At 37.2% G+C, this 526,278-nt stretch overlaps 25 protein-coding genes and 2 long non-coding RNA genes across 43 annotated transcripts; 13 read left to right on the top strand and 14 right to left on the bottom strand.

Annotated features, from left to right (window-relative positions):
* Positions 1–14,844: 14,844 nt before the first annotated feature.
* Positions 14,845–45,380, top strand: LOC125227791 (sodium- and chloride-dependent GABA transporter ine-like). Its single transcript, XM_048132132.1, is given in 10 exon segments — positions 14,845–15,372; positions 15,375–15,411; positions 34,657–34,850; positions 39,285–39,419; positions 41,717–41,930; positions 42,227–42,723; positions 42,825–42,937; positions 43,015–43,294; positions 43,455–43,687; positions 43,850–45,380. Coding segments are annotated over 10 exon segments (2,199 nt in total). The 5' UTR covers positions 14,845–15,005; the 3' UTR covers positions 43,979–45,380.
* On the bottom strand, positions 44,578–47,614 carry LOC125227806. The gene is made up of 2 exons (XR_007177222.1): positions 47,289–47,614; positions 44,578–46,606 (listed from the first exon to the last, which is right to left on the bottom strand). It is a non-coding gene; the product is annotated as an uncharacterized LOC125227806 (long non-coding RNA).
* An 861-nt stretch (positions 47,615–48,475) lies between these two features.
* LOC125227794 (glycerol kinase-like) lies at positions 48,476–59,010 on the top strand. Of its 2 annotated transcripts, none has more exons than XM_048132138.1 (12): positions 48,476–48,862; positions 49,060–49,188; positions 51,149–51,278; positions 51,689–51,906; positions 52,384–52,596; positions 54,282–54,384; positions 54,608–54,715; positions 55,174–55,336; positions 55,810–56,011; positions 57,757–57,886; positions 58,425–58,517; positions 58,703–59,010. In XM_048132138.1, exons 1-12 carry the CDS (start codon positions 48,791–48,793, stop codon positions 58,804–58,806), a joined length of 1,665 nt encoding a protein of 554 aa, XP_047988095.1. In that variant the 5' UTR covers positions 48,476–48,790; the 3' UTR covers positions 58,807–59,010. The 2 variants fall into 2 exon arrangements, with proteins under 2 accessions (XP_047988095.1, XP_047988096.1); XM_048132139.1 differs by having other exon boundaries at positions 48,477–48,862; positions 51,133–51,278.
* Positions 59,011–59,161: 151 nt separating this feature from the next.
* Positions 59,162–65,621, bottom strand: LOC125227796 (RNA-splicing ligase RtcB homolog). The gene is made up of 5 exons (XM_048132142.1): positions 65,156–65,621; positions 64,936–65,066; positions 63,629–64,333; positions 62,829–62,993; positions 59,162–59,487 (listed from the first exon to the last, which is right to left on the bottom strand). The coding sequence occupies exons 1-5, from the start codon at positions 65,445–65,447 to the stop codon at positions 59,260–59,262; spliced, it is 1,521 nt and encodes a 506-aa protein (XP_047988099.1). The 5' UTR covers positions 65,448–65,621; the 3' UTR covers positions 59,162–59,259.
* Positions 65,622–65,936: 315 nt separating this feature from the next.
* On the top strand, positions 65,937–66,610 carry LOC125227803 (NADH dehydrogenase [ubiquinone] 1 beta subcomplex subunit 11, mitochondrial). Its single transcript, XM_048132151.1, has one exon. The coding sequence runs from the start codon at positions 66,054–66,056 to the stop codon at positions 66,489–66,491; it is 438 nt and encodes a 145-aa protein (XP_047988108.1). The 5' UTR covers positions 65,937–66,053; the 3' UTR covers positions 66,492–66,610.
* A 1,342-nt stretch (positions 66,611–67,952) lies between these two features.
* Positions 67,953–72,158, bottom strand: LOC125228030. Its single transcript, XM_048132471.1, has 5 exons — positions 71,875–72,158; positions 71,131–71,358; positions 70,832–70,964; positions 70,095–70,255; positions 67,953–68,102 (listed from the first exon to the last, which is right to left on the bottom strand). The coding sequence occupies exons 1-5, from the start codon at positions 71,974–71,976 to the stop codon at positions 67,953–67,955; spliced, it is 774 nt and encodes a 257-aa protein (XP_047988428.1). The 5' UTR covers positions 71,977–72,158.
* A 14,984-nt stretch (positions 72,159–87,142) lies between these two features.
* On the top strand, positions 87,143–92,151 carry LOC125227805. 2 transcript variants are annotated; one of them, XR_007177220.1, is made up of 7 exons: positions 87,143–87,523; positions 88,198–88,635; positions 89,009–89,267; positions 89,403–89,568; positions 90,197–90,392; positions 90,480–90,601; positions 91,709–92,151. It is a non-coding gene; the product is annotated as an uncharacterized LOC125227805 (long non-coding RNA). The 2 variants fall into 2 exon arrangements; XR_007177221.1 differs by lacking the exon at positions 88,198–88,635 and having other exon boundaries at positions 87,168–87,523.
* A 12,808-nt stretch (positions 92,152–104,959) lies between these two features.
* Positions 104,960–109,841, bottom strand: LOC125227802 (extensin). Its single transcript, XM_048132150.1, has 3 exons — positions 109,742–109,841; positions 109,130–109,576; positions 104,960–105,349 (listed from the first exon to the last, which is right to left on the bottom strand). Exons 1-3 carry the CDS (start codon positions 109,754–109,756, stop codon positions 105,242–105,244), a joined length of 570 nt encoding a protein of 189 aa, XP_047988107.1. The 5' UTR covers positions 109,757–109,841; the 3' UTR covers positions 104,960–105,241.
* Positions 109,842–116,547: 6,706 nt separating this feature from the next.
* LOC125227792 (sodium-coupled monocarboxylate transporter 1-like) lies at positions 116,548–154,879 on the top strand. 2 transcript variants are annotated; one of them, XM_048132134.1, is made up of 13 exons: positions 116,548–116,737; positions 121,949–122,223; positions 122,307–122,472; positions 122,723–122,834; positions 127,322–127,389; positions 128,252–128,406; positions 134,403–134,646; positions 142,710–142,825; positions 143,582–143,681; positions 149,519–149,689; positions 149,823–149,977; positions 151,519–151,717; positions 153,503–154,879. In XM_048132134.1, exons 2-13 carry the CDS (start codon positions 122,093–122,095, stop codon positions 153,728–153,730), a joined length of 1,845 nt encoding a protein of 614 aa, XP_047988091.1. In that variant the 5' UTR covers positions 116,548–116,737; positions 121,949–122,092; the 3' UTR covers positions 153,731–154,879. The 2 variants fall into 2 exon arrangements, with proteins under 2 accessions (XP_047988091.1, XP_047988090.1); XM_048132133.1 differs by lacking the exon at positions 116,548–116,737 and adding an exon at positions 116,886–117,314.
* On the bottom strand, positions 154,875–163,183 carry LOC125227800 (Golgi reassembly-stacking protein 2). Its single transcript, XM_048132145.1, is given in 7 exon segments — positions 154,875–155,880; positions 156,420–156,702; positions 156,985–157,299; positions 157,392–157,592; positions 157,594–157,677; positions 157,761–157,862; positions 163,066–163,183. Coding segments are annotated over 6 exon segments (1,326 nt in total). The 5' UTR covers positions 157,824–157,862; positions 163,066–163,183; the 3' UTR covers positions 154,875–155,500.
* Positions 163,184–164,255: 1,072 nt separating this feature from the next.
* Positions 164,256–175,721, top strand: LOC125227795 (hyccin). Of its 2 annotated transcripts, none has more exons than XM_048132140.1 (8): positions 164,256–164,305; positions 167,170–167,386; positions 168,030–168,195; positions 168,302–168,396; positions 168,864–169,081; positions 169,157–169,410; positions 169,563–169,679; positions 174,709–175,721. In XM_048132140.1, exons 1-8 carry the CDS (start codon positions 164,292–164,294, stop codon positions 175,158–175,160), a joined length of 1,533 nt encoding a protein of 510 aa, XP_047988097.1. In that variant the 5' UTR covers positions 164,256–164,291; the 3' UTR covers positions 175,161–175,721. The 2 variants fall into 2 exon arrangements, with proteins under 2 accessions (XP_047988097.1, XP_047988098.1); XM_048132141.1 differs by lacking the exon at positions 164,256–164,305 and adding an exon at positions 166,610–166,799.
* Positions 175,722–177,304: 1,583 nt separating this feature from the next.
* Positions 177,305–186,004, bottom strand: LOC125227804. The gene is made up of 5 exons (XM_048132152.1): positions 185,925–186,004; positions 182,087–182,222; positions 180,428–180,513; positions 177,997–178,153; positions 177,305–177,682 (listed from the first exon to the last, which is right to left on the bottom strand). Exons 2-5 carry the CDS (start codon positions 182,130–182,132, stop codon positions 177,414–177,416), a joined length of 558 nt encoding a protein of 185 aa, XP_047988109.1. The 5' UTR covers positions 182,133–182,222; positions 185,925–186,004; the 3' UTR covers positions 177,305–177,413.
* Positions 185,294–191,887, top strand: LOC125227793 (F-box only protein 21-like). Of its 2 annotated transcripts, XM_048132137.1 has the most exons (12): positions 185,294–185,434; positions 185,670–185,840; positions 185,927–186,058; positions 186,469–186,621; positions 186,790–186,976; positions 187,520–187,714; positions 188,587–188,736; positions 189,497–189,654; positions 189,782–189,920; positions 190,434–190,508; positions 190,870–191,086; positions 191,564–191,887. In XM_048132137.1, the coding sequence occupies exons 2-12, from the start codon at positions 185,674–185,676 to the stop codon at positions 191,740–191,742; spliced, it is 1,752 nt and encodes a 583-aa protein (XP_047988094.1). In that variant the 5' UTR covers positions 185,294–185,434; positions 185,670–185,673; the 3' UTR covers positions 191,743–191,887. The 2 variants fall into 2 exon arrangements, with proteins under 2 accessions (XP_047988094.1, XP_047988092.1); XM_048132135.1 differs by lacking the exon at positions 185,294–185,434 and having other exon boundaries at positions 185,522–185,840.
* An 8,536-nt stretch (positions 191,888–200,423) lies between these two features.
* LOC125227801 (dnaJ homolog subfamily B member 6) lies at positions 200,424–228,109 on the bottom strand. 3 transcript variants are annotated; one of them, XM_048132146.1, is made up of 7 exons: positions 227,939–228,109; positions 214,407–214,503; positions 212,749–212,858; positions 211,367–211,504; positions 209,796–209,981; positions 201,870–202,140; positions 200,424–201,593 (listed from the first exon to the last, which is right to left on the bottom strand). In XM_048132146.1, the coding sequence occupies exons 2-7, from the start codon at positions 214,469–214,471 to the stop codon at positions 201,494–201,496; spliced, it is 870 nt and encodes a 289-aa protein (XP_047988103.1). In that variant the 5' UTR covers positions 214,472–214,503; positions 227,939–228,109; the 3' UTR covers positions 200,424–201,493. The 3 variants fall into 3 exon arrangements, with proteins under 3 accessions (XP_047988103.1, XP_047988104.1, XP_047988105.1); XM_048132147.1 differs by lacking the exon at positions 227,939–228,109 and adding an exon at positions 227,751–227,785; XM_048132148.1 differs by lacking the exon at positions 211,367–211,504.
* A 31,469-nt stretch (positions 228,110–259,578) lies between these two features.
* On the bottom strand, positions 259,579–272,169 carry LOC125227798 (4-aminobutyrate aminotransferase, mitochondrial-like). The gene is made up of 9 exons (XM_048132144.1): positions 271,992–272,169; positions 270,104–270,216; positions 269,721–269,888; positions 269,296–269,574; positions 268,714–268,874; positions 268,017–268,167; positions 267,092–267,249; positions 266,400–266,668; positions 259,579–260,020 (listed from the first exon to the last, which is right to left on the bottom strand). The coding sequence occupies exons 1-9, from the start codon at positions 272,038–272,040 to the stop codon at positions 259,902–259,904; spliced, it is 1,467 nt and encodes a 488-aa protein (XP_047988101.1). The 5' UTR covers positions 272,041–272,169; the 3' UTR covers positions 259,579–259,901.
* Positions 272,170–273,580: 1,411 nt separating this feature from the next.
* On the bottom strand, positions 273,581–310,667 carry LOC125227797 (4-aminobutyrate aminotransferase, mitochondrial-like). The gene is made up of 9 exons (XM_048132143.1): positions 310,485–310,667; positions 309,610–309,722; positions 289,230–289,397; positions 288,546–288,824; positions 287,652–287,812; positions 280,941–281,091; positions 275,083–275,240; positions 274,652–274,920; positions 273,581–274,274 (listed from the first exon to the last, which is right to left on the bottom strand). The coding sequence occupies exons 1-9, from the start codon at positions 310,534–310,536 to the stop codon at positions 274,156–274,158; spliced, it is 1,470 nt and encodes a 489-aa protein (XP_047988100.1). The 5' UTR covers positions 310,537–310,667; the 3' UTR covers positions 273,581–274,155.
* A 927-nt stretch (positions 310,668–311,594) lies between these two features.
* Positions 311,595–313,588, top strand: LOC125227771 (lys-63-specific deubiquitinase BRCC36-like). The gene is made up of 6 exons (XM_048132096.1): positions 311,595–311,823; positions 311,909–312,119; positions 312,498–312,595; positions 312,669–312,779; positions 313,083–313,229; positions 313,411–313,588. Exons 1-6 carry the CDS (start codon positions 311,722–311,724, stop codon positions 313,534–313,536), a joined length of 795 nt encoding a protein of 264 aa, XP_047988053.1. The 5' UTR covers positions 311,595–311,721; the 3' UTR covers positions 313,537–313,588.
* Positions 313,583–316,093, bottom strand: LOC125227770. The gene is made up of 6 exons (XM_048132095.1): positions 315,826–316,093; positions 315,307–315,541; positions 314,921–315,080; positions 314,669–314,776; positions 314,192–314,344; positions 313,583–313,844 (listed from the first exon to the last, which is right to left on the bottom strand). The coding sequence occupies exons 1-6, from the start codon at positions 316,002–316,004 to the stop codon at positions 313,639–313,641; spliced, it is 1,041 nt and encodes a 346-aa protein (XP_047988052.1). The 5' UTR covers positions 316,005–316,093; the 3' UTR covers positions 313,583–313,638.
* A 135-nt stretch (positions 316,094–316,228) lies between these two features.
* On the top strand, positions 316,229–335,233 carry LOC125227768 (actin-binding protein IPP-like). The gene is made up of 11 exons (XM_048132092.1): positions 316,229–316,531; positions 316,780–316,924; positions 317,641–317,779; positions 317,940–318,105; positions 318,529–318,708; positions 319,042–319,205; positions 320,087–320,222; positions 320,441–320,651; positions 326,957–327,177; positions 328,293–328,615; positions 333,936–335,233. Exons 1-10 carry the CDS (start codon positions 316,373–316,375, stop codon positions 328,527–328,529), a joined length of 1,758 nt encoding a protein of 585 aa, XP_047988049.1. The 5' UTR covers positions 316,229–316,372; the 3' UTR covers positions 328,530–328,615; positions 333,936–335,233.
* A 587-nt stretch (positions 335,234–335,820) lies between these two features.
* LOC125227769 (lanC-like protein 2) lies at positions 335,821–352,763 on the bottom strand. The gene is made up of 8 exons (XM_048132094.1): positions 352,506–352,763; positions 352,241–352,423; positions 351,995–352,149; positions 350,997–351,135; positions 349,428–349,568; positions 348,385–348,570; positions 340,630–340,776; positions 335,821–336,040 (listed from the first exon to the last, which is right to left on the bottom strand). The coding sequence occupies exons 1-8, from the start codon at positions 352,590–352,592 to the stop codon at positions 335,858–335,860; spliced, it is 1,221 nt and encodes a 406-aa protein (XP_047988051.1). The 5' UTR covers positions 352,593–352,763; the 3' UTR covers positions 335,821–335,857.
* A 525-nt stretch (positions 352,764–353,288) lies between these two features.
* On the top strand, positions 353,289–363,476 carry LOC125227952 (cyclic AMP response element-binding protein B). 6 transcript variants are annotated; one of them, XM_048132365.1, is made up of 7 exons: positions 353,289–353,464; positions 353,781–353,933; positions 354,078–354,227; positions 354,401–354,563; positions 354,882–354,953; positions 361,087–361,212; positions 362,714–363,476. In XM_048132365.1, the coding sequence occupies exons 2-7, from the start codon at positions 353,796–353,798 to the stop codon at positions 362,899–362,901; spliced, it is 837 nt and encodes a 278-aa protein (XP_047988322.1). In that variant the 5' UTR covers positions 353,289–353,464; positions 353,781–353,795; the 3' UTR covers positions 362,902–363,476. The 6 variants fall into 6 exon arrangements, with proteins under 6 accessions (XP_047988322.1, XP_047988320.1, XP_047988321.1 ...); XM_048132363.1 differs by having other exon boundaries at positions 362,699–363,476; XM_048132364.1 differs by having other exon boundaries at positions 353,291–353,464; positions 362,711–363,476.
* A 7,651-nt stretch (positions 363,477–371,127) lies between these two features.
* On the bottom strand, positions 371,128–372,438 carry LOC125227968 (UV excision repair protein RAD23 homolog A). Its single transcript, XM_048132386.1, has one exon. The coding sequence runs from the start codon at positions 372,300–372,302 to the stop codon at positions 371,322–371,324; it is 981 nt and encodes a 326-aa protein (XP_047988343.1). The 5' UTR covers positions 372,303–372,438; the 3' UTR covers positions 371,128–371,321.
* A 4,443-nt stretch (positions 372,439–376,881) lies between these two features.
* Positions 376,882–396,635, bottom strand: LOC125227835 (nucleosome-remodeling factor subunit NURF301). The gene is given in 19 exon segments (XM_048132202.1): positions 376,882–378,018; positions 378,130–378,410; positions 379,015–379,182; positions 379,520–379,713; positions 379,803–380,008; positions 380,011–380,325; positions 381,372–381,576; positions 385,143–385,282; positions 385,554–385,668; positions 385,754–386,775; positions 387,889–388,129; positions 389,233–391,049; positions 391,125–391,365; positions 391,531–391,728; positions 391,808–391,980; positions 392,061–392,288; positions 392,382–392,854; positions 392,932–393,214; positions 395,090–396,635. Coding segments are annotated over 19 exon segments (7,527 nt in total). The 5' UTR covers positions 396,111–396,635; the 3' UTR covers positions 376,882–377,812.
* Positions 396,636–400,550: 3,915 nt separating this feature from the next.
* On the top strand, positions 400,551–402,873 carry LOC125228213. Of its 5 annotated transcripts, none has more exons than XM_048132692.1 (4): positions 400,551–400,596; positions 401,431–401,583; positions 401,888–402,107; positions 402,487–402,873. In XM_048132692.1, the coding sequence occupies exons 2-4, from the start codon at positions 401,431–401,433 to the stop codon at positions 402,828–402,830; spliced, it is 717 nt and encodes a 238-aa protein (XP_047988649.1). In that variant the 5' UTR covers positions 400,551–400,596; the 3' UTR covers positions 402,831–402,873. The 5 variants fall into 5 exon arrangements, with proteins under 5 accessions (XP_047988649.1, XP_047988650.1, XP_047988648.1 ...); XM_048132693.1 differs by having other exon boundaries at positions 400,579–400,664; XM_048132691.1 differs by lacking the exon at positions 400,551–400,596 and adding an exon at positions 400,603–400,823.
* Positions 402,874–408,928: 6,055 nt separating this feature from the next.
* Positions 408,929–493,118, bottom strand: LOC125227878 (protein sidekick). The gene is made up of 28 exons (XM_048132256.1): positions 492,534–493,118; positions 438,898–438,993; positions 438,538–438,714; positions 438,014–438,230; positions 437,165–437,868; positions 435,998–436,117; positions 433,861–434,016; positions 433,367–433,493; positions 432,868–433,163; positions 432,003–432,188; positions 430,797–431,209; positions 430,187–430,409; positions 428,559–428,755; positions 426,474–426,683; positions 425,981–426,235; positions 425,443–425,671; positions 425,013–425,333; positions 424,690–424,870; positions 424,128–424,343; positions 423,371–423,567; positions 419,192–419,388; positions 418,288–418,527; positions 417,760–417,897; positions 417,313–417,520; positions 415,402–415,680; positions 412,846–413,166; positions 412,335–412,630; positions 408,929–411,689 (listed from the first exon to the last, which is right to left on the bottom strand). The coding sequence occupies exons 1-28, from the start codon at positions 492,637–492,639 to the stop codon at positions 411,447–411,449; spliced, it is 6,549 nt and encodes a 2,182-aa protein (XP_047988213.1). The 5' UTR covers positions 492,640–493,118; the 3' UTR covers positions 408,929–411,446.
* A 259-nt stretch (positions 493,119–493,377) lies between these two features.
* LOC125228040 (40S ribosomal protein S15Aa) lies at positions 493,378–497,243 on the top strand. The gene is made up of 3 exons (XM_048132486.1): positions 493,378–493,501; positions 493,715–494,012; positions 497,123–497,243. Exons 2-3 carry the CDS (start codon positions 493,717–493,719, stop codon positions 497,214–497,216), a joined length of 390 nt encoding a protein of 129 aa, XP_047988443.1. The 5' UTR covers positions 493,378–493,501; positions 493,715–493,716; the 3' UTR covers positions 497,217–497,243.
* A 3,616-nt stretch (positions 497,244–500,859) lies between these two features.
* Positions 500,860–524,915, top strand: LOC125228150 (CKLF-like MARVEL transmembrane domain-containing protein 4). Its single transcript, XM_048132605.1, has 4 exons — positions 500,860–501,278; positions 517,169–517,327; positions 518,058–518,177; positions 524,245–524,915. The coding sequence occupies exons 1-4, from the start codon at positions 501,126–501,128 to the stop codon at positions 524,332–524,334; spliced, it is 522 nt and encodes a 173-aa protein (XP_047988562.1). The 5' UTR covers positions 500,860–501,125; the 3' UTR covers positions 524,335–524,915.
* The last annotated feature ends 1,363 nt before the right edge of the window (positions 524,916–526,278 follow it).

The following is a 526,278-nucleotide window of genomic DNA, read 5'->3' as shown; positions in this document are numbered from 1 at the left end:
TTTACTCTGTGGGGTGTCTTTGATCACTTGCATGGGGTAACATTGACCATAATGACACATAGTTGATTATTGTCTGATTATGTCACGGTACTTGTTGAGGCTGATAATTTGATCTCTTCTTGTGATAAATATTGAAACAATTGCAAATAAAGTTGGTTTTTCGAAGATGGTAATTTTTATTTTTGATTAAAGTAACCCCAAAATAGCGTTAAAGAGTTGTAATATTTGACTCTGCGAACCGTTTTTTTATCTTTTCTTGAGATAAAATACGTTTGTAAGGGATCACATTGGATTACCATTAAAAAAACATAGGATATCAAAGTAACCCCAAGTCAGTTTAAGTTTGATCACATCGTTTTTTTTTCTGCGTACTTTATTTTGTTACCTTTCTAGATTTTTAGTAGGAAAAGACTAAAAAAGTTGATGGTCCCATTTTTTTTCTTTCTTTGTTACGTTACATTGACCAATTTTGGAATTTATACTTCTATAGGTCCTGCATTTAATGGGTAAAAATACCCAATAAATGTAGAAGCTAGAGAAGTTTAAATTCCCAAATTGGTCAATGTAACCCCAGTTTACGGTAGACACCGTGAACCTATTCTAATAATTCTCTTTTTATTTGAAAGAAAAATCGTTACGATACTAAAATATGCAATCTAAGATAAAAAATGCTTTTCATATAGTTACAAACTTAGTTCTGAATTTTTTTTGTACAACTTTTTAAATTGTTCTACTTATCAAGTTCAAAACAATTTTCCTAGAAAGTCTTTATAAAGTTCTGCTTTTGAGATTTTTTCATATTTGAGAAAACAGCCCTTATTGCCTGAAATACGGCAGTGTTATTGACATTGACATTTGCTTTTTCGTAGATGGTATTTTGACTGCACTATTGTATTTTTTGCCATGCTAATTTGAACCTTATCTCTGAGCGATGTTTTTTAATTTTCAGTCACATCACAGACGTTTATGACATAACATCTAGGTATTTAGCCATTTAAAAGAAACTACAAGGGGCTTTACAGACGTGGCGACTGCAACTGGTACAGGGCCTAAGCCATAATTTAAAATGATATTGTGATTTTTATATGTATTTGTGTCTTATTTAATACGAAGTATGAGTTTCAACATTTTCAACTCAAGAAACTGGAATTAAGAGAAGAGACTCGGAAATAAGATCAAGAGTCTGATGCAGATGGGGATGGCGGTATTGAATAAGATAAGATATGCGTCGATATTCCCTGTCTTTCTTTGTGTCTCTGACTTGACTGCTGCTAGTAGTTGTACTCTATTCATTAGGTTTTTATTTTATACGCATACTTTATTTTTGTATCAAACTAAATGATAAAAAAACCTAACGGCCAAAAAGAATAAAGAAAATATCTGACAGTTTTTAATACAACCCGTATATACCTACGTAATGCACAGCACATGCCTCTGAAGACCTGCAAGGCAATCATGGTCGCGCGATAAATGATAAAACATCGGGCCGTCCATATCGCACTTACAAATAGCGATAGGGCTGATGTTTTATCATTTATCACGCGAGCATAATTGTCTGCCTGGAGGTATCGGCCTTCACACACGTCTTTGAATAATTATTGCGGGGATAGGCAGGCTGACGATTTTTTATCTAAGTATAGAAAAGTAACGCAAAATGAAGTGCAACGTAATTTTAAATATACCTAGGTAAACAATCAACTGAGTAAGGAACGTTATCTGCATAATATTTAGGTAAATTAAAGTCACATGAGACATGAACAGAGAAGGAAAGCTAGATGACGCGTATTTTTTCTCTGTCTTCTTGTATGCTACCTTTTTTACAGTTTTAATTTCTCAAATGAGGTCAGTAGTTGACTACAAACTCAAAATAACACTCTTGAAAAAAATTAAGGGTCACTGACCTTTCACAGTAAATTGAGGTAGTGTGAGTGAAGGGTGTTTGTGTGTGTAATGGGGTAATTTGACAGATTCTGAAAATTCTCCCTGCTCTACTCCCTCTTAAATATAAGGACGCTCTAACATGTTATTGCGACAATGTCACTTGAAAATGTCACAAATGCTCTCCTAACTCTCATAATCATAACTATTATAAGACCGTATTAATTAGCATGACTTGTGAAGTGTAAGATTCGATATGTGTGCTGTGTAGAGCTCGCGCAAACTTAAAATCTTATGTAACCTATATAGGTGGTCAAACGCATTTGAAAACGCCATAACTGAATCTACAAAAAAAAAACATAGAATCTCATCACAAATTTTCACAAAAATGGATTGTATTGTAGCCTGAAGTAGAGGAGAACATCTGAACATACAAGTAAATTAGGTACCTAAAAGTGTAGACCTATTCTGCCGCTTCGGTCAACCAGAATCTGTTGAAGGTAAATAAATAAATATTGGGGGACACCTTACACAGATCAACCTAACCTAACCCCAAACTAAGCAAAGCTTGCACTATGGGTGCTAGGCGACGATGTATTTACTTTAATATGTTATGTAGATAAATACATACATATATACATAGAAATCATACATGACTCAGGAACAAATATCTGTGCTCATCATACAAATGCCCTTACCGGGATTCGAACCCGGAACTGCGGCTTAGCAGGCAGGGTCACTACGCGCTAGGCCCACAGAACACCCCACCAGAAGCCTAATGCAAGCGATATTGTTCGAGACGCAAATCACCAATCCTTGCGGGGTGAGGCGGGAGCGCACGGTGCTGCCATTGGTCGTTTCAAATAATGGCGCGCCTTTACGCTTAGCCGTAGGGATGGGAATGGGACATGTCTATTATAGACAATGGTACCGGTACCAGTACTGTCATGAATTTGTTTTGCAACAAATTATAATATTAAAGCAGTTTTTCTAACTTATTTATATTTCTTTAGTTATAAAGTATTATTTCTACAAGTAATGGTAAGAAATGCGCAAGTTAGGCGTTTTTGCAAGCTTTTATTTAACTTGCAATGTTAGTATATTCGGGTGAAATCATGCGACTTTTAAAGCAGATATTTTTAACCGATTGAGCTGAAATTTTGCACACATAATTGTGTAAATCACGTGACGATGCAATATTATGGTATCATGGAGCAGATCTGCTGATGGACCAGAAACGTGGCCATAGATTAAATTTCATATCTGATTATGATGTTGACCTCAATTCCAATAAGGCCTAGTTACCCTTCGGGTTGGAAGGTCAGATGGCAGTCGCTTTCGTAAAACTAGTGCCTACGCCAAATCTTGGGATTAGTTGCCAAAGCGGACCCCAGGCTCCCATGAGCCGTGGCGAATGCCGATGCCAGGATAACGCAAGGAGGATGATGATTGTGATAGCACCTCAATAAAAATCATTCTACTAACTAATAACTAAACTGTGCATTTTTACTTACGTTTACTAAGTTAAATTACCAACTAAATATTCTAAACTAATCAATCAACTAAAAAACACTACAGACTCTACAGATTCTAGATAATTATTCACAATTACAAATCTGCTTTCTTTTATATTTCATAAAATGGTAGCACATGGTACGAACGGTAGTACGAAGTTCCCGCAACAGACATAAACTAACATGGCCCCATCCCTAGTTGTTTACGTGAAAGGGATAGCATATCGCATTGTTAACTAGGCAAAAAGGGATGGACGCGCCTCGGCGCCGCTCAGTACAACCATATTGACCAGTATAAATGAACTCCGCGGATAATAAACAATATTCAACAAAATTATTAATTTGACTTAATTGTGGAATGTTATTACATCTTTTTTATATGTGGAAGTGTTAGAAGACTTGCCACACCACTTTATGCTGCAAGAGACCATTGTTTGCAACCAAATTTAATTATTTAAGATTTTTTCCCGAGCGGACACGAACACTGTTAGCGGGTCGTATACTTGGGCGCTACTGATCGGTGTCGCGCGCGTTCAAACTTTTATACACCTGATTTTTCGTATGCTTGGTGACCACGAGTCGCCCTGTAAGGGCCGTCTTGTTGGGTTGGTCTGTGGCTAGGCCAGACCGGTCGTCAATGAGAACATCTGGATATATGTACCTACCTACACAAACGTATTGCCCAGATTATAACTACGCTGTCGCTTCGGTCAAGAAAGGTTGAAAATAAATTTGTATTGAATAGTAGTTAGTATAAGATTATAGCAGACACATAGCAGAAAGAGCTACTAAAACACCTTTCACAAAAGACACCAATGTATAGTATGAATTTTTTGAAACGAACATTTAATAGCAGACGAAGGGCGCAGTGAATTTGCGTCGCTGCCGACATGTGAAATATAAAGAATGTTGGTACTTACATGAGATTAATTGAAACACCCAAAATCCAGCCAATGCAGTTTTTAATATTGTTTATATATTGAAAACATTACATTGTGTGTCAGATTATAATATTCGCATTACGGATTAACTACGATTTAATATAAAAATATAGGAGCCATATTGTTGGCTGTTGGCTCAGCGGAGGAGAATCAAGAGAGCAGTGACAGCTCACCACAGATATATATAGAGTTAGTGTCTCATAGAGACCATAAACAATGTGGGGTGTACAGATCATTCGATAACATTTCTAAACAAAGGCATTGTTCCTTTGGTGTCGAGCAAGAGCTTCTGTTTTACGCCGCGCTAAGACAACAAGAAGCAACTATATCCTGATAATTGTAAGGTTCAAATCTGTGCAGCAGCAAATTTGAGATAGATTGTTTTGGAAATGTGAAGCGATAGACCACACCGGTATAGTTGCAAATACACAGCGCTTCTAATTCTTTGATACTTGGTGGTGGTGGTGATGGTGTAAGTAATGAAACACGTATATCACTGTTATTTTTTATTAATGATTTTGTTAACAATCAACAATTATATATAGCAATACATAAATAATTAATTACATAAATATTAGGTACAAGTCTTGATACATAAAATAACATAAATAACTAAACAAACCGTAAGTAATTTAAATTATTAGGAATGTTTGTCTAACAATTAGGAATATGAAAAAATCAGTAAACATTTTTAAATTGTAATAACTACTGTAAAAAACAAATAAAATAAATACTTTAGTTACAATAAATCTAAATTTCAAAGTATAAATAATACAGTACGAAAAAAATGTGTATGTATATAGACTTGTACCTAATATTTATGTAATTAATTATTTATATATTGCTATATACAATTATTGATTGTTAACAAAATCATTAATAAAAAATAACAGTGATATACGTGTTTCATTACTTACACCACCAGACCACCACCACCAAGTAAGGTAAAATACCCCATAATGGACGGTGATGCCATTATGGACAAAAAAACACAAATCCTTAAAAATAAGTATCTAAAATTAGTTTCTAAAAACTGACGGCTAAGTACCATAAACTAGAGTTGTAGAGCTGTTTCATTTTGAAGTTTCAATTAATTCGGTTATTTCTGAAGGATTTGGCGACAAGATGAAATTCACCAGTTTACTGAAAAAAATATCAAGACGAATTCTTAGTAATGTTGCTAAGAGAGTTGAGTTCATGTATAAAATAATAAAAAAATAATACTCGGTGTAAACTTGAATGCGTTTTACTTACTGCATTAAGCATAAGATAAGGTATAAAACATACTAGTTTGTTGCTCAAAAGATATAAAGAAATGGCGTTATTTTGCGACTGTCCATTACTGGAACCGAAAAACTGCGTACCTCCTATGATGGACAAGGAACAATTTACAAAACCAAAATTTACAAGAAACAATCCTATGTTAAAATAACCCAAACTAATTGTATTTATGGTATATAAAATTGACTCATTGAGTATCAGTTGGCTTTAAAAGTAAAATTTTAAACTTATTTCACTCTCCATAATGGGGGATCCATTACCGGAGATCTGCCGTCCATAATTGGAGAAAAAACACCCAGTTTTAATTTGTTAACTGTGAAGAAACCAATAGGAGTATCTATTCTGCAATACGCTTGAAATGTAAAAGAAGGATAGGACATTCGAAATTTAACACGATTAGCGGTAGAATTTTTAGATTTATCAGTGAAATATCAAAAACAGGCGAAAATTTGTCTTAAACTGTCCATGATTGGGTCCGTCACCTTATCAAAGTATTAGAAGCGCTGTGTATTTGCAACTATACCAGTGTGGTCTATCGCTTCACATTTCCAAAACAATCTATCTCAAATTTGCTGCTGCACAGATTTGAACCTTACAATTATCAGGATACAGTTGCTTCTTGTTGTCTTAGCGCGGCGTAAAACAGAAGCTCTTGCTCAACACAAAAGGAACAATGCCTTTGTTTAGAAACGTTCGTTTCAAAAAATTCATACTATACCTACCTACTTAATATTCATTGCAAATAAACTTACTACCTATTCTAGCCATAAACTCTGTTACAAAGAGATTTTCGTGTAGAGACTAATTTTAAAGTTATTTTATTTAAATATATATTTGACAGAGGGGTAAATTGTCAACAAAAATGCTGTAATAATTATAGGATGTGGCTATCCTTCGCCTTAATATACGCCTTTAACCATTAATAGGGCAGGGGGCATATAATATAATTATATGACGCATAGAGCAGACGTTGTTCTTTTATGTGATCTACATTTTTTTTCACGGAGGATCAAAATTATGGCTTGTCTAAAACAAGTAGTCTACCCAAGTGAACTTAGGAAAATTGATCCATAGCCAGATTTGGGCGTAACTGATTTTCGTGTTTTTAAAATGAGCTCGGTTGAAAAGTACAATCTTTATTTTTGAATATGGTTTTGCAAAAAGGTTTAAATTAAGCTTCTTATATGGTATGTTGATACATCCAAGCAGGCTTTTTCATGAAAATGGAACACTTTTTCGAAAAAATGTGGTTTTATAAGGGGTCTCCTCAGAAAACTATGACACAGATGGGATTTTGGTCTTGAAGTAGATTAATATCTGCATTTGCGGCTTTCTTAGAGCTGTATAAATATAAGAGATCTACTAAACATTAAATAATTTTGCGTTAAGTAAAAAAAAAATCAGACCAAAAATGGTAAATTTCCACCAAAATCTGTACGTATTTTAGGATAGTTTTCCTTGCTCACTAAAAGGCAGTCTTTAGGCAAGTGACCAAATCAAATAATCATTAGGACATTTCGATACCTAGGCAATTTATCCCTTTAATAAATATAAAAAAAAAACTCTAAAATCGTGGTCTCTAGACGCAATTCACTATGTAACAGAATTTATGGCTAGACTAGGCGAAAGTCAAACACTCATACAGAGTGCGCTTTGTCCGCATACCACTCTTACGCACAAGCCTGGTTACGTTATGGTATCATTCTATGGGGCCATGGCAGTGATGCCCACATTGCCCACGATCTCCTTGTAGCCCAAAAAAAATGTGTCCGCATCCTAACCAATAAAAAACAAACTGACAGCTGCAAAAAACATTTCACTAACCTTCAAATTTTAACTCTCCCATCTCTCTACATTTTCGAAATTTCAAACTTTGTCAGAAAGAACATACATTTATTTGAATTTTGTAAAAGTGCACGTCGTAATAATAAGCTCTCTCCCCCGGAATCAATTTTAGACATCTATAAAAACGGCCCATATTTCAGAGCGATACAGATTTATAATAAACTGCCAAACAATATTAGAAATATAAAAAACCTTAACTCATTCTCATCAAAATTAAAAACACTTTTAATGTCAAAGGCATATTATTCCGTCCAAGAGTATATTTATGGAGGATAAATGTTCATAATTAGATACTTAAGATTACTTAAGATACTACTAATAAAGTAACTATTATTTTCCTAACCTATGTGCTCTCTTGCGTATATACCTAAATATTAGTAAGTACATATTCCTACTTACTTAATACAAAAATAGGCTAGGACAAAATAATTCGCTAGTATGTAAACACTAGTTTTAAGTATTTGTTTTAAATGTTGGTTAGTTTCAAGTGTTTTACGATAACTAGATATAAGACTGCTTTGCAATGCCCTCTCAGGGCGCCATGCCGTTCTATTTTAATGAAATGTAACAACTCCACGTGTACCATGGCTCGCAATAAAAAAATATTATATTCTATTCTATTCTAAATAAAGGCATTTGGCACCTCCGGCGGTAGGACCAAATCCGATATGGGTCGAAAGACCTTGGGCTTCTCCATTAAATCCAGGTTTGGTAAAATATATACATGTCGCAGGGAAATGGTCAAAACAGAGATTTCATCAAATCACTAAGGGATATGATCAAATCACGCAGGATGTCAAAATGGCGAATCCATTTTATCATTTCTCTAGAAAATTTCAGTCATTTGACTAAATCCCTTACTCTGTTTAGTGAAATCACAAAATCGACCAACAGACACGCCACGTTTTGTCATTTCACTAGATTTGTTTAGGGATTTGATAAAATCCCTGAACCACGTCAGTAAGTTGACGAAACGAGCATATAAAGTCAACTAGTTTTATCATTTCGCTAAACAAGTTCAGTGAAAAGACAAAATGTTTTAATAAATATGAAAATAATTTAAAATAATAATTAATTTTTAGCTTTGTTTCTTCACTTCACTTATTCTATTTTTTTTGTTATTTATAGAAAACCAAAAACGGATTCAATTTTACCATTTCACTAATCTAGTTAAGGATTCAATCAAATCAAGTGACAAAGGCAAGAGTCTAATAAATCTAATTGGATATATTAGATTCTTCGTTTTGTCATTTCACGAAACCAGTTCAGACATTTGATCAAATCACCAGTTGAGACTTTATCATTTCCCTAAATTTGTTTAGGGAAATGTTAAAACTAGTTGACTTTTTGAGTTCGTTTCGTCAACTCACTGTCGTGGTTCAGGGATTTTATCAAATCCCTAAACAAATCTAGTGAAATGACAAAACGTGGCGTGTCTATTAGCCGATTTTGTGATATCACTAAACAGAGTCAGGGATTTAGTCAAATGACTGAAATTTTCTAGAGAAATGATGAAATGGATTCGCCACTTTGACATCCTGCGTGATTTGATCAAATCCCTTAGAGATTTGATCAAATCTCTGTTTTGGCCATTTCCCTGCGACATACATATAAATAAATAATTGTAGAAAATAACGTAATTCTTGTAAATTATATCCGGCGGTATAAGACATTATTATACCCACCTACCTGGAAAACCACAAACGTACGAGTAACTATACTCCTGCATCTACCAGCAAAGAATGCCACCTAGCCAGTATGTAAGTACCTACGATCGTACCGTGAACGGCGTATCGTGTCACTAATATAAAAGAACTTGTAAATTAGGGACGCTAATGAATAGGTAACGAATGGCGACAAACATCAGCTATTTACAAAAGGGGTGTGTATGTTTACTTTCGGTAAGTTATATATTATTTGCTCTTTATGGGCAACGTCAGTTTAATAGAACAACTAGAACGATCTACACTCTATGTCTCGGATCCCGGTGTTACTCGACTCTTCAAAGAAGAAATATGAACAAATTACGTAAGTCATACCTAAGCTTGCATTTATTATTTTTAAGGCTGTCAATAGTGTCAATACCAAATTGCGGAAAGTTGATGTTACTTGCGCAGTTAGTTTTAGTTAGGCAAGTACTTAAATTGGTTTTTAGTAAATTGTCTCACTTTGTCCATTGCTATAAAGACGCTTTGTCAGTTTATTCATTTAAAAATACAAGCAAATCTCGTCTTTATGGTAAGCGACAAAGTGGATGTTTTACTAAACACACTCACATATTGTGTTTAAATACGTATGCAGAAACTGAAACTCCAACATAATGTGTGTGTTATTTTTTCCTGTTCTATATGTCTTCTTTTACAATAAAGTGTCGTTAGATCGAACACCAAAATAGTACATTACGATTAGGGTTTGCAAAAACCGGTTAACTTAACAAACCGGTTAATAACCGAGACATTTCCTTCAAAACCGGTTAACCGGTTATTAACCGGTTTTGAGGATTTTTAGTAAATGGCCGTACTACGCAATAATTACCATTACCTTTAAGAATTCTGATGTTGATGATATCGTAGCAGGTATTACTTGCACGATGAAGATCATTTTTCTCCAGTTTTTGGAAATTTTGTAAAATGCGGAAATTGCAAAAAAAGGCTTGTGTGGTTTGAATAAGACGTCAGTTTTGCGTTTTCTAGGCATGTGGCGAAGGTCTACAGCTCCCAGAGCCCCTAGTAATACAAGCAATTGATGTAAGAAAACCAAGATCTCCATTTTACCTTTCTTTTAAAATATATAGTTTGAAATATACGGAAATAGACTCCGGTTACAACGACGCTCAAGGGACAGCTGATATTACGTCGCACTAACCGGATGTCGTACAAAACGAATTTCATTTCTTTTAATTAAAAATAATATCTACATCTCTATTACTAGAACATTTCAATCAATAGGTTTATTCGTTGTTGTTGTATGTCCTAAGGCACCCCATAGGTGCATAGGGCCTCCACAAGATCCTTCCACGGCTTTTTATCTTGAGCCACCGCCTTGGTCTCGTTCCAGCTCAGTCCATATTCCCTCAGCTCGTTCTCAACGCTCCGCCTCCAGGTGTGTACGGGGCGTTTGCGGGCCCGCTTTCCTCCTTGAGGCCGCCACTCAAACGCGATACTGGTGCTGTTGGTAGCTCCTTTCCGAAGGGTATGACCGATCCATCTCCATTTCCGCGAGCCACTTCCTGGGCGATCGGAGGTTGTCGGCACATACTCCACAATTAAAACCGAAATAAATTACATAATATGAAAGAAAAAGTGACCAAGTCCTCTGGTGCCTGAGGCTGGAATCGAACCAGCGTACCCTCCTATCGCGGGAGATGCACAAGTTGAAATATTTTCAATAGATTATAATTTAACTTGTGTTCATTAGAACATACTCCACAGATCCTCATTTCTTATAGTTTCGGCCAGAAGATACGGAGGATCGACCGGAGGGACTTATTGACAAACACTTGTAGCTTGTGCGTCAGCCCCTTTGTCACTCTCCATGTCTCACAGCCGAAGAGAAGCACGGTCTTGACAATTGATTCGAAGAGGGAGATTTTCACGCGACGAGTAAGCACGTTTGAATCCCAAACAGGCTTGAGTTGAGCAAATGCAGCTTTTGCCTTCTTAATTCTGCTCTCGACGTCATCGTCTGCACCTCCCTGACACGACAGTGTACTGCCGAGGTACACAAACTTGGAGACTGATTCAAGGCGGTCGTTTTTGAGCAACAAAGGTTCCTTACAAGCTGATTGTACTCGCATATTGACAGTCTTTCGTCGGTTGATTCGCAGGCCCATGGCTTCAACTTCCTCTTGAAGACTCTCAAGTTATTTACAGGGTATTATTATCATAGTATTAATACCTTATTTTATTGTGACTAGTTTAGTTAGAAAAAGTCGTTTTTAGTATGCGTGCTTGCTCATCATTTGTAAGTAAAGCTAGTTTATACGCAATCGAAAAATACAAATTGGGTTCTATTTAGCTTATTAAGATTAGACCCGAGGTGAACAAATTGTTAAAATTTTAAAAGTACTCCAAAAAGTTACATGGCCACAATGTCATCTTGCTACTTGTTGTAGGCAAGACAGGGGGCCGTGCTCGGGTGGAAGTAGCTTTGTTTCCTTTAGTAAAACTAAAAACGTTGTCGCTCGTCGTTGCAACCGGACTTGACGGACGGATTCTGTGTAAAATGTGTCGTAAAAAAGCGGCTGGTCGTTAAAATCGGAGTCGTAATAAACGGATGTACTTTCATGTTATCACATACGAAAACCAAATAAATGCCTGTGCTTATGTCGTTGTAAGAGGTTGGACGTTAGGTCTATGCGGAGTCGTAATAAACTAACCGGACTCTACTGTATTGTATAAAATGTATAATTGAATAGACTCGGGACTTTGTCAATGAAAAGTAATGAATAAATCTTTATTATTACAAAACATTAAATAATTACGTATTTTTTAAGAACTATTTAGTATTCTCATTAATTACGAGGTATTTTATGTTACTCTTTAAATTTTTGAAACTGTATTCAGCAGTAAACATGGTAGTGATGACGGTTAATAACATCACACACGATATGAGCTATTAAAATAAACTTTTAAAAAAAAACCGCCTTCAAAAATATGCGCAATGCGCATTACAGAACACTGAGAAACTAAAAAGCAAAAAATAATAAACCTTTGAATTCAGATATTTTTATCGGATTGCAATAATCTAAACATCCAAATTATAAACAAATAAATTATTTTTGTAGGGGATCATCCATAAATTACGTCACACTAAAAATCATGATTTTTGGCCCCTCCCCCCTCCTTGTCACAGCTGGCCCCGTAGCCGAATGGCATTTCTCCGACGCCAAACGAAAGCGATACGCCGCTGGCTCTGTCGCGCCAATACGCAAGCGCGATAGAGATAGATATCTACTAGCGCTTCGTTTCGTGAGCGATTGTGCCATTCGGCTAGCCACCCTGGTCACATTTGTTAGACTCCCCCCTCCCTAGTGTGACGTCACATATTTACACGTAGCAATTATTGAATAAAAACAGCGGTGAGAAATCAATCTTATTTCCATTTATGTGCTTGAATTATTCTTTACCACACCGACAGATAAAGGCTCTCTTGATACTTCAAAAAACGAATGACAAAGTTTAATTTTATCTACAAGAGTGCAAAGTAATTTCATAGTCATTTTAACTTGACGTCCACGGGTATGGCTAGTAGAATAAACGTTTAAATGATGATTTTGACTCATGTTAAAAAAATGAATCAAGCTAAATTGTTTGATGTTTTGCAGTTAATATTTTCCACCTGTTGATGTGTGTGTGTGACAAATTTATATAACCTACGTGCTTTGAAACCCCTGCAAAACAATTGGTATCTTTTATAACAGGATGCGAAGCCGAAAATAGGTGATAGTCTAGTCCATTTAGATCATTTTTTAGCTATATGATAGCTTAGACAAATTTTATTTTATTTATCGACCCAAGCAATCACTCCAATAATTTTTTTTATGTTATTTCAAATTTATTTTATGATATACGATAGACATTTTACAATACGAAATAAAACCAAAACAGTTTAATACAGTAACAAGAGTACGCTTATCGATTTAGTCTGAAATTTTGGAGTTTTCACCAAAAAGTTTTAAAAAACGACGAATCAAATTTTGTCCAAGACATTTATAGCTAAAGAATGTTCTAAATGGCCTAGACTATCGCCTACTTTCGGCTTTTCACTTGTTAACGAACTTCCTGTATTTGTAATGTTGTATATATGCTTATGAGGTTTTCATAAAGTAAAGTTCGTGTTTTAACCCTTAGATTATGATAGATGTTGAAATGTGACGTCACGAACTTTAGGACCCCTCCCACCCCCATGTCACACATTGTCACACTTCGCCGACCCCCTCCCACCCCCTTAGCGTGTGACGTAATTTATGGATGATCCCAAGTCGGTACCAGCCCTGTTCCTCGTCTTGCTATTGTCTGTTTGCCCCACCCAACCATACGCAGGCTGGCCCCGACTCCAAAAATAATTGATGTGTTTATAATTTGGATGTTTAGATTATTGCAATCCGATAAGAAATCTGAATTCAAAGGTTTATTATTTTTTGCTTTTTAGTTTCTCCGTGTTTTGTAATGCGCATATTTTTGAAGGCGGTTTTTTTTTAAGTTTATTTATTTCTTGATTTTTAGTGGTTCCTATTGATATTATAAGTATCAGTCCGAATATGCGTACAGTAGTGAAAGAATTATCCTTTAAATCCTAACCATTGCGGAGTTGACCTTCCATCATCAGCTCAGCCACATAAAATTATTACCATCAGGCGTAAATACTGGCGTACCTTTGAAAAATACACTAAAAACGTAAAAACATTACAAGTGCCTATAACATTTGAAGAGTTCCCTCGATTTCTCCAAGACCCCATCATCAAACCCCGACTTGGTGCCAATGGGACCATCTCGGGGTTATACCCGTTCGATTAAAAAAAAATTGAAAATCGGTTCACGATTCTCGGAGATATCAGGTAACATACATACAAAAAAAAACATTCAGTCGAATTGAGAACCTCCTTTTTTTGAAGTCGGTTAAAAAGTAACTGTCAACGAGCGTTTAACGCGAATGTTTTTGCATTACATTGCGGGCCGCATTATTTTGTATGTATAAAATTTCAATTCCAAGTAAAAGCTGTAAAACTTATCAAACTGTAATTTTTTATTTCCTAGTTACACTAACCGCCGTTAAGAGATTTGTCCGTATTAGATTTATACACTATCAATTCTTTATTATACTGTGACACTGTAAAAAGAGAGAAGAGAATAGGTATATCGAGCGAGTCCAAATAAATGAAAAAGTGAAAGATTTCAATAAATACTTGTATCCTAATCGATGTTCAATAAAGTTTAATCCTATAACTCAATACTGACGCAACACCGATGGGTTGACCTAATTACGAATTTTGGCGTTTCAGAATCATTCGTTAAACTTATTCAATTGAAAAACAAATGGGTATAGGTTACCTACACAACAACAAGAGCATATCCCACATAATATAATTTTATAAACTTCTAATTGAGTTAATAACTTGCGAAATTGCTGATTTATTTATTAATAGAACCAAACAGAGGAATATGAATTAATGCCAAGATATATTTTGTGTATACTCAGTAAGATTAAAAAAGAGCCCGGCAACAATTTAAAATAGATTGATTAATCTTGAAATCAAATGTGATTTGCCTGACGTGATCGCAGGCGCAGCCGTGACGTAACTGTCATCGGCATAGCACCGAGCGCAGGCGCGGCCCCCTACCCTCCCCCCTTCCTGTGCTCTCCCCACTACCCAGAATCGCAGTTATTCACCAATTGCTACGATTGACGGACGGATACAGTCGGGTGTCCGCCACGCGAAGAGCGACCTCGTTCGCTTGCGTCCGTTTATTATTAAGCCGTCGCGCGTCGCTAGCGACGTACGCGACACATTCATCATAGAGTTATGACACTGTGAAACGGTAGTATGAGTAAAGCCGAATCTTCAGCGGAAGGCGTCGTGCCCAGCGTGGCAATAAACGTGGACCAATATGACGATCCGGACGAGGAAAGTTCAAAGCTTCTCCATGCTAACGCACCCACACCGATCGTGACGCCCTCTGGACAAATGCGCAAGGTGAAGAGCTTCAGCGATACACACAGACTGCGAGATGTGTCTACCGCTTCAGGTGCAGCATCAGCTCGGTGCCTGCGCCCCTATGAGCAGGTGACCCCATACCCCGAAGGCTCCGAGTGTGGAACAAACCAATATGGAGCACCTTCTGTCAGATCTCTTGCATCAATCGGAATGGGATGCACGGATGGGCGTAAATTGGTTATTAGAAGAGTGCCGACTTCCCTACGGAACTGTTTCATTTAGTGCGACCTCCTACGTGAGTATGTCAACAAATGGATATAAGTACATACCTAAGGTTCCTCGACAATCAGTTAACATTATCAATCATAGCACATAGTATGTGCATTTAGGTACATCAGAAGTAATTCATAAAGGTGTCCCTGACAATTATATTTAGATAAATCTAAAACTGCTCTTATCAAACGACCATTATTTGTACCTTTACACTCGGTGTCATTTATTGTATTATCTTAGTCGAACCATTTTGAGTGCGTTACTATAAGTATAATCTACTTTGTATTATACCTAAGTATCTACATACAAAGATACGTTCCGTACTATACCTATTAAATAATCATAGTATGTTTGTAGTTTATGTAAAGAGTTTTTAATGTTATTGTATATGTATATAAATTACTTTGTAAATAAATGAGACCAGCAAATCTATTTGATGATGGATCTTAAACATCGATTAAAGTTTAATAATAAAAATTGAATAAGCTAATCCATTAATAATTATTGTTTATTAAAGGATTAGCGCACATGTGTTTTTGTAACTACAATATTAATTGCATTATTTGTATTAGGACTGGACGTAAACTAAACTGATTTTGTGAAGATAAACAAGAAACAAAAACACGGATAAATTTTGCCGATTCAGATTAAAAAATCAAGTACCTACATCATACAACTACTGTTTGGAAAACAATGGAAGCATGAATAATAACAAAAGTGACGATAATAAATAATAATTCAACAAAGTATGAACATAATGTGGTTTAGAATTTACTCGGTTAGCACCAGCAAAATGCGGAATGGAGCTCCGTGCGCATGTTTTATACTATTATATGATAGAGCTAAATTCTAAATTAAATGTCATCATCTTTTATTTATAACTAGCTTCTGCCCTCGGTTTCGCTCGCGTTACATTCGAAAATTGCGGAATGCTCCATAAAAATGCCCCCCCCCCCCTCCATTTTAGGGAAGTGGGGGGTTAGAAAGAGACAAAAAGTAGCCTATGTCACTCCATCCTTTCAACTATCCCCACTTGAAAATCAAAATCACGTCAATTCGTCTCTCCGTTTTGCCGTGAAAGACGGACAAACAAATATATACACACACTTTCCCATTTATAATATTGTTAGTTGTGTTAGTATGGATATTTATAATGGGGTAATATGTTCAATGTTCATGTATCTGTTCTTTTTTTAACTGAATTTTTCATAAACTAAATTTTTTTTTTAATTAAATAAACTAATAAATCTCAAATTATGTATCGAGAAGTGAAAGCATAATACATATGATTATTAATCAATTATAAAATGTAAATGGTACAGGGGGGCAAATTTGACTCTAGAATAATTATTTCTGTTTTATATTTACTTGTTAATGTTAAAAAATTGATGAAAAAATTAATCATATTTACAAGACAAGTATTTGTATTAAATTAACACATATCATATTCCATTATTAAAACGAGATTAAACTGCATAAAGTTAAAGTTCCAAATTGAAATCTCAGGCCACCCCGACAACGCTGTCCTCAAAACGTCGGAGGTAAATTTAAAAGTAATTGATAAAATGATAAAAATAATTAAAGTTTCATATCAATGCATTGTTCAAATGGACGTACATAATATAAAGATGCCATCCTTTAAATTTTCTTTTGCACTATGACCTCTATGTCACTAAACTTAGATTAGAACGTAAGAATACTCCTAATCAAACAATTATTGACCTCGTAAATAGCCCAAGTGTAAGCATAATAATGAAAATTGATTGATGACGATTTTTAAGAAAACTCCTATATACTATCTATCCCTCAAACCTAGGGAGAAATCAGACCTCATTGGAAATTAGCCAAGGTTTTTTTTACCAATTCTTCTTTCAGTACTTTCAGTAGTCTTTCGTTTCACATAAGTATTCATGTGATCATCCGTATGCCCAGTACGTTTAATGCGAAGCAAAGCGACCTTACCTCTGCGTATGAAGCCTATGGTCCTGGCTTCGAATGCTAGTACTTATGGATTATATGAATTATATCCTATGCGTATAGAACGCTTGTCTGACTACTTTATTTACCTACTTGAAATTTAATTATATATGTATCTAATATTACGCCGCTCGCCAGATTGACGGATCCAAGTCCAGTAGATTTGAATACAGAGTACATACTATTACTTACGCAAACGGAATTTTAGTTTTCAACCGATGATATACAATTATACACACAGTACCTTACAGGGTAGTGAACATGCAGATTTAAATCTAAAGATTAATCATGTCATAATTGCTTACCTTCGCCACGTACTTATTTCTTCGCAGCAACCAGCTTGCACTCCTGGCAATACACCTGTAAAAGAGTAATATTTAGGTATCTTTATTATATTATATCCAATATCCCTATTAATTAAACAGTTAAACAGCACATGTTATTATTAAACAGGATTAATCGTCATTACAATAATGAAATGTGTCTTTTAGACGAAACCATCGAGGAATGTTGCTCATAAAACAACTCATCAGATACTTAGAGCTACTTACTCTTTAACTTTTTTATTGACTATAATTTGTGTTAAGTTCAAATTAACAATCAAAAATATATTATTTTATGGATCGCAATTTACTAAATTACCTGATCTTACCAAAACTATGTTACTAGGAGTAGCAGTACCAAATTTATGCTTCTGAATTTGATATCCTACATACTTAAATATTAAATATTATATCCTGCATACAATAGGTTTCAAGTATTACTGAACCGAACGCATTATGTCCATAGTTCATATTACCTACACAGTATACCGTACCGAAACTAAACATGGGTAATAAATTGCTTTGTCTTGGTCTTATTCAAATTCACAAGTTATATTATCAGTCATGAATGCAACAGGCATCAATAAATCACTTTATCGCTCATCCAGATGAAACTAAAATACTGCTATGTTGTTTTATGTGATACGTAAACAATGTACTTTCTGCCGCGTAATTACCTATGCTATGCCTACTTAAATATTTTTAAGATGGGCGCGTTTATAGTAAAGCAAACAGTTGCCAAGCTAAATTGCAATTTAATTAATTTGGGCCGTCACATACTTCACATAAACTTTAATCTTAAGGCTCTCTCATACTTATTAATTAATTATTATGTATGAAAACGATAAAAAAAAATCTCGAATTTAACTAATAGTGTTATACCATGTGGTTCTTGATAATGGACCTAACGACGTGTCAAATTAATAACAAAAAAAAAAAAACGGCCAAATGCGAGTCGGACTCGCCCACCGAGGGTTCCGTACAAACTTTCAAACCTAAGCTATTGTAAGAACAGGAAGGAAAATGCGCTGTTGCCACTCCGCACTATGCGCCCCATTTTTAATTTTGCAACGCAACATGTTTTCGTTGGATAAAAGTAGAACACGGCTAGAAATTATTTTTAATGAACTGGGAGACAAGGAACTGATGGATCGCCTGATGGTAAATGATCATTGTCGCCCATAGATCAGTATGTATGTTCGTACGTATGAATGTATGTATGAATGTATGTAGGTATGTATGTATGTATGAATATAATTATGTAAATATGTATGTATGCATGTAAATATACAGTGTTGGCCGAAAATCAATACAATTAACCATTAACATTACACATTGAAAACGTTTATTGCCAACATAAAAACAAGCCGTTTTCGTCATCCAACTCGCCTTGATGAGTTAATTGGGTGAGCAGTTCCTAAGATAGAGCTGATGCTGAAACCTGGCTTTTTTCCAGGGGAACGCGGGTTTGGTTTAACATAGGCAAGCGCTGTTTTCGTTATCGGACTTGTTTTGATGAGTACTTGAGTGAGCAGTAACCAAGGTAGAGCTGATGCTGAACCTTGGCTATTCCTAGGGGAACTCGGGTTTCGTGCAACATGGGCAAACGCTGTTTTCGTCATCGGACTTGTATTGATGAGTACTTGAGTGAGCAGTAACCAAGGTAGAGCTGATGCTGAACCCTGGCTTTTCCCAGGGGAACGCGGGTTTGGAGTAACATAGGCAAGCGCTGTTTTCGTCATCGGACATGTCTTGATGAGTACTTGTGTGAGCAGTAACCAAGGTAGAGCTGATGCTGAACCCTGGCTACTCCTTAGGGAACTCGGGTTTCGTGCAACATAGGCAAACGCTGTTTTCGTCATCGGACTTGTCTTGATGAGTACTTGAGTGAGCAGTAACCAAGGTAGAGCTGATGCTGAACCCTGGCTTTTCCCAGGGGTACGCGGGTTTGGAGTAACATAGGCAAGCGCTGTTTTCTTCACCGGACTTGTCTTGGTGAGTACTTGAGTGAGCAGTAACCAAGGTAGAGCTGATGCTGAACCCTGGCTTTTCCCAGGGGAACGCGGGTTTGGAGTAACATAGGCAAGCGCTGTTTTCTTCACCGGACTTGTCTTGGTGAGTACTTGTGTGAGCAGTAACCAAGGTAGAGCTGATGCTGAACCCTGGCTATTCCTAGGGGAACGCGGGTTTGGAGTAACATAGGCAAGCGCTGTTTTCGTCATCGGACTTGTCTTGATGAGTACTTGAGTGAGCAGTAACCAAGGTAGAGCTGATGCTGAACCCTGGCTATTCCTAAGGGAACTCGGGTTTCGTGCAACACAGGCAAACGCTGTTTTCGTCATCGGACTTGTCTTGATGAGTACTTGAGTGAGCAGTAACCAAGGTAGAGCTGATGCTGAACCATGGCTTTTCCCAGGGGAACGCGGATTTGGTGTAACATAAGCAAGCGCTGTTTTCGTCATCGGACTTGTTTTGATGAGTACTTGAGTGAGCAGTAACCAGGTTAGAGCTGATGCTGAACCCTGGCTATTCCTAGGGGAACTCGGGTTTCGTGCAACATAGGCAAACGCTGTTTTCGTCATCGGATTTGTCTTGATGAGTACTTGAGTGAGCAGTAACTAAGGTAGAGCTGATGCTGAACCCTGGCTATTCCTAGGGGAACTCGGGTTTCGTGCAACATAGGTAAACGCTGTTTTTGTCAGCGGACTTGTCTTGATGAGTACTGGTAAAGCTGATTATTGAACTCTGGCTGTACCTAGGGGAACTTAGGTTTGGTGCCACATAGACAAACCCGGTTTCCGTTATAGGCCCTGCCTTTATGAGGACTTGGGTGCGCAGTACCCAAGCCAGTGCTGTAGCTGAGACCTGGTGGTACCTAGGGGAACTCAGGTTCGGTGCAATATAAATAAACGCTGTTTTCTGTTCATAGTATGTTTCGTGTGAAATATCTTAGACTCGTCTTTATGACTGGTACTTGGTTGAGTTGAGTAGTACCATAGAATCTGTCAAACTATTTCTGTTGATTGTTGTGAATTCTATGAAGATCGTTTGAAACAGAAATACTTTTCTGGTGGCAATCAAGCATACAGCCCGTCTGATAGTAAATAGTTACCGCAGTCTATGGACGCTTGGAACTCCAGTATTCTCTTTATTCCCTGTGTTACTATTAGTGAAATCGACTGTACTTAATTTTGATATTCAAATGGATATACGTACGTATTTTTTTAGACATAAATAAAGTGTTTTACGTATGGCAAATTAATAAATTTGTTCTAACCACTTGATGTTAATATTCACTTCTGGTAGGATTTTTGTTCAGTTAATATTATGTTTTATGCCTAACTTGACATTGCATGAAATATTTCTATATTATAATGCACCGAAACCAGAGTTGCCCTAGATACCGCAAGGGCTCAGCTACAGCGCTGTCTTGGCTATTGCGCACCCAAGTCCTCGTCAAGACAAGTCCGATGACGCAAACAGAGTTTGCCTATGTTACACCAAACCCGAGTTCCCCTAGGTACAGCCAGGTTTCAGCATCAGCTCTATCTCAGGTACAGCTCACCCAAATACTCATTAAGACAAGTCCAATGACGAAAACAGCGTTTGCCTGTGTTACACTAAACCCGAGTTCCCCTATGTGCAAACAGAGTTCAGCATCAGCTACACTTCGGGTACTGCTCACTCAAGTACTCATCAAGACAAGTCCGATGACGAAAACAGCGTTTGCCTGTGTTACACTAAACCCGAGTTCCCCTAGGTGCAGCCAGAGTTCAGCAACAGCTGGACTTTTGGTACTGCTTGCTCGAGTACTCATCAAGACAAGTCCGATGACGAAAACAGCGTTTGCCTGGGTTACACTAAACCCGAGTTCCCCTAGGTGCAGCCAGGGTTCAGCATCAGCTGGATTTCGGGTACTGCTCACTCGAGTACTCATCAAGACAAGTCCGATGACGAAAACAGCGTTTGCCTGTGTTACACTAAACCCGAGTTCCCCTAGGTGCAGCCAGGGTTCAGCATCAGCTGGACTTTGGGTATTGCTCACTTGAGTAGTCATCAAGACAAGTCCGATGACGAAAACAGCGTTTGCCTGTATTACACTAAACCCGAGTTCCCCTAGGTGCATCCAGGGTTCAGCATTAGCTGGACTTTGGGTATTGCTCATTCGAGTACTGATCAAGACAAGTCCGATGACGAAAATAGCGTTTGCCTGTGTTACACTAAACCCGAGTTCCCCTAGGTGCAGCCAGGGTTCAGCATCAACTGGACTTCGGGTACTGCTCACTCGAGTACTCATCAAGAAAAGTCCGATGACGAAAACAGCGTTTGCCTGTGTTACACTAAACCCGAGTTCCCATAGGTGCAGCCAGGGTTCAGCATCAGCTGGACTTTGGGTACTGCTCACTCGAGTATTCATCAAGACAAGTCCGATGACGAAAACAGCGTTTGCCTGTGTTACACTAAACCCGAGTTCCCCTAGGTGCAGCCAGAGTTCAGCAACAGCTGGACTTTTGGTACTGCTTGCTCGAGTACTCATGAAGACAAGTCCGATGACGAAAACAGCGTTTGCCTGGGTTACACTAAACCCGAGTTCCCCTAGGTGCAGCCAGGGTTCAGCATCAGCTGGATTTCGGGTACTGCTCACTCGAGTACTCATCAAGACAAGTCCGATGACGAAAACAGCGTTTACCTGTGTTACACTAAACCCGAGTTCCCCTAGGTGCAGCCAGGGTTCAGCATCAGCTGGACTTTGGGTATTGCTCACTCGAGTAGTCATCAAGACAAGTCCGATGACGAAAACAGCGTTTGCCTGTATTACACTAAACCCGAGTTCCCCTAGGTGCAGCCAGGGTTCAGCATTAGCTGGACTTTGGGTATTGCTCACTCGAGTACTGATCAAGACAAGTCCGATGACGAAAATAGCGTTTGCCTGTGTTACACTAAACCCGAGTTCCCCTAGGTGCAGCCAGGGTTCAGCATCAACTGGATTTCGGGTACTGCTCACTCGAGTACTCATCAAGAAAAGTCCGATGACGAAAACAGCGTTTGCCTGTGTTACACTAAACCCGAGTTCCCATAGGTGCAGCCAGGGTTCAGCATCAGCTGGACTTTGGGTACTGCTCACTCGAGTACTCATCAAGACAAGTCCGATGACGAAAACAGCGTTTGCCTGTGTTACCCTAAACCCGAGTTCCCCTAGATGCAGCCAGGGTTCAGCATCAGCTGGACTTCGGGTACTGCTCACTCGAGTACTCATCAAGACAAGTCCGATGACGAAAACAGCGTTTGCCTGTGTTTCACTAAACCCGAGTTCCCCTAGGTGCAGCCAAGGTTCAGCATCAGCTGGACTTCGGGTACTGCTCACTCGAGTGCTCATCAAGACAAATCCGATGACGAAAACAGCGTTTGCCTGTGTTACACTAAACCCGAGTTCGCCTAGGTGCAGCCAGGGTTCAGCATCAGCTGGACTTCGGGTACTGCTCACTCGAGTACTCATCAAGACAAGTCCGATGGCGAAACCAGCGTTTGCCTGTGTTACACTAAACCCGAGTTCCCCTAGGTACAGCCAGGGTTCAGCATCAGCTGGACTTCGGGTACTGCTCACTCGAGTACTCATCAAGACAAGTCCGATGACGAAAACAGCGTTTGCCTGTGTTACACTAAACCCGAGTTCCCCTAGGTGCAGCCAGGGTTTAGCATCAGCTGGACTTCGGGTACTGCTCACTCGAGTACTCATCAAGACAAGTCCCATGTTGAAACCAGCGTTTGCCTGTGTTACACTAAACCCGAGTTCCCCTAGGTACAGCCAGGGTTCAGCATCAGCTGGACTTCGGGTACTGCTCACTCGAATACTCATCAAGACAAGTCCGATGACGAAAACAGCGTTTGCCTGTATTACACTAAACCCGAGTTCCCCTAGGTGCAGCCAGGGTTCAGCATCAGCTAGACTTCGGGTACTCATCAAGACAAGTCCGATAAAAAAAACCGGCCAAGAGCGTGTCGGGCCACGCTCAGTGTAGGGTTCCGAAGTTTTCCATATTTTTCTCAAAAACTACTGAACCTATCAAGTTCAAAACAATTTTCCTAGAAAGTCTTTACAAAGTTCTACTTTTGTGATTTTTTTCATATTTTTTAAACTTGTGGTTCAAAAGTTAGAGGGGTGGGGGGACGCACTTTTTTTTCCTTTAGGAGCGATTATTTCCGAAAATATTAATATTATCAAAAAGCAATCTTAGTAAACCCTTTATTCATTCGTAAATACCTATCCAACAATATATCACACGTTGGGGTTGGAATAAAAAATATTATCAGCTGGGGACTTTACATGTAGGGGGGGTACCCTAATAAAACATTTTTTTCCATTTTTTATTTTTGCACTCTGTTGGCGTGATTGATTATACATATTGGGACCAAATTTCAGCTTTCTAGTGCTAACGGTTACTGAGATTATCCGCGGACGGACGGACGGACGGACAGACAGACATGGCGAAACTATAAGGGTTCCTAGTTGACTACGGAACCCTAAAAAGCAGCGTTTGCCTGTGTTACACCTGAGCAAAGAAGGAGCCTATCATAACTATAAGTATTTGGTATTGAAAATTGAACCTTATTTTATCTACAGCCGTTTCCATCAAACAGAAACGCGCAAATATCACACACAGTGCCGCCGTAGGTAACGATCGTATGTTATTTCGTTCGGAGTAATGTGTGCTTTATGAGCGAGGTACAGGATTCAAACTCGCACGATATGCTATAAGGGAAAGCAAATAAAACCCAATATAAGGCTTACCCTTATGGCGTTAGGCTGAGCCGATGATAAGGGTTTTGAAAGGGTATTGGGCTATTTTAGGTAAGCGCTTTCGTTAGGGCTTTAAAAGCAAAATGAAAGGGTATCGCGTCAAAAGGGTAGGGTAAGTTAAGCCTAACGAAATACCCATACAAAACCCCGTATAAGGGATAGCGGGCCGGTCCCTGCTTTCAAACCACCTAGTTAAAATAATCCCATGTTTTTCATATAACTAATGACTAGAAGACTAGAAGTATAGGTACTATAGAACATTACTGTGTATAGCGCCATCTCTCGGTGAATTCGCTAATTAATTCGCGCGACCTGTATAGTATGTTGGTTTTTCAGGGATAATTGTTTACAATGTTAACCGATTTTGACAGTTTTTACTTTATTTAAAAGAAGACGGTTTACATAAAATCCCGTATTAATTTGAAGTCCCAATATTAAGTAAATTTATTTATTTAAAATTTGAAGTACGATATATATTATATATCGGCAAGGGTGGTTAAATTGAAAGTAAAAATCTAAAGAGTTTTTGTAAATTAAAAAAAAAGTTTCCAAGATACAAACACGATTTTATTTTTCCTGTAATTATAAAATTAAATCAAAGTTTCCTAAAATTTTCATAATTTTTCGTTGGAAAACTTCGGAGATATGGAGAGGGGGGGGGGCGATATTTTTTTTTACATTTTCGTTAAAATTTCTTTTTTTTTTCCACAACAAAAAAATTATAAAAAGTAGTTTATTTACGTTCAATTTGAGCTCTTTCTAACGTGTGTGTGTGGATTGAGTGAGCACCTTCCGAAAATAAAAATAAATATGCTTAATATGGTATTAGTTTAATATTATCAAAATTGAACGAACGAAACTCCCCAATCTCAATATGACAATGGGAAGGTGGGGAAAATCAGGAGCCGACATAGTGTGGTCACCCTACTTGATACATTTGTATGAGAAAAGTTATGTCTGAATATCTTTAAAACCAGACAACGAATATAAAATATTAGATGGTGGATATTTAGTAAAAATTTTTACTAAATGTTGAAGTACTTTAGAGTGTCTTAGGTGCTACAAATCGTAAGATATTTACATTTTTAACTTTCTCAAAACGTGTGGACTGAGTGAGCACTTACAAAAATGTATTATAAAAAAACCTGACACGTTAGTGGTTCGTTTTGTATTTTACAAATTCCCATTTCACTTTTACTAAACTATACACATATAATAGCGGTCTAAATCTTATGTTTTTCATCAAAATTCGGCTTTTCAAAAGTGTGTGGATTGAGTGAGCATAAGAAACTATTTGTAAAAAATTTAATACGTCACTAGGTGATCTAATATTTATAGAGGTATGTTGGCCTATTTTTTACTAAATGTTAGTATATAAATATTATATGTTAAATGAATATATTCACTGTTTTCGTTGGTAGTTTGTGAGAACTGAGTGAGCACATGTTAATGGCTGTATCTTTTGATTTATCTTTTTACAAATTCAGAGATTCGTTTTACAATTGTTTTAGAACTTTTACTAAATGATCAGCATATTTTTTTTTATTTTCGGAAGGTGCTCACTCAATCCACACACACACCTTTCTAACGATACCCCACTTGACTTCAAGTAACTAGCTTGAAATTTACAGTTTAATTTAGGCCATTTTCTACCATTAATATTAATAAATTTATAAAAATTATACTTTCGATTTGTAGAGGTTTACAATATTCATAACTATTCCAAATTTCAAGCTGATAGCATAAGGGGGGTACCCCATAAGGGTTCCTTTTGTACCTTTTTGGTACGGAACCCTAAAAACAGTGTATGTATTTGTATATCTACAGATATCAGATATCATGTTACAGCATTAAATAAGACGGAGTTCGCTCGATACCCCATCGATTGATGCCTGGTAACTACTACTGTCCTGTGACGCCAAATACAATAGTTATTATTCCTAATAGTATGTACGCAGTACCAGCTGTCTTTTGATGTATCGGGAAGCATGCTTAAAAACACAAAGATATAGGTGAAATCAAACCCAGTTTTTTTTTCAATTACTATCAATATATTATAGTTAGTAGTATTATAGTAAGTAGGTAAAAATTTAATAGTTTTATTGTAGGTAACGTAACGTAGGTATAATGATTTATGAAAATACTGTTTTATTTAATTTTAAACTTCCTTGCTTAGCTATCCTGTAAGGTACAAAGGGTCAATTACGATTGAGGGGCAATTTTAAACTACTCGATTTTTTCCATGTTTTACTATGTTTGTTATATTAAATAGAGTGTCCACTTAATAGTGTAAAACATGGAAAAATCGATCAGTTGAGAATTGTCCCCCAGTCGTAATTCCCACTGTAGGTACTGTACCTTATACTACATACGATCCTTAAAAGTTGTTTTCTATTCTATTTTCTTCTAAGCCTTCAATATTTAATAAAGTAACTCAACCATTTAGTGATCCACCCGAGATCCAACTTATTTATCGTTGGTTTTCTTGAATTTTCATCAAGAGAATTAATATACCCATTGTTGAAATAAATTGTATTCTAAATTTAATTCGTTTTGGAAACACTTCACCTAGTCAATGACGATCATTTGGAGTTCACTGTCTAATTGGGCCTTTAGTACCTAATTGGGTGCTAATTATCTTATTCCGAACTACTGTTGGAGGCACTCAAGCGCTAAGGTGAGAATGAGTAATGTAGCTATGATGTGGCAATCAAATCAGAAAAAAATGAATTATCATGTTACGCCAAGTGACTTACGCATGCAATTATTAGTTAATATGTATGTCATCGGTGCCCGTGTGGTGGTAAAAAAAATTACCGCCCCCTTTCCTAACGTCAATACCAATACGAGTTACATTTTGATGTAGGGCATACACTATACACTACACTGCATACACTGCAATATCAAGATTTAATTTTCTTTCAACTCCTTAATTAGAGTAGCACCGAAACTTGAGCAGTCTTTGTGCTATACTTAACCCATTGGGGAATACAGACGAGAGTTTATGTATGTTATACTTATATCAAACATAATATATATGTATTACGTAACGTAATGCATCATGAGGAAAGGGGACTACGGCTTATTCATACGAAATCTCAGTTTTTTCCCCGAATATTAAGATTACAATTGTAAATTATCAATACGTACAATATTATAAATGGGAAAGTGTGTGTGTCTGTTTGTTTGTCCGTCTTTCACGGCAAAACGGAGCGACGAATCGACGTGATTTTTGAAGTGGACATAGTTGAAGGGATGGAGAGTGACATAGGCTACTTTTTGTCTCTTTCTAACCCCCTACTTCCCTAACATGGGAGGTGGAAGTTTGTATGGAGCATTCCGTAATTTTCAAATTTATCGCGAGCGAAGCCGCGGGCAAAAGCTAGTTTGAACATAATTTCATGCATATAACCCTATAAGGGCTGATATGATGATGATGATGATGAACCCTAATATAAGGGTTATAAGTACTGTTGTCGATTAGTTTGACTTTTTTCAATTATTGTTAAACTGAAAGAGCATAGCTGCGTTAGATACACTGGACTGGATACACATCAAATATATTTTAATATCCAATACATGTAATTTTTTTGTAAACCTAATATCAATACAGGAAATTGAGAAAGGCATTATTTCTATAAACTCCTCAAATCTGAACGGCACGCTTATAGTGACTTTGCCATTTTTATAAGAACAGCATGCGCTTACGTCTAGAACAGTGACATTTGGTACAGTGGAACTGCTGATGATGGTCAGAACCGAACTCCTCAAATCTGAACGGCACGCTTATAGTGACTTTGGTATTTTTATAAGAACAGCATGCACTTACGTCCAGAAGAGTGACATTTAGTGCAGTGGAACTGCTGATGATAGTCAGAACCGAACTCCTCAAATCTAAACGGCACACTCATAGTGACATTGGTATTTTTGTAAGAAAAGCATGCATTTAAGTTCAGAATAGTGACATTTATTTAGTTATGTTTGTTAAGCATATCGAGTTTTCAAGTCAAAGTTTGTCAAGCTTCGATTTCTTATAATATAATTGGATTCATGAGGAATTGAGGAAACTCCTCAAACCTTAACGTTATACGTATATTCATTTGTGTTGCCATCTAATAATTAAAGCATTAAAAGCAGTTTTAAAAAATACTTACACATTTCTACATAATCCAACATTCGCAAGTAGCTTTCACCAGAACCCGAAAGGCGACGGTTTTTTTTTCTTAAAAATTATTAATTAAATAATATTAATTATAGAAAATGGCCAATATGCAAGGGGGGCAAACTGTAAATGTCAAGTTACTAGGTCAAATGGGGTATCGTTAGAAAGAGCTCAAACTGTAAATATCAAAACTAATAAATAAATATTAGATCTAAATATTAGAACACAATTTATTTGTCAATAAGAACTTGCAAATAAAATGCATTAAATTTAAAACTATCACTGTATTAACATATCGAACTTATCAGGGCTTAAAGTGGGATTTTCTTCATCTTGAGAAAATCCCCTAAAATCCCATTATCTTTACATCTCTCGCGTCTTGGTCGTCATGACCTTCATTCACTAGGACCGATAAGGTTGCAACGTCGATATCCCACATTTTATCTTGGAATCAACAATGAATGACGGTCATGAATCATAGATACCTACGCCCTATCACTAACTGATTAATGATCCAAATACGTATTTTTACTGAATGGCTTAAAATATTTTTAAAACCGTTACATGCGTGAATGATTTGCGATATCGCGGTAGTTATAATGTTTTATTTAGGTATATTAGTTTACGGCAAACATAATCTAGATTCCAGATCTAAATCGATGTTTACTATTTACGATATCTGGGTGGCTAGCCGAATGGTACAATCGCTCACGAAACGCTCACGAAACGAAGCGCTAGTAGATATCTATCTCTATCGCGCTTGCGTATTGGCGCGACAGAGCCAGCGGCGTATCGCTTTCGTTTGGCGTCGGAGAAATGCCATTCGGCTACGGGGCCAGTTACCTACGTTTTAATTTACATTTTTTACATGAGAAACAAATAACTCAAATCCATAGACGATCAAAACATTATTTTGCATAAAATGCTACACTGTCTACAATTTCTATTTCATAATCAGAAAAAATGCCTTGACCGGTGTAAGAATTTAATCCTTTGAGCTCTTAATGACGTCACTTTAATCTACGGCACCACGAGTTATCCATCTTTAAAACCAAACAAGTGACAAGGTTAAACAGTAACCATACAGCCGCTATCATTACTCTTCCGCGTGTTGAATGGTGGTATAACGCCAAATGGAATAAATTATGCAAAGGCTGCATCGAATAATAGAACACAGTACATAATCCATTTCAAAACTAACACTAAAACATATCGTCATATTTCATAATTGGGTCGTAATAGAAGCGCCAAATATAACGCCAATAACTGATGTATGTCGATAAGACATCAGTTCTAGTTAATTTCCAATATTGAACCTTTACATATGAAACATTGGGCTCCTTATAAATTTTTTTAGGGTTCTACATTTTTCAAAAATTGTAATTAAATTAAGTACACTATTTTACTGCATCTGCAGAAGACAAATAAATAGACAAAATAAGTTTAGAGAGCTTTAATATAAGATGCATGACCTTAACGTCGGTGTCGTTATCTGCACCTAGTCTAGAAGGTGCCTGCCTATTTAATCAGTTATGTAAACATGTCACTTCAAATTAAAACACCTCATCGTTGTATACTTACCTACAAGCTTACTTGAAGATGTCTTCACTATCATGATTAACAAATATTTACATAAATACAAAAATATAATACAATGCAGTGTAAAAATGATATCATTGTTTAAACATTATCATTAAATGAGCTTATTGAAATGTCAGGATACTCGGGATCTAATACACGTACCCCCTTATTCATAAACGTTCACTAAAGTTATCATGCCGATAAAAATCGTTTCTTTTCATCACACCAATACGTCAGAAAGGGACAAACGAACTTTATCAGCTTGATAAGGCTGAGCGCACACGGAGGCGACAGTTGCACGGCGACATTTTTTGTCTCTGTCTTGGACGCATGTAGTAACGACAGAGACAAAAAATGTCGCCGTGCAACTGTCGCCTCCGTGTGCGCCCAGGGTAACTTTAGTGTAGGTTTATGAATAGGGGGGGTAGTATTTCACTAAACGCACATGTTATTAATTACCAATGGACAGTATGGACTAAGAGCCTAGCGCCGCAGACCTTCCTTATTTTCTCAAAGATTAAACATGGGATAATATAGAGTTATCGCCGTTTAATGTCTGTATATTTGCTAGTTCTCGCCCGATGGCCATTTTTCCACTATTGGTAAAGCTAAAGTTAGGAAAAGATTGCATTAACTACTATCCTAAAATTCCCAAGGCTCCAAGGCTCATGTGTTGGAAAATTAACAGCATATAGGTAACAGTATTATTTATTACCTTGGTCAATTCCTATCATCACAGACGTTTTGTTACTTTAAAGAAAACAGCAGATAATTCACGGAGCTAAGTGGCGGCGCGCTCATACAATCCGATTAGTTGCCCTAGATGTTCCACAACAAATACCAAAGTTACAAACCACCATTGAAATAAAAAAAACATACTTATAATTAAAACATTACGTATTGCCTCACAAATAATAACACCATTTACTTAAATTCAAATATGTACCTAAAATTATCGGGCGCGCGAACGCGAAGTGAAGCTACTTATGCCTGAGCTTTCATATTCATTCATGGTCACTCCACACAGATACAAAAATCACGCACACGCTGATAAAGACAGCCCGCTCAACTAAACTCCAAAGCAACTCGGCTTCTTATCGAGTTATTCATTTGAATAAAAACCGTAAACAATGTGTTATAAGGTTTATATTTGAAAACACGCACATACACATTCACAAAGTCCGCGCGTCACGCGCGTGTGAGTGTTTGCCTATCGCGAACTCCTATGTACGTAATTTGGGCGCAACTATCTCTTTTACTCTACTCATCGCAGGATTGAGATGACAGAGAAGGGTGACGGCCATTTGCGAACACATAAACAGCCAAGCGCACAACATTCGATGGCTCGCACTTGTTCATTTGAATTTATAGCTTCGAGTGAAACAAATAAGATTGATATCACAGTGTAATAATTGCATGCTAAATATTGCCATACTAAAATTATAAATGTATTAATGGGTAAAATTTTATTGTTTTGTTATCGCACATATATTTATTTTAAATAAAAGCCTTTAAATATTGATAGTTTCTATTAAAAAACCGAGAATCTTATTTAATTTAAGTTTAGTAAGTAACACTCTAACTTTAAAGAAACGCCCGTGTACATCCTGGCAGAGTGCAATAGAAATTATCACGAAGCAAGAAAAATATTATATAACAGAGAAATAATCGTGAAAGTTTAAATCAGAATATTTATATTTTCGGAAATAATCGCTCCTAAAGGAAAAAATGTGCCGCCCCCCTCTAAATTTTGAACCATATGTTTAAAAAATATGAAAAAAAAAAATCATAAAAGTAGAACTTTATAAAGACTTTCTAGGAGAAGATCGTTTTGAACTTGATAGGTTCAGTAGTTTTTGAGAAAAATACGGAAAACTACGGAACACCCTACACCGTGGCCCCCTCTCTTCTCTAATCCGCACACGTAACACGATTCTGGGCAGCTACCTAATACATCCGGGTGAAATAGAAATAGAAATATTTTTATTCATGGCAAAATAATACGTAAAAGACACACACAAATACAGATCAACAACAGAGAATTATTTACACACATAACATCACAAAAGGTAAGTAAGTACACATAGTTGCCATGAATATGGTCCCGACTCAGCATGGTGTTAGCCTGGGTGGCCAACGCTGATCTTCCGTCAGGGCCATAACGAATGATACCACGGAAAGTATACACATTACAAAGGAAAATAAAATTTAGAATACTTTAACAAAATGCAACAGCATAAATAAATAAACATTTTTAAAACATTAAAATCTATAATAAAATCGGAAAAATGATGTGAGGTATCTCGAGTTCAAAAAGATAAGTTACAAGTTATTGAATTTGTAGGACTTGATCGAGATAGTAGGTGGCGATCACAATAGATCAGGAATGGTCGCAGTGATAGGCGCTAAGAAGAACAAAGATTGAATTAATTAATGAACACTAACTTAAAAAAACACTTACCTTATTAGTCTCAAGTTTTATCTTTATATACGACTAGCTTTTTTCCCGCGGCTTCGCTCGCGTTAAATTCAAAAATTGAGGAATGCTTCATACAAACTTCCACCATTTTAGGGAAGTGGGGGTTACAAAGAGACAAAAAGTAGCCTATGCCACTCTCCATCCCTTCAACTATCTCCACTTAAAAAATCACGTCTATTCGTCGCTCCGTTTTGCAGTGAAAGACGGATAAACAAACAGACACACACACTTCCCATTTATAATATTACTAGCTTTTGCCCGCGGCTTCGCTCGCGTTAGAAAAAGACTTTCAGGAGCCGTGACAAATATGCCAAGATTACACTAGGAACAAGATAATATATACAACGTGTTTCCGATATCACTCAAAACCTCAGACACCCCAACTGATTTTTATTTCTTTAAACTCATCTAGAGTATTCATCTTTTAATCTGATGGTTACTTTTTTTTAAATTGAATTTTTAATTTTCTGTACAGCTCTACTTGACTTTTAGCTCTACACTCAAAATAATTGCTAACTACCATCATAAACCATAAAACTATTTATTTGTGTACGTTACTGCAACGACATAAGGGTTACCAATAGACAGCTAAGATGTCACTGTAAAACACTTCAAATTGGACAGGTAATCGCAGTAAGCAAATTTAAACCCAATATTCAAAATGACAAGGTTGTAATTAGGTAAGAGTTCAATTTGTTATGACTTATGATAAACATTAAGATTAAACTGACAAACAACGTCAAACTCGTAGCGGAAAAAATAATCGTCCCAGTAACCAGCCATTAGGGATCATCCACATATTACGTCACACCAAATTTCAGGTTTTTGGACCCCTCCCCCCCTATGTCACGCTTTTTTGTATCCCTTTAACAGGGATTGTCACATTTAGTATGACCCCCCCCCCCCCCCTACACTGTGACGTAATATATGGATGACGCCTTATTAATGCCCCTAAATACTGAAAAAGGTAAACAACCTTTAGCAATGCGATATACACAATGTTGTATTACGAGTACAATAGAATAGGCACGTAAAAAATAACTAATAATACTAATTTAAATAAAAATATTACCCCCATCAAGATATAGCTCAATCGATTCTACTCTCGATTCTGAACAAACCGTTTTCAGGTTTTTAGTGTTAAGTGAAACACGGTGTATGTGTATACATTTTTAAATAGTACTTGCGAAATATCATTTTTATGTGTGTATTATTTAGATAATAATGATTGCTGTAAGTGCGGCAAACATGGTTTAATACATATTTAATTTAAGTCACATACAAATCGAACGCGATCAAATATCATTACTTATTTTATCTTTTTTCCGATGGTTTAATATTCAAATTTATTAAAATGGACTCTGGAACTATGGCTCAATGGAACTAGCGCAGTAGTATACAAATACATTTATGTGCTCTTCCTAAAATATACGTACTTGAAATTACTTTAAGGTTATTACCTCTTTCCCTCTTTCTCTAATCATGTCACTGGCAGAACAATAAACGAATAAAATCGGATTTCAAAATCGACATAATGAGCTTAGTATACCAACGACATTTGTATATTTTTATGTCTTAAGTCAATCTCAATACACTCTGTGAATTCGTAGAAGAGACTAATTATAAATAGAGACGCGTAAGTTTTTAGGTTAAGATAAGATAAGATAAGATATATTTATTTGCAGAAAAAGGGTTAGTTACATGTCTTAATATTATGTTAGATATAGTTCCACCTTTTCCAGCTGTCTTCATACAGCATGCAAATGTATTTAGAGTAGGATTTTAGTAATGTATTATACTAAATTTAACTATAATTAAAATAATAACTTAATAGTGACTTAATTTAATTGGTAACTGTGAAAGAGAATTTAAATAAAAATGAAATACCTAGTTTGTTCTTTAGAATAATGTGCAGCAATTTATGAACATTTATTTTTTAATTACAGGCCGCCGGATGAAGACACGGGGTCACACGAAAGCGACTGCGATGAGGAAGAGGAGGACGCCGAAACGGACCACCTCAAACCAAGACGGCCATTCTGGCCAAACAAGATACAGTTCGTGCTGGCATGTGTGGGCTACTCCGTCGGCTTGGGCAATGTGTGGCGCTTTCCATATCTATGCTACAAAAGCGGAGGAGGTAAGATAAGTAACTGCCAAGTCTTACTCATTAACGACAACGTCGACAACGAACAGAGATAATTGCATTTTATATATTAACAGAAATAAACAGAGTCGATCTCGTTTCCGAAGCGCTAATCATATGTACATCTAGGAACATATTTTAGCGACGAGCGTAATTTTTGCACAGACCATTTAACACTCATTCAACGCTAATGTTAACAAGTTATGCTGTCACCGGACGATCACGCTAAATCACTCATTAGGATGACAAAAACGTCGTGATCTTCGTGGCATTGCACCGCGTTCTCTGTAGCAAGTTCCGCGACCATTTTATTATCACTTGCACAGTATAAGGATATATCAGTAGTTAATCTCCGGCAGCGGCGGCGCGGTCGTTACTACTGCGCAAGGTCACGCAGGGTTGTACAACGTTACTATAATCGACTTCGTACAATGTAAGTTGTTGTAAATCTAATAGGTACTATTAACTGTAAGTAGGTTTTAGTATAACAATACCACGTCATGACACCACATTAGTCAGTATTGAAGACACAAAAAATCATTATAAATATATTACTCTCATACGCGCAATAGTAGATTGTGTAACAAGGGAGCAAAATGAGATATTTATGACGAGGACTTTTCACATCATCTATGGGGTAATTTATATGTTATACTAAGAATTATTTAAAACAAAAAAAATACAATAATAATAATATGTATTTGTTTATATGTTTTTATATTGTTTTGTAAGTGTTTTTTTTTATTTTACTTTTATACTCATATTGTAAAAAACCTAGCTTAAGAGAAAAGATAAATAAAGGAAATATGTACAAACATCTAAGTAGGTAGTTCATTGATTCGATCTATTGTGCTGCAGGTATGTGGGATGTGGGACGCACCGCGCGCCGACGCCGCGCGCGCTTAAAAGAAATGTAAATAGACTAGGAGCCCGCTAACATTAATTGTAACGAATTAGGTTTATTTTACCCTTTGGACGCCTGATCCTATCCGCCAAGACGCCCGCCCACTCATACTCCAGTTCATTTTATATGTTTTCTCTAGAATACACCCAATCCATCACAATAAAAAAAAGATTCGTTTGAACTAGAAACGTAGGTACCTACTGTCCTACTCGTATTAGTAACTGTGTATGGCGCTATGCTAGTACCAACGCTCTTTCTACCTTTTTATCTAATAAAGATTCAAGTACGTATTTGTTTCTTAAATACTGACGGAATCATATTTACATAAAATGTTTGAATAGATGTTTGCACAATATTTAAGTAGGTACCAAACTTTCGAGCTAGATAGATCGCAGCATCTACCTAAATGTCGTTACAGATAAATCCTTATTGATTTTAATGTGTCATTCTAGCTTTAAATCTCACTTTTACGCCATTTACGTAAGCAATAATGTACCTAACACTGCAAAAATATAACAACCACTTACTTTTCTGGGTGTCTAGGAATTCTAAAGAATGACATTTCCGCATTTTGAGAACTTTCCATACACCCATAAACACTACAGTAACGAAAATATGTCTTCGGTGCTGACGTCATTTCACTTTTGTAAGAAAATTATTCTTACACGATGTCACGGAATCGTAAATTAAGGCGACCATGAGAACATCGACACAAATGAAAGGTATAATGCTATTTACTGACACATTATTTTGTTTGTTTGGCTTACTAACGTCCAATCTGGGACGAAAGACCTATAGCCTCTTTAATTTTTCCATGACATGTCCATGCCAAAAACAAACCGGCTTTTGCATAAAACCATCATACCCAATTATTTATGTTGGGAAACAAAAATAAAAATATCGCAGGGATATATAAAACAAGCATCAAACTGCGTAATTTTTCCTGATGTGACAATAACCGAGTAAATATATACACCCTGTTTTTATTGAATTCCGTTAACTTTAAGGGAAGGTTCTTTAGATCAAATACTATTAATTTCTCTAAGAAACAAGTCACAACTTTTACGGTCATCGAGTTATTAAAAGAATTAAGATAATTACTGAACACTTTACCAATTCCTAATGTTATTTGTTTTGACATGTGCCGTCAATAATTCTTAAGGGTCACTAATTTATTTTTTATTATGTATGAAAACGATGATATTTTTTTTGCGAATTTAACTATCAGTGATATACATGGTGGTTCCTGATAATGAACCTAACGACGTGTCGAATTTAACGGAAAACAAAAAAAACATGGTGTACGTTTAGGCATAGAGAAACAAGTTATTGTCTACTTGTGTGGGAAAATGACATTCTCAAAACCTTATCCTCTAGTTTTAGATATTAGAGAGCAGACACAAGCTTCGCTTAGGTACATAAATATAATCTTTGTTTCACATAGGTACCCATTACGAGTAGGCATTTAGTTTTTAAAACAAATTGAGCAATCAAACAATTGAAATACTCAACATTGCCAAACCTTCCTGAGTCACATCGCCACGTTATGGTTTCAAACAAATACTATCTTGTATTATTCCGGTAAAAATAGACACGTCATAATCGTAATAAATCTACATAAGTTTGGCAGTATCGAATTACAGATAAATCACGGTAAGTGTAGTAGGATATGTTATGTATTCAATAAATCGTGAGATCGTGTCTGAGATTTGTTTGTGTCCCAGCTCGCTAACTGCGGCTGGTTGACACCGAGGTACAATCACACAAACTGAGCTACACGACAATGTGGTGTGAATTACAGCTGATTCCCTCGGTAAACTGATACTTCACACTTCGCAAACTCGAGATATCGAGTGATTATTAGTCGTTATCTTTATTATTCTTAAATAGGCTGCTTACTAATACGAATTCGAGTGTTTCCAAATTTTGAATCTTTAAGCATCAGATATAAAGATTATTTAAGAAGTAGCAATACACGGCTTCCAGTGCTTCCTTTCCTGGAATATTGCTACATTTATAATAATGACAGTTACGTTTTGTTTGTAATTACCTGTTAGGTACAATAAAATAATTCAACTCGCATAATGCCAACGTTTAAGAATAAATCAACGTAAAAGACGACCTCGATTATAACTCTCCTAAACGACCATTTGACATTACACAAAAAATAGTTATTTGTTTTACAAGGGGGCAAAGTAGTTGTTTAACCGCACGTGCCAATATTGATACCAGAGCAAGCGAAAGATTCCAATATTGAACCGCGAGCGTAGCGAGTGGTTCAAAAAGTGGAATCTTGAGCGTTGCGAGGGTATCAAGGCACGAAGGTTAAACAAACTTTGCCACCGAGTGAAACACAAATTTTTTCACCACACCAACACGAACAAAATACTGACTATAAAACATCAAAATAAATGAAATCCATAAATTTATTCAATATTTATGATTCAAAATCATCATTTATAGGTAAAATCTAGCAGCCAGATTAAGACATCGAGTTAAAATTTGTATGAAATTACTTTGCCCCCTTGTGGATAAAATGCAATTTTGCTATCTGTTTTCGAATAGCAAAGAAAGCCTTTACCAGTTGGTGTGGTGAAAAACAATATGTAATTATAACACGCGTTAACACACACACACGTGTAGCCTGTTTACTAAACAGGAAACCTCGCTTACCCATTAGAGAAACAGCCCAGAAACCAAAAGGTATTCGAGTAAGACCACGACAATCATCTCAGTGGGCGAATTAGCAGGTTAATTGCGCTAGTTCCTGTAGGTCAATTCGTTGTTAGCGCAACGAGAGGACGACGGGACATTCTTACGAACGTGCCATTCATTTTAGTGATCTTTATAACATGTACTTACAAAGTACAAACCAGTTTAAAACACATGTAAGCATACGTTAAGAAAGAAGGTATGAAAGAGACACTGACCGCATGGAAACTATAATAAGTATTATAATTTCACAGACATAGGGCCGGTTGCAACAACCGTCTGTCACCGTTAAAGCATTCGTTAAATTTTATTGTATGGGAAGTTCCATAGACTTCTACTGTGTGACGATGATGTGTCTGTCACATGTGGTTGTTGCAACTGGACCATAGTGGAATTGAACAATCGATCGGCGTATTCTTCATTCTTTAGATTTAAGTAGCCTCCACGGTACAGAAGTTTCGGAAGCGAGAATCTCTCAGGCCAACGTACTATCAGACTTATGAAGATAACTGTTATTTAGATTTTTATCACCATAAATAAGTTATTCTAAGACACAATGTATTGCGAATTTCGTTATGTTTAAAGTGTGACAGGCAACGTCAATAACGATAGCGTTAGAGTACCTACATTGAAGCTAATATTTTATTTGTAGGAAAAGTTGCTGAACAAAAGCAACTCAGTTTGAGGAGTACAATTAGTGTTTTAATTATTCGCCCGTTCCAGGGATAACTTTAACAATAAATTGATTATCGACACTTATTAACTATTACGGCTCCCCGGGTAAAAATAACAAACCCTTCTGTTTATTTCAGGTGCATTCCTTATTCCTTACTTCATAATACTCCTAGTTTGTGGCGTGCCTATGCTCTTTATGGAGCTGGCAATTGGACAATATACTGCGCACGGACCAATTGGAGCACTCTCGCAAATATGTCCTCTGTTTACAGGTAACTTACAACAATCCAACTTTATACTTACTAAGATACAGAAGTCCTAGACCTAACAAAACTTTTTAACAAAAAATAAAACCGCCTTCAAAAATAAGCGCGTTACAAAACACGGAGAAACTAAAAAGCAAAAAATAATAAACCTTTGAATTCAGATTTCTTATCGTATTGCAATAATCTAAACATCCAAATTATAAACAAATCAATTATTTTTGCAGTCGGTACCAGACCTGTTCGTCGCCTTGCTATTGCCAGTTTGCCCCACCCAACCATACGCAGGCTGGCACCGACTCCAAAAATAATTGATTTGTTTATAATTTGGATGTTTAGATTATTGCAATACGATAAGAAATCTGAATTCAAAGGTTTATTATTTTTTGCTTTTTAGTTTCTCCGTGTTTTGTAACGCGCTTATTTTTGAAGGCGGTTTTATTTTTTGTTAAAAAGTTTATTTATTTGTTGATTTTTAGTGGTTCCTATTGATATTATACGTATCAGTCCGAATACATGTACACTAGTGAAAGAATTATCCTTTAACTCCTAACCATTGAGGAGTTGACCTTCCATCATCAGCTCAGCCACATAAAATTATTACCATCAGGCGTAAATACTGGTTTACCTTTGAAAAATACACTAAAAACATTACATGTGCCTATAACATTTGAAGAGTTCCCTCGATTTCTCCAGGATCCCATCATCAGACCTTGACTTGGTGCCAATGGGACCATCTCGGGGTTATACCCGTTCGATCAAAAAAAAAATTTTGAAAATCGGTCCACAATTCTCGAAGATATCGAAGAACATACATACAAAAAAATAAAAAAAATAAAAAAAACATTCAGTCGAATTGAGAACCTCCTCCTTTTTTGAAGTCGGTTAAAAAGCTACCTACATAACATTCTAAGGATCAATATCGTTTTAAACATGGATGTGGATTTTAATGTAAGGGTATGCGCCCACGAGCAACTTTGTAGCCGCAACTATTTTGTATCATGGATGGGTTTCTACATATAAAAAGTTGCGCTACTTGCCCATAGACTGGATGTGTGAGAGACAAAATAGTTGCGGAGACAAAGTTGCCCGGGGGCTCCTACTTACCCTTACATTACTGCTGTCATCATCATCATTCGCCTACCCTTATCCCATGCATTTGGGGTCGGCGCAGCCTGTCTTCCGCTTCCATACCTCCCTATCATCCGTCATTACTGCTGTCATACGATATTAAAATGTTGAGATGGTTACGACAAAGGTGTTTAAACTATATAGGAATAAAGGATTTACGCCTATAATTTATCAGCAAACAGCTTAGCAACTTTGTTTTCTGCTTATATATTGTAATTGTAACCTAGGTACGCTACATTTTTGTCGGGTTCAATAATTCAGCAATATCAGAGGAACACATGTTTTGCCGCACCCATGTGTTTACGTAATGATTCACGGCAAAGATAAATTGAATGATATTCATACAATCCGCTATACATAATATACAGTATTATCATATGTACATACCTTCAATAAATATCCAAACTTCTTCCTGTAGGGCAATCATGGTCGCGCGATAGATGATAAAACATCGGGCCATCCCTGTCGCACTTACAAATAGTGCGGCCTGCTATTTTATCATTTATCGCGCGACCATAATTGCCTGCCTGGTAGGTATTAAATACATATATATATATATATATATATATATATATTTGCTAATGTGCTCGTAAACAATGCGTTTCTAAAATCCAGACCGGCCCTAATCGAATTATATGAATCATCAAATACTAGATCTAGATACGATATGGATCGGATACGTCAGTGTAAAAATGACGTGTTTTTGTTACCAAAAGTTACCTTTGTCACTAAGACAGTGACACTACTGACACCTTACATCTTAGAAACATTGTTCGAACAAGGCAGAGCTACCTAATAATATGTTGATAAGTACTCTAAGATGCCTATGTAACTATATCCATGTAATGAATAGGTACTTAAAATATTTGTGCTAGACTAGGGCTATCTAAGGCCAAATGGTCTATAGGAACTACCTACATATAATGATGTATACATATACATAGTACATAAGTTTCTTTGTATATGACATTTATTTCAGTTTGTATACATGTATAATGTGAACCATGAAACGTATTATGAATAGGAAAACTTATGTTTACATCAACTCACACTCAAAATGCGTAAGTTCATGTGACCACAATAAGACCTAAAATACTCCTGTAGGCATAAAGTTAAACCTAAAATAAAAAAAGCACTTAACATTGTAATTTAATTCTGTGTATAATGGTTTTCAGGTGCTGGTATTGCAAGCGTGGTGATCTCGTTCCTAATGTCGACATATTATGCAGTAATAATAGCCTGGGCAATTTACTACTTCTTCACATCGTTTAAGACCGTAGTCCCGTGGGCTAACTGCAACAACCGGTGGAATACTGCTCAATGCTGGCAGCCTGTTCATAATCTTACCAAGCCAAATGGATCTCAAACGGCCACTGAACAATTCTTCGAGTAAGCTTTATATTTTCTGTTGAAGCGCGTCAAGCATGGTGTGTCTTATTTCCCTTAGTGTTATATTTTTGACGATTCCGGTTCCATTACAAATATATTTAATAACAAGTCATTTTTGATGAATCACTTAGTAAAAAATACTCAGAAATCTACTCGAGACAAAAAAAACTTCATCAACCTTGAGAAGTCACTACCGTTGTGTTAATGCTAATCACTAAATACCTATCTATATATTTCTTTTAGACGTACGTGATCTTCTCTTACTTACATTTATTTATGTGCTTCTATTTTTTCAGGAAGAAGGTATTAAGCATGAGTGATGGTATTGAATATCCCGGTGGCATGCGGTGGGAGTTGGCTGCTTGCTTATTCTGTGCTTGGTTGTTAGTGTATTTCGCCCTATGGAAAAGTATCAAATCTTCGGCTAAAGTGCGATACATCACAACAACACTTCCATTTCTGCTGATTATAGTCTTTCTTGGCCGATCACTCACCCTCGATGGCGCCGACAAAGGATTAAGATTTTTCTTCAAGCCGGAATGGGAATTGTTAAAGACATCAAGGCCCTGGGTTAACGCAGCGTCACAGATCTTCAACTCGATTGGAATAGCGTTTGGATCGATGATAATGTTCGCCTCATATAACAAATTTGACAACAATTTCTTGCACGACACATTGGCTGTATCTCTCGTCAATGCTGTCACTAGTTTAATCGTGGGGATATTTACATTCGCCACGATCGGAAACATAGCTTTCGAACAGAACACTTCTGTAAAGGATGTCATTGCCGACAGTAAGTATTTTCCTTTACCTCCAACACCCATCAGTAGTACATTTATACGCAGACATAGAAACCCTTAAGATATCAACCTTTCTTCTGTTAAATGATTACAGGTCCTGGATTACTGTTCGTTGTGTACCCTCAAGCAATCGCAAAGATGCCTGCATCGCAACTTTGGGCAGTCCTATTCTTCTTTATGTTCCTCTGTCTGGGATTAAATAGCCAGGTATTTGAATGTCATTTAAGTTGAAATCGATCACCTTGTAAATTAATTACAATATTAATAAATCCTCTTTATTTCAGTTTGCCATAGTTGAAGTCGTAGTAACTTCAATTCAAGATGGTTTTCCAGATATGATACGGAAAAAGCTTGTCTACCACGAACTGTTGGTACTATTGGTATGTGTGGTATCGTTTCTGTTTGGATTACCACACATCATACACAGTGGCATTTACGTTTTCCAACTAATGGATTATTACGCTGCCTCGCTTAGTATCACATATCTCGCATTCTTTGAAGTGGTTGCTATAGCATGGTTTTATGGTGCTGGCAGGCTGTCCCAGAACATCAAGCAAATGACAGGTGAGACAACATTTCCAATAGTGAATGAGCTCACAATATCAGGAAACTAGCGATATACACATCTTTATCACAAGATAACCATAAGAATTATGATTATCGTAATTTGTAGATACAAATCTGTACTACGAAACATAATTAAATCGTTATTTATACATTTCAGGTCGCTACCCATCTTTATACTTCCGAATATGTTGGTTAATTGCGGCACCAGCATTGCTGCTGGCGCTGTGGGTCGCTAGCTTGGTGGACTACACGCCGCCGAGTTACCGTCAGTACCAGTACCCTGGATGGGCGCAGGGTCTTGGCTGGGCAGTCGCGTCTCTTTCACTATTGTGCATACCAGTTTATGCGGTCATTGTCGTGGCAAGAGCGCCGGGGAAAACAATAGGAGAGGTACAGATATTCTACGTTCTTATCGTTTTAAAACTTCCTAGTCTGATTACTGGTTAAAGTAGATTTCAAGTGCGACAGCTAAAGAGCGTAATCATTTATCATTTATTTTATCATTAAACGAACGCAAAAAATATTACTCATGACAATTAATGTTCCTTACAGAAATTGCGGTATTCCATCCGTCCTAATGCAGTATGCGAGTGCGGTGTGAACGAGTGTGACGTGTGCGGCTCCGACTCCGAACCGCCCGACGACAAGCAGCCCACCATTACCTACTACCAACAATCATAGTTTCCTAGTCCTAACTAATTAATACAAATTAGAAATGTTCATCACAGAATGTTCGCTGCAATTAAGATGTGATATGCCCAGTGTAACCGCGCACGAAACGTTTAGAGTACAATAATTAAAACAAAAATAGGTAGAGTAAATTGAACTCCGCTTTCGTATATATAGTAACACAACGCACTGTCAATCGCTGTGGTTGTCAGGTTACTTCATGTAATTTTTAACGCTACTTCGAGTAAACAATTACTTTAAAGTACGTTCTCTAAAAAATCGATCGAATACCTAAACCAAAAGGCCACATTTAAGGCCCGATGTGTGACAAATATAGAAATGTTTGGAACATAGTTAGTAAATAAATAAACAAAGACAATAATAGACTAGAATAAGATATTTTCCGCGCTATCATTATCCTTTTTTATTAATAATGAACGTAAAGGCACTTGACCTAATACTGCTATCGCGTTTAGCAGTGACACAATTTTCTTAGCACTCGAGACGTGTGGTGAAGCACCTACCGCGTACGGTCAAGTTAGCGCTAATCACTCATTCTACTGATTAAATCGAGATAACAACGTGAGTTGTGTACCTAAGTCAAACTGTTGCTTTTAATATTAAAATGTATTGTTCTCATAGTTCTCAGGCTATACGAGAATATGTATGTATATATCTTAGAATATCAATTGTTAAGGTCATTCAATAAGGAAATATTGAGACGTATATGTTGTAACAATTGATATGGTATTTCAAAACAATCATCAGATTCTTTTTTACTTTTTTTTGCATTCTCATATTTTGTCTGTTATGTAACATTCCAGATTGCTGTGAAACAATGTGTAAGTATCGCTATTATAAGTTCAAGTTCAGTTAAGTCATTATTTGTGATAAAAACATTCCATGCTTTATAGGTTTTCCTGTTAAGAAAATGTTATGTTATGAATGCCATGCTTCTTCATGGCTAATTAAATATTAGATTAGTTGTGGAAAGTCTTGCAGACTGTTTGAAGTATTTATTATAACTGCTAAGTAAATAAAGGTTGTGTTGATCGATTATATGTTGACGATCAAAAATTAGGTACATTTACTTGATGAATCAATATAGGTACAAAAGATTGAAAAAATGCTTATTGTATTTATAGGCTTTATGATTAATTAATTAAGTTTCATCATGTTTTTCTTTCGTTGCCCAGTCCAATTTATATACATAATTATATAGTTTTTAAAGAATTTACCTCAATTTAAACTATCATACAAATCAAAAGTACAATGCAGACACTATCAGAACATGAGAATGTAATGTATTACAACATGAAGCTATGTAAATATTTAGGGATGTAAATACCTAAGTTGCTTATGAGATGTTACCAATGTTAGTGGTATAAGAAATAAACCAAGAATACTGAAAATACTTTGATGTTTTATTTACAAACCACCTGTATACACTCAACAGTAATGAAAATGGGTACATTATACATTCTACACCATATTATTGTTGAATTCCAATTACCTCTGGCTTAACATTGACATTAATTATTATACAAAATAATTATATTTTATAAAAGTGAAGGAAGCTTTACAAATTCATTAACTATTTAATTTATAATATATGTATGTAAGTATATAAAAAAAATGAAGAATTATCTTCTTCAACCTAGCGTTTTCCCGGCCTAGTGCAAGGGTCCGCTTTCCTGTTTGCTTTTAAAAAAAATGGAGAATTGTGTTTCACTAAAAACAAAAACCTAGCTAAACATACAATGTATTTAATTGATACATGCAATAATAATTAAATGTTCAAACTAGGCTGTTTTTAGTGAAAGTTGTCCTAATATTAATCTGTATTAAACTAAGGAGCCTTTTCACTCCTGTCATAGCTAGCGTACCAACAGGTGGTGGCATTTTGGATGGAAAAAGCCCATAATTTATACATTAATGAACAATGCTCAAATGATTGATTTTTCTAAAACATACACTTCATATTAAAATAGGTAAAAAGTTTCTTGAATGCAAATATTGAATTATCAGTTCAGAGATAGACAGATTTATAACACCTACCAATAAACAGTTGTCTAAATCCTAATATTATACATGTATGTGGTTATTTTATAAATATTTACGTAAGTAATGAAATTAGTCTATGGATAGGTATTATATCAATTAAAAACAGGTCAGTCAACTGCAATACACAGACATGAAACATTTTATTAAAAAAAAAAACAGATTTTAGATTTGTCTGCTGGAGAAGTTTGCAACTATTTATAATAATAAGTAGATTTAACACTCAATGAGAAAGAGTATGTTGATAATATTTTTTTTTCTATTAAGATTGCAACCACATGTCCATACCCTAGTTATAGCTATATCAAATCATAACATCTAAACAATGAGGTATCTTAAAATTAATGTTAATTACCAAAGTATTGTAATATTAATAAAAATCTAAATGAATAATATTACTTGAGGTTTTTGATATTGAATAAAAACATGGTGCATACCATATGTACCCATTTTGATCACTCTTGACTATATTTACTGCTAAAATAAAGTAAAATAATAAAAATGTACCTATGAACTATTTCCTTCTCTTCTTTGGAGTAACAGGTACATCTTCATCTTCTTCACTTTCTTCATTTAAATCTGAAATTAAAGAAATCATATCAGGCAACGAAATCTAAGCAGTCTACTTTTATAAAAGCTGAAATACATTGTAAAAATTCTTAAATCTAACAGTAGATGGGTTTTATTTTACAACATGAGAATATCATGATATTAAAAAGCATTATATTTTTTTTATTAAAACAAAACAGCTTGTCCCTAATGGCTTATTTTAATTTTATTACTCATTTTTGCACTTAATTCTGTACATTACATTTAAGACATAATTATCTGTGATATGCTAAGAGGGTTGTGACATTTGATTTAAAACTTGTATGTTGATCATTTGAGTGCTCTTCTTTTTATTTTATACTAGCTTTTGCCCGCGGCTTCGCTCGCCTTAGAAAGAGACAAAAAGTAGCCTATGGCACTCTCCATCCCTTCAACTATCTCCACTTAAAAAAATCACGTCAATTCGTCGCTCCGTTTTGCCGTGAAAAACGGACAAACAAACAGACACACACACCCTTTCCCATTTATAATATTAGTAAGGATATATAGGAATGTGCGAGTTTCCAGATTCTAATAAATTATTAAATATGCAAAAATGTTGTATTACATACAGCTACTGATTTAAAAGCAATTATTGTATGATTGGTCTAATCTCATTTCAACAGAACATTCAACAGGTTAGGTTTTTTAGGATGGACATTATCAGCTGTACCTTCATTATCTCCTTCATTGCTCCCACCACGATCTTCTATAATGTTAGTTAACGTCGAATTAACCAACTGTTGAAATTCTTGAAGAGACTTTACAAGATGACAAGCTTGTGGTTTAGTAGTTTTCACAATTGTTTTTATTACTTGCTTGTTCTCTGTAATTACCAATTGCATTTCAGACATCATATTAAAGTATTTATCTTTTTAACTACTAATCATGAATATATTTACGAAACAGAACTTTTGTTTCTAGCCTAGCCCGATTTTTCGCGTTTATTTTGAAAGTGCTTGACGTGACATTGACGTTTGGTTGCCGTGCCTTGCCAATCTTGACCATCGACTTACAATAGGGACTGAGCTCACACTTTTTTTGCCATACTAAATTGAACCTTATCACCTGCGCATAAAGGCGTTCTTGACAGACTAGCACAAGTGTGTCCACATGAGAGGGTCAAAGTTGGGGCTGGTGTCCCTCTCGCACGTGTGACCAGTGTTAAAAAATTACTATAGTAGTAGTATTTTTACCTGTATGATAACTAAGTTTATAAACTTCTTAAATTATTTTCGTATTATATTGAGGCAAGGGTATTAATACCTTGTAACGAATTGGTAAGTCATTATTATGAAGCCATAAAACCAAAAATTGCGCAATTATTAAAAACCTTTAATTGGGTATTAGTAGATTTGGTAGTAACTTTGAATATTGACTGGTATCCCCAAATGATGACAGTGATGACGTCATTCAAATGATTTTGATAGTGGTAATAAGTGCGAGAGGGACACCAGCCCCAACTTTAACCTCTCATGTGGACACACTTTTTGGGCTAACAACTCATTCTGGTTTAATTATAATTCTGTGATCTTGACCCATACTATGGAATGTTAAATTAATAAAAAAAATAAAAAAATATATTTCTAAACTCCATACCCCATACTTTACGGCCCGCTCAGGCCCCCCACAGACGGGAGACAAAACTGTTTTGTCTCCGTCGCTCGGTCTATGGGCTAGTATGAAGGTGCGCACACGAGGCGACGCAACTTTTCACACAAATACGAAAGTCGCCGAGCAACTTTGTCGCCCGTGTGCGCGGAGCCTTATTGCGAAGCTTGTCAGTGCTTGTCAGCTGTCAAAATGACAAGCATTGTTAGATCCGTTCTAATTTCACATACTAAAAAAACTTTATACTTTTCGTTATGATTTATATATATCGTAAACTTTATATACCGTAATCGTGCTGAAATAAAGTAAAATACACTTATAAAAAACAAAAAATTGAGAACAATATTAAATACAACATACGTTCCAACTATTTAACTATTCATTTGTAGTATTTTACTGAAAATGCACATAATCTATGTTATAAATACTTATGTGTGGGGTAATTTATGAACGGTTGTTTCAGACCATCAGCTGATGTGATTTATCCAATTTTAATTTTTGAATACTGTTTGGAGTAAATTATTAATAATTCACTATGTAATTGCTTAATTTTGTATTAGGAATATGCGTACATTTGGTAAATTTGGGCCATTAATAGGTGCCATAGATGAAGGAACATCCAACGTAAAATTTTTGGTAATAATCAGTGGTTTTACAAATATTATTCAATGCCTTACATCCCATATCCCATCATTGATTTTAACAACTGGAGTCCTGCATTTAATAGAAATAATTTTAACTATCCTTTAAATTCATCATCATCATCACATACTCTTTTTATGTTGTGTTTACTATTTTGTGGTCTTAAACTTAAAGGTCAAATTTATTTGCAGGTTTTTGCAGCGAATACTTCAGAAGTGTTAACATATCATCAAACATCTCTAAAACGCTTCAGCCCGCAAGAAGGATGGGTTGAACAAGATGCATTAGAAATTTTAAATGCTGTTGTGGAATGTATTGAGGTAAGTACTGAAAGGACATAGATTTTGAAATGAAAGTAAAAACAGCTAGTTATCCTTTTCATTCAGTATTTATTAGAATAGAATAGAAATCATTTATTCGTGACAAGTGAAAACAGAAATTATTTACACAACACAAAAATATAGGTACATACATAATAGGGTGAATCAAAAAAACACTTTTTTGGAATTAGCAAACCTAATAGTTATCAATCAATGAACCTTAGTCTATGAAGCCTTTGTGCAAAATTTCAGCTTTTTTAATCAACATCTTCAGCCCCCGCATTAGGTTTGAAATTTTGAAAATCTCATACAAACCTGAAAATTCAACTTTCAGATAAAAAAAAACTTTCGGCAGTATTATGTTCAATATACATTATTGATACATATTATTACAAGAAACTACCAAAAGTTGCGAAAATAGCGTTAAAAATCGCAAATTTTCGGTATTTTAGCGGCTATTTCGGCAAATGTACTAAAACTAGGCGAACTTTGGCGATTTTTGATGCTATTTTCGCAATTTTTGGTAGTTTCTTATATTGATATGTATCAATAACATATACTTAACATAATACAGCCGATTTTTTTTTAGAATCTGAAAGTTGAATTTTCAGGTTTGTATGAGATTTTCAAAATTTCAAACCTAATGCGGGGGCTGAAGATGTTGATTAAAAAAGCTGAAATTTTGCACAAAGGCATACATAATAATTGCCACGAAATGGTCCCGACTCAGCATGGTGTTAGCCTGGGAGGGCTAACGCTAATCTTCCGTCGGGGCCATTGCGAGTGAAAACACGGAAAGCACACACACATCACAAACAGGATAAAAAGTTGCAAATAAGTACACAATTTCAACATACTTCATATATATTGATTTAAACTAACACGATCTTCACTCATATTATTAAATTAAAACGGGACTTAATCTCGTAAAACTACGACCACGGACGTAATGTCATGTCCGAAACGTCGGGTTAAATATAAAACGTAAGTTTTACGCGATTAAGTCCCGTTTTAATTTAATAATACTTCATATATCTTTACGCATAATTAAATTCTCTTTTAAACAGTCAGCATCAATAGTAGCGGATCAAAGAACTTATTGGAAGTAACTACCATTCTGCTTATCATAACTGCTTAACAGAACGAGATTATACATGCTGTACGTAGAAATAACTAGTGGCTCTGTGAGCTGTAGACCATCGTGACATTCTTAAAAAACTCAAAAGTGAAAATACTTCATTACCCCAGTCAATTCACAACAGTGTTAAGCGCTACACCTGCTATTGGCACTTGAGCTCTAGGTATGGGGCAATTTTCGCATTATACAAAATTGCCAAAAACTGGATTGACAAAAAAATTGGATAGTCATAGAATTCCATGAGAATGCCAGCCAATTTAAACTGTAACTAACATACTGAATTCAGTAGCAAATTTTTGACAACGACATTCCAGGGGTTAAGAATTGTGAACTGTATAGCTGTAGAGGACAACATCCAGACATACAAAAGCAACATAATATAATAGATTAATAATTAAACTTTGACGTTTCTGATGCCAATCTGTACAGATTTATCAATATTTAAAAGAGTTCTGTTATTCAGGATGTCAGATACTTTGGTGAATTCTTTCATTTGCCACTATTGCAAAATAGCTCTAACTATAACAGTACCTACAGTTTGGAAGAGTTTCACAGCCAAGTTAGTATGTAGCAGACTTTCATCATCATTATGGAAGATGTAACATGTAATTTTTGGTTCTAGTGGTTATAAAGATGGTACCCCTGTTTTCAAACTCCAAATAAGCCAGCTTATTTAAATGGCCTGTGTTCTTTTATGTATGTTTGTCAGAAGTAATTGAGTATACTATGAATTTCTGAGCATATTTCCTACTCAAATTTAAAAGTGTTTACCACAAAGGTTTACTTTTTTAACTATTAATGTTTAGAAAATATATGTTACAGGTAACTGCAGATAATTTGAGAAAATTAGATATCAATCCTGAAGATATTGTGGGTATTGGAATCACAAATCAAAGAGAAACAACTGTTGTATGGAACTCTGCTACTGGACAACCCCTTTATAGTGCCATTGGTAAATTATGATTTCCTAATAAATAATTATGTGCCATGAATTGAAAAGACAATTTTTATAAAATGTTTATTAATGTTGATTCAGATTGTCAAATTAAAAAGTTTGGATTGGATATTATATTCTCCTTAGCCCTTACATAGCCAAATAGCACTATTTCAAATACCTTTCATATTTTATCATGCTTCCATTTTAAAATCATTTAGTTTTGAGATATTAAGCTTAGAAGTTATATATGTACTTTAATTATGTATATAACGATATAATGTGCCTACCTTATGCTTTTACATATTTACTGCCAATAGTGTGTTAGAATGACTTTGTTTGGATCTAAAATACCAAGTGCCTCGGCACTGAGAGTATTAAAAGAATCCATACTTCCTTAATCAATCGAATAATTTGTATGATTTTAGTTTGGCTGGATGTCAGAACATCTAAAATTGTTGATGATTTACTCAAGAACAAAGGTGCACAGGCAATAAATGCGGTGTCACAGACTAGTGGGCTTCCATTATCCACATACTTCTCATCTGTGAAACTGAAATGGCTACTGCAGAATGTCACAGCTATCAAAGATGCTGTGGCTGCAGGGGAGTGCATGGCTGGCACAGTGGACTCCTGGCTAATATGGGTATGGGCTTTAGTTAATTAACCATACAAAATAAATTTTTTTTGACTGGTAGAGAATGCTTTAAAGCATTAAGTCCGCCTTTTTGTACTGCAAGATTTTTCTTTCGTGCAATAAAGATTAAATAAAATATGAATATAGCTTTTATTTCAAGTTCAAAGGTGTATAGCGCATAACACCAGATTCGTGCAACATTCTAGAGGGCGTCGCTCATAGCTTTGTTTAACGCTATGCAGTCTGGCATACGCCTAATTAAATACATCTAATGCAAAGATTTTAGGATGCATTCAAAAGTGTAGTAAGTACATTGTCAATAATAGCAATGGTAACATGGCAACCCATAAAATGTTAAAAGTACAATGGGCAATGCATGTGGATTATTTCATGAAAAATGTAGTTGACGTTGAAGTTGGTTATAAGGTTTAACTTTTGACGGCAAGACCCTGATTTGTGTGTTGACGTGTATCAATCCAATTTCAGAACCTCACGGGCGGCACACGAGGAGGCATTCACGCCACAGATGTGACGAACGCCTCCAGAACCCAACTTATGTCGCTGCGAAGCCTGCAGTGGGATAAGGGCCTGCTGAGGTTTTTCGACATACCAAAACAAATACTGCCAAAGATAAAAAGTTCAGCTGAGATTTATGGTTATATTTCTATGGGATCTCTCCTTGGTGTGCCAATTGCCGGGGTGAGTAATTACAGAAGTATCAGATTAGGGTATAATACATAAAAATAAATAAATATTGGGGACACCTTACACACATCAACTTAGCCCCAAACTAAGCAAAGCTTTTACTATGGGTGCTGTGCTAAGCGACGATATACATACTTAAATAGATAAGTACATACTTATATGTATATACATAGAAAACATCAATGACTCAGGAACAAATATCTGTCCTCATCACACAAATAAATGCCCTTACCAGGATTCGAAACCAAGCGACTTAGCAGCAAGGATCGGACAAACGCCCGTCATTTCGAAAATGTAACCCTGTTCCGTACAGCAGAGACTTCCTTATGTTAATAAAAAAATTGTAAGTGTTTTATAAATTTATTGGACCATATAATTTATATCCAGTGACAAATTAGTTAATGATTATTATTACGAAAATTACTTTCGCCAATAAAATACGAGTAGAATGACCAAATTTTTTTCAAAATTTTCAGGTGTGAGCCTATAACGACGTGAATTTAGGACCCATTTAAGCTAGGAACATACTACGCGGACGTCCGTCGTAAATCGACCGCGACCGCGACCGATCAGTGTGCACGGAACAAAACATCCAGCGAGCCAGATTTCGATCGGACGTCCATGCGCTCAAGGCCACGTCCACGTCCGTCGACCGATAGTTTGCACGGTTATGTGTATTTCCATTGTCCAGATTCCCGTCCGCGGTCGATTTACGACGGACGTCCGCGTAGTATGTTCCTAGCTTTATGCGTTGAAAAAGTCCGTTCACAGTCTACGGACGTCATAGGGGCATATGTAATCGTTGACATTGGTATATCGTTCTCCCAATATGATTGTGCCTCGGAGTTAATTTTCTCATGAATTTCGAAAAATTTGTTTCCGCAATTCGAAAGATTAAGAAATTAATAAAAATACCAAGTTTAAAAAAAGATTTTCTGTACATAAAAAAATATTTCCAAGTCATCCCACAAAAAATTCTTGAACTACAAAGGACGAATTTACACATAAAATTGTTTAAAAAAGCATTTAAAATTGTTAAGGACATAAGGACTGTTTTACAAAATATTCCCGGGAGTTTTAGATCTACAGCTATGTCAAAATTTCAAGCAATTTTTAATAGGAATCCTGACTACATCACCGTGAAACAAATTCATGATAAAATTAACTCCAAGGCACAATCATATTGGGAGAACAATATACCAATGTCAACGATTACATATGCCCCTATGACGTCCGTAGACTGTGAACGGACCATTTCAACGCATAAATGGGTCCTAAATTCACGTCGTTATCCACACCTGAAAATTTAGAAAAAATTTTGGTCATTCTATTTTATTGGCGAAAGTAATTTTCGTAATAATAATCATTAACTAATTTGTCACTGGATATAAATTATATGGTCCAATAAATTTATAAAACACAATTTTTTTATTAACATAAGGAAGTCTCTGCTGTACGGAACAGGGTTACATTTTCGAAATGACGGGCGTTTGTCCGATCCTTGCTTAGCAGGCAGGGTCACTACCGACTGAGCCAGACCGGTCGTCGCCATGTTCCATTACTTAGCAATATCGCTTATTAACAAACTGAGACCCCTTGATACGTGTATGTTTTACATATTTTCACCCTCTTTCCTTGAGGATTAATTCCGGGAGTAAATAACTCTTTTTTCGTTTCAGTGTTTGGGAGATCAACAAGCAGCGTTAGTTGGTCAGGGATGCATGAGATTTGGTCAAGTGAAATGTACATTCGGTACTGGTTGTTTCCTCTTATATAATACAGGTATGAATATGTATATTAATAATAATATGATATTATTAGTACTTGTAAAAAAAATCGTAATTTGGACCTTCTAATAAAGTCCACGTCGCTCAGCATCTTATAAAAAAATTAAATTAAAATATGTATAATGTACCTATAATAATATATATCAGACGCTCAGAATGCAAGTTACGTAGCTCTAATTTCCGATTATGTTTTACAGTTTTGTGTTATTTATTCACAGGTGATTCGATAGTGCACTCACAAAATGGGCTCCTAACGACAGTAGCGTACAAGCTCGGGCCTGATGCGCCGCCTGTTTACGCACTAGAGGGATCAGTTGCAATAGCAGGTAACTGTCATCCTCTAACCGCTCATTATTATTTATTTATTTTAGTTTATGGAGATCCAACAGCTACTATTACAATATAACACTACTGAATAATAATTTGCGATCAACGAAATTGAAAGCTTCGAATATTTATGTTATTTTTCGTTTTGTAGTATGTTCTTGCCGTCTGAAGATGTATCGTAACGAAGAGGAAAAACCATAGAAACAATGCTTTTTACTGTGCGTACTCGATTTCTACTTTTTCCTGTTCGATATGGTACCATATTTTTCCCCAATGCGAATAATTATTTTTACAATTTTATTAAAGATTGATAAAATAATAATCAAAAGGTTTTGACTCTGAAGCTGGAAGATTCATTATTGGCACGTTAGCCAGCCATTCTGGCCTGATTGTATTCAATTGGCAATAATAAATTGAATAATAAATTAATTGGTAATAATGACGGAATTCTATCTAGGAGACACATTGCAGTGGCTGCAACACGGTCTGGGTATACTCGAGGACGTGGCGGATAGTGAGACGCAGGCTGCCGAGGTGGGCGACCACGACGAAGGCAGCTGCTGCTTCGTGCCCGCGTTCAACGGGGTATACTCGCCGCACTGGAGGAAGGACGCTAGAGGGTGAGTGGGTCACAGCTAGGCGACAATTAGGGAACACGTTTCCAACAACATCATATTTAGTTGAATAAAATTCACTAATAGACATAGCGTCTTCCTCAGGGATTTCTGGGCCATTTTTTTTTCAAAGTTGTCCCCCTCACTTTTTTTGGATTTGGAATTGTTCATATGGTTTCCACTCAGAAACGCGAGCTCTTTCAATCCTAATAGGAGAAAAAAAGTGTCCCAAGGTTTTATCCCATTCCAATGGGAATCAGAATAACGTAACGCGTTACCATTTTTTATGGCGGTAACGGAATGAATGGAAGTCTTGGTACATTTTTTTCTTCTATCAGGATCGAAAGACCATTCTGAGTATGAATCGCGTAAAATACCCATGTACAAAAAAGGGGGTGCACAAGTTTGAAAAAAATGGCCCTTCTACAAAGACTTTTTGAAGTTTCTTCTATTTTATATAAAATGATATAAACTTTCAGAATAATGTGCGGCCTGAGCAACTTCACGCGGCGCTCGCACGTGGTGCGCGCGGCGCTAGAAGCGGTGTGCCAACAGACACGAGCGGTAGCGGACGCGGTGGCGGCCGACTGCGCGCCGCTGCGCCGGCTGCTCGCAGACGGCGGCATGTCGCAGAACGGGCTGCTCATGCAGATGCTGGCCGACACGCTGGGCATACCCGTGGTAAGTACACACGGTGAGCTATACGGGTTACAAACTAAGTACCTACAAACTACAGAATTTCGTAAAAATGTTAGTTTTATAAAACCAGAAATTAAAGTTGTTATAGGGTGAATCAACTTTTTCTTGCCAGTTAATGCCATGGTTACGGCCCCTTGAGTTACGCTGGTTTTAATGCAAAATTATGCTACTGGAATTATGCAAGCATGGATGTAGTCTAGTTTAATAAACTATGCAAACATGCATTTTTCGGGTGTTAACAAGCCCTTTCCTTAATTTTCCTTCTACAAACATGGACTATATGCATGCTTGCATAATTTCAGTACCATAATTTTGCATAAAACCAGCGTGACTCCGGGGACCGTAACCAATGTAACTATGGCAATAACAGGCAAGAGAAAGTTGATTTACCCTAAATTAAATTTATTTAATAGTTAACATTAGGGATGTTACGGAGCTTCGGCTTCGGTTCCGATATACCGAAACTTTCGGTTGATTTCACACCTTCGGCTTCGGCTTCGGTTCCGATTGATTTCAAGCGAAAGTCATACCGAAACCGAAACTTAATGGCCGCAGTACGCGCAGGGGCGGCTCACTCCGCGATTCTATCGCCGCGCTACAAGTACATGCTGGCGGCCGCGAGTTCGCGGCCTAATCAGGGGTGGCGCGCGTTCTTATGGAACGCACGTTCGCACCTTCTATTGTTACATTACGTAGCGAGTTTTTTCAAGGTTCATATGCGATGTCCACTTGTAGAATGGCTAATAATGCTTAGTTAAATAGACATCATGAATAAAATAGGACAATCTTACACTGATCTTATTGATTAAGTCCCACGGAAAAGTTCAATAAGGCTTGTGATGCTGAATGCTGTAACAAAAATATATAAATACTGTATATATAGGTACCTAGAAAGTACGCAAGACTTCAATATATCATATAACTATTTATCTGAGAATTAATGCGTTTTAAACCATAGGCAACCCTATCCTCCGACGCTGCGCACGTGCGGCTCGTTTCTTTGTTAGAATTTTGTAGGCATTTAAAAAGGCGGCATTTCGTGAACATCAAAGCAGTGGGCCTTCTGTACTTGTACTATTATATATTCTGTGGTACGCGGCGCGTGCCTGGCTATGAAAACAGGTTTGGACTTGTATGTATGTATTACATACCTGTGCTATAACATTTTCAATCGTACAATAAGGTGTTCATTTTTATTTCCCATGCCTGTTTGATAATGTCGAGACTATACCTACACACCTAGGTAGGTACTGATTTGTATGAAGGTACTTTTTTAATTAACAATAAAAAATACGAAATAATAATACCACTGTTTTATTTTATTACTTGACGCAGGCGAAGGGAGAAAAATTAGGTACTAATTTCTCTCCCTCCGCGGCTTAAACATACATCTCCGGTTCCGGTTTCGGCTTCGGTTTCGGTTTCGGTTCCGATTTCGGTTCCGTTAATGCAAATTTAAAATCTCCGGTTCCGGCTTCGGCTCCGATAAAACCACCTCCGTAACATCCCTAGTTAACATAAACTCTAAAAAACCGTATAAAAGTGTTCACTGCTTTGCAAGTTTTGAGATTTCATACTTTAGAAAAAATCATATTCCAGAAAAAAAGCGTTTTTTTTTTCATGTCTTTTTCTTCAAGCCAGAAAAAAAAACGTTTTTTTTGTAACCCTAGGGGGGTCCATCAATCCCATATTGTAGACACGGTTACCGATCAGTGCATGTGATGCAGGTGCGGCCGCTGATGATGGAGAGCACGGCGCTGGGCGCGGCGGTGGCGGCGGGGCGCGCGCTGCGCGTGTGGCCCGCCGCCACGCCCGCGCCGCCCGCCGACACCGTCCTGCCCGCCATCTCGCCCGAGGGTCAGTGTCAGTACACCGGCTACAGGCGCCGCAGTAGCGCCGGCGCAAACCGACACCATGCCCTAGCTCACGCGGGTTGTAGGAGAAACATGCGTCACGTGACCGATGTTACTTCTGTTAGCGACGTGATCACCATGCTTCGTGTATCGTCCGGCTCCAACAAATGCACGAAAAAGACTTTTTCAGTACAGATGGTGCTTTTTTTACGCACTAGTGCGAGAAGTGGTTCATTATATGGCAGGTCGAAACTTCGGAGGCTCATCTGTACTGAAAAACGTCGTACGATACACGTGCGAAAAGGAAATTCGTAACTCGTGTCGATTTAAAACACTCCCTTCGGTCGTGTTTTAATTTATCGCCACTCGTTTCGAACTTCCTTTTTTTCGCACTTGTATCGAAATGTACTATTCCGCGCACTGCTGAGTTGCAATTGATCAATAAATTTAATAATTTATTTAAAATAAATGTGTAAAATTATGGTGTTTTGCTTTTCTAAACACTATCTTTAAGGTATTTGAACATGGTTTTATCGTTATAGATCGCGAGATCCGACGAGTTCGATGGGAAACCGCACTGGAACGGTGTATGGGCTGGGTTAAAGAAGAATCCGAAGAGTCCACTTTCAAACCAGGTGAGAAATATTCATTTACTTATTTTTGGCCTTAAATCGCAGCTGATCACTCGTGCAAAGACACATAGGTACAGTCAAATGAAAAATACCTGTTATATTGTACACCGAAAAGTTAGCAGTATATTTTTGAGGATTTTTCGTACTATCTGTACCTTAGAACTTGTATATTAATTATTGGTGTTCAGTTTCAGAGGAGATCGATCGAACGACGGCGGTGCTGCCACCTGGCCTGTTCTTCCTCGGTACCGCGCTTCTCGTAGTCATAGCAGATAAACTAAAATCCATCTAGTTCATTCACATTCGTGAGCCGATCTTAGTCATTAGATACTACCTCCTTATGTTAATGTTGGCTTGTACAAACAAAGTATTAATATATTAGTAGTCAAATTGTTAACATAATATTTTTGTGATTGCTTTTTGTTAGATATTATGCCATTCTTAGATCATTATTAGATTTCAGTTTTTGTTTTTGATTATAGTTGTTGTTCCTAAATGTGTTTTTACTAACCCTATGTAATGTGCCATTTATGAATGTTTTACTATGTTCAGTTTTATTGAACAGATTTTTCTGGGTTTTTTTACCGTTATTAACTTGTACGTTTTTTGTGATTATACTTTTTTATAATAAACAAGATTCAGATTCATCAGATTTAAAATACCGTTTATTACAAAGATTTTATATTGTTAATAACTTAACACCGTTCATTATAATTATATTATGAAAATGCATTGGGAACCTTATTTAACCCTTAATAACTGCGATCGGTCGTAGTTTGACAGTCTTCTTGCTGATACCAGCAGCATGGCATGTGTTGACGACGTCGGTAACATTTTTGTAAGATTCTGGAGCTTCTTCCATGACTAGTTTAGGTGAAGCGACTCTAATAGAAATACCCATGTTTTCCATTTTCTCTAGGACTTCTTTGTAATCAATATTTCGCCTAGACTTTGCGCGTGACAAAGCGCGACCCTGTAAATAAAAATATTAAGTACATAATTATTTATGCACATCCTGAAAACGCATCGTATGTGAAAGAAAAATAGCTTTGTTTAAAAATGAAGTTAAATGAACATTTGGTCAGGATTGGCTCACTCTCCGATTCCGTCGCTGAGCTACTAGTGTACTAGTACACGGCGTATATGTCGGCCTACTCAGTGGATAGCGCACGCTCTCACGGAACGCACGCTCGCACTTTCTATCGTTACTTTTTTCTAGCACGTCTTATCACTCGCTCGCACTACAATAATGGACAAAACAATCTTGATCCTTCCTATGGAATTTAGATAACAACCACAATCTACTATCTCGATATAAACTTTTGATTTCTAATAAACATTATTTTGTACGAAAAGACTAGAATATAGCGCAAAATAATATTAATTACGTTAAAATTTATTTAAAAATTTAAAGTAATAATTATAAACTGTGATCATATTTAAGTAGATCCCATCCCAAATGTTTGCTTTTGTTATATGATAAGTATTAGAGTAAAGTATATATTAATATGATGATAAAATAAGTCAAATACAATTCTAATTACTTCAAGGTGGGACTCAGGGTCTGATGATGGAGCCAGATGGTGGTCACCAGTACCGATGAACCATATGACTAAACCACTTCGTATTTGGGCTCATTGGGTTCGTCTCAACAAGACCTTTGACAAGAGGTGGTACTCAGGGTCTGATGATGGAGCCAGATGGTGATCACCAGTACCAATGAACCATATGACTAAAACACTTCGTGTTTAGGCTCAATGGGATCGTCTCAATAAGACCTTTGACAAGAGCTGGTACTCAGGGTCTGATGATGGAGCCAGATGGTGGTCACCAGTACCGATGAACCATGGAACTAAACCACTTCGTGTGTAGGCTCATTGAAATCGTCTCAACAAGACCTTTGACAAGAAGTGGTACTCAGGGTCTGATGATGGAGACAGATGGTGGTCACCAGTACCAATGAACCATATGACTAAACCACTTCGTGTTTAGGCTCATTGGGTGTCTCGACAAGATCTTTGACAAGAGGTGTTCACTCAGGGTCTGATGATGGAGAGAGATTGTGGTCACCAAAAATCAACTCGCACATTTGAATAACATAAAAAAACGAAGTGGTTCAGTTACATGGGTTTATTGGTACCGGTGACCACCATCTGGCTCCAACATCAGACCCTCAGTACCACCTCTTGTCAAAGGTCTTCTTAAGAAGAAGTAAGAACCCAATGAGCCTGATTACTAAATGGTTTAGTTACATGGATCACTGGTACTGGTGACCACCATCTGGCTCCATCATCAGACCCTGAGTACCACCTCTTGTCAAAGGTCTTATTGAGACGATCCCAATGAGCCTAAAGACGATGTGGTTTATTCATATGGTTCATTGGTACTGGTAACCACCATCTGGGTCCATCATCAGACCCTGAGTACCACCTCTTGTCGAAGGTCTTGTTGAGACGATTTCAATGAGCCTACATACGAAGTGGTTTAGTTCCATGGTTCATTGGTACTGGTAACCACCATCTGGCCCCATCATCAGACCCTGAGTACCACCTCTTGTTAAAGGTCTTATTGAGATGAACCCAATAAGGCTAAACACAAAGTGGTTTAGTCATATGGTTCATTGGTACTGGTGACAACCATCTGTCTCCATCATCAGACCCTGAGTACCACTTCTTGTCAAAGGTCTTGTTGAGACGATTCCAATGAGCCTAAACACGAAGTGGTTTAGTTCCATGGTTCATCGGTACTGGTGACCACCATCTGGCTCCCTTATCAGACCCTGAGTACCACCTCTTGTCAAAGGTCTTATTGAGACGATCCCATTGAGCCTAAATACGAAGTGGTTTAGTCATATGGTTCATTGGTACTGGTGACCACCATCTGGCTCCATCATCAGACCCTAAGTACCACCTCTTGTCAAAGGTCTCGTTGAGACGAACCCAATGGGCCCAAACACGAAGTGGTATAGTCATATGGTTCATTGGTACTGGTGACCACCATCTGGCTCCATCATCAGACCCTGAGTACCACCTCTTCTCAAAGGTCTTGTTGAGACGAACCCAACGAGCCTAAACACGAAGTCGTTTACTTACATGGTTCACTGGTACTGGTGGCCACCTTCTGGCTCCATCATCAGATCCCGAGTACCATCTTGATGTGTCTTATCATCTTGACCGTATTGTAATTTTCACATATTTATCATCATAACGTTGTAATACTTTAACATTCAAACATAACAAAATATTACAAAAGCAAATATTTACGGATCTAGGATCAAATTCGTTGGTCGCTGTTTACACACACACAATGCGAGGATAGCCCGTGTATAAACAAGGCGTCCGACCCACACAACGATAAATATTCTCGACGTTCGCGATGAAAACTCGGAGAGCGAAACGACATACGTCTCACTTCCTCGAGCTCCGGCGCGGCACTGAAATCGCAGGCGTCCGTCGCCGGTAAAATAGCGACAGGAAGGCTAGTTTTCAAAAAATTGGCAATAAATCATGATAAAATATTATAACGACAAATGGATAACAGCAATTTAAGCACATTGTGCAGATTATTTATATACTAAAATAACTTCGATAGCATGTAGATTTTCGGAGAAATGATCACTTGTTTCGATGTATTTTCAAGACAAAATTGAGTTCGTTTTGCTTTCAATTTCTCAATTTCAAAGGATTAAATGATAAATATTGTTTAATGGGCCTTAAACGTCGCGAGTTTTAAATGCAACATATTCCATGTCCGCTCATGAAAAGGCTAATAAATAACGCTGTGGCTTGCGTGGGCGAGGGTCGCGCGATAGTCGCGCGACGGCGATGCGACGCATACGGAATCAAACCTTATCGATATGGAAGTATGAGACGCGACGGCGACGGTCGCGCGACCGTCGCCCACGCAAGACACGGCGTAAGTCTTAGTTAAATAGAAGACATACATATAATAAATGCCATAGGACATTCTTAGGCAGTGTAGCTCAATAAGGCTTGTGATGTAGGTAATTAGACCAAAATATAGAAATACTGTTATACTGCACCCAGAAAACAACTAATCTCGAATATAACATTCTATCAGAGTTTATTTACCTATATTAAGTATTTGACAAGGCGCGACATAATAACGACCTTTATGCGGGGCAATAGAACTTAATATTGGCTGCACGTATGCGGTTTTTTGTTTATAAGAATTATATATCCTTCTATACTTGTACTATTGTATATTCTGGGATTTGGTCGAAAAATATGGTAATTGAACTACTAGGAAGATTGCCTGTATGTTCCCTAAAATGATGACTCAAAAAATACTTACAGCTCCATGACATGTTGAGCCAAAAGTTTCAGTCATGCCCTGGTGAGTGCCAGTGAGTACATAGCTGCAGGTTCCCATGGTACCTCCGATAAGGACAGGCTGCCCAGTTAGCTGATAATCCACAGGGATCAGTGGGTGGTTGGGAGGGAAAGCTCTTGTGGAACCCTAGGAAAAACAATGGTATTGTCATTAGGGTCGGTTCACACAGGAATGGCAGCGGTTGGCAGTGGGCGTCAGTGGCCACTGCCGAGGTAATTTTAAACTTTATCTACATATTTAAAAAGACCAGTATCACTTGACTAACTCAAGCAGGTTGTGCGGCTGCCCGCGGTGCCTCGTGACCTCTTTGAGTTAGTGAAGTGATACTGGTCTTTTTAAATATGTAGATAAAGTTTAAAATTATTTCACAATAAAAGTGCTCACTGCATCTCTGCCATTCCGGTATGAGATTCCCTTATACATCCTTAGTTTGCCATATTTGTATTGTTATATATTTCATGTGTAAATAAAATATATGACATCAGGATAAGTATTAGTTAGCCATGAGTGGTCCTTTAAGATATGTACTTGAAATGAGATTTTCAGTTTTCTATGCCAGCGTTCCCACTTAAGCGTCACGTGTCTCGGGGCGCGCAACGGACGTCCGCGCCACGCCACCTGAGTGTGACGTTTTTTGAATTACACTCAGGTGGCGTGGCGCGGACGTCCGTTGCGCGCCCCGAGACACGCGACGCTCTGATGTGGCCGGTCCCTAAAGAACATTTAAGTTTAAGACTATAAAATCTGAAATGAAATCTTACCTTTCTATGGACCAGTAAAGTTTTCGGTTTCCCATCCACAACATGCTCCTCCATCTTTGCAATATTGTGAGAAACATCATAAATAACATGCATATCCAGATCATCAGGTGTCATTTTAAATTGTTTTGCAAATGCCTGCCTTGTGAGGAAAGTCATAGAGCTACGATTTACCCAGGCAAAATTGGCAGCTGCTGCCATTGCCTTCAGGTAATCCTGTCCTTCAACAGAATTAATTCTGGCACAGGCTAGCTGCCGATCATTAGTCTCAATATTATCTCTTTTCATGGCTTTTTCCATTTGCACTAAGGCATCAGTAGCAACCTGATGCCCAAAGCCTCTGCTGCCCGAATGAATCATCACACAGACTTGTCCAACTCTTTCTAGACCCATTTTTCCAGCTGCATATTTGTCATAAATCTCATCTACAACTTGAATCTCAGCATAATGGTTACCAGCCCCAAGGGTTCCAAGTTGGGGCAACCCTCTCTTCTTGGCACGAAGACTAACTTTTGAAGGGTCAGCTGTGAGCATTCTTCCATATTCTTCACAGTGTTCCTTGTCCTCGGCCCACACATAACCCTCTCTTAGTGACCAATCCATGCCCATCTCCAGTGCTTCTTCCAAATCACGGGCATTCATTGGAATAATACCTTTAGAACCAACTCCCACAGGAATATGGTCAAACAGACTCTGTGCTAATTGTTCCTGAAATTGATAAGGTGTATGAAAGTTAGTATGTTTGTATATTTGGCAAAAGAGGTTGAAAGGACAGTATTTGATAAGTTTGCAAACAGTTTAAGGATTATTTTAGAAAGTCATGAGCATGTAGGCTTGTGGTTCTAAAATAATTTGTTATAATTTGATATGATCCCTCCCACATGTTCATATTTTTGAGTTGAACTATTTACAACTTACATAAGATAATGAGAACACCATTATCTTATGTAAGTTGTAAATAGTTCAACTCATTTCTTATGGGTAGGATAGAAAAATAGAGGTAAAAAGGTTAGTGTGCCAGTTTCTAACCAGGGGGCCGATTTTTGAGTCTCACTGTCACTAAAATACCGGTTGAAAACGGTGAATTGCCTATTATTTTCAGTGACAATTTTCTGAATTCGAACGCGTGAGACTCAAAAATCGGTCCCCAGGGTTTGCATCCATTTGATGAAATATTGAATATACATTACTTGCTGCTCTTTTGTCAAAAACTAGCATATATGGGATCTAAGACAATCTTAGATGTTTAATTCTAGTCCACTAATTGGAAAAATTCGAGTCCACTAATTGGAAAACAAACTTATAAGTACCTTTAAAGGTAGGACATCTTTTTCATGTAAGTTGGTCCTCAATAGCCTTACTCCACAGTTAATATCGAACCCCACTCCTCCAGGAGATACAATAGACTTAGGATCAGACATATCAAAAGCTGCCATATTACCTGAAAAAATGCAATACAAAAATTATGTTGTGAAATAATCATATTTATTACTGGCAGAGTTGTAATTTTAAAAGATTATATCTTATTACCAATAGCGAAACCATATCCCGAATGTACATCAGGCAGCCCCACAGACCGGCCTACGATACCCGGTAAAGCCGCTACGTTTGCAATTTGTTTTACACCGGGAAGAAAACCGCCGGTCATACCAGGCCGGCATGCATTTCTCAATTCGTCTAACATAAGCTTTTCTAGTGAATTATTTACATAAAATATGCCTTCAACATTCATGTTGGGTTGAAATCCCTTCTTAATTTTCCAACAATATGCATTTATTTTTTCCAAATACTTCAACTCTTCGTTGTATTGACGAACAACCATCTTGATAGCTTAGCACTCGATGAAGCTCTTAGTCTCTTTACCACAAAAATACTACAGTACAAGCCTAATTTTATATCAGTTTAACACGAATACGGAGTTCACAGAAAAATAATCGTAGTCGCCCAAGCCGAACAAGGGAACAAGCCACAAGCGCACACAAGCGTATGTTGGTACTGTCCAAGTACTGTCACCTGTCACTATAAAAGAATGTTGCCCTATTAAACCTAACTCACGTTCGAATCGATTTCAATCGATTATAAGTTTAGGCTTCTATAGACCGTACAATTGTAACTTAAATAATTGTAAAATAAAAACATAAATAAACAGAAAAACTGCGCATTTAAATGATCTTAGTAGCAATAAAAAGATACCAAGAATCCTGCGATGGTAAAAGGTATTTTTGTAAAAAAGCTTTAAAAGAAAATATTCGGCCGAATTATTTGATGTTGGGCATGTCCGAATCAGAAAAAACCTAATGTCATGAAATGTCAATTGCTCGCTAATATTTTCTTTCGATGGTTTCGTAACGATATAACCCTGCATGGCCTGCATGATATTATCTTAAATTATAATTGCAACTGGTTGAAGCTCTTGTTCTGTAATATAATGTCGGCGCTCATCAAACTGCGTCACATGCCTGTGATGCAACGATGTCTGTGGAATCATGTAAACAAGGTTACACGCACCATTTCAACGTCCAAGAAGAATAGCGAAACAGCCACGGCTACCGCCGCCTGCGAAACCAAACCTCAAGACAAAAACTGGGTGAGCTATGGATTTGATTATGAAAATAAAGATGATGATACGAGTGCTCACCACGCGTCCTACTTCTTCACGATCACCTTATGTTTAGTCTTCGGTGGTTTCGCTTGGGCTTACGCTCCTGATGTAAGTTTGAGAGATTGGGCTCAGCGAGAGGCCTTCTTGGAGTTACGCCGCCGTGAGAAAGCTGGTCTTCCGCCTGTTGACCCCAACTATGTTGATCCAAAGAAAGTGAAACTGCCGAGTGATGAAGATCTAAATGGTGTTGAGATTATCATTTAAGTGTTATTAATGTATATTTAGTTTTTGAATTTCAATAATATTTTATGTAGCAAAGGTTAGACAATAGGCAATATCTTTTTTTAATTTCTTTTTATGTTGAACTAAGGATAATTTTGTAATATATTATCGACTGTCATGGCAACGAATCAGCGTCATTGATATTTTATTATCAAATCACGTAAACATTTACGAAATCCTACGATTTATCCACTCCAAGCGCTAGCCAGCTCATTTGGAATAACGAAGTTGTGGAGACCGCGGCGAGGGCCTGCGGCGGCGCCCGCGGGGGGCGCTGGAAGCGCCCCTACGTCTTGACGTCTGACAAGACAACGTCATCCAAGTGAAAATTTTCAAACGTTTGTTTACAAATCTAATGATTTTCTTCGAAAATAGTAACTATTCCATCTGAAATCGTGCAGTGGTGATAATAATGATCTATTTTGTCTATATGTTTAGTGCTAAAGTTTATTTTTTAAGGTAATTTATCTAGTTATATTATTTATTATGAACTTCTAGCGATATCAAGTTACTGTTATTTTCAATGGAATTATGTGTAGTATGTAGTAAAAGTTTTTTAACAGAAAGGGGCCTCCATATCCACCAGTCGCGTATTCACCATGTCCGCATATGCCCAGTTGCCTCACTTCCGAGTCCCCAAAACGACAATTTGTCAACGCCACCATCAAACCCTGCCATTCCACTTCAGACTCTTCTCGGACAGCTCAAGCAATCAACATCACTAGTTAAACGAATACCACGTGGTGCTAGGTCCGCAGTGGCCGAAGCATTGACTACAGCAGTAGATAATTGTTTACAAAACAACAACCTCGAGTCTTGGCAAAACTTACTAACATTTCCATTCAAAATTTTGCATGTATCTGATGGTGACATTGATAACATTCCCCTTACCAGAAAAATTAAAAATAATGTTCTTGATCCTTGTTTACCTACAGCAACACGATCGTCTCGATCTCGTGCCAAGAAATATAACATATTTAGAAAAGTAGAAGAAAAAAATACATGACGGTGATCTGAAAGGAGCCTCACGCCTCCTTTTCTCCAACGACACTCTCGCGCCCGATACTCCGGAGACCGCGGCTGCGCTGCAAGACAAACACCCCCCGGTCCGGCCTCCCTGCTTTTGTCGACCCTCCGTCAGACGCGTCAGCCTGTTTGCATGCCACCGAGGATGTCGTAAAGGCAGCCCTCGCATCCTTCCCAAGAGGCTCGGCGTCCGGCCTGGACGGCATCTCTCCGCAGCACCTCATGGACCTTACCAGTCATGGTACAGGTGTGGCTGGTGAACACTTGATCGCAAGTATCACAAAGCTGGTCAACCTGATGCTGCTGGGAGATGTTTGCCAGGACGTAACTCCAATCATATACGGTGCTAACCTTATTGCACTTACGAAGAAGGATGGGGGGGTGCGTCCCATTGCTGTTGGCTCGACTTTGCGTCGTTTAGCTGCCAAAGTCTGCGTTCGGCTGACGCGTTCTAAATTTCAAAAACTTTTTGAACCCGTTCAGGTCGGTTTTGGCACTCGCGGAGGCTGCGAGGCAGCGGTTCATGCTGTACGAACCTTTGTTCAGAGTGACATGTGCGACGTGCTCCTAAAAATGGATGTCAAGAACGCCTTTAATTCCGTGAGTAGGGACACCCTACTGAACGAAATTAAAGTCCATATCCCAGAAATCTATAACTTCCTCCTACAGTGCTACCACTCTCCTTCAAAATTAATTTACAAAAAACATGAGATCTTTTCGGCTGTAGGTTGTCAACAAGGCGATCCTCTAGGACCAGCTTTATTTAGTTTGGCTATAAATTCGATAATACACAATCTAAATTCAAAATTAAACGTGTGGTATCTTGATGATGGGACCATAGGTGGAAATCCACAAACTGTTTTGGCTGATTTAATCAAAATTAAAAATCAGTTCCGTCACATTGGCCTCGATTTAAATTCGAATAAATGTGAACTTTATATCTCAGATAAAATAGAACCGCTCGCCGCCTCGCAAATCATCGAAGACTTTAATAACGTCGCCCCAAATATCAAAATTACTCCTAAGGATAGTTTACATTTGCTGGGATCACCTATCTTTGACGAGGCCATCCCGCCCTTAATCAATAAGTCAATTTCTACATTTACAAATCATTCGGACCGCTTAGTCAAAATTAATAGTCACTGTGCCTTTTTTATTTTGAAGTTCTGTTTGCTCCTTCCAAAATTCACCTATCTGTTGCGTTGTTGTCCCATTTGGAAATTTCCCAATATAACTAGCTCCATAGACTCCATCCTTAAATGCCAAATTGAGACCGTCCTTAACATCCATTTTAGTGAGCAAGCCTGGACCCAGGCCTGTTTACCGGTCAGGTTTGGCGGCTTGGGCACTCGTAACGTTTCAAGTGTAGCTTTACCGGCGTTCCTGTCCTCCATTCACAGCACGTCTGATCTTGCAGGTAAAATCCTGAAAGCCTCCACGGCTATAAACTGCAAGATCGCGTGTTTGGATGAGGCCACGAATGCTTGGTTAACAGGACCGAACCCAAGCTTGCCATCCAGACCCAAACAACAAAGGGCGTGGGACACCCTGGCATCCGTTGCCACCCTGAACTCACTCGTGGCCTCTTCATCAGGCAAAGACCTCGCGAGGCTTTTAGCTGTGTCCAAATCGGAATCTGGTCAGTGGCTTCACGCCTATCCCTCTCCCAATACCGGCACTTTAATTAACTCAAGTACCTTACGCATAGCTGTAGGTCTCCGGGTTGGAGTTGATATATGCACAGACCACTCTTGTGCTTCTTGTGGAGCCCCAGTCGACCGGCTGGGCCACCACGGCCTTTCCTGCTCCTCGGGCGCGGGTCGCCTTTCTCGCCATGCCGCCCTTAACGACATCCTTAGAAGGGCTCTCGTCAGCGCTAACGTCCCTGCAGCTCTGGAGCCCCAGATCGCTCGGGACGATGGCAAGCGCCCGGACGGGATGTCGTTAATCCCTTGGAGAAAAGGCCGCGCGCTGGTATGGGACGCTACCTGCGCTGACACGTTGGCAGCGTCCTACATCCAACTGACCAGCAAAAAGGGCGGAGCGGCGGCTGACGCCCGGGAGCGGTTTAAGGCCAACAAATATAGCTGTCTCGGCGCCAACTACGAGTTCGTAGCATTTGGCGTCGAGACACTCGGACCGTGGGGTAAAGGAGCGCGTGGGCTTCTCAGGGAGTTGGGGAAGCGGTTAAGGGAGGCAACAGGTGACCCTCGCGCCGGCAGCTTTCTCGCGCAAAGAATTGCTATTGCAATACAGCGCGGGAATGCTGCCTGCGTGATGGGCACCTTGCCGAGAAGCCAGGGCTTAGACTTTTAGGTATTTTTATTTTTTAGATAGGTTTAGTTTTAGTTTTCTAAGTCTAGTATAATTTTAACAGTATAATTTGTAGTATGTATTTCTTTCTAATAATAAAGAAAGTTCGGTCCAAAAAGAGGAGAAATTAAAAAAGTGGCAACATCGTCGTGTCATTTCACCTTTTTCACAACGATGTTGCCACTTTCTAATTTCTACTCTTTTTTTTTTGCCAGGCTGAATGCCTGAAGTTTGATATGTATGTACCTTAACTTCATGCTTCTTCTTAAAAACGGTAGCTACAGACGAGTCATGTAGAGCAAGATTGTTTCCGCCTCTTGCCATGCAGAGAAGATGTGGCCCCGCTACTCTCAGCGGAGCACGGCCCTCCATAGTATGCCGCGTAACAAATCGAGTTCTGGATTCATCTGTTTGATAACATAACAATTTATCTATAGTTGAAGTAAGCCTATAAGGTGGAGCCGTGTGTAAATGTAAACAGTACGGGGTAACACGTTGCCTCTTTATTATTAGCGTAGAGCGTTTAGAAGGCAAAGCTTAATTTCCGATTAAGGTCATTCTGATGGCCGACTTCCAGCGTAACCCTGTCCAGGATGATGACTTGTAAATAGGATAGTGGTGCCGTCAAATATCAGAAGTCTCCATACCTCGTATAGTTCGTACTAAGTATACATTTATGTACTCCGTTATCTTAGGAATCAACCAGTGTTTAATTGCGCTCAGGGTGGCTAGCCGAATGGCACAATCGCTCACGAAACGAAGCGCTAGTAGATATCTATCTCTATCGCGCTTGCGTATTGGCGCAACAGAGCCAGCGGCGTATCGCTTTCGTTTGGCGTCGGAGAAATGCCATTCGGCTACGGGGCCTGGTGTAAGACAAGGTTCTGATTCGATTAAGAACGAGATGGAAAAACTTCAAACACAAAATTTATAGATTAGATTACCTAATCACGAACACATTGCTTATTTACGTAGGTACTTACCAGGCTTTATTTCAGTAATCGTCACATCCAGGTCTCGAACGGTGAACAGAAATGGCGCGCTTAACCCGAGGTCTTTTACTTCCTCTAACACGTTGTACATTGCCTTTTCAGTATTATTCTCGTACACTTTTACCTAAAATTATGAAATGCTTTGACAACAAATAAAAAATACAAAGGCCTTACAAAAAATTATAGCAACGAGTGCACGCACTTGATACACATAAGTAGCAATACATATTAAATAGGTAGGCGTTAGCCATGGTTGTATTGATTCTGGTAATCATGGCTAAAATACTTACAGTCCCTGCTTCGTCGCCCGTGTACAACTCTTTACCAGAGACATGTAGCACGCTAACATCAGCGCCCGGCACTGATATCTCGGTAACCTTGTCTCCTTTCGCAGACCATACTCTGATGCTGCCATCGTTCGAGCTGGAGTAGACGGTGCCGTCGCCCGCCGCTAGGGCGAACGGTTGGACTGCGTGTGCTGGCCAGGATGAAACGGGACTCAGTTTGTCGTCGAAAGACTGTAGTGCAAGCATGTAAGTCAATTTGGAGTTAATTTAGGCATTATGCCTACATATGTATAATATCTGAATCTGATTATATTAGCTTCATGAGTACTAAAATATAGGATTACCTACCTACAGTTCGAGTAGAATTTGGTTATTAAGCGATCATGGGATGGTTCCCCATTAATATAGACAATTTAGACATACCTACCTAAGTAGCTGCAGTTTGCCCCAGTTCGATATCACAAACTATTGATAAAAATACAGAAAACTACTTGTTACCTATATTGTTCATCTAATAGATTAAATATTAGGTAGGTAAGGTATAAGTTATATTCTAAGAGTTATTTATTTATTTAACCTTTATTGCACAAAAGAAACCATTTAAGTACAAAAGGCGAACTTAATCCCATAAGGCATTCTCTACCAGTCAACCTTTAGGCAAATCAGAAAAAAAGCAGAGTTCTAAATGTCTTTGGAACGTTTTTGTGTGTACTTAATAGTATAAATGTACCCAAAAAAAATACTTACATGGATATAACCATCTTCAGTTCCAATAAACAAGTTTCCGTCTAATGCTAATACACACGGATCTGAGCTAAGTTTCGCTTCTGCTTCAATTTTCAGACTCATGTCGAACTATCCAAATCTATCTAATTCCAAAAGTTACCGGCGACTGTGTGTTTTGGTTTCCGCACTCAGTTTGTCTCGCTCAACCTTTAGTGACATTCTCACTACAACTATTAATATTTTTATTTTAAACACGACTGCCAATTCGCCAGTAGATTTCTCTATCACTTTTTCTCCATGTGGTTAACAACAGGGATAGCATCTTACAATATACGGCCGATGTCTGAAGTCTCGTTACTAAAATACTTTAGAAGCCAGTAGAACCAAAATAGACACCATATAGTGAGTGCAACGCGCACGGAGATTGTTTGTAGGTATAGAAGCGCTGAGAAAGTTCCAGATCCATCTTGAATTAATATAGAAAAAATAACTAAAACTCAAAAATAAAAATAATAAAGAGGTCTGTAAAACGTAGCAACGCACTGATATTTTTTCTTGATTTATAAGTGTAGGTATTTTTTGCGTATTTATTTATGATTGAGATTAAGACGCCCTTACTGGCCCATTAAAAATGAAGATAGGTATACTCTACCTATTCGTATGTAAATCTCTGTACCACAATAATAATAATAATATGTGAATGGGTTCTACATGACATCAAAGCTCTCCAAATGGCCTCTACGTGTTGGATCTATATCCCCACGCACGCCTTATAAATGACCGGGCTCGAAAGACCCGAGAGTTTTAAACGGAGATACAAATAATAATATGAATATTATGAATGTTGAGTGATTACTTGATTAGGATTAGATATCTAGTATTTCTATTTTACTATATCACGTCTTTAGACAAATAAAAAAACTCTTATAAGTAAAAAAAAACTATTTCTGGCCGGGATTCGAATCCCTGACACCTGCGATGTCCTACGAATATTAGACCGACCCTCTTACGACTGAGCTACGTGCCGTCGATGCGCGGACGACGAAATTAGCGATATTAGATATTTTGCGTTTACTGACGCGAATGAAAAACGCATGAAAACTCAAAAATTCGCGTTTTGAGAGACCTAAGGCTAAGCTAGATAGACTTTTCACCCCCGAAAACCCCCACCCCACATAACAAATTTCAGCGAAATCGTTAGAGCGGTTTCCGAGATCGTCGGTATATACACCGTGTTTTTTTTGTTTTTCATTACCAGGAACTATCCTGTACAAAGCCTGTACATATATCACTTTTAGTTAAATTCGAAAAAAAAATTTTTTTTCATCGTTTTCATACATAATAAATGAATTTATTAATGTGAGAGACCCTTAAAGAAATACATTCAAGTTAGTGTCAAGTGATTGACGGCACATGTCAAAACAAATAACATTAGAAATGGCTACTTGACCCTTTTTCAAAGTATGTCTTATATTATTATTTATTAATTACTGTCTAATTAAACGAAAAAATAGTACCATATTTTTTTACGACTTAAAAACCCGAAAAAAAATAATTTAAAGTTTACTTTTACGTGATCAGGCAGAAACAACATCAGCCATTATTAATCTATAGAATATCTATGACATGACGTAAGTCGATTTAGAAAAAATATTTGACATTGTCACAGCCACGTCACAGCCGAGCAACGACTATGAATTTTCCCTAAGGGATATGATCAAATACGCAGGATGACAAAATGGCGAATCCATTTCATCATTTCTCTAGTTTCAGGAGACCAAATCCCTGACTGGGTCTAGTTCACAAAATCGGTCAACAAACGCGCCACGTTTTGTCATTTTACTAGATTTGTTTAGGAATTTGATAAAATCCCTGAACCACGACAGTGAGTTGACGAAACGCATTTATAAAGTCAACTAGTTTTATCATTTCACTAAACCAATTCAGGGAAAAGACAAAAATCTCAACCATAGTTCAGACTGATCCGCTCGTTCGCGCGATCGTTTGACCCCCGCCTCTTGCCGCTCCCCCGCTCCCGGCCGGCCGGCTCCGACGCATTCGCACGCAGCTAGTGTAATAGCGACAAGTAAACAAATATTACGTCACTAATTTTCGCGCGGTTTCTATAGAAAACTCGGACTTCGGACCCTAGTGAAAATCAATCTCCGACCCAGTTTGTGTGTGAAAAACAGTTTAATGAAACTATTAGTGCATGTTTTAATGACAGACAAGGTAAAGAAAAACCCCTATGGACTCGTGATAGGAATGCAGAAGCTATCGGGGCTATAGAAAAATTTAAATTAGCTCCAGTATTGAAGATACCACGGACAAATAAGCAGTACTATTATGGAAATAAATACGATCTCATAGAATAGAATAACATTTATTCGTGAACACAGGCAAGACAAAATACACATAATAACAATAAGACAGAAAATAATGAAGTGCCACGAAATGGCCTCAGCTCAGCGTGTTGCTGGGGACTTCCAGCGCTGATCTTCCGATGAGACCATCAAGTGAGAACGATTCACGGAGGGTAACAGACAGAAGAAATGCAAAACACATACAAGAAAAGTGGTCAAACAGTTAAAAGAATAAAAGTGAAAACGTTACAAGAAAAATAACAACAGACTGTGATTTATATAAGAAAAAGAATAATAACAAACAGAACACACTAAATTTAATTAAAAAGAAAAAAAGGAAAAGGGTCGTACACCAGATCATGTAGGTTTGAACTCAAAAATATCTATTATACAAGAATTGACAAGCCTGTGGCCATCTTATAAAATAGTGAACGGTCGGCCTAGACATCCGGCCAGTCAAGGTTCCGTTGAGAGATCCAATGCATCTACGCGCTACAGCCAAGTACATCTTCATTTGCTGCAGTAGTTCCTCCTTTATTCGAAGGGCAAGGTTTCAAGAAATGGTCGTGTGAAAAATCTAAAGTGCAGTGCAAAACAAATAGATGTGCTTGTAAAAAAAAATAACGTCATGTGTAACTCGAGATGCCACAAATCTACAAAATGTTGTAACAAATAAGAAAATAAATTAAAATAATAGTACATTACGATACAAGTGCGAAAAAAAGGAAGTTCGAAACGAGTGGCGATTTCGGTCGTGTTTTAAATCGACACGAGTTACGAATTTCCTTTTTGCACGTGTATCGTAGGTACAATGTTTTTCAGTACAGATGGCCATCCGAAGTTTCGACCTTACATACCTATAATGAACCACTTCTCGAACTAGTGCGTATAAAAACACCATCTGTACTGATGTCAGGTCGAAACTTCGGAGGGCCATCTCTACTGAAAAAGGTCGTACGATACACGTGCGAAAAGGAAATTCGTAACTCGTAGTCGTAAATGTATCGCCACTCGTTTCGAACTTCCTTTTTATCGTAATGTACGTACGATACGATCGTCGTACGATACACGTGCGAAAAGGTAATTCGTAACTCGTTTTTCACGCACTTGTATCGTAATGTACTATTTAGCTTTGTTTTTCACTTTTTTTTTCTTGTTTTCTTGTTTATTAAAAAAAACTTAAAACGGATTAAGTTGCCTGCATTTCTGACGTTTCGAGCCCTTTACCATCCATTTCACTTTTCTTTGTATTCGTTTAAACCAGCTATTTAATAAAGAACTTTAATATCTATTTTGTCATTTTATTTTACCATTTCACTAATCTAGCAGTTCGCTTAATTGTAGGTAAATGATGTATTAGATTCTTACCTTCGTCATTTCACGAAACCAGTTCAGAGATTTGATCAAATCACCATATTATGTAGGTACCATATTCCAGTTGAGACTTTATCATATCACTAAACTTGTTTAGGGAAATGATAAAACTAGTTGACTTTATAAGTTCGTTTCGTCAACTCACTGTCGTGGTTCAGGGATTTTATCAAATTCCTAAACAAATCTAGTAAAATGACAAAACGTGGCGCGTTTGTTGACCGATTTTGTGATTTCACTAGACCCAGTCAGGGATTTGGTCAAATGCCTGAAACTTTCTAGAGAAATGATGAAATGGATTCGCCACTTTGTCATCCTGCGTGATTTGATCATATCCCTTAGGGATTTGTTCAAATCTCTGTTTTGGCCATTTCCCTGCGACATATACATGGATGTTGCACGCCGAACATTACTTTGAAGCCAGAAAATTTGACCTTGAATTACGTCACGCCGGTCTTGCATCTCTTTCTTTAGGGTGTCCATGATTAAGCATACATTAGGGATATCCCGCGGAATTTGACGTATTACATCTCTCGACACAGGCTTAAAACCTTTGAACCTCCGTTTTGACAATATTCTCAGCTTGATATGATATTGATATGTGTTAAAATGTCAAATATTAATATTAGCGCCATCTATCTGAGCGTACCTACCCCAAAGGTGTATCGCCATCTAGCTCACCGTACCTTTTTCTGTATGGTTTTGAGGTAAGTTTTTTTCTTAGACTTTATCTGTCTATACGGAGTTACATAAGTATTTGTCTTTTACTAACTGACACCTGTGTTTATTAAAGCATGCAATGGAATATATATTTTAGTGTTTTGGTCATCACAATAATATTTTGGTAGTAACTACTGGGAAAACTAATCCCAGTAGCTATCAACCCGGTGTGGTAATTAACAATGTGGGGGAAATCCCAGTAGTTAGGAATAAAAACTTGGTGGTAACTAGTGGGAACAGCCACAAAAATATAAGGGAAGTATTTGTCAATGGGGAAATAACGAAATACTAGGACGTTTTAAAACAGTATCTTTATTTTTAAGCGCCGCCCCAAATCTCAAGGAAGGTGGTTCTCAATTCGTACGTATTTCAATTCTCTTCGCATGTACATATATATGTATCCAATTTAATGTTTATGCCACGATATATCCGTCGTTTCTGATTTTTAAAATTTCTTTCTGTGTCATAATCTTCAAAAGTGCAAATCTGCAAATTGTTTCAAGTACAATGTTGAAAAGTTTAATATTATTCATGTTAATTGTAAAGACATAAATTATATAAAGTTGGTATTATTATACTGTGATTGAACTATGAACATCGTACCAAGTTGATAGATTTGCTCCATTATAAGATTAAATACCATGCAAGAAAAAAGATTGGTTAGTTAAAACCACAATGTTTAAAGGTCATATTTATACATAGCTCAGAACTTAAGTAAATCGTCGAAAAACGTTTATTTTGCAAAATAAATCTCTGAATCGGTGAATGAATTTTGACAATTCTGACATATCGGGCATATTTTTTTATTATTAGTGTTCCCATAGTACGCAGGAGGTAAATACCGGAGAAATAAGGTTTTTGATTGAGTTTTTTTTGTATAATACAAAGAAAAGTAAGTCAATTTGATTGAAGAATGTTTTATACGTTTTTTTTATTAACTTATCTGGCAATACATCACAGTGTTGGAATGAGATAGAACATAGGAGTAAAGGTGAATGAACCTGGCTTCAACTCATTGGTCGGCACGCACTATCCAGAGATATATATAAAATTCTTGAGTACCTCTAATTTCCATAGTTGATTTGAATTATGTGACGTCACTCCATTGGCCAACACCGTTTTCGGGGTCCATAATTTAAAAAAAACATACACATATCTTTAATTAATAATTTTTAAGAAAAAAAAACCGCCTTCCTTTGGGGTTCTGGTGATAAATACTTTCAAGTGTTGGATTATGTTATCAATTCGTCTGTATATTTTTTAATGTTTGTTATTCGATATCTCCGTCATTTCTGAACCAATTTTGAAATCTGGATGATTCTGAAGTACTTACAGATGAGAATGATTATCAGAACGGAACTCTAACCAGGGGCGGCTCACTCTTCATCAGCAGTTCCACTGCACCAAATGTCACTGTTCTGGACGTAAGTGCATGCTGTTCTTATAAAAATACCAAAGTCACTATAAGTGTGCCGTTCAGATTTGAGGAGTTCTGTTCTGACCATTATCAGCAATTCCACTGCACCAAATATCACTGTTCTGGACGTAAGTGCATGCTGTTCTTATAAAAATACCAAAGTCACTAGAAGTGTGCCGTTCAGGTTTGAGGAGTTCCGTTCTGACCATCATCAGCAGTTCCACTGCACCAAATGTCACTGTTCCGTACGTAAATGCACACTGTTCTTATAAAAACACAAAAATGACCATATGTATGCCTTTCAGATTTGAGGAGTTCCCTCGATTTCTCCAGGATCCCATCATCAGAACTGGGTTCTGAGAAAAATGGGACCAATCTGTATGCATATACATTCAATCAAAAAAAATAATTTTCAAAATCGGTCTAGTAACGACGGAGATATCGAGGAACAAACATAAAAAAAAAGAAAAAAAAAACATACAGACGATTTGATAACCCCTTCCTTTGAGATTTGGAAGGCGGTTAAAAAGTAAATTTTTAGACAGATTTTATGCTTCATTATCGTCACGTTTTGTGCTAAATGGGGGGACCCAAATTCGGAAGATGCCCATAGGGAAGGTTATTGAACTTTGATTAGTTTACAACTACCTATGCTTGCATAAGATAAATCAAACAAATTAATTTAATAATTATACACGTTAAACTTCCGTGAGACATATTCAAATCTAGCCGTAGTCTAGGCGTAGGAGTCTAGCCGTCGCGTGAACTCCTATACGCCTGAAGAGGGGCCTCCGATTGGCCCGAAACATGTCGCAGCAATAGCGATATAATAACGTGAGTACAACCGTATCTCAATTAATTAATTTAATAATTCTTGTATTTTCTACTTATTTTTATTTAATTAATTACTTTCTTAATTGGATCGATGACATCCGGAAAATTGCGGGTCACAACTGGATGAGACTAGCCCAGGACCGGGAGAAGTGGAGTACTAGAAGAGAGGCCTATGCTCAGCAGTGGGCGATAAAGCGCTGATAATATATGATGATGATGATGATGAATTACTTTCTGGGGTTTTTCAATGTCCCTGACAGCTCCGACCAATCTGTCACCTTTCCCGCGCTTCACGCCTAAGTTTTTTTTAAATTATTATCTTCTACTATTAAGGCATGTTCACATTTACTTACAATTTGATAAAGGCAAAACTTTGAGCAAAATTTGAAGGCAAAAATAAAAAAAAAAAATCCGATATCGGATCGGATAATGTGAAAACGCACTTGGGGCACAGAATGTATAATAGTACAAGCTTGGGGTTTATGATGAGTTGATGAGATTTATTAAGCAATTACAAATTATAAAATCTTCAGTTTAATTGAATAAGATAATGTTGAATTAACATATAGCATCCTCCTTTTCAACATACTTCGGTGCATAATCATTATAGTATATTTATCTATCTTATCTCCGCTAAATTTTATAGGAAAAATAAAATCGTGTCTGTATCTAGAAAACTTTTTTTTTTATTGACAAAAACTTTTTATATTTTAACTTTCAATTTAACCATCTTTCTGAATGTAGGTATATCGTACTTCAAATTAATACGAGATTTTGCGTAAAACATTATCTTTAAAATAAAGTAAAAACCGGCCAAGAGCGTGTCGGGCCACGCTCAGTGTAGGGTTCTGTAGTTTTCCGTATTTTTCTCAAAAACTACTGAACCTATCAAGTTCAAAACAATTTTCCTAGAAAGTATTTATAAAGTTCTACATTTGTGATTTTTTTCATATTTTTTAAACATATGTTCAAAAGTTAGAGGGGGACACACACACTTTTTTTTCCTTTAGGAGCGATTATTTCCGAAAATATTAATATTATCAAAAAACGATTTTAGTAAACCATTATTCATTTTTAACACGTTGGGGTTAGAATGAAAAAAAAATCAGTCCCCACGGGGGGTTACCCTAAAAATAACATTTTTTTCCATTTTTTATACCACTTTGTCGGCGTGATTGATATACATATTGGTACCAAATTTCAGCTTTCTAGTGCTAACGGTCACTGAGATTATCCGCGGACGGACGGACGGACGGACAGACAGACATGGCGAAAATATAAGGGTTCCTAGTTGACTACGGAACCCTAAAAACTGTCGAAATCGGTTAACATTATAAATAATTATCCCTGAAAATTATTTTACCTTTTGAGAGTTTTTGAGAGTTTTTGAGAGAGAGAACCCTCGGCAGGCGAGACCGACTCGCACTTGGCCGGTTTTTTTTAATGCTTTTAAATGCTCATGCTTTACTCTGAAAGTAGGCGAAATCCAGAAAAGTTTATATGACATTTTACTCTTCTAATATGATGAGGAATACGCTGTAAATTCGGTTTCCTCATGCTACATCGTGTATGTACATAAATTATAAATTAAAAACATTAAAACATTTATTTATCTACACAAATTCAACATTCATCATAAAAGGAAGAAATTAAACTAAGACAATACAGAATTTGAGAGAACATCGCTTGTGCTTTGGGGGGTCCGAAGTTTATTAAGAGAAACGTTGACCTGGTTCATACTTAATAAAGTCAAATTTACGTCCAGAACAGTGACATGTGGTGCAGTGGAACTGCTGATGATGGTCAGAATGGAACTTCTCAAATCTGAACGGCACACTTATAGTGACTTTGGTATTTTTATAAGAACAGCATGCACTTACGTCCAGAACAGTGACATAATTTGGTGCAGTGGAACTGCTGATGAAGAGTGAGCCGCCCCTGGTTAGAGTTCCGTTCTGATAATCATTCTCATCTGTAAGTACTTCAGAATCATCGAGATTTCAAAATTGGTTCAGAAATGACGGAGATATCGAATAACAAACATTAAAAAATATACAGACGAATTGATAACATAATCCAACATTTGAAATTATTTATCACCTTCTAGGCGGTTTTTTTTTTCTTAAAAATTATGTTATCCATACTTAATATTATAAATGGGAAAGTGTGTGTGTCTGTTTGTTTGTCCGTCTTTCACGGCAAAACGGAGCGACGAATTGACGTGATTTTTTAAGTGGAGATAGTTGAAGGGATGGAGAGTGACATAGGCTACTTTTTGTCTCTTTCTAACGCGAGCGAAGCCGCGGGCAAAAGCTAGTACTCCATATAGCTAATATTTGGCAAATAAACGAGGTATGGGGGTCGCGAAAAAAATTAAGGGGTCATAAAGGGCCGTGACACCATAAAGTTTGAAAACCACTGCACTAGGCGATGCCTGTGCTGTAGGTAACCAGCTTACATCCGAGTTACAAACTTGGCGCAAAATTGATACAGATAAGTTGACAATTATATTTATGTAAAGACATGTTAAAGATTATTAACTTAAACGAAGTAGACACTAGGCAATAATGGTTGAGACAAAAGCAGAGATAAAATTGTGAGCGTCAGGACCCCTGGACCACTACAGATATTTGATGTTTAGTACATACTAAAATTTAGTACCTATTTGATACTATTTGGTACCTGAGTACATATGTTTGGTACCTCCACTGATATCGAAAAATCGAGCGAATAAAGTGGCCAGACATTCTGACGTCAGGATGTCTGGACCATTTTTGGTTTACATAGTTCTAGACAACACTACTAATTGATATCTTAGTCAATATTTACTACCTATTTGGTACCTGTCAATATATTTTTTTTCAAATTTTTTTGGCGTACCAGAAAAAAGTTATGACGGAATTTAAAGTTTATTTATTTATTTATTTATTTAAACTTTATTGCACAGTAAAAAAAATGTACAAAAGGCGAACTTAATACCAAAAGGCATTCTCTACCAGCTAACCTTTGGGCCAAACAGAGATCAATAAGAGCTAATAGGTGCAAGAAATATAACAAGACGAGAAATTGAATATCTACTTAATAAACCTAAATGGTTACATACATATCATATCATACAAACGTTTACAAAAATAAAACTACATAATACGAGTATACTTACTTACAAATTTACATAAATATACTTACATATACTATACCAGTGTTTTTCAAACTTTATGGTGCCACCCCCCATACCTCGTTTCTAATATTACCTATAACTTACTGCACAACATAACATCTTTCAGCACATCGAATCGAATTTAAAACTTTTATAAATAAAAGTTGTAAATTCGATCAAAGGTTCGCAAACTCGTCTATTGCGAATAGTATGCGTAGATATGGGTGTACTTTATTACTTATCACTCAGGGGTGAGATGGCTTTCGAGAGGAAGGGTTTTGACACGCGTTATAGAGCTTCAATCAGAATTATTAATGTTTTTACAATATTGTTGCTGCTTATGTTACGATATTGAAAGTAGCATATCTTGCCGGTATCTTTGACCACTTAAATGTTATGATCGCAAGTCTGCAAAGAAAGGGACGAAAACATAATTAGAGAAAAAGATAAAGTTAACGGATTTCTAGCAAAAATTGAGTTTGGACTGGACTACATTTAACACAGCATGCAGTTTGCGTATGCGTATGCAGTTTGATTGTTTCCCTTGCATGGCTAAAATCATTCAAGAAATATCATCAGATATAGTGGAGAGCTTGCAAAGTTTAAAAAACCAACTCCAAAGTTATTTCTCAACTGAAACATTGATTGGTGATGGAAAGTTGGATATTGAATTTTTTTTTTAATATTAACTCCGTTGAGCTGGCCGATGTCAACGCCTCGGTGAAAGAAGCACCATTTCAATTGATGCGTTCTGGGTTAAAAGAATGGCTGCATTTAGTAAAAGAAGCCCTTAAAGTTTTGATCCCATTTGCTACTTCATATTTATGCGAGCTGACGTTTTCAACAAATAAACACAATTTATTTATTTATCATAAAATTAGTTTTTTAAGGTTAACCTTTTAATTTTCAAGAATTTGACTTTTTTAAGTTAAAAAAAAAACATAACCAGTTTATCATAAAGCTGAACTTCGCGACCCCCTTGGATAGATGCCGCGACCCCCCTGGGGGTCGCGACCCACACTTTGAAAAACACTGTACTATACATATATACATATTATATACCTGCCTTATAACTATTACGACGCTTGATTAAGAGACTTTTCTAAAAGATGTTTGCGCAACTTGATCTTGAACAGAGACTTGGTCTGAGTTTGCCTTATCTCAAGAGGGAGATTATTCCAAAGACGAATTGAATGTAATGTGAAAGAGTTGTACATGGATCCGGTGCGATAGAGAGGGACTGACAATATGAGTTTCCGAGAAGATCGAAGCTCCCGGCCTGGCTGTGCAGTAACAAAGTGAAATTTAGACCGCAGGTACTCCGGTGTTGCTGGGTCATTTAATATACTGTACAGCATACATAGCACTCTGAGGCATCTGCGATCACGTAGACGAAGCCAGTTAAGTTTCCGCCGATAAATGGAGACATGGTCATACTTGCGGAGGCCGAAGATAAATCTTATGCAGTTATTTAAAAGTCTATCTAACCTGTCTGATAATCCTTGTGAAAGATTGGTAAGGCATACATCGCTATAATCTATGACTGGTAGCACAAGAGCCTGTACGAGTAGAATTTTAGTACTGGTCGGCAAGAAGTGCTTAAATCTGTACAATGACCTTAGGGTATTTGTAACTCTGCGACATATGTCAGAAACTTGTGGCTCCCAGGACAGGCCCCGATCGATGATCAACCCCAGGTTTCTCACTTGCGACGACAGCGGTATTACGGTACCCTCAAACAGAATGTGTCTTACATATGTAAGGTCGGAGAGTAAAATTGACCGCGGAGTCCCGAGAACGATAGCTTGACACTTAGACGGGTTGACATCGATTCCAAAATCTTTCGACCAGGAAGAAATGCTACAAAGGTCGTTATTTAGCCGCGTTATAGCCTCATCTATATTATCGATCCCCACTTAAGTGTACAATTGCAAGTCGTCGGCGTACAAGTGATATGAACAATTAATAAAGGGCGTGATTAAATTAACAAAGACAGAAAACAGCAGAGGTGAGAGTATACCACCCTGAGGAACACCGGAGGAAAGTTCGCACCAGTCAGAAAGTTCCCGATTGGCACGAGTTGCCTGCCCAAGTTGTGAGCCCGGCCGTGCCGTTGAAGTATGTAGCGCCTGTCAAAAGTACACAGAAAAAAATGGTTTTTTGAAACAAGAACCAGATGTGTTTCACCTAATATTTCTTGATCTCAAATATATATATCTTGAAATAAGATAATCTCACTAACGTTTCAAAAATTTAAAATTCTTCATATTCAAGACCGAAAATCTTGGATGAAAGCAAATATTATTTGAGTCAAAATTTATATCTCAAATCAAAACTAATTTATTTCTCACCTGAAGAATGATTAAGCAGATTTGATTTAAGAATTCATTCTTGTGCCAATATAGAGTCAAACTTAGCTCAAGATTACATTTAAATCTCAAATGAACAACTGAAAAGTATTCAAGCAAGTAATATATTACTTGATAGGAGATATTATTTAGTTCACCCAAGAATTATTGAAATATTCAGCCAAGTATGTAGACATTCTAAAATCAAGTAATATATTTCTTGGTAAAAGATTTTACTAGTTTCATTCAAGATCTAGTTATATTTACAATCAAGAATTTACAAAATCTTAAAGCAAGTAATATATTTCTTGGTAAAAGATATTACTAGTTTCATTCAAGATCTAGTTAAATTTACAATCAAGAATTTAAAAAATCTTAAAGCAAGTAATATATTTCTCGGTAAAAGATATTACTAGTTTCATTCAAGATTCTGTTAAATTAACAATCAAGAATTAAAACAATCTTAAAGAAAGTAATATATTTCTTGGTAAAAGATATTACTAGTTTCATTCAAGATCCAGTTAAATTTACAATCAAGAATTTAAAAAATCTTAAAGCAAGTAATATATTTCTCGGTAAAAGATATTACTAGTTTCATTCAAGATTCGGTTAAATTAACAGTCAAGAATTAAGACAATCTAAAAGCAAGTAATATATTTCTCGGTAGAAGATATTACTAGTTTCATTCAAGATTCAGTTAAATTAATAACCAAGAATTAAGACAATCTAAAAGAAAGTAATATATTTCTCGGTATTAAAAGATATTACTAATTTCATTCAAGATTCAATTAAATTAACAAACAAGAATTTAGACATTCTAAAAGCAAGTAATATATTTCTCGGTAGAAGATATTACTAGTTTTATTCAAGATTCACTTAAATTAACAATCAAGAATTAAGATTATCTCAAAACAAATAATATACTTCTCGGTAAAAGATATTACTAGTTTTATTCAAGATTCAGTTAAATTAACAATCAAGAATTTAGACATTTTAAAAGGAAATAAAAAATTTCTCGGTTGAAGATATTACTAGTTCAATCAAGATTCGGCTAAATTAACAATCAAGAATCAGAAATCCTAAAAGCAAGTACCTAATATATTTCTCGGTAGAAGATATTACTAGTTTCACTCAAGATTCAGTTAAATTAACAATGAAGAATGTAATAATATATAATATGACTAAGGACTACAAATACTACTATAGACAACAACACCCACACTCAGTATTACTATAGACTATAAATTTGTATGATAAGAAGCAAGCAAAGCATTTGTCACGGGTTTTAGTAATGTTTGCTGGAAAAACAATTAGTAGGTACTGAAAAGTATCGAAGTAGCGGGAATTCCCGGTACGACGCAGGTACCGGACATTTTAGTCTGGTACTGAAGATTGTACCGGCACCGCAATCTATATACCTAAATATTGGCTTATATGCGTTGTACAAACCATAGCGAGGATTAAATACTTTGTCTGTTTGCATGTAATTGTATTGTATACCTATATATACTTACCTATGTTACGGAAAAAATCGTTTTTGTCTCAAGACAGTCGAAATATTTGAATCTTAAATCAAGACCTTCGAAAGCAAAAGCATTATTGCTCCAAGATATTATTTCTTGCTAGTTCTTGCAACAAAATTTACAAATCTTGTCTCAAGAAGTTGCATTTTTTGCTATGAGCAGTGTTGCTGTATTCATTTTTTACCCGATAATCTTGGAGAATGGTTTAGCGAACAATCTTCACACAATCTACCACGCTTTTGATATGTTTTTGAAATAATTGTAAAAGGCATAAAATAATAAACCGTTTCATAAAACAACAAAGGCATAGAGCTACTTAGCGTGTTGCTACTTAGTTTTGCATAGGTACTTATACATTTCGAAAATTCCTTTCTAGTGTTTATCAAAATAATGAAATACGCATTATTTTTAAGTTTGATTAAAATCATGCACCAGTTACTTTTATAAGTTTTTTTATTATTGTTTAATAGGAGGCAAACGAGATGTAAATAAAAAAAATGTTTATTTCTTAGTATAGACAGTCAAGCAAAAAGTGAGAATAAAAAATGGCGGCAAACTGCAAGGGCGCGGGTTTTACGTCCCATGGAAAATTTTAATTTCGCTTGTTTTTTTACTCTCACGATTTGCTTGATCGTCTATAATTTATTGTATTTTTCGCATAATTTAAAACATACAGTTTTAAAAATAACCATACAACGAACAATTGACATTTAGATATAAAAAAGTTAAGCCTTAACGCGTGGCATTTTCAAGTGTAGGTATGTACCTACCAAAAAAGACACGTTACAAACCATACAAGTGCAATCACATAGATTACATACTGATTATCTATCATGAAGTTACGTATGTTTACTCATAAAACGTACTATTTCTAAATTAAACGTTTTTGGAATTTGCTTACAGGTTAAAAATGTCGTTTTTTTTATAGAAATGTCGATCATTTGTCGTACCTGCACTTTATTACTTAAGAAAAATATTTTTTTCAATGATCTTTGCCTTCCTTAAAAATAGGCCCCTCCAGAAGTAACTGGTGCATGATTTTATACTTTTGACAAGTAGGAAAATAAAGCCCAATAGGTTAGAAGGCGGGATCGCCCAAGATTTTCTTGAAATAAGGTACCTATTTTATGGTTGCATATAAAACAAAAACAGATTTTATTAAATTTTGCCTCAAATACGCATTATTTTGAAAAATACTACATGACAACTTTTATTTCTTACATAATTTGCCGTCGGGTAGCATTTTTAAAAATAGTTTATCCAAAAAACACCGAATGTGTGACCGTGCAATAGCATTAAGACGGAAAGAGACTAAACTTCGGGCCTCTTTCCCATGTGACAGCTTGGCAAAAAAGAGTAGAAATTGAACTATTTTTTTTATCATGGCTACACTTACTGTTTTCATACAAAAGAGACGTCAAAGTGATTCAATAGTTGCCATATGCAAGACGTTTTACATAGACAGTGGTGCCCCTATTATTTTCTACTCTTTTTTGCCAGACTGTATATAGACGGTCAAGCAAATCGTGAGAACAAAATTAAAATTTTCTATGGGACGACAATGTATGAGCACATTATTCAAATTTGCCGCCATTTTTTACTCTCATGCTTTGCTTAACCATCTATAGTTACATTATCTAGGTTGGACTTGTGATTACTGATGTATTTATTGGGTAAAAAAAAACTGATACTGGCAACATTCTCAAGTTGTCATCCAACAAACCAAGCTAACGGCCGAATGTGATCTGCTCGTGTACTGTTCTGTGCTCTTTTCGCTCGTTTTTTTGCGTCGTTGTCATTGCTGTGAAAGTGTTATGGTGGTAAAATTAACTTGGTGATTGCAATCGCAAGTATACCTACTAAAATAATGGAAGAAGACACAGAAAACAAATTGGTATCCTGGGATTTGCCGTCAGTAGTCGTCGAGAACTTTAAAAGTAAGTTGTGTATTTTCTAGAATATCGCTGGCAGATCAAAAGGTATGGCAGATAAAATAGTTTCTCTTTAAAGCGTAAAGTAAGCATTTTTGTTTTACCAAGATACATATTAAATGTTAGGTTAAACAAAATTACCTAAGTACATCATTTACATTTTTACTCATTTGCTAGATATATTTGTATGTTACTAAACTATTAAGAACTAAAGTATTATCTTATCAAAACGAGACAATGGGCATTTTGACACGTGGATGTAAATAAAACAAGTTATATTAATACTCGAAGTCCCATTTTGTTCAAATAATGTGTGAAAATCGTGAAATTTTAAATCAAAATAACGAAAGCTTCTTAATCGTTTATTTTGCAACTGCCATACATCTCCGGGGTCGATCAAGATGTTCATTTGTCTTCTGAAGTTTTTAAATTTCAAATATATTTTGTCACCATGTCGCAGTGGAAGACTTTGATTCAGCCTGTCTCCAACCGCAAGACTTAATGATATTGTGGTTTTGTGCTATTTTTAGTTATTACAGATATTTATTCGTTTTTGATCCACATATTTCGTTCATTTCCCATTTCAATATACATAGGAGAGTTCCGCGATAGCTATCAAATATGCTTCAATAAGTATAAGATCATTGATATCCAATTATTTAAGTTATTTTTTTTTACAGAAAATGATATAAGCAAGGAACAGTTCAAATATTTGGTTTTAAATGATACTTGAAAGAGCTTTGCAAACACATTGTGCACCGAATTAAACTAAAAAGTAAACTACAAGATTACTTAGACTCAGTTACTGATACTGAAACTGCATACTTCTTCAATGAAGATTTAATGGTTATTAAAGCGAAAACAAACTGTATAGAAGTGATGCAAGTTGATCAAGATCAGTCAGTTATTCTGACAGACATTACTTTGGATTTGGATTCCTACTTAAGTGTACCAAGTAGGCTTTCACTGCCATAATTTGAATTGAAGAGTATCCGCCAATGTACTCCACAAGTAAATAGTGTTCTAAATTATTATCAAAAATACAAACAATTGAACTCGCAAAAAAGCATCATTGTTGATGTTTTGGTGAAATATCACTACACATTTATTGTTAACAAGTAAGTACTTAGCTAATGGATTATAGGAGACCAGACAGCAGTAGTTTCAGGCTTGGTACAGTCACCTGCAATAATGTCTTACACAACGAAGGCCTCAAAAATATCTTACACACTCTTACAATGTCTCGTAAGGTATTAGTGGCAGATATTTTTGCAGCCTTTATTGCGTAAGATATTATTACAGGTGACTGTACTTGCATGTCAATCCAGATGGATTGACGACTAGTGCGAGTTAGATATTCTTTCACAAGGGAGCAAAATTATGCATTTACGTCAAGGGTAGTTGTGATGGTTTTCTGTCTGGTTTCTATAATAAAATTAGTATTAATACTTAAATATGAATGAAGATTATTCAAAATATTTTTTTCCTCAGCAACATCAAACCAGAAGAATTCAATTTGCTAGCTGCAAAAATAGTTTCACTTTTCCCAACTGAAAGTATATATACCTACTATATGAAAGCTGTGCCAACATGCAAATCTGCTTCAAGAAAATATGTGCCCGCTAAAGGCACATTAGTGGACAAGGTTCGAAATCTCCTGTACATATCAGGAGAAAAGTGCAGGGGCTTAAACCCACTTGCTCTAATAGGGATTCGGATACAGATGTAGAGTCTGTGGAAAATAATCAAGGTAAAATCCATACTTATATTCGTACCTACTAATAATATAAATGCAATAGTAACTCTATCTGTCTGTTGTCTTTTTTCCTTTTGATTTCACAAAGTATAGCGAAGTTTCGATAATTTTTTTTTTGTTTTATTTCAGGGACTGCTTCAAATGACGACGCTATTTGGCTGAAATATAATGAGCTATGGGACCAAGTTTGTGAAAGGTGGAATAACACCTTTGAATTAAGACACAAACAATTGAAACTGTACATGATTTTCTTGAAACCTGGGCCATTTGAAAAGACAGCAAAGTAGATACTCTGGTAAGACATTCCTCAAAATAACTAGCCACCTCAATTCTATTTATATATGTATACAATTTATATTAATGCTTTTTATGACATCTCAGAATATTATAATAATAATGCAATTTAATGTTCAATACGATCACATAATATTATTATTATTTTTTGTAATTATTGTTCAACATCTATTTCTTTTTTAAATTAATTATTGAATTTATTTGAGAGTATTTTCTATTTTTAAAATGTAATATTGTATTGTACTCTAATTATGATAATTTAACTTTAACTTTGACATGTAAAATTGTTAATTTTATGAATAAATGAATATGAATATATGAATATGAATATTACAGATAAATTCCATACATATATAAATATAATTGATTTTAGCATAAGATTTTTATTACTGGCCATGTTATACTAAAATGAATTCTGTGACCTATGAACAAAGCTTATTTCATAGGTCACAGAATTCATTACACCAAAAATGATTTTGGTGTAAGGTGGCCACTGTGGCCAGTTACTACACTAAATACATTAAAAATAAACGCCGTATTTCCTTTAGAACACTTCTCTTAATCAAAGCGTCTTATATTTATTTTAGTAGGTATACTTGCCATCGCAATCACCAATTTATTTTTCACAGCAATGACAACGACGCAAAAAAACGAACGAAAAGAAAAAGAGCACACAAGCAGATCACATTCAGCCATTAGCATTCAGTTTGTTGGATGACAACTTGAAAATGTTCAAATTCAAATGGGATTCAAGTTCAACCCAGGACCTTGTACTTCATAGGCAGAGTCACTACCCACGAAGAAAGATACAGAGGCCGTTAAAACGTAATTAATTACAATGCATTCATAATTGATCATTTTATGAAAATATGTGTGAGTCTAATGTCTCATATAATTTTTTTTTAATTTCAGACAAAATAATTCCGGTGCAGATTTACCTGCTATATTTTTTAATACCACCCAAAGGCCGGAAATCTAGGAAAGTCAAATTCTCAACCACTGAATCAATCCAGGGCTTATTAGTTCAGATAGATGTAAGTATTAGATGCATCCAATCCAAATTTAAGGGTTTTATTCTATTTATTTTAACATTAATATACATTTATATTATTAACTATAAAAGTTGTGTAACTGTTCAGTTAATGTTTTACTATTTTACTCTTCGAGTCAAGCGAGTTCAATATATTTCATTTTGGTAAATATGTTCCCAGAACATAATAAAGTAGTATTCCATTTAATATTTCCCACTCATTTTATATGAAAATCATTACTAGTGAGTGTGCATGGGACAACGTCCCACTTTGTCGATTGCTATAAAGCCGCTTTGTCAGTTTATTCATATAAAGATACAAGTAAATCTTGCCTTAATGGTAACCGACAAAGTGGGACGTTTTACTAAACACACTCTACGTGTGTAAACTGTGAGGCATGCAAAGTTGCCATAGAGCCACCATAATGAAGTCATATTTTACTTACCATGTTTTGGTATTTGTTACTTCTTTATTTAATTACAATAATTAAGGGAAAAATTAAAAACTTTTCACCACACCAACTGGTAAAGGCTTACTTTGCTATTCAAAAACAGATAGCAAAATTGCATTTTATCCACTAGAGTGCCAAATAATTTCAAACAAAATTTCACTTGATATCTTTAATTTTAGCTTCCTGGTGGAAATTACCGAAATATATATGACTATTTTGAATCATAATTATTGAATAAATTGATAGTTTTGATTTAGTTTGATGTTTTATAGTCAGTGTTTTCTTCGTGTTGGTGTGGTGAACATTTTTGTGTTTCACTCGGCGGCAAAGTTTGTTTAACCTTCGTCCCTTGAAACCCTCGCAACGCACAAGATTCCACTTTTCGAACCACTCGCTACGCTCGCGAGTGGTTCAATATTGGAATCTTTCGGTTGCTCAGGTTTCAATATTGGCACGTGCGGTTAAACAACAACTTTTCCCCCTTGTAAAACAACTAACTATTGTGTACCTTAAAATTCCATTTTCTATATGACTAAGTCTCTGCTGTACATATTTTAATGAAGAAAAAAGAACTTATATTTTTGTAGTGGAGCCTCTGCTGAGCAGTGGGATATTCCTGGGAACTATGGCATTACTTTTAAATTATGTTTTTAATGCAGGACGCCGGAGATATCGACAGCGTAATCGCAGCCCAGAAAGCTAAGGCTGCAGCCCGGAAGGATACCGTGCAACCCTCCGTGCTCATACAACGACCGCTACAAAACTTCGCCCAGATATACATCGTTATTCATGATATCAAATACCACGTGCATTCAGCTGCAAAGACGTTCGACTTGTTGTTTAAGATTTACCACGTTTTTCACGCCAAGTATCCCCAAGTGTGTGAGCACCTCCACGTAATTATTCAAAAAAAGTGTATCAAATCCATACGGCGTATGATACAGTAGGTACCACCGTATATAGTTGACGTTTTAAACTTAGACGTTTTAATTTTATTATAGTATAGGATCCGTACTAAGCTCGATCTTCACCAACGTGTTAACCAGATGAAAATAAGTTTCTGAACATGTCTCCTCAATAAAAATGAATGGTCAAGATTATTTTTTAAAAATCTTTGAATTTTTTTTTATATAATCTTGACCATTTTTATTGAGGTTACCATAGTAAGACATGTTCAGAAACTTATTTTACTTAATAAAATATTATTTTCACCTGGTTAACACGTCGGTGAAGATCGAGCTTAGTACGGATCTTAGACTATAAAGTTCTTGAAATGTAAAAATATACTAAGCTACAGAAATTGTATCTATGACATTTGGTCTTATGTACCTACTTAAGTATTTGCACCATCTATTTACAATTGACGTGATTTATTCTAAGTTTGACTTGTAGAGAATCTTGGTACTTTGTAGCTCTAATCAATCTTGGTAGCTCATACATTTATGTACCTATATGCTTATAAGTCAAAATGTTTTCCGTTCTAAATTCTGTTTTAATACTGTATAGTGATACTGATAGGTTCTGAATTTGTAATTACTTTCTTTAACTGGTGCATAAAATAAATGAGAAACTTACATTTCACTTTCATTCCATTATTTCCGAATAGGTATAAATGTGTTTCAAAACTAATTTGGCTTGTATAAATTAGACTGGAATACTATCAAAACTCATTCATACTTAAAACGGCACAAGTCTTTTTGTAAAAAGTTAAATCTTGAGTTGATTAGCACTTCTGTGGGTTAAGATAATTCTTCTTGTAACATGTTCGTTCTAGTTGTAAAATAGAACGTATTCTAATTACATACTTACATTAAGCTTTTCTTTTAAGTTTGTATTTCTGGTTCTTGTTGTAAAGGGACACGCACTCCATCAAAATTTAAACCTCTTCTTTAAAAGTGGAAATTTGTGTATTTATCCTAGTTACAAAATATACCATTTTATTATTGTTTTATTAAGGTAGGTAATTTAATCAAGTCATAATTGTCGCAAAGTCTATAGTGATGAAATGACCATAATTATTATAAAGGTAGGCAAACAAAACTAAAGATGTTAAATAGATAAAAAAATACATCATAAGTATTTCATTTGAGACATAAAAATGATAAGAATAAAACAAAAATAAAATGGTAAATTTTGTAAACGCGCCAAATACACAAACGTCCGTATGAAAAGTGTTGTAGCTCATGTTGTGCCGTTCTCGAGAATGTTCTCCATTTTGTATAGGAAACGTTCTCGCTCAAAGCCCATAGTAAACGGAGAACATTCTCGAGAACGGCACACCTTATAGTCGTGATTAAGAAGAGATTTACCTAATTTGAATGGAATACGTTCCATTTTACGACAAGAATGACACTTTTTATAAAAATAATAAAACACTCTTAAAAGAAGAGCTTTACTTCATTTGATTGGAATACGTTCCATTTTACGACAAGAATGACACTTTTTATAAGAAGAATTAAACACTCTTAAAAGAAGAGCTTTACTTCATTTGATTGGAATACGTTCCATTTTACGACAAGAATGACACTTTTTATAAGAAGAATTAAACACTCTTAAAAGAAGAGCTTTACTTCATTTGATTGGAATACGTTCCATTTTACGACAAGAATGACACTTTTTATAAGAAGAATTAAACACTCTTAAAAGAAGAGCTTTACTTCATTTGATTCGAATAAGTTCCATTTTACAACAAGAAAGGAACTATTTTGCAAGAACAATTAATGCTTTTGAGTAAATTATCTCGGTTACTTAGAACAAGATATTTTCGTTCTTGGGTCAAACAATTTAGCTTTTAAAAAAAGAGCTTTACATCATTTGACCGGAATATGGGCCATTTGACAATAAGAACAAAACGCTCTTGAGTAAATTAATCAGCTATTTAGATCAAGATATTTTCGTTCTTGGGTCAAACAATTTAGCATTTAAAAAAAGAACCTTACATCATTTGAAGAGAATGATGTACGGATCTTTTTTTAAAAGCTAAATTGTTTGACCCAAGAACGAAAATATCTTGTTTTAAATATTTTCGTTCTTGGGTTAAACAATTTAGCTTTTGAAAAAAGAGCCTTACATCATTTGAAGAGAATATGTGCTATTTTACAATAAGAACTAACGCTTTTGAGCCAATTTTTAATACTATTATAAACAAAATACATTCAATCTTCGTTAAAGAGCCTTTCAATGTTAAATTAAGAAAAGGAATAATTATGTCAAAATGCTTTCTCTCTTGAAACAACAGTTATTAGCTTTTAGTGGAAGAGATATTTAAAATGTTGATACAAAAAAGTAGTTCTTGATCTAAGAACTATAATGCGAAACATTTTATATCTCAATCTAAGTAATTCTCCATTTTCCTTATATCGAAATCCCAAAAGATCTTGACTCAAATAATATTACTTGCTTCAAGTAATTTTTTTTTTCTGTGTATAGAGGCAAATCCGCCTACCCTCCTGCGCGCGTCAAATTAAATAGGAATTTAGTTTTAGGCACTCGCAACATCATCTCTACTACTGACTAGTGGCATTAATATAGTCGAAATATAAAAGTAATTAGTGTAATTACACTAGTTTTCCATTTTCCTCCTGAGAGACCTAAACACGTGGCAACAGTTGGGCAAATTCTAGGGGGAAAATAGCATAAACTGTTGTTTAACTTAGACACTGGCCTCGAAAAGGAAGAGCTTCAATTAAACACCCAGTTTAATAATAAACAAAAGTATGTTTAATTCCACACAAATCACACCGAACACAAAATAATTAAAATATCTTAACAAAACTACGATGCACAACCGTTAGCTAGTTTACAGAAGGAAAAGCGACATCTCTCGGGATATTGAGACAACTATCGAAAGTAGGCGTTTTATACATACCGCCCACCAAGGACAACTTGTCCTTCACTATGACCGCCCACCTTGAAATAACTAAATTAACAAAAATTGAACTAAATTACTTAACATTGTGGTGCGGTTTTTCTAAGTAACATTAACTTAAAACATAACATTACCTTTAATCTTCTTAATTGAACATACAATTCTTCATTCTTATCTAAGCACATATTAATTAACAATACATATCTATTCCGTCACTGGCAGTATAATGACTTTTGAAGTCGGTCGTTTTATTAAAGTATTCTTACATTGTATGGTGACTACTCTGGTTAATGAATCTGTACCCGGGTGTTTTTGTATAATTTTACCAAAAAGCCACTTTGAAGGAGGAAGGTCATCTTCCTTTACCAAAACGACATCTCCAATTGATGGTTCCTGAACCTGATGTGACCACTTATAACGATGTAAGTAGTAGGTCAAATATTCATTAGACCACCGACGCCAAAAGTTTTGCAATATATGCTGAGTCAATTGCCATCGTTTTAAGCTAACAATATTCGAACTTTCAAAGTTCCTTTCCGGTACTGTTACTAATGACTCACCTATTAAAAAATGGCCAGGTGTCAACGGACTTGGCTCATTTGGGTCGTTAGACAGCACTGAAATAGGACGCGAATTTAAACAAGCTTCAATTTGGCTGAGTAACGTTGACATTTCCTCGTAAGTAAGCGTAGAATCACCAATAACCCTTTTAATATGGTATTTTGTTGATTTAATACCAGCTTCCCATAACCCACCAAAGTTTGGACTTTTAGGCGGTATGAAATGCCAAGTAGTACCGTCTGAAGCCAAAACTTCGGCTATCTCTTGAACCATATTAGATTTTTCAGAGTTAAATAAATCCTTTAACTCCTTTGCGGCGCCGACAAAATTTGTCCCGTTGTCACTATACATTTCTAAACACCGACCGCGTCTAGAGATAAAACGCTTGAAAGCTTCTAGAAATCCACGCGATGTCAACTCACTTACGACTTCTAAATGTATAGCTTTCGTGACCATACACACAAATAAGCAAATGTATCCTTTATATGAACGGTGTCCTCTACCTTTTGATGTCCTTAGATTGATAGGTCCTGCATAATCGACACCACTTCGAATAAATGCCCTATCTGGAGTGACTCTTGATGCAGGTAAGTTTCCCATCATCTGTGTTTGAATTCTGGCTTTGTAACGAATGCAGCGAACGCACTTACGAATATGTTGTCTCACCAAATCTTTTGCTCTTACTATCCAATAAGCCGTCCTCAAATAATTTAACACAACTCTCTGTTCTCCGTGAAGAGTGCGCATATGTGCGTCAGCTACAATCAATTTTGTCAAGTGTGAATCATACGGTAAGATCATCGGATGTTTGGTTTCTTCAGAATCTGATGTATTCTCTAGTCGACATCCAACTCGTAAAATACCGTTTTCGAGAAATGGTGACAAAGAACGAATTTTCGATGTCTTCGTAGATACACAACCGTTTTCGTTGATCTCTGCTATCTCATTTTTGAATTCTGCGTTTTGGCACAATTTGACACAGTTTGTAAAAGCTTCGTCTAATTCCCATTTTTGTAGATGTTTAGTGTGTTCTCGGTTTCTGTACAATCCGCTTTTAGTAAGAAAACGTCTACAGTATGCTACAACTCGAATAAGTTTATTCAACGATGAATATTTGTCCCAAATAGGTTCTTCTACAACCCCTAAATGGACCTTTGTAGATTTTTCCAGGTTAGTTTCGTTGTCCTTGAGTTTTGAGTAACTGATCACTTCATTGTATAAAAACTTGGGGCCAAATTTCCACAAGTCATGCTCATTAAGTTCCGTTGGTCGGATTCCACGAGATGCGCAATCTGCCGGATTTTCTTTGGTTGAGACATGCGACCATTGCGATGAGTCCATAGTGGTAAGTATTTCCGAAACCCTATTCGCCACAAAAGTTTTCCAATTACTCGGATGTTTGTTTATCCAGGCAAGAACTACTGTAGAATCTGTCCATGCCTTGACATTGTGTTTGGGTATGTTCATGACAGTAGCAACTTCCTTCAGAAGTTTAGCTAGGAGTACTGCGCCACAGAGTTCCAGTCGCGGTATACTGACCTGTTTTACAGGAGATACTCTGGTTTTAGCAGCAACCAAAGCAACACGAATCTCACCTGAAGCCTTTACTATCCGAAGATACACAACAGCTGCGTATGCAGCAGTAGCGGCATCGCTAAAGCCGTGCAACTCCACTAATGTATCGCCAACATTCATGTTATTCCATCTGGGAATACGAAAATCTTCAAGACTGGTTAGCTGTTCACGGTAAGTTATCCAATCATTCAATATATCTGTTGGTGGCTCCTCGTCCCATCCGATTCCTGCTATCCACAATCGCTGTATAAAAATCTTTGCTACTATGACACACGGGGCCAACCATCCCAACGGGTCAAATAAACGCGACACATCCGAAATAATTTTTCTTTTAGTTGCAGGTGCTGAAAGCGGCGGTAAATTTACTGAGTACTGAAATACATCTTCATCTCTGTTCCAGGTAAGTCCTAAGATTTTTGTTATATTGTCCGTTTTTAATTCCAGGCTGTTCTTTTCTCCTTCATTTGCTACCTGTTTGTTTTCTGTTTTATTTATTTGATCTAACAATTCCTGTTTATTACTAGCCCATTTCTGTAAAATAAATCCTCCTTCGTTCAATAAGGATTTCATTTCTTTGTACATCTGTAACCCTTCTTCTATTGTTTCATTGCCGGTCATTAGATCATCCATATAAAACTCTTTGTGAACTCTAGGTGCAGCCATGGGATATTTGTCCTTATGATCACAGGCTACTTGATTCAGTGCCTTTACTGCTAAGTATGGAGCTGAGGACGTGCCAAATGTTACTGTTAGCAACTTGTAATCTTTGATCTTATTTTCAGAATCTTCTCGCCACACTATACGTTGGAAGTCAGTATCTTCTTCAGCCACCCGCACCATGCGGTACATTTTTACAATATCCGCAACTAAACAGACGGGATACTGTCTCCAACACATAACTAGGTGTCGTAAATCTGGCTGCAACGTAGGTCCTGTCATGAGTATGTCATTCAGCGAAATACCCTTGTCGTCTTTACATGAAGCGTCAAACACGACTCTAACCTTCGTAGTTGTTCTATTTTCGCGAATGACAGCATGGTGAGGTAAGTATATAGCGTCCTTAAGTTTGTGATCAGGTTCCGTTACAGGTACCATATGACCTAGTTGCTCATACTCCTTTATCACTTCCGTATATCTAGTTTTAAGTGTATTGTCCTTTTCAAATTTTCTCTCCAAACTGTGTAAGCGTTTAACTGCTATATCCCTTGAATTTCCTTTACAGATATTATCGTCGCGAAATGGCAGTTTTACGACATATCTGCCTTCTTCATCTCTCACTGTTGTAGATGCAAAGAAGTCTTCACACCTTTGTTCTTCTGTTGTAAGCAATTTGGAGTGATCTTTCGGTTCTGATTCCATTTCCCAGAACTTTTTCAACATATCATCATCATTAACTTGTGTATGTAAAACTGTCACATTTTCGTTTGAACTCGTTGAACCGTCTGTACCAGATATAATCCACCCGAATGTGGTGCACTGTAATAGTGGAAAACCGTTTGGACCTTTAAGTACTCCATCTTCAATTATCCTGCAGTAGACTTCTCCTCCCAAAAGGACGTCAATTTTGTTGGGTATGTTGTAAGTCGGATCGGCCAACGTCAGCTGTTTCCTTTTCAACCATTCCGGGAACGCTACTTGTTTGCCTGGAAGGTAATTAGTGACCTTGTTCAAAACATATGCCTCTACTACAAGATTGAATGCTGGATCGGTGAGCGAATGTATTTTTAAATTTACTGTGTATTTAGGCACAGCAGAAGTAGGTTCGCCCCCTAACCCCGTGATCGATTTTTTGATGGGAACTTTCTTTAAACCTAAGGCTTGAACCACAGCTTCAGTAACAAATGAAGACTGTGCGCCTGGGTCTATGAATGCACGAATCACCTGACAATCGCCTGTTCTGGACTCAGCCTTTACAAGGGCTGTGGCTAATAAAACTTCTTTCACTATCTCTGTCGCAAAACAATTGACTATCGGTGTGGACTCACTTTGTGTGTTTACTGTCGCGATATGTGTGGCTTCCTTTGAGGCCTCTTCCGCTGCCTGACCTACCTTCTGTGAATGGGCAGTGGAAGATGAGAAATCTTTTCGGTGCAACAAAGAATGATGCTTCCTTCCACAAAGTCTGCAACTTGTGGCTTTTTGACAAAACTTAACTGCATGGTTACTACCTAAACAGTTGTAACAAAGTCGATTGTTGGTTACAAAATCGTGTCTCTTGTCAAAATCTTCGTTTGCAAATTTTTTACAAAAGCATAGTTTGTGAGGTTCAGAACAAAACTCACATGGTAAAGAGGATGACGAGGACGTGTTGGCAACATGAAGCGCATTTGGTTTATTCAAATAACTATCACCAGGTTTTCCGTAAGCATTGGGAGATTTATTAAAGCTTTTGGGCTCGACGAATTCTAAAGCTCTATAGCGGCTTGTTAAGAAATCTTTGAATTGGTCGAAAGTAGGCAAAGCATCGGAAGCTGAGTTGGTTGCTACGTTTAGCTCCCATTGCTTGCGAGATTCTGGGTCCAGTTTGAGTGTCAGCAAGTATATAACTATAATGTCCCACGTAGAAACATCAATCCCTAAGTTAGATAGTGCGCTTAAACAATCGGTTGAAGTATCTAACAAATCTTTTAAAAAGGCAGGAGATTCAGAAGTTGCGTTTCTTTGGCTTAGCAAACGCTTTAAAATGCAATGCGATAAGTATTTTTTATTATCGTACCGTTGTTCCAATTGATTCCAACACCGAGCATAATTTGAATCGGAAACCGGAATGTTGCGCAGCAATTGTTCTGCCTCTCCTGTGAGGTAACTCTTAAGATATTGTAGCTTTTGTACACTATCTAAAGCACTATTGTTGTGAATCATAGACACGAATAAGTCTTTGAATGTCATCCACTCTTGATACTTCCCAGAAAATCTAGGAATGCTTAATTTAGGAAGTTTGACAGAATTTACTCTAGCCGGCACACTTTCTTCTGTGGTGGCCTTTGATTGACATGAATGAAAGGTAACAAATTCGGCCAAACCATCTTTAAGTTCACATCGGTAATCCGTATATTCATCTTCTGTTTGGTCGTAAGTATCTTGTATAACGTAACTTTTTGTTTTCAAAAGTTCTAAATCATAAGTACGCATTAACTCCTTGTGGCCTTGTCTGAACTCAGACCAATGCTGTTCTAGTGTTTGTAGTCTGCTTTCTAAATAATTCTCAGTTATACGTGACTTAGGAGACTTTTTAAAATTTACTCGCGCTTTGGTTATCCGACTTGACAAGTCAAGTTGATAATTTAGTAATGCATCCATGATGTTAGAATTTCATTAACTTTCCGACAAAACAGAGTTGAATTGAACTATAAGTGATATATGTTCTTTAAAAATACTACCTATAAAATAAACACATAAAAAATTCATTATAACATTTTGGAAAATTTTACAAGTCTTTGACATTTAATATTTTGAAATATTTTATAAGTCTTTGACATTTAAATTCTGAAAAATTTTACAAGTCTTTGACATTTTACATTTTGAAAAATTTTACAAGTCTTTGAACTTTTTAAACACTTAGCAAAATCGGGCATGGATTCCCCGTTCCAACAGGATTTTGCGAATTGTTCTAAGTTACTAATCTAGCTAATTATTCTAAGTCTAATTTGCATACAAACTACATCCGAATTTTTTCTATGTCCATGTAAATAACCTAATTTTTCCAAAGTAAATTTCTTCTTGTTAATAAAGTTCAAAATTCCGTAGCAAAATAAATCCGTATCACAAAATAAATTCTTTTACACAAGGTTGAAAATTGCTTGAAAATTAAATAAATGTACTTACAGTTTGCACTTGACACACTCACTGAACTGACAACACTGACACTGATGACGTAAAGCTCCTTCTTCGTTGACCTTCTCTTGGCGCACCGCCGGTGACTCAGCCTGGACGCCGCTAGGTGGCGCCACGGTGCGCTGCTTCACTGAACTTCTCCTTCTTTGGACGAAGAAAGGCTCCGCCGCACTTTGACACTACTTCAAAAACTGCTCTATTATCCGATTCTGAGGACCATGTTTAACTTAGACACTGGCCTCGAAAAGGAAGAGCTTCAATTAAACACCCAGTTTAATAATAAACAAAAGTATGTTTAATTCCACACAAATCACACCGAACACAAAATAATTAAAATATCTTAACAAAACTACGATGCACAACCGTTAGCTAGTTTACAGAAGGAAAAGCGACATCTCTCGGGATATTGAGACAACTATCGAAAGTAGGCGTTTTATACAACTGTTATAATTAACAGCGTCATTGGTAATATTGGTATATAGGATGTATTTTGATGATGTGGACCAGTCTATGGTCCACGAGCTCCATTATAGGGGTTTATCATATAAATAAACCACTGCTTTCGGTAACATTTGTTTTTTGCATCGATTAGTGTCCATTATGAATTAAGAATAAATACAAACATCAAATCAATCATCTACTATCAGTACCTACAACCACAATGCCGCCAAATCTGCCATACAGCTCTACAGCTGCTGAACAGTCGCAAAAATGACCGGCTGTCAGGGGTAAACTGATTTACAAATTTCTCCGCCAGGAGATGTCTCTCAGGGACATGACATGACATTAGACGTTATTGAGACTGTAGGAGGTTCTCTCAGGAGGAAAATGGAAAACTAGTGTAATTACACTAATTACTTTTATATTTCGACTATATTAATGCCACTAGTCAGTAGAGATGATGTGCGAGTGCCTAAAAATAAATTCCTATTTAAGTTGACGCGCAGGAGGGCAGGCGGATTTGCCTCTATTCTTTTGACAGGCGCTACATACTTCAACGCAAGAATCTTATATACATGGATGTTGCACGCCGAACATTACTTTGAAGCCAGAAAATTTGACCTTGAATTACGTCACGCCGGTCTTGCATCTCTTTCTTTAGGGTGTCCATGATTAAGCATACATTAGGGATATCCCGCGGAATTTGACGTATTACATCTCTCGACACAGGCTTAAAACCTTTGAACCTCCGTTTTGACAATATTCTCAGCTTGATATGATATTGATATGTGTTAAAATGTCAAATATTAATATTAGCGCCATCTATCTGAGCGTACCTACCCCAAAGGTGTATCGCCATCTAGCTCACCGTACCTTTTTCTGTATGGTTTTGAGGTAAGTTTTTTTCTTAGACTTTATCTGTCTATACGGAGTTACATAAGTATTTGTCTTTTACTAACTGACACCTGTGTTTATTAAAGCATGCAATGGAATATATATTTTAGTGTTTTGGTCATCACAATAATATTTTGGTAGTAACTACTGGGAAAACTAATCCCAGTAGCTATCAACCCCCGGTGTGGTAATTAACAATGTGGGGGAAATCCCAGTAGTTAGGACAGGTAAAAACTTGGTGGTAACTAGTGGGAACAGCCACAAAAATATAAGGGAAGTATTTGTCAATGGGGAAATAACGAAATACTAGGACGTTTTAAAACAGTATCTTTATTTTTAAGCGCCGCCCCAAATCTCAAGGAAGGTGGTTCTCAATTCGTACGTATTTCAATTCTCTTCGCATGTACATATATATGTATCTCAATTTAATGTTTATGCCACGATATATCCGTCGTTACTGGACTGATTTTTAAAATTTCTTTCTGTGTCATAATCTTCAGGCTTAAAGTGCAAATCTGCAAATTGTCGAACGCTCTGAAACATTTCCTTTTATCGGTACAATCGACAGCCAACAGCCAATGCTGCCTCCTTCCTTCATCTTTTGGAACACTGAAAAGTTTAATATTATTCATGTTAATTGTAAAGACATAAATTATATAAAGTTGGTATTATTATACTGTGATATGAACTATGAACATAGAAACCGTACCAAGTTGATAGATTTAGCTCCATTCAATAAGATTAAATACCATGCAAGAAAAAAGATTGGTCACCCTAGTCGTAAAACCACACATAGCATTATTTTTCTTTAAAGGTCATATTTATCGTTCTAAACCTATTCGTGGGAATTTTGATATAATTTGAGACAATGAAAACAATATAATGATAAGAACTAACCAAGATTACAAGCAAAATAGAAGAAAATTTATTGCCAGTGAGGTTTATGAACATTTTGGTAAAATAAGTACTTACTTGTGAAATTTTACGTCGGATTTCGGTTTCCATTTACTTCCACAATGGTTCACTATGCAATACATAGCTCAGAACTTAAGTAAATCGTCGAAAAACGTTTATTTTGCAAAATAAATCTCTGAATCGGTGAATGAATTTTGACAATTCTGACATATCGGGCATATTTTTTTATTATTAGTGTTCCCATAGTACGCAGGAGGTAAATACCGGAGAAATAAGGTTTTTGATTGAGTTTTTTTGTATAATACAAAGAAAAGTAAGTCAATTTGATTGAAGAATGTTTTATACGTTTTTTTTATTAACTTATCTGGCAATACATCACAGTGTTGGAATGAGATAGAACATAGGAGTAAAGGTGAATGAACCTGGCTTCAACTCATTGGTCGGCACGCACTATCCAGAGATATATATAAAATTCTTGCTTCAACGCCACGGCTGGGCTCGCAACTTTAAATTCCATCATAACTTTTTTCTGGTACGCCAAAAAAATTTGAAAAAAATATATTGACAGGTACCAAATAGGTAGTAAATATTGACTAAGATATCAATTAGTAGTGTTGTCTAGAACTATGTAAACCAAAAATGGTCCAGACATCCTGACGTCAGAATGTCTGGCCACTTTATTCGCTCGATTTTTCGATATCAGTGGAGGTACCAAATATATTATGTACTCAGGTACCAAATAGTATCAAATAGGTACTAAATTTTAGTATGTACTAAACATCAAATATATGTAGTGGTCCAGGGGTCCTGACGCTTACATAAAATTTAATAAAAAAGTTAAATACGGTGCTAGAAATTTCATAACTCCAGGGGGAACGAATTTTCTGGCAATTTTCAGAAATAATAGTTGTTTACTAAAATTTAAGTCGCTGTCAGTTTTGTAGCGTTTAACAACTTACGCTAATTGTGTTGCTTAACTTCAAACTTGGGAAAATCCATTCTGCTATAAGGTTGATTATCCTTCAGATTATATTATATTTTTCATATATTCAACCTTAAAGCAGAATGGATTTATCCAAGTTTGAAGTTAAGCGACACAATTGCGAGTCCCAATTTCTGATAATGCCCTTCTGTAACTCCCGCTCCGCCTGCGTGCAATTGCACATCTTCTGTGGGACTGTGATGAAAAAAACTCTAACTAACATTTAACATTAACCTAGATACCTAAAGCTCAAACGTACTACTTATCCAGATTTTGGTTCCAATGTGAATAACCTTTGAAACACGGCTCTGTTACGAGTTCAAGTAATAGGTACGTAATTTAACTTGAAAACTTACGCAAATTACTTTCGTGCACTTGCAAGTTACGTAATTGCCTATCTTAAATTACTGTGATTCACATGTTTTCGTTTTTAGCACTGCTCTAATCGCAATCCTTCCTGTCGCGCGAAGTCCACTGATTAACACCTGTTGCGCGCTGAAAACTAAGTAGCGCCAACATTGCCTAAGGTACCCCTTGTTAAGGAGGACACTTTAACATTAATTAAGTACATACTTGTAATGTAACATGAATTATTAACTATTGAGGCCTAGCTGGATGAGATTATTGGCGGCGAAGGATTCTTGAAGGAGGATTCCTTTCACCTGTCATGTGGCAATAATTTTGAGTAACTACCTGACGATATGTAGGGTCTAATTAATGTATTCCACCTGTGTTTAAGTGGGTACTTACTTAATTTATGTTTAATTAATGCCGACTACCTGGTATATAGCTACGTATACTTACCTTAATGTAAAGTTGCATGGGTAATTAAAAAAAAAATTAACTTATAAAACATTTATTTATATAAAAAATAATAAGTATATTTACAAACATTGACATCAATTTGATGTAAGATACAAAAACTTGCAGAAGTTTGACGTTGCGTTACCGTGGTAAACCTACCCTCAGCGTACTGCGAGCGTTTCTAGAAGACTTTGTAGAAACACATTATCACAGTAGTACCTACGCTGACTAATCACAGCAATGCTTTAAGGCTTCTTTCATGTGTTGGGTAGATAGTAGAGTAGGTGTGTCACTAGGGCCGGATCAGGTGTCTCGAGATCAGTAGGAGCTGCCGCCGGACGGGGCTCCGTACTCGGAGGAGGGCGCGGACGCGGGCGCGCCGTACTCCTGCTGGGGCTGCTGGGCGGCAGGGTAGCCTTCTTGTTTCTGAAACAATTGCAATACTTATTTACTACTACTACAAATGCTACTTTTGACGCATCATGACTCTAAAACTCTTCAACAAAATTTTAACAGCGCCATCTGTCTTTTTAAAAGTTCCGGTCATGGCGTAAAGCACGCTAAAGTTCGGTCGAATAAAAAACATAAATAACACAAAAAAATATTGCTTCCATCGAAAGGAGAATTAACATTCGGCAACCCAACTAACATCGACATCCATCATGTAACGCGGTTACATTTTATTTTAGAGCTTCATTGAGATGGACGAAAATACCAGCAATTATAAAGCTATTACTATTAGCTTGAACTGGTTCACATGGAGTTACGCAATGAAAGCTACTTATTCTGCGTGCGTGTTGGACGTGACGTGAGGTGCGTGTGCATACCTACATACGTCGACAAGTGTTTATTAATCTGCGGACTGACCACAGCCGGATATCAACATTCTTATTTATTAGATAAACTAAAACTGGGAGTTCACGCAATCTATCTCGAGAGTGATTGTTGTTTGATTACATCGCAGTTTACGACGTCAATATACTAATTAACAAACAGAGCAAAATGCTTATTTTACATGTGGGTTGGTATCTAGTTCGTCTAGGTTAAGTTTAAACCAACTATGCAATACCTTCACTAATTAAATATGGGAGGCATCACATTATGTAGCATACAATAACGTGCTTAGTTTAGCGTAGGTGCGCGAGCACTACGTACCCTAATAGCGAAAGAGACAAAAATAGCCTATGTCACTCTCCATCCCTTCAACTATCTCCAACTTCAAACCGTCGCTCCATTTTGCCGTAAAAGATGGACAAAGATACAGACACACACACTTTTCCATTTATAATATTAAGTATGCATTGTAGAATTTTAGGTAAATTGAATAAGTGATAGAATTCTGGCGAGTGTCCTGCCTGATCTACCTGCTTGTCTGTAATTTCTCTATCTATTCCACGTACTCATCATCCTCCTTGCGTTATCCCGGTATTCGCCACGGTTCATGGGAGCCTGGGGTCCGCTTTGACAACTAATCCCAAGATTTAACGTAGGCACTAGTTTTTACGAAAGCAACTGCCATCTGACCTTCCAACCCGAAGGCCTTATTGGAATTAGTCCGGTTTTCTCACGACGTTTTCCTTCACCGAAAAGCGACTGGCAAATATCAAATGACATTTCGCACATAAGTTCCGAAAAACTGATTACGAGCCGGAGTCCCAACCCGCGACCTCCGGATCGAAAGTCGCACGCTCTTACCGCTAGCACACCTCGGACACTGGCGATCAAATATATGAAAGAGGCGCGTTCCTAGCACACATTCTAAGCTCGTGTAGGTGAACGCGTACCATGCTTGTATGAGTGAGATATGACAGGTCGACTGTTCGCGTTTTTGACAGGCGGTAACTGTCAGGTAACTGAGAGGGGGTGGGCAGCACTTTCAGCGGGGAGCGGGAGTGGCCATACTGTACGATAGTACTCTTTATTATACTGTGCCGCTAGGCCACCAGCGCTTCCACTATCTATTTCACGTACTATATATCTAACTTAAATAAATCTAGAGTTCATTCCTACTAAGCGGCTAGATCTGTTACAAATGTTACAATAGTCCATTTGCGTTGCAACACTATCATAGCACTCATTACACGGGTAATGTTTGAGGACAGTAGCGTCCTCCGTTGCGTCAACATAATGATGATCGCGGGTGTGTTAGACTTATGCAGATTGTGTAGCGACTTCCTGGATCATTCCAGGAAACGCCAGCGCACACTTTCACAAAGACGGCGCGAGCGCATCTACGTTTAATCACTGCGGCAGGGCTTCAATCTCGCGCAATCACAACCTTACACTCTCGTAGCGAATTACACGCTAATAACCCCCGTAGAGTTGAATTATTAATGCTATTAAGATGCTTTATAGACTGTAAATTAATCGCCAGGTTGTAACATCTGCCGTAAAATTAAGGTTTTATGGTCTGCTAGTTTTAACCTATTGCGTACGTTGATGCATACGAAGATGACCTTAACCCTTTTTTTTGGAGGTGATATCAATTACTCAGGTCTACTTAAAATCAAACTTCCCCACATCTAGCGTCTCGCGAGCGTAGCGTCAGGCCAACTGTATGAAGCAACGTCTTATAGCATAGAAAAGACGCCTCGTCGACGCGACGTCGACGCGGCGTCAGGCTTTGCCCATACAGTTGGCCCGACGCGATGCTCGCGAGACGCTAGATGTGGGGGGACCCTTAGGGTTAGTTAAGGTGGAGCCAGCTCCATCAAAGTAAGTACCTAATATAAAAATCGAAATGCGACCTAAAGCAGTTTGTTTATAGGTACTTATACAGCATGCTGCATGCTCTAAACCCGAAAGATAATAATAATAAACAACAGCTCTTATACCTAGTTAATATTTTAAAACATGAAAAATAACGCCCTGAAATATCGAGTTTCATTAAGCATAATACGAGTATGTACAGTACATTTAAGTACAGTCAAGTTCCCTATGAAGGTATGGCGTTTACGACTTGCATAAATGCATCTATAGTCTGGATTATCAAAATAGCTGCAAACTTAGCATGGTCTGACACTATCTGCGACCGCCATTGTAGCTTTTGACGACAACTTTTTTGAAAACTTAAACAGAAAATTTGATGATCATCTTTGAAATTTGTAGGTCTACTGATTTAATAATGATACGGTCTATCCAAATTTTAAGAAAAGGTTAACAATAACACCCCAAGCAAGACTGCCGGGATGAATGAAAGTTGTCGTCAAATGCTGCAATGGCGGTCGCAGATAGTGTCAGACCATGCTAAGTTTGCAGCTATTTTGATAATCCAGCCTAATGCATTTATGCAAGTCGTAAACGCCATACCGTGATAGGGAACTTGACTGTATTTAAAATAAGATATTTTATACCATGCACGAAATAAAGCATCAGATAAATACAAGAAAAACATGGATAGAAGTTATGTTTAAATCCAATTTCTATTTAATAAGTCAGGTAGAAATATATAAAGTAACTGAATTGACTGTGACGTCACTCAATTCGATTTCATATTAATTCCATATTATTGTCCCGGATCTGTAAGTTCACATTTTTGACACATTTGTTTTGAAGTATGTTGCGATGTCTAAGGCCAAATCTAACGATTAATTTCGAATTGGTTGAATCGATTAGGCCCTATGTACAAGGAGGCGCTTAAACAAATATACGATTTCTATCAACTTACTGAAATGTCATTTGAATCGAAATGATAGACTCTGCCACACCACTTGTTTAAAAATAAAAAGCAATGATAAATGACATAATAAGTAAATTCTGCGTGATAAATTTATATCGTAAAATACTCACTAACGAAGATCCCCAAAAATTTAACATGTGTTAGATTATGTTTAAAGTAAGCGAAATATTGTTTTTAAGTACTTGATTTTTTAAATATTATTACAGGATTTTATTTAAAATTTCATTAGGTTGCGCGAGTTTACGTTTTGTGGACGCTGTCATTATGTGTCAAAAAGAGGTTCTTACAGCTCTGGGACAATAGCAAGACGTTAAAATTCATTTTGACAGTTCTTAAAAAGAAGCTGATTTGACTAGGAGGCAAGTAGCCTATTGAAGTTTCACTTACTCAACATGTGCTATCGAAATAGGCTACTTGCCTCCTAGTCAAATCAGCTTCTTTTTAAAAACAGTTGTCAAAGTGGACCCCAGGCTCCCATGAGCCGTAGCAACTGCCGGGATAACGCAAGGAGGATGATGAAGGCTTACCTGGGTCTTGTACCGGATGAAGTAGACCTCCGGCTTGGCGGGCTGCGTGGGCGCCGGCGTCGGGATCACGATGTCGGGCTGCTCCTCAGGCTTCTTCACCAGGACGTACACGAGAGTCTTCTCCTCGTTCTGAGGCTGCACGGGGATGATGGGTGCGGTCGGGGTCGGTGGGGTCGGCGCCTTGATGAACACTATCTTGTAGTGCTTCTGAGGAGGAGGCACGTAGATTTGCTTGCGGGCGGCCGGGTACTCATTGTCCGGGGGTGGCACGTGGACGTATACGTGTTTGTGCACAATGGGCTGCTGCTGCGGGGGTCCGTATTGAGGGGCCGGCGCGCCGTATGAGGACGAGGGCGCGCTGAAAGAGGGGGCTCCGTACGACGACGGAGGCTCCGGCCGCGCCACCACGCACGCCGCCACCGCCGCCAGCACCAACGACTTCAGTACCTGCACACACAAATTAACAAACTAAGTTTATTCTGTCTTATTCGCGTAGAGAAAATATCCTGTGCGCTATCTGAACACTGTCACTGAAGTTATGCACTAAATATGTCACCAGATCACTGAGGTCAACGGGATCACGGGACTGCAGGTACTGTGTTTAGCACCTACCGTTTTGTCACACATCCTGGATACACGCTTTGAGCAAGACGTAGCTTTAGGTAGTGTCCAGTATTCTGGCGCCACCAGTGTTTATAAGAGATGCGCGTTCCATATCCGGAGGAGGGGGCACTTTCGATGGTTCACATGTATACGTGCCTTGCGCAACGCAATGGTACGCGCGCGCCGCCCTCCTATCCTACGGCTGCAGCGCTCGTCACACAGGGGGTAACTACTAATCGTTTGCTCTCGCAAATTACATACCTACCTATATATTATATATATTCTTGCTCTACAATTTCGCTTAGCGCCATTGCCCTTTAAAATAGATACTTTAAGTACGTTTGGGCCTAGTTTTGAGATACCTACATACGTCATAAATGTTCTCTACATGTATACTTATTTACAACATGCGTCAGTTAAGTCACTGTCAAAAAGTGTTTTTTATTAAAGAATTTCGACTATTTTCGACAGACATCTCTTATCCATATCGTATCTAGAGCAAATTTTTAGCGTACATTACATATTTTATTTAAAGTCTAATTTAAGACTACCTTATTTGCCTAGTTGTAACTTGTAACCAGTACCATGCAGCAGTAGTAGGATCGAAGCTAAAAAATATTTGCTTTTTCGTCATGGCTCTAATTTAAGCAAGCTAATTCAATTAAATCGCTCGCTAATTTAATTTAAAAAAAATTAAACTAGTTTGTGACATTCTTAGGATCAGGCGATCTTGCAGGTGGCCTAATAGCCTGGAAGCTAGAATGTTTCGTCTTATTAAATCGAAGAGTTATTTTTTTATGTAATTTTGGACCACTTTTGCACCATTTGCGCCATTTTTTATTATATTATAAGGTAGAGTTTCGTGTAGCCGGCCCCCGGACAAGCCCCTTGAAGATGTAATCGGAATTCGGAACTGGGGATGTAATCGGACGGGCTCGGTAGGTAGCAGCGACGAACTCATAAGATAAGCAAATATGAACTACTTAAGTAAAATGTATACAATAATTTAGGAATATGACTTACGAAACCCAAGTTCCATTCTCTATTGGTACTTAGTCTATCCGTTAATGTTAATTTAGTAAATAAATAAATTATGGATAAACACCGTAATATTAAATATTAAAAACCGCAGTGATAAGAAATAAACAATTGGGTATCAAAACATGCAATGAAAATGTTTTCATTACGTTCGTAATTCGTAACTAATAATAGGGTCAAAGTATCCACGTTTCAGGCGGAACAAATAAAAAGAACTGAAGGATTTTTTTCAAAATTTAAGGTTAAAGCCAGAAGCGTAGAAACCACCGAAAGTGATACCTCTTCGATTAATGAGAATCGCTAGGACCGCAGTAATATCTAATTTATTAACACATCCACTCCCCAGACAAAAAATGACGCACTACGCCAGAAACCGAACATTATCTATAACCGCCCGCTTGTATGGCGAGAACTCGATAGATATTCTGAACAAAGTTTACGAGTTACTACCAAGCGGGTTCTTGGTGTCAAACGTATAATAATATTATAAAGAAAAGCATGCATTTAAGTTCAGAACTTTCATTTGTGATTCCATTAACTCTCAAATAGTCCTTACACCCTGGCATCATGATACGAGCAAGGGTAACAGCTCGGTGTACCCCTTACATTTCATTAAAGTGTCAAAAGGGCCTCTACGCGTTGGCTTCGGCCCCGCGCGTGCCTCCCAAAGGACCGGAACATCATTGTTCCGTGATGGGAAAGATATATATGTCGCAGGGAAATGGCCAACAGAGATTTGAACAAATCCCTAAGGGATATGATCAAATCACGCAGGTTGACAAAATGGCGAATACATTTCATCATTTCTCTAGAAAGTTTCAGGCATTTGACCAAATCCCTGACTGGGTCTAGTGAAATCACAAAATCGGTCAACAAACGCGCCACGTTTTGTCATTTTACTAGATTTGTTTAGGAATTTGATAAAATCCCTGAACCACGACAGTGAGTTGACGAAACGCATTTATAAAGTCAACTAGTTTTATCATTTCACTAAACCAATTCAGGGAAAAGACAAAAATCTCAACCATAGTTCAGACTGATCCGCTCGCTCGCGCGATCGTTTGACCCCCGCCTCTTCCCGCTCGCCCGCTCCCGGCCGGCCGGCTCCGACGCATTCGCACGCAGCTGGTGTAAGAGCGGCAAGTAAACAAATATTACGTCACTAATTTTCGCGCGGTTTCTATAGAAAAGTTCAAGTTTTTATGTGAAATGGCTTTGGACTTCGGACCCTAGTGAAAATCAATCTCCGATCCAGTTTGTGTGTGAAAAACAGTTTAATGAAACTATTAGTGCATGTTTTAATGACAGACAAGGTAAAGAAAAACCCCTATGGACTCGTGATAGGATTGCAGAAGCTATCGGGGCTATAGAACAATTTAAATTAGCTCCAGTATTGAAGATACCACGGACAAATAAGCAGTACTATTATGGAAATAAATACGATCTCATAGAATAGAATAGAATAACATTTATTCGTGAACACAGGCAAGACAAAATACACATAATAACAATAAGACAGAAAATAATGAAGTGCCACGAAATGGCCTCATCTCAGCGTGTTGCTGGGGACTTCCAGCGCTGATCTTCCAATGAGACCATCAAGTGAGAACGATTCACGGAGGGTAACAGACAGAAGAAATGCAAAACACATACAAGAAAAGTGGTCAATTTCACGCACTTGTATTGTAATGTACTATTTAGCTTTGTTTTTCACTTTTTTTTCTCTTATTTTCTTGTTTATTAAAAAAACTTAAAACGGATTAAGTTGTCTGCATTTCTGACGTTTCGAGCCCTTTACAATCCATTTCACATTTCTTTGTATTCGTTTAAACCAGCTGTTTAATAAAGAACTTTAATATCTATTTTGTCATTTTATTTTACCATTTCACTAATCTAGCAGTAGAGATTTGATCAAATCGCTTAATTGTAGGTAAATGATGTATTAGATTCTTACCTTCGTTATTTCACGAAACCAGTTCAGAGATTTGATCAAATCACCATATTATGTAGGTACCATATTCCAGTTGAGACTTTATCATATCACTAAACTTGTTTAGCGAAATGATAAAACTAGTTGACTTTATAAGTTCGTTCCGTCAACTCACTGTCGTGGTTCAGGGATTTTATCAAATTACTAAACAAATCTAGTAAAATGACAAAACGTGGCGCGTTTGTTGACCGATTTTGTGATTTCACTAGACCCAGTCAGGGATTTCTAGAGAAATGATGAAATGGATTCGCCATTTTCATATCCCTGCGATATATATATATATATATATATATATATATATATATATATATATATATATATATATATAATAGTAATTAAGCTGTATGATATATATAATCATTTATGGTTATTTAGTAGGTATTCCACTTCTCGTCATTGCGACATTTCCTGCACCTATTAAGCTCTTATAGATCTCTGTTTGGCCCAAAGGTTAGCTGGTAGAGAATGCCTTCTGGCATTAAGTTCGCCTTTTGTACATTTTTTTACTGTGCAATAAAGTTTAAATAAATAAATAATAATGTATAATAATATCTTATACTTTTAAACGAGCAATTCTTGTATATTTATTTATTTATTTATATATATATATTTATTTACACTGACGATCTCGGAAACCGCTCTAACGATTTCGCAGAAATTTGTTATGTGGGGGTTTTTGGGGGTGAAAAATCGGTCTAACTTATCCTTAGGTCCCGGAAAACGCGAATTTTCGAGTTTTCATGCGTTTTTCTTCGCGCGCCATCTCGTGTGCAGTAGTTGTACTGTTAAGACAGAATTCTTTCGGTCGATGTAAGTACTATTTATCGCAAATACTAGATGGCGACACAGGTCAAGGCTAAAACGAATAGAAAATACACTATTTGAGTTTTTGTGGCGAAATGCGCGCCATCTCGTGTGGAGTAGTTGTGTTGTTAAGGCTGAGAATTCTTTCGCTCGATGTAGGTACTATTCATTTTTGAACTAGATGGCTATCTAATATCTATTTTGTCATTTTATTTTACCATTTCACTAATCTAGCAGTAGAGATTTGATCAAATCGCTTAATTGTAGGTAAATGATGTATTAGATTCTTACCTTCGTTATTTCACGAAACCAGTTCAGAGATTTGATCAAATCACCATATTATGTAGGTACCATATTCCAGTTGAGACTTTATCATATCACTAAACTTGTTTAGCGAAATGATAAAACTAGTTAACTTTATAAGTTCGTTCCGTCAACTCACTGTCGTAGTTCAGGGATTTTATCAAATTACTAAACAAATCTAGTAAAATGACAAAACGTGGCGCGTTTGTTGACCGATTTTGTGATTTCACTAGACCCAGTCAGGGATTTCTAGAGAAATGATGAAATGGATTCGCCATTTTCATATCCCTGCGACATATATATATATATATATATATATATATATATATATATATATATATATATATATATATATATATATATATATAATAGTAATTAAGCTGTATGATATATATAATCATTTATGGTTATTTAGTAGGTATTCCACTTCTCGTCATTGCGACATTTCCTGCACCTATTAAGCTCTTATAGATCTCTGTTTGGCCCAAAGGTTAGCTGGTAGAGAATGCCTTCTGGCATTAAGTTCGCCTTTTGTACATTTTTTACTGTGCAATAAAGTTTAAATAAATAAATAATAATGTATAATAATATCTTATACTTTTAAACGAGCAATTCTTGTATATTTATTTATTTATTTATTTATTTATATATATATTTATTTACACTGACGATCTCGGAAACCGCTCTAACGATTTCGCAGAAATTTGTTATGTGGGGGTTTTTGGGGGTGAAAAATCGGTCTAACTTATCCTTAGGTCCCGGAAAACGCGAATTTTCGAGTTTTCATGCGTTTTTCTTCGCTCGCCATCTCGTGTGCAGTAGTTGTACTGTTAAGACAGAATTCTTTCGGTCGATGTAAGTACTATTTATCGCAAATACTAGATGGCGACACAGGTCAAGGCTAAAACGAATAGAAAATACACTATTTGAGTTTTTGTGGCGAAATGCGCGCCATCTCGTGTGGAGTAGTTGTGTTGTTAAGGCTGAGAATTCTTTCGCTCGATGTAGGTACTATTCATTTTTGAACTAGATGGCTACACATGTCAAGGATACGAAACAGAACCGAGCGAAGCTCGGTTGCCCAGATATTGTACCTTTAAGCGAGCAATTCTGGTATATTTATTTATATAAATTATGGTATATTTATTTATATACATACCGGCGATCTCGGAAACATCTCTAACGAATTCGCAGAAAATTGTTATGTGGGGGTTTTCGGGGGTGAAAATTCGATCTAGCTTCGTCTTATATGTCCTGGAAAACGCGAATTTTCGAATTTTCATGCGTTTTTTTCGCATTATTAATCGCAAAATATGGTGTACTTATCATTTTATAGTTTTAAATTTAAATAAAATTAATTTTTTTTTGATTCATAGTATAGGTATGCATACAGATTGGTCCCATTTGTCTCAGAACCCAGTTCTGATGATGGGATCCTGGAGAAATCGAGGGAACTCCTCAAATCTGAAAGGCATACATATGGTGATTTGTGTTTTTGAAGGAACAGCATGCATTTACGTACGGAACAGTGACATTTGGTGCAGTGGAACTGCTGATGATGGTCAGAACGGAACTCCTCAAATCTGAACGGCACGCTTATAGTGACTTTGGTATTTTTATAAGAACAGCATGCCCTTACGTCCAGAATAGTGACATTTGGTGCAGTGGAACTCCTGATGATGGTCAGAACGGAACTCCTGAAATCTGAATGGCGCGCTTATAGTGACTTTGGTATTTTTATAAGAACAGCGTGCACTTACGTCCAGAACAGTGACATTTGGTGCAGTGGAAAAGTGCTGATGATAGTCACAGAACCGAACTCCTCAAATCTGAAGGGCACACTTATAGTGACTTTGGTATTTTTATAAGAACAGCATGCATTTAAGTTCAGAACAGTAACATTTATTTAGTTATGTTTGTTAAGCATATTGAGTTTTCAAGTAAAATTTTGTCAAGCTTCGATTTCTTATAATCGGATTCATGAGGAATAAAGGAAACTCCTCAGACCTTAACGGTATACATATATTGATTTTTGTTGCCATCAAATAATTAAAGCAACTGCTTTTAACAGTTTAAAAAAATACCTACACATTTCTACATAATCCAACATTCACAAGTAGCTTTCACCAGAACCCCAAAGGCGGCGGGTTTTTTTTTCTTAAAAATGATGTTGTACATGATTGCAAAATAATTAAATGATAAATGATTAAATCTAAAAACACGGTATAATAAAATAGAACTCCGAGCGAAGGTCAATCGCCCAGGTAGGTACTCATCATTATTAAGCTAAAACAAATACATAATATTATGCCCTCCTAGAATAGTACATTACACGAGTTACGAATTTCCTTTTCGCACGTGTATCGTACGACGTTTTTCAGTACAGATGAGCCTCTGAAGTTTCGACCTGGCATATAATGAACCACTTCTCGACGAAAAAGACGACCATCTGTACTGAAAATGGTATTTTTTATTTAAAATATTTTCTACGACCATTCAAGTAATAATTTATAAATATCTCACAAGTAACTATTGCATAAGTGTAACAAATACTTTGATGTGCTACTTTAGAAAACACATACCAACCTAACATTACTCGCATTCATATAATATAACATATAACGTACCTATGGTTAGTATTGTTTGTGATCGATTGATAACACGTTTTGCCGAGCGCATTACACAGCAAGCCGTTAGAAATAGATGCCTTTCAAGAATATAAATTACCTACTTCATTGATACAACTAGTGACAAAGTGAACTTTTAGTGCAACATTGTTCATCATTATCGAAAACTAGGTATTAAAAAATGAACTGAATGAATTATACCTCTAAGTCGCACGACACAACAAACCTGCACAAAACTCTTAGGTAAACATTTTATCAAAATGTATGAGTCATATAATTCCGCCAAAATTGGAATTTAAAGGAATTTTCAACTCACGTTGAGGCATTTCTAATGTGCTCAGGACGACTTTAAGACTTAAATAAACGACCGCATTGCGTAGTCGTATTCGTTTTACCGCTTTGGTTCTTATCGGTGTTTAATAAACTCAAAACAGCATACCTAATACATCGCTAGACTTGGCTAAACATTATTTATACCCGACGAAGACTACAATAAGGAAATTGACAGAAAAGCAAAGTGTAAATGTGTACACTTCGGTTAACGAACTGGACCATCTTCATGGCGAGTTAATTACCATTGATTGGTGTGCATGGTCGGCAACTATCACGGCTAGTCCCGGCTCACAGTGCGTCCGGGACCCGACAGTGGCACATCAATCACGAGACCATCATCAATAACATCATCAACGCATGTAAACAAATAACGGTCCCGCTTTGTTCATTGTGATTAAAACACCATTTGACAGTCTAAAGCGCCGCGGAAATGGACGACCGAAAAGTTAATTATTTGAATAATCAAATCCACCCTTACAAAATTGTGGTAAGTCTTCAAATGTCTATTTTTGTGCAACTTGAAGATACTCTTTTATGTGTAGGTACGGGTAAAAATTACCCACCTAAGGTCATTAATTAACATTAATACTTAATAATATGAAATTATGAATAAAAAAAGGAAAAGTACTTTTCCCCTCACTAGCTCGGAAACACGTGTTTTGTCCTTTAATACCAGCGGGTAAAAACACATTTTATCCACTAGTGGGTAAAGTAATTTAACCTTGAATAAAGTCAAATTAATTGCTTTAAAATTGATAAAAGTAGGTGAATCTAGTAATAAAGATGATTTACCACCTGTGGAACTACTGGAAGCAGTGATAAACGCATTTTTTGCGTTATAGTTTCCTCGCTATAGTGAGGGGAAAAGTTTTGTGTAACACTCGGGTGCAAATGTATTTTACTTCTCGTGTGTTAAAAAACTCGCAAGTTCTGGATTCTATTCTCGAACCACTCGCTTCGCTCGTGGTTCAACTATAGTATCCTTTCACTTGCTCGTTTTTCAAATCCACACTCGGCGTTAAAATACAACTTTGCCCCCTTGTATAACAAATAACTATTAGTCAATGAAAAAATCCTGTAGGTTCTGAAAAAAACCTATACGCAGGAAAAACCTATAGGCCGATTTTTGAGTCTCACTGTCACTAAAATACCGGTTGAAAACGGTGACTTGCCTATTATTTTCAGTGACAATTTTCTGAATTCGAACGCGTGAGACTCAAAAATCGGCCCGCAGGTATTTGTTTAATAATAGGTAACACGCACGCTTATTAATATAACCCACATATTAAAAAAGTGAAATCATACAATTTTATATCTGAAATAATCTCCATTTTCGTGGCGTGACATTGTAAATTGTTCGCGAATTTAACCTGAACGGTACCTATTAAACAAATACAACTGTACTGTACAATATAATTATTTTTCTGTGCTTCAATCAGTGAACATGTGATCAGTGAATACATTCTTTAATAATAAGGTTAAGTTAAGTTAAGTTTTTAAAATTAAATGTCTTCAGTCCATTGGGACTATTTTGCCAGTGTCAAGGTGATATGAGCTAATTGTTATAAATTTTGGTACGGTAAGTACGACAGTGTTAAATTGATAGCTAGATTTTACAAGAGCACGTGGATTACCGGCCCTTGACGACAAAAAAGTGGCTAAACGCGTTTCGAGATTAATTCTTCATCAGCTTCTCACTACAACATTAGTTTACTGCATAATAAGCTATCGATATTACACTTTAAACAACATTAATGAGCAAAAGATAAAGAAATTATTCACTACACGGGACCGCTGAGATGGCGCTCGAACCTGAAGTCCCTTTAATAATGTACCTTAGTATCATAGAAAAACAATAACAACATAGGTATGTAAACAGAATGACAGAATGTAAATATGGATTAGACATTACTTGATTCTTATTTTCGAGTTGACCCAAAAGGTTTTTAAATGTTGCACATCGGCTATTTCAAAACGGCAATTAAGTAAGTGAAGGTGAAGGAACCATCCTACTCGCTAGCCGTCCGATGGTAATTAGACGATTTTTCAAACATACCTTCCTTCGATAATTAGTTAAATCACGATTAACCTTTGACTGCTGCCTGCGCAGGTCGTGGACACACGCCCCTTCGCGACTATGCTAAACCTGTGTGGTTCGATAAAATATTCAAATTCAAACGGAATCAGTACCTAACATCAGGGATGTAACGGAGCTCTGCTTCTGCTTCCGTTTCTGCAGAACTTCCGTTTTGTTTTGCACATCCGCTTCTGTTCCGGTTCTGTTATTTTTCAAACGGAAGTTATAACGGATGTCGGAACCTAGCGCGATGGTGAGACATGAGCGGCGTACATCAAAGACCAACAGGTCTATACCTGTCATTCGCTCATTTCTCTGCTTGCCACGTGCTGCAATACTAAACGCCAAGGCGGAAGGCCAAGCCAGTTCTTAAATTCTTAGTTAGTAAACAGTAAACACCTAAAAGTTCTAGGTAATTTAATTAGTTTTGATTTATGTTATACCTATGTGGTATTTTTTCTTTTCGTTTTTAACATCCATAAGTTCCGCTTCTGGTTCCGGTTCCGCTTCTGCTTCCGTTAAACTAAATACAAAACTTCTGCTTCCGCTTTCGGTTCCGTTAAAAACACTTCCGTTACATCCCTGCCTAACATATTAAAAGACCATAATAAACGGTACTTATTTTTAGAGGCATTTTAAGAAAGGCAACATAATAAGTAATAGAACTAACGTTGATATTACATAATTAATGAAAACCACAAAAGCATGGAAAGGACTTTCATTTCTTTTTTTTTTAATACCATGTCGGTGGCAAACATGTATACGCCCCGCCTAATGGAAAGCGGTCACCGTAACCTATGGACGCCTGCAACTCAAGGGGTATTTATTGTATGAAAATCACCTACATATATTTCTATAACATTATTGTGAATTGCGTCTAGTACAATGTGAAATTTTGTATACAATTCAAAATTAGACGCTGATGGTATTTAGATATCAATTTTCCTAACTTTGTTTTTTCGAGTCTTTTCTTTTAATTGAGGATGAAAGATTAATTAGGTACGGTCACGGACTTTAATAGTTGATCCACTTCTAGCTCATTTTATACCTTTATATCAGACCCTACATCAATGTTTTGTTTTTATTGATATGCTATTCTTGAATATATTGATAACTGTCCGAAGATATTTGAATAGGTATAGTAAATTACTATTTAATATTTTTTTACTTACTATTTAATATTTTTTGTCAAAGTGAACCATAATATATAATATAAGTACCTAGAAAATGTTCATTGAGTGACGAAAGAAAATGATACTAATTGTAAGGAATGTAGGCACGCGTCACCATCACCCTTGAGGAATGTCCATGCGTGAGTGTAGGACACGGCGTAGTTAAGCTGTCCGGAACCAGCCGGTTCGCGGGAGCTTCGTCCAGATCTCAACCGGATTATTTAGCTACGCTACGTTATTGTTATCGTTTCTTATGACTAAGAAAATTACTGCGTGCGACTCACTTGTTGGTCAACTCATTTAGTCGTAAGCGCTAATTGTAGTATTTTTCAATTATATGTAATATAAGTACGTAGAGTCAGGCGAAGCTAACTCTACACCGTGTTTGACAGCAAGTTTGAAGTCTAAAACACTATCGCAGTCTGTGTTATCATTACTGAATCAAACACGGTGCAAAGTTAACTTAAGCGGACTCTACTTCAGTAAAATATTTTTTTCTATATGAAATATTGTGTTTACTCGGAAGTATCGCTTTTTGGGCGCAACAACTCGAGAGGCCTGAAATGGGATTTCATACTACATTTCAGGCCTAGGCCTTGCAAAGTAACTTTTTTATTTTTGTCAAATTTTGTCATTCGTACAGCTGGCTGGTTTGACAAAAGGCAGGTATTGTTTTTAAAGGTTGGTTGTCACGTTATCAGACATAAAAAGCAAAGGTTAGGTTAGGAGCATTTTTAGGGTTCCGTACCAAAAAGGTACAGTCAACCAATTGGAACCCTAGGCCACTCTACAACCATGTCAAAATGACAAGCAGTAAGAGATTTCATACAATCTGATTTATAACGTCACTATGACATAGTTCTACAGTGCCCTAGGGTTCCAATTGGTTGACTGTACAAAAGGAACCCTTATGGTGCGACTCTGTCCGTCTGTCACATTACTAAATATCTCGAGAACTAGTTATTTTGAAATTTGGAATAATTATGAAAATTGTTAACCTGTACAAATTTAAAGTATTTTTTTTTAAATTAATATTAATGTTTAGAAAATGGCAAAAATGAAAGGGAGGCAAACTGTAAATGTCAAGTTACTAGGTCGTGGGGTATCGTTAGATTCGTTAGAAGGAGCTGAAATTGTACATATCAAAACATTTTGTTTGTTGTGAAAAGAATTTTTTTTGAAGTAAAATGTAAAATCGGTTAACATTGTAAATAATTATCTCTGAAAAACCAACATACTATACAGATCGCGCAAATTAGCGAATTCGCCGAGAGACGGCGCTTATACACAACAATGTTCATTAGTACCTAAACTTCTAGTCTATAATTTTTTCGTGTTATTTGAGAAACATGAAATTATTTTAACTTTTGAAAGTTTGTACGGATACGGAACCCTCGGTGGGCGAGTCCGACTCGCACTAGTCGCACTTGGCCGGTTTTTATTTTTATTTCCTTGCATGTTTGAGAAAAGTACTATATATGCCTAGGCGTGAATCGCCTCGTATCCCTATATACCCACTTGGCCGGAAATGCTCATTTTCCGGCCTCTGCTGTAATGTACTATACTGTCATGCTTTTAATTTCCCGCAATTGATAAACAACGTGCGGCGGTGTAAATTGATCTGGCGAAAATTATTTGATTGAACGGCTGGATCGCCCACTCGCCGATTATGCAATTACACTTCACGTTTTACGACGTGATTGATACGAATGCGCTTCAGTTAATAGATGCCAGGTTTGGAGGCTAATTTGAAGACGCTCTTAAAATACATATTTCACAACTTTTATAGATTCCTAAAAATGCGGTTTGGCCAATTAATATAGATATTTTGACATCAGTTGTGTATTTCCTTATGGGAAGATTTTTTTTCAGATCTCTGCAATTGTTATAGTATGCTGCTATGGGACTTTTACGTCAGCGACGCCGAATACAGTCAGTGCGAATAGAACAAGTGTTCAAAATGAGACTGAGGTTAGCCAACTGTTCCACTGGGAGGACTACAGCGTCCTGGCCACCATGCTGATCGTGTCCTGCGCGATCGGCGTCTTTTACGGATATTTTGGAGAAAAACAGACAACCAGTGACGATTTTCTACTCGGCGGTTCCTCTATGGGCACATTTCCAATGGCCTTAAGCCTTGCTGCGAGGTGAATCAAATTAAATCTTTATGGTAATTTACATTTTATCTCCCTTTCAATAATCAACTAAAACAAGCATTCATTAATTTCAGTTTCATAACAGCTATAGAGTTATTAGGAAACCCAGCGGAGATGTATATCGGCGGTGCTCAATTTTGGATGATTTGCGTTTGCTTCATACTAGTGGCGCCCATCACAAGCCAACTTTATCTGCCGGTGTTCATGAGACTACGTTTGACTTCTTGTTACGAGTACTTGGTAAACACTTGAATATTTTCTTAATATATGTATTTCAATGTTACAAGCTTGACCCAGTTTTGCACTATTTTAATACATTTTAAAGATGTCATGGACTACGACTATTGAATATGATTTGTACCAATGTATATGGAACAAAAAAAGAGCCTATTTTTTAATTTTCTTTTTTATGCATATTATGTTTATTTTCTGTCATAGTTTACTTTATAACTTTCCTTGAAAATATATGTACGCATTATATAATTTGCAGGAAGTGCGGTTCTGCAAGTCGATCCGCGTGTTCGCGAGCGCCCTGTATATGTTACAGATGATACTGTACACGGCAGTGGCGGTGTACGCTCCGGCACTTGCGCTCTCTGATGGTAATCGTTCTGCGTGCGGAGCCGATTGCACAAACGCTCACGAATCGCTCACGAAGCGAAACGCTCGTAGATATCTATCTCTATCGCTCTTGCGTATTGGCGCGACAGAGCCAGACTACCTGTCGCGGCGTTTCGTTTTCGGTTCGCGTCGTAGAATTGCCATTCGGCTACGGGGCCAGTTATGACTGCTGTAATATAATCTACGTTCTATATGATTATTTTAAACAGGGAGACATACCGGGTGTCCCTAAAACAAACCCCAAAACAAAAAGGGATGATAGGACATTGCGAAAAAAAATGGTTTTTGAGATATTTGCCGTTTAATTTATAAAACGTAAAGAAAAAAGTGTCAATATCTTTTCAACTATTATGAAAGACATCAATGTGCTTCTTTTTCATTAAATCGAAGCGCGTTGATGTCTTTTGTTTGATCTATTCTTTCAAATTATTTGCTTTATTCCAATTGCAGTCATTAAAATTGAATCACTAGCCATAAAGCTTTAATTGATTCCACTATTAAAGTTGACAATGTTGTGTAGTAGATTTACCCAACCGATTTGGATTTGTAGTAGATTTTATCAATTGTGCAATCCCCTTTCAGTCACCGTTCTGCTAATACTAAAGATCACCATTTGTATAGGGCACTAAAATATAACTACTTAGAAGTACTTAGGTCTATTACAAAATATTATTACGATTATGAGAAATATAGTTGAAGACGCTTTTGTTCACTACAGAGGTATACATTACCCCGCACTCATCAGATCGTTTTAACGATAATGATTGCAAAGTACTACCTTGCCCGAAAAGGTCTACTAAATATTTAACATTCTTACATAATTTATGATATGAGATAACCGTGTAATATCTTAGTACAAATTGGTACAATTATTTTTAATGCAACAACATATTAACTAAGTATTTTGAGTGTTTCATTAAAGATATAAACAAGAGAAACTCGCTCCTTACATTCGATAGGAATTTTGCAACAGAAGCGTTGGCCAAACAAGGGATCAATTTTGGTATGCCATACATATTCAGTGGCGTAGGATAGTGACAGTAATAGTTACTTACGTAATACCCCATGCCGAAACATTTACGTGACATGATTTTAGGGTGTTAGTAGTTAGTAGTCGAGTATTCAAATCCTTAAGCGTATTATTACTATATGACAATTTACATGCGCCACATGCAAATTATATTGGTAGCGATAGTAATTTTTATTTACAAATACCCATACAATAATGATGAATAAAATCAATACAATGACCTAACTATGCCAATAGAAACTTTACGAACGATGAAGAGCGATATTGTATGAAAATTGCATAAAAAGTGATTTGATTTTATATTTTCCAGGTTAAATACCATGACGTATAATATATAGTATAATAATATCTCAGATTTCTATATTAAAAATTTGTTGAGGTGTAGTGCATACTTTTTATGGTATACTTTTCCCTATCTAAATAAGTTTGTGTCCATCAAGCAACTCGGTCATGGGCACGTTACATAGCTCAATGGGATCACGAATGCGCCACCGACATAAAGAACCGAGAGCAGAAACACACCTAATAATTATTACAAATCAATCAGCCAAAAAGCATTCGCTATGAATGGGTCAGACGGATTAATAGATGTTACTCAATTGGTATCCGCATAAAATAAAGTAGGATAGACGTATTCGTCCAAATGACGGCACTCGGCAGTAAAACCGTGTATAGAAATGGTCCATAATTATTGTACCATGCTATTATTACGGAATAACATTCTGATTTCTAACTATAATAGAATAGTGTGTGCCGTTAGTGCCTTGTAGGGACGTAAGAATAGAATTTCCCACCGCGAGTACAGACCAGTGTCGCAACGTTTCCAGCCCCACGTATAGCGGACGGTTCTGCGGTTTTACAGTAGCAAAAGCGGACATCTATTCACTTTTACCAGGTAGGTAATGTCACGTACCCACTGAGTTTTAATTACTTAAGCCCATTCAGTAATACTGTCACTGAGCTAGTCATTATCACTAACTACGTACTTTAAACCTAAGAAACTCTACAACAATACATCGACACAGCACAAGAAAGTAGGTAAATCAAACATTTCATTCATTACATATATTTTTCTATACACTTGATTAAACGTTGAGTTTTAACAGGAAGACAGTATCGCTAAGTATATCTCATGTAGGGATTACAGGGACAGTGAAAGCTCGTAACATATAATAGGAGCTATCATAAAACGAGCATGCATTATGTAGGTAGGTACGTCGTGCATATGGACGCACGCAGCGCATGCCCATCTTACGCAATGGGATGACAAAGTGCAATAAAATTAATTCAAATGTGCACGTATGTATTTCAGTAGGTAACCATCATGAACACTTGCATAAAAATATAAATCATAATACGCCGTCTTATAGCTAAACATCATGATACATATAATGAAATTACTTTAGTCACATATAAGTAGGTAGGTACCATACCTCTACCTACATAATAGTAAGTACATGAATTGCGTAAGTGTGAATAAAATGTGAACTAGGAAAAGTACAGCACGATATAGAAACTACGTGACGATGTATGAGTTTTCGGTAAAAAAATTGTATCTGTATAATATAATGTCGAACAATGAAATTAAAAAAGTTAATAGGAGAAATTAGAAAATGCATTCATCTCATCACATAAATGTTGCAACCCGGTAATTAAATGATCTCAACTATGACACCGTTTTCACATTATCCGATCCAATAAGTATAGGACCGATATCTTATATGTTGTGAAAACGCTAAAAACGAAACGTCTAAAAGAAATACTTTAATCTAATGGTAATATTATGAGTGTAGTAATCCGCACTGAATATTGCTCTACCTACATAGGTACCTACTCGTAGAGTTAATTACTCTTTGATGAGTTAGTTAAAAAACATTAACGAAATTCAGACATCGAAATTGTATGTACGGCCCTATAAATTCGATGATTGCGAAATTCCAGTCGGATTAGCCAAAGTGACATATATATATATATATATAGTGACGCTACTTGGCGAAACGAATTCTGGCTCAGTAGGCCTAGCACATGATGGCCGCGGGAGTATGTCGCCGCGAGATAGATGACACGTCTTTGTCTAATTGTATTAATGACATAAGGACAGGTAGTCTATCTCGCGGCGACATACTCCCGCGGCCATCATGTGCTAGGCCTGCTGCCGAGCCACTACAGCCGGCTTAGCCGAAATGACCATCGTTGACGCCAGAAGCCAATCGACACGCAGTGGCTGGCTCTGTCACTCCAATACGGAAGAACGATAGAGCTAGCTAGCTATGACAACGATGTTATCGTAAGCGTTTGTGCATTTGGCTACGCACCCGATAGTGATTGTGAGGCTCATCTGCTCGTTTACCGACTGTCACATTAATAAAATAAACAATCATTCAGCAAGGCAAAATTATTATTATTACCTGAGTTTGTCTTTACGCCAGCTTGCATTCTCTGTTTGTTAGTTGCTGGCTCAATGCTATGATGGTATAGTAAAGTGCATGACTGCATGTGTGGTGTGTAACTGAGAGCCCGCGCATGAACCAAGCGCCGACGAGCTGTCGCCTCAAGCGATTCGTGCTAGGTTGGCCCAGTGCACACAGACCGGCATCACCGGTAGTAGACCGGAAGCAACGGTGCAAAGGTGTTATAGTTACAATATAACACCAGTAACGTTCAGTATGGACAGATCCACCGAACGAACGTGACGACAAAAACATTTTTGTATAGGTACCTACAGTACCTGACATACTTACTTTTAGAAGGTTTTTTGCCAATTATTCACGTCAATGTTTTCCCTAAACTTACCTATTTGAAAATCACGTCAGCGAGCCTCTCCAGATTTATTATTTTTAAAATAATCCTAATTTTGTGTATCTAAAACTGAACTAAATCGCGATATAGATCGGCAAATATTGGTTTACTTGACGATGTCTCGCCTTCGCTCGGTAGTCTTGGCCATACAGGGCCAACACTTGAGCACATCAATGCATTCCAGGGACGTGCCTTGACGCACAAAGCGCATTGGAAGATGGCGAAGCATTGCACTATGACTGCACTCTCCTTTTACAGCTGACATAATGGGTTCTACTTCTCATGATTTATGCTCGCACGCTCTCTTAATGGTCGGTTTTATGCAGTTAGTTCTTTTGGCGTCAAAACTATTGCAAAATTGTTTAAAGACAAATAATTAAAGAATATTAATGGTTCCTTTTATTTTACCAAGATGTTTTAAGTTTAGTTAGTTTTATTTGTGTTAGGTATTTTAAGGCTACTTTATTTAATACTTTTAACATTTCATAGGTACACTAGGTATGCCCATCCAATCATCGGTAATCAGTGTCATGTCTACTGATGAACCCTACGTACCTTGTATCTATTACCAACTATTATTAGCATAAACTATAATTCCTGTTATGTACATTTTATTAAATATGCAAAATTTGTTTACAGTAACGGGATTGAACACCTACCTTGCAGTTACGATAGTGTACGTCGTGTGCATATTTTATGCTTCGCAAGTAAGACATTATCATCCGAATATCATTACCGTGAATATCAATTAATTAAAACGTTAGTTAGGTAATTCAGGACAATAAAATTAAACTTCATTAGTACTCCTTAACTGAGGAAATTCAAGCTGCCAATAGTCATTGCCTGTTCATAGGTGCATAATATTCTTAATGAAGGCATTTAGAGTAGGAAACGTTTCTTTCACTTGCGTAAGCGCAAATTTTGATTGTATCAAATGGTAACGGTGAGGGAGGCGCTCTACCGGCTAGCCCTTATTCAGCATGAATATTTTTTATACTACTTCGATAGCTAACAAGTACACGACCCGCCTGATGGTAAGCAGTCTCCGTAGCAATTCCAAAGTTTTACTTGTGTTAGGTACCGACACTAACACTCCACAAGTCCACACCCTCATAATAGGCTAGTTTCCTATTAGTCAAATCAGCTTTTTTGTAAGAACTGTCAAAACGATTTGCTAATATGGAATTACTGTGAAATACTGAGGAGTGACGTCACGGTCAATTCATTTACTTTTTATCTTTCTCTTTGACTTATTAAATAGAAATTATGTTTCAAAATAACTACTGTCCATATTTTTCTTCTAATTATGTGGTGCTTTATTTCGTGCATATAATAGTACATTACGATACAAGTGCGTAAAAAAGGAAGTTTCCTTTTCGCACGTGTATCGTACGACGTTTTTCAGTACAGATGAGCCTCCGAAGTTTCGACCTGGCATATAATGAACGTTTCGAACTTCCTTTTTTACGCACTTGTATCGTAATGTACTATTATTTTAAGTATAGGAAACTAACCTATTACTTATATGATTGAAACATTTGAATTTTAACGAAGTATTTTGATTTGTAGGGTGGCATGAAAGCAGTGATAATGACGGACACGTTCCAGTCGGCGGTGCTAGTCGGCTCGCTGGCGGTGGTGCTGGGCATGGGCGCCGCCCGCGTCGGCGGCATGGACACCGTCTGGGCTCATGCCAGGGACTCCAACAGGCTGCATTTCTTCGAGTAATTATGATGCTTGTTAAGCCTATAGAGCTTGCAATAATGATAGAACAGTAAAAAGTTATTCCCGCCTGAGCCTGTACCCCAATGCACATTGACGTTTCGTCATGAACGGTATTACACTACTACTAGCAGGAAGAGCAATAGAGAGAGATAACTACGATACGACGGAGCGGCACGACTCTTGGCTACAGGTCCGTATGATTGACACATACGATGACCCTAAAATATCTATTTAGCCCCTAAAATTGTAATTATGTAGTATGTTATGTAGTCCCTCAAGTTACACCGACCCTGACATACTTTTTGACCAACATATGTAAGTCAGCTTAAAGAATGACTAGAAGAGAAACAATTTAAACGGAAGTACGTGTACACATAATTATAATTACCTACTTGCAAGTGGGCGAGGCTTATCTTGTAACTACAGATTAAAAAAGCACTGTGACTAATCAGCAGAAGACATACAAAAAATAATCTTTTATTATTTTGATGAGTGTTAACGGTGGATTAACTAGTGCTTTAATCTTATACTTTTAAACGAGCAATTCTTGTATATTTATTTATTTATTTATTTATATATATATTTATTTACACTGACGCTCGGAAACCGCTCTAACGATTTCGCAGAAATTTGTTATGTGGGGGTTTTTGGGGGTGAAAAATCGGTCTAACTTATCCTTAGGTCCCGGAAAACGCGAATTTTCGAGTTTTCATGCGTTTTTCTTCGCGCGCCATCTCGTGTGCAGTAGTTGTACTGTTAAGACAGAATTCTTTCGGTCGATGTAAGTACTATTTATTGCAAACACTAGATGGCGACACATGTCAAGGCTAAAACAAATAGAAAATACACTATTTGAGTTTTTGTGGCGAAATGCGCGCCATCTCGTGTGGAGTAGTTGTGTTGTTAAGGCTGAGAATTCTTTCGCTCGATGTAGGTACTATTCATTTTTGAACTAGATGGCGACACATGTCAAGGATACGAAACAGAACCGAGCGAAGCTCGGTTGCCCAGATATTTTAACTCTATAATAGTCACGAATTATTTAAAAATTAGCTTTCTATTAAGTGAAAACTTTCGATGCATTCGGTGATGTAAGTAACCTGTTGATGTGATTGTAACGCGAATATTACGTATGTACTTGAAATTTACTTGTAAACACATTCTAACTGTCAACCTAAATTACGGTCAAGCGGAGACAAAAATAACAGTCTCGAAGACTATTAAGCATACTAGATAAACACGGCGTACATTTCAAGATTTTCAAGTAATACTTGAAAAACTAACTTATTCGTTTAAATACAACGTGGTACCCATACTTAAATGTGACTTAAAATTAACCTAATAGGTATACAGCATACGCAAAAGCCAATCTACTTATTTATTTAGAGCAGACTGATTCACAGGTATAGTTGAATTTTGTTCCATTTTTGAGCTTTCCTATAAATATTATGCAATCAAGTAAGTATAGGTACATACATTTTTTGTTTAACCCTTAAATGCATGGTGATGTATTATATGCATCATATATTTGATGGCCAGTGGCTCGATATGTAGCTATCCAAAATCACATTAATTGCTTAAGTACAATGAAATCTGGTTAAGTGGGACCTGGATAAGTGAGAAACCTCTTTAGCTGGGACCTAAGGTGCGGTCCCGACACTTTCGCACCGATTTACCTCTGTTAGTGAGACAAAACAGACCTCTATAACTGAGATTAGCCTTTTCGATTTTATTGTCACATTTCCCTCTATTAGTGAGACAGAGAGTGTATATTACCTCTGTTACTGAGACTATATTTGAAATGGATATTCACTTAATTGTTTGTTAAGAATTTTATAAGAAGTTACCTCTGTATCTGAGATACAGCCAATCTATGACCTCTGTAACTTGGACTTTATTGAAAATCAATTTCCATATTTTTAATATTTCTTAGCCTATCTATTACCTACGCGATTGATTCTTTGTATTTAGGTGAGTTTAAGGGTTTTCTTGGTTATTTTAATTAATACTAAAAATAATTAAAACTAAAATCTCGATAAGTAACATAAAAATTATTAAAAAAAAATAACTTTTATTAAAATATAAAAGTTTTAAGACACAATGATGTTAAATTTTAACTTCTGATTAGCAGAAACGTCTGCAATCGATGCCGTTAGGCTTAGAATAAATTTAAAAGTGGAAAATGTCTGCCTACAACATGACAATGTCATGTCATGTGTGTTGACAATGATGTTAGAATCTTATATTTTATTTAATAAAAACAAGGCTTATGTACCTACCTTTTCTTTTAGTATGCAACTAAATAATAACTATAAGCAAAACACCTTATTTATCACCTCTATAACTGATATATCCCCTATTTTGGCCTCTATTAGTGATACCCTCTATAAATGAGACAAACATTTTATTATACCTGTCTAACTGAGACCCTGAATAAGTGGAATACCTCTTTAAGTGAGATAAATTTTCTCGTCCCTTGAAGTCTCACTTATCCAGGTTTCACTGTAATTATTATTCATTATTATGACATTTATTTATCTTTTCTCTTACGCTAGGTTTTTTACAATAAAAAAACACTTACAAAACAATATAATAGTATTTTATGCAACAGGCGTAACAATTTGAGGCGCAGCCGACGCCACGAGTATTTTTTGACTCAGTTAAACACCGTTGCATACAATACTTTTTCTACGACCATGCACTTACTTTTTAATAGTTTTCTAGAATAACTTTCGTGAAATTCGCACTGTTCCCTGTATTTTGACTTGTCCTCTGTAATGATCCTGCACTCACCCTGTCGCTCGCACTCCCCCGCGCCGCCGCCGCCGCCAGGCCCCGGCGCCCCGCGCACCCACGCTATATCCCTAAAAAGGCTTCCTAACAATGCTTTAAGAGCTATATCGTATGCGTGGGTGCGCGGGGCGCCGGGCGGGGGCGGGCATCTTTTATGTATGGTTTTAACGATCTATGCACGACACTGTAAATGACGAATAACAGTTCGGGAGTAGAAAAAACATATACACACATTATAAAAAACCTAACCTAGGGTGCCGCCAGCAGCGGGGCAGAGCCCAAGCTACCGGTGGTTAGGGCTGCAGAGAGAGGAACCGTCGGACTATCCGCGCTGTGTCCACGATCACCGCCTTCTGCATTATTATTCATTATTTATTATTATTTAATAAACAATTAAATAAATTAAATATAATATAATGATTTATTATTTAAGGATTAAGATGAAATGGCGTAAAATTGTGAAAAAACAGGACGATGGCAATTTTTAGTAGGTACATATATGTGATTTAGGCTGATTTTTTCGGAGTAAGTAATTAGTTTATGTTTAAACATTTTTGTACAAATAGTGTACCTTTTTAATAGTAGTCAGTTTTTTTTAATAAAACTTACCAATTACGATATATTTATATAAATAAGATTTAGCCTATTTAACTTCTAACAATGATTTAGTATAAAAAACGATTTTAAATATTTTTTTTATTTTTTTTTCCAGAGTCAGAAAATCATTGTCTATCACATATATTAATATCTTGTTAAAAGAAAAAATCATGCATTTAAGGGTTAACTTCTGAATGGGACATTTTTTCAACGTTTTCCATAATTTAATGTCCTTTGTTACAATACAAAACGGAGGTATAATATAAGTAGTTCCACTCTAAGATATAAGTGGGTACATTTATTATAAGATCGTGTTCATTAATTAATGGTAGAGTGTTAACAGCAATTTTATACTAAGTACACGCTTACATCAATATGTAGGTATCGACCGACAATTTAACATGTTTCTTCAATAGTGAACGTTACGTTTTATGGGCCGATTGTGTAAAAGAGTGAGTTTAGTAACGGAATGCATAGCAATTACCCAGCGAGGGGTCACGGGTTGAACGGGTCGTCTGCAAGAGAAACCGCAAAAAAGCCGCTCTACTCGCCTCAGATTGCACGCACATTGGCCTGCGCTGCGTCAGAGGCGAAGGTACTTTGTGCCTATCTAGTACATGTCTAGTACAATCATAAGTCGGAACGGAAAAATGAGTAAAGTTTCAGTTGCCTCATGGACGCACCGACTTAGGCATGTAACTCATTTGAAAACGCTGGTAGGTAAGTTTACTTTGTTTAGAAACGAGTTTGAGGTACCGAAGCGGACCCTATAACTGAATTCCTAGATTACCTATTAGGTAGGAGAATAAATTACGATAAATATAAACCAAGTACGAGATTACGAGAAGTGGACCTTTTGAAATCTTGTAGTAAGGTATAGGGGGCGATTTCGACTGGTGAGTAATTTCAGCTAATCAAAATGTTTTAACACTATCAACAGTATCAACGTCATCCATATTGCCCCCTTTACCTTAACTCTAATTAAATATAAGGTATAGAACCCCTTTCAAGTTACACATTTATTTTTTCTAATGAACGCAGTACAGTAATGCCATGTCGTGTCAACCTAAAATAATCTGTGTTAAGACGATACGGTAGGGGTCAATCCTTTATACAAACGCTCTCGACTATTTCCTCCCTGGTTTTTCAAGATAGAGCAATGATTTTTTCAACACAGATTGTTATTATTTTTATCTGTGTCGGACCGTTTTGATTTTTTTGATATTCTGCTTTTTATAAAGACTAGAGCCAATCAAAAATTTCCAAATACGACCTTTTTCATTGTGGCGCAAAAAAATGTGTGATACTCAAGATTGGTAACAATTAACCAAAAAAGCTAAACGGTCCGGCATAGATTATTTAATTGTTAAAGACTGTATCGTTAAGTATGAAGACAACTTTGAGTAGCCGTATTTATTTGCTATTATATTTTTTTCTTATAACAAGCCATGGGCTTAATAAGGCACATAATAAGGTACACATTTTGTCCTAGAAACTCGACGTAAAGCATATGGTTTAGACAGTATTGACTTAATCCTCCCGAGTACCAATTACGATTCCGGACAAATGCTACTAGAAAATTCACAAAGTGCGTAAAAGACGATACGATTGCGAAAAAAAATGGTATGGTGCGAACCTCAACGACACATGATCCTCAAAGCAGAATATCTGGACATAGTCTAGCCACTGTTATTTAAAAAAAATATAGTTCAGGATCTGTGTATGGCGGCCATTTAGAGAATGTGGCATGGTGCTTACTCTAACTCCGACTTTGATGTCGAATTTGACTATCATACATTGTTTATATCGATCTGATTTAAGCACTGTTCAAACACCATGAATGTCAATTAGACTTTGGCCTATGGCTAATTTTTTTATCTGTTTCTCTCATCCTGCTAGCATCAAAAATTTACGGCAATCCGGAACGTTGCTCAAAATTGCGTTTTTTTTAAATTATTTAAATTCGCCGCATTTATTCTACAAGTACCCAATTGGAAAAACCACGAAGAAGACTCTTAAAGAATATATTTTGGCAGCATATTAACCTTTGTTTGTTGAAATCGTACAAAGAGTCATTGAAATATTCTCAAATTAAGCCAGATAGGGGTTGTCCGAAATTTATTTGCTAGACCTTAATGAAAGTACCATAAAGTCCCTAAAATAAATAAAATATCAGACCTTCTTATATCAAATAGTACTTACCAATACCTTAAGATCATACTCTCGGAACATAATAATACAAAATTATGCACATGTCAACATTTAGACGAGGTTTGTTTTGTCCTTATACTTAACGATACAGTCCTTATTCAGATTCTCAAATTTGGATCCGATTGATTAAGTTTTGAAGGTTCCTCCTTCGAGTCGAGAGCGGAAACTCGATTTTAAAGATTTTTTTGAAATATCTTTTGACTGAGTTGTTCTTAATGGACAATTTTTTTTCGATAAATCTAGTTAATAACACTTGTATATTTAACTAAAATTCTCAAGTTGAAAGGGTCCTTTCCATTTTAGCATTTTCGCTACCGTATCCCCTTAAGAAGCTTCACGTTAAATTACAGCACCATTCTTAGGAAAAATATGAATCCATTGGTTATGGTTCCAGCATGAATCCTGACCCAACAGTGCGGCACTCGTTCTGGTCAGTGGTGGTGGGCGGCACCATGTACTGGACGAGCATGTTCTGCGCCAACCAGGCCTCGGTGCAGAAGTACCTGTCGGTGGAGCGCCTCTCGCAGGCGCGCGTGGCGCTCTGGGTGTCGGCCCTCGGACTCTTCGCCGTCTACTCCATCAATTTCGTCACCGGCGCCGTGCTGGCCACGCATTATGCTAACTGCGATCCAATTCAGGTAAACGCGACACGAATTTATAATTAGCTTAATACGTATAGGCAATCGAAACGATTAAACGGCACGTAATCTTCTTTACTTTGATACTGGCATTTGAGCCATTGGCTAATTTATCATCGGGATAAATGAAAAGTGTACCTACCGTACAGTATCGTACCGTGGTATCGTAGTATTGAGATTTGTTATTTAAAAAAAAAAACAAATAATGTGATTGGTTATACGTTTCCTAACCAATTCTGCTTCAAATTTTGGTAATTCACAACACGTGTTTTGATTTTACTAAGTACCTTATGTAAGTCGTAATTTTGTTTGTTCGTTTGCAAATAGCATACATGTTAGTGTTACAGATCTTCTTGCAAATGTTGTTCATATACTGGAATAACATCACAAACATTTACATTTCTAGGGAACGACCCAGAAACACGTTACATGCGCCATCTTGGATTTTTTCTATTGAAATTCTTCCGACATCCGTTATCGGATCGGATAATGTGAAAACGGACTAAGGTTTTCAAATATGTATTGGGAAGTATTTAGTTACTACATACATAGTCTTATTGCGGTAACTGTGGTAGTTTATGAATTCTTTGCGGGCTGTTGGTAGATAAGTATTAAACGATATGGAACATTTCGTAGCTAAATAATCTTAATAAGTACCCACTAAGTATTTTAAGCGTTTTAATCTTACTGCTGAGTGCCTATTCTAATTTCGTAACTGCGAGATGCCTTGCCTACAGTATTTAATAGGTCCTTCAAGTAACATGTATTACCTACACATTTTATTTTATGATGCGAGTATCGAGGCATCGATCGACGTGTAATTTATACATTATTTAAATTATAATTTATCATTATGTCGTATACCGCAGAAAATGTATATTACAAGTATATTTCATATTTCTACGTTCCGTTGTTTTTAGGGTTCCGTACCAAAAAGGTACAACAGGAACCCTTATGGTGCGACTCTGTCCGTCTGTCTGTCCGTCTGTCACATTGTTAAATATCTCGAGAACTACTTGTGCTATCTATATGAAATTTGGAATAGTTATAAACATTGTGAACCTCTACAACTTGAAAGTATTTTTTTTAATTAATTAATATAAATGATAGAAAATGGCCAAAATGAAAGGGGGGCAAACTGAAAATTTCAAGTAACTAGGTCAAGTGGGGTATCGTTAGAAAGAGCTCAAATTGTACATATCAAAACTATTTTTTATAATTTTTTGGTTGTGGAAAAAAAATCTCCGAAGTTTACCAACATAAATTTATGAAATTTTCACCAAACATGGCTATTATAATGAATATTACAGGAAAAATAAAATCGTACACGTATCTTGAAAACTTTTTTTTTATTTAGATTTATTTCAGATTTACATTTTCAATTTCAACACCCTTGCGGGTGTTTATTGTACCTGTATTTTTTAACAAAATAACAATGGTATTACCTGCTTTCAAATAGAGGCAAAATGGTTAATGAAATGAAATGAAAAATGAAATGAAAAAAAAAATATATTTCAGGCGTAATCCCATAGATTTGTTAGTAAACTTAAAAACTATTCCTACTCTATATTAGTCACAATAATAACAAAATTAAATTAAATTACAATATAAATTAAACTCCACAATAATAAATAACATTACACACTTAAATTTATTTTACATTATTTTATTGAGTTATATTAAATTATATGAAGAATAAAGATTATTGTAGCAACATAAAAATAATACAATAAACACTTAAATTAAAACTTACAATAAAACTTATAAATAAAATATTTGGCCCAGGTCTTGCTCGTTGGGTAAGGTGCCCAGAAGGCTGGCCGCATTGCCCCGCTGGATAGCAATGCTGATCCGCTGAGCAAGGTATTGACCAGCCCTCTGGTCACCAGAAGCGTCTATAAGGCGCTTAGATAGCTCCTTGTAGAGGCAACGCGCACTTGGCCCCCACGGCCCCATGGTTTCGACCCCAAACGCCGCAAATATGTAACTACTGCCGAGGGTGACATACTTGCGACGCTTGAGGTCTTCAGCCAATGATGCAGCCGCCCCAGCACCAACTTTGGTGCCTGGAACATGGGACGGCGCCAGGGTATCTACACAAGTAGCATCCCAGACAAGCGGCCGACCCATACTCCAAGGCACCAGCGTCATTCCGTCAGGCCTCTTGCCGTCAACCCTGGCCAGTCCATTGGGTTCGAGGACGGCCGGCACTTTTGCACTAACAAGGGCCCTCCGGATGACATCGTTGAGGCTGGCGTGGCGAGGAATTCTCCCAGCACTTCGGCTGCATGAAAGGCCGTGGTGGCCAAGATTATCCACCATAACTCCGCACTGACACCGATGGGGCACATTTGTTGATGCCCCTATTCTGAGGCAGGTAGCCAACCGGAATGTGGTATTGTCCAGCAATGTACCTATTGTGATGGATGGTAGTGTCTGCAGCCACAGACCCGACTCCCATTCCGCAGTAGCGAGGAGGCGAGCCCGATCTGTCGAATCAAGAGCCGTCTCTAGAAGGCGGTCCCTTGTTAGACGACAGAGAGGTTCGTCCCATTGCCTCTGCGAACATGGGTTGACAGGCGGGTCTGTGTTGGGGCATGTTAGCTGCCAAACATTCTTGGCCTCGGTACAGTGCGCAGCCTCCAGGACCCCAATGGAAGGGGCTAAAATTTTCCCGATGAGGATTTGAGCACCGTGTACCGAAGCCAAGAAAGCAGGCAGCGCCACACTAGAAATTTTTCGGATGCCCAAGCCGCCCAACCTGATGGGTAGGCTAGCCTGGGTCCATGTTCTTTCGCCAAAGGATATATTGAAGATGGTGGTGAGAGTTTCCAAAACTAAGTTATCCAAATTTGAGATCAAAGAAGGGTGTTTCCAGAGGTGTGAACCACGGAGGATGTATGTAAATTTTGGTACAAATAAACAGTGTTTTATGATGCAATATGCCGAATGTATGTTAATTTGAGCCAGACGATGTGTAGATGCTTTAAAATTTTCGATTTTTGTGTCTATGAAATTATTAAATGATTGGTCCATGATGGGGCAACCAAGGAGGTGAAGCGTTTCTTTGTTAATAGTTTTTATTCCAGGAGCTACTTGTTCGAACTGTTCAAATACTTGCTCTTTGTTTGGACAAGTCTCTGAAACAAAGAGTTCGCATTTCGAAAAGTTGAGGGATAAGCCAATGTTTTTTAAGTCAGTTTTTAATTTTTCTAAATCATCAAGAACTGAAATTGCTTCACCACCGAGGGTGCCGTCATCTAGGTACCATATGTTCAATTTAGAATTTAGATTTTTAATTATGGGATGAATGGCGAGACTGAATATTGCTGGACCGAGAGGGTCGCCTTGTTGACAACCTACGGAAGAAAACAAAGGGTCAGTTTGGTAGAACAATTTAGAGGGGGAACTGTAGCACTGCCAGAGAAAGTTATAAGTAGATGGAATTTTATCCTTTATTTGTGTCAACAAGGCGCCCCTGTCTACTGAATTAAAAGCATTGGAGACATCCACCTTCAGAATAACATCTCCTGCTTGGCGCTCTACATATGTCCGTACAGCGTGGACAGCAGCTTCGCAGCCGCTCTTGGAGCCGAAACCGAGCTGTATAGGCTGCAGTTCGGAGGCAAGGTCCTTAAGTACAGCGCGGCATGCTATCTTGGCTGCGAGTCGACGCAGAGTGGAGCCAACCGCAATGGGCCGAATGCCGCCGTCTTTTTTAGTCAAGGCGCATAGGTTGGCGCCATAAAGGATGTCTGTAATCTCTGGAGGGACTTGACCAGCCAACATGATGTTTACAAGGGCCGTCAAGTCCTTCAAGAGATTTTCCTTTGTGTCACCGCAACCACAGTACAGGAGGTCTTTGAGATGCTGTGGAGACAAACCGTCAAGGCCTCCTGCAGAGCCATTGGGAAATGATAGTATGGCTCCGAGAACATCCTCGGCGGAGGCGGTCAGAGCGGGATGGTTGGCTTGAGGGGGATCTGGAAGATGAAGGTTCGGGTCTGAAGGTGGATGTTTAGCGGCGAGAGCTGCGAGGGTTTCCGAATTGGCCGGTGCCACTGCATCATCAGAAAACAAGAGGCGGGCGGCTCCTTTAATGTCACCATCAGAGATTTTAGTTTCAACTTTTTTGAATAAATTATTACTAAGACGTTTATAACTATCGCCAGCAGGGCAAAGTGAAACATCGCGGCAACAATTTTGTTTGATTATTTTTGTAAGCGATTTAGAATGTGTACTTTCATCAGGTTTGATGTGGAGCACTTTAAAGGTAAAAGTTAAAATATTTTCCCAACTGTGAATGGAATTGGTTGAAATAATTAATTTGATAGTCTCACTAAGAAATTTAGCTACCGACACACGCGCTCCACGCGGTACGCGTTTTAAAACAGGGCAAGTGTTTTTTAAATTAGTTAGGGTCTTCCAAAATGGTATATTTGAGTTAGGAGCCTGGAGATCCGGGATGGGTTCGACGTTGGGCTGAGATGACGTAGGTCTAGGTGTTGGTTGACTAGCTGATTTTCTATGTTTTTTAGTTATATGAATATTCAGACCTCTAGATCCTTTAAAAAACTTGGGCTCTGTACATTCGGGACAACGGATGATTTCTGAAGATGCAGTGGATGGAGCGGAGTTAGGAAGGATAGAAATAGGCATCAGCAAACTAGTCTTAAAAAGAAAAATAAACTATTTAAAATTAAAATACATAAAAAACTACACAATACTTATAACTAAAGGCTTAAAAGGACAAATAATGTATAAAAACAAAAAATAAAGATTCCCCGTCGCGGGCCCAGGCTAAGAGAACGGAGAATAGGGCCTGGGCCGCCCGCTGTGTGCTGCGCTGCTGCTGCAAGGGTTCTTTGAGGTAAGAGAACCGCTTGTGAAGTTCTGTTGATTCTGTTGATTCCAAGGAAGGTTGTATAACTTCGGAACACGTGCAAACTATATATATCACAAGCACGCCCCTTGAATGCTAAATGCACTTTATAAACACGATATCCAGATATAATATTACTCAGTAAGTATTATTATTTGTTGTTATTTTCTTGTAATATTTAAATTATATTGAATTATATTATATTAATTTGCTCATGGAGTTTGTTCCAGCGTCTCATGAGAGGGCTATCCATCCGGGAGACTAATGCGTTCAGGAGACCGTTGGTACATACCCTGTAATCGATACCACTAAGAAGCCGCCCTTTTACGCATGATAGCGTAAAAGTCGTCCGTATGTGCATCCGCGAACATCCCAGAAGCGCTGCAGTACCGAGGGAGGCCCATCAGTATCCTAAACTCATTATTATATTGAACACGCAGGGCGTTGTATGTTCGCTGCGTAAAACTGGCCCACAGGCTGCAAGTATAGAAGGATTGACAATAAGATTTAAATAATGTGATCTTGACTTCATTACTACACTTTGCAAACCTGCGCACCAGCATGTTGCATCGAACAGCCAACGCCCTACGTTCCCGTTCCACATCTACATCACTGAGGTTCTCGGTGAGCCAGTGGCCCAGGTATTTAAACCGCTGTACCCTGCCCAGGACGGCGCCATTCAACTCTACAGGAGGTACTTCCTCTAGTTTCATGTTGCCTGCCCTGAAGACTACTTAGTAACTCACTTTTAGTGGTGTTATACCTGAGCCCATGTCTCACCGCGTAGAGTTCACATATCCTCACGAGCCTCCTGAGCGCACTGATAGAGGGAGCTGCCTCACTCCGCAGTCAAGAATATAATCGTCCGAATGCACGCCTGCCCATCGCACAGAGTTGATTTGATTGCTGTACCAGTAATCAAAGACCGCAATCAACTCTGCCGGGAGACTGGTCTCGGACGACAGCTTGCTCCACACTTGGTTAAAATCGGTTCACGCAATAAACAATTATTCCATAAAAATCATCTTCCATACTAGCTCGCACGCATTAAGTTTACTTAATTTGCCGATAGATGTCGCTGTACGTTGAACGCTCATTTCCTACATCGCGTTTTTCCTGATATGATGAGGTCGGTTCAGGAGCGTCCTTGCGACATGTCGTAAGTCGTAAACTATTGAAGTCGAATAGTCTTGATTTTTAACCCCCGACGCAAAAACGAAGGGGTGTTATAAGTTTGACGAGTCTGTCTGTCTGTCTGTTTGTCTGTCTGTGTGTGTGTCTGTCTGTGGCATCGTAGCTCCCGAACGGATGAACCGATTTTGATTTAATTTTTTTTGTCTGAAAGCTGAGTTAGTCGGGAGTGTTCTTAGCCATGTTTCATGAAAATCGGTCCACTATGTCACGGTCGGGGGTTTATTGAAAATTTTAATTTTGTGGTTAGGTTATATTTGGACGTTGTCTAACAATAAAATTGTATATTAAAATATTACTTCTTATGTGGGAAATTGAGTCTTGAGGGATTTAGTCAAATCTGTAGAGTTCTATGAATAACATTTTGATGATTCAACTATTGAAAGTTTGTACGGAACCCTCGGTGAGCGAGTCCGACTCGCACTTGACCGGTTTTTTTTTTAATGATTAAAATAGATAAAGAAGATGTTTACTATTTTTAGGGTTCTGCGCCTGCATGTAGTCGACTAAGATATCTTTAGGTATAGTTTCGCCATGACAGTTTGTCTGTCCATCCGAGGCTTTGCTCTTGGATGTGTAGTGCTATAGAAGAATTACATTTCGCATGGTCAAATGTATAATAGGTAAATCTGTTACATCGACACGCAGCTATTTTGTAAAAATAATAAAAACATTAAACTCTTTTTTGGGCAGTCGTGTAAAAATAGGGCAGCTCCCTACGCATTCGACGAGACATTTAAAACATGGTGTAGGTATAATTATAATTAAAGTAAAAACGGTACTTCATTTGGTAGGTACCTATTATAAAATTTTAATACGTCGAAATAAATAATTCGTCGAATTGAATGAATATAAGTCATCAGAACTTCGTGCATTCTAAATAATGTAAGTAATTATTAAGTGGAGGTGAGAAACCAAAGTTGCGATATTTTAAGAAGATAACTACTTAGGTATTTCATACACGTAGTGATGCAAATCATACCCAAATTGATGTCATTAATTTTAAATCATAATGGCCTACATTCACTTGTTAATTTTTTGTGTATTTGGATGGGACTCTCCCACCATTTAATGTCATTACGGATCATTGATAATGTCATAAATAAATTATTTTAAATACGGTAGGTATTCAAAATAATTTATTTATTACATTTATAGTGCAATAGGTACTACGCGTACTCTGTAAAAATTTTGGTTCAAGTTTTAATTAGCCTTATTTTATTTATTATCCCTAGGTTAAGTTAGGTTTAGTTTAGTTTTAATTTGTTTCTATTATTTTGATATTTAATGGTTGTTTTGAATATACTTTTCTGATTTCTCATTTTAAACCAATATTAAAACACCATTGTTTCCTTTATTATCCATACTTTAAATTGTTCTTTAGTTGAATCGATTGCAGAAACCAGGCGCAATGTTTTACTACGTCTTAAACATTTTATAGGCTCATCATTTATATAATTTATAAGCACTGCTGAAGAAGGCTCGATTAATTGTAATCTCTCGATAGTCTCGATGTAGGTACCTATAGGTCAACAATTACCTAATGTTCTATGGAATGTAGGTAGGTAGTAAATTATTAATTATGAACTGCTAAAGGCCCTCTTAATGCTTCTAAAACGTAGAGCCAATTGCATTTTATCCACAAAAGTGCGAAGTAATTTCATGCAAATTTAAACTTGATGCGCAAAGATGGATGACACAATTGACCTTGGTTCAATCAATGTTAAATATTTTTTTGGATTTGGTTTACTTTAGTTTTATGTTTCACAGTAAATATTTTCGCCGTGTTGGGCTGGTGAAAAATTGTGTTTCACTTGGTGGCAAAATTGTGCCTCGAACCCTCGCCACGCTCAAGATTCCACTTTACGAACCACTCGCTACGCTCGTGGTTCAATATTTCGCTTGCTCGGGTATCAATATTGGCACGTGCAGTTAAACAACAATTTGGCCCCCTCGTAAAACAAATAACTTATTGTTAATTATACCTTAGGCGCGGCAGATCAACGGGTCAGACCGGCTCCTGCCGCTGTACGTCGTGCAGCAGCTCGGCGACGCTCGCGGCGTCCCCGGCTTCTTCGTGGCCGGCATCTTCGCCGCCAGCCTTGGGTGAGCCGCCTCTCCTCTCTCACTTAACACCACACTTACAAATCTAGTCAATGCATGTGCCAGATTTTATTGTCACAACACTGCTAACTTGCATAAGTTCGATTTCCACTACTAAACATGAACTTCTAAAAATATTTTGCGCTTTGTTAATTTGATCAAGCTACAAATTTCCTTTGGAACATGCGTCAGTAAAATCTTTTAGCATTAGAAACCTTGACAGTAGGTAAAAGTATAACGACAATTTTATTTTATTACAGAAACACATTTAAAATTACCATTGCCAAAACCAGCGCGAAACTCATGCAAGCGTCCCATTGACTGTCGTTCTTACGCACTCCATTCCAGAATTAAGAACTAACCAGACAAGTCCAGTTAGGATACCGGTTTCAATATGTATTCTGAATGAACTCGATTTAGGTATCAAGCTCGTTATACGGTCGTGACTATTAAGTTAAGTACAAATAGTACAATAGATAGTATCAATAATAAGACTGGAGCTGCGCTCGCCATCGGACAATTTAAACGAATGTTATTAACACTTTGCTGCACATTACGCCAGAAACAATAAAAAGAACAATGAGATTACGTCTATAGGCGTTTTAGTATCCACGAAGGTGTTAATAATGTTAATGTTATTGTATGGCGAAGATAATAACGGACATCTTGACAGATCATCAGACATTACTTGGGTTTATTTAATAATATACATAAAAAATTTATTATCTTTTTACTTTTGATTACTTATCTTTTTCACAGGACCGTAGCCTCAACTTTGAACTCTTTAGCGGCTATTGCTTGCCAAGATCTAGCCACCGGACTTTTAGGAATACGGCTGCCTGAAAACAAGGGAGCCGCGGTAAGTATTCGGAAAAAAACAATTTTTTTGTTTTTTGTTTCACAACGTGGTTCAAAACCCTCGCAACGCTCATGTTTCCACTTCTTGTTTTAGGTTATATTTTTCTGCTTTGGAATATTCCGCTAACTCGATTAGCACGTGCGATTACACAAAAACTTTGCTACTTTGTAACACAATTCACTAGGAATAGTTATTTGTTATACAAGGGGGCAAAGTTGTATGTTTTAACGCCGAGTGTGGAATTGAAAAACGAGCAAGTAAAAGGATTCTATAGTTGAACCACAGTGAACCGAGTGGTTCGAGAATAGAATCCTGAACTTGCGAGTTTTTTAACACACGAGAAGTAAAATACATTTGCACCCGAGTGTAACACAAAACTTTTCCCCTCACTATAGCGAGGAAACTACAACGCAAAAAATGCGTTTATCACTGCTTCCAGTAGTTCCACAGGTGGTAAATCATCTTTATTACTAGATTCACCTACTTTTATGAATTTTAAAGCAGTTAATTTGACTTTATTCAAGGTCAAATTACTTTACCCACTAGTGGATAAAATGCGTTTTTACCCGCTGGTATTAAAGGACAAAACACGTGTTTCCGAGCTAGTGAGGGGAAAATACATTTAAAGTCATCGGCCAAGAAACATTAGGTAGAGATACATATGTACATTAGTTAGTACGTAATTATTAAGAAATGTCAACTGATAATAAACTATGAGGTTTCACATTCGCGTCACGAGGATAAGACAAGTATGACTACCTACGCAGAGAAAGGGACATGTTTAAGAATACTAAATAATAGAAATACATTACAACATGCTAATGTAAGTACAGCCATATTGTGAATTGTACATCTTGCCCTCGCAGTCTAAAAATTACAGCAATACCTTTATCTTTGTGTGAATGTGCTGTGCTTTTTACATCGCAAATTGCGTCAGGCTGGTCAGTATAAAGTTGACCTCTATTTCCAGTATTACGCCTAGTCGTTAGGAATCTAGACGCTGTAGACAAGAGATTCAGGTGGTTACAGTAAGCTCTGATTCATTTTCATGCTATGGATTGGCGAAAGTCAAGTACAGTCGAGTTCATAAATATGTGTACATTTTTTCACCTTATTGCAACGAGTTAAGGTGAACCTACACATTTACAACCGCTAATTAGTACCTAGTTAAATATTACAATTTTAATAAGTACGACCAAAGCACAGTATAATAAAGAGTACTATCGTAAAGAGAGAAAGGGACCAAAGAGAGTTCAATCAAGTGAATCAAGCCTATCTGTTGTAATTGTTACTATTAGTTATTTTTTTGTGATAGCTCACTTTCGTGATAGGTAATAGTAGTCAGGGACCAAACGACCTCTTTTACAAAAAGTCGTCGACATCTCTTCTAAATACCTAAAACAGGTATGGATGTGTTCCTCGTTCTCTCCAGATTACGAATTGACCTGTTTTAGTTTAAGCAGGGGGGGACGGGTTGAGAAAAAGGGGGGAGAAATATGGCGGCCGACCATCATAGATATTTATTCACATCTCGAGTCCTATGGCACCAATCTGTTCATGCGAGGTGTCATTTGAAAGCTTATTCAATCTACTTTAATTGTTTTCAAATAACTATACTCGTAAAAGTAACCGTTTATGAAATATTTGAAAATATGTGTTTTTTTATCGCGCATGAATTGCACAAGTACTAGTAAATAATACGTCTAACTCAATAAACAATAACTTTACCGCAATTGATGTCATTATAAAATTTTTGCGTCTATTAATGCTCTTTCTAAAAATATAAGTTTCATTTGTATATGATAATATATAACCATGTAATTACGAATTTGGTTTAGCAGGAGTAGGGTTGTAAATAGAAAAAAAACCAAATGTTTTTTTTCAGAATTGTGAAAAAAAACATGAAAAAAAACCGAGCACCATGGTTTTTTTTCTAAATATGGTTTTTTTTCAGATGAACAAATAATACGACAATAACGGTTTTTCGTGAGTTGTAACGTGTTTCAATAACAATAACGTACATTTTAATTCAATTAACATTCAGTATACAAACGTTTATTGGGGAATCCCCGATGCTGCGTGTAGCGTGGAGAGGCGGTGGTGTTTCCAACAGTAAATAGTGATAACTACCAACTACAGATTTCGTAAATGTTACTTTTATAAGACCAGAAATTAAAGTTATTTGATTAAATTCGTTTAATAGTTAACATTAAGTCTAAAAAAACGTATAAAAGTATTAACTACAGAAAAAAAACATACTCCAGAAAAAAAACTGTTTTTTTTCACGGTTTTTTTTCATGTTTTTTTCCAAGCCAGAAAAAAAACCGTTTTTTTGCAACCCTAAGCAGGAGTCACTCTGCCCGGTCGCAGAAATGGGCGCTGACCGTAGTAAAGTATTCAATATTTTTGAGGTCCTATTTTACGGATCCATATGCGGGTAGCTGTTTAGAAAATATTTGAAAATATGTGTTTTATAGACCATGAGTCGCACAAGTATCTACTGGTAAAAAATGCTTCTTAATCAATAAACAACAACTTTTCCTGAATTGACGTTAGTATAAGATTTACCCGGAATTTCATGCGCTTTCTAATAACGTAAATTTTATTGGTGTATGATATTATATAACCAAGTAATTACAAATATGGTTAAGTAGGGGCCACAGCGCCCGGCCACGTATATGCTGACCGTCGCCAAATTTTCTATATTTTTCAGATCCTATTTTATTTAACAGGAATCTTTTGAAAACATATTATGCGTACTATCATTAGTTCTCAATAATTTGAGTTGTAACTGTAGTAGCTAACAAAATATTTGAAAATATGCATTGGAATATTTGGAATCGATGTGAGTAAAACATGCTTCTAGCTCAATGAATTATATTTTTTCCGCAATTGATATAATAACAAAATAAACGGCGAAATGTATGACCTTTTCAAATAATAAGTTTTGTCAGTATTGCATAAACAATTAATGTTAATATATCCATCATACTCACTGCGCACCGTCATATACATGGATGACCATTTTCGTTGCCGTTTTCATAATTTTTAAGATTGTATCTTGGTGCATGACCAATAAACAATAACTTTACCGCAAATAATGTTATTATAAGATTTACATGACATTTCATATGCTTTCTAAAAATATAAGTTTTATTGATGTATGATATTATACAACCAAGTAATTACGAATTTGGTTTAGCAGGCAAGCAATTATGGTCGCTCGATAAGTGATAATAGCAGGCCGTCCCAATCGCACTATATGTAAGTGCGATATACGGCCTGATATTTTATCGTCTATCGCGCGACCATGCTGCGGGCGCAGGTGTCACTGCACACCCGTGACGTAAATAGGTGCTAACCGTCGCCTAATTTTATGTATTTCTCAGATCCTATTTTACCGATCAATTTGTGAGAGGTATCATTTGAAAGAATATTATGCGTACTATCGTTACTTTGTAATAATTTTAGTCGTAATTGTAGAAGTTTACAAAATATTTGACAATATGTGTATTTTTACTGTATATGAATAGCATTCGCACTGATAAGAGTGAAACATGCTTCTAGCTCAATAAATTATATTTTTCCGCAATTAATATAATAACGAAATGAACCGCAAAATGTATGGCCTTTACAAAAAATGAGTTTTGTTAGTTTTGCTTAAACAATTGATGTTAATTTGTCCACCATACCCACTGCGCACGCTCAATCGTCATATAAACGGATGTCCACCGCCGTTGCCTTAATTTTTTCATCATTTTACAGATTTTATTTTACTGATCAATTAAGTATATAAGTAAATTCGATACGTGATAAATTATATTTATTGTGAATATACGATCAGTGAAATAAAGTCTGAAAAATCATGAAAAAAGGCAACGACGGTGGACATCCATTTATATGATGGTGCGCAGTAGGTGAGCTGAACAAATTAAAATTAATTGTTTATGCCATACAAACCAAACTTATTTTTTGTGTAAGTCATACATTTTCCGTTTATTTTGTTATTATATTAATTGCGGAAAACTATAATTTATTGAGCTAGAAGCGTGTCTTATCAATGCCAGCCAGTGCTATTCATGCACAGTAAAATACACATATTACTAATCAAATATTTTGTAAACTTCTACAGTTTCGACTTAAAGTATTAAAAATAAAGATAGTACGCATCAAATGATACCTCTCACAAATTTATCAGTAAAATAGGATCTGAGTAATGTAGAAAATTTGGCGACGGTCAGTCAGCACCCAATATCGTGACAGGGCGCAGTGACCCCTGCTAAACTAAATTCGTAATTACTTGGTCATATATTATCATACACCAATAAAACTTATATTTTTAGAAAGTGCATGAAATTTCGCGTAAATTTTATAATAACATTAATTGCGGTAAAGTTATGGTTTATTAAGTTAGAAGCATTTTTTATCTGTATATGTGCAACTCATGCTCGTAAAAAAACTCATGTTTTCAAATATTGTGTAAACAGCTACCTTTATAACTATAGTTATTCAGAAATAATTATAGTAGGTTTAATTTGCTTTCAAATGATACCTCTTACATATGGATCCGTAAAATAGGAACTTCAAAATATAGAATACTTTACTACGGTCAGCGCTCATTTATGCGACTGGCGGAGTGACCATTACGAAACAAAATTCGTAATTTCATGGTTATATTATCACTTACCAATAAAACTTATATTTTTAGAAAGCTCATGAATAGTCGCGTAAATTTTATAATAACATCAATTGCGGTAACGTTATTGTTTATTGACTTAGAAGCATTTTTTACCAGTACTTGTGCGATTCATGCTCGATAAAAAACACATATTTTCAAATATTTTGTAAACAGCTACCTTTATGATTATAGTTATTTATAAACAATTATAGTAGGTTTAATTATCTTTCAAACGATACCTCTCACATATGGATCCGTAAAATAAGACCTCAAAAAAATTGAATACTTTACTACGGTCAGCGCCCGTTTATGCGACCTGGGGCATATCCCCTGCCAAACAAAATTCTTAATTACATGGTTATATATTATCATATACCAATGAAACTTATATTTTTAGAAAGAGCATGAATAGACGCAAATATTTTATAATAACATCAATTGCGGTAAAGTTATTGTTTATTGAGTTAGACGTATTTTTTACTAGTACTTGTGCAATTCATGCGCGATAAAAAAACACATATTTTCAAATATTTCGTAAACGGTTACTTTTATGAGTATAGTTATTTGAAAACAATTAAAGTAGGTTTAATAAGCTTTCAAATGACACGTCGCACGAACAGATTGGTGCCATAGGACTCGAGATGTGAATAAATATCTATGATGGTCGGTCGCCATCTTTCCCCCCCTTTTTCTCGACCCGTCCCCCCCTCCTTTAACTAAAACAGGTCAATTCGTAATCTGGAGAGCACGAGGAACATATCCATACCTGTTTTAGGTATTTAGAAGAGATGTCGACGAAAATCGTGAAGGAGACGACTTGTGGCCAAATTGGCTCTAGACTATATAGGTATAGTAGTTATTTAACTACTTAAGTATATGTATTTTATAAGAACTAATAACTATGGTTCGTAGGCCGCAAACTGGGGCCTGTTGCATAACAATTTACAACTCATATTACAAGCGGTAGTCCCCCTCCAATTCATTTTATAAGAAAGAGAGTTCCACTTGTAATACAAGTTGTAAATTGTTATGCAACAGGCCCCTGGATGCAAAATGAACCTTGATTTTTCGCTAGCGTCGCTGCGCGCTGCCGCTTGTGTCCAGTACGCAGCCTTATGAGTTCACTTTTACTTTCGAACTGGTGAATTTGTGTTGCCAGATTGCCCGATGGGTATGCCTCGGGTGCGGCGCGGTGTCGTTTGCGCTGACGTTCGCGGTGGAGCGGCTTGGGCCGGTGCTGCAGCTGGCGTTGTCCTTCAACGGCATGGCCGGTGGCGTCACGCTCGGGCTGTTCACGCTCGGCATGCTGTTCCCCTGGGCCAACGCTAAGGTAACGATATTGAACGGTGGTGCTGGCGGTGCTGTAGTGTTGCTTTAGCGCATTGAGACAGACCACAGAATATTTCAGCATACATTTTTCGTCGTTTTTCTTTTGTTTAACTATTGAACGTTGTAACGTGTAGGGCGCCGTCGCCGGTGGGGTGTTCGGGCTGCTGGTAGTGCTGGCGGCGTGCGGCGGAGCACAACTGTCGCAGGTGACGCCGCACCACCTGCCGACCTCCGTCGAGGGCTGCCCCGCTGCGTACAACCTCACTGAGGCGTTCACTGTCAACCCTGCGTAAGTTACTACCACTCCACGCCCATACTCCATTGGCTGACGCTGACTGCTGACGATGGCGGACTGTTATTATGATCTCAAAAACTCGAAAAACAATAAAAAAAAAGAATTCAAAAAGGATATTAAAATATCTCTTTACAGTAAGTACATATAGAACATAACGTATCGTACAGAACGTGAAAATTTCCTTTTTTTCGCGCTTATAGGTATATGGTACCTATATCGTTGGTAATGTGTACCTACAAATCCTACTATTTCATTAGGGTCTATCTCTAGAAAATACCTTTGAAGTCGGTACCCAGCCAACCAAAGAACGACTTTTAAGGATTTAATAAGTAGGTACTTTAAATGCATGCAATCAAAAACATTATGACTGTAGTACCTACTAGTATAGCAATTACCCACACACTTAGCCACAAATTGCTTTCGACAGTGCAGTTAACGTCTAAAAAAATAACGAATAAACTGGGTTAAGATCTTCTTCTGTGCAATTGAGGTCCTATTTCCTGAATTTACCTAACTAGGTATTAAATACAATTACATATTGCTAGAGATCTAGATTCTTGGCTATTACGAGTATATTGTGATAATATCAAGACGCTGAATAAAGATATACGAGTAGATAGATATACGGTTTTATCATGAATTCCGTTACTTAGGAAATAACCTGGTATCACAAGTAGTTAATATGCTCTAGGAGACGGAAACACTTACGAGTAGGCATATAGGTATACTATATAGACTATAAACGTTAATTGTTAAGGACAAACTATTTAATCTTTGATCCGTAATTGTGACCAAGAGTATTCGTTACTAATTCTGTTGTTGTTGTCGTTAATTACAAAAACCGAATCGATCCTAATCGCATGGGACCGAGGAAATACACACGTTTACGAATACTTCAATAAAATACACGCACGTATGTAAGTATATTAAATGTCATAACTTTCAAGTTTTATGTTTACGATATTCTCACTATTGTACTCGTACATTAGAACTCGGAAGTCATTGTACGCATACGACCGCTTTCCTCCACTTCCGCAAAATTTCCTGGAATATATAAGTAGCTAATATTCAAATTAACATACTATGTAACAGGTACTTTAGTATTCCATTTATCATATATCTACATATTAAAACCAACTAAAACTAAAGTTGTCGAAAACTACCTAAAATGTATTTTTTCCCGAACTTGTTCGCAAAGTCCATTTCTTTTCAGGTCGAAACTTCAAAGGACCATATGTACGGTCACGGACTTTAATTGTTGATCCACTTCTAGCTCATTTTATACTGGACATCTCACAGTTAAGCATAGTTAAGCTATGACGTTCCAGTATAAAATGAGCTAGAAGTGGATCAACAATTAAAGTCCGTGACTGTACCTACCCACTAAAAAACATCGTACATAACACGTTGCGAAGAGGAAATTCGTCTTCCGCTTTTCCATATATACTTGCATCGTAATGTTCTTAACTTTAATTGGTGCAGGTATGGTTGATGATCTAACATAAGTAACGTAAAAATTGTACTTTATTTCCCAGAAACCAACACGAAGAATCAGTATTCTGGCTGTTCCGAGTATCGTATCTGTGGTATTCCGGACTTGGATCGATGGCTACGCTTCTCATGGGGCTGCTGGTGTCTGCGATCACGGGCGCCACTGACCCCACGCAGGTGCCCATAGACCTCATCTCCCCTCCCGTCATCACGCTGCTCAACAAGTTACCGAAAAAAGCTAAGGTAAGTCGATCTCTCCTAATCTCGTCCTGAGCACGCAACGATTTCGTACATTCTCCTTGAGTTGCAGGCGTCCATAGGTTATGGTGACCGCTTTCCATCAGGCGGACCGTATGCTTGTTTGCCAACGTAGTATATATTAAAAAAAAAAAAACATTCAAGTCACACCGTGTCAGACCGTAATAGTGTAGACTGTAGATGAGATGTAGAAGAGTGGTGTGACACCCCTGCAGTTTTGGAGAACAAACTTTAAAATTAGTAACAAATTAAATTACAATGTAAACCTAAAATAGAACTATAACATCTATTATAGTGTAGGTAAGTATAAATCATAGTGGGCGTCCACTTGTAGGTAAATGTATTAGAAATGGTAATTCTTTTGAGTGCTAAGAATCCTAAGTACCTACTTAGCACCTAATATCAACTTGATTCCTTATGAGTTACTTACATTCCAATGTTGACCCGAATGAACCTGTCGCTAATGAGTACCTAGGAGTCAACTTTCTCTATAACTATTTACTTATTTGGTATAGCCCTTTAGTGGCAGATGTGTACAGACATATTGAGCATCGGAAAGTGTGAAACCACCACTATAAATGTCCATTTTATGGAAAATTTTGAGGTAAATATTATTAATACCACACTTTTCCGCTGTCGTATTGGTATAGAAAATGCCTAGTGAACTTATTTTATTAACCGCCGCACCCAAATCTCAAGGAAGTTGGTTTTCATATCTCCGATATCTCCATCGTTACTAGACCGATTTTGAAAAATTTTTTTTTGATCGAATGTATATGCATACAGATTGGACCCATTTTTATCAGAACCCAGTTCTGATGATGGGATCCTGGTGAAATCGAGGGAACTCCTCAAATCTGAAAGGCATACATATAGTGATTTTTGTGTTTTTATAAGAACAGCATTCACTTACGTCCAGAACAGTGACATTTGGTGCAGTGGAATTGCTGATGAAGATTAGAACGGAACTCCTCAAATCTAAACAGCACGCTATAATGACTTTGATATTTTATAAGAACAGCTTGCGTTTACTTTCAGAACAGTGAAATTTGGTGCAGTGGAACTTCTGATGATGGTCAGAACGGAACCCCTCAAATCTGAACGGCACACTTATAGTGACTTTGGTATTTTTATAAGAACAGCTTGCGTTTACTTTCAGAACAGTGACATTTGGTGCAGTGGAACTTCTAATGATGATCAGAACGGAACTCCTCAAATCTGAATGGCACACTTATAGTGACTTTCGTATTTTTATAATAAAAGCATGCATTTAGGTTCAGACTAGTGACATTTATTCGTTAGGAGATTTGTTCTCTTTGTTATGCTTACATAAATATTAAGTTATCAAGTCAAATTCTGTCAAGCTCGATTTCTTATATGTAATCGGATATCGGATTCATGAGGAATTGAGGAAACTCCTCAAATCTTACCGGTATACGTAGGTATATTCATTAAATTTGTGTTTCCATCAAATAATCAAAGATTTATATTAAAGGCAGTTTTAAAAATTACTTACACATTTCTACATAATCCAACATTCGCAAGCACTTTTCACCAGAACCCCAAAAGCGGCGGTTTTTTTTTCTTAAAAATTATTTACTTTACAATTGGCGTTTGTAGATGTACGATAGTCAACTTGGCTAGGCCAAGTTGTAGGGATTAATGGATGGATATGTTGCAAGTGTGACAATTTTTTACTAACTCCTTAACTGTTGATGCCTACCTACTCCCATAACATTTTTGATAAACCAATGACCTATTATTTTCCAGTCAATACTGCGTCTCCCGGCGCGCCTGGGATCGGAGCGGCGACGCAGCTCGAGCGTGCGGCCGCCCAGCATGGCCGACGACAAGGACACGCGGCGCCGGCGCCGCCTGTCCGAGCTGGCGGGCGGCGTGTTCTACAGCGACGCGGGCCTCGCCTACGGGCACGACAACCTCGCGCTCGCGCACGCCGCTAAAGAGCCAGAGGACTACAATCCGAACCATACCCCATGAAACCACAGATAACCCCATTGATTAATTACTCGTGTTATACATCAGTGGGAACGTCTTCTAGGAGATCTGCAGTTTTATTTGTGCTTGCAAACAGTAGGTGCAATATTCCTACTAGCGTGCAATAAGTTGGCCAAAGAATTTAGAATAAAGCAAAAATTGATTTAATGTTACGTTTTAGAAATAGGTACCTACTTACACGTAAATTGTCGTCAATACATTTTATTTATTACTACTTACGTATACCATACTTTTTTCTTCAAGTTATACTCAACTATTGTTTTCAATCTCACTGATTCCGTAAAATTATAAATAAGTAAGTATAGGCGAATACGTAGTATAGCTTCTTATTTACTGTGAAGACAGCTAATTATAATATTTAAATTTATATAAAGAAATTGGCTATTAAACTTACAAAAGCAATTAGAAGTGAAAAGCAGGTGATCACAAAATGAATACGGCATTCAATTAAAATTACCTGTCTTTATTTACTGACGTCTCTGACAGTAGGTAATCATAATATTCATAATTCTGGCACATGAAATAACTACGTGTATTCGATAAAGTATGCGTGAAATTAATTTTACCGCCTGTAGTAAGTTCTCTAATCTCGGACACCCATAACAATTGCATACTCGTATTTACACGGACATACTTGCGGTTGATATGAGATCACTAATACCTACCTACTAATAATAATGCACCTTTTTAACTACATCAGTGGATAAGGAGTTACCATAATAGCATACTTTAAAAATGGATGATAAGTTGCATTTTTCCACAATAGGGTCACAATCATTTTAACTACAAATTTTAACTTGATGCCCAAAGCTGGCTGGTATGATGATTTTCAATCGTAAATATTAGTATTATATTTAAATCAAAATCATCATTTATTAGCCGGGTCCACACAGAGCGAGGCCCGCCGCGAGGAAAACGTGCCTCGGCCGAGGCAATGAGTGCGTTATGCTCGGCCGCGTAACCTGCCTCGTTCTCGTGAACATATTGTCTCGCGACGTGCCTCGCTCTGTGTGGACCCAACTATTGATAAATGATTTCCGACCATACCTTACCCTTTTTATGGCGATCGTAAGGATGAATATGAATTATGTTAGTTTTTTATGTAAAAATAGTAAAGAAAAACTAATTTTATGTTTCGTTTCATTTTAATTTTAATCACGACATAATTGATAACATAAACATTAGAAGGCAGATAGGTAAGTAAAAAAATCAAAATGTCTGTGGATACCGTAGGTAATGTAGATTCGATTTAACATCACAGCATTAACTTTAAGGGCCAGTTACATCAACCACATTAGACAGACACATCATCGTCACCCAGCAGTAGTCTATGGAACTTCCCATACAATAAAATTTATCGAAAGCTTTAACGGTGACAGACGGTTTGATGCGACCGGCCCTTAAACTTGTTTCGTAAAATGCTTTTGTTAAGCACTAAACTGCCTTCGATTTTCAGTCAGAAAATTGCAAATAAAACAAATACAGTCATAAAAAGAATCTATACTGATGCTAAATCATTGCCACAATGATTTCATTTATACCTTTGGCCGATATAATTTCATATTTTTCATACGCCAATACCGTCCTTATCATACTAATTATAGTCGGAAATACATTGGTAACATTGATAAGTCAACAGTTGCCAGAATTCATTTATAAATAATAATATTGAATATAAATATTATAACGTAACATAAAAGTATGCGGAATATTGGAAAAAATTTCTAATTGGTAAAATAAATTTGTGTATTTTCACGACAGCAAATCTGGCTGTTGTAATGTCTGTTGCTGGTGTATTTCTTGCATTGTGGAGACAGGCAAAGTTGCACTGACCGTGATTGAAGGCATTCCTGGTAACGACACGGGCGTGACTACTGGTAGACCACTCGACATCGGCGGCGGCTGAACAGGCGCAAAGGTACTCATATCAAATGTTGGGACTAAGTTTGGAGCCGTTTGCGGGATGGGAACGGGTGGCGGCACTTGGGACTGAGTGTAGTTAGGCATCATCGGTATATATGGTTGAGGCTGGTTCATGGGAATCCCGGGCAAGCTGGGCAGCGGCGCAGGGGGTTGCATGTTTGACACTGATGGTATGCTCCCCAAATTGGTTAAAGTAGTATCGGCCAGATCTGAAAATTAACATTTATATGGTATAAATTGAAATGATTCATATCATCATTACCATTGGGGTCAATTTCATTAGCATTTCCATGTTTATTTTTTAATTGATACAAGCACACATAAGAAGCACTTCAAATATCAACTCAATTCTATGCAAATAAAGCTATTCTATTCTATTCAACCTTACTAATTAAGAAAGAAAAGTAATGTAAATTTGTATCAATTATAATATTTTTCGAATAATAAAATCAAAAATAGTTATAAACTGAAACAGATACCATAGTGCAGATTTAGTGTGAAAAGCTTTTCCTTCGTATTTTTTCCAGAAACATTTGTATTTGTCATGCTGGTTCAGACAGTGTCAGTACGTCTTGTACTGAGACTGATTGAAATAGCATGATAAGTTCATATGTTGCCATAAAAATATGAAGGAAAAGCTTTCCACACTACATCTGTAGAGTTACTGCTAATAAATAAAAACATTTAAATGAAATAATTTGATTTGTTCCCTAATAGAAAATAATAAGTATCTACAATTTATACTTACTACTAGAATAGGCAGCCATGTTAGAAACCATAGACTGAGCTTGGGAAGTTGGGTATGGCTGTATTAATGGCTGTTGACTCAGCTGCTCATGCTGATTGCTTGCTGGTGCATTGCTGGCAGGAAAGCTCCCAGGGTTAACCATTGGAACTCCAGACAAGAATGGTGGGGGTGATACACTTGAAACTTGAGGTGCACCCATCAGAGGAGTCTTGTCTTCATTTAGGTTCAAATTTTGTATGTCAGAAACCAAGTTGTTTTGGATTTCGGGAGATTGTAGTGGAACCTAAAAAGAATTATTACAATTTAATACCTTTTCAGTCAAGATACAGATTTATTATGGTTTATAGCAGAAATGGACATAATAATAAGCCAGGGGTCTATTGCATAACAATTTACAAATTGTATTACAAATGGAACATTCTTTCTTATAAAAGGAATTTGATGAGGACTGCCACTTGCAATATGAGTTGTAAATTGTTATGCAATAGGCCCCTGGTCAAACAGAAGATTCAGTAGGTAAGCAGCTAAGGATGAAATATATTATTTCAGTAGTCTATGGTCTTACCTTAGGGGTATTACTGTAGGGAGTTTGGGTTGGTGCTGTAGGGGGACTTCTAATTGGAATCCTGTGCAGGTAGCCATAGCCTATACCACACCCAAGACTACCTTCACCTCCCCAGCTCAAGTTGGGGGTGATCAGCACCTCACGACATGTGTCGTCATTAATGTTGTACACATACAGCTTCAGGGCCCTTCCTTCATGTGCCTCTATGAGAGTAAACAGGTCTTCACTTTCATGCATGATTGAATCAGCTCCAATAATATAATCGGAGAAAGGTCTTAATCCTGCTAACTCTGCTGGTGATGATGGATGTACTTCCTACAAAACACAAATTAATATAAAAGCATACCAAAACTGTAGCTAAATTATAGGATTTATAAAAACTATCAAACATTAACTAGAATACTTACCAAAACATGCCACACATTTTCATTAGCTCCTTCAAAGGAACAGAACCTTATACTGACTCCAAGTAGCCCCTGACCACCCCAGTCAGCTCTAGGCTGTATCAATATCTCTCTCACGGATTGGCTTTTACTGCTGTAAACCATCATTCTTATTGTGGTTCCAACATTTTTCTTAAGTAATTCTTTTAAAGTATCATTGTCCTGGATCTAACCGGACATTTTCTATTGCAACTATAAAATCGAAGAACGCTTCAAGTCCGGCGATCTGACCTGGAGAACCATCCTGGACCTACATAATCAAAACATTGACGTGTTAAAATTTGATGAACGTATCAAAATGTAAGCAATACCTAAGCAATAACCGGTACCAACCCGTAAAACATGATACCCTTCGGAGCCGCCTCCTGGAACTTCAGTGCTTTGGGAAGAACCCATAACATTAGTTTATTAAACAAGATAAAAACTTATTACTATATTATGTGCCTTAGGAAAGCACAGCGTCGCTTTATGAAGATGCAATGTATTTTCTCACCTATTGTCAGATATTTTTATTCGATTTCTGAACGTCTTTAGCGTTTCTGAACGAATTATCTGTCACCAGAGGGCGCGCGCGCTTTAGACATGTCATTGCGTGTATTTCTCGCCGCCATATCGGTATTGAAAAATGAGATTGTGAAGAAAAAATAAGAAATATGAGTGCGGAAGAGCACAAAAAGGCCACAGAGACGGAAACTAGCTTCAGGGCTGTTTATGTTCCGTTTTCCGACTCGGAGTTGGAACCTGACCTTACGGGTAAAGTAACGAGAGTAACGGCCCACGCCTTGCTCTCGTGAGGTATGATGCTGATGGCCCATCATTTACAGCTATTTGGCGGCTCGAGGGTATAAAGCGCGTCGGCCTTCCACGCCTTGCTCTCATGAGCCAGTGTTTTTGAGCATCGGCGATCCTCGCCATGTTATCATGAACCATGACCCAGCGTTTTCAGCTCATTAGCGGCTCGCGGGTGAAAGAGAGCATCGGCCATCTTCGCCATGTTCTCATGAGCCATGATCCAGCGTTTTCAGCACTTTAACTGCTCGTGGGTGAAGAAGAACATCGGCGGTCCTCGCCATGTTCTCAGGAGACATGACCCAACATTTTCAGCACATTAGTGACTCGCGGGTGAGAAAGAGCATCGGCGATCTATGCCATGTTCTCATGAGCCAGCGTTTTCAGGCTGCTCGTCGTGGTCGTAAGGCGATATAGTGTTGGCTCGAAGCCAACCATCAAGCCGTTATCAATCAATGCTGTTGTTGCTTCTAAATCAAGATTTCCTGGCGACCATGCCACTACAAGCATCCAGGCACTAAGCAGAACCTTCCAGAGAATTAAAGAGTGACAGAGATGAAACAAGATGGAAAAGTCAAAGTGAAATTAAAGATTATTCTGTAATCTTTATGAAGCCTTCCAGAAAGGACCTGCTACTAACGTAGAGGGGCTACATAATTGTATGATGAACCAGTATTAACAGACTTTGCAGTAAACAAAGAACTTTCCTCTAAAGAAAGGGAATGAACGTCTCAAAACATAGAGTTATGCAAGTTTGTCTAGTGCAATACTGAGACAAAATTAACTAGTTCGCACAGGCCTACACTTACACTATTGTATTTACAAGGCTACCCGGAAGGTGAACAGAATGTATTTCAGAAGAGAAAGTGTGGAAGACAGCAAGTTGTAGAAAACAGAATATTCATGTTGATATTGGAAGAACAATAATGCTACAGGATAATAGATAGATAAGAAGATTTAAAAGTAGAACCTTACTAAGAAGAATTCAAACCAACCATGAGAGCAATACACTAGAATTGTTTGTAAAACTTTAGGCAGAACATGGCAAAAGGGAAGAAATTCAATATTTCTACGGGACAATTATATCATAACCCGCTTGTGCCTATGTTTTCAGTTGCTTCTTGGTTTCATTAAATAATTTACTAGGAGAGTTAAGAAAAATATGAAAAGAAAGAGAACTAAGTTATATGGAAAACCACACAGTCACTGCACTACAGGTAAAGTTTTGTGATGAAGTTGATAATATGATGAGCTCAGGCTCAGAACCAGTAAAGTTGTCACCAGTGACAAATCTAGCATATCTTTTACTCAAGAGTAGCCAGTTATTTTTCACAACACCTGTAGTAGAGCAATTAACAACTAACCCATTCTAAGAGAGAATAGAAGAAGAGTTTGAGTGTATTAAGCGAGTGATCTGAGCATGGTTTAGTACCAAATAAATGTATATTATGCTTGAAGATTTAAGTAAATAATGAATGAAAGAGAGATGGTTTATCCATGTTTGAGTAACATAGGACAAGGCAAGAACTAGAGAAAATAATTTCTCTTATGTGCCACCTATAATATATATGAGAGATACTCCTAAGTACTTCTCCCTTTTGGCCTTTTATTGGCATCCTGCCCCTGTGCAGGATTAACTTTCTGGGTCGCGGAGACCTTTATGAAAGACACACTGCCTTTACCATTCCATGTGCCAGCATCTGTCTTGGCCTTTTCCTTGTCACAGCACCTTTATGGAAAGAACGAGCTGGGTAGTGATGACGCTGCAAAAGAGATACTTTGCAATATTTTAGCGAAACAAAGTTCTGATTGCCATTACCACCTTTCCTTGTGAGGGATTAACATGCTGGGTCTCGGAGACCACATGTGAGTGAGGTTGCCTTGGGCTAGTAAACCTACATGATTCCTTGTCCCATCTGAGCATTTTGCAGTCCTGAGTAGGGCCAGACAACAGTGTGGTTGGACATTATTAGGAAGATAATCTGGACTGGTGTCGAGTGTCATGGAACTCATGCCTATGTCAGAGCTGATGGTGATGCCTACTAAATCAATAGAGTATCCTGCATGAAAATAGAAGATTACTTCTCAGTCCAGAAAAGTCTGGAGAATAACCACATGAAATGCAACACCGGCTGTGACTCCCGAACAGATAAATATAGTTTATTCATACACAGTGTAAACAAAGATTAAAGAACTGATGTACAACAATAAGAGTAGCACCAGATACTTAAAGTTGACTCATTACTCTCACGTGCAAGTAAGGAATTCTAGAGAGGATAGAAACGTTAGATAATAGAACGGTGGGTCAGAGTTATCCATCAGGCAGCAGTAATAATTCACTCTAGATACTGAGTAGCTTAAACTGTGATGTTTAAGATGGCATAAAGACTAATTTAATTGAAGATGAAAAAGCAAGCAGATTAAAATGCATTTATGAAGGCTAAATAAAACTATATGCCAGTTTTTTATACAAAGTCTCGCACAGCTTCTCAATTTGGCTATGGCAGATCAATGAAGCATAAGATGTCATACAACTGTTACTACTGTTAGACATACATCACAATTGCAAACTGACTGTTTTCTACAATTGTCAGCTGCTACACAATAGCCTGTTGTGAAAGGCACCTAACCTTACTCTGGCAGCCACCTCGGAGGTGGTCACCCTGCCATATTAAGCCATTGTGTTAAAATACTTCAGATTGAATTTCAGAGACAGTTAACAAATTGTGAAACAACCTTGATGAGGCTGATAATCTAGCCTTCTTCCTTGTGAGTTAGAATACCAGATGAATCCACTTAGTGCTCAGGGCACTAGCGGGTTGTACACACTGAGTCAGGCAGACTTGCTGTCAAGAACGACAGTGGACCATTTCAGGTTATAAAGATTTCATGAGGTGGATAGAGTTGACTCCAGGCCTACCTCCCCCAGCAATAGAGACGCTACAACTGCTGAAAAGGGGGGGGGGGACAAAGGATATTAAGAGACTAAGGAAGACAAAAGTGTTATTGAAAATGAGACTATTTCTATGTAAGTGTTTTAAATAAAATAGACAGTAGAACACCAAAGCAGAGGAAGCAGAGGTACATAGATCAGCTGTTCTGGACTAAAACCTCCTCTAGTTATAATAGTTATAAAGTTAGATACTGCTTTGAACGTCCCTCAACTAGGACGTCAGAATTGCAGATGCCCTCATCTGCAATGCTGCTCACAGTGGTCCAGATCACTCCAGCTGAGCTCACTCTTGTCCTCCCAGGCTGCGGAAGCTAGTATATGACACGCAAGGTGTCACACGGAGAAGATACCCTAGTGCACAAAGGTTGGCTGGTACAAATTGCCCTTTAGTGACCAACTGCCTGTTGGTGTACAACTTCTGAAGTTGCAGTATAAGTTACTGTATTGTTTCTGTTTTGAGGTGCACAATAAAGAGTATGTCTGGTATTGTACCTTTAGCTTTGTGTTAGCTAATACATACAAAATATTTAAGGCTATATCCATATATATATAGTTTAGACAGTGAAGATGACACATCCCTGAAGATTGGAGATCTAATAAAGAATCTCTGAAATGCTTGAAATTCCAGGTTCTTGAACACTGTACCCATCATGTTTCAATTACCTTCAGTTGGTACTCAGACTGGTAGGTAACCAGGGCAATCAACAACCATAAGTAAGTTGCCACATTTGTGAGGGCTTATAACCATTGAGGAAAGCCCCCTTGGGCCAGTAGTGCCAGAAAGCAAGAAAGGTAATAAATCTGTATTTTATTTATTTACAGTCAAGATCCTACACTGTCCTGCAGCTTGGTGCAGACTGGACACCTTAAGTTGTAGTACCTACAGTAGTAGGTACTTAGTACAGGGTACGGGCATAGGTGCCCACTGAGCGACTACCGCTCAGAGGTAGGGGATCATCCACATATTACGTCACACCAAATTTCAGGTTTTTGGACCCCTCCCCCCCCTATGTCACGCTTTTTTGTATCCCTTTAACAGGGCTTGTCACATTTAGTATGACCCCCCCCTCCCCCTTACACTGTGACGTAATATATGGATGACGCCTAGTCGCCTGCTTTGGGCAGGCTGTAGGAACTTCCTATAGAAGCTTGCCTACAAACAGGTAGTTGGCAGAGCTACAATATTTAAATAAGTACTAATGCCGAGAGATTGATTGCACAGGTACGCGACATATAATTTAAATGTACCTATCTTAAACATTGTAACATTTAGTTTGATTGTTACTGACTATCATGATCAATTGAGTGTTTAGGGTAAGACACGATATCTCAGATCAAATGCTGTGAGAGACAGGACTGACTGATATAAGCTATTGCTATTAGAACAGTGTGCAATTATACTTTAGTCCGTATGAGAACAGACCCTTGCTCTAAGTAAGTCTGTTAATTTTGTACCTTAAAATATTAATAAAAAATTAGGGACATGCCTCCCATCTAATCAATTTATGTTCATTCTTACTAATGAACTGATTAACATTATCATCAAATTGCGTGTAAAATTGTCACCAGCAGATAACAAACACGTCTTCATAAAGCGACGCTGTGCTTTCCTAAGGCACATAATATAACCGTTTTACATAACAATAAAACGATTATTATGTGCCGAGAGAAAGCACAGCGTCGCAGGAAGTTTCTTCCTGGTGAAGTACGCCATGACATGTCTAAAGCGCGCGCGCCCTCTGGTGACAGATAATTCGTTCAGAAACGCTAAAGACGTTCAGAAATCGAATAAAAATATCTGACAATAGGTGAGAAAATACATTGCATCTTCATAAAGCGACGCTGTGCTTTCTCTCGGCACATAATAATCGTTTTATTGTTATGTAAAACGGTTATAATTTATTACAAACGAATGACAAGAAATACAAGTATAGCTATGAGAATATGACTTGACTTTGACAACCAATTTGACAGTTGACCATATTACGTGGCAGTTGGCACAACCGTAAATTGGAACGTTTGGGCAGTTGTGTTGTATTAGGCTCCCCACAGACAGTCTTAAAAATTCATAATCTTAAAAAAAACTTGTATGCAATCTGACAGTTCAAACTGACACTGACAAGACACTGACAGATCTGAACTGTCAGATTGCATACAAGTTTTTTTTAAGATTATGAATTTTTAAGACTGTCTGTGGGGAGCCTAAAGCTAGGAACATACTACGCGGACGTCCGTCGTAAAACGACCGCGACCGCGACCTATCAGTGTGCACGGAACAAAACATATCTATCTCTATCGCGCTTGTGTATTGGCGCGACAGAGCCAGCGGCGTATCGCTTTCGTTTGGCGTCGGAGAAATGCCATTCGGCTACGGGGCCAGAGAGCCAGATTTCGATCGGACGTCCGTGCGCTCAAGGCCACGTCCGCGTCCGTCGACCGATAGTTTGCACGGTTATGTGTATTTCCATTGTCCAGATTCCCGTCCGCGGTCGATTTACGACGGACGTCCGCGTAGTATGTTCCTAGCTTAAGGCTCCCCACAGACAGTCTTAAAAATTCATAATCTTAAAAAAAACTTGTATGCAATCTGACAGTTCAGATCTGTCAGTGTCTTGTCAGTGTCAGTTTGAACTGTCAGATTGCATACAAGTTTTTTTTAAGATTATGAATTTTTAAGACTGTCTGTGGGGAGCCTAAGGTCACACGATAAAGGCCAGTCCAAATGGGTCAAATTTTGACCAACAGAACTTGAACAGAATGCAAAAGTATTCGACGGGATCCCCTAAAAGCGCTATAATAGCTATTCTGCTAGCGCTTTTACATATCTATGGCCGAATACCGCATCGCAAGAAGGCTGTGCAAGAAGGTCACCTATGAGTGAGTGCGATAAAAATATAGCTCCTTCTCGCTCTGACTTATGGTGGGCCTTGACGAGGTGTGATAAGTTATGTTACGACACTTACGACTTTAAAGAGTTTATTGAGGAAATAAAATATTTAAAAAAAGTTGGTTGTCTGTAAAGTCGGTTTACGGACAGTAGTATAGACAGGGGCAGCTCACTCCGCGATTCTATCGCCGCGCTACAAAGTACATGCTGGCGGCCGCGAGTTCGCGGCCTAATAATGAGTGGCGCGCGGTGCGTTTTCACGGAACTCACGTTCCCACTTTCTATTGTTACTTTACGTCGCGAGTTTTTTAAAGCTTCTTTTAAAGTGAATGGCTTATAATGCTTAGTTAAATAAACATCATCAATAAAATAGGACAATATTACACAGATCTACTATTGCTTAAGTCTCACGGAAAAGTTCAATAAGGCTTGTGATGTTGGGATTTCAACAATAATATATAAATACTGTACATGTATATACCTAGAAAGTACCCAAGACTTGAATATAATAGCATTTTATATGAGTATTAAATCGTTTTAATTCATAGGCAACCCTATCGTCCGACGCTGCGCACGTGCGGCTCGTTTCTTTGTTAGAATTTTGTAGGCATTCAAAAGGCGGCATTTCGTGAACATCAAAGCAGTGGGCCTTCTGTACTTGTACTATTATATATTCTGAGGTATAGATTAAACGATGAGATATTCAAATGCAAGAATTACTTATCTATATTGCCGCAATTGTATTGAACACACATGAAAATCACAATAACATTTCACATTTAAACATTTGAGTTCACGTGTATCTTTTATGCTAGGCTAGGCGCGATGATTGCGACCGGTGTGATTAATACGTTAGGCCGTTTTCACATTAAATTTATCCGATCCGATATCGGATGTCGGAAGGGTTTCAATAGAAAAAATCCAAGATGGCGCCTGTAATGTATGGGATATCGGTCCGACATCCGATATCGGATCGGATAATGTGAAAACGCACTTAGGGTCGCCGCGCCGGTCGGTCGGCCTAATGAAATAAAATGCAAAAATATTTTATGAATTTTATGATTTACTTTTATAAAATAGTCATTTACTTTTTTACCTTCCCTAGACTTTAGGCAGGTAGGTATAAAATACACGCGGACATCGCATATGAAACTTAAAAAAGACTCGCGACGTAAAGTAACAATAAAAAGTCCTAACGTGTGTTCCGTGAGAACGCGCGCCACCCCTGATTAGGCCGCGAACTCGCGGCCCCCAGCATGTACTTGTAGCGCGGCGATAGAATCGCGGAGTGAGCCGCCCCTGGTTAAGAGCAGCTCGGGCTCGAGCGGTGCGCCGGCCGCCGCGAACAGGCGCCGCCGCCGCCGCGCCGGCACCGCGCCCGGCATGCCAACCACCACATTCGCTCTTGGCACTTGCAGCCCCATTCTCTCAAGCACGGATGCGTCATCTACTCTATGGTGAAACAGTTGGCGGTAATGCATAATATGCAGCAGTTTCCGTCTGGTTTCTAGAGTTTGAAGACCAACCATTCCTGTTACGAATAGAGATGGATACATATATGGGTAATATCCGTACAGTCGTTTGTAATTGTGCCGACAGAACTTCCTCTGCACTCTTTCTAGCATAGTGTTTTGTTCTTATTAGAAAGAATGCATTAAAATAAGCATCTTTTATAAATTAAAGTTTTTTTTAAACCTACTAATTTAGGAGTTAGAGTGGTGCAAAGTTGCAAAATTTTCCCGTAGCATTACTAAGGCGCCAGAGACAGAAAGCGATATCGACGGAGCCCCGCTTATTACAGAAACTGCACAGAATAGGAGCCTTCGGCCGTTTGAAGATACCTAACGAACCTAACCTATACCTATATAAAAGTCGTCATTTTGTATCCTAGACCGTTTGCGAGACACGCGTTAATTTTATTAAAGTGCTAGTGCCATTTACTAATCTTAGAACCCTAATATCTCAGTAAATATTAATGGAGAAGAAAAAGTTTATATAACAAAACATCCTTATTTAAACGTGTTCTATATGATTTATCAATATTAACATAGGTTATATTGGTAAAAAAAATCATCGTAAATTTATTAAGTCTCTGGCGCCTTAGTAAATACTATGGGAAAATTCGCAACTTCGTACTGCTCTAACTCCTAAATAAGTAGGTTTTTCAAACAACTTCATTCTATAAAAGATGCTTATTTTAATGCAATCTTTCATGTTTTTAAATTAAATTACAAACACTCAAAAATAATAAACACGGGCGCGCCATCTGTCGCAGCTGTGGTGCTTTACTCAGGCCACACGCTACAACCATACCGAGCGCATCGATCAGCCGCTTAGTTCCAACGCGCGCCAATAGATGGCGCTTAAGCTATATTGGGAAACGGGACAATGACGTCATCTTTAACCGACTTCATTTTCGTGCATGCTGCCCGTAGTAACGAGTTATTAGACGTTATCACGTCAAAAATTCCGTGGTAGCGGTCCGGTCCGGTAATTTGGTATGGCTTTAAAATTTCACACTCAGACTCTGTGGCTAAAAAAAATAATGTGAAAATGAAAACTGTCAGGTTTGGCAGATGGACGAGTAGTTACATTGGATTGGAGTCAAACTCCAATAAATTAGTAAAGTAAAATAATTAAAAATGGTAAATTGCAGAGCAGAAGAATACATATTCAGTTAATAATCAATATTGCCTGGACTACAAATACAAATAAATACCTATGTTACTGCCCTTGTTTTTTGGTAAGGATTAATCATATATATTTTCAAGTGTATTTTATCAAATAACATTTTGTTTTAGCAATTCACAATATAACTAACGTCTAATTCGTCTATGTTAGACTGCTTAATATATTCCACGTTTTTGTCTAACTTATCCTTATCAATTGAAAAGAGCAATGTGGTCATAAAACTCAGGGACATGGATGATGTATTGTGATGAAGCAATCATTACTCACAGCTCTACCTCTTTAATTTCCCTACGGATGCATTGACGTTTTATAAATTGTCAAATTGATATTAGGTTTTAGAATGTATTTATGATATTTTATTAAATGTATGAATTTATTTATATTTTATTTCAATGTATATAATCTAAATTCCATATGTCCAGACCGTCAACCAAAGCAATAATGTCCGACTGGAAGCACCTCATAAATGAATGGCTAAGTGAATATGCATCATTACAAGAAAATGAAATAAAGAGCTTTGCAGCAGAGCATGAGCATAACCATGAAATAGCCACTGCCATTTTTAACCTCTTCTACCATGAAGATGACACTGAGGCCTCTAATGCCAAGGAAAAAGAAAATGAGGCACAATATGAACTGGTATTTTGTTTTCTGATTTTGTAATAAACATGGAGATGGTTTAACCTCGTGTTCAATAAGAAACCTTGAAAATTTTAGTCAGTATGTTAATTAATGGTTTGTTTCTTACTTTACACATGTAGTTGAGCAATAAAGGTAAACAACATTGTTATTAGTTGCACTTTAGAATTGCATTATCACAGGATGTGTCTAATAACCTGACAGATTCAGACAACACAGATATTGTGAGGTTGTGCAATAAAGAGCATTTTTATTGTTGGTATTGAAGCCAGTTGATATTTTTATGCTTATTTTAAGAAGAACTACTGCTGCCAATATGAACTAAACAACATATATTAACCCTCTTCGGCCACAGCAGTATACAAAATTTCCTAAAAACATCAAAACAGTGAACAAATCTTAAACTTGTAACACTAAAGTTGAATTACTATATGTTGATTTAAAAAGCTGAAAATTTGCACAAAGGTTTCATAGACTAAGGGTCTTTGATTGATAACTATTAGGTTTGCTAATTCCAGAAAAGTGTTTTTTCACTCCACCCTAATAGACATGTTAAAGATGTATAGTTATGACTTATACTATTCTACTGTAAATTCAAATTAATGTAGAATTGATTTTGATGTCACTTTTTTTTGTTTTTCAGATGCTAGAAAATGTCTGCGTCCAGCTATTTAGTTTTTATAGGTCCAAAGAAGTTGAGTTACAAAGATTTACTCTTCAGTTTGTTCCAACTCTTATCTACACATATCTCAGCTCAGTGGCTCAGGGTAATAAGAAGTCTTTGAGATGTATTGAAACTCTGCTCATTGGTAAATAAGAATTTTTTACTGTTTTTATATACTAAGTACTAAACAATATTAGAATTTATGATATTCCAGACCCATAATAATTTTTTTTTTTTTTTTTTGCTTTTAGGATTATACAATTTTGAAGTGGTTGATGAAGCGGGGAAACCTAGAGTAGTATCATTTAGACTGCCATCTTTAGCCCAAGCATCAATTTACCATGAGGTATTTATTTCACTATTAATTGTACACCCTAATAAATGGTTTTTGAACTTTCATTAGTATACAGTTTTTATATTGCTAGCTACCAATACTACCTACAGTTAATTAAATCCAAAAATCAACTACTTATGGAACTTACTTTTATGGAACACTACTAAAATATTAAAGTCTAATGAAAGATGATCCCAGTATTTTTTTAAACTGCAACTCTGGATGTCATATCATTGATTGTCATTTGTCACTTTCACAGATTTTGGTAAAAGTTAACAGCGTAATCTATAATTAATAATGAATAAAACCATAAACTAATAAAAAATTAATCCATGTGATCAAGCTGTTGCCGGCTCAAATTGTTTGAAATTGCCATGTTTTTGAGGGATCAACTTTCATTAGCCACTTTAGCCAGACTCTAGTGTTGTAAATTGTCTAAGCCTAACATTGTTTTAAAATAATACTATATATCTTTATAGCCTCTCACATTAGGAGCTCAATTTCTGACAGAAAGTGCTTTGAGGAGATGGGAAGAATGCAACACGAAACTTGTGACTTGGGGGCCTCTTCCACAAGTAGACGTCATCAATGCCCAGAATCGGCCCAAAGTGATGGCTGCGCTTTACTTCATCTACAACCGGCACTTGAGCTTATTGCCCAAATTAGCATTGAGACATTTCTGTATTGCAGCATCCAGGTACAACTTAACTTACTAATTACAAAATAATGTACAGCCTAAATAATTTAATCATTATTATAAATTATCTTGCAGGATAGTTACACAGGGTTTCCATAAAAAATTGAGTACTGCATCAACATCAACTAAAAATACACCAAGAATTCCAGTTTCAAATAACCTCTTGTTGGAGATGGTACAAGGAGCATACTTTGCAATGTTCAATGAGTTCTACACATTAGCTTTTCAAGCAGTTAAAGACATAGACCAAAGGGCTCAGTATGAACTGTTTCCTGATGTCATGTTGGTCACAAGTGCAGTCATGAACTCCTTAAAGAATAATCCATCAGGTAAATCTTCATATTTTTTACTATGGTTTAATTATCATTGAGAACTCAGTTTAATGACATTTCCTAAACCTACCTAAAGGTACGTACACTGTACCTAATTAACAAAGATCATACTAATTGGTACTTGGTTACATTTTAATTTTTATTTATAGGTCAACCATGTGATGGCCCAATGGGCATCAGTGTGGCACTCTCCCCAGCCACGACAACAGTTACTATGTCCAAGTCGATGATTACTAATGCTTCCTTCCGGACAAAGAAACTTCCAGGTAAATACAGTAGTAGATTTGTTAATTATACAATAGAGTTACATAACTGTTTGGTTGCGGAAAGCATTTGTTACATTTCATGTAGTTACCTTCTTAATTAGATAAAAATAAAGAACATTAAACTTTTACTTTCCCTAACTAAACATTATATTAACCCTTTCACCGTCATTACGTCGTTATATACTTAAATTTGCATCAACAATTCAAAAACATACAACAAAGCTATTCCAAATTCGGCATATTGAGAAAGTGTGACGTTCAAAGGGTTAAACTATTTTAATCTCTACCAGTAAAATTGTTTAATCTGGTTATTTCGTTATTTTTCATTTTTTTCATGATCGAAGAGCATCACATTTTTTGCATGCAGCCAGACGAATGCTCATGGCCTCATAGTATTGAAGATGCGTTTTGGAATAAGTACATATTTCCCCACGAGGATGCAACGCATTCTCTTTCGCGGTTCTCGGACGGACTGTTTAAGATATTTGATGGGGATTACTTTAAATTGACTGTGAATAAGTCTCAAAGCATAAAATCGGAATGTTTAGACAGCTCTACTGAATCTCTGACCGAAGTAGACACATTACAGTAACTCAAATACTTTGAATACTCGTTGAATAAATTGGGTAATATATCATTAAATATTTTTGTGAACACAACCGTTGCTATGCACAGACCAGTCGACAGTTAGTGTATTCGTGTCTCAATGTCATCCATTTGTCTAGTCTCATCATCAGATACATAATTTATCCGCACAATAAGCAGGTTTGGTTCAAAAACATCTACCTACGGATAACTTTATTATTTAGAAATATAAGAGTGTGTGTGTGGACTGAGTGAGCACCTTCCGAAAATAAAAAAAAATATGCTGATCATTTAGTAAAAGTTCTAAAACAATTGTAAAACGAATCTCTGAATTTGTAAAAAGATAAATCAAAAGATACAGCCATTAACATGTGCTCACTCAGTTCTCACAAACTACCAACGAAAACAGTGAATATATTCATTTAACATATAATATTTATATACTAACATTTAGTAAAAAATAGGCCAACCTACCTCTATAAATATTAGATCACCTAGTGAAGTATTTAATTTTTTACAAATAGTTTCTTATGCTCACTCAATCCTCACACTTTTGAAAAGCCGAATTTTGATGAAAAACATAAGATTTAGACCGCTATTATATGTGTATAGTTTAGTAAAAGTGAAATGGGAATTTGTAAAATACAAAACGAACCACTAACGTGTCAGGTTTTTTTATAATAAATTTTTGTAAGTGCTCACTCAGTCCACACGTTTTGAGAAAGTTAAAAATGTAAATATCTTACGATTTGTAGCACCTAAGACACTCGAAAGCACTTCAACATTTAGTAAAAATTTTTACTAAATATCCACCATCTAATATTTTATATTCGTTGTCTGGTTTTAAAGATATTCAGACATAACTTTTCTCATACAAATGTATCAAGTAGGGTGACCACACTATGTCGGCTCCTGATTTTCCCCACCTTCCCATTGTCATATTGAGATTGGGAGTTTCGTTCAATTTTGATAATAGTTTATATTAAACTAATACCATATTAATTCTCCATCTGCAAACTGTTTTTAGGTTATGTTCTTGGCCTAGTGATGATGTGTATTGTGTAATTTTTATCGACGTCAGGATAATAACCATATCGACATTCATGCATTAAAAAGGACATGAATGATAATTGGTAAGAAACAAAGAATATAATACTTCACTAGTAAGAAACCAGAACCTGGTAATCTAATCGTGCTAACAGATGAGCGTACCGGATTTGTAAGTGGGAGCGAGAAAATAATTTAACTATTTCTGAGTTTGACCCGACAGATCAGGGTGCGTAGCCGAATGGCACTAATTACGAAACGCTCACGAAACGAAACGCTAGTAGATATCTATCTATATCGGCTACGCACCCTGATCTGTCGGGTCAAACTCAGAAATAGTTAAATTATTTTCTCGCTCCCACTTACAAATCCGGTACGCTCATCTGTTAGCACGATTAGATTACCAGGTTCTGGTTTCTTACTAGTGAAGTATTATATTCTTTGTTTCTTACCAATTATCATTCATGTCCTTTTTAATGCATGAATGTCGATATGGTTATTATCCTGACGTCGATAAAAATTACACAATACACATCATCACTAGGCCAAGAACATAACCTAAAAACAGTTTGCAGATGGAGAATTAATATGGTATTAGTTTAATATAAACTATTATCAAAATTGAACGAAACTCCCCAATCTCAATATGACAATGGGAAGGTGGGGAAAATCAGGAGCCGACATAGTGTGGTCACCCTACTTGATACATTTGTATGAGAAAAGTTATGTCTGAATATCTTTAAAACCAGACAACGAATATAAAATATTAGATGGTGGATATTTAGTAAAAATTTTTACTAAATGTTGAAGTACTTTCGAGTGTCTTAGGTGCTACAAATCGTAAGATATTTACATTTTTAACTTTCTCAAAACGTGTGGACTGAGTGAGCACTTACAAAAATTTATTATAAAAAAACCTGACACGTTAGTGGTTCGTTTTGTATTTTACAAATTCCCATTTCACTTTTACTAAACTATACACATATAATAGCGGTCTAAATCTTATGTTTTTCATGAAAATTCGGCTTTTCAAAAGTGTGAGGATTGAGTGAGCATAAGAAACTATTTGTAAAAAATTAAATACGTCACTAGGTGATCTAATATTTATAGAGGTAGGTTGGCCTATTTTTTACTAAATGTTAGTATATAAATATTTATCTTTTGATTTATCTTTTTACAAATTCAGAGATTCGTTTTACAATTGTTTTAGAACTTTTACTAAATGATCAGCATATTTTTTTTAATTTTCGGAAGGTGCTCACTCAATCCACACACACACAATATAAGAACATACAATACATGCTGTCCAATATGGAACACTTTGTCCACCTAGCTACGCTTATGACAGTTATAATCCTGGGTTCACTCTCATAGGTGTTTGGGTCAGATTTTTGTTGCCAGTGCATCAGTATCACTTAATTTAGCAATATGTATGTACATATACAGGAACACACCGAGTTGACTAAAACATTATAAAGTTCAAATGATGTTTTGTATTTCAATTGCAGATATAAAAGAAATGAAATAAGGAAAATATTTTGTTTCTGCAACTGAATTGTTATAAAAAAAACTTTAATTTTCCCCAGGTATGCCCTAAAATCCCTATAGTATGTTCCTTAGGCAGTAGTAAAGTCACTTGGTAACATCTTAGAACCTTTACAAACTATTTGTGATTAACTAAAATTGGGTCTCACACTTTTAGAGCCAACTGATTTAGGCATTGATGGCTGCCTGATTAACTTTTCATGATTTAGTTACTTATTAATACGAAGGCACAGACACGCACCGTCATCGTTTCCTCTGTTAAAAATTAAACTACCATAATCCTTATTTAAAATAAAAAATGAATCTAAAGGCTTCAGGCGCATCAAATAGTACCTTTATTAAATGTCTTTGGTTTTTAAATAAGTTCAAACGATAAAATGCTATATCGTAGTATCTACTGATCTCTAAAATCTTTGAAATTAACTATTTGAAAGAGCTGCAACAATTTCAAGCTACTCGTACTGCAATCATTCGTATTTCAATGTTGGGAGATCATGCACTGTGATAAAGGAAACAAAACCTGAATAATCTGAAAGTGTCTATAATCTGTTATCACATAAGTGTTATTTGTCGTAGTTAATCAATTTGTGCTTTCCACTAAAATGTCTGTTTTCAGCTTATTCCGACGTGTTATTGTCCAGCATGTCAAATGTTAAATAGGTACAAAAACAATAATGCTACTGCTGTCTGTCGTTGTGGATAACCGATTGTATATTATATGCAGTGATCGGGGTTTTGGTTGCACCGCCGCGGAATACCAAGTCGGAATAGTAAGATTGATACAATTTTAAGCCCGTGTTGCCTTTGGAACTGCTAGAAAATAATGTATTATTATTAAGTCGGCGTAATAATTTTATATGATAAACTACAATATAATAATATTTAGGTTGGCCCGTAATTTTGCCCGAGTTTCAACCAAATCCCCGGTCACAGAATATATATAATATAATATACATATTATAAGAGAAACAGCCTGCCCAACCTACCGCCTCTATGGTACATATGTATAATACAATGCAGGCAAGGCGATGTTCCGCCATATGTGAAAGCAAGAGGTCTAATCGTGTTGTCACGCTCCCACGTGGAGTTATTCGCAGCTGCCCACAGTTACATCTACACAAGTCATGTCTACACAATCTACAAGGAACGACATATGAGGAGTATCTTTTCAAAAGGGAATCTATTCTTATGGTTTTCAACTTTTCATAGATAAATCCGCCTTACAGAAGACCGCAGCCAAATAGCACTAGCCCCTACTCATAGTGTTGTGTTCCTGCCGGTGAGTAAGGCTGCCAGAGCTCAACGAGGGTGCGGTGTGCTAGTGACGGAAGGACCTACGGAACTAATTTGTTCCGTCTATATTGTCCTTTGAGTCGTCGGCAACCCGAACCCTCCTTGGAACTTGTAGTCCTTTTTAGGGTTCCGTAGTAAACTAATCGGTTTTCGGTTTTGCTGTGTACTAAACACAGCAAAAGGGAGTGTACAAGTTTCTAATGGGTTGGCAACGCGCATGTGACACCCCTTGAGTTGCAGGCGTCCATAATAGGTTACGGTGACCGCTTTCCATATACTTGTTTGCCACCGACGTAGTATAAAAAAAGCCCTTTTGAAAAAGATCTCTTCATATATTTCTTAAATATTAGTGGCAATTAGTAAAGAAACCTCAAATCACTTACTTATTTACGTTCAAAGTTCAGTAATTAATCAGTAATGTTAGTTTTGCCGATGAATAAATGACTGCGATTTGACGTGTTCTATATACATTGTCATCTACATGCTCAAATTACTGGCCCAATGCAGTGTAATTTTAAAAATTTGTCAATGAAATAGTATTTATTATTTTTATTTCCAGATGACATTCCTATACAAGCCGGTCAAGCAGTGCCCACGGAGTCGACCGACATGCTGACGTCGATCACGGAGGAGGGCGAGGCGGACTCGGCGCCCATGCAGCGCGGCGGCGCGCGCAGCTCCAAGCAGAAGCTGGCCGGGTTCGCCGTGCTCGGCAAGAAGACCAAAGACGCTAAAGACAAACCCGCCATCGAAAAGAAAGTCACCCTCAAAGAGACCTCCAAAGGTATCTGGAACTCTATCAGCGGAGGCGGGGACATGGCTGAAACGCAGACGAAAACGAGCTCTGTCGATATGACGGATGCGAATGGTAGTATAAAAGACGACAAAACATCCTTAAACTCCGCCCATAATAGTACCGAAAATTCCGATAGTCGATCGCAGATCACCACCGACTCTTTGGACATGGAGACTACTCCTCGTTTCGCCGCCATGCAAGTTAGTTCTGTGTAATTTAGCTACATCGGGATTCAATGGTAACCGTGGTAATTGGTATACTACTTACTCGTAAAATGAATTTATGAAACTATTTCTGAAATAAATGAATACGAGCCTTAAACTTGTTGTGCGTGTGTAGGTGTTTGTTGATCTCTAAAATGTCGAGGTCTCCAGTTACTTAAAGACGGTAGATTGTTAATGGTGTATATGTGTATCTTGTTCAATAATATATTGTGTTTATCGGATTAGTCATTGTGTAGGTATTGAAACCAATCTGAAGTTCTAGAAACTTACTTTTAGGTATTTATTCATATCGGGTTGGGGTAAACTCAAAGATAAATAATTGTGTCCACACAACTCTTCTAAACCCATATGTGTCTTATCGTACCTAAATCCCATTTTCTTTATAAATATTTTGATTGTATCTCAACATACCTCTTGTCAAACCTTATATCTAATGTTATTGCCTACTGCAAATTATATAGAAATGTTATCAATACATAAGAAATTCTTCATACGACATGTAACAAGTTCTGTTATTTTGTCCCCTATGACTATTAAAAGACTTTCAACTAAGCGTTATATTCGTTCCATGAACCTAATGTTTTTATTAGTATACATATCAGTCATTCTTATCACATCGCTGTAGGTATATTAATTTGATCGTTTACTTCACGAGAAGATTAAAATACAATCCATATAAATTATACATTAACACGTTCGCTGTCCAGTGCCCCACACGCCTATGGGTCACGGCAAGCTTTATTACAATGCCGTAAAGGTTACATTTCAAAGCAAGACTGCGAACTTATTCCTAGGCACTTGTAAATAAATTTAAAACAAAATATATGCTACGAAAAATGTACTCGACGTTTTTCCGGGGAACTTATCAAAAATTGTAAACAAACGGTTGCAAATAAAAATTCCTTGTCTCGTTTGAGCGCAGATAACGCGAGAAGCGACATGATATGATTGAGTATCTACCATAAAACACACAGCGTGTCATAAGCGCTGAGTCACGGGCGCAGACGTTTGTTCAAATATACAGTGCAACAGTTATTATGAAAAATATTACAATAATCTTGCTCCTCGCGTTTGCCGCGACATGTGCGGCCAGAGACTTGGTCGTCGGAAGCAGCTATGGAGCACACCTGGCCTGGCGCGTTAAAGTCAACGCCATGGCGTTTCCGTTTAAAAAGAGAGTGAGAGAAGTGTTTTATTGGAATCCTCAGCAAAAACCTATTAAAGTGAGTAAATTGTTTGAATATTCACATTTTTAAATGTCGACTCCCTTAAGCGTAGATAGATACGTAAAGCAATATTTTTTACATGTACTTAATATCTAAAAACTGTATCATCTACTGATTCTAATGGACGTAAGTATTACATTGTGAACCTGTTTGACCATTCGTCCAAACTGTTAAGTTAGGATAAGGAATAATAATTTTACGTAAACCTTCATCAAAGACATCAATTCTATTGATAATCCATAAACAGTTGTACTGTAAATAAGTTCGTAGATATTGAATTCGATTGTTTGCTATATGCCATTTATGATGTCATGATGTGTTTATTTCAGGGAATAATAGTAAGAGACCTGGACCGCACAACGGGCGCAGTAGAAAGCATCACCGCCGGTGGGACAGGGCTCCCTTATGTCAATGTACGCCTAAAAAGTGCTCGAGGAAGGGGACTCAATTATCAAGTCGAAATTTATGTCTGAAGTATTGATATCATTTATTTAATTTTAGCCAGAATATAAGCAGTTTTACAATGCTTTATTTAGTTTCACCATAGAAACAAATCAAATTTATTTGTTCTAAATATAAATAGTTTAATCGTCTAATGACGTGCAAAAATCACTTAGTAAGTACTGTAATAAGTTCAGAGCAGAGCCATTTTAAAACGAAGTACCTAGTATCAAAAAAGGTTGATGTTTGCTTAATATCTTTTTTATCCTCAAAAACAAAACTGAAGAAGATAACCTCGTCGCTGTAGACAGGGCTTTATCAAATATACACATAGATAACAAAATAGCAAAAGGGACTGTACAAGTTTCTACTGGGTTGGCAATGCGCATGTGACATTCCTTAAGTTGCAGGCGTCCATAGGTTACGGTGACCGCTTTCCATCAGGCGGACCGTATGCCTGTTTGCCACCGACGTAGTTTAAAAAAAAAAGATAGGGAGTTTTTAATAATTTGCAAAAAAATGTATTTATTTAAGGCTAGAAATAGAAAGTTGCAATTTAAAAAAATGTGAAGACATTTCAATTCACATTCGAATAAAACGATACAGGAATCCTTGAGGCGAATTCATTCCCTTTCTTCCGCGGTACGGTGTATATCGGTCCCCGATTCTTGTCGTTGGCCAGCGGGATGTGGTCATCGAGACCCTGAGTGCTCCTCAGTTGGTTGGAGTTGGTCATCTCGAGGACCTGTCGCAGCTTCGCGATGGTCGCTGCTTGCTCGTCGCGTTCCATCTCGTTTATTAGTACCGGCAAATTCAGAGCACATACCCATAGGTAAAACATTCCCACTAAAATTCAGAAAAATGTTATTAATCTTATAATATATTTTAGTCAATCTGACCATTTTTTAATAAAACTAATTGGCATCAGGTACATTGTCGGTTGTGAGCATAATAAACGACGTTCCACGGGTAAAGCTGATATGGCGATCGGCACTTAACATCACATGCCGCTAAATTAGTATTTAGGTACCTATCGAATGTCGATTATGTTACCTAGTCGGTACTTAGGTCATTTTGAAACTAAAACTTGTTGCGTCGTACCTGAACTCCTGAATATTTACCTACGTCTTTTATCAAGAAAAAAAATACCTAATACTTACAAAGAAGAAAGCCGCCGGCGACACTAGCGCCGATGAGAAGTCCAATGTCCATAGTGTTCTGTTTTAGCACCAGTAACCCAGTGGCCACTAGGACTGACAGAAATAGCAGCCGGATCAGCTCTGCCAGGATAAACCCGATAAGAAGTATGTTTTGAAACTGTCAACATAAAAATAAAAAGTTACGTCTAGGTACTTATTTATTGATATCAGACAATTTTCTCTTGCAATCTGGACCCTGTAGCCAAAGAATACAATTGTTCACGCTCCGCGTATCGTATCTTAGCTATCCCTCCATCGCTCTTCCTATTGGTTCGGAAGAGCTCGTTGCGTATCGCTCCCTATGGAGCGCCAAGATTGTAGGTATATACATATAGAATGTTACTTGGTTACATGCCTAGGGTACTATAATAATTATAGTTGTTGATATGTTTAATTTGTTACTCTAGCTCAGCGGTACCAACTCAATTGCTGGTGTCACCAACCGTAACATTCAAACGTAAAGGACAGTACGTTAGCTAATTCACCTTACGACTCGTTGCTACAAGGCAAAACCGTGTGTGTGTGGATTGAGTGAGCACCTTCCGAAAATAAAAAAAAATATGCTGATCATTTAGTAAAAGTTCTAAAACAATTGTAAAACGAATCTCTGAATTTGTAAAAAGATAAATCAAAAGATACAGCCATTAACATGTGCTCACTCAGTTCTCACAAACTACCAACGAAAACAGTGAATATATTCATTTAACATATAATATTTATATACTAACATTTAGTAAAAAATAGGCCAACCTACCTCTATAAATATTAGATCACCTAGTGACGTATTAAATTTTTTACAAATAGTTTCTTATGCTCACTCAATCCACACACTTTTGAAAAGCTGAATTTTGATGAAAAACATAAGATTTAGACCGCTATTATATGTGTATAGTTTAGTAAAAGTGAAATGGGAATTTGTAAAATACAAAACGAACCACTAACGTGTCAGGTTTTTTTATAATAAATTTTTGTAAGTGCTCACTCAGTCCACACGTTTTGAGAAAGTTAAAAATGTAAATATCTTACGATTTGTAGCACCTAAGACACTCGAAAGTACTTCAACATTTAGTAAAAATTTTTACTAAATATCCACCATCTAATATTTTATATTCGTTGTCTAGTTTTAAAGATATTCAGACATAACTTTTCTCATACAAATGTATCAAGTAGGGTGACCACACTATGTCGGCTCCTGATTTTCCCCACCTTCCCATTGTCATATTGAGATTGGGGAGTTTCGTTCGTTTAATTTTGATAATATTAAACTAATACCATATTAATTATCCATCTGCAAACTGTTTTTAGGTTATGTTCTTGGCCTAGTGATGATGTGTATTGTGTAATTTTTATCGACGTCAGGATAATAACCATATCGACATGCATGCATTAAAAAGGACATGAATGATAATTGGTAAGAAACAAAGAATATAATACTTCACTAGTAAGAAACCAGAACCTGGTAATCTAATCGCGCTAACAGATGAGCGTACCGGATTTGTAAGTGGGAGCGAGAAATAGTTATTCTTTTCTCGCTCCCACTTACAAATCCGGTAAACTATTATCAAAATTGAACGAAACTCCCCAATCTCAATATGACAATGGGAAGGTGGGGAAAATCAGGAGCCGACATAGTGTGGTCACCCTGCTTGATACATTTGTATGAGAAAAGTTATGTCTGAATATCTTTAAAACCAGACAACGAATATAAAATATTAGATGGTGGATATTTAGTAAAAATTTTTACTAAATGTTGAAGTACTTTCGAGTGTCTTAGGTGCTACAAATCGTAAGATATTTACATTTTTAACTTTCTCAAAACGTGTGGACTGAGTGAGCACTTACAAAAATTTATTATAAAAAAACCTGACACGTTAGTGGTTCGTTTTGTATTTTACAAATTCCCATTTCACTTTTACTAAACTATACACATATAATAGCCGTCTAAATCTTATGTTTTTTATCAAAATTCGGCTTTTCAAAAGTGTGTGGATTGAGTGAGCATAAGAAACTATTTGTAAAAAATTTAATACGTCACTAGGTGATCTAATATTTATAGAGGTAGGTTGGCCTATTTTTTACTAAATGTTAGTATATAAATATTATATGTTAAATGAATATATTCACTGTTTTCGTTGGTAGTTTGTGAGAACTGAGTGAGCACATGTTAATGGCTGTATCTTTTGATTTATCTTTTTACAAATTCAGAGATTCGTTTTACAATTGTTTTAGAACTTTTACTAAATGATCAGCATATTTTTTTTTATTTTCGGAAGGTGCTCACTCAATCCACACACACACGGCAAAACCTCCTAAAAATGTTGAATTAATGCCGCTGTTCTAGCTTGTTCATTAAATATTATAATTACTTAAATCCTAAATAATATATCCTTACAGTATATGCCCCGTAAATGAACAAGATACAAGTCACTATGTACAAACACGTGACTGTTATTCCGAAAGTGACGTAGCGGTTGAAATCTGGAATGGAGAAGTTATTATACAAGGTGCCCATGAGGAAATGGAATATTTTTTACCACGCATTTCTGAATTTTCTGAGGTCAACGTTAAAAGAGCCTTTTGTACCGGGTAACAACAAGAAAAAATTTTTTTTTCATTGGGTAAATAACTGAAACTAGGCGAAACCCAGAAAAGTTTATATGGAATTTTAGTCTTATCTTACGCTGTTCAAATTATTCCGTTTCCTCATGGGCACCTTGTATGTTGTGGGTAGGTATTTTTTAGCAATATACAATAAGAATTAAATATAAACGTAAAAGTGCAAGCTCATTGAGAAACCCATGCAGCGTTTGCGTAAATCTCATTAAGGCCCACTTGCACCAACCACTTAACTCAGGGTTAGTGGGCTGTCATCTGTCAAATTCCATATAAAATGATGGGTTAACCCTCGGGTTAACTCTCCATTTTAGTTGGTGCAAGTGGCCCTAAGTAGCTTTGGCAATTATAACTTGATAGGAGACCTACTGAAGATGGCATAAATGTATTTATTATATTTGTAGTAAAGAAAATACTAAGGTCCGACCGAGATCTCGGTCTCGGCATTCTCGGCCAAAAATGGGGCCGAGATCTCGGTCTCGGTTCTCGGCCAAAATATGCCGAGATTCTCGGTGAAACCGAGACTGATATTTTGAATTTATTGCGCACTCGCGTCCGGTTTTTAGCTACCCGTTGATTACATCGCCCTTTTGGTATCCTGATTTTAGTGATTTTAGTTCTTTATAGTTTTTTTTTTTCTCTATAGGCTATGGTGCCGTATACTTGTTTGTCACTGACGTAGTCTATTTTGCTACGGTAGATAGGTAAGGGGTGTGGTAGGTTTGGGTAGTTACGGAACCACTGAGCACGGCCCGACATGCTCTTGGTTTCCTGATTATAGGCGAATTTCGATTATGAAAACATTTTTTGCAAAAATTGCATGTTTTTCACTGTTTTATAAATTCTCGGTCTCGGCCGAGAATCAAATTGAATCTCGGTCTCGGTCTCGTTCTCGGCCGAGACAAAAATATCGTTCTCGGTCGGACCTTAGAAAATACATTTCAAGGAGTCCCGTGTGGTGATGGGTTAATAATTTCACCACTCTTTCTTCCCGTGGGTGTCTTAGAAGTCGACTGTGGGATGTGGGATATGGGATTAATTGTTGCGTGGGCGGGAGGCTGGCAACTTGTCACTGCAATATCACAATTTCGTTTTCTTACAACTCCTGTTGCCAAGAGACAAGAGTGGCAATGAAACTTGGGTACCTAGTTTCATATGCTCTGGCTACCTCTTTATGGAATATATGCGTGCATATATGTATTTAAAGAAGTTACTGTGCTCCATAGGTTGTAGACGTTAGTTATTAAGGTGGAAATTGTGTAGAAATGATTATTTTAAATACCACGTCGGTGGCAAACAGGTATACGGCCCGCCTGATGGAAAGCGGTCACCGTAACCTATGGACGCCTGCAACTCAAGGGGTGTCACGTGCGCGTTGCCGACCCATTAGAAACTTGTACACTCCTTTTATGCATAAGATTATTAAAATATACTTCACGTGTCAGAATATCATCTATATAATCCTTTGTATAAATCAATATCATGTTGTGTGTCCACGTGGTGATGTCATCCTTGGCTTGGTCGGGGTGAGTGTAGGCCAAGCCGCATCCGATCAATATTATCAAGGCTTGCACCTGCAGCAAATTATACTATTAAGTACCTCAATATCGACAACAATGACAGCTTCGCTTACTTCGAATACTTCGATAATCTATTCTTAGTTTAAACTAAACGATTCCTGTATTAGTTCAAGTTTAGGTATGTTTGCCGGTTTTAAAATAGGATTTTAGTTTGGTTACTGATGTTATCTTTAGGCCAACAGGGCATACTAGGGACAAATGTAGCGCGGCACGTGTCGTGTCGCCAGTGCGTCAAATTATAACGCGCGCGAGACCACCATTATGGCGAATATAAATACTTACTAAAGAAAATATACCGATTAAAATGCCTCCCAAGCGTAAAGAAAACCAAAAGCAGCAGCTATAAACAAACGCCATTTTTAAATATTCTTAAAACTTGTGAATTTTACATGTTTTTTTTTGATAAATTGATTTTTGAAACTCCACTAATATCTTAGATAAATAAGTTATAGGACTAACAGCCATCACAAATAATGGAACCGTCAATACTAACATGCATGTTCCATGTTGTTTCGGAACAAATACGATAATTTAGGAGATATTGATCTTGATGATACATGACCCTGATTACCAAAGCTTTTAGGGGTCCGCTCGCCGAAATCCGTGATATACTGAAGCTGAATAAAAGAGACAGAACTCGCCGTCAAAAAAACAGTTTACAAACAATCGCTGTGCTCTATTTTTAACACAGCATACCTTAATTGCCTGTATGGTGTATGCGTAGCCGAATGCAGATGCACAAACGCTCACGAAACGCTCATGCTATTATCTCTTTCGTAGCTATCTATCTCTATCGCTCTTGCGTATTGGTGGGACAGAGCCAGACTACATTTCTGTGGCGTTTCACGTCGCAGAAATGCCATTCGGCTACGGGGCCTGAATCCTGATCTGAATCTTGGCGGGAATTGAAAATGAGAAACCAGTAATAGTACATTGTGAAACAAGGGGAGAAAGATGAATATTATATACTAACGAGAGTAAGTTAAATCACGACGGCTTGCCGGAGCGATTTAAAGACTCGAGTTAGTAATATTCATACTCCCCGAGTTACACACAATGTTTTTCATCTCACTCGCAATGTAAAAAATATGTAAATAGATGTAAAAAAAGTTAAGTAAGGTACAAGAAATTTCATTATTCCCTTGGGAGAACGATTTTTCTATCGCTCCGCCTGCGTGCAATAGCACATTTAAAGTGCGGGTGTGATGAAAAAAATATTATTACACGACATACGGAACGGAACCTATTGATGTGCCTGGATTGCTTAATAATTATACTTATCAGTCATGGGTTGTATTGTCATGCCATGAATAGTTTTAATAGCTAGACTAATTTGAAATCAGATATATGTATACAAATACATAGAAGATATGTTGTAAGTACCTAGAATTCTTAGACAAACATTTTATTTCCAGAGGTAAAATGTGTTATGATGTGATGTGGATGGACATATAATTAACGACATAAGAATTAGCCGTTACTTAGCGTATTTCAGCATTTTAGGAAAGTAATTTTTTTCGTACCTAAGTTTAATTGTAACGAATTCAACGAAACAAATAATGAAATAGCTCACGTTTCCGAGCCGAGATAATTTGTTAAAATAATACACGTAATACAATACAGTAGTATAACAATATCCGGTTCGAAGGACCATATTCGACTTGAGGATCGTTGACTACGAAGATCATCATCATTAAATAAACAAACAGTTGGTAGAGTATCTTCGGAAAGTGAAGAGTCATGAAATGTATGGCGTCCAATACATTCCACGACACGACTTAAATAAATAAACTGAAATAAGATGCCAACCTATATTCGAAAATGTAACGAATAACTCCAGTGGTAGAGGTAGGACATTTTTGATTTGGATAAAACAGTTGGTAGTTAATGTATTGGTAATAATAAAAATACAAAAAACAATTTACAACTTGTATTATAAGTGGATTTCTCTTTCATAAAAGGAATGGGATAGGGACTACCGCTTGTAATATGAGTTGTAAATTGTTATGCAATAGGCCCCTAGTCGCTTTATTTTGGGTGCTAGTAACATTGAGCTTATTGAGCTATTACTACTACGTAGTAGGCTTGCCACAGACAGTCTTAAAAATTCATAATCTTAAAAAAAAATTGTATGCAATCTGACAGTTCAAACTGACACTGACAGATCAATGTCAGTGTCAATTGCATACAATTTTTTTTTAAGATTATGAATTTTTAAGACTGTCTGTGGGAAGCCTTACAGTCAGCAGCAGAAGTTCCGTAGCGGGCAAGGTGTTCAAAATGAACTTGACACGATCTTATTTTTAAGACAATAAGAGCGTGTTAGCATGCGCGGATCCAGGGGGGGGTCATGGGGGTCATGACCCCCCCCTGGAGCCTAGGTTGGCCATACAAATAGACCACGTGACCCGCCCTCTGGGGCCTGGGCCTTTACCACGTGACCCCCCCTCCCCCTGGGCACGAAGCTGGATCCGCGCTTGTTAGGATCATTGTGAACACCTTACCCGTTACATAACTTCTGCTGCTGACTGTACATTAACTTCAATGGCTAGTAAAACCTTAGAGAAAGAAAGTATTCACATTATCCGATACGATATCGAATGTAGGACCGATATCCCATACATTACAGGCGCTATCTTGGATTTTTCCATTGAAATCCTTCCGATATTGGATCGGATAGTGTGAAAACGGACTTATTCTCTCTGTTCGAAATGAAATAGACTTAATCGTATGCCGCCGATCTGATGAGATGAGTCTGTTAAGTAGCTAACAATTGACCGCATCACCGCACCGTAGACACGAGTGAGAGCGAGAAACAAATAACCTTTTTCGCTCCCACTTACAGGCTAGTATGTGACCTGGCAGGTAATTATGGTCGCGCGATAAATGATAAAACATCTGGCCGTCCCTATCGCACTTACTAATAGTGCGATAGGGACGGCCTGATATTTGATCGTCTATCGCGCGACCACGCTACCCGTGCTGGGTGCGGTACAGTCATGTGTTAAGCTAGGAACATACTACGTGGACGTCCGCCGTCCGCGGACGCGGATCTAGACGTTGGTCGTGGACGTGGCCTTGAGCGCACGGGCGTCCGCTCGAAATCTGGCTCACTGGATGTTTTGGTCAGCCGAAGCCACGTCCCGAAGACCGTGCACAACTGCACACTGATCGGTCGCGGTCGCGCAACCGCGGAGGTCCGCGAAGTATGTTCCTATCTTTAGCAAATTTCCGAACGTACCGTACCTAGAATTTGACATTAGTGTCAATGTCAAATTGTCAATTTCCATTGAGTTTTCATAGGTTTTTCATATGCATAGGGGTTTGATCGATTACTTTGTTGATGATAATAAACTCAATTAAACTCCTCAAATATATAGTTAGCTGATGGTCAATAATTACCAAATATTTATTGTATTTAGAATAAAACATTACTTACAGCAAAATGGAGGAAGAAACCTGTGCTATAAAAAGTCTGCCGAACGAAATAATAACTTTGATACTAGATAGAAATGATATCCGCGATATTCTACGATTCGGTGTAACTTGCAAGCGATTCCAAGATTTCGTGAGGAGTAATCAGTACTTATGGAAAGAAATGACTAAGCGAACGTAAGGTCCATCATTATTTACTCAAAAATTAGCATTCAATATCTAAAGGTTAATAAAAGAAAAACAAAATGTTTGGATTCTTACAGGTTGCCAGAGCCTCTCTTTAAGACTCTTGAAGAATACACTGAAGGAGATTGGTTGATTGAATTGAAAGGGTACCACACAGTAAAGAAGCAGGTGTATTTGGAACTAATTGCAATGTCACCACAGTTTTATGGGTAGGTAATAGGTATATATTAAACGTTTTTTTGAGTATCTAATTTTAGAACCTTCAGTGCAGTTAACTTAACTCTTAACTAACCATACTTTGTATAAAGTCTTTTGACCCAGTACTGTAGCGAACATGTTTAAATAAAACTCAGAAAATCAGGTTATACATGTTACAGTTTTTACCCCCAGGTTAAGTCAATCAAATTTGATTAATTGAAATAAAATAAAAATTCCAAAAGCTTAAAAATTATGGATGCTAATTCAAGAGTTAACCATGGAAGTGTACATATAAAATGGTTAATATCTGGGTTAAGTCTTGATCACATCTAGGCTAGTAAAACCAGTCCTTATTAATGTTTTTCTCAGTTGCCCAGATATTAGTTGGGGTATAATTTTATTTGTGCATGAATTGTTTTAGGAGGGATAATGATATTAACATTCAGGATGTGAGACCCTTCTTTAAAGCAGCCCTGGTCAACAGGTTCAGCTTTAATTTTGCAATATACATTCTACAAGATGTAATCAGAAAAGGCAATATTTTGATTAATAATAATTACAAAACAGTCAAAAAGTAAGTATTTCTTTTATCTTATTAAGTATTTTAGTAAATAGTACAGAGTTTGTAACCCGCTAACTCCTATTATTAAGACTATTTTTTTTTCATCATAGCATGTAATTAATAAAATAGTATTAAAATTTGCTTAGTTTTAGTGATTTATATTGACATTTTTAATCCCAGGCCCTTCACTTTGACGGAAATGCACTATGCGAAGATTGTCCTGAGGCATTTAATTCATACATTCCTATCTCTAAAGTGGGTCAAGGCTCATGTGAACAATGAACTGTCACCTGCAGCTGTCTGTAACTTCTTCATTCAGTGGGTTGACACCCTCCACATACACCCTGATGAAAATATTGAAATAAGGGTAATAATTATATAAAACTTTTCATTCATGTAATTAAATATCTGAGTAGTCTGCCAGCTAATCATGTCAAAAGGTATGGAAGGAAACCAGTTCAGATGAGAAACACTGGTCCAGTAAAAACAATATTTTGGTCAGTAATTAGACATTATTGACACAATGTTGTGTTTATGATATGTATTTAATTTTTTTTTAATGGTATTAAAAAAATTTCTGAATGTAATCAAAAAACGTTTTTGAATTACATTCTTGCTGAGACGTCTTGTAATGCGTCTCTTAGTGTGGCCGGTCCCTAATTCAGTACTTCTGGTCTAGTTAGGAGATTGGGAGTTAAATTCTGGATACTGGAAAAATATTTCAATTAGTTCAAATTATCCCCCTGTTGAAATAGTACCCAAGCCTGTACCATAAATAAAAACCATACATCTGAATTTCTTGTATGTCTTGTGAAATGGTTAGCAACCAGACCACCAGTATAAAATATTTAGTAAAATATGTTGTTACTTAGTATCATTATTTGATAGTTTTAAACAATGAACATTTCAGATAAATGACTTGGTTGAGAAAGTAAAAATTATTTTACGAGAAGATGAAATTAGAAAAGCAGCCGTAGAAGACGATGTAGAAAAACAACGAATTACGGAAAGAGATATTTTATCGGCCGTCACGCAAGTGGTGTATCATGACAGGCATATGGCTATTACTACTTCGTCTAACTTGGACACCTTGGATATTGTCAAGGCATGTGCACCAGATAAGTAATAGTAATTATTCACGACCGAGTACAACGCCTCATCGTCGCTGGCGCCATCTAGTGAGCTCTTAGAGAAAGTTAAAGATGTCCGACTATCGTCAATCATAGAAAGCGTCCTTATGACACTGGTCCCACCAAAAGCGAGCTAGGAGCTATCTAGACGACCGGTCTGACTCAGTCAGTAGTGACCCTGCCTGCTAAGCCACGGTCCTGGGATCAAATCCCGGTAAGGGCATTTATTTGTGTGATGAGCACAGATATTTGTTCCTGAGTCATGGATGTTTTCTATGTATATAAGTATGTATTCCAATATTTATTTATCTATTTAAGTATGTATATCGTCGCTTAGCACCCATTGTACTTGTACAAGCTATGCTTAGTTTGGAGCTAAGTTGATCTGTGTAAGATGTCTCCAATATTTATTTATTTATCTTAGAAGCGAACAAAAGATAGTTGGTCCCGTGTAAATAAAAGAGACGCGATGATAGCGCGAGCGGGTTATAGTTAGTAGCCGACCGGTGTACTATAAATCGCTCGCTCTGTCATAGCTCACTCGCTTTTGGTGGGACCAGTGCCTAGATCATAAGCGGACAAAGACCCGTAGTAAAGCTGAAAGAAAAAATAACACAAATGCATACATACATACCTATTTTAATTTTTTTCTGCTAATTCCATTCCGCAACGGCTCATAATCATTATCAACACATGTCTGAATAAATATTTTCTCTTGCTGCTATAGGTACTATATGTCCATCAAAGATCTTAAGTTTCAGTTTAAAACGGAAAATCAGAGAAATATTTTTGTGTTTTTCTATTGTAGTAACATACTCAAGTAATATCGAATTAATTTACATTTTAGGTCCTGGACAATAAATGTGGAAATGTGCTGGTGGTTACCGCAATCTACCAGGCGGTCGCTAAGAAGTGTGGCGTGAACTGCGAGCTCATCGCGTTCCCCAACCACCTGTTTTTGGAGTGGCGCGACAACTCCGATCCTAAAAACCCGCAGGTACGATCGAAAGAAAATACAATTTCTCTTACAATATCTTCCTACAAGATCTTGATCCTGCCATGTTGTTTACTAAATCACCCTCGTCTTCCACCCGTAAACTAACCGTGAGCCGTTTGGTGCCATAGGCACCATTCTAGTTCAGAGCTAGCCATCTTCATAGACTACGTATATTCCTCTTGATACGCTTGTAACAATAATGCTACCTACTTATTTTTCCAATCGACATCAGCGTTAAAAACGGCTTTGTCAGAACCACCGCTCCTTCATACTAGATATTGCGACGGTGCGACAAACGAGAAATGTATTACTCAACATCTTACAAGAGCTATTATAACCGGAAAATTTTCAACTTCATCTAGCCAAGTAACTTCAGTAGATAGTACCTTCAAGGGTAATAGCCCTTTATCTATCACAAAAACTTCCCTATCTGAAGTCTAGAAATATATAAATTTAATGTATACAATGAATAAAGCCTCTAAACCTCAACACTTCCAAACCTCAGACGTCAATGCGTTCTCTTTCTCTTCTCTCTGATTGTAGATCACTGACATTAGCCATTGCTCCCACCCATAAAAGAGAGAGCGAGCAATTTATCAGTTCATCGCTCGGCGACGCACGCGCTTTCATCGCGTCTTTATCTTTTGTCAAAAAACTACTAACTATCAAACAAGGTTTATTATGAGATCCTCAACATAGACAATTTATTTTCTGTGACCACTAACAGTAGCGTCTGATATGATATCTTATATACACGCAGGTGTACACAGTGGAGCCCTCTAGCGGGGAGCTGAACCGTCGCCGCCGCTGCCCGTTCTCGCAGAACGGCCCGACCACCAACTACAGATACTGCCCGGACTCCCTGCTCCAGTTCATCTGCTCGTCGTTCCACATGAGCATGGGAGCTATTCGCAACTGGTAATTATTCTCACAACAAATACCATATAATAATGGCCTAATATTAATTTATTTATTCTTCGAACCGGTGGTTATACAGTTTCAACTGCTAATTAAAAAAAGCTAAATAACATGCTCTTAATTTTAGGAATACACTAAACGCTTTGCACCTTTTGGATTTCCTGGGATCGAATCGGAGTACACACAGTTCATACAAAAATTTCCTGCCATACTTACTTGACCCAACGCATATGTCAGCGATGACTGCGCCTCTCAACCTGAAACACGTAAGTTTTCCTAAGATACACTGCGAAACGATTTTAAACTGCACGTCAATGCAAACTTTCCATACAAATTGCAGTCTGTGTGTTTCTGCCCTTAGTTACCTTTTTAGTAGGTTCAGGTATCAGCTGATATGCCAATCCCCATGCGCGGATCTAGGGGGGGGGTCATGGGGGTGACCCCCCCTGGGGCCTGGGCCTTTACCACGTGACCCCCCCCTGGGCACGAAGCTGGATCCGCGCTTGCCAACCCCATGTCCATGAAGAACGAATTGCAGAAGATCATTAGTTCAGAAATAGACTTGAACCTTTATCCACGTTAAGAGAAAAGCCGCACGCTTCACGAGTTTCGAGATCGTGCGGAATTCGAAAGTTAGGTAGCTACAAAACCAAATGCCTGGCGCAAATTGTTTTTTGTCCATCATCAATTCAAAACTGATTGATCTTTTCCACAACAACCTTCTTGATCACATTTTATTTATAATAAATTATACTGAATTCATTAATTGTCTTTTGCAGTTGAGCACTCCACACATCGAGATAATAAGAGCGCTCTCCCGAAATGAAGTGCCCGTCGATTGCTACAAGAAGCGAGTAAGTACCAAGACTGTTCAGTATTTTTGTTGATGGTTTATTATTTGGTAATTTGCTATGTAGAATATTTTTGTAGATCTTGCAGTATTTATGCAAGATCTTACAGTAGATTTCTATAGAACCTTTATCAAATAACAAGGTTGCCCGAAAGCTGTCAGTACTCAAAACTGTCTGCCCGAAATATGTACTGCCAGTTTTTTATTTATTTATTACGGCGATTAAAATAACGGTCTATTGACTATTAATACTCCTAAAAGTATAGTACCGGTAAATTTCAAGATTTTTTTTTTACAACGTCCACTAAGTCTTGGTATAGACCTATACTGATCTCCGTGTCACTAATAACCCCCTTATTTTCCAGTTCTCCATAAGACACCGCACGAGTAACGTGAAATACGCAGTGGGGATGACATGCTACCACACGAGATACGACTACGTGTGCATAATCCGCAGCTGGGACCTGCACTGCGCGCTCAAGTGGCAGAGCCAGATGACGGCCGAGAGCCTGTACTTTGGCGTCATGCAACCATTTTACAACGTCATCGCGGCTGACCAGTCGGAGCGTTACGTGCCCCAAGGTAAATTATCAGTTCTCCATAAAGACACTATTAGGTATTACTACTATTAGTAACATAACATGACATGAGGTAGGTACACCGTGGTTGTGACTTTGTGACGTGATATGACACAAGATACGACTACGTGTGAATCAACATCACAACGTCATCGCGGCGGACCGGTCGGAGCGTTATGTGCCTGAAGATAATGATCCGTACTCCATCGGTAATATTGGACATTCCACACTAAGTTCTAATTTGTTGAAGGCGGGGCGTTTCGCGCATGGCGTACCTAATATGATAATAAATATAAGTAGTCAAGTTAATTTATACCTCACTAAAGTTATCCATATTATCAAGTATTATATCGACTTTATATCGTTACCCTGACGAGTAAAAAAATTGAAACACACATCCGACAATTTTCTGGAATGCCCACAGTTGGCTAAGCTTGCTCGTCATTAAACATTTATCGTGAAGTTTTAAATTGTATTTCAGAATTTCTCAAGGAGCTAGATCGGCCCAACCGCCTCTACCACCTCGAGGATGTGATAGCGACGGAGTTCACCCATTTCGACGGCTTCGCGTACGTCCCGAACGACGAGAAGCGCGCCGAGTTCCCGGACGACGAGCCCGTCGTCAACGTGTACCGCGAGCGAGCCGAGCTCCTCAACTAAACCGGGACCACTACCGCGTGGTGGTACGGTCACGGACTTTAATTGTTGATCCACTTCTAGCTCATTTAAAAAAAAAAAGTCGCCGTCAATAGAACTTGTGAACAATGTAAACAAACCTTGTAGTTAAAATGTATTTAATTTCCATTCTAACTCATCAGATACTGGCTAAATCCACGTGTTATTTAATCAATTCATATCACATTATGATCCTCAACCTTTAAAATAATAAAATTGTGCTAAAATATTGATATTTTATATAATGGTTTGTTTACATTGTTGACAATTTCTATTGACAGCGATTTTATACTGGACATCTCATAGTTAAGCATAGTTAAGCTATGACGTTCCAGTATAAAATGAGCTAGAAGTGGATCAACAATTAAAGTCCGTGACTTTACAAATGATGGATTGGCATTTGGCATAGGGTTGTTTTGTCACTGGGGTTCTTCAAATTAGGTTGAGCGTGTCAATGACGAGGTCCAAAACGATCAACTGAAATATGGCAGGGCTATCTTTTGACTATTCAGATCTTGTGTATGTCCCTAGATGGTTTGTGTCCCTGGTGGAAGGATAACCAGACAGACAATCTCACCTGTGAGTCAATGGACCTTTTTGATAGTACCATTCAAATGGCGTTTGGCAGTTATTAAACCCACAAGAGACGTGCCGACAATAGGTAGATTTCGCCTATACAAACTGCCAGGAATACAGGGCTGTATCATTCCTAACACTTGCGTTTCTAGCGAGTATTGTTTATGATACGTAGGTATAGCAAATGTTTACTATTTATCTTTAGTATCTGTCTATATACTAATACTTGTATATCGTACCATTTTAAAATCTGATTGAATTCAGTAAGTAGTTTATAAGATATCTTCAAAAGATAGATTTACCTGACCAGACGCAATTATCCCGGTTTACCTTACATTTGAATTCAAATAATTTTATATAGTTGTTACCTAATAATGATAACCTTTATGGTTAATATATTTCAAAGCATAGGAATGTTACAAATTTAAATATATTTAAGAAAAAGCTTTAAATCGTAAGCGTTTAAGTACCTATAGCTAAATACTTATCTAGTTTGCTGTTTTTGCCGTTAGCACAAGAAAAAACTTCAGAATACAAAAAAAGAATAGAGGCTAATGAGGGAATACGAGTATATTAGGTAAAATGTACTACCCCACTCTCGAAGTACTATGTGCTACATTACAATAGGTACTTAGAAACAATATTCAGTAATAAATATCTATAAAGGTGTATGTGCAATTCAAATACATATTCTAATAACTTTAAAATACGTATATATGTATTAAGTCTGTGTTAGATCACTAAACATAATGCCTCGTTTCCATATTCTAAGCCATGCAAACGATAGCTGTTATTGTCGTAGGAAACAAAAAGTATCAGGCAGACTTATGTAACGGACCATGCCATGGGTAGGTATAAAATTCTACTCGCATGTCTCATTTTATCGTATGTTTTAACTAAGTATTTTGTCACCTAGTACCTACCCATAAAAGTTAGCTTTGTTTGGGGCTAAGTCCCATGATTATGTAGAAGATACAGATACCTACAGTCAGACAAGAAATAAAAGTGGCAACATTGTAGTGTTATCCCTTTAATTCAACTTTCAATATGTAAGAAAACTCTTCAGCGTTGGCCCTCCCAGGCTAACACCATGCTGAGTCGGGACCATTTCGTGGCAATTATTATGTATGTACCTATATTTTTGTGTTGTGTAAATAATTTCTGTTTGTCACACTTGTCACGAATAAATGATTTCTATTTCTTTAGTTTCTATAATTTCTTGTCGGACTGTACACGAAGGAATTGCGCTCAATGTCGACTGTGATTTGATAAAACACCGTGAAGCGAGCCTACAGGGATCGGAACCTGTATTTTTAAAAAGCCTCTAATTAACCAAATATATTATATATCATAGTCCCATTAAAAATTAAATATCAAGTTAAAGAAGGATGTGTGTTTTATTAGTAGGTATTAATATATGTATAGGTACAGCATTGAAAAGGTATATGTTATGTGTCAGTTGGGGACTTTATTAAGAGTTATTGTTAATAAATGAGACCATGTCGATCAAGGTTTAATCTATTGGGTGGTTGGTGTGTTGGTGGCCATCTTGGTGTGGAATTTATTTAATTACGGTTCGGCTTGTTATGTCCTTGTAAGGGTATATTTCCGGTACTTTTTTTATACGCGAATAGACGGCAATACCTATTATATTATAATTCATGGATATTGGGGGATTCATTTAAGAAGGTAGTGGTAGCTTTCTGTTATGGTGGTGGGATAAATTTATGTAAATTGAACTGATTAAGGTCAATAATAATTTGAGCATTTCTTTTTTTTTGCTAATAATTTTTTTTATTGTTTTAGGGAATTTTAGGTCAATTGTACTCAGAATCACGAGTACTTTCAATCTCACTGGGAGACAAAAAGTGTCCCAGATATTCCATACATTTTTGTTACTTTCCTCTTTTGTTACCCCATACAAAATGTACGGAAAATGGTAACAAAATAAGAAAAAAATCGTATGGGACAGTTTTTTTAACTACTAGGATTGAAAAAGCTAGTAATTTTGAGTAGAAATAGCATTTTTTTTTTTTTCAAAAATATCACACTTCATAAAAGTGGCAAAAAAAAAAGAAATGCTCATTTATCTATTGATAATTTACAGGAAAATAAAGTTTAAGTAAAACAATACTTATTTGCCTGCACCTGTCTAATCATCATGTAGTGCCTATAATACTGAAACTCCTAGGGCCGCTCCACGCGGACTTCAACACAACTGCAACTGTATGGGAACTGCACGCGGACATTGCATAGTCTGTACCGACCTCTAGGGCTCTAATCTTGGTGAGGAAGTATTATAATTATACAGTACTTTATTTTAATTTTGAAAAAGTTCCCGACACAGTGGACCGAGTTCCATCAAACATGGCTTGGTTCATCCGTTCGGGAGCTACAATGCCACAAACAGACACGTCAAAATTATAACAGTTATAACACCCCGTCGTTCTTGCGTCGCGCGTTAAAAAAAGATCATTATTTTTTGTATAAACTGACCAGTGATTGACCCGTTTTCACTTTATCCGATTCGATATCGGAAGGATTTCAATGGAAAAAATCGCGCCAAGATGGCGCCTTTAATGTATGGGATATCGATCTTACCACGCCGTAGTTGAAGCTCACTGGTTCAGTAGTTCATAGTTCAGTTCATTCACTCTCGACTTGAATACACCTAGATTATATTCAACCGGGAATACAGAATTTTTCTGTGTTAGTTGTAATCTATATCAGATAATACATACCTATAAATATAAAAACCTAACTATACTTATCATCGTCTTGTTTAGGCACTGGTCCCACCGCGAGCTAGTAAGCTATGAGCTATCGGCTATAAAAACGAACAAAAGATAAGCACTCCCGTGCAAATAAAAGAGACACGGCGATATTGATAGCTCACCGCTGGGCGAGTAACTATAAACATCGCCGTGTCTCTTTTATTTACACCGGTGTGATCATCTTTTGTTCGTTTTTATAGCCGATAGCTCATAGTTTACTAGCTCGCGGTGCGACCAGTGCCTTAGTACCCCCAACTCGAGCCTTACTGTGTGACTACTAGCTGACTATGTAGATATTCCCATATTATTTTCTGATAACTAATATTTATTAGGGTTTTTTTATACAGGGTGATTTACGAGACATGATCAGGCGTAACACTAAACTCTTGTTTTTTAATCGGCCATCATGATGTATAAAACAAACCAAATACCTAAATAAGCACTCCTTTTTTTAATGGAGACTAATTTAATCCCGCTCGTCTCCTAAATCATCATATTTCCACTTTCTATATACTGTGATCGTTATACATGCACAATTGCACATGGGCATATAACTGGGCAAGTTTGCTGTTACGGTTTTAGTGTATTATACTAGTAGAACATAAGTACTAGGATTAAATTATAACAGATTCATTTTTCTATCCTAGTCTACATCATCAAAGATTATTGATATAATAGATGTATCCATCCCGTACCACAAAATGCGACCGTCAACGCGAAACTCTATTGATTCCAGCGAAAAGCGATAGGTGTCACTCATAGTCCCATTTGCCATAGATTTATATTTAATTAATTTGAAACATGGCCAATTTTTAAATTTACATGTTAAGATCTCATTTACTATAGGACCAGGTTATAAATATGGTTAAAAAAAAAGATCTCATTTACTCGACATAAAATAATAAAAACTGTTCCAAAAAACATCAAAAACATATATTAAATCTATGATTACAATTAATATGATCAATGGCTTTAATAATTAAAATTATAAATATATGAGCAAATCCAAGGCTTCAAAAATAATTGCACATAGAAAGGTACATTTTTATCTAAACAGATTAATCAATTCAATCAAAATTAAAATTATTAATTCTATTTTGATATTTACATTAATTCATATCCCACGCCTCTAGTCTCCAGTATTCCAGTTGTCTCCAGAATGTACCGGCAGGATATCCAGAAATGAGCAAATACATACACAGCAGTTTTTTAATATAATTATAACCATGTACTTCCAAAAACATATCTGTACTAACGTTTTTCAATTTTATGTAAACACGTGGAAGTTTAAAAATATCGCCTTCAAATTTGACCCTTATATCTATATTAAAGCTATACATAAGTATATGGCTTAACATATAAATATAATTTAAAAAAAAACCGCCTTCAAAAATAAGCGCATTACAAAACACGGAGAAACTAAAAAGCAAAAAATAATAATCGGTACCAGACCTGTTCGTCGCCTTGCTATTTCCTGTTTGCCCCACCCAACCATACGCAGGCTGGCCCCGACTCCAAAAATAATTGATTTGTTTATAATTTGGATGTTTAGATTATTGCAATTCGATAAGAAATCTGAATTCAAATGTTTATTATTTTTTTCTTTTTAGTTTCTCCGTGTTTTGTAATGCGCTTATTTTTGAAGGCGATTTTTTTTTAAGTTTATTTATTTGTTGATTTTTAGTGGTTCCTATTGATATTATAAGTATCAGTCCGAATATGCGTACAGTAGTGAAAGAATTGTCCTTTAACTCCTAACCCTTGAGGAGTTGACCTTCCATCATCAGCTCGGCCACATAAAATTATTACCATCAGGCGTAAATACTGGTGTACCTTTGAAAAATACGCTAAAAACATTACTGTGCCTATAACATTTAAAGAGTTTCCTCGATTTCTCCAAGATCCCATCATCAGACCCCGACTTGGTGCCAATCGGACCATCTCGGGGTTATAACCGTTCGATTGAAAAAATAAAATTTCAAGTCGGTCCACGATTCTCGGAGATATCGAGTGACATACATAAAAAAAAATAAAAAAAAACATCCAGTCGAATTGAGAACCTCCTCCTTTTTTTGAAGTCGGTTAAAAACAAACTTATGCCACCGATAATAACGTCGAAAGTTAGGTAATTAAAAAATGACATGTTACATGAGTAATAATAGTAGTAAATCTTACGTATGCACCTACCCAATGGCAAACAAGATATTACAGTGCTGTATTGTCTTGTTTGCCATTGCTAGTAAATAATATAAGTAGATGCCTAATGTAAAATACCCTATAATGGACGGTGACGCCATTACGGACAAAAAAACACAAATATTTAAAAATAAGTATCTAAAGCTTTTTTAAATAAATATAATGAATCACCGAATTAAGCATCACAAGGCCTTTTTGTTATGTATTTATATTCCCCGTTTTGTTTAAGCCGTAAATTATATCGTTTTTCATAACAAAATGCGTAAATAATTTACACCTTAGTATATACGCAATATACACGTATATACGCAAAGGTTCCTGAGCGAAACCAATATCGACAATCTCCTTTTAATAATAATCTACACACAAAAAAAACTCTTTATTTATTAATTATATTATAAAGCAACATCTGTTGACGGTTTGTAATTGTCGATAATAATATATCTAGACTAACTTTCAATGTGGTACATGCATGGCGTTACGAGTCCTAAAATTCATTACATTCTTTTAAAGATTTATGTCTCGAAAGTGACACTTAACGCCATCTAACAGACGTCTCAAGGCAACAAGGCATTTGTAGTGACGCCATCTACTTTTGGTGCGTTTTTAGGTGGTCGCATTTTTTTTTTGTATTATATCTTGTATTTAATTTTGGATATATCTACTATATCCATAATCTTTGATAGCATCACTTCACATAGACATAATAATTGATGTTACTATAGCTAGAAAGCCGGCTTATCGGCTAAATAGCAGCGAAATAATCAATAAAACACAACTAGTATTAAAGTATTTTTATTTATCCATATCCCTCGCAGTGCTCAAATAGTTGTTGACAAATTTATGAAAAACGAGATCATATCAAAGTCTTCGTTATACTAATGAGACTTTAAACATATTTACAATTATCCTAGTTGTTGAATCTCGATTTCGAAAGGATTACAATGGCACTACTAGAGAGAAGGCTGACTTCCAATTCAAAGCGCTGATATATTGTATACGGACTACCCTTACGACTTTGTAAGGTATTTAACTAATATTTCTAATTCAGAAATTAAAAGGTGTGTGTGTGGATTGAGTGAGCACCTTCCGAAAATAAAAAAAAATATGCTGATCATTTAGTAAAAGTTCTAAAACAATTGTAAAACGAATCTCTGAATTTGTAAAAAGATAAATCAAAAGATACAGCCATTAACATGTGCTCACTCAGTTCTCACAAACTACCAACGAAAACAGTGAATATATTCATTTAACATATAATATTTATATACTAACATTTAGTAAAAAATAGGCCAACCTACCTCTATAAATATTAGATCACCTAGTGACGTATTAAATTTTTTACAAATAGTTTCTTATGCTCACTCAATCCACACACTTTTGAAAAGCCGAATTTTGATGAAAAACATAAGATTTAGACCGCTATTATATGTGTATAGTTTAGTAAAAGTGAAATGGGAATTTGTAAAATACAAAACGAACCACTAACGTGTCAGGTTTTTTTATAATACATTTTTGTAAGTGCTCACTCAGTCCACACGCTTTGAGAAAGTTAAAAATGTAAATATCTTACGATTTGTAGCACCTAAGACACTCGAAAGTACTTCAACATTTAGTAAAAATTTTTACTAAATATCCACCATCTAATATTTTATATTCGTTGTCTGGTTTTAAAGATATTCAGACATAACTTTTCTCATACAAATGTATCAAGTAGGGTGACCACACTATGTCGGCTCCTGATTTTCCCCACCTTCCCATTGTCATATTGAGATTGGGGAGTTTCGTTCAATTTTGATAATAGTTTACCGGATTTGTAAGTAGGAGCGAGAAAAGAATAACTATTTCTCGCTCCCACTTACAAATCCGGTACGCTCATCTGTTAGCGCGATTAGATTACCAGGTTCTGGTTTCTTACTAGTGAAGTATTATATTCTTTGTTTCTTACCAATTATCATTCATGTCCTTTTTAATGCATGCATGTCGATATGGTTATTATCCTGACGTCGATAAAAATTACACAATACACATCATCACTAGGCCAAGAACATAACCTAAAAACAGTTTGCAGATGGATAATTAATATGGTATTAGTTTAATATTATCAAAATTGAATGAACGAAACTCCCCAATCTCAATATGACAATGGGAAGGTGGGGAAAATCAGGAGCCGACATAGTGTAGTCACCCTACTTGATACATTTGTATGAGAATTTTATGTCTGAATATCTTTAAAACCAGACAACGAATATAAAATATTAGATGGTGGATATTTAGTAAAAATTTTTACTAAATGTTGAAGTACTTTCGAGTGTCTTAGGTGCTACAAATCGTAAGATATTTACATTTTTAACTTTCTCAAAACGTGTGGACTGAGTGAGCACTTACAAAAATTTATTATAAAAAAACCTGACACGTTAGTGGTTCGTTTTGTATTTTACAAATTCCCATTTCACTTTTACTAAACTATACACATATAATAGCGGTCTAAATCTTATGTTTTTCATCAAAATTCGGCTTTTCAAAAGTGTGTGGATTGAGTGAGCATAAGAAACTATTTGTAAAAAATTTAATACGTCACTAGGTGATCTAATATTTATAGAGGTAGGTTGGCCTATTTTTTACTAAATGTTAGTATATAAATATTATATGTTAAATGAATATATTCACTGTTTTCGTTGGTAGTTTGTGAGAACTGAGTGAGCACATGTTAATGGCTGTATCTTTTGATTTATCTTTTTACAAATTCAGAGATTCGTTTTACAATTGTTTTAGAACTTTTACTAAATGATCAGCATATTTTTTTTTATTTTCGGAAGGTGCTCACTCAATCCACACACACACATTAAAAGCAGTTATTTTAAGTACAGAGCTATCCTAAAATTTAATGATTTATTGTGGTTTACATACTACGAAGGGCTTTTGCTGATCGTCTCATATGATGTTAAATCTTAATTTCTTAAAATTGTGTGGTAAAATAATTAAATAAAACTAATAATTAAGGCAATTTCTGAATGGTCTGACTAGTTAAGATTTTACATGTGGGTGATAATTACAAGCCCTTCTGGAGCCTTTACTTCAGGGAGGCATAAGGGTGCCGTTAAAAACTTTAACAATACGTACTTAAAAGCGATTTTTTTGGCTTCAACATAAATTAATAGTAACAAGTGAAATAAAGTTACACCAGGAATGATAATTTCAAAATGAGGCTGCGTTTCGGTAAGTTCGTAAAGTGCCTTCAATCTTTATGATTGCCCGTTAAATGCAGAAATGTCGATATCGATTAATAGTTCGTTTGTATTACTAAGATTACGGGACTTTTCTAAGAATTATAGCTACCTAATAGTTAGCACGGTCGGGCGCGTGGTTCGGCAGCTGGCCCGGTACCCGCGACGTTGACAGTCCTCTTAAAGCTTCAAGTGTTTACGAGTTACGAGTATGGTCGACGGCAGTCATAGGCGACTCACATTCTAGTCGATTGCGTACATATAGATTATTTTAAAAACATTAAAGAAGTTACATAGTTACAATTACGCTTCTTTACCACCATGCTATAAAGTTGCAAAAATAAATGATTAAATACTAACTACACAACTATTAAAATAAGTAATGAATTGGCAGCAGTTATGGTGTCCCGAGTCAGAGACACCCAATCAATATATTTAGTTTAAAAACCACGTCGAGATCAGCAAAAGCGCGCGTGCGTCGTTTCACAGAACACAAACGTGACATGAGCGAACATGATACCTCAGTACTCGTGACATTTAAAAGCTAAATGTAAACTCAATTTAGAGTCAATCTAACCCAATTCTGCTCCTTTACATAATGGATTTAGCAGGCAAGGGCTCTGAGCGAAAGAATACTAAGTAAATTCAGTATAATAACTAACAACCAATATTCATAAAATGTTAACTTGGATTCTATCGCATAACAAAGTTTAACTTGTCAACTAGTTTTCTTTTTGGAAAAAGAGTTGAAGCTTTGTTTTGTAAGTTACAATTTGTCATACAATATATCCAAAATTAACTATCACAAAATAAGTAAATTCAGGTTTTACCACAGCAAATTTACAATTTCTCCAAAATAATTAAAGCAGAATAATTATAAGATGGAACATTCATTAGCTTATCATCTTGAGTATAGAGTTGTCATTTGGATCAAGTTTGGTTACAATGAACTATAATTAATGTTTAACTGTAGGTTAGAGATTGAGGTACACCATTGACAGTCTTTGATTTCAAAATCCCGTTTTCGTAGGACATCACCGTCTCCCGACCGTTCTCTGTTACCCTGTAGGGACAAAACAAAATAGATTAAAAAATATTCTACTAAAAAAAAAGGTATATAATATGATAAGCAAGTAAGTAGTTATGAACTTATTAGGGCCTAGTTACCCTTCGGGTTGGAAGGCCACTTTCGTAAAATTAATGGCTACCTCAAATCTTGGGATAAGTTGTCTAAGCGGACCCTGGGCTCCCATGAACTGTGGCGAATGTCGGAATAACGCCAGGGGGATGATGATTGTATTTGATTGTATTTTTATTGTATGTAAAAAGGCTGACTCACTTTTTAGTAGTAATCTTCTTCCCATTAACGACCCTGGTAGTGGTGGTGGTGCTGCGCATGTTGCCGCTGCCCTGGCCCGCCAGCGAGCTGTTGAAGGTGGAGAAGGAGGTGAAGGAGTTGCCGTTGGAGGCGCGCGCGAAGATGTCGTCCAGCCCCATGCCGAACCCGAACGGGCTGAAGAGCGACGACGTCAGCGACGTGCTCGCGTGGTGGTTGCCGTGCGCGCGCCGCCCGTGCCCGTGCCCGTGCCGGTGCCCGTGCCCATTTATTTCTGCAATATAATCACAGAATACATATTAGTACAAGTAAACAAAACCCACTCCAAAAACCCGTTTAAAGAAATAACGACTCATGCTACGATATTATTAAGTTCAAATTCCGACCGCGCAACGCTAAATGCCTATAATTATATTCACGCAGAAATGCACTCTCTTTTTATCGCGTAACTCGTACCTTTTCTGACGATATCAAGGTTTGTCTCCTTTTAAAAAATAATATCATCTTATTATTTAAATACTACCTTCCTTATATTGCTCTACTTTAGCTCGAATAAACGATATGTCTAGTGGTATGTAGGTTTAATTCTAATAAATTCGTGTGTAACTAGCTAGGCGTTAGACTTACAGGCCTGTTTCAATTAAGGTACCTATCACCTTAATTAAAACAGGCCTGATATTACCTACTCAAAAGCCTTGAATAATTCCGTCCATTAGTTATTTGTGTGTGTGTGGATTGAGTGAGCACCTTCCGAAAATAAAAAAAAATATGCTGATCATTTAGTAAAAGTTCTAAAACAATTGTAAAACGAATCTCTGAATTTGTAAAAAGATAAATCAAAAGATACAGCCATTAACAGGTGCTCACTCAGTTCTCACAAACTACCAACGAAAACAGTGAATATATTCATTTAACATATAATATTTATATACTAACATTTAGTAAAAAATAGGCCAACCTACCTCTATAAATATTAGATCACCTAGTGACGTATTAAATTTTTTACAAATAGTTTCTTATGCTCACTCAATCCACACACTTTTGAAAAGCCGAATTTTGATGAAAAACATAAGATTTAGACCGCTATTATATGTGTATAGTTTAGTAAAAGTGAAATGGGAATTTGTAAAATACAAAACGAACCACTAACGTGTCAGGTTTTTTTATAATAAATTTTTGTAAGTGCTCACTCAGTCCACACGTTTTGAGAAAGTTAAAAATGTAAATATCTTACGATTTGTAGCACCTAAGACACTCGAAAGTACTTCAACATTTAGTAAAAATTTTTACTAAATATCCACCATCTAATATTTTATATTCGTTGCCTGGTTTTAAAGATATTCAGACATAACTTTTCTCATACAAATGTATCAAGTAGGGTGACCACACTATGTCGGCTCCTGATTTTCCCCACCTTCCCATTGTCATATTGAGATTGGGGAGTTTCGTTCGTTCAATTTTGATAATATTAAACTAATACCATATTAATTCTCCATCTGCAAACTGTTTTTAGGTTATGTTCTTGGCCTAGTGATGATGTGTATTGTGTAATTTTTATCGACGTCAGGATAATAACCATATCGACATGCATGCATTAAAAAGGACATGAATAATAATTGTTAAGAAACAAAGAATATAATACTTCACTAGTAAGAAACCAGAACCTGGTAATCTAATCGCGCTAGAGTCTGGCTAATGAAAGTTGAGCCCGAAAAAACGTGGCAATTTCAAAAATATTGGAGCTGGCAACACATTGATAACATGGTTTCTTTTTTATTAATTCTAATTAATTTACAGCACTTACTTTACTAATTTTTATGGTGTTATTCATTATTATTTATAGATTTCGCTGTTAACTTTTACCGAAATTCGTTAAAGTGACAGTCACACTGACAGATGACAATCGATGATATGACATCCAGAGTTGCTGTTTTAAAAAAATACTGGGTTCAACTTTCATTAGCCAGACTTTAACAGATGAGCGTACCGGATTTGTAAGTGGGAGCGAGAAATAGTTATTCTTTTCTCGCTCCCACTTACAAATCCGGTAAACTATTATCAAAATTGAACGAAACTCCCCAAGCTCAATATGACAATGGGAAGGTGGGGAAAATCAGGAGCCGATATAGTGTGGTCACCCTACTTGATACATTTGTATGAGAAAAGTTATGTCTGAATATCTTTAAAACCAGACAACGAATATAAAATATTAGATGGTGGATATTTAGTAAAAATTTTTACTAAATGTTGAAGTACTTTCGAGTGTCTTAGGTGCTACAAATCGTAAGATATTTACATTTTTAACTTTCTCAAAACGTGTGGACTGAGTGAGCACTTACAAAAATTTATTATAAAAAAACCTGACACGTTAGTGGTTCGTTTTGTATTTTACAAATTCCCATTTCACTTTTACTAAACTATACACATATAATAGCGGTCTAAATCTTATGTTTTTCATCAAAATTCGGCTTTTCAAAAGTGTGTGGATTGAGTGAGCATAAGAAACTATTTGTAAAAAATTTAATACGTCACTAGGTGATCTAATATTTATAGAGGTAGGTTGGCCTATTTTTTACTAAATGTTAGTATATAAATATTATATGTTAAATGAATATATTCACTGGTTTCGTTGGTAGTTTGTGAGAACTGAGTGAGCACCTGTTAATGGCTGTATCTTTTGATTTATCTTTTTACAAATTCAGAGATTCGTTTTACAATTGTTTTAGAACTTTTACTAAATGATCAGCATATTTTTTTTTATTTTCGGAAGGTGCTCACTCAATCCACACACACACTAGTTATTTTTGTAAACAAATGAGGTTGCGAACATTAAAACATCAATTCTGAGACAGCGGACGAATCAGTACTTAGGTATGCGACCGAACAACTCTCGCGCGAGCGTCACCGCTCGCCCGTGAGGCCCTACTGATTTGCCCCTCGCGCGGAGTACTTACAGTTCGATACCTACACGCGCGAGTGGGACATGCCTGATATAATGTAACATATTTACCAGATTTTGTTTATATGGCCAACTAAACAACTTTGCCCTTATAGAAAATAGGCCGTAATTAAAATGTTCTATGGGAAGATAAACATTCGCGCCCACAATTTTTAAAATTGCCGATTTTTCTAGTGACAGAAACGACTGGAGAAGAAGTCAGAGGCAGAAGTGATACATGTACAGAATAAAATAAAATTTACAACTATATTTAAATATACTGATGCACTCGCGTTAATATATCAATATGGCGTTATGTTTTGAATCATATGGAGACCTATCATCAGGCATGAGTGCTCGCGGGTCTCCAATAGTCTCCATATGGCAGCGTTCCCACTTATGAGACGCGTGTCTCGGGGCGCGCAAAGGGCGTCGGCGCCACGCCACCTGAGTGTAATTCAAAAAGCGTCTCCTCAGTACATTTTGTATAGGAAGGACGTAAGGCGCGCCCCAGGTGGCGTGGCGGCGGCGGGGCGCGCGCCGCGCCGCCTGGGGGCGCGTCTTACGTCTAAAATAAACACAACGGACGTGGCGGGGCGCGGGCGTGGCGAGGACGAGGCGCGGACGGGGCGCGGGCGCAATCTAAATTACACATAAGAGGCGAAAACACGGCGCGATGCGTCATTATACAGGCTGATTTTGTTGCGGAAACATATTAATATTATCAAAAAAACAATCTTAGTAAACCCTTACTCATTTTTTAATACCTATCCAACAATGTATCACACGTTGGGGTTGGAATGAAAAAAAAATCAGCCCCCACTTTACATGTAGGGGGGGGGTACCCTAATAAAACATTTTTTTCCATTTTTTATTTTTGCACTTTGTTGGCGTGATTGATATACATATTGTTACCAAATTTCAGCTTTCTAGTGCTTACGGTTACTGAGATTATCCGCGGACGGACGGACGGACGGACGGACGGACAGACAGACATGGCGAAACTATAAGGGTTCCTAGTTGACTGCGGAACCCTAAAAAAACATTCAGTCGAATTGAGAACCTCCTCCTTTTTTTAACTCGGTTATAAAAAACAACCTTCATTGCCGGCTGGCAAACGGCTAACCGTTGAAACAGAAATATAAATGAAAGAGATAGAAGGCTGCACCTGCGTTCACAGCTGCGTCGTCGGCGAATTCAAAGAAAAAGCACACGTGTGCAGCCTCTTGGCTACCTACACGGCCAGGTGCGGGCGCGGCTTTCGACCTTCGCGCCGCGCAATAGAATTCAATGTCGTCTGCTCGTGTGCGGTTCATTTGCTTTGAAGTGGCGGCTTTTTAACATCAAAGGGGTGAGCCTATTTTGTGCAAAATTCTGTTATATATCGTCATTGAATGTCGAGTATATATAGTATCAAATTATTATTTAATGTTTTAAAAATAAATTCTTATCAAATTATATATGTAGTATCATCACTTTATTTCAGTGTACGAATTTAGACACTAAAACCCCGCCCCTAAATTTGATGCGATAAGGACAATTGCTGCTCAGGCGAGAAATCCTGCGTACTTAATGAAAAATACAAAAATCGAGATTTCTTAAAAACTTCCTCTCAATCAGGATAATGATGAAATAATCTGTGTCGGACCGTTTCGATATTTTGGCTAATAATTGATCTCAGTTTTGAATACCACGTCTTTCTTTGTGGCAAATTAAATTAAGCCGTTTTGACCAACTGAAAGGCTCAACTTGTTTCTTTAATAACCTAACCACAACATAAAAAAATAGAAAAGAAACCCCGACACAGTGGACCGATTATCACGAAACATGGCTAAGCACACTCCCGACTAATTCAGCTATCAAACAAAAAAAAACTAAATCTAAATCGGTTCATCCGTTTGGTAGCTACGATGCCACAGACATACACACACACACACACACAGACATACAGACAGACAGACAGACACGTCAAACTTATACCACTCCGTCGTCTTTGCGTTAGTAAAAACAAACATGCCAAAAAAGCAAAACGGTGTGACGTGCGACACAGATATTGATAATAATAATAAGTACATAGGTATAAACCAGGGAGGAAATAATGGAGAGCGTTTATATGTCCTGTTTTGCCTTAATTCAATATCATCACATATTTTTGTTGCTGATAAAATAATACATCCTGTATATCAAGCGGCGCGCCCCCTGGGCGACGCTCGAGTTGTGTCTGCTAGCGGCGCGTCGCTTGAGTTGCCTGCGCCGCCTGCGCCGCGCCGCTTCAGTGTAATTTAAAAAACGTCTCCTCAGTACATTTTGTATAGGAAAGACGTAAGACGCGCCTCAAGCGACGCCGCGCCCCGTCGCCGCCACCGCGCCGCCGCCACCTCGTTAAATTACACTGAGGCGGCGTGGCGGAGACGTCTCTTGCGCGCCCCGAGACACGCGTCTCATAAGTGGGAACGCTGCCTATGATTCAAAACATGACGCCAATCGCGATATAAATATTAACGTGAGTACAACCGTAAGTATATTTAAATTATTTAAATATGACTTATGAAATTTTAATGTCCATAATTTAAAACTTAAATATTTAGGACTAACAAATACATAGTACTAGTACCTAGTACTTACCTATTTTAAAGTCATTTTCAAATAAAAATCTTTCAATTATCTCTCAATTTTATTTTGGAATCCAAAACTTATGTATAAATCGTGGCATCTACGATGAGTTGTCAAATCGAACCTCTTATGTCATGACAATACGAGCAAAGGCACGTCTTCGTGGTTTAAAAAATACCGGCCAAGTGCGAGTCGGACTCGCCCACAGAGGGTTCCGTATCCGTACAAACTTTCAATAGTTAAGACGCTACGGGAGCGAAAATGCTAAAATGGAAAGGAGTCCCCCCTTTCAATTTGGGAATTTCAGTTAAATATACTAGTGTTACTAGATTTATCGAAAAAAAAATGTCCATTAAGAACAACTCAGTTAAAAGATATTGCGAAAAAATCTTTAAAATCGAGGTTCCGCTCTCGGCTGTTTCCTCCTTCAAAACTTATTTAAACGGAACGAAATTTGAGAATCTAAATAACAATGAAATAATCTGTGTCGGACCGTTTAGATTTTTTGGCTAATTGTTACCGATCTTGAGTATCACACCTTTTTTTGACCCATATTGAAAAAGGTCGTTTTTAGAAATTTTTGATTGGCTCTAGCGTCTTTTAAAATAAAAATAGCAAAAAAATCAAAACGGTCCGACACAGATAAAAATAATAATAATCTGTGTTGAAAAAATCATTGCTCTATCTTCAAAAACCAGGGAGGAAATAGCCGAGAGCGTTTCTATGGAGAATTGACCTGTATCGTATCGTCTTAAAATAATCATGTTTCTCATATAACTTTAAGACTTGACTTGAATTATAGGTATAGCTCCATCTTTCGGTAAATTCGCTAACTAATTTGCGCGACCTGTATAGTTTCAAAGAGGATTGAGTATTATAAAGAGTTACTTGTCAAAGTAAAATGTGTAATTACAGTGCATAGACTGCCATCTCTTGACACAGGCTTAAAACTTTTGAACCTCAGTTTTGATAATTTGGCCCATATTCTTAGCTTGATATGTGTTAAAATGTCAAATATTTTTTCACCACACCAACTGATAAAGGCTTTTTTGCTATTCGAAAACAGATAGCAAAATTGCATTTTATCCACAAGAGTGCAAAGTAATTTCATACAAATTTTAACTTGATGTCTAAAGCTGGGTGTTGGAATTCACGTACAAATGATGATTTTGAATCATAAACGTTAAATAAATTGAAGTATTTTATTTATTTTGATGTTTTATAGTTCATATTTTCATAGTGTTGGTGTGGTGAAAAATGTTGTGTTTCACTCGGTGGCAAAGTTTGTTTAACCTTCGTGCCTTGATACCCTCGCAACGCTCAAGATTCCACTTTTTGAACCACTCGCTATGCTCGCGGTTCAATATTGGAATCTTTCGCTTGCTCGGGTATCAATATTGGCACGTGCGGTTAAACAACAACTTTGCCCCCTTGTAAAACAAATAAGGTTTTGAGGTACGTTTTTTTCTTAGGCTTTATCCGTCTATACGGAGTTACATAATTATGTCTTTGATACTATATTAGTTTCTAGGGGATAATAAAATTCTTTATGATGTTAACCGATTTGGACATTTTTTACTTTATTTGAAAGAGATTTTTTTCGTAAACTCTTGTATTAATTTTATGTACAATATAAATCCGCAAGAGTGATTAAATTGAAAGTCAAAATCTGGAAAGTATTTTTTATGAAATTTATACCTTCAATTTGTAGAGGTTAACAATGTTCATAACTATTCAAAAATTCATATCGATAGCATAAGTAGTTCTCGAGTAATGTGACAGACGGACAGACAGACAGACAGACGGATAGAGCGGCGCCATAAGGGATCCTTTAGTACCTTTTTGGTACGGAACCCTAAAAAACGTTTTGTTCCCACATAAGAGCATCCAATACTTCTTTTTACATAAATAGAGGGACGCATTATTAATAAATAGCAAATTCTAGATTTTTGTTTACAAATACCTCATGACGTAGAGTTACCGGGAATATTTCCCATACGAATTGGGGACGTGCCAGGAAATGACAGATTATTACGTGACGTGACACCTACTTGTGTCACGAATGGACCACTTTGGCAGTCGTTGATTACGTACAGTCATCCACAAATAAATATGCCTGCGTAGCTATCGCACTTGTAAAAAAATGTATAAACAGTGATGGAACGTTTTACTAGATAAATAAACAACTGCAAAAATTTGTAATTTTAATCGGCATAGCTGTATATTTTTCTTCTACATGTATTCGAAAACCGGACGAAATGGAACCTTACATGATACAAACTATCTACAATAAAATTACATAATTTCTCTTTAATGTGTAATTTTGTGCGGTGTTGGTTTATTCATGGACGCATAGGACAAAGGGGTAGCGGACATACCAGCAAATAGATCGCCGAATGGGGAACCACCAAAGAACTCTCTGAAGACATCCTCTGGGTCTCGGAATGTGAACGGGAAACCAGTCGAGTAGCCGAAGTCATAGTCGTCGTCCGCGGCCGAGCGCCGCCCGCGGGAGTTGTTCAGGCCCTCCTTGCCATACTGGTCATACACTCGCCTCTTCCTTTCTGCAAAAACAGGTTAAACCAGTTTAGAAAAGTATATTTTAACTTTAGAAAAGTATTCTTTGGACTAACTACTTAATCCCAGTCCAGTAAGCTGCCTAACTTTCCTTTTTAGAACTTGTTTGTATACAAACTTAATTTGAAGAAGATTGATATTGCATTTATACTAGTAATGGTGTCACGTTTATTAGGGCTTTAATTTAAAGCAATGTTATTAAGTTATTATTGTTAGGAACCTTTACAGTTATTGTGGCTAGTGAAACTATAAATGTGTCGCTTAACTTCAAACCTGGGTAAATCCATTCTGATTTAAGGTTGAATATATAAAAAATATAATATGATCAGTAGGCCTAGCACATGATGGCCGCGAGAGTATGTCGCCGCGAGATAGACTACCCGTCCTTATGTCATTAGTACAGTTAGAAGAAGACGTGTCATCTATCTCGCGGCGACATACTCTCGCGGCCATCATGTGCTAGGCCTACTGAAAGATAATCAACCTTATAGCAGAATGGATTTACCCAGTTTTGAAGTTAAGCGACACAAATAAAAGTACTACAATAATGTGGCTTGCGGGTGTTGATTAATAGTGATCTCATAAAGTTAGCTAACGGGAACCAATCAACTAATATATAGCGAAAGGGGCAACATCTATATCTGCTGGGTAAAATCCGGAATCGGCGTCATCCATACGGCTATTTTTCCAGCCTTTGACCGACCGAGCACTTAATTCACACCAGAAAATCCACCAACAACAGGATCAGTACTTATTTATGTGTCTAGGAAAGTGATTCGGTACAAGCAAAGCTAAATTAATAAGTATCCCTAGTAGCTGAACTGAACAAGGTAACATGGGATAATCACTTTATTATGTAAACAAACAATTTATCATAAAAGTCAAACAATCACACATCGGGTTAATATTAGTTTTAGCATTGAAAAATAAGGATCACTAAAACTCTTCATTGTTATTGTTTGAAATAAAAAACAAACATTTTTTTAGTACAAAGGTACAAAATATTATTTGTTACAAAATTAGGTCAATGTACATTGTGTTATGAATATTATCACATATTTAGAACTTAATTCCATAAGTTGAGAAAACCCATCAGATCGGTAACGCTGTAATCTTTTGAAAAAGAACACAGCATGAGTCTCGTCAAATGGGTATCAACTACAAATGCATATAAGCTTTTATAAATATTTCAAAAAGTGATTTTTATCAGTCATTTATATTAAGTTGTTAGAGGCGTGTTTAAATAGGTATTTACTTAGGATAAGCAGTATAGATATCTACAGTGTAAGTCCCTATGATATGATAATATTCATAACCCAACTGTATGGTCTACAATATCACAAAACCAATCCTATAATATAGGACAAACTACCAAAGAATCGATGAAAAGGCGTGTCTCCGAAAAACCCTTTGAAGCTATAGTGTCGATGGCCATTGACTCCGTTCTTGCTCTGATATCTGTGACTGTGGTGACTGGATCCGCGGGCGTCATACAATTTCCGCTTGTTTTCTACCCAACAACAAAACATCTTTTTACAATACCATAACCATGCGCTTTCCTTGTAATTTAGGCATGACCGCACCAGGTAGCACCTACACCGTATTTTGTTTACTACATAACTGAAAACCTTCTTTTCGGAAAATTTTGTTGGTAAATAAAAATTTAGATGTAAAAAATAGGATGAGCTGTAATTTAAAGCTGGAACAGTATGTATGGAAACCCACTGTGGCACACGTTCAGCACTTCACGTGTATCATTCTAGACATTAGGTAACCTTTTGACCGCCAGATTGCGAAGGATCTATCTAATCTATGCCGCACCCAGGACGCCAGGCTATCGTGAATTGTTGAGCAAAATGAACTTAACGTCCCTATAGCATTGGCGAAGCAGTCAGCTGCAGCCTTCGTTGGCGTCCATAACAAGACTTTCTGATGACAGACAAAGTTGTCTGTGGCAGTCATAAGGTTAAGACGAAAGGGACAACCCCTTTTACATACAAGCGAGGTCCTTATTCTCCCTGAACTACTGACTAGGTATTTGACATTATAGAAAATATTTCTACACAATTCGATGTATTTTACGTTCGACTTTTTCCTATCTTTTTTATTATTATATTTTAATTAGGAGCAAAAAACGTTTTCAAACAAGATTTTAAATGGAACTAAATAACTAATTATTAAAAAAAAAGTAATAGTTATTATTCTAAAAATATCAAACGTAAGGGCATAGCTGTGGTTAATATCATAAAATAATTATACCTTATCCGTGTCATACCTATGTATAGAATCTACAATATTTTCAATAAAGTTAAGTCAATAGCCAGAGAGGAAACTGAGAGCTACGACGTTTGTATAAAAAGACGATTTCGCGTGGCCCGTCCCTTTTCGTATTAATCGAGCATGATCAGAATCTACAAGCAATTGCTATAGTTTGGCTAGTAAGTAGCTACGTATTGTTCAACAAATATGTATTATTGTTGCGCGCCGCAGTGGGTTCCAGCATTTATTTATACTTCTATGAATAGAAATAATTTCACCGTGAAATAAGAACATGACATATAATTTTTCTATATACCAAATAATAAAAAATGGTTACCAAGTTAGCTTTCTACATTAGAAGGTGCATTGTGCAAAAGGAATTTACTTAAATAAATTACCTATAATTTAGTTAAGTATATATCACAAACAAACTAGATACCCAAAGGTGAGCCTGAAACAATATTGTGTAGAAAAATAAGAAATTTATTAACTTACCATCTGATAAAACTTCATAGGCTTCGGAAATCTCTTTGAATTTTCGATTCGCCTCGTCGGCGTTGTCTGGGTTTTTGTCGGGATGCCATTTCAAGGCTAGTTTCCTGTACCTATAGGAAGAAAATATATATATAATTGAGTTCAAGAGCTTTCAGCATCCTTCTACACTATACTAACAGAGTACCTTTATTGTTTACATCCAATATTGGCATCGTCTATATAAAGACGATACCTATTAATGAACCCGTCAGGCGTCCATTTAAATAGAACTTTGGATTGGTCAAACACGCCGCGTAGTTCTGTTGAGTATGTACAGAAAATTAATGTTTATTACAGTACCGGTCAAAAGTTTGAGTTCACCCTTTGATTTCGGTACAAATGAGTACTTTTGTACGATAATTATCTTCGGTTTGGTAGTCGAAATATGGTTTCAACTTATATTTATTGTTTTGTGGAGATTTGTTTTACTAGTTAGACACAATTCACGTACCTTTCTTTCACTAAAATCTAATAAACATGACGGCAAAATGCTAGTTATATTTATGGCCTTGCCTTTGCCACTAATTGAGACACATCTTTACACGAAACACAGTTTTAGCCAGATAATATAGGCCAAATAATTATTTAGCCTATAAGATTTGAGGGAAACAGATGTTAAAAAAATATAAATTGTTTACGAAACAAATTTTGACGTCTGAACTACAAAAAATTATCTCTCTAAAGCAGTCAATTGTACTGAAAACAAGGAGTGAACTTAAATTTTTGACCGGTACTGTATGTTAAGGTATATCTGGCAGTATTTTTTATCTGGCGTTATTCCGGTTTTTTGCCTGGGATCAGCTTGGCAACTACTCCCGAGAACTCGCCTAAGCCATTTGACCTTCCAACCCAGAGGGTAAACTAGGCCTTATTGGGATTAGTCTGGTTTAATCGCGATGTTTCCTTCGCAGATATCAAATGATATTTCGTGCAAACAGTTTGAAAATGGAAACGTCATTGGTACGAGCCGTGCTTTAACCTCCACATTGAAAGTCGCTCGCTGTAACCGCTATAGGGCTCTACGGCTCTAATAGCGCCCACAGAACAAAACTCGAAACGATTGTGAAAAAACCGGAGAAGTGATAGGTAGTTATAGTTAGCCGTCTGTCGCAATATGCTGAATTGAGGGGGGTATCAGTACGAGGGGTGATCAAAAAGTAATAATAATGGATATGTTCCTGTATCATGATTTAATTTTTTTTAAGATGTCCATGTAGCAGTACTTTGTTGTTCTATGTTTACATATGTATATGTAAACAATTGACACGAGGTGGGGGATGAACATTTTCAGTAAAATAAGAGCATGTTTTCATGAATATTGGAAGTGTCGTGCGTTCATTTTTGACATGACTATCAAAAATAAATAAAAATATCTGGGCAACCGAGCTTCGCTCGGTTCTGTTTCGTATCCTTGACATGTGTCGCCATCTAGTTCAAAAATGAATAGTACCTACATCGAGCGAAAGAATTCTCAGCCTTAACAACACAACTACTCCACACGAGATGGCGCGCATTTCGCCACAAAAACTCAAATAGTGTATTTTCTATTCGTTTTAGCCTTGACCTGTGTCGCCATCTAGTGTTTAATAATAAAAAAATGTATTTACACAAATACTCACGCTTTCTTTATTTCAGTGTCTGTGGCAACTTTAGTAACGCCCAAAACCCTGTAGTAGTCCACCATCGCTGGATTCCCTTAAAGGGCCACGGGAGCGCCTGGAATAACAAAGCTTTTTAATTAAATTCAAAATGTTGTATTATATAATATGTATTATCAGTATTATGTACTTTATGTAGGTTGGGTACCTAAAAACGAAAAAACAGCAATGCAAATCTTATTCTCCCACAAAGCGTTGTGTACAAATTTAACTTTTTTTTAAATGTATTTTTTCCCTATACGTATACAACTACTATGACGTTAATATTACGCTTATTGTGGCATCGCAAAATCTTTCTCTATTTATCGCGTTAATACCTACATTGGTCCAAGAGCTGGCAGGATTTTGGAGTAGGTTCTTGAGGCAACCTGGAAAGGTGCTCAGATGCTTCTCTGATCATAGCCAACATCAGGTCTGCAAGTCTGGCAGCTGGGGAGCGGGGCTTTATCGAGCTATGAATTTTTAAAGATTTAATTTTTTGAGGCCCAAAAAAGGTGTTTGAGGCAACCTGGAATTATTAAAAAGTGAAAATAGAGTTCCTCAGAAGTCGCATAGTATTTATGCCAGATCATTTGACCGGGTCCTTCACCGTGCCAGAACGGTACAAAGTGGTAAAAAAAAAAATTCCAAAAAAGGTTCTTGAGGCAGTCTGTCATTTTTACCAGTGAAAGATGAGGGTCTAAATAGCCATGGAAAAATAATGCCATGACATGAGGTGGGGTCCGTACCCTGCCATTCGATCTTGAAAGTCAATTTTTTAGTTTTTCGTAAATAACTCGTAAACGGTGGCTCACAGCAAAAAAATATGTTAAACAGAAAATATCTACATAAAATTTCCTACAAGAAAGGTTATGTATGTTTTTCGATAGGATCAATATATAAATGGATAATTTAGTAAGAAAGTTTTTTTTAATCGATTACATGCTCCGTTTTTCGTCAATACCTCGTAAACGGTGGCCCACAGCAAAATATTATGTTAAACAGAAAATATCTACATAAAATTTCCTATAAGAAAGGTTATATAAGTTTTTTCGCTAGGATCAATTTTTTAGTTGGAAAGTATTTTTAAATAGATATTTGGGCCGTTTTTTTTGATAACTCAAAAACGGTGGCTCACAGCCAAAAATAATGTTAGACAGAATTAATCTACATAATATTTCCTACAAGAAAGGTTCTATAAGATTTTTCGCTAGGATCAATATTTTAGTTGGAAAGTATTTTTAAATAGATTTGTTAATAACTCGAAATCGGTGGCTCACAGCCAAAACTAATGTTACACAGAATTAATCTACATAATATTTCCCACAAGAAAGGTTCTATAACATTTTTCGCTAGAATAAATATTTTAGTTGGAAAGTATTTTTAAATAGATTACATGGGCCGTTTTTTGTTAATAACTTGAAATCGGTGGCTCACAGTCAAAACTAATGTTACACAGAATTAATCTTCATAATATTTCCTACAAGAAAGGTTCTATATGATTTTTCGCTAGGATCAATATCAATATTTTAGTTGGAAAATATTTTTAAATAAATATCATTGGCCGTTTTTTGTAAATACCTCGTAAACGGTGGCCCACAGCTAAATAAAATGTTCACGAGAATAAAATCTACATAAAATTTCCTGTAAGCAAGGTTCTATACGTTTTTTCGCTAGAATCAATATTTTAGTTGGAAAAAATTTTGAAATAGATTACATGGGCCGCTTTTTGTTAATAACATCAAAAACGGTGCCCCATTACCGGAAATAATATTAAACAGAAATAATCTATATAATATTTGCTACAAGAAACGTTATGTAAGATTTTTCGTTAGGATCAATATTTTAGTAGGACAGTATTTTAAATAGATTACACGAGCCGTTTTTTGCAAATAACTCGAAAACGGTGGTCCACAGCTAAATCAATCTTCAAACATAAAATTTGCTACAGTAAAAGTTTTGTACGTTTTTTCGCTAGGATCAATATTTACACAAAGAAAATTACACAGTATGACAGTGTACAAAACTAAAGCACCGTGAATTTTAAATAAACATTACAACAAGTAACACAAAATTAAATATTAAATAAATAGCAAAATCAAAACATTACATACCATAACATAACTAATAAATAACAGATGAAGGCCTAGCATCCAATCACACACAAAACCTCATGCATTCGTCACGTATAAACGCCCATCTGCTCGCAAGAATATCAACATTAGGTGCCACGTTTAAAAACTCATTCACTATTTGCAGTGCACAAACTAGCGGTGACTTGCGGCAAAACACGGTTCGAGCGGCCGCACCGCCAGTAGGGGGTGCCTACATTCACGAAAAGCATATTTCGTCACAGGGGGAACAAATAGACGGACCAGCTAGGATACTAAAACCGGGCAATCTGACTCCCCCTTCAAAATACCACATGCAACAGACATCAGCACGACATTACGTCTAACTTCTAACGAGAAGAAACCCAACGTCCCCAAAAGGAATTTTGTTAGGTACAAGAATCGGTAATACCCGTACATTTTTTTATAAAAGAAACGCAAAAATGTTTTTTGGACCTTTTCGAGCAGCAGGATGTAGGGCGCTTCATGGGGATTCCAAACGGCTGAGGCTGTCTCAAGCTTACTTCTCACGAGGGCAGTATAAAGAAGCTTTATGTCCCTGGGATCGTCAAATTCTTTGGCGTTGCGGACAACAAACCCAAGCCTGCGGTAACAGTCTGCAGCAAGCATTGTCATGTGCTCATGAAAGTTAAGGTGGGAATCTAAAACCCCCAAGTCCCGTATCGATGTGACACGGGCGATGGGTTTCCACCCCAGGAGATACTGCCTACACAGGGGACTACGCGCTTTACAAAAAGTAATAACCGCACAGTTGTCAACATTGAACTGAAGTTTCAGAAGTTTGTTTACAAGACTCAATTCATAAACCCGATCAATATCACTTTGTAAAGATTGTAAGTCAGAATCTTCCTGGACCCTGTAAATTAGTTTCAGGTCGTCAGCATAGAGTAGGCATTGCGCATGCTTAGGCACCAAGGCCAGATCATTGACCATAACACCAAAGCATCCGTGCTGCACATATTGCCGTCTATCACGTAGATAACTAGCAAAAAGGCAAAGCAGTTCAGGCGAGAAACCAATGCTGCATAATTTGCTTAAGAGTACGTCGTTATCTACGCGATCAAAGGCTTTTTTTAAATCAAAGTACAGCACGTCCACCTGCATCCCTCTATCTAAGTAGCGCGAAACGGAATCAACCAAGGTTAAGAGGCCTTATTCCTAAAAACCGGCCAAGAGCGTGTCGGGCCACGCTCAGTGTAGGGTTCCGTAGTTTTCCGTAGTTTTCTCAAAAACTACTGAACTTATCAAGTTCAAAACAATTTTCCTAGAAAGTACATATAAAGTTCTACTTTTGTGATTTTTTTTATATTTTTTAAACATACGGTTCAAAAGTTAGAGGGGGGGGGACGCACTTTTTTTTCCTTTAGGAGCGATTATTTCCGAAAATACTAATATTATCAAAAAACCATCTTAGTAAACCCTTATTCATTTTTAAATACCTATCCAACAATATATCACACGTTGGGGTTGGAATGAAAAAAAAAATCAACCCCCACTTTACATGTAGGGGGGGTACCCTAATAAAACATTTTTTTCCAGTTTTTATTTTTGCACTTTGTCGGCGTGATTGAAATACATATTGGTACCAAATTTCAGCTTTCTAGTGCTAACGGTTTCTGAGATTATCCGCGGACGGACGGACGGACGGACGGACGGACGGACGGACGGACGGACGGACGGACGGACGGACGGACGGACAGACAGACATGGCGAAACTATAAGGGTTCCTAGTTGACTACGGAACCCTAAAAAAGAGCGTTTTTTGCAAAATGTAACATTTTTCGTTCAAAACTATAAAGAAACTATACTTAAGTGATTATTAAAAAACTGATAATGTTCCTAAAAGAACATATCTTAAGCTAGTTAATCATAAGATAATATTTTAAAATATGTCATTTTATACTTAAAACAAATCAGTTTCTTCGGAAGACGTTTTTAAATTTCGTAGTGGGATAACTCGTTTAGAATCGTGATTGTGCTGTTAAATATGTTATTTGGGGTAATAAATGATCACAATCCTATTTGTTATATCCAGCACGGGAAGCATAAAAAAATTCAGATTTTCAAATTTCGTTCCGATTGATTAAGTTTTAGAGGACGAAATAGTCGAGAGTGGCACCTCGATTGTTTTCTATAAACCTAGTTAATAAATAACAAGAGTATATTTAACAAATATTCCCTATTTGAAAGGGGGACATTTCCATTTTAGCATTTTCGCTCCTGTTGTCTCTTAACAAACTACGTAAACTAAAATTCACAATCCTGCGGACTAAATTGAAAAACGATTAACAGATGAAATGTTACTAGGAACAGTGAAATAAAAATAGTGAAGGGTATATTATGTCGATAACAGTATATCGACAAGTTGTAAAGTACAAATAACAGACTAGTTCAAATCAAAAATACGTATGTTACTTTTAAATAAAAGGTCAAACATTTTGGTTTGTTCGGTTTTCGAGGTAGTGGATGGATAAAATGCGTTTTTACCCACTAGTTTTATAGCATAAAAAGGTATCCGAACCAGTAGGTAAAAAAAAATGTTGTCCGACAATAACAGAACTAGTCTTTATTATAAAATATTATTCATTCCCAGGCTCCGTTATTTCGTCATCTTCATCATCATCATCATCATCAGTTACATTTATAATAAAACGATCCGAGACATTGTCCACTAAATCAACTCAATGGTAGAGTTGTAACATTTTGTCCTCGGTTTTTATTATGTGATTTACACAATATTTCCATCTTTCGGCTGTAACACAATAATTGTAATAATTCATTTGTAAAGATTCAATAAACTATCATAATAAATATATAAATTTCATTTACATTATTGCTGGTTTGAAATACCATTTTATATCTAATTAGGGGTCTACAGACCTTTTGATCTGTCGAAATCACAGAAAAAGTTGGTATATTGATTAAAAGATCAAATTGCCAATTTGATTGTACCGTCTGGGTGCACCTTAAATTTACGGTGTAATTAGTACATTACATCAGAGGCTGGGAAAATGAGGATTTCCGGCCAAGTGGGTATATACGGCCGAGCGAGCGTGCGAGCGAGGCCGGATAGGGATACGAGGCCGGGAATCCGTTTTCACGCCGAAGCATGTTAGTGCTTTTCTCAAACATACAATGAAATAAAAAAAATGCTCTAAAGGACAATATTTTATAAAAAAAGTTACTTTGCAGGTCTAGGCCTAAAAAATAATATGAAATCCCTTTACAGTCCTCGAGTTGTTGCGCCCAAAAAGCGATACTTCCCAGCCCATTTTAAGGAACGTAAAGACAATATTTCATTGCATGTTTGAGAAAAATAATTTTAATATCGATAAGAACGACACTAGCCAAACTGTGGCAACATTTAAATAAATAATAAAAAATAAATAAATATTGGGGACATCTTACACAGATCAACTTAGCCCCAAACTAAGCAAAGCTTGTACTATGTAGGGTATGCAAACCGGTTAACCGGTTAACCGAAAAACCGGTTAACCGAGACTTTTTGGCCTCGGTTAAAAACCGGTTTTCAAAGTCTCTAACCGGTTAATAACCGAAACTATATTTATTTCCCAAAACGACCAAATTAGGCATAAAAAAGGATCAAAAGTACGTAATTCTTCAATGTTTTGTAACAATAAATATTTATTTATTACTTTTCATTGACAACAATACGCACCTGCACTGAATTTCTTAAAGAAGTCATAGTATAATTATGATTTTATAATCTAATTAAACGTGAAGATTAAACAATAGTCCCGAGTCCACTCAAATATACATTTTATACAGTAGAGTCCGGTTAGTGTTACGACTCCGCATATACCTAACGTCCAACCGCTTACAATAACCGAATAACGGAAGCACAGGTATTTGTTTGGTTTTCATATGTGATATTATGAATGTACATCCGTTTATTACGACTCTGGTTTTAACGACCAACCGCTTTTTACGACGTAATTTTACGCAAAATCCGTTCGTCAAGTCCGGTTACAACGACGAGCGACAACGTTTTATTTTATTTTATTTATTTTATTTTATTTATTTTATTTTTATTTATTTAGAACACATACAGTCATTTATACATACGAAAAGGGTGCATATAAATATACGCATGCAAACTTACTCTAAAAAAGACCTAGTTTTACTAGTAAATTGAGGAAACAAAGGTATTTCTGCCCCAAGCACGGTCCCCTGTATTGCCTACAAGTAGCAAGATGAGATTGTGGCGATGTGACTTTTTGGAGCATTGATTTTAATAATTTTAACAATTGGTTCGCCTCGGGTCTAATCTTATGAGCTAAATAGAACCCACTTTTTATTTTTCGATTGCGTTTAAACTAGTTTTACTTAATAAAAAAATCGATTGTCATATTAATTACGTAAATCGATGTTCAAGGAATGCGACTATTTATTATTACGACATACGACAGTAATTTGCCGGTGATGAGCAAGCACGCATACTAAAAAATGACATATCTTTAAACCGAAATGAAATTCGTTTTGTACGACGTCCAGTTAGTACGACGTAATATCAGCGGTCCCTTGGGCGTCGTTATAACCGGACTCTACTGCATATATCAAATGATATTTTTAAAATAAAGGGAAAATGTAAATCTTGGTTTTCTTACGTTAATTCCTTGTACTACTAGTGTCTCTGGGAGCTGTAGACCTCCGCGACATGCTTAGAAAACGCACAACTGACAAATATTTTGTTCTTAAACTTCTGCATTTTACAAAATTTCCAAAAACTGGATAAAAATGATCTTCATCGTGCAAGTAATACCTGCTACGATATCATAAACAACAGAATTCTTGAAGGTAATGGTAATATTATTGCGTAGTACGGTAATTTACTAAAAATCCGCAAAACCGGTTAAAAACCGGTTAACCGGTTTTGAAGATATAGGTTCGGTTATTAACCGGTTTTTAAAGTTAACCGGTTTTTGCAAACCCTAGTACTATGGCACTATGGGTGCTGAGCGACGATATACGTACTTGAATACATAAATACATACTTATATACATAGAAAACATCCATGACTCTGGAACAAATGAGGAGTGTCTTTTCAAAAGGGCTTATTTCCACTTTGTACTTTTTTTGGGAAATCGAGAAAAACATAATTCAACGGTATTGATTTTGAAATTAATATTTAATTTGCAAAATTGTAATATTGTAAGTTGACGTTAATGCTATGATTACACCAAACATGTGTACCTAAATAAATATGTAATTACCATATGTTTTTGAGAATAAGCACTTTTGATGCGAACTTTTGGGAATTCTTACCCTTTTGTTGTGGCCTTGTAGCGTAAATGTTATTATTTAAAAAAAAGTTTTATTTTATTTTTGGATTTTGTATTAAGTTAGTTGATATCAATGTTGTTGTACTACATACATTGGTTTAACCACATAAATAATCATTACACATTTTTCAAAATATGTTCTAAACTTTGATGTTACCCTTTTTTTTAAAGATCAAGGCGAGACTTTTTGAGCTTTAATCTCAAAACAACACGTAATTTTCTATACTAAAAAGAACTGCATTCATAGTTAAAAAAAAAGAAAAAATGGAAATAAGCCCTTTTGAAAAGACACTCCTCAAATATCTGTGCTCATCACACAAATAAATGCCCTTACCGGGATTCGAACCCGGGACCGCGGCTTAGCAGGCAGGGTCACTACCAACTGAGCCATACCGGCCGTCAAACGTTTGTTCACACTTACTTGTCAATTTCGTCCGTAGGATTATGGATTTTAGTTTAAAGAAGAAATTTTTATATTCAGAAGATCTTTTGTTTGGATTCTGTTCTGAATTTAAAGATATTGGATAAATTTCTTTGTAACATTAGGAGTTTACCTTTATTTGTCAATACACAGAGATAGGTAATATAAAAGTTTTGTATGTGTAAATTAAGAGGAAACGTAGTGGGATACATATCATTGTTGCATATTAAACGAGTCGATGATGACGTAAGGTTTGATGGCTAATACTAGAAATGTCACGAACCAAGGGTAATTCATTAATGCAAATGAAAATTTGCTTCATTTTGTAAGACTAATATGGACACATCTCTTGTAGTTGACTGTACATTGCAGACCTTACGCGAGCATTTCTATTTTTATTGACAACAAAAAAATTTTGATTGTTTTAGGAAATTTTAGGTCAATTGTACTCAGAAACACGAGTACTTTCAATCTCACTGGGAGACAAAAAGTGTCCCAGAATTTCCATACATTTTTGTTACTTTCTTTTGTTACCCCATACAACATGTACGGAAAATGGTAACAAAATAAGAAAAAATTGTATGGGACAATTTTTTTAACTACTAGGATTGAAAAAGCTAGTAATTCTGAGTAGAAAGAGCATTTTTTTTTTCAAAAATATCACACTTCATAAAAGTGGCAAAAAAAAGAAATGCTCACGCCGTGGCTTGCGGGGGCGACGGTCGCGCGATGGTCGCGCGACGGAGATGCGACGCATACGAAATCAAACCTTATCGATATGGAAGTAGACGATGCGATAAGACGCGACGGCGACGGCCGCGCGACGGTCGCCCCTCGCAAAACGGTTTACATAGACTGTGGCGCCCCTATTAATTTCTACTCTTTTTTGCCAGACTATTAATGCGGTAAATGTCACCGGTTAAAACTTTGCCTCAAAAAGATTTCAAAAAAAGTTTAAGCGCGGAAATTTAAAAAAATATACCTATGTTTGCTCGGATTTATCAAATACCTATACTTTTCAAATTTCAAAATGAGTTCAGACAAAAGTGATGTGGATGTGGATTTAAACTGTAGTAACCTATAACTGCAGTAACCTTTCTTATAGGAAATTTTGTGTAAATTTTTCCTCGTGGACATTTTATTTAGCTGTAGTCCACCGTTTACGAGGTATTTACAAAAACGGCCCATGAAATCTATTTAAAGTTACTTTCTAACTAAAATATTGCTCCTAGCGAAAAATCTTATAGAACCATTCTTGTAGGAAATATTATGTAGATTACTTCCGTATCACATTACTTTTGGCTGTGAGCCACCGTTTTTGAGTTATCAACAAAAAGCGGCCCATGTAATCTATTTAAAATACTTTCCAACTAAAATATTGATTCTAGCGAAAAAAACGTATAGAACCTTTCTTGTAGGAAATCTTATGTAGATTTTTTCTCCTCAACATTTTATTTAGCTGTGGGCCACCGTTTACGAGGTATTTACAAAAAACGGCCCATGAAATCTATTTAAAAATACTTTCCAACTAAAATATTGATCCTAGCGAAAAATATTATATAACCTTTCTTGTAGGAAATATTAAGAAGATTAATTCTGTGAAACATTAGTTTTGGCTGTGAGCCACCGATTTCGAGTTATAAACAAAAAACGGCCCATGAAATATATTCAAAAATACTTTCCAACTAAAATATTGATTCTAGCGAAAAATATTATAGAACCTTTTTTGTAGGAAATATTATGTAGATTAATTCTGTACAACATTATTTTTGGCTGTGAGCCACCGATTTCGAGTTATTAACAAAAAACTGCCCATGAAATCTATTTAAAAATACTTTCCAACTAAAATATTGATCCTAGCGAAAAATCTTATAGAACCTTTCTTGTAGGAAATATTATGTAGATTAATTCTGTCTAACATTATTTTTGGCTGTGAGCCACCGTTTTTGAGTTATCAACAAAAAACGGCCCAAATATCTATTTAAAAATACTTTCCAACTAAAAAATTGATCCTAGCGAAAAAACTTATATAACCTTTCTTATAGGAAATTTTATGTAGATATTTTCTGTTTAACATAATATTTTGCTGTGGGCCACCGTTTACGAGGTATTGACGAAAAACGGAGCATGTAATCGATTAAAAAAAACTTTCTTACTAAATTATCCATTTATATATTGATCCTATCGAAAAAACATACATAACCTTTCTTGTAGGAAATTTTATGTAGATATTTTCTGTTTAACATATTTTTTTGCTGTGGGCCACCGTTTACGAGTTATTTACGAAAAACTAAAAAATTGACTTTCAAGATCGAATGGCAGGGTACGGACCCCACCTCATGTCATGGCATTATTTTTCCATGGCTATTTAGACCCTCATCTTTCACTGGTAAAAATGACAGACTGCCTCAAGAACCTTTTTGGAATTTTTTTTTACCACTTTGTACCGTTCTGGCACGGTGAAGGACCCGGCCAAATGATCTGGCATAAATACTATGCGACTTCTGAGGAACTCTATTTTCACTTTTTAATAATTCCAGGTTGCCTCAAACACCTTTTTTGGGCCTCAAAAAATTAAATCTTTAAAAATTCATAGCTCGATAAAGCCCCGCTCCCCAGCTGCCAGACTTGCAGACCTGATGTTGGCTATGATCAGAGAAGCATCTGAGCACCTTTCCAGGTTGCCTCAAGGACCTACTCCAAAATCCTGCCAGCTCTCCGTCTAATACTGTATAATTGCATAATATATGCATTGCGTATTATAGTTTTAAATTTAATTTACTACCTACACACGATTCCGAGATATAGTCTTGACTACCTAGGCCAGCGGTTCTCAAACTTATTTTCCCATGGAACCCTTTTAGAAAGTAAAACATCTGACGGAACCCTTAAATTTTTTTTTTCTATTGCAATCTTTATTTTAATAAGCAATCATGATAGTCAAATCAAATCACTAGATTCTAATGTGAGGTATTACATGGAACTGTTTTTTATTTTTTAACAATTGGTGAATATTTGGTTTTATGGAAGAGAGTTGAAGTTGCATATCAGGTACCCAAAATTCACACGGAGCCCCCAGAGAGGCTTTGCGGAGCCCTAGGGGTCCGCGGAGCACACTTTGAGAATGGCTGACCTAGGCAATACTAGGGAATACCTATGCAAGGCAGATGAACAAGAAAGTGATTCTATAGGGTTCCATTATTTTTTTCTGAGGTATGGAATCCTAAAATTATATTTAAGATAACAGTGTAATGGGAGGTCCAGTCCCACTTTGTTGCTTAAAAGAAGAACAAATTTGCTTGTATTTTTATACAAATATCATGTCACAGCATCACAGCAAACGACAAAGTGGAATGTTTTGTTGAACACAAACATTAATTATTTGTCATTGTACAATAGCGTCAATAGCCATTTAGACAGCAACATAACTACCATAATAGTATTAATAGTGTACCTTAAAAAAAGTTCCCAATCCAGTGCCTAGTTACCTAGTTTAATAAATAATTTAAACCTGAGCTTTATTTCATGAAAAAAACCTCCGTATTTCCGAAAAAAACCTCAGAATGGCTTTATTAACCATACTAGCTTTTGCCCACGGCCTCGCTCGCATTATAAAGAGATAAAAAGTAGCCTATGTCACTCTCCGTCCCTTCAACTATCTCCACTTCAAAAAATCATGACAATTTGTCGCTCCGTTTTGCCATGAAAAGCGGACAAACAAACAGACACACATACTTTCCCATTTATAATATTAGTATGGATTTATACAGGCAGAGTGTCCCAGAAGTACCACGAAACAGTGACACCAGAGGTAGGGCAGCTAAAGAGGAACCTAACCAGCCTAACATGGTCTCAGTAAATTGTTCATAGTTTTCGAGTAATTTTCGCCTTTGACCACACACACATTGCTCGCCTTTAGAGTTGGTCAAAGGCGCCTAACCTTCAGAGATAACGTACACTAGAGAAATTTTGACCTCTTAGGGTTCCTCGGAGGTCGGGGTGGTGTAGCAGTCCACGTCAGCCACGATAGCTGGAGACCCAGGTTCGACTCCCGGCTTTGCCACCAGTGGGCTCAATCGCTTTTTCTTTAGTGTATGGTATCTATTTAAGTTTATAAACATAAATGCAGTTTTAGCTCATGTTAGTAGATAAGCTTTAAACTGGCTCCTTTTATGGTTGGTGAGAATGTCAAGTTAGTTAACTTACAAAAAATACATAAGGTACTATTTAAGGTACTATAAAATACACACATGAGGGATTCCCAAAACATTTTTGCGTGTTTTTATTTTTTATACAAATGACATACTTATTTATTTAATATCATGATATCACGTCAATACACATTTTGAAAAAAAAAATTTGTAGGCACCATCAGTGTAGTTATGATAGTATTTAATAGGTGGAGCTAAACAATTGAGGTACAATTCTTAAGTATAAAGATTGTAAATCCTATATAAATAATCCTTGCCATAAAGTTACATTTCAGTCAAAAATCCAATATCATGTTGACTGGGGATAAAAAGGTTATAAAAAGGACAAAAATGTATTTAAACTGTAACATATTATTTGATATGACTGTTGCAAAATATTACAACTATCTTAACTGCAATCAGTAATCAAAATAACTGTGTGTGTAAACATCCATCTCACATCTTCTGCAGACATTGCAGGTGATTATATTTATAAACAGTTAAACACAACATAGTATTGTGTACGATACACCACTATTCCCAATTATCTTTAAAACACTGCAGAAAAAATGATATCAAAACATTTACAACAAAAATATTTAAATACAATAATTTGGTACCTTTAAATAAAATTAGTATTAAGATTAAAAAATGGCAAAAATTTTTTGTTTAGTTTTTGATGTCTTCAAAAGCAGCTAATCAAACAATACTGTCACTTTGATGGAGCAGTAAATGACAAGTATTTAATTTTCTCTTGTTCATGGTTAACACAACATAAAGTGCCTGTTGCTTTATACCTACAATCTTAGGCTTAACATGTATTATGTTTAGAGTTACATGAGTATTGTTTCAAATAGAGAAAACAACAGAACTTAAAAGCTATTGAATTACAGTAGAGTGTATTTGTGCTTGTTTATATTACACTCTTTCAATATTTAATTGTTAATGTATTATTTGGACATTGTTTAAATAAACCGAACAAAGCTATTGAATTACAGATTATTATAAAATCGAATAGGTGTAAATGGTAACACTGCAATTGCAAGTGTTACCAAGACAGACAGCTGTAGCTTTGTTTGCATGACCTTGGCAAGTAGTGAAAAAACAAATGCATAATGGGAAATTACCAACCCTAGATATGTCAATATCTAGTACTAAAACATTGTATAGAACTTAATCGCAACATTTAGGTAACTATTCATTGAATAAGTAATCAAAGTAAAAAATAGCTAATACGATATTATGTTCTTGTGGAATAGTGTGATTACATTTCGCTTACCTCATGAGTGCAATGCAACTTCGCCTACCTACACATGGTGCTAATATTACGTTGTAACACTAATATGACACATTGAAATGACTTTTCTCACACACCTGTTTCGTAATGAGATAAAAAAATATACCTGGGTGAACGCTGATTGTGATTACGATCCCAGTTTCTTAGGTGTAGTAGAAATAGGTACAAACCTTAAAATAACATTGGCTGTTCCGGTGAGTAAATGGGTGCCAACCACGGATACTGCACGATATTTTCCACCTCACTGAACGGTCTAGAATTTTCACCCTTATTATCACTTAACACGTTACATAGAGGTTAACAGTCCTTTGGAGCTACGAACACGGGATGACACTCGCGTTGAGAACAGAATGAAACGGATGACTGATTTTTTCCAATGACACCTTGTGCTCGATCAAATAACAATCACTACATTTCAATAACTTTGCTCTATTACAATATCGACGATACGAAATTGATCGCTCACAAAATCGATGGGTTTCGGAACAACTAATAAAACGATAAGACAAAGCATTAGTAGGTAATGGAAGATTCGTTTTTTGTAGTCGCGCCGCGCCTGGCTAATGATTAAAAGACATAACACAATCCAAACGCGCGTTATCTTCCACACAAATGACTGACCGACTGACGGAACACAAACAACGACGGTGGCGGTTCGTCTCGTCTGCGCCTATTCTGGAAGGGGGACCGAAGCAAACACGAACAACGTTCGCTCGTTGCTCGTTAGCGTTACCGACTGCCCCGCGCGGCGCGGGATAATATTAACGAACAATTCAAATCATTGTCACTCAACGCATGATCAATCTGTACTCTACCAAACCAACTGACTAGATTTGGAAAACTAATTAAATGAGATACAATATAGTTATATTACATTATTTTTATGTCACCATTTTATTTTTGAATTTTTGATGTTTTTATCTTATGGCCCCTGTACACACATGGCCAACGGTTCCACCAGCCCTTTGTGAAACCCCTTGGCCAAGATAAGAGCCGCTGTTTACACATTGGCGAACCAATCACTTGGCATTGGCTCTTCATGAAAGATGGACGTGTAATGAAAAAATCTAGGAAATTCTTGGTCATAGACGTTGTCAGAAAAAAAATATTAAAAAATAATAACCCCGTAGTAAAATTAAATTATTTGCAATATTAACAATTTTTTGAATATTCTGATAAGAACATTTATCTTTTTTAGGAAATACATTAAACATTTGCAAGGTTATTTTATTTCCTAAAATCTACACTATTATTGGCATAGATAAACTTATTATTTTCGTAAATATATCACTACTGTCCTCTCTGACGGCTGACGACCAACTGAATGAAGCGCCAATGTGTAAACGCAGTTGGCCATTGGCGCCAAGATCCTTTGATGTGTGGACAAAAAACCGACACGAATCGGTTGGCCGGCAAGCGCAAGCGCCAACTGCAAACTTACGGCCAAGTAGCCCTCTACACACATGGCCAAGGGGGTTGGTGGAACTGTTGGCCATGTGTGTACAGCGGCCATTAGGCCCACTTGCACCAACCACTTAACTCCGGGTTAGTGGGCTGTCAACTGTCAAATTCCATATAAAATGGTAGGTTATCCCTCCATTTTCGTTGGTGCAAGTGATCCTTAGGATTCCACTTGGAGGAGGAAGACCACTTGCATCAAGGAAAATAACTCGAGGGTTAACCCACCATTTTATATTTATAGAATTTGACAGATGACAGCCCACTAACCCTGAGTGAAGTGGGCCACGATCACGTATGGACGTGAATTCAGTGATTATATTATCTTTAATTAAAAGCCCGCTCCAGACTATGCGCGCGAATCGCGAGTGTAGATTCGATACGCAGAAAGTTCCACACTCGCGTTCGCGGCGTCGCGCCGTGATTCGCGCGCAGCCGCGCATAGTAGGCTTGTGTCGTTCACGAACTATGAACTGTTAGGAATAAAATCCCATCAATGACCGAAATGAACTGAATCTTTCCGTGGTCTGAGAATCGGTCTTTGCTCATTTAGTTCAGTATAGGATCGGCGAGCGCGAGCGATTTGGATCGAGAACGAATGTGTGACTGCGCCGACCGAGAGCGAGAGCTACTTAGCAGAGCAACAAAAAAAGTCAAGTTTTCATATTAAACTTCGGTTACTTACAACCTTTCGGCCCGGAATGTTACTATCTGTGGACTATTCGTAGTATTCGTATCATTTTGACACTATTCGGTCCCATTCGTTCTGATCTTTCCGACCGCAGTGGTCGCTGGTCTGGCTGAACTAAATGAGCAAAAGACCTAAAAGAGCGAACTAGTTCGTGGGAGCGATTGAACGAGATCGGAGCGCTCCGATCAACGAACGAAACGGCACAAGCCTAGCGCATAGTCTGGAGCGAGATATACGAAAGAATCCACACCATACTTGTAAGGTAGTGTGTGAATAGAGATGGGTATAGTGGGTAAAAACCCGCGGGTAAATACCGGGTATTTACCGGGTTTTTACCCAATCCACCCGTATTTACCCTTTTACACCCGAATGAGTGGGTAAAAACTTTTTAGAATGTAAAACGTATTAGAATTAAGGTTTTCGTTATTATTTTACTTTGATTTACTTCGTATAACATTCTTTGATTCAAATGAAGTAAAAATACTATCTGAATTCTTACTTAATTGAAATTTAGTCTCCAGGTGCTGGCCAAAGTTAGATGATAGTGTAATAAAGAAGACTTAGACTACAAGCCGGATAAGTAGAATAGAACAGGAACAGTAAAACAAACAGTTTATAGTGTTTAAATAATTATTTATTAGGTAAGTACAAAATAAATGTCATTTATGAAATAAATAAATTGTTTATGATATAGATAATTGAAACATACCTAATCAAGAAATTAAGAAAAAAACCATACAGTAAAAAATAGGCGCATGGTTTGATAAAAACAATAAAATTGTACTTGTACCGCTCATCCAAGATCGATTTCACTGGCAAGTGGCAAATATCCATATAAGTCCAAAAGATAACGTTAGCTTAAGTCACAGAAAAACTACTTCAAAGTCCATAAACAAAACAAGTGTCGAAGTACGACGTGAACACATTAAGTAAAACGGGAGCAAGTAGTTGTGTGCAGATCAGATGACAAATAGCAACTGACCTCTCTTGCGGGATCCTAGAGATTTTTTTTGCTAGTTAAGAGAATCCTAGCTACCCGCCTTCTGATTGGCTGCTAGGTATGACTAGGTAGACGATCCAACAACAATAGGTGTCAATTTTAAATACCATGAGGTTCAACGCAGCTGTTTGATAAGTGAAGAGAATTTTTTTACAATATAAGTGCTGTTTTAATACCAGGTGGTCTAATGAGCGGTATTTTGTTTGATATCCGACTTTTTATGATTGTTCTGTACATTTTTCAATAGATAGTCTTCTATTACTACAATAATATCAGTATAAACTAAGTTTCTAATCATATAGAAGTCATCCTATATGGTTTTTATAATAAAAATATCATTCGTGTCGCTTAGAATTATTCAAAAATAACCATTTAATAATAAAATATAACGTGATGAAAAGATAAGTGAAGGAAATATAATTTTATTTAAAATTTAATTCGTATAGCCTGTCAACCAAATTTTGGCAGTAGCAATGTACATCAAACTAAAGTATGGTATCCCTATGAAACGAACAAAAACCAGCAATGTACGTCGAACAGCCACAGATTTTTTTTTTCAAGGGGCTCGCTCCTTCCTTACGCATTAGATAATGTATTAAAAAGGGACGGATACGGATATGTGCTAGTTATTTCTCTTTTTGGTAGGGTGGAGATTTCCACAGATAAGATACAAATGACACGCGAATTTCCACCGATTTTCAAAACTAGTGTTGCTAGCCCGCGATTTTTCAAATTTGCCTCTTTTTTCTAGTGACAAGATTTGGTTGACGGTCTAGTTTTTACCCACCCAATCGGGTATTTATGGGTTTTTACTGGGTACTTTGGGTAAATACCGGGTATTTACCCACCCCTACCCATCTCTATGTGTGAACCAGCGTTATATTTATCTTATCTTATAGTTACCTTTAAGGGTCACAAGATCGCTTAACCCACCATTTTACATGGAATTTGACAGTTGACAGCCCACTAACCTTGAGTTAAGCGGGTGGTGCAAGTGGCCCTAAACGAGCAATTCTTGTATACATACATATACCGACGATCTCGGAAGCCACTCTAACGATTTCGCTGAAATTTGTTGTGGGGGTTTTCGGGGGTGAAAAATCGATCTAGCTTAGCCTTGGGTACCGGAAAACGCGAATTTTCGTGCGTTTTTCTTTCGCGTTAGTAAACGCAAAATATTCGGTCGCTAATTTCGTCGTCCGCGCATCGGCGGCGAGTGCCTCCGTCGTAAGAGGGTCGGTCTAACTCAATTTTTTAGCGCCACCTATTATGTAGGTACTATCATAACTACACTGAAAATGCCTACAAATTTCTTTTTTTCAAAATGTGTATTAATAATTAACGTGACATCATTATATTAAAATAAAGAAATTATGTAAGTAATTTGTTCTTATAAAAAATAAAAACACGCAAAAATATTTGAGAAAAATATGATTTTTGCCACTTGCAGGCTGCAAAACAGCGCCCGCTAGTTTTATCCCTAAAAGGCCCATACATTTCAGGGGTACACTTTTTTGTATGGGCTTTTTCAGTCCCGGTATATATTGTCCTTGGTAGTTAGTCAATTAATCTAATAGCATCGATTGGTTGTAAAGTAAAAAATGAAAATGAAATATTTATTTTTCAAGTAGGCATATAATTACTAGGGAGTATTACTCTCTCCTCTCTCTCTCTCTCTCTCTGTGGTAAAACTAAATAGGTAGATTAAAGTTCATTAAAGTGGATAAAATACGGAAGTATTTTTCTGCCAGGGGCCCTTAGATCTCGGAGCTCGGGGTCAGCGCAAATTACCAAATTGATGACAGTGACACGACGTAGTTCTCGACAGGAACTAGTGAACTAGATGCTTTATCACGTTGCAGAGAGTTTTACCCACTAGGTTTTACCGCATTTCATTTTCACCGTAATTAGGCCTTAGTACTTAGTACTTAGTAGTATCCGAGAATTGAGAATTCACGCAAATTAACTAACAACACCCAATGACAACACCCAATTGCGTAAAATTGATGTTACTTGCGCAGTTTTTTAAGACAAACTATTTTTCACATTATCCGATCCGATATCGGATGTCGGAAGGATTTCAATAGAAAAAATCCAATGGCCGCTGTACACATATGATATGGCCAACGGTTCCACCAACCCTTTGTGAAACCCCTTGGCCAAGATAAGATCCGCTGTTTACACATTGGCGAACCAATCACTTGGCATTGGCTCTTCATGAAAGATGGACGTGGAATGGAAAAGTCTAGGAAATTCTAGGTCATAGACGTTGTCAGAAAAATTTGATTAAAAAATAATAACCCCGTAGTAAAATTAAATTATTTGAAATATTAACAATTTTTTGAATATTCTGATAAGAACATCTATCTTTTTTAGGAAATACATTAAACATTTGCAAGGTTATTTTATTTCCTAAAATCTACACTATTATTGGCATAGATAAACTTATTATTTTCGTAAATATTTCACTACTGTCCTCTCTGACGGCTGAATGAAGCGCCAACGTGTAAACGCAGTTGGCCATTGGCGCCAAGATCCTTTGATGTGTGGACAAAAAACCGACACCAATCGGTTGGCCGGCAAGCGCAAGCGCCAACTGCCAACTTACGGCCAAGTAGCCCTCTACACGCTTGGCCAAGGGGGTTGGTGGAACCGTTGGCCATATGTGTACAGCGGCCACAAGATGGCGCCTGTAATGTATGGGATCTCGGTCCGACATCCGATATCGCATCGGATAATGTGAAAACGCACTTAGTAAGGCAAGTAAATTATATGTTATTATTAATTATATTTCAAAGAACATAGCCGTACTCGATACACGATTTAATGAAATCGGCTCGATAGAAAAAAATTGCAAAGATTGGTCTCGAGTTCGTCATTTGGACAGTGTTATGGAATAAGCGATCAAGCGACAGTTAGTTGAAATCGAGAAAATGAGCTAGAAAGATTTGAAATTTGAATCAGTTATTGTAAGTTCATTTATAAAGCAAAAAAGTTAATATTGACATTGAACCTATAAAACTGTTCATAATTTAAATAAATAAAAAAAATAACACCATACCTATTCAAGTTTCGAAGTTATTAACGTTTTTCCGCTTGATTCTTTATTGAACTAATACTGCGATGAGGTTAATTTATTTCGCCGTAGCGTACTATGAGACATATTTTGTCGCTTGATTCTTTAATGCAAATTGTTAGAGGTATAGTGAATACTGGAATAAAATAAGCTTCCATATATTTGAGTAAATAGTTATATTGTAAATAAATCAACAACAATGTTTTCCTCCACAATGATTAGGACTAAACCGTCTAACAATTTAGTTTTGTTCTGCAATCAACTTTTTTCAATAAATGTCAAAAAAAATCAGCATAAATGGCAAAATTGGCGTTGTAACTAATAATAATTTATTAGTACTATCCAGGATTACACACATAAGATATTATGATATAACAAAACCGCTTGATACTTAGTTCTCATTAAGCGAAATATCCTGCAATTTCAAATATGTAACAACGAATTAAACGACACCATAGGGCGGTTAAATCGATATTGCGTTTATAAATATTCAAAACTTTAAACCAAAACGAATTAACAACATCTTTATGGCGTTTAACTCGATTTTGCGATTTAGAATATATGCTTATTATAATTTGTAAAAGTAAATTTGGCGTTCAATTCGTTTTTACGTAACGACTTAGTGCATAGGGCCATACAAATTTTAACGTGTCGCTTGATTCTACCTCTTAAAATAAGGATGTAAGCATGATTTTTCAACAAAGAAATAGTCAATACTATAGATTATCACATTTATATCCGAACTGCATTCATAACTTTTTTTTCGGATTTTGGCGCTTAGTTCGCTATTCCATAACACCGTCCATTTAACATGTTCAATTATTCACTTAGTTGTCTTTAATTAAAATTACAATAACAAAAATATACATATCTAAAACACTAACGAAACATTTTACACAATAATGCATCTTTCTATTTTATTTTAATATTTTTCCGCACTTTTCGTACCTAACCGCCCTCTTTTAGTGAGATCGCGCTCTCACTTACTCCCATACGATTAGACAGTGTACGCTAGCGTCAAGGCCATTGGGTGCTGTCAGTGTCTTAAGCCTATAGCTGTAAAATTCTTGTTTTCGCTCCAGAAGAAACTACCATTCTGTAACTGCTAAACATTATTTTTTTAAGAAAAAAAACCGCCGCTTTTGGGGTTCTGGTGAAAGGTACTTGCGAATGTTGGATTATGTAGAAATGTGTAGGTAATTTTTAAAACTGCTTTTAATATAAATCTTTGATTATTTGATGGAAACACAAATATACCGTTAAGGTTTGAGGAGTTTCCTCAATTCCTCATGAATCCGATATCCGATTACATATGAGAAATCGAGCTTGACAGAATTTGGCTTGAAAACTCAATATGTAAGCATAACAAAGAAAACAAATCTCCTAACAAATATACAGGATGTAACATTAATGCTGGTGATCCATTTAAGAGCATAACCGGTATCGAATAGCGGTTACGAATACCACTTCCTTTTTTAAAATAAACACCATGAAAATTAAAGGTGCTATAGAAAGTAATGTATAAGCCGTAGGATTTATCTTCGGCAATTATGTTACATAGTGTATGTCACTGTTCTGAACTTAAATGCATGCTGTTATTATAAAATACGAAAGTCACTATAAGTGTGCCATTCAGATTTGAGGAGTTCCGTTCTGATCTTCACCTGAAGTTCCACTGCACCAAATGTCACTATTCTGGACGTAAGTGCATGCTGTTCTTATAAAAATACCAAAGTCACTATAAGTGTGCCGTTCAGATTTGAGGAGTTCCGTTCTGACCATCATCAGAAGTTCCACTGCACCAAATGTCACTGCTCTGAACGTAAACGCGAGCTGTTCTTATAAAAATACCAAAGTCATTATAAGTGTGCCGTACAGATTTGAGGAGTTCCGTTCTGACCATCATCAGCAGTTCCACTGCACAAATTGTCACTGTTCCGTACGTAAATGCATGCTGTTCTTATAAAAACACAAAAATCACCATATGTATGCGTTTTAGATTTGAGGAGTTCCCTCGATTTCTCCAGGATCCCATCATCAGAACTGGGTTCTGATAAAAATGAGACCAATCTGTTATGCATATAAAAAAAAAATATTTCAAAATCGGTCCAGTAACGACGGAGATATCGTGGAACAAACATAAAAAAAAAAACATAGGTACAGACGAATTGAGAACCACCTTCCTTCCTTGAGATTTTGGGCGGCGGTTAATTAATACCTACTTAAATGTCACTGTTCTGGACGTAAGTGCATGCTTCTTATAAAAATTCAGATTTGAGGAGTTCCGTTTTCTGATCATCAGCAGCAGTTCCACTGCACCAAATGTCACTGTTCTGAACGTAAGCATGATATTCTTATAAAAACACAAAAATCAGTATGTATATTATGTATGCCTTTAAGATTTGAGGAGTTCCCTCGATTTCTCCAGGATCCCATCATCAGAACTCTGATAAAAATGAGACCAATCTGTACCTACACATCCATTAAAATTGTTTTTTCAAAATCGGTCCAGTAACGACGGAGATATCGAGGAAAAAAACAGACTAATTGAGAAATGAGGACCACCTTCCTTGAGATTTGGGCGGCGGTTAAAAAATAATTGTGTCGCTTAACTTCAAACTTGGGTAAATAAAAAAAAAATTATGATCTGAAAAGATAATCAACCTTATAGCAGAATGGATTTACCCCAGTTTGAAGTTAAGCGACACAATTAAGGTTTGAAATTTCTGACCATTGAATTATACCTTCATGTTTCTGACCGTATTTTATTTACAAAAGTTATTCAGGCTGTAAGATAGGTACCTACTTTTGTTTTGATGCGTTGTTTTATCCAGGGACCGGACAACCCATTCCGCGCTACAAGCCTTTCATTGGGAATCCCTAACGTAAGGACGACCCAATCGAGAGACTCTCCCTTTCGAACTGCAAGCCCATTCATTTGACTAGCCCTTACAAAAAACTTAGCAAAATAATAAAGCTAGCCCTGTGCATTGGCTTACCGCTATCCGATACGGCTTGTAAGCCTTTAATAAGGGTTACCCTTATTTTAAGCGCTATTTATAAGGCTTTCCCTTTTGTTGAAGCGTAGTCGAGCCTTGCGTGAAAGAGACAGGATTATGAATCTAAGCTAGTGTAAGAACAGGAAGGAAAATGCGCTGTTGCCACTCCGCACTATGCGCCCCATTTTTAATTTTGCAACGAAACATGTATTTGTTGGATAGAAGTAGAACACGGCTAGAAATTATTTTTAATGAACTGGGAGACAAGGGACTGATGGATCGCCTGATGGTAAATGATCATCGTCGCCCATAGATCAGTATGTATGTTCGTACGTATGAATGTATGTAGGTATGTATGAATGTATGTAGGTATGTATGTATGAATATAAATATATAAATATGTAAATATGTATGTATGCATGTAAATATACAGTGTTGGCCGAAAATCAATACAATTAACCATTATCATTACACATTGAAAACGTTAATTGCCAACATAAAAATAAGCCGTTTTCGTCATCCAACTCGCCTTGATGAGTTAATTGGGTGAGCAGTTTCTAAGATAGAGCTGATGCTGAACCCTGGCTTTTCCCAGGGGAACGCGGGTTTGGTTTAACATAGGCAAGCGCTGTTTTCGTCATCGGACTTGTTTTGATGAGTACTTGAGTGAGCAGTAACCAAGGTAGAGCTGATGCTGAACCCTGGCTATTTCTAGGGGAACTCGGGTTTCGTGCAACATAGGCAAACGCTGTTTTCGTCATGGACTTGTATTGATGAGTACTTGAGTGAGCAGTAACCAAGGTAGAGCTGATGCTGAACCCTGGCTTTTCCCAGGGGAACGCGGGTTTGGAGTAACATAGGCAAGCGCTGTTTTCGTCATCGGACTTGTCTTGATGAGTACTTGTGTGAGCAGTAACCAAGGTAGAGCTGATCCTGAACCCTGGCTATTCCTAGGGGAACGCGGGTTTGGAGTAACATAGGCAAGCGCTGTTTTCGTTATCGGACTCGTATTGGTGAGTACTTGAGTGAGGAGTAACCAGGGCAGAGCTGATGCTGAACCCTGGCTATTCCTAGGGGAACTCGGGTTTCGTGCAACATAGGCAAACGCTGTTTTCGTCATCGGATTTGTATTGATGAGTACTTGAGTGAGCAGTAACCAAGGTAGAGCTGATGCTGAACCCTGGCTATTCCTAAGGGAACTCGGGTTTCGTGCAACATAGGCAAACGCTGTTTTCGTCATCGGACTTGTCTTGATGAGTACTTGAGTGAGCAGTAACCAAGGTAGAGCTGATGCTGAACCCTGGCTTTTCCCAGGGGAACGCGGGTTTGGAGTAACATAGGCAAGCGCTGTTTTCGTCATCGGACTTGTCTTGATGAGTACTTGTGTGAGCAGTAACCAAGGTAGAGCTGATGCTGAACCCTGGCTTTTCCCAGGGGAACGCGGGTTTGGAGTAACATAGGCAAGCGCTGTTTTCGTCATCGGACTTGTCTTGATGAGTACTTGTGTGAGCAGTAACCAAGGTAGAGCTGATGCTGAACCCTGGCTATTCCTAAGGGAACTCGGGTTTCGTGCAACATAGGCAAACGCTGTTTTCGTCATCGGACTTGTATTGATGAGTACTTGAGTAAGCAGTAACCAAGGTAGAGCTGATGCTGAACCCTGGCTATTCCTAAGGGAACTCGGGTTTCGTGCAACATAGGCAAACGCTGTTTTCGTCATCGGACTTGTCTTGATGAGTACTTGAGTGAGCAGTAACCAAGGTAGAGCTGATGCTGAACCCTGTGGCTTTTCCCAGGGGAACGCGGGTTTGGTGTAACATAGGCAAGCGCTGTTTTCGTCATCGGACTTGTTTTGGTGAGTACTTGAGTGAGCAGTAACCAGGGCAGAGCTGATGCTGAACCCTGGCTATTCCTAGGGGAACTCGGGTTTCGTGCAACATAGGCAAACGCTGTTTTCGTCATCGGATTTGTATTGATGAGTACCTGAGTGAGCAGTAACCAAGGTAGAGAGCTGATGCTGAACCCTGGCTATTCCTAAGGGAACTTGGGTTTCGTGCAACATATGCAAACGCTGTTTTGTCATCGGACTTGTATTGATGAGTACTTGAGTGAGCAGTAACCAAGGTAGAGCTGATGCTGAACTCGGGCTATTCCTAGAGGAACTCGGGTTTCGTGCAACATAGGTAAACGATAATGATAGCGGATAAAACTTTTATCCGCTATCATTGATGGCTGATGCTGATTGTACCTACATACTCGTATACTCGTATGCACATGTTCTTAGATACGGTATCTACTAAACAGTTAAACACCCATGAGCCCGGAATTCAGGAACAATTATCTGCGCCCATATTTGAAAACAAATAATGTTCTTAGTTCTTAGTTCTCAAAGGAAATCAGAAACAGCAGCTTCCTAGGCAGGGTCAATATTAATACTCTCAGCCAGAGCGGTGGTCAAATCAGGAACATACACACCACAACACGAAGGACGCAACTTCATTATCTCAGAACTTTTAATTACTCCTTATCGTTATAAAACAAACCGATCGATCTATATAAATAAACCTACTCTTTTCTTAATTGCCAGTGCTAGAAACTACTCTGAACTCTCTCAATATACACTTATACTTTTGGAATATTCCCACGATATTATATATTATTTATTGCCTGTCTACCCATGTGCTAACTTTCTAACAGAATTTGCATAAGTGGCACTATTATTATTGATCCACTTGAAATGAAACCGATGTATTAATTTGTCAGTGCGGAAGCGCCGCGCTTGTGGCTTGTTTCTATTGCTACCCATATACGGAAGAGATGTGCGTGCTCAATAGATTTTTTGTTAGTACCTATTGTTGTGTTAGACAGACATTAAATCTCTAATCCGTCTTCATGATGCTGTCTAGTGTGTGCAAGGAGGTGCATGTGCTTAAAAATAGTTTGGGAACCCCTGCCGTACTGTGTTATAGGACTAGATAGTGAAACATACCAAAACATAGTACTAATTATTAATTAAAAATTTCAAACAGTTTCCGCATTTTACACTATTTCTGGCCATATCCGGATTAGGACAGTTAGGTAGGTATTCTTGGTGTCCTCCCAACAGTAGTGACTCGACATCTTCCGTATTTGAATCCGTTCCGCATTTTCCACTATTGTTGTTGTTCTTGCTTATACCTGTACATACTGTGGTACTTACGTATACCTGGCCTGGCCCGTAGTAAATGGTGTAAAACTATAGATTAACGATAGCAAAATGTTTAACTTTTGCTTTATACAAGTACTTGTATAGAAATATAAAGTTATTCTAAATATTACCTCTTTTATATATGTTTAACTTTTGCTTTATACAAGTACTTGTATAGAAATATAAAGTTATTCCAAATATTACCTCTTTTATTGCAAACATGTTAGAGTCTATTTTAATAATAGCGTAGGGATGTGACGACCCCATCGCCCATTGGTTTTACCAGTGCAATCAGTCAACGCAGGGCAGCTTGTGGCGAGCTGTTGGGGAACAGCGACCCCACGTACCCGAGTGCTCCTGGGGAGTTCTGTTACCCGTAAGGCGGGTGGGTGGGACAGTACTCTCTACCTCTGGCTTGCCTTGGCTGGCCGTCCAGAGTGGAGTCGTTAGGGCTACATGCCCCAGGGGTGGAAGTGAAAATTTGCATAAGACGCGAGTTGGTACAGTGGCTTAACCCTTTATTTGATTTTGTTTATTGGGATATACACTGACAAAAAATAAATCTACAAAAGTTATTAAGTACTTTAAATTATTTTTAATAGCAAATAATATTGACTCAATCTACACGTATTCGGTAAAAAATTAATACAAAGTTGTGGCAACACTTTTAATTGTCAGTTTTATCCAAAATGGCCGACCGACGGAAACTGCCGCCCCTTCGCAAGGTTTTAACTGTTTTTTTTCATGTTTTTAACAGTGTATATAGTTAAAAAATAGATCGAGCAGGTTGATAGATATATTTTTGTGTGTTTAAGTACTATGATTTGTATACCGATTGGATTGCTTTTGCATCGTCGGTGGCCGTTTAATTCTGTTTGTATATCACAATACACAATGCCAAGTATCTGGTCAACTACTATAAAAAGTGTGTGTTTACTGTGATAAACATTGCCAATTTCACTACGAAATACGATTTATTTCTATGTATTTTGTAATATACTTTGCCAAGTTTGTGCAATTTTTGGAATTAGTTTAATTAGATATTTTTGCTTCTCAACAGCATGTAGTCCAAATAAGATTTGCTAAAATACTAGCCCTAATTCCTAAAAATGCCCCTTATTGAGACAAGTGACAATTCTGATGACGAAAGAGAGCTTGACTATCTTAGGATCTTCATCGCCCGAATTTTCCTCTGTAACGTCTTCTCTTGACTCTTCTTACGAACGCTTGAACCTGCTTTGTAGCTCTCGCTCCAGTGATGAGAGTGATAGTAGTAATAATAACGAGCAAATTAACGAAACAGGATACAACCACCAGTCAGACAATCTAGAGGAAAATTGCCCCTTTGACCCCAATAATTCGAGAAATTTGTCCTTCGCCCACCCGAGAACCCGACTATTTTAATATCCCATCAATTTCTTCGTTACTATCTCTGCCATCTGTTACTACAACGCCAACATCGTCAAAACCCAACACGCGAGGAACAAGAAAAACAAGGGCCAAGAAACAAATTGCACCAGTTTCCAATAGGCCGAAAAGACTGAAAAAGTTTGTCCTTAGTTACACCTGGTCAAAAGCTCCATTTCAACATGCAGCTTCTATTGAAGAAAAAGATGATGAGTATGAATATTTACCTGCAGACGATTTGCCATGTTGGACATTTCATTTTCACTGAAAATGACATGGGGTGCTGTAAATATTGCCAAAAGTTGACGACTGTTTTTTGCATTAAATGTTAGGCTGTTTTTGTTAAAGGGAAGAATCCCAGGAATTGCTTTTTGAGTTTCCATACAAAATAATGTACCTATGGTTCGGTTTTTGTATACTGCGTTTTGATTTTTGGTATACAAATGAAATAAAAAATGAATTTATTTATTTCTTTTTATTTAAATTCCACTGACCCATATTTGGCATTGTCTATCCTAATATACATTACCGAACATACATAACACTTCATTACTTTGGCACTGTATACTACGATATACATCGGTTTTCATGAAAACTGAAAACATTAGATTTTTTTTAGTAATTTTTACTAACCTATGTTTGACCCTACATTTCAGAACATTTGTCAAATAAAGCAATTTGAACATTTTTTAGCCCTGCCAAATAAAGGGTTAACAGCCACTGGGCAGAAAGCGGTGTACACCTCTCGACACCCTTGAGTTCTCACACCGGTGTTGCCCTTGAGCCATCTTGGATGTCGCCTTTTGTGGGGGCCCATATTGTGGGGACGAGTCACCGTCTGCCGGAAATAAAATTGGATACCGTTTTATTAGGCAGGCGTCCGGTTTTTTATCCATAGCCCAGTAACTCCGAATACATGTACACTAGAGGATCCCATCATCAGACCCTGACTTGGTGCCAATGGGACCATCTCGGGGTTATACCCGTTCGATCAAAAAAAATTTTGAAAATGTCCACAATTCTCGGAGATATGAGAACATACCTACATAAAAAAAAAAAAAATATCAGTTGAATTGAGAACCTCCTCCTTTTTTGAAGTCGGTTAAAAAGAAGAAACTGACTGACTGACTGAGATATCAATGGGGTGAAATGGGGGTCCAAAGTTTGTATGGGGAAAAAAGATAAGATTAGTACCTACAGTCAGCTGCAGAGAAAACTAGACCCCCCTGCATACAAATTTGTATGCAAGGGGGTCTACTTTTCTCTGCAGCTGACTGTACATGGGCGAAGCCGCGGGTAAAAGCTAGTAGGATGATAGGCAATAACCTATTTACTCCTTCGACTACCTAGTGGCGACAGCGCAGTTGAATTTTACAAATTTAATAAGAACTATCACTCCTATATCGCCATTCTTAAACCCCCAAGCCATAGAAACAGAAAAACATTACATTTGTATCACTTTGTGCGGATGTCGGTGAAAATAAAATTACAAAGGGCATAGGGAGGGCCTTTCGTGAGCTAATGCAGTCCCATTAGCTTTCGTTGTCTGTCCTCCAACCGAATTGATAACGAAATGTGCCAATACTGCCAATATTAAAACGCTCTGATCGGACCGCCCGTTATCTCCAACGTTGATTGCACTAGGTATCATAGGTACATGCCTATTCACATAGTTATACTACGCTGTGCCAGATCGTTCCGAAAGTCGGCAACTCGGCACAAACATTAGCGGCTTTGTTCGGCGTACTTAACCGCGAGCAGGGTCGCTGGTCAACGAGGTCAACAAACTTGTTATGAATACAAATGGGTCAGTAGGAGCCGGTGTTTAGCAAAGTAGTTCAACCTGAAATCAGCTTTAACTACCACCGTATCTGTGCTACTACTGTTTAAGGTAATATGTACATTACATACATACACTTCTAGGAGTTCTAGTTGTGAGCAAACATTTTCTGCAGAATTTTAACGTCCTAGTACTTCCATTGATGCGTTTTCACATTATCCGATCCGATATCGGATGCAGGAAGGATTTTAAAGGCAAAAATCAAAGATGACGGCATAAATGTATGTTATGTATGGTATATCGGTCTAACATCCAATATCGGATCGAATAATGTGAAAACGCACTTACGTTACGATGTTAACCCTGTTTGTCGCCTGAATAGTCTTTAGATTAACTGCTGAATTAAATGTAATCAGGTACTATTGTCGATAAATATGTTTTCCCCTCACTAGGTCTGAAACACGTGTTTTGTCCTTTAATACCAGCGGGTAAAAACCTAAAAACGCAAACTCGGCGTTAAAATACAACTTTGCCCCCTTGTATAACAATATAGTGTGGAATAGAAAAACGAGCAAGTGAAAGGATTCTATAGTTGAAGAGTCGAGAATAGAATCCTGGACTTGCGAGTTTTTTAACACACGAGAAGTAAAATACATTTGCACCCGAGTGTAACACAAAACTTTTCCCCTCACTATAGCGAGGAAACTACAACGCAAAAAATGCGTTTATCACTGCTTCCAGTAGTTCCACAGGTGGTAAATCATCTTTATTACTAGATTCACCTACTTTCATCAATTTTAAAGCAGTTAATTTGACTTTATTCAAGGTCAAATTACTTTACCCACTATTAGTGGATAAAATGCGTTTTTACCCGCTGGTATTAAAGGACAAAACACGTGTTTCCGAGCTAGTGAGGGGAAAATAACTATTACTAATCTACCCATGGAGCTTAATTGTTGACTGATCGAGTTCATAAATGAAATGAGTAACAGTATGAACTACAATTTTTATGTCAAAAATATTAGTGTTAAATCTTCTATATTATTTTACGAGTATATGATATGTAGATTATGTAGCTGCTGCATTATTTTCTATATTAAGTACCTAAACATGGTTTTATTATAATAGTACGTGGTTTATATTTTATGTTTGGAATTTAATATCCTAAGAAATAATTAATTTGATCGTTATTTTTACATTCAATACAATACAAACATTTTATTGATACGAGTAATACGAGTATATTCAAAAGAAGTAATTATATGAATTTTAAGAGGTGCTTTTGTACCAACGTCGTAAAAGAAGAACTTTTATAATTACGTGCCCACGGGCCATAATTATTATTTTTAACCCCCGACCCAAAAAGGACGGGGTGTTATAAGTTTGACGTGTCTGTGTGTGTGTCTGTCTGTCTGTCTGTGTGTGTGTCCGTCTGTGGCATCGTAGCTCCCGAACGGATGAACCGATTTGGATTTAGTTTTTTTGTCTGAAAGCAATTATAGTTAAAGTAATTATAGTTAAAGTTACATTTTTAGAATATACGTAACGTACCTAAACATTGAAATCCACTATTATTTAGGATAGGTATATAGGTCATATTATTATTGTGCTAGAACCGAGACGAGTACCTAAGTTATCAGTGGCTATAAATTACCACAGTATTAATTAGTTTATAACTAGGCAACTTATGTTTTATTACTTCATATATTTGCATTACTTACGTCTATTTAAAAAAAATATACCTATTGTATAAATGTACTTTAATAGCCCAGACCCCAGGATGATGAAGATTGGGCAGAATGGAGAATATTGAGTCGGAAAGCGGACCCTGGCACTAGAAGCCGGCAATGACGGCAATATAGGGCAGAAACTGCAACATTAGACAACTAGCAAAAGTTACCAATATATTTATTTATTTATTTAATCTTTATTGCACAACATAAAGTACAAATGACGAACTTAATGCCTTAAGGCATTCTCTACCAGTCAACCATTGGACCAAACATCAGAAACTTACAATTGGTGCGGAAAATAAAACAGAAATTTAAATAGATATAAGTCACTATCTAAATACTATATGCATCATCAATATACATACATAAATAAGTACAACCATATACATACATAAACTAAAAGTATATACATAAATACAATATATGTGGTGATTGTAGTGTTCCCTTGCATAGGGGCCCATGCATTAAGCATTTGTGCATTTAAGATCCTTTTAAACTGAAATTTCAATAGACATTGTTCACGATTTCGTTAACTTTCAACACCTTCATTGATAAGTGACACTGGAACGTCTGGAACATGAGCATTTTCATGTGCTCTGCCTACCATTTTGGCAGTACAGGTGTGAGTTTATGTAAGAATAGAAATTAAGTCATTTCAAAGATTGTGCACATGAAGTATAAGGATAAAGACCCTTCTGTCGGATCGTGGAAACTTGGAAAGCGACATTTATGTACGTACGGTGCAGTGCATCCTGTAGATCGCCATCTGCCATCTGTATCCTCCATCTGACAAAATATTGTCCAGATTCTATCTTTACAGAATCTATGAATAATGATTTAATTTAGTCTTGCTTACCTGCGAAATACTTTTCGCGAAGTCATACAAAATCGCTTGGCACTTCAGAAGTTCGCTTTTAAAAATATGATTTCGTGAAGATCTATTAATATCAGTTGAATGCGTAAATAGCGCGGGAGTAGGTGCCGCGTGGTGCCGCCGCGCCGTGGGCGACGCGGGAGGTCACGCTCGGACCCAGTATCGATACTGCTCCATTACACTGGACAATTATTTCATTACTAGGAGGTACGGCCCATTACCCGTATTGGAACGCAAAAGTAAAGATTGTTTTGAGATGTTTTTTATTTTAAATTACACGTACATTTTGGTTCCTTCTTAGGTAAGTATTAGGGTTAGGTGCAATGGGTAATTTCGAAAGTCACATAAAAATCACCATTATTTCCATCATATCAAGATTCCCCTTTCGAAATTACCCCACTGCATCTTAGACATATAAAAGTATAGATAAGTACCTAAGATATAAGTATTACCGTATATTATGATTTATGATAATGATACCTTATTGACATTTTGCATCTTAAATTGTACCTATATACCTACCTAAAATGTATGGGTAATCATAATGATAATAACTAGTAATCTAATAAATAAACAAATTAATAATACATTAGGTACATAAAGTCGCCACCGCCTAAGTTAACGATGAAGGACTACCTCTACTCTCTATCGGAAGCATTATAAGAGCGAGGTGCTCAACTGCTGATAAAAATGCTTCTCACTGTTGGGTGTTACTTTTCAGATCTATTATTGTGCTTTTCCTTAATAAAATAATACTTGTGTGGCTTGTGTTTCCTGCACATTAAGGTCCTTTTTATCAGAATTTATTTTACAATTGAAGTTAGAAAGGACCTTATAAAATCCTTCTGTAATGCAAAGCCATATTGATCACAATGATCCCTGTCACCGCTACGATAGGTACCTACTCGTATATGTAACATTGTTACAGAAGAGCTACACAGTTAATTTATTAAGCACTTAACGAACTACTTACCTATTTTAAACACCTAATCGATGTTTTCTTCAATGAACAGCAAAGATAAAGCATTTTTCAACAGGATATATTGGCAGGTCACACGGTCAAACGTTCATCTACAAATCGAATTTAATAGTCGACCGTATCCTATGAACTGTAGGCGCCCAATATATTATTATTGTAAACATCAATTTTAGGTAGGTACTTTAAGACCCAAAATACATGCAGACACAGACTTCTAGCGATGATAAGTGTCACAGTCAAACTCAAGTGACATCCCAACCCTTTAGTTATACTTCCGTGTCCCAACCGGAAGATTGTTTTGGTTATAGTGGCAGCTCTGAATATTCTGACTCAACTATGTAAAGTCACTTCCCCTTTAAACTATTTTTAAGATTTTTTTACTAAATATGTAACATAAGGAAAAAAAATATATTTTTGTGATCTACAGGCGTATATCTCGAAATGGTTTTCGATTTAGGGACATTGAAAATTTTGAAACTTTGTCAATTGAGAACCACCTTCCTTGAGATTTTTGTGCGGCGGTTAAAAAAATAGTCATAGCTGGGTGTGTGTGTGGATTGAGTGAGCACCTTCCGAAAATAAAAAAAAATATGCTGATCATTTAGTAAAAGTTCTAAAACAATTGTAAAACGAATCTCTGAATTTGTAAAAAGATAAATCAAAAGATACAGCCATTAACATGATATAACTATTTCTCGCTCCCATTTACAAGCTAGCAAGTTTGCAGATGGAGAATGAATATGGTATTAGTTTAATATAAACTATTATCAAAATTGAACGAAACTCCCCAATCTCAATATGACAATGGGAAGGTGGGGAAAATCAGGAGCCGACATAGTGTGGTCACCCTACTTGATACATTTGTATGAGAAAAGTTATGTCTGAATATCTTTAAAACCAGACAACGAATATAAAATATTAGATGGTGGATATTTAGTAAAAATTTTTTTTTTACTAAATGTTGAAGTACTTTCGAGTGTCTTAGGTGCTACAAATCGTAAGATATTTACGTTTTTAACTTTCTCAAAACGTGTGGACTGAGTGAGCACTTACAAAAATTTATTATAAAAAAACCTGCCACGTTAGTGGTTCGTTTTGTATTTTACAAATTCCCATTTCACTTTTACTAAACTATACACATATAATAGCGGTCTAAATCTTATGTTTTTCATCAAAATTCGGCTTTTCAAAAGTGTGAGGATTGAGTGAGCATAAGAAAGTATTTGTAAAAAATTAAATACGTCACTAGGTGATCTAATATTTATAGAGGTAGGTTGGCCTATTTTTTACTAAATGTTAGTATATAAATATTATATGTTAAATGAATATATTCACTGTTTTCGTTGGTAGTTTGTGAGAACTGAGTGAGCACATGTTAATGGCTGTATCTTTTGATTTATCTTTTTACAAATTCAGAGATTCGTTTTACAATTGTTTTAGAACTTTTACTAAATGATCAGCATATTTTTTTTTATTTTCGGAAGGTGCTCACTCAATCCACACACACACCATAGCTGGGTACCTGCTCTGTATAAGGTGAATTAATGACATACAGAACCACTTCCAGCATACAAAGACAAGGGTGCCAAATGGGGGATGTCTGAAAATTTTAAAATCGCCTGATATTTTTTCTGGTGATAGGAATAAGCATTTCTATTTACAGAAAAAAGTTACAGATTTTTTGGTAGCACCATACATTTTATAAAAATAAAAACGTGTTGCTCGACTGCGCGTACGACCCACTTCGGCAGTTATGAGATTTGTCTTAGTCTTTAAAGAAATTCCATTTTGAATCTGTGCTGGCCACAGACACTGACAGTTGATTGTCAGCTTGACATTTTCCTCGGAGAATTCATAACCATATCTGGTGAACTATTTATTACTGTTTTCGACTCATTTTCTCTCCCTGGCCTCTGATTTTGCCTCCTTCTACGACTACCTTCGCTCTCGAACCCCGGACGTTGATTTTACTGGCTTAAAACGACGACCTTTGATATTAACCTCTGGACCTGATTCTGCTTGCATTAACGAAGACGTTTGCTTTTAAACACTGGACCTGATCCTGCTGAACTGTTTACGATCCGTTGTGCCTCCCTGACTTCTGATTTTCCCTGACGATCATCGCTTTTAAGTTCCGGACACTATTTGTTATAATTAATACAAGTACATAAACACGATATAAGGATCCCAAAACATGCTTTATACCAACTTGTTCTAAAACCAACCAGAAAAATCCAGATTTAAAATTGTTCATATTAAGAAAGGAGCTGAAGGAAAGTTGGTGTCAATAGGTTGGCAGGAACTGCCCAACCAGAGTGCGATTTTGCTGTGAAGACCACCTGAGTGTAAGATACCGTGTCTTGTTTACCAACCTTAAAATGCAGTTACACGCTGGCAATAATATCATAAAAAAGAAAGCCAGAAATATCTGACACGGTGGCATTTTATAAAATGTGTATTTTTTGGATAGACCAATAGGAAAAATATGGTAAAATACATTTTTTTTTATAATTTGCAATGTCCTATAATAAAATATAATTGATTTATTGTGTTGTTTTATTTTACTTCTGAGTTACATAGGTGTGTGTCATGTGTGTCGAGTTACTGTCAAGTTACTATCAAATTCAGTCGGCTATGGCTTTCCATATTCTTCTATGGCCCTCCATACTGTTAAAGCATGATTAACAGCACTATAGTAGATTGTGTTACGAGGGAGCAAAATTGCATATTTATAGCGAGGATATAAATTGAATTGTGAACAAAGTGAAGTATTCTATATGTAATTGAATACTGAGTGTAGTGACTGGGATTCGAAAAGAAAGGGTTATTTTCTTCCCTGCACTGTGAGGAGGGTGCAAAGAGGCACTTTTCCTCTTTGCTATTAGGGACCAAAGTGATACTTTTCCCTTCAAGGACACATTTTTTTTACATGGTTACATAACATACCATTTTTTATGTTCATATAACATATCATTATATATAAATTTCCTAAAAGTTGATGTTAATATGTGTGGCAAATTTAATTCCACCTTGTGTCTTAACACTTGAATCCCTCACTACGCTCAGGATTAAATTTAAGAATACCTTGCTACACTCAAGATATATATCTCATTTTTCTCCCTTGTTGCACAATCTACTATTGCTACCATTTGACACTTTTTTTCATATCATATAAGCAAAACAAACACACACCACAACGCACAAACTTCAAGTGTTTGTCAATAAGTCCCTCCGGTTGATCCTCCGTATCTTCTGGCCGAAAACTATAAGGAATGAGAATCTGTGGAGTATGTGCCGACAACCTCCGATCGCCCAGGAAGTGGCTCAGCGGAAATGGAGATGGATCGGTCATACCCTTCGAAGAGGAGCTACCAACAGCGCCAGTATCGCGTTTGAGTGGCGGCCTCAAGGAGGAAAGAGGGCCCGCAAACGCCCCGTACACACCTGGAGGCGGAGCGTTGAGAACGAGCTGAGGGAATATGGACTGAGCTGGAACGAGGCCAAGGCGGTGGCTCAAGATAGAAAGGCGTGGAAGGATCTTGTGGAGGCCCTATGCACCTATGGAGTGCCTTAGGACATACAACAACAACATATAAGCAAAATACTAAAATATGAATCAGGTCTGTTGTAAAAATATTATGCACTTAATCGACACTATTTTTTTATACATAATATTAAAATATGTTACAACATAAAAATGTTCTCATAGCAATATAGGTATTAAGATTTATAAGATTAAGTATTAAGATTTTTAGTTATTGAGAACTATATTTGCAGTGCCCTTACAGGGTTCATAGCTGTGCTATACCTACTGAAATGTACCAATGATAGCAATAAAGAATTACTGATTATTACTTATGTGCAAACACTTTCCGTGGCGTTAATATTTTATACAGGCCAGACAAAGTTATTGAACAAAAAAGTGTCACTTAATTCCCTCCTAACAGGGCCGAAAAGTACCCTTTCTGAATGGGTGATGTGAAAAGCAGTATTAGGCGTCACATCGCAAACTCATTTCCTTTTTGAGCACTAACTACTTAAAGCAGACAATAAACCAACAATCTAAAGTTATTTGTTTAGGGCACAGGTCCTTCTCTAGTTCTCATCTGTAGGCAGGTGCGCTTATGAATCACTACTAGGAGTTAGCCTGTTTTCACATTACCCGATCCAATATCGGATGTCGGAAGGATTTCAATGGAAAAAATCCAAGACGACGCCTGTAATGTATGGGATATCGGTCCAACATCTGGTATTAGATCGAATAATGTGAAAACGTACTTATGGGTGCTAAAATGAGTAATAATGTTAATATAGATCAAGACAAATTTATGTTTATTACACTCTTATTAGAGTTCATGTTATTACATGTAGTTGCACTTTTCAAAATTAATGGGATACACATTCTCTGTCCAAAATATCTCTGCATCTTTCATCAATTTCTTCTTCACAGGCATTGTGTTTGTCGCTGTTCCACATTTTGGCAAATTAGATGAACTAGCTCTTACAAAATCGCTAGTACCTATCCACGTTTTCCCAATTCAATGGGCTTAAAAATTGTAATCAGGTCCGGGGTTCAACGCAAAGGCCGTCGGCAGCAAGCAGGGCAAGCACACGTCTTCGTTAATGCAAGTAGAATCAGGTCCAGGGTTTAAAATCAAAGGTCGTCGTTTTAAGCCAGTAAAATCACGGTCCGGGGTTCGAGAGCGAAGGTAGTCGTAGAAGGAGGCAAAATCAGAGGCCAGGGAGAGAAAATGAGTCGAAAACAGTAATAAATAGTTCACCAGATATGGTTACGAATTCTCCGAGAAAAATGTCAAGCTGACAATCAACTGTCAGTGTCTGTGGCCAGCACAGATTCAAAATGGATTTTTTTTAAAGACTAAGACAAATCTCATAACTGCCGAAGTGAGTCGTACGCGCAGTCGAGCAACACGTTTTTATTTTTATAAAATGTATGGTGCTACCAAAAAATCTGTAACTTTTTTCTGTAAATAGAAATGCTTATTCCTATCACCAGAAAAAATATCAGGCGATTTTAAAATTTTCAGACATCCCCCATTGTATTTTAACGCTGAGTGTGGAATGTAAAACGAGCAAGTCCAGATTCTATAGTTGAACCACGAGCGTAGCGAGTGGTTCGAGAATAGAATCCTGAACATGGTGAGTTTTTCAACACACGAGAATTTTCCCCTCACTATGTATAGCGAGGAAAGTACAACGCAAAAAAACGCGTTTATTACTGCTTCCGTAGTTCCAGTTCCACAGGTCGTAAATCATCTTCATAAATTCATTTTATAAATTTTAAAGCAGAACATGTGACTATATACATGTCAAATTACTTTATCCACTAGTGGATAAAATGCGTTTTTACCCGCTGACATTAAAGCATAAAACACGTGTTTTCGAGCTAGTGAGGGGAAAACTAAATAATGCTACACATCTTACTAAACACACAATAGTAAAGAGCCAAGCGTATCGGTAGATAATCGGACTCGTATTATTCATATTTATATGTTGTGTCTCAATTAGACCCACGAAACAGTACCTAAATCCAAGTTTCCACTATTAGGTTTCTACTAAGACATTACAGAATTTCAGCATTCTGCGGGATCGCATGGAGAGTTATTGGATCTATTTTCGCGCTCTGTTAGAAGTTATAATTGGAATAGTAGACGTGATTTTAGGTAGATACCTACGCTGTGTCTTAAAATAGCAGTATGTGACGTGGTGTCTCATGTTTTGTATGATTTCAATTAAGTGTTTTATGAGCCAACGAAATAAATAATTAAATAATCCCGGCTCCGCCACCAGTGAACCTGGTCCAAAGAATATAATACCTACTCACTAGGACATGGTCGCTTTTTTTAGTGTGTGCTATACATATATATTACCTAGTTTTTAAACAACTATTAATATTTTATTTCCATCAGACTTAGAAATAATTATAAAAATACGATAGAACGAGTACCTAAGTAGAGTCAGGCTAATCTTATATAATTTATATTATGTAGGTAGGTACTTATAGTCAGACCAGCGTTTCAGAACAAAGTGTCAGGAGTTTTTCGGAACTTATGTGCAATCAATCATCATCAGCTGCGTGCACCTAGCACATACCAGTCAAACATAATAAACTTGTCTAATGTAAAGTCTAAAACTAGCTACTACTATCAGGGGCGGTTCCGAGATTCTTGCACACAGACCAACCCCTATAGACATCTATTACAAGACGACTCGCGGTCGCCAGCCTTCCTAGTATTTGCACTGATATAAGCGCGGGCGCTCGCCGTGCCCGATCAGTATCGACCAAGTAACAGACCCGAAAGCAGCGCGTGTTTTTCGCACAAAAAAATTGGAAAAGGGTATTTTGATGCCTTAAAGATGTCCACCTGTAGTGTGAAATGGTGTGGAAAGGTAACAAGAAGCTCAAATTTAAAAACAGACGGCATTACATTCCACAAATAAGTCATATTTATAATTTATTCAGAGCCGGCATAGGTCAACTTACATTGGCCACTTACGCGTCAGTAGAGGGACAGTCATACTTCTGTCCCTTTTCATCTGGCGCGACTGCCCGCCGTCCTTGAAACGGCCAATCACAGCGCGCTTAACACATTCCCCGCCCGCTCCTCGCACCCCAAACACTGGTGACTCGTATCGCGAACCAAATATACAAGACTGCCACTCTATAGGAGGTTCTCTGTGTTCTTGCACTACTCGTTATAAAATATATACATGTATATGTTAAAACCTAGTTACCGACACGGTTTGGTAAAATAACGAAGTGAAAAATATTTGGAGTTAAACGTTGTTGTTTGATTTGTCTTGTCCGAGCAAGCGAAAGATTCCAAGTTCCAACATTGAACCGCGAGCGTACAGGGCGTTGAGAATGTGGAATCTTAACCGTTGCGAGGGTTTCAAAGCACGTAGGTAGGTTAAAAAACAAATTTTGCCACAGAGTGAAACACAATGTTATACCACATCAACAGTACGAAAATATTAACTTTAAAAATCTAATCCATTAATTTATTTAACATTTATGATTCAACGACATCATTTTATGGGATGGGTAAATTTTAACAGCCCAGTTTTGGGCATCAAGACAATATTTGATGTATGAAATTACTTTGCACTCTTGTGGATAAAATGCTGTCTAATTACTTTCTCATCTATTTTTGAAGCAAGAGAATACCAGGTGGGGTGGTGAAAAGATAATTCTATTTAGGTATTCTTTATCTACATATCCATGTATGTTTTCAGGTTGGCTCTACATAGGTTCTTAGTAGTTTATGGCAATAGATACCATGTGAAAATTTACTATAGGTATACAATACAATACAATACAAATATTCTTTATTGTTCACCAATATAACAAGATTACATCACATAACTTTAATTAACTATGGTAGACAACAGGCGGTCTTATCGCTAAAGAGCGATCTCTTCCAGACAACCTTTGGGTAGTGGAGACAAGACACAAAAAACAACTGATTTGAGTAGGTGATGCAGTGAGTGATAGAAAACGTCAAATAATCTTAATACTAATAAACATACATAAATAGGAATTAAAATAAACCTAAATATACCGTACATATATAAATACTATAACAACACAGCTACGAATGTACATAGATCAAAAACAATGCGGCCAATAGCGATAAAGGAAAATGAAACAGGACCATCAATAAATATTGTATTATGGAATAGATAAATAATGCTCTTTTACTTGACTTTTAAAAATGTGAAGAGACTTAGCATGCCTTATGTCAATAGGTAATGAGTTCCACAACCGAACTGCCTGGAAAGTAAAGGAATCGTTGAAGAATTTAGAAGAAGATGACGGGACTTTAAGAAGATAATTTCGGGAAGATCTGATAGATTGAACAAAACTAAAGCGGTCTTTGAGATAGCGAGGAGTTGAAGGGTTAAACAGTATATTATAAAGGAGAGAAAGTACGAGCCCCAATGCAAATGATATCGTCTAGTATGAAAAAAATATTATGTCCTAACTTCGACCTCAAAATTCAGGATGAATTAGATGATTAGTAGAACATGTAACATAAAAACAAGAGAGCTTATAATACATATTTTATTTATTCAAAACATAAATTAACAATTTTCCTCACTAGTAAACAAAAAAACATAATTTCACCAAATGTAACACACGCAAAAATGTTCGTCTTCAGCGTAGCCGATGCAGAAAAGAACAACTACCACTTGGTGGCGTCACCTTTTGCATCTAAAACGGCCTTAATTCTGAGCGGTATTGTATCTACCAACTGTCTATACTCCTCAGGGGTTATTCCATTCCAGACACCCACAAGTTTCTCCTTAAAATCAGCTTTGGATTTAGAAGGATCTTTTCGCAACTTTTTCTTCATTTACCACTACAAAGTTTTTATGAGAGACAAGTCTGGACTGCTGGATGGCCATGATATGGTAGGAATTTGTTTTTGTTTCAGCCACTCCATCGTTGTCTTGCCAGTATGACATAAGGCACCATCTTGTTGAAAAGTAAATCCATTTATATACTTAAACTTTCTTATAGACGGTAGTGAACTCTATTCCAAGATGCTTTTGTATTTCTCTGCATTGACGGTTCTATCTATAAATTGCAGACATCCCACACCCTGTGCCGACATACAGCCCCAAATCATTTAAAGATGCTGGAAACTACACCTTGCGTTCAAGGCAGTCTTTGTGAAATGCATCTCCTTTTTCTTGAATGACTTTACTTCGTTCATCGCCAACTATGACCTCAAATTTGGATTTGTCGCTCCATATTATTTTTCGCCACTGATCGGCAGTCCAGTTTCTGTACTTTTGTGCAAATTTCAACCTGTTAGTTTTCTGCTTTTGAGTAAGTAATGGTTTCTGTTTAGCGGTGTGAAAACCGAAGCCCATTATTTTCATTACTGTCTTTCAGGTATCGACTGAAATGTTTATTTTGATCGCGTCATGCCATAGTTAGATAAGTTCTCCTGCTCTTGCATGACGATTTTTCCTGATGATGCTCCTCAAAATCCTGTTTTCTCTTTGGCAGTTATTCTTCGACGGCCAGATTTATTTAAACAGGAGACGGTTCCGTGCTTTAGTTGATGCTGGATGATTGTATGCGCCGTAGATCTTGGCAAAAAAGGTCTTTGGATATTTTGGAACGTAGATTTGCCGCTATTGTTACTGGAAATTATAATTTTCCTCACTGATTTAGGCACCGACTTACCTCTTGCTATTTTGGTATAAAAATGTTGTAGAATAATTAAATTTTTTACAGAATTTACCTTTTTATGTAGCCGTATATCATATCAGACGACTTATAATATTATTAATTCAATTTAAAATATTATTGTATAATATAAATCTTACTAAACTATTTTTATTTAAAATAGACGACCTATTATGCCTCAAATATGAACTAGGCGTATTTTTTTGCTTTAGATATGTTATTTTTATGATATGATTATATTAAAACATATAACATTAGGGCATTTTGTACGGCGCAAGATTAAACTAGTTTTAATGGCTTAGTGTGTCGTGTATTCCATTTATCATCAAAGTCAATCTGGGTTTAAACACCAGTTTCGGAAATAAATATCGCACGTTGAAGTGTGACTAGACGATATCATTTGCATTGGGGCTCGTATATGAAGGTTACGTCTGCGACGAATGGGTATAGTATATATACAGAGTACAGACAGACAAACAATCGATAAATAGTAGTACTAGTAGTACCTACTGTAGTCGCTTGTCTAGTGAAAAGTAGGTAGTTTCCCTTTCCCGTCTTATTACTCGTACCTACTTAAACCTCACCACCCACAGACAGCATTAGCAGCCATCAATCTATTAGTTAACGTCTTTTTGAATACCTACACGTGTCTCCGAGAAACTTTCATTTTCTTTTCATCTTAATGATAATGTCGCCCGACATTTACACAGTTCGTTTCGCATGCGCAAAGCACTTAACATTAAATTTTCTAACAAAAAAGGAAATGTAGACTGTGAGAGAGAAATTGGTAATTGAATTTGGCCAAATTGGCATCAACACATCCGACGCATGATCAAGGCCAGTGAAACGATTCAGACAGATGAAATAAGCGATTGCACGCTTTGCGCATCCACCCGCATCCCATACAAGCGCGGCGTCACTTTTACCGTTTATACCTATAGTTAAAGTCGAAAATTGCGTTGCTCTTTGATCCCTCTAACGAGTATATTAGAGAAAGTGTACCTCCCAAACGATGGACTCGCGGACACTTGACCAACATAGTAGGTATTCACGAACCATTTGGATTCAACTGAGGAGAGAATGACCACAATTGCTGGAACTACAGATTAGTAGCTATTATATGCCTAATTGGAGATCAAACTTATACTGGTTGTTTCAGGAAGACGTAATAAGTATTGTAAATAACAAGCCAGGTGTCTCACACCCACAAATCATACCTGCAATGGCGCAGCCGCAAATTATTCTATATTCTATGAGTCACTGAAAGTATACTTCCGCGGTGGAACTTGTTTCCACAAAATAATACACGTTCACATAAAACTACTTTCTTATGCCATTAAGTTAATTGGTCTAATATTATATTACCTACAAATAGACTTGCCAGTAAGTTAGCTTAGCTTCTCTAGCAGTAGATAAGCTTCTTTAAAAAATGTATATTCAATTTAATTATCAAGCACTTTACAACTTTCTATTGCGTACACAACCCATCTGAATGAAATATTTTAATATATATTTTTTTGCATTATTTTATTTTATACATAAGTGGACAAAGTATTGTAAGGGCGCGTGAATAACAAAAATCAGGGACTCGTTTTCAACATTTCATGTTATCGTTTCTAAGTGGTTACAGTACAGAGTAACGCCGAAAATAATAGGTGCTGGCTGCTGGTGTTCTATCCTCGTAACGCCCGCCATACATAATTTTTGCTAAGGAATTTTGATTCTAATTGTACTTGAAATTGAGTTGAGTTTTATTTGTTCGAAAAATTTTAGTAGTAATAGTTATTTGTTATACAAGGGGGCAAAGTTGTATTTTAACGCCGAGTGTGGAATTGAAAAACGAGCAAGTGAAAGGGTTCTATAGTTGAACCACGAGCGAAGCGAGTGGTTCGAGAATAGAATCCTGAACTTGCGAGTTTTTTAACACACGAGAAGTAAAATACATTTGCACCCGAGTGTAACACAAAACTTTTCCCCTCACTATAGCGAGGAAACTACAACGCAAAAAATGCGTTTATCACTGCTTCCAGTAGTTCCACAGATGGTAAATCATCTTTATTACTAGATTCACCTACTTTTAACAATTTTAAAGCAGTTAATTTGACTTTATTCAAGGTCAAATTACTTTACCCACTAGTGGATAAAATGCGTTTTTACCCGCTGGTATTAAAGGACAAAACACGTGTTTCCGAGCGAGTGAGGGGAAAAATACATTTGCACCCGAGTGTAACACAAAACTTTTCCCCTCACTATAGCGAGGAAACTACAACGCAAAAAATGCGTTTATCACTGCTTCCAAGTAGTTCCACAGGTGGTAAATCATCTTTATTACTAGATTCACCTAATTTTATCAATTTTAAAGCAGTTAATTTGACTTTATTCAAGGTCAAATTACTTTACCCACTAGTGGATAAAATGCGTTTTTACCCGCTGGTATTAAAGGACAAAACACGTGTTTCCGAGCTAGTGAGGGGAAAAAGAAATTATACATTATGTTTAGTTTAGATGAAAGTTAAAATTCCATTGAAACCAATGTACATCTGATTGTACATTGGGCGGCAAGAGGCTATACGTCAAATATAACTGTATCGCAATTAAAATATATTTTTACGGCCAATCGAAAACTACCAAATGTGCCCGTGAGTAGGTTGCATGTCCGACCACGCGTTCGCGCCGCGCCGGCCCTTGCGCCGGAGCATTGACGTGTTGTCTGACTCACCACCGCGTGAATGTCTTTTAGGTTCCTCATTTGGATTTGTCATTGACTTTTAATAACTGCCTCGTAATGAACACGTTTCATAGATTATTGTGTATTCGTATTTTTTTCATTAGCATTAAGCATAGTGTTTAAGTAACGTAACCGGTCCGTTCTCGTGGGAATAGCCACGGTCGGAAGTCGGAATGAGCAATACCGGTGTCATCACAGTGTAGGGCACCGCACATATCAAGTCTCAGTAAACTTTGGCAGTCGCTGTTGTAGTGGTGATTTATTTATAATAGGCTAGTTTCCTACACATACATAAAATAAAATATTTTATGCAGTGCACGAAATAAAGCACCACATAATTAGAAGAAAAATATGGACAGTAGTTATGTTTAAACATAATTTATATTTAATAAGCCAAAGAGAAAGATATAAAGTAAATGAATTGACCGTGACGTCACTCCTCAGTATTTCATAGTAATTCCATATTAGCAAATCGTTTTGACAGTTATTAAAAAGAAGCTGATTTGACTAGTAGGAAACTAGCCTATTAGGTATCTTTGATGTTCACGTAACGCTTGTATTTCACTGTTACGTTAAATTAAGAAGTGAAGGATCTACGGGTAACGTCGGTCTTATTAAAATACATAAAATAATTATAAAATTAACCATGCTTTATTAAAATAATATTCATAATTACATAAGTAATCGATAAATAATATTGAATAAATTAAAATCATGAACTTATATGGCCGGTATTTATAATTTAGCAGACTCGAAACCTAAGATTTTTGTAAACTGCCTACGCGGTGAGCCTAGCGGGCCGTGTGCTTGTTCATCACCGATGTGGTTTTTGAAAAAAAGAACAATATAAATGGCCGTCAAAAATTACTTGTTTTAAAAATGCATAATACTTATCGAAAAACATTTCGGAGAATCCCCACCTACGCCTTGCTAGCATATAACAAAACCAGTACTTATTAGATGAATATCGCTTGAAAAGATGTATAGTAATAAGTACTTTAAAGATTCTTCAATACTTTCCTTAGAATGTCCAAGTAGATGTTAGCGTGTCTCTCCTTAAAGATAAGCGCGGGCCGCAGGCGGATCGACTTTTCCCCGCATATGCCACCTAGAACACCTGCAGCAATGAACAGACTACATTTATATAGGTAGTTAACCCTTAAATGCATAGTGATGTAGGTATATATGCATGCATCATGTACTTTTGACTCTATTGACAGTATGTCAAAATTCAAATTTCAATCAATCTTTGTCAAGGTCATACATTTAAAGGTTAAAAAATAAGTGGCACTAAATGTCGTACGAGGAGAATCAAAAAGAAAATAAAAAGTGTCTAGAGGGAGAGCGCACAAGTTTGGCATGGGTTCTCCTTGCCTAACATAAAGGATCAGGTGCCCTAGCCGAATGACATTTCTGCGACGCGAAACGAAACGCCGCGAAAGGTAGTCTGGCTCTGTCGCGCCAATACGCAAGCGCGATAGAGATAGATATCTACGAGCGTTTCGTTTCGTGAGCGTTTGTGCTATTCGGCAAGACGGCTACGTAACCTGATAACGGGTCAGTATCAAATTTACCTTATCGCTAAACGACAATATAGCTGAAACGTCTGGATTGTATTATGTCGTTGTGACCACATAGACATGAATGCTAAATGCCTATTTAGCAAAACGTCTGGAACTCATAACGTTACAATTTAAGACGGTCCCCCGTTTGAATGCCCTTGCTCGATCGCGCTACTTCCCCTCCCCGCACCCCTGTTATACGATACGTCGATCGAGACTCAAGACCACCATACATAACAAGTCGCCATCTAGGAGGAGTTGCTTGTACTAGATCGCAATACTATAAGCTACTAGCGCCAGGAGTTGCCTGTAGGAATGTATGGGTACTAATACACTTTAATGCTATAAATATGCAAATTTTTTTTAACGAGAAAAACTACTAAACATATTATAAACGGAAATAAATGCAGTAAACTAAAGAAAAGTGACCAAGGCCTTCAGTTACCCGCGGCTGGAATGCTGTCGTATTATGGAAGATTTTTTTGTCAATAATCAATATGAATGTTGTTGTATTGACGTATCATAAAATTTTAAACTCGAACCAGAGGGCCCTGTGGCATCATCAATGGCCGTATCGATAACCGGAACAAAATGTATCTAAATTATCATTAGATAATTCCTGTTTTAGTACTAAAACAAATTGTTTATTTCACAATGTACAATGTGAAAAGTACTAGCGCATTTTGGCCAGTAGTCATAAGCAGAGTTTGGCACTGTGGTTTGTAACGCCGCTTACTGACTGAGTGTAGTACTAGTATGGTCTGGGTTCGATTCTGGCCTGAGGAATATTTTTTTGGTTTTTTTTTTTTCAAAACCGATAAGTTTCTACATTATAAAGGTTTATATCTCCCGTTTACAATATTTATGGCAAGATTCATTGTTTTGTATGTTTTTCCTGATGTAAATTAATTGTAGGTTCACATAAAAAGTATCTTTTTTTTGCAATAAAACAGAACGCGTAGCAATAAATATAGGTACCCATTATAAATATTCACTTAAGCTAATGCATGTGCCTTGTGTTTGGGGTTGCGTTGCGACTTGCGAGTTGCGAGGTAGGTAGTCCGCAGCGCCGAGCCGGCGAAAGACTGCATACAGGCAGACTGCATATTTAGCACGCACAGTACAACTCAAGTACCTATAAGTTACATTTTGAATAACGAGACATTTTAAAATTATATGATAATTATTACGATCAAAGATTCGACCTACCATAGAAACGTTGAATTTTGTTACAAATATCATACAGGGAACCAAACTATACAGGCAGTAATTTTTATAACAAGCAATATTTTCTGCACATGGGCTGCCGGCTGGCTGTGTGAAAAAAGAATAGAACATCAAAATTCATCATCAATTTTGTTTATTACTTATGTACATTTTAAATCTTCGATTCTGTCTTCAAAACACTCTTCTCTCTCTAACGCTCCTCTATCACGAGGCTATTCAAATGAAGCGCCACTGAGGGGTCTCTATTGGTTCCCATAATTTTTTAAGTCCGATTTTTACTATCCATAACGTTTTCCGTCATAATTTTTCTTAGTCATATTATCACTAGTCATAAAATTAAACGTCAGAAATTGTAGTTCTGATTTTTGAAAGTCATAAGTATTGTTAGTCATAAAATTTATTAGCCCTAATAATCAAAGTCCATAGATGTACAAATCCATAATGTTGAAGGAAATAAACTTATTCGGAATAATTGATCTAAGGATTTATCACAAGTCATAACGATTAATAACCGGGTTACCCTCATCTGGTAGAATAATTTTAGTCCGAAACACACTTCGCATAACATGTTTCGCAGAAACACTTTCAGTCGAATGGTAATTTTGCAGAAAATTTAGTTGGCATTATTACTACCATGCATAAGACACATTTGGCAGAATATTGTTTTACAGAACATTACTTTGGTCGACTTTGATTTAGCATAATTGTATGTACCATAATAATCTTATAGCATAATATTACATTAGCAGAATTATTACACGCTATCATAAGAGAAAAACTGCCCCAGAGTCACCGTTAGGTACGACGACGAGCGAAGCGAGGAGGAGTGTTAGGTATCTTGCATCCCCAACACATCCAACTCGCTATCAAATAGCAAATTGCAACTTTGTGCCACCTAAATATTATGCACAAATATTATCTGCAAAAGCAAATGTTCGACTAGAAGACTATTATGGTCATCAACATTATGACAACAGATGATTCGGTATTACAAAAATCTGCGAAATGATTTATGCCAAAGCATATTCTGCGTAAGGTGTTTCTGCCAAACATGACTTCTGCCAAGAACTATTATACGAATCAAATATATGCGTAAAAAGTTTCTGCCAGATAATAGTGAACCTTAATAACCATGTGTTTCTTCACTAATAGCATTAAATGGTTCTCTATTGTTTCCCATAAAAAATGTTGCAATGTTTTTTTCGTCTGCATTTTCGAAACTTGTAATTTGGCTTACTAACTTCCTCAGTGTTTATTAAATTTTCATGGCACTTATTAAACCATTTGGTCTCGCCAAGGAGCCGACGTTGACAATTTCTATATCCGCTTTTAAGGACAAAATATAACTAGCAAAAGGAAACTAACTACACGAGGTAAAGGGTTACTTTTTGAAACAATTTTGTTCCGCCAATAAACCGACGGAGCCCCGCTACGCGGGCCTCCTATTTCCGCTCTAAGGTAACTAACGAACCTACACGAGGAAAAGGGTTATTTTTAAAACAATTTAGTTCCACCAATGAGTAGACGGAGCCCCGCTACTCGGGGCTCCTATTTCCGCTCTAAGGAATCAAAGGAAACTAACAACCTACCCGAGGAATAGGGTTACTATATTTTTTTTTCTGTGTAATTATATGTATGTCTGAAATATAATATACTTTAGGAATTTTAGACATTAAATCTATATGCAGAAAAATCAGTAGGGCTTCAAAATATATGCCTAATAATATTTCTGAATAATTATTGTTATACTTTTCAATTTTATACTCATCAACTTTATGACTTTTGAGATTATGATATCCAATATTATGGTTTGTTATTGTTAGAACCATGAAACGTTATTCGTAACAAAAATTATGACTAGTGATGTTTATGACCACAAAATATGTGAATAACAACTTCTGACTAACGAAATTATGAACAATAAGTTTATGGGAAAGAAAGGGATCCCGCCACTGACATGTGTGCTTAGTCCGCCTGCGCGCGCTATGTATCTGCCCATTCCATGAATTTCACATTTTATCTTATTTATATTTTAGCTTTTAGAAGACAAACAAGCGGTGTACACCATTTGAGCGACGACTAACACCAGTACTGGATATTTCACAGAATGACTGATAGGATGCTTGCGAGTATCCATGATAACGCTCGCGCACAAAACATAGAAGGTTTTGAAAGAGATTTCTCAAGGAATTGTATCTAGCATAATGACGAATACATGTATACAGGGTTACGGTGATCGCTTTCCATCAGGCGGACCGTATACCTGTTTGCATATCTTTACGTTTGCTTTTATAAAAAATGATTATACTATTCTACATACGTTTTTTGCGTTGTACTTTCCTCGCTATAAATAGTGGAGGGGAAAAGTTTCGTGTTACAAACGGGTGCAAATGTATTTTACTTTTCGTGTGTTGAAAAACTCGCCAAGTTCAACTTTGCACCCTTGTATAACAAATAACTATTACTTATTAGCTTTTATCTACGCCTTACTTTTATTTGATTCTATTGATGATTTATATTGCTTAAAATTATCAAAATGGGTAATTATTCGCAGTATCCAATGCCTGGAAAAGGGGTGACACCACCTCCGAACCGAATCAATGTACAATATATTTAATCATGGGATAACGGTAAGCAAAAAAATAACATAGTGCAATACATATTAGGTTTCTTTGAGTTTGAAAGTATTATTTTTTTTTAAATCAATAATACATACTAAAACTATATTATATTTACTGTAATTTTGTTCTTTATACTCACTCCCTCGGCAATAGTTCCGGAGATATGACCTTTGAAAAAAAAAACGAACCACTGTCGACCACTTCACCCTACACACACAGCGCGCACAGGCGAGGCGGACGAAGCACAAAGTTCAGTCGCGTACCATCTGAATAGTCTCGTGAGAGAAGAGTGTTTTGGATACAGAATGGAAGGATTAAAGTGTATAAACAAACACGATGTAAAAATTGTTCTTGAATAAATAAACTGAAACTGAAACTATATAAAATTTAACGAAATATAATATTACATTTTCAGGTTCCATTATTTTTTAACATATTACTTGTTATAAAAATTACAGCCTGTACAATTTGGCACAATATTTTTAACTAAAAATGAATAATATTTGTGATAAAATTCTATGCTAGGTACCGTATCTTTGATCGTAATAATTATATAATTTTAAAATATTTCGTTATTCTAACGGAAACTACGAACACCTATCTACAAATTTAGATTTTTGTTAGTTGCGGCATACGGTACGTATTATGGTCACGTTATAATATAAAGAATAGTTCAAATTTATTTATATATCACCTTTCCTTGTTACCTATATCATTTCGTGCTATGTGCGCGAAGCCGCGAACTAAAACCTACCTGCAGGGGTTGCAAGGTCAACGACCCCACCCGAGCGCGCGCGCCGGCTCGCAGTAGGTACTGTGGGTACCTAACCAAATCTAACCATGCCTGCGCGCTCGTTTACAAGGCACATGCATTTTAGCTTGTGTGTATTTTATGTATATAAAATAATTATGTATTCATTTTCATATTTATTTATTGCTTTTTTTACACAGCCAGCACATGTAAACTATACAGGCTTCCTGTATAATATTTGTGATAAAATGCAACGTTTGTATAAACTTTTACATATATATGAAGCTTCAAATAATTTTCATCAGCGAGAAAATACGAAACAATGAATTTTGCCATAAATATTGTAACCGGGAGATATTAAAACCTTTATAATGTAGAAACTAATCGTTTTTGAAAAAAAAAAACACAAAAAGATATCCCACTGCCCGGGCTCGAAACCAGGACCGCATTGATCAGTGAGAGCCGTAAGCGGTGATGAAACCCACACGGCCAAATTCTACTTGCGACTGACGGGCAAAATTCGCCAATACATGTCACATAGTACATTGTGAAATAATTTGTTTTTGTCCTAAAACAGGAATTATGTAATGTACACTCGTAATAATGAAATGATAATTTAATTTCATTTTGTTTCGCTTCTCTATTCTAAGAAAAAAAATGGCTCGGCGCAGCGAGCGGCACAGCCCCTCCGTCCGAGAGCCGTCAGGCAACTGGCGCACGGTGCGTGGCGCGTTCAAAGGTAGCCCCTTAAAATGAGCTAGCAGCAAAACCTCTTTATCTTCGAATATCTTTATTGCTTAATTGACATTAACGCTAAACGGTCCGGTAGCAAAACATTTGCAACGCAAAATACCCATGAAGCAAAACGTCTGGATTGTGTGACGTCTTCATAATTAAATATGACTAACAAATTCTAATTCACACGTATACTAATTTTTTTACTTCAGACATTTCATGACGTTATGCTACTAACTCGTTCTGTGTTCATGTCAATCAACTTGTATAACTTTCGGCTTATTGGGTATTCTAATCATAAGGGCTATTTATATTTCCAGACGTTTAACTACTTGTCCATTCTAATTCTTAGTCATTCAGCTAGAACAGACGTCAGTCGAATATGTTCGAAGGCCAGTGAAAGACCACTTGCCTTAAAAATACGTCTGTGAAATTATGTCGTAATAAAAGTTCCACATTCTGTGCTATCAAAAACGGCGTTATCTTATAGGTCCAGTACCAATACTGACTCTCTTAGCCGTCTGTAACACTTCTTAACAAGTAGATATCACTAACTTACGTCTTCAGTTCAGTACAAGCTTTTAAGAGCGACAAACTTACCATTTTTCCTCAAATCGTTATTAATTTTATCCCTCACTTTAGCAGTAGGGGAACAAAATGCTAAAAACGTCCCTCGGCCACGCACTCTCATTATCGCGGTAGAAAATTCTTTCTCAAGTTCATGTAAGCCATTTTTCAAAACTTTTCCAGCTTGCTGAACTGTGGTTAACAACTTCTCATGCTCAATGGCGCGAAATACTTCGTCAAGGAGGATCAGTTTTCCGGGGTCTCCGCTCCAGGTGTTGAATATTCTGTAACCCTGTGCTGGCCTATTGAAAATTAATTAAAACTAAATTTCTTCCCATACAAGGTGTAACAAAAATAACGGGATTCGTTGAATATGGGTTATATTGTAAGTCCGCTTTCACATTATTCGATCCGATATCGGATGGATTTCAATAGAAAAAAGCCCAAGATGGCGCCTGTAATGTATGGGATATCGGTCCTACATCCGATATCAGATCGGATAATGTGAAAACGCTCTACTTATTCGGTAATTACCGTGCCGTACCTACTCTAAAACGTAGGTACAAGACATTTTTCTAATATTTTCTAGGTCGATTGCCTTGCCGGGATTCGAACCCAGGACCGCGGCTTAGCAGGCAGGGCTTCTATGCGCTAGGCCAGACAGATCGTCATTTAAAAGTTAATACCTAATTAGTAAGTAAATACATACGACCATGACCACTTACTTGAACTCCGAAGTGGTGAAGAAACCGCCCGTAAGCATTTTCTTACTGAACGTGACTAGGTCCGGAGGCGAGGGCAGGTTGAAGTGCTCATGGCCCCACATCTTGCCCGTCGGCCCGCACCCCGTTTGAACCTCGTCAATGATGAGAGCTACTCCCATCTGCAAGGCACAAGCTAATTTCAACCAAGTATCACTGATCTTATTGAGTTATAAATTGAACCTGAGGGTGCGTGGTTGGTCTCGGCGAATGTGATTTTTTAGTTTGAGCCGAAGTTCTTAGTAGAAACAACGACAAACTGATTGCATTGAATGACCCGACACGGTAACTTTTCCAGCGATTTCTGTGCAGCATGGTAAAAATAAAACAATTCATACATGTGTGTTTATAGGTAGATGATTAATTAACGCTCATTTTACTGATATTAATCCTAATAGTACATTACATCAGAGGCCGGGAAAATGAGGATTTCCGGCCAAGCGGGATAGGGATACGAGGCCGGGAATCCGTTTTCACGCCGAGGCATGTATAGTGCTTTTCTCAAACATACAATGAAATAAAAAAAATGCTCTAAAGGACAATATTTTATAAAAAAAAGTTACTTTGCAGGCCTAGGCCTAAAAATAATATGAAATCCCTTTACAGTCCTCTCGAGTTGTTGCGCCCAAAAAGCGATACTTCCCAGCCCATTTTAAGGAACGTAAAGACAATATTTCATTGCATGTTTGAGAAAATAACAATTTCAGCTGGCTTCGGACACATGTATTCCTTTAATGTGACATTGCTGCAGCAAAATTGCTGGAAAAGTTACGATGTCTGAGTATGACAGATGCAATGAGCAAAAAAAGTAATGTGTTATGTAATCAAATCACACTCAGTAAGTTTATTGGGACACGGCAAAGTCGCATTACGTGTGACGATAACTTACTTGCTTGCATATTTGCTGAAGGCACTGAAAGAACTCGGGGGACGCTTCGTTGTCTCCTCCTTCAGACTGGATCGGTTCGACAACAATGGCCGCCACTGGCCTACAGCACCTTAGTCGCGTGTCTAAGATTTTCGACACTTCCTCCAGGCATCTATGTAAAATTTAAGCAACATTATCTACAAAAAATGAATGAATGATAGAATAGAATTTCGAATAGTTGTCCCTAATGAAATATTAACGGATATACTTATTTAAGTGAAGTTTACTATTTACTAGCAAATTTAACGGTAGATACGCCACGCCAAGGATGGTTCCTATTAAGTGCCAAGTTCCTAATACATAGCTATTAGGAACTGACCTTGTATACGAAGCAGGAAGCCTCTTGGTCGAATCTTTGTACGGGCATTCGTCAATGATACTTACTTACCTATTTGTTTCGGTGAAGTAAAATTTGTAAATAGTGTAAATGCGTCTAACCCTCAAATGTTACCGAGAGATTTCACATTGCTGTGTTGAAAAGTTGTCTGAGCTTACACTACTACCTACTTACTATTTTGCAACTCCTGCCTTAGAGTCACTCAATAAGTAGGTACTCTCGAGATCTTTAGCTACCTCAGGAGTCTTAACCAGCGCTCAAAGGAAATACATTGTTTACTATTACACGGATAGGTAACATTTCTAAAGGACAAAGCATTACCTTTGGTCTTCCTGACGGTTGTATAGTTGGTTTTCATGGAGCGGGTACTGGTATCGCGGGAACGGGGCCACAGGCCAATCGAAGGCCGGACAATCTATTTTGTGTATCCATTTCGATCTCGTGGTAGACAGGGCTCCGAAGGCGCGACCGTGGAAAGCGCCCTGAAAGTTTAAAACTAGCCGGAAAATGTGGAAATTTTATGTTACAGCTTGATAAAGATAAGTAAATAGATATAGTTATGATTATGACGCTATCTATTACCTAAATTCATGTAATGGGGGCATCCTATGGACTATCCCGGTCAAACACCTTTTATCAAGTTTCTTAACTGACGTTATTTAAATGTGTATCCATTCATCTTGTGACCGAAAAATCTTGCTCTGCCAGGTATATTATAAGATTTATAAGTAGCAACCTGCTAAACTTCAGAATCAGAAAATTCGCGCAATTGATAAATTTATTTGCAGGTTACAAGCTCTACCTACTCTTGAGAGTCTACCTGAGCTTGAGAAAGTGTCTGTCAAAATGCTACGACTCATCAGTCATGCATGAGAGTGAGATAACAGATAAATAAAAATGTACCCAAAAAGACATGACAGCCAAGTCCGGCGACCCCGGCGGTTGGTTCACCATGCAGGTGTTCAATTCTTCAGGCGTGAAGTCCAGCTTGCTGCCGCGCTGCTTGGCGCGGTACCAGAAGAACGCGCACTTGTACGCGTTTTCTAGGGAACAGGCGCCGCACATCATCGTGTATACGTTGGTCATGCAGTGCGGCGCTTTAGCAAGCAATATCTTCTTCAGTTTTTCTGGCCAGTCGGCGGGTGGAAACACTAGGAGCGCCGACCGATTAATCAAGGATTTCTGTAAAGTAACAATTTAGTAAACTTTTGCTGCAATACGCACTATAGTTATCTACTGCTAGTTCAATCTGAACATTGAGCTCGCGATTTGCCTGAAGATCGACTAAAATTGACAGTCACGAAAAATAAGAGGAGGTACCTACTTACAAGCGCATGACTATTTGCATAAGCTGCCAGCAGTGCTGGGTGGTTGTATCCTAAGGGAGACGACGATATTTGGGTAAAGACGTCCAGAAACTGATTTCCGTCCGCGTCCACGAAGTAATTTCCAGTACAGTTATCATAGTCGCCAAACAACTGCACAGATTGAGCTTGCTGGAACAAAAAAATATAGAAATATAGAATTAAGAACTTAGCATGATCTATGCTAATTGTGAGAGATCTTGCTATGCTGATTAACTCTTGGACAACTGGAAAGTAAGCGTTGCCACTAATAACTTACCGTCAGGATCCGTACAGATGCAGAACATACCCACTTAAAAATATTCCAAAGTTCATTACAGAGATGACAAAATATCGTAAAAGCATACCTGTATACTGTTCAGTTCACTCAACAGCTGCAGGGACTTGGGTCCAGGAACCGAAGTTTTGACCGATGGCTTCTCGGGTTCTTTTGGGACTGTCACGGACATGCTTCTGACCACTGTGCATATAATCTCGTACAATGTACTATTATGTATGTATTGCGAGGGTAAATAAACGGTGTAGTTGGCTTGTATTTGTATAATAAAAAACCGGCCAAGTTCGAGTCGGACTCGCCCACCGAGGGTTCCGTATCCGTACAAACTTTCAATACTTCATGTAACTTTAAAGACTTGACTAGAATAGGTATAGCGCCATCTCTCAGTGAATTCGCTTCTAATTTGCGCGACCTGGCAGGCAAGCATGGTCGCGCGATAATAGTTATTTGTTATACAAGGGGGCAAAGTTGTATTTTAACGCCGAGTGTGGAATTGAAAAACGAGCAAGTGAAAGGATTCTATAGTTGAACCACGAGCGAAGCGAGTGGTTCGAGAATAGAATCCTGAACTTGCGAGTTTTTTAACACACGAGAAGTAAAATACATTTGCACCCGAGTGTAACACAAAACTTTTCCCCTCACTATAGCGAGGAAACTACAACGCAAAAAATGCATTTATCACTGCTTCCAGTAGTTCCACAGGTGGTAAATCATCTTTATTACTAGATTCACCTACTTTTATCAATTTTACATCAGTTAATTTGACTTTAACTCAAGGTCAAATTACTTTACCCACTAGTGGATAAAATGCGTTTTTACCCGCTGGTATTAAAGGACAAAACACGTGTTTCCGAGCTAGTGAGGGGAAAATTATAAAACATCAGGCCGTCCCTATCGTACTTACAAATAGTGCCCACACACATCACACTAATAAATGCCCTTACCGGGATTCGAACCCAGGACCGCGGCTTAGTAGGCAGGAGCACTACCAAAGCCGGTCGTCGAATACTGTATATTTAGGTATATTATGTACCTTGGACCGTACCTAATATTTTTTGATCTTTATACATTGTAAGTCAAACAGATTTTAAGCCAATAATAAAAGTCAAGTAAAAATGCTAGCTCGTTTTACCTAACTTATAATAGTTATTTGTTTTACAAGGGGGCAAAGTACTTGTTTAATCGCACGTGCAAGAAAATTGATACCCAAGCAAGCGAAAGATTCAAATATTGAACCGCGAGCGTAGCGAACGATTCAGAATGTGGAATCTTGGGCGTTGCAAGGGTTCCAAGGCACGTAGGTTAAACAAAATTTGCCACCGAGTGAAACACAAAGATTTTCACTACACCAACACGTAAAACATGAAAGTACCTAAATCAAATTCATCAATTTATTTAACATTTATAATTTAAAATCATTATTTAAACATCAATTCTACTAACCAGGTTAGGGCATCAAGTTAAAATTTATATGAAATTACTTTGCACACACTTGTGGATAAAATGCAACTTTGCTATTCGTTTTTTAAGTATCAAGACAGCCGAGAGCCTTTACCAGTTGGTGTGGTGAAAAATATATTGATACATCCAATCAAACAAGAGCATCCCAAAAAAAAAAGAAATTGCTATACAATTTCTGTTATGGCTGGTTTTAGTGTCACGCGGACCGTCCGCGCGACTAATTTGTATGAAGTTGATGTTGTCGTCCGCGCCACTCTAAAACACTCCCTGAACTTCATACATATTAGTCCGGCGCGGATCGCTCCGCGCGGACGGTCCGCGTGACACTAAAACCAGCCTATCAGTCTCTGCCTGTGAGAACCCATATAAAATACAATAAATGAAACCTCTAAATAATTTATAAAATATTCTAAACTACATAGTTTATCTGGGATTTTGTCGGCATCTAAGTCGCTTAAATCATCGCGCCTACTCAGGTACCTTAAACTAAAACTTACATTTTATAACGGACAATACATTCTCGGGAACCTTTTTTATACGGAACATGGTTTTCCTTTTCGTTTTATACCTAAACTGTATCAACCGTAACTGGTTTGAAATCAAAGCTTATATAATTACGCAAACGGTTATTCAATATTCCGTACATTATATATCCAAGTCATAGTAAAAGCCTAAACGTTAAAATTATAACAATGAAATAAATGAAATCAAAGAGAATAAAATCACTACAAATAAAACTGTCATCAATTGTCATTATAGTGTCAATAAAACACAAAAATAATATAATTTCTTTAGTCTATGCAAACGTTAACTAATTAATGCGGAAACTTTTTGGAATAATGACGTTAAATACTCGTTAAGTGTGCGGAAAGAAGTAGACTTGCTTATTAAATTTTGATTCTCTAAAACCATGTTCTAATTTTCTACAAATATTAACGCGAAACCAGTACACACTGGCCCCATTATATGTATATGACTGGTCTGCACATTATTGCCATATGAAAGAGGTTAGTAGCGACACTTTTTCAGGGTAAAAAAAAACTTAAAAAACATTTTAAAGAAAACGCAAGATTTCAACATCAATTATTATTATTTTGGAAGACTTTGTTGAATAGGTAGAGGTACATTATTTGTATTACATGTAATGAAGTTTTATGATAGTATAACGCTTCTTATTTCCTAATATGTATCCTAAATTCACAAAACAGTTACATAAACGAGCCTAACTACGTATCTACTTAATTAGTTTTGTGACACTTAGAAATATACTATGGCATAATAATAAATACTTATAGAGACAAGTCCAGTAAGTACCTAGACTTGGCTCACGATATAACCGCCATGTGGGATGTTGATTCAACGATCATTGTTCGGATAGTCGTTTCAGCGAACGGTCTCATAGCGAAGAGTCTCGACCAACATCTTAAGAGACTCTCGCTAGGTGGCTGGATCAAGGGCCAGATGCAGAAGGCGGTGATCTTGGACACGGCGCGGATAGTCCGACGGTTCCTCTCTCTGCAGCCCTAACCACCCTCTGCACCCTAGGTTAGGTTTTTAATAATATGTTTATATGTTTTTATATTGTTTTAAATGTTTTTAGTATACATATTGTCGAAATACCTCGCTCATACCAATCCTATCCTATATTTGAACGAGTGCGACCGAAACAGTTGAGTATTATTGAAGATTTTTGAATGTCTAAAATCTAAGAATGAAAATAAATACTTATAGATAGCTCGGCTTCATGGCTTTTCGGACCATCGAATATGAAACTTATAAACTTCTTTATACACAAGGGTATAAAGAAGTTTATAACCAGGTGCTCCATGACACCATTGCACCAATCTGTATAACATCCATAGCAAAACGGAGCGAAAATGATCCGATCCGATATCGGATGTCGGAAGGATTTAAATGGAAAAAATCCAAGATAGCGCCTGTAATGTATGGGGTATCAGTCCTACATTTTAAATAAGTAATACTGTGTTGATATTAAAATAACACGTTATTCATAGTATAATATAAAAACAAGTAAAAATATGTGTGCCAGTGCTATATCAGTCTAGTATTAAATGGTCCTTGTTTATATGTTTTTATATTGTTTTAAATGTTTTTATATACATATTGTAAAATACCTAGCCTAAGAATGAAAATAAATACTTATAGATATTTTATAATATAGAAAAATGATTTTAAATAAGTAATACTGGTTGCTTAAGATCTATTTAAATCTCTTAATTATTAAACATGCTGACCGTATCCTTGCTTCAACTGTCTAATTAATATCGATTTATAACATGTGACGAGATTTATTTAGTGTATATTTTTGTACTTATAAAGTAATATAAAATGTGAGTGTGCACGGGAAAACGTCCCACTTTGTTGATTGCTATAAAGCCGCTTTGTCAGTTTATTCATATAAAGATACAAGTAAATCTCGCCATAATGGTAACCGACAAAGTGGGGCGTTTTACTAAACACACTCACAAATGTTACGATATTTCTATGTTTAGCCACACATCAAAAATGGGGAGAAAAATATGAAAGTTTGTCAAATAAATATATAAGAAGCTGAGTATAAAAATAACATTTCCAATTATGTGAGCATAAAATGAAAGCCTTATGGTATGTGGTTGTGTTGCAAAAGTTAAAGAGCTACGTTTAGAGTTCCTTGAGCGTTTTCCGGAGGGTGTCGAGGTAGATGTGCGCGTGCTTCTCCCGGAACGTGAGCGCGGGCCGCAGGCGGATGGCCGTCTGCCCGCAGCTGCCGCCTAGCACGCCTGACCCAAACAAAATTCAAGATTGTAAACCATCATCATTAAAAGCAAAGTTTTCATTTTGTACATAGCTATTGCATACATTTTACACAATACATCGGGAATGGATACAATTGCTTTATTTGTGCCAATGATGATTATGATGATTTATTTCCTATAGAAAATTAGTGGGACAAAGCTAAAGATCATAACTAATGATTGAGTGTGCAGATGCACTTTTTAAAATGAATAACACATTTCTATACATGAAACTCGTGTATCAACAAGGGAAAATATTTCGCATAAAACATTGAACTCGACTTGAACTGTATCGAAATCTAGAAATTATAAGAGATGTATGAGACGTGTTTAAAACACAAATAAAAGCACAATTAACTTACCATTTTTCTTCAAATCGTTATTAATCTTGTCTCTCAAGCTTGTGGTGGGTGCATTGAACGCCAAGAACGTGCCCCGGCCGCGCACACTGTTTATCGTGTTAGAGAATTCTTTCTCGAGTTCGTTTAACCCATTTTTCAGAACTTTTCCAGTTTTCTGAACATTGCTTAATAGATTTTCTTGCTGAATGACGCGAAGTACTTGCTCCAGAAGGATCAGCTTGCCTGGGTCTCCCATCCAGGTGTTGAAAATTCTGTACGCCTGTGCAGGCCTAAAATAATAAAGAAAACTGTGTTATCACTTTAATACCAAAAATATCAATAAAATATAAATCCAAATCTTATTACAGTATTCTCACTTTGAGCCTAACTTTGAAAATTTTCAAATGCTGCACAAGTTATTTTTAAGAGACTAGCCAAATAATACCAGTTACCTGAACTCAGCAGAGGTGTAATAGCCGCCCGTGAGCATTTTCTTGCTGAACGTAACTAGATCCGGGGGCGAGGGCAGGTCGAAGTGCTCGTGGGCCCACATCTTGCCCGTCGGTCCGCACCCCGTTTGAACCTCGTCTACGATTAAAGCTACTCCCGTCTGGAAACCACAAACACTTAATCGTTTTCTCACAGAGTCAACGGATACCTACAGTAGCGGAAAATAATCTATCATATTTTTTCGTACACATTTGCATACTTATTTCATAAATTAAAATAAAAACGGCTATTGCCATGTCGATGAAATTTACAATATAGGAGATTTACAATATATAAATAAGACAATTTGGCCAACTTAAGGTTCATTTTTAAAACAGCTCGTATGCCCGAGTTTTGCAGGGTAGCCCTGTGGACCTTAAATAAATAATAAAATAATGATGTGGTGTAATTTTCATACCAACGACTTTTGAGATTGAAAAAAATAATCAATCTATAATTGTAAGTAGAATTCGCTATTTTGTGTTTTTTCATCACATTTGTTGTTTAAAGGTCTCATTGCGTCCACATGTACTGAAGAATAATGTACTATTTTATTCCCAAGTGAATAATGGATTTAGTTTTAAAAATTAATACAATCCGTACAATACTTCAGGCAAAGGATGTTTCAATCAGCCAAGGATTTTTTTTGCATAACAAGAATTTGTCTATTAAGCTATAAATAGTACATTGTGTAACAAGGGGAGGAAGTTGAATATTACTAACGAGAGTAAGTTAAATCGCGACGGCTTGCCGGAGCGATTTAAAGACTCGAGTGAGTAATATTCATACTCCCCGAGTTCATCACACTCATAATGTAAAAAATATGTAAATAGATGTAAAAAAGTTAAGTACGGTACAAGAAATTTCATTATTCCCTTGGGAGAACGATTTTTCTATAACTCACGCTCCGCCTGCGCGCAATAGCACATTTAAAGTGCGGGTGTGATGAAAAAAATATTATACGGTATGAAAATAGTATTTTATACAATCGTGATATAATACAAAGCTTTTCAGTCGTGTACCATGTTTAGGCCACGAAGCTTGCTGAGTGGCCTAATAGTACGGTACGAGAGTGAAAAGCTTAATTATATCACTATTGTATACAATACTTTTTCTACGAGTCATCATCTTCATCATCAATGGACGGAAATATCATCATTCATGCAAGTTAAAATTAATGTTAATAGAGTCGTTCACCGTTGTATCAACATCGAATTACCTAGCAACCAATTGTTTGTAATAATGTCTCTGATTGGCCGATAACGCGACAGATAAAAAAAATGTGTTTCAGATGCAGGAAAATTTGCCAGGTATCGCAAATTAGTATAGAAATTGTATGAAGTTCTATTTTTGAAATTATTACAGTTAACTAAAGTCAACTATAATGAGCTTATTATAATTGAGTCGGAACTGCCATAGAGTATCCAACACTGAAAAGTTAGCACTTATAGTTTAGTCTGTGGTGTCCTAATTGACAGATTACAGTCGACAAGTAGAAAAATGCATTTTATTTATGTTTTACAATTATTTCAGTGTGTTTTACACAGAACTAAATCAAGATAGAAGGAAAAAGTGTATCTACTTCGCGTGCGGAAAAGTTAAATAGCGAGCAACATTGTTCGCCGCGCAAGTCAGTCTGCTCCCGACCGCTGCCCGCGAGTGACATACAGTGAAAAATACAAAATGGGTCGGTGTTCGATAATTAACTGTTCAAACACCACCAATAAAAGCAAGGGTGTTAAGCAAAGTGTTTCCTATCATCGGTAAGTACCATTTGTCCTAAAATATTTTTTATTAAATAAAAAACACGATTTTCCTATTTTTATCATCAAAACATTAGCTGACGTACGGCCGTCAAACTAGTTTTCCATTGCGGCTTTAATTTGACGAGTCCGACTTGGCGTGCGTTTAAAACAAGCGATATAAAAATACGCTATTCAAACTGTCGAGAAGTGAAGGTAGATTTGTTATTTTGTCCGTCGAACTCACGTCGAACTTAAGAATAGTGGTGCACCACGGAACTATATCGTCATGTATGCTGCGATTTCCTTATTCGATTTAAATCAATTTTGCGAAGCAGTGGAAATTATAATTATGTTTTTATATTGTTATGAAACTATACATAAGTATAAAGTACGAGTGAAAAGTAAATTTAATTTTAAAATAGGTTACAGTTACGGTATTAACGTTGAATTTGTGGTCGGCAGAAAAACAAATACAAACATAATACGCTCTATATTTATTATGAATAAAAATAACTCTAAAAATGTGTTAATGGTTAATTATATTTATATATTACTACAATATTTATATATTACTGTTATTTATAACAAATAACATGAGGATAATGAAGTGAGTACATTGTCGATTTTCTTAAAAATATTACGAAATATTAACCTACCTACTAAAATCTTTGTTCCTGGCCTTAGGCAAATTATATACCTACTAGTGAATTGTTTGTCATCACACGAATACAGGTATATACTTACTTCATTTCACAACGAAGATGAACATCCGATATTTTTAACTTCGTCGGGCATCCCGCACGCAACCTCCACATCCACAATCGATCGAATGGGTTACGCGGCGACAACGTTCCCATCACTAAAGTACACTCGTGACGTCATAGGCTCGACACAAAACGTTACACGCTCGGTTTCGCTGTTAATCGCCGAGCATTTTCCTTCTATCTTGATTTAGTTCTGTGGTATTTTACATTTATTTTGTAAATTTCACGTAGATAAATCGTTATAATTTGCAATCTGGCAGGAAATTGTGACGGCCATTTCGATTTGTGCTTGACCGCGTTGCCATAGCAACGGGCAGTACAACACCGCCATTCATTGAAGGTTTTGCCTTATGATTTTTTCTCTGTGTTTCCTCTCAAACGTGATGAAAAATATTGTGTGTAACTCAGAGGTAAGGATTTTGTAAACTCGTGTCTATAACTCTCTCCAGCCTGCGGCTGTCGCGAGTTATTACACTCGTCGACAAAATCCCCCTTACCTCCCTTGTTGCACAATATACTATTATAATATGAAATTCAATATTAGTAACATACACGATTGCAGTGTGTAAAGTCTCTAATCCGCATAAGGCTCTCGTTGCTCTCCACGGGCCACGTGCAGTGGGTCCTAAGACTCGTTACAATGATACAATAGTTATTTACTTGATATAAAAGTCCAATTTTAAGAATTTTCGACTTATTGTTTGCGATATATAGCCAGTATGATGGATTTTTTTCCGCTACTGTACTTCGAAATAATGTCGCTATAAGGAGTTCAGCCGCATTAAGACAGCCAATTTTGGCGTTACGCGTTGTGTACCTATCAAAAATCACCGGATCCACACACAGCGAGGCACGTCGTGAGGCAATTTACTCGCACGGCAAACGTGCCATGCAGACGTGCCTCGGAGCAGTGCGCGTGTTTTGTTCAACTGAGCGACCTGCCTCGGCCGAAGCACGTCTACATTGGACGTTTGTCGCGCTCCTCCTCGATTATTTACAAATAGATGAGAAAGTTTGTGAGCGTCAGGACCCCTGGACCACTACAGATATTTGATGTTTAGTACATACTAAAATTTAGTATCTATTTGATACTATTTGGTACCTGAGTACATATATTTGGTACCTCCACTGATATCGAAAAATCGAGCGAATAAAGTGGCCAGACATTCTGACGTCAGGATGTCTGGACCATTTTTGGTTTACATAGTTCTAGACAACACTACTAATTGATATCTTAGTCAATATTTACTACCTATTTGGTACCTGTCAATATACTTTTTTTCAAATTTTTTTGGCATCCCAAAAAAAAGTTATGACGGAATTTAAAGTTGTGAGCCCGGCCGTGCCGTTGAAGTATGTAGCGCCTGTTTTGACACTGTTTTGTTACTTTTATATTTCGACTATATTAATGCCACTAGTCAGTAGAGATGATGTGCGAGTGCCTAAAAATAAATTCCTATTTAAGTTGACGCGCAGGAGGGCAGGCGGATTTGCCTCTATTCTTTGGACATGCGCTACATACTTCAACGCCACGGCTGGGCTCACAACTTTAAATTCCATCATAACTTTTTTCTGGTACGCCAAAAAAATTTGAAAAAAATATATTAACAGGTACCAAATAGGTAGTAAATATTGACTAAGATATCATTTAGTAGTGTTGTCTAGAACTATGTAAACCAAAAATGGTCCAGACATCCTGACGTCAGAATGTATGGCCTCTTTATTCGCTCGATTTTTCGATATCAGTGGAGGTACCAAATATATGTACTCAGGTACCAAATAGTATCAAATAGGTACTAAATTTTAGTATGTACTAAACATCAAATATCTGTAGTGGTCCAGGGGTCCTGACGCTCACGAAAGTTTCATTTTATTTATCCACAAGAGTGCGAAGTAATCTCATACAATTTTTAACTTGATGTATGGTGTAATTGACCTTTAAATGATGGTCTTGAATCATAAATGTAATACGCTGATGCATTTGATTTCGTTTGTTGTTTTACAGTTAGTATTTTGCTCGTGTTGGCGTGGTGAAAAATGATGTGTTTAATGTGCTCAAAATTTGTTCAGCCTTCGTGCCCAGAAATCCTCGCAATGCTCAAGATTCCACTTTTCGATCTGAACTACGAGTGTTGGAATCTTTCGCTAGCGTGGGTATCAATAAATAACAAATAACTATTAAATACCTTGCAGGATTGCCAATAACAGCTATTGCTATTTGAATATCTGATGTCACATCAGTAAGGGTCCCCCCACATCTAGCGTCTCGCGAACGTCGTCGCCTCTCCAACGCCCGCGCGGCGTCGACGCCGCGCTTCCGCAGCGCCGACGCGACGTTGCGGCGCCTCTCGAACGTCGACGTCGCAGTGACGTCCGCGCGGCGTCGACGCTGCGTTAGCGCCGCGCCTCCTCGACGTCAGTGGCAGTAAATCAAAAGTAGTTTATACGTTAGTTCGTATGCCTTAACCAATTTTTTGAAAAGTTATTTCTATAATGTAGGTGCATCAACTTGTTTACAGAGGGTCTGTGGCCTGTGTTGTATCAACTACGTTTGACGTATTGCTTCCTCTTCATCGGAAAAACTGTCATTTCATAGAAATATTGTAAAAACACTAAACAGAGAATGTGTCGAAGAAACGAGAGCAAAAAGCAATATTTACGCGTCTAGCGACCGTCATGATGCCCAAATTTAAGGTTTTTGATTAGTAGTTTACGTTTATTTGCCATAATTTGTTAGTTACTAAAAATACTGGGATTCCGATTACAAAATTAAATATCGGTTTCGAAATCTACCCCAAAAATCCCAAGATATTGGGATCCCGGTATTGGAAGCCCTAGCTGGACGTTGGTAGCCGCTGGCATCGCGGTGGCGCTATGCGGGCGCGGCGTTGGCGCGGCGTCGACGCCGCGCGGACGCCACTGCGACGTCGACGTTCGAGAGGCGCCGCAACGTCGCGTCGGCGCTGCGGGAGCGCGGCGTCGACGCCGCGCGTGCGTTGGAGAGGCGACGACGTTCGCGAGACGCTAGATGTGGGGGGACCCTTATGTGCTATATTTACAGGGTTTAATACATTTAACAAAAGGGATTAAATTCTGTTTTTGTTCCCTATCAATACTTAACACAAAACTGCCAGTCGAAAGTCATTTCATACATCGTAAGTGTCCTACATGATGAATTTAAATCGTAACAATTATGGGGTGTTGCCTTGCGACTCGCGACGTGCCTCTCTCAGTGTGGACCCGGCTAATTACTCCGATCGATACATATTTAAATGAGGTGGTAAAGAAATTGTGGTATAAAGAACGACTTACGCGCTTGCAGATCTGCTGAAGGTTCTGGAAGAACGCCGGGGACGCCTCGTGGTCTCCCCCCTCGGACTGTATGGGCTCCACGACAATGCCCGCCACCGGCTTGGCGGATCTCTTGCGCTCTTCGATGATGCGCGCTATTTGCTCTAGGCATCTAAATTGTATAAACATATAGACAATATTCAACAACGTGAGTTTAATTGCAAATGATCACCTGATTTGACTAGCAATGATCCTGCCGTTAATTTAATCATGCACAAGCTTATGCGTTTTGGTGTATTTTGTTTCGAGATAACTTGGTGCTAAAGCCCACCAAATGCCCTTGAAAATCGTTAAACAGCTCTAAATCTAATACTGTAGTCGACTAAATATAATTTGACCCGATTTGTCATACAAGTGGTTCGAAAAATAGGCTCACTTTATATTTCGTCGACGATACATTTTGTGAGCTTTCAAACGCGGGTTACGTTACTTTAAATTGGGGGAAAACGCGGACATCCTTTTAACACTTGTTGCTGTGTTTGTAAAATGCAGCATATTATTAGTGCCAAGCATTAGGTAGGTACAATATTAATCCGTAAACACAACTTTCACGTGCATGCTTTACGTGCATGAAAGAGAAAAGTATTTATATGACGTCAACGCATATCAAACTCGTACTTGCAAGAGCTTATACTTGGTCAATTTGACATGCGTCGACAAATTAAATTATTGGGAAAACAATACTTTTCTTGTTAATCCATCCATACAAATGCAGGACTACTTCTAAATCATATAGCATTAAACGCGCTCCATAAAAAACATAGCATAATAGAGAACTAGCTACTTAATCATAAAAAAGTAAAGCTTTGAAAGTATTACTGCACCGAAATCTTGGCGTCATGCTTCAATTGTAGGTAAAACAAGAGAACGACGGTTTCCGAAGCGGCGTAAAATTATACGGAAAATCATCTAAGAAAAGCCTGAAAAGAATGACAAAAGGAAGAAATGAGAAACATACTCACGGAATTGTGTAACACGCTAAGACTACGACATATTGTACCGTCAAAATATTGATATAAAGCAACAAAAAAGATTCTAGCGTAATTTTTATCAGGTTACTTTTTGTTTGATGATTGATGAACGATTTTTTTTCATGCGTTTTGTGTTCGTGAAATAATGTGTGTGCACGGGAAAACGTCCCACTTTGTCGATTGTTATAAAGCCGCTTTGTCAGTTTAATCATCTTAAGATACAAGTAAATTTCGCTTTAATGGTAACCGACAAAGTGGGACGTTTTACTAGACACACTCACATATTCTTTCCAAGGAGATTGGTACGCGTTGCGGTTATAAAGTTATATAACATCGTGTGTCAGGGATAACATTATATGTACCTAGTTTAGGTATAGTACTTGATTATGTTTTCCATGTCTCACAATTTTTATAACAGCCAGTAGGTACGGGGCGATAGCGTCAGAAAATATTGCAAAACATTGAAATAACTGAAATAAGCAATGAAAAATTAAGTAGGTATAACCATGGTTTCAGCTGTAATGTAAAAGTAAATTTTTCTACTTGTCGACTGTAATCTGTCAATTAGGACACAACAGACTAAACTATAAGTGCTAACTTTTCAGTGTTGGATACCACAGAACTAAATCAAGATAGAAGGAAAAAGTGTATCTACTTCGCGTGCGAAAAAGTTAAATAGCGAGCAACATTGTTCGCCGCGCAAGTCAGTCTGCTCCCGACCGCTGCCCGCGAGTGACATACAGTGAAAAATACAAAATGGGTCGGTATTCGATAATTAACTGTTCAAATACCACCAATAAAAGCAAGGGTGTTAAACAAAGTGTTTCCTATCATCGGTAAGTACCATTTGTCCTAAAATATTTTTTATTAAATAAAAAACACGATTTTCCGATTTTTATCATCAAAACATTAGCTGACGTACGGCCGTCAAACTAGTTTTCCATTGCGGCTTTAATTTGACGAGTCCGACTTGGCGTGCGTTTAAAACAAGCGATATAAAAATAGGCTATTCAAACTGTCGAGACAAAGTGAAGGTAGATTTGTTATTTTGTCCGTCGAACTCACGTCGAACTTAAGAATAGTGGTGCACCACGGAACTATATCGTCATGTATGCTGCGATTTCCTTATTCGATTTAAATCGATTTTGCGAAGCAGTGGAAATTATAATTATGTTTTTATATTGTTATGAAACTATACATATAAAGTACGAGTGAAAAGTAAATTTAACTTTAAAATAGGTTACAGTTACGGTATTAACGTTGAAATTAAATTATTGGGAAAACAATACTTTTCTTGTTAATCCATCCATACAAATGCAGGACTACTTCTAAATCATATAGCATTAAACGCGCTCCATAAAAACATAGCATAATAGAGAACTAGCTACTTAATCATAAAAAAGTAAAGCTTTGAAAGTATTACTGCACCGAAATCTTGGCGTCATGCTTCAATTGTAGGTAAAACAAGAGAACGACGGTTTCCGAAGCGGCGTAAAATTATACGGAAAATCATCTAAGAAAAGCCTGAAAAGAATGGCAAAAGGAAGAAATGAGAAACATACTCACGGAATTGTGTAACACGCTAAGACTACGACATATTGTACCGTCAAAATATTGATATAAAGCAACAAAAAAGATTCTAGCGTAATTTTTATCAGGTTACTTTTTGTTTGATGATTGATGAACGATTTTTTTTCATGCGTTTTGTGTTCGTGAAATAATGTGTGTGCACGGGAAAACGTCCCACTTTGTCGATTGTTATAAAGCCGCTTTGTCAGTTTAATCATCTTAAGATACAAGTAAATTTCGCTTTAATGGTAACCGACAAAGTGGGACGTTTTACTAGACACACTCACATATTCTTTCCAAGGAGATTGGTACGCGTTGCGGTTATAAAGTTATATAACATCGTGTGTCAGGGATAACATTATATGTACCTAGTTTAGGTATAGTACTTGATTATGTTTTCCATGTCTCACAATTTTTATAACAGCCAGTAGGTACGGGGCGATAGCGTCAGAAAATATTGCAAAACATTGAAATAACTGAAATAAGCAATGAAAAATTAAGTAGGTATAACCATGGTTTCAGCTGTAATGTAAAAGTAAATTTTTCTACTTGTCGACTGTAATCTGTCAATTAGGACACAACAGACTAAACTATAAGTGCTAACTTTTCAGTGTTGGATACCACAGAACTAAATCAAGATAGAAGGAAAAAGTGTATCTACTTCGCGTGCGAAAAAGTTAAATAGCGAGCAACATTGTTCGCCGCGCAAGTCAGTCTGCTCCCGACCGCTGCCCGCGAGTGACATACAGTGAAAAATACAAAATGGGTCGGTATTCGATAATTAACTGTTCAAATACCACCAATAAAAGCAAGGGTGTTAAACAAAGTGTTTCCTATCATCGGTAAGTACCATTTGTCCTAAAATATTTTTTATTAAATAAAAAACACGATTTTCCGATTTTTATCATCAAAACATTAGCTGACGTACGGCCGTCAAACTAGTTTTCCATTGCGGCTTTAATTTGACGAGTCCGACTTGGCGTGCGTTTAAAACAAGCGATATAAAAATAGGCTATTCAAACTGTCGAGACAAAGTGAAGGTAGATTTGTTATTTTGTCCGTCGAACTCACGTCGAACTTAAGAATAGTGGTGCACCACGGAACTATATCGTCATGTATGCTGCGATTTCCTTATTCGATTTAAATCGATTTTGCGAAGCAGTGGAAATTATAATTATGTTTTTATATTGTTATGAAACTATACATATAAAGTACGAGTGAAAAGTAAATTTAACTTTAAAATAGGTTACAGTTACGGTATTAACGTTGAATTTGTGGTCGGCAGAAAAACAAATACAAACATAATACGCTCTATATTTATTATGAATAAAAATAACTCTAAAAATGTGTTAATGGTTAATTATATTTATATATTACTAAAAGTTGTAACAAATAACATGAGGATAATGCTGTGAGTACATGGTCGATTTTCTTAAAAATGTTACGAAATATTAACTAGTATTAATACCTACCTACTAAAACCTTTGTTCCTGGCCTTAGGCAAATTATATGTATACCTACTAGTGAATTGTTTGTCATCACACGAATACAGGTATATACTTACTTCATTTCACAACGAAGATGAACATCCGATATTTTTAACTTCGGCGGGCATCCCGCACGCAATCTCCACAATCGATCGAATGGGTTACGCGGCGACAACGTTCCCATCACTAAAGTACACTCGTGACGTCATAGGCTCGACACAAAACGTTACACGCTCGGTTTCGCTGTTAATCGCCGAGCATTTTCCTTCTATCTTGATTTAGTTCTGTGTTGGATACTCTATGGCGGTTCAATTATAATAAGCTCATTATAGTTGACTTTAGTTAACTTTCTTTACTAATTTGCGATACCTGGCAACACATTTTTTTTTATCTGTCGCGTTATCGGCCAATCAGAGACGGTTATTACAAACAATTGGTGTACTCGACTGAAAAGCTTTGTATTATATCACGATTGTATAAAATACTATTTTGTAACATTCAAATTTAAATAATAAATAATCTATTTGCATTAGATACAAAATCGATAAATAAGTTATCTAAATATATAAAAGAAGAAGCTGACTGACTGACTGACTGACTGACTGACTGACATATCAACGCACAGCCGAAACCGCTCATCCTAGAGATTTCAAATTTGGCACGTAGGTTCCTTATATAGTGTAGAGGAGCACTAAGAAAGGATTTTCCAAAATTCACCTCCTAAGGGGGTCAAATGGGGGTTCAAAGTTTGTATGGGGAAACAAGATTAGTTTGACTATTTTATTCGAAACTTCACAGGAAGATTCCTTAAGACATATGACTGAATACGTGTTTCAGGTTTTTTGAAAATTTAACCCCTAAAAGGGTGAAAAGGGGGTGATAAAGTCAAAAAATCAATATGGGTATCGTTTTTATGGTTTATCGGGTCGCTGATCACGATAAATACAACGTTTTTAAAATCTAACGAGGCGGAAGTGAAATACCTTCTCCCCTGTTGTGGTGCAATGGGGTTTAAATATATAAAAGAAGATATTGACTGACTGATTGATATATCAACACACAGCCGAAACCGCTGGTCCTAGAGATATCAAATTTGGCACATAGGTTCCTTATATGGCGTAGAGGAGCACTAAGAAAGGATTTTTCAAAATTCTCCTCTTAAAAGGGTGAAATGGGGGTTCAAAGTTTGTATGGGGAAACAAGATTAGTTTGACTATTTTATTCGAAACTTCACAGGAGGATTCCTAAAGACATATGACTAAATACATGTTTCAGGTTTTTTGAAAATTTGACCCCTAAAGGGGTGCAAAGGGGCTAAAGTCAAAAACACAATATGGGTATCGTTTTTATGGTTTATCGGGTCGCTGATCACGATAAATACAACGATTTTAAAATCTAATGAGGTGGAAAAGAAAGTTTCTCCCCTGTTGTTGTGCAATGGGGTTAAAATATCCAAAATAGCCATAAGTATAGCTTTAGTTTTTATCTTTACTTCTGGTTCAAGAGATTTCAAATTGACACGGAAGTTCCTTAGAGGAGCACTAAGAAAGGATTTTTCAAAGTTCACCTCCTAGCATGATAATTTTACAGGGGCAAGGACAGGGACAGGGCCAGGGACAGGGACAAGGACAGGGACAGGGACAGCGACAGGGTTAGGAATAGGGATAGGGATAGGGATAGGGATTGGGGGTAGGGATAGGGATAGGGATAGGGATAGGGGTAGGGGTAGGGGTAGGGGTAGGGGTAGGGATAGGGATAGGGATAGGGATAGGGATAGGGATAGGGATAGGGATAGGGATAGGGATAGGGATAGGGATAGGGATAGGGATAGGGATAGGGATAGGGATAGGGGTAGAAATAGGGATAAAAATAAGGGACGGGGATAGGGATAGGGGAGGGACGGGGACAGGGACGGGGACGGGGACGGGGACAAAGATAGAGATAGGGACGGGGATAAGAATAGGGATTGGGGTCGGAATAATCGGTTGGCAATCGATATCTAGGCAGTGTAAAATGCAGGTAGCTCAGTGGGAAGGGATTAGTAAGTAGGCATCGGCGAGTATCCTGCATACGTAATAACTATTACATTCAATGTGCTGTAAGAAGATCGTTGTTTGCTTGCCTTTTATATGTTTACGTTTGCAATAAGTATAAGCAAAATGGAAAAAATTGTAAGCGATAATGCAAGGAAGTACTTTTTACCCTACCGACCACAGCGTCGAGATACTGGCTATGTGGGTTGTATGAAGTTTCCCCAGTATAAATATTTATATAGGTAAAATTCATAAATATTCGTACCTAATACCTACGCTGTGGTCGCTGTGTAACAATTCTACAATCATTGCAAGAATTTCTTTAAAAACGATAGTAATATGTGTAAGGTCAGCCAAAACCGGACCGTACAGCAAATAGATCAGTTACAATGGCCCCCCAGTCGAGAATTGCCCCGCTTTACCTGAATCGAAATAATCGCGGACAGATGTACCTACAAAGAAACCTACGGATCCAAATGAAAATCTTATTTTTTGTAAACGTTTCAATAAGAATATTTTTATTACGCGGGCGAAGCCGCGGGTAAAAGCTAGTCTTATCTATGAGTGGCGTGCAGCATACGTTTGTACTTATATGTGTAGCGAAAGCATTACCTTTTATCTTCCTGATTGTTGTAGGCTTCGTTCTCGTGGAGTGGGTACTTGTATCTGGGGAACGGGGCCACTGGCCAGTCGAAGGCCGGGCAATCTATTTTGTGTATCGGCTTCGACCTCGTGGTGGTCAAAGCACCGAAGGTGCGACCGTGGAAGCTTCCCTGAAAATGATGAAATAAGATTTACTCAGAGTCCTGAAAGATAGACGGAAGATAAATGTTTGACAACATCGCATAATTATTAACTGGGAATTCATTTTATTAATTGACTAAGAGAAATAAAAATAATGAACAGCTTTTTCATGATAAAATGGTGCTTTCACAATAGTGGAATCATCTAATCTAATTTAATAAACACTGTCAATTATATCTAATTGTAAGTAGGTATGATACAGAATGCGAACTAACGAGGATTATTAATGAATGAATCATCAACACCTAAATATACCTACTATTTTTTTATTTGTACTAAATTGCACCTTATAATAATCGCATAAAGTCTATTGCTTTATATTGAATTTGTAATCTAATATCTTTATCGTGTCTCACTTTCTTCCCGATATAGGTTTTATCTTATATATATAGGTTTTACCTTACATTACCTTTATCTAAGACTAACGAAAAAGAGAAGGCATATACGTAATAACATGCAATGTAAAAAGATGTGCAACAAGTAATCTCACCGAAGTAGTCTAATAACACTTCAAAAAACGAATCGTGATGATAATCAGACCCCGTGACCCAGTCGTTGGTTCACTATGCAGGAGCGCGTGTCCTCAGGTGCGGTACCAGAAAAACACTGCCTTGTCGCACATCATCGTGGACACGAGGCCCAAAAACGAAGCAACACGCTCTTGAGCTTATGGTCAGTAGGGCGATGGAAAAGCAATCATACCTCAAAAGACATGATAGCCAAGTCGGGTGATCCCGGCGGTTGGTTCACCATGCAGGAGTCTGTGTCCTCCGGCGCGAAGTCCACCTTGCCGCCGCGCTGCTTGGTGCGGTACCAGAAGAACACCGCCTTGTACGCGTTCTCGTTAGAGCACGAGCCGCACATCATGGTGGACACGTGGTCCAGGCCTCGAGGTGCTACGGGGAGCAACACGCTCTTGAGCTTTGATGGCCAGTCGGCGGATGGGAATACTCCGAGCGCTGGCCGGTTAATGAGGGATTTCTGTAAGAAAGATAAAACACTTGACTGAGGTGAACATTTTAATTGCGTAATTTAGAAAAGAATTACATTACATTTCTCGTTAATGTTGACGAAATATAATTTGAGCCGGTCTTGTTCCACATATCGGCTGTATTTGCTCAATTTTTATACACCATATTAACATTGGGAGCGCCGAAAAAGTACTTGAATTTATGTTGATGTAATTAGCTACTTCATACAATGAATATGAATATTATGAGTTTTTATTAATAAGTTAAAATTATAAAGACCCGATTTTCACCAACCAATCTAATCTACCTCCATTTCATAATCTTTACAGAAGCTATCAGGTTCTAGCCGTTTTTAGCAAAGCAGGTTAAACAGGTTGTACATTTTCAACGCTATCAAGATATTCGAAATACTCACAAGGGCATGTTTGTCTTCAAATGCTCCCAGCAACGCAGGGTGGTTGTATCCTATCGGAACCGAGGATATTTGGGTGAAAGCATCCAGAAACTCATTCCCGTCCGCGTCCACGAAGTAATTGCCGACGCATTTGTCGTAGTCTCCAAACAGTTGAACAGATTGAGCTTGCTGGAGCGAAAATAATGCAATAATTATACAATGAGAAAAAAAAGCAACATTCGTGCGAAATCTCGACTAAGTATGTTAACTGTACACTAAGTTTGTCAACATCAGGCGGATCAGGCATTCTACGAAGTATTACGAACTGAATTTTTAACGACCTAAATTTATGGACAGTTGAACCACAGTGTTTAACTATCTTCTATGGGATTTATGGGTAGGTAAGATGTAATAAGATAGCAGAGGGCTAGTGCACATGAAACCCTAAAGTACTTCAACATTTAGTAAAAATGTTTACTAAATATCCACTATCTAATATTTTATATTCGTTAGTCTGGTTTTAAAGATATTCAGATATAACTTTTCTCATACAAATGTATCATGTAGGGTGGCCACACTATGTCGGCTACTGATTTTCCCCGCCTTCCGATTATATGTATATAGTGTGGCCACCCTACATGATACATTTGTATGAGAAAAGTTGTATTTGAATAAGGTCAGTGCGGGCAAGACCGGCATAGTTTATTTGAAATAAAGTTTGAGTGGATAAAACTCTATAATTAATGTAGTCACAGAAACTCAACTTACTAATAATTAAGTACTTCAACATTTAGTAAAAAAATTTACTAAATATCCACCATCTAATATTTTATATTCGTTGTCTGGTTTTAAAGAGAAGGTCAGTGTGGAGAAGACCGTCTACCCTGAAAGACCGTCTATTGACTATAACTTTTGTGTTTATATATCTACGCCTCTCAGACCTCCGGAGGTATTGCAGTTTTTCATCCTTAATCCATTGGTATTCAATGCATATCCCTGGGACGAGCACTAGTTAACATTAAGCTTGATTCGTGTTTCGAACTTGAATATCGAGTTCAACATGGTTCCGCAAAAAATTAAAATAAAATAGAAGCAGTCGGAATATTTATATATTGTGTATGTAACGCAGTCATTTAATAACCGTTCTTTCTGACTAGTACTATTAATCTATTCAAAACGCGCTCAATTTCGAGTTTTATGTTCTGAAATATGTAACTTAGAAATTGTGCCTACTCAGAAAGTCCGGCATAAAAGAGAAAGGCAAGACCGGCATATGATAAACAAGGAGTTGCCAACCTTTTTTAGGCTTTATTGGAGATAAGTCGAGTGTAAACAATATCAATATATAGGAACGTTTTTGGCTTATGATAGTTGTACCGTTTTTGATTTTAACTTGGAAACACAGTTTTGATAATGATTCGTATGGTGTTACTAAAATCATTCGAAAGTATTAAGTAAAAATAAAATATATGTGACATGGTTGTGAAGAATGATAAGAGGTGAACAGAAGTAAGACTACACTTCATTATTCATCATCATATTTAAGTTGGTAGAATTATCGTAAGTTCTACCCGTTTTTTATTATTTCTGTTTGAGTATATGTAGATTGTGCAACATGCGGCGACAAATATTTCGAAAGAGAGTAGGGTTTCAAGTTGGTCATTATTTTTATAATCAGCATTACCCAACAGGGACCGTATGGGTACCCTTTAAAACGGTTTTGACCGACTATTTTACGGCTACCCGACCGTTAATTGACATTGCTGGCTGTCACTTTGACACAAAAGTCATCATGGGTGTCGTCAAATATGTTTTCAGGGGTGCTGATACCAAAATTAATGACCAATTTAGAATTTAACTTTGCTGACTGTCACTTTGACACAAAATTCGCCATGGGTGTCATCAATAGGTTTTCGGGGGTGGTAGCTCAGGTACCTACCTCTGGTAGTAACTATAGAAAAACCAAGCATTTTGCTAAGAAATGTTACCAAACCAATTCACGTATCTTGATATCCTATTACATTTTCTTAATAACAACGTTTCAAAAACAGATAAGTAGTTGGATTTATATGAGCCTGTAATATCGTGACTAAATTGTATCGCAGGTGTTCGTTGAAAAAACAATATTAAACCTGAAAAGAAAAGGTTATGAACCCCATCTACGGGACATGCGTCTTGCCTGATAAATAGAAAAATGCTTATATGTTCAAAATTTCAACGTTATTTTATTAATTATCTAGCACATTCTGCCCTGTTATTACGTAAAATAACAATGATCATGATTTTGGAACCTAGTTTCATATGAAATTACGCGACAACAAGCACTAGACGGTCTTTCCGTACTCATCGCGGGAGGACGGTCAACCCGCCGAGCCTTAAAAAATGTGATTTTTATCACTTAAAAGTACCTTATTCCACCAAAATATTATAAAAGCTTTGTAAAGTATAATATTTGCTATCTCATAGGACCATGCGCATTACGCCAGACTACATTAATTATAGAGTTTTATCCACTCAAACTTTATTTCAAACTAGCTTTTACCCGCGGCTTCGCCCGCGTAATAAAAGTATTCATTAAGATTTTCATTTGGATCCGTAGGGACCGTAGGTTTCTCTGTAGGTATATTTATCTGCGATTATTTCGATTGCACATAATACTTTTGCTTGCAATGATTGTAGAAATATTACACATCGACCACAGCGTAGGTAATTCTATATACGCTGGGGAAACCTTTATAAACATCCCACATCGGTGGGTAAAAAGTACTTTTTTCTATTATCCCTTACAATTTTTTACATTTTGCTTATACTTATCGCAAACGTAATCTTCAAGCAAGCAAACAACGATCGTCTTAGAGCACATTGATTGTAAGAGACCGCCGACCGATTATCCGTATCCCTCTAACGATACCTATATTATCCGTATCCGTATCGCTATCGCTAACGCTATCGCTATCGCTATCGCTATCCCTATCACTATCCCTATCGCTATCCCTATCGCTATCGCTTTCCCTATCGCTATCCCTATCGCTATCCCTATCCCTATCCCTTATCAAGATGTTTAATGATATAACACTTTAAGTTCTCGCGCTTTGTACACATATTTAAAGTCACATACAGGTCAAACGCGATTAATTAACATTATTTTTACCTTTTTTCCCAACGTTTCGGCCAGGTTGCACTGGCCGTGGTCGCGGAAGACTGACGTCCCAGCAAAATGTCACCGGAGATGTAAACAACACAAAACTACCCGATATTAATTTATATAAATGTTCGGGGTAGACAAATAAATATAATCTACCCGCTTTTAGTTAATGTTTATTTCCCACCATGTTTATTTTAAAGGTAAAAATAATGTTAATTAATCGCGTTTGACCTGTATGTGACTTTAAATATATGTTTAATGATTTCTTATCAAGTGCTAAAATAAAAAGTTTCATGGTTTTATCATTTAAAATTAAGAAATCCCGTACAAACTTTCAATCTCTTTTTCAACCCCTTCATCCCTTTTTTTCGAAATAAAAAGTAGCCTATGTTCTGTCTCAGGGTCTAAAGATTGTCTGTTCCAAATTTCATCAAAATCGGTTGCGTGGTTTAAGCGGGAAAGCGTAACAGACAGACAGACAGACAGACAGACAGACAGACAGACAGACAGACAGAGTTACTTTCGCATTTATAATATTAGTATGGATAAACTATGCCGGTCTTGCCCGCACTGACCTTATTCAAATAAAACTTTTCTCATACAAATGTATCATGTAGGGTGGCCACACTATCCATACTATACTAATATTATAAATGCGAAAGTAACTCTGTCTGTCTGTCTGTCTGTCTGTCTGTCTGTCTGTCTGTCTGTCTGTCTGTTACGCTTTCCCGCTTAAACCACGCAACCGATTTTGATGAAATTTGGAACAGACAATCTTTAGACCCTGAGACAGAACATAGGCTACTTTTTATTTCGAAAAAAAGGGATGAAGGGGTTGAAAAAGAGGTTGAAAGTTTGTATGGGATTTCTTATTTTTAAATGATAAAACCATGAAACTTTATATTTTAGCACTTGATAAGAAATCATTAAACATATATTTAAAGTCACATACAGGTCGAACGCGATTAATTAACATTATTTTTACCTTTAAAATAAACATGGTGGGAAATAAATATTAACTAAAAGCGGGTAGATTATATTTATTTGTCTACCCCGAACATTTATATAAATTAATATCGGGTAGTTTTGTGTTGTTTACATCTCCGGTGACATTTTGCTGGGACGTCAGTCTTCCGCGACCACGTCCAGTGCAACCTGGCCGAAACGTTGGGAAAAAAGGTAAAAATAATGTTAATTAATCGCGTTCGACCTGTATGTGACTTTGAATATGTGTACAAAGCGCGAGAACTTAAAGTGTTATATCATTAAATATCTTGATAAGGGATAGGGATAGGGATAGGGATAGCGATAGGGATAGCGATAGGGAAAGCGATAGGGATAGCGATAGGGATAGCGATAGGGATAGCGATAGGGATAGCGATAGGGATAGCGATAGCGATAGCGATAGCGATAGCGATAGCGATAGCGATAGCGTTAGCGGTAGCGATACGGATACGGATACGGATACGGATAATATGGGTATCGTTAGAGGGATACGGATAATCGGTCGGCGGTCTCTTACAATCAATGTGCTCTAAGACGATCGTTGTTTGCTTGCTTGAAGATTACGTTTGCGATAAGTATAAGCAAAATGTAAAAAATTGTAAGGGATAATAGAAAAAAGTACTTTTTACCCACCGATCATAGTGTCGAAATACGGGCTATGTGGGATGTTTATAAAGGTTTCCCCAGCGTATATAGAATTACCTACGCTGTGGTCGATGTGTAATATTTCTACAATCATTGCAAGCAAAAGTATTATGTGCAATCGAAATAATCGCAGATAAATACCTACAGAGAAACCTACGGTCCCTACGGATCCAAATGAAAATCTTAATGAATACTTTTATTACGCGGGCGAAGCCGCGGGTAAAAGCTAGTATACATATAATCGGAAGGCGGGGAAAATCAGGAGCCGACATAGTGTGGCCACCCTACATGATACATTTGTATGAGAAAAGTTATATTTGAATAAGGTCAGTGCGGGCAAGACCGGCATAGTTTATTTGAAATAAAGTTTGAGTGGATAAAACTCTATAATTAATGTAGTCTGGCGTAATGCGCATGGTCCTATGAGATAGCAAATATTATACTTTACAAAGCTTTTATAATATTTTGGTGGAATAAGGTACTTTTAAGTGATAAAAATCACATTTTTTAAGGCTCGGCGGGTTGACCGTCCTCCCGCGATGAGTACGGAAAGACCGTCTAGTGCTTGTTGTCGCGTAATTTCATATGAAACTAGGTTCCAAAATCATGATCATTGTTATTTTACGTAATAACAGGGCAGAATGTGCTAGATAATTAATAAAATAACGTTGAAATTTTGAACATATAAGCATTTTTCTATTTATCAGGCAAGACGCATGTCCCGTAGATGGGGTTCATAACCTTTTCTTTTCAGGTTTAATATTGTTTTTTCAACGAACACCTGCGATACAATTTAGTCACGATATTACAGACTCATATAAATCCAACTACTTATCTGTTTTTGAAACGTTGTTATTAAGAAAATGTAATAGGATATCAAGATACGTGAATTGGTTTGGTAACATTTCTTAGCAATGCTTGGTTTTTCTATAGTTACTACCAGAGGTAGGTACCTGAGCTACCACCCCCGAAAACCTATTGATGACACCCATGGCGAATTTTGTGTCAAAGTGACAGTCAGCAAAGTTAAATTCTAAATTGGTCATTAATTTTGGTATCAGCACCCCTGAAAACATATTTGACGACACCCATGATGACTTTTGTGTCAAAGTGACAGCCAGCAATGTCAATTAACGGTCGGGTAGCCGTAAAATAGTCGGTCAAAACCGTTTTAAAGGGTACCCATACGGTCCCTGTTGGGTAATGCTGATTATAAAAATAATGACCAACTTGAAACCCTACTCTCTTTCGAAATATTTGTCGCCGCATGTTGCACAATCTACATATACTTAAACAGAAATAATAAAAAACGGGTAGAACTTACGATAATTCTACCAACTTAAATATGATGATGAATAATGAAGTGTAGTCTTACTTCTGTTCACCTCTTATCATTCTTCACAACCATGTCACATATATTTTATTTTTACTTAATACTTTCGAATGATTTTAGTAACACCATACGAATCATTATCAAAACTGTGTTTCCAAGTTAAAATCAAAAACGGTACAACTATCATAAGCCAAAAACGTTCCTATATATTGATATTGTTTACACTCGACTTATCTCCAATAAAGCCTAAAAAAGGTTGGCAACTCCTTGTTTATCATATGCCGGTCTTGCCTTTCTTTTTTATGCCGGACTTTCTGAGTAGGCACAATTTCTAAGTTACATATTTCAGAACATAAAACTCGAAATTGAGCGCGTTTTGAGTAGATTAATAGTACTAGTCAGAAAGAACGGTTATTAAATGACTGCGTTACATACACAATATATAAATATTCCGACTGCTTCTATTTTATTTTAATTTTTTGCGGAACCATGTTGAACTCGATATTCGAGTTCGAAACACGAATCAAGCTTAATGTTAACTAGTGCTCGTCCCAGGGATATGCATTGAAGACCAATGGATTAAGGATGAAAAACTGCAATACCTCCGGAGGTCTGAGAGGCGTAGATATATAAACACAAAAGTTATAGTCAATAGACGGTCTTTCAGGGTAGACGGTCTTCGCCACACTGACCTTCTCTTTAAAACCAGACAACGAATATAAAATATTAGATGGTGGATATTTAGTAAATTTTTTTACTAAATGTTGAAGTACTTAATTATTAGTAAGTTGAGTTTCTGTGGTGCTACAAATCTTAAGATATTTACATTTTTAACTATCTCAAAACGTGTGGACTGAGTGAGCACTTACAAAAATTTATTTAAAAAAAAAAAACCTGACACGTTAGTGGTTCGTTTTGTATTTTACAAACTCCCATATTACTTTTACTAAACTATACACATATACTAGCGGTCTAAATCTTATGTTTTTCATCAAAATACGGGTTTTCAAAAGTGTGAGGATTGAGTAAGAATAGGAAACTATTTGTAAAAAATTAAATACGTCACTAGGTGATCTAAAATTTATAGAGGTAAGTTGGCATATTTTTTACTAAATGTTAGTATATGAATATTATATGTTAAATGAATACATTCACTGTTTTCGTGGGTAGTTTGTGAGAACTGAGTGAGCACAAGTTAATAAGTGAATCTTTTGATTTATCTTTTTACAAATTCAGAGATTCCTTTTACAATTGTTTTAGAACTTTTACTAAATGATCAGCATATTTTTTTTAATTTTCGGAAGGTGCTCACTCAATCCACACGCACACGCAATTTCTACCATCTACCATAGAATTCTGTCATCCTTGACGGTAATTCCAAGAGGTGTCAGCAACTCAGCAGTCGACCAGCGAAAATTATGACCAAGAGGGCGTTGAAGTCATTTTAATGATACAAGTACCATAAGCCAACGATATGTCGCTATAAAATTCAAATATACTTACTCGTACATTTGGAAATCGTGAAAAACGATTGGTCTGAAATACAGAAAGTAGGCGAGGGCACCAGAATACACATACGATCAAAAATCGACCGTTACGTCGTAATATCGTTGCATGACGTGAAATGATTCAAGGAAATCGTTCATTTTGGATGATGGAAGAAATTTGCCTTTTAATAAAACTCATATTATTGGATATAAACGGTACTTACCAGAGATGTTTCTACTACACCAGAAAGACATAAAGCATAGGTAACTAAAAACAATTAGAGAACTGAAAATTTTGCCCAGTTAATAATAAAAAAGACATGTGTGCGAAAGATGGAAAAAAATCGTCCAACGGTCTTTTACGAACATCATGTTCAAGCTCCGATTTACAGTTTACCATGGACCCTATGCCAATCTCCATTATATTTTTGTATACTTAGGGCCGGTTGCATCAAACCGTCTGTCATCGTTAAAGCGTTCGTTAAATTTTATTGTATGGGAAGTTCCATATGATTCGGTCAAACTGTGTTTGTGCACTATTTTCATGTTGCAATTCCCGTCAACTTTGTACAATGCCACGTCAGCAAATTTTAATTGATCCTATTTTGTTACCAACATTTAGTAATATAATTCGACTTTCGTAAGATATATACAGGATAATTGTTATAATTAAGAAAATATAGATACTAGAGAACCTTAATGACGAAATAAAACTTAATAAAATCTCAATTAATCAACAAAATCTTGGTAACAAAATAGGAATTAATAAAAACAAATTTAACTTTTCCCTTAATTTTTGTACAAAGTTGACGGGAATTGCTGATATATACACGGTGTTTCCGGTATCACTCAAAACCTCAGACACCCCAACTGATTTTTATTTTTTTAAACTCATCTAGAGTATTCATCTTTTAATCTGATCGTTACTTTTTTTTTTATTGAATTTTTAATTTTCTGTACAGCTCTACTTGACTTTTAGCTCTACACTCAATAAAGTAATTGCTAACTACCATCATAAACCATAACACTATTTATTTGTGTACGTTACTGCAACGACATAAGGTTTACCAATAGACAGCTAAGATGTCACTGTAAAACACTTTAAAGCTTTGTCACAGTAAACTTCAAATTGGACAGGACAGCAGTAAGCAAATAAACTCAATATGCAAAATGACAAGGTTGTAATTAGGTACGAGTTCAATTTGTTATGACTTATGATAAACATTAAGATTACTTGTTATCCAGATCTTAATGAGGACCAGCTTAATAAACTCGAACGCCTTCAAAACCTTTGTATTAGATTCATATTTGGACTGCGCAAATTTGACCACATTTCCAACTTTCGCGCCCAGCTCAAGTGGCTCCCTATTCGTCTCCGCCGTAATTCTCATATTTTAGCTCTTCTCTATAATATTCTTTTCAACCCCTCTACTCCTTCCTATCTTAAAGAGCGTTTTAATTATCTGTCCTCCATCAGACCTTCACGGAAATATCAACTTGCTCCTCCTCCTTCCTCTACAAAGTTTTACAATGACTCCTTCACGTTTCGAGCGGTTCGGCTGTGGAACGGCCTGCCGTTAGAGATTAGGTGTGCTAAATCACTTGAAAGCTTCAAAACTTTACTGAAGAATCATTATCTATCTCTGCCTTAATTTGCTGCTGTGTATGTTATGTTATGTATGTATGTATGTGTGTATGCATTTGTGTATGTATTAATACTTATATGTGTATGTTTGTGTACATGATATTTTATTTTTATTTATTTATTTTTATATTTTATTTTTAATATTGGTGTATATAATTATTTAACTTAGTGTATGTGTAATTTTCCTATTCCTTTAATTATTTCTTGCACTACCATTTTCAAAATGTCTATTCTTTATTTCCTGCTACCCTAAGGTTGTCTGGTAGAGATCGCTTACAGCGATAAGACCGCCTGTTGCTACCTATGTTTAATGTCTGCTATTTGTAATCTGTTATCCTTGTGGTGCAATTAAGAATATTTACTTACTTACTTACTTACTAAGATTAAACTGACAAACAACGTCAAACTAGTAGCGGAAAAAAAAATCGTCCAAGTAACCAGCCAGTATTAATACCCCTAAATACTGAAAAAAGGTAAACAACCTCTTAGCAATGCGATATACACAATGTTGTATTACGAGTACAATAGAATGGGCACGTAAAAAATAATTAATAATACTAATTTAAATAAAAATATTACCCCCATCAAGATATAGCTCAATCGATTCTACTCTCGATTCTGAACAAACTGTTTTCAGGTTTTTAGTGTTAAGTGAGACACGGTGTATATAAACGGCAAAGTTCTGAGTGACTAACTGACTTAAATCAAGGTACAGCCCAAACCGCTGGTGCTAGAGAATCCAAATTTGGCACGTAGGTTACTTATAAGGTCTACGAACCCGCTAAGGAAGGATTTTTCAAAATTCATCCTCTAAGGGGGTGATATGGTGACAAATAAACGTAAACGTACATCTATATGGGTGTCCAAAATTCGTATGAGGATCTACCTTTATTTTGAGAATATGAGCTTGAAACTTCGTATAAAGACTATTAGACTATTAGACTTAGTAAGTAATATTAAAATGGAAAGAAACTAATTTCAGCGTTTTTGGATTTTTATCCTTTAAGAGCGTTAAAATGAGGCTGGCTGAAGTTTGTATGGGGATTTGGGGAATAAGTTTTATTTCAAGCTACAGGCTTGAAACTTGGTAAAAAGGTACTTCAGAAGGGGAAACACTAGTAGCTTGATAAACTTTAACAAAATTCAGAAATTAAACCACTAATAAACATATTACTATTTCATTAAGTACTGAGTTATATCGAACTTCAACAAGCTAATGCACAAATATGGTAAGTGCTACAAAAAAAAATGCATATAAGTAACCTTTTTTGTTTAAAATTTAATAAGAATTAATTCTTACGTAGACTCTTTTTTCCTAACTCTGATATGTTTCTCAATAATGAAGAAAAACAGTAAACCGTGATCTATTTCGTGCTAAAATGCCTGTCAAATGTATTTTCATTTTTGTTACCACCCGTTAATTCATACAGAAATCGGTAGTTTCACCTTTTTATTTCCACCTTTCGTACTTTGTACCCACCCACTCAAACTGAACACTTTTACAGTATTCGTCAATCAGCGATTGCAAAAGCTTTTAAATTCAAATTTATACACATATTAATAAGTACGTCTTATAACGTAAGTGAATATAAGAAGAAAAAAAACAAGTTTAGCTAACAAATGTTATGTAATAGAATATTACATAGGTACTTTGCAAATGTACATGTTGCTTTGCATTGTTTCATTGATCTTTCGCTGAAAGACCCATAATGCATACATAGTATGAGTAGATAGTAGGCATTGTTTAAAAGTTCGTACTTATTAATCAAGATCATATTTATCATTGTAGGTAGAACAACAGACATTGTTATCGTCAAGGTGGTTTCGTCCTCAACTACTCGAGATAGGTCGTAATATCATTACATTGTCATGGCCAAGAAATCTGACGAATACGATCACTTATTATCAGTTGTTTGTTCCAAACTATCTCATCTTCACAAAAAATATAGTAGATGTATGACAAATTGGTAAAATGGGAAGTCTACTGCTATTTATTTTGTGCCCATCTTTGCAGTTATCTCTCTCTTCTGATCCTTCTTTCTTACTATGGTAATATGCATGAGCAAAATGCCTAGTTCTAGCCCCTTAAAACTCTACGGTTGACTAGTAGAGATTGCTTGTTGGCATTTATACGTACTGGCATCTGTGCGATGGGTTTTTATTTTGTAAAATAAAGTTTCAATAAATATTTATTTGTCGAATCTCAACTTAAAATTTAATAACAACTTAATATTTTTTTCATCACACCCGCACTTTAAGACGATACGGTAGGGGTCAATTCTCCATACAAACGCTCTCGACTATTTCCTCCCTGGTTTTTGACGATAGAGCAATGATTTTTTCAGTACAGATGGTCGTTTTTAGGGTTCCGTAGTCAACTAGGAACCCTTATAGTTTCGCCATGTCTGTCTGTCCGTCCGTCCGTCCGTCCGTCCGTCCGTCCGCGGATAATCTCAGTAACCGTTAGCACTAGAAAGCTGAAATTTGGTACCAATATGTATATCAATCACGCCAACAAAGTGAAAAAATAAAAAATGGAAAAAAATGTTTCATTAGGGTACCCCCCCTACATGTAAAGTGGGGGCTGATATTTTTTTTCATTCCAACCCCAACGTGTTATATATTGTTGGATAGGTATTTAAAAAAGAATAAGGGTTTTCTAAGATCGTTTTTTGACAATATTAATATTTTCGGAAATAATCGCTCCTAAAGGAAAAAAAAGTGCGTCCCCCCCCCTCTAACTTTTGAACCATATGTTTAAAAAATATGAAAAAAATCACAAAAGTAGAACTTTATAAAGACTTTCTAGGAAAATTGTTTTGAACTTTATAGGTTCAGTAGTTTTTGAGAAACATACGGAAAACTACGGAACCCTACACTGAGCGTGGCCCGACACGCTCTTGGCCGGTTTTTTTTTACGCACTAGTTCGAGAAGTTCTATTTTTAGCTTTAAATAGGACTTCTACTCATTGTTAGTTAATTTAAGTAGTAAAGTATTATCAGTGATACAGTTTTGGTGAAATTGACAACGTTACACCGAGTATTTATTGGACTTTGAGGCAGGACTACCCAACTGTCAACGAGTGATCGCAGCCGTTGGAATCTGCGTTTGAAACGGGGAGAGTATTCCGTTTTATTTATCATTTATTTCTACACTCAAACAAAGCTCATTGCTGCGGCCGTGAGCAACGTCAAACAAACAACATTGGCACCGTGCAGTTTCCCTTTGCTTGACGAACTAGTGGAAGCACAAGACGAGACAAGACACATTCGCCACAGACACTGCCGACTACTGACACACTGCACACTTTATTCATTCCTACAGCTCTCATCTCTGTCGTCATCTTGGCAAATCTTTCAATCTCTATTGAGATAAGTACTCATCCTTTTTTATTACATCTTTCAGAAAGCCAGACGAGTGACAATGGACACCGAAATTGCGACCGAAACTCGCAAGGCAACGGCACGACAACTAGAGATGCAGGTAAAAACAACAGCACAGGACCTACACGAGTCGAGGGCCTTGTCGAAGCAGTTGTTGGAGGAAAGGGAGGAAAGCGAAGTGGAGCTCCAGAAGGTAATCAACAAAAACTCAGAATTGAGAAGGGAGCTGGCGGACAATGATGTGCAGCTGACTGATGCCCGCGGAGAAGTGGACCGTTTGCAAGGCACAATAGACACCTTCAACCAGTGCGCTTCGACACATGAAGTGGCCTTGGCCCGCATCACACAGTTAGAAGAAGAACTGGGTGCGGCAAATGAGGAACTTAATTTGTTTAGGAAAGAGCGGGAGCACTATGATGCTTCGCAGTTACAGAATGTGTACCAAGAGTTGGTAAGCGGTGAAACACAATTGAGTAGGGACTCCAAACACATAGTATTCTTTAATAGTAGTAATAAGTTAAAAAAGTACATTAAGATTAATAGGTATATTAGGAGAACCCAAAAGCTGATCAAAGGCCAGGCATGTATTAAAAAATATAGTAAATTAAAACACACGTTAACAGTTATGAAAAACAGGGTTCAAGACTGTCATTCAGAGCTGGAAGTCAAGGAATCAAATTTTCTGAAATTAAATGTCGACATTAACAGGCTGAAAGATGAGCTTTTGGCAGTATCCACCATGTATGAGACCACTAAAAAACAAGTTGAGGAGCACATACAGGCTTTTAATAAATTGCTGCTAGAAAATAGAGATTTGGAGGAGCGGTGTAAGGCATTATTAAATGGAAAACATTGTAATTGTGGCCAAATGCCACCAGCAAAGATTATTCAAGCCGATGTGGCCCACGACACAACTAGGCATGCGGCAGTAGTTAAACAGCCCCCTAGAGCAGTCAGTAAGACTGTTGTTTTTTCAGATCAGATTGGGTTAGGAATGGGCCCATTATTAAGCTACCAGTTAGAGCAACAAGTGACAAATTACTGTTATCAAAACATTACTTTGTCTCATTTATGTGATCTTATTTCAAAGGGATGTTATGATAGCAGTACTACATTAGTAATTTTATTAGGAAATAGTCTTAATGTAGATAAGCTTAGCATAGATAAATTGATGTCCACTCTAAATGTTATTGAAAAATCTGGTGTGGGGAAAATTATATTATGTGCACTACCTTATGCAGAAAATGTATCATATGACTATAATTGTAAGATAGCTTACTACAATTCTTTAATGTACCATGCCATAGCTGTTAATAAAAAGTACCATTTCTTTGACTTAAATAAATTCATTGAGCGCTTCATGCTAGCTCCACGGAAGGTATTTTTGCCAAAGAAATTTTTTGTATATTTAGTGGAGTTATTGGCCTTCAATATTGAGCCAAATAGATGTAATAGTGTTATATATAAGTCTCAGTCAGCTGACAAAGCCAAGGACCCCATGCCTCATTTAAACTAGATTGTAAGACAGCGGAAAAACACCTGAGTATGAACGTTGTTCACCAGAATATTCAGGGTTTTTCCAGCAAAGAATTAGAAGTAGGATTATTTTTAGATAGTAATAATGTTGAAGTTATGTGTATTACTGAACATTGGTTGAAACAAGAACAGTTGATATTTGATTATGTTAATTTTAAATTAGCTAGTTTTTTTGCCAGAAAATCTGCTGTTCATGGTGGCTCCCTTATTATTGTTAAAAATTGTATGAAGTGTAAAGAGCGCAACGATGTTGTAAAATATTCCATAGAAAGAAATATAGAAATTTCATGCGTTGAATTAGACAGATATATTATTGTATGTGTTTATAGACCACCATCAGCTGACTTCAGCATATTTGAATCTACAATGGAAAATGTTCTGAAGTTAGTGTGCAAGGGCCAAAAACATGTTATTGTATGTGGAGATTTTAATGTTAACTTGCTCGAGTCATCTAGTAATACTGTTAAAATGCTCTGTTTGTTTAAATCATTTAATTTATTTAATTTATTTCTTGAACCTACCCGGGTAGGTGTGACTAGTGCAACATGCCTAGATAATATTTTTTGTAACTGTGAATGTATAGATAAGAAATTATTTAACTGTTTTCATTCCGATCACAGCGGCCAAAGGGCAGCTTTCTTAAACGTTATTCATGATACTCCACAAACAATAACATATAGACCCATTACTGGATCTCGCTTGGAATCATTCAAAAATGAAATTCAACATAGTTTGTCTATAATACCATTTTCGCATTATGACTGTAATCATTTGTATCAAGAAGTTTTCAATGTAATTCTTAATCAATTTAATAACAATTTCAAAGTGAAATCTATTAGTGGGTCAAAAGTTAAAACAAAGTTTAGTGAATGGGCTACTGTAGGTATTCACAAAAGTAGAAAAAGACTTTATGAACTTTATGGTGAGAGAGAGCTGAACAAGAATTCAGAATTCCTGGACTATGTAAGAAACTACTCAAGAATCTTCAAGAAAGTGTGTTTAACTGCCAAGAAAAACTTTATTAGTTCTAAATTGAAAGTGTCGGACAACAAAGTGAAAACAACTTGGAGTATTATAAATAAAGAAGCTGGTAAATGTAAATCACGCGATTGTCAAGTCAACATTGTATCAGATAATCAACAAATAGTGTCAAACAGCGATGTTGCCTCGGCATTCGAAGATTATTTCTCAAACATAGCCGTTAACACCACAAAATGACCGATCGATCGGCTCCGATCGGCTTGACCCCTTGGCGCTGCGTAGAGATGTGGCCTCGCTCTGCATTTTCTATCGCATGTATAACGGGGAGTGCTCCGAGGAATTGTTCGGATTAATCCCTACCGCTTCTTTCCGCCATCGCCCTACGCGACAACATTTCCATCGTCATCATCTAGATGGCTGGCAAAGTCCTCAACTGTGCGTTTCTCCAGAAACTTCCTGCCCCGCACAGCTAAACTGTGGAATGAATTGTCGCCTGCGGTATTTCCGGACCGATACGACCTTCAAATCTTCAAGAAAAGAGCGTACACCCATCTTATCTAAAAGGCACGGCAACGCACCTCCAACACCTCTGGTGTTTCGGGTGTCCATGGGCGGCGGTGATCGCTTACCATCAGGCGACCTGTCTGCTCGTTTGCCTCCTATCCCATAAAAAAAAAAAAAAAAAAAAAAAAAGTTTACATTCTTCTGCGGCTCAAGCCCATTCATTACTTTGTGCTAATGTTAAGAAATGTAATAATTCATTTGAATTTAGTCAAGTAGACTCTGTAAATATTGTTAAAACATTCAAGTCACTCAATTTAAAGAAAACGGAAGACTTATGGGGAACATCAGTTAAAGTAATTAGTCATGTCATAGATATAATAGCACCTTACTTGGCCGTAATATATAATATTCAATTTCACAAGGCACCTTTCCAGATCTTATGAAATGTAGCAAAGTCATACCGCTTTTTAAATCGGGTGATTCGAGTGATATAACCAATTTCCGTCCCATATCAATACTTCCTGTTCTAAGTAAAGTCTTTGAGAAGCTAATGTTAAATGATCTACTGGGACACTTCAACAGACATAGATTACTTACAAGCAAACAGTTCGGTTTCACAAGGGGCCGTTCCACGACCGATGCTGCTTCGGTACTCATTAAACATATATATAATATTTGGGAAAATTCTTGTGATGCAATTGGCATATTTTGTGATCTTTCAAAAGCCTTTGATTGTGTGGATCATGGAACGCTCATTTTGAAATTAGAACACTATGGTTTGTCTATAAATGCCCTAAACTTTATGTCTTCTTACCTTAGCAATAGAACACAAACAGTAGTTGTTAACAAAACTCGCTCTAGCGGGACTGTTGTCCAATTAGGAGTGCCACAAGGCTCAATTTTAGGTCCATTCCTGTTTTTGGTTTATATAAATGATTTGCCATGTATAGTAAAAAACTTTTGTGAAATAGTACTTTTTGCTGATGATACATCACTGCTTTTTAATGTTGACCGAAAATCTACGGATTACAATGTAATTAATAGCACGTTAGCTGATGTACTGCAGTGGTTTACTGTCAACAATTTACTTCTTAATTCTAAGAAAACCAAATGTATTCGATTCTCTCTGCCGAATGTTAAACCAATCGATACAAAAATACTTTTGAATGATGAATGCTTAGAGATGGTAGATACAACACTGTTCCTTGGCTTAACATTGGACAAAAATCTACAATGGAGTCCTCATATAAGGAAACTAGCAAGCAAATTAAGTTCAGCCGCATACGCCGTTAGGAGAATCAGGCAACTGACTAATGTTGAGACAGCTCGCCTAGTGTATCATAGTTATTTTCACAGTGTAATGTCATACGGTATTCTGGTTTGGGGCAAAGCAGCTGACATACAGACTATCTTTGTATTACAAAAGAGAGCCATTCGTTCTATTTACAACTTAGGAACACGTGAATCAGTAAGAGAACTCTTCAAAGAAATTAATATCTTAACTGTAGCTTCCCAATACATTTATGATAGTATAATTTATGTTGTTAAGAATTTAGACTGTTTCACTAAGAATTCTGATATCCATAATTATAACACTAGAAACAAAAATAAGCTTGCCATAAAGAAGTTTCGTGTCCGTAAAGTACAGAAGTCATTTGTTGGGCAATGCATTCATTTTTATAATAAGTTACCTGACACTGCTTTGAGATTACCCCTCCCAGCTCTTAAGAACTACTTAAAAAAATCATTGATGTTAAAGGCTTATTACAGAGTCGAGGACTATTTGACAGACAAACATGCATGGCCCGAACCAGAAACTACAAAAAACGAATAGCAATTAAAATAATTGTATTATGTATAGAGGACACAGTTCAGATAAGAAAGCACATCAAATATTTTATATTTTATGTTGTGTAGGTAAATTACATATTTAATGATATTGAGATTCATATTATCTTTTCTTCTGTGACAATTTGATATGTTTTCTCTGAAGAAGAACGACGTATTATTAAGCAATAATATAATTTATTGAAATTAACTTCCATAGAGTACCTAGTCTGTTCATATTCTTTGATGAATACTTTTGCATGTTAAATTGTATCTTGTTATTTAATGCATGTTAGTTATAAGATGTAATGTTTTGAAAAGAAGTTGCCCGCCGAGTTTCTTGCCGGTCCCATAGTGGATACCCCCCTCCCAACTGAGGGGGGACTGAAATCTTCTCGAGGCTGAGGCGTAGGGTTAGAGCCGGCGTAGCTTTATTTGACGTTCATATGCGCATTGTAATATGCCTACTTGAAAAATAAATATTTCATTTTCATTTTCATTTTCATTTTCAGTGGTTCATTATATAACAGGTCGAAACTTCGGAGTGCCATCTGTACTGAAAAACGTCGTACGATACACGTGCGAAAAGGAAATTCGTAACTCGTGTCGATTTAAAACACTCCCTTCGGTCGTGTTTTAATTTATCGCCACTCGTTTCGAACTTCCTTTTTTACGCACTTGTATCGTAATGTACTATTTTAACACAGATTATTACAATTTTTATCTGTGTCGGGCCGTTTTCATTTTTTTGATATTCTTATTTTTAAAGACGCTGGAGCCCATCAAAAATTTCCAAAAACGGCTTTATTGATTATGACGCAAAAAAAGGTGTAGTATTCAAAATTGGTAACAATTAGCCAAAAAAACTAAACGGTCCGACACAGATTATTTCATTGTTATTCAGATTCTCAAATTTCGTTACGATTGATTAAGTTTTGGAGGAGGAAGCAGTCGAGAGCGGAACCTCGATTTTAAAGATTTTTTCGCAGTAACTTTTAACTAAGTTGTTCTGTAGGAACAATTTTTTTTTTGATAAATCTAAATAATAATACTAGTATATTTAACTAAAATTCCCAAATTGAAAGAGGAGCTCCTTTCCATTTTTGCAATTTCGCTCCCGTAGCCTCTTAAATGTGCTATTGCACGCAGGCGGAGCGTGACTTATAGAAAAATCGTTCTCCGAAGGGAATAATGAAATTTCTTGTACTGCACTTAACTTTTTTACATCTATTTACCTATTTTTTTTTTTACATTGCGAGTGTGATGAAAAACATTGTGTGTAACTTGGGGAGTATGAATATTACTAACTCGAGTCTTTAAATCGCTCCGGCAAGCCCTCGCGATTTAACTTACTCACGTTAGTAATATTCAACTTTCTCCCCTTGTTGCACAATGTACTATAAAATACCTACCTATCAAGTGTAGATAATAATTAAAAATATTGTGCGAACCTAGTACCTAAGGTACCTACACCATTCTGAGATTGTAGAACCATTAAAAATACATAAAGATCACCTTCAATTTACAGCCATTTATTCAATTGAAAATAAATTGAGTGGAATGAATGGAGCACCGGCCCCTTATTCACACATGTAAAGGTGTACTATATCCAATACAATAACAAATCATGATGTTTTACCAGAAGATTTATGTTGACATTAAAAATGTTCTAATAGCAAGCCGAAATCAAGCATGATTCACCATTTCCAGCTTTCCATCACGTAATGCTTTATGCTGCGGTATTTAATTTATTGAATGACATTGAATCGTCGCACTGGGACACAACGGCATCGGCACAAGATCGGCTGAAGTGGAGGCAAACAGTGACAGAAAAGGTGCAAGCATTGGAACGAGGGTGCGGTGTGCTGATGACGGGAGGACTTACGGAACTAACTTGTTCCGTCTATTGTCCTTTGAGTCGTCGGCAACCCGAACCCTCCTTAGAACTTATACACTCCTTTTTGCTGTGTACTTAACACAGCAAAAGGGAATGTACAAGTTTCTAATGGGGTGGCAACGCGCATGTGACACTGTTTGAGTTGCAGGCGTCCATAGGTTACGGTGACCGCTTTACATCAGGCGGGCCGTATGCTTGTATGCCACCGACGTAGTATAAAAAAAAAAAAAAAAGACCAACGACGAGTGGATCACGACGCTAAACGCGACGAGTTAAAGGCCCGACCACCCGCGGTCATAAACTACAATTTGGTTGGAGGGGTGCTGACCTGCAGTGAGTGTGGTCAAACATTCACTGCAAAAATGAGCTACGTCAGCCACCTGAGAACTCACGACCATTGCTCTCACCAGCCAGTGCGAACCCAGTCGCCGAGGGCGAAACCGGTTGGGACAAGGCAAGGATGATACTGCACTTGAAGCATTTATGAACTGTATGACTACGGAATAAGGATTCGTTAGGGATTAACAAACTCGGAAACATGAAAAATACCGGCCAAGTGAGAGTCTGACTTGCCAACTGATGGTCGAACTTCTGAACCTTTTTATTAATTTATATTTTTTATAAAAAAAACGATTGAAATGGATTAAAACGCGTATAATGGTAACCTGTACCGATGTTTCATGTTATTTTGTATTATTAGAAGACATTATTTGCCAAATTTTTTACTTCTAGGCCAACAGAAAGTAATTTAAAATTTTTGATTCTTTGGAAGTGTAGAAATTATGTTCTTTTGCGGCATCCATTTTCTATGCAATAGCAAAGTGCACTCACTAGTCCATATTATTCCTATTTCATATGTAGTTATGTCCATTTTTTTCATAGTGAACCCTTTGTGTAGTAAACAACAAAAGTGGGAATATATATTATAGTTGTTAGAATTTTTATGTGTCAATTTTAGGAGCCTGATATACAAAGAGTATAAAAAAGACTACAATTATATAGGAGAGAATACCTGTAGATTGTTCAGTTCACCCATCAACTGCTGAGTCTTGGGACCAGGAACTGCTGTCTTGATTGATGGTTTCTCTGGTTCCTTATGAGTTGCCACAGACATACCCCTGGTATCTATAATTTAAAAGAACAATCAGCTTGATGCCAATGTTGACTATAGTAAATATGGCTGAGCAATAAGCATATAAGCATCCATAAAAAAATTAATCTAATAGGAACTACTTATTAAAGTTCATTAATTTTTAATTGAAATTAGGTATCATTTTTGTGTGCTCTGTGAAATTTTGGGACACAACAAACTCAACCATGTTGATGACCTTATATTAAGTTTAAAAGCTAGCCAATCTTCTTTTTATTCTCTTGTTTGCCGGGATAATTGACAAAGCCTTTATTTTAGTTTAGACCATATTTTTTAACAAAATTCTCCAATATGGTCTTTAGTGTTTAAGACTTGTGAGTTCAATAAGTAAATAAATATTAGGTTGTTGCATAATTATTTTCCCACTTTGAAATGCAACTAAATTATTTTGTAATATCTATTTAACAGAACAGTCTAAAAATTAAATTGGATATCATAATAACAAATATTAAACCTAAAAAGTATATTCAAATGTACAAAAATTGACAAAAAATATTTATATTATGACGTTGGGGTCAAAAAGACCCAATTTTTGTGTGTTCATCTGTATGTTCGCGCTATAAAAAATAATAAGCTCTGTTTTCTATAAAATACAAATATCTCACGGGTACAGCCCAACGGAAGGAACTTAACTTTTAACGTTATTGATTATATTTATTTATAAATGGTATTACTTACTTCAAGTAAAAACATTTTTCAAGCTATAGTAAAAGAAAATAATAACAGCGCATACTTACATTTTAAGGCAGGTAATAACGCATTTTCGGTAACCTTAACTAATCGGAACATGTTGATTCTTTTTATACTTAATGTGACTCAACAAAATTGAGAAAATCGGAACAAAAATATCAATATAGCGGAAACAACACGCTCAGAGTTCAGGCCGTAGACAAGGCCCGACCCGAAATGCCAAATTTGACAATTATTCAACCACAGATTACATAATACTGATAACAAAATCAATTTATAATGTCATTATGTTGGCTGACCTGCAAAAACTTGTTCAGATTGTGTTATATAATTATTTTATTAATTTAAACATAGACAGAAAGTCGATCGTATCAGACTAGCGGAAACGGTCCCATGAGACAGACAGTTCTTAAAAATTCATAATCTTAATGTTAAAAAACTTGTATGCAATCTGACAGTTCAAACTGACACTGACAAGACACTGACAGATCTGAACTGTCAGATTGCATACAAGACCTAACTAAACAATCTAGTTTTTTTAAGATTATGAATTTTTAAGACTGTTTAAACATAGACTAACTCCAATAAAATTAATGACAAAAACTGACAAATATTGAATGATAAATAAATTTGAAAATAAATGCAGCGCGGCTTGTAGCGATTATAATACAAAAATAATTTAAGAAGTTTATAAACTTAGTTATCATACAGGTAAAAATTCTACTACTATAGTAATCTATTTAACACTGGTCACACGTGCGAGAGGGACACCAGCCCCAACTTTGACCCTCTCACGTGGACACACTTTTACTAGTTTGACAAGAACGCCTTTCTGCACCGGTGATAAAGTTCAATTTAGTATGGCAAAAAAAGTGTGAGCTCAGTCCCTATTGAAGGTCTATAGTAGATATATGGAATGTATGGAATTGATTCAATGCTCTTCGGAGATTCTGGTATCCCCAAATTATGACAGTGATGACGTCATTCAAATGATTTTGACAGTGGCAATAAGTGCGAGAGGGACACCAGCCCCAACTTTACCCTCTCACGTGGACACACTTTTTGGCCTAACAACTCAATCTAGCTTAATATATATTATATAAATCTATGATATCTACACAATAATAGTGAATCTGTGGATTCTGTCGTGTTCTGTCACTGTCAGTCGCCCAGGCAAAGGAATAGAAAACCAAACCATACAAACACTAATAAGTAATAATAAATAGTTAAAAAGACATAGAATTTAAGTTTTTATTTGATCTTTTGTACTTGATAAGCTGTAAAATGTTAAATAAAGTACTACTATCTACTGATGTCACTTTGGTGTGCGTTCAACACGCACTGTCTACAGAAAAAGAAGAAATAATGGGATTATTAATTGGAGAGGTACGCAGACCTGCTTTTCTAATTATCGTCAGGTTATTTAAGCCATTAGCTAAGTACCACTAACAAATTAAAATTCATATTTCAGGTTCATGAAAATGGTTCCCTAGTTTCCATTGTATCATCAGTTATTTTACGGCGATTGGATAAGAAACCCGATCGTGTCGAGATCTCCGAGGAGCAGCTAGTGCAGGCCACTTTAAGAGCAGAAGAGCTTGCAGCGGAAGTAGGCCGGCCGCTACGGGTTGTAGGCTGGTACCATTCCCATCCACATATTACTGTTTGGCCTTCTCATGTTGGTAAGAAATTCATTTAGTGTGACTGGATTATTCATTTTGTGGACAGATGCCTTGTTGCATATAATCACTAATCGAGCAATTATTTAACATTGTGTTAACTCTTTATTTTACAAAATACAAATATGGCTCACACATACAAAAAAATCTTTTGATCTGTGGAAAGCCTTGTGATAGGCAACACCAATTAAACTATTCTTAGTATTATGTTTATGCTACATGTAGTGTAACAATAGCCATATTGTTACACTACCTGTAGCATAAACATGTTTTTGAATGACAAAACAAGACAAATATTTGTAGTATCAATGATCACTAATGTCACATATTATTTAGCCATAATAAATAATTTATGTATATAAGTTTTCTCTATTTTTACAGATCTCGCAACACAATCAATGTACCAAAGGATGGATGCCAGTTTTGTTGGGATAATATTTGCTGCATTCCTTACAGATCAGAGCACCAAAGCACCATCTGTCAGTATACCATGATTATTTAATATTTTATAATAAAATTATCCAAGATACCTAGATATTTTTTTTTTTTCAGATACAAATTACTTGCTTTCAATCTGTTACTGATGGTTCAACCCAAAGCAGAAGAGAAATTGAAATGGAAGTTGTGAACAACAATGACTCTCTTATGACAAATAATTTTGAGGTAAATCAATCTTCTTCTTTGTTAGGGGCTGTGTAAGGCTTCATAGCACCTTATGTATCACTGCAACCATTTCTGATCTATTGTGATCTTTTTTACTTTTTCTTCATTCTTGATACTTCAATACAAAGTGCAAGGCAATAAGTAATTATCATGAATTCATGATACTGAAATACAAGGTGTAACAGTTTGTCATTTAAGGATATTAAAGATCTTCACTATTTTTCTACACCATGACTGCATTATTTTTTTAATTTTAGTAGGTAATAAATTGTTAAAATTATTTTGATATGCAATCCATTTCAGATATTAACACAACTACCAGCAATTCTTAAAGAAGAGGAAGATGAGGCGTACCAGAACGAAGTTGGCCATAGTGAAACAGATGATATTATCATTAAACAACACAATGCAGCTGTGAGGACCATAGCCATAGGACATATTGTAGAAAAGGTTACTATTATTAATTTATTATACAGTATTTGATTGACTATGAATTGCTAAAATAAGGCATCTAAGTTATTCTAGTTATTCAATGATCATTGTTGATGAATGATAAGTTGTGCATAGTTTAAAATATACATTTTTGGATGATGTTAAAATATTATAAAAAGCATCTTGCTACTTGTTTCAGATGTCACGGCCAATGCTAGAGGCACTAGTTGCTCGGAATGCTCTTAATGCTGTAAGATTGAAAGCTCTGAAAAAACAACATCAAGAACTTATGTCCAGATTGGAGAATATGTCATGTAATGTTTAAGTAGGTACTGTAGTAAGTGCAATGTGACAAAATAAATACTACTATATGATTAGTAATTGTTTAATTTAAGTCACTGGTATTGTTTAACTTTATGATATGTCCTTAATTTAAGTCACTCTTATCAATCATTTCAAAGCCATCGGAAGAGTCTACACTAGACACACGCTTCCTCTTATTTTCTTCCTGAGATGCATAGACCATATTGGAGACAGCTCCTGCGAAGTTGAAGAAAGCATTGTAAGCTGCACCGCTCCAGGTGCCTGCTGGTTGGATTTCCTCTAATGTAGAAGGAAGTTGCTTCTGCTGGACTGTAAATAAACATAGCATTAAAGTCGGAAATTCAGAATTCTATTAGGTTAATTAAATCTGATCTTCAAAATTTATGAAAAAGCATTTATTTAATGATATTGGTGTTATTCACTAGGCTAATAAAAGCGCGAGCACTCATGCCTGACGTCTCCTAAATGACTCGAAGCATGTCGCAAAAGTGGCGATAAAATAACGTGAGTACAACCATACATATATTTATAAAAAAAAAAACAAGCCAATAATAGTTAATTCTATACCTACTATTAAATAGAAACAGACATGACAATGAATGAGATCAGCATTTTCATTATATTTCATAGGATTATAGATTTATGTCCTTCCTTACCTAAAGGTATATACTCATCCTCACTGGAGTCTGTTATATCCACTTCTTTTTCAAATGCCTGCATTTTTTCTACTGACATATTAGTTACAAGAGAACTACTATGATCAGAACTATCACTATCTTCCATAGGAACATCTTCTGGTTTCCAATAGTCTGAAAGTGAATAATTTTATGAAATAAAATATAATAAACATTTTTAGAATATAAATATTACATGTCATACACAAAGACTTATGCCTTGACTCATAATTTTGTGGATATTCATGGTTAGATTTGAGCATTCTGTGCATCATCAATAAATATATGAACTAGAAAAAATGTGTTATAGCACAATATATGTTTGTGTACAAATGTGTAAACAAACATAAAATGTCAACTTCAGGTTCTTTTTTTGTTGACAATTTATTGTACAATTTACACATAATTTGATTATCAGCATCATCTATATAGAAGTTTTAATAATGTGTGGACAATAACCTAGGCTTTGCCTTTCATCAACATGTTTGTTTTCAGGCTCCAGAGATAGTATATTGATGTCTCCCTCTGTGATTTCTGGAATTAGACCTTCTAATTCACCATCTGATTCTGCAACAACAAAAGTACATATCTAAATGTTTGTAAATCTAATTAAAGGTAAACTTAGCATGATTACATTTCAAAGGTGTTTATAAAATCCTAATAAATTGACTCAAAAAGTAAGTACCTATACATATTAAATTATTAATTTACCTGCATTTTGTTGTATCTTATGAGCAAGTGTGACAACTGGCTTAGCTATCTTGTAAAAGAGGCATGTCACCATAAGTAAAATGTACATTAACTTGTATCCACTGAAGTATTTCCCTGCTAGGAATATTATACCCAAGATAATGTTCATCATCAAGAAAGCCTGAAACAATATAGTAAATATTAACCTTTTAAATGCATACCATTATTAAGATTTAAGCTATGATGCACCTATGAAAGTATATTAAATTTGGCAGTTACAATTTTATTCATCTCTATTAGCTGGGTCCACACAGAGTGAGGAAATTTCCTCATGTGGCAAACATGCTGTACTGCTACAGTTGCTTTTTTTTTTACCCTTTAAATCATAGTTTTATCATATAGTTTACCTTAGTGTGATTAGTTTCTCTTAAATATACATATTCACACCAACGCATCTTCATCCACTGCTTCAAATAAGCTGCAGCAGAGCTCAGCTTAGTTCCATTGTGGTTGGCAAGATTCTTTAAACAAGTTGTCCTGTGCTTGTATTTCAACCAAGATTCGAAACCGTCGAGCGCAACTATTACAGTGGTTAGATAGAAAATAAACTCCACAAAATTGACTTCTAAATGAAGGCATATGCTGAAACAAAAACAAAGTTTATTATTTATTTTAACTCAAACTCACAAGTTTTAATACTTATACACGAAGCTATTTTTCATTTATATTCGACGTGTTTTAATTATTGATATTTTAAAATAACAAAACTTTACAATAATATGACGTCACAATAAAGTTATATTTACGAAAGTGCGCATGTTATTTTACGCTATTAAAAACAAGTATGAATCATAAGTATACTGAATTGAATGTTGTTTCGATTATACACCGTAATTAAATTTAATATTAGCGCTGGGTATACTTACAAGTAAATAATGTTGAGAACAAAAATAAATATAAGAGATAACCACATATTCTTCCAAAATAAAACATCTTCAAGAACCCCAACAAAAGCAGCCAATAATAGTGATGATTGCCAATTCTTATTTTCTGATTTTTTTACGAGGGATCCCCATTTAAAAGCTTTTTTAATATTCGCCAACATAGAATGTATTTTTACGCAATTTTGTGTTAATCAGAAAGCCAAAAACTATTTCCACTTGAAATATTCAGAGTAGTTATGTCAAATCATTGTTTATTTTTTCAGGATTCTTCACAGATATTGTAAGATTTCATAAGTTACTGGATAACTAACAAGTTAGCCAACTGTAAATGTATAAAACTTTTGACACATTCCACCGTCCTATGCACAAATCTTATCTGTGCTAAATCTGTCCACAAATAGAACTGTCATTGAAACGAGTTTTTTTAGTTTATTTATTTGTAATGAAATCTTTGAGATAGCAAACTACTAAAAGTTTATAAATTAATGCATTTAATGTGAGTACAAGTAGTAAAGTAATTGCCAACAAAATGTCCACGAACATTTTTGAGAAATGTTCAAACAAAGAAGGATCTCGTCCGTACAAATGTCGCGACTATGCTAATAAAATTTCATTAAATTTAAGTAATTTTCAAAGAGACGGCAGATTTTGTGACATAGATTTAATATCAGGGAAAACCAGGGTTAAGGTACAGTACTCTTTTTAATACTTTTATAGTACTCATATAATCATAGTGAGTTAATTGCTTATTAACAACTGTTTAATGATTACAGCTGGTTGCCATCAACTGCAATGAATATTTATGAAGACTTTTTTAAAATTATAATTCATTGTAATATATATATAATATATATATATATATCTTTCTGTAGTGTTTCATTTTATATGGAACTGGAATTTTGATTAATATGTAATACAACTTTTTATTTTCTCTAGGCTCACCGGGTTGTACTTGCAGCTAGCTGTGCATACTTTGATGCTATGTTCAATGTGGGCTTGGAGGAGAGTCAAAAAAGACATGTAGCTCTACCTAGTGTGCCTCCAGAAATTCTTCCAATTATTATTGACTTTATATATACAGGTAAATAAATAACAGGTTAATTTATATTGCTGCAGCCCCATTTTTTGTACAAATTTTATTATCAGTTTTGGATAACCAAAACAATGGCTTTAATAGCAAATGCATGAATTTTATTGCTGGGTCAATATTTTTATGGTAAATGGTAGCTTTTATTAACCCTTAAATGCATGAATTTTTCTTTTAATGAGATATTAATAAATGTGATAGACAATGGTTTTCTGACTCTGGGAAAAATAATAAAAAAATTTTTAATACCGATTTTAATACTAAATCAGTGTTAGAAGTTAAAGAGGCCAAAACTTATTTATATAAATATATAATTATTGGCAAGTTTTATTTGTAAAGTTTGACTACTATTAGAAAGCTACACTATTTGTGAAACCCCCATGATAAAATGTTTAAACATAAACTGATTACTAACTCCGAAAAATCTACCTAAAACACATACTAAAAATCGTCATCATCCTGTTTTTTCACACTTTTCCGCCATTTCATTTTTATCCTTAAATAATAAATAGTAAATGATAATATTATTTAATTTATTAAATAATAATAAATACTGAATAATTACTAAGCTGTAAATGTGATTTTGGATAGCTACGTATTGAGCCACAGGCCATCAAATATATGATGCATATATACATCACCGTGCATTTAAGGGTTAATCACTTTGTGATAATCTTTTGTGTAAGCTGTAAAAACAATATTTTTTACAGGTGAAGTAGTAATAGACAAAGCTACAGTGCAGCATTTGTTGATTGCGGCAGACATGCTGCAACTGAGGGAACTGGTTACAGGCTGTGGTGAATTTCTAAGGAGAGAACTGCATCCTTCAAATGCCTTAGGGATCTTTAGGTACTGACTTTTCATAGTTAATATTATAGCCAAAATTCCCTTATTAACCTTTGTAGATCAACAGACAGAAAATTAAGTTGTCATTAAAATTTTCTGGCTCCCCAGGGAACTAGTGGGTCTCGAAAGGTTGAGGTTATGGAACCTTATAACTGCTTTTCAGATTTGCCGAAGCACATAACTGCATGGAACTTGCAGAGGAAGCATTAGAACATGCCCAAGTAAACTGGAATGTTGTGGCTAGCGGAGATGAGTTACTGGATTTACCATTACCACAGTTAGTCACTTTACTGTCGTCTGAGCAGCTAAAGGTGGAAAGTGAGGCACAGGTAAATAATATTTTAATGACACATTATCCTACTAAACACCACATAGCTTAAAATTTTAACCATATTGAATACAAAACAGTTACTTGCAATTATATATGTATACCAAGTTTGAATTTCTTTTTTTATCATGCAGAAATGTCTGCTAGCGATATTACATATTTTTAAATTAAAGGAAAAAATCACACCGGCAGGACTCGAATGTTGAATTCACAATAAACTTCAATAAAGTAATAAATCCTCTATTGGCTGTAGCTAAATCAAATCATACATAAAAAAATCAGCTTATACATGGATATTGGTGTCACACAAGGAACTTTTTCTTTTTTCAACATCTGTACAAGCCAGTCGTAAAATCGTTTTCGAGGTGGTCGCTTTCGTTGACACACTATCAAAATACAGCCTGTATAAGTCAATGGTTTACAGGTACTATATCCAGCGTTAAGATGGCTGGAGCACGACCCCGCCGGCCGCCGCCGTCATTGTTTCGAAGTCCTCAGCCACATCCGCCTTCCGCTTATAGCTCCCCAAATTCTCGAAGAAGCCATTAAAAATGTACAAGACCCGTCGATCGCTGTGGCATTGAAGACGGTTAGAGTAGACATGGTGAGTTTGCATACAATGGTTTGTGACGTATTTTATCAATGACTCATGTGTATTGTATTGACGAAAATATAGGTCACGTTTTTAAAAGGAAATGATTATTCAGTATTATTGCACACTATGTATAAAAAATATACAGGGAAAGATAATGGAACTTGATTTTACTAAATTCCTTTTCGTATATTTAGTCGCGAAATTCTGATCGTTTGGGCATCTATCTGTATCGCCATTCCATCATATATTTGAGCCATAGAAAGGTAAATAGACGATCGAACGAAGTGTTGGTTCGTGTATATGGTCCAGAATTCATGGTTGAATACAAGTAATTGTTTACAGAAAACGGGTCGCGGCGCACTAGTAGCGCTAGCGGCAGAGCCTCGGGCGCGCGCGCGGCGCTATCTACTGGTAGCTGGCGGCTCCTGCCACGACTCCAAAGCGCACCCGCCGCTTTCCACCGACAACATCCTGTCCTCCGTGCTCAAGTTCGACTTGCACAAGAGGTAGGGTATAGCTTCCCAAACATACTGATTATATGGATGTGGCGCAACGACACGAAATGCACCGCAGCCTCTGACATCAAAGACCGCCTTGTTTCTTTGTCCTAAGTCGTTTCTGTCTATCTGTACACGTAGCTTCCAGAAGCGCTTTAAGTATGTTTTCCATTTATTTCCTAGTGTTTTATGTGAAGTTCCTTTGTACTAAAGGTTCATCGATCATACGTATTAGGTATATGAGTAAAGTTTAAGGCAGGTTCGTCGTGCAGAATTGCCTGGCTGTCAAAAATGTTTTGATAATTCAACTTGTCCATGGGACTTCCGGTTCGAACGCCATCTTAGCGGTATCGTATAGTGAATAATTTCTCCTTCTTTTGCTCATTAATGTAGTTTAAAGTGTAATATCGATAGCTTATTATGCAGTAAACTAATGTTATAGTGAGAAGCTGATGGAGAATGAATCTCGAAACGCGTTTAGCCATTTATTTGTCGTCAACGGCCGATAGTCCACGTGCCCTTGTAAAATCTAGCTATCAATTTACAAGTGCCAACTACCGAACACTGTCGTACTTACCGTACAAAAATCAATAACAATTTGCTTATATTACCTTGACACTGGCAAAATAGTCCCACCAATGGACTGAGGCCATTTAATTTTAAAAATTCAATTCAACTTGTCCATCAAAAGTTAAAGTTAGGAAAAAAACAAAATGGTTCCGTAAAATCAACCTTGGATAGTTTGGATCACTTATAGTTAATTATAATTAAACATTCATCTAATGAATGATGGTGAGGTCACAAAAATTTTACTGGAGTACTAAAATTTGCACAAAGTTTTACTGAGTACCTTGATCAAGGTGTATGAGCAAGAGCATGTATTGTTCCAGAGAATGGGAAGAGCAGGCGCCGATGGGCATAGCTCGCATTCAGCCGGGCGTGGCCACGCTGGGCGGGCGCGTGTACGCCGTCGGCGGCGAGCAGGGCAGCCAGATACTGGCCAACGGCGAGGTCTATGACCCCACGGTAATCTCACAATCTTGTAGTATGGGGTCGTCTATTAAATACAGGGTGAAATAAATAGGACCAGCCATAAGCATAGTGACTTTTGCGATCATAATGAACAACTTTTACTATGGGACCAATGCTAAAATCGCGAAAAAAAATTTGGTTGTTCCATACAAATGAGCGGCATCACGTCAGTCGGAATCTATGGAATTCGTAACTGATTTGTCTTTTTTCAGACGAACAAATGGTCCAACATAGCTCCCATGAAGGAAGCCCGCAGCGAGTTCGGTCTGACGGGCATGAACGGGCACCTGTACGCGTTCGGCGGCTGGGTGGGCTCGGACATGGGCGCCTCCGTCGAGGTGTACGACCCCGCCGCCGACGAGTGGACCGGCGCCGGCCGCATGCCCGAGCCCAGGTTCGGGATGGGAGTCGTGCACTATGAAGGTATCTATTGCCATCTGTTTTAGCCTCAAGTGCGGAAACGGGACATCTATAGATATCCGGAGGGTAAGGGTCGGACATTGGCGCGTCTGCAGAGGTGTAGGATCCTGCCGCCCACGAGTGGACCAGCTCTGGAAACATACGCGAGCCCAGGTACGGGATCGTGCATTATGAAGCTATTACATTCTGTGGCCCTTGTAAATACCAAACATCACCACAGTAGCTTCTGTAATTTCTCTAATTTCTAATGTCATGCTCAATTTCAAGTTCATCATCTATAACTATAGGCCTATTACAATAGTACCCACAATCTCTAAAATGGTAGAATTAGGGAATGCAAACCGGTAAACCGGTTTACCGGTTTCCCGGTAATTTTGCCAAATTTGGGTTCGGTAAATTACCGGTAAATATACTCAAAAACCGGTTTTTTACCGAAATTTAAAATTACTACAAAAAGCACTCCTGTCGCTGTTTCTTCGTAAATAAACACTTGTAGATACTTCTGGTAATCACTTTATTTAGTAAGAATTCGTTTTCTACATGAAAACGTTTATTTTTTGTATATATTGTGGTATTGAAAACACGTCTGTTATATCTTACCCACTGTAATACGTCGACAGTCAATACGCGCGAGAGGGATGACTGGTTGTCGTTTCATAAACGTACTAAGTACAATTATGTCTGCCGACATGTTTCGTGGCGTATGGAGAGTATGGAGATCCATCATGCTCTTGCAGCGGCTAGAGTCCGTGTATTGTTGCCTGCACTGTGCGTGCCTGCATAGTCGGTTCCAAGATAAAAAAAAAAACCTGATTTCTATAAAACCAACAAGTTTGGACTGTGGATAATCAGTTCACTATCCACAGTTGGGTTTATAAACTCCAAATTTAGACCCCGAATGAAGGATAAGACCATTAATTCACTCATTGTTATTTAAATATTTGATTAGCTTTAATAAGATCCGGGTCCTCCTCGCCATTGTATCTTCATTGCTGAGGGTCGTGAAGTCCCAATATAATCAGTTTTATTCTGACTTTCTGTTCCGGTTCTGAAGTTGGGTGTAGAGGATAGAAAGGATCTCATCTGTCCATCTTGCGACCTCTGGATCGTTAGCCATCAACCTTGCCAGTAATGATTAGTTGCTCAAGGTTGTGGCCTTTTTCCCTCCAAAAACTCCAAAATTCTACGTAAACAGATGGTTGATAACCTGGTGTTGATTTTCAATTCGCGTAAGATAGACACATTTGTACGGAAGGCAATTCAGGGTATTTGCAAAATCTTCATCTAGCACCGCATCTCGAAAATCTCAATGCGGTTGCAGCCTTTTTCAGACTAGATGAAAATGGAGAAGACTAGAGCGTAAACCAATCCGGTTTTGGTTTTTCTAGAGACATACGGTTCTCAGGAACCAAGACTTATGGAGATAATCCTTGTAGCTAGGACTCTTTTGGCCATTCCTATGCGTATTCTGATTTTCTTTTTCAGAAGAACCGATATTGTCGATGTTTGCGCCGAAGTATATGAAGTCATCTACTGTTACTGGCCTAAGAGCACCTGTGTGTTGTATCTACCTACCACAATCCACCACCATGAGCTTGGTTTTTACTGTGGTTGATCTTGAGATGCGTTTCCAGACTGATGCGTTCCATTTTACCAGTGCTGTCAACCATTTCCGCTTCATTGGCGGCCAGAAATTTGGTGTTATCTGCCTATCAAAGATTCGTTATTTTGGTGCGCACCAATGATGATTCTTCCCTCCCAGCTTCCGCAGGCTCTTCTGATGACATATTCACCGAAGGCAGGTGACGGGTAATCTTATCAACACCTTTTACAAAAGTAAAAGGGCTCGAAGGTTCTCTGCTAATTCAGTTTCCTTTTTCAACGGAATTTCAATTCAATGAAAGCTACCAAATGCTTGATGACAAAACGATGCAGTCAAAGGCTTTGCAATAGTCGATGAAGCAGAGGATCATCGAAGTACTGAATTCATAAGCCATCTCTATCAATGGACGTATATTTAGGATCTGTTTGCACCTTTGCCCTTGACGAAACTTGCCTGTTTTTGCGGGATCTGCCAGTCCAGCATGTGACATATTATAATCTGCTGTGTAACACAGCACGTTTCTGGTGGGATATAAGAACCAGGGTCCTGCAGTTGTCCTTTACGCAATTACAAATACGTGATACTTATATGAATAATATGATGATTTCTAGTATCTTTATTGATTTTATCGAAGATGAGTGCTAATTGTAAGATTTAGCATCTAAAATGTATTTTCCCCTCACTTGCTCGGAAACACGTGTTTTGTCCTTCAATACCAGCGGGTAAAAACGCATTTTATCCACTAGTGGGTAAAGTAATTTGACCTTGAATAAAGTCAAATTTACTGCTTTAAAATTGTTAAAAGTAGGTGAATCTTAGTAATAAAGATAATTTACCACCTGTGGAACTACTGGAAGCAGTGATAAACGCATTGTTTGCGTTGTAGTTTCCTCGCTGTAGTGAGGGGAAAAGTTTTGTGTTACACTCGGGTGCAAATGTATTTTACTTCTCGTGTGTTAAAAAACTCGCAAGTTCAGGATTCTATTCTCGAACCACTCGCTTCGCTCGTGGTTCAACTATAGAATCCTTTCACTTGCTCGTTTTTCAATTCCACACTCGGCGTTAAAATACAACTTTGCCCCCTTGTATAACAAATAACTATTATTTTTTGTAACAAAGTCCTAAAACCTGCTTTTTTCAAGATTTCATTAATCATATTTGTCTTTTGAAAGTGGTAGTTTAATGAACACTACTAAAAAAACTACTTAATTATCGATTTTGACGGAAAATATTGATTTTTCATGAAATAAAATCAAAACTGGGAAATTACCGGTTTACCGGTTTTTGCGACGCTATGTCGGTAAATTACCGGTTTTGAAAAACGACCGGTAATTGCATTCCCTAGGTAGAATCGGTCCTGTCGTCTCACCTTATGAGTCATATAGAATCGAATAACCTACTTACGGAAAACCAATTTGCATACCGACAAAAAATGTCAACAACCACCGCGACGTATAGGATATTCGATTCTATAATGCCAGGGTTAGACGATAAGGATAAAATTGCCGCAATACTGTGCGACTTGTCAAAGGCATTTGACGTCATTAGCCACGAATTACTCCTTGAAAAATTGAAAATGTATGGAATCACAGGCACTGCCCATGAACTGTATACCTCATTCCTGTCAGACCGCAAGCAACTCGTGAAATTACTCACTGACGGCAAGTCAATCCAATCTGATGTGGGATACATAAATATCGGTATTCCTCAGGGTTCGTCCCTCGGAAATACCTTGTTTTTATTATTTGTGAACGACCTACCATCGAATTTTGGAGCTGGCTTGCCTGTATTGTTTGCGGATGATACGAATGTAATTAGTTGGTTCAAGTACATATAGTAAGGCGGCGGAATTGAAAAAAGTCGTCTAGTTTTAAAGTTGATGTGACTGGAGAGTATACTGCTGACAAGTGGTATCGTTGTGATCAGTAGACTTTACTGAGTACGAAATAATGACTTGTCGCATTCTCAGACTGTGGGGGGGTTAACTATAAAAAAAAATAAAAAAATAAAATTCGTTTATTTCAGATCTATCATTGATCCATAAGATGACTATGACGTCACAAAGATCGCGGTCCCGGGTTTCAATTTTTTGCCAATTTGTCTAAAACCCCTTATCCAATTTTGAAAAATGAGGTGTCGATTGAAAGCGTATAACATGCTGATTAAGATTTATTATAAGTGAAAAGTATAGTTTTGTTAGTTATTTTTTAATTAACAATAATGCAAAAAATACTTTTTTTTTTTACTCTCTTTTTTTATTTTTGTGACTCAAAAAGGCAATGAAAACGGCCACTTAGCTAAAAAATATGTTATATAAATCATTTAGCTACATTATTAAGCTATCTGTTGCTTTTGAAATTTCTACGATCGGATAATAAATAAGCAAACTACAAGCACATACCTGTAGGCGGGGAGTACCGCATGACGCGCGTTCCCATACATTCGGCGTCTACCAAATTACACCTCGCGCAAAATTCGTTTCAAGCAGATATACCTCTAATCTTATTCATTGTAACCTATCAATATTGGTATCATTTGAAAGTACAATTAAAGTCCTTTAAGAAACAATATCAACCATTTTCTTAAAATCAATAATCGCCAGTCTACGGTGGTTACAAAGAAAAAAAGCGGGGATTCAATTTGACTGGTTCCCTAGGTTTGATACCCTAGACGAGTTTAAAAGGGGAGGTAAAGGTGACAAATATGGGTTGTTCTCTGGCCTGAAAGCTACACAGAGGGCCAGGGGAAGAAAAACTAGGGTTTGAGTTTAGTTTTAAGTTATTTTTTCTTTTATTTGTTGATTTTATTGTGTTTAATTTTTTGTAATTTTATCAAGAATACACGCTGGTTTCTTTTTGTGAAAATGCCCTTTTTTATGAGAAAATCGATGAATTTCATGGCATTTTCCGATAGAGACTAAAATTAACTTTCAAATAAGGCCACATAGTCATACTTTTACTTATATAATATTAAGGGTAATAGCCCCGGCGGAGTAGTGCAAGCGGGACCGCAGTGTAGCAATCCATAGACCTGACTTCACTGGTTCCTCAGTGCCACACATAGTGTTACGAGGTGCCCTGCGCGCCCTGCTCTCTAATATGTGGGTCAATACTGCTTTAACGCAAACGATTGAGATGTGTGATTTTTTTGACACTGAGTGTATTTGCAGGAGCTGCATGTACTTAACAAGTGTACCCCAACAACTATTTCATATTTATAACGCATTATTAATAATAAATATGCTCTTAATGTTATCTTGACTTCTGTCGAATAATTATGTTCTGAAAAAAAGTGGCTAAAAGTAATGATTATAATTACTAAAACATTAAAGGTAACTTCATTTTAGTGATTTAATGTGTATAACGACCGAAGTCTAATCGTTTTGATTTTAAGATTACTTTTTAATACCTACTGGGTCAAAAAACCGCACCTCTAAGTCGTTTGAGTTCAAACGGTATTACTTGGTATTACCCTTAATATTATATAAGTAAAAGTATGTATATGTGGCCTTATTTGAAAGTTAATTTTAGTATATATCGGAAAATGCCATGAAATTCATCACATTTCTCATAAAAAAGTGAATTTTCAGCAAAAGAAACCAACGTGAAAAAAGTATTTTTTGCATTATTGTTAATTAAAAAATAACTAACAAATCTATACTTTTCACTTATAAGAAATCTTAATCAGCATGTTATACGCTTTCAATCAACACCTCATTTTTCAAAATTGGATAAGGGGTTCTAGACAAATTGGCAAAAAATTGAAACCCGGGACCGCGATCTTTGTGACGTCGTAGTTAACCCCCCCACAGTCTGAGAATGCGACAAGTCATTATTTCGTACTCAGTAAAGTCTACCGATCACAACGATACCAATTGTCAGCAGTATACTCTCCAGTCACATCAACTTTTTCCGAGACCCTCTCGCCGCTCTACTAATATGACCAAGTTGGCTTTAAAAATTAATAATGCTTGCCACCAATTGCAGTCATGGTTTTCAGCGAATGGTCTCATACTCAATTATTCTAAATCAAATATAATGTTATTTTCCGGTCGAAAGGTACAACCACCATCATGCATGACTAATTTTCCGATGCCCATGTGTGAAACGTCATTATTGACGCACTACTCACAATATATGTTTGATATACTGTTATTTGTTAGGCAAAATATATCTCAATTTGCTCGCGTTGCCTGTCCGGGCAAACAGCTTCGAGCTACAGGCCGTCTGAAAACAGTCCCCCGTCGCATGGCACTTTCAAGAAAGAACCCGCGTGTCATTGGCCCTACTTACTTCGAACACTTACCTGCCGATCTTAGGAATGAGCCATGTGACGAAGCATTTAAGCGCAAATTGAGAAACCTTTTGTTAGATAACCCTCTGTACTCTGTAAATGAGTACATGGAATTGAATTTGTGATAGCATGCATTTGATTACACTGACTTCTGGTTTCATTTCATTTGTTAATTTTATTGTGCTTTGTGTATTTCTCTTTGTAAATGACGATGCTTATTGGGAGAAACTATTCATTTTATTATTTTCAATTCATAATGTAATTTTTGACGATCATGATGAGAAGATAAACATAACTTTGGCATGTAACAAATTTATAGTGTAATTTTTATCATAAAATAAAGAAATCTAAATCTATACCCTCCTACCTACTGTTACAGACTTTTCACAAATATCTTTTCGGTATATCGCAGGTCTGATCTACGTAGTGGGTGGGTGCACGCACAGCTGGCGGCACACGCGCGACCTGCTGTGCTACCACCCCGCGTCGCGCTCGTGGCAGGCGCTGGCGCCCATGCGCCGCGAGCGCAGCCAGGCCGCCGCCGTCGTGCTCGGCCACCATCTCTACGTCATCGGCGGCAACGCGCCCCGCCAGCAGGTGCTCACCTCTGTGGAGCGGTACAGCTTCGACGACGTGAGTACATCAAAGACGTTATATGTACCACTAGGCCTGTAGTGTTTAGACACCACCTCTACGTCATCAGCGGCAACGCGCCGCACCTAGTGCTCACCTCCGTGGAGTGGAAGCTTCGACGACGTGAGTACTCACCGGTACAGACATTATACAGCCGGGCTGCACCTAAACGTCATCGAAGGCAACGCGCCGCCCCGCTAGATGTTCACCTCCGCGGAGCGGTTCAGTTTCGACGATGTGAGATGTGGTGTGCGTGTGGATTGAGTGAGCACCTTCCGAAAGGAGCCGCCATAGTGTGGTCACCCTACATGATACATTTGTATGAGAAAAGTTATGTCTGAATATCTTTAAAACCAGACAACGAATATAAAATATTAGATGGTGGATATTTAGTAAAAATTTTTACTAAATGTTGAAGTACTTTCGAGTGTCTGTGGTGCTACAAATCTTAAGATATTTACATTTTTAACTTTCTCAAAACGTGTGGACTGAGTGAGCACTTACAAAAATTTATTATAAAAAAACCTGACACGTTAGTGGTTCGTTTTGTATTTTACAAATTCCCATTTCACTTTTACTAAACTATACACATATAATAGCGGTCTAAATCTTATTTTTTTCATCAAAATTCGGCTTTTCAAAAGTGTGAGGATTGAGTGAGCATAAGAAACTATTTGTAAAAAATTAAATACGTAACTAGGTGATCTAAAATTTATAGAGGTAGGTTGGCATATTTTTTACTAAATGTTAGTATATAAATAAATATTATATGTTAAATGAATACATTCACTGTTTTCGTTGGTAGTTTGTGAGAACTGAGTGAGCACATGTTAATGACTGTATCTTTTGATTTATCTTTTTACAAATTCAGAGATTCGTTTTACAATTGTTTTAGAACTTTTACTAAATGATCAGCATATTTTCGGAAGGTGCTCACTCAATCCACACGCACACGAGATGTGATGTGAGTGCACACTGATACAGGTGGTACACAACTAGGCCCGTCGTAATCGGACACCACCTCTGTCGCCGTCACGAGTGCTCACCGATACTGCAGGGCGATCGTGTTCGGGTATATGTGTAACACTTCTTACGCTAACTATGAATTTTTTCAGGACTCGTGGGAAGAAGTATGCAGCCTGTCGGAAGCTCGCGCGGGCTGCGCGGCGGGCGCGGCGGAGGGCGTGCTGGTGGTGGCGGGCGGCGACAGCGAGAGCGGCGGCCAGCGCGCCTTCTACCGCGCGCGGCCCACGCTGGCCAGCGTGGAGCTGTACGACCCGCGCGACGACCGCTGGCGCGCCGCGCCGCCGCTGCCGCACTCGCGCGCCGAGGCCGGCGCCGCCCTGCTCTGACGAACACCCGCGCCGACATAACGCGCCCGCGCCCGCGTCCGCGTCCGCCCGGGTACCGACACGCTGCAACTGATTATATTGCCGGGGTGAGTTCCCTCCGTTCTGTCGTCGACGTTCTTTTGTTTCGAGGGAGTTGTCTGAATCGCAGCCGATCCGTCGCTTCTCATACCTGACTATGCCTCGTCCGCCGTCGGCAAAATTCAAAAATAATGATCTTCGTAATCGCGTTACGAAATTATGATATTGTGAGGCCCGAGGTCGTACTCGTACCGTACACTATAGAAATCGCGCGATGTGTTTAAATTAAGGGTATACTTAATGTCATTTGCATAGGTACTCCTTTTAAACATAAGTCCCTGATGCTCCAAACAATATTTTATAGAAATTAAGGCACGTGGGCCATTTTATTCAAAGTTGTCCCCCCCGAAAAAAGTTGATATGAAAATGAAACCGACATAAATTTATTAAAAGCTATTTTTATAGATTCTTTAATAAATAAATTTATATGAAATATAGAAGGTTCACTTGACTTTTAAGTAATTAATGAAAAAAATATGTTTTTGTTGAGTTGAGGAGAAGCGAGTGTTCCGTTCCGCAACCAAATTTAATCGCAGATAATGTAAGTATAAAAGGTTTGGGAATTTTACAATATGTTTATTAATAAATTCAGAGGGCGGAATTGCTCATGGCAAAAATCAAACGTCAATAGAGTTGGAACGTTAAATTTTATCGACATTTTCAGCTATCGATAAAAACAGTCGTCTTTTAAATTTCTGCCTTTATTTTACCTCTGATTAGCTATTCGACCATTTGATTTTGACCTCTTTGACTAGATTAAAAGTAAATTGTATAACATTTGAATACCATTTTTGTCACTAGTCCTCTTGCAAAAACGTTTAAAAAAAATGGTTAATCTAAAACGAAAAACAGTCAACAAATGGATAAAGAAGTATCCTCGTCTTACTTACGACGAAAACAACTCAATATACTGATAATTTCAGTTCAATCGATAGTCGATAAAATTTAACGTTCCAACTCGATTGACGTTTGATTTTTGCCATGAGCAATTCCGCCCTCTATTTATTATTCATTCTAAAATAACAAATGAAGAAATTATACTGTTTCACAAGTTTATAGGATGCCATCACTTGTAATCAATAGTTTAAACGTTACTATTTCAATATAAAATAACGGAAACGTAGTTTAATAACAAATTGTATTTAATTTTTGCAAATAAAACTATTTGAAACATGGGACAGTAACGGATCTGACTGTATGGGTAACGGATGAAAGCTAAGGTCTCGTCTACACTTGAACGTGGGTACCTAAGACCTCCAAAGCATATCGCGCATAATGACTAAAACAACCGGAGTGTGTAATTAATCCGTGATTGATTACCATATTTTAGATGAGTTAGTTTTAATCCCATACGTTTTTCTTTTATTTACCGCAATCAAATTAAACTAAAACATCACATTAAAACCACATGAATACCGCTTTATACTTCCATTCCGATACGTTTTTCTTTCCGCCTATACGAAACCACAGAATATATAATAGTACAAGTACAGAAGGCTCACTCCTTTGATGTTTACAAAACGCCGCCATTCTAAATTCTTACCTACATTAACAAACGGACCGCGCACGTGCAGACGACATTGAATTCTATTGCGCCGCGCGAAGGTCGTCGCCACTGAATGGGCCGCGAACTCGCGGCCGCCGGCATGTACTTGTAGCGCGGCGAAAGGATCGCGGAGTGAGCCGCCCCTGACGAAACCAACGATCTAGTATCGGATCGGAAGTAACGGAACGCTACCTCCGGCGATATTTTACTTAATTATTTATTAAAAAATCACAAATCTTGTTTTTAATTGGCTTATTTGATTTCAATATTAGTGCTTTGTTTTAGGAATCGATGTTAAAAGGTTGCATATTACGTATTTACCCGCAAATTTGGTTTCGGAAGGTGGAATGAGAAAATGTTACCCCTGAGTACGAGCTACTTTGATGCGTGTTTGGCGGCAACTGGCAAATGCAAGATGGCGGTATTGAGTAGTTTTAAATTAATTTTGTTAAGCTGAATAAAATGCTACCAATTGTTAGGAACTTTCTTTTAATTTTAACAGTCATTCTGCGGTTTCGGAATGGAAAATTCCACAAATACCAGATTCCGTCTCGGCAAATTATACTTAATTTTAAATAATACGTTTATTTATTAACATGAAATATTTTATAACATAATAGCGTATAACTCAATCTTTTCAAATTATGCCGTCATCAATATTTAGTACAATTAGTTATAGAATAAAATCCATAACAAAAACGATATTTGACGTGGGACAGCAAAAAATTGCCCATTTTTTTATCACATTATAATTTTTAACAAATACATAATTATAATAAAAATTTAAATGAAGATTGTAAATTACTGTCAACTAAATTTGGGTTCGAATAAAAAATAGTCTTCATTAGTTTAGACTCTTTAAATACGCTAAATATTATATCAAAAGTATGGGACAAGCCAAAAACGGGGTGGACAACTTTGAAAAAAATGGCCCACGTATTGCTTATGCATTTAAAGCATTTCGAAATAATAAACTGTGGTCATTATAAGCAGAGGTTGGTTTAAATATTGCGCCCTCATTGTAATCTTCTTTAGGTATTTCAATAAAAAGTAAACAAAGTCTACCCTCCAAAGGCTGCTTAAGCCAGTGGAGAGTAAATGAAAACAGTACACGACTATACAGGGTGTATTTTGATAGCGGGTCAGTAAGGGCAGCTATGAGATTCCATGGTCCTACGCGAATATGGTCTAAGGAGACCTTCCCTAGATTTAAAATGGATGAGAAATGGCATTTACAGATTTTGGAAAAAACGTACAGGGTGCGAGAAAAACGGCATTTTTGACAAACTTTTTTTGACGCCAATCGATCCCATGGATAGGCATGGGATCGGATGAGAAGCTTGTATGGGCTCAAAAAAAAATTCCGGCTAGAAAAGTCACAAATCGCGAAAAACTTTTCCCATACAATTTGTATGAAAAAACATTTTTTTTCACATGGTGTTTTTTTATGGCAATTAATTCCATTCCTATTCAGTATCAATGCTTGCTTGGGGTCAACTCACGGCAATGCACTAAAAGCCCACAAATCAATGGATACATTTTCCATACATTTTACTAAGGGGAAAATGGGGAAAAAGTTTTCTTCAATTTGTGGGTCTTTAGTACATTACCGCAAGTTGAGCCCAATTTATCGATATTGAATAGGGATTCCATTGGCATCAGAAAACACCATGTGAAAAAAAAAAAACATACAAATTGTATGGAAAAAATTTCGCGATTTGTGGCTTTTCTCGTCGGAATTTTTTTTTTGATCACATACAAGCTTTTGATCCTTGATAGGAACGGGATCGATTGGCGTCAAAAAAAAAAGTTTGTGAAAAAGGACTTTTTTTCTTGCACCCTGTATGATATATTGGTTTAAACTAACACGATTTGCACTCATAATTTTAGAACGAAACGGGACTTAATCGCGTAAACACTTACATTTATATTTGGCTCGACTTTTCGAACATCACATTATGTTCGTGGTCACGGGTAGACTGGCGAGGAATTTTACCCTGTATAATTTTTCCAAAATTTGTAAACGGCAATTTTCATAAATTGAAAAACAAAGGAAGGTCTCCTAAGACCGCTTCGCGTAGCAACACGAGATCTGGTAGCTGCCCTCACTGAGCCGCTATCAAAATACATCCAGTATAGTATAGTAGGTTGAAGACATGTCGCTCAACGACACATCCGCTTGGTTTTGCAAAGTGTTGTAACTACCCGAAAACGTAAAAAATATTTGTTTACGTTTATTTAAGTACAGTCACCGGCATAAATAAGTGATGATCTGATGATTTCTGTACCTTGTCACATTAACATCTTGTTTGAAATGTCATACGAAGTTGTCAAGTGATTAAAAGCGACAAGGTACAGAAATCATCACTTATTTTTACCGGTGACTGTGTATCTTAGGTACGCATAACGTAAATAATGGACCAACCCTGTCGGATATGGATGAATCAACTTTTTCTTGCCTGTTATTGTCATGGTTACGGTCCCCTAAGTCACGCTGGTTTTATGCAAAATTACATACATACATACATACAATCACACCTGTTTCCCAGATGGGTAGGCAGAGATCACGGATTTCCATTTACTACGATCCTGACAAACTAATTTCGCTTCACACACTTTCATAACGTTTCTCATACACGCTCGTCGGTTTCGAGTACTTCTGGCCTGGCCTTTTTGCAATATTTCCCCGATTTGATCAAGAAAAGTTCGCCTAGGCCTTCCACTTCCAACTGAAATTATGCAAGCATGCATGTAATCCATGTTTGGCGGGGCATGTTGCCAGGCAGAGTGATGGCAGGTGGACCAAAATGTTGACCGAATGGTGGCCGCTATCGGATATCGGATGTAAGAAGCGCCTGGCATCCGTTGGCTCGTTGGGTGGACGACATTCGAAAAACTGCGGGGCACTTCTGGATGAGATTAGCCCAGGACCGGGATAAGTGGCGTACACGAAGGGAGGCCTATGCTCAGCAGTGGGCGATTAATGGCTGTAATGAAATGATGAGTCCATGTTTATAGGTGGCAAAATAAGGAAAGGGCTTGTTAACACCAGAAAACCGGCCAAGAGCGTGTCGGGCCACGCTCAGTGTAGGGTTCCGTAGTTTTCCGTATTTTTCTCAAAAACTACTGAACCTATCAAGTTCAAAACAATTTTCCTAGAAAGTCTTTATAAAGTTCTACTTTTGTGATTTTTTTCATATTTTTTAAACATACGGTTCAAAAGTTAGAGGGGGGGGGACGCACTTTTTTTTCCTTTAGGAGCGATTATTTTCGAAAATACTAATATTATCAAAAAACCATCTTAGTAAACCCTTATTCATTTTTAAATACCTATCCAACAATATATCACACGTTGGGGTTGGAATGAAAAAAAATATCAGCCCCCACTTTACATGTAGGGGGGGGTACCCTAATAAAACATTTTTTTCCATTTTTTATTTTTGCACTTTGTCGGCGTGATTGATATACATATTGGTACAAAATTTCAGCTTTCTAGTGCTAACGGTTACTGAGATTATCCGCGGACGGACGGACGGACGGACGGACAGACAGACATGGCGAAACTATAAGGGTTCCTAGTTGACTACGGAACCCTAAAAATGCATGTTTGCATAAAACCAGCGTGACTCAGGGGACCGTAACCATGGCAATAACAGGCAAGGAAAAGTTGATTCATATGTTAATTGCACTTTTATCACACAATTATTGATGTTTAATATTATTATTTTTGAAAAATATAAATTTTCGGGGCGACAATGCAATAATTTTTTTTTATGGGATAGGAGGCAAACGAGCAGACAGGTCGCCTGATGGCAAGCGATCACCGCCGCCCATGGACACCCGAAATATGTTATGGTTTAAATTTCAATAAGTTAATTAATCGCTACTGCTATTGCAGACTGCTTTGATTATAATCATTTGGTTAATACATGTATAACGTAATTATATATACCTTAATATATCGACTATGATTGTTTTATGGATAAATATTTTATTCCAGACAAGAAGCGAGTAAAAGTCAGTAATGTCAGCATGGTCTCGTGTTATGATACTTATGACATAAATACAAAACAATACATACATACATACTCGTATTGTAAACGTGAGTAGGTAACCTCAAACTAAGCGAGGATTAACACAAAATGTATACCTAAGATTTATTTTAAGAATTAAAATATGAAAGCATACAAACGTAATGTAAGAATATTACAGGACTTAGTTGATTTTAGTTATTAGAAAGTATATTATAATCAATTATTGAATCTATTAATGTGTTATGTGAGTTATGTCGTTAAGTATGTAGGACTTCCAATATTATTAATGCTGAGGTAAATAATAAAGTAACACGTATTCGTGGATTAAACTCTGATAATGATATTTGCTTAATGTGCAGATTTCTATTTACTATTGTGTTTCGCATTATCAAATATTTGTACAATAGTATTTCTTTTTATTAAAATATAAGTAATATGATCAGCTCTTTGCCGCTAAAGTTAAAAGGTCTGTTATTTGCATGTTTGTATGACGAAAAACTTAAACCGGGTGATATTAAATTAATAAGAATCAATAGATTAAGTAATAAAATATTTTTACAAAAAATGTGTTTTTTTTTATTATTATTTTATTCCAATAATGTGCTTTACATTTTTATTTTACAAATGTAGTGTAAATCTGTAGGATACCTACTTGAAATACGGATTTTGTAATAGAATATCATATGAGGAGAGTGGAGACAAATACTATTGATTCGGTCAACAACACCTTATTTTATTTCATTTCACCTCATTTCAGCGAATGAGCTGCAAACGACCTTTCTCATCAGTGGCTGAAATAAATCGTGATTCCCTTCGACTTACCGACGTAAGACGGAAATTAGTTAGGGACGGAAGTAATAAATCAATACCACATCTTACACAGATGGACTAAGCGCATGAATGCTTGTATTGTGGGTACCTACTACTTACTCAGATAAATACATTTAATATACAAACACTAGGTACGGCCGGAGAACGCAACTATATTTGAAGACGCTATCGTAAACAAATAAATAGACAATAGAGGCGTGTTCAGATATTTGTGAGCACCTTGACCACTACGACATATCTGATGGCGACTGTACAGTCAACCAATGAGTAGGCACACTCAAAGATTATGACAGATGGCGCCACCTTATTAGCCCATTGCACAGATAAATAATTTCATAAGTGAGAGCGAGAAGAGGATATTTCTCTCTCTCTCTGTCACATATGAATGACAGTGACATGCCTAGACACTTGCACAGGCGCCGCCTGGCGGGATAAAATGTCAGTGTGCCTCCTCATTGGTTGACTGTATGTACATACATAGGAAACACCCATAACGGCTATAACTCAGACACAGAAATGCTCTTACCGGGATTCAAACCCAAGCTTAGTAGGCAGGTTCATTATCCACCAGGCTCTAGGCCAATGGTAGGCAAAGTACGGCACGCGAGCGAAATCAGGCCTGCGAAAGGATGTTATCCGGCCCTCCACCGGTCCTTAGAAATAGCGTGTGATATGGCCAGCACTATAGTAAGAATGCATTTTTGGTGTAAATCTAGCCCTAAAATTGTAAAAGCCGCCAATGGTAAAAGTTTGCCCACCACTACTCGAAGCAGATAGTTCGTCTAAAGAAATGAAACAGTGATTATTTGCAGATAAGAATGTAATCGAATAAGATGTGACTAGACAGTGTAGGCGGGGAAGTGCGCGAGCTGCACGGCCTGCATGTCCCGGGCCAGGAGCAGGCGGCCCACCAGCCCCTCGAACAGCGAGGCGGGCCGCTCGGGCGGCTGCAGCTCCGTGCCGCTGCGCTCCAGGCAGCACCATTCCGTGAAGCAGCACGCGCGGTATAGGTGGATAGGTTGCTGCGACAATACAACCATAGATAGCTACAATACATTACAGAACACAAAAGCAGAGGCTTATTTTAAGGATTTGGTAGGGCACCAAATCCTTTTTGGCTTTGCCGGTCCAACAAAAGCCTGTCGCCCCGGCTATAGCTCGTTGGGTTGGGTTTGGCAGGGCAGATTTAGGGTAAAAAAACCGGCCAAGTGCGAGTCGGACTCGCCCACCGAGGGTTCCGTACAAATGTTCAATTGTTGAATCATCAATTGTTATTCATATTCTACAGACTTTACTAAATCCCTCTAGACTCAATTTCCCACATAACAAGTAATATTTAATACATATTGTATTTTATTATTAACTAGCTTTTACCCGCGGCTTCGCCCGCGTAATAAAAGTATTGTTATTGAAACGTTTACAAAAAATAAGATTTTCATTTGGATCCGTAGGTTTCTTTGTAGGTACATCTGTCCGCGATTATTTCGATTAAGGTAAAGCGGGGCAATTCTCGACTGGAGGGCCATTGTAACTGATCTATTTGCTGTACGGTCCGGTTTTGGCTGACTGTACCTTACACATATTAATATTGTTTTAAAAGAAATTCTTGCAATGATTGTAGAATTGTTACACAGCGACCACAGCGTAGGTGCGAATATGTATGTATTTTACCTATATAAATATTTATACTGGGGAAACTTCATACAACCCACATAGCCAGTATCTCGACTCGACGCTATGGTCGGTAGGGTAAAAAGTACTTCCTTGCATTATCGCTTACAATTTTTTCCATTTTGCTTATACTTATTGCAAACGTAAACATATAAAAGGCAAGCAAACAACGATCTTCTTACAGCACATTGAATGTAATAGTTTACGGATGCAGGATACTCGCCGATGCCTACTTACTTATAATACCTTCCCACTGGGCCACCTGCATTTTACACTGCCTAAATATCGATTGCCGACCGATTATTCCGACCCCAATCCCTATTCTTATCCACGTCCCTATCTCTATCTTTGTCCCCGTCCCCGTTCCGTCCCTGTCCCCGTCCCTCCCCTATCCCTATCCCCGTCCCCATCCCCTATTTTTATCCCTATTTCTATCCCTATCCCGATCCCGATCCCGATCCCGATCCCTATCCCTACCCCTACCCCTATCCTTATCCCAATCCCAATCCCAATCCCTATCCCTATCCCTATCCATATCCCTATCCCTATCCCTATCCCTATCCATATCCCTATCCCTATCCCTATCCATATCCCTATCCCTATCCCTATCCCTATCCCAATCCCTATCCCTATCCCTATCCCTATCCCAATCCCAATCCCAATGCCTATCCCTAACCCTATCCCTATCCCTATCCCTATCCCAATCCCAATTCCAATCCCTATCCCTATCCCTAACCCTATCCCTATCCCTATCCCAATCCCAATCCCAATCCCTATCCATATCCATATCCCTATCCATATCCCAATCCCAATCCCTATCCCTATCCCTATCCCTATCCCTAACCCTATCCCGTTCCTGTCTCTGTCCCTGTCCCTGTCCCTGTCCCTGGCTCTGTCCCTGTCCTTGCCCCTGTCAATTTATCATGCTAGGAGGTGAACTTTGAAAAATCCTTTCTTAGTGCTCCTCTAAGGAACTTCCGTGTCAATTTGAAATCTCTTGAACCAGAAGTAAAGATAAAAACTAAAGCTATACTTATGGCTATTTTGGATATTTTAACCCCATTGCACAATAACAGGGGAGAAAATTTATTTTCCACCTCATTAGATTTAAAAATCGTTGTATTTATCGTGATCAGCGACCCGATAAACCATAAAAACGATACCCATATTGTGTTTTTGACTTTACCCCCTTTGCACCCCTTTAGGGGTCAAATTTTCAAAAAACCTGAAACATGTATTTAGTCATATGTCTTTAGGAATCCTCCTGTGAAGTTTCGAATAAAATAGTCAAACTAATCTTGTTTCCCCATACAAACTTTGAACCCCCATTTCACCCTTTTAAGAGGAGAATTTTGAAAAATCCTTTCTTAGTGCTCCTCTACGCCATATAAGGAACCTAGCTATGTGCCAAATTTGAAATCTCTAGGACCAGCGGTTTCGGCTGTGTGTTGATATGTCAATCAGTCAGTCAATATCTTCTTTTATATATTTATAAACCCCATTGCACCACAACAGGGGAGAAGGTATTTCACTTCCGCCTCGTTAGATTTTAAAAAACGTTGTATTTATCGTGATCAGCGACCCGATAAACCATAAAAACGATACCCATATTGATTTTTTGACTTTATCACCCCCTTTTCACCCTTTTAGGGGTTAAATTTTCAAAAAACCTGAAACACGTATTCAGTCATATGTCTTAAGGAATCTTCCTGTGAAGTTTCGAATAAAATAGTCAAACTAATCTTGTTTCCCCATACAAACTTTGAACCCCATTTGACCTCCTTAGGAGGTGAATTTTGGAAAATCATTTCTTAGTGCTCCTCTACACTATATAAGGAACCTACGTGCCAAATTTGAAATCTCTAGGACCAGCGGTTTCGGCTGTGTGTTGATATGTCAGTCAGTCAGTCAATATCTTCTTTTATATATTTTTTTGATATTTAAACCCCATTGCACCACAACAGGGGAGAAGGTATTTCACTTCCGCCTCGTTAGATTTTAAAAACGTTGTATTTATCGTGATCAGCGACCCGATAAACCATAAAAACGATACCCATATTGATTTTTTGACTTTATCACCCCCTTTTCACCCTTTTAGGGGTTAAATTTTCAAAAAACCTGAAACACGTATTCAGTCATATGTCTTAAGGAATCTTCCTGTGAAGTTTCGAATAAAATAGTCAAACTAATCTTGTTTCCCCATACAAACTTTGAACCCCCATTTGACCCCCTTAGGAGATGAATTTTGGAAAATCCTTTCTTAGTGCTCCTCTACACTATATAAGGAACCTACGTGCCAAATTTGAAATCTCTAGGACCAGCGGTTTCGGCTGTGCGTTGATATGTCAGTCAGTCAGTCAGCTTCTTCTTTTATATATTTAGATTAGACAACGTCCAAAGAAAATCAGGACAATTCGACTTCAATAGTTTACATTGTCGTCAAGTCACTCGCAGGAAAAACGCGATGTAGGAAATGAGCGTTCAACGTACAGCGACATCTATCGGCAAATTGAGTAAACTAATGTGCGCGAGCTTAAAGTATGGAAGATGATATTTATGGGATAATTATTTATTGCGTGAACCGATTTTAACCATTTTTCCTCTGTTTGAAAGCAGCACGGGAAGCATGGTCGCGCGATAGACGATAAAATAGCAGGCCGTCCCTATCGCACTATTTGTAAGTGCGATAGGGACGGCCTGATATTTTATCGTCTATCGCGCGACCATGCTTCCCGTGCAGGTACTTTTATTGTTATTCTGTAAAAATTACAGGTACAATAAACACCCGCAAGGGCGGTGAAATTGAAAATTTTAATCTGAAAGGTTTTTATAAATAAAATAAAAAGTTTTCAAGATGTGTACGATTTTATTTTTCCTGTAATATTTATTATAATAGCCATATTTGGTAAAAAAATCATGAATTTTCGTTGGTAAACTTCGGAGATAGGGGGGGGGACTATTTTTTTTTCACAACAAAAAAATTATAAAAAATAGTTTTGATATGTACAGTCTGACCTCTTTCTAACAATACCCCACTTGTAACTTGTCAGGAGGGCAGGCGGATTTGCCTCTATTCTTTTGACAGGCGCTACATACTTCAAAATCGTTTAAATTCCATCATAACTTTTTTCTGGTACGCCAAAAAAATTTGAAAAAAATATATTGACAGGTACCAAATAGGTAGTAAATATTGACTAAGATATCAATTAGTAGTGTTGTCTAGAACTATGTAAACCAAAAATGGTCCAGACATCCTGACGTCAGAATGTCTGGCCACTTTATTCGCTCGATTTTTCGATATCAGTGGAGGTACCAAATATATGTACTCAGGTACCAAATAGTATCAAATAGGTACTAAATTTTAGTATGTACTAAACATCAAATATCTGTAGTGGTCAGGGGTCCTGACGCTCACAAATTAATCATCTATCTATGCCAAACGTCGTGTATTAAACGCATGGAATTATAAATTACAACTTTAACCCTTATAGCGCCATGCAATAATAGGTAAATACAATATATATGTAATGGTAATGACCAGATCCTTAGGCCGGCCCTACACACTTACATGTAATGAATTCCTACTCTGAATCCCATTGATCAGTTAAGTATCTAAGCAACGTCTGTAGACAAATAGTGACGAATTGCTAATTCCTGTGAACTAATTTATCCTGTTAACATTCATAAAATAAATTCATAACCAAAATTCAGTTGTGTGTGATCATCATATCATAGATAATGTATTGAAGAGAAATGTGTTGTGCTCGGAATGGCTCGGAATAGATAAGTGTTCCACAGATTACCTATCCGTCACACTCCGGCTGTTCAATAATTTTCAACATGCCATATTATATTACCGTCGAATTTAATTTAGTAGTTCAAGCCGCAAATAAAACCTCGTTTTAAGCAAGGAGTATCAATTTAGTAGTTAATACCTTACCTTAGTTACTTGATACAGTTGAATGAAAGTGTAGGCATTCCCACTAACTCCATGGCAAATACTGTAGCCTTTCGTGGTTAGCCCTCGATCCCAAACCGCATTTCCGCACTGTAGTGCAGTTTTTATATATTTGTCGTCACCAAATATCTGGAAAATACTAATCAATTCAGTCTACATGTAATCAATATATTTTATACTTTCACTTCATAATAACGCGTACGATTGTTTTATGCGATAGACTCAGCGTTGCGATCAACACTGATCATATTATATCTACGGTATAGCGGTATCCTAAGTACAGGTAAGTAATCAGCATTTTGGTGAGGTTACTTTGGTGTGTTTCCGAAGTTTGCACACAGAAATAAATGCTCGTCACAGTTTGATAGGCAAGGTAGATGCAACCAGGGCCGGATAAAGGGTAGAGCGAGTGGAGTAGCCGCTCTCTAGGAAACCGAAGGGCACGTAGTGGCAAATCACCGATGCCATATAAGGCATCCCGACGCTGATGACAGAGTTACTGTGGCCTAATTAATGGATATCGGTCCTACATCCGCACAGACCAACCCCTATAGACATCTATTACAAGACGACTCGCGGTGGCCAGCCTTCCTAGTATTTGCACTGATATAAGCGCGGGCGCTCGCCGTGCCCGATCAGTATCGACCAAGTAACAGACCCGAAAGCAGCGCGTGTTTTTCGCACAAAAAAATTGGAAAAGGGTATTTTGATGCCTTAAAGATGTCCACCTGTAGTGTGAAATGGTGTGGAAAGGTAACAAGAAGCTCAAATTTAAAAACAGACGGCATTACATTCCACAAATAAGTCATATTTATAATTCATTCAGAGCCGGCATAGGTCAACTTACATTGGCCACTTACGCGTCAGTAGAGGGACAGTCATACTTCTGTCCCTTTTCATCTGGCGCGACTGCCCGCCGTCCTTGAAACGGCCAATCACAGCGCGCTTAACACATTCCCCGCCCGCTCCTCGCACCCCAAACACTGGTGACTCGTATCGCGAACCAAATATACAAGACTGCCACTCTATAGGAGGTTCTCTGTGTACATCCGATATCGGATCGGATAATGTGAAAACGCACTTAGTGTTATAAAAATAACTTTAAGTGTTATCAAAGGCCTAGAAGTCGGGAACGTAAGCACCCTAAAAAAAAACTGGCCAAGTGCGAGTCGGACTCGCCCACCGAGGGTTCCGTATCCATACAAACTTTCAAAAGTTAAAATAATTTCATGTTTCTCATATAACTAAAGACTTGACTAGAAGTATAGGTTAACGGCGTTAGCGCCATCTCTCGGTTAACTAATTTGCGCGACCTGTATGGTATGTTGGTTTTTCAGGGATAATTCTTTATAATGTTAAGGGGCTACCTTTGAACGCGCCACGCACCGTGCGCCAGTTGCCTGACGGCTCTCGGACGGAGGGGCTGTGCCGCTCGCTGCGCCGAGCCATTTTTTTTCTTAGAATAGAGAAGCGAAACAAAATGAAATTAAATTATCATTTCATTATTACGAGTGTACATTACATAATTCCTGTTTTAGGACAAAAACAAATTATTTCACAATGTACTATGTGACATGTATTGGCGAATTTTGCCCGTCAGTCGCAAGTAGAATTTGGCCGTGTGGGTTTCATCACCGCTTACGGCTCTCACTGATCAATGCGGTCCTGGTTTCGAGCCCGGGCAGTGGGATATCTTTTTGTGTTTTTTTTTTCAAAAACGATTAGTTTCTACATTATAAAGGTTTTAATATCTCCCGGTTACAATATTTATGGCAAAATTCATTGTTTCGTATTTTCTCGCTGATGAAAATTATTTGAAGCTTCATATATATGTAAAAGTTTATACAAACGTTGCATTTTATCACAAATATTATACAGGAAGCCTGTATAGTTTACATGTGCTGGCTGTGTAAAAAAAGCAATAAATAAATATGAAAATGAATACATAATTATTTTATATACATAAAATACACACAAGCTAAAATGCATGTGCCTTGTAAACGAGCGCGCAGGCATGGTTAGATTTGGTTAGGTACCCACAGTACCTACTGCGAGCCGGCGCGCGCTCGGGTGGGGTCGTTGACCTTGCAACCCCTGCAGGTAGGTTTTAGTTCGCGGCTTCGCGCACATAGCACGAAATGATATAGGTAACAAGGAAAGGTGATATATAAATAAATTTGAACTATTCTTTATATTATAACGTGACCATAATACGTACCGTATGCCGCAACTAACAAAAATCTAAATTTGTAGATAGGTGTTCGTAGTTTCCGTTAGAATAACGAAATATTTTAAAATTATATAATTATTACGATCAAAGATACGGTACCTAGCATAGAATTTTATCACAAATATTATTCATTTTTAGTTAAAAATATTGTGCCAAATTGTACAGGCTGTAATTTTTATAACAAGTAATATGTTAAAAAATAATGGAACCTGAAAATGTAATATTATATTTCGTTAAATTTTATATAGTTTCAGTTTCAGTTTATTTATTCAAGAACAATTTTTACATCGTGTTTGTTTATACACTTTAATCCTTCCATTCTGTATCCAAAACACTCTTCTCTCACGAGACTATTCAGATGGTACGCGACTGAACTTTGTGCTTCGTCCGCCTCGCCTGTGCGCGCTGTGTGTGTAGGGTGAAGTGGTCGACAGTGGTTCGTTTTTTTTTCAAAGGTCATATCTCCGGAACTATTGCCGAGGGAGTGAGTATAAAGAACAAAATTACAGTAAATATAATATAGTTTTAGTATGTATTATTGATTTAAAAAAAAATAATACTTTCAAACTCAAAGAAACCTAATATGTATTGCACTATGTTATTTTTTTGCTTACCGTTATCCCATGATTAAATATATTGTACATTGATTCGGTTCGGAGGTGGTGTCACCCCTTTTCCAGGCATTGGATACTGCGAATAATTACCCATTTTGATAATTTTAAGCAATATAAATCATCAATAGAATCAAATAAAAGTAAGGCGTAGATAAAAGCTAATAAGTAATAGTTATTTGTTATACAAGGGTGCAAAGTTGAACTTGGCGAGTTTTTCAACACACGAAAAGTAAAATACATTTGCACCCGTTTGTAACACGAAACTTTTCCCCTCCACTATTTATAGCGAGGAAAGTACAACGCAAAAAACGTATGTAGAATAGTATAATCATTTTTTATAAAAGCAAACGTAAAGATATGCAAACAGGTATACGGTCCGCCTGATGGAAAGCGATCACCGTAACCCTGTATACATGTATTCGTCATTATGCTAGATACAATTCCTTGAGAAATCTCTTTCAAAACCTTCTATGTTTTGTGCGCGAGCGTTATCATGGATACTCGCAAGCATCCTATCAGTCATTCTGTGAAATATCCAGTACTGGTGTTAGTCGTCGCTCAAATGGTGTACACCGCTTGTTTGTCTTCTAAAAGCTAAAATATAAATAAGATAAAATGTGAAATTCATGGAATGGGCAGATACATAGCGCGCGCAGGCGGACTAAGCACACATGTCAGTGGCGGGATCCCTTTCTTTCCCATAAACTTATTGTTCATAATTTCGTTAGTCAGAAGTTGTTATTCACATATTTTGTGGTCATAAACATCACTAGTCATAATTTTTGTTACGAATAACGTTTCATGGTTCTAACAATAACAAACCATAATATTGGATATCATAATCTCAAAAGTCATAAAGTTGATGAGTATAAAATTGAAAAGTATAACAATAATTATTCAGAAATATTATTAGGCATATATTTTGAAGCCCTACTGATTTTTCTGCATATAGATTTAATGTCTAAAATTCCTAAAGTATATTATATTTCAGACATACATATAATTACACAGAAAAAAAATATAGTAACCCTATTCCTCGGGTAGGTTGTTAGTTTCCTTTGATTCCTTAGAGCGGAAATAGGAGCCCCGAGTAGCGGGGCTCCGTCTACTCATTGGTGGAACTAAATTGTTTTAAAAATAACCCTTTTCCTCGTGTAGGTTCGTTAGTTACCTTAGAGCGGAAATAGGAGGCCCGCGTAGCGGGGCTCCGTCGGTTTATTGGCGGAACAAAATTGTTTCAAAAAGTAACCCTTTACCTCGTGTAGTTAGTTTCCTTTTGCTAGTTATATTTTGTCCTTAAAAGCGGATATAGAAATTGTCAACGTCGGCTCCTTGGCGAGACCAAATGGTTTAATAAGTGCCATGAAAATTTAATAAACACTGAGGAAGTTAGTAAGCCAAATTACAAGTTTCGAAAATGCAGACGAAAAAAACATTGCAACATTTTTTATGGGAAACAATAGAGAACCATTTAATGCTATTAGTGAAGAAACACATGGTTATTAAGGTTCACTATTATCTGGCAGAAACTTTTTACGCATATATTTGATTCGTATAATAGTTCTTGGCAGAAGTCATGTTTGGCAGAAACACCTTACGCAGAATATGCTTTGGCATAAATCATTTCGCAGATTTTTGTAATACCGAATCATCTGTTGTCATAATGTTGATGACCATAATAGTCTTCTAGTCGAACATTTGCTTTTGCAGATAATATTTGTGCATAATATTTAGGTGGCACAAAGTTGCAATTTGCTATTTGATAGCGAGTTGGATGTGTTGGGGATGCAAGATACCTAACACTCCTCCTCGCTTCGCTCGTCGTCGTACCTAACGGTGACTCTGGGGCAGTTTTTCTCTTATGATAGCGTGTAATAATTCTGCTAATGTAATATTATGCTATAAGATTATTATGGTACATCAAAATGGTAAATCAAAGTCGACCAAAGTAATGTTCTGTAAAACAATATTCTGCCAAATGTGTCTTATGCATGGTAGTAATAATGCCAACTAAATTTTCTGCAAAATTACCATTCGACTGAAAGTGTTTCTGCGAAACATGTTATGCGAAGTGTGTTTCGGACTAAAATTATTCTACCAGATGAGGGTAACCCGGTTATTAATCGTTATGACTTGTGATAAATCCTTAGATCAATTATTCCGAATAAGTTTATTTCCTTCAACATTATGGATTTGTACATCTATGGACTTTGATTATTAGGGCTAATAAATTTTATGACTAACAATACTTATGACTTTCAAAAATCAGAACTACAATTTCTGACGTTTAATTTTATGACTAGTGATAATATGACTAAGAAAAATTATGACGGAAAACGTTATGGATAGTAAAAATCGGACTTAAAAAATTATGGGAACCAATAGAGACCCCTCAGTGGCGCTTCATTTGAATAGCCTCGTGATAGAGGAGCGTTAGAGAGAGAAGAGTGTTTTGAAGACAGAATCGAAGATTTAAAATGTACATAAGTAATAAACAAAATTGATGATGAATTTTGATGTTCTATTCTTTTTTTCACACAGCCAGCCGGCAGCCCATGTGCAGAAAATATTGCTTGTTATAAAAATTACTGCCTGTATAGTTTGGTTCCCTGTATGATATTTGTAACAAAATTCAACGTTTCTATGGTAGGTCGAATCTTTGATCGTAATAATTATCATATAATTTTAAAATGTCTCGTTATTCAAAATGTAACTTATAGGTACTTGAGTTGTACTGTGCGTGCTAAATATGCAGTCTGCCTGTATGCAGTCTTTCGCCGGCTCGGCGCTGCGGACTACCTACCTCGCAACTCGCAAGTCGCAACGCAACCCCAAACACAAGGCACATGCATTAGCTTAAGTGAATATTTATAATGGGTACCTATATTTATTGCTACGCGTTCTGTTTTATTGCAAAAAAAAGATACTTTTTATGTGAACCTACAATTAATTTACATCAGGAAAAACATACAAAACAATGAATCTTGCCATAAATATTGTAAACGGGAGATATAAACCTTTATAATGTAGAAACTTATCGGTTTTGAAAAAAAAAAAACCAAAAAAATATTCCTCAGGCCAGAATCGAACCCAGACCATACTAGTACTACACTCAGTCAGTAAGCGGCGTTACAAACCACAGTGCCAAACTCTGCTTATGACTACTGGCCAAAATGCGCTAGTACTTTTCACATTGTACATTGTGAAATAAACAATTTGTTTTAGTACTAAAACAGGAATTATCTAATGATAATTTAGATACATTTTGTTCCGGTTATCGATACGGCCATTGATGATGCCACAGGGCCCTCTGGTTCGAGTTTAAAATTTTATGATACGTCAATACAACAACATTCATATTGATTATTGACAAAAAAATCTTCCATAATACGACAGCATTCCAGCCGCGGGTAACTGAAGGCCTTGGTCACTTTTCTTTAGTTTACTGCATTTATTTCCGTTTATAATATGTTTAGTAGTTTTTCTCGTTAAAAAAAATTTGCATATTTATAGCATTAAAGTGTATTAGTACCCATACATTCCTACAGGCAACTCCTGGCGCTAGTAGCTTATAGTATTGCGATCTAGTACAAGCAACTCCTCCTAGATGGCGACTTGTTATGTATGGTGGTCTTGAGTCTCGATCGACGTATCGTATAACAGGGGTGCGGGGAGGGGAAGTAGCGCGATCGAGCAAGGGCATTCAAACGGGGGACCGTCTTAACCGATTTCGACATTTTTTAGTTTATTTGAAAGATAATACTTTACGTAAAATTTCGTATTAATTTGAAGTACGATATATATCTGCAAGGGTGATCAAATTAAAAGTTAAAATTTGAAAAGTTTTTTTTATTAAAAAAAAGTTTCCATGATACAGAGACGACTTTATTTTTCCTGTAATATTTGGTATAAAACCAATGTGTTTTTAAAATTTTCTTAAATTTTCGTTGGTAAACTTCGGAGATAAGGGGGGGGGGTCCATACCCCACTTGACCTAGTAACTTGACATGTACAGTTTGCCCCCCTTGCATATTGGCCATTTTCTATTATTAATATTATTAAATCAAAATAAAAAACTTTCAATTTGTTAACAATTTTCATAACTATTCCAAATTTCAAGTCGATAGCATAAGTAGTTCTCGAGATATTTAGAAATGTGACAGACAGACAGACAGACGGACAGAGCGTCGCCATAAGGGTTCCTTTTGTACCTTTTGGTATGGAACCCTAAAAATACTCCAAAATATGCCAAAGGCTGAACAACGTGAGAGCATAATTTAACTTATTTATTCCAATTATTCCAAGCTTTGCTCTTCTACAGTTCTGCAATCAGAGTCGAACTTCTCGACTTTTCAATGTCTGTCCAAGTCGGCCATTGCTGCAATTTGCTTTTCTCTCCCATGCCTTGCCTTGGCCCTGAACTGAAGCTCAAATCCGACTGTTATCGGTTCTTGGTCTTTGGCCTCTTTTGTTTCGTCACAGCCATTTAGCCATTTGTTCTTATCCTAGTGAGCTCCCTCAATGAACACGCCGCACAGGAAAGCTTTAGCCTCGCGTACGTTTGGCCTATGAAAGACAGGGGCTTATTTTAGACCCCCTCTCCACAAATAATAGGAAAAAATTTCGCGCTCGCTTCGCTCGCGTTTACTGTTTCCACCTACTTTATATACATATGATATATTTTTGTCACTTAGTCAAATGGTTGTGATTGTGACGTGTCTGACGGACATAGTAAATCTATAAGGATGGCGTTTTGGCTTCGGACCCCAAGACAAGGGGGCGCCAAAACTATATCTCGCTCTACCCTGATCGAGTGCATTTTTAACAGGTAAAACCTGTTAAAAATGCACCTGTTAAAAATATCCAGACTTTTATCGAGACATTTGAAGGTACCTGGTAGGCTAATATCAGCAGAGGCACAAAACCAGGAGCACCATGACACCATTGTACGAGGCGGTCTCCCGAAGCACTCTTCAAGGAAGACGGGAAATTTCCGCTTGGAAATTTTTGATTTAACAGCCAATCCAGGGTGGGTTTGATAAAATTTTGCATGTCGTTAGCAGATATGTGTGCTTGGGCCTGGAAGAAAACGTAAACAAATGAAGTGTTATTTTAATATAATTCAAGAGATCGAAATGTCCTGGCTAGCTAACCCACTACACCGCTAGCTAACCACCGGATCCACAGAGCAAGCAGCGTTGTTAGGCATTTTCCTGACCATTTAGCGCTAGAACGTTATTCGTCATGTGGAGCCGGCTATTGTTGCATTTATTATTTTTATTGTAACACTAACAGAATTTTTATAGTAGAAATCGTCGGTTCACTACACTATGCCTCGAGGTAGTACAGTCAGCATCAAAAGTAAGTAGCGGATCAAATAACGTTTCAGAAGTAACTACCATTCCGTTACCGCTAATCAAAAATGCAACATACCTAGTTGCACAAACTCTTACAATAATATATCGTCAGAAAAAAGTAAAACACATCTTCCCTGGATGTCAGATACTTTTAGTGTGTTGTTTCATCCGCTAGTTAGCTGACTGTACTTAATGAGTTTTGGTTGTCATCTGACGAAATGTGTAATTGCATGTAAATTTCACCGCCCCCTTTCCTTCCGTGGGCGTCGTAAAAAGTCGACTGGACTGAGGGATATGAGTTCAATTGCGGTGCGTGAGATGGGCCCCTTGTCACTGCAATATCCCAATTTGACCAATTTCGGTTTCTTTTTCAACTGGCTAATTGCTAAGAGTGGCACTTGGGCAGTTTCATGTGCTCTGCCTAGCCCTTTTGGTAATACAGGTCCTTTTGTAAAGGATGTGTACCCAATGAAAGCAAAAGTTGTGCCTCTTGAGCGTCATCTAAATTATGGATGCATAACTGTTTAGAGCGCCATCTACGTCACGTCAGCTGTATATTTACTATAGTACGAAACTTACCTGTAATAGAATGTAAAGAATGCCAGCTACCCCATGAGCACCTCCTAAATACACCTTGTCATGCCAGTGCCAGAGAAGGGGACTGCTGGATTTTACTTGCTCCGAATACTCTTTTCCAGATTTTAGTATGGAAAAAATCACCTAAAAGGGCGGGAGATATAATCGTTAGTCATTACTTAATTTTTTACATGACATTACTTATCCTTCGAATTTAGTATTTTACTTTATATCTTGTAGAAGTAGGTAGGTACTATTTTAATCTTGCTGATCAAATTGGGTCGGGCGAGGCAAACATGCGCGCACAACGCACGAGCACGGACGTTTTGCGCGCGAGTGATTGCCTCGCGAGGCTGATAGGTCACTGTGGACCCAGCTAATTAACCCTTAAATGCATGATTTTTTTTTCTTTTAACGGGAAATTAATATATGTGATAGACAATGGTTTTCTGACTCTGGAAAAAAAAACATCGAATTTAACACTTTCGCTACCAAGAACCCGACTGTCGGGCACACCGCTCGTAGAAGCGTAGCCGATTACATGGGGAAACCCGTATGTAGCGAAAATGTCGTAGCGCCGCGTAGAGCCCGGTTTCGAAAGTGTTAATACTAAATCAGTGCTAGAAGTTAAGAGCTTTCCCTGCGCTAATGACCTTCGATTTGAATCCATTGATATTATGATAGTTTCTAAAGCCTATCATATTAACAGCATCGCCTTTAAACAAAATAGTATCTCATAATTACTTTCACAGCTCATTGTTTCTGTGATATTTGGCATCAAAGTTGTACAATTTTAGGGTCAAAAACTGTTTTTTTGTCATAACTTTTGTTTTAACTAGTTTAAAATTAAAATTTCTCTTGAATTTTTAGAAAAGTCAAAGGTCAATAAAAGTGTTTTTTTAGAGTTTTTAGACCATGTTTAAAAAATTCATTAGAAAATAACTTTTTTTTTTTTTTTCAAAATATGGCTGTTAGGAATAGAGATAAAAGATTGAAGAACCGATGGCCGTTGATTTTATAATTCTATCTATAGTGCAAATTTAGGAATTTCAACTCGAAACTTGTCAAAAATCGATGAATACCGTGTGGAGCCCCTTAAATAGGCTAAATCATATTTATACAAATATATCATTATTGGTAAAGTTACTACTATTAGAAAGGTACACTATTTGTGAAACCCCTATGGTAAAATGTTTAAACTTAAAATAATTACTAACTGAAAAAATTAGTCTAAATCACATACTAAAAATCGCCATAATCCTGTTTTTTCACACTTTTCCGCCATTTCATCTTAATCCTTAAATAATAAATCATAATACTATTAAAGTTTTTTTATTATTTATTAAAATTAAATACTAATAAACAATGAATTCAGTAATAAATGTGATTTCGGATAGCTACATATTGAGCCATGGGCCATCAAAGATATGATGCATATATACATCATCATGCATTTAAGGGTTAAAAACACTTTTTTTGACCATGGTTTATTTATTATCACTTGTTTTAAGTAAATATTTTCCATACTAGTATTCAGTTAATAACTAATACCTGATATTATTAGATATATACCTTCTCCATAAGATGTGGTGGAATTATAGATCTTTCATCTATATATTTATTGACAAACAACAATGCATACAAATAACCACTCTTGCCATAGAGAAGCTCATCAGGAGAAGCATTCAGCAGAGACATTAAAGATGTAAGTCTGGAAAAAATAACTTTATATCAATATGCAAATAGGACTGTCTCTATTACCATATCTGTTGTGGATGCAAAACTTCAAAAAAACTTGTCAAGTCTACTTGTCGCCTCGAAAATATTATTTTACTCAAGTGCTGGAAATTGGAGATTCAATCTCTATATAATTAAATTTACATAGATATAGACTTAGATTTTTTAGGGTTCCATACCATACTCAAAAAGGTACAAAAGAAACCCTTATGACTTATTTACTAACTGACTTTACAAAAGTATGAAAGATGTTTAAATATTTTGTTAAACTTTTGTCAAAGTTTTGCATCTATAGTAGGTACCAATCACTGGTACCTATTTTTTATATATTTTTATCAGCTTAGAAATGTAAACACTCTGAAGGACACTATGTTTTTCCATAGGTACAACCTGTTTTTATTGATTTGCATTAACTTTTAGTGAAGGCTCTTTAGGTCAAGAGATTATTGTCTAAACTCTGTTAATGCATTACTATGAACAAGTGAATTACAATCTTTACACTTCTTAATGGTATTCATTTTGACCTGTGCGGTTATGTACTTGATATAACTGACTTGACAATTTTTTTTTTATTTAACCAAAAGCAATATACCTGGTCCTGTTAATAAGCCTAACAATTTGTCAAATTTACATAAAAACAAAAAAAAAACAGTGTATATTAAACAGCTTAACAACTCTGAATTGAAAGTACTATCTGAAACTCTTAATTTGCATCCACTATGTATGTAAACGAGACACAATTTATTGGCAAATGGTAAAAAGAGTCATTACAAGGAAAATATATTACAATCCCTAAATTAATACCTTTTAATAAAAATCTATCACTGTCATACCTTTGTGCTAAAGTTTTATAGTCCGGTAAATCAGTGGCATCTTTACCCAATTTGTATGATATTACAGTGGCTAAAGCTAGTGGTCCTGCATCACCACACAGGAATGATATTCTGCGGCCTTTGAGATTATTAATATTTAAATAAAGTAGAGCATTCTGGAAAAATTAATTAGGATAAAAATAGCTTATAAACAAGGTAAACAAATAGTTACAATTATTCATTTATGTATATTAGCATACTTCTTACCCTGAGATTTTCAGTATAAGTTTCTTTTTTTTTTAGAGCAGACATGAAATAATAAAGTGCCAATCCTGCAGAGCCAGTGTACACTGTGTTATCATAAAAGATATCGCTTGCCAACTCTGTAGTTAAAAAGTGAAGTTTTGCATCAGTATATTTTTGCAGTTTTGTATGGAACCTGGACGAAATCTGTAAACATTTCGTAGATAAGTAAACACAATTTACTCATTAATACTATACCCGGCAAAATATTTTTAAATATTATATTTACTGCATCTTGAGTTTCGTTTAACACTGTAAGTGCAGTTGCTTCAGAGTAATCCTCGAAATTATTTTCAAAAGTTCCTTTAGGAGCCATGTATCAGCAGGAAATATATCAGATTCAAATTATGAACTATCAGGTTTAGAAGCTGATGTATATATAAAGGAATAGTCAATGCAGTACGAGAAATATTTAGGCTTATTTGTTTTGCGTTTTTATTTATTTTTGGTGAAATGTCAAAATTAAAAAAGTGTGCCGACACTTTGACAGTTTGGTAAAGGCTTTACAGGTTGCTGCGATTTATCAATACAACAGGCGATGTGTCTATTTATAAAAATAAAGTCTGTTAAGCTATTTCCATCACTGGAAAAGCGGCAAATTTAAAAATTTAGGCGCGAATATTTATCCTGCCATAGGAAATAAGAACTTCGCGCCTTTTCCAGCGGCAAACTTGTTTTACTTGTCGTAAACCAAAAAGTAGTATAATATATCGTAAACTAAAGTCATCGACGGCCGGTCTGAAAGTGTCTACAAGCTGCCGTACCGCACAACGACCTTGGTGCGTCGCACTCTTCGTACCTATAAGTGAGAGCGAGAAGGTAACAAGAGGTGCGATAGTCTGTTACGGCTGTAATAATAAATACGGTTCTGCATTTGGCTGCACTGGTTTTTTATTACTTTTAGTAGAGTTTTATTGTTTAAATCCTATTACACCATACCATACACGTATCTGTGGTTTAAGGCACGAACGAAGTGAAGTTTGATATTTGGATGACTTTCCGCTGTCAGTATTTACCGTAGGTGGAAAGCGCGCATGTCCTACAATTTTCGGCCATATTGTTATGACGCATACAAGATCATAGGTCTCCGCCAGTGACGAGTCTTCTCGCAGTTGACGTGGCTACTACGTACCATCCCGTTCGCCCACTCCGGACGCAGCATAGACGGTGACGAGGAATACGTAACTGGTGAGTGCTCATAATGAAGACAGAACTTGCTACCTGTCACGGTCTAAAATTTTGGTTAGCAAATATGGATATAATCCACAATAATAGATCACATGCAACCTTCTATATGAATCCCCAAAACGTTGTTAAATACGTCGCGTTCCTTCATGCTAATAGACGCAATAGGGAAAATTTCGCAACTATGACGCGACGAGTCCGTTTTAGGATATCGTTATAAGTCTTATTAGAACCAGGGGGCAGCGATTGAATAAAAGAATACCGTGTGTACACATGACTAAGCAAGGGATACACAGAAAGTTGACCTTGAATATTTTAGGTGGCCTTAGTTGGCATGGAGGGAATGGTGGAGGAGAACGGAACTTCTGGCGGCGCTGGTGGAGCAGACCCGCTGGCGAGTGGAGCAGGCACGGCGGCCGCAGGGCCCGCGCCGCACGTCGTTGCCGTCACCACAATGCAGGCACCCGCACAGGTTTGTTGATATCGTAAAATCTGTTTATCATAAACATAATATACCCATCCTCATCCATTTTTGTTTTATGCAATACTTAATTTTGTATAGATAGTTATTCATATTATGTACAATATTAGTAGTGACTGTTTCTTAAATTTACAGGTGCAATCGGTGATTCAAGCAAACCAACAATCAGTGATTCAGACAGCTTCTAATATTCAATCTGTGCAGTTACCAAAAGGAAATGTTATTCTTGTCAGCAAACCAAGCTCAGTTATCCACACAACACAAGGAACTCTACAAACATTGCAGGTAATAATTTGTTATTATTATTACACATACATTGAGAGTATTCCAGAAGGCTGAGAATTTAAAGTGTTTTTAAGATTATCTAATTCTTGTGTATATTTTACTTGCATTAATTTTGGCTTTGTTTTATTGTGTACAATAACAAAATAAATTAATCAAAATTCATTTGTTTACAGATTAAGCCGGAGCCAAATACATTAGTGAGCTCCCAAGGGCAATCATGCAGTGATGACAGCTGTAGTGATGATGACAGTCCAAAAAGGAAGTATCGGGAAATGCTGACTCGGCGGCCATCATACAGAAAAATATTGAATGATCTGGGTGGAGCAGAGATAGCTGGTGAGTCAAACAAATATGTTGATTCAATTTCCTTCTAGATGCTGTGGTAGGTTTGCCTATTATATTATATGACTATTTTCCTTTTTATTAGATGTTTGTAGAACAAGTATAAAGATTGTGCTTTTTCAGTCAGTTTAGGTATATTTTTATCAGCAGTTTCATAAAACTGGGTTATGGTGAAGTTTATTTCCAAAGTACAGTGTCCATGTGAAGAAAAGGAACCTACCTAATTGAAACATTACACCAAGTGAATAAGATTCGATGAAGAATCATGACAAAATCGCATTCTCAAGCCTATAAAGCCTGCTAACATTACAGACAATCGCATGGGGTCTAGACCGGGATGCGAGAATGAAGTGTCGCTGTCATCCCCTTTATCATTTGCGCCAGGTCAGTTAAATGTTCTGCTGCTGACTCAATTTGTGTGCGACTTGTGTCACTAACCAGGTACAATCATGATATCATCTTGTCCCTGTGTGGTTGTCACCACCTGGTGTCATCACTCTGTGTTTCTTCACCACACATTGGTTGTTAACTATTAATTTACAACATTGTTTCATATAATTCTAATGGTCAGTTTTATTATTGCATAGTCTAGTAGTAACACGGGCTTTGGGCTACTCTTATTTGTGTGCATATTTTTCTAAACATAACATTAAGTAGATTACTAAATTTACAAATACGATTGTACTAGTTTTCATTCAAGTTTGGATTACTTTTTATAATTCATCTTTTAATGATATGATCAATTATAACAAACCATCAAGTCTACAATAAGATTTTTGAATGATTCACGGTTATTTTCATTAGACTTGTATTGTTTTCCGTGATCATGATGCATGCAACTGCGTCGAAATATCGGGAGCTCAACAAAAATCAAAAAGGTAATCTCAGTCTATATCCCTGGTGAATATAAGTCCAACAAGTCTACAATTGAGAATACTACTGTGCGTGAACTAAAGCTACCTTTACAAATATATACAATTTTCTTAAAATCCCAAAATAAAAAATTAAAATCTAGCTAACAGATACAAGATAAATCTTAGAGACATAATTGATATTCAGGGATGTTACTTTCTATGAGGTTCCGTAAAATCAACGACCTATGTAGGTATGTACCTATTCTATTTATTACTTCTATGGGAGTAGTATTTTCTAAATAAATAAATATATAATTTTATCTACAAAATATTAGAAAAAAAAAATAATTTTAAAAAACAACCTCCCAAGGTTTTACTTTGCGCAAGGCGAGGTAGGTGATGGCACAGATATTATTTATTTATATGTACTAGCTTTCCTCTGATTTTAAATAAGTAAAGCCTATAAATTTGTATATTTGTCACAATAATGCAAGAAACACGATGACGTCATCGACTGCGGCTGCTGATTGTTATTCCACGCGATGACGTAATCCGGCACAAGTTGTGCCGATGACGTCATATAAAAACCTCCAACTGAAAATAATGCGAGAATGTAGTAGGTATTCAAGTTATTTAACGATTGTAAATAATGTAGTAAATGATACGGTTGGCTGTAAATGGATAGTTTATAGTTAAAAGGTAATTTAATTCTCAAAAACTATAAGTTACGGTTATGTAAACTCCTTTAAAATTTTTATTCGATTTATAAACATAGCTAAAGTATAGATGCATACCTAAACCAGCTACCAGCAAGACATACTGAATCGGGGGAGAGCACTTCAAGACCCTACTTAATGTAGGCCATGCTGCAGATATGCAGTACAAATAGTTATTTGTTTTACAAGGGGCAAAGTTGTATTTTAACGCCGAGTGTAGAATTGAAAAACGAGCAAGTGAAAGGCTTCTATAGTTGAACCACGAGCGAAGCGAGTGGTTTGAGAATAGAATCCTGAACTTGCGAGTTTTTTAACACACGAGAAGTACAATACATTTGCACCCGAGTGTAACACAAAACTTTTCCCCTCACTATAGCGAGGAAACTACAACGCAAAAGATGCGTTTATCACTGATTCCAGTAGTTCCACAGGTGGTAAATCATCTTTATTACTAGATTCACCTACTTTTATCAATTTTAAAGCATTTAATTTGACTTTATTCAATGTCAAATTACTTTACCCACTAGTGGATAAAATGCGTTTTTATTTACCCGCTGGTATTAAAGGACAAAACACGTGTTTCCAAGCTAGTGAGGGGAAAAATTATTTAGCGGCGCTTTCTATCATTTCAGAGCTTGATGAACTATTTACCCTGAAAGAGGTAATTACTGCAGTACAGCAGCAAAAAAATAAGTAGGCTCTGGGCATCAATAACTTAGCTGGATTACTGCTCAAGTATGGGGGCCAACTTGCCTCACGTGTTTGGAAGAACAATAAACTCACGATTGCTACCAAAGTCCTCGTATAACAGGCTTGTGTTCTAAGTACACTACATACGCCAAACAAGAGCGTCGTCTTAATGCGTGGAAAGATAGAATGACCAATGAAGCTGTTCTCTTGAAGACTAACTGCAGCAGCATCACAGCAATCTTAAAACAGAGACGACTCCGCTGGCTGGGACATGTTTACCGCATGGACCCCGAGAGACTGCCGCGTGAAGTCATGCTTGGGGAAATTGCTGACGCCAAAAGACCTATGGGCCGCCCAATGTTAAGGTTCAAAGATTCCTGTAAACGGGAAATGCAATCTTTTAGTATAAACCAAAGACATATGTAACTCCGTATAGACGGATAAAGTCTAAGATAAAAACGTACCTCAAAGCCATAGAGAAAAAGGTACGGTGGCCTAGATGGCGTTACACCTTTGGGGAACGCTCGGCTAGATGGCTCTCTAATATTAATATTTGACATTTTATCACATATCAAGCTAACAACTTTGTTGACCTTGACTCCTTGAGAAAGCTTAATCGTGTCGTGTGCCTCGTGCTAGCACAATAGGGGTGCACAGCTAAGTTTGTCAGGCTCATCAGACTTCTACACGATGTCATGCAATGCGGTGTAAGGGGCGGAAACCCTGAATACTATCCTGTCATTTATCGCTCTTTAATTCGCTGTTGTCGTCATAGATGCCTTACAAACGTTAGCGGATGGCATCCCTATTCGTTTTCGCACTGATGGTAGTGTGTTTAACCTAGCACGACTAAAGGCTTGCACGAAAGCTTCTCATGTCACTATTACGGAGGTAACTCAGACCGCGACATTTGTTTTGTGGCAGATTCCCCAAATAGTCTACAAACGCTTATAACGAGTCTCAATGAGAATCAGCGCTTCAGCCTTAAAATAAGTGTCAAGAAAACCGAAATCCTGGGGCTAGAGACACTAGCGCCCGTTGACGCCAGGCTCGGAGATGACTCTCTTAAGCAAGTAGACAGATTCAGATATCAGGGGAGCACAATAACATCCAAGTGCCACCTTGACGACGAAATGAATATCAGAATCGGAGCGGGTGCTGCTGCTTTAGGGTGCTGCCTCTGAGACGTGGTAACTCTACCGAAGACACATTCGCACATTAGGTAAATTTCATTAAAATGCGTGCGTGACATTAATTAATATGAACTTCTCTTGGGAAGATCGTGTCAGGAACACCGCAATTCTACGCCGTGCTATGTCAGCGGCATTGAAGCCTATCTAATGCGGCGACACAACTCGTCTGCGGCTTCGCAACCGACCACATGGTCAAATCTCCTGTACAGAGTGACTAAGCGCATCTTCTAATCAGAATAGCAAAGTGGGAAGCAGAAACAGGGCGGCCAACTTCTGCGCTACGAAGATGTGCTGCACACTGCCGGACTTCGGCACAAGATCGGCCAAAGGCATACCTACAGTAAGAGAAAAAGTGCAAGTATTCGAAGACCAGAGGTTGATCTCGAGGCTGACCTGCAGTGACCTGCTCGCGACCGTTGCTCTCAGTACAAACCCTGTCGCCGAGGCTGAAACCGGCCGGGACAGGATGATAATGATGATGATAACCTACCTAAAAAATTGAGGGAATTTAGTAGCCTTTTTTATAAAAACACACTCGGATGGTGTGGAGTTATCGGCATGTGTTTTTTTTTCTTTATTGTTGATTAACTTCATAATATATTTAAACGAATTATCAAACTGGACTATATATTATGTAGAGAGAGGCACTAATTATCCATTACAATGAATGAAGGGCACAATCTTTATATACCAAACTTGCGCTTGCTGCTTAAATCGATTGTATATGTGTCTCTAGCTACATACAGTAAATAGAAGAAACTACCTTAACGGTTACACTTCGAGATTGCTAAGCCATATAGGGTTATAGCTAAATTGGAAAATCCATAGCATAAGTAATGAATAACCTATTTGGGTCGGGCCGTGAATAGGCTACTTGCCTCCTAGTCAAATCAGCTTCTTTTTATGAACTGTCAATACGAATTTGAACGACTTGCTAATATGGAATCTATATGAAATTGAATTGAGTGACGTCACGGTCAACTCAGTTACTTTATATATTTCTACCTGACTTATTAAATAGAAATTGGATTTAAAAATAACTTCTGTCTATGTTTTTCTTATAATTATCTGATGCTTTATTTCGTGCACGGTATAAAATATTTTATTTTAACTACAGTCAAGTTCCCCATTGCTAGTGATTCTTTAGTCTGCGAAACCCTTAACTTGTGATCTTTACAAACGCATTATAGTTTGAAGACTCATGTATTTCAGGCTACAGGCCTCTCAGTCCTTAGTAGCTTTTTAATAGGCTGATTACTTAACAAGTGCTACACATACGATTTTATGATTGAAATTGGACACGCGTGTTTGTACCATAACCATTAAATCAAGATTAAAAATAAGGAAAAAAAAATAACCGGCCAAGTGCGAGTTGTACTCGCGTTGCAAGGGTTCCGTACACTACAAGAAGGACTTAAGCGCCTCCTTTTTAGTAGGAATTTAAGTCATTTTAGCGAATAATCGATATTTTGAACAAAACCAAACAGAAATGAGTTTATATGTAATATTCAAACGCGCTCACACAATTTCAAGAGATTTGGTATAACTCCTTGCAGCGGCAGTGAGTGAAATTCTTAATTTGAGTTTTTTTTTATTTTAAGTCCGACTTACGCTGATACGACTTACTGTAGATTTCTCGTAGGTTTTCCTGTAATCTATAGATTGAAAACTATCTCGTGTATTTTTTTGAAAATTTTATGCTTAGTAGTTTCGGAGATAGGGGGGGGGGGGTCATTTCTTGCCTATTTTCTTAAATTACTTGAAAATTACTTTACTAAAAATTATTTAAAAAAATATTTTTGAAATACTTATACAAAGCTCTTTCATTTGATATGTAACACAGTACATATAGTTCTAGACACTGATTTTTAATTTTCACTTTTACTCCCCCAAAAGTGGCCCCTATAATTGAATTTTCTTAATTTAAATTACATGTTCGTCTTTGGGTCACAAGTTTACATATGTGTGCCAAATTTCAGGTTATCGGTTCGGTAGTTTCGGAGAATTTTGGCTGTGACAACGGACAGACAGACACACGAGTGATCCTATAAGGGTTCCGTTTTTCCTTTTTGAGGTACGGAACCCTAAAAAATGATTGATTCCCTATTTTTGGTTTTGATCTTCGATTTTTTTAATCAAGATGTCCTTTTCCCGTCACGGAAACTATAGGGATTCCGGACCTTTGGCTTGCGCGCCGCGGAGCCCAAGCCAACACGTAGAAGCCCTTTTGACACTTTAATGAAATGTAGGTGGTACACCTAGCGAATGCTGCTCTTGCCCGATGTCATGGGACACACGCAGGGGCAGCACCGCCAGGGTGTAAGGACTATTTAAGAGTTAATGGAAGTTAATTTTAGATTAGCCCAGTTAATTTTAGATCTATTGAATGAAAGTGATGTACTAAATACTGGACTATGGGACGAAAAAACCGGAGGTCTGCCCCATCTGCCTAATAAAACGGTATTCAATTTTATTTCCGGCAGACTGTGACTCGCCCCCACAAAAAGAGAGATCTAAAATGGCTCAAGGGCAACACCAGTGTGAGAGCTCAAGGGTATCGAGAAGTGTAGACAGCTTTCTTCCCAGTGGCTGTAAAGCCACTGCGACAACGACTCTACTCTGGCTGGACGGCCAGCCAAGGCAAGCCAGAGGTAGAGAGTTCTGTCCCACCCACCCAGGCACCTTACGGGTAACAGAGCTCCCACAAGCTGCCCTGCGTATTTAAAATTATTATTATCGTAATATTTCACCACACCATCAGTCAACACAAACCTAAACCTAGTTTTTAGTTACAGCTAAATAAACTATAATAAGTTATACTATTTTATGTTGTTTCTAAAGAAATAATCTTAAACTTGTTCACCTCCGTCATACCTTCCACGCTAGGTTAAGGTATGACATTCCAATGACTAGACAGGTTGTCTCGCGTAGAACGCTCAAGTATAACTAATATTATATTTAAATATCTCACACCTGATGAAGAATACTGACATGATCAGTGAACCAATCGAGCAATTCCATAAATGTTAAGACATGAAATAAATGGAGCCGTGTGTTGTTGCAGTGATCCCGGCGGGCGCGCTGCAGACGGACGGCGGGCTGCACACGCTGGCGGTGTCGGGCGGCGCGGGCGGCGGCGCCATCGTGCAGTACGCGACCACCAACCAGGACGGCCAGTTCTACGTGCCGGGTTAGTAGCCACTACACTACGCTCGGCGCTCTGCCGGCTCACCACACTTATCGACGCGGAACCATACGACACAACGCTAGTGTTGCCACTAGGTACCGGCCCGCTATCCCTTATAAAAAGGCTTTTCTCTTACCTCACAGAAATTGAAAGTTCTTTATTAAGTTATTTAACCAAATATTCATTTGATGAATTGGAATCTTAATCTCAAACACATAAGTGCCAGTTACTCCCATTAACACTGCCCGCTAGGCCGATGGGCCCTTAAAGGCATTTATTTATGTGAAGAATTCTGATATTTTGTTCCTGAGTTATTGTTGTTTTCTATGTTACCTATACAGGTGGGGCATGTAACACGAGGAAATGATTTAATCATAAATTATAATCCGCAAACGATGTCAATTTGGTACAATAATTTGAAAAAAATACATATTTATATTTTCAGATTTCCCTTCTTTTTCTCATACAAATTAAATATTAATAACCATCAATGTAGGCTGTCGGCAGTTTAGTTGCTTGTCAAGCTATTAAAATCACAAGTTCGCAGTACATTGCATATTAAAATCAACATTGTAGTATAAAAAAAAATCAGTACAAGATATAAAAGTCGCTGAAGTAATTATTGGTCAGTTTGAAGAGTACAAGCTACAGTTTATTTTTTGCTCGCGTTACAGGGCCGACCGGTATAAGTATGTGTTTATTTACGCCAATTGTAGTGATTAGCATAAAAAATAACATGTGAAAAATAAGTATTCTTTCCTCTCCTCAACATTTTTATAAAACTTGCACAGGAAAAGTTTTTCATAAATGCCGTTTTTATGGCTTCACTTTTGGGGACTAAAAGTAAAAATTAAAAATCAGTTTTTTAACTATATTCTGTTACTTATGAAATGAAAGAGCTTTTTGTAAGTATTTCAAAAAAATCTTTTTTTAATAATTTTTAGCCAAGTAATTTATGAAAATAGGCAAAATCGATTATTCGCAAGAATGACTTCCTTCAAAAAAAGGAGGCACTTAAGCCCTTCTTGTGGTGTGCCCTTGGTGGAACCCTTACAACGCCAGTACAACTCGCACTTGGCCGGTTTTTTGACCGATCAATTGAATACTTTTAACTTGCTTAGCTGGTAATATAAGCCTTGATCCTTGATACTCTTGATGAGGGTCAGGTCCTTGATTCACATGACCCATAATTACTGATCGCGTTTACGGCATACACCTGACTATTAATTAGGGCCGCTTCTAACTACACTATATAGCCGTACCTATAAACATTTCGCAATCGTCTGCGGCGGACGTAATTTTGCAGCTATAAATTAGTCAATTTCCTGGTCGTGATGTTCAACTGCCTTGTCTTGCCCGAACCGAAACGAAAAGATCGACAATAGCGCTTCCTGCTTTATCATTTTCTAATAGGAATAATGCGGTTCTGCGTCGATAAGTGTGGTAACTCCTTTTTCCTAAACACGAACAAATCGTACTATCATTATAGGTCCTATTCTAGAAGACCAGACTCGCAAGAGGGAACTCCGGTTACTGAAGAACCGCGAAGCCGCCCGAGAGTGCCGGCGCAAGAAGAAGGAGTACATCAAGTGCCTGGAGAACCGGGTCGCCGTACTCGAAAACCAAAACAAGGCTCTAATAGAAGAGTTAAAGTCACTAAAAGAACTGTACTGTCAGCAAAAAACAGAATGAGGCCCAGCTGGCTAACCGGTGTGCCGCTGCCTGCTGTGAGAGCCTCGAGGAGGCACACGAGTCGGTCCTGCGCTGCATTTGGAGAGTTGCCACTTCTGTCGGCGGCGCGCCCTCCGACCTTTGTCCGGCCTTCGTGACGAGGAATAGAATTAATTGTAATATAAATAAAAAATGTCGAACTGTTCAATGTGAATTACGTGTAAGATCTATTGGCTTAATTCGAAGTATTGTTAGATAATGATAAATGTTGGTTTTGTTAGCGACTGTTTTATAATAATTTTCTGTTGGTTTTTTTAAAGGAAGTCATATGTTTTAACAGTAAATGTTATTATAATTATATAAACTACGTCGTTATTACTCGTGGATGATGTCGTAACACCGTTTATTTTAAAAGATACCTTTACCGATATTTGTATCATTCTAAGAATGATGAAATTTGTTTTTAATTTTCTTAAATTATTTGGAAGTTTCTTGGTGAAAGTCGACTTGTGTGCCATTTTCTAAGTCGGGTGTTAATTTAAAGACCATATTTTCAAATATGTACTGATTTAAAATATTCATTGCTGGACAGTAAACAAACATAATCTTTCTCGACACGCGGGTGGGAGATTTTTTAACGTCCTCTTGGAATAATGGTGTTATTTTTTTAGGTCACTAATCCTGTTGGTATTTAACCGTTTACTGATTTGAGTATGTTTGTACAAAAACAGAGCCTTACCATCTAGTTTTTATTGAATATGGTTTTACACACTTGCCTATTGTTGTTAATATTAAATATTCTTGTTTACAAACATTCATAAGATTATTAATCACATAATAGCTTACCAAAAAGGTAAGAGTTGAATTAGGTGACATTAAAATAGGAAGTTACGTCCGTACTCTGTAGAGGAGTAAGTAACGACTACCTTTTGTCTCAACTAAGTAACGATAAAGCTCGTCAAGTCATGACGAGGTTGTTATTAACGACATTGGATGTTTCGGGGGTAAGGAAGTATAATTTGATGTATGTGTTAGATTCTACTGACAAAAGGTCCTCTTTTCCGCCAAGCGACGTGTTTGTAATGGTCAAGCCAAAGCTTATATTTAGTTTTTTGTGCAATAGCCATATTGCAATGTACAGTTACATCTACTGTTTCTACTACTAAACAAATAAAAATATAATGAAATGGAAAATAAAAATATGTACATTGTGTATAGATAATGTAAGATTTGTAAAGATTGTATAAAAGTTTAAATCCTTGTAATTAGGTTTATGTTGTAAGTGGATATGGAGAATCAGTTAACATGGATCAGATTTTGTTGAAAAGAATTTGTATAATTATTGAATACCTACTTATCTGTGAGTCCTTTCACGTAAATAGCAATTAGACGTAGCCGTGTTAGAAGAAAAGGGTTTACCTAATCTAACTACTTAATGTTATGGTTTTGTCTCTTAAGAAGATGTCTATTTATTTACTAAATATAAAATATATTTTACTGGCATTTCGACGAAATTTTAATAATGGTATACTTCGTTTTTTTAGCGTTAGAAATTAGGTAAGCAACCTTGGTGTGACTTTTTATTGAAAAACACTTGAAGAATAAATCTCAGCAAATACATAGGTAGATGTAATTAAACTAGTAATTGTAAAAATCATAATTATTGTGATAATTTTCTTATTTTGTTATAACATAAGTAATAGTTACTATTTTATAAAATGTGTCAAGTTTACCTTTTTTCTTAAGCTAAAAGAACTGTTCCATGCCTAGAAGGTCCTTGTTCAGTGTTTCATCTCCAATAACCAATAAGGAGGAATTTCTAACTTGAGGTGAACACGTCCTTATTATCTCCTACCCTTATCCCACGTTATGTGGGTTCGGTCATAAATTAAATATAACAAGATCATACCATCCCATACATTAAAATGCGACCGCTTAAGACCGCGCTTACACTCCACCACACATAGATGGCGCCACAAAAAAAATGTCTTGTAGCTTTCGATTATACTTGTAGATGGCGTTAAGTGTCACTTTTGACATAGATTTACGGCTCGGAATTGACACTTAATGCCAATCTACAAATAATCGGTGGCAACAAGGCATTTGGACTTTCGTTTGACCCGTGGAACATGGCGGATCGTCCTCCGATATATTTTTTATTTTTGCATTCTGCTGTTTAATGTATAAGTTTGATAGGATATTATGCAGTGAATAGCCTGCGCAAAGAGTGCATTTAATGAATAATTCTTTTGGAGATACGAATAACCAATTCTACGGACATCACTCGGCAGTTCGTGGTCCCGGCCGCCATCATGCTTTGTACTGCTGCTCCAGCTATCCTCCAGTGCATCGCGAAGGCCTCGTTCGCAAAAAAACTACCTATACTGTTTTATATATCTCTGTAATTTACTTGACATTGGCAAAGTGTCCTGGTAGCAGAAAGCCATTATTATACGAATAAAAAAAAACAAGGCATTTTTTTGTGGCGCCATCTATGTGTGGTAGAGTTACGGTCGCATTTTATTTTAATGTATGGGATGGTATGATCTTGTTATATTTAATTTATGGTTCGGTACAAACGACGGCGAAAAGTGTGAAAACGTTGTTATTATTGTACTTGGAGCATAATAAGGACCTGTATGGAAACTCATAATACGCGATAATGTTAGAGCCGATGTTCGAGCCGGTCAGTTGTCCAGCATGCTCCTGCGCATGATAATATTATCATGATAAGTATTTGTCGCAAGTTTTACTCGAAAGTCAATTACATTTTGTTTGCTCGAGCATAACCATGTTTTGTTGAGATGTACGTATATTTTACTTCTACCTATTTTACCTTACATGTATCATGTATTTATATTAAAAGATTGTTTTAAAAACTAAATAATGAAATAAACCTTTGGTTCCCCGCCATGATTGAGGTAAATTTACGATCACTCTTCTTTTGTGGAAAAGGCAGATAAGTATATATAGTTGCGATGTAATCTTTTAATTTTTTTTTACTTTAAATAGATTTTTATTAAGATTTTAAATCTGTTACTTAAATGTTACATAATCGATCATGGCAAGTGATCATAAGTTTATTAGACATTGTGGAAAGTGCCTTTAAAATTAGAATGAATAAAGTTTATACCAACATAGCTTTTTATGTTAACTTAATGCTATTTATAAATATCAATAATATTAATTGTTTGATGTATTACTATGTTTTTTCTTTATTTTAATTTTAACCTATAACTTCAGATTTGTTCAATATGTATACATATACACTATAATACTTCACCGTCACATATACACTAAAATTTTTACGTCGAGTTTGGGACTTTGATACGTTGCGATGGCTGTCAGTAAACCAAGATATTTGATAAATACTATAATTATTAGATTAGGTACTTTTTTATCAAGCAGAGACTTGTCAACGGTGCTATTAAGCTTAAAGATAAATGAAATCTGAAAAAAATTTACTGTCTGGGGTAGACCTTGAACCCACGACCACTGGATCGCTAGCCCAGTGCTCTTCCATCTCAGTATTTCCATCATAATTATGGGCCTTTAGATACCCGTAGCGTAGAGCCACAGAGCCATCTATCGGAAAAACTTTAGACCCGTCTTTGTGTCCTCTTCCTAACTATATCCCGGTATTTTTCCACGGGTCACGGCTCTTCAGTCCTCGCTTTGGCATTGGGGTAATTTCGAAAGTCACATAAAAATCATCATTATTTCCTTCATATCAAGATTCCCCTTTTGAAATTACCCGAGCATTTCTGTGCTTCGAAATTACCCCAATGCACCCTAGTTCTTCCATCTGATTCTAACCTAGAGTATTCTAGGCCCTATAGGGATTAAGTAGTTTGGTTTCCTGACACTGTTTTCCTTCAGCGTAAAGTGACTGGCAAATACCGTATGAAGTACATATTTGTGTTTTTATTAATCAGAGTTGAGAGTAGTCTATCTCATAGAGTATATTGAATAGTATGGTCAAAGACCTTCACAGGGGACAGCGCAATCACAATTTTTGCCATGCGAAATTGAACCTTATCACTAAGACGGAAAGGCGATCGTATCAGACAAGCGAAAACGATCCACATGAGAGGGCATTGTTTGGGCTGGTGTCTCTCTCGCACGTGTGGCCAGTGTTAATGAGGTTACCATAATAGTAGTATTTTATCTGTATATTACCTGACTTTATAACTTCTTATATTATTTTAGTGTTATATTCAGACCAGGGTTTCAATATATTTTAAAGAATTGGCAAATAATTACAATGTAATTATTTTGATGCCAATAAATCAAAATTTGCTTAATTAAAAAAACCTTCAATTGGGTATTAGTAGATTTGGTAGTAACTTTGAAAATTGACTGGTATCCCCAATGTATGACAGTGAAGACGTCACTGAATAATGTTGACATTGTCAGTAAGTGCGAGAGGGACACTAGCCCAAACAATGCCCTCTCATGTGGATTGTGGACACACTTTTTGACCTAACTACTCATTCTGGTTTGAATGGGGTATGGTATAGAGTTATCAGTCAGTTTTCGAATGCATTGCAATCTATTATTAAGTTAAAAGTGTTACAACTTTTCATGTGACTTTCCATGCCTAAAGGTTCCTTTAAACATGGAACGACAATTTATGGCGGGATTTCTAAATAGGTTTGATGTAATCATTCACCAACCAGTCACATATAAATGACTATTTCTACACGGACTTACATGCCAAAAAAGATGAATATGATAAAATTTGCAATTTAATTAAATATAATTAACCATAGAATGTCGTTCGCTAGTTTGCAGGTGGTACAGCGACATCTAGCGAAAAATTTGAACATCAAAAAATACTTATACATTTTACGACAACAAGTCGTTAGCCAGTTTGCGGGGGTAGCAGTGACATCTAGCGAACAACTTGCACTACGTCATATGATTGTTTTTCACGCCCTCTATCGTTGAGTTTCCTAAACATATCCTAAGTACATCGAATTTACTATTTCCTTTGACTTTGTGGTATATCTCTCGCCGCGGGATCTATAATTAGGTACACTGCCGCGCAGCTTAACATGCAGCCAATACTTAGAAACTTATCTTTATCACTACACCCTCATTCGAGGAATTCTTTAATATCCTATGGTGACGCCTACGTCACTCGCTCGCAGTTGCGCGTTAAGTACCTATACCTACGCTAGGCGTTCATTCGAATGAACAAGTGGCTGAGGGGCGCCACGCGCCCGCCTGTGTGGTCGCGTGGCACGTACAGTCGCCAGCAGAAATATCGGAGCGGGCAAGGTGCTCACAAATATCTGAACACACCTCTATTGTCAAGGCGATAAGGCGTGTTCAGATATTTTTGCACGCCCCGGCCGCTCAGATATATCTGATGGTGACTGTACCTACTATTCTTCTTTACCTAATATCTTATTAGTACCTATTAGTTAAATAAAGCGTAGGTATTTATCGTTTTGCAGGCAAGTGAAGGATCTGTTACGTTAGTAAAACTTAATAATCTGTGCTATAGTTAACTGGTACAGAATCCATACTAATATGCTAAGCTGCGGTCCCGGGTTCGAATCCCGGTAAGGGCATTTATTTGTGTGATGAGCACAGAATATTTGTTCCTGAGTCATGGATGTTTTCTATGTATATGTATCCATGCTAATATTATAAATGGGAAAGTGTGTGTGTGTGTGTCTGTTTGCTTGTCCGTCTTTCACGGCAAAACGGAGCAACGAATTGATGTGATTTTTTAAGTGGAGATAGTTGAAGGGATTGAGCGTGACATAGGCTACTTTTTGTCTCTTTCTAACGAGAGCGAAGCCGCGGGCAAAAGCTAGTATTATATATATCGTTGTCTGAGTAACCGCAACACAAGCCTTCTTGAGCTTACCGTGGGACGTCAATCTGTGTAAAATCAAATCAAAATCAAAATAATTTATTCAGCAAATAGGCCACAGGGGCACTTTTACACGTCACATAACATGTGGTATTTAAAAAATATTTAAAATTGAGTTGAAATTACAATTGATACTATTATACAGGGTGGGGCCTGTAACAAAGGCGAATAATTGAACTCTAGGCTATTCTCCTTATACTGATCAACATTTGTTCGGCGACTTTTAAAAATAACTTGTATTTTGATTTTTATCACCCTTGAAAGTTTTTTCTAAGAGGTAATGTATTGCGAATTCTGTTAAGTCTAAAGTGTGACAGACAACGTCAATGACAACAATAATGGCGTACATTGAAGCTAATATTTATTTTGTATGAAAAATTAAAAATTTAGAGACTTCATAATTTTTAAAAGTCACTGAACAAATGTTGATCAGTATAAGGAGAATAGCCTACAGTTCAATTATTCGCCTTTGTTACAGGTCCCACTCTGTATACTAATTCTAACTATGAATTCTAAGTTCTAACTAAAGTTAACTCTATACAATTAATTAGAGATGTAGAAGGTCTCTAAAGGTCTCAATTACAACCAAGAACTACACTAAATTTTAATATAAAAAGTACAAATACAAAAAAAAAGTCTAAAGAAAAGAAAAGTCTAAAGTAAGAATGTCCTACATATAATATTTATTTATTTATATTATAAATGGGAAAGTGTGTGTGCCTGTTTGTTTGTCCGTCCTTCACGGCAAAACGGAGCGACGAATTGTCGTGATTTTTTAAGTGCAGATAGTTGATTGAAGGGCTGGAGAGTGACATAGGCTAGCGAAGCCGCGGGCAAAAGCTAGTAAGATATAAAGTTCGCCATTTGTACGGTCAACCAATTTGAATCATAATAGGCCACTCTAGAACCCTGTCTTATTGACACCGTCCATTATTGGCCATAGAAGTCACTTTTGACGTTGACTAAGAAAAGGTTCTACAGTGGCCTAGGATTCAAATTGGTTGACTGTACTTTCTCTTACGGTGCAATAAAGTTTAAATAAATAAATAACAGTTATGGGCATAGACCATAATGCACACTGCCGTCGCATTCGCATGCCGATAACGACGGTACCATGGTGCGCTTGTCTCCGAAGCAGCGAAGGGCGATGAACACCCAATCATTACTTTCTTTAGCACAATAACCTAACCACAAAATTAAAATTTTGAAAAAACCCCCGACCGCGACATAGTGGACCGATTTTCATGAAACATGGCTAAGAACACTCCCGACTAACTCAGCTTTCAGACAAAAAAAACTAAATCTAAATCGGTTCATCCGTTCGGGAGCTACGATGCCACAGACAGACACACACACAGACAGACAGACACGTCAAACTTATAACACCCCTTCGTTTTTGCGTCGGGGGTTAAAAACTGAGTTTCAATTCCAAAAGTTTGTATTTAAATTCTAGGTCAATTTGTCAATACATACATATTAATACTACACTAGTCACTTGTTAACAACGCGTTCGGCACCAAGACCCCGCCTAGTGGGCACTCCTCGTGAACTTTGCTCAGATGCCGGAGAACCCGAACCCGCTGGGTTTTTTTGTCTGGTAGTGCATGTTTAAACATCAACATGCGAATTTGATGCAGTGTACCTGTTACCTTATGAAGATAAGTAAATATTGGCACGAGCAGAAATACGGGTATAGTTGGCAGCTAAAATAAACAATCAAATTTATATACAGGGAGGGTTAATTATCTCTGCAGATGACTCTACATATTTTAATACCATGACTGTACCTATGGAGCTATGATTTGTGTAAGCTTTAGAGAGTTACCAACCCTAGAACCTGAACCTTTTAATGTAGCAAGTTTGTTTCCTAGTTTTCTCCAAAAAAAACATAACCTATCCTAAGGGTCTTGCCTTAAAAATAATTAGTGACTATACTACAAAAATAGATTTCAATTACTGGTAATTTTCAATAGATTGTTTTGATTATATTATCTTTAAGTTTACACATGCTGGATTTCTGAATATAAATAAATGCCTTTCATTTGGCACTGGAGCAACTATTTTAAAACAATCCAAGTCATTCACCATAATCAAAGTGTACATTTAAATGAATGAAAATGATCTCTCTTCTTTTAGAAACAGAAACAATCATCATCTTACTTTGACCAGATCATATTAACCACTAGGAATTTTCAAGTGTGCTTGTGTTGCTGCCAGTATGAAGGGACACAAAAAACAACTTTTTATCAGACATTAACAAAATTAGTTGGATATTGTATGTCATATATACATATACAGTCTGCAACGGTTAAATAGAATTCTATTATTTAAGAATGGTACAAAAATAATGAACTAAATGATTGAACAATAAGAAATTTATTAGACATAAATGTTGACAAATTGTTGTGAAACTCAGTGTAAAAATACACTTGAAATATACAAGCAATCAACGATTAGTTAGGCTATTGACATAGATCGACAACATTTGTAATACACTTGTGTATAATATTATTTGTCATCTCTCCTTTGAAAACAATTTATGAGAGCAATAATGTTAGTCATCAAAATTCTGAGACAGCAAGAAGTTAGCTGCTAGATTTTCATTCTTTTCACAGGCAAAATATGCTTGAATGACCATATCTTCTGGAAATCCTAGCGCTTTTAGTCTTTCAATTGCCTCTTTGTCTTGAGCTGACACTTGGATGACATTGGGGGGAGGCTGTGCCTGGGGGGCATCAGCGGCACTGTCTTCAACTGCAGCAGCTGCACCAGAACTAGGATTAACAGGTTCATTTAACATTCTAACAAAGGCCTGTTGATGCTGACTAATAGCCTGCAGCAATGCAGGATTTGTCTGACCAATCTGTTGTAATACAGCATTCAATAAGTTAGGATTTTGTTGAATTACAGCTCTCATTTGTTGAAACTGGGGTTGATCGCGCAGAAATGCTAATGGATCTTCATCAGACCCCTCATCCACATCTTGCTCTTGAAGTAACTCTTCAGGAATACCTGTTATTAAGTATTCCACTGCTCGTTCACGATTATTAAAGGAAGCGCGCAGCGCTTGCTCTACTTGTTGTCGGTTGTATCCCATGTCCATGATGCTCTGCACAGTGGATTCGAAGTCAGGCTCGTTGACTGCGACAGCGGCAGGCACTTCAGCTGCGTGTTCGGGTTCCGCAGCAGTCGCAGGTTTAGGCTGTTCTTCAGCAGCAGCTTTGTCTTTACTGTCACCACTCTCCGTAGACGCACTTTCACCGGCCTCCGGGGCGGAAGTAGACGACGCTTGAACTTCAGACGCCTTAGGTTTTGTTACCATAATAACAATAAATTTCTTCTCATCTATGTTATAGCTAACAAGCTTGTTATGGTCCAATAGAATCTTCCCAGCGTAGATAAGTCTCTGATGATCGGCAGCATAATCTTTACCTTTTTCAACTTCAATTTTTAGTTTGAGTGCTTTGACGGTTTCTTCAGGATCGATCTCCACTTGAAATGTTTGTTGTTGTAATGTCTTTAGTGTCACCAACATTATGTTATTTTCGCGTTGTGCTTATTATCTGAATTATTAGTTTACACACTACTAACGATGTACCTGACTCGACAAAATTATGCAGTAAACATAACCTCTACCATAAAATCTTCGTTTCATTCAGTCAAATAATTGCTAGTCAGACGAAAAAATAAAATTGTCTATGGAAGTAAACTTTGTACATTTTCCTTATGTTGGTAGCACTGAAACTGCAAAAGAGAGCGCGCACACGGGCGACTTGTTCGGTTGTCATTTTGACAGATAAGCTAGGAACATACTGCGCGGACGTCTGCGGTCGCGCGACGATCAAGCTAGGAACATACTACGCGGACGTCCGTCGTAAAACGACCGCGACCGCGACCTATCAGTGTGCACGGAACAAAACATCCAGAGAGCCAGATTTCGATCGGACGTCCGTGCGCTCAAGGCCACGTCCGCGTCCGTCGACCGATAGTTTGCATGGTTATGTGTATTTCCATTGTCCAGATTCCCGTCCGCGGTCGATTTACGACGGACGTCCGCGTAGTGTGTTCCTAGCTTAAAGCTAGGAACACACTACGCGGACGTCCGTCGTAAAACGACCGCGACCGCGACCGATCAGTGTGCACGGAACAAAACATTCGGCAAGCCAGATTTCGATCGGACGTCCACGCGCTCAAGGCCACGTCCACGTCCGTCGACCGATAGTTTGCACGGCTACGTGTATTTCCATTGTCCAGATTCCCGTCCGCGGTCGATTTACGACGGACGTCCGCGTAGTGTGTTCCTAGCTTTAAGCTAGGAACATACTACGCGGACGTCCGTCGTAAATCGACCGCGTTCCTAGCTTTAGTGTGCACGTAGTGTGTTCCTAGCGATCAGAGTGCACGGAACAAAACATCCAGCGTGCCAGATTTCGATCGGACGTCCATGCGCTCAAGCTAGGAACGTACTACGCGGACGTCCGTCGTAAATCGACCGCGACCGCGACCGATCAGTGTGCACGGTCACAAAACATCCAGCGAGCCAGATTTCGATCGGACGTCCATGCGCTCAAGGCCACGTCCACGTCCGTCGACCGATAGTTTGCACGGTTATATGTATTTCCATTGTCCAGATTCCCGTCCGCGGTCGATTCACGACGGACGTCCGCGTAGTGTGTTCCTAGCTTCAAGGCCACGTCCACGTCCGTCGACCGATAGTTTGCACGGTTATGTGTATTTCCATTGTCCAGATTTCCGTCCGCGGTCGATTCACGACGGACGTCCGCGTAGTGTGTTCCTTGCTTCATTGACTAGACCCGCGTCCGCGGTCGCGCGACGGCGGACGTCCGCATAATATGTTCCTAGCTTTATCACTCAACCGCCTGGGCGTACGTATGTTATTATCCGAAAAATTACAATTTAAAATGCCGTTGCCGATTGTTAAAGACGACATTGATAGCTGCATAGATTTAGAGATATTAAGCTAGATTGAGTAGTTAGGCCAAAAAGTGTGTCCACATGAGAGGGTAAAGTTGGGGCTGGTGTCCCTCTCGCACTTATTGCCATATTGCCACTATCAAAATCAAGCCTATTATATATTCTGTGCTAATAACAAAGCTTGTGAAATGCATATACTCATCCTTGACTTCTTTATGAATTAGATAATGTATTGAAAAGGGATGGATATATGCTAGTTATTTCTCTTTTTGGTAGGTGGTCAGTAGGTTCTTGTTTTGCTAGGGATGTTACTTTGTCGATTCGATTATCGATAAAATACACAGTTCTCACCTTAAAAATAATATAAACTTGATACATATAAAAGTAACGAAAACATACAATATCTATTATATTTCATTAGGATTATTATGGCTTTTTGACCACGAAAGTCACATATTCATACTGTATTCTTGACTAATCTAACCATACCTACGGATTGCAAATAAATGGTTTGTTTATGTACTTAATACATACATAACCGCTCATTATTCTTCTCTCACTAAGGCCCATATCACATTATCATATATATTTCATCATAGATGTGTATGTCTCCCTTCTTCTTTAACGCGAAGAAAAAGGACGGCATGTTGTCTGTGATCATGTGATTTTTATAATAGTGCAATATCGGCCTAAATAGTATGTGTAAAAAATACGAGTATATTATGAGAAATCAATACATTCTTCTCTTCTCTTTACGCAAAGACCTAAGTAAAATACTTTTATTTAGCATCTATCTCATGTGAAGTCCACCACTCAGAATCTACTTACCTCTCTACCAAATGGAAAATAAAACAAACGGCAGTGTAGGTGACATAATTTATTATTTCAATAGTTTCAACTATTTTTAGTTTCTTTTAATCATCATGAGAATATCTGGAAAAAGTAAAAAATATTAATGGTTGAGTTCGCTAGACCTGTTACATTACCAGGTCCGTGATGCCTACCAATAAACATTCATGTCCTTTTTATTGAATGAATGTCGATAGGGTTATTATCCCTGACGTCGATAAAAATTACACAATTTACACATCACTATGATATAAACATAACCTAAAAATAGTATGAAGAAATATCGAAAAAACATGAATAAATCTATGCAGAATTTAATACGGCATTAGTTATATATAAAATATCAATATCGTTTTTTATGTTTCGTTCAGATCCTACAAATAATATTATCAATAATTGCACGAAATTCACTAATGAAAGGTTACATGTTCTTGGCAGTTTTCTTTTCACCATGTACGTGAATTACAGTCCTTAATCACACAGGCCACAGTCACATAAGGAACTTGAACACATCACAAATAGTAACATAGCAGGTTAATCAACTATCTATTAGGAATAAACACAATATAATTAAAAATCGGCCAGATGACCGCCGAGATATTTGACTTAATATAATACGACTATGTACAGTTGTCAAAGGTGGACACCGACTGTGAAAGATAAACACATATTTAATTTAGCCGTATTGTAACTACTAAAAGGCAACCACTTGACAATCGTTTAGTGACCACCTTCGGGAAAACGAAAGAAGTTCCGGATTTTTGTCGCATTCGCTCATAAACAAAACGTAATAGTGGGTTGTGAGTAAGATTCATGTCACCATGCTCTTATTTTAGCATGGCTTCCATGCTTTAGTTATACTTCCGTGATCAAAATCATTTGAATGACGTCATCACTGTCATTATTTGGGGATACCAGTCAATATTCAAAGTTACTACCAAATCTACTAATTTTTAACTTCTGATTAGCAGAAACGTCTGCAATCGATGCCACTAGGCTTAGAATAAATTTAAAAGTGGAAAATGTCTGCCTTGGGTGAGACTTGAACTCACGGCCTCTGGATCGATACTCCAGCGCTCTGCCAACTGAGCCACCAAGACTTCAACCAAGCCAGCGAAATTTTCTACTACTAAGGTCAATGGGACCCGTAGCGACATCTACCATAAGAGTGTTAAACTTCTTAAACGGCAACCGGAGTTCCAAGTCATATTGGAAATTCACCAGTTACGATGCGCTAACCATGCTAAATTTGGAGTATCGATCCAGAGGCCGTGAGTTCAAGTCTCACCCAAGGCAGACATTTTCCACTTTTAAATTTATTCAAATCTACTAATACCCAATTAAAGGTTTTTTTAATTACGCAAATCTTTGGTTTTATGGCTTCGTAATAATGACTTACCAATTCGTTACAAGGTACTTTGCCTCGATATAATCAAAGAATATAATACTCACTAGGAGAAGAACGCCAACTCCATACAAAAAAAATGCCCCCTTCCAATGGGTCGGTATCAAAACGACTGGATTCTCAAAACGACGAACCACATAAAGACTTGATCGCAAAACGCCACACGTCCCTATCGCACTTACAAATAGTGCGATAGGGACGGCCTACTATTTTATCGTCTATCGCGCGAAAAAGTCTTTATCTCGTAATGACTTTCTATTAAACGACCACAAAGCATAAAGACTGAATATCAGAACGGCTTACTCTCAAAATTACTTGTTCGCAAAAAGACCATCTCGTAGAAGGTATAGATCTTAAAATGCCCTAATGGCCACCTGGCCGCCACGCCACCTGGGGCGCGTCTTACGTCCTTCCTATACAAAATGTACTGAGGAGACGTTTTTGAATTACATTCAGGCGGCGTGGCGCAGACGTCCGTTCCGCACCTCAGGACATGCGTCTCTTAGGCCGGACATGCGTCTCTTAGGCCGGCAACAGACAGTCTTAAATTTCATAATCTTATGAAATCAGATCGAGTGCACGGATTCCCATACAATTTCGCAACTGTCCACACACAGTCTTATTTTTAAAGATTATGATTTTTTTCAGATTGATCTGACAGATTGCGAATAATTTGAATTTTAAGAATGTGTGTGGCAAGGCAGTCAATCTTATTTTATAAGATTATGAAAATTAAGACTGTCTGTTGCCGGCCTTAAAGCTACCGCGACCGCGACCGATCAGTGTGCACGGAACAAAACATCCAGCGAGCCAGATTTCGATCGGACGTCCATGCGCTCAAGGCCACGTCCACGTCCGTCGGCCGATAGTTTGCACGGTTATGTGTATTTCCATTGTCCAGATTCCCGTCCGCGGTCGATTTACGACGGACGTCCGCGTAGTATGTTCCTAGCTTTATTGTCTAGATCGCCGACCGCGGACGTCCGCGTAATATGTTCCCAGCTTTATGATTTACGACTTTGCATTCCAACCGTCAGCTTGCAGCAGGTGGCCTACGACCGTGCTCCCGAAGACCCCGCCCAAGGCGAGCGTCGAAAGTGTCGGAACACTCCTGGGGATTTAGTCTGTGGGAGTCTGACATAACCACTTGGCTCTCCCGGGCGAGTGGGATCCATAACGGGTTCCCCAGGGTAAAAAAAGGTGCAAACCGACACGTGCACGGTCGACAGGACTGCACGGCAACAGCAAACATACTGCAGAGTTGACATCATTTTGCAACTGGGTTGCAGGTCAAACATAGCTCGTCAGTATCAGTCAGTGTTAACCATTGCCGCAATCGTAGGTCCAACGAGCCGCGTGAGCCTCGGTTTGCCGACCCTTGGGCTAAAAGAACGCATGCCCATAATTGAAAACCATATTGAAAAGCATCATCAAGATGTATATTATTAAAAATTTATTACTTACATACAAGGTAGGTTTACTTATTCTAAGTACAACTAGAATAACTAAAATAGCTTTTTTTATTTTTTAGCTAACATAAAAGGTATCTGACGAAATGTATACATTGCAATATTTTCTCTGTTATCGTCTATATCTAAAGAGAATCAGCTTCAAAGTATAATGCATGAAATAAATACAATAAATACCTAACATGAAACAATGCTGTACTCGTTAGATACCTGTAAAATTATTTATATAAATTATTCTTTGTAATTTCATCACATACTTTACAATTTACAAGTGTTACAGATCATCTAGAATAATACAAATACACAAATCATCTTCATCAGTTCTACCACTGCATTATATTAACATCATTAATCCTTACTTTTAGTCACTGTACACTGGCACTATTATCATTGCGTTGTTTCAAATAATTTTTCACGAAAGTACTTAATTTTTTGTGCAAAAAATGCTTCTAAACCATCTGCACAACGATAGAATTCAGAGTCTTTTGGATTAAAGTATCGACAATTGTCGAAAATTTTAGTCATGTCACCAATGAATTCACTTAACATACTGTAAGTCTGTTCATTCACTTTTCGTTCCACTGTTTGTAAATCTGAAACAAAGAAAATGTATCATCATTGTGTTTGTATCATGTTATGCTACTAAGGTTGCACAAGTATGTAATTAAAGTGTTTTTAATGTTGAAAATAAAGTTAATACATACCCATAGGTTCCTTTATTATTTTATAGTAGGTAGGTGCTTCTCTAGGATCTACAGGTTCCATAAACGGCCACGCGTTTTTATGCAGCTGTATTTGCTTTATAAGCCTCTTTAAGTTTTCAAAGTCTTTCATGGTGAGTTCTTTCATATTAGCATAATTGACCGAATTATTCTTTTGGCAATTCGGACAAATGTATTCATCGATATTGTCCGCTTCTGACTGTAATATTCCCACACAACGTCCATGAAACCAATCTTGACACCGATCGCAGCAAATGTAAAACCTGAAAAAACACTGGCATTTGAGCATTCTCTTGAGCAATGGTCGTAGAATAAATACTTAACCCATAGACCCATACATACAATATCAATGAACAGAATGAACGTATAATCATGCTTATGAAAAATTTACGCAAACTGGCAACACGAATGATATTAATCCACATAAATATAACTCCTACTAGTAGTGTGGGAAGAATTAAATATCACTGTACCCATGTAACATTTAAAGAGCATTTCTGATTTTCATTTGCACCGTTTTGCATAGACGCTACAATTTTAACTTTAGACTTGTAATGGCATATTAGCCACTTTCCGTGTTTAGCAGTAACACAATGGCTTACTGCGACATAACGCATATTGCTTGGTCAGCGATAACCCAAACATGTATATATAGGCACACCTTTATACAATAAATGAGATTCATTACTTTACGCTTTACCTACTACTTGTATTTATCATTTGGACACCTCACACCGTGACGCTGCCCATCCACATCAGTAACTTCATATCTTGTTATTACAGACTTAACTAAAACTCAGTGAAGTTCTTCGAAGATATTGCACGAATACTGTTATGATATTGTCAATAAAATAGTGTGTGACTGACTGCGAGTTGTCGTAGGGCTGCCGGCACAGGCAGTAGAGCTCCTGCGTCTCCTCGGCGCGGCGGCAGTCGGGGCACACGTACTCCTCCATGGTCTTGCTCATCTCCTCCGTCACGCCCACGCAGTCGCCGTGGAACCAGTTGCTACAGTGCTCGCAGCCCACGTAAAATCTGCACGTTATATATTTTATTAGATAATAGTCTTGTGAAACTTATATACTGATGAAACTTAAGGACCCTCTCTCATGAGAAGTTGGGAAGGCACAAATAGTTATGATTGCTATTGCAAATCATTGCTGTCGGTGTCAAAATATTAACATATTATTTATTAGAGATAACATACGTTACGAGTTTTTAAATATCGTATCAACCTAACTAAAAACACAAGTTAGATTGGAAGAATCCTCAATTAAATCATTAAAACTAGTATAGCGTGACCTATCGAAACTTAATGATGATGTTCTCGAAAATTGAATCTGAAAAGATCCCTAATCTAAAATCGACTCACTTGGTGTTATCATAAGGCGTCCGACAGATGCACAGCAGTTTTTCCTTCTTGACCGGTTTCTTGCCGGCGGCGCGAGGCGCGTTGTCGCGCGCGCCACCGGAGCGCCGTTTGCCACCGCCCCCGCCGCCGCGGACCTCCTCCTGTTTGCTCCGCTCGGCGCGCGTCCGCAGCGCCAGTTCGGCCGACAGCTCCTTCTACGAGAACGACGTAAAAATGAGTAAAGGGTACGACAGCGCAGAGTTATGTCATTTTCTGAAGACTTCTGCAGAAGAAAATTTCGTACCTGTATTTCGATGCCCAACTCCTTTTCGAGAAGCCCACGCTTCTTGATGATATCCTTCTTGAGCATCTCCTTATGTTTGAACAGGAGCATCTGCATCCTGGAGTGGTTGGAGGCGGCGCGGCGGCGCTCGTCGGCGGCGACAGGGGCGGCGGGGGCGGGGGAGGTGACGGGTGCGGGCGGGCGCGCGGGGCGCGGGGCGGGGCGCGCGGCGCGGGCGCGGGCGCGGGCGGCGGCGCGGAGGGCGGGGAGGGGGCGCGGCCGCCGCGCATGCGCTTGCGCGGGCTGCTGTCGACCCACTCGTCGTCGTCGTCGTCCGCGCGCGGCGGGCGGCGGCGCGGCGGCGGCGGCGGCGACGGCGTGCGCGCGCGCGCCGCTACGGCCACGACGCGCGGCTCGCGCTCGGGTTGGTGCGCGATCGCGTTCGGCTCGGGCTTCATCTGTTTCTCCTGGTACCGCTGCAGCTGAAGGAGCTTCTCCTCGATCTCGGGATTGAGATTCTCCTGCTTTAATGCGCTTTTGATAGCTGTAAAGCGACAGAGTGTCATTTAGGAACCTTAAAATCTGAGGAAATAACGTTAACACGTTCACTACCCGACAAAAAATGCCACACTATAGACGTCTGAAACCGGACGTTATCTATAACCGGCCGCTTGTATAACGACGACCCGTATTGGGCGGATTGTCAGCTCAAAGTTTACCAGGCGGGTTCTTGGTGCCGGACGTGTTCATTTGCAATTATCATTATTTATCCTCGTAACGCCCACCATACATAATTATAGCTAGGGAATTTTGAATCTAGTTGTAAATTGTAATGTAATCTTTTTGTTGTAAATTAAATTGAGTTAAATCGACGACCATGTAGAGTCATGGGTGTTTTCTATGTATATAAGTATGTATATCGTCGCCTAGCACCCGTAGGACAAGCTTTGCTTAGTTTGGGGCTAGGTTGATCTGTGTAAGGTGCCCCCCAATATTTATTTATAAATTTCATTTGTTCGAAAAAATTTAGAAATAAAGAAATGCTACTTTATTTGTTTATATGAGAGTTACAATTCCATTGACATTGAGCGGCAAGGGTTTAAATATACAATTACAGATTTTTGAATACCAGGCTGGAGCTACTGTGGAATGTTAGTAGAATGAGAAAAAAGTATTTGGAGCTAACAATTTGGAAAGTCCTAGTAATATCTTTTATCGTAACATTAATCTTAATCACACAAGGAAATTACAATCATTAAATGTAAAAGTCGCGGGAACAGCTAAGTAAGGCTAGGCAAAAAAAAAAGATGGAAAAAGGACTGAAGAAGAAGACTGGAAGAGATGAGAGCCAATAGCTTTTGTTTGTCTGCAAACTATTGTCATATAGACTATGAACCCGGGTCTACGCCAACCGTAATCAAGTGCTCGTCTATGGTGGCGGACAAGTAAAACTCGCAAATTAATTACTGTAACAAGTTGAGTTGTCTCTCAACTTGTACCATACAATTTTACAATATTGTAAGTATCATAGATAAATATTAAAAGTATCGCGCTAGCGTGGTATTCGTTTAGTGGACAGTAGATACTTACTCTGTTGAATGTAGTCAGGAGTAAGCACGAACTTGTTGCTTTGCACAATAACATCCTGATTAGAATTAACGATATCTGTCTTTGTATTATTTTGCGTTATATCCTCGGGTTTGGAAGGAGTGGCCTCTTTGTGGCTGGTAGCTTCGGCCACGCTATCTTCGCCGTTTACTAGCGGTTCTCGCTTTATGTCTTCTTCGTTAGCACCCTAAAATTAAAAAGGGAACGGGACTTGTTAGTTTATTGCTCCTTGTTGAAAAATGTACAAATATGTATATGAAAAAATTGTACACCCAAAATTTATGAGTTCAATAATATGATGTCCAGCTAGAAACGTTAGAATTTACTAATCTAAATAATTGCATTAACAGATGATCTGCAAGCGTTAAAGCCATTGAAGATCATAAAAAAAACAACAGTTAATTCAGGTGCACATCACTTACTTCCTAGGTTAGAGATAGTACGTATTTCTACTATACACCCTGTTTTTATTGAATTCCGTTAACTTTAAGGGACGGTTTTTTTAGACTAAATACAATTAATTTCTCTAAGAAACTAGCATCTTAACTCTTACAGTTACCGAGTTATTAAAAAAATTAAAATTATTACTGAGCACGTGTGTGACAGCCTTTACCACTTCCCAATGTTATTTGTTTTGAACAATTATTCTTAAGGGTCTCTCACATTAATTAATTCATTTATTATGTATGAAAACGATGAAAATTTTACTAAAAGTAATATACAGGTTGGTTCCTGATAACGAACCTAAAGACATGTCGAATTTAACGGAGAACAAAAAAAAAACACGGTGTAGAAATAGAATGATGTAAAAACTTTCACATTTTGATAATGTAAGCAAGATCAATTATTAATTACAAGTATTTTATATTATGAATTATTCCATCCAACATAATGCAAACGGCACTATAAAATTGAGAACTTTACTCAAACTGACTATTTTACAACCACCAAATAATCTGGAAATATTACAATAGGTATTAATAGGTACTTTAACTAAATCCATAACAAGCAATAAAAATGTCGAATAAAAAAATATCTATAGACTTACGCAACAGGTTAACAAATATCGCCAGATTGTCAAATGGTTATATGATATAAAACTTGTTAGTATGTGAATAGCGACACTAGTTTAGAAACTGAGATAAAACTAAATGGGGTGAAAATTAAAATGTTATAATTCAAATTGTTTGTGGGAATATATCAGTTCAAGTTTAAATATGAACAGTAGTTCTATTGCTTTATTTTACGTGAGTTTTCAGTACATGCCGTTTTACAATTAATATATTTACATTCAACTTTACACGAAATAGATAATTGCCCATACACCCCCACAAACTCTTTAGAAACAAACGACAAAACAAATTTACACAAAGAAACAGGACTATGTAAATAAAACTCGATCATTACTTTAATAATTTATTCAAAGGTTATTGCACGAGCCGTTTTATAAAGGTTTTACTTGAACTTCCTAATAAATATACATATAAACAGGTGGTGTATGAGCAATTCCTGTTACGTATGTTATACCATAAGTACGAGAAAATTATAGTAGATACAGATTCAAATTAGCGTTTAACAGTAAGACGCACGATTAAACACTTGGGTAAGTCACTAGTTGGAATTCAGCAATGGTCGATAAATAAAATGCCGGCTGCCTTATTATGGCAACAACAATGTGTTTAGCAACGAATAAGAAATAAAGAAGCGTGCCATTTTATATATCGACTTCCGATACTGATACAATTATAACAGCCCGTGGGGTTTTAGAATGTCAGCGATTTGGAAATCAGTACTTTATTAATTATTATGAATCAAACTAACCCGAGGCTATTAATTGGAACCATAAAAACACACGCAAATCATACTATGTGCCAATGTTCAAGATCAACCGAATATACTTTCACGTGACACTAAGTAATGTTTGTTCCTTTACCTGCCGTTCTGCTTTCGTATTTTAGTGGGTTTGGTTCCTTATTCATAAACGTTCACTCAAAGGTATCAAGCCGATAAGTTCGTTTCCGACGTATTGGTGTGATAGAAAAGGACAAACGAACTTTATCGGCTTGATAACTTTAATGAATAAGGGGGTTAGAATTTATAAAGTAAGACAAATCTTTCAATTATTAGTATGTCAATCCATCTTACTCTCTGGTATTATCAAAACAAGAGATAGTAATGTTTTCCAAAAAATATGTTCATACTCCAAAATCCCCACGGACGATAGTACGTAATTGTTTAATAAAATTATTGTTATATGATGATATCAAATACATTGTTCACATTCTTTCTAACACTAATCAACAAAATCCCAATATTACCTACTATTTTATAATTATGTTCATTTTAGATACTTCTTTTCATAGATTTTAATTTAAACCATGGCCCAAATAACATATTATATAATTCAAACTAGAAAACGAAAAAATATAATGCAACAATTGTAAAAATATAAATCGTTAATATAAACTAAATGCCTTTAAACTTATGAAATTGTTGTGTATCTTAGAATAATAAATAGAAATCAATTCATGGCTTTGAAAAAATATAAATGCTTTAATACTGTTTTTGCGTTGATTGTCTACTGTACTGTTATGTAAAATATGTTGTTCGATCGATATATATTTATTATTAAGATTATACATTGCACATAATTATATTTAGTATAAGTGTTCTTTGGTGTTGCTATAATGTATATAAAACATTACTTTTTTTTACTACAAAATAATACTTTTGCAAAATACTATATACTACATCCAGTCTTAACCATTGTATTATTTAACTAAATGGCAAATGAGTGCCAAGACTTAGTCATTGGTATATAGAAAAGTGAATAGCTTAATCATAATAGAGAGTTTGACCATCACGAGTACGTCGACTGATTGATTCCTTGAAATATGCAGCCCTATAAGTTTTACATTATCTGTAATGTAACAAATCGTAATGGCAAATAACCCCACCGAGTAATGGGTATACGAATACGACAGTAAATGAATTAGACACGAAGTTTGCATGACGCTCGGTTTGATCCTACCCTAAACTTAAAAAAAAACTAATTTATCTAAAAATGATATTGCCACGAGTAAAGAACGATGGCCAAATGTGGTCGCAGAACACGTATCTAACAACTGATTTTTTTAAACGTTGTTGCACACAATTGCACAATGTATGAATCAGCTGTGTCAGTAAAAAACAATTATTTTCTTAGAATTAGTTTCTATTCAAAATAACATGTAGAAACTCGCAACAGTCGTTTTTCTGTTCTTATATTTGAGGTTTCACATCAACAATTCTGCGACAACACTGCCTTAGCCTTAGATACTGATGTATTCCCTCCATACAATACAGCTACTATACATACATTAGTCGGTACAAGCCTTAAAATATCACTAAGTTTGGGATATAAGTCTTTAAAAGACGGGTACTTATCAGGGAAAGATTCGATACCTTTGCATCGATATGATCGTGTAGGTAGTTGTTTAAATTTGAACTCTGATAGCATTCAATTGAGTCGAATACTATGACTGACATATACACTATAGAAAGGGTTATCTAAAACGAAGATCCCTAGAATCGCTACGTTCGCAAACATAGTCAAGTTAACGAGACGCGTCGTTCCAATAGTATTATTTAATAAGTAGTTTTGTCTAGTCTCTACTAGTAGGCGCCGTTATCAGTTTTTACGTGACCTACTGTACCCACTTGAATAAAATCTACTTAGAGCGGAGTACAGGATGGCTAGTAGTAATAGATTACCTGATGCGCGGGCAGGGGGATGGGGTGCAGCGCTTGCGGCGCCACGGGCGCCAGCGGCGGCGGCGCGCTCGGCGGCGGCTGCACCGCCAGGTACATCTTCATGGGGCCCAGCATGCCTTGCTTCCCCGTCGATTCTTGAGCTGCGCGACGTAAACAAATACATCAATCGGACGCCCATGCCATGCCCGTCGCGTGATCGACTCAGTTCCACAAAAATACATCGAGTACAGCTTGGCAAAACAAAAAAAGAGTAGAAATGGAACTTTTTTTTTATTATACTGTTCTCAGACATAGACGGTGGGGCCCCTATTATTTTTTACTTTTTTTACCGATGGTTATGGCGATGGTTATTTTAATAAAAGTATAACCGAAAATATAATACAAGCGAAGCTAAAATAGTTGTTAAATTACCTTTCAGCAACTGCTGTTTAACTTGATGTTGGACTAAAGCTAATTGCTGAGGCGTAAGGGAATAGCCGTGTAGACCTTGAAGAACTATTCTGGGTCCACTACTGGTCTGCATCACCTGTAACAAACAAGGAAGTTTGGTATTTAGTATCTCGAACCTCAACACTCAATGATTATTACATATTACAGTTTTTTTTATTCACCTGAGCAGTAACGGTCTTTATGACGGTGCCGGGCGGTTGTCCGGCCAGCAGGCGGTTCTCGGTGATCTGGTCCTCCGTGAGCGGCGGCGGCGGCGGCGCGGCGGGCGCCAGCACGGGCCGCTGCACGGGCGCCGGCGCCGGCACCGGCGCGGCCACCGGCGAGGGAGCCGCCGCCGGCATCGGACTTTGTCCTATGTGCGCCACGATCTGCGCCTGGTTGTTGCCGGTGGGCCGTATCAGCACCTGTTGGCCGTTAACGGTCGCCAGCTGGATCTTGCCGGCCGCGATCTGCTGGACGAGCACGGGGTTGTTGACGACGATCTGCTGCGTGGAGGGCGCCCGCGGCCGCGGCGGCGGCGGCGCGGGCCGGGGCGGCGGCGCCGGGGCCACCTGCCGCTGCATTATCTGTCCTTGCACCAGCACAGTCTGTAGGCGAGGTTGCATGTTAGGCCGCGGAGTAGACTGGACGACCACTTGCTGTGCGGGCTGCACGACTATTTGCCGATTGCCTTGTAGAACTATTTGTTGCGCGGCTACCCGAGTTTGCACCTTGGGCTCTTCGACGACGGGTTTCGACTGGGCCATCAGCCTCTCGGTATTCTCGGCCGGAGGAGTATCGGCTTTGGGCGCGGGCGAGGAGGCCGCCACCAAGTGGCCGGCTATGCCTTGCTGTCCCGCCATGACTACGTGGAGTTTTCCGTCCGGCATCTGTATTAATTGCTGGCCGGCAAGTAGGCCTCGAACCGTCAGTTTTCCGTCAGGGGCTCTTATAATTTGAACCTTCTGCGGACCTTCTTTTTGGACCGGGGTACTGGACTTAGCGGCTTCAATCGGTTGCGGCGTCTTTGCCGTTGAAATGGGTTGACTGACCACTCTTGTCGTACCATCGGCCCCTTTAGTCATGATAATTCGTCTAGTACCTATGACTGTTTTTTGACCAGTGGGGGTGCTCACGTTGGTAGTTAATAAAGATGTTAATGTACTTTTCCCTGCATTAGGAGCAGCCGGAGTTTTAGATTTGTCTGTAAAAAAAAGTTATCCGTAAAAAGGTAGAATAATTTAGAGGAAATTCCTAAGATAAAGCCTGCTCTATATTATTTTAAAAGTAAACAGTAATCGAATCAATAATGTTCCAGAGGCTGAAATAAGGTTAGTGGAAATTTTGGACACGTCATTACGCTCACACACAAAGCATGACTATGAGAACACAAAGTGAGTGTATTATATTGCTCTCACGCCATAAATTAAAACAAAAGTCTTCATGAATCAAAAAGATGTTGAAAATTTTGCATCTAGGAATGTAATACTCATAATTGTGATTTATTTTCAACATTTTTGTAAAGATATTAGAGTTCAAAAACGTAACATATGTATATTGTTTTAATGCCCATATGTGTATTTAGTACTTATAACAGATTAAAGGTGTTATAAGGAGAAATACACAAAGGTTAAACAAATTTTGCCATCAAGTGAAACACAAATTCACTACACAAATACAAACAAAAGACTGACTATAAACTAAATCAAATCTGTCAATTTATTCAATATTTATGATTCAAAATCATCATTTATACAGTAGGGGAAAAAAATCTATCATACTGGTTTATATGTATATCGAAAACAATAAGTCGAAAATTGTTAAAATTAAACTTTTATATCAAGTAAACAACTATCGTAATGTATCATCATTACAAATATGTATTATAGGAGTCCCTGCACGTGGCTCGTGGCCATTCACTATTTTGTGTTTTTATAATAAGAAGTTCAATATTAGTAACATACAGAATTGGCGAGTGTAAAGTATCTAATCCGCATCAGGCTCTTGTGGCTGCTCACGGCCCACGTGCAGTGAGTCCTAAGACTCGTAAGTATTCAAATACACATTTGAAATGTTGATACAATTGTTATTTACTTGATATTTTCTTGACTTATTGTTTTCGATATGACCAGTATGATAGATATATTTCCGCTACTGTAGATAAATTCTACCAGCCCGCTTAAGACATCAAGTTATTATTTGTATAAAATTACTTTGCACTCTTGTAGATAAAATGCAATTTTACTATGTGTTTTCGAATACCAGTTGGTGTGATGCAAAATTGAGTGGCCATGTAAACATATGTTATGTTATGTACCTTGTGACATCTCGAGCGCTCTCTTCTGCTGGTGCGCGGCGCGCTGCTCGCGCAGCTGCTGCTCCATCTTGTCCTTGAGCTCGGCGGCGGCGGCGGCGGCGGCGGCGGCGGCGGGCAGCGCGCGCGCCGGCAGCTTGCCCGTGGACGTGCGCGTCACCGGCGTCACGCGCTCCGCGCGCTCGCCGTACTGCCGCACCTCCCACAGCTCCAGCTTGTCCTCGTCTACCCATTCCTCGGATACCTGTACATATTACACGATTGTACGACCTATCATGGCTTGTATAAAACCTAAACTATATCTGAAGCGATGTTGCAACTGAACACAAAAACTTTAGTTTTGTTTAAGTTAAATATAAGGACTGTATCGATAAGTATAAGGACAAAACAAACCTCGTCTAAATGTTGACATGTGCATAATTTTATATTATTATGTTCCGAGAGTATGATCTGAAGGTATTGGTAAGCACTATTTGATATAAGAAAGTCTAATTTTTATTTTATTTTAGAGACTTTATGGTACTTTCATTAAGGTCTAGCAAATAAATTTCGGACAACCCCTATCTGGCTTAATTTGAGAATATTTCAATGACTGTTTGCACGATTTCAACAAACAAAGGTTAATATGCTGCCAAAATATATTCTTTAAGAGTCCTCTTCATGGTTTTTCAATTGGGTACTTGCAGAATAAATGCGGTGAATTTATATAATTAAAAAAAACGCTATTTTGAGTAACGTTCCGGATTGTCGTAAATTTTTGATGCAAGCAGGATGAGAGAAACAGGTAAAAAAATTAGCCATAGGCCAAAGTCTAATTGACATTCACGGTGTTTGAACAGTGCCTAAACCAAATCGATATAAACAGTGTATGATAGTTAAATTCGACATCAAAGTCGGAGTTAGAGGAAGCACCATGCCACATTCTCTAAATGGCCGCCATACACAGATCCTGAACTTTATTTCTTAAAAATAACTATGGCTAGACTATGTCCAGATATTCTGCTTTGTGGATCATATGTCGTTGAGGTTCACACAGTACAATTTTTTTTCGCAATCGTATCGTTTTTTACGCACTTTGTGAATTTTCTAGTAGCATTTGTCCGGAATCGTAATTGTTACTCGGGAGGATTAAGTCAATACTGTCTAAACCACTTGCTTTACGTCGAGTTTCTAGGACAAAATGTGAACCTTATTATATGCCTTATTAAGCCTATGTCTTGTTTTAAGAAAAAAATATAATAGCAAATAAATACGGCTACTCAAAGTTGTCCTCATACTTAACGATACAGTCTTTATTTTCATTTTTTTACCACTGCCAACGCTCCCTATGTGAATCTTGATATTTACCTGTGGTTCGGTGTTTTGCGGGGATTCGGCACGCTTTCGTTTCCTTAATCCGCTGCGAATAGACGTCACTTCTCGGACGGTCTTCGGCAGTTCCAGTGGGATGACAACACGCCGCCTGAGATATTGTGTCCGCTCCGAAAACTGTCCAATGTGTCGATGTTTCAACAACTCCAGAGACACTATTTCAGTGTCGGTGGTTAGTTGGTGCTTGCCGTCCGCTGTAGCGGGTTTAGCCGCCATGTCGTCCCATCGCAAGCAGGCCCACATCACTCGAAGTTGTAACGCCGCGCTGGCTAGCCACTGTAGATTGACTGTGCGATACAGCCAACAAGTTTTGAACAAGGGTCTAGCGCACGGGTACGGCCACACGGCTTGATTAGGTTTTGCGCTGTGACTGAATCCCGACACAGTATTAAGCCCAGCTTGTCTACATAGCTTCCTTAGCTCATGATGTGGTAAGACCATAATAGTCTTGGCTTTACTTCTGGTGTGAAATGTGGAACACAGTGGATATTTCACAGGTGTTCGTTTCTTTTTCTTTTCCACTGCTGATGTTTGAACTCTCTTTAAGTACACTTTACTGCAAGGATTTTCAGTAGAGTAAACTCTGACGAAGCCTCCTTCCGTTTTTTCTTCCTTTACCTGTCTATCTTCCCTTTTTACAGGCCTAGTCTGGCCGAAACGTCTGTTAACCGTCGCCCGGTATTTCGGCGTGCTATCCTTCGCTGGAGTTACAGAGCACTTGTAATCATTTCCGTTATTATTATTTACTTTACTAGGGGTGGGTTTTGCCGACCTTCCTCTAGTAATTCGAAGTTTTGGTATTGGAGGACGAGATTGATCAGAATCCCCATCACGGGCGTCATCCTGTGGTGGATCACAGTCCGTCAACTCTTTTAAAGGTCCAATTTCAACCTCGTTCTCATCATTATTATTGCACGTAATGTCGATATCCATTTCATTACCCACAGCAGGCACGGCAGACTCCTCAAGAGTGCTCTCAGTCTTAAGGAGACAAGCAGACCCGTCGTCCTGTTTTTCAGTCTTAATATTTAGGTCAGAATCTTCACTAAATTTTCGTTTTACAAAACCGTCGGTGCTTTTGTTGTCACATTCTTGAGCGCAAGCCACTGCTGACAGTAGATCAGAAAGAATATTTTCATTAGTGCTCACGGCATTAATTGAACTTTTCCCAAGTAAATACTGTTCAAGAATAGACATCTTGTTACTATCATTTGAATTTATAAGATTGCTAGTAGAATTAACTATTTTGCTACCCTTTATAAGTGTAAGTAATTCATTTAGTATTCTTTCTTTTTTCATGCACAAGGGGGAGTAGCAATTTAATTTTACTCCAGAACCTTGAAGCAAATTAGAAGCCTCTATTTTATTGCATCCAAATGAGTAACATTTAAAATGTTTAGTCATTTGAGTTAATTTCACATACTGATCTCTCAAACTGTCAATATTTTTGGCTACTGCAAGATTGACAGTGGTGTTCTTTATTTCATTGCAAGGTGCAATGAGAGGTGGCTCGTCCTGCTCAGGTTCGTCATTTTCAACATCGATGTTTCTGTCTTCCTCACTTTTTACATCTGTTTCTTCTTTCTTTACATTAGCTAATAAATTAGTGAGTTTCTTTTCTTCCATGAACTTCAAATACGTGCGCCTTGCCAGAAAATCGTCTAGTTTCGACTTCCTGGCTATCCTAGGGTAATATCTTCTGGTTGATGAACTTAAAGCTTTTTCGACATCAATTTCTTCAAAATCTTCATCTTCATTTTTCTCGACCTTTAAGTTTCTCATTGAGGGAGGCACTAAAACAGGAAATCCACGAATAATGCCATATTAATTAAAAAGGTAGATACAATTTGTAGTTAAGCTATACTTACGTTTTTCAAGTACTTCATTGTCAGCAGAGTCATTAGACATGAGGTACTCATATGTTTTAGGTTCAACTGCCAACACTTTGATAATGCTTCCTTCTCTGACTCTAACAGCAATTTTTGCAGGACCTTGGGAGAGACTTGGCTTTAAGGTACTACTTTGTTTTTTAAACTTTCTGGTGGTAGAGTTCCACAACCAACCCCACTGACCATGAATTCTATATTCTTCACCTTTTTGTTTCCATGCCTGGGGAAATAAAAGTTTTGTTAAAAGTTTTCGTACATACATATCCAAAAAATATGCCATGGCATGCATCTGGTCTTGAATGCACAACCTAGGTGTTAGGCTGTCATAATTAGTTGCTGATGATATTTTTTTTTATATATATGACAAATTTAAATTATATAATACCTGATGCCGAAGACCTAAGGAGTATTTAACGAAATTGTATGCAGTTCTATTCCTCTCCTCTTCTTCATCCCTCTCCTTTTTCTCTCTTTTGTCAAGTTTCTTTCGTTCCTCACGTTCAACAGCAGTTGTCCTAATAAGTCTGACATGACCTAATTGTTCATGCCATGCTGGAGCCCATACAACACTTTTGATACATGCCTGTAAATGAAAAGAAAAAACGTTTTATTTATGTTGCTCCAATTTTATAATGTTAAATTAACGTTTTTTTATTAATTACCTGTAATACACATAAAGCTCTAGCGAAGTCCCTAGGCGCTTGACAAAGTTGAACGGCCTGCACCCATGGCTTCCTCAATAGAGTCCAATTAGGATGCATGAATTGCACCACTATATTGGATTCTAATTGTAACAAAGTTTGTCTCAGCGTTGCCACTAGTAAAGGTTTAGTAGCTGAAAAAAAATAACTGTATAGTAAACATAATTGCTCATAGTTTAAACTAATATTATGTATTTAATAAAATGTGACATACCATTTAACAGGCCAATCCATTTAAAATCTTGTCCACATGAAAGGGAAAACTTATGGGACATGTAACGTTTCTTGTCTCTTTCTTCATTTCTTTGGGGCTTGTTCAATGCCAATGGATTTGTAGTATACTGGTTTACATAATTTTTAAAATTATTTTCGTTTCCTAATTTAAACAAGTAAGTCCCATTCGATATTTGATTTGATTTTAACCTTGTGAGCCGTTCTGTAACTAAGAAAAAAAAATTGTAGGATAATGTGAACATAAGAATTTTAACCAACATTATAGTAAAATAGAATATTTATTATTTATATAGAAACATACTTTCTTCAGTTCTCTTCTGGCTTGGAGTTTTTAGTTTATTGGCTGCATTCATCTTAGTCTTCTTACATTCATCATCATCTTTCATATCACTGTCATCATAATCTAATGGTGGATCTTCAGTGGTGACTGTGACTTCATTTTCAACATCACCATCAGATACAAGGGTTGGTTCAGGTATTTCTTTTTCATCTTCTATTCTGAGCCCTACATTTTGTTCTCGTTCTCTCTGTTCTTGCCTCTTTTGCTTTTGCTTCAGGATGTTTGCGTTTTCAACTTCCAAATAAGACTTGCGATTGCCTTTTGCTTGATTTGTTAATTTTTCAGTTATAGTCATTTGTCTGACGATTTCTTGTTCCATTTCCAGCAATTCACGCACCAAAGGAGTTTCCATTTCATCAGCATCTAGTACATCCATCAATTCTCGCAGTTGTTGTGGAGAAGAATAGTACCAGACCTCACCATTTTCAGCCTCACTAAAATTAAATTGATTATTATATTGCAACAATTTTAAATGTCCTTTATGTATACCATTCATTTGGTTATTACTTACACAAATATGCGACGCGCAATAAACCAATACTTCCGACCATGCCTATCAAAGCCTAAATGTTCATGACGACACAATAAGCCTTGTTTTTCAGCATCAGGTAAGCAGTCTGTGACGCCTAATGTCTTGTGTTGTCTACAGAGAGCACACTGCCAGTCTTCGGAAGGTACATCAACTAAAGGAGGGTCGACACATTCTAAGTGATAAACAGCTGGGCATGTTTCACAGCACAACAAGTCACCTAGCCTGTGGCAAACCCTGCAGTGATCATCATAATGAATAGGCACTGAAACCAAACAATAAACACATTATTAAAAGGACTTTAAATAAATCTGATTATAAATGATAAGAGGTCAGTCAGAATGGGATTGACAATGACAATCAGTCAGAATGGGATTGTTGGATAAAATTTTATTGCACAAAATAACAATAAAAAGTACACATGGCGAACTTAACGCCTTGAGGCATTCTCTACCAGTCAACAGAGATAGAAAATGACACCTTAATCAATTTTGGCATAATTTAAAATTGAGTGTTCATATTTGATGTATGGGTTTTGAAAGGTTAATGTGTACTCTTTTATGTTGAGGTTTACTGATGCTTTTCACATGTGTTTTTGCTAATATAAATTGTGTTAAATTGTAGTGTTAAATGTGGTTTGGTAAATCGTAGGATCCAGTCCTCACGATACAGGCTAGAGTCTCGACCTAGTGTGAGGGCTACTATTTGTTCTAAGAAGCTCTTGTATATTTCTATCGATTATTTTTCTATTATTAACTTAGGCTTTATGTAATGCAGATTTGGAACATAAATGTATTGTATTGTTAATGAATTCAGTCAATCATATTTTGGGTGTGGTACCAGCTTGCCAAGGGGTTTAAAGTAACAGCTTATCCATAATTTGGTGAGAAAATAATTCACCTTTGCAGTCACGCATGAATGACTACCATGACAACAACAGGTGTAAACAATTTTTTTTTAGGGATTTATTTGTGTAATGGATATTTTTTTATGAAATTAAGTATTATGTGTATTATATATCATTGTCTGAGTATCCACAACACAAGCCTTCTTGAGCTTGCCATGGGGCTTATTCAATCTGTGTAAGATTGTCCTATAATATTTATTTACAACAGTGTCATCTGAATTTCAAGTTTTTAAGGCCGGCAACAGACAGTCTTAAATTTCATAATCTTATAAAATTAGATAGACTGCCTTGCCACACATATTCTTAAAATTCAGATTATTCGGAATCTATCACATCAATCTGAAAAAATTCATAATCTTAAAAAATAAGACTGTGTGGGCAGTTGCGAAATTGTATGGAAATCCGTACACTTGATCTGATTTCATAAAATTATGATTTTTTAAGATTATGAAATTTAAGACTGCCTGTTGCCGGCCTAATAAATACCATATGATATGGCACATGTTTTTGATTTCAATTATTAGAGAGCGGATCTCAGGTAGCAATTTTTAATATGGATATGACTAGTGCAATTTTTAAAATACATGCCATGTAGTTAATAATAATGTCTTACAATATATTATTATTACATCGCACACCGCAAACTTCGCTGAAAAATGAGATTAAATTAATGTTATTTTTGCAATAAACTACAGAAAAACTAAAGAGAAGTATTTTATTCTAAATAAAGGAGTTTGTATACAGGAAACAAATTATTTTCATTTTTCTATTCTTAAAAGAAGAATAACTTAAATAAATAAACTATTTAAAAATTTACCATTGAACATTTTTTTTTATTATCATCATAGTATTTGCCCAATATTCAAAAAAGCATAGGGTTTTATTTTTATGTTCCGACACATTTTTTTTGTCTAAAAAAAAAATATGCGAGTCATATCCACATTAATATTTAAATTGCTACCCGAAATCCGCTCTCTATCAATTATCATTATGGCACATGTTTTGTCATCTTATTTTTTTAATTATAAAATGTTCTATTCTTGTATATATACTATATTATAAATGGCTGGATGTGCTAGGAAGGGTTGTTGGATATAAAATCATGGCAATTTTCTATTTCACAAATACAAACACAATAATAAAAGCTATTGCATATTTGAATGGTGTTTAATCAAGCAATTTAGCTGAGGTCTAAGATATTGATGGTATATTATAGTTTTTTTAGAAACTTACCTTCACTGAGTAAATCATCTCGCACTGGGTTTGTTATTAAAAATTGGTTACACAGGAACTGTAACACTGCTAAACGATCTTCGGCATTAGTAAATGGATATTCACAGGAATTTACAATTTTGACCACATTCTTATCAAATGTTTTATCACTTTCAATATATACCCGGAGGACTTCTGGCCAAGTCATAACATCTAGAAGAAACAGGGTGATGTTTACACTGTCTTTGTGGTCTAGAGGTCCAAAATGTGTTTGTTGGGCATCTTCCTCCCGGAGTAAGGCCTTTAATAACATTATATGAATTTCTACGAGAAGATTGCTTTGATCTTCACAGCTCACAGCTGCACACAGATCTTCCACACGAAATGGAGACAACCTAACCAGGTGTCTGAAGTGACGCAATACTTCATATATCCCAACAACTTGCAAAACAAGGTTTTGAGGTATGATTAAATCATCAGAAGATTGAGGCAGTTCAAGTGGAGGAACTTGTCTTTCTTCCTGCAGCCACAAGGGGTCAGGACTCGGCGGCCTCAGAGCGTTGGCGGCGGCCTTTCGAGGAGTTCCCCCAGTCGTACTGTAGCTGCTCACCGAAAAATCACTGTCACTGGCGTTGCCATCGGCAACTGACGCTTCAGAACTCTCGCTACCACGGTCTTCCTCAGGTTCTGATCTGTCACTACTATCGCCGAAATCTGAACCATAATGATACTCCGATTCATGGTAGTCTGCTGCATGAGGATTGTACCCTCTGCGAGAATATGCACTGGACAAACCTCCTCGTTTCGATTTGTGAGTTTTTCCACCTCTTTGTGTTCGTGTACTGCGTCTGCTTATATCACTGCCCTGAGGCGATGATGCTCGCGATGCCGTTGGTGTACTAGCCAAAGATCCAGAACCCACATTTTGGGCTTGTAAATATTTAGGTTTTTTCAATAAATGATACTGAAACTTTCTGTTTTTCTCAAAATTTCCGGATTTTGGGGGTCTCCCGCGTTTTTTAGCCCCTCTCCCCGACATCATTAACACTAACTGTCAATTATGTACTGTTTCGCACGTGTATAGCAAAAACATAGTGATGTTTACAAAAACAAGATGATAAAATATTTCAGTTCATCCTAAATCCATCGCACTCATGATTCCAGCCGTTTGTAAAGCTTCACGCAAATTAAAAGTCACAATGCTTTCAAGTCACTACTTTTAAGAGTACCTTCACAAGAAAGTGAAAAGTCAATCAGTCCACTGATACAAGTAGAGATTTCGATTTTCTATACGGAAAGAATGCACCAAAAACTAATGACGCGAAATGCGAGTACATGCAATTCTGAAACGCTTAATGCTGGCTCCTCATTGGTCGATTATAAGTCCGCCATGTCGTTTTCATAATTGATGAATTATTGAATTTACAGTACTCTGTATACTCGAATATAATAAGAAATTAATAATACAACACGAACTAGATCGTAAATAATTAAAAATAAAACCAAAATTGGCTGTTTTACGGTGTAAGTCACTTAATTATATCTCAAGCTAACACTGAAGTGAGGACTACCGCAGCCATTTTCTTTCGACAGAATGTTAAGTCAATGGTAGTACTTGTTAGTTTTTATTTAGCAACCAAAAGTTTAAATATTGCGAAATGGTCAAAAAAATAATCTAAATAAACAAAATAATATATTTGATGACTTAATATTGATATGAATATCAATTTAATATAAATGAGAAATATACCAAACAGGAAGCAATGTAATGCTTTTTAAAACTGTTTAAGCCACTGGCGAAACGATTGAAGACTTTTAGGCTTCCCAAGACAGTCTTAAAAATTCATAATCTTAAAAAAAACTTGTATGCAATCTGACAGTTCAAACTGACACTGACAGATCTGTCAGTGTCAATTTGCATACAATTTTTTTTTAAGATTATGAATTTTTAAGACTGTCTGTGGGAAGCCTTAGGCCCGCCACAGACAGTCTGAAAAAATCATAATCTTATCAAAGACCTTTACAGGGGACAGCTCAATCACATTTTTTGCCATACTAAATTGAACCTTATCACCGAGAGAGAAAGTTGATCGTATCAGACTAGCGAAAACGGTCCACATGAAAGGGCATTGTTTGGGCTGGTGTCCCTCTCGCACGTGTGACCAGTGTTAATGAGGTTACCATAGTAGTAGTATTTTTATCTGTATATTACCTGACTTTAAAACTTCTTATTTTATTTTAGTGTTATATTCAAAGTAGGGTTTCGATATATTTTAAAGAATTAGAAAATAATTATAATGTAATTATTTTAATGCCCATAAATCAAAGATTTGTATAATTAAAAAATACCTTTAATTGGGTATTAGTAGATTTAGTACTGACTTTGAAAATTAACTGGTATCCCCAATGTATGACAGTTATGACGTCACTGAATAATGTTGACATTGTCAGTAAGTGCGAGAGGGACACCAGCCCAAACAATGACCTCTCATGTGGACACACTTTTTGACCTAACTACACAATCTAGTTTAATAATTCTAAATCTATGAATCTTATATATTATACATATGTAATAGTCCTCCACATCCATTTCGATGACGGTGACCTCAGCAATCAAAGTCGTTTTCTCATATGATAATCTTATAAAATCAGAACGAGTGTACGGAATTCCATACGATTTCGCAACTGTCCATTGAATATACACTTTTAGACTCCGCTTACACGGGCGACAAAACTGTTTTGTCTCCGTCGCTCGGTCTATGGCTTCCCACAGACAGTCTTAAAAATTCATAATCTTAAAAAAAATTGTATGCAAATTGACACTGACAGATCTGTCAGTGTCAGTTTGAACTGTCAGATTGCATACAATTTTTTTTTAAGATTATGAATTTTTAAGACTGTCTGTGGGAAGCCATAATGGTTTAAAATTTTAGGCCGGCTTAGCCGGCAACAGATAGTCTGAAAAATTCATAATCTGAAAAAAGATTTGTATGCAAACTGACACTGACAGATCTGTCAGTGTCAGTTTGCATACAAATCTTTTTTAAGATTATGAATTTTTCAGACTGTTTGTGGCGTGCATTAGGCCGGCAACAGAAGATTATGATTTTTTAAGATTATGAAAATTAAGACTGTCTGTTGCCGGCCTATAGCTGCAAAGATAATAGGATTTCCTAGTCTATGTATAGCTGACTAAGGCTTCCCACAGACAGTCTTAAAAATTCATAATTTAAAAAAAAAATTGTATGCAAATTGACACTGACAGATCTGTCAGTGTCTTGTCAGTGTCAGTTTGAACTGTCAGTGTCTTGTCAGTGTCAGTTTGAACTGTCAGATTGCATACAATTTTTTTTTAGATTATGAATTTTTAAGACTGTCTGTGGGAAGCCTAAGGCCGGCAACAGACAGTCTTAGGCTTCCCACAGACAGTCTTAAAAATTCATAATCTTAAAAAAAAATTGTATGCAATTGACACTGACAGATCTGTCAGTGTCTTGTCAGTGTCAGTTTGAACTGTCAGATTGCATACAAGTTTTTTTTAAGATTATGAATTTTTAAGACTGTCTGTGGGAAGCCTTAAGTTTCATAATCTTAAAAAATCATTTTTTTTTATTTATTTTATTTATTTAATAAGTTTACACGGCATTACAGCATAAACACCAATACACCGAATAAACTAACATAGACAAAAAATACAATTTACAAAAAAGTATTATAACGACACACAATTACTTAAAAATATCATACACCGACCGTGGAAGGCCTATCATCCATCGTCTCGCAATACCTCAGACACTCAAGATACACTGTCTTCCATCTCCATGCAAACAAATCGCAATCAGGTGCTGACGTCAGTAGCGCATTGAGAAGTGTCAGAGCTCGAGGAAGCGGTGAGTTTTTGCGTGACACTGTGCGCGCTATCGGCACCGCCAACAGCGGGCGCACACGCGGTCTCAGACTAATTCTGGGAATATCAGGCACATACAACCTGAGAACGCAATTTACCAGATCTGGGCAGTCTGATTCACCCCGCAGCATCCGACAAACGGTGACTAACAGGTTGCAGTTACGCCTTACCTCCAGAGAATTATAACCGAGTGCTCCCAGCAAGAACTTCGTTGGGTATAGAAACGGGTAATAGCCATAGACTTTCTTGTAAAGAAATCTGAGAAAGGCCTTTTGGATCTTCTCTAGAAGTAAGACGTAAGTCGACTCATAGGGGATCCACACAATTGACGAGGTCTCCAGCTTGCTTCTGACCAGTGAATTGAAAACAAGCTTTATGGCCCCAACATCTTCGAACTCCTTAACATTGCGGATCACGAAGCCCAATCTTTGAAAACAGCTACGAGCTAGCTCACGTATATGATCGTGGAATGTCAACCGTGAGTCGAAGACAACGCCAAGATCCTTCACAGAGGACACCCTGTCAATCCTATCCAGTCCAAGGGTATAAGGCGCAAGTATAGGTGTTGCAGTTCGGCTGAATGAGCATACACAGCATTTGGCTACGTTGAAGAGCAGTTTATTTTCAACACTCCACCGCAGCACGGAGTCAATGTCCTCCTGCAGGGAAATGCAATCTGCACCATTTTTCACCCCAAAGATCAGCTTCAGGTCGTCAGCGTACAACAGACATTTTGAGTTCTTTACAACTGTCTCCAAGTCGTTAACCATCAGCCCGAACAAGAGGGGACCGAGTATGGAACCCTGACTGACACCAGATCTCGTGTGATAAGGTGCTGAGACGAAGCATCCGTGACGAACATACTGCCGTCGATCGCGTAGATAACTTGCTAATAGGGTTAGCAACTTAGGCGAGAAGCCTATACCATTCAACTTATGTAATAGCACATCATTATCCACGCGATCGAAGGCCTTCTTGAAGTCAAAATAAAGTACGTCCACCTGGATGCCTTTATCTAGATGCTCAGATCATAATCTTATGAAATCAGATCGAGTGCACGGATTTCCATACAATTTCGCAACTGTCCACACACTGTCTTATTTTTTAAGATTATGATTTTTTTCAGATTGATCTGACAGATTGCGAATAATGTGAATTTTAAGAATGTGTGTGGCAAGGCAGTCGATCTTATTTTATAAGATTATGATTTTTTCAGATTATGAATTTTAAGGCTCCCCACAGACAGTCTTAAAAATTCATAATCTTAAAAAAAATTTGTATGGAAATTGACAGTTCAACTGACACTGACATCTGTGAGTGACAGTTTGAACTGTCAATTTGCATACAAGTTTTTTTTAAGATTATGAATTTTTAAGACTGTCTGTGGGGAGCCTATGACTGTCTGTTGCCGGCCTAACGCTCCGCGCACACGGATGCAACAGTTGCACGGCGACATTTTTTATCTCTGTCGTGCGTCTAAGGAGTGACGACAGAGATAAAAAATGTCGCCGTGCAACTGTTGCATCCGTGTGCGCGGGCCCTAATTCTGACATGACATGACAGTAGTGACAGCCGTGACAGTACTGACAGCTGTACCTAAACCGAATTGATTTTTTTTGAGGTTAGATGAAATCTATTTTTTATCTATCGTGTCTTGTGCAGTTATAAAATATAATATATTATAATTAGGTACTTACTTTTGTTTTGCCAACGATCACCATGTATTCAATGAAAAACATCATTACTCATGACGGTGACATACTTTTACCAAAGTGCATGTATAACATGAAAAATCTATATAATTTCGACACGACGGCGGATTCGACCGAGGATGAGATTAATATCAATGTTAGAAACCAGGTTATGAAGTTACTACAGGTTTATTTCATGAGTACTTTCTTTCAAACGCTACAAATTTTTAAGGTCTTCTATGTTGGGCATAAGAGGTTAACTAGGTTAATTTAAAATTCTGAACCACTATAGGAAAGTGCACGTAATACGTTTTATATTATATTGATTGTATAAACGTAGTATAGAGTAGACTGACGATGTTTATGATTAGCTTAATATCAAAATCAGGCTGTTGATTGCTCTAGAGTAACTGCTCAAATTATACAGTACTAGCTTTAAAGCGCGCTCGCGCTAGTAAGAGACAAAAAGTAGCCTATGTCACTCTCCATCCCTTCAACTATCTCCACTTAAAAAATCACGTCAATTTGTCGCTCCGTTTTGCCGTGAAAGACAGACAAACGAACAGACATACACACTTTCCCATTTATAATATTAGTATGGAAGTATGGATTTAGCAAGTCACATGTCACCTGTTTATTTATGTGTACTGCCTATTAAAATAATTTTATGTGTATTTAATTGTACATTTAGAATCTCATTACTATTTTTTCTATTTATTATTATAATTTGATTAGGCATCATCAATAAACAAACATATTTACAGATGCCAAGCAAGGAAATGGCTGAATTGGAAGTTAGACAGGATCAACTTTTAAAGAAGCTTGACCTCCTTTATGATCGGATTAAAACAATTAGTTCATTCTGCAATGTAGATCCTACCAAATTTAGCAAATCAAGCATTAAAAAGCCTGTTTTTGTAAGTATAGTCCTAACCTTAAAGTTTTTTGAAGTCTTCTAGGCATACTATAATTTATTGACCACATAATATATGTCAACAAAATTTCATAGTACAAGATTTCTTTTCTACCAATGCTGAACTAATTGTATCGTGCCTAGATTTTTCGAAAGGAACCTAGATCGGTGCAGCCTAGATAAGGTTTAAAACTGATTGGTAACACAGAAACCGTTTTTTTATTTTTAATTAAATATGTATGTTGAACCTATAGCTTTTTTTTAGTGTATTTGAAAAGCGTGTTAATTTGCCCAATATTTATTTGCAGATTGAAATACCAGAGGAAATTATTTTGGTATACAGCCCCGATTGTTTACCCTGGTTTTTGAAAAAGATAGTGAAGGAGTCCTCTCATCCAGTTAATGTATCATGGCATATTCACTCTTCTGTTCCAACCGAAAAGGTGCCAAAGATACAGGCGTTTGTGAAAAGCTTACCAAAACAAGGACTTGTATCCAAAGTCACAATCAGGCTGATATTCAAAAATGGTGAGTTGACTAATTATTAACATAATATTATTATATTCATGCTATTTCTTTTTTACATACATATATACATATAATCACACCTGTATCCCATAAAGGGGTAGGCAGAGCATATGAACAACTAAAGTTTCAGTGCCACTCTTGGCAAAAAGGGGTTGAAAGAAATCCAAATCATGTTTTTCTTTTTTTACTACAAATAAATATCTCTGTATATAATTATTACCGTACCATCAATAAATGTTTGTGAGTTAAAAACTCAAAACATAAGAAAGGATTTTATGTCTCAGGATGATAGAGTTGAATAAACATTTGATCAAGTGCACCAGTATAGAATCACCCGACACCCTCGTAAGAGTAAATAAATAACACTTTTTTTTTTTAGTTTCAGCTGATCCTGAATTGAAGTGGTCCTCTTTGGACATGCCCATTGTTGGAAATGTAAACATTTTAAGATATGTTTCATTGGCTTATCCATCTATTATACCATATGATTCTGACGACTATAATGTAGACAATCTCTTAGATATCTGTCACTTGTTAGAGAGGACACCAGAAAAGAGCAAGGAAACATTGACAAAGAAACTGTTTTCTCAATCCAAGATTTGGATATATAACAATGAATTCTCAATTGTTGATGCTGCTGCTTATAATGTTATTAAACAATGGCAAAATGGTTCAAAATATGCTCCTAAAGATTGGCTGGCAAAATGTGACAAACTATTTTAATTTTTATTTAAATAAAGTAAGCTACCACATTAATACTCACATACATGTTATTGTTTCTATTGTTCTAAAACCAATTTTCCATCTAAAGCCTGACGCCTGACCACAAATATATAGCACGCCTAACGAAGACATTTAACTGTCCGTCGGCGGAAATAATTCGTGTATAGGCGAATTTTGGCATAGTTGTAGGGAATGGTGTTCTAATCCACATACTCAAAGTACTGATGGGTATGGGAGGAGCTAACGGGTGGAGGGGGGTGTAAAGGTCCCTTTTTTTAGTTTTTCGTGCTGTTTATTTGTCTACCCCGAACATTTATATAAATTAATATCGGGTAGTTTTGTGTTGTTTACATCTCCGGTGACATTTTGCTGGGACGTCAGTCTTCCGCGACCACGGCCAGTGCAACCTGGCCGAAACGTTGGGAAAAAAGGTAAAAATAATGTTAATTAATCGCGTTCGACCTGTGTGTGACTTTAAATATGTGTACAAAGCGCGAGAACTTAAAGTGTTATATAGCAAAAAATGTTCTGAAACACAAGTAATCTTCATAAAATTCTCTACAAAAAGTCTTATACACTTTTTATCTGGGACCAATCGTTCATGAGATATGGAAGGGAAAAGATGGACAATAAAGGAATAAACTCATTTGTTTATGAACAATACGTTTATTCTTATAGAGACGCGGTAGCGTGTCAAGCCAGGTTCAAGTAACAAAAGTAGCAAGCAGCACCGTGTGTAATATTACAGGAACCGTTTGGAGCCACATTTGACCCCCTTGTAACTCAAAAACTATTTCACATAAACGTGTTATAATGCAACGTAAAAAGAAACCAACGCGCGTAGTAAAAGTATGAGCTATAAGCGCTCCTCAATAAGCCCGGTACTAGCAGGCCGCCTTAGTGCGTTTTCACATTATCCGATCCGATATGGGATGTCGGAAGGATTTCAATGGCAAAAATCCAAGACGGCGCCTTAAATGTACGGGATAATGTGAAAACGCACTTATCCCGCGCGCGTGCGCAGCCCTTTATAAGCCACCGCGCGGCCGGCGCTCGCTCATCCCTGTCGTCCTCAAAACGTCGACGTAAGACCGCCCCACAAGGATGGGGCGCGACCAGATACAGCCCTCACAGCGCCCAGCGCGGAAGGGGCTACTCACACCCCAGCAGGGGTGTTGAACGACATTACAGCAGCGCTCGCTCAGTTTGTCTCGCGCAGCGATCCGATCACATTGTAGCTGACTTGACGAGCAAAGCATCACGACCGCCCGGTATTGCTTTGATGGGATAAATTCATAAATAAAATTCCTAACTATCTTCCGTCTCTACTTCGATGGGAGCTCCGTTAGTGCATGCCCGAGCATACACCACAGACACTGGAGCAGGCAATTCCTGCTTTTCGGCAGCCGCATCGCACCCCACACCCAGTCTTGCATCGGCAAAATATAGTTTTGAGAATGGAGTCAGGTGCCACTGGGTCGTTGGTTGTCACTGGCTTTAATATGCCATCGCCTCTTCTAGTTCATCCCCATTCAGTAGGTGGTAAATAAATTGTACGTTAAATACAAAATATTTGTACGCCTGCTTGAATATTGAATGCACGTGCTAAACTTACCTCTATTTTAGGAAAATTTTACTTGTTGAATCCGAAAAAAAAGGCGTACAAATATTTTTGTATTTAACGTACAATTTATTTACCACCTACTGAATGGGGATGAACTAGAAGAGGCGATGGCATATTAAAGCCAGTGACAACCAATGACCCAGTGGCACCTGACTCCATTCTCAAAACTATATTTTGCCGATGCAAGACTGGGTGTGGGGTGCGATGCGGCTGCCGAAAAGCAGGAATTGCCTGCTCCAGTGTCTGTGGTGTATGCTCGGGAGCATGCACTAACAGAGCTCCCATCGAAGTAGAGACGGAAGATAGTTAGGAATTTTCATCATACAATCACGCCTGTATCCCATAAAGGGGTAGGCAGAACACATGAAACTACTAAAGCTTCAGTGCCACTCTTGGCAAATAAGGGGTTGAAAGAAAACGAAACTTTGGTTAAATGGGTTAAATTGTGGCGTAGGCGAGAGGCTGGCAACCTGTCACTGCAATGTCACAGTTAGGAATTTTATTTATGAATTTATCCCATCAAAGCAATACCGGGCGGTCGTGATGCTTTGCTCGTCAAGTCAGCTACAATCTTTGAGTAATTATGTTAACTAGAGAGGGCACCTCAACTTGATTTTGTGTAACAACACTTAGAGCTGATCAGCACAAACGCGCTTAGTCTGTGCCGAACGGCTGTGGTAGATTGACGTATCGCAATGCGTCATGTGTAGTGAGGTACTGCACAAACTGCTCAGGAAAATCTAACAAAAGCTAAGGAGTGACTTTTCATATGTAGGTTTACTGCATTTTTGTTTAAACACGCTTACTTTTTAAAAAATGTATCAATATAAACTCATGCCGAAGCGCCATGTTGCGGCGGCCATGTTTCGTTGAAACCAAAGAGTAAAAAATGCAACAAAAACAGACGTGACAATATCGCAAGTTAGTTCAAGTTTCCTATCATACATTAAATTATATATATTTATCGACGCAAAAAAGGTTATTTAATTATTATTGTCAGAATTGCACAGTTTTCCGACATGTCGGTCTATAACAGATTCTCAATACGCGTGTCGAATTTCATGTGAGTATGTAAATGTAAGTGCAGTACCTAACCTGCCTGAATGAATTTGGGTAGGTAGACGGTCAAGCAAATTATGAGAGTATAAAAACGCGCGAAATTCAAATTTTCTATGGGACGATAAACCCGCGCCCATACGCCCCGCCTTCAGCTTACAGGCAACGTTCGTTGTTTGCTATGATCGGATACGCGGATCGCTGCGCGAGACAAACTGAGCGAGCGCTGCTGTAATATCGTTCAACACCCCTGCTGGGGTGTGAGTAGCCCCTTCCGCGCTGGGCGCTGTGAGGGCTGTATCTGGTCGCACCCCATCCTTGTACGTGGGGCGGTCTTACGTCGACGTTTTGAGGACGACTGGGATGAGCGAGCGCCGGCCGCGCGGTGACTTATAAAGGGCTGCGCGCGCGCGCGGGGTAAGTGTGTTTTCACATTATCCGATCCGATATCGGAAGTAGGACCGATATACCGTACATTTAAGGCGCCGTCTTGGATTTTTGCCTTTGAAATCTTTCTGACATCCGATATCGGATCGGATAATGTGAAAACGCACTAAGGCGGGCTGCTAGTACCGGGCTTATTGAGGAGCGCTTATAGCTCATACTTTTACTACGCGCGTTGGTTTCTTTTTACGTTGCATTGCATTATAACACGTTTATGTGAAATAGTTTTTGAGTTACAAGGGGGTCAAATGTGGCTCCAAACGGTTCGTGTAATATTACACACGGTGCTGCTTGCTACTTTTGTTACTTGAACCTGGCTTGACACGCTACCGCGTCTCTATAAGAATAAACGTATTGTTCATAAACAAATGAGTTTATTCCTTTATTGTCCATCTTTTCCCTTCCATATCTCATGAACGATTGGTCCCAGATAAAAAGTGTATAAGACTTTTTTGTAGAGAATTTTATGAAGATTACTTGTGTTTCAGAACATTTTTTGCTATGTGCCACAGTTTAAGAGTCATTCGCGAAAAGCTAAAAAAAGGGACCTTTACACCCCCCTCCACCCGTTAGCTCCTCCCCTACCCATCAGTACTTTGAGTATGTGGATTAGAACACCATTCCCTACAACTATGCCAAAATTCGCCTATACACGAAATATTTCCCGCGAGATAGGCTTCATTGAGTGTGCTAATATGACTAAGCGGCATGTTGCGGAATTTCATTAGAACTATTATCTTTTTTTTTATACCACGTCGGTGGCAAACAGGTATACGGCCCGCCTGATGGAAAGCGGTCACCGCAACCTATGGACGCCCGCAACTCAAGGGGTGTCACGTGCGGGTTGCCGACCCATTAGAAACTTGTACACTCCTTTTTTGAAGGACCCCATACTGTAGTTCATCGGGAATACCTCGACAGGGAGCTCATTCCACAGCCGGAGCGTTTGTGGGAGGAAATTCCTCTGAAACCTTGCGCTGCGCAACTGCGCTGCTGCTTACGGTGCGCGACCATTTAGGTTGTAAGGTGTGTGGATGAGCGCCCTGTCGATGGCGAGCGGTGCGATGATGAAATCTTCATACTAAACTGAACTGTCACCACATACATCAGAATAACAGCGGCCTCTTGACAATAGTCATATATTTCTGATCAGGCTTTACTACATCAACTAAGCACTATCCCAATATTATTGTTATAGTTAATAATTTGTTCTACTTTAGAAGTAAACTCAAAAAAATAATTATTAAATGTGTCTATGTAACTATTAGCCACACAGGTTCTAACTCCATCCTCTTAGTTATAAATTTTATACTAAAATAAATAATTATACTTTAGATGTAAATATACACAGTAACATGGTGACGTGTGGCTAAGTTGTTTTCAAACAACACAATGCTTGTTTAGATGTTTTCAGTCAAATGAAATAGTAAATCCGATAATGCCGAAAGGGTGCTGATCCGTTGTGTCTAAACTAGCACTTACCTATATAGCCCTATAGCAAAGACCTATGTAGTTCCGTATAGACAGATCATCATTTACTTGCCCTTTAGCGCAATAGATCTTCCTTCCTCTCTATCGGCCGTCATTTCCATATTAATATCTTTCACTCTCATATAATTCTTCACACATTCGATCCATATTTTCTTAGGCCTTCCAATCTTCTGTGGAATACCCTTGTATCCATTCACCTTTTCATATTTACCAATTGTTTTGTACTAATCTACTTCCTCTTACCTTCTCTGGTGAGTATTATATTCTTTGCTTCTCTGTCACTGGTGCTACCTACTCTCAGACTTCCTCTTATATTTATACAGATTCCGTATAGATAGACAGATAGTCTAAGAAAATAAAGTACCTTGGAAAGCATCAAGAATAATTTTTAAGAAAAAAAAACCGCCGCCTTTGGGGTTCTGTTGAAAGCTACTTGCGAATGTTGGATTATGTAGAAATGTGTAGGTATTTTTTAAAACTGCTTTTAATACTTTAATTATTTGATGGCAACACAAATGAATATACGTATATCGTTAAGGTTTGAGGAGTTTCCTCAACCCTCATGAATCCGATTACTTATAAGAAATCGAAACTTGACAAAATTTGACTTGAAAACTCAATATTCTTAACAAACATAACGAAATAAATGTCACTGTTCTGAACTTAAATGCATGCTATTCTTATAAAAATACCAAAATCACTATAAGTGTGCCGTTCAGATTTAAGGAGTTCCGATCTCATCTTCATCAGCAGTTCCACTGCACCAAATATCACTGTTCTGGACGTAAGTGCATGCTGCTCTTATAAAAATACCAAAGTCACCATAAGTGTGCCGTTCAGATTTGAGGAGTTCGGTTCTGACCATCATCAGCAGTTCCACTGCACCAAATGTCACTATTCTGGACGTAAGTGCATGCTGTTCTCATAAAAATACAAAAGCCACTATAAGCGTGCCGTTCAGATTTGAGGAGTTCCGTTCTGACCATCATCAGCAGTTATCTAGTTGCGTCGTGTAGTTGCGTCTAGTCGTGTCTATTCTTCCGGAAAACGCGAATTTTCGAGTTTTCATGAGTTTTTCTTTCGCGTTAGTAAACGTAAAATATGGTCGTTAATTTCGCAGCGCGTGCATCGATTCCGCTTAGCTCAGTCGTACGAGGTCGGTCTAATGTACGCAGATAGATCGTAGGTGTCAGGGTTTCGAATCCCGGCCAGAAATTAAGTTTTTGTTTTTGTATTTATAAGATTTTTTTTTTTATCTAAAGACGTGATATATTAAAATAGAACCGAGCGAAGCTCGGTCGCCCAGATATGATTTACTGATCCGACGACTTCAAGTCGCTGGGTCTGAATGGTATTTCATAGAAATACATAGAAAACCATAAACCCTAATTGACGCGACGACACGACATCGACATAAAGTCGAGCTCAGTAACGCGTTGCCGGTTTAACTTTGGTATAAGCGAAATAAAGAAAACAACAAATATTTATGCTACAATTCTGTATTGTTACAAAGTAAACATCCAAATATTGAAAGGTTCAATAAGGGAATTTTCGCCCAAATAATGGCACCTGATATATTTTGTATGGCAATTACGAACGAAATACAGTCTTTATAGTGCCATTCCTATCCACAAGTATAATATAGGTGTCTGCAGTAGAGTTGAGGTCAACGTTACACACTACTAAGATTAAAATTGCAAAAACATAGCAAGGAATAAATGAGTAGATAATTATGGTGGTAATGAGAATAGCACTTCACTCCGATGTGTAACGGAATGTCGCTCTGACGCAGTGTTGCCATGTTCAAACAACGAGCCGATGACCGCGAAAGTAAGGACTGCCTAAATGGGATCTGCAAGATAATGGAATAACAGTAGTTGAGAAAAATTGAAGGAACGAAATTAGAACATTATTTTAAAATTTCACTGTAATAACATGACATGGTGTGATCGCGACCTCCACTCTGATGCTAATACTTATAGCAGCGTTGCTTGTATACGTCGTTCATAATATTTCATAATCATAAAACCTTTACAATCTACTAAAGCTGTAAAAAACTTAAAACTGGTCCATTGATCAATTACTTAGTTATCAAAATGTAAATCAATATAAAGTGGAAAAACATAATACACAAGTGCATCTTAATTTCTGTATATATCACTAACAATGCTTTATTATATGTTTGAGTGAATTTAACACTTTCCTAAATAATGAACAACTAACTTGAATTTACATGTAGTAAAAGTCAAAGTTTTAATATTGAAAATTATATTACAATAGATCACAGTTATTTTAATAAAGTTGTGCCTAGTCTTCAAGCTTGTTCTTAAACTAAATGCATGCTGCCTTATGTATAATACTAATTTTATTTACATAAATCGGAGTTATCATTCTAAAATTATCAGTCGATTTCTTTAAATTTCTTTGCTCCATATAAAAACGTTAAGAAATTAACCTAAATTATGTATCAATATTATACCTTATAACATAAATTACGCAACTATTTTAACTGTCAATCAATACTGTTCATTTTATTCAAGAGATAGGCAAGGATATTGCGCAGGTAAATAGGTTCAATGGAATTAAGTTTATTAAAAGGATGTACACGCTCTTTGCGTTCTTAAATCACCACATTTATTTGAGTCAGATTTAATAATTTTATTTCAGTTTTCGTTTTCTCCGGAGAAAACCAAAATTTGCTAAAATAATATAAGTACAAAAAGTAAAGCTCTCAGTATATGTAAGAGTAGTTTGACTAAAAGCTGTAGCGAGGTTAACATTGTTGGTCGCTATAGGAATTAGTGGTGTGTGTAATACACACTAGGTGTAAAAATAAACTAAACTAAAATAAGGCATACGTCAAATATTTGAAATGGTTACGTAAATTTACGTACTATCGATTATTGATTCCGTATTTAGAGTTATGCCCCAATGCTTCCAATGGTAAATATTGACATTATGGAATTATGTGACTCAATTAAATATTTTTTTTATTATAATTAATATTTAACTTTTATTAAAATGTAAGTACATCATATTCATGAAGTGACGTTAGTTGTCAGTAAAGTCGTGTTTAATGTGAATTGCTAATATTTATTTTTCGTGCAAGAATAAATTGCGATAGCTATTTTTTTTTAAACTTGGATTATGGCAACAAGTCTGTCTACACAGATAACCGACACCATGTTTTCGAGATTTATGAAATCCGCAACCTATAAATGTTGAGAACGTTCAAAAATATTAATTAAAAATTAAGTTAATAGGACTATACATTTGTTTAGAGCTTAATAAAGTGTTGCGTCGGTTGTGTGAGTTGATAGACCTTATTTAATCTAGCTATTTGTTGCGACGTTATGATCTATTGAATCACAACTACTTATATTTGTGTATTCGCGTTGATTTCATTATATCATCACACAATAAATAGGTCTTTATTATTAACACCGTAATTAATAGTTTGATATAACGAGATCTCTAAAATTTTGCTATCAATATAACATTGGTCGTTCTAATATTTTTAATAATTAAATTTATAATTTATATTTACTTAAGAACACATTACTTCCATTTTTCTAGTACACACAGCTGCAGTATTGTAGTTAGACAGATACAGTGGTAAAAACAATCTAGACACAAATTTAGCTTTGTAAAGATCATTTTTAGCAGGTTATCTGGAATGCTTCTGACTGACTGTGTATACAGATCTAGCGAGACACGTATTTATAATATCAACAAAAGTTGTTATTTTATAATGAAGACTCACATTTCATCATTCATACTCACGCGTCTAGTACATCTAAAAGGCGCTCGAGTTAAGTCACTAGATCTGTCGTTAACAAATTTATTTAACAGCTACCATTTCTAATGCTTATTTTATAACTGATATGTACATTGTGAATGAATGAAATAAGTAAATAGATAATTGGGAATGGGCAGTGACCGTTACATTATATGTGCACGGCGGTCGCGAGCTCAGGCTCGAGCGGCTCGCACGACCGCTGTCATACGAAGGAGGAGAAGCCGGGCAGCGGCGCCCGGGAGCGCGCCATGTTGTTCATGACGATCTGGCCGCCGTTGAGGCTGACCACGGCGCTGCCCTCGGGCTCAGAGTCCGTGTAGCTGGAGTAGTTGCGCACGGGCCGCTGCCGCTTCCACGACTGCCGGAGCGTGTCGTTCACGTTCGCGTAGTGGTTCACGAACGAGTGCGGCTCCGATCTAACGCTTTCGTTATCGCTCTCCGAATTCTGCATGGGGAAATAAAGACGATGCATTAATGCTGGGTGTTTAAAGTGCATTCACATTTTGCTCAGTTTTGAGTCAGCAATATATAATTTGCCTTAGAGTGAACAGTTTTTTTTAGTTTTGGATGCAATCTGCTCCGACTTAAGCGGAAAAAATATCGAAACCTAATGTGAACGTGCACAGTTCAAATAAGTACATAAATAAACGTCGAGTTGTACAAATGCACAGGAAGCCTAATTTACTTTGGAATTTATTTAAAGCCAATTCTAGTTATCTTTTTAGAAAATGAAGTGCTAATTAATTAATATTTTTATCAAAATATAACATTCATATTTTTTTTACAAAAAACGTTAAATTAAGCATACCAACATCTAAATAGCGGGAAACGAAGGAGGCGCAGCATCGATATAGGTATATATTTACAAACTTACAAAGAGGAATAAAAACTGGTGAATCTAACACAACGATGTACTCGTAGCTCAGTACACTGCGATTGCGACCTACTATTAACAGTGCTCAATAAAAGCGTGACGAAAAAGCTAGAGAGTCATATTTACCATCACGATTCCCGACGAGGGTATGCAAAAATAAAGCGTTTAGTCACACGTGTGGGGTATTCAAACGACGCTAATTTTAATGGTGATCACCTGGGAGTCGGAGGAGCTCATCTCGGAGGGCTTCTCGGTGAGCGAGGAGTCGTCGGGGTTCTCGTCGTAGGCGCGCAGGCTCTCCTCGTCGCTGTGGTAGGCCACGGACGCGGGCGACGGCCGCGGCGGAGACTTGCCCAGCTGCGGCGCCTGCTTGCGGCGCAGCGTGCCCGCGCCCGCGCCCGCGCCCGCCGACGTGGCCGAGTTGGCGCGCGAGCGGTACAGGTCCAGCGCCAGCGACCCGCGCTCGTCCGTCGACCCCGCCAGCGACTCCTCCAGAGTCTTCTGCGCTTCTTCTGTACGAAAACAAACAGACCGAACTTTACTTAACTATACTAGCACTTTTAACTGTACCGATAACGATTGGCCGTGAATTGTGTCTGCAGGATGATATTGTGTACACGTTAGTCGACATCTTTGGTGTTCAACGAGAAGAAATAGCCCACTGAAGACATTATCCCACGAAATGTGTCTTAAGCGACGTTGGATGAAGTGTTTAACAAGTACTCACTTTTGTACTTGTAGCTCTTGCTCTTCACGCAAAGTATGGCTATCACCATAATAATGATGACCACGGAAGCGGCCGCCAGCGCCACCACGAACCACGTGCGGCGGTAGACCGGCGGGTACTGCAGGTACCCGTACTCCAAGTATAGCTTCGACGGGGTCACGATGACCTTCTCGTTGTACGCCGGGTTGCTGATGCCATACATGTTGTATGCTATCACTCGGATATTATACGCAGTGGAGGGTAGCAGACTTTGGTATGATATTGTGAATTCCTCTAACATTCCGTTGCTAGTTCGCGTGATTGTTTCCCATCTCGTATCATCTGAAATGTAGTCGGATTTAGATTATCTTCGGAATTCGTTTTTAAGGAACCAAATAATAGAGGTAAAATATATGTATGTATGTACATTTTTTAGGCTATGTGCAAGTTATATTAGGATTAGTCTAATGTGTGGCCAGGTACACTAGAAACTTACAGGCTTGCCACGTTTCCTTGGCTGCAGCAAAAAATAAAATCGGTAATGAAATAAATAATTAAGTAGCAATACTCTTTAACATGTTAAATATTGTTTTGATGTGTGTCACCAAGTACGACAAATCGCCGAGGCGCGTCCATCCCTCTTTACCGAGTTAACAATGTGATATGCTATCCCTTTCACGTAAACGACTAGGCATGGGGCCATGTTAGTTTATGTCTGTTGCGGGAACTTCGTACTGCCGTTCGTACCATGTGCTACCATTTTATGAAATATAAAAGAAAGCAGATTTGTAATAGTGAATAATTATCTAGAATCTGTAGAGTCTGTAGTGGTATTTAGTTCATTGATTAATTTAGAATATTTAGTTGGTTATTTAACTTAGTAAACGTAAGTAAAAATGCACAGTTTAGTTATTAATTACTAGAATGATTTTTATTGAGATGCTATCACAATTATCATCCTCCTTGCGTTATCCCGGCATCGGCATTCGCCACGGCTCATGGGAGCCTGGGGTCCGCTTTGGAAACTACTACCAAGATTTGGCGTAGGCACTAGTTTTATGAAAGCGACTGCCATCTGACCTTCCAACCCGAAGGGTAACTAGGCCTTATTATAATTTAATTATAATATTATAATTTGTTGCAAAACAAATTCACCACAGTACTGGTACCGGTACCATTGTCTATAATAGACATGTCCCATTCCCATCCCTACTGCTAATCATAAAGGCGCGCCATTATTTGAAACGACCAATGGCAGCACCGTGCGCGCCCGCCTCTCCCCGCAAGGATTGGTGATTTGCGTCTCGAACAATATCGCTTGCATTTGGCTTCTAGTGGGGTGTTCTGTGGTGTAAGTATAGAAACTGAATATAAGTACAGTCAGCAACAAAGATATGAATACGGTCAAAGTGTAAAAATATGCACAGGACCTTATTGTACAGGCAATAAAGTCCAGTATTTCTAAATATGTTGGCACTTAAATGTATTGATTTTCTAAATGCTGACTACATGTAGGCGTTTAAATTAAGGCGGAAACAATAACAATAGAAATCATATGTCCATTTTGTACAGTTTAACCGTCTTACCTATTCATAAAAACTGAATTAGTTAAATCATGTTTTATTCCTTCGTTTCTATAGTCTGTATCTTTAGGTATTTATATAATGTAAACAAACTCTACCCTCGAAAGGCTTTTAAACCACTCGAGGGTAAATAAAACCAAGGATGACTTATATGTGTAGGATTGACAATCTTCATACTAGTAATCGTATCTCAATTTTTTAGCGCCAAATATTAAATACTATCATAAGTACACTGATGTTGTCTACAAATTTCTTTTTTTTTTTCAAAATGTGTATTGTCGTGATATCAATATCATCATATTAAAATAAAGAAAGATGTCATTTGTTCTTATAAAAAATAAAAACACGCATAAATTTTGCCACTTCCAGGCTGCGAAAGAGCGCTATCTAGTTTTATTCCCTAAAAGGCCCATACATTTGAGGGATACACTTTTTTTGTATGGGCTTTTCAGTCCCGGTATATATCGTCCTTGTCATCACACTGCCAAATAAGAAGGTTCAACGTAAGTCACTCAGTGACCATCCGATTTTGTGTTCGGGCGGTTAATTGACAAAAGTTGTAACTAGCCGAAAATGTAAATAAAATTTGTTTACTTTTTTAGTACCTAAAAGTACAGAATATACAGTTCAACGAGTGTGGAGCGTCGGGGTGCGTATGTAACAACACAACACGTCGCAGGTGTCCATAATTGACAACGTTTCAAAATTTTCAATGTCCCTAAATCGAAAACCATTTCGAGATATACGCCTGTAGATCACAAAAATGACGGAGACGAATAACGCCCTAAAATAATAACGAAATGTGTTAAATAGGATACGCATTTCTAATAGGCTAGTTTCCTACTAGTCGAATCGGCTTCTTTTTATGAACGGTCAAAACGATTTGTTTGTATCTGTAACTGTCAAAATATTTTATTTGAAGTATAAGAAACTAGCCCGTTCCCCGTGCGAGGCGGGAACGGATCTCGGCCGGCGCGGCGCTACTCGTACATACCCTTCTTCCTCGCTTCGATGTAGTAGCCGAGCAGCGGGCCGCGGCCGGAGGCGGCGTTGGCCCAGGCGAGGTGCAGCGCGGCGGGCTGGGGCGCGAGCGCGAGCGCGCGCGGCGTGGCGGGCGAGCCGGGCTGCGGGCCGGTGCGCGCGCGCGCCTCGCCCGCCGGCCCGGCGCCCAGCGTGACGCCGCGCACGGAGAAGCGGTACTCCACCTCCTCCTCCAGCCCGCCCACGGCCAGCCGCCGCTCCGTCACCTTCTGCTTCACTTGCTTGCTCAGCTCTGAAACGATACCTATTTTCACACCGTTTCGGAAAGGGTTCTTTTCTTCCCCGCTAGGAGGGAGCGAAGTGGCACTTTTCCGTTCGGGTGCCGTAGCCGAATGGCATTTCTGCGACGCGAAACGAAAACGAAACGCCGCGAAAAATAGTCTGGCTCGGTCGCGCTAATACGCAAGAGCGATAGAGATAGATATCAACGAAAGTTTCGTTTCGTGAGCGTTTCGTAAGCGTTCGTGCCATTCGGCTACGTACCCTGGAACACCTTTTTTTTGTTTATATAACTTTTATTTTTTGTGTGTTTATATAAAATATTATTATATATAAATTTCCTCAAAGGTGATGTAAAAATAGTATATTATGTAACATGGTAGCAAAATTATTTCCACCTTGGGTGTTAATTGCTCAAAGGTTAACTGGAAGAAATCCCTTGAAGGGATAAGTTCGCCTTGTACTTGTAATAAGCTCTTTTTCCTGTGTGTTGTATTATTTTCTGGTACAATAAAGTGTTTTACTACTACTACTACTTAATACTGGAGTCCCTTACTATGCTCAGGATTCAATAAACGCCCTCGCCATAAATATGTCATTTTGCTCCCTTGTTCCACCATGCCGGCGAGGTTGTCCACGATGATGTCGTATCGATTAAGGAGATGTTGCGCGGCGCCGTCGGCAGGCCCCGGTGGGTACTTACGTTCATCCTGCTCGATGGTTTCATAAGTGACCAGATAGCACTGTATGAGTCCGTTGTGGCGGTACGGCGCCTCCCAGGAGACGACGAGGCTGTTCATGGTGATGTCGGTGAAGGTGATGTTGCGCGGTGCCGTCGGCAGGCCCCGGTGGGTACTTACGTTCATCCTGCTCGATGGTTTCATAAGTGACCAGATAGGACTGTATGAGTCCGTTGCGGCGGTACGGCGCCTCCCAGGAGACGACGAGGCTGTTCATGGTGATGTCGGTGAAGGTGATGTTGCGCGGTGCCGTCGGCAGGCCCCGGTGGGTACTTACGTTCATCCTGCTCGATGGTTTCATAAGTGACCAGATAGGACTGTATGAGTCCGTTGCGGCGGTACGGCGCCTCCCAGGAGACGACGAGGCTGTTCATGGTGATGTCGGTGAAGGTGATGTTGCGCGGTGCCGTCGGCAGGCCCCGGTGGGTACTTACGTTCATCCTGCTCGATGGTTTCATAAGTGACCAGATAGGACTGTATGAGTCCGTTGCGGCGGTACGGCGCCTCCCAGGAGACGACGAGGCTGTTCATGGTGATGTCGGTGAAGGTGATGTTGCGCGGTGCCGTCGGCAGGCCCCGGTGGGTACTTACGTTCATCCTGCTCGATGGTTTCATAAGTGACCAGATAGGACTGTATGAGTCCGTTGCGGCGGTACGGCGCCTCCCAGGAGACGACGAGGCTGTTCATGGTGATGTCGGTGAAGGTGATGTTGCGCGGTGCCGTCGGCAGGCCCCGGTGGGTACTTACGTTCATCCTGCTCGATGGTTTCATAAGTGACCAGATAGGACTGTATGAGTCCGTTGCGGCGGTACGGCGCCTCCCAGGAGACGACGAGGCTGTTCATGGTGATGTCGGTGAAGGTGATGTTGCGCGGCGCCGTCGGCAGGCCCCGGTGGGTACTTACGTTCATCCTGCTCGATGGTTTCATAAGTGACCAGATAGGACTGTATGAGTCCGTTGCGGCGGTACGGCGCCTCCCAGGAGACGACGAGGCTGTTCATGGTGATGTCGGTGAAGGTGATGTTGCGCGGCGCCGTCGGCAGGCCCTGGTGCGTGCGCACTAAGATGGACGTGGAGCGCGGCCCGTCGCCGGCCGGGTTGAATGCAAGGACCTGTTACAAGTCATATTTTCATGATAAACCTTTGAAAAGAGCCTTATTAAGTACTTTAGGTAGCAGAAAACACTATAAATCATAGTAGTCACATTTATCAGTATCAAGACGCTTTTTATGTTTGAGAAATTGCTGGCCAGTACAAAGACTTTTACATCGGATGAAAGCGGTTGACGAGCTATTTTTAGTATTTAGTGCGGCATATGATTGCGCGTGTGGCCTAAGAATGAATGAAATACCTGAATACGATACTGCGTGAACTTATCGAGGAAGACCAGAGAATGTGATGTTGCGGTGGCAGCGACGACCTCTATCTCTTCTTCGGCTTTGCGGCCAGGCTCGGGTTCTTCAGGAGACTCGGTCATTAAGTAGAAGATCTAGAGAAGAAAATAAAATACAATTACTGCTCCGCAGGGCTAAGATGGACGGCTGTCTATCATTTGTCACCATGTGTGTTACGTTCTAACAAGTATGTGTAGGTGTAGGTGCGAAAGTAATCTGAATTGTCTATATATTAAATTATTTTGGATCTTAATTTACTTTATAATTTACGTTTTTTTTTTTTTTGGTGAAGGAAAACATCGTGAGGAAACCTGACTAATTCCAATAAAGTCTAGTTTACCCTTCGGGTTGGAAGGTCAGATGGCAGTCGCTTTCGTAAAAACTAGTGCCTACGCCAAATCTTGGGATTAGTTGTCAAAGCGGACCCCAGGCTCCCATGAGCATGAGGATGATGATTATTTTTTAAAATCTGGTGTGTACGGTACCTTGTACCCGAGCAGGTCGCCGTTCTGCTGCGCTCGCAGCGGCGGCTGCCAGGCGAGCGCCACCTCGGTGGGCGACAGCGGCTCGGCGCGCACGCCGCGCGGCGGCGCCGTGGGCACGGCCTCGCCCACCCACACCACCGCCGGCGTGCCGCTCGGGCCCGCGCCCTGCGAGTTCACCGCGCACACGCTGATCTCGTAGTTGCGGTCCACCGCCAGCTCTGTCAGCACCACTTCTTCGCTCTGCGAGTCACAAACAATAATGTACCGAGCGATTTAGATGATGATACGTTTTAGAGACCGGTTTCGAGAGGAAATAGAGCATGAGACTTCAAAGTCAAGACAGAGAATCAAACTTATTTTTTTGAATATTACATAAAATAATATTGTTCGATTTTCCGCCGTTCTATAATATTATACGCATCTTTTGCATTATAAATAATAATGGCTTGCTAGCCGCACAGTCTAACCTGGGTGGGTTTAAGTCTAGTCGGGCTTCTATAATTATTCTAGTTCCGGACTAGATCTCAAACCCACTACTTTTCTATGTTAATAAAGCTCTAATATATATGTTAGTAAGGCTTCCAGAGCTCAACGAGGGTGCGGTGTGCTGGTGACGGAAGGACCTAGGACCAAATTTGTTCCGTCTATCGTCCTTTGAGTCGTCGGCAACCCAAACCCTCCTTAGAACTTGTACACTCTTTTTTGCCGTGTTGAGTACACACACACACAAACACAGCAAAAATGAGTGTACAAGTTTCTAATGGGTTAGCAACGCGCACGTGACACTCCTTGAGTTACAGGCGTCCATAAGTGACTGTGACCGCTTTCCATCAGGCGGACCGTATCCTTGTTTGCCACCGATGTAGTATAAAAAAAGCTCTTTGATCACAAATAGACTAGTTACCTTAATGCCGGGCACTTCTTGTTTCATAGTGTGGTGTAGCGGCGTGGGGAAGTCGGTGAGGGGCTGGTAATAGACGCGGTAGCCGCCGGTCTGCGTGTCGCCGCTCCAGTATTGCTCGGTGAGCGGAGTCCATTGCACTCGGACGCTGCTCGGCGTTATCGGGACCACGTGAAGTTTTTCTATGGCTTTGCTTGGGGCTATAAATAATGCAAAATGAGTGTCAATGCTCTGTGTATTGAATGGTATCTAATACACCCTGAAAAATGGTAAATTGAATTTATATACAGTGACATATAACATGTATAGCATTCTTACTAGAAGTTGGACTTAGTAGAGCTTCAATAGCGTTACTATAGCAACTGGGCGCAATGTCATTGATGACGCGAATATAAAACTTATAAGACGTGTACCTACTGGTTCATCCTGCCATGGTGTAGGACGTCGACGAAGTAGTGGGGACGCATCTATGATTTACAAATTCAAGTCATCATAAATGTCAAACTGTTTGCTTTTTCTACAAATAAAAAATATGATATGAAAGCCTATTTAATATAGATTATGAATAATATAACTTTTATCCACCTTTACTAACGTTAAGTTTTAGAAAATAAACCTTTAAGCCGCGCGGCGTCGGGACGCCGCGAGCGTAATTTTAAAAAACTCTATTAGAACCCGTTTAGCTATTAGGTCATGTTTAGTATCGTTTTCGAGTAAATAAATAACGTAGAATTTAGTTTTGGTACTAAAATGACCATTTAATGTTAAATGAAATTAAAAAAAAAAATGTTTTTTCTGTGAGTTGCAAATTCAAGTCACCATATTTAAATGTCAAACGGTTTGCTTTTTCTATAAATATAAAAATATGATATTAAAGCCTATTCACAAAGGATAGTACGCGTTCACCTACGCGAGCTTAGACTGTGTGCGGGGAACGCGCCTCTTTCATCGCCAGTGTCAGAGGTGTGTTAATGCATAAATAGAAAAAGATTCATTATTATTGACTCCGGTGTCGACAACGGCAACACTCGGGTCGGACCACACGCTCTAAAGACGGTACCTGTTATTTATTCATTGTAGTGAATCCTGTAAGAAATTTATATAATAGTATTTTATACAATCGTGATATAATACAAAACTTTTCAGTCGAGTACCATGTGTAGTACGGTACGAGAGTGAAAAGCTTAATTATATCACTATTGTATACAATACTTTTTCTACGAGTCATCATCTTCATCATCAATGGACGGAAATATTCATGCAAGTTAAAATTAATGTCAATAGAGTCGTTCACCGTTGTATCAACATCGAATTACCTACCTAGCAACCAATTGTTTGTAATAACCGTCTCTGATTGGCCAATAACGCGACAGATAAAAAAAATGTGTTTCAGATGCAGGAAAATTTGCCAGATATCGCAAATTAGTACAGAAATTGTATGAAGTTCTATTTTTGAAATTATTATAGTTAACTAAAGTCAATTATAATGAGCTTATTATAATTGAGTCGGAACTGCCATAGAGTATCCAACACTGAAAAGTTAGCACTTACAGTTTAGTCTGTGGTGTCCTAATTGACAGATTACTCATACTCATACTATACATTCCCTTCACAGAGACATAGCTGGGTACATATGGAACTGCATAAAGAAGGCTCTACCCTCTTTATGCAGTTGCATCGGTGTTTGCAACCTGATTTACATTTACATCTTGTAACTTCTAAGCATATACTGGCCACTTCAGTGTTGCCTGACTGGAATGGAAGGAAGAAGGAGACGAATGGGTACCACACTACCCATTCGTCTCCTTCTTCTTTCCATCCCCAAGAAGACGGACTTGGCAAATTTTGGTGTGGCACCAACGCCTGACTCCAAACAAGAACGCCCTGAGTCCCATTTCTCAAAACTGAAAGTTACAAGTTTTTTTTTTTTTAATAAATGGCCTCAGTCCCACTTGATGGGAATATTTTGCCAGTGTCAAGGTAAGTGCGACGTTATTCGGTAGTAGGCACTTGTAAATTGATAGCTAGATTTTACAAGGGCACGTGGACTATCGGCCGTCGATGACAAAAAAGGGGCTAAACGCGTTTCGAGATTAATTCTTCATCAGCTTCTCACTATAACATTAGTTTACTGCATGATAAGCTATCGATATTACACTTTAAACAACATTAATGAGCAAAAGAAGGAGAAATTATTCGCGATGCCACTAAGATGGCACCCGAACCGGAAGTCCAAGTTACAAGTTACAAGCGGAAGTTTCTTTGCAACTTGTCATATTAGACATTGACAACCAATTGAAAATTGTAACTTGTAGCTTCGAGAAATGGGCCCCTGGTACACTGTGCGCAGTATATGCTGATGCAAGGCAGCCTCTGAAGGAGGTATGTTCTCCAATTGTCGATCTTTTCTGGTACCTAAAGAGGTAGGTACTTCGACCACTCATTCACCGTTACGCAACGACTTGGTCTGAAACAATATGTGCATTATCATTTTAGAGTCTACAACTATCAAATTACAACTTTTTGGTGGATCACGTAACCTTCAGTATTACCCACTTACGTTACGTATCATACAAAATTATTACAAACTTTAGTAGAATCTGATTTGCCTCTGATATTGCTCCATCTTGTAATAGTTTGACACCTTGGGTGGCCTGGCTAAGCTTCAAAGCCAAAAGAAAACGTTTCCAGATTAGACATAGTATGGGATAGGTATGATAAACGCAGCTTGAAACGATCAACAAGGGAGAAACATGGCTTCAAACTATTACGAGATGGAGCAATATCATAGATAGGCTAATCAAATTCTACTAAAGTTTGCAATTATTTTGTATGATAGGTAAGTGTGTAATAGTGAAGGTGATCCACCAAAATGTTGTAATTTCATAGTTGCAAAATCTGTTTAAATAAAATGACAATGCACATATTGTTTCAGATCAAGGGTCCTTACGCAGCAGTGAATGAGTGCCGGAAGAACTTCTTTACTAGAAAAGATCGACACTTGGAGAACATACCTCCTTCCGAGGCTGCCTTACTTCATCATATACTGCCATTTGTCTAAGACTGGGGCTAAAGACATGCCAACCACATCCTTGCTGCCGACGCATTAGGACACCACGGACTCCACTGCCAGTCTAGTGCTGGCCGAATTTTGTGACACGCTGCACTTAACGATTTAATCCGCAAGGCTCTCGGCACAGCGAACATACCGACAACCCTCGAACCTGTCAGCTTGTCAGCAGCAGACGGAAAGCGGCCTGATGGTTGCTCGCTTTTGCCTTGGTTTCTGGGACGACCCTTGGCGTGGGGCGTGACCTGTGTGGATACCTTGGCTCCGTCCAACGTCTAACGTTCGGCCCAGAAACCAGGGACTGCTGCTGCAAAACGCCCAGTTTCAACGCCCAAATATGAATTTTTAAAAAACAACTACATATTTGCGGCAATTGCATTTGAATCATTTGGACCATGGTCATCAGACACCAAGCAGTTCGTGAAGGAAGTTTCCACCAAACTTGTCTGGGTGTTTGGTGACATACGCATAGGCTTTTACATCATATTTTTTTATTTAAAGAAAAAGCAAACAGTTGACATTTTTGTTGACTTGAATTTGCAAATCATAGATGAATATTTTTTTTTTATTTATTTACCATTAAATTATAATTGTAGTACCAAAAATAAATTCTTTGTTATTAATTTACTCGAAAACTATATCAAACATGACCTAATAGCTAAACCGGGTCTAATAGAGTTTTTAAAATAGAGGTATTTTAAAATTACGCTCACGGCGTCCCGACGCCGCGCGTCTTAAAGTAATTTTTGTGGAACTTAACGTTTGTGAAGGTGGATTAAAGTTATATTTTTTATAATCTATATTAAATAGGCTTTCATATCATATTTTTTATTTATAGAAAAAGCAAACAGTTTGTCATTTATGATGACCTGAATTTGTAAATCATGGATGAAAAAAATTTAAGGTTTTGCAATAAACTCCCCAGCTAAAGGGGAAGAAATATATATTTATATAGACCTGCAGGCAACCGTTTCAGTAGCGTTGCTATAGCGACCGACTGGGTCCGATGTCGTTGGCGGCACGGATGCAGAAAACTGATAAGCCGTATAAGGATTTAGTTCTTCCACGGTATAGGACGTCGACGAAGGGGAACAAATCCATATTGTACAAACCTGCAGGCAACGTGCGGACGGTTTCAGTAGCGTTGCTATAGCGACTGGGCCCGATATCGTTTGTGGCCCGGATGCGGAACTGATAAGCCGTGTAAGGTTTCAGTCCCTCCACGGTATAGGACGTTGCGAACGGATCCACGCGCTCGGGGATCGTCTGCCACGTGGCGCCATCTTCTTTTTGTTGTACTGTGTAATAGCTGTAAAAAAATATTACTCCTGTAAATAAAATATCAGCCGAAAGATGCCGCTGCAGAAAGGAGGAAGATCGGATCTCATCTTTGGCTGCTCGCATCTCAATTAACGCTCTTCGGCTACCATATTCAAATTCTTTAAGGTCAAAGAAGTGATATGACGTTGTTCTAATTGAAGATTCTGACACGATTTTAAGAAATGGAAACGATGATGTCGACAAAAAAATTCTTATTTGCACGATTTAAAAAACCCTGGGGTCTCTTATTGTCACCAGATGACCACACTTATATTGATCGGGATCATCATCATCATCATTACTTTTTTGTTTTTTAACGAGCTCTCAATATTTCGAGACAGTTATAAATAAATAAATATGTATATATTGGGGACACCTTACACAGATCAACTTAGCCCCAAACTAAGCAAAGCTTGTACTATGGGTGCTAAGTTGCATGCATTACGGTCCTGTGACCATCAATTGTAATTCATTTTTAGACTCTAGGGGTTTTGAGACACAGGCGGATAAAACGACATATTTTTAGCGCAATGAAATTAGGATAGTTACCGTAGGGGCGCGTAGCCGTCACTGCCGGGAGTCCACGAGAAGGTAATATGGTGCGGCTGTAGGAGAGACCTCGCCACGTTAGGCCGCGCCGGCGGTGCGGGCGCGGCGCGGTTCACTGTGGTCAGCACCAAGGCGCGCGCAGTACCGCCCCAGCCGAGCCGAGTTTGTGCCGTCACTGTGAACTGGTAGTACTTCTCTGACTGCAGCTCTGTGGCCCTGGAAGTAAACGTATTGTAATGAGCGTTGATTGCACCAGAGCGTCGGTCACCGAATTTAACGTTCGCACTTTATTGCATGGGATTTTCCATAGACTTAGCGGGCGTAGCACACTAGTGTGATAAACTCTATCGCGTCAGTGCGTCCTTATTGCACTTAGAAATAGTGCGAAAAAGATGGACTAATGTGATATGTGTGTGTGCTTTATCACGCGACCGTGCTTGCCTGCCTGCTGCGTTACGTTGATGTGTCTGTTAACTGTGGTCGATGCAACTGGCACCAAGTCGGATCATACACAGATTTTTAAAACATTATCTTAAAAGTAGGCATCAAAACCAATCAATACCTGAACGTTCTGTCGGATGGTAGGAACTCCCTTGAATACTGTTGTTGCGTGGAGCCGTTGAGGTGGTACGAAACTCTGTACGCCAATATTTCTCCGTTGGGGTCTTCCGGAACGTCCCAAATGATACGAGCCGTTGTGAATGTGACGTCAGGGAAAGACACGTTGGATGGTGGGCCAGGAGCTGTAGATAATACAAGTTGTTATTACAATTTCGCTTTAGTAAAACAGAAGAGAATCGATCAAATTATCTTTATTACTAGCGATGAAGTCAAGTGAACTTTATAGCCATGAAGAATTTAAATAAAACGCAAATAAGTACTCACTGTCATCGAACGTCCGCACCGTAACAGGGGGATCGCTCAGAGCTCCATCTCCTAACCTAGTGTACCCCAGTACTTGTATCTGATACACAACATATTTACGCAGTTCCGTTAGTGTGATAGTGTGCGTCTGGTTGGAGGGTATGGATTGACATTCCACTTTTTGATGGTCCGGCCTAGGAGGTGGCACTATGGCGGCATAACAAACTTTGTATCCTTCGATCAGGCCGTTTTGATCTTTAGCTGGGATGTCGCCCCATAGAACAACTACTGTTGTAGATGATGTTGCGTTAGCAGATACATTGTCAGGTCCAGAAGTCGGTACTGAAAATATACACCGATGTTAGAACTTCAACACTTTTAATAAAATAAATCTCACTCATAAAGGGTTATTAAATATCGGATTTAGAAATAAAAGATATGTATTAGGTACCAGCTTCTCTAGTCCTTTCCGTGGCCGTCGGGCTCTCAGTAGAAATGCCGACCTCGTTGATGGCCGTCATCTGTATCTCGTACACGGACCACTCCTCGAGGTTGGACAGTATGTGCGAGTTCGCCGTGTGGTCCTCGATGATGTTGAACAATGTCTCGTTAGTGCCGCTTCGCTTGTATGTGATATTGTAGCCTTTTGGGTTGCCGTACCATTCACTTTGCTGCAGCGGCTGAAATATTGTATAAATGATGTAACACGATTTAAAATAAACTAAATTTTAAAAAATTTAAGAGTACATTATATAGCAACTAATTTAAATCCTAATTTCTCTTAGCAAAGATAAGGAAAAAAGAGACCACAAAAAATTAGAAAAATTAATTGTTTCTGTGATCGTGGGGTCTTCTATTAGTCACGTGTCTCCTTAAAGCAAGATGCAGAAGAAAGTCTTGACGACATTGGTTATACTATACACGACGTCAGCTCGTTATAGTTGGCATTCCTTGCCGAACAAGTCAAATCTCAACAGTCAAATACTTACGATCCATCTGACGCGGAGATTATTAGCGCTAACTGCCCGTACAGTGACATTTCTGGGCGGGTGCTGCGGTGGAGCCTGGATAGTCTGGAACTCTTTGCACGGTTCTGAGGGCGGCGAAGTCCCTACGACGTTGGTAGCTATTACGCGTAGCCGGTACGTGGTGAACGGCACTAAGCCGGTCACGAGTATGGACTGCGCGTCTGGCGCGTTAGCTTCGAATACTGTTATCCAGGATGAGTTACGCGCCGTTTGTGCCTGTAAAATGAATGATAATCAAAAAAATCATAGCATCTAGAACCGATGTAAAGAAATTTGGTGTGAAACGTAATAATAAGTAGTCAAAAAATGTTATACATATAGCAACAGTTGATAAATAAATCATCACCAAGCATATCAAAGGTTAAGGATATTGATTTATTAAGAAGTCTTAGTAGGACGGAATCGATCCCTCACAGTATGACGATGCATATAGATCATATAGTGTGAGAATGACCTGTACGGTCCAGAGCGAGATAGAAGAGTTGCCGTCGAAGCCGGGTGTGAACTGCAGCAGAACGGAGAAAGCGCCTATGTTGGAGAGCGCCAGGTTGCGCGGCGCGTCCGGCAGCACGGGCTCGACCCCTGACTGTATGACCGCCGAGCGCGCTGGCCCTTCGCCGACGCCCGTCAACGCGGACAGCCAGAATTTGTAGTGTGTGCTTGCCTAGAAAAACGTGAAATGTTATCGTATATTTAGCCTGCAGTATAGACAAGCAGCTATTGCGAAACTTTCGGTCTCAATATGCGTATAGTTTTCATAAAGTTCTGATCAAAATTGTCGATTATCTGAAACTTATGACAAGTTTTCGAAAGTACGTACCTAAGATTATACCAAAGTTTTCAAGAAAGTTCAGTCACTTGCTCATTGTTCACATAGTGCTTATGATAAGTACATAATATTATTATACGTTTAAAGCTAGATGCACGATTTCTATGGTAAAAGCGAGGTAAATAGTTAATTTTATCAGAGCTGAAGGTGAAGGAGCATCTGTACTGAAATGTCAATACGAGTATATTGAAGATTACATATCATAATATCGGCTTGACGCAGTAGCTCGTATCGAATTCAGAAATAATAGAGTAACATTTAATTATTTCATTTATACTAATACTATTTTAAGTCCTGGGTAGACGTACCTACTGCAAACAATTTCAAAACAAGACTAAAATTTATAGGTATAATTTAGTTTCTGTAGGTATAACACAATATATAATATAAAATAACACCCGTTGAGTTTGTTTGGGGTAGCCTTGTTTGTGTTTTTTAACAAACACATCTAACCTATTACGAGTTCAACCACACAATGCTTACCGTAGTATACCAAGATTACCAGGCATGGGCATTCCGTTTCTAAAATAAGGTTGAACGTGCCAATCATTGTACAGGGGCGCCGAAAATAGATAGGTTTATCCTGCACGCTTCAAACCCTGAGCAAGGCGTTATTTAACATTATAATTAAGTTTAATTAAATGTATTTATTTGCGGATAATAGGTACCCAACTAGTTGCTAACATTTCAAAATGTTAACCGCCAGACAAACTCCTAGAACTGTAAGTACCTAATAGCTTTATCGTCATTTTTGGAAAAGAATGTTGTCGCTGGTTTTATCAAATAAAAATATGTCGCATATCTAACAACCAAATTGCTAACACAACGTGCGCATATGTAAGAGTAGCGAATATCATGTTTGCTCTACGGTTTAGTGAGTTAGCGGTCTGCATTAGCTGACGACAAATGTGTGTGTCAACGCCGGCGCGCCACGAAAACGCGACTGCCATCTGCGACGGTCAAAGGGTTCACGAGTCACGGCTCGGTACACTCGGATACGGTTTTGAAACGTTTTTGTTTTCACTAACTAACCTTGTCAATTTACGATTGCATTGTGAATCTCCGGTGGAATTAACTAATGCTAAACTGATACATTTTATATAATATGAGCAGCTGAGCACTCCAGCTGATTTAATTATTTTGCAAAGACAAAGAAATGTTCATTGTTTCAATATGTACCTACACTACCTACGTAAACATTAACCACCTTATAACCATTCACTAAAGTTATCAAGCCGATAAAGTTCGTTTGTCCCTTTCCGAAGTATTGGTGTGATAGAAAGGGACAAACGAACTTAATCGGCTTGATAACTTTAGTGAACGTCTATGAATAAGGGGGTAAATCTTTAGTAGTAATGTGACTTTCCATTGGAGAAGTGTCTATTTGTGCACATGAATTATAAGGCATGAAACACATGTCTACATATGGGTTTATTTTCGGCGTAACTTCGCAAATGTAGTACCTACATTTTCGTTTGTTTGTGAAGGATTACATATTTTAGAAGGAATAGGTATTTACTATGCATGCAATAAGCAAGATAAGAAAATAAAGAATCGTAAACATTTCAAGTTCTTATTTGTAATAGAAAATAAACCGTGTCACTCCGCTACGAGTGGTTTGATAAATAGTTGATTAGATAATTTTCTGAAAATTGTTCAATGTGGGTTGATTCAATTGATAAAGTGATATTAAAATTATAAAGAATTTACCTGTAAATGTTCTACTCGTATGCTGGTTACGTTGGGCGGCAGCGTTTCATTTATAGAGGTTTGTAGCTCATCTTTCACTTGGTAAGAGAGCTTGTATCCTATAAGAATCCCATTGGACTTCTTCGGAGGAGCCCACGAGACGCGTACGGCGCGGTCGGAGATATCATCAAATTGTAGGTTTGATACTTCATCAGGAACTAAAAACGCATAAAAATTATTAGAATGGCGCTTAAGATTACAGTAATTATTTCTTTTGAAAGTAAACAGCAGTACAGATGCATCTATACATGTTTTTTGTGACCTGGGTAAGTTAGTATGTCTCTACTTTCGGTACGATTATGTTCCCTTGAAAATATTTGGTGACATTAAAATTTACAAACGGACTACGTAGTAGGGGGAAATTAGCTAAAATTACGGCATAATTAATGGAAGGTTTTTTTTTTTAATTGAAATATGTACGTTATAGACTGAAGTTATTTTTCATCAACCCTCCCCACTCCTCCCCCTCTGCGTCACCCCTCTACCCTCCCTTAAAGTGCCGAAAATGCGGTTTTTCTCGATTTTGACAAAACTGTTGAAGATACAGAAAAAGCATGTAGGAACGAAGTAATCCTTAATAAATTTACTACAAATTATTCATTAACACTTTGGTTCTAGCACTTATAGTTTTCGCGTGATCCGTCACGAAAGTTGGTCCTTTGCTGCAATTTTCTTTAATGAATGTTAAATTTTCGCCCAAAATGCTTACGAAATCGTCGAAATTTGTTTGATATGACTAAAATATTGTAACCCATGACTAAAATAAAATTAAGGGGGAAAATTCACTACCATGGGTGGAATTTCCAATATGTCTTGGAATTCCAGTAACTATTTAAGACGTAATATTTTCACGGTAGTAGTCGCTAGGAGTACCATTGATCCATATAGTATATCGATGATTGGGGATGAGCTTTTGGTAGCTGTTGGTAGAGCCCTGGAGTTTCAATCCAGAAGCCGTGAGTTCAAGTTCCACCCATGGTAGTGATATTTCCCCTTAAAATTCATTTTCAGTTTATAATATTTTAGTAACATCAAACAGATTTCGTAAGCAATTTGGGAGAAAACTTAACATTCACTAAAGAAAATTGCAGCAAAGGACCAACTTTCGTGATGGATCACGCGAAAACTATAAGTGCTAGAACCAAAGTGTCAATGAATGATTTGTAGTAAATTTATTAAGGATTACTTTGTTCATACACGCTTTTTCTGTATCTTCAACGGTTTTGTCAGAAATCGCGAAAAACCGCATTTTCGGCTATTTAAGGGGGGAAGAGGGGTGACGCAGAGGGGGGAGAGATGGGGAGGGTTGATGAAAAATAACTTCGGCCTATAATGTACATATCCCAATCAAAAAAAATCTTCCATTAATTATGCCAATATTTTCATACATAACTTTCCAGAAGCAACGTACTATACGTATATAAATACAGAGTAGAGATTAATGAGGATAGATGGGCATAAACGTTAGTTATACCTAACAGCAAAAACATTGTGATCAAGTAAGAACATTGGGGTGAGGGTCAGGTCATTGTCGCTAAGAAGAAAAATGAACCACCTACATTTGTAATGTAAATTACAAAAGTACTCACTGTCCTCATTGGTTCTGACCAGAACAAACTCGCTGCGGGGTCCATCCCCTGGTTCAGTGAAACATAATACTGATATATTGTAGTCGGTGAATTTTTCAAGTCCGCTAATGATAGCGGTTTGTTCGGTCAGCGGATCCAAAAGATTTGGTGGAACACTGACGAGTTTCTGTTCAGTATTATCTGCTTCTAGTTCATCCCATCGCCAAGCTTGGATTTTGTAGCCCTGTTTAAAGGTACATATAAACTTCGTTAACACATTCACGGACACATACTGTCATCATGTGTCATAGACCAAAGGAAACAAATGAGTTCGCTACGGCTGTGGCCATACTGTGAGAGACGGAGACGTGTTAACACATCAATTAGACAATAACAATTACAAAAGTACTTCTAATAAAAAAAAAAGAAACGACGGTGTCTAACGACATGGACCGAATAAAAAGCGCATTTTTAAAAATCGAATTTTAAAACGAAATTCGTTCGTTAGTACTGACCAAGGTACTGACAGAATATTTAAAGTGTGTAAGGCCGTGGATAGGAAGAACATGACAAGCTGCGAATAGCGTTCGTCCAGTCCGCGACCCGAATGTTGAGTGAGGTCCAAATATACCTGGTTGATTCCATTAATCTTTTGAGGATTCGGCGGCGTCCACCAAACAGCGATGGAGGTAGAGTTGTAAGCTTCACACCGAACACTGTCAGGAGCAGCTTCTGGCACACCTTCCTTTGTTTTGATAGTGTAACTATCAGTGAACACGCCTACACCTTTATCATTGTAAGCCGCTATTTGAACGTTGTAATCTTTCCAGGTGATCAAGTCTTGGATGAGATAGTTCCTTTGGGCTTCGTTGGTGATGTTTTGGTTAGTCCAGGGGCTGTTGTCGTAGCCGCGCAATCTGTAGCGGATGACATAGCCAAGGATATGGCCATTGCGATGTTCTTCTAGAGGCGGTTGCCACTGAGTAATGATTTCAGAAGATGAACGAGCGGAGCCCATGAAACCAATAGGAGGACCGGAGGGAGCTGTAATACGCACAGTTGTTTAATAGGTATATGTACCTGCTACGAAATACAAAAGTTGCATGCTTGGATTTAGGCTAAATATAATTAAGAGAGATGGACGTTGAAGCCAGTTATCAGATCCACAATGCACAATTCATGGGAAAAAGTTCATTCAAACAATGTACTGCATATCAGATAAACATGCAAATTAGTGTTAGTGTAAGTGTTAGACCGAAGAGAAATGATTGTTTTAAACGTGCTTGCAAAAGGGAAACTAAGTACCTAATGCCATAATAATGCGAATTTTTCATTCATCATGCTAATGCTAGAATCAACATTTATAATTAATTAACTAAAAAAGTAGCTCATAAAATGGACGCATTCACGGAAATAATTTTTGTTTCTTTCAAACCCAACTGAATACATAGATCACATACACAATATTAAACCTATAAAGGCTATAAACATATCGTGTTCAGTCTTTCTGCATACCTTGACAGCATATAAGGTCGCTGGCAGCTTGATCACAAAGAGAACAGTTTATTGTAGTCACTTCCCCAAATTAGCTTTACCAGTAATTTGAGGAAATTCTTGTACTATATGAAGTGCCACTTTTAATGCCAATGACCAAATTAACAGTGTGCCGGTTTTTTTTCAGGGCTTCGTAATATGAACTTGTTTGAAAATGTTGCTTGTTAGCTTATTAGTAGGTGTTAGCGGATTTTTATAATGGTGAAAACTGTATAGTTCAAATTTTGGCAACATCAAGTTTTAATGATTTCATAGTAATTTTGAAATAGAATGTTACTCGTACCTTCTTGTGGTAATGTTAAAACATCAGTGGGGTCGGAGGCGGGGCCTTCCCCCACAGTATTGACGGCTGAAACTCTGAATTGGTAAGAAGTAGCTGCTTTCAAGCTAGTAAGGAGAACCCATCGTTGATTCGCAGACACGTTTGTCGGTTCTGTTACCCAGTTTAACAGAGGATCTGGTGTAGGACCTGAAATCAATGACATACATAAAGCGTGTTTGAAACAAACAACCGACCGTTATTTTAGTTTCGTCGGGCGAAAGGCGAGGTGATGCCATAAAGGTCAGGAAAGAGATTGCTTTCTACCTCCCGTTCCAGCCTAATGACGTCACGTCCCGTGTGACCACAGACCAACCCCTATAGACATCCATTACAAGACGACTCGCGGTCGCCAGCCTTCCTAGTATTTGCACTGATATAAGCGCGGGCGCTCGCCGTGCCCGATCAGTATCGACCAAGTAACAGACCCGAAAGCAGCGCGTGTTTTTCGCACTAAAAAATTGGAAAAGGGTATTTTGATGCCTTAAAGATGTCCACCTGTAGTGTGAAATGGTGTGGAAAGGTAACAAGAAGCTCAAATTTAAAAAAAACAGACGGCATTACATTCCACAAATAAGTCATATTTATAATTTATTCAGAGCCGGCATAGGTCAACTTACATTGGCCACTTACGCGTCAGTAGAGGGACAGTCATACTTCTGTCCCTTTTCATCTGGCGCGACTGCCCGCCGTCCTTGAAACGGCCAATCACAGCGCGCTTAACACATTCCCCGCCCGCTCCTCGCAGCCCAAACACTGGTGACTCGTATCGCGAACAAAATATACAAGATTGCTACTCTATAGGAGGTTCTCTGTGCGTGTGACTTACCAAATTCCGGCACAACACGCCTCTGCACAATGAACTTCTGTATCGGCGAATTCCCATCAAAGCCCGGTGTCCACGAAACATTAATAGCTCTTTGCGCCGTTGCATCTAGTCTGACGGCCCTGACATTAGTAGGGGCGAAGGGTAGTTCAATAACGGACAGCACGGCTTTCCGCGTGTGGTTCCCGCCGGGTGACGTCACGACGCACGAGTACTCGCCCGCGTCACTGGCGCGCACGGCTTGCACTTGCAGAGAGCCATCTGCCGCGACCCACACCCGGGAACCGGCTGTCATAGGCCTGGACAAAAAAACTTTGTTGGTAAATAGATAACGGGAACGATAAAGCTAAATATGAATATACATTATCGTTAATAGCCAACAACACGCATAGAGTAACCTGGGTAAATATTTCATGGGTATAAAAAGATCTGAGATTATTTTCATTAACATTAAGTTAGATTAGATCATTCGCGGTTCAGTCTAATGAGTTTTAACACTTACTGATTATTATGGAACCAGTCGATATTGTATTTCACGTTGGGGTCATTTGAAACCTTGCACTGTAAAGTAGCCGTGTGACCGAGCAAAACGCGCGTGTCCACAGGGGGTGCAATGATCTGCGTTCTCACTGAAACAAAACATACGCTTCGTAATAAACAACGGAAATTCAAATAAGGATTATAATAGTGCATCCTGATTAGATGAAAACTAGATTAAGAGATAAATTTTAAATGACTAGAGTAGAGTGAATAGAATATTTATAACAAATGGACTCATTATTCAAGTGGATTTCACTATTGGCACTTTTATTACTAATACATAAAATACCTAACTTTAATAAGAATAAGACATGATAAAAAATCAATCAGATAATAAGTAGCTAGAACATATTAATGACCCGATTTGTTATGATTCAACTATTATTTATAACAAAAATAACTATCTCTGTGAATTCCATTTGTCAAAGACTCGGTGCAATTAAAATGATGCATTACCTAGTACAGTCAAGTAGGCTTCCCCGGAGACGCTGCCCGCGTCGTTGGCGCGCACGCAGGTGTACTTGCCGGTGTCGGCTGTGGTGGTGCTGGTGATGAGCAGGTCTCCGTGCTCTAACGCTTGCAATCTCGCGGACAGATTTATAATCAGGGAGTCTGGAATTATAAATTCATGACATTGTGTGCTACGACGGTGTAGTTTACATTTTGCGGTGTTTAAGAATCTCTAATTGATTATGATTATAGCGACAAAGGTTCTCCGTAACTCATAAATAAACAGGAGCTTAAAAACTCTATTTATTTTATGGAGTTTTATGATTAGTAACATTCGTTAGCTTTATGTTCACTGTTGCTTTTTTTTTAAATAATATATTTGGTTTTTTTTTAATAAAAAGTAAGGGTTTGAATAGGTAATATAGATGTTTTCATTCTGTTTAAGCAAAATTGTTTCATACCAAGCCAATATATGGCGAATGATATTCAATTCTATTGAAAGCTATTAAAGTTCGAAATTAAATATTTTTTTTACATGGCGTGTTATGTTATGTGGTAAATCGAAGCACTCAACAATATAAAATACCAAGTGAAACCTCTATATGTCAAACGAAGGTTATCATATCACTTAATGAACTGTATTCAAATCATAGACATAGACATGTCATGATATGATTACGTATAAGCTCGAAGCTCGCAGCAATAACAATACATAGTTTGATACCATACGATAGTAACATAAGTAACAGCAGAAGAACTTTATCGGTAACGTCCCATATTCGTATATGTATATACTTACTAAATTACTATGTATATACTAAGAAATTATTAATTTGTTACAAATCGATGAGCCTGTTTGCATTTAATAATATATTTTAGAGTTACTAAATACATAATATCTGCTTCAAGTCAGGGTGATCGCTAGTAAGTGGTGGGTGGTAGAGGTAATATAGCATTACATGGGATACCCCCATTTGCCAGAATTTCATTTCCCATAATTTTATTTGCCACCATATTCAACAATCATAATATTGTTTCTCATAACATCTTATGCCATAATCATTGTTTACTATATTAATCAAGTGCCAGAAACTTTGTTTCCCATAAAGTCAGTTTCCATAATGTCATTTGTCAGAATCATCGAAATCAGTAATTACCACATTCCATACCATCATTTGTCATCCAAATTAGCGACCAGAAAAGTCAATTTCCATAATGTGATTTGGCAGAATCATCAATATGAATCATAAATGCGTAATTATCACAGAGACGACACTACCTAGAAGCACTAGAGAATGAAACTGCTATCAGAAAGTAGGTTAGGTTAGGTTAGAACTATGACCCCCTGGAAAATAAAACTGCTATCAGAAAGTAGGTTAGGTTAGGTTAGAACTGTGACCCCTGGAAAATGAAACTGCTATCAGAAAGTAGGTTAGGTTAGGTTAGAACTGTGACCCCTGGAAAATGAATCTGCTTGAAAAGTAGGTTAGGTTAGGTTAGAACTGTGACCCCCTGGAAAATGAAACTGCTATAAGAAAGTAGGTTAGGTTAGGTTAGAACTATGACCCCCTGGAAAATGAAACTGCTTGAAAAGTAGGTTAGGTTAGGTTAGAACTGTAACCCCCTGGAAAATAAAACTGCTATCAGAAAGTAGGTTAGGTAATAATATGGGCAACAATTAATATGGCAATAATTCCTTATGGCGTTTGAATATTATATTAAACCATATTATTGCACTTAATAATATGGCTAACAAATAGTATGGCATTGTATGATTATGGAAGGTAATGTTCGGATAAACAACCAGTATGTCATACAATTTTTATGGTAAACAAATCATTCGGGCAAATGAAATTCAGGCAAGTTAGATTCGGGCATATGAATATTATGTTAAATGACTGTCGGGCAAACAATAGACAATCAGCATTACATAAATATTTCTTAATCATTTAACTTTTAACTAGCAGTCAGTAGTCTGAAAATGGTTAAGGTAAGTACATAATTATATCTATTCTCTAGTTTCTATGACAAAATGCTCCAATCCAAAGTATATAACACACCTCGAAGTTTATTTCACGATGAACGTAAATATGCCAGTGTACACCATCTCGCGGCAATAACAGTTTTATAAAGCCATACTTACCATTGAAGTACCAAGTAACGTTGGGAGTAGGCGCGCCTATGGCCCGGCACGCGATGGTGGCGTCTTTGCCGTCCAGTACGGTAAGGTTGGCTGGCGGGCTCTGCATTACTGGCGGGGACGCTACAAGCCACACGCACTAGGGTTAAACACACGCTAGCCATGTACGTATTTAATAAAACTTGATGAGCGGGTTGGTTTATGCTCTACTAAAGTTTGGTAAATTTGATGTTTATTTGCAGCTTATTAAATATAAAGTTTTATTCAAATATGATTCCTTTTATCTTAGGTTGGCCATTCTATTTGTGTCGTCGTTATTCTACAATACTATTAATACAATTTTTTTTTATTTTTAGTAATTTACTCCACATTTAAAATTCCATACAATATATGTAGCTAGTAATTGATTAAAGCAACCCGCTCACGAAATACTTCACGAAAGTTAGTAAGTAAGGATCACTAAAAAACGTTATGATCTAACATGCGCATAGTCAATTGAATAAAAACTTCTAAAACACCGATGAAATTGAGAAATGTGGCAGTAGTATGTAAAATAGCTTCAAGTAATATAGTGGAATAGCGAACAATACGTTTTGTCTTTAACTAAGTAGCATGTTCGTGTGCGACTACCTACTATTATTATTGTAATTTGTAATTAATTTTATGAAATAATACACGAGTTAAGTAAGGATATACATTATGGAAAAATAGGTTTTGTATATCCGTATAATTTTATAAACATCAATAACAATCAATAATCATTGCCTATACAGTTCTTAATAGAAAAGGTTAGTGTTGCATGCAAAAACAGATGAATTGACTACCTACGAAAGCTGAAAAGTATCTTTTTTTTAAACATAAAATGAAACAAGTGTAAAATAAACACTTGTACCGTAACCGAGGACAAAATTGTAAAAAATTGCGTTCACACATGTGCTGTAAAAAAAATCATTGTTGCATTGAAGAATGTGCGGTATGACTACAACCAATATCTTACTGCCAGTATCGAATTTGAACGTTTTTGCCTTTTTATCCGCAGTCCTCACTCTTATTAACTTCATCTGACTGCGCGGTACGCGAATATGCGGTTCAGCTGTACGACAGTCAAAGGTTAGTGTTGTTTATTCTACATATGGTACAGTGTAAAAAATGTTATGTAATGTAACTTACTTTTGATTTTTAACCATGTATAAATGGATGACTCGCCAGCTTCATTGCTGGCGATACACTGGAAGATACCCATATCGTCCATTTTGAGGTCGCTGATGACGAGGGATCGGTCAACCTCGACACGGTAGCGTCTTCCCCCATCGTCCACATCAGAGTTGTCAGTTTCTTCGGTTTCTGCGCCGACGCTCCAAATTTTTCTCGAATCTTTGTACCAGGTAATGCTCGGTAACGGAATTCCTTGCACGTTGCATTCTAATACTATTGTGCTACCAAATTCACCAAAAGTTTCTGATTTTAAAGTGGTTGTAAACACCGGCTTCTCAATTACGGTGACGGCGGCGGAAGCCGTGACGGTTGCAAAACCTCCCGTTTTTAATCTCGCTTGGCATGTATATTGCCCTGTATGACTTAAATTAGCTGAAATTAAGCTCAAGGTTCTGTTCCATTGGTCTTGTAAATCGTAAGTGACGCCAGCCAGATCTATTAAAATGCCATCTTTAAACCAAAGCGTTTCTAATTCGTGCAGAGGCCTGGCATTAGCTATGCAATATAAGTTTACAATATCTTGGCCTTTTGTGATTTTGGTATCTTGTGGTTTAATGATGATTTCTGGCGGTATTTCTTTGTCGTCGTCACCATATACGGTCAATTTTATATAAGGGCTGTTTTCCACTTTTCCTAGTTGCGTGTTTATCGCTCGAACTCTGAAATATTATGTAAGTATAATTTTGTTATCGGGTTGCCAATGACAATAGATGTGTACCGACCTACCGACTTTGCTTAGCAACTGCGGTTGCGTGTGAAAAACGTTAATAAATAGTTACTTCGAAGTTATTTAAAAGACTATACCTGTATGGCCTTTCGTCTTCACTAGAAGCTGACAGAATGACGAGTTGATGTTGTGGTGTAAATGCATATTTTTGATCGTAACGAAGTGCTCCATTTTGATCTTGCCATACCACTGAAGGAGGTGGTTCAGATTCAATATACGGAAAATCAAGAATTGCAGCTCTACCGGATTCAACAACAACTACATCTTGTTCTATGTTCCCGAATACGCCCATATCTGCAAGATACAATGATTAGAATAGGACCGCGATTTTTATTGGAATAGGATAAGTGCGATAGCTCAAGAAGCACCCGTTTTCATTTTAGTACTCTTCCGTTAGAAGAGGAATATTATTTTTAAAGCGTGGTATTTTAACTTAAAGCAACAGGGAAAGTTTCCCCATTACTTTAGCACAAGTCAACTACTTTGTATAATGGAGCACCTATATTACCCTTTAATAAATTATTTTATTACTCCCCGAACTCACGAAGTGTCCTTAAATAAATGGGTTTAGCTAAAGTATAAGAATTATAGTTAAGCTTACATGCAACGACGATATTGTTTTTTTCGCTGAATATGGCACCGACGTCGTTTTTGGCGATACACTGATATGCTCCTGCATCATCTCTTTGGGTATTGAGGATCTTGTAAAATAGCTCTGACGAGTATTCTCCTAATGGTATGCCGTTCTTCAGCCATCTATATACTGGTTGAGGAATCCCTGTAACAGGCAATCGTAATAAAGGTCGAGTTATGAGTTATCCTAGTCAGACATATAAATCATCCTCTTGCTCCACCTCTGGAAAAGATAAGGAATAGTAGAACGGGAATCTTCAAGGACGGATTAAAGCAAATTATGTAAAGCGCCCGGTAGCGGGCTGCAGAATATATTAATATCTCTTACCGTGTGCTGAACACTGCAATATTTTAGTGGTGCCTTCTCTGACTATGCTATTTGAGGATGATGGCTGCATGCTAAACCTTGGTGGCTGCATTTGTACTGAAACAAAAAAAAACAAAACATTATGTTTCAGTGCATTATTTGATCTTTTTAGGGTTCCGTACTTCAAAAAGGAAAAACGGAACCCTTATAGGATCACTCGTGTGTCTGGCTGTCCGTTGTCACAGCCAATTTTCTCCGAAACTACCGAACCGATTAATTTGAAATTCGGCACACATATGTAAACCTGTGACCCAAAGACGGACATGTAATTTAAATTAAGAAAATTCAATTATAGGGGCCACTTTTGGGGGGTAAAAGTGAAAATTAAAAATCAAAGTTTCTAGAACTATATTGTGTTACATACATATCAAATGAAAGAGCTTTTTATAAGTATTTCAAAAATATTTTTTTTAATAATTTTTAGTAAAGTAATTTAAGAAAATAGGCAAAAAATTACCCCGCCCTCCTATCTCCGAAACTACTAAGCGTAAAATTTTCAAAAAAATACACGAGATAGTTTTCAATATATAGATTACAGGAAAACCTATTAGAAATGTACAGTAAAGCGTAAGTCGGACTTAAAAGAAAAAAACTCAAATTACGAATTTCACTCACTGCCGCTGCAAAGAGTTACCAAATCTCTTGAAATTGTGTGAGCGCGTTTGAATATTACATATAACCTCATTTCTGTTTCGTTTCGTTCAAAATATCGATTATTCGCAAAACTAACTTAATAGTTCCTACTAAAAAGGAGGCGCTTAAGCCCTTCTTGTAGTGTACGGAACCCTTGCAACGCGAGTACAACTCGCACTTGGCCGGTTTTTTAGGTAGTTTCAATGTCTCATGTTTAGTTTATCGCTAATTTAATTGTTTAGTAATATTATTAATGTAAGTTTTATATCATTTTCAGTATTCTAATGATATTAGGTATGTATATCATTCGTCTAAATTGGTTTTACCAGTTGTTGTGATGAAAAACTTGAAAAAGTAATGAATTGACATTCAGCAAGTGAATGCTGCCAGATGTATTTTAAATAAAGATTAGCTTTTAATTTAAAGGACACATTTATAAAGTTTATTCACTTTAATTATTTAATTTATTGTTTAATTCAGTTATTTCAGTTATGCGCTACTTTATTTATACATTACACACATTATTTATACATTACATGGATACATTTCTTAGCAAAAAAAATAACGAACATTCATGGTAATGAAATTTTGCACACGGATACAGATTTTCCAAACTGGATTGCTATTTTAGAATTATGAAATTATCTTCTAAGGAAGTGAAATGGCGTTGGAAACTGTATAAATCGCAAGTAAATGCTAGTCTATTAATAAAGTTTAAAGTGAATGTAATTAAAATGAATGAAGGACAGGAAGCGCTGTAAGAATTATCGATTTAATAGGAGAGGTATAAAACCGATTAGATACAGTTGAATAATAAATGAAAGGGCTCTCTAAGGTAAGCGAGCCGTAAACGTAAGATGTAATGTAATGACTGTCGATAGATACCTACTTGTGAATGCTGGTGTGACCTTGGTAGTCAAATAACTAGTTCAGATCAATGTAACTAACAACCTCGCTTAAAGGTGATCCGATCAACTACTATCCATATACAATAAAATCCCTAATTACTCAAACAGCGGGTCGCGGGTAAAATAATGACCCTTAAAGCTCGGCCACACATGCGCGTTTTGATAGCGTAGGCGGAGCGGTAGCGGAGCGCAACGATAGCGGTGCGCCGGACGAACGCTGGCGTTGCGTTGCGCCCAGCGGACGCCGGCGGGAACTAACGAGCGCGGATTGCGAGCGGAACGCCAGCGTTCCGCCGGCGCACCGCTATCATTGCGCTTCGCTGACGCTCCGCTATCAAAACGCTTTATGTGTGGCGGAGGCTTTAATCACAAAATGTTCTATTTGTGATTAAGGGTCATTGTACATGAACATATTTACATAATTATGTAAGAAACTAAGACTAAACTTAAAAGCTATAGCTAATGTCTAAAATAGGCCCTTGAGGCATTGTACCAAGGATACTGGCGACATTTCCTCGCTGTATCGCAATGCTGATACGTTGTGCGAGGAAGTCGCCAGTCGGCATATATTTGTATTTATATATCTTATACTATAAACGAGCAATTTTGTATATTTATTTATTTATTTATTTATTTATTTATTTATTTTATATATACACGATATTATTTCTGAAATTTGTTTTGTGGGGGTCGATCTATTATATAGCGTAGCTTTCATTTAATATTAACGCAGATATTATATCAGTACTATTATATACTTTCATTTAAATTAACGCTTAGGTGCTTGGCTTTCGAATAAGATGATAAAAGTTTATTTTAGAATGATAAGGTAATTTATGCAGTTTAAACGTAAAAAAGAAAAATCGGTGAGAAGTTATAGATTCCTTAAAATATTAGTAAGATTAATAACGATGAGCTGAGCGAACCGTTATTCAGCAATTCCCGAATAGTTTGTACATTTGGATCACGTCTCCGATTTTGATAAAAATTGGTAGGCTGATAGAGTTTCCCAAAATGTCCTAGGTTGTTTGTATGAAACTTTCCTTTTTTGTTACCGAAAGTGTATAGAAATCTGGTAACAAAAAAGGAAGGTTTCATACAAACAACCTAGGACATTTTGGGAAACCTAGTGGATCTTGCTCAGCATCATGGACTCTATCAGCCTACCAATTTTTATCAAAATCGGAGACGTGATCCAAATGTACAAACTATTCGGGAATTGCTCTATTACCGCGTGAGCAGCGCTTCCTAATAATCGCGATAGAAAACTTAGAAAATAAAACTTTAACATGGCCGGACACACTGCCATGCCGTGTGACTAGATTCTTAAATGTCCCTCAATGAAAACAAGTCACGCACAGAAACTCAGAGAATTCGTTAGGTACAAAATAATTCCATGCTATTGTTCTTAAATTGCGATATAAGTATACGCCTTTTTCTTCATTGTACTTACAGAATGAAACATATTATATCAAAATAAGTATATGTGATCTCTACAAGCGTAAACGCATACTTCTTTATTAATGTTAATTACCAATGAAACGGGATGTTGTTGCAAACGTCCTAAATACATTTGAGATGACTCAGTAACGACGAAAAGTGAAAAAGACGATCACTTAGGACACGTCATGCTATTCGGACCCGCAGTCGAATATCAAGGAGGCGTGTTTAATGCGCTGACCGATTTTATCTTTCAATCGGAGCACGGGCCGTCGGTCCCACCGAACTTGTTACGACACAAAACCATTTATCGTGGCCAGCCGGAGTCATTTTGGGAACAACGGTTTTCTATTTTCAAATAGGCTGCTAATAGCGGTAGCTATTTCGGGTTAGTAGACTTGTTACAAGTTCTGTTAACTTAAAGTGTTTACTTGTACTCTGTGATACTGCATAGTTAGTAGAAAACAAATCAAAATTAAACTTAACGACACTTATTAGTTATTTTTGTTCACACTGTGATCGAGAAACGATGAGTGAAACAATGTAACAAATTACTAAGCATGAGAATTTCCTCTACAATAGACATTCAACAGTTAGGTATGGTTACGAGAATGTTGTGATTAAGGTTCAACAATGATTCGATTTCTATCTCTCATCCTAGTATCAAAGTGAAAACTAACAAGGTTAACAAAACGAAGCAACCGGGAAACAATCGAAGACAAACTGAGAAATACGATGAAGGAAGTCACAAGTTCTTATCGTAGTGTATTTTTCTTTCAATGAACTGTGACACCGGCGTATTCATTGCATCGCATCGCCTCGCCTCTATCAGACACTGTTGATTGTAATATATAGGGAGCTTGAACGACTTAAAAGATTGACCCTTGTCTATCGAAAAAGGTCCACTCCATAGGGATTGCTAAGATTCGGCACGTTGTAAATCTATCTAATCCTTTTGTCTGCAACCGTAACCGTGGAGTGTTAACCAAGTCATTAGTAGCATTAGAAGTATTAGAATCCTTGCGCATTGAAAGTTTGCCCAAAACATTTCGTTCGACTGTTTCGAAACATTTCGAAACAGCAAATATCAATTTGTTTTGCCTAAAGAATGGTTGTGTTGCCTTCCTTTGTATGCAATAAAGCGTTAAATAAAATACAATAATGCGGCTGAACACGAAGAGCCTACAAGCCTTTATAGCATTTACATCCGAAAAACAGATAAAGGATTATCCAGTTCAAAAGGTGAGTATGGCGAAGCTTACATTACTGTTATAATGAGCATTCACTTTTTAACCCGGGCACAAACGAATGAGAGCCTTAATAAGCATTAAAATGATTTAAAATTTTGTGTTAAGCACTACATCAAGGATGAACTAATTAATTCAATTTCAAAATATTTTAATGGCTGGACTACCTACATCTGAATTGAAGATGCAATTTACAGTAATTTTTCAAATTGTGTTGTGTTTTGTTTTACAGAAAATGTGCTTTCAGTGCAATGCAAACTCATCAACATTGACTTGCCGCTACGTCGTAGATAATTACCGTTGGACAAACTCTGCTGGCGAGCCTAATGGGGCTGGGGCGATACAATTCGAAGCTATTTCTTAACAACTTATGGAAATCAAAATTTTCTAAGTACTATATTTTTAGTATAGTATGTAAGTACTTTGATTTAGAAAAAAAGTTTGTAGGCATTACTAAGATTGTTATTTACTTATAGGAACAGCGTGTATATAGTATTTTCGCATTATTAATCCTTTTGAGGTCACGAGTGTTCTGATATGATAAATTCTAGGAATTATAACGAGCAGTTTAACATATTACAATAAAAGTGTCTTTTTTTAAATTAGATTCGATGAAATTTCATAAGTAGGTACAGAACACAAGTATAGGCTCTTACAATAAGTAGTTAGTATTTAATACTTATTTTGTTTTATATTAATGTCTTGATTAAAACGTGGCTATTATTTTAGGCCATATTACCAAGAAGTGCTGAGAAAGCTATAGCTATCCACTTACACCAACTAAGTGCATTTGAGTTAATAAAGTTTCAAGTTTATCATGAACTCCCAGCTTAAAATGCAAGATGTTTTTATAAATATCGAGAAAGGAGGAAGTGCTGTTATTAACATGTAAGAAGAATTTGTTTATTTTTTACGTGTTCTTGATTGACTGCAGCAAAGGTGCCCTAGTTAGCCGCAGTCAACGGACAACACGTGCTTAGTATATGTTTACGTTAGAACCAATTTCAATATTCAACTAAGATATTTTTATGCTCAACCTGATTTTTGCACCTATTTTTGTTGACCATAATATATGGCTTACCTATTATATGAACTGACATGCCAACCTATTTGCTTTTGTAAAGCCGAGAAATCCACGCCTTTGTTAAGTAGTTCAAGGATGAATTCAATTTCACATTTCATTCATATTTCGAACTATTGTTGTACAGTCAGCTGCAGAGAAAAGTAGACCCCATTGCATACAAATTTGTATGCAGGGGGATCTACTTTTCTCTGCAGCTGACTTTACATGTACCTATAATATATCCCTTTTAAAATAAAACTGATTAAAGATTCCAGTAATTCAGTAAGTATGAAATAATGTTGTGACTTAATATTATGAAGTAAAACCACTATTATCCGAACTAACCCGTCAGAGATGATCAAGGACAATCAAAATAATGCTTCAAAATACTCTTTTTAAAACAGGTACAGTATAGTAGTATTAGTAGTATAATATAGTATATACAGGTATATATATCCTACCGGGAGCGACATGAACGTCCGCATTTCTTACATTTAAATTGAGATCCAATCGCCGAGGAGACAGTATCGCGGTTGTGTCTTTTTGCACGCTTTACGGCTAAGCCTTGAAACCAGGTGTTGTCATGAGGGTTTCTCTACCTTTTGCGGTTCGATGCAAGTTCCTCCCACGTGTTACAGTCGATGCCGAAAGCAACCAAGTCACGCTTTATGCAGTCCTTAAATCGTAGTATGGGTCGACCTACGTTACGCTTCTCAAATGCGTTATGCGACTTGGCTTAGCATAGTCTGCCTGGGCAAACGAGTGCTGCTCATGCGGTGCACGTGCCCTAGCCACCTCAAACGTCTCGGTTTGAGTAGTGCGGTGATGCTATGAAGCTGTGCGATCTCCAGCACTCTCTCGTTGGTAACCTTGTCCTTCCATGCGATGTTAAGAATACTTCGAAGACAGAGAGGAGTTGTCTCTCACATTCAGACGCTGTTTAAATCATCTGTCAAGATGTACGAGGACTTATACTTTCATGATAGACTTACATCTGTCATGATATACTATACTATAAGTAGGTAGCAGCGGCTGATCCAGTGACCGTTTGCACTAGAAAGCTGAAATTTGGTATAGGATATATTGTTGGATAGGTATTTAAAAATGAATAGGGGTTTGCAAAATCATTTTTTGATATTGTTAATATTTTCGGAAATAACCGCTCCAAAATTTAAAAAAAAATGTGTCCCCACTGCTCTAACTTTTAACCCTTAAATGCATGAATTTTTTAGGGTTCCGTAGCCAAAATGGCAAAAACGGAACCCTTATAGTTTCGTCATGTCCGTCTGTCCGTCTGTCCGTCTGTCCGTCTGTCCGTCTGTCGGTTTTTTCTTTTAACGAGATATTAATATATGTGATAGACAATGGTTTTCTGATTCTGGAAAAAAAATTAAGATCGATTTATATACTAAATCAGTGTTAGAAGTTAAAAATCTTATTCATATTAATATATCGTAATTTGTAAGTTTTATTTAAAAAAAGACTACTATTAAAAAGGTACACTATTTGTGAAACCTCTATGATAAAATGTTTAAACATAAACTAATTACTACCTCCGAAAAATTCAGCCTAAATCACATACTAAAAATCGCCATCGTCCTGTTTTTTCATACTTTTCCGCCATTTCATCTTAATCATTAAATTATAAATAGTAAATCATTATATTATTCAATTTATTTAATTGTTTATTAAACAATAATGAATAATAATTAAGCAATAAATGTGATTTTAGATAGCTACATATCGAGCCACGGGCCATCAAATATATTATGATGCATATATACATCACCATGCATTTAAGGGTTAAGTTAGAAAATATGAAAAAAATCACAAAAGTAGAACTTTTATTCGCGTTCCGGATTTCTTCGCTGTAATTCGGTCTAGGGTGGCATCCTTTTGGAATAGGCTGCGCAGATCTGAAAACTGTATCCTTGCCACTTGTAGTGAGGACTTAAACAGTCCTATTAGTAGGTTTTGGCTGTCTTTGCATCGAGATGCGAACCGGAAGTAAGTTATTAAACATTAAGGTGTATATAATTGTAGAAATGTAAGTAACGGCTTTTAATTATAATAGTATTTTCTTAATTATTGTTTTTTGACGTTCTATACACTGTATTGTCTTATTTTACTTCGATGTTTGTTTTTGACATTCATATGGGTTTTTTGCCTGAATTAAAATTGATTTATTTTATTTATTTATTTATAAAGACTTTCTAGGAATGTTATTTTAAACTTATTTACATAATAAAATTAAACTTGATAGGTTGAAGAGTTTCTGAAAAAAATACGGTAAACTACGGAACACTACACTGAGCGTGGCTCGACACGTTCTTGGCCGGTTATATTAAATTTTTATAGTATATTTTGGCTATTATTTCCAACAACAGTAACTCTCTTTCAAATAGATCTTGTTGGCATGGTTTGATTACATTTAGAAAGACCTATTCATTTACACATATATTCCTAGTAATTGCCACCTCATTTATGGACCTTTTCAACAAAAGGACTTTAGTTAGAAACAGGATGAGGCTTACAAGTTATACAGTAAATTTTTCAAAGAATACCTTGTTAATGTTAATCTTGTTAGAACCATTCTATAATTCTATTGTATGAAAAACAAAGTCTTTTGTAAATTAGGTATGTAGATACCTTTAATTCGCATTACGAGCGTAATTGATTTTAATATCCAACGGTGGAACACGAAATCTAATGCGCTGCAGCTCGGCTATTTCAACAGGGAATCAAAACAGGAGAATATTGCAATTTTGAACGTAGCGAGCCACAAATTGTGAACTACGTATTTAACTCCCAGATCGCAATAATCTCATTTTATATACTCTACTCTTTAGATATGCAGATCTATTACAGCACGCTAATTCTACATACTTGCACGACATGATGGCCCTGATAAGATAAGATGACTAGCTTATCTTTTTACTATGCCTCTATCATCATGCAGTAATCAATTAATTAGGTATTTCAGTTTGAATGCCATGTAGAAATCATAGAAAAATTTATATGTAGGTATGTTGAATAGGTTAATTTTATGTGTCTTTGCAACATTTATTACTAAATTCTTCCAAATTATCGAGTTCAAGTAAAGATCCGATAGCGATCTAAAAATAGATATTGCATCGTTTCCACGTTGCAGCAGCGCTTTTAAACTTGAATAAACATTGGTATCGCCGGCTCTTTTGTGGTTCAATTTCATCGACAAATACACCTTGATTTTTTACGCTGCACTATCATGTTATCATTGTAACAACTACAATTACCATCGGTAAGCTCGAAACTAGAATACCTAATGAATTCGACGATATTAGGATAACAATAACGAAATAGTATAAAAAGTTAATTGCAAATAAAATAAAATCAAACCATAAAGTAAAATAATGTGTGCTCCAATGCTTTACCGTACCGCTTTTAGTATTCAATTACATACAGTAGCCTTTATATTAATCCAGTTAAATTCAAATCTAAGTTAAACAATTAAGTATATAGCTTCCATTCTTTGATGGCAGTTTCGTTTGAGTTTTTGTACAGCGAAACAGTTGTTTACGAAGTTTAATTTATACAACAAGCGCGGGTACGCAGATGTTTGTTCATTAAATAAACCTTGATAGATTAAATTTTAAATGCAATCTTACTTCAGCTAATTTGATATTAAAATGAGTAATTTACCGACAAACGTAGAGTTAGAAGATGCAGCTGGCAGAGCGGAATTTGTTAAGCTTTAAGACAGTAAGTTTCAAAGTTAGTCATAAAGATAGCGATTTGTGTCCATGTTTCTCTGAGACTACCCCCCAGGGGATTAAACTAGGTCCTTGGCAACGAGTACTATTTATCTGAGATGTCTTAGTTTCTGTGCTGTCAGGATGTTTGTTAAACTAAGAGCTAGAGATTAGCCTAATATTAAGAGGGCTTTCATGTGAAAAATAGTGAAATCGCAACCGAGCGCTTAATCATACCGTGTGTGGTATGGTATTCAATTAAAGGGCTTTGCGAGTAATTTACAAACATATAACATATTATAGGACTTTTTCTACTTGGTCTAACAAAATATGAGAATATGTCCAGAAGTGGTAATAATTGTGACGGTGAAGGCTCGTTTTAAAAATCAAAAATATATAATATAATAGAAATTTATAATCACTAAGGCATAAGAACATTAAGAACAATTTTAGTAAACGTTGCAGATTAATTTACTACGAAAATAACTTAAATGTGATGTAGATTTTCAAAGAAATTGTCACTTAATTTTAGGTAATTTCTAAAAAAAATTAATTCGTCTTAGCCTCGTTTACTCTTTTTCAAAACCTCATATTAAAAATGTAGTCTGAGAAGATTGTAGTACAGGATATACGTATTATACATTTATCAGTTTCAGTATTCAAAATTGTCCAAATTTCACAAATAAGATCGACTAATTGAGCGCTATACGCGTTTTCCTAAACGTGCATCAGGGAAAATTCATAATTAATTTAGTGAGTTAGTTTTCAAAAATCCAGTCTGATAAGAATCAAGATAATAAGATGCTCTAATTTAAACTTAAATTAAATAATATCTACTTGCTTTAATTAAATATTATTTACTAAAACTATAGATTTTACAATATTTTGTCGTTTTTCTTGAAAGCCCTCTTAAGGCAAAGTTCTAATATGACACAAGAGTAGGTAGATGAGATTACGTGCGTGAACTGTACGTATAAAAACCTTTTACCTACTCCATACAGCAATACGGCAGTAATAATTTGAGTCAGTAGTCTCTGAGGCCGGCCCACGTTAATTATTTCAAAGCTTTAAGCTTTACGCATTATTTTTACTAATCCTTTGCCCTGCCTGGATTTGTAGGTAAAGTAGACATTAACATACAGTAGTCTTATTTGTTTTTTAAAGTTACTTGATTTTGAATATTATAATGGGACCGACAAATTCTGACCAAGAAAAGACTGTTATGAAAGTGTAACTAAACGTTGGAAATAACATCAAAGCAACCTACAAACAAATTATCTATTGGTCCCAATCCCAATTAATGTCTTCGATTCGAGTAACTCATCACTTTTTCGACGTTTGTGCAAGGCCGGCTTTTTATTGTTGCCGTGGCTGGATTGTTGGTGCCGGGTGCCGGGGCAACAATGCTAATGGCTGTGTCATAGTAGGCAAACAAAGGAGGGGATTTAAAAACTGTATGCAAATAAGAATTGCTATATATGTATGACTATACGCATTCATTCCCTACATCACTACATAGTATAAAACAAAGTCGCTTTCTCAGTCCCTATGTCCCTATGTATGCTTAAATCTTTAAAACTACGCAACGGATTTTGATGCGGTTTTTTTTTAACAGATAGAGTGATTGTAGAGGAAGGTTTACATGTAGGTATAGTACCCGTGCGAAGCTGGGGCGGGTCGCTAGTCTAATATATAAGTACTAGTATAGATGCCATCCATGTAACTTAAAATGGTTATTTTTTTAATTAAAAATTTAATACATTAAACATTCTTCAAGCACGACGGGTTAAAAACGCAGATAGTCCGTGCTTTATGATTGTTTATTTATCTTCCAGCGAGAACACCGCATAAGCATAACCGAATTACATAGTCAAAATGAGGTTAAATAAAGATCTTAAAAAAGTTAACTAAACACATTTAAATACATTTTAGTTTATTATGGTATGTTGTTTAGTAGGTATTTCTACATAATGTACGATATATTAACTATGAATTTCACTAAGAGTTGGAACAGTTTCTTCTAATGTTGCTGCAAAAGTACATACCCACTTGATTGAATGCCGTTTATAAACTTCACTGTGCGTTGTTGCTGCTGTGTGTATATTATATGTAATTTTCAGCGTATAACTAAAACACAAATAATATGTTGACATTATTTTATTACTGCATTATCCTAAAAGCTGCACAGGATGCAAAGAGAATGAAGTGAAGATAGTGTATCAATTTATAACACGTACCTACTTAAGCAGATGCATAGTTTATGGTAAAATTTTATAGTAGGTAAATGGGGCTTAGTAATAGTAACATTAATCATTATCCTACAGTTAAATAGGTATCCGTCATCAAAATAACTGAACCGATGTAGAGATTGCTGACATATTATTCGTTTTCCTAGAAACTTTTTTAATGTAATGTACTTAATGTAAGTAATTTCAAAACAATGGATTTCTAGTGTATTAAATATAACAAGTAGTATATGTACAATTGAATATGTTTTTTCGCAAACATATCTCCGAATGTTCTTATTCCCTTTTGAAAACGTTTAAAAATACGAATACATACGATAGCTATAAGGCTTTATAAATAGAGAATAAATTCGTTGTAGGCAACTATCTGTTTAGTATGTTAGTGGTCGGCGATTCAACGTGCCACAGGTGTGAGTCACGTAACGGAAACGCTTCTTTACTGCGAGATTGATGTTAGAGAACTTGAAGCGTTCCCATCGTTTATTAATATTTTATAAGAAACGTAAAAGGTAATCAATTGCCAGAATTGCCTTCCTTGTTGGACACTGAATTTTGTCTAAATAATAGGATAGCGACGTGTTGTGATATAACTTGGGTTGTGCGTTTATTAAATATTTTATAAAAACGTAAAGAATTGCCTTCCTTGTTGCCTTGTTGGACACTGAATTTTGTCTAAGCCTCCGCCACACATAAAGCGTTTTGACAGCGTAGCGTTAGCGGAGCGCAATGATTAGCGGTGCGCCGGACGAACGCTGGCGTTCCGCTCGCAATCCGCGCGCATTCCGCTCGCAATCCGCGCTCGTTAGTTCCCGCCGGATCTCCGCGGGGCGCAACGCCAGCGTTCGCGTCCGGCGCACCGCTATCATTGCGCTCCGCTAACGCTCCGTCTACGCTCTCAAAAATCGCATGTGTGGCCGAGTTTTAAATGATATTAGGTAAGGATAGCGACGTGTTGGGTTGTGTTGTACCTATTTGGAATTTTTTTGTACTGTTTGTTGTAGAGAAAAGGTTCGCCTAAAGGCATACCAAAGAAAACAATCGTTTGCATAAGGCCATGAAACTAAAGTTATTTGAAAAGTGCATATCCAATTATCCATACTACTATTATACTAATTAACAATTCTTAGGCTAGGCTTTTTTATAATATGATTATAAAAGTATTATACTCATTATTATTACTAATTACTAATCCATACTATACAGGGTGTCCCAAGACCATGGGACATGAAGGGAAAGTACCTAAAATATCACAGATAGGATATATTGCTGAAAGAAGACTTTATTTTATTTTTAAAACTTGGTAAAACTGCATTCAAAAAAAAAATTTTTTTTTTTTTTAATGTATGGACAAGTTTTAAGGCTAAGGAGTCTGCCATGTAAAATGTTAAAATTCATGGTCTTCCTTTTATCTCCGACACTATGTTATTTAGAGAAAGATAATCTTTATGATGAAGCCTATCGATCGGTATGACAAAATTACAGGATGTTTTTTTTTTCTCGTGTAGCGGGTTTGATTCCCGGTTTAACCATGTAATTATTTAAAAATCTATGAATGGAGTTTTACTTAGTTTTAAAAATAAAATAAAGTCTTCTTGTAGCAAAATACCCTATCTACGATATTTAAGGTACTTTCCGTTCATGTCCCATAGTCTTGGGACACCCTGTATATATAATATTATAAATGGGAAAGTGTGTGTGTGTGTTTGTTTGTCCGTCTTTCACGGCAAAGCGGAGCAACGACTTGACGTGATTTTTTAAGTGGAGATAATTGAAGGGATGGAGAGTGACATAGGCTACTTTTTGCTTCTTTCTAACGCGAGCGAAGCCGCGGGCAAAAGCTAGTTAAGTAATAATATTTGATAGTATAAATATACCTATAAAGAATTTATATAATGCTAGTTTTTGCCTGCGGCTTCGCTCGCGTTACAAATAGACAAAAAGTGGCCTATGTATAAATAGGTCATAGAAATGTTATACCTGTGTGAACTGGGGCAAATTAAGCAATTTCGTTTCATTAGTGTAGCCTAACAAATGAAAACTCTTCAATATACGGATATACTATAAGTGACTATGACCCTTCGTATTTATGAATAGCATGGTAAAAAGCCGAAGCTAGGAAAGAAAGCTAGGCTCCCATCCCGTACAAAATATTTCCAGCGTGGTGCACAGTTAAATCAGCCGGTTAGATGTCATTACAACCACTTACAGACCGCAGGAGTTGCTTCCACACTGGCTGTTATAAATATTAACAAATTTAAATTTCAGACCAAGCCATATTGGCAGCGACTTTGATAGCACAGGCAAACAAGTGTTTGACGCTTTACTTAAGACGATACGGTAGGGGTCAATTCTCCATACAAACGTTCTCGACTATTTCCTCCCTGGTTTTTGAAGATAGAGCAATGATTTTTTTCAACACAGATTGTTATTATTTTTATCTGTGTCGGACCGTTTTGATTTTTTTTGATATTCTGCTTTTTAAAGATTCTAGAGCCAATCAAAAAATTCCAAAAACGGCTTTTTTTATTATTTTAATTAACCAAAAAAGGTAAACGGTCCGAGGTCCGACATAGATTATTTCATTGTTATTCAGATTCTCAAATTTCGTTCTGATTGAATAAGTTTTGAAGGAGGAAAGAGTCGAGAGCGGAACCTCGATTTTAAAGATTTTTTTGAAATATCTTTTGACTGACTTGTTCTTAATGGACAATTTTTTTTCGATAAATTTAGTTAATAACACTTGTATATTTAACTAAAATTCCCAAGTCGAAAGGGGGGCTCCTTTTCATTTTAGCATTTTCGCTACCGTATCCTCGTAACACTTGCACAGGCCGCGCTATCAAAATCCTTGTCAAAATTTGCTTGGTCTGATTCAATGCTTTTGCCCGCGGCTTCGCTTGCGTTAAATTCAAAAATTGCAGAATGCTCCATACAAACTTCCACTCCCCATTCTAGGGAAGTGGGGGGTTAGAAAGAGACAAAAAGTAGCCTATGTTACTCTCCATCTCTTTAATTATCCCTACTTAAAAAATCACGTCAATACGTCGTCTTTCCGTGAAAGACGGACAAACAAACAGACACACACTTTCCCATTTATAATATTCGTATGGATAACACCTTTTGAGCAACTCGTGAGGTTATTTTTGCGTGAATGGGTAAGTGTTCCGTGTTACTTTGATTTCTGTCAATATCAATGTTACAGTTTTAACTTAATATTATCTTTGAAAATAAGTCATTCTATGAATTTTATCTCGAAACTAATTTTCTATTAACATTTAACTGTCGAGCGCTATGCACGTAATCAACCACAGTTATAAACGTACGAAATGAATACACTATAAAATACGTGTGGTAAGTGCACTAGATTGCGAGACCACAGTTGGACTGGTTCGTCTTTTCCCATCCCTGCGCCGAGTTGTACGAGAATACACGGCCGGCCGCCAGGGTGAGTGGTTGCTTCTTTATTGTGTCGCACCCGACGTCAGCTTCCGTTTATAGTGTTGCGCGGTTTCGGTCCGCCAGCTGCCCAAATGAGACAGGATTATTGGAGGGTGATTCGATATTGTTTTTTGAGTTTCGTAACGGGTATAACGATAGCATTTGTTTACCTGACATTGCTAACGAATCCGTCTGTTTCAATCGCTCGTGTTAAAAATGGTTTTTGCTATATATCACGTGGATAACATATCCGTCATACTTACGTTCGCTAACATTGGAAATCTGGTGACATAAAGTTGTCATATTTATCTTTCTATGCAACGCTGTGTATTCCGCAAAAGTCCGGCAGGAATTTACTAAGTGAGGTTAAGGTTATTTATTTATTTAAACTTTATTGCACAAAATAACAACTTAATGTACAAAACGAACTTAATGCCATGAGGCGTTCTCTACCAGTCAACCTTTGGGCAAAGCAGAGAAGATTGTAGGCTGTGCAATTTTGAAATATCTATCAAAACCACAAAAGGTTACCACATTTTATTTTAAGCGAACATAAGACAAGTCACATGTCACGAGCTCTTAATATCGATCGTCTATTTAATGGAGCTAATAAATATGTCATTGTCATAGGTACACTTAATTATAAAAACTTATAACAAGTACTTATCTATAAAACTGAGATAAAATAGTTGTACAAGCTGTAAGAATAATAACTTACAGGTATAGCTAAAGATTGCGTTACTAATGATCTTATATTTCTTGTCTTTCTTAATCGAGTTATCATTTATCTATAGATTAATTTTCTGTGACAAAAAGTGAGATTGTGATCAATTCGGTCCCATTTGAGCCGAACTTAGTGCGTCCAGTACAGTAGTTCATTTTCATTTAATTTATTAATAGTAATGTTTACTTGTAGAACAAACCTTTAACCTGTAAAACTGTGTAAAAACAAATCACATACTAGGTAAACGAACGTAATTGAAATCCATAATAAAATGCAAAAAGGTATTGTTGCGAGCAACTTGCTTATAACTAATGCATATGGAAGCCTTTTACCCTCACCTCACTGGTTTCATGTTCGTTTTATAAAGAAGCCATGCAAGAGACCCGGCTGTTCAAAGCAATGTGATGAAGTAGTGTGTTACTTATTTTTATAGATTTGAGTATCGAGGCCCTACCCCCGGGCCTTAAGAATAGAGAATAATACAGAGATTCTGTGTTTCATGTTTGTTTGGCTGCCGATAAAATGGAATTAGAACGTTCCATATTTACGTTAAAGACTTTGAAAACGGTTGTTGTCGTAGAGATCGTTGTATATTCATAAAAAATATTATAATAGGTATGTATGTGGTCAACGTTTATTCACTTATGCTCAAATGAGGTGCTTCAATCAATTTTATGCATACCATACAATCACAAGACAGGGTTCTCCTGTGAACTTGATCAAATGTCGGATTGAGCAGTCAACATAATACGGCCTTCATTTTTCATTCGTGACAGTACTCATATTGAATTATTGATGCAAATCAGTACTGATTTAAAGATTTGCTAACGGAATTACAATTTACAGTGCCCTACACAGTATCTACATATAGCTAAAGCTTATTCTACTTTTGCCATCGACCGGCAGCGTATGGTATGACCGCACACCGCAACCGGTCGACACAAACACTTACACGTCGAATAAATGCCTTGCGTACCCCTACCACTAAGTGCACTAATACACTGAAAGCCGCTTACGGGGCTAACTGACATTCTAGGCACGGCTCCTCGTGCACGCTGAACCGCAGTCACCTAAAGAACAAACTTGCATATGAATTGGTCCATTGAAGGTAAAGCTACGTAACAGTCTATCTTTGTTATTTCACACATAAATAAGATATGACCTTTCGCTGCTCTTCTGGCCTACATACGAACGACTTTCTTGTGACCGTAAACTGCACCTATCTATAGTATGGACGATCGCATAAAATGCAAAGTTAAGTAGTTTGTATGTTTCGTTGGCCCCGAATTTAAAATCCTCTTGTAAAACCTTACTACAACATAACTTACCTAGCATACAATATAAATTGTACAGTAATAGAAATAAGAGTATATAAATGTATCGGAATTACATATTATTACACTGCTAAGTAAAATCTCTTATTTGTATTTCACGAATAGCAAACATTAAAAACGTAATTTTCACAGTAACAAAGTAAACCTGATGCAAAGTAATTTTCTTTTAAACGTACATGAAAGTTGCAACGACTTTCATAACACAAATATACCTAACAATAGCGGATTACTCAAGGAACTGTATGTACTTTAGTAAACATACCGCGTGATTATTGAGTGCGGGCACAGAATACATATTAGTACAAGTACAGAAAGCCCTCTCCAAAAACCCGTTTAAAGAAATAACGACTCATGCTACGATACTATGAAGTTCAAATGATTACCTTTTTATATTGCTCTACTTTAGCTGGAAAAATGGTAAGATTTGTCTTAGTGGTATGTAGGTTTAATTGTAATAAATTCGCGTGTAACTAGTTAGGCGTACTTACTTAGATAGGTACCTTAATTGAAATAGGCCCGATATAAAGGCCTTGAAGAATTCCGCCCTTTTGACAAATGAGGTTTCGAATAAGTAGAATAGAATAGAATATTTTTTATTTAACATCAGTTTGGACAAATATAACAAAGATAAATACAACACATCTAGATGTTAAATTGGGAGCCCACTTACAATAAAATATCAATTCTGTGACAGCGGTCGAATCAGTACGTAGGTATGCGACGAACAACTCTCGCGCGTGCGTCACCGCTCGCCCGTGAGGCCCTAGGTACTGATTTGCCCCTCGCGAGGGGTACTTACAGTTCGATGCCTACACGCGCGAGTGGGACGGGCCTGGTGCGGGGTAAATATCTAGTAATATTTAGGGGCTGACAACACCCAACTGCGCAAAATTGATGTTACTTGCGCAGTTTTTTAAAACAAACTATTAGTTTTAGTAAGGCAAGTAAATTATATGTTATTATTCATTATATTTCAACGATTTAACGAAATCGGCTCGATAGAAAAAAATTGCAAAGATTGGTCTCGAGTTCGTCATTTAACATGTTCAATTATTCACTTAGTTGTCTTTAATTAATAGAGCATCTTATTATCTTGATTTTTATAAGACTGGATTTTTGAAAACTAACTCACTAAATAAATTATGAATTTTTCTCTAATGCACGTTTAGAAAAACGCACGTATAGAGCTGAATCAGTCGATCTTATTTGTAAAATTTGGACAATTTTGAATATTAAAACGGGTAAATTTATAATTCGTATATCCTGTACCACAATCATTTCAGACTAGATTTTTATTTTAAGTTTTTGAAAAAGAGTAAACTAGCCTAAGGCGAATTCAATTTTTTCAGAAATTACCTAAAATTAAGTGACAATTTCTTTGAAAATCTACATCACATCGAAGTAAGTTTTGTACTAAATTAATCTGCAACGTTTACTTAAATTGCTGTTATGCCTTAGTGATTATACATTGCTATTATTGATTTTTGCCAATTTTTTGAAAACGAGCCTTCACCGGTACAATTATTACCACTTTTGGACATTTTCTCATATTTTGTTAGACCAAGTAGAAAAAGTCCTATAATGTGATATATATTTATAAACTACTCGCAAAGCCCTTTAATTTGATACCACACACGGTATGATCGAGCGCTCGGTTGCGATTTCACTATTTTTAACACGAAAGCCCTCTTAAAATTACAATAACAAAAATATACATATCTAAAACACTAACGAAACATATTGCACAAATAATGAATTTTTCTATTTTATTTTAATACTAGCTTTTACCCGCGGCTTCGCCCGCGTAATAAAAGTATTCTTATTGAAACGTTTACAAAAAATAAGATTTTCATTTGGATCCGTAGGTTTCTTTGTAGGTACATCTGTCCGCGATTATTTCGATTAAGGTAAAGCGGGGCAATTCTCGACTGGAGGGCCATTGTAACTGATCTATTTGCTGTACGGTCCAGTTTTGGCTGACTGTACCTTACACCTATTGTTTTTTAAGAAATTCTTGCAATGATTGTAGAATTGTTACACAGCGACCACAGCGTAGGTAGTAGGTACGAATATGTATGTATTTTACCTTTATAAATATTTATACTGGGGAAACTTCATACAACCCACATAGCCAGTATCTCGACGCTAATGGTCGGTAGGGTAAAAAGTACTTCCTTGCATTATCGCTTACAATTTTTTCCATTTTGCTTATACTTATTGCAAACGTAAACATATAAAAGGCAAGCAAACAACGATCTTCTTACAGCACATTGAATGTAATAGTTATTACGGATGCAGGATACTCGCCGATGCCTACTTACTAATACCTTCCCACTGAGCCACCTGCATTTTACACTGCCTAGATATCGATTGCCGACCGATTATTCCGACCCCAATCCCTATTCTTATCCCCGTCCCTATCTCTATCTTTGTCCCCGTCCCTATCTCTATCTTTGTCCCCGTCCCCGTTCCCGTCCCGTCTCTGTCCCCGTCCCTCCCCTATCCCTATCCCCGTCCCCGTCCCCTATTTTTATCCATATTTCTATCCCTATCCCTATCCTTATCCCTATCCCTATCCCTATCCCTATCCCGATCCCGATCCAGATCCAGATCCCTATCCCTATCCCCACCCCTACCCCCACCCCCACCCCCACCCCTACCCCTACCACTACCCCTACCCCTACCCCTATCCCTATCCCTATCCCTATCCCTATCCCTATCCCGATCCCGATGCAGATCCCTATCCCTATCCCTATCCCCACCCCTACCCCCACCCCCACCCCTACCCCTACCACTACCCCTACCCCTACCCCTATCCCTATCCCTATCCCTATCCCGATCCCGATCCCGATCCCGATCCAGATCCCTATCCCTATCCCCACCCCTACCACCCCCACCCCTAACCCTACCACTACCCCTACCCCTACCCCTAACCCTATCCCTATCCCTATCCCAATCCCAATCCCAATCCCAATCCCAACCGTAACCCCAATCCCTATCCCTATCCCTATCCCTATCCCTATCCCTAACCCTATCCCGTTCCTGTCCCTGTCCCTGTCCCTGCCATTGCACAACAACAGGGGAGAAAATTTCTTTTCCACCTCATTAGATTTTAAAATCGTTGTATTTATCGTGATCAGCGACCCGATAAACCATAAAAACGATACCCATATTGTGTTTTTGACTTTACCCCCTTTGCACCCCTTTAGGGGTCAAATTTTCAAAAAACCTGAAACATGTATTTAGTCATAATATGTCTTTAGGAATCCTCCTGTGAAGTTTCGAATAAAATAGTCAAACTAATCTTGTTTCCCCATACAAACTTTGAACCCCCATTTCACCCTTTTTAGGAGAATTTTGAAAAATCCTTTCTTAGTTCTCCTCTACGCCATATAAGGAACCCATGGTTTCGGCTGTGTGTTGATATATCAATCAGTCAGTCAATATCTTCTTTTATATATTTAAACCCCATTGCACCACAACAGGGGAGAAGGTATTTCACTTCCGCCTCGTTAGATTTTAAAAACGTTGTATTTATCTTGATCAGCGACCCGATAAACCGTAAAAAACGATACCCATATTGATTTTTTGACTTTATCACCCCCTTTTCACCCTTTTAGGGGTTAAATTTTCAAAAAACCTGAAACACGTATTCAGTCATATGTCTTAAGGAATCTTCCTGTGAAGTTTCGAATAAAATAGTCAAACTAATCTTGTTTCCCCATACAAACTTTGAACCCCCATTTGACCCCATTAGGAGGTGAATTTTGGAAAATCCTTTCTTAGTGCTCTTCTACACCATATAAGGAACCTACGTGCCAAATTTGAAATCTCTAGGACCAGCGGTTTCGGCTGTGTGTTGATATGTCAGTCAGTCAGTCAATATGTTCTTTTATATATGTTTTTGATATTTTAAACCCCATTGCACCACAACAGGGGAGAAGGTATTTCACTTCCGCCTCGTTAGATTTTAAAAACGTTGTATTTATTGTGATCAGCGACCCGATAAACCATAAAAACGATACTCATATTGATTTTTTGACTTTATCACCCCCTTTTCACCATTTTAGGGGTTAAATTTTCAAAAAACCTGAAACACGTATTCAGACATATGTCTTAAGGAATCTTCCTGTGAAGTTTCGAATAAAATAGTCAAACTAATCTTGTTTCCCCATACAAAAATTTTGGAAAATCCTTTCTTAGTGCTCTTCTACACCATATAAGGAACCTACGTGCCAAATTTGAAATCTCTAGGACCAGCGGTTTCGGCTGTGTGTTGATATGTCAGTCAGTCAGTCAATATCTTCTTTTATATATTTTTTGATATTTAAACCCCATTGCACCACAAACAGGGGAGAAGGTATTTCACTTCCGCCTCGTTAGATTTTAAAAACGTTGTATTTATTGTGATCAGCGACCCGATAAACCATAAAAACGATACTCATATTGATTTTTTGACTTTATCACCCCCTTTTCACCATTTTAGGGGTTAAATTTTCAAAAAACCTGAAACACGTATTCAGACATATGTCTTAAGGAATCTTCCTGTGAAGTTTCGAATAAAATAGTCAAACTAATCTTGTTTCCCCATACAAACTTTGAACCCCCATTTGACCCCATTAGGAGGTGAATTTTGGAAAATCCTTTCTTAGTGCTCTTCTACACCATATAAGGAACCTACGTGCCAAATTTGAAATCTCTAGGACCAGCGGTTTCGGCTGTGTGTTGATATGTCAGTCAGTCAGTCAATATCTTCTTTTATATATTTTTTGATATTTAAACCCCATTGCACCACAACAGGGGAGAAGGTATTTCACTTCCGCCTCGTTAGATTTTAAAAACGTTGTATTTATTGTGATCAGCGACCCGATAAACCATAAAAACGATACTCATATTGATTTTTTGACTTTATCACCCCCTTTTCACCATTTTAGGGGTTAAATTTTCAAAAAACCTGAAACACGTATTCAGACATATGTCTTAAGGAATCTTCCTGTGAAGTTTCGAATAAAATAGTCAAACTAATCTTGTTTCCCCATACAAACTTTGAACCCCCATTTGACCCCCTTAGGAGGTGAATTTTGAAAAATCCTTTCTTAGTGCTCCTCTACACTATATAAGGAACCTACGTGCCAAATTTGAAATCTCTAGGACCATTCTTCTTCTTTTATATATTTAGATTTTTCCGTACTTTTCGCACCTAGCCGCCCTGTTTTAGTGATATCGCGCTCTCACTTACTCCCATGCGAATAGACAGTGTACGCTAGCGTCAAGGTCGTTGAGTGTTGTCAGCGTCTTAACTAATTTGATCATTGTCTAATTTTTAATGTTACGTTTAATTAAGTAAAAATAAAATTAAATACTTACAACAATAATTTTAGTTCGAAAGCAACTATCTGTTATATTACCTCTTCACGCTTGCGGCTTGCGGGGCCTGTTAATAGTGTTAATATTTATTAAAATATTGAACACTTTGCGACTACTCTTGGCAAGAATTACTTTTCTCAAAAACTGAACCCAGAAGAAGGCGCACCCGCACTTATTTTAAAACTGTTCTGAACCATGACGAAGGCTCGCTTCACCTCGATAGGCACTTAAATGCCGTACGCGGGTTGGGTTGTGGGTAGACAGTGAACGATATTTATGAACCTTAGGGTCTTTTATTTAATCGTTATATTTGTCAATTGGTAAGAAAATTTTGCGGGTTCAAGTCCCGCCGGAAGCGTAAATTTTTCCATTTTTTCTTACTTAGAATCGTTACGTTTCTGCTTAATAAAAATTGATTTATATTTGTCAAAATAATTCAACTTATTTTATATAATTGCGGTGTCACTCTTTAATAATGTTTCAAATCTATACATACAGCGTGGAATCTGACGACGGACCTTTCGGGAAATGGGAGATAGTGTATGTATCCTTAGACAAAGTGTTGCCCCTAGAAACTATACAATTCACTTTACTTAACTATTTTCAAGTAGCCTTTCAAACATTTTTGTAAAAAAGTACTAGGTAGGTACCAAAGAGGATCAAGTATTGTAGAGAATTACTGTCAAAGTAAAATATGTAATCACAGTGCATAGACTGGCATCTCTCGACACAAGCTTAAAACTTTTAAACCTCAGTTTTGACAATTTGGCCCATATTCTTAGCTTGATATGTGTTAAAATGTCAAATATTAATATTAGCGCCATCTAGCCGAGCGTCCCCCAAAGGTGTAATGCCATCTAGGCTACCGTACCTTTTTCTATATGGTTCTGAGGTACGTTTTTTTCTTAGACTAGTAGCCTTACCATGACTTTTTTGAGTTAAAAAATACGTTACGTTTTCAGTGAGAGTTACGGAAAATGTATGGAAAAACTGAACAGCGCTCCAAGCGGAAACGCTCACGTACTAAAATTTTCATCGGTACCATAAGTTATTAACGTGTTTACTCCGAGTTTTTAATACGTTCCTAACTTTACAGCTAAGGCGCTCTCTTTCTGATTGTACGAAGTCAATAGAACCAGAACTATTTGACAGTCTCTAGTGAAAACTCAATACTTTACGTGAGTAATCATGACAGTCACTAACGTAAAAGTAAACCACCAATTCACTCTGATGTGTCATTACTGTCAAATTATATAACAATCCCACAACATTTTCACGATTATATTTGCAATTTTAAATGCAATTATGACTAATATGTATTAATGTACAATATTACGTGAAATGAAGGAACAGCTTAAATGTAGCAGTTAGTCAGTAGTTCGATAAAAAGATAAACCAGTGATGAAACCAGTGCTTGATACTTTTACAAAGGTAATGAGTTAGGTTTATTATTCATCATTTTGTACTGTTTAGCTACAGTTGAGATGATTATATTGGTTGCTTTCAGAAAAAGAAGATATTATTGAAAACGATATTTCCATGCCAGCCGTATGGTATTCAGCAAACCCAACGTAGAAGATTGTTCAAATTGATAATGAATGAGGCAGTTAAGAATCAACTGATTACCTACAGCAGCAGGCAGTACCAATTCATGGGCATGTTAGTTCCTCAATGCACAATACTTGTACCTATAGTCACTATAACACCATATCTCGTGGGTATATATTAGAAGTGAACTAAAGGAAAAAACTTCAAAAAATATATCCTATTACTGAAATAAAGTATCTCATTCTGTGACTTTGTTTATTTTGTAATATTCTTGAGTAACAGGCTAAGTATTTAATAAATTGACGTGAAACGAAAACTAAAAACCTAAAATTCAGCGTTTACGTACATATCAAACATCAATTATTACAACGACATCGACATAGGTAACGACAAAGTCTAAGGTAAGGTATAGAACTTTTAAAGGCGATTAGGCCATTATGGGGTGTATATGAAGATTATAATTTGATACAAAAGTGAGTAGAAAAAGCATTTTGAAACAAGTAAAAATTGTATCTAATTTTTTGGCAGGGCACGTAGCCAAATGCACAAACGATTATGATAACATCGTTATCGTAGCTTAGCTATCTCTATCACTTTTCCGTATTGACATGACAGAGCTAGACTGAATTTCGATCGGCGTTTAGCGCATAGATTTAAAGTCCATGGTTTAGCGTCAACGATTGACATTTCAGCTAAGTCCTTGTATCAAAATTGACAAAGCTATTTTTTTTTTAATTTATTGGGAGCATTGGCAACTTGGCCATCAGCGCAAACATACAATATTTAATACAACATACAGCAGAAGAAACAATTACAGGAATAACAATTACTTTGTTAATCATAAAAGTAATATTGCACATATTGAAATGCTAAACTTATGACTATTTAGTAACTACGCAATACAATGTTTTATGAATGAAAAGAAATATTTTTGAACAATTACAAATTATTTACAAAGCGCCAATAGTGTGCATAATAAATTCATAAATTATATGGTTTATGCCTACAGCCTTCAAGTTCATTTCCCGGTTCTTTGCTTGGCTGAAAATCCCGGGAATTCCCGGTACTTTCGGTACCGGTATTTCCCGGGAGCAAACCCTAATAGGGATAGGGGTAGGGTTAGGGATAGGGATAGGGGTAATCGGTCGGCAATCGGTAATTGTAAGCGATAATGCGAGAAAGTACTTTTTACCCACCGACAATAGTGCCGAGATACGGAGCTATGTGAGTTCTGTTGTACAATATGTAGTTTCCTCTGCAGTGTATATAGAATACATACCTACTCGTACCTACTACCTACGTCGCTGTGTAACATTTGTACAACCACTGCAAGCATTTCTTTTTTAAAAACAATAGTAATATGAGTAATCGAAAAAAACGCAGACAAACGTCTGCATAGAAACCTACGGATCCAAATGAAAATTTTATTATTCGCGGAACAAAAACACCTATAAATTGGTACTGCTCCCCTCTGCTGCCCTCAGGTTTTGAGTAGCGTAACTGCCAGAGTGCCACAGTATTAATATCAATTGAACCATCTTCCATGTTGACTGAACACCATACGGGTTTGTTCGGAAATATTGATTTCAATCATAGCTTCCGTCATCTTTCTGAAACCAAAAACTGCTTTGAGCATTATAATAATCTCAATTGTAAATAGTACAATATGATGGCCAAAAATAACTCATTACCTTATTTGATTTGTTCACTGGTTTATCTTTTTATTTAATTTTAGCTAATCTTGAATTTCACGTAATATTATAAATTAATGCAATATGTTAGTCATAATTTTATTTAAAACTGCAAATATAATTGTGAAAATTCCGTGTGATTTTTGTATAACTTGACAGAAATGCCACGTCAGAATGACTTGGCCTATGGTTTGAGGCCTACTACCGAATACCGAAGTTATCGACATGTGGACATGCGTCTCTTTTACTCTTATCAGTATAAAGTGAAAGAGGAAGAATCCCTCAGTGCGTATGTTTCGAAATTTGCAGTAGACCCTATATTGACAGATTTCGATAGGTAAATTACATTTACTTATGATTTTAGTTCCATCGCGTAAACACCAGAGGCGTAGCATTCGCCTATAGTTCTTTCTCCGTTTATTGATAAACTTAGAAAGGGATAGAAGCAGCTTCTTTGGCGTGAAGTTAGTCACAATATATTGTAAACAAACGTAAACTCACTTACTTTCTGAGTAAAGTAATACGGCTCTCACTTGGGCAGCCCATGGTAACGGTATAGCTGTCCATACGGAGTTACATATCGTCACTACTTTTAAAAAATCTCGTATCTCACACTGCTCCTCAAAGACAAAACGTAGTAAGTAAACATTCCATACATAATAAAATTAATACATTTTTCTCTTCATTTACAGAAGATACAAGTTTTTTTAAAAGTAGTGCCGATATGTCTTTGGTAGGTACAAACTAGAGATGGGCCGAATATGGACTTTGCCGAATACGAATAATCGGCCGAACATTCGGTTCAGCTCTTACCGAACCGAACATTCGGCCGAATATTCGGTTAAGGTATATTTAGAAAGCGGATGTTAAGATTAAAACTATTAAATGATTGATAATGGTTGCATATGTTACTAGAACTACATATGTTATTACGATTTAGTGGATTTAACTAAAACTTAGTTAAAACAACTCTAAACTCTTCTCAACTCTTAAACTAAGGGTAGGCAATTATCTCTTTTTAGTAGTTCCTTAGAAAGCTACTAAAATAGGAGCTTATTATCCAAAGGAATACGTTAGATCTTCATTATTTTGTTTACTTTGTTTATTCGGTAAATATTCGGCAAAGCAACCGAATTATTCGGCCGAATACGAACATTGAAAAACTTGCCGAATACCGGAATATCTACCGAATATTCGGCCCATCTCTAGTACAAACCCTAAACAGGAAACAGGGTCAATGACCTTACTTGTAAACAATCGTTAGATGACAGAACAAATTATTAGTAATTACTAGTGTTCATTTGATGCTTTACCATTTTTGGGTCTGTTTCCGACAGCGTGCAGCGGTAACAAACGTCACAGGATTTTCAGAGACCATTCTCTTTGTGGCTCCGTTTGAGTAATTTTCAGATGAAAGTTAATGTAAAATATTTTTAATAATATAATCATTATAATGTTTATGAACACAACTAGTTCACGTGACATTAGGTATGGTATGACAACCACTGACTACTCGTCAAATGAAGTCAGTCATCGCCACCTTATATTAGTCAATTGCACAGATAAAGAATTTCATACGTGAGAGCGAGACGATATTTATGTTCTCTCTCTCACAATATGAATGACAGTGACGTCAGTGACATGCCTACTATGCCTAGGCACTTGGCACTTGCACAGGCGTAGGCGCCGCCTGGCGGGATAAGATGTCAGTGTGCCTCCTCATCACACAGGACAGGATATCGCGACCTCTTCATCATGAGATTAAGGGTTCCTTACAGCAAAATAAAATATACCCAATACTTTCTTCGTCCAGTCATCACAGCTAACATAAAAAAGGTCGTAAGCGCCTGCACATCCGAAGGCGCTAAAAACCTTTGTGCAAATTATCAATATTTTGAACAATTTCCAAAAAGAACGAAACTAAAGTGAATCCACATACCATTTTCAAACGCGCTTACACAAAGGGATAAGCTAAGTGATTCTGCCCCCGACTAATTTGGGCTTTTAATTTTTATGATTGGTGTGGCTCTACACCAGTAATGAATGTGCAAAATTTGAGCACCCTAAACTTCATAGTTTTTGTATAAATCATTTTCCTTTGATAACTTTTTTTCTAGTTAACCCATTTTAGTATAATTTACATATGTTGTACACTGAGTCAAGATAATTATATGACATAATAAAATTCTCATTGCGTTATAGCAAAAAATAAATAAAAAAGCTGACTAAACTTTTTTTTTAAATTATTTACAGGTTAGAGACCGCTCTAGTTTTTTCGCCAATAACCCCCACACCCCCACTAATAACCTACAACATTACTACTATTAGCGAAATCGATTCCACTAAATAAAAATAGGCTTAAGACGCTACGGGAGCGAAAATGCTAAAATGGAAAGGAGTCCCCCTTTCAATTTGGGAATTTCAGTTAAATATACTAGTGTTATTAACTAGATTTATCGAAAAAAAAATGTCCATTAAGAACAACTTAGTTAAAAGATATTGCGAAAAAATCTTTAAAATCGAGGTTTCCTCCATCAAAACTTATTTAAAAGGAACGAAATTTGAGAATCTGAATTACAATGAAATGATTTGTGTCGGACAGTTTAGATTTTTTGGCTAATTGTTACCGATCTTGAGTATCACACTTTTTTTTTAAGCCATATTGAAAAAGGCCGTTTTTAGAAATTTTTGATTGGCTCTAGCATATTTTAATATAAAAATAACAAAAAAATCAAAACGGTCCGACACAGATAAAAATAATAATAATCTGTGTTGAAAAAAATCATTGCTCTATCTTCAAAAACCAGGGAGGAAATAGTAGAGAGCGTTTGTATGGAGAATTGATCTGTATCGTATCGTCTTAAAGAATTCTCAATAAGTATATTTACATACGTTGTTTATATTGCATGAAATCTATGCTTCATAAAGCTCCGAATAGTCCGAAAAACCCATCTAAAAAGCTACGACGCGACGCGAACGCGAAGTTCCTATGTGAAAGAACTCTGAAACTGAACAAAAACAAAGTAGACGCAGGACACTGGCTTCGAGGCTCATCAATATACTCAAACATGTAGGCACGTGAATTTTTACTGACAAAGAGAACGAAAATAAAACGAGTAGAGGAAAAGTGAAGAGCTATTATAAAATGTTTATTGTTAATTTACTTCGAGCTCGGATACTCAAGATAAAATAACAATTTGCACGCTGACGACGGGATTTCAATCTAGTTTTTGCAACGTTAATCAAGATTATCGGTCACAACATCAATTTGGAGACAAGGAAGGCATACCTACTTATATTTCTCATCGTCCTGTTATGATAAGCCACGTTTATTATGGACTCAATTTTAAAGTTAATGCGCGAGAATTTTGTAGGTACTCTTTTAGGAATTTTAGGATGGACCTAAATTCACAGGAACTCGTGAAGAGGTCAGCTTTTATAATATAACATAAGCTAAGCTGAAATTGTAATATTTTTAAGCTGGGATTTCAGGGTTTCCACAGTAGAGCTCTTATTTTGTAGTTATTTTACAAGAATTGCCATAATCCACCTCCTTAAGTACTTTTTTACCACCTCCACCAGTATAAGTTAACATATATTTTTATGGGTAATCTGAATGTCTTATACGCTGCTATCAAAGTTTTAAAAAGAAGGAGAATAGCTAATTTGATTATCTTCTTGGTAGGATATTTATTTTTCTCAAACTTGCAATGAAATGTTTTCATTACGTACTTCAAAGTTCAAATTAGGTCGGGAAGTGCCTATTTAGGGTTGCAAAAAAACGGTTTTTTTTCTCAAAAAAAACCAGTTTTTTTTCTAAAGTACGAAATCTCAAAATATACGATTTTTTAGACTTAATGTTAACTATTAAACGAATTTAATAAAATAACTTTAATTTCTGGTCTTATAAAAGTAACATTTACGAAATCTGTAGTTGGTAGTTATCACTATTTACTGTTGGCAACACCACCGCCTCTCCACGCTACACGCAGCATCGGGAATTCCCCAATAAACGTTTGTATCTTATACTTTTAAACGAGCAATTCTTGTATATTTATTTATTTATTTATATATACCGACGATCTCGGAAACCGCTCTAACGATTTCGCTGAAATTTGTTATGTGGGGGTTTTCGGGGGTGAAAAATCGATCTAGCGTAGCCTTAGATCCCGGAAAACGCGAATTTTCGAGTTTTGATGAGTTTTTCTTTCGCGTTAGTAAACGTAAAATATGGTCGTTAATTTCGCCGCGCGCGCATCGATTGCGCTTAGCTCAGTCGTACGAGGTCGGTCTAATGCACGCAGATAGATCGTAGGCGTCAGGGTTTCGAATCCCGGCCAAAAATAAAGTTTTTGTTTTTTGTCTTTTTGTTTTTGTATTTATAAGAGTTTTTTTTATCTAAAGACGTGATATATTAAAATAGAATCGCCCAGATATTACTGAATATTAATTGAATTAAAATGTACGTTATGGTTATTGAAACACGTTACAACTCACGAAAAACCGTTATTGTCGTATTATTTGTTCATCTAAAAAAAACATATTTAGAAAAAAAAACCATGGTGCTCGGTTTTTTTTCACAATTCTGAAAAAAAAATTGTTTTTTTTTTCTATTTACAACCCTATGCGGCCTATGCCTATTACGTATCTGGTTCGTCGAGTGAGCATGATATCTAATGGAATTTCATAGTAATTTCCCCACCTAAGCCAGTAATGCTAGAGAGTCATTTGTTTCTAAACGTCAAATTCTGACACAGCGCTACAGAATAAATAATACTTCAGGATAACGTCATCTTAAAAAACATGCAAAACGGTTTACAAAGACGGTGGCGCCCCCTATTAATTTCTACTCTTTTTTGCCAGACTATAATGCGGTAAATGACCTGTTAAAACGGCACCTCAAACAGATTTAAAAAAAAGTTTGGCGGGGAATTTGAATGTCACCGTGTCACCGTTTAACTTCTCGTATGCCGGAACGCGTATCCGCATATCTACGAGGAAACCATTTGAAAAAATTACCGCGCCATGCGAGAGGTTAAAAAGTTACCTCAAACAGATTAAAAAAAAGTTTAACCGCGGAGATGAAATAAAAATATATGTTTGCTCGGATTTGTCAAATATTTTATGAAGAGCTTTTTCAAAATGAGTTCGGACAAAAGTAATGTGGATTTAAAGTGTAGATACGCCTCCGGAATTACGAGTGGAAGCAGAAATAGACATGAGTAACTTAATGCCCCCGAAATCCAAAGTAAGATACATGACGGCGTATGAAAATTTCTTAAAATCGAAGGTTTTCAAGGTCAGTTTTTTAGCCTATTTCATTGCAAGTTTGAGAAAAGCACTATACGCTACCTACTCACCCTGTAAGCCCTTCTTTCCCGGCGTCTGACGTAATGTACTATATTTTAACTTTATTGCACAGTTACAAAAAAGTAAAAATGGCCGACTTAATGCCTTCAGGCATTCTCTACCATTATTAAAAAAAATCTTCAATGCTCAACTATTACTTATTCCGCGATTTCCGCGCTTGACGTTTCACTCACTCGAAAAGGTTTCCTTTACACGAAAGCCTTAATTAGACACATCCGTAGTATAAAGCGATCGGTAGGAAGAGGAACCCCTCACTAGCACTACCTTTATTTAATTTGAAAATGTTATGGCTTTCAAAATCCTGCTGTCTGCCCTAAAATAATTACCTTTACCTTACCTAGAGGTGTACCTACAACTACGCCAGTATCCCTCATTTATTACACAAGAAGTCGGTCACATTCCCGTCACGGTTTTTCTGATTTATAATTTACGATGTCGGGAACAGTTGTCCTATTTGGCCATGTTAGTAAATTATATGTAACGCGTTGTAGTGGTGAGTGTAGGAATCGATCGTGAACAAACCACAATGTAATCTGATGCCAGGTGGATGTCGATTTTACAACCGATCCGTTTCATATGCGTGCATATTTAATAAATTTCACACGTAACTTTGTTCAATAAAATACGTTTACTGTGATTTCCAAAGGAACCTATCCGTTATACTGACTTTTAAAGGAAATTTTAAAGTTCAGACATTGAATGACTGTTGATTGCCCGATAAGTATGTAGTAGGTATGTAGTACGGTGTCTACTCCTATTACCTATACAAAGAACCTAAGAGTTAGTTGGTTTGGTACACACGAGTGAAGGTGCTTTGAGATGTTTGAAAATTTCATCATTCAGAAATCATACAAAAATTACACATACATATTATGTCTTACTTACGGCTGCCAAACGTGGATTTATGACAATGACACAAAAAATAGAATCCAAGTATGCCAAAGAGCCATGGAACGCAGTACACTCAACCTAAAACTACAAAATAGGATAAGGAATACTGAAATTAGAAAAAAGACAAACGTGATAGATGTTTAGCTCATTGTAAAAAGCTCAAATGGAAGTGGGCTGGCCATATAATTCGCATGAACGAGACAAAATGAAACTAACGACTTGGTCGGGACCTATCAGTGAAAGAGGTAGAGGGAGACCGAGACAACGATGAAAAGTTGCAGGCGAAGACTTAGCGAGGGACCGAGAGACATGGTCAAATTTGGAGGAGGCCTTTACTCGATAAGAGGTCCTTAATTTTAAACATTAAATTAAATTAATAAATATAATATTCAATCAATAATAATAAAATTAAAATAATAAGAAATAATAATAATAATAATTAATGAATAATCTTACAATATAATATCACTAACTATATTATGATGATGACATGATGTAAAATGAAATTATTTAGAAGTTGATGATATAAATAGCAATAGTTATAATCATGTTTAACTATTAAAATTATAAAAGAAATAAGTGAATGTTGCATGTAAAATAATTAAGGAAATAAAGAGGCTTTTTTATTTTATTTATTTATTTATTATGTATAACAAGTATAACAACACATCGAATATTTTTCAATCTGGTTCCAAAGGCGTGTATTTTTCAATACTATTGGGTTGGTAAGAAAGTAATGAGCGAATCATAACCAATATTGTAATTTTTATTTAATTTATTATTTTAATCATTTATCAAAAATATAACGGCCTTCGTTATCTACTACTTGTCTCCATCGTTCTGGTAAAGAATGAATAGCATCGGCGAAGAAGTTCTTAGGTTTAGATTCAAAAAACTCAGCTATGTACTGTCGTAGATGGGCTTGATCATCGAACTTTTTTTCATTCAAGGCATTGCTTAGCGATCTGAACAATGCGTAATCCGTAGGTGCCAAGTCTGGAGAGTACGGTGGATGAGGTATCACTTTCCAACCTAGCTCCAATAGCTTTAGCCGAGTCACTTTTGCAATGGCGAGCATTGTCGTGTAAGAAAAAAACTTTAGCATGCTGTGGACGATTCTGACAGATTTTTTGGTTTAAATTTTCAAGCTGATTACAGTATACTGATGCGGTAACAGTCATTCCACTTGGTAGGAGTTCCCAGTGAATAATACCATGAATATCCCACCAAACGGACAGCATAACTTTTTTCGGGTGAGGCTCTGTTTTTGGTGCCTCTATTCCTTTTTCGTTTGGAGCTAGCCACTGACGTTTGCGTGTGTGATTTATATATAAGACCCATTTTTCATCTCCAGTGATAAGATGGTCCAACCAGTTGAATGTGCGGCGAAAAGACAGAAGTTGTATGCAGATATCGGCACGGCGGTTTAGTTGATCTCTATCAAGTTCGTGCGGTATCCAAACACTGTATTTGTAGTTTTTTCCCAACTCGTGTAAATGTGTTTCTATGGTGACATGAGAGCAGCCTAACTCGGTAGCAAGAGTACGACTCGTTAGCCTCGGATCTCCTTCAATTAAGGTTTTTAATTTGGCTACATCAATCTTCACCGGTCGACCAGACTTAGGTTGATCTGATAATGAAAAGTTGCCACTACGAAACCGCTGGAACCATCGTTTCGCCATGGCCTCAGACACAACTTCAGGAGCAACACGCTGACATATATTACGCACTGCTTCGGCGGCTGAATGGCCAGACTGAAATTCATATAGTAAGCAATGCCTTACATGCACTTTTAATTCGTCCATTTTCTTCCTTATATTAGCTCGGCGACAGCTAGTGAATGACTGACGAGAAACTGTGCGACTCGCCCTTTATATACTTTCGACCATAGAAGATTCTAGAACTCTCTCAAATATTTTATGTGGAATTCAATCGATCGCTCATTACTTTCTTACCAACCCAATACTTACAAGCACTACATACCTACTCAGAATTTCTTGTCAATCGGAATTGCCGAATTTCTTTTACTAAGAAATCACCTTGCGGCAGCGGAACTGTGAGTAAAAAGTTTTACGAGGTTTGGGCTGCGCATAGGCCTCGCCTGTAAATATTTATGGGTCCGAGCTAATATGTCCTTTTTATATTCAATTATACAAAAAAAGGGGGCGTCCATTAATCGCGTCATACGTTTTTGGCTTATTTTAGACCCCCCCCTCCCCCATGGTGATCTTTGGTGATATTTTCAGGACCCCCTCCCCCCCTGGCCAATATGACGTGTAATTTTTTGGCAACTTAAGTAGACTTTTTTTCAACCCACGAATCAACCAAATCTTGGCGCGAAATTCAAATTTTCTATGAGAACCTTAAACCTTTGCCCCCTCATTTTTAAAAAGGTTCCGTACCTCAAAAAGGAAACCACTGAACCGAAACAACTGAACCGATTAACTTGTTTGGCACACATAATGTAAACTTGTGACCCAAAGACGGGCATATAATTTAAATAAAATAAAAAACAACTATAGGGGCCACTTTTGAAATCAAAGTTTTTTGAAATAGTTTTTTAGCGTGTTACATATCAAATGAAAGAGCGTTAATTGGGCCCCACTTTTTTTATTTGGAATTTTTTATGTGCTTTCCACTCAGAATCGCGAGCTCTTTCAATCCTAACAGGAGTATAAAAGTGTCCCAAGGTTTTTCTCTATTCCGTTACCATTTTTTCATACATTTTGTATGGTGGTAACGGAATGGAAGATCTAAAAAAATATGGAAATCTCGGGACATTTTTAGGGTTCCGTAGTCAACTAGGAACCCTTTTAGTTTCGCCATGTCTGTTTGTCCGTCCGTCCGTCCGTCCGCGGATAATCTCAGTGACCGTTAGCACTAGAAAGCTGAAATTTGGTACCAATATGTATGTTAATCACGCCGACAAAGTGGTAAAATAAAAAGTTGAAAAGTTGGGACTGATTTTTTTTTTCATTCCAACCCCAACGTGTGATATATTGTTGGATAGGTATTTAAAAATGAATAAGGTTTTACTAAGATCGTTTTTTGATAATATTAATAGTTTCGGAAATAATCGCTCTTAAAGGAAAAAAAGTGCGTCCCCCCCCATCTAACTTTTGAACCATATGTTTAAAAAATATGAAAAAAATCACCAAAGTAGAACTTTATAAAGACTTTCTAGGACAATATTTTGAACTTAATAGGTTTAGTAGTTTTTGAGAAAAATACGTAAAACTATGGAATCCTACACATCAAAAGACCTCGCGATTCTGAACAGAATCGCGTAAAAAATACCCATGTTACAAAAAAAGTGAGGTGAACAACATTGAAGAAAATGGCCCTTATACGTACATACATACATACATACAATCACGCCTGTATCCCATAAAGGGGTAGGCAGAGCACATGAAACTACTAAAGCTTCAGGGCCACTCTTGGCAAATAAGCAAAAATAAAACACTCTTGGTAAAAGAAAAAGTGGAAAAAAATGTTTTGTTAGGGTACCCCCCCTACATGTAAAGTGGGGACTGATTTTTTGACCGTCTATAACCGACTGTCCGTATACACGTGATGAGGGCAAACTAAAAAAATCTTTGAGAATTAAAAATAACCGACTGCACACAGCTCTTTTTTTCTCACTTGATGGTCTCATCGGAAGATCAGCGCTGGAAGTCACCAGCAACACGGTGAGATGAGGCCATTTCGTGGCACTTCATTCCTTTCTGTTTGTATTGTAAAATGTGTAATTAATCTTGACTGTGTTCACCAATAAATTATATTATATTCTATTCTGTTCTCTTTGCACTGCACAACGCAAGTTCTGACTGTAAAAGTTGATATAAAAATAGCTCAGAAATGTTTTTTTTTTTTCTTTACGTTAGTGTAACCCCCCCTAAAAAAAATACACGTGATATGTTCCTAACCCCCCAACCCCCCCCATGGTGATATTTGGTGATTTTTTCATGACCCCCTGCCCCCCCCTATGTAGTATGACGCGATTAATGGACGCCCCCAAAAAAGGCAGAATAAAATTACAGTATAGTCTTATCACTTGCCTTGCGAAATCGTTTGAAGGCGGGTTTATGGTACGTAGGTATATGGTACATACCTACTACCTACATAGATAGTGCAACGTCATAGTAAATATTTAGCTCCTCCTTCTTAGACAAAATCTTCTGCGTGGGATGATGATAATGATTAGGTATGATTTGATCCAACATCTATGAGTTTTAGGGGGAACAGTCCATACATACACGTAGGTACGTAAGTACTTAAAACGAATCGTATGGTCTTTAAGGTTTCAAACATATAACACCCCGTCGTTTTTGTGTCGGGGGTTAATAAAAAGTAAAAACTTATATTGAAGAAAACAGTCGGAGACAATTTAAAGAGTGTCCCTGCCTACGTAAAATGCATGCGGTGTTGAATAAAATTAGGCATAAAATTAGCCAGTCCGGATGTTCTCGGACAACTTTTTTATTCAACCAAATGTTTTAATTATGAATTGATAAACGGAAAAAAGTCTGTAGAGACGTGACCTGAACCGTGATGTTTTACGGAATCGCAAATGCTTAAACCAAAAGTGATCATATGCGTAATTGGTATGCATGTCCTTTGGGACGTCACTGGCTTTGCTTTACTTTACTTGCAAAGTGAAGTTGCGACTATTAGTCGCAAGCAAGCGTTATTAATTGACGTGGAGAATTCGTCGTTCTAGGATTTAATGCATACATACTTGATAGTAACATTGCTCTACATAGACAACGGTAGAGTCCTAGGTAGTGTGGGTTGCCGGCCAGATTTGGGCCTTTTAGGGTTTCTTAAAAAGGAGCAAGGCTAGCGGAACAGTTGTCAAGTTGTGCGGCTACAAATTCAACTAAAAAAGGGTGGTGAGTTTTATGGTGCTTTACGTTTTAAGAGCCCTTTAGGTTTTTATGTTATAAAATTCAAAGGAACAGGTTACATACGACACAAGGTGTTAGCACAAAATATATAATAAGTACAAGTACAGAAGGCCCACTGCTTTGATGTTCACGAAATGCCGCCTTTTTAAATACCTACAAAGTTCTTACAAAGAAACGAGCCGCACGTGCGCGGCGTCCGGTGATAGGGTTACCAATGGATCCAAACGAATTAATACTCACATAAAATGTTATACTATTATATTCAAGTCTTGGGTATTTTCTAGTTATATAATTATACTGTCTTTATATATTTTTGTTCAAGTTCCAACATCACAAGCCTTATTGAACTTTTCCGTGGGAAGTAGATCTGTGTAAGAATGTCTTATGGTTTGGTATGGTCTATCTTATTTAATATATGTCTATTTAAGTAAGTATTATTAGCCATTCCACACGCGGACATCGCTTAAAAAACCTGACGACGTAAAGTAACAATAGAAAGTGCTAACGTGCATTCCGTGAGAACGCGCGCCACCCCTGAGTAGGCCGCGAACTCGCGACGGCCAGGATGTACTTGTAGCGCGGCGATAGAATCACGGAGTGAGCCGCCCCTGGTGTTAGAAAATTTGTACTACTCTATCTTATACCTTTAAACGAGCAATTCTTGTATTTATATATATACCGACGATCTCGGAAACCGCTGTAACGATTTCGTTGAAATTTGTTATGTGGGGGTTTTCGGGGGTGAAAAAATCCCGGTCCCGGAAAACACGAATTTTCATGCGTTAGTAAAGGCAAAATATTTTGTCGCTAATTTCGTCGTCCGCGCATCGACGGCACGTAGCACACCGCAGGTATCAGGGTTTCGAATCCCAGCCAGAAATAAAGTTAATTTTTTTGTATAAGCTTTTTAACCCCCTACGCAAAAACGACGGGGTGTTATAAGTTTGACGTGTCTGTCTGTGTGTGTGTCTGTCTGTCTGTGTGTGTCTGTCTGTGGCATCGTAGCTCCCGAACGGATGAACCGATTTAGTTTTAGTTTTTTTTGTCTGAAAACTGAGTTACTTAGTCGGGAGTGTTCTTAGCCATGTTTCAGGAAAATCGGTGTACTATGTCGCAGTCGGGGGTTTTTTCAAAATTTTTTTTTTTATTTTAAGATGTGATACAATAAAAATTAAAATTTTGAAAAAAAACCCCCGACTGCGACATAGTAGACCGATTTTAATAAAACATGGCTAAGAACACTCCCGACTAACTCAGCTTTCAGAAAAAAAAAACTAAATCTAAATCGGTTCATCCGTTCGGGAGCTACGATGCCACAGACAGACACACACACAGACAGACAGACAGACAGACAGACAGACATACACGTAAAACTTATAACACCCCGTCGTTTTTGCGTCGGGGCACAGAATATATAATAGTACAAGTACAGAAGGCCCACTGCTTTGATGTTCACGACATGCCGCCTTTTTAAATGCCTACAAAACTCTTACAAAGAAATGAGCCGCACGTGCGCGGCGCCCGGCGATAGGGTTGCCTATGGACTAAAACGCATTAATACTCAGATAAAATGTTATTCTATTATATTCAAGTCTTGGTTACTTTCTAGGTATATATATAGTATTTATATATTTTTGTTTGAGTTCCAACATCACAAGCCTTATTGAATCTTTTTGGGGGAGTTAATCAGTAGTAGACCTGTTTAAAAATGTCCTATAGTATTTATTTTATTCATGATATCTATTTAACTAAGTAATATTAGCCATTCCACACGCGGACATCGCATATGAACCTTAAAAAAAACTCGCGACGTAAAGCAACATTACAAAGTGCGAACGTGCGTTCCGTGAGCACGCGCGCCACCCCTGATTAGGCCGCGAACTCGCGGCCGCCGGCATGTACTTGTAGCGCGGCGATAGAATCGCGGAGTGAGCCGCCCCTGGTCGGGGGTCTAAAATAGAACCGAGCGAAGCTCGGTCGCCCAGGTACTAAGGATTTTAACGGCTAACCGCCTTAAATTTTGTATGTTTTTTGCAGTTTACTTGAGTTACATTCTAAAACGTGGTCTTTGAAGCCTATTAAATGAAATAACGAACGTAATGATAATTTTTAACTGCTTTTTTAGGAAAAAATACTTATTGCGAGTAAATTATTGTAGGTCCTTTAATCAACAACAAATGATCGCCTAAATTGTGATACATTAAAAAATATCGCTAGTCCGTTGCAAAAACATAAAAATCCTTTCAGGGCTCGATGATGAATTGATGACCATCGGGCGTCCTTTGTTAGTTTAACGAAGACTCATTCCGTTCGGGCTATTGCAGAGGTGCACGGCACGAATGAGTAAAAATAGAAAATAATCGATCCTGTGTTGTCCGTGTCAGTTGCCCGGCCCAGGACTCCGGCAGGACACATGCCGTGAATATGTCATTTTTAATGGGGGGTAGTTAGTGTTAGTTGGAAGTGGTTTTGTACAGCCGCGTTCAGTTACAAAAATATCTACACTTAAATAACAAAAATATCTTAACACCCTTTTTTTGGCTCATAATATTAGAGACAAGTTTAAGTATATTTTCACCACACCAACTGTTAAAGGTTTATTTTGCTATTCGAAAACAGATAGCAAAATTGCATTTTATCCACAAGAGTGCAAAGTAATTTCATACAAATTTTAACTTGATATCTTAAGCTGGCTGTTAGAATTAATTGATAGATTAGATTTAGTTTTATATTTTATAGGCAGTATTTTGTTCGTGTTGGTGTGGTGAAAAATGTTGTGTTTCACTCGGTGGCAAAGTTTGTTTAACCTTCGTGCCTTGAAACCATCGCAACGCTCAAGATTCCACTTTTTGAACCACTCGCTATGCTCGGGTATCAATATTGGCACGTGCGGTTAAACAACTACTCTGCCCCCTTGTAAAACAAATAACTATTTTATTCGCGTAAGTATGTAGATGTAACAAAACCACGTACTGGTGCAAAAGATTTCATAAATTTCACAATTGGGAAATTTGGGAACAAGGAAATCCTCTCAAGACTCAATGCGTGATTGTATCATGTTTTAGTTTCTAAATAAATTTTGCTTTATACCATTCACGTTGCTATTAAGGGTGGTTGCCACTAAAGTAACGTCATTGCGTGTTTTAATGGATCACGAGAGCTTAAATCCTACAGCAACAACGTTGCACAATATGTTGAAGTTATTAACTAAGTAACTGAAGCTAATTAATTACAGTTGTTTTTGAGCGGTATGAACTGCGAACGCGCGGGAAAAGCGAAATACAGGGAGAAGTTGACTGTTCAAAAGGCGTGTATAATTTATAGTCGATAACGTACTTACGCGTCCTTGGTATTCGCTTTGCGCTAAAGCAGTCGTAAATTTTTGGAAACACCCGACTCACCCGAGCAAGCGGTTTTCGGCGGATTTTATTACTACTTTACCAGAAACTTTAAAGATAAGGAAATGTTACATTTTAATGATTTCGTTCAAGATATACATAAAGATGTAAGGAATTTCGGGATACTTACGAGGTTGAGACACATTATGTCACAAAGTTTTAAGTTTATAGCTACCGAAATATTATTCATCGTAGCAGATATAGTTACTCGATAGGTAAAAATAGGTCTCGTAAAGCTCGCTACTATCACTATTCCTCATAATCTGTGCAGGCCAGTTTTCAGTGTTGCCACTCTTAATAGGTAACAACGTTTTAACATGGTCACAGCTTCTAAAAATAAACCATGCTATTTTAATAATTTGTAAAGGTCTTAGCTAATTTCGTTAGGCGGAATTGATTTATTCGTAAATCCAGGCACGTGTGTTGGCAGGGATCTACACAATCACGATCTGGTTGGGCCGGATGAATAATTAAAAAGGGTCGCGAGGGTTGCAGGCGCCCAGAACGTCACATAGCCTTTGGGGACCTGCCACCAGCATATCTTACGATGTCAGAGGCGCATGACATCAACTAGTTATTAGGTATTGTATAGCGACAACAGGAAAATCAGAACATTAGGAATGTAGGATTTTTCCCATAATTTTCAGCGATGGGATATTCAAAACCCTTCTTGATTCGTTTTTGCATTTTTTACTTGGGCACAGTGTATTACATACGTAGGGCACGTGCAGAATCAACAATCTTCGTAGGCAATTAGGCATAGTTACATGAGTTACACGACTTACCTGGAAGGGAAAATACAAAGATAGACAGGCGTGGACTGTAAATATATGTTTTCACCACACCAACGGGTAAAGGCTTACTTTGCTACTAGAAAATTGCATTTTATCCACAAGCGTGCAAAGTTATTTCAAACAAATTTTAACTCGATGTCTCTCTTGAGCTGGCTGGTAGAATTTACCTATAAATGATGATTTTGAATTAAATATAATAAATTCATAGATTTGATTTAGTTTGACGTTTTATAGTCAGTATTTTGTTCGTGTGGATGTGGTGAAAAATGTTGTGTTTCACTCGGGTCGGGGGCAAAGTTTGTTTAACTTTCGTGCCTGGTATCAATATTGGCAGTTAAACAACAACTTTGGCCCCTTGTAAAACAAATAACTATTTACGACCTACTTTTACAAATGTAAACTTGTGACTACAAGAAAATAATACTAATGTACTTATTAAACATGAGCGCGGCATATCTACGATGCTTTGTTTTATTTTAATATGTGTTAATATATTAACTGGAACACATGCACATAATTATTCATAACATCACATACACATGAAGTAAGTGTTATTGAACATGTCGTTATCGTGAAAGCGGCCAAAGGTCAAATGCACTATCAATACTATCATCTTACGCAGTTATTACGATACATTGACCTGGGGGCCGATTTTTGAATCTCACGGCGTTCGAATTCAGAAAATTGTCACTGAAAATTCACCGCAATTCACCGTTTTCAACCGATATTTTAGTGACAGTGAGACTCAAAAATCGGCCCCTTTACACGGGGGTACTGACATAAGTCTCCAAATTATCTTTATCAGGGACCCAACAGTAGTAAACTAGGACCAAAGCCATTGAACTGCGTCGCGATGCCGTGTTCTTCATTGCCGGTATTTACTCGAGCCGCAACATGTTTTAATATTAATAACCCTATACAGGAGAGCTCCTGCAGCCTTCTTCCGAGGCTTCTTTATGATGATGTTTACCGCCGCTAGTCGCCTACTTACTGCGCGACTGGAAGAAGGCAAAGTTTCTCACAGCTTATGGCGAAACCACAATGTAGGGATATGTAACTGTGAAACTTTGAGGAACGAGTCTCTGTTTACGTAGTGTTTATTCACATTTACAGGAATATGTTTTATTTTAATATCGCATTTATAATTAAACAACCGCCGGTTCTCCTTACAATTTTATTGATTTTAATGTAATTAGCGCTACGTACAAAACTTAGCTCAAGGACTTTTTAAATCGGTAAATTAAAGAGTTTGTAGGTATGTCACATGCCACAAGACTGATACGTATTAATGTCATTATTGTAATAAATATAAGACCCTACTGTTGTATGTATATACCTATTTCGAATAAATTATTTCGATTTTTTTGGAAATCGAAAAAAAAAAAACAAGTTCCTTGTTTACGCATAAGGAATTAATGAAATCATTTTGAATGGGCACCCGTGGATACTACCGAACGTACAGGAGCTAGAGGGCTATTATTTTTATTTGTAAGTACTTAATTATTAAGTATTTTGATATAAATGTTTTTTTTTTATTGTGTTATTTATAAAATTTTACTTGTTTTTGAAACACCACAGCATAACAAATAAATATTAGTAGGAAGTGATTTTAATAGCTACCTATAATAATGTATCTTGAAAATCTTAGTACGCCTAGACAAGTAGGCATACGGTTTTAGGACCCGACGTACTGTAATGCATCTATACTTACCTAGTGTTACATACGTTTTAGGTGCCAAGGTACTTAGGCACTTTCCTGTGCGTGCTCCTGAATGCATTTCTGTAAAAACCCTCCTATTCGGAGCAGACCTGCGTCCTCGAAGACTCAAGTGTTGAACATGGTGTTGTTTAAATCAAACGAGTCCAAATATCCGCTTATATTATTTACAACCCCTCAAGTGGCACAATATGTCATAATCCGGTTGATGGCATTATAACTTTATGTGGATTATTTATTTTCAAATAGACATATTAGCTTTGGGAGTTTTCAGTATGCTGTATTAACTGTACCTATACTCCATAGTTACTTATAGTTTCTACAAAGCTAATATATAAATATATAATCAATAAAATAAGGTACAAATTACAACTTTAATATATATGTTAGGTTTCTGTCTTAAAATAAAATGATACTTAATCAATTTAATCATATAAAAATAAAAGCCTTCACACACACGACGAGCTTGCTAAACTTGCTGAAAACCATTTTCTTTATATTGTATAATTTACTGCTTGCAACTTGTAAAACGGTAAACATGTATAAATAAATGTAATAAAGCTGATGGGACAGAGCGAGCGCTGACACCGTTCGTTGGTCGACCAACTCGACCAAGATGTCCGAGATGTTTAATAATTAAAGAGCGACGAGATGAACGATATCGTGATGTCATTTGATGTCCGTTGCTTAATAAGGATCGTAAACTTTAAAGCGACAATTTCATCAATTTTAGGGATTTTGTAATACTGGGATCTCATCTCTGGGCTTTCATGTGAAAAATAGTGAAATCGCAACCGAGCGCTTAATCATACCGTGTGTGGTATAAAATTAAAGGGCTTTGCGAGTAGTTTTAAGAGGCCTTACTCCTAAAGACGAGCGTTTTTTGCAAAATGGAACCTTTTTCATTCAAAATTATAAAGAAACTATAAATGATTATTAAAAAAATGATAATGTTCCTAAAAGTACATATCTTAAGCTAGAAAGTCAATTGGTACTACTTTAAAATATGTCTTTTTATACTTCCGAAAAATCAGTTTTTTCGGAAGACGTTTTCAAATTTCGTAGTGGGATAGCTCGTTTAGAATCGTGATTGTGCTGTTAAAAATGTTATTTGGGGTAAATAATGATCACAATCCTATTTGTTATATCCTGTACGAGTTAGCTAATACTTTGACATTTTAAGATTTACTTGAAATGGTGGATAAATAACCTTCCGTATCCTCCCCATTTTTTCGATAAAAAGAGGTTTACATTATGTATTTTTCCTGCGATTCCTGCATTTTTTGTAACTCTTAAATAATATTATCCTAAACTAGAACTTCTTATTGACCTATAACAAAAAAATCATACATATAAGACATACTTTTCTGTCGATAGATATGTTTTTAAAACACCTAAAATTCGAATAAAAGACACTGTGCTAACGCGAGCCCGCTCAGTCTGCGCCGAGCGCTCGAAGACAACGGACCTGCGTTTGATCGTCCGGCGCACCTAGCTTTCGTAAGCAGCTCGATAGTTCCGAGAAGTGCCGTAAACTGCGACTAAACAAATCTTGATCCTTTTTACACCTTATGCAATTTTAGCATTCGACATGCTTTTCATATGATTTTGGATTTTAAGTTATACGTGAAGTTTGTTGAGAGTTTTAATTATTATTATATTTTGGGACCAGGATGAGGTTCTGGTTCTCATGATGATGGAGTCAGGCAGGAGATGTTCAACAGAACTGCTATTCTACTTATCATAACTCCACCATGTTTGGGCTCATTAGATTTGGGCTGATGAGCACCATCGATCTAGATGAGGTCCAAGGTCTCATGATGGAGTCAGGAGGTGGTCAACAGAACTGCTATTCTCCTCATCATAACCCCATCATGTTTGGGCTCATTAGATTTGGGCTGACGAGCACCATCGAACTAGATGAGGTCCAAGGTCTCATGACGGGGTCAGGAGGTGGCCAACAGAACTGCTATTCTCCTCATCATAACCCCATCATGTTCGGGCTCATTAGATTAAGGCTGACGAGCACCATCGAACTAGATGAGGTCCAAGGTCTCATGATGGAGTCAGAGGTGGTCAACAGAACAGCTATTCTCCTCATCATAACCCCATCATGTTTGGACTCATTACATTTGGGCTGACGAGCACCATCGAACTAGATGAGGTCCAAGGTCTTATGATGGAGTCAGGAGGTGGTCAACAGAACTGCTATTCTCCTCATCATAACCCCATCATGTTTGGGCTCATTAGATTTGGGCTGACGAGCACCATCGAACTAGATGAGGTCCAGGGTCTCATGATGGAGTCAGGAGGTGGCCAACAGAACTGCTATTCTCCTCATCATAACCCCATCATGTTCGGGCTCATTAGATTTGGGCTGACGAGCACCATCGAACTAGACGAGGTCCAAGTTCTCATAATGGAGTCAGGAGGTGGTCAACAGAACTGCTATTCTCCTCATCATAACCCCATCATGTTTGGGCTCATTATAAATATGTGGAAGGTCGTTAATAATAATAAATGGAAAAAATGTTTTATTAGGGTACCCCTACATGTAAAGAGGGGGCAGATTTTTTTTTCATTTCAACCCCAACGTATGATAGTTAGATAGGTATTTAAAAATGAATTAGGTTTTACTAACTTCGATTTTTGATAATTTTCATATTTTCGGAAATAATCGCTCCTAAAGGAAAAAAGTGCCCCCCCCCCCCCTATAACTTTTAAACCATATGTTTAAAAATATGAAAAAAATCACAAAAGTAGAACTTTACAAAGACTTTCTTTGAAACTTGTTTTGAACTTTATAGGTTAGTTTTTGAGAAAAATACGGAAAACTACGGAACCCTACACTGAGCGTGGCCCGACACGCTTTTGGCCGGTTTTTATTTTATTTTAATACTTTTCTGTGCTATTCATACATAGCCACCCTAGGGGATTCAGTATTGACAGCTTCTTTTTTTCTTTCTGCATATATTTCTTTCCGCTTGTAAGTTTGTTGTAAATAAGACTGCTTGCACTTACATTGACATTATAATTACATAATGCTATTAAATTAAATCTAATGAAGCGTTGTTTTATTTCCTAAATCTCAAAACCCTCTAAATCGAATATGTATAGTAATGAGCAAAAATTTTACCGCAGACTTTCCAAACCGACGATGTTTGATCAGCTACTTTTAGAACGAACATGTACATATTTTGATTTTCACCCTTTAAAATGTTTCTAAGACGCAATATTTTGCAAATTTGGTCACGTCATCCACAGTTAAACTGTGGAATGAATTGTCGCCAGCGGTATTTCCGGACCAATGCGACCTTCAAACCTTCAAGAAAAGAGTGTACATCCATCTTAAAGGCCGGCAACGCACCTCCAACACTTCTGGTGCTTCTGGTGTCCATGGGCGGCAGTGATCGCTTACCATCAGGCAGACTATCTGCTCGTTTGCCTCCTATCCCATAAAAAAACGTTTAATATTTTTTAAGAAAAAAAAACCGCCGCCTTTCGGGTTCTGGTGAAAGCTACTTGCGAATGTTGGATTATGTAGAAATGTGTAGGTATTTTTTAAAACTGCTTTTAATGCTTTAATTATTTGATGGCAACACAAATCAATATACGTATAACGCTAAGGTTTGAGGAGTTTCTCAATTCCTCATGAATCCGATTATAAGAAATCGAAGCTTGACAAACTTTGACTTGAAAACTCAGTATGCTTAACAAACATAACTAAATAAATGTCACTGTTCTGAACTTAAATGCATGCTTTTCTTACAAAAATACCAAAGTCACTATGAGTGTGCCGTTCAGATTTGAGGAGTTCGGTTCTGACCATCATCAGCAGTTCCACTGCACCAAATGTCACTGTTCTGGACGTAAGTGCATGCTGTTCTTATATAAATACCAAAGTCACTATAAGCGTGCCGTTCAGATTTGAGGAGTTTGGTTCTAAGTGTTCTGACCATCATCAGCAGTTCCACTGCACCAAATATCACTGTTCTGGACTGGACGTAAGTGCATGATGTTCTTATAAGAATACCAAAGTCACTATAAGTGTTCCGTTCAGATTTGAGAAGATCGGTTCTGACCATCATCAGCAGTTCCACTGCACCAAATGTCACTGTTCTGGACGAAAGTGCATGCTGTTCTTATAAAAATACCAAAGTCACTATAAGCGTGCCGTTTAGATTTGAGAAGTTCCGTTCTGGCCATCATCAGCAGTTCCACTGCACCAAATGTCACTGTTCCGTACCTAAATGCATGCTGTTCCTATAAAAACACAAAAATCACCATACGTATGCCTTTCAGATTCGAGGAGTTCCCTCGATTACTCCAGGATCCCATCATCAGAACTGGGTTCTGAGAAAAATGGGACCAATCTGTATTCATGTACATTCAATATTTTTTTTTAATCGGTCCAGTAACAACGGAGATATCGAGGAACAAACATAAAAAAATGAAAAAAAAATAAACATACAGACGAATTGAGAACCTCGCCTCAAATCTCTCAGATTTGAGGCGACGGTTAAAAAGTGACACATCATGAGCAGTTCCAATGCACCAAATGTCACTGTTCTGGACGAAAGTGCATGCTGTTCTTATAAAAATACCAAAGTCACTATAAGCGTGCCGTTCAGATTTGAGAAGTTCCGTTCTGGCCATCATCAGCAGTTCCACTGCACCAAATGTCACTGTTCCGTACCTAAATGCATGCTGTTCCTTTAAAAACACAAAAATCACCATACGTATGCCTTTCAGATTCGAGGAGTTCCCTCGATTACTCCAGGATCCCATCATCAGAACTGGGTTCTGAGAAAAATGGGACCAATCTGTATTCATGTACATTCAATAATTTTTTTTTAATCGGTCCAGTAACAACGGAGATATCGAGGAACAAACATAAAAAAATGAAAAAAAAATAAACATACAGACGAATTGAGAACCTCGCCTCAAATCTCTCAGATTTGAGGCGACGGTTAAAAAGTGACACATCATGAGCAGTTCCAATGCACCAAATGTCACTGTTCTGGACGTAAGTGCATGCTGTTCTTATAAAAATATGAAAGTCACTATAACTGTGATCATTTCCGAAAATATTAATATTAATTTTTATTAAGCAGAAACGTCTGCTAACGATTCTAAACATTTTTATATTAAAGGAAAAAATGGAAAAATGTACGCTTCCGGCGGGACTTGAACCCGCACCATTTTTGCAATCCGTGCAATGCTCTTACCAATTGAGCTACGGAAGCCACGCCGGACTTCGCAAATCTTTCCATGCCTATCCTTTTGTACACACGTCTTGGGGTGACGTCTAGCGCCATCTACCGACAGACTATTACATCTTGTTGTTGTTACAAAAGGATAGGCATGGAAAGATTTGCGAAGTCCGGCGTGGCTTCCGTAGCTCAATTGGTAAGAGCATTGCACGGATTGCAAAAAAAGGGTGCGGGTTCAAGTCCCGCCGGAAGCGTAAATTTTTCCATTTTTTCCTTTAATATAAAAATATTAATATTATCAAAAAACGATCTTAGTAAACCCTTATTCATTTTTAAATACCTATCCAACAATATATCACACGTTGGGGTTGAAATGAAAAAAAAATCAGCCCCACTTTACATGTAGGAGGGGTACCCTAATAAAACATTTTTTTCCATTTTTTATTTTTGCACTTTGTTGGCGTGATTGATATACATATTGTTACTAAATTTCAGCTTTCTAGTGCTTACGGTTACTGAGATTATCCGCGGACGGACGGACGGACAGACAGACATGGCGAAACTATAGGGGTTCCTAGTTGACTACGGAACCCTAAAAAACAGAAACCACTATTAAACTATTCTCTAATTTCAAGTTCCTAACTAAAATTTTCCTAATAAAAAAGAAAACAAATTGATTGCTACAAACTTTCACTCCCTTTTTCCCTCTACTAGGGGTGTAAATTTTCATAATCGATTCTTATCTCTTCGAAATTGTGTTAATGCAATCTATACAAATTTCGACTTTCTAGCTTTCGTAGTTTCGGCTCAGCGGTGTTGGTTGTTGAATCAATAAATTAGGAAACCTGAATTTATATATGTATATGTAGACTAATACTATACTTTTACTACATTCATATACCTTATTTACTACTACCATACCATGAATATGAAATTAAATAAAGAGTCCCCATATAAAATTGAAAATTATGTTATTAGCAATTTAATTCAAAACTATCAAGATTATTCGTGTCTGCGTTGAAACGCGCGTTGAGTTGCCGGTGCTCACGTACCGAGCGCCAACGCCATCTATCGATGGCCGTTTCGTGAAATTGATGAGCGCTCTAAGGAATAAGGAGTCTTAAACGAGCGATTTAAAGACTCGAGTTAGTAATATTCATACTCCCCGAGTTACACACAATGGTTTTCATCACACTCGCAATGTAAAAAATATGTAAATAGATGTAAAAAAGTAAAGTACGGTACAAGAAATTTCATTATTCCCTTGGGAGAACGATTTTTCTATAACTCACGGTCCGCCTGCGTGCAATAGCACATTTAAAGTGCGGGTGTGATGAAAATAGTAATACGTCACTTGGGAACAATAAGATTCGAAAAATAATTTACTGGCATCAAACGTCTACTAAACCTATAACAGGGTGTAAATAATAAGTGACTCGAAGAAGATCTATCAAGGATCATTACTTCTTTACTTCTATTAGAGTATTTAATGCCTTGCCTAATTATATTAAAATGTTAGATGGTAAGAAATTTAAATTTAAGTTGAAACAGTTTCTTATGGATATTTATAGCCTAAAAGAATTTTTCGAAGTGATAAAAGCAGAGAGTGAGATGTATTAGATTCTAAGACGTCACAATGTATGCATATAGTTATTTATTTTTTAAGATTCTATATTGTACGCTCGTAACGAGCAAATGTTGATACATTTTTTTTAAATGTTGAACACCTTTATGTACACAGCTTACAATAAATAAATTACTTACTTAAATTCAATAATAGTCGGATAGCGAGAGGTAATCTATACGTATACATACATATACATATATTTAAATAGGTATGTCACTGTGGCTCTTTTTGTCTGTCTAGTTTACGTCGACTCCGGACTAGCCTGACCGAATTGAAAACGGTGCATTTTTTAATTCAGTCTATTTTATATTGGAATTTATTTGCCTGCGTACATAATATTTGGTATTTAGACGTACCCACACTGAGAGAAATTTGCATTGTGAATTTAACAAGTTCGACTTGTTGCGGGTTTATCCGTTTGAAACAAAAGTATTTTAGTAAACGGAATAGATCACAATATTGATGGTACAAGTCGAATTTGTTCGAACAACAAGGTCAAACTTGTTAAAAGATATTTGATTGAATCAGCCAAACATATGTTTAAAACAATATGTGTCATGTTGCTTTTATAAAATTGACTTGTTGATTCAATTGTATTGTTGATTCAAACAAGTAACTTGTAGAATGTACTAGTTACCTACACTTAACAAAATCTAACTTGTTCTTTGAACCAAAGAGCACGTAGGCGCTATTTTTACCAAAAAACTTGTTGAACAAATATGAAAACTGGTTGTTTTTTCTCTTAGTGCATAGTATGTGCCTTATGTACCTATACTTTCTACTGAATGCTATTGAGATAGAACTATTTTCATTTTATAAAAAAATAGTCCCGTTCTTCCCGTGGGTGTCGTAGAAGGCGACTATGGGATATGGGTTAAATTGTGGCGTAGGCGAGAGGCTGGCAACCTGTCACTGCAATGTCACAGTTTCGTTTTCTTTCAACCCCTTATTTGCCAAGAGTGGCACTGAAGCTTTAGTAGTTTTATGTGTTCTGCCTACCCCTTTATGGGATACAGGCGTGATTGTATGTATGTATGTATGTAAAAAAATAGTTCTCTCTATTCGGTCTTCACATTGGAAACCGCACGCCGACCGAAGTGCAAGCTGAGTGCGAGCGGTACATCGCTATTTTCGAACATAACGCTGTTCCACTCATATGCTGGTGCGGCGCGCGGACCGCTTTATCAAGCCCGGTTTTCATCCAGAGCGAGTAATGAACTGGAGATGGCTTAGCTGAGCGAACCACGTTTTTGAAACATACCTATGTTTCCGTTTTTACCAAAAAAAGAGTTTTGTTCTAAGATTTCCATAACTAAAGAGATATGAAGAAATGAGCTGAACAGGCTGAATGGATTCCTTTTAATAAAACTTGTTTGTGTTAATCGGTTGTTTGTAAATAGTTAAAAACTAGAGATGGGCCAAATATTCGGTATTCGGCAAATTCGGCAAGTTTTTCAATGTTCGTATTCGGCCGAATAGTTCGGTTACATTGCCGAATATTTACCGAATAAACAAACTAAATAAATAACGTAAGTTGTTTCGTAATTCATCGTATAATGACATCCTATTTCAGCATTCTAAAGAACTACCAAAGGGAGTTAAAAATGCGTTAAAATATAAAATACAATAATTTTGTAAAAAAGTAATAATAAAGTTTCTTAAGAAAAAAAAAACAAAATTTTCTTATGCACTAAATTATAGGAACACTAAGAGTCTTAGGTAAGATAAATGTTTACCCATTACCAATCATTGAAACGTTTTTAACTCTAAGCCAGGATTTAAAATAGGGCTCAACCGAATATTCGTATTCGGCAAAGTCCGTATTCGGCCCATCTCTATTAAAAACTAAATCTCTCACTTTTCTTTTCTAGCTCCAATTTTGATTTTCTGTTAAGCCTTATGGTTGACTGGTAGTGAATGCCTTTAGGCATTAAGCCTGCCATTTGTACATACATTTTTGTATTAGGCGCAATAAATTGTAAATAAATAAAATAAATAACTTAAGCTGGTGTTAAAGTGAAGTTAAAGCAAAAAATGTGGCACATGCGTAAAACTGAGTATTAAACATACAGAAGCTTTTTTTTATTATTATGGCAATCGTCTTGAGACATTTTTGCTAGCTTCACGTCAATATAATAAAGGAAAAGATTACGAAGAAGAAATTCAATGATTAGTGGCAGACTCAGATCTGGGCTCAAAAAATAATTGTTAGATGATAGAATGGCATTTATGTGACCGGCCACACCAGAGCGTCACGTGTCTCGGGGCGCGGACGTCCGTTGCGCGCCCCGAGACACGCGACGCTCTGATGTGGCCGGTACCTATGGCAGATACATTGTTCCATTTGTTCCTCATTAAAAATTACATTGTTCACTCCCTGCTAACTGCCCCCTGGCAGGCGGTTTCCGGTTCATTTGAACCTAAACTCAAATTACCTTATTACACAGTACAACATAAAGTCAAAAACACATTTTCTCATATAAACATAAATTAACAATACCCAAATCCCAAAACAGCAAAACACTCTAAAAGTCTAAATTCAAAACTAACTTATCTCCATTTATATACTATTATCACGATTGCCTACTGTCAGAAAAGCAGAAGGCCCAAACAAGCTATTCCCGTAATACACGGTTCATGTTCCACACGATTTTCAAAATACAATAGTTTCAAAACAAGCTAGTCCCAAAATACCCTGTCCTAGTGTTTAATATAATTTTGACCCGACTTTATTGTAAATAGAATTAGGAGCAAGCTTTGAAAAAAATAGGGTGTTTTGATACTAGCGTGTTTTATGACTGTTTTATTTTCGAGAATGGTGTATTTTAGGATTAGTAAGTTTCAATTATTATGAGATTAGGTGATGCGGGAGTAGTACACAATCAAGATAAGTTCGTTTTGTATTTAGTGTGTTTTGGGACTTGGGTATTTCGGTGTTCTTAACTATTTTGAAATTATGTTTATATGAAAATTTGTGTTTTTTAACTTTATGTTGTACTGTGTAATAGGGTAATTTGAGTATAGGTTCAAACAAATTGGAAACGGCAGATACATATAATCACGCCTGTATCCCATAAAGGGGTAAGCAGAGCACATGAACTACTAACTTTCAGTGCCACACTTGGCAAAAAGGGGTTGAAGGAAATCGAAATTGTGACATTGCAGTGACAGGTTGCCAGATTCTCGCCTACACCACAATTTAACCCACAGTCGACTTCTACGACACCCACGGGAAGAAAGGGGGTGGTGTAATTTTTAAAACGTCACCACACGGACTCGGACTCTTTAGATAATATTGTATGTCTCTATCACTCTTCCATATTGACATGACCGGGCGAGACTGTGTTTCCATCAGCTTTTAGCATCAATGATTATCTTTTCGGCTGTAATGCTATTAAACATAATTATTTTGCACTTTTTGAAGTTCTGTATTTCAACAGGAAACCCTTGTAGCATAGGAGGAACCCACTCAGGTGCTTGTCTGTGTGTTCATCTGTCACAGTCTGTTTGCTCAGAAGCTACTTCTTCAAAACTGGAGTCCAGCTAAGTCTACAATTTTCAAAATTTCACAACATGGAGCTCTACCTATGTATGACTATGACAGGAAAATTAGAAATACACAGTCAACCATAAGTCTGAATTAACAGAAAAGATGTTACTAAATCTTGTTTTTAAACATATTATTTAAATACATAAGGGATGGATATAAACTATTTGACAAATGTACATTTTAGCTAGTCTACATATTAATTCAATTTGCTTTATAGACATACATTGGGATAACTAAGAAAATAATTTAATTCAAATATTTATACGGTGAGTTTATACAGATTGCATTTTAATTTATTTTAGACCAGTGAGATATTTCACCAGTGAAAGCAATTAGTACCTGAAAATAACAGGCAACAGTAATAGGCTAGTTTCCTACTAGTCAAATCAGCTTCTTTTTATGAACTGCCAAAACGATTTGCTAATATGGAATTACTATGAAATACTGAGGAGTGACATCACGGTCAATTCATTTACTTTATATCTTTCTCTTTAACAAGGAATTAAATAGGAATTATGCTTAAACATAACTACTGTCCATATTTTTCTTCTAATTATGTGGTGCTTTATTTCGTGCATTGCATAAAATATTTTATTTTAAGTATAGCAAACTAGCCTATAATGTCATTACCAAGTCACCTCACAATATTGTATGTGATCAAATGTTTAATTTCTATAAGAAGTGACTATGTGTTACCAACTTAAAGTGTCTACCTGAAAGTTTTTAGTTCAACGTGCATTACTGTTATGTATTAAGTTACCTGTACTGTCAGCTGTAGACGCCAATTGAATGGAGATGAAGCATAACACAAAGGCGCCCCAAAGTTTCGACGAAATCATTTTGAATAACCGTTCTAGTTCTTCCATCACATGTAGAATGTCCAGTTTCTTTTTCGTCAGCGAAACACCACTTTTTCTACAAGTTTATCAGTTATACTATATATCAAGTTTACTTGTTTTCTGGTTACACTTCCTCAGACACCGATAATTAAACTTAACGCAACATAACTTCATCATGGAGTGGTTGCTAGGATTAGAGTACCACAACAATGCTTACAGCACACCTGTAGGATTTAACTTAACCCAGCTCTAAACATAATGGACACTGTATTACTCACAAGTTCACTCAACTTTGTACACTAGTCATAATTGCATAGAACTGCTCCTAGGCGCCACTCAAACAATAAATCCGAAGTGTAGTTTGTACCAGTTCCATAGTAAAGTATAAAGTAACTGATTAATAAGTATTTATAAACTTTGAAACTAACAAAACTTATTTTCGCCAGAGTTTGAAAGAAGTCAATGTAAGAAAGACGCGCACGATCGAGACAAACGAAACGCGTCAGTCGAGTATGGTGGTTGGTTACTTAGGCCCGGAGCAACTTCAAGTGAATGGGAGATTGATGAATGAATGAATGATTTTTTTTATAATGTTACCATTAGAAAAAAATCTATCATGATTCTCATTGTTTTCAAAATGCATCAATTTTAATCGAAGCCTACTTAATACGTATTTCATTCATTTTTATTATTATACACATGTATATTTTCAAAAGAAACAATAGTCAACGTTGCGTGATGTTATTATATGTCTGAAGGGCGCTTATTTTGTTAAAAACTTCGAAAAACGCCTCTATAAGAATACTGGCAACTCTAACAAAAAAAAACATTTCAAATTCTTTTGCACTTTCCTGTCATTTCGAGTAGTCGAGGCGGGTTTTAATCCTAGGTAATCAGAAATTTTGTCAGCATTTTGGTTAAAAATTATGAATATTTCGTGAAAGTAATCTATCTGCTCCGTGTGTGATTAGTTATTTCAGTCATGAAACCTTTATTTCATTAATGTTCATCAGATAACCTCAAATCGTGTTTTGACGTTTGCGTCTGTGAAGTGATTTCTAAGATTTTCATGTAATATATGGTTGATCCTTATTATTTACAGCCATGGTGCGTATGAACGTATTGAGTGATGCGCTGAAGTCCATTCACAATGCCGAAAAGCGCGGCAAAAGGCAAGTGCTTATCCGGCCTTGCTCCAAAGTTATCGTCAAGTTCTTGACTGTGATGATGAAGCACGGTTACATCGGCGAGTTCGAGATCGTTGATGATCACAGAGCGGGAAAGATCGTGGTAAACCTAACTGGAAGATTGAACAAGTGTGGAGTCATTTCACCCCGCTTCGATGTGCCGATTAATGACATTGAGAGATGGACTAACCTCCTGCCGTCCCGGCAGTTCGGGTAAGTTTGATTTTCTGTTTAAATTTATTTGACCTTAATTATATCTAAGCAGTCAGCTTCAAATTTCTTGTGAGTCTTGTAGGTACGTAATAAACTATATCCCATCTCATTTGTTTGATAACTCCTTTACCATCATCAATGTATAGGTTATTTTCTAGCCTTGTGGTCTAGTGGTAGAGATTTAATGAGTGCATATTGTTCTTATTAAAAAATATTGATAGATATTTATTTCATAGTAATTATGAATATGATGTGGTCGTAAGATATCATCACTTTTTAAAATGCTAGGTTTTTTTCAGTAAAGTTTCTTTAAAGTAAAGTGTACCTAATTCTGGATTTTGGTTTTGACAACCTTAAATATATCAGTCTGGCACACACAATGTTTACTGTACTCATCCGTTTCTTATCCTTTTGGGTGTTAGTGTTAGTACTACTAGTGCAGGCATAAAACAAAAGATTGTCAACTTATGAAATGAGACAGGTCTGGTCTAGGCTAAAATGCATTTATGGGTGAACAACTTTTTCTTGCTTTTTGCAAGAATTGCTCTTATTTATTATTAGTTCTACTTTTGTGAGTTTTAACCTGCTCATCGTGAATAAAAATCCTTATAATACATACCACGTCAGGCAGAAATTAAAAAATGAACCATTTTTATTTTTGAAAAAATGTGATCCAGTGGAAGAGACTGGGTCACTGCTTGAAACCAAGTTATAAAATATCAAATCCTGAAAAAATGTTGTATTGCGTAGCTTGCATTTCTGTCTTTAATATAATAAATATAAATTAATTGAACAAAATCCAAATAAAATTTTCTCATCACATTTAGTTGAAGTATACAAAATTCTGCTGGCAAAGTAGATTCACCCTTATTATGCTTGCAATGTAGGTTTAATTAATAAATTATTCATTATAATAGTTGAATTAATACATACTCACAACTTTTTAGAATTATTGTTTATCTTAACAAATCTAATAAATAAAAACTATTGTGTTCTGGCACAATCTGGCAGGTAACTATTTGGCAATAAAAAAGTGCAAACTAAATCGGCTCTGGAAAATGCAATAATTATTATTATTATTATTTGTATGTCCTTTCCAGTTCTCGGGACCATGAGGTCCCAGACTTTTGGGAGGCGTGCGTGGGGCCGAAGCCAACAGCGCAGAGGCCCTTTAAGACAGTTTAATTTAAAAAGTAATGTGACACTAACCGGCGATTATCCCTGTCTGCACTATAGTAATGCACCCAAGGACAAGCCCCGGTTAATGTAGAACTATTGTAAGAAAACGGTACAAAAAGAAACCGGGCTATTAGGTTGAGTTGCTGGTGGATTGGTAACCGGTACTATCGGAAATACTATGGCACCTGCCTTGCTCATATGTTATAAAACATGACAAAATAGGCAGGCGGTGACTCGCCAACTCACTATATGGGTCCCCGAAAACGGCCGCTCGCACGGAGCGACAAGGAGACAACATTTCGTGAGCGGCTCAGGGTGCGGAGAGGTGTGCGCCGCTTTCTACCCAGTCTGTACGAAACAGCCACTGTGCCAACTCGCGTCTTATGCATATTTCACTTCCACCCTGCGAGCATATAGCTCTGGCACCCCACTCTGGACGGCCGGTTAAGGCAAGCCAGAGGTGAGAGTCCTGCGGCCCCTGCTCAGTGTTCACTCCGGCCGGCCAGCGAAGGCAAGCCGGAGGGAGGGGCCTGACCGACTCTCGGGGGCATGGGACCCAAGGGACGCCACTTCCCATTCAGCTTGCCACAAGCTGCCCTGGGGGCTTATTATTATTATTATTTATTATTTATATAATTCAGGCAGGCAGTTGAAAAAAACAACTGATATGGCCTGTATCCTGGTATCTTTTTCTAGGTTTATCTCATATTATTATGTTTGTCTAATTTGTTCTTAAAACTGTTGATGTTGGGTGCTGAGACTACTTCCTCTGGTAGCTTGTTCCAAGGCGTGACTACTCTGTTAGCAAAGAAGTGTCTATGTGGGTTGTTGTTTGACATGCAGAGTTTCTGTAGTTTTTAGTGGTGCCCTCTCAGTCGGGTATTGGTGTCTCTTTTGAGTACAGATTTGAAGTCTTGGAGGTCATAGTGTCCATTCAGGATTTTATACACTTCAATAAGATCACCTCTATCTCTTCTTTCCTTGAGTGTAGTCAACTTCAGTGCTTCCAGTCTACTTTCGTATGGTAGTCTCTTGATCTGCCTTGGTATTTTAGTGAATCAAATTCTATGTGTCTCTTTTCTGTCTTTTATTTAACATTATCATCATAAATACTGCTTTTTAATGACAATGGTGTCAGTTATTTTTTGTCCAGATGGATTTCAGCAGTTCTCAAATAGTTTGTACATTGCCACATCAGCAAGTTTTAATTGCTCTTATTTTGTTACCAACATTTAGTCATGTAAGTCGACTTTGGAAGATATATACTGGATAATTGTTATAATTAAGAAATTATAGATACTAGAGAACCTTAATGACCAAATAAAACTTTTTTATCTCAATTCATGAAATAAATCTTGGTAATAGAAAAGGAATAAAAAGAAACAAATTTAACTTTTGCCTTATTTTTTGTACAAAATTTTCGAGAACTGCTGATTTATGATGTAATTGATTTAATTCAGAAATTTAAGTTTTAGACAACTGTGAAACACTGAATTTTATGGTTTTAACCAGTGGTGGGTAAAGTTTTTTCAAGTTTTTAAGTTTACACCAAGAATGCATCTTCATTAAACTGCTGGCTAAATTGCACACTATTTTGAATGACTGGTGGAGGGCCAGATAAAATGCTTTCACAGGCCGGACATGGTCATCCTTTGCCCACCATTGGTTTTAATTGTTTTATGTATGTTCCATCAGATCGGCACAACTACCGCGAATCACCAATAGTCCTTGTTGGTTGTCATTTGATAGTTTGTGCTATATAAATAATAAATGGTACAAGTTGATGTCACTTTATAGTGAACATTGTGAGTGCTGTTTCATACATTTTTGAATGAAAAAAATTACATCACTGACTCAGTAGAGCTTGTGTTGTATAATATATGTAGCATAGTAATTGAGAAATGTTTCAACATTCTTCTTTTTCTTTACAGATACCTGGTTCTCACAACAAGCGGTGGCATCATGGATCATGAAGAGGCCAGAAGGAAACATCTGGGAGGAAAGATCCTTGGCTTCTTTTTCTAAGTTATCATTATAGAGAAGAAAAAGTAATGAATTGTTTTATTTACTAATCCTCATGCTAATCTATACGAAAGCAGAGGGGCTAAAAATAACCCAACAAATAATCCAGCAAAGTGAGTTTTATTTCCAGTTTCTAACCTAAAGAAAACTCATAGTTGGTTGTCAATTGAATTTAAAATCAGTCTTGATGACAATTGACAACCAACAATTTATTTAGTATTACAGAGGTCAACAGTTTTGTCTATAGCTACAGGATCTTGTTTACTTGCTGTAAGTGGCATTTAGTTTAATCAAGCTGCTGACTCAATACTATGTATTGTATGTATGTTGCCTGGTCGCACATTGTGGAAACCTCATGAGTACCTACTTTGTTTTTAGGCAACTGCAGTCGTGAATGACCTACTCGAGTGTTATAAACTCTTATTCAAGACATTTTATTCTCGTATCACATGAGACCTGGATGGTAAGTAAACATGTACCTGGTAGTTTGGTTTGGTTGGTACATGGTACCATGGAAGCGGAAGAGACCACCAAACACTTTATTCTGGAGTGTAAACAGGTAGAAGTATATAGGAACAAGTACCTAGGTACGCAACCTGAAAACACTGCTAGGATTTGTAGAGGAGCTGGGGTGGCTAGAGTAGTGCTACCTCGTCAAATTCACGAAAATAGGCACAATAGTTGTAGACTTGCGGAAAATGCCCAACAAAACTAACTCACCTGGTAGTTTTATTTTAAAAACAAACTGAATCAATCACAACTAAATGATGTAGCCCCTCATTACCCATACCAACCCTGTGCTGCTGTAGTGGAGTCTCTTTATTTTGAACTATTGATGAACAAAGATGGCTAGAAGGTAAATAATGTTTTGATACTTAAATAAATATATGTTGGTACTAGACCCATAGAGTATATTGTTTTTAATTTTTTAACCCCCGACTCAAAAACCACGGTGTTTTCAGTCATAGGAAATAGTAAATCGGATGTATTTAGGGTATGTTTAGGAAACTCAACGATAGAGGGCGTGGAAATCAATTATATGCCGTAGTGCAAGTTGTTCGTTAGATGTCACTGTTTATCCCCGCAAACTGGGTAAATGTAATTAAATTGTAAATTTTATTATTTTCAACTGTTTTCGGCAAATATGTTCGCGTTGAAATCGTTATTAAATGTGATTGTTGGTGAATGATTATATCAAACCCATTTAAAATCCAAATATTTGGCAAATAAGTCCTTGTAGAAATTGTTATTTATGTGACTGGTTGATGAATGATTACATCAAACTTTAATAAAGATCACCATAAATATGTGGCGTTCCATGTTTAAAGGGTCCACCTCCTTATTATGAGCTATAAGGAACCTTTAGGCCTGGAAAGTCACATGAAAAGTTGTCATAACTTAATAATAGATGGCGCTACATATTTTTTTTTTGTCTGAAAGTTGAGTTATATACGAACGATTTTTTAGCGCTACCAATTAAAATACTATCATGACTACACTGTGTATTGACGTGATATCATTATTTTAAAATAAAGAAATATGTCATTTGTTCTTATAAAACTTAAAAATAAGCAAAAATATTTGGGGAAAACATAATTTCAACCACTTCCAGGCTGCGAACAGCGCCATCTAGTTTTAAGCCTAAAGGCCCATACATCGCTTTTCTGTATGGGCTTTGTCAGTCCAGGGGGCCGATTTTTAATCTCGGCCATTCGATTTCGTAAAATTCGTTCAATAATATCTCCACTACTAGCGATTTATATTCTACTTACAGAATCGAAAACGAGTGGTCATTTCATTACCACTAGCTAGTTTTAAAATAAAATTACTAGCCGTGCTTTTTTCAAAAATATCATTACGTCGTTTTTCAGACTTTCGAACGGCGAATTCGTGCCGGTTTTTTGGCGAGTGTCTACAGGTATGGAACGAAAGCTGCGAGGATACATATTTGTGCAAGGCGGTTCCAGGTTTGTACTCAATGGACTCACGTCGTTTTTAGGGTTCCGTCACACCTCGGGACACTGGAGATCAAAATATATTGAAAGAGGCGCATTCCTAGCACACAGTCTTAGCTCGTGTAGGTGAACGCGTACTATGCTTGTATGAGTGAAATATGACAGATCAACTGTTCGTGTTTTTGACAGGCGGTAACTGTGAGGTAACCGAGAGGGGGTGGGCGGCACTTTCAGTGGGGAGCGGGAGTGGCCATACTGTACGATAGTAGGTACTCTTTATTATACTGTGGTTCCGTAGTCAGCTGTTATAGTTTTGCCATGTCTGTGTTCTTTGTCTGTCCGTCCGCGGATAATCTCAGTGACCGTTATGGACTAAGGGTCCAGAGCCGCCAGACCGTCCTCATTTTTTCAAGGATGAAACTTAGGATAATGTAGTTCGTATCGACTATTAATTTCTGCATATTACCTAGTTCCTCCCGTCGGCTATTTTTTTGCTATGAGTTTTTTTTAAATCACTAACTTTCCTTAAATTCTCAAGGCTGATTTTATATATCTGATAGAAAATACTATAAGGATTTGATAATCGATCTTATAAGAGGGTAAAAAAATTGGTATCTTATTTCCACCCCGAAACCTGTGCCGAAACTAAAGTGATTGTGGCACCACATTTGGTTATGCTGAAATTGATGATTGCTCTTAATCTTTTATCAGGCGTTATCTAAATTATAAAATCCACGCTTTACCCGGGTGTTTAAAAAATACCTATTGTAGATAAGTGGTGGGATAAGCACTTGAGAATTAATTATGTATGTACCTAAGTATTTAATAATGAGATAAAACTTAAAGTTGACCCAATCTCTCTGGGCGAAATGTGCTGCAAGCAAGACAATAATAAAATGACTTGAAGTTGAAAGTGTGGTCTTCAACATAGGTACCATCAACTTTAGTGAGTATGTTCAAGTAAGCCATTTTTCGATGTTTCTTGCTCATCAAATTAGATTTTTTTTTAAAGGCTCCTTTATACCTAATAGAGTTCAATCTGGAAATCGTCCAAACTCTTATTGCCTAATTAAACATTTGAAAAAAAAAAAAAAAACTGTGTCAGCCGATTCCCACCGGCTTGCCTAAAATTGATAGTAAAGTACCTTAATGTTAAGGTAGGCTTCTTCTTGTTCAGTGTTGCCTAGCAGAAATTTTCATTAGCCGCCACTGGTAGGTATTGTTCGTCACGGAGCGACATCGATTGTACTCTTGGCTAGAGGCCCGGGGGTGATTTTTGCAGATCACGATTTCATCACTCCGAATGTGTGCAAAGTGCTAAGGATATCAAGAATAGTTGAGAGTCACACCCCTCAAAATGTATTTTTTTATGGCTCCACTTTATCCATCCTTGAGTCCTAAAGACCAATCTTGGCAAAATAAATTTCTTGTTCAAGTCACGGGCCGTTTTTAGACCTACATACCTAATCTACTACATATATTATGTACTTCCGAATACGAAAATAATATACAGATAGATATTTAACAAATCTAAAAGCAAGTAGCGAGTAAAGTTATATTCTTTTCGTCATCCAATCTTGTTGGGCACTCAGATTAAGTAGATACTCATGTTGGGTTGTGTATAAACCCCTGTGAAATGTCGAAATTAGGAGCAGGTAGGCTAGGATTTTGTATACCTATGCAGTTGGGTCGAGTTGGTCGCGCTGTGTTCGTCATCGCAGCGCAGCGGACCGTGGCGTCACAGTGTGTAGCAGCTAGCCTGGCCCAGCCCGCGCCGCCGCCGCGCGACCATTCTCATTCCCCGCCAGTCGCACGACGCACGAACTGTGTACCGCACTCCACTCTAAAATGTGTCCCGCGCCCACAGTGTGCTAATCTCCAAGTGTCAGTGATTGTGATAAATATACCTACACATTTAAAAACTTTGTTTATTCCTACCCGTTGAAGATCTCAGAGGATGATGGCTCCCGAGACAGTAGTGACCGTAGACCACAACAAACCCACGCCGCAGCAAGCCCCGCCGCAGCAACAGGGCAAACCGCTCGACTGGATCAAAATTAACACAGAATACTTCAAAACGCCACCCGGCCTGCTGAAAATCATCGAACTGGTGAGTGTTAGAAATATTAGAAAACGTTGTAAAACTCGGTGAACTGTCTAGCTACTATATTTAATTAGTAAACCGGTCTGTTCGGTTTGACATTCCATAGAAATTTTATAGAGACCGCTAGCGGTTAGTGACGATAATGATGCGTAGGAAATTTCTTACCTGTCTAAATGATCCTTGATGACTAGGAGTGAATTGTCTCGGGCACTGAGTATATGTAGGTATAGGTAGATACAATGTGCATAAGCGTTATCGAGGTCAAGCTACGTTGCAAATCGACGCTGAGTAGGTTGGTTTCGAAGTTGTGGAGGTCAGTAGGCAGCACACCTGCACGCCCCAGGGTACAGAGGAGCCAGTGGAGGAAGACTGCCTACTTAATGTCAAGTTTTTTTATTTGTTTCTTTAGATATATTCTTATTACAATATTAGAATTAATAAATTTATTGACAGAGCGTTAGCGAAGGTCTCCGTTCCGTTGTGGAGAACAATTTCTTTCTAATGTCCGTAATAGTCCGTGTTCTCTACAGCGCAATTCTCAAACGATGTGAACGATAATTAATATTTTTCCTAGTACACCTACTTATTACCTAGAATCTAGAATGGTATAAAATGGCAGAAACCATAGAGGGCTATAGCTCACTGCTTGAATATATCCACTGGACAGCGTCATACGTAAAATTAGCTTAATATGTATACGGTCACGGAGAACATATTCATATTTTTTACAATTTTTACCACGATTACACCGGCCGTAGTTCATTCACCAAATGACCAGGCATGATCAACTAAATGATTATCTGCCTACACAATTAATAAAAGTTAACGTGTCTAGAAATTTTAATGATTAGGTTATGAGCTGTTATAGCTACATAGTACTCGTTCATCGTTAATCATTTACACGTTATTTTAATTAAGACACGTAGAAAAACTTTAAGAACTCAAATGTTCTATGCTGTGATTTTTCTCGTTGGTAAAGGTCTCGTACCTACTATGAACGAGACAAATGGCTACAGATAAATGTCAAGCGATTTTCCTTATTGCTTAATAATATATTAGGTAAGAATTTATAATTATTTTCGTCATGAAACAATACACCTAGCAGACAAGGTCGACCTTGACGTACTTTCTGGTTTATATTATAGAAAATGAAAATACTGAAACAAACATTACGATACAAGTGCGTAAAAAAGGAAGTTCGAAACGAGTGGCGATAAATTAAAACACGACCAAAGGGAGTGTTTTAAATCGACACGAGTTACGAATTTCCTTTTCGCACGTGCATCGTACGTCGTTTTTCAGTACAGACAGACGGCCCTCCGAAGTTTCGACCTGACAAATAATGAACCACTTCTCGCACCAGTGCGTAAAAAACACCATCTGGAGGGCGATTTTTGAATCTCGCATACGGGATTTTGTCACTAAAATATCGGTTGAAAACGGTGACTTGCTTATTATTTTCAGTGACAATTTTCTGAATTCGAACGCGTGAGACTCAAAAATCGGCCCGCTGGCTGTACTGAAAAATTTATTATAGCGTTATAATTCTTTTATTAGGAAGGTATATCTTTGTTCCTATAGGCACTGAACGTCAGTATTGATCTCCATTAGTGTACTTATCTTGCAGTGTACCTATCTATTTTTCTCATAATAATAGCTTCGTTAAAGTCACCTAAGGATATCAAGATGACATCACTCTAACGCCCGCACTACCGCCCCATGCCTTATAAAACTACGGCTACGTACTAATTTAATTATACCCATTTTGAATGGGCTGTTTTATCCGGTCCTTCATGAGTCTTCAACAAGGCCCAATTATGAATTAACCTAATTATACAATGTATTGTCACAGGCATATGCCGTTCTGTCTTATCTTGCTAGTCGTAGTGATTCATCGTATGAAGAAGGGTATTTTTTGTTATCGTCACTAAGTATTATACCTAGTACTGTTAAAACAACAATAATAAGGTATTAAATTATGTCCCGAAAATTGTATCATATCTAATCTTATCTAGTAAAATTCTCAAATCGAATGAGGAGCTCCTTTTCATTTCTTAGGATATTTAACTTCTGTTGCGTCTTCATAAGACCTATAATTAAATAAACTTAATTATACATATTACATTAATTATAAATATAATTAAATAATATTTAGTTTTCATTGCCGCTGTTAAACAATTTTAATTATATACCTAATGAATTATGGAGATTTCTTGCAATTTCCCCTATGTTATAAATATATAGCTAAATGTGCCTTAACTAAGTTAGTTTTCACAGTCAGGCACCTCGCTGCTGTTGTAGATTGAACTACTTTGATCATTAACCTCTGAGCTTGGTGTTAATTGCCTCCTTAAGGGCCATTGACTCATGTCACTGTCCTATTAGGTTAAAGTGTCAAACGGATAAAATGAGATTATTTTTGTAACTTATTATTGTGGCCATAGAATAGAAAGCCTTTTTTAACAAGCACTTTTTAAAAATTGGTTGCACGTATTCCAATGTGAAACAAAGATCCGTGATGTTTAGAGTTCAATTAAAATTGTGCATACGTTTTTTTTATTTGAATACGACCTGTTAGGTGAAAGCTGGCTCAGCTCCGAAATGAAAGTAGTTCTGTCGTCGACATGACTGTGACGTCGCACGTTGCTTGGCTAGGCCGGGCTGGTAGCCTCCAGTGCGGACCCACCGCCTCGACAACCTGTCATTTTCCCATCATTCATTTGATTCATTGCTCGCTCGATATCCTTCACTCATGTAAACACGAGTTCTAGACGCTCGATTTAAGTATTAGTGACCGGCATAAGCCTTTATTGTAGACGTCTTAGAACATTTCTCATTTGTGCCCAGTATGTACTATAATAGACAAAGTTTGGAATTAGCTAAGCAATGCAATGTCAATTTTCACGCACGTTGACGCGACAATATGAGTTGGCCTGACGAAATTCTTCTAAGTAGTAATAACCACATCTTTGTTCGGTAGTCGCGACGGTTTGCGACACAGCTGCATACGTAAATATGTATACTACGAGTCGAGTTGTATGATGTATGAGTGTTGTTAAGTAGGTAAACTTGCATGCGGGTTGTAAACACGAACTGTGTGCGCCCAAGGACCGTCTTATTAGCGCATAAGATGTAAATAGGTACCTAGTATGGTTTAAGAGGCGACTTAGTAAAAAAAACAATTTAGTACATAATATTCAGTCATTTATATACATTATACCTATTAATATAGCCCATTGAAGAATTATTGTATTTTTTTTATATTCAAATGTAAAATGTCGCGAATTGATTATTGACTTTTGAGATGAAAACTTTATCATCATTTATCTGTGTTGCTCGACTTAATCAAAGGCCGAAACTCGGCAAGCGAAGCGCACCGAGTATTATCTCAGATTATGTCACGCTCACGCGACGTTATATTTATCTCCGCAACACGGCCACTTCTATAACACAGTTATTTTAGGGAGAGTCTTCTCTTGTTCTTTCATTTTTGTTAAAACTCGCATTAGACGTTAGCGCCGCCAGCCGCGATCGAGTAAACGGGTCATGAAATCCATTCGCTCGAAATAGAATGATAAACATTCGCTGGGATCTTTTGTTATGATCTCATACATTTTAGATGTCTTTGAACATTAATTGACGTTTTATTCATATAGTCTGGCAAACACAACTTGTCAGTCAGTATGAACCAGGAAAATTAGAGTCGCTAGTATATTTTGGGTATAGGTACCTACCAATACCCAATACCCAAACATTCTTGGCCCAAACTACATATTATGTATAACATGTTAGTCGTAGGACCCGGCAGCAACTTAGTTTCCGACGACTCACGCAACAATAGTTATTTGTTATACAAGGGGGCAAAGTTGTATTTTAACACCGAGTGTGGAATTGAAAAACGAGCAAGCGAAAGGATTCTATAGTTGAATCACGAGCGAAGCGAGTGGTTCGAGAATAGAATCCTGAACTTGCGAGTTTTTTAACACACGAGAAGTAAAATACATTTGCACCCGAGCGTAACACAAAACTTTTCTCCTCACTATAGCGAGGAAACTACAACGCAAAAAATGCGTTTATCACTGCTTCCAGTTCCACAGGTGGTAAATCATCTTTATTACTAGATTCACCTACTTTTATCAATTTTAAAGCAGTTAATTTGACTTTATTCAAGGTCAAATTACTTTACCCACTAGTGGATAAAATGCGTTTTTACCCGCTGGTATTAAAGGACAAAACACGTGTTTCCGAACTAGTGAGGAGAAAAAATAGTTATTTGTTTTACAAGGGACAAAGGTTTGGTTCGAAAAGTGAAATCTTGAGCGTTGCGAGAGGGCTTCAAGTTCTTCATCACACCAACACGAGTAAAATACTAACCTAACTATAAAATATCCAACTTAAACCAAATCATCAATCTCTTAAATACCTATTTATGATTCAAAATCATCATTTATGGCCAATAAAATTCTACCGGCCAGCTTAGGATACTAAGTTATGTAATGAAATTACTTTCTCATCCGTTTTGAACAATCAAGAAGCCTTTACCAGTTGGTGTGGTGAAAAAATGATTTCGGCATTTCAATATACAATATGTCTGGGATTTTCACGATCTGCCGGGTCTTATGATCGGGCACCGACATACCTTTACTATCATTATAATTATGTATTAAAGAGGGTGTGGGAACGAAAGTGTCAGTTACTGAAGTTTTCTGTGGCTATATTTACAATAATTGAATGAAACAGATACGAAAAGCCACTCTACATTATATATCTAAATACGTTTTTTAAATCTATGGAAACTAGTACGTTCACGGCAATTGTTATCTGCTGGAAGAGATGGCCCGTTATGCGTGCGCGCATCCGACCGCAACTCAGTTCACTGTGCCGGTGCAGCTCAAACTTGTTCACCAAACTATTTTGTGTTCGTGTTTGAACCTTTTCTATTGTAACTAGACCTCTGAATCCGTAACTGCTCTCGGTTTAATTGGATTCCAGACATACACGGTTCTTCTTCGATGATGCGTAACTAAATGTTGTGAAAAAGAGCCCAACCCAACATAGTTCAACCCGATATTGCGAGAGGAGGAACTCTTTTGTTCATATGTGTTAAATTTATTCGAAAATCGACATCCACCGATGGATGGTTTGTAAAGCCCATATGTGATTGAAATTCTTGATTACACCAATTACACCCATCACTTCTTCGGAGAAATGTTTAATAGGTATCATGCGTCGCTTAATGACATTATTCTGCAGTCAAACTGTTAAACAGTTTTGCAGGGCCTGTAATAAATTGTAATACATATTTGTCGACTGTATAGTAATTCAATAAATAAATAATAATAATAATAATAATCCGTCGGTCCCTTGCAACCATCAATGTGCCTGCTCTCCTTGAGCCGACTGGCATAATCAGAGATGATGGCAAGAGGCCTGATGGAGTGTCCTTGGTCCCTTGGAGTATGGGACGAATGTTAGTGTGGGATGCTACCTGCGTAGACACATTGGCACCGTCTCACCTTCAACGAACCAAGATAAAAGCGGGCGCAGCGGCAGAAAGTGCCGAAATTTTGAAACGTAATAAATACAAAAGTCTTGGCAAAGAATACCTTTTTGTACCCTTTGGTGTAGAAACTCTAGGTCCATGGGGCCCCAGCGCGAACAAGTTGTTCACAGAAATCGCGAAGCGTCTGGTTGAGGTAACTGGTGACCGAAGAGCTGGCGACTTCCTCGCACAACGTATCAGCATTGCGATACAGCGAGGAAATGTCGCCAGTATCCTTGGTACAATGCCTCAAGGGCCTATTTTAGACATTAGCTAGCTTTTAAGTTTAGTCTTAGTTTCTTATATAATTATGTAAATATGTTCATGTAAATAAATAGGTATCATTTATTTCAATAACACTAAACATGTGGACAATAACACAAACACAAATTTAAAAAATCCCTAGGTATTTTGTTTGGTAGGTAGTTTGGAAGGATGCTCAGAAGGTGATGGGGGCCTTTGATTATGGATTTTGCAACAGGCTAGACAATAGTTATTTGTTATACAAGGGGGCAAAGTTGTATTTTAACGCCGAGTGTGGAATTGAAAAACGAGCAAGTGAAAGGATTCTATAGTTGAACCACGAGCGAAGCGAGTGGTTCGAGAATCGAATCCTGAACTTGCGAGTTTTTTAACACACGAGAAGTAAAATACATTTGCACCCGAGTGTAACACAAAACTTTTCCCCTTACTATAGCGAGGAAACTACAACGCAAAAAATGCGTTTATCACTGCTTCCAGTAGTTCCACAGGTGGTAAATCATCTTTATTACTAGATTCACCTACTTTTATCAATTTTAAAGCAGTTAATTTGACTTTATTCAAGGTCAAATTACTTTACCCACTAGTGGATAAAATGCGTTTTTACCCGCTGGTATTGAAGGACAAAACACGTGTTTCCGAGATAGTGAGGGGAAAATAATAATAAATTATCATTGGTTTGGCCAAAGACATATGTAATTCCGTATAGACGGATAAAGTCTAAGAAAAAACGTACCTCAAAGCCCTAAAGAAAAAGGTACGGTGGCCTAGATGGCGTTACACCTTTGGGGAACGCTCGGCTAGATGGCGCTAATATTAATATTTGACATTTTAACACATATCAAGCTAAAAATATGGGCCAAATTGTCAAAACTGAGGTTCAAAAGTTTTAAGCTTGTGTCGAGAGATGGCAGTCTATGCACTTTGATTACACATTTTACTTTGACAGTAACTCTCTATAATACTCGATCCTCTTTGGTTTGGCGTTAGGATTTAAAAAGCTACACTACCTAGTACAAATTAAACTAGGTAAGCAATTTTTAATGTTCATAATGCTTTAATATGTATTATAATATTTTTTCTACTCCCGTACTGTTATTCGTGAGTTACAAGGTCGTGCATAGAACTTTAAAACCCTACATAAAAGATGTCAGGACAAGTCTATCTAGTCTATACCCTGAAAACATTTAGTAGCAGTAGCACGATATAGCTGTTAAAGTTCAGTAAATACATTGCTACCAACTTAACAAACCAATTCGCAGAGTCGAGACACTCGAGACTCCTTCGTTTTCTGCTGCGTTCATTGGCGACGCGTCGAATCGCATTCAAATGTATGAGAACTCGATTCAACTCGGCTCGATTCGTCTTAGTGGCCAGGCTTCAAAGAACCATACCATAGACAGTTTTATTTTCATGTTTGCACTCAAACTGCATATTCAAAATGGTAGGCGGTCCACTAAATAACTAAGATGACTGAAAGTAGGTATTTGTTGAATTTATAATTTTCTTTCAAAATAAGTGCTTCGTCGTAGAAAAAGTATTGTATGCAACGGTGTTTAACTGAGTCAAAAAATGCTCGTGGCGTCTTTATTAACAATTTTCGGCTTCGCCTCAAATTGTTACCCGCGCCACTCACCTTTTTTGACCTCTTTTAACCACCAGTTGCATAAAATACTATAATAGTTTTAATACTTATTTGTAATCGTGACTTAATCGTTTATATCGTATCGTAATACCATATAGTATGTAATAAGTATGTACCTAAATGAATTGTGACGTGTAATATGTAACAATATTATAAATAAATGAGTATGAGTAATATAAAAATAAAATCAAATAAATATTAACGTTTCTATCACCAAATATTTTATCTAAACTGTTTGTTGTACTATTAAATATCAATCCTACATGGTACCCAGTTATTGTATTTGGACTGTATGGTAGTTATAAGTCACATTTTCGTTAACTGCAAACTGAGTTCACACGTTTACGTTTACTGCATACTCAGTTTGTACAAAAAAAAAAAAACATTCAGTCGAATTGAGAACCTCCTCCTTTTTTGAAGTCGGTTAATAAATATAACGCCACTTTATTAATCGAAGGCCATTAGAATGACACGTTTATTGATTTATTGTTACCTAATTATACCTACGTAGTATATTCCCTCCCCAATGGGTGTTTCAAGTGGACGATTCTTCGTTTATTGTTTTTACGGTCACCTACACCGTATTTGTAAACAGTACCAGTAGTATCCGTTGCTATTCAATGTCATGTCACGATCGCAAATCGGGGCCAACGAAATTGATAACTTTCGCTGTCTGCAAACCGTATTTTCTTCGGAGAGTGTTTTTTGCGTCGTTTATCTTGTTTGTAGCTGCGTCTCGCCCAGTGGATATCATTATCATGGTCAATAGAGCGTTGTACCCGCGGTTTAGAAGCCGAGCGAGACGATTTTTGATAGTGTTATCGCAGCAGCAAAAAAGCGTTGCTGTGTAGTAATTGTTTGCGTCCGCGCTCCGACGAATGGCTGCCTACCTACATTCAATATTGTTTAGAGTAAATTATGCAAGTCGACAGTTGGACGATTGTATCTGGTGATTGCGTCACCTTTGCCAACACAAGGTCTTCCTGATTTGCTTATATTGGCAATCTTAGACTTTTAGTCTTCACAAATAAAATATAAATATTCGGCAGGAAGCAGGCAGCCGAGTCTTCAGATTTACAAATAAATGTAATATTTTCTATAAATATACTTGCCTGCACACTAGTAACTAGTCGGACACGATTATCTTTGTATATTACAAATATGTTATTTGTAAACTTGAATCTTTTTTATGTAAGTACCTAACAATTGAGTCGAGTCGTCGCTATCGTTGTCGACGTCAGTCTCTATGTAGGCAACATTGACATTAAGTTATAGTTATTACACTTATTACTTAGTATTAATGAAAATCTAAGACAAGTAGGATTCAAGAGTATATCATATATTAATGAAAATCTAAGACAAGTAGGATTCAAGAGTATATCATACCAAAATGTCAGTAATATTGACAATGGAGCAAAATGAGTCATTTTGGGTGTTTAGGGGCACACCCCGGTACTCGGTTAACCTTATCCTCTTATCTGCTGGTAGTTTTTAAGCGTATGTACTACGCAGTAATAACAAGTTAAATGACCCACATTGTTCCCATTCCGGATGTCCCTACACGGCTTGACTAAAGGAAGGGCAGAGAAACGGACGTTCGTTGACCCCGCACGTGCGCACGGGCACGCTCAGGAGTTGTCGACCGAAATAAGCCAGCCTGAAGGATCGTGAGCGTCAGAATGGCGGGTGTACATCAAGCAATCCTGGTGTCGTATACGTCAGGAGTTAGTGCTAGCAATGTGCCAAATGTGCGCCAAAATTTGAGCAATGTGCTCTTTGAACTCCAGAGATATTTAAGAAATTAATGACACCCGCCATTCTGACGTCAGGTTGGCGGGTGTACTTCCAGTTCTAGCTAATGGCTGCTAACTTGAGGGTGAAAGTACTGCCTAAGGTTAGTGCTCGCAATGTGCTTCCACATGTATGAAACACACACTAATTCAGAGAGCCGTTGAAGAGTAATATGGGATTGAATAAAGATGTCTATAACGCCTGCTGAAATAAAATAGCAATGTTCATTACCTGCAATGCAGCATTAACATTCAGGCGCTTTTCACAAAAAAGTGATACTTATAGATATATTTATTCAATCCCATATTACTCTTCAACGGCTCTCTGAATTAGTGTGTGTTTCATACATGTGGAAGCACATTGCGAGCACTAACCTTAGGCAGTACTTTCACCCTCGAGGAAGCAGCCATTAGCTAGAACTGGAAGTACACCCGCCAACCTGACGTCAGAATGGCGGGTGTCATTAATTTCTTAAATATCTCTGGAGTTCAAAGAGCACATTGCTCAAATTTTGGCGCACATTTGGCACATTGCTAGCACTAACTCCTGACGTATACGACACCAGGATTGCTTGATGTACACCCGCCATTCTGACGCTCACGAAGGATCGACCGCTCCAGGTGGCCCTTACAAACATATTGTTACGCGGTTTGTTGAACGCAAGAAGTTGCTCCAGTAAAATAATAGATCATCAATTCTTTATGAGAATCTTTCAGTTATTTCCTAAAGCAGGACGCGCTTCACTAGGGCAAGTATACAGATAAGAAAAGCCTTTACTTACTGATAAAGAAAAGACACACGGCCGGATTTTGCACCCAAGGGGATATGGCGCAAAATTTGGAAAAACAAGAAAAGAAAGATCGTGACTATGTACGATTAGTAGATACACACTATACGTACCTATGTATAGTTACATTTGATTTGAGATTTCCCGATATGCCTGACGATTTTTTCGACTTAGAAAAGCTTGAGATTTTGCTTTATAAGTTAAAATTTTAGAAATACAGCATGGATCAGTCACGAAGTGCCTAGTGACCCGAATGCTCAGTTTCACTTTGCACTTCGTAGTGGTTGCGTTGCATTATGAATTTGTGTTGGCCGAGTGGGCAGCCACTTCCGTTATCGGCTGCCATTAAGGTACGCTATGTAGGTACTGCCTGTGGAATAAACAAGGAATAAAGTACACAGGAAAACTGTAATATATTCACAATACACGAAATAATATTTTGTGTTTGCTAGACGCTTTTCGTCGTTCATTTTGGGGAAACCGGACTAAAACTAATACGCCTACTTTTACTTTATCCTCTGGGTTAGAAGGTCAGATGGCAGTCGTTTCGTAATAAACGAGTGCGTATGCCAGCGGCTCCCATGAGCATGAGCCATGGCAAAATGCCGGGATAACGCAAGAAATAATGATGAGTAAGGCAAATCAATTCGAAACTACAGATCGATTGTTAAGCGTATCATTGAGCTCTAGGATCAAGTGCTCTTGTACAAATCTGTAGCAAGTCACCAATTCTGGACGTGGCTCAAGCGATGTCTTCCCATTTAATAGGCGTATGCTAAGTACGTACAGGGAGAGAGAGAGAGAGAGGGAAAATTTGGTGCTTTTTGATTTCCTAACTTCTGAATAGGTACGTCTTCGCTTAAAAAATGGATGACTTTACGTTTACGATGTCTTTAATGAACTGTATTTACTGCATGCACTATATATGAACGGTGTACGTGTCTTTATTGGTGCATTTTGGTACCACGTATAGACGGTAATAGTACAGAAGTACCTACTTACCATAGGGGCGAATATCGTGTTGCAACACACATGTTGCTAAATAAGCCTTTTAATTTAGCTTCAATATGTTCGAATATTAGGAATACCTACTAAATGCATTTTCAGTGCATTGTTGTGGTTAATAGGTGAAAATGAAAACACCACTTACCTATTTAACAAATCGATTAAACTCCTATATTTGCGCTAGCATAAAATGTAATATTGTCGTTATAATTTTGGGTAAGTAGGTATAGGTATGTCCCTATTAAGATATTTTTTAAAGTTACTAACGGGACAAACGCGATAAAGTAACATTTTTCAACAACGAAAAGTTGAAAAAAAGGTAACAAAGGTTCACTTGGTTCTGTGTACTACCACAGTACAGCCAACCAATTGGAACCCTAGGCCACTGTAGAACTATGTCACAGTGACGGTTATAAATCAGATTGTAAGAAGTCTCTTACTGCTTGTCATTTTAACATGGTTGTAGAGTGGCCTAGGGTTCCAATTGGTTGACTGTACCTATATGTATACTAAGTACTCTCGACTATGCAAAAACAAAGGTATGTACAATAGAATCACATGAGAGCCATTGTTAGGAACAGTGCACGCAATATTTATCACATTAACGGGAAATCATTTAGCTGCTAACCATGACTTAGTTAAAATATTTCTTTTACTTTATGAGTACCTATGCAAATAAGTACCTACCCATTAGTTAAGTTAACTGTATGGCAACAGGCTGCTACTTATGTAACAAAGTAACCAAGGGTACTATGACCTCAGAAAGAAGGGAAGAAGGGTCTATGAGAGTACTATTCCTATGAAATATAACTTTGACCGAGGTGTAGAACTAGCGAAAGAGTTATTTTTGTTCTTCCATCGTAAAATGTAGTTATGAGGAAGTCATAGTTACATAAGAGTATCTTTCAAGAAAGATGTCTGGAAATAAATAGGTACACATGTTAATAGGTAGATACCTATCTAAAAAAAAATTACCAAGCAGGTAATTATGTTTTAGATTCAAGGACTTTACTTTTATATTTAACTAGCTTTTGCCCGCGGCTTTGCTCGCGTTAGAAAGAGACAAAACGTAGCCTATAGCACTTTCCATCCCTTCAACTATCTTCACTTAAAAAATCACGTCAATTCGTCGCTCCGTTTTGCCGTGAAAGACGGACAAATAAACAGACACACACACTTTCCCATTTATAATATAATATATATTAGTATGGAGGATTAAGGCTTTACGACATATCAAGGCGTGTAGGAGGAATGGAAAGATTGCGTTTCGGTAGGTTTTCATAGCTCAGCTCTGCATAGCGATGCACGTACTGAAGAGATGGTGGGTTCAATTCCTGCCGCCAACGTATTTTTTTTCTCTTTTATATACAATTTATATAATAGTGTACAATATGTAGAATTGGCAGTGATATGTATATAAGGAGTAACAATAGCAAATGTATACGAGTTATAGACAGAGGAAATGATATTAGAGTAGCAGACAAAATTAAACTGCATAAAATGCTAAACATTGAATAAGTAAGAATGCGACAGATTACCCATGTTTATTAGGTCTGAGTATACCCTGCAGTTTAAATTAATGCGATATAATAAGTCAGGTCACGTCCAAGACTCCATGATATCTTGTCTGAGCGCATATTGTTGTAGCGGGGCGTGCCATGCTGCCATGCGAACCGAGTGGCATACGAACACCCATGCAAGCGGAGAAAGTGCGTGCTGTGACCTACATTTACCGTCAATGCCATCTTCTTTGCACTTTTATATGTCAACAGATTTCTTGATTTCTATTTGGATAGTAGGTATAAATAACAAATAATTTAGCAACTGTTGCAAGATCAAGAAATAAAAATACTCACGAAGTGATCGAACTAGCCTAAGAGTTTAAACAAACCGATTGCATTACAGTACAGCACAACTAAGCTGTAAATTGTTTACATATCTTGTAGAAATTGCCCATCTAGTGGTAAATATTCCTTTAACGAATATAATATTCGTTTGGTCGTCGTCGCCAAGTCGTGTCAAGATATGGATTTTCCTTATCGAAATAATAAACTGCCGTGAAAATCTAGTTTTAAAGGCTAATGCCCGTGCAAACCATGGATAGCGTTGGAATTTGGTGTATTATCAGTTGGAATTGGAACAATACCACCTGTTGGTAGAGTTGCGACAGTCGCAGTTCCGGGCTAAGGCTAATAGCAATACCTACCGCGATATGAAACCGGTTGTGCGCCCGCGCCGCGCCGCCGACGAACTTCCAGCGCAGCGTTAATGCCTTCGCATTTACTCAACACCGTTGCCCTAGTGGTACCTGGACTTTGAGTAATTATGTTAAGTAATAATTACTCAATGTACCTGGACTCTGTACCGTATTGTTGACCATGTAAGGGGAAGTAGTTTGCAGGTATTGCATCTATTGGCAACCTATTTTTTTGCTTGCATATATTTTTCTCAAATGGAATGAAATAGTTTAACGTGTTCATGTTACTTTTAAATCAACTTGTGTCTTTCGATATCTACTATACTATATCCAGCCACATTTATTAACCACCACTAACGACGACGAATCTCTAAGTTACACTCTAACACTGTTAAATATTTTATTAAAGGAAATTAAATATTTAGTTGTAATGGAAATGACCAATGACGGACTTGATGTCAGCCACTCAATGGGCTAAACCAGAAAGGGTAATTTCGAGTAAGGTCAAGCGGGATAACTGCGACTACTAAAATAAAATACAACTTTGACTGTCTAAAACTACCATCTACGGTAATTTTACTGAAAATTAATTGCCTTCCCGCTGTAGATTACTTATATGTAATATAAAATATGGCGGGGCAATTTTTTCATGTTTTAATAGTTAAACTACCAAATAGTCTCCAAATAGACTCCATCGCTATTGAAGCGGGGCAATTTAACCGATCGCTTAAAAACTATTAAAACATGAAAATCAGAAGATCCAAGGACATTCAAACATAAAATAGTTTATAATTATGCAACTAACTGTTGAAAAAAATGTTAAATCACATTTAAACCATATTTTTTATGGAATGTTTGAGAGGCTGTCTCTCACACGCATACTACCAATTTCGTCGAAAACTACACGGTCGTCTAGATCAGAGATAATTAGGTCTATCAACACCATCTACGGTGAAATGATGAACCAAAGAGCTTATACGCTATCTGGACATATATGACAGGACAGTAGAGGCATACAGTAGATGATGGAAAATATGGAAGATATTTCGATAAGTTACAATTGCCCCGCAGTTACTATTATCCCGACTGACCTTAATAATTACCTACTGAAAATTATTAAATGTACAATAATTCGTGTTCAGTAAGTGTCAGAAAGATTTCAATAGTAAAAATCAAAGATGCGTATTTACATGCAGCCATTACTGTACCTACATATAACCTTGATATATCCCATGAATTGAATGACTTTATTAAATTAAGTTAGTAACCTACCATGGCTACCATCACGTAGAATGACGTATTGTGTTGTACTGATGACTATGAAAACATTTATGTTTGCTTGCCAATGATTTGATGATATGTATGTTACTCTTTGAAGTCCTTAAAAAATATGTGATACGCCATTTTGACTCTAAATATATGAACTTCTCTCAGAAACCTATGTTTGCAGCCTTCTAAGAGTGACATATTAATTTAGAGTACATACATTTTATCGAAGGATACTATACCTGAATGAATTTGTTGAGCTTCAGTAATTGAACCAATTTTACCTATATTTCCTGTTTCCCTTCATATTATGTATCTACATTAGTCATAATAAAGAATAATAAGTAATGACTACAATGTCCATTACCTTTAATAATAACAAGTCACAGAACTGTGTATTAAGTTGCTAATTGCATGATTGTGATACGGCCCCGTAGCCGAATGGCATTTCTCCGACGCCAAACGAAAGCGATACGCCGCTGGCTCTGTCGCGCCAATACGCAAGCGCGATAGAGATAGATATCTACTAGCGCTTCGTTTCGTGAGCGTTTCGTGAGCGATTGTGCCATTCGGCTAGCCCCCTGCAGGTAAACATGCTCGAATACTCAAAAGCGTTGCATCATGTCATGTGGTATATTACTATGACCCGTTCATTTTATAACAATGACGTAATTTCTTTAACGGGCCGGTGGTCTCATCCAGCGTATTGGTGACGTGATATTTCTCAGCCATCTCCGCCGGTTTTGTATCTATATCTAGATTTTATTGCCGAAACACGAATATAACTATCTTGTCATTAACATAAATAACATAAATTCAAATAGGTAGATGCTAACATGTTCTCCTGAATAAATAGGTAGGAGTATGATACATGAGACAAGGACCATAATTACGCACTAAGTTAATATTAATGGGTCGTTTTCAATACAAGGTTTTCCTGTGTTTAACTATTTTGTTAAAGACCAATATTTAGGTACAACTCATAGTATGTATAATGTATGTATGTATGTAATGAATATAGAACAAAATATTTACCTTGATCTATTAAAGAAATATTGATTTTAGTCATTGGAAATATTGGTATTTTATATTCTATATTTTTTTACATAACAATACATTTACTTTATATCTTTCTCTTTGACTACATTTTATAAACATTACAATGAACTTATAAAGTACTTATATTATGTATTAAAAACAGTGTGGACCAAAATAATGTCCCTTCCCAGAGAAAAGTTCTTGAAATATTTAATTCATTGACTGCCTTGGAATAACCTCGTGTGACGGTTGTTTGCGATCGTTACCTCATACGTTTCGCTTTACGCTAGTGCTCATGCTCTAGATTACTTTTTTTTTAAAAGAAAACTCACAATTGAACTAATTATCGGACTGTGTGTTCCAGATCCTGGGCATCCTTTGCATGTCGCTGGCGTCGGCGTGGCTGTCGGCGTGGTTCGTGTTCGTGGCCGTCACCAGCTTCATCACCACCGTCATGTGGAGCATCGTCTTCCTGCTCAGCGTCAGGGAGGCGCTCAGGATTCCCATTAACTGGGTGCTGTCGGTGAGTTCGTTTTCACATCTCTAGGTACAGTGAGCTGCGAAATTCCATCGAGAATTGGAGAAATTATGAATGAATTCATTTTACATAGACATTATTTTTTGATTAATTTTTTTTAAAAGTCTGCACCCACAACTCTTTCTGTTTAGCCTGTTGGTTGATTGGTAGAGAAAGTCTTTAAGCATTGAATCGGCCATTAGTACTTTATTTGTTATATTGTGCAATAAAATTTAAATAAATAAATTCGCCATGCACTTTGGCAGATCACTGTACTTATAAACTCACTAGGTATATCAAAAACGAATAGACATGGCACATGAAATCGATCACAAAAGTACTTTTATAATTATACATTTTTAACGAATTTCAATTACTTACTTATTAATTTTGCCTTGGAATTTTATTATTTCGTTAATGGCCGCAACATGCGCGGAACTGCGGAGATCTAAAAATTACCAATTTCAGAATGTCAGCAACTTATCAAGAAAAAAGTAAATTGTTACCAATCGTACAAAGTTGAACACGTCTTTACTTTAGCCAAGGCTGCAGCCTAGTCAAAGTCACAATAGTAAGGTTCCGTGGCGGTCGATACACAATTAGCTCTGTCACGCTAATACGTAATAGTGAGAGAGATATATGCTATACGATATGCTACTGAGTTTGATCGATTTGCAACTTGTCTAAGCACCCAGGTCGGATTGCAATTGTTATGACAGCTGTTGTTTGGTTCCAGGAACTGATCAGCACGACCATCGAGACGGTGTTCTACTTCATCGCCTTCATCGTGCTGTTCGCGGCCACGGCGGCCTACAGCTCCAGCTTCTACAGCTACGGAGCCAACGTAGCGGCTGCGGTGAGTTGCATATTAGAGATTTACAGTAAACGCCCATAAAAAATGCACGACGGTTTTTCGTCTTCGTAGAGCGTTGTCTCTTTCTTGCTTGTATGACGTTAATTGTCTCTTTCCAAAGACCGATGTGCATTCTTTATAAATAAATAAAATAAATAAATATTATAAGGACATTCTTACACGGATTGACTGAGGCCCACGGTAATCTCTGAGTCTAGAGTGTTGTGGGTACTCAGACAACGATATATATAATATATAAATACATAGAAAACATCCATGACTCAGGAACAAATATCTGTGCTCATCACACAAATAAATGCCCTTACCGGGATTCGAACCCAGGACCGCGGCGCAGCAGGCAGGATCACTACCGACTGCGCCAGACCGGTCGTCAATCGTCGTTTATGAGCGAATATTATGTATTGTATAGTTATTTCTTTTATAAGCCAAGGTTATTGTTTAACCGCTCGTGCTATTTAATATTGATACCCGAGCAAGCGAAAGATTCCAACATTACGAAGAGCGTAGCGAGTGGTTCAATATGTGGAATCTTGAGCGTGGCGAGGGTTTCAAGTAGGTTAAACAAATTTTACCACCGAGCGAGACACATTAGTTTCATCACATTTATGATTCAAAATCAACATTCAATCATCAAATTAAAATTTGTATGAATTTGCATTTGTAACTTTGTCATTCGTTTATGAAGTATCAAGAGAACCTTTACCAGTTAGCGTGGTAAAAAGTCAAAAAAAAATGGAATACCTATAGGTATAGTAGATTTTTTTTTTAATCAAGATTTCTACTTGAGAACCTATCTGCGATGAATAGCATTGTCTCGGCATTCTCTCTCTTTGTTAACCCTAAACCGAGACTGCGGTTTTTAGCTTTCAGTTTGTTACATTACGGAATATCGGACGAAATTTTGAGCTTTGTGGATGCTGTTTTGAGTTTTTTTAGTAAGTATGGGTTTTCCATAGTCATGTTTTTGATATACATACATACAATTTTGGAAATAATCGCTATCAAAAAAAATTGTTCGTGTCCCTTAACTTTGAATCATGTGCCTAAAAATACGTCAAAATCAAAGTAAAGCTTAGTAAAGACTTTCAAGGAAAACCTGGAAAACTACCCGTAGAAAACACGATTCGACAACCTGTTTTATAATTACTTGGAAGTCACAAAAAATCAGGGTATTAAACGCGCGTGTAAAACCTCTGAAATTGCATGCCTCTATAGGCTATGGCGACTGCTTACCACCGGGCGAGCCGTATAGTTGTTTTTGTCACTGACGTAGTCTATTTTGCTACGGTAGATAGGTAAGGAGTGCGGGTAGGTTTGGGTAGTTACGGAACCAAACACTAAGCAGGACCCAACATACTCTTGGTTTCCTGGTTAATAGGCGAATTTCGATTATGAAAACATTTTTTTGTAAAAATGGCATATTTTTTTACTGTTTTACAAATTCTCGGTCTCGGTCTCGGTCTCGGCCGAGAATCAAATTGAATCTCGGTCTCGGTCTCGTTCTCGGCCGAGACAAAAATATCGTTCTCGGTCGGACCTTACCGCTAATTACCTGTGTGAAATAAAAACAACAAAATATGTTTTATAAAAAACAACAGTATTCATTTAGTAATAAGGTTCATATTGTCATAGCATACATTCAACGTACAACCTTTTGAAATTAAGAACCGTGGTCACCCGTACTCTTTATTATACTGTGCCCAGGTGTCCCAAATCTCAAGGATTCTCAATTCGTCTGTATTTTTTTTATGTTTGTTCCACGATATTTTCGTCGTTACTGGATCGATTTTGAATTTTTTTTTTGATCGAATGTATACAGATTGGTCCCATTTTTATCAGAACCCTGTTCTGATGATGGAATCCTGGAGAAATCGAGGGAACTCCTCAAATCTGAAAGGTATACAAATGGTCATTTTTGTGTTTTTAGAAGAACAGCTTGCGTTTACTTTCAGAACAATGACATTTGGTGCAGTGGAACTTCTGATGGTGATTAGAACGGAACTCCCCAAATCTGAACGGCACTTTCGTATTTTTAAAATAACAGCATGCATTTAAGTTCAGAATAGTGACATTTATTTGTTCTCTTTGTTATGCTTACATATTGAATTTTCAAGTCAAATTCTGTCAAGCTCGATTTCTTATATGTAATTGGATATCGGATTCATAAGGAATTGAGGAAACTCCTCAAACCTTAACGGTATACGTATATTCATTAAATTTGTGTTTCCAACAAATAATCAAAGATTTATATTAAAAACACTTTTAAAAATTACCTACACATTTCTAATATCGTTCATAATCCAACATTCGCAAGTACCTTTCACCAGAACCCCAAAAGCGGCGGTTTTTTAATTGTAACTTGTGTTAATTTTTGATCCTTATTACGAAAGGAATACTGTTGTTATTCATAAAACATCTTTTGTTGTTTATCTTATACTTTTAAACGAGCAATTCTTGTATATTTATTTATTTATATATATATTTATTTACACTGACGATCTCGGAAACCGCTCTAACGATTTCGCAGAAATTTGTTATGTGGGGGTAGTTTTGTTAAGGGGTGAAAAATCGGTCTAACTTATCCTTAGGTCCCGGAAAACGCGAATTTTCGAGTTTTCATGCGTACCTTTTCTTCGCGCGCCATCTCGTGTGCAGTAGTTGTACTGTTAAGACAGAATTCTTTCGGTCGATGTAAGTACTATTTATTGCAAACACTAGATGGCGACACAGGTCAAGGCTAAAACGAATAGAAAATACACTATTTGAGTTTTTGTGGCGAAATGCGCGCCATCTCGTGTGGAGTAGTTGTGTTGTTAAGGCTGAGAATTCTTTCGCTCGATGTAGGTACTATTCATTTTTGAACTAGATGGCGACACATGTCAAGGATACGAAACAGAACCGAGCGAAGCTCGGTTGCCCAGATATTGGTATTTATTTCACACAGGTAATTAGCGGTTTAGGGTTAACAAAAGAGAACAATGCTATTCATCGCAGATAAGTTCTCAAGTGGAAATCTTGATTAAAAAAAAAAAAATATATACGTATACTCAATAATCAATAGGTAAGTACTAATCTTTTGAATGAAACACGTTTAGCCTTCTTATGTTGATGTGCCCTAATAACGAAACCTTACACGTGACGCCTACACACTAACCTATCCATAGATCCAACCTACCAACCAAATGTGTATTTGCCTATAGGGTACAAATCTTTCCATAAACACGATTGCATATATATCTTTGAATTTTGATGTAAATTATATAAATCATCTTAGCTTATACCTACGTGCTCGGTCATATTATTTGGTTTTTCAAATCTTAATTTGAACAATTAATAAAAATAATTATGATTGAAAATCGTGTTTGTCCACAAGTTTAGCTAATTTTTAGGGTTCCGTACCTCAAAAAGGAAAAACGGAACCCTTATAGGATCATTCGTGCGTCTGTCTGTCCGTCTGTCACAGCCAATTTTCTCCGAAACTACTGAACCGATTAACTTGAAATTTGGCACGCATATGTAAACGTGTGACCCAAAGACGGACATGTAATTTAAATGAAGAAAATTTAATTATAGGGGCACCTTTTGGGGGGGTGAAAGTGAAAATGAAAAAATTTCATTTCAATTTCATTTTAAGTTTCTAGAACTATATTGTGTTACATATCAAATGAAAGAGGTTTTTATGAGTATTTCAAAAATATTTTATTAACAATTTTTAGTAAAGTAATTTTCAAGTTATTTAAGAAAAGATAAACCTATTAGAAATCTACAGTAAAGCGTAAGTCGGACTTAAAAGAAAAAAACTCAAATTACGAATTTCACTCACTGCTGCTGCAAGGAGTTACCAAATCTCTTGAAATTCTGTGAGCGCGTTTGGATATTACATATAAACTAATTTCTGTTTCGTTTTGTTCAAAATATCGATTATTCGCAAAAATGACTTTAGTTCCTACTAAAAAGGAGGCGCTTAAGACCTTCTTGTAGTGTACGGAACCCTTACAACGCGAGTACAACTCGCACTTGGCCGGTTTTGTTTTTTTTCTCAAGTTAATTTTTTCCCTGTGGTTTTCAATTTGGCGTATTAGCTAACTTAGACGAAAATGGGATATTGGATTAAATCTAATCTGTAATTAAATAAAACTGCTCTTAAGTATCCTTTAGAATCCTCTTTAAAAAGGTATCGTACATACTAACGTAATAATGTCGGATTTCTGTTCGAAGTCGCCTAGATGTTTTTGCTTTTTTTAAGACAAGAAATATTTAAATTGTCTTCATATATGTGCGATCATTAGCTGCGCTTAAATTTTCAGTAGGTAGCGAAGTTTGGGTCAACCTTCAAGCATTCCTTTGGGTGTTGAGGCGTGGGTTAACTGGTTCAATAATCTACCAAGTAGCACCCACACGCAATACGAAATGTTACATCATAATTGTACTTATAAGTATATTCGCCACATTCATTAATATCGATTTAACGCAACAAAGGTGCCTATAATAAACTGGCGTGGTTCCGAATTTTTATTTTCTGAATTGGCATCAATGTTATAGGAACAACAAGAGTAGAGGTGACCTACAGGTTGATTCACCAAGACTGACGTTGATGAAATTAAATTAGTCAATCCATCTACCTATAGTTGTGAGTCTACTTTGACCCTGCGCGTTGATGCCCTATGCTTGATACCTTGATGCCTAATTTCAAAAGTTGAACTTAATATAACTCGATATTAAGACGGGTTATATTGAGTAGGTCCAGTATACAGTGTATAAGCTCTGCAGATTTCTAGGCCATGTTTGATCACAGCTAGAGCACAGAGCGTGGAAGTATTTTCTGTATTTCGGAAATTTCTATGAAATTATGTCTTTATAACGGATAATTAGACGGACTCTACTGCCCTTGGTAGATTTATCTATGGCATACAGTTAACAATTGTTATACGTAGTGTAGACATATACATACCTATTTGTAATTAATTGTATTTGATTTCACGGTCAAAATACCCATTAAACTAACAATATTTTTTAAGAAAAAAAAAACCGCCGCCTTTGTGGTTCTGGTGAAAGCTACTTGCGAATGTTGGATTATGTAGAAATGTGTAGGTATTTTTTAAAACTAATTTTAATGCTTTAATTATTTGATGGCCACAGAAATGAATATACGTATACCGTTAAGGTTTGAGGAGTTTCCTCAATTCCTCATGAATCCGATTATAAGAAATCGAAGCTTGACAAAATTTGACTTGGAAACTTAATATGCTTAACAAACATAACAAATCTCATAACAAATAAATGTCACTGTTCTGAACTTAAGTTGCATGCTGTTCTTATAAAAATTTGAGGAGTTCGGTTCTGACCATCATCAGCAGTTCCACTGCACCTAATGTCACTGTTCTGGACGTAAGTGCATGCTGTTCCTATAAAGATACCAAAGTCACTATAAGCGTGCCGTTCAGATTTGAGGAGTTCGGTTCTGGCCATCATCAGCAGTTCCACTGCACCAAATGTCACTGTTCTGGATGTAAGTGCATGCTGTTCTTATAAAAATACCAAAGTCACTATAAGCGTGCCGTTCAGATTTGAGGAGTTCCGTTCTGACCATCATCAGCAGTTCCACTGCACCAAATGTCACTGTTTCGTACGTAAATGCATGCTGTTCCTTAAAAAACACAAAAATCACCATATGTGTGCCTTTCAGATTTGAGGAGTTCCCTCGATTTCTCCAGGATCCCATCATCAGAACTGGGTTCTGAGAAAATTGGGACCAATCTGTATGCATATACATTCAATCAAAAAAAATTTTCAAAATCGGTCCAGTAACGTCGGAGATATCGTGGAACAAACATAAAAAAAAATACAGACGAATTGAGAACCACCTTCCTTGAGAGATTTGAGGCGGCGGTTAAAAACAAAACTAAACTATGACCTAATAAATTAAACTATAACTTAACTAAATCTATACCTATAAAATAAAACCCTATAAGTAAATAAAAAAAATAGAACCTATATAAAGACTGTTTTTTTCCCATTTGTATTTCATTTCCCATGTATTTGTTTCCAGGTATTCGGCCTGTTTAACACGGTGGCGTACGCCGGCAGCTCGTACCTGCTGTTCCAGGAGCATCGGAGCTCCACGGCGGGCGCCGCGTGAGCCCCCCTCCCGCCCCCTACTACTAGCCGGCGACCACAAAGTGTTTCTTCTCGCAGTTACTCTCAGCTGCGATCTCACCTCTATTTATAAATCTCAAAGTCGTAATATTAAGTGTTTATGATTCAAGCAACCTTCTGGATATTAATAAAATTAATAAATATCAGCGGCACACCGATAGTACACTCGGCTAAAATTAATACGAACAAAGTAGAAGCTAGGTAATATTGCTGGCTGGCGTGGATTTGAGACTGCATTGGTAAAGTTAAGTTTAGACTGTTTTAATTGCCACCGAGTAGAAAATAATCGACCATAAATGTCCAGTTTTCTTGAACACTATCAGATATAGCATATAAATGCCGATTGTACTTATATGCCGGCACCGATTTTTGAATTCCGAACGCTCGATTTCTTCACTCGATATTCAGCGGTAAACGGTGTAATTTTTAGGACACGAGTGATAGACATTAAGAAATCGTTTTCAATTCTATGAGGTCAATTGAAACGCCTACTATTAATATTATTAATAGTGGAGGTGTTCATGAACAAAAAACAAGAATTCCAGCGGCCGAAATTCAAGAACACTGTTAACGTTAGTCTGAAATATCGTTTTTTATAAAACTGCATTTTCAGTAACATTTTCTATAATAAATAAACTTATATGGCCATATGTTTGTATAGTAAGGGTATCCTACTGGTTTCCAAATATTGTGTGTACCTAAAGGTACGTTGTACCTTATCGATTTTTTTTAATAAAATAATTACTTATGTATATTAATATCGAAAATGTCTTACTTGTTTGAAATATTGCACTATTTTGTACCTAATCATTTGAAATTATATATCTATAAAGACCATTTTGTGCTCGTTAAAATACCTGTAAATATATAGCAGCAAATTTAAAGAGTTTCTGGGAAGCTTGAGAGAAATCGACTCTTCATACCAACCTAGTTCACATTTGAAAATAGTCCATGTTATGGAATATTTTGATTATCCAGAAACTTAAATAGTATTTTATGCAACAGGCGTTTAAAGGAGGTCAAAAAAGACGAGTGGCGTGGGTAACAATTTGAGGCGAAGCCGAAAATTGTTATTAAGACGCCACGAGTATTTTTTGACTCAGTTAAACACCGTTGCATACAATACTTTTTCTACGACCATGCACTTAGTTTTTAATAGTTTCCTTGAACAACTTTCGTGAAATTCACACTGTTTCCTGTATTTTGACGCGTCGGCCTCCCCTCTGTTCCTGCACTCACCCTGTCGCTCGCACTCCCCCGCGCCGCAGCCGCCGCCAGCCCCCGGCGCCCCGCGCACCCACGCTATATCCATTAAAGGCTACCTAACAATACTTTAAGAGCTATATCGTATGCGTGGGTGCGCGGGGCGCCGGGCGGGGGTGGGCATCTTTTATGTAAGGTTTTAACGATCTATGCACGACACTGTAAATGACGAATAACAACACGGGAGTAGAAAAAAGATCTTAAGTAATCCCTTGCCTTGTTTTTTTAACTTGTGGATAGTTACAAAACTTTTATTTCTTTCCACTTCCAAAATTCTAAGCCTAAAATCGTGAATATTTTTAAATGTGAATGCATCTTTCATGACTGGATATGGGGAGATTTCGTGGTTAAGATCTTTTGGTATCTATTTATTACCTAATTGGTAATTACTGTTTTGTTTATCACAAATAGCAAACTGAACGGTATTTACACTTCTAACTTAATTCTCTGTACCTATGTTAAAATTTATTATTTTATGGGGTTGTTATTGATATTGTTAGTCCTAGTCTTTAATAAAAACAGATATGTATATTTCAACAGATCTATTAATTAACAAATAAGTTTATTATTGGAGTTTAACTATGTCAATTAAATATACTACCAACTTTAGCTGCATGAAATGGATCCTGACAATCATTTTTTTAATGAAGTCTAGATTAGAATG

Source organism: Leguminivora glycinivorella, chromosome 7 (assembly GCF_023078275.1).
Source record: "Leguminivora glycinivorella isolate SPB_JAAS2020 chromosome 7, LegGlyc_1.1, whole genome shotgun sequence".
NCBI lineage: Eukaryota > Metazoa > Arthropoda > Insecta > Lepidoptera > Tortricidae > Leguminivora > Leguminivora glycinivorella.
Note: the sequence above shows the minus strand (reverse complement) of the source record. Positions and strands in the feature narration are given on the sequence as shown.

What these genes read in the sequence shown, in the direction of transcription:
- LOC125227794 (XM_048132138.1), top strand. Translation starts at nt 48,791, where the DNA reads ATGCGTACATTTGGTAAATTTGGGCCATTAATAGGTGCCATAGATGAA. An exon ending in GCCCGCCATCTCGCCCGAGG is followed by an intron (nt 57,887 to 58,424) that starts GTCAGTGTCAGT and finishes TTATCGTTATAG; the next exon opens with ATCGCGAGATCCGACGAGTT. An exon ending in AGAGTCCACTTTCAAACCAG is followed by an intron (nt 58,518 to 58,702) that starts GTGAGAAATATT and finishes ATTGGTGTTCAG; the next exon opens with TTTCAGAGGAGATCGATCGA.
- LOC125227796 (XM_048132142.1), bottom strand. Translation starts at nt 65,447, where the DNA reads ATGGTTGTTCGTCAATACAACGAAGAGTTGAAGTATTTGGAAAAAATA. An exon ending in GGGATATGGTTTCGCTATTG is followed by an intron (nt 65,067 to 65,155) that starts GTAATAAGATAT and finishes GCATTTTTTCAG; the next exon opens with GTAATATGGCAGCTTTTGAT. An exon ending in GCTCAACATGTCATGGAGCT is followed by an intron (nt 59,488 to 62,828) that starts GTAAGTATTTTT and finishes TTTTATTTACAG; the next exon opens with GGTCGCGCTTTGTCACGCGC.
- LOC125227803 (XM_048132151.1), top strand. Translation starts at nt 66,054, where the DNA reads ATGTCGGCGCTCATCAAACTGCGTCACATGCCTGTGATGCAACGATGT.
- LOC125228030 (XM_048132471.1), bottom strand. Translation starts at nt 71,976, where the DNA reads ATGAGTCTGAAAATTGAAGCAGAAGCGAAACTTAGCTCAGATCCGTGT. An exon ending in GATTACTGAAATAAAGCCTG is followed by an intron (nt 70,256 to 70,831) that starts GTAAGTACCTAC and finishes GTTATCAAACAG; the next exon opens with ATGAATCCAGAACTCGATTT. An exon ending in AGAAGAAGCATGAAGTTAAG is followed by an intron (nt 68,103 to 70,094) that starts GTACATACATAT and finishes ATCCATTTTTAG; the next exon opens with GAGCACGTCGCACATGTCAC.
- LOC125227802 (XM_048132150.1), bottom strand. An exon ending in TCATCCGGTACAAGACCCAG is followed by an intron (nt 105,350 to 109,129) that starts GTAAGCCTTCAT and finishes CAATTGTTTCAG; the next exon opens with AAACAAGAAGGCTACCCTGC.
- LOC125227792 (XM_048132133.1), top strand. Translation starts at nt 117,258, where the DNA reads ATGGACGACCGAAAAGTTAATTATTTGAATAATCAAATCCACCCTTAC. An exon ending in GCCTTAAGCCTTGCTGCGAG is followed by an intron (nt 122,224 to 122,306) that starts GTGAATCAAATT and finishes CATTAATTTCAG; the next exon opens with TTTCATAACAGCTATAGAGT. An exon ending in CTTCTTGTTACGAGTACTTG is followed by an intron (nt 122,473 to 122,722) that starts GTAAACACTTGA and finishes TATAATTTGCAG; the next exon opens with GAAGTGCGGTTCTGCAAGTC.
- LOC125227795 (XM_048132140.1), top strand. An exon ending in TTCTGTATTGCAGCATCCAG is followed by an intron (nt 169,082 to 169,156) that starts GTACAACTTAAC and finishes ATTATCTTGCAG; the next exon opens with GATAGTTACACAGGGTTTCC. An exon ending in CTTAAAGAATAATCCATCAG is followed by an intron (nt 169,411 to 169,562) that starts GTAAATCTTCAT and finishes TTTTATTTATAG; the next exon opens with GTCAACCATGTGATGGCCCA.
- LOC125227804 (XM_048132152.1), bottom strand. Translation starts at nt 182,132, where the DNA reads ATGATATTGATTTATACAAAGGATTATATAGATGATATTCTGACAC. An exon ending in TCATTTACGGGGCATATACT is followed by an intron (nt 178,154 to 180,427) that starts GTAAGGATATAT and finishes TTATGTTGACAG; the next exon opens with TTTCAAAACATACTTCTTAT. An exon ending in CGCCGGCGGCTTTCTTCTTT is followed by an intron (nt 177,683 to 177,996) that starts GTAAGTATTAGG and finishes TCTGAATTTTAG; the next exon opens with TGGGAATGTTTTACCTATGG.
- LOC125227793 (XM_048132137.1), top strand. Translation starts at nt 185,674, where the DNA reads ATGGAGGAAGAAACCTGTGCTATAAAAAGTCTGCCGAACGAAATAATA. An exon ending in ATGAAAATATTGAAATAAGG is followed by an intron (nt 186,977 to 187,519) that starts GTAATAATTATA and finishes TGAACATTTCAG; the next exon opens with ATAAATGACTTGGTTGAGAA. An exon ending in CGCCTCTCAACCTGAAACAC is followed by an intron (nt 189,921 to 190,433) that starts GTAAGTTTTCCT and finishes TGTCTTTTGCAG; the next exon opens with TTGAGCACTCCACACATCGA.
- LOC125227801 (XM_048132146.1), bottom strand. Translation starts at nt 214,471, where the DNA reads ATGGTGGACTACTACAGGGTTTTGGGCGTTACTAAAGTTGCCACAGAC. An exon ending in GCCTTTTCATCGATTCTTTG is followed by an intron (nt 209,982 to 211,366) that starts GTAGTTTGTCCT and finishes CTGTTTTTGCAG; the next exon opens with AAAGGAAGAGGCGAGTGTAT. An exon ending in ATTCGGCGATCTATTTGCTG is followed by an intron (nt 202,141 to 209,795) that starts GTATGTCCGCTA and finishes ATTATATTGCAG; the next exon opens with AAATAAATGGGCACGGGCAC.
- LOC125227798 (XM_048132144.1), bottom strand. Translation starts at nt 272,040, where the DNA reads ATGTTCCGTATAAAAAAGGTTCCCGAGAATGTATTGTCCGTTATAAAA. An exon ending in AACCGTCAGGAAGACCAAAG is followed by an intron (nt 268,168 to 268,713) that starts GTAATGCTTTGT and finishes AATTTTACATAG; the next exon opens with ATGCCTGGAGGAAGTGTCGA. An exon ending in TTCACCACTTCGGAGTTCAA is followed by an intron (nt 266,669 to 267,091) that starts GTAAGTGGTCAT and finishes AATTTTCAATAG; the next exon opens with GCCAGCACAGGGTTACAGAA.
- LOC125227797 (XM_048132143.1), bottom strand. Translation starts at nt 310,536, where the DNA reads ATGTTCCGATTAGTTAAGGTTACCGAAAATGCGTTATTACCTGCCTTA. An exon ending in TGGCTATCATGTCTTTTGAG is followed by an intron (nt 287,813 to 288,545) that starts GTATGATTGCTT and finishes CATCATTTTCAG; the next exon opens with GGAAGCTTCCACGGTCGCAC. An exon ending in AACAATCAGGAAGATAAAAG is followed by an intron (nt 281,092 to 287,651) that starts GTAATGCTTTCG and finishes TATACAATTTAG; the next exon opens with ATGCCTAGAGCAAATAGCGC.
- LOC125227771 (XM_048132096.1), top strand. Translation starts at nt 311,722, where the DNA reads ATGTTAAATAAAGTACTACTATCTACTGATGTCACTTTGGTGTGCGTT. An exon ending in TGGGATTATTAATTGGAGAG is followed by an intron (nt 311,824 to 311,908) that starts GTACGCAGACCT and finishes TTCATATTTCAG; the next exon opens with GTTCATGAAAATGGTTCCCT. An exon ending in TTATGACAAATAATTTTGAG is followed by an intron (nt 312,780 to 313,082) that starts GTAAATCAATCT and finishes AATCCATTTCAG; the next exon opens with ATATTAACACAACTACCAGC.
- LOC125227770 (XM_048132095.1), bottom strand. Translation starts at nt 316,004, where the DNA reads ATGTTGGCGAATATTAAAAAAGCTTTTAAATGGGGATCCCTCGTAAAA. An exon ending in TAAGATACAACAAAATGCAG is followed by an intron (nt 314,777 to 314,920) that starts GTAAATTAATAA and finishes TTGTTGTTGCAG; the next exon opens with AATCAGATGGTGAATTAGAA. An exon ending in TGATGAAAGGCAAAGCCTAG is followed by an intron (nt 314,345 to 314,668) that starts GTTATTGTCCAC and finishes ATTCACTTTCAG; the next exon opens with ACTATTGGAAACCAGAAGAT.
- LOC125227768 (XM_048132092.1), top strand. Translation starts at nt 316,373, where the DNA reads ATGTCCACGAACATTTTTGAGAAATGTTCAAACAAAGAAGGATCTCGT. An exon ending in CAGGGAAAACCAGGGTTAAG is followed by an intron (nt 316,532 to 316,779) that starts GTACAGTACTCT and finishes TATTTTCTCTAG; the next exon opens with GCTCACCGGGTTGTACTTGC. An exon ending in AATGCCTTAGGGATCTTTAG is followed by an intron (nt 317,780 to 317,939) that starts GTACTGACTTTT and finishes ACTGCTTTTCAG; the next exon opens with ATTTGCCGAAGCACATAACT.
- LOC125227769 (XM_048132094.1), bottom strand. Translation starts at nt 352,592, where the DNA reads ATGGCTCCTAAAGGAACTTTTGAAAATAATTTCGAGGATTACTCTGAA. An exon ending in TATAAAACTTTAGCACAAAG is followed by an intron (nt 351,136 to 351,994) that starts GTATGACAGTGA and finishes TATTTTTTCCAG; the next exon opens with ACTTACATCTTTAATGTCTC. An exon ending in CACCACATCTTATGGAGAAG is followed by an intron (nt 349,569 to 350,996) that starts GTATATATCTAA and finishes CCGCCCTTTTAG; the next exon opens with GTGATTTTTTCCATACTAAA.
- LOC125227952 (XM_048132363.1), top strand. Translation starts at nt 353,796, where the DNA reads ATGGAGGGAATGGTGGAGGAGAACGGAACTTCTGGCGGCGCTGGTGGA. An exon ending in GGGTGGAGCAGAGATAGCTG is followed by an intron (nt 354,564 to 354,881) that starts GTGAGTCAAACA and finishes CTAACATTACAG; the next exon opens with ACAATCGCATGGGGTCTAGA. An exon ending in CCCTTTATCATTTGCGCCAG is followed by an intron (nt 354,954 to 361,086) that starts GTCAGTTAAATG and finishes GTGTTGTTGCAG; the next exon opens with TGATCCCGGCGGGCGCGCTG.
- LOC125227968 (XM_048132386.1), bottom strand. Translation starts at nt 372,302, where the DNA reads ATGTTGGTGACACTAAAGACATTACAACAACAAACATTTCAAGTGGAG.
- LOC125228213 (XM_048132689.1), top strand. Translation starts at nt 400,695, where the DNA reads ATGTATTCAATGAAAAACATCATTACTCATGACGGTGACATACTTTTA. An exon ending in AGGTTATGAAGTTACTACAG is followed by an intron (nt 400,854 to 401,430) that starts GTTTATTTCATG and finishes ACATATTTACAG; the next exon opens with ATGCCAAGCAAGGAAATGGC. An exon ending in CAGGCTGATATTCAAAAATG is followed by an intron (nt 402,108 to 402,486) that starts GTGAGTTGACTA and finishes TTTTTTTTTTAG; the next exon opens with TTTCAGCTGATCCTGAATTG.
- LOC125227878 (XM_048132256.1), bottom strand. Translation starts at nt 492,639, where the DNA reads ATGGAAGAACTAGAACGGTTATTCAAAATGATTTCGTCGAAACTTTGG. An exon ending in TACGAGTAGAACATTTACAG is followed by an intron (nt 426,684 to 428,558) that starts GTAAATTCTTTA and finishes ACGTTTTTCTAG; the next exon opens with GCAAGCACACACTACAAATT. An exon ending in CAAGAGCTACAAGTACAAAA is followed by an intron (nt 412,631 to 412,845) that starts GTGAGTACTTGT and finishes GTTTTCGTACAG; the next exon opens with AAGAAGCGCAGAAGACTCTG.
- LOC125228040 (XM_048132486.1), top strand. Translation starts at nt 493,717, where the DNA reads ATGGTGCGTATGAACGTATTGAGTGATGCGCTGAAGTCCATTCACAAT. An exon ending in CTGCCGTCCCGGCAGTTCGG is followed by an intron (nt 494,013 to 497,122) that starts GTAAGTTTGATT and finishes TTTTCTTTACAG; the next exon opens with ATACCTGGTTCTCACAACAA.
- LOC125228150 (XM_048132605.1), top strand. Translation starts at nt 501,126, where the DNA reads ATGATGGCTCCCGAGACAGTAGTGACCGTAGACCACAACAAACCCACG. An exon ending in CCATTAACTGGGTGCTGTCG is followed by an intron (nt 517,328 to 518,057) that starts GTGAGTTCGTTT and finishes GTTTGGTTCCAG; the next exon opens with GAACTGATCAGCACGACCAT. An exon ending in GAGCCAACGTAGCGGCTGCG is followed by an intron (nt 518,178 to 524,244) that starts GTGAGTTGCATA and finishes ATTTGTTTCCAG; the next exon opens with GTATTCGGCCTGTTTAACAC.